General features: G+C 36.7%; 2 protein-coding genes across 5 annotated transcripts; one reads left to right on the plus strand and one right to left on the minus strand.

Moving 5' to 3' along the window:
- Window positions 1-82,535: 82,535 nt before the first annotated feature.
- Window positions 82,536-97,646, minus strand: GABRA6 (gamma-aminobutyric acid type A receptor subunit alpha6). The gene is made up of 9 exons (XM_004428560.3): window positions 97,304-97,646; window positions 96,986-97,104; window positions 96,342-96,409; window positions 94,203-94,423; window positions 94,037-94,119; window positions 93,594-93,737; window positions 93,041-93,193; window positions 91,274-91,533; window positions 82,536-83,057 (listed from the first exon to the last, which is right to left on the minus strand). The coding sequence occupies exons 1-9, from the start codon at window positions 97,339-97,341 to the stop codon at window positions 82,782-82,784; spliced, it is 1,362 nt and encodes a 453-aa protein (XP_004428617.2). The 5' UTR covers window positions 97,342-97,646; the 3' UTR covers window positions 82,536-82,781.
- Window positions 97,647-202,709: 105,063 nt separating this feature from the next.
- On the plus strand, window positions 202,710-445,045 carry GABRB2 (gamma-aminobutyric acid type A receptor subunit beta2). 4 transcript variants are annotated; one of them, XM_004428561.3, is made up of 11 exons: window positions 203,173-203,309; window positions 203,971-204,199; window positions 204,358-204,449; window positions 205,454-205,521; window positions 290,199-290,419; window positions 325,930-326,012; window positions 397,796-397,933; window positions 399,682-399,834; window positions 403,430-403,674; window positions 408,433-408,546; window positions 439,017-445,045. In XM_004428561.3, the coding sequence occupies exons 2-11, from the start codon at window positions 204,123-204,125 to the stop codon at window positions 439,362-439,364; spliced, it is 1,539 nt and encodes a 512-aa protein (XP_004428618.1). In that variant the 5' UTR covers window positions 203,173-203,309; window positions 203,971-204,122; the 3' UTR covers window positions 439,365-445,045. The 4 variants fall into 4 exon arrangements, with proteins under 4 accessions (XP_087285579.1, XP_004428618.1, XP_004428620.1 ...); XM_087429453.1 differs by lacking the exons at window positions 203,173-203,309; window positions 408,433-408,546 and adding an exon at window positions 202,710-202,896; XM_004428563.3 differs by lacking the exon at window positions 408,433-408,546 and having other exon boundaries at window positions 203,176-203,309.
- Window positions 445,046-576,716: the final 131,671 nt, after the last annotated feature.

Genomic DNA, 576,716 nt, shown 5'->3' on the forward strand with positions numbered 1-576,716 from the left:
ATAAAAATTGCACTTTCCTAACTTTCTTACCGCAATGTTGACCATCAGACCTACATGTGTAGGAGATTGAGAAAGAATTGGATTTTCTTCTCTGTGCTATGATCCCAGATTATATTCTACAGATGCGGAAAAATATTACACAAGAAAAAAAGCCCCATTTATTAACAACTATATGATGTTTGTTACAAATAACACAGCCATGAATGTGTAGAACTAGGAAAACAGCTATGGTCTGTGTAGCCCGAGTCAGCTAGTTGTAAGAGGGAAAGTGGGTTAGGAAGAGCATTTCAGGCGCTGCTGATACAAAGACTCTAGTTGGGAAGAGGTGTAGCAACAATAGAACCACATGGTGAGGGAGAGGGAAAGAGACATGAGATAATAACGGGGAGTTAGGTAATGCCAGATTAAACATGGATTTAAAAACTGTAAAGCATTTTGGACTTGCTCCTGAGAGCAGTGTGGAGCCATTAAAATTTTGGAGCAGGACATCAGTTACCATTTGGAAAGATGACACTGGTTGTTCTCTGTGTAATACAATAGAAGGATACCAGCTGGGAAGCTATTACTTTTCTTCAGGTAAAAGTAGCCAAAAATAAATGCTAAAAGTAGCCAAAAATAAATGCTAAAAGATGGAGAGGAAACAAGGAGGTAATAGAGTTAGGATTATAGAAAATGTAGGAAGCACATACAGAAAAGCAGGTGAACGATTACAAATATAGGAAACAGGCGAACGATTACAAATATAAAAGGATTGTTGTCTTTTCGCCGGTATCAATTTGCTTTTAGAATCCAACCATGTGGTCATAACCTTTAAACCTCTTTTCCTCTTCTCTGCTAAATTACACAAATGGAGGACAAAATAAATCAGTTTTCCATGACTCTAAGAATCTCCTCAGCCTCAGTGCTCACAAAATTCACTTAGTCAAAGCACTTTATTATGTCTAGCTTGTACCAGAAACTGTGCTAGGTACTGGAGTTAAAAATAATGAAGAAGATAGAGTTTTCCACTCATGGAGTTTATAGTTTAGTGGATCTCCAGGCTACTCAGACAATTTTATCCAACTGAATATTACGCCTTTCTATATTAGCTTGTTTGATTGTTTTTTATTTTTTATTGAAATGCATTTCTACATTTTATTCTAGGCCACAGCCATGGCATTTGAAATTGACAAAGTACACATGGATGGGATCCATCAAATGCTTGTACATATTGACTACCATGCCAGATTGAAATCTAAGGGTTTGTATGCTTGAATTGGGAATACTCATTTTATAAACCAAATATAGTATATGAGTACTTAATTTCAATTATATGGCATTTTAAAAACATAGACCTGCCATATGGAATCAAAATGTACTCTTACTTTTGTCATTTTAGGTTAAAGCATTGGGTCTCCAGACTCACTCTAGTCTATTTCTCATCACTAATTATCAGCTTTCTTCCTTTTTCTTCAAACGCTCCATCCTCAGAGACTTTGCTAATCTATAACCCCATTCCACTGTGAATTTGCGTGTGACTATGTATTATAGTTTTCATCTCACCATCAAATTCTTGAAAGAGTAGTTTATCTTTGCACTGTCTAATTATCACCTACCATTCTCTAGTTTGTCTACCACAATCTGATTTATACCACCACAAAAGCCACTATAAATGGCTCAGGTCAACAGTAACTCCCAATTACAAAGTGTACAGGGCAATTTTAGCCCAATTTTAGCCCTGATCACTCTGCTGTGCTTGATAAAGTTGTCCATCCCCTCTTTTTTGAGCTTTGGAAACACTTATTCTCTTCTTTGGTAGCACTGAGTCTTTAGAAACACTGATTCTCGGTCTCTTTTAGTAGCTCCTTTCTCCTGTAAAATTCTTAAAACAGTCATTGTTCTTATGGGTCCATTTTATACCCTGTGTTCTTCTTACCCTTTATACTCTTCCCAGCTGCTATTTTCAAATATGATTTATGATCTATCTACGTGCTTTTGACTCTCAAATTTTTATCATTGGTTTTCGCTTCTCTGCAAAGTTCCAAACTTATACACATGAATTCATATCCTTTGATCACTTCAAACTTAATAAAGCCCAAACTGACTGATAGGCTCTGCATTGTGTCCACAGATCCACCATCTACTAATAAACCCACTAAAAACACTCAGCTCCCATTTCTCCAAAATCCACATCTAATTGGTTGATAAACATCATTGATTTTATCTCCTAAATGTCACCAAGTCTCTTCACTGCTCTCCAGGGCCTTGGCATTATCAGCATCTCTCCATCTTTCCCTGGATCATTCCAACAACCTCTAATTTGCTCTAGCCTTCAGAGGCTTGTTCTTGCTTTCAAGATAGATTCCAAACTATTTGAAATAGCAGAGACACTTCACTATCTGACCAAATCTATCTCTTTTTTCTCTTATCCAGCTACAAGGGTAACCAGTTTGTATCTGCTTTGTGATAAGAATTTTAGTATTATCACAGTAGTGTCATTTTCCCTGTGAAGCCTCCCTTGCTTGTCTCTTGTGGCAGAGTTAGCCATCTCTTCCTCTTGGAAGAGTGTGTTCATCTTTTATATCACTTAGAACATTGCATTGTAATAGGTTGTTTCCATGTCTGTCAACCACTTGGGGTTTGGGGGTGTGGGAAACATTTTATCCATATTTGTGTCCCTACTACCTAGCACTGCCTAGGCTTACAGTAGATGTCTAATATTTATTGAGACTGAAAATATAGATAAAAAAATAAATGAATTAATTTAAAAACATAGGGAGTCGTAATAATGGTCTGTGGTCTAGCATTCTATGCTATTAAAATTTTAAAAGGATTTTGATTATGTAGTTTGCCTAGGCTATTACAAATCTGAAAGAAACTCCAAAATAAGGAATATATTCTCAATTGATTCTAGATTTTAGTACTTCAAGCATTAACAACCCACTCCTCCATTATTTAGAAATCCTATCTTTGAACTTTATAGAAATAGTCTACTAAATAAGGTCATTGCCTCATGCTAGGGATAATTGATGAGAATTAAATGATAGCTTCTTACACAATTACTGAGAGGAAAAAGTAAACACAAACTTTTGTAAAAGTAATTTGGCAATATATTTCAATAGCTTTTAAAAAGTTCATGCCAATTTATCCAGTAATTTTATTTCGGGGACTCTATCTTAAGGACTTAATCAGAGTGCAAAGATATATTTAGGTAAAAGGATATTTGCCACAATGTTATTGTGTCTACAATTCTGAAGGCAGGGAATTGGGGGAGGGTAAGTAAATAAAGATGATAAATTTCTAAGGCAGAATATTACATAATCATTTAAATTAATGTTTTTAAGGAGAGTAAGTAATATAAATAAGCAACCAGAAATGTGGGGTCTATAAAAATACACAGAGTGAGATCCCACAACTTTTTAAAAAAAGTATATATGACATAGTATTGGAATTATATGCATGAAAATAGACTAGAGGAAAACATACCAGAACACATGTAATGATTCAGTGTTATAAAGGTAATCGTGCGTTATCTTTAATCATGTATTGATTTTATAATCTGAAAGAATAGCCTATAAATAAACATTTGCAATAGATCTATTTTGTGCCTGCCCACTTTCTCCTGATTTCTTCTCAGAAATCAGTAACTGTTTATACCCCTGCTGAAAGGTCAGCATGCTACACGACCTTGAGCCACAAATTGCCCTAGATTTGAGTCTGCATATTGGGTGGCTAATTCCTTATTGTCTGAACATAAAACAGAAGCTTGGCAAATGAGATACTTCATTTGGCATTTTGAAAATAGGAGATCGAAGAGGTTAATCAGTCAGTGTTTGGAACCAAAGCACAAGTGTTATAATAAAGAAAGAGGCAACGGAACCCAAGGAAGTAGAAGGAAACTACAGCTGTGATATATTAACAGCACAAAGAAGCAGCGGCAATGATTTGGCAATGAGAGAGAACAAGACTGGGCAACACTAGTAAAACTGGCCCGCCCACCATTCAACTCCTGAGAGGGACAGAGAGAGAGCTGGGTCTGTTTCTGATAGTTTTCCTGTTTCTATGATTCCCAGCTGTATAGTAATCTCTGCACTTCAATCCCCATGAAATATATGTCTCATTATAATAAATTTCCTCTCCATCCTTCCTTGAGATTATTTGTGTCACTGTTCTTTATAACCAAAATAATCTTAAATAAAATGAGGCTTTGCCAGTTCATATAGGCAGGATATAGGACTACCTGCTTGTTAAAAGATTTCATGATTCCTCATTTCTAATGACTTCCTCCATTGCTATTAATTTCGCTTGTCACATAGAACTTGAGCTCTTCCTTTTAGCACTTAGGATATCTGGACCTGCTTTCCATCATCTGTAGAGTGAGAAGAATGAACCCAGACATCTATTCTAAAGATTTTCTACCCTTTCTGATTTCTTTTTTTTAACTTATATCCACAAATGAAATAGTTTAGATTAGATACTAGCTAAAGGGAAGGAAAGGGACCAGGTGAATTGGCAATGTTTATTTCCAGTGATTCCAGAATTGTTATGGCAGCTGAGGGATGATCAGGAAAAGCACATAGAAACACCATTTATTTCATTAATTCATTTATTCTCAGGTTAATGTTTTGTAGTGGTCGTTAAAATAAAGACTGCAAAATGAACTGGAATGTCTTATCTATTATTTCATTTTTCTATTGTCTTGTAGTTTTGTAATTTCATCTCTATAATGATGTTTTCTTTCATCAGGTCAAAAATGAATTCACTTTATTCTTAAACATTAACCCATTTTTCTTTTTTACTTTTTATATGTCTTTTTTTCCTCTTTTATTCCAGTTTCTTGAATAAAAGAGAGAGTAGGTCTTGGGAGTGACAAAATTAACTCTTTGGCAATCAACCAAGTTCTTCAGTTACTTTCTTATCATGCTCTTGCTCAGGACAAGATTAATATAAAAGAAAAAATTATGTTAAAAATATTAACATATTCCAGCTGTATTTTCTCCTTCTCTGTCATTTTTTCTCATACAAATAAATGCATTTATATTTGATTAGTTACCCAAATAATTTCTGACTGTACTGTAATTAACTTCTTTGTTGGCTATTTAGTCTTGCTTTTTAAACAAATAATTAGTGCTAACGATTTCTTACAAGATGATATTTTATGATCCTCAAATGTAGTTTAATATACTTTTTCTTAGGAATCAAAAATTCTTGAGAAATAGTTCTAGGGAAATACAGTCTCCAATGTACAGCTGATGAAGTGAAAGTTTTAAGATGCTAATTATTTTTCCTAATTAGTTAGCTAATTACTCGGCCAGTCAGCCCAGATTTTTTTAACAAAATAAGACTCGCTCCATACTGTGGTTCTTTTTTCTCACCTTTTTGGTCTTATGTTTTCTAAAACATCATTCAATTTATTTTCTGGCAGAAAAATTATAAAGTTAAAATATGTCCACATAGTTGCAAGTATTATTAAAATGTGCTTCAGGTGAGAAAATATAAGTATTTCAGTTTACAGTATTCCTGTATTCACAATTAACACTTGTCTCTCATAGTAGTGGTGCTTCCAGAGCAATGAGATGATAGGAGTACAATATAATATCTGGACTCCAACAGAGGCCCCAGATAATGCAGAGTTGTCTCATGCACTGGTGAGAGTGACTGATGGAAAGATGGCATAAGGACATAGACATAAGGAAAAGATCTCATGTCCTTTCATGTCAGTGACACTACAACCTGGCTCATACAGAGCACTCACGGGTCAGGGGAGGGCTGCACCCTTGTGTGAAGGGCAAATTGCCCATGTCCTCGAGTATCAAGTCTGGTGCCCAGTTGCCAATGATACCACAAGATTAGTGTAAAGATCCTGTCAAGAAGCTTGGTCTTGTCATTATCAAGTTGACTGCCATGGGGTGAAGGATATTCCCAATCGATTTTGAGATAATTACGTGAATGCTCATTCAGTCCAATAACAGAGAACCACCAGTATCACTGTGAATCCTGAATTTCTAAAGCATTTCACCCTCAGCAAGATGAGACTTAGTCTACTTGAAGTCTTTCCAATGCAAATTAACCAGATTGATATCTTTTGGCTATCACTGCTGCTAGAAGAAAATGAGGAACACAGTCAAGACTCATAAAGTAGTTATGAAATTTAAGGACCATTCTGTGTGCTACTCTATTTTCTAAGCCAGTAAAAATAGCCATCTGACTTTTGTGAAAGATAATTAAGGTTTGTGCTAGACTCTCTGTTAAACAGAAATTTCATTTAACCAGATGCCCATTCTCAGTGTTCAAGGCATTTGTGTCTATGCCTACACCAATCTACGTTCATCCATCAAGACTCCTCAAAAATATAGATTCTCAATCTTTGTTTGCTTTCTTGGTTTTGATGTGTGTCAGTGGGAGTAGACTTTAAACATCATGTTCTGTGTGGAGGAAATTCTTAAATAGTAATGCTATGTGTAATGCTAATTCTTTTGAAAGGTTAAAAAAAAACCTCAATATGCTTTATATAACATAATCTATTTATACTCTGTCACTAAGGAGAGTCAGCTGCATTTATATTCGGGATGAACAGAACAATTTATTTGTACCTTCTATCCAATTGATCACTACCAGTTTGCCCAACTTACTAAAAGCACTGAGTTGGGTCGTGAGAATTTTTCAGTTGCATTAAAATGTTTGGAGCTGAAATATTTAACATAAAAATATTTAACATAAGAATTACATGAACAGAGAAACTTAAGCACCAGAGTTTCTATGTCTTCCTCTAGTATCAATTAAAATATTAAGTTCCATTGGAACATATGATGCCTGACAACAGTTACTAAGAGACTCTGGCAGTCTCAGTCCCAAATTGGATGCTGTCAAGCCTCCCTTGGTATTTTCAGCACCTGGTAGTGACTAGTGATACCCATGTGAGTTTTTTAACCAATAAGAAGCTCTTTGACTACAAAGCAAATTCTTGAATTGTGACCATAATATAAAATTCAGGGAGGTGGGGGAGGAAGATTCTGGATTACACAGCTTCTGAAACCAAAATCTGACTATGATTTCATAAAACTCTTAATTATGTCGCCTTCATTTACATGTGGAAACTACCAGGATACATCAAATGTTACTATGTTTACATCCCTCTCTTCTCTAGACTTGTCTTAATTCTTGTATCTGCTTCTAGTACTTATTCGATGTTTAGCATATGCTTTCTTCTGTTTTAGTTTTCCTCATAATAGAGAGCTTATTGTATGAAGCACTGTAGGGAGCATGTTACATGCTATATTTCAATAAATCTTCACAACAACATATGCAGTAGGGACTATTTTTATACCCAATCACAGATGTGAAAACTGAGGTTTGGAAAGTTAAGTAACTTGCCTAAAGTGATGCAGCACGTAAATGATGGAGACATTTGAGTCCTGACTACCTGACTCCAGCTTCCACGTTCTTACTATCCTTCTTCCTTCCCTCATTTTTCTGCCTTCCCCCTCTCTGATATGACAGCTGAACCCAGGTGTTGAGAGTTGGAGACAAGAACAAAGAGAAACCAGTGTCTACGTAATGGAAGTCCCTCACAGGATTAAAAACAAATTATTTTAGAATTAGACTTTACTTCAATGCTTCCCAATTTTTTGCTCTTTTCTAAATTCATATAGATACAAGAGAGCCACTATTATATATACGGAAAACATGATTCTCTTCATCTCAGCTGCAAAGACAATGGAAAATCTGGCATTTTAAAGGGACAATTAGGAGACTTCCCACCTTAGTCAAACATTTATTACACAAAGGAACACTCTTTGAAGATTTGCTATTAATTCCTTTGAGTCCCTTTTTGGGTTGTTTCATATCTCGCTAATGGGCTTCAGTTTAATTCAGTTTTATTTATTCTTTGCTTATTTTATTACAGTAAAAAGATGCCATTTATAACCTCACAAATTACATTCCTCCTTATATTTGTGTTGTGTGGGAGTTTTTCTGTAAACCTTACAAAGCAAGGTGTAATGAAAAGTGCCTGCAATTCAAGAAACTAATACAAAGAAAAAAGTGCTTTGAAGGAATGAAAACATAAATAAATGCAGAATAAATCAGCAAATGTACTGTCATAACCACACATTTTTTTTTGAGGAAGATTGGCACTGAGCTAACATCTGTTGCCAATTTTCCTCTTTTTCTTTTTTCTCCCCAAAGCCCCAGCACATAGTTGTATATCCTAGTCGTAGGTCCTTCTAGTTCGTCTATGTGGGACCCCGCCTCAGCATGGCTTGATGAGCGGTGAGTAGGTCTGTGCCCAGGATCCGAACCAGCAAACCCTGGGCCGCCCAAGCAGAATGCTAGAACTTAACTGCTAACGCCACCAGGCCGGTCCCTATAACCACACATTTTTAAGATATTAAATTATACATAATTTTAAATATTCGGATTAGCAACTTGGAGGGGCAGATGATTTTAAATTTACTATGTTTTTCCAAGGTAGAATGACGCTCTGGTATATGTTTTTCTTATTGTTTCCCTTTGTATTTTTTTCTTCAGACGATAATATTTCTGTGTCTTTTGTAATACACGCTTCCATCTCCACCAGTCGAACTAAGAAATGAAATAAATTTGGCACGAACTAAATACTGAGAAATTATTTAAATCAGACAACTTAAATATAACCCAGAGATTTTATCAGACTAAAATAATAGATTTGCTTAAATAAATATATCCACCTTTTTTAAACAATCTGAAAAATGACGGGTTTATAATGTTGTAAAGACACAAAACTGGCTCTAAACTTTCTCATCATTTCAAAGTTCATGCAGTCTTAAGACTTTCCCTACATTATAAACATTATTTTAACTGCAATGAACCCAATAAGGAAGTTGTATGAAAAGGGGTGTGAAGAGTCAGGATATAAAGTATTTGCATAAATTTGCATCACTTAGACATCCAGAAAATTTTCACTCACCAGCCAAATTTAGTTTAACAGACGAGAGCATTTTGATTCAGCCTCCAATTTCCGACTGCAACATTTGCTTAGAGAGCCCTGTATCAACTACTCTTAGGAATGTTTTTACTTCTTCTTCTGCACACATATTGCAATCTATTGCACAAATTTTGGGGGAAATATTTGCTTAATGCCTATTTTCTTCTTCTACTCTAGTAAATTCCACAAGGGGAAAACCATTGTTAAGTCTTCCCCTGTATCTCCTAGTGCTCTGTTCAGTGTTGAGCTTAGAGTAGGTGTTCAACAAATATTTTTTCAAATGAACAAACGAATACATTCGATATCTCACTAAACTTCTCAGGGGAAACAAAAAGCAGATCATCTAGTGGCCTAATTTAAATTCTTTTATTCCAGTGCTGTACTGGTCCCATGATGAGTCTGGCTTATTCTGATAATTGGGAATAACAGTTCGGAGTAATCTGAACTGAGCAAGAGAATTAGCGCTACTGACTCGAGGTGGATAGTTTTGGCTCACAATAGATTTTGAAACCTGTTTAGACAATGTTTAGGTTTGCCAAATTAATACTGGATTAGCATTTTAAATGGTCCTATAAACATGTTTTGAACTGCGATGTAGTTTGGGATTCAGTTTTGAGGATGGTTTAGTTCAGCTTTTAGTTAATTTGGATTAAGTTCCCCAGTAATAATCTACATTTCAGCATGCTTCTTAGAGGAAACTTATATGTATCTATCTATAAGGATACATATATAGCTCTCCTGTGTCTTATATAAGGATATGGATTCAAATACACCATTCTAGGGCTTCATGTCTATCTCTTTTGGAGTGTGATATTGTGAAAATAATGTAGGAGGCAGAACTGGGAGACCTCTTTGTACATATGGAGTTATGGCTGCCTAATTCCTTCATATGTTACATGAAGACAAAGACGTTTAACTCAGTGAGATGTAGGCTTCCTTTAAGCTTTAAAACTCTGAAAAAAATCTGTGCAGCCTATACTCATATTTGTGAAAATTACACATCTACATTAAAGTATGCCAAACAATATCTACATATTCAAGATTATAGATTTATATAAATTTCCAGATATAAACAGTATAGCAAATCCTGCACTGTTTATTACACTCATAGATCTTAGAAGTTAGATTTATTCTATCTAGCTATACAGTTTACTTCTCTCCAAGCTGTTTTGTTAAATAAATTAATTTCTGATTTATAGAATCAGAGAAATATCTCTGTAGTAAATTCATGTCTAATTTCACTTGCAATCCCTGAGCCAAAATTTAGAACTTCCCCATTGGGCAATTTCTACTCCTTATCCCAACCTTCAGCCCCATTTACAAGGAAACCTGTTTGTATGTCTCTTCCTTGAGAAGTGAGCAAAGATAATGAACAATGATTGAGTGATGTGTTCAATTAATTAACATATATGTTTTAGTACTCATTTAATTTGTTTTACCGTTTTCCTCCAATTTCTTCTTCTTGAAGCTCTGCAGAGTGGCCAACTTCCTAACTTCCTTTTCTTTCCTTCTTGTCAGCTAGTGTCTTTTCTAATTGAAAAATGCAAGTGCATTATTGTGCTTTCTTGCTTTTAAGCATTCTGCCATTTTTTAAACTGTGCCTGGACTAAGCCATAAATATATGCTTCAGCTCAGGAACCACTCCACCACCTTAAGCCACCATTCCCCACCGTGACCTCACTCCTTCTGAACTCACAGCTTGTGAACTACCCGTGACATTCACTCAGTAATTAATCATGCCTGCCTTGTGACATTTCTGATGATGTATATTTAACATAACAGTTATATAATTTATCAGTGTATCCATGCCCAGGCACCTCAATTAAATTGCAAGCTCCTTGAGGCAGATTCCATGTCTGTCCTACAGAATGCGTTGTAAACAAGGAAAATGTGTGCTGATTGATTATTTAATTGATTGACTATATCCATTTAGTTATGAAGGAAGTCAAGCGGCATGAATAATGAAAAGTTAAAAATGTCTTCTCCTAATCAGCTTTTCTTGAATATATTAGTGTCTGGGAAGCAATTGTGAGAATTCTCAGCAAAGTGTCCACGGATTTCTTTGCCTTTGTCTGAAAAGTCAAGAACAAGAATAAGGTACGTAATGACATAGGATGAAAGGTGTGCTTTATTTCTTTAACTGACATGCTACAATTCCAATCCAAGCTTTTCTGCATATAAGTAGATGCCATTTCCTAAAATGGTGCCCAGTGAAGCTAATAGTCTGACTTTGATAATAGGACCGAGGGTCAAATAAATTTGAGAAAAACTAGCATAAAAAACATTAAACAGGTTTCTTTCTTGTAGGAATTCACAGACCCTTTAATATTCTTGTATCCATTGTGAACTTCCAAAGGGATGGGACAGAGATTTAGTACACCACTTTACCGAAATTTGTGTAAGCACAGATTTTTTTTTTAGAGCATCTTACAAGATTTGTGTGCCATAGAGGCACTTTTGCAAACCCTGAGCTAGAAATTTCAGGCACATCTTACATAATTCATGTAAGATGTTTGGAAGTGGATTATCAATTGCAGAGGACTGTTTCTTATTTTTTGGACAAAAGTCCAATATTAACTAGATTTTGGTTGTTTATTTGTTTAGTACTTAGTTTAACTGTATACGGCAGATCCTTCAACCTTTCTCTTTTCTATATGCCTGTTTCTTCCCATTGTGTTAATGAGGTTTATGTATTATAATACTATGTTATTGCTTTTCTAAAATTCATCTCATTTAACCACTGGCTTTTAGGAATCTATATCATTTTTGTCTTCTTCTTCCACTGCATTGTGATGTCCTCTGCAGATTGTGTAACCCTGTCTGTGTTGGATAGTAGTCTTAACAGAAGATCTATATTAAAGCACTGCCCCATAGTCATTAGCTATGTGACCCAATTTGTCACTTTCCTTTCTAAACCTCAGTTTCATCTTCTGTACAAGGTTGCATAAAGATCCAAAATTATATGAGAGTTATTAGTAAATTCTTAAAATACTTTGCACATGCAAGGTATTATTTTTATGTCATCTTATAATTAATTTCTTGTATTTCTTCATATTTTGGTTAATGAGAAACTATTAATAGTTAAGTCTGGGGAGTGAAACAGGAGGTGGTAAAAAGCACAAGGGAAAATTCTACGTTATACCTCTGTCTGCTTTTAGAAATTTTATTATTTTAATCTAAAAATATTTTTCCAAAAATATATAAGGAAGTAATATAATCTCAAACCAAGCACCATGATAATATCTGTTTATTTCAAGTGACACGAGCCTAAAAACATAACTGAAACAAATGTGGAATTTGCAAGGGCAGGACTAAATATTGATCAGATGTTAATAGCCTATTCAGTTGTTTACAACTCAAGACTAAAAAAAGCGAGCTAGTGCCATACCTGAAGGGAATGCACAAACGATCTGCCAAGGCTTAGTTCTCATCCTTGTACATCTTTGATGGGGGAAGGCAGTGTCCTCTCCATTTTCTTTTGTGGATTTGACAAAAACATTAATCATGGCTTTTGTTTGTACTGTGAGAGCATCATTTTTTAAAGGAACCTCTCTAGTGTTTCTCACACTCAGATGCTAATCAATTATGTCCTTCTTTGCCTTTGGATAAAAATCAAACAAAATATCCATTAGTAAATTATCTTCATTAGACTCTGAGGGAAACTTTGAATAACACTTTCAGAGTCTCATGGAGCCCCCAGGGGAGATAGTTGCTAAAGGAGCACTGATCATGGAATTAATATTAATAAAAATTTACTCTTACTACTCAAGGTTTTTCTGACAAGTGGTGTTTTCATTTACAAAGAAACATAGCTTTCTCTGCTCAGATTAGAAATAGACTTTTTCTTCATGGTTTTAAAAAATCTTTTTTAGAGAACTGTAGAAATAAGTCTGCCTTATTGCTTATGTCAAAATTGGGTTACATTTTGTCAATGTTAATAAGATGAAAATTGCCAAATAGATTTTTTTCCAAAAGTATGCTCAGTTGTATGTATAATAAGTGTAGTAAATGATAGAAATATCTGTAGCTCTGGATGAACTTGTGTGCATGTTCTTTTGTGGCACTAAAATCAGGTCTACTAAGAGGTCTAGAACCTTATACTTCCTGTGTTTGAATAACAGTTTGCTTCTTCAACTGCCTTTGATCTTTAATTACCTTCATCTTTTTAATTTCTATGAGTTTCAGAAGACGTTTGGTATTAAAATGATGCAAGCTTTATTAGAAATTGAGAAGGTGTTTTTTCAATATAAATGGATACTCGTACAAGAGTTTTTCAAGTTGGGACCTTTGGAGAACTTCACCTTTCAAAGAAGAGCTATAGATTTCTTACCTTTTAAAGAAAGTCATTCCAAAGTTCTCTTCATCTTAGTTCAGGGTCATTACTAGACAATTGCAGTATTATTTTAACAAATATCTTTAATTCTTGACTTTTGTCTTTCATATCTTACCTTATTCCCCATTTTCTCCATCCCAAATCCATTCTGTATGTAATACATAAGATTCTTCGATTATGTCACCAGTATTCCTCCTAAATTTTCCATGCTCTCCCTCCCCGCATCCTACTGCAGGATGAAGCTGAGATTTAAAATATTTAAGGCTCCTCCAGAGTTGACCTTGATCTCCTGAGCATTTCCTCCTACTCCCGGTCTAGTCAAGGACTGCCAAACACTCCGCGAACTTTTCTGATTTCACCCCTTTGCTCCCTGTATCCTGACTCTTTAATCTCTACCTCTCCACAGACGCCCATATTCCTGGGCCCGCTTGATCTTTCCTCCTCTATGAAGGCATATCCTGACAGACCCTTTACCTTCTTTACTTCCTTAACCAGGTCAGACCTCTTTATTGCCTGTTTTCATAAAACCCTGCACTTCCTTCATAACATTTATTCATATTAAAATTATTTATTGATAAAATAATTAATATTTATTTTCACAAAGGCAGAAACCATATTTATCTTATTCACTTCTGTATAATGGTGCCCAGTTCAATGCCTGACACATAGTGGCAATAAGTAAATGCTTATTGAATAAAGAAATGCTTCTAATTGGAAATGGTTTATTCCTTCTCTCATCACATAGCACCACTCATATGTGTTCATTATACACTACCTGGTAGAGTGGTTATATCATTCATCATTTCAATTAATATTTTGAGCTCCTTCCATTTGTTAAGAACTCTGAAAAAATCAAGAGTGAATGAAACATGGACCATACCTCAACTTATTTACAACCTAGTAGGAAAATAAGTCTTGTGAATAGTTCTAATGCAGAATCAAAAATGACAAGCACTACAAAAAAGGTACAGATAAAGCATTTTCTCAGAATTAAAGAGATTTGACAAAATAATTCTAAATTAAAATATGTATACATAGTTAAATGATAAATGAAAGAATGCATTAGGAGATATGGACTCTTATATATGACATTTTGCATGCTTGCCATCAATCTAATTAAATTGGAAAGTAGTGAATTTGTTTAATCTAGCCTTAAACCTTTGTATCTGTCCCAATCTCTAGGATAGAACATTTCATGTACTAGATACTCACAAGTATCAAATAAGCATAAAATACAGATGAACTTGCTCTTATTTATTAATTCAACAAGCGTTTATTAGCACTTCATATATACCAGGCCTTAAAAATATAATGGCAGATAAGAACTCTAGCCTCAAAAGGTTTATGTCTAAGCATTTTCTTGTATGTTTATGTAGGAAGACCAAAAGTAAGTGAAAATTATAATGAAACTTTTCTTTCAATATTTTGTATAGAATGAACTAATTTTGAAAGTGAAGGGAGACACTAAACCTAATTAAGTTATATAGTATTTTGAAAGATTTATTTATTGACCTTCAAAATTGTTTTATTATATTAATGGATACAAAAAATATTAAATTTTTTCAAAAATTATTTTACAAATATAAAATAGTGTCAATGAACATTAAAACAAAATTAAAACCTTTATAATAAAAACTAACATAAGCAGAATAATTATTATTACAGATATTTTTGTACAGTAATCAGTACTTTAGCTGTACCTATCTCTGATATTGTGATTCACAATCACTCTATGATCTGATATTGGAAGAAAAGATTTGAACTTATGACTGAATTCTCTTCACACAAACAAAAAAATCAATTCCTTCTGAAATGCATAGCAGTAATTATACTTTTTTTTTTTAAGGGGAAAAAAAATCCCATTTTAAGCTCAAGGCATTTCCTTAAACAAGAAGACTTCTCTAAAACTTCAATTCAAAAGATACATACGAGTATCCCAAACTTGAAAACACAACAGATTACAGTTTCACTAGCTACCACAGAAATTTTTCAGGGTTCCTCTTTACAACTGTAACCAGAATAAATAAAAGACCTATATTGTAAAATGCAGCAAAATACATCAAGTAAAGATATAAGAAAAGACCTAATAATTCTACGAGACAACATGCATTTTATTGTTGTTTTACTATAGAAATAACGTGAAAAAATCCCCATGTCATATATGATATTTTAAAATTTTAAGTTCTTTGTCTGACTGTATAAACGGTTACTTTTACAAACTGAAGGCAGAGAGTCTAATCTCAAAATTTGATTGACTCTGTCCTAAAGTGTTATCACAATAAACTCTTTGCTAAAGACTCACTTCCAGTGTAGCCTTGTCTTTTTCTTTTCAAGTGAAAGGAGAAAATATGCAAGAGATAATGCTGGAGAGATAATTAGGAGTCAGAGCACACAGGACATTACAAACCATGGCAAAAACTACACCTCATATTTGCATCAAACTTGTGTTTTGCAAAGATTAGTCTAGCCGCAGGGTGGGGAATGGATTATAGATGAGCAAGACTGAGTCAAGTAGACCAACTTGGACCTATTTGGAACAATTCTAGACAGTATAGTTTAAGAGGGGGAATGGAGATATTTTAAGGAGGATAGTTAGTGTGTCTTACATGGTGCAGGAAACGAAAGCAGTAAGTCAAGAATGACTCCTCTGCTTGGGCAACTGACTAGGTAGATACAGATAGAGGTGGCATTCAGTGTTAGGTAATTAGAAGAAGAGAAAAATTGGTAATGCCTCCTCTATCATCTTGAACAATTTATGAATTGTGAATATGGCCTATTGCATGACACCTCCTTATATTATCACCCTTTATATTATAACATAAATATCACTTATGTCATATAAATTATACGCAAAAGGATATTTAAAATACTTTAAAAATATATTGCAATGCCATCCGTAGGTTTTACATAATGGAATAAAATCACATTTTATCTTGTCATGAAATTCATATATTTTTGCACATAAGAATTTATCAAGTTCACAGTCGTCTTGATGCTAACAAAATGCATCATAATTCTCCATTTTCTTTTTGAGCCTCAGTTTGTATAGATTCAATATAGACTCTTCAAGTTCTCTGTTCTTTTTTCTGAAATGTCCAAACTGCTTTTAATCTCACCCAGTGAATTTTACACTTCCAATATTGGATGTTTCAGTTTCAGAAGTACCATTAAGTTCTGCTTTATGACTTGCACTCATCTTACCGTTCTGTTAATCTTTTCTTTTATATCTTCGGGTATTATAAATTCCTTGTTAACTAATTCCACCATTTCAGTCACTTCTGGGTCTTTTCTATTCACTGATTTTTGTCCTGTCTATAGAACATATTTTCCCCACTTCTTCACATAATCATTTTATAGTAGATGCTGGAAATTTTGAATATTACATTGTTGAGAGCTGTATTCTGTTATTTTCTTTATAGATTAATGCACTTTTTTTCTGGCTGGCAGTAAGTTACTTGCAGAACACCTGAATCCTTTTAAAACTTGTTTTTATGCTTTGTTAGAGGAGATCTATTGTAGCCTTTACTCTATGGCTAGGTTGGCTCTAGTACAAAGTCATGATCTCCTGTGCTGTTTGCTTAATGGCCTGAGTGTTCAACAAAGTCTTCCTCATCTGGCTCCTTGGAACTTAAATTCTCCTGGCCCTGAGTGAACTATGAGAATGTTTTAGTTTACAGCTCTTGGGTTATTTTCTGCCCAACCTTGCAGAGTTTCATTCAAAGTATGTAAGGTTTAGTATTCAACGACAGGCACATGGGGACCTCTTTGTAGATTTATGATGGTTTTTCTTTGCATAGCTCTCTCTTCTCTGGTGCTCTGATCACAAATATCAGCTGCCTCAGGCTCCTCAAAGTCTAATCTCTGTCTACTCAATTGAGTAATTTTCTGTGTTCTGCTTGGTTTCCTTTTCCTATACTGTGGTCCAGAAAGTGTCCCTAGAAAGCCGACATAATTGTAGGGCTCACCTCACTGTTTTTCTCTCTTCTAAGGGCTCATAGTCCTACCCGGCATATTGACCAGTGTCTGTAAGCAGTTGGTTCATACATTTACCCTCTTTTTCATTTCCCAGTATGGGACATCAAGTTTGGCTCCAGTTACTTCATCATGGCTGGTAATGCCACACTTAACTTTAATAATGTCTAGAGTTTCAATTACTTGCTTGATTTGGGAAGATGATATAATTCTCTAAATCTTATTTTATTCACTGATAAATGGGAATCTGGTAGATACTATTATGTGTTCACAAGAAAACATTTCACTTTCCTCCTGCTCTACTTACAGTCAGAAGTGGCCATGTGACTATCTTCTGTTCAATAGACTATGAATAGAAGTGATGATAACCACTTTTGGGCTCATTCCATAAATTACTGCCCCATGGTCCTCTACCCGTGGCCTGTCCCTGTTTGCTGGATGAGTGCAGAGTGTTCTAAGGACTTGCAAGATGGGTTCACGAAATGGAAGGCTGACTATGAAGAACATCCACATTGGATGAGTGCATGTAAACATTTACTATGTAAGTCTCTGGACTCTTAAGGTTGTGTGTTTCAGCAGTAGCCTACCTTGACAGAATGAGTGAATAATAATAACACCTATACGGTACATTATTATTTCATGCCAATGTAATTAAATAAAATTAGAAGACGTTTAAATAGATACGCTAGGTAAGTACCTGTTAATGATAAATTTTCTTGTTGTTACTAGTATTCTTACTAATCCTACTATATATCTTACCATTTTTAGTAAAATAATAATAGGTGTTTTAAAGAAACTTTAACATGCTACATAATATTTTATGGAGTAAATGCACAAAAATTCACTAAGTTATATATCCATATATGTGCAACAAATATATGTGTTTTAAGATCTTTTGTTATCTTGTAACATTTTAAATTGCTTTTGAATATAAAGTTTATTAAATAAATGGAAATTTATTTGAAATAGGAGCTTTTAGGGTTGGCACTGATAGGTTCATCAAAACCATCCTATCTTTTGCTGTGCTTATCAAAGATATACTCTGCCATTAAACACTGCAGTCTGAATGACCTCTTAGACTTAATATTGTGTACTCAACATGGCCAGAACAGTCATCCAGAAAGCAAAGTTGAGAATTCTGTGCTGATGAAGAAACTATTGAAAGTAGCTATGAATCAACTCTGATGGTCTGTGAACAGAGAGGAATAATTATTTCTTCTTATAACTCCGGAGTTTCTCCTTGAAGTGTATTTTCTATTATTAGCAATTAAGTAGACTTTAGAATATCACTTGAATTCTCCATCTCAGCACTGCACTTTGATGATTAAGCAGCCACAAGAGTTAGTAATGATCTGAGGTTGCTTTTAATAACAGCTGTGTTTAAGTCAAATCAGATTGTGATGGGTGTTTAAGAAGGTGACAATTCCCCTAACCTGTAGATCAAACAGATTGCAAAACGTGGTCTCTTATGCAAGTTGAAGGGTGTCATTGCACATCATGGTATGTTTCCAAGTCCTATCTGATTCACTGCAGTTCCCCCAACAAGTGAACATCTTGAACACACTGTAAAAAAACCCTGCTGACAAAATTACCTACTGTTTGTAATACGGTGAAAATTATGCATTTACCAGCCAAATTATCAAAGTAATTAGTTGTTAGTGATGTTTCCAATTTTGCTACTTCATTTATTACTGGTTTCATGTATTTAGTTGAAAGAAAAATAAAAGTTGTATATGTCTTAGGAATATCTGTTCATGTTAACCCGTTTGGCTAACAAGTTTTTATTCTTTATATTTTAGGGAAAAAATTTTTTCTATTGACTAAAAGTATAGTTTTCCATTTTTGGTGCCTCCTGGTAAATAGTTGGAAAATGCTCATGTCTCCTAGGAGTCATTGAAATGGAAACATGAGACGAGCAGGTCACAAGTATGATCAGTTCGGGATAATTGTATAACACTTTATTTCATAGGGTGCTTAGAATGTACATGTAAAAATAATGATGCACTGAAGCTAAGGTGTCTTTACATTTACATGGAACAGTGAAATATGTATATATATATTTATGTAATAAACGTATATTTTGTATATATGTATGTAATATAAGTATATGTGTATTTGTGTGTATACATAGTAGTAAAATATATATATAGACTATTACAATGGATCTCATTTTAAGGGCTCAACAAAATTATCTATTCTAAAATGTTCTACAATTGTCTTGAATCTGTCTGTCTGTCTGTCTGTGTCTCTCTCTGTCTCTCTCTCAAAATCTCTAGAACCTGAGTGAAATAACGGCCTAGCAGCTTGAAGGTCAAAGTTTTTGCCTCCCGGGGTGTTAAGTGTTAGCCTTCTCCACCACAGAACCATAGTTTTTTTTACTTGGATTCAAGAAGCTTTCAATTTGGTAAGGTTTCATTATTCTTTAGCAAAGACTTAGCAACTTCCTACCATGTACAGTCATTTTTCTAGGTGTGGGAAAACAATGGCAAAGAAAAACAGGCAGAGTCCCTGCTCGCATGGAAGAGGCAGGCTGGTGGAATAGCATATTTGTTTAAAAAATTCACACAAATACATAAAATTGCATCTATGATAAGTGCTATGAAGGGCTGGTATTTGGTCATGTGAGAATATAGAACAGGCAAATTTGTCTGAATAAGAGAAGTCAGGAAACACTTTTCCCAGAAATCTACATAAAATAATGAATTACGCAAAGAGTAGACGAAAAGCTTTCCAAGTGCAGGGAACATACATGTGCAGTTTATTTTATTGAGTTGGAAATTGACATCTTTCACATGGATTGAAAGCTATCTTTACATTTTTATAGAGCTTAAACAAATCTAAATAGGGAAAGAAAAATGAAAACTAAATCTCAATTTAGCTCAAAAGTACATTTTTTTTTTTGGAAAAGTCAATGTTGTTTGCTTTAAAGATGCAGTTAAATTTTTTGGGTGCTGTTTCTTCTGGCAATATGCATTTCATGTTTTACATCCATTGGATTTCGATTGATCTTTTTGATGACAACAGTGATAAAAATGCTAGTTCACAAAGGTAGCAAATAAAAACTGGAAAAACTTTCATTGCTGGACATTGATACTCATGCATTAGTGATCAACAGGATCAACAGGATCCTACAGGACTCATTGACAGAATTGGACCTGAAGCATTTCCTTTGCTCACGAGACTGTTTTTGGCAAGTTTCAGGTCATCCATAATTGGAGATGTAGTAAAGGAAGAGAAATCCACAAATTAACTTTAAAGTCATTTAAGAATAATTAACCTTCAGAAAAGTTTGGCACTGCTCTTGTGTGCCAGTATTTACCCACAGAGAACTCAACAGAGTTTGCCACTAAGAAACACTTCCTCCAGCACAGGAAAGTCCATTTATTTGTTGCCATCAATACTTCATTGTACAATGGCAGATTGGTTTATTAGCCACCTTAGGTAGCACTTTGAGGTGGCTGAATGGATGACATTGAATAATAAAATTTATTTTATTCATATGGCTCAAGTAATTTACTAATTAATCCAAGCAATTAATAAACAAATTTACTAATTAATCTAAGCAATTAATAAACTCTTTATTGTCAAACTATTCTTCAAGTTGAACATTTTTCTTCCTTCTCAAAAAAGTGAAACTTATGCCTAAATTTCATTCAAGTATCTCTAAGATTCTTTGCTATTAAGTCGTAGATTGTCCATAGAGCAGAAAATTCTCTTGACAAAACTTTACTTGGTGACTTTCAAGCTAGTGGATAAGAATTATTTGAGGATTGCTGGCAGCATCTTTTATATCAGTAGATGCCCATGGGTTACAATGACAGAAGAATTTCGTGTTCCAAGAGTAGCAAACCAGATTTGCTGCCAAGAACCCAGATGGCCCATACTTTTCTTACAGTCAAAACTTTGCTTGGCACAGAAACTTTATCATTTCAGAGCTCTCAATTGCCTTTGCACTTTCTAAAACGAGTTTACAAAAATAGAGAAATTTTGATATTGTTAGCATGCACACAATAAAGGAAAATCAGAAGTTGGTGGCACTGAGAGAAATCAATAGTTTCTTTGGTGAATGATGAAGGAAAATGGTGTCATTACAATTGCACTACGTCCTGTGTCAAAGTCTTAGAAAGACTATCTAAGCAGACGCATAATGGATGTCATCATTTATTAGAAGTTTGCTTCAATTTTTTTCCTCTGCTCTAAGCCACAAACTAGATTAATTCATACACTTTAGTCTACTAAGGTTCCACCTGTCACAGGTCCTACGTCGACAAAGTAATAAGCAGTTCAGTATAATTCAAGTTAAAGCTTTTCTGTTGGGCCAAACCCAGATTTTAGCAAATTTCCAGCAATTCCAGAATGAGACTTTATTTCTTCAAAAGTGATCCACATTATCTAAAGTATTTCTCAGCATGGAAAAAGGTAAAGTGCTCCTTCAGCTTTTGTACTTCAGGCTCCTTTTGTCAGGAGACTTGTTATAGCTCCACATCTTCCATATCTTATATGTTTGTACTAGTAAGGGTTCTCTAGAGAAACACACCCCAGTATGAGATATATATGCATAAAATATATATATATTTCCATATATATATAAAATGGGATTTAGTATAAGGAACCAGCTCATGTGACTCTGGAGGCTAAGTCCCATGATTTGATGTCTCAAAGCTGGATATACAGGAAAGATGGTGGTGCAGTTTGAAGGTCTGAGAACCGGAGAGCCAATAGTGTAGAGTCCGGTCCATGTCTGAAGCCCTCAGAACCAGGAGTGCCGAGGGAAAGAGAAGATCCATGTCTGAGCTCAAGCACTCAGGCAGAAAGCGAATTCAACCTTCCTTCACTATTTTGTTGTGTTCAGGCCCTCAACAGATTGGATGATGCCCCCCCAAAATTGGGGAGGACAATCTACTTTACTCAGTCTACCAATTCAAATGCTAATCAATTTTGGAAATACCTTCACAGACAAACCCCAAAATAATATTTAACTCAATGTCCTGGCATCCTATGATCCAGTCAAGTTGATACATAAAATTAACTATCACAGGGCTCCTTTACATCCAGGGAGCAAAATAAAAACAAAGCACATGCAATTTATGATACTTTGTTTTTTGTCAGTTTCTACCTTAAGCAAGAACCAAAGCAACAATAATGTTATCATAATCATAATGGCAAAATATTTTTCTTTAATTCACATCAAAGTATAATGGCGTGGACACTCACATCATGTAAATAATGACAATAGTGCATTATGTAAGTATGCCTCTATACTTCCCTGTACCTGTTTGGAAAGAAAAGAAGTCATAATGATGTAAGTTTACATAATTATTAGTTTCACATGAAGAAGATTCTCAGACAAACAGAACAGGAAAGAAAGCAGGAGAAAATCAATCCTGCATCAGCACTCCACAAAATCCATTTATGTTGACACAGTTGAGGAAATGTTAAGATCTAACTCCCATTCTTGCAGAGAAACAGATATCCTCAGCTTGAAATTAAAATAAGTCCCTGAAGATAAATTAATATAATCAATGATATTTTCTGAATGTAGCAGTTGTTTCCCTGTGGTATTTATAATGCTCTCATCTGGACATTCTGCTGACTTTTTTAGCCTTAATTGGCTAAACATGTTTGTAAAGTGCCTTATTAGCAAACTCATTACTATTGTTGTCGATGATATGCCAAGCGTTGTACTAATTGCTGTGTCAATTTCTATTTATATATATTTTTATGTCTATATATATATTCAACTGAGAAAAACAGAGAGAAAAGGCAGATATTGTCATCTTCATTTAGAAGCATAAAAACTAAGTGTCTACTACCTAAAAACCTGAGGGCCTTTTACCCTAAAATATTCACTTTCGGAAAAATGTGTATATTATGATTTATAAATGAATTTCTATTTCCTCATTGACATCATGATTTCAGAGATTATAAATTTTTGTTTCTAAATAATCTTCCATTTCTTATAGTGTCTAGTGTTTCAAACCTAGTTTCCTGTCTATACTTGTCCCTTTACATAAATTAATTAATGCTTTGTGACTGAATTAGGAAAATCTTTATTGAAGGAACCCAGATAATTCACCAGAAAATTCACCGATTCTTTTAATTAACTGAGGATTTTAAAACCCTGTTTACCAGAACACAAAAACAACTTTACTTTTTAAATTTTCAATAAAATTCCCAATAAACCTATTAATAAATTGAAATTTCTTATCACATTAATCATAGCTACTGTCTATTGTTTACCTTGTGCTAATTACTGCACTTATATATATATTATATATGGATATAATTTTATTTCATCTTCTCAACCATGCTATGAGGTATATACTCTTATTTCCATTTTAAAGATGAGAGACCAAGAGAATTGAGGCTTAGTGAGGGTATATAATTTGCCCAAGGTTATAGAGATAGTGACCAAATGGATATTTGAAGGCAGATAAGACTGATACAAAATTAAGGATCTAATGCATAATGCTACACTTTACCTTTGGCCCATGGAAACATCTCTATTAATTTAAGTTCATGTTCCTGCCATAAACAGTTATAGCATAATGACCCTGTATGATACTTTCTTGAAAATTTAAGGATTTGCTGGTGTCTCATTCTCAACAAACTTAAATTTAAAGATTAGTGCCTAGCTTCCAGAAGATAGCTAGGTATCTCTGACATAGAAGTTGTTTGTTTTGGGTTGCTGTTATTTGCCTTTGAGTTAAATCCGATCAAGGGTTTTCATCCATTCATTCAACATGCAATTATTTAGGATCTATTATGTTCTTTCCTAGACCCAAAAGATTCAGTGATGAACATTATATACGGATTCCCACCTGCATGGAGTTTATCATCTGGATATGAAGATAAACAAACTACAAATATATTACAATAGTATTTCCTTGTGTTGTGTCTTAGTTTCCTAAAATATGAATGTTGAGAAAAAATGAAGTAGTTTAAGGTTCCTATAAATTTGGCTGTGATTAATCAGAAATTTAATGACTCAGTGTCTTAGAGTTCACCTATTCACCAAAAATGGCTTTAAGAAGTATGTACTGGTATTCTCTTAGTAGTACTTAGTATTACTAAGTACTACAGCCCAAAATTACACATATTTCCCCTGCCCAGAAGAGTTAACATGCAAATGAGCCTCTCTCAAAATTAACCTAAATCACAGGTATCTGATTTAAAAGTCCATTAATAATGATCTTTACTTGTATTATTATTCTTAAAAAGAAAATAAAAATTATTTACTAGTTTAGGTATCATATGCTTAATATTCTATCATTTCTAAATAAAAAAAAATCACGTTTCCTTTCTACTAGTTAATTACAATTGATATCCAGGCAGAGGGCAGGTTTCTGTCTGCAAAGCTATCCCCAAAATTCTCCACTACGTTCACTAGAATACTCAACAAAATTTATGTTTTGTGTTTTTCAGATCTTAGCATGAACTATTTGGCAAACAAATGGATTACATACAGGCTGCTATTTAAAATACTAAGTTACTCTGTCAAATTATGGCTAAATTTATAATCTGGAAGAGTTCATGTGGTTTTCAGAGGAACCCAACTTATCACAGTGCTGTATTTTAGGCATCAAGAGGAAGACGCTCTGGCTTATATAACCATAGGAAGTAAATCCAAAAACACTTCTTGAAGGTTTATTTCCCCTTTCTTTTATTTTTAGTTACTAAAAAACATAATTTTATCTGATCAATAACATAAACATATGATTAACTTTATAGTGATTATATTAAACCAGGGTGTTAAACAATGAACCCAGCATCAGTTGACTGGTTTGTAGTCATCTAAGACTCAGGTCTCCTGACTTAATGCTGTACTCTTTTTGAACTATGGCACATGAGTTCAAATTTAGATTCTCAAAATTGTTGACATACTTTATTTGAATAGCCATGACGTATTATAAAATAATCTCAAGTAATTCTAAAAATGTATTTTATTTCTGTGTCATTTTTGTTCTAGAAGATAAAATGTATTGCTTTTATTTTTTTTATTTTTTATTTTTTATTTATTTATTTATTTATTTTTTTAAGATTTTATTTATTCATTTTTTCCCCCCAAAGCCCCAGCAGATAGCTGTATGTCGTAGGTTCACATCCTTCTAGTCGCTGTACGCGGGACTCGGCCTCGGGTTGGACGGAGATGTGGTGCCTCGGGGCGCGCCCGGGATCCGAACCCGGGCCGCCAGCATCAGAGCGCGCGCACTTAACCGCCAAGCCACGGAGCCGGCCCATGTATTGCTTTTAATGTCTCAAAATTGGGTGCTAGATAAAGGACAAGCAAAATCAATCTTAAAGAACTATTCTCTGTTTTGCTGTGCTCGTGACAGACATGCCAACTCTTTTCCTGCTCATTCCAAGCATGGTTTTAGAATCCATGTCATTGGATTCTAGTATATTACAGGAGGCCAGTACCAGTCCATCTTGGTTGGCACGAAAGCTGAAACTTCTTTGACAAACTTTGCTGAGAAGAATGCTAGTTTTGAAACATCCTACATGTTTTTGTCTCCTTTAACAACGCCAACCTTTAGGAGGCAACTTTATGGGAAAGCTAAAATTTATATTGGTCTTACATCTCCCAAGTTTTGTCCATCAAAACCTAGAATCACAGAGTCCTAGAGTTGGAGATGGTATTAGAAATCTTCAATCCTCCTCTCCATGAAGGATCACATCCTTCTTTGATTCATGTATGACTCACTCAAACCACAAAAATGTATTATTCTTTTCTACACAAAGGACATCATATTTGTAGATACAGATTTTGTCTCACTTTAGCATTTGTTTCTCTAAGATGAATACGTCCAGGTCCTTTGGGGTTCTTAACAGAACATTCAATCCGGAGTTTTCACCATTTTGGATATTCTAATCTGGACACATTTGAATTTGTTACTATCCTTTTAATTATGAACCCCAAATATCCTGTATATCACTTTCTCAGGAACTATATGGTAGTCTGTCAATTGGAAAAAAGGGAAACCATTTTTTAAAAAATAATTTCACTCAGGAAATTTGTCTTAAGCTAGTCAAAATACATTTCCAATCACTTCTCACTTCACTAAGAGTAAAATCCCTCCCCTTTTTTTAAACTATTCTCTGCAAAGCCTCATCTAAAAATGCATCCTGTCCACTCCTCTGAACTCTTCCTCGATTATAACATTTATTATTCATTTCATTCACATCTCTTCTCCAACAAACCCCCCTGGAAGAGGCTCTTTTCTCCCCTTTCTCTCTCATTTTCTTTCTCTTACCCTTGAAGCTGGCAGCCTGGTTCAATAGCTTTTTATGACACATATCTTTCTCCTAAATATCTAGGATTCCCTGATCCTCTTGAGCCTGGCGAGTGTCTGCAAGGTAACTTTCCTCCCTCCATTTCCTGAGGGAACTCTTCATTATTTCCACAGGGCCAGGTATTTTTAATATCTTTTCCAATCACTCTTCAATCAGTCTTTCTGAAAAGTAAGCTCTTCTCCTTGGCATTTCTTTGTGACCAAACCCATGCCTTGCTATCAGGGAAAACTAGGCGAAGTATCCTGTATTATTCTCAGGTACCTACCAAAGCTTAATATTAAAGCAGTTTACATTGTGCAAGCAAGTCAGAAAACTTTTGAATGTGTTCCCTTTCTACATGCCCCTTTCATATTTCATAGATATCCAGATAGAGTATGTCTAAAATAATCTATTTTTTTTTTGTATGTGTGGTGGATATTTTTTTCATTAGTAAAACTCAGTGTTTTCCAAACAGTAGATGGAGACACACAAGTGGTCATTTTAGCAACTTAATGGATCAAAAGCAATTTTTAAATGAAATAAAATAAATATGAAAGGAAATACGTGAGTGCAGCAAACACAGTTAAGGTAAATATATATGTATATGTAAGTGTGTACTGGGTTGTGATATAAAGTGCATCACAACGAAAAATGTTTGAAAGCCACTGATTAGCCAATTTCTTTGGGATACCCTACTAATTTTGTTTGCCTCTCTTGCTTCTAAGTTTTTTTATAGTTCTGATAGGGACCTAGACTATCCTCTGTAGTTTCAAAGTTAGACAACTTTGGAAATAGAAGAGCAAGATGCTGAGATGATCAGCAAACATCTGGGGATGTTCTCTGTCTTGGATATTCTAACATATAGTGATTCAGGAAAATATAGACTCCACAATCCTCCCTCCCTGCTATTTCCTGAGGCGAAGCAGTTTCTGGAGATTCTTATAAACCTGGTTCAAATGTATTCCTATGAGACAAGTATAAGACACTATGTCGTTCACTTCTGTACAGAACTGACTTCATGAGAATAAGACATTTGTCCAAAACCCAACAAACTGCCTTTGTCTCTTCAAGCTCACGCTGGGATCTGCCAGAGACCACTACTTTAAAAAGGAGGGGCTTATGAACATAAAAATTTCACTTAAGAATGGGAATATTGAGCTCATATGGAAACAAAAATTCCTAATAACGGTCATAGATTACTCTTCTGCACTTTGAATTTCCCCTTTTCTTGCATTGACTTTTATGTGGAATCTGTGTGTAAATTTATTGCAAAATGCTTTGTCATGTAATGATTTGATGAGGAAATGTCATCCCCCCACATCAAATGACATGCTCTGTTCCTACTCTACAGGCCAATATAACTCATGTCTCATAACATTTCAGCATGTAACAGTTTAACATAACACCCAACACTAAAGGAGAGTTTCTTCAGAAAGTGGCAAGTGAGGAACAAAAGGCAAAAACCATGACCTTTTCCTCCTAAAAGCCTAAGGACTGGATTTCCAAAAGAAATTAGATAACAGTGCTTGTCTATTCATATTAGAACAGATGATTAATTTCCCTTTGTAGTGTGTATTTAACATAAAATGGACCCATGTACTCTGGGGTCCTTGGTTTTTGTTAGTCATTTCTCTTGCAAAATCTGATGTCCTGGAGAGACATGCTCCATTTAGAAATTTAGATTCAGCAGTTAAAATCTCTGCTTTTCAGAGTATCACACATCTTATTTTTAGTAAGAGAGGCTAATCTGTGTGATTATCTCCTCTCTCCCTCCCACCCTCATGCCCAACCTTGGAATTTCTTTCTTTCTATCACTTACCAGTGTGTTAAGATGCCTCTCACACTTGGAGAGCTGTTATGAGCTGCAGAAAGGAAAGAAATAGCAAGTGTAGACTGGGAGAGTGCAGTGTGAAGATTCTGTAGAGAAGGTGGTGTTTACAGGAAACTCAGAAATAATGAAGCTGATAAACTCTAGCCCAGACCTGGCTCCCTTTAGACAAAAATACGTCAATATTGGGAAAAGTCCAGTGCAGAAAAATCTCATGAAACACACATTTTCATATCATGAGCTCCCAGTGATTTGTAGGCTAAAACTAGTCCCCCTCTAAGTGTCTTTTAACTATTTCAGACAGGTTATGCTCACTTGTCTTCAGGAAGAGGTCATTCTCTATTGACCTGGTTCTATCCCCACGCTGCTGCTGTGGCTGTGATGACCCTCAAAAATGCATGGATCTGCAGCATTTGGTGACCACCCTACTATTCCCCTACATGAGCTCAGTGGAAGACCTTTCTTTCCACTTTTCTACTCCCTCCCAACCATGGAGAAAGATCTTCCCCTCTTTCCACTTTTCTACTCCATCTCAAGCATGGAGAAAGATCGTCCTCTCTGTTCACCATATTGCTGAAAAGGCCAGACTCTCCTTTCTTATGAGAATTCACTGAGGGCTTGAGACAATGGGAAGAAGTACAACACACAGACTAAGTTACAGCTTCTCCTGAGGAGCTCTGCCTGAGCCACTTCTTTGTGCTGCTCTGGGCTGTCTCCACCTACCCAGAAGAAGCTCAACCCTCACTCCCTCCTTCGGCAAGACTCTAAGATTCTCCATGCTCTGTATTATAGCTTACATCTCACCCAGAGACAGGAGAAAATTTTCTCTCACTCTTATCTGAGGCTCACATCCTGGATTTTCATTTTTCTGCCACAAGACTAACTTCTTCTCAAGATATTTGACAATGAAAAATTTCATTCCTTTTAAGAAAAGCTCATTCAGTCATTCACGTAATTTTCTGACATTAGTACTTCTAATGGTACTTCTAATTAGTACTTCTTATTTAATCAAGCTTAATAAAATTACCTATGGGATGTCAAGAGTACAATTTAGGTAGACTAGAACCAGCTAATGCCAATTCCTTTTCAATGTCACTTTATGAAGCTTGCAAGCATTTGGGGGATCTTGACTCACTGCAGTTCACCCGACAGGAGTCCACTAATATGGAATTTATGGGCTTTCTAGAGTAGTTAGCCTGATGTTTTTCTTTTATCAAACCATGAAGAAAGGATTTTTGAATCCAAATATTAGAAATGTGTTGCAAGAGCAATGTAGTCTGATAAACAAGAACATTTTCTCAGCCCTTTTTAAACAAACAACTCATATTCTCATTACATAAAATTTTTATCTAGCTGTTCAAGCAGATTTTTAAGGACTGGTCACTTGACAACATTTTTAAGTGAGGCTGAGTTTTACTTACTGGAAAATATCAAACTTTTTTTAATATTAAATATTTTTAACTTGAAATAATGGCCAAGCACTATTTCTAAAATGAATTACCCAGAATTCTGGCTTGATTCATCTCAACCCAGTAAATCAATGAAATAACGCTTAGGATTTACAAAGAAATTGTGGATTCTAATCAGCTCCTAATTACCTGTGCTCTGAAAAATCAAAGAAATAGCATGGATTAATGGAATCCCCAGGAAAACCAAGATTTTAGCCAATAAATTCATAAGAACTGCTAAGAAGTAGCCAGAAGGATTTATTTAGTATTGATTTTCTTTTCCTGACTCTGCAAAAAGTATAGAAAATGAATGAGAATATCTAAAAAGAAAAAAAAAAATAAAAGAAACTTTCACTGACTACATGCATGTATATGCTTGTTTGCTCGCACGCACACACACACACGATACACATATTTTTGTGGGAGAGGATTCCTGTCCTTTAAATTGCCTGTTGTATATAAATTAGTACAAACCCTCAGCATGAAAATTTGTCAATGGTATTAACATGTCAGCATGTTTCATACTTTTTTCAACCAGGAAATCTATGTCTAGAATGTAACTTAAGGAAATTATCATGAGTGTGAGCAAAGATCTAGCAACAAGAACTACAGCATCTGCAATTTCCATGAAAGCAGAACATTTATGTTTTATTTACCATTTTATCTCCAATGCCTTACATGGTACCTAATAAACACTCAGTTGACAGTCAACATATATATAATATATGTATAAATGGATAAATAAATGAATGCCCTCAATGAAATAAGATTTATCCAGAATCAATGATATTAAATGTTGAGGATATTAGTGAATAAAAGAGCCAAAGTAAAGAAAGTCGTGGGCAAAAATATAACAAACACTTTTTCAAACACAAATGAGACATCACAACATATGTCTAATAAAATTTCCAAAAAGAGAGAACAAAGATAATAAGCTAACGTCAATATTCAAGGAGTGATAGCTATAATTATCTAAAAATGATGAAAAACAAGAAAGGAGAATACTAATTCTACTAAAATTTTACTAAATAATAGATCCACACAAAGACACAATGTAATGAAACTTTAGAACAATAAAAACAAGTACCAAAATCGTAAAAGCATCAGAAAGAGGAAAAATGCATAATTTCTTTAGAGTGGTAAAAAAATGGTAAGAAAAAATATATATACAAAATGATATATAATTTTACAAGTAAATCAATTGAAAATTTAAATTACATAGACAACAAATATCAAAACTGACTAAAGAAGGAAAAAAAAAATCTGAATAAACTTCTAATCATTAAACAGTGTGAATCCATAGCTGAAAATCAAGCCATGATATAAACAATAACAGACCTAGATAGATTTACAGAAAATTCTTCCAAACTTCAAAGGAAAGGACAATTTGTATCTCAAACAAAATACTAGGGAGAATAGAAAAATGGGAACTATTCCCAAATCACCCTTTTTTGGTACCTATTATTAGCTTTACTTGTTTTTATTTATTTATTTGTTTATTTATTTATTTATTTTTCCCCTTTTTTCCTTTCGCTCCCCCCATCCCCTTCCCCTCTGGTAACCACCAATCTGTTCTCTGTATCTATGTGTTTGTTTGTTGTTGTCTTATCTTATCTTATGAGGCAAATCGTCTTATGAGGCAAGTATAAAATTGATGCCAAAGCAAGATGAGAATGGTATGAAGAACAAAATTATAGTCCAATCTTACTTGTAAATATAGACACAAAATTCCTAAAATAAAAAAAAAATTAGAGAGCCATATGATTAAATAGATGCAGAAAAAATCCTTTAATAAAATTCAAACCAGTCATCAAGAGAATTCTTGTAAAACTAGGCATTGAGGACATTTTGAATGTGATAAAGTGTGTACCAGATACTTCTTGTTCCACAATCTTTCAGCCTACTTTAATTTTGTCAGTTGCTGTGATGCTTAAGATTTCTGAAGATGTAAGTTGACAACAACTCTTCTCATCTTCAGTGAATATTTCTCATTTTCTGCCCTGAAGTTTCTCTACGTCACGGGTTAAACATCTGCAGGAACCTACCTGGCACTGACATATGTGCATCCTAGGATTGCTGGATCATATGGTAGTTCAATTTTCAATATTTTGAGGAACCACTATACTGTTTTCCATAACAGCTATACCAGTTTACAGTCTCACCAACAGTGTATAAGAGTGCTCTTTTCTCCACATCCTCATCAGCATTTGTTATCTCTTGTCATTTTGTTCATAGCCATTTTAACAAGTATAAGGTATAAAGTGATATTTCATTGTGGTTTTGATTTGCATTTCCCTGATGATTAGTGATGTTGAGGCTTTTTATACACCTATTCGTCATTTGTACCAATTGGAATAATGTCTACTCAGTTCCTCTGCACAGTAACTGGACTATTTGCTTTTCTTCTATGGAAATGCATGAGTTCTTTATATATCTTAGATATTAATACCTTATCAGAAATATGGCCTGTGAATATTTTCTCCCATTGTGTACTTTGCCTTTTCAATTTATTGTTTCCTTTGCTCTTTGCTCTGCAGAAGCTCTTTAGTTTTATGTAGTCCCACTTTATTTTAGCTTTGGTTATCTGTGTTTTGGGTGGCTTACCCAAGCAATCATTGCCAAGACCAATGTCAAGGATTTTTACCTGTTTTCTTCTAGGAGTTTTATGGTTTCAGGTCTTACATTTAAGTCGTTGATCCATTTCAATTTAATTTTTGTGAGTGGTATAAGATAAGGGTCCAGTTTCATTTTTTTGCCTGTGGATATTCAATTTTCCCAACACCATTTATTGAAGAGACTATCTTTTCCCCATTGTGTGTTCTTCACATCACTGTCAAAAATTAGTTGACCATATATGCTTGTGTTTATGTCTGAGCTCTTTATTCTGTTCCACCGGTCTATATGTCTGTTTTTATGCCAGTACCATATGGTTTTGATTACTATAGTTTTGTAATATAGCTTGAAATTAGGAAGTATGATGCTTTCAGTTTTGTTCTTCTTTCTTAGAATTGCTTTAACTATTCAGGGTCTTTTGTGGTTCCAGACAAATTTTAGGATAGTTTTTCAATTCTATGAAAAATGACATTGGAATTTTCATAGGGATTGCATTGAATCTATAGATCACTTTGAGTAGTATGGACATTTTCACAATAGTAATTCTTCCATCTAGGAGTATGGGATATCTTTCCATTTATTTGTGTCTCCTTTAATCTCTCATCAATGTCTTATAGTTTTCAGTGTACAGGTCTTTCCCTTCTTTGGTTAAACCTATTCCTACGTATTTTTTTGTTTTTGATGCTATTGTAAGTGAGATTGCTCTCTTAATATCTCTTTCAGGTAGTATTTTTGTTAAGGTATAGAAATGCAACTGAATTCTGTATGTTGGTTTTGTATTCTGCAACTTTACTGAATTCATTTATTAGTTATTAGTTTATTCACTTATTAATTATTCACTAATTAATATATCTAGTGGTATTTTAAGGGAGTCTTTAGGATTTTCTTTATATATCAGATCAAGAACAATTTTGCTAAGTAAAGTATTCTTGGTTGAAAGTTTTTTTTCTTTGAGCACGTTGAATGAATCATCACACTCTCTCCTGGCATGCAAGGCTTCTGCTGAGAAATCAGTTTAGCCTTACTGGAATTCCCTTGAATGTGATAAGACTTTTTTTCTCTTGCTGCTCTCAAAATTGTCTCTATGTCCTTGATTTTTTTTTTTTTGTGAGGAAGATTAGCCCTGAGCTAACATCTGATGCCAATCCTCTTCTTTTTTTTTTTAAATTTTTTGTTTATTGCAGTAACATTGGTTTAGAACATTGTATAAATTTCAGGTGTACATCACTATACCTCTATTTCTGCATAGATTACATCACATTCACCACCCAAATACTAATTACAACCCATCACCACACACATGTGCCGAATTATCCTTTTCGCCCTCCTCCCTCCGACCTTCCCCTCTGGTAACCACCAATCCAATCTCTGTCTCTATGTGTTTGTTTATTGTTGTTGTTATCTACTACTTAATGAAGGCAATCACACGGTATTTGACCTTCTCCCTCTGACTTATTTCACTTTGCATAATACCCTCAATGTCCATCCATGTTGTCACAAATGGCTGGATTTCATCATTTCTTATGGCTGAGTAGTATTCCATTGTGTATATATACCACATCTTCTTTATCCATTCATCCCTTGATGGGCACTTAGGTTGCTTCCAAGTCTTGGCTATTGTGAATAACGCTGCAATGAACAAAGGGGTGCATGTATATTTACCCATTGGTGTTTTCAAGTTCTTTGGATAAATACCCAGCAGTGGAATAGCTGGATCATATGGTAGTTCTATCCTTAATTTTTTGAGGAATCTCCATACTGTTTTCCATAGTGGCTGCACCAGTTTGCACTCCCACCAGCAGTATGAGAGTTCCCTTCTCTCCACATCCTCTCCAACACTTGTTGTTTCCTGTCTTGTTACTTATAGCCATTCTGACAGGCGTGAGGTGATATCTCATTGTAGTTTTGATTTGCATTTCCCTGATAGTTAATGATTTTGAACATCTTTTCATGTGTCTGTTGGCCATCTGTATATCTTCTTTGGAGAAATGTCTGTTCAGGTCTTTTGTCCATTTTTTAATTGGGTTGTTAGTTTTTTTGTTGTTGAGATGCATGTGTTCTTTATATATTTTGGAGATTAAGCCCTTATCAGATGTATGGTTTGCAAATATCTTCTCCCAATTGTTAGGTTGTCTTTTTGTTTTGTTAATGATTTCCTTTGATGTGCAGAAGATTTTTAGTTTGATGTAGTCCCATTTGTTTATTTTTTCTATTGTTTCTCTTGCCCGGTCAGACACGGTGCTTGAAAATATGTTGCTAAGACCGATGTCAAAGAGCATACTGCGTATGTTTTCTTCTAGAAGTTTCATAGTTTCAGGTCTTACATTCAAGTCTTTAATCCATTTGGAGTCAATTTTTGTGTATGGTGTAAGGTAAGGGTCTACTTTCATTTTTTTGCATATGGCTATCCAGTTTTCCCAACACCATTTGTTGAAGAGACTTTCTTTTCTCCATTGTATGTTCTTGGCTCCTTTGTCAAAGATTAGCTGTCCATAGATGTGTGGGTTTATTTCTGGGCCTTCAATTCTATTCCATTGATCTGTGTGTCTGTTTTTGTGCCGGTACCATGCTGTTTTGGTTACTATAGCTTTGTAGTGTATTTTGAAATCAGGGAGTGTGATACCTCCAGCTTTGTTCTTTTTTCTCAGGATTCCTTTAGCTATTCGTGGTCTTTTGTTGCTCCATATAAATTTTAGGATTCTTTGTTCTATTTCTGTGAAAAGTGTTGTTGGAACTTTGATAGGGATTGCATTGAATCTATAGATTGCTTTAGGAAGTATGGACATCTTAACTATGTTAATTCTTCCAATCCAAGAGCACAGAATATCTTTCCATTTCTTTGTGTCTTCTTCAATTTCTTTCAGCAATGTTTTATAGTTTTCTGTGTACAGCTCTTTCACCTCTTTGGTTAAGTTTATTCCTAGGTATTTTATTCTTTTTGTTGCAATGGTAAATGGGATTGTATTCTTAATTTCTCTTTCTGCTACTTCGTTGTTAGTGTATAGAAATGCAACTGATTTTTGTATGTTGATTTTGTATCCTGCAACTTTACCTTATTCGTTTATTACTTCTAAAAGTTTTCTGGTGGATTCTTTAGGGTTTTCTATATATAAAATCATGTCATCTGCAAATAGTGACAGTTTCACTTCTTCCTTTCCAATTTGGATCCCTTTTATTTCTTTTTCTTGCCGAAAGCTCTGGCTAGGACTTCCAGTACTATGTTAAATAGGAGTGGTGACAGTGGGCATCCTTGTCTGGTTCCTGTTCTTAGAGGGATAGGTTTCAGTTTTTCACCATTGAGGATGATATTAGCTGTGGGTTTGTCATATATGGCCTTTATTATGTTGAAGTATTTTCCTTCTATACTCATTTGATTCAGAGTTTTTATCATAAATGGATGCTATATCTTGTCAAATGCTTTCTCTGCGTCTATTGAGATGATCATGTGATTTTTAGTCTTCATTTTATTAATGTGGTGTATTATGTTGATTGATTTGCGAATGTTGAACCATCCCTGCATACCTGTAATAAATCCCACTTGATCATGGTATATAATCTTTTTAACGTATTGTTGTATGTGATTTGCTAGTATTTTGTTGAGGATTTTTGCATGGATGTTCATCAGTTATATTGGCCTGTAATTTTCTTTTTTTGTGTTGTCCTTGTCTGGTTTTGGTATCAGGGTAATGTCAGCTTCGTAGAATGAGTTAGGGAGCTTCCCCTCCTCCTCAATTTCTTGGAAGAATTTGAGAAGGATAGGTATTAAGTTTTCTTTGAATGTTTGGTAGAATTCACCAGGGAAGCCGTCTGGTCCTGGGCTTTTATTTTTGGGGAGGTTTGTGATTACTGTTTCGATCTCCTTACTGTTGGTTGGTCTGTTCAAATTCTCTACTTCTTCTTGATCCAGTTTTGGAAGGTTGTATGATTCTAAGAATTTATCCATTTCTTCCAGATTGTCGAATTGGTTGGCATATAGCTTTTCATAGTATTCTCTTATAATCTTTTGTATTTCTGAGGTGTCTGTTGTAATTTCTCCTCTTTCATTTCTGATTTTACTTATTTGTGCCTTCTCTCTTTTTTTCTTGGTGAGTCTAGCTAAAGGTTTGTCAATTTTCTTGATCTTTTCAAAGAACCAGCTCTTGGTTTTATGAATTTTTTCTATTGTTTTTTTGACCTCTGTTTCATTTATTTCTGCTCTGATTTTTATTATTTCCCTTCTTCTACTGATTTTGGGCTTTGTTTGTTCTTCTTTTTCCAGTTCCTTTAGGCACATTGTTAGATTGTTTATTTGAGACTTTTCTTGTTTGTTCAGATAGGCCTGTATTGCTATAAACTTCCCTCTTAGAACCGCTTTTGCTGTATCCCATAAATTCTGGCATGCCATATTTTCATTTTCATTTGTCTCCAGGTATTTTTTGATTTCTGCTTTGATTTCTTCATGGACCCAGTTGTTGTTCAGTAGCGTTTTGTTTAATCTCCACGTATTTGTGGCTTTTCTGATTTTCTTCCTATAGTTGATTTCTAGTTTCATACTGTTGTGGTCAGAAAAGATGCTTGGTATTATTTCAATCTTCTTAAATTTATGGAGACTTTTTTTGTGGCCTAATATGTGATCAATCCTGGAGAATGTTCCATGTGCATTTGAAAAGAACGTGTATTCTTCGGTTTTTGGATGGAATGTTCTGTATATATCTACTAGGTCCATCTGTTCTAGTGTGTCATTTAAGGCCAATGTTTCTTTATTGATCTTCTGTTTGGATGATCTATCCGTTGGTGTAATTGGAGTGTTAAACTCCCCTACTATTATTGTGTTACTGTCTATTTCTCTTTTTATGTCTGTCAATAATTGCTTTAGAATTTTAGGTGCACCTACATTGGGTGCGTAGATATTTACAAGTGTTATATCCTCTTGTTGGATTGTTCCCTTGATTATTATGTAATGCCCTTCTTTGTCTCTTTTTACAGTTTTTGTTTTAAAGTCTATTTTGTCTGATATGAGTACTGCTACCCAGCTTTCTTTTCATTGCCATTTGCGTGGAGTATCTTTTTCCATCCCTTCACTTTCAGTTTCTGAGTGTTTTTAGGTCTGAAGTGTGTCTCTTGTATTCAGCATATATATGGGTCTTGTTGTTTTATCCAATCAGCCACCCTATGCCTTTTAATTGGAGCATTTAGTCCATTGACGTTTAAAGTAGCTATTGATAAGTATGTACTTACTGCCATTTTTTAACTTTTTTTTTTCTCAGTGTTTTAGTAGTTCTTCTCTGTTCCTTTTTCCTATACAGAATTGATGGTCTCTTTAGTTTGACATCTGTCTGAAAGCTGTACTCTTTAAATCCCCTCCTCCCTCATTTTATGTTTTTGATATCATATCTAACCTCTTTTTTTGTGCTTTTCTATCCATTACCCACTTATCATGGAAATAGATCATTTTTCCTATTTGTGGTCTTCTCTTTTCCCCTTAAATCAGTCCCTTTAACATTTCTTGTAGCATTGGTTTCTTGGTGACAAACTCCTTTAATTTTTGCTTGTCTGGGAAATTTTTGATCTCTCCTTTCATTTTGAATGATAACCTTGCTAGGTAGAATATTCTTGGCTGTAAGTTTTTTCCTTTTAGCACTTTAAATATATCGTGCCACTCTCTTCTAGCCTATAGGTTTCTGCTGAGAAGTCAGCTGATAGCCTTATGGGGTTTCCTTTGTATGTAACTTGTCTTTCTCTTGTGGCTTTTAGGATTCTCTTTTTATCTTTAATTCTGGACATTTTGATTATGATGTGTCTTGGTGTGGGCCTCTTTGGGTTTATCTTGTTTGGGGCTCTCTGTGCTTCCTGTACCTGGATGTCTGTTTCCTTCCTTAGGTTAGGGAAGTTTTCATCTATTATTTCTTGAAATAGATTCTCTGCCCCTTTGTCTCGCTCTTCTCCTTCTGGGACACCTATAACACGGATGTCAGTGCACTTGATGTTGTCCCAGAGTTCCCTTAGACTGTCCTCACTCTTTTTAATTCTTTTCTCTTTTACCTGTTCAGCTTGGGTAATTTCTTCTAGTCTTTTGTCCAGCTCACAGATACATTCTTCTGTATCCTCTACTCTGCCTTTGAGTCCCTCTAGTGAATTTTTCATTTCCAGTATTGTATTCTTCATTCATGATTGGTTCTTTTTTATACCTTCCATTTCTTTATTGACATTCTCACTGAGTTCATCTATTCTTCTCCCCAGATCAGTGAGCATCCTTAACATTCTTAGTTTGAACTCTCTGTCGGGTAGGTTGCTCATTTCTGTTTCACTTAGTTCCTTTTCTTGGATTTTGTCCTGTTCCCTTACTTGGAATGTATTCCTTTGCCTCCTCATTTTCCCTCTTTCCCTGTGCTTGTGTCTACGTATTTGGTAGGTCAGCTACGTCTCCTGCTCTTGGATAGGTGACCTTATGTAAGTGATTCCTTAGGAGGCCTTCAGTGTGCTTCCCTCAGTTCTCAATGTTCCAGGGGTGCCCCCTATGTGGGCTATGTGTGCCCTTCTGTTGTGACCACAAGGCTGGCCCCCCCTTTGTCTTTGATTTTTGAGAGCTTGATTATAATATGTCTTGTTGAAGATCTCTTTGATTCACATCTGTTTGGGGATCTTTGAGCTTCATGCAGCTGGATGGCCATATCTCTCCCCAGATTTGTGTTAATGTTTGTTCATTTGAGGACACAGTCATCTCCTCCAACCTTTTTGGCCTGGCTTCAGTGGGGAAAGACATTCACCTGAAGGTGGCTGTGAGGATGCCAGCTGGATGGGATGCAGTGTCTTTGGTTCCTGGAAAGGCACAGTGGCATAATCTTCATGCAGCTCCATCAGCTGAGATCAACATGGGCACAAGCTGTGGGGGGTCTTCTGTGCCCAATACTGTGGAGGACTTGTGAGTGGCAGTGGTGGCAAGGGCTATTAGGATCCTCAGAGGCTAAGACTACTGGGCTCTTCCTGTTCTCCTTTTTTTTTTTTTGTTTTTACCTGTGGAAGCAACTTCTAACTGAGGGGGTCACTCTTGGCACCTGGTCTAGCCTACTGGCACTAAGAGAAGCAGCAGAGCTGGGGTCCTGGGATCAGATGCATGCAAAACTACCACAGCACCTGGGTCCGGGGCACAGATGTCCTTGCTACGGCAGTGGCATTGGCGTCTCAGGTGTGGGTGTGTGCAGATCTCCCATGGAACTGGGGTCTGGGTCTCTGGAACTTGTCACAGTGACTCCAGCCAGGGGGGTGGGAAGCAGCAGCAGTATGGGCCCTAGGATGATGAGGTGCAGCGGTGGCTTAGGCCCAGGGGGCCGCAGGCAGTAACAGCACAGCCTGGGGGTGTTGGGTCAAAGTCTCAATGCTAGCCCCTGGGAGCAGTCACTGGACAACTGCAGTTAGTCTTCAGTTGTGGTCCATTTAAGCCACATGTCAGGACCCAGGGAGCAGTGTTCAGAGCAATGTGTGTGTCTGGGCAATGACCGTCAGAGGTCACACCATGACCCAGGCCCTGGGGAGTGGGGCTCAGGACAGCAGCAGCTCCAGTCCTGTCTATGGTGAAGTGCTGTGGTGTCCTAATCTTGGAGAGTGGTGCAAAGCTATGATGGGACTGTAGAGGCATGTCTTACCTCAGCGACAGCTCTAGTACTGGGGAATAGATGCAGTGGGGATTCCGGGCAGCTCCGTCACCTGGCATCAGCATTGGTGTAGACCGTGAAAGACCGCGGCAATAAAGGCTGCAAACGTCCTCAGAGGTGAGCTTGCTGGGGTTCTCCTGCTCTCCTTTTCCCCCCGGGGTGACATTCCCCTCAGGGGATGCCTCCTATGCTGAGCTGCTCTAGACTGGGTAGTGGAGTGACACCGGTAAAATGTCTCCTGTACTTTTCTATGCAGCCATTCTTGGTTTGTGTGCTCTGCAGGACTTTTATTGCTTTTTCCTTGTAGTCCAGCACTTTCCATGAGCTATTTTTGTCAGTTTGTAGTTGTTTATTGATTGTTTTTGTGGGGAGATGAGTGTTGGGAACTCTAGCCCTCCACGTTGTTGACATTATCTCTTTCTTTGAGAAATTCTTGAAAATTAGAAAAGATATAAGATTATGTGTACATAGAAACAGAAAGTGGAGAAATCACTGCTCAAAATATGCGGGAGAAGAGATTCAAACCTCAAACCAAACGCTATGACAAGAGGAGACCCTAGTGCATCCATCTCAGTGAGCATTTGAGTAATTGCCTTCAGAACAGTCAGGTTTATCAAGAAATTTCCCTACCAGGATCAACATAAAGAAGCATTTGTATTTCCCTGCAGGCTGAAGTAGTGGGCTGAATGCTGTGTCTGCAAAGGTGTGACAGTGCTCCTTGGCTTTTGACCCCCAGGAGGAATGCTGAACCCCAACACCTAAGATGAAAACCATCAGAGCACACCTCCCAATAATACACCCTCTTCTTCCTAGTCACCAGAGGTGGGCTTTGGAAACAGACACTGAAACCAGACACAGGAAAAATAGCATCTCAGCTACAAAGGTGATCACACCTGCAGAAATAAAAATAAATTTTCAGGGAGAAAAATAAAAATAAAAACAAGAGGCACTTGATTAACAAAAGAAGAACCAAGATTTGAGGGAAGTGTTACTAGAACAAAACAACCACAGGAAATTTGAAAAGACATGCAGCCTCAGAGAAATAGAGGATAATGCAGCAGTAAAATGAAAATGGAATGTCATTTTATCACTTCTTTTATGTGTTGCTTGTTTGTTCATAATTTGTTTTTTAAAATGCAGTTAGATATACTAATATGAAAATATGTTAATAGAAATAAAAACTCAATAGATGGACTAGAACCCATTGGTTATAGAGGGAATTAATTAGTGACATCAAAGACTGAGTCTGGGAATCTGTCAGGAAAAAAATAAAATCACCATATAAAAAAGAAACTGAAAACTAAGAGAAAATTAATAGTGATGAAGTCCAAAAGTTTCAACACCTATCCAGTGTTCCAGAAGATGAGGCCTGGAATAAAGAGGAGGATAAGTGTTATTGACCGCTTTCCCTAGTACAACTCAAGAGAGACTACAGCAGTTAAAAATCAATGCACACAAAACCCAAAAAACATTGAACAATGGATCTAAAGAGCTTAAGAAAAGACTCTGAAAACTCTTGAGAGAGAGGGGAGGAGGTTGCACTCTGCTATGGTAAAAGAAGTTCAGGTGGGACATAGGGGGATTAAAAGATCCACTGAGAGTGAGAATTTTCTTTTAATTTTTTAATTATGGAAATTTGAAAGATACATAAAACTAGAGAATATAGTTTATGCACCACTTTGTTTCTCAAATATTATCGATCTTCTTTCATAAAACCACCACGCACACTTTTATAATTTTTGCTAGAGTATTTCAAAGAAAATCACCTTTCTTGTGACCTAGTACTGCAGCATGAATCTCAAATAGATAAACACTTTCTTTTATTATGTAATCACAGGACCATTATCACACCTAACAAAATAATAATAGTTCTTTAGGTATCTTCAAATAACCAGTCCATATTCAAGCTACTTGATTGTGAAAACATTTTGAGAGTCATTTTTTGTATCAGGATTCAAACAGTTCTTATATTGCATCTCTTAAAGTGTTTTCTTAATTAAATTTTTCATTTTGAAATAGTTGTAGATTCTCATTCAGTTATAAGAAATAATGCAGAGAGATCCAGAGTGCTCTTTACCAATTTTCCTCCAGTGGGAACATTTTGCAACTCTATGGTACAATATGACAACCAGAATACTGACATTGATACAATCAAGATCAGAACATTTCCATCAGCACAGGGATCACTAATGTTGCCCTTTTGTGGCCACACCCACTTCCCTTATACTTCCCTCTTTAACACCTAGCAACTAATATTCTGTTCTCCCTTTCTATAATTTTGTCATTTATTGCATGTCACATAAATTGATCCACAGAGTATGTAACCTTTTGGGATTGGCCTTTTTTCACTCAGCTTAATTCTCTGGAGATTATCCAGGTCGTTAAGTTTAGCAGTAGTTCTTTCCTTTTTATTGTCAAGTAGTAATCCACAGGATATGCATGTATCACAGGTTGTATAACAATTTACTAGTTGAAGGACATCTGGGTTTCTTCAAGCTTGTGGCTTTTACAAATAAATCCACTACAAACATTTGTGTGTGGGTTTTTGTGTGAAAAAAAGTTTTCATTTCTCTGGGATCAATGCCCCACAAATACAATTACTGGTTTGTGTGTTAGTTACTTCTATTTTCAATGGAGCCATCCAACTGTTTTCCAGAGTGTCTGTACCATTTTATATTCCTACCAATAATGTATGACCATTCAGATGCTCTGCATCATCGCCAGTATTTGTTTTTGTCACTATTTTTTAAACCACTCTGATAGGTGTGTATTAATATCTAACTGTGGTTTTAATTTGTATTTCCTTAATGGCTAAAGATGTTGAACATCTTTTCATGTGTTTCCCATCTATGTATCCTCTTTGTTCCATCTGTTCACATCTTTTGCCCATTTTCTAATTGGTTTGCTTGAATTTTTTTCTTGTTGATTTTTGAGAGTTCTTGATATAGTTTAGATATTATTCCTTTCTCAGGTATGTAGTTTGAAATGTTTCATGACAGGTTGTAGCTTTTCTCTCCATTCTCTTGACAGGGTCTTTTGCATCGCAAAAGTTTTTAATTTGACACCTTCTAATTTATAAATTTTTCATTTTAATTGTTTTTGCTTTTGCTGTCATGTTTAAGAACTCTTTGCCTAGCCTTAGGTTCTAAAGATTTTCCCCTATGTTTTTTTCTCAAAGTTTTATATTTTACATTTCAGTCTTTGATCTACTTTTAATTAATTTTTGTATAAGATGTGATTTAGGTTAAGGTTAAAGATGTGTATAAGATGTGACTTAGATTAAGGTCTTGCCTATGGATGTCTAACTGCTGCAGCATCATTTATTGAACAGGCTATCTTTTCTCCATTGAATTGCTTTGGCGCCTTTGTCAAAAATCAGTTGGGCATGTTTGTGTGGGTCTACTTCTGGGTTTTCTGTTTTGTTCCATTGACCTATGTGTCTATATCTCCACCATCCAGACAGTCTTGAGCACTGCAGCTATATATTTAGTCTTGAAATCAGGTAGACTGCTTCTCCTACTTTACCTTTTCTTTTTCAAGTTTGCTTTACTTATTTTACTTTCCATATAAATTTTAGAATAAAGTCATCTATGTCTATAAAAATATTACTAAAATTTTGGTATGATTTGTTTTAAATCTGTGTATCAACTTGGAGAAAACAGATTTCTTTACTATGTTGAGTCTTCCAGTTCATGAACACCATATGTTTCTATATTTATTTAGATCTTTGATTTCTTTCATCAGAGTTGTATACTTTTCAGCATGGAAGTCCTGTACATATTTTGCTAGATTTAACACTAAGCACCAGATTTTGAGTAATTAAAAAGGATACTGTATTTTTTTTTAAATTTTATTTATTTATTTATTTCTCCCAAAGCCCCAGTAGATAGTTGTGTGTCATAGCTGTACATCCTTCTAGTTGCTGTATGTGGGACGCAGCCTCAGCATGGCCGGAGAAGCAGTGCTTCGGTGCATGCCCGGGATCCGAACCCGGGCCGCCAGCAGCGGAGCGCATGCACTTAACCGCTAAGCCACGGGGCCGGCCCCAAGGATACTGTATTTTTAATATCAGTGTTCATATGTTCATTGCCATTATATTAAAAAATGTTATTTATGTATCAGTCTTGTATCCTGCAACCCTGCTGAACTCACTTTTTCTCAGGTTTTTTTTTTTTTTGGTAGATTCCTTGGGATTTTCTACGTAAACAAAAGAAATAGAAATGACTTTACAGGGCCGGCCCCGTGGCTTGGTGGTTGAGTGAGCGCGCTCCACTGCTGGCGACCCGGGTTCGGATCCCGGGCTCGCACCGACGCGCTGCTTCTCCGGCCATGCTGAGGCCGCGTCCCACATACAGCAACTAGAAGGATGTGCAGCTATGACACACAACTATCTACTGGGGCTTTGGGGGGAAAAAATAAATAAATAAATAAATAAATCTTTAAAAAAAAAAAAAAAGAAATGACTTTACATCTTTCTTTCTCATCTGTTTGTCTTTTATTTTCTTTACTTGCCTTGTTGCACTGGCTAGAACCTCGAGTACTATGTTAAATAAGAGTGGTGAGAGTGAGTATTCTTTCTTTGTCTCCAATCTTAGGCAGAAACATTCAGTCTTAATCCATTAAGTATAATTTTAGATGAAGGTATTTTGTAGATTCTCTCTATCAGGTTGAGAAATTTCCCACCTATTCCTACATTCAAAGAGTTTTTATCATAAATAGCAGTTGAATTTTGTCAAATGATTTTTCTGCATCAGTTGATATGATCATTTTTTTTGTCTTTAGTCAGTTAGTATGGTAGATTACATTGATTTTTGAATATCGAACCAACCTTGTATTCATGGAATGAGCCACAAGTGGTCATGGTGTTAATTGTTATTATATATAGTAAAATTTTATTTGAGTCAATGATGGCCATAATAAATGTTGACAATTGACTTAGAAGTTATAAAAAATGCATAAGAAGAAAATAAAATTATTAATACAAAGAAAAAAATAATATAATTATTACAAACACAGGAGAAAAAGAGAAAACATCTATCTTATATTTGCTGAGGATATTATTTCACATCTTGGAAATCCAGAGAATGAAATTTAAATGTTATTAGAACTAATGAAAGAATTGGTTATTTTAGCTGGATAAAACATAAATATACATATACAATCACATGCACAAAATATAACCATACAAATGGAAAAATAGTAAAAAATAATTAGGAGTATATTTAATGAGAAATCTAGAACTCATATAAAATTATAAAGTTGTATAAAAAGATGTAAAAATTACTAAACAGGGTAATTTTTACCACATTTTTGAGAGGGGAAAGATAATTTCTTAAAAATCAAATATTAATCTGTAATTTAAAATAGAATTTCAACAGTGATTTTCAATGTGTCTATCTGTGAGGGTTGTATTATACAATATCAACATATGGTTCATACGGAAGATTAAGTAACTAGTATAGTCAAGATAATCAGCAAAAAGAAGAGCACTGAGGAAAGGAGTAAACATCTTTATCAGAATATAACATAACACAGTACAGTATTGGCATAGAAACAGGAAAATACATTCATGGAACTAAAGAGAAAATCTAAAATTAGACCCCTATATATGAGATATTAATATATGACAGAAATTGTTCAATTCAGTGGGAATACAATAGGTTATATAATGGGAAGATTCAACTATTTATCTAACAGAAATAAAATTAAAATGGATTCCATACTACTCCATTTGAAAAGTTAGTTCTGGGTCCATTAAAAACTTAAATGAAATGATAAAAACTGTAAGTAGCTACTTCACAATGTATGAGTCAGGAAAATAATCTTACAAGATTGGAAACTCATAATGTATATTTTTAAAAGTCAAATATGTATTTAGCTATACCAAAATTTAAAAAGTTGTATGCTAGAGGATATAAATAAACAACCACAGAATAGATTTTGGGAAAAAATGTAACACAAATGAGAGATAAAGTGTAATATCTCTCATATACAAAGAACACTTAAAATAGATAAGAAAAAGACATCACAGATGGAAAATAATCCAATTATATAAGTGACAATTTCTGAAAGTGAAATTCCAATGACCAAAAAAATACAGGAACTGATGCTCCAAATCACTAATAGTGAGAAAACATGCAAATTAAACTGAAAAAATATTTTATCACTGAAAAACTGGTAAAAAATAAAAAATATCCATAATATCTGCTGTTGTCATGAATACAGAGAAGAAAACTCCCATGCAGTGAAGGTTTAAAGCAATATTTTTAAAGCAATCTGGTAACATATTTCATATAAAACCTCTGATCTAGCAATTCTAATTCCATTTCTGGAATCTTTCAGAAATTCACTCAAGGAAACTCTTTGTCCTTTATCTTTCTTGTACCCAAAGTGTTGGCAAGAGCTGGAGATTGAACAGCCATCTTGATCCCAAGAGGGAACGTTCCCCCCAAAGCACAGGGAACTTGACCCTTAACATTCTTGAACCACTAAACCAATGCCAGAGTCTGACTTTTTCCAGACCTCCTATTACCTAGGAAAAATAATCCACTTAATGTAAATTTCTGTTATTTACAATAAGTGCAAAGTCTAAGTGGACATGAATATTAGCCTACCATATATTGAGATATAACCTCAGAACCATTGTCATACATAACTATGGTCCTAGAATAGAAACAGTTTAAGTACACCAGAAGACAAAATAGAGGGCAGACAAATAGACCTACAAATACATGAGAACTTGATATACAGTAAAAATAACATCAAAAAACAAGTTCTGAAACAAGATGGCACAGATTCACTTTTCCCTGATCCTCCCTTCTAAATACAACTCAATGCTCTGGAAAGAATTCAGAACACAATCATAGAAGAACTCTCGAAAGTGGAATGAAGAAGATGGACTGGCCACGGACTACAGGGCTTGAAGAATGACACCACAGGGAGTTCCCTGTGTCTTCTTTATGTTTTCCATATATCCTAGAGTAGGCACCAGAGAGTTCTGCAACCCAGAACTGCCAGAAGGCATATAAAACAAACAAACAAACAAGTCCTACTCTCTCTGTCCAAAGGATCAGTAAAGGAGAAGGTCAGATAGGGTTTAACGAGGAGATCTATACCCAGTGGCAGTGGTGGGCCTGATCTGCCTGCAGCAATATCACTAGTAGAACCCAGATGAGCTGTTCCACCCCATGACCAACATCTGCCAGCAGCAGGCGTCCTGATCTTTCTGTAGTAGTGTTATCAGCAGAGCTCAGAGACCATCACACATCCTGCCCCACATCTGCTGACAACAGTTCACCTGATCTGCCCACAGGAATGGTGACAGTAGAGCCAAGACTAGCTAACTCATGTTCTCCCACACAGAACGAAGCAGACCAGAATAGCATTGCAAGGGCTTAGAAAACAACCACCATTGGGACTACAGCCCACAAAAGTTAACTAGAACTCACACATTAAATCTAAAGAGGGTGGATTCTTGTTAGAAGACTTAAATAGAATAAAGTCTCTTAAAATAATATCCAAAATGTCCAGGATTCAAGTGAAAACCACTTATCATGTCAACAACCAGAAAAGCAACAACTTGAATAATAAATGACAATTGGTGCCAATAAAGGGATGAATCAGATATTGAAACTACCTAGAAATGATTTTTTAAAATCCATCACAAAATTTCTTCAACAGTAATTTCGAATTTCCTTGAAACAAATGAAAATAAACAAAAAAGCCCCCAAAAAACTAGCAAAGAAATAAATGTTATTTTAAAAACTCAAATGGAAATAGTAGAAATAAAAAAATAAAACACTAAAATAAAAATAAAAACTTGCTAAATATAAACTTAACTGAAATACAATAACCAAAATGGAAAACTGGATGGGCTCAATAGTAAAGTAGAAATGAAAGATGATAGAATCGGTGAACTTGGGGATAGATCAATAGAATTTATTTCATCTAAACAACAGAGAGAAATTAGACTGGATAAAAAATGAATAGACTCAGGGACTCTAACAACAGCAAAAGAGCTAACATATGTATCATTGGAGTACCAGAAGAAGAGGAGAAAGGATATGGGGTTAAAACATTATTCCGGGAAACAATGGCTGAATCTTGGCAGATTTAGGGAAAGCCATAAGTCTACAATGCAAGAAGCTTAGGGAACCCTAAATAAGATAACCTCAAAGAAATCCATGCCAAGACACACCATAATTAAACTTTTGGAATCTAAAAACAAAGAAAAAACCTTAAAAGCAACCAGATAGAAATGACACATTACCTATAGGGGAAAATCTGTTTGAATATGAGTCAATTTCTCATTTGAAACCATGGAGGACAGAAGGAAGAGACATGCATTTTTCATGTGCTGAAAACAAACAACTGTCCGTAACAACTTTTATATTCATGACACTATCCTTCATGAATGAAGAATAAATCAAGACATTCTTAGATGAAAAAAAAAACCCTAAGAGAATAGTTTGAACTATCCTTAAAGAATGACAAAAAGAAGCTTTCTAAAGAGAAAGGACATGATAATAGAAGACTCGGAACTGCAGAAAGTAAACAAACAATGGAATGAATAAAAAATAGGGATAAACCAAATCGACTATCCTTCCCTTCAGCATTTGCTGAAATCATGTTTGAAGCTTGAGGCAAAAATTATAACACAATCCGTTATTAGTTCAGTACCTGTAGAAGAAATACTTGAAACAATGGTACTTAAAAAGTGTGAGAGTATAGGAACCTAAATGAAAGTAAGGTCAATACCAGTAGTCTGTGATAAATTACTCAGGGATATTATGTTGCCTAGGGCAACCATTAAAAACCAATATAGTTTACTCAAAAGTAGTATAAATAAAATAAGATGGAATCCTAAAAATATTCAAATTGTTCAAAGTAAGGCAAGAAAAGAAAAACATACAAATGAAAAATAGAAGATATGGACAGAAAATACATAATAAAATGGCAGACTGAAACCCTAACATATCAATAATTATATTAGATGCAAATGCTCTAAGTACACCAATTAAAAGACAGGGATTGGTAGAGGAGATTAAAACAAACAAACAGACAAACAAAAACAGGGCCAGCCCACTGGCTTAGTGGTTAAGTGCGCCCACTCCACTTCCACTGCCTGGGGTTTGCAGGTTCGGAACCCGTGGTGCGAACCAACGCACTGCTTGTCAAGCCATGCTGTGGCGGCGTCCCATATAAAGTAGAGGAAGATGGGCATGGATGTCAGCCCAGGGCCGATCTTCCTCAGCAAAAAGAGGAGGATTGGCATTGGATGTAAGCTCAGGGCTGATCTTCCTCACAAAAAAAAAAAAAAAGTCACGACCCAGCTATATGCTATCTACAAGAAAATCACTTCAATAACCCAATAACCATGACATAGATTGAAAGCAAAACTATGGAAAAAGACATATCATGATAATGTTAATTAAAAATAAAAAACTATGAGTGGCTATGTTATTAGCGGCTAAAGTAGACTTCAGAGAAAAGAAAATCACCAGGGGCAAAAAGGGACATGACATAAATGACATGGAACAATCTATCGAGAAGACTAAATATGCATGCTACAAACAGCAGAGTTTTAAAGTGCATTAAGAAAAACAGAGTTGAATGAAAAAAATTATACAAATCTACAATTATAATTAGAGAGGTCAACACCCCTCTCTCAACAATTGGTAAAAGTCCTAGAGAGAAAATTTGCAAAGTTAAAAAGTGATGAATAACACCATCAACCAACAGGATGTAATTGGCCATTATAGAGCATTCCACACAACAATATCAGAATACATATTATTTTCCATTGCCCAAGGAACACTCACTGTTAGATCGAATCCTGTGTCTTAAAACAGACATCAAAAAACTATGGATAATTGAAATCATACAGTGTTTTCCAATCACAATGTAATCAAACTAGAAATGAATAAGAGAAAGATAAGAGGATATCTCCAAACACTTGGTAACAAAACAACACATTTCTAAATAATCCATGGGTCAAGAAGGAAGGAGGAAGTCTCAAAAGAAATAAAAATATGTGTGGAACTTATTTAAAAAATGAAAATATATCAAAATTTGTGGGATACTGTTACCGCAGGGCTGAGAGGGAGATTTACAGCACAAGAATGCTTACATTAAAAAACAGGAAAAATTTCAAGTCAGTAATTTAAATTCTCACCTCAAAAAACCAGAGGAGAACAACAAAATACACACAAAGTGAGTAAAATGGAGGAAATAATAAAAATAAGAGCAGAAACCAATGAAATTGGAAACAGGAAAGCAATAGAGAAATTCAATGAGACCAAAAGCTAGTTCTTTGAAAATATCAATAGGGTTGATAAGCCCCTGGCAACACTTACAATAATCAAAAGAGAGAAGACACAAATTATTAACATCAAGAATGAAGTGGGGCTATCACTACAGTTTGTGCATGGAATACTACGAGCAAGTTTAAGCTCAAAATTTCAACAACTTAAAAAGAAATGAGCCAATTCCTTGAAAACTACAAGCTATTAAAAGTCAACCAAGATGAAGTAGAAAAGTGAATTTGTACTTTAAAAACTCCTGAAAAAGAAATTTCTGTGACCAGACGGCTTCCCTGGAGAATTTTACCTAACATTAAAAGAAAAATTAACCATTTTCACACAATTTCTTCCAGAAAATAGAACAGGAGGAAAGACTCTCTAGCTTGTTGTACAAGGCCAGCATTACATAGATACAGAAATCAGATAAACAGTAAAAAAGGAGAGAGAGAGAGAGAAAACTTCTACAGGACAATATCTGTCATGAATTTAGGAGCAATATTCTCAATAAAATAATACATAAGAATTACATCCAACAAAGCATAAAATAAATTATATACCATGTCAAAGTGGGATTTATTTTAGATATGCAAGCCTGGTGCAATATTCAAAAATCAATCATTTTAATCCACGACATCAGCAGACTAAAGAAGAAAAGTCATATCATCACATCAATTGTCAAAGGAAAAATCATTTCACAAAATTCAATACCCATTCATGATTGAAAAATTCCTTAGTACACTAGGCAAGAAAGTAATTTCCTCAATGTGACAAAGAGCATCTACAAAAAACCCCATCGTTAACATCATACTTCATGATGAATGACTAAACGTTTTCCACTTAGGATTAAAAAAAAGGCAAAGATTTTCATTTTTACTTGACACTCTTTACTTAATCACTCGCTTAACATAATGCTGAAAGTTCTATCCAGTGCAATAAAGCAACCTGGAATTCTATACCCAGTGAAATTACTCTTTAAAATTGGATGAGATATGAACACTTTCTCATGCAAACAAAAACAGAGGGAATTCATAGCTACCAGACCTGCCCTGAAAGAAACAATCAAAGGAGTAATTTAGTGAAAAGGAAATTGATATAGGTCAGAAACTAGGATCTACATAAAGAAAAAAAGTATCTGAGAAGGAATAAATGAAGGTAAAATCTTTTATTTTTATTATTTTAATTCATCTTAAAGACAACTGGTCATTTAAAGTATTTACAGTAAAAATTGATTGGGTCATTACAGCATATTGATAAGTGAAATAAGCGACAGCATTGCCACAGGAAATGGGAGGGAGGAATTGGGAATTCTCTTTTATATGGTACCTGCACTGGATATGAAGCAGTATAGTATCATTTGAAGATCAACTTAGATAAGGTGAAAATGTATATTGTAAACTGAAAGGTAGCCACTTTATGAGGGGCTTCAACTAGAAAAAAATAGGATTTCTCTCACCAATCCTATTCTATATTGTACTAGAGATGCTAGACAGTACAATAAAACAAGAAAAAGAAATGTAAGGTACACAAGTTGAAAAGAAATAATGTTTTTATTTGCAGAGGACAGTATCGTCCATGTAGAAAACCCCAAACCACCACCTGCAACTCCAAAAAAACTTATAGAACTAACACACAAGTATGGCAAGGTCTTAAGATAAAAGGTCAATATACAAATCAATTGCTTTACTATATACCAGTGGTACATTATTGGAATGAATGTTTAAAAAAAATTATATTTGCAATATCACCAAAAAAGCAATACTTAGACATAAATCTAACAGAATATGCCTTTATCCTCCTCATTCATTTATCCATCTCTCTATCCATTTATCCCTTGATTAAAAAATATGTATGAGTGTTTCCAGAACGTCATACGCACTATGTATATGGAAATGAACCAAAAATATACTATCCATAAATTTACTTGAAGACAAACATTAAACTATCATACATGTTGATAAATTTAACAGAGGGAACGAACTTAGATGGCGGCTGTCACAAGAGGCTTATCTAAGAAAGTGACACTTCAGCTTTGAAGTGAGATAGACAGGGATAGAGGGAGATGAAGTACAATCCAAGGAAAAGCAACAGTTATCTAGAAGGACTCTTAAAAGAGAACAGGCTTGTTGTGCCCAGTGAACTGAAAAAAGGCCATGTAGCAATAGGGAAGTTGGCACAAAAATGCCAGAAATGTGAGTGGAGACCCAATCATGAAATCTATGTTAAGAATTTTAAATTTTTGTCCTCAGTAAAGTAGATTACCTGTGTGACTTTTTTAAAATTATAATAAAACCAAATTCAAGTTACTCATTTAGAAAAAGAGAATTAATTATGATATTAAAAGGGTGTATCAGAGAAGCCAAAGGCAAGATTATAATAGCCCCAGAAAGAACCTAGAATATGATACTGAGGAGCTGACAGGACTCTCTTACCATTAATCATCTCCACATTTCTCTGTTATTCTTTTCCAACTAACTCTTTTGGCTTCTCAGGCCCAATGGCTGAACTTTCCTTATAAATGCAGGTAAGTGGAGAGAGGGGCAGAACTGCTAATCTCCCAAACACACTTTGACATCCATTATACCATATTGCCGCCTCCCACCCCACCATCTCATACTCCTAGAACTCATTGTCCTTGTTGGATCTTTATTTCTGTTGTATAATCCAGAGTAGGTTAGCCTCTAAGTCTTTTTCTATCCATTTCTTTAAAGCTCAATTTGTGTACCATCTATACAAGAAAATCTTCCTATGCTATCCTAGTCTAGATAAATTACTCTGGTTTCCTTACTCTCAAAAACATATATTCTCTTAAATATCTTGGTATTTTATTAAATTTTGCCTACAACTATTTATTTATTTATTTGCTGAGGAAGATTCACCTGAGCTAACATCTGTTGCCAATCTTCCTCTTTTTTGTGTACGTAGGCCGCCGCCACAGCATGACCACTAACAGATGAATGGTGCAGGTCCACGCCCAGGAACTGAAGGAGGCCACTGAAGTGGAGTGCGCCAAACTTAACCACTAGGCCACCATGGGTGACCTTTCAATTATTTTTAAATAAATATCTGTTTGTAATTTGTATCTTGTTAACAAGAATTCTAGATATTTCAGGATTGGGTTTATGCCTGTATAATTCCCTCTATGCCTCCCACTGTGCCACACACATAATGAATGCTCAACAAAAATGTTTACATAGCTACATAAATGATAAAGTTAGATGGGATGAATAAAACTGTAATTTATGAAATGTGTTTAAAAATGTTTGTGATGCATCTTTGTTTATGTGGTTTATGAAATACTTATATTGGGCCAGTTTAAATTTAGTGATAGGATAGATTTACATTGCTGCACCCAGCCCACAAGATAAGGCTTTAGAGAGGAGTATTCCCAGTGAGGAATGACCTCCTTCCCATATTCCTAAAGATCTTTATTCGAGTGCTTTTATTTCACACCCGAGTTATTGCATTAGCTTCTATTCTGGAATCTGCCTGGTCTTCCTTCTCTTTAATTAGTCCTTCACACTTCGACCAGAGGGGTTCTTCTAACGTATAAATCTGAAGGGTCACTACCCTGGTTAAAATCTCTCAATGGATTCTCTTTACTATTAGGATAAAATCCACACTCAAGCATGACACTCAAGGTCCACTATGATCAGGCATCTCTCTGCCTATTTCTCTTGCATTGTCTATCGTCAGTCATCCAGAGATTCACTAGCCATTCTGTGTTTTCTCTCGTCCACTCCATCCTGACTGAACCCTATGCACTCTTCAAGCCACAGCTAAAGAAGCTTCTCCTGCAGTCATTGAGATAAAAGACATGTTATCACCCTTTAGTTACTGATAGTCATCTTGTGTTAAACTGTGAATCTTGCGGAGTAAAGATAGCGTCTTTGAACTCTTTTTAAATCAGTCCCTAGCACAGGGGCTGGCATTTAAAGGATTTTCAATTAGAATATATTAACCAAATAAAAAAAAAATACCAGATGCAAAGGAGAGACGTTAAAGAGCTCAAATTGCTTGATGGCCAGGGGAGAGACTTCTGCATCTTGTGCAGAAAAAATGGAATTTTTGGACTGGATTGATTTAATATTCCCAGAACAGAGAAGGCTTAGACTATTTAAAAGAATCTTAATTAGAAATCCCTGAAAATATCTAAAATCAGTTTTTTTTTTTAATAAACAGGCCTTGTGTAACCTCAGTGACCATACCATCTGTTAAGCGTTTCAGTCACATCACTTAGAATGAATTGCATTTTCTAAGTTTGGCCCATCACTCATCTGTTCTGTGTGGTAAATGGCATGGCATTTTTAGCATGTTCAAATTGCAAGTAATTTAGCATTTCTGAAAGTTCCTTGGTGATTTGAGTCATATTCAGACAGTAATTATGATTTGTTTGAAAATGGACCATAATGCGTGATTATTGTATCATATACATTGAAATGCATTTATTAACTTTCTAAGTTTTGAGTACAGTAATTACTCCTAAATGAAGCAAAACCAATTTTACTTGTTTTTATCAACTTCAAAATGTGCAAGTTAATGAGATTTATACTCTGACAACTTTTATTATTTTACTTGCTTTGACTGTTGTGAATGCTAGCATCCCAAATCAGTACGTTATCACTTTGATCTGATGACCACCAGAGGAATAGGTTAGATTTTATTGTCTCATTTTTTTCACATAGGTGGTAGTTTGGATCTTGAAGACAAGTCAGATGGAAGCAGTTTACCCCTCTCAGAACATCTTTAGTGGTTTCTCAGGAGTAATGCCCTCTGCATGCCCATTTCCCCATCAGCCCCATATGAATTGAATGGCAGACTTAGAACCAATGGTGAGATGAAGACATTTACATTCCTAATATCTCACTGAAAATATAATGGATAAGTCTTTAATTCACTTACTTGTTCTTTCATTCATATGTATTTACTAATCTTATTATAAGTAAGTCTTACTATACAGTAGACACCGCTGTAGGCACAGAAGAATTCTTAATAGAAAGGGAGATGAAAGGCTCCCTCACAGAGCTTATAGTGTAGAATGGGAGAAATGCGAGCAAATAGACAAGGTGATACACCAATATGTGCTGTGACCCATGAAATAAACACCAAGTGAATGTATAGGAAACACACGAGACCCAGTTTACAGAATAGGAAATACTTCCTGCGTGGAGTGACAACTGAGTTGAGAGCTAACGGACAAATAAGAGGCCCCTCCACACTTAATGATGCAGGCAGAGATTGGTACTTAGAGACGTATGTATAAGATCAGCTCTGAATCCTGAGAGGAAAAGCAATCTCAACCATGTGGTCTGCAAAGTACCAAAAGGTGGTCCACAAAGTACCAAAACAGTCAAATTGTTCCTAAACATCACTACTTTCTACCTTCACTGGCATTTGCCATACTCATTGTTAAATGAGTTGGTAGCAGATATCCTCCTAAAAGGGATAACCTTGTACTTTTGCTCTCCTTTGAGAAAAATGCAGAGTTCCGCCAGCTCTTCCCTGTTTAATCAGATGTTGAATTTCAAGTGCTCCTTTTAGGACACTTTTTCTTTAAATGAGTCCTTTAGCAAGTCTGGATGTTAAAATCACACATCTTCACCTGAGTATACTTCAGGAGGCTCGGTGCTATGCACGAGTCTTCATTAGGAAAGTGACAGAGTCTTGATTGTTATTCAATTTAGAGAAAATGATACCTCGTGTCTGGGCATGCTAGTTTGTGGATTTAAAAATAACTGTGCGATCTCAGAGTCAGGTGGACTTCGTTAGCTCAGGCTTTGGAATTCTGAATAGGGAAAATGATTCAGTGATTAGGACAGCTTAGGAGGACTATTTTTGTTCATTCTTTAATTTTGCATTTTAAAGGATCCTCATATTATTTGCAAATTCATCACAAGGAGTGTTTGTATATGAGTGAGACTTTTCAAGACATATATCTTTTTCTACACTGAATTAGAAGTGCATATAATTGACCTGAAATTAGAACTCTATATGATCTTGGGCAATAAATCCCTTCCTTTCAAAAGGCATCTGCATTGCAATTTTTAAAATGAGGGAGTTGATTTAGATCACAAATGGTAAACACCAGAAAGCTACCATAATTTCCGAATTCTGCACCCATAGCAGCCATCACTAATCAATCCCAGCACTCTTCCCTACTGAAGTCAAGTGTGGCTTCAGAATCATTCCTCAGCGCTCTAGACAACTGTGAATCAATTAGGGCTAGAACAGAAGAAAAAATATATCTACGATCCTTCAGCCAGATCTCTTAGGCCTCTTATGCCACTAACAATCCTCAAATTGGATAATTCTATAGAGTGCTGTATTGGTTTTAGTTATTAATGTTACTTTTACATGAAGTATAGATGTACATTAAAAAAAATCAGGCAAGTAAAAGAATAAAAGAATAACAATCATTCCAATCCCATATCTAGAGATAGCCACTATTAATATTTTGAGAATTTTTATTTTTTATTACTATGTCCAGTGCTAAATGTTTCTTAAGAGTTCTAAATATTTTTTATTTTCAAATTTTTACCACCTAGAGGAACAAGATTTATTTATTTTGAACAACTGTGGATTAATATGATTCATTCTCAAGGTATTTTGATGATTTTTTTTTTCAATATGAGATCTCATTTTTACTATCCAATTCTTGTTTTCTCTAGGAAAGCAAATACTCATCTGACCATTTGGGTCTTCATAAGTAGATATCAAAATGGCTCCGCATGGGAAGGACGCTTATTCCCTGGCCTTAGAAGCCCTCTCATCCCAGTAGGCTGGGTCAGCCTGCTGGATCCTATGCCTAGAAGCACCTGTGGTACATTTTTATCTTGATGGTCAAAAGTGTTGATAATTTCTTTGGAATTTAGGCTAAACTTTTCTACCCATTCTTGGTTAGGTATCTTCTTTTTTATTCCCCGTATAGCAGCAAAAGTAATCTGTCTAAAACTCAAATTGAGTCATGTGACTTTCTGGCTTAAAATACTTCCATGGGCCACAAGAGTCCTCAGAATAAGATCCAAATAGTATAACATTGCATGTGACATTATTTGTGATCTGGCCGTTGCTGACCTCTCTGTCCCCTGGAGGGCCTATCCCTAACTTGAACTGTAGGCAGATTAAGCTATTTTCAGTTATCAGAGGGACCACCCTCTCCAGAGCCTTTAGACCTTTCAATGTGATGTTCTCACTTTATCTGGCAAACTCCTCTCTTCCAGAGGTTCATCTTCCAAATAATATACATTGATTACTCTTTTTTGGAAAGCCTTTACTCTCATAGACTAAATTGGTTGACTCTTGTTTTTTCTCCTCAATGATTTCAGTAATAACAATTACCATCGTAGAGTGGAGCAGACACTGTGGGTTCTTGGCATTTGCCTCAACCACAAAAGGCTTCTTACTGTGACTATGAGTAATTCTCCACCTGAAGAATTTTTAGGGGAGGACACAGGTGCAATGAACACATGCTTAGTACAAGCCAGAAGTGTAAGAAAATTAATGCTCTGGGAATCTGTCTTCTACCAATGGCAGCCTGTGAGTTGGATAAATACCCTTAGTTTCCTCATCCCATGTTGTGGAGTTCGGGGATAACTCTGAGGTACACTCTTGTAATGTGTACCATCTCCCTGAGCTCCCTGGCAGGACTAAGCTTACAGCAATAACCAGCTCCATAATGTAAGTGCTCTGGGATCACCTACTGAATAAACTATTTACACTCAGATCCTTTTCTTAGTATCTGCTTCTGGAGAACCCAAACCAAAGACCCAAGGAAACAATAATTCCTAGCACTATCACTTAATGAACACTGACCTTGCAACAGGTACTATATTAAGCAATTTTCATGTATCATCTCATGTGATCCTAAGAACAGCACTAAGTGAGAGACTGTTCTCTCACAACAGATAGAAATTGTTATTATCCCTTTATAGTTTGGATCTCACCTCTTCTTATATTTTAAGATATTTATTACCTCATTAAGACATTTTTCTATTGGCTTTCTACAAGACCAAGCAACTTAAAAGCAGGAGTCATGTCAGTAGATGTTCACGAAATGGGTATTTTGAAAGAGTTCTCTGAGTTCTTCAGAAATTACTTGAAAGCCAAGGATCTTTTGCTTCTTATTTCTGTATCAGAATAGAAATGTCAGAATAATTACTCTCATATAAGAAAATGCATTATTTAAATTACAAATTTGGCAAGGAGAAGATGTTTTTCATGATTAAACAATTTTACAGGAAATTTTAATACATTTTTCAAAGGCGGTAGTGACTTTGGATGATTTCACTAAGCCAAAATATCTAGGAATGCTCAACTCTATTCTTTTATAACTAAAGCCTAGTGTCGTAAAAGACATGAAAAACCATCTAAAAGACATGAAAAAAGAAGAATGTGAAAAAGTAGGAAAATTAAGAGGACAGAATGAGAAGACAAGGATGAAAGAAACCTATATCCAAATAAGATCATTTAGTCCATTTACAACAATAGTGGACTAAATTACAAATAATTTAATTCAATAATTTAGTCCAATATATAAATAATTACAAATGATAAATAATAAACTAAATTCTCTTTCACTATCTTCCCTCTGACCTAACATATAAGAAATACAAGCCTATGTGTTAGGTCAGAAAGAAAGTAATGAAAGGGAATATAGAGGGAAGATAATCTTTTACTAACATTATATTTAAAAAATGAAAACACTATTTGTGATTGTAGTTTTTAAAACATGATACTACTTTAAAATATGCAAATTTCAAGGAAATAAAGTATTCTAGTACAATGTTTCTCTAATAAACTTGTGATTTACCTCACGATTAAGTTTCATATACTGAAATTTCATACTGAAAGTATGTGTATATACTGAAATACAAATATGAGAAATCTGAAGACTTAATTTCTAATACTGATATATATACCTAAACATATATATAGGTATATATATTTAAAAAACACCATTTAGTTTTCATATAATGAAAATTCAGTGATTTGAGACTTGAGCACTAGCAATTCTTTAGTAATTCTCTCTCTCCTACATACCTTTCACACTGTAGTGGATCTTCTCCATCAGTATATAAAAAGCTGTTATTATTCTCATCTTTGAAAAAAAATAATTAAACTCAACAATAAGAAAACACACAATCCAATAAAAAAATTGGCCGAAAGACCTGAACAGACACCTCACCAAAGAAGATATACAGATGCTCAATTAATTTAAACATATGAAAATATACTTCACATCATATGTCATTAGGGAAATGCAAATTAAAACAAAAATGAGATATCACTAACACACCAATTAGAATGGCCAAAATCCAGAACATGTACGACATCCCCAAATGCTGCTGAGAATGTGGAGCAACGGGAACTTGCATTCCTTGGCAGTTTCTTACAAAAATGAATATACCTTTACCATAAAATGCAGCGATCACACTCGCTGGTATTTACTCAGCTGAGTTTGTGATGGACTGCATGTTTGTGTCCCCATAAATTCATATGTTGAAACCCTAATCCCAGTGTGATGGTATTTGGAAGAGTGGCCTTTGGGAAGTAATTAGATTTTGAGGGTGGAGCCCTCATGAATGGGATTAGTGCCCTTATAAGAAGAGGTCAGAGAGCTAGCTAGCTTTCTTTCCACCATTTGAGGATTCAAAGAGAAGTCAGCAGTCTGTCCTAAAAATCCTCTGTATTTTACCTATTCATCCCTCCCTCCACTCTAACCCCTAGCAACCACTAACCTTTCTACTGTTTCCACAGCTTTGCCTTTTACAGAATGTCAAGTAGTTGGAATCATACAGTATGTTGCCTTTTCAGGTTGGCTTCTTTCATTTAGTAATGTGCATTTAAGTTTCCTCTATGCCTTTTTGTGGCTTTATAGCTCATTTCCTGTAAGCATTGAATAATATTCCAATGTCTGGATGTACCATAGTTTATTTATCTATTCACTGCTGAAGGACATCTTGGTTGCTTCCATGTTTTGGCAATTATGAATAAAGCTACTACAAACATCTGAGTGAAGATTTTTGTGTGGACATAAGTTTTCAACTACTTTGGGTAAATACCAAGGAGTGCTATTGCTGGATCATGTAGTAAGAATATGTTTAGGGGCCGGCCCAGTGGCGCAAGCTGTTAAGTGTGTGCATTCCGTTGCGGTGGCCTGTGGTTCGCCGGTTCGGATCCTGGGTGCACATCAACACCGCTTGGCAAACCATGCTGTGGTGGCATCCCATTTAAGTGGAGGAAGATGCGCACAGATGTTAGCCCAGGACCAGTCTTCCTCGGCAAAACAAGAGGAGGATTGGCAGATGTTAGCACATGGCTGAACATCCTCACAAAAAAAAAAAAAGGATATGTTTAGTTTTGTAAAAAACTGCCAAACTGTCTTCCACAGTGTTTGTACCATTTTGCATTCCCGTCAGCAATGAATGAGAGTTCCTGTTGCTCCACATCCTTGCCAGCATTTGGTGTTGTCAGTGTTCTGGATTTTGGTCATTCTAATAGGTGTGTAGTGGTATCTCATTTTTGTTTTAATTTGCATTTTCCTGAGCATCTTTTCATATGCTTATTTGCCACCTCTATATCTTCTTTGATGAGGTGTCTGTCCAAGTCTTTGGCTCATCTTTTAATCAGATTGTTTTCTTATTTTTGAGTTTAAGAGGTCTTTGTATATTTTGGATAACAGTCTTTTATCAGATATGTTTTTTGTAAATATTTTCTCCAGTCTATGGTTTGTCTCTTTATTCCCTTGACAATGTCTTTACAGAGCAGAAATTTTTAATTTTAATGAACTCCAGCCTATCGATTCTGCTTTCATGATAGTGTCTTTGGTGCTACGTCTAATGAACCATCACCAAACCCTAGATCATCTATGATTTTCTTCTGTGTTAGCTTCTAGTAGTTGTATAGTCTAATAGCTTCTAAGATAGTTCTTTTGAGTTTTATGTTCATACGATCACATTATCTATTTTTGTGCTCTCTTGTTTATACTTAATATCTTCCTTTTACCTGCTTGTATTGGCTGTTGATTCCAAGGCAATACTGTGCAATAATGTTGACAGCGGGTCCTTTATTTTCTTTCTGTCTTTGATAAGAATGCCTCTGGTGTTTTGACAGTGGTATACTGATTTAGATAGTGTTTTTACTATATATATTTTATAGATAATCTAAAGTTATGTTTTAAATTTGCTTTTTGGACTAAGAGTAATTAAGTAGGGAGGAATTTTCTTTCTCTACTCAGATATACTTTTTTTGTTTTTTAATTAATTACTGACTAGATTGCACTTTGAATATTGAATGATTTCTATGAAATGTCTACTTTCTAGTATCTACGGAAGTTTGAGGCCTAATATGTGGTCAACTTTCGTAAATGGTCCATATTCCTTTGAAAATAAAGCATATTCTCTATTTTTACACCTATCTATTATGTTCACTTGAATTGGCTTATTATTCTTTTCTCATTTTTTTTTTTTGTCAATTTAAAATAACATGGGCTGAAAATAATGTTAATCGTACCATTGTTTTATTTCTATAAATGTTTCCTTGCTTTTCCCATTGATTTTATACTCTGAATTTTGTTCCTATAGCTTTTTGTTCCATAAAGATTCATGACATAGAGATCTTAAATCCTTACAATGGAATTCTTGAAAATCATTAGTTATCCTTATTCCTTGAATTGAGTCTAAGAAAATCTTTACTTTATACCAAATTTCAGTCTTGAGATATACATAGTCCTCTATAATATTTTCAGAATAAAGATCATACTTTCTCTTACTTCATGTATGTTAGTGCATTTTTAAGTGATTGGGAAGGAACTATCCTTGTTTGTAGGTAAAAAATTGATTTTTTTCCTACAAAGATGTTATTTGTACAAGAATTACTCATAATAGTATTGAACTCAGAACATGAATTGTCATTGATTTCTTTGTAGTACTAGGAATAATTTTCCCACATTCTTCCAACCAAGTTCTTCTTTATGAAGATGAATAAAAAAATCATAAGACAGTCATCACAGGTTAGAAGTTTAATCTGAAGTTCATGGAACAGAATGGATTAACCCATAAAGGACTGATCTTTACACTCTCCTTACAGAAATCTCTGTGGAAATTTACAATAATTCGTGTATTGTTCCATGACTATTTGAATGTTTTATTGATAGTCGGTGTTAAATATTTTAAAGAAAAGGAAATCAAATTGTGGTAAACACTTGATAACCCTTGCCCCTTTATTCTTAATTCTTTAAGATACTTATGATACACTGTGAAGTTTTCTTTTCTAATCTATATATAAAACAACCTAGTGGGAGTCAAAACATGGTCCTATTTATCTCACTGAGATGAGCAAATAAGATCCTTTATAGCATTGAAGCTTTGTTGGCATTGAGGTTTTGTTACCAGTGCAGTAGTTTATAACTATACTTCTGATAAAGTTTGACCTCCTGACAAACTAAGTAGATTTGTTAAATTTATGCGTTTTATCCTGTCTGCACAGAATTTCCTATGTTAAAGATTTCACAGATAAATCCAGAATACATAATGCAGCATAACAAGTGATATTATATAACTTAAATTCAGGAATAGAACCATCATTTGTCTTTTATAACAGTAAAACATAGCTGTACGGCTGGACTCTGTTTTAACTCCAGCATTTGCTGTAAGTATCATTCACAGACAATCACACTTACACATACTCATTAGACAGGTGAATATAATGAAGAAAATAACATTTTAGTGATTATGGATACTGGTGACCATAGCAGTGACACGGATTCTGCTGAGTTCATAATTCAAATTACAAAAGAAACGCTGCTAATAATAAAAACAGAAAACACCTTTAAATAATAGAGCCCTGCTCTATGTTTAAGAGCAAAGCAACAAATATCGATCATTGTACCTTGTGTAGTACTTTGTATATAGTGGATGCTTGATTGGTGCTTGTTGATTGATGGATGCATCAGGTTGTTATATAGACAAGCTATTAAAAAGGCATCTCTTTATTGTGGATTATCCACTGGCTACTACTTAATGTGCTATTATTGGGGAACTATACATATAAAATTCAATAAAACCCTTTCCCTTGGATGGGAATTTTGTATGTAAAGGGATAATACTTTTTCCTTCTCATCACACTTGCCCACTGCAGCCAAGTACTTCATCGAGTTGGAGGAAATGGATAATGTGACAACAAAAGTATATACACAGTTTGTAAAAATGTTTGAGGGGTTGGCTGACAATAAGAAAAATATAAGTCAACCGTGTTCTATGGCCATAGGCTTAATTAATAGAATAAGAGATGAGCTAGTGCACCTTTATATTGGATTAAAATTGTTTGACTAATTATTTTCAGTTCTGAGTCCACAATTCAAAAAAAATGTTGGTGCTTGCCAACTGGAGCAAGAGAGAGGAGAGTGCAAAGATGCCAGTCCCCAGAGAGCACTGCAGCAGGCTCCCCAACCTATGTCAATAAGATGCCTGCCCCTCAGGCCCATGCTCTAAGACAATCAAATGAGTCTCTCCTACACAAAGCCTGGGCACCTCTCCATCAGCTGCTTCAGCACTGGGCCCTGAGGCAGGTGACTTGAGCACCCAAGCTCTTTTCTCAGATCCCTATAGCCTTGTGGGTCTTGTGGACACGAGCCCTATTGATTTTCAAATCTAGATGTTGGTCTTTCACTTGCAGGTTTTAAAACTTGAGCCCAATACGGTGTTCAAACCCTTCCCTCCTCAGGAAGAAGCTCTGGATTTTGAGTTCCCTCTGACTGTGAGGCACTGCCAGGGGTGGGGTTTATAGCGAGATTGTGTCCCAGCCTCTCTTACCTGCTTCCGTGTGGGCTTTCTCTTGTTTGCCTGATGCTTATGAGTGGTTCAGCCAGTTTTAGTTTTTTTTTCAGAGGAAGTTGTTCCATATGTAATTGTAGATTCGATGTGTTCATGGGGGGAGGTGAGTTCAACATCCTTTTATGTTGCCATCTTGAACCAGAATCTGAGCCCACACTTTTAGATGAAGAGTGCAAAACAGAGGAGATGGTGACATAGTGAGAGAGATCCAAGGCACTTTACTCAAGGGCAAGGAAAGGAAGTGGGTGTTTAGCTTAAGAAAAGAAAGCTTAAAAAAAGAGTAGAGCTTTTAAAATGTAAGGTCATTTTATTTTTCTGCTTAAAATCATCCAATGGCTTTCATCTTATTCAGAGAAAGTCGAAGCCTCTAAAACAGTGGTTGTCATTGATGGGCGAGGAGTACTTTTACCTCTCTACGGATATTTAACAATGTAAGGAGACATTTTTGGTTGCTATAATGAGGGGATGAGTGTGCTGCTGGAGTCTGGTGGGTAGAAGTCAGGGATGGTGCTAAACATCCTACAGAGTACAGGATAGCCCCCAACAAGAAAGAGTCATCCAGCCCAAAATTTAGGTGCTGAGGTTGAGAAACTCTGCTCTAAAAAGACCTCAAGGCCCTTCATTACCAGGCTCCAGTTACTTCTTTCCCATCTCCTCCAATTGTCCATGTATTTGCTGAGCCCCAACCATATTGGCGCCTTTGCTCTTCCTTGTATGTTTCCTCCTCAAAAGGATTGTACTATTCCCCCTCCTTAGAAACCACTTCCTTCAGACAGCAGCAGGGGCCATATCCTCCTCTCCTCAGGGCTTTGCTCTCAGTGAGCACTTCCTGAACTCTCTGCTTAAAATTCCCATCACCACCCCTGTCTCCGTTACCTATACTCCTTCTCTGCTAGGAATTGCATTCATGTATTCTATTGTCTACCTCTCTCCACTATCTCATTAACCTAAAAGGGCAGGAATTTTTTTTCTATTTTGTTCACTGCTATTTTCCTCATTCTGGCAATCACATTTTTGAATGAATGAATAGAAAGAAGAGATGTACGAAATCTCTCATGTAAAAATCTTCTGTATATATGAACAAAGCAAAATCTGGGATCAATGCCTAGAGCCAATAGGGAGACAAATTTCAATTCAATAAATACCACCTATTAGACAAGGTATCAAAAAAAGAATTGATAGAGAGTTCTACATTGCAGAGCTGTCCATCTTCACAAAATGACAAAAGAATCACTGAACAAGGATAAATAGATGAGATTCAGGCATCAGCTCTTCAAGTTTCTTACAAGCTACAAGGTGGTGATATGCACAGGCTTTAGACTTAGGCCCTTTCAGGCTTGACTTCAGTTCTGCCACCCTGCATACTAGCTGTGAACCTTTGGACAGATTACTGAATCTCTCTGAACATTACATTTTTTTTCTGTAAAGTAAGGATAGTGATAATATATTCTGCAAAAAAATTGGTTGGAAGAGTAAATGAGATATTCTGTGTGAAGTGCCTCACACATACTCAAATGAATATATTTGTTAATAATAATTATTGCTAGTGTTAATATAATAAATCTTTCAGAATATACAACTTTGTCTCCTTTATTTTAAGTATTCAGATTTCTTATCTCCACCTTACTACCGCATTTGTGTGTGTGTGTGTGTGTGAGGAAGACTGGCTCTGAGCTAATATCCATTGCCAATCCTCCTTTTTTTGCTGGGGAAGATTAGCCCTAGCTAACATCTGTGCCCATCTTCCTGCATTTTGTAGATGGGATGCCGCCACAACATGGCCGAGCAGTGAGTAGGTCCATGCCCGGGATTCGAACCTGCAAACCTCAAGCCGCCGAAGCGGAGCACGCGAACTTAACCACTACGCCACTAGGCTGGCCCTCACCACATTTTTCTTGGCATCTTTCTAAGGGCAGGAGCCAAAGCAATCCTCAGTACTAGTACAGAATTATTACATTTTTCTCCTATCAACCCAGTCCCTCTGTCAAAATCCTCGGGATAAGTTCTCAGTCTCAATGGTGACCATGCTTATTACATTTTAAATGTCTAGAAATTAGAATAAATAAGAATTTTATTTGCAGAAATTGTCCTTCAGCTCTTCTCAACCTAAGTCTGAATCTATCATAGGTTACCACTATATTTCGATCAATGCGTAAAACAAATTTTTGGTTCAAGTGGTAAACTTGAGTATAGATCAGGATAAAAAGGGTCTAAATCTTGGTACAAGTCAAAAGTTGGAGTTGTTATCTGAAGTTGTTGCTCAAGATAAGATTGTATATGAAATGGGATGTTCAAGAATTTGCCTCCTGAGTGTATAAGAAAATGGCCTCATGGAAGAAAACAATTCTGTCCATTGATAAAGACCTGAGAAATGACCAATACTAGTGGATAATTTATTTATCCTGTCTATGACATGTTGTACAACAATGATGGCTGTGTAATGAATCTTGATGACATGTTAATGTTGTTTTGATTCTATTAATTGATGCTGTCATAGTTAATGTCATACGTCAACATGACTAGGCTAAGCAATGCCCAGATAGCTGGTTAAACATTATTTCTGGGTGTGTTTGTGAGGGTGTTTCCAGAAGAGATTAGCATTTGAGTTGGTAGACTGAGTAAAAAAGATCACCCTCACCAATGCAGATGGGCATCATCCAATCCAGTGGGTGCTTGAATAGAACAAAAAGGTGGAGGAAGGGTGAATTTGCTCTCTTTGTTTGAACTGGGACATCTATATCCTCCTGCCCTTGGACATCACTTGGGCCTTCTGGCTGAGACCAGGACATATACTATCCCCCCGAATTCTCAGTCTGGGACTTATCCCATTAGCTCCCCTGGTTCTCAGGCCTTTGGACTCGGACTGATTATACCACCAGCTTTGCATATGGCAGATTGTGGGACTTCTTGGTCTCTATAATCATGTGAACCAATTCCTATAATAAATTTCCTTTTATGTATATACCTCTATATATCCTATTGATTCTGCTTTTCAGGAGAACCCTGACTAATATCCCCATAATAGTCAGATAGCTTGGACTGCCATAACAAAATACCACAGTCTGGGTGGCCTAAACAACAGAAATTTATTTTCTTACGGTTCCAGAGGCTAGAAGTTCCAGATCAATGTTGAGCAGGGTTGCTTTCTAATGAGAGCTCTCTTTCTGGCTTATAGATGGCTGCCTTCTGGCTGTGTCCTCACAGGGCCTTTCCTAGGTGTGTGCAAGTGCACAGAGTGAGAGATCTCTTCCTCTTCTTATAAAACCACTAATGCTAATGGATCAGGGCCCCACCCTTATGACCTTATTTAACGTTAATTACCTCCTAAAGGCCCTATCTCCAAATACAGTCACATTGGGTTTCAACGTATGAATTTGGGGAGACACAATTCAGTCCATAGCAATTCCTTCAAGTGTGTGCCTCTAAAATCTGCCATTTAAAAGTATGCTATCCTCAAGCACAAAATGTTTGAGAATTAGGTACGAAGGATCTCAGGATCCTCAACACAATAATTACAATGTGTTCCACCACCCATCCGATAATTCCATTAGATTTGCTGCCTCAATTATGTGTTTCAACAAATTCTGTGATTTCTTCATTTCATCTAGTAATTGACCAAAGCTAAGGAATTAACCTAAATAATACACTCCTGAGTTTTATTCCTCTTCTAGTGTCCAGTTTCCAGAATGTTGTTATGTATGTGGTAGAAACTTAATAAATACTTAGCAACTCGTAGCTCAAAGCATTCCTATTGATGATCATAAGCTAGAGATTTAATGCAGATGGCTGTACTGAAAATGTTTTACTGTCTTAATTCCTTATCACTCTACCTTTAGGATTTTCCAAAGATCATGCTTTAGCCATGTGACTCCAACTCTGTTTTTCTCAGCTGAACTAGGAAAAGAGAAGGAGGGAAGGAGAGAGGGAGAGAAGAGAGAAAAGAGGGGGAGAGAGAGGGAAGAGAAGGTGGGAAAGAGTGAGAGAGAGACAGAGAGAGGGGGAGGGAGAGAGAGAGAGAAATAGAGAACAATTTAAAAAGAGTAGATGATTCCGTTGGCCATATAGGCTGGAGTGATCTTGAAATAACTGAAGTGAATTTCCAATTTTCTCATTCATTCCTAAATACTTAGAGTATGTATATCTTGTGACACGGGATTCTAGTATTTACAAATACAGTCTCTGACTTATGATGGTTTGAGTTATGATTTTTCGACTTGACAGTGGTGTGAAAGCAATACTCATTCAGTAGTAGTTCAAACGTAGTTCAAATTTTGAATTTTGATCTTTTTCTGGGCTAGTGATGTGCAGTACCCAGGCAATAGCAGTGAGCCACAGCTCCTGGTCAGCCATGTGATTAAAAGGGTGAATGACCAATATACTTACACCCATTCTGTACCCATACAATCATTCTGGTTTTCACTTTCAGTACAGTATTCAATAAATTACATGAGCTATTCAACACTTTATTATAAAACAGACTTTGTGATAGATGATTTTGCCCAACTGTGGGCTAATGTAATTTTTCTAAGCACATTTAAGGTAGGCCAAGCTAACATTTGGTGTTCAATGGATTAGATGTATTAAATGCATTTTCGATTTATATTTTCAACTTATGATGCGTTTATCAGGATGTAACTCCATCATAAGTTGAGGAAGATCTGTACATAATTTTCACCATATAACCCTTTTAGTATGTACTGAAAATAACTGGATATACTGTATATTTTATTTTCCATGGGCATTTTAAAGAATTAAAGCCTATTTTTGATTACACATGATTCTTACATATGAAAGCGAATCCCATATACTATGTTTCTCTACTGCATATATCCTAATTTCAGAAAAGTTAAATGTATAGCATTTTGTATCATAGGAAAATTAAAAAAAAATTGAAGTAGCTCTACAGTGACACAGGTATTGTCTTTAAGAATTGCTACTCCTCAAAAGAATATTAGCTAAGATATCTATAGTCTCTTTTAGGGCAAAATAATTGTCGATCATTAAAAGTAATAGCTCTCTATAATTGACTTCTGCCTATATAATGATGCCTCCTAAGAAGTCTTTTCAAAGACATTTGTCCCTCCTTTGGTTGAAAAGAGTCTTTGGAGAGGTACGGTGTCTTACTAGAATTATAGCAAAATGACAAGCAATGGTTGCTGGGGTTGCAATAGTGAGATATATACACAAGTGAAAATGGAAAGCCCAATCTTTCTATATTTAATTACATTATTAAGATAGAGGGCATTAACTGAGTTTCAGATCTTTTTAAGTTCAGTCGTTATATATGGGGGGGTGCATAGAGCAGACATCTGCAAGTATTGCCAAATAGTATTTTTGAACATGCCTGAAGTATTGAGACTGATCACTCTAATCCCACATTTTTTTTCCTTTTACATACAAATTAATCTCTGGTTGAGAAAGGTGGTTTTTGATACTTATGGATATAGTCATATTTATTCAAATTATGAAAAATAAGGTTATCAGCAAGAAAAAAACAACTTGTGCCCTGAATTGCAATTTTATTATACCTCTAAAGAGGGAAATTAAATATTTACATTGTCTCCGTGTGGAGATATTTTGTGGTAGGAAGAGATACTGTAATTTGTCTGGAGGACAAATGTTCCTGTATTGATCACATTCACTCAGGAAATGCCCAGAATCCAAGTTACAATAAAATTATTTCAGTCAAGATGGATTCAAAACCAAAATTATTTGAACCATCAGAGTGCTTAATATATCTAACATATATATAAATATATATATATTTATTCTAAGAATATGTATATATATACCTTATATATTTATATATAAATATATATTATATACAGCATGTTTTGGTAATAATAATAAAAAGAAGAAAAAGGAGACTGCTAGAAATGTGATGAAGGTAAAATCACCATTTCAGATATAAATGAAATCCAGCTATCTCCTAACATCTTGGTGATTATAAAGCTTTCATTTTGATTTGTTTTCCAAGCTTTCAAGAAAAGCATGCTCATATATTATACTTATCAAATGCCATCACCTGAATATTCACGATTAAGCTGCCTTTAAGAGACATGAAATGATAGAAATTCTGAGTGTTCTTTTTTTACTACTCTTTTGCATTCATTTGTAGATGTTGGTCAATAAAATCTTCACTCAATTATTAAGGTCAATTCAAATATGAAATGATGAAAAAGTTTATTTTCCTGCAGCTTTTAGAAAAAATGCTAGACCACTTTGAAAAAATTCACCCCAGAAATTGCATTGTCTATAAGACAAAGACTGGGTTAATTTAAGTCATTATTTTGAAATAGTAGGTAACAACTGAATAAGCAGTATTAGCAATGCTATATGGTGAGAAGAGTTCTATCAAGCCTTTGTACATACAAGGCATATACACATAATGCCTCCCAGGGAAAGAAAATAAGAATTTGCAAATATGTCTGCAAGACAAGTAGGAGTGGAAGACTGAAACATCATATCTGTAAACAACCTAACAGTTTTCTTTTCCTCAAATTCCCTTGTTTTCAACTATCCTTTAAAGTGCTTCAGCGTTTCTTTCAGTATTTTCTGCAATTTTAAGATTTTCTCCAACCTCACAGCATATAATCTCAAAAATAAATAATTAAATCAAAAACAGTATAAACTATTTTAGAGTTTTTTTCCTGCCCCAATTTTCTACTGTAGCTCAAGAAATACATTAAGAAAAGCTTTGAACAAGAGCTTTAAATCTGCATCATAGTGCCGTAAATGGAGTTCGATATAAAATTATTGCCTCTCTTAAGGTTTACAAAAAACATAGAGAAACTATCTAGATTATAAATTTAGCTTTGAAGAAACACTCTAAAAGAGTTTTAAAAAGTCAAAGAAATGGGGAAAGAATATGGGTTCCCTTTTCTTTCTTCAAAGAGACTTTGAACAATTTTGGAAGCTAAGAAAAATACTTGCATAAAGGGAAATTTCTGAAGACTTTGCCTTTCCAGTATGCTTCATGTTGTTGTCAGTAAAACAGAGATATAAGAGTAAAGAATTTCTTTCTCTACAGACAAAATGAACTTCCAGACTAGATCTTCAATTTGACCTTAACAAACAATACCCCTTCACCATGTGTGTCAAAGAAAGAGCTGTGAAATACTGCTTTAAGCTGTTATAGTTTGTCTGAACCATATTATCCTATCTTATGTATTTGCTTTTTATGTGAGTTTTGTCCAGGTTTGGTATCAATTATAATGTAATAAGGTAGAATGCTATAAAATTAACTAAACTCTGAGACCCACAGAGTTCAGTTCCACACAAGCACAGCAAGTGACTCACTATGGAAATTTCAGAAAATAACTTGACCGCCTGCGTTCTCTATTTTCTTATCCACAAAATGAGAATAATGGTACCTGCTCACGTGGATTTCACCGAGATTCCAAGAGGATCAACTCAGAAAACAGATTTCTTTGAAATGCGTAAAATATGAGAACCGCAATAAAATATATCAAAAAAATGATGAAGATAAGTGAATTTTATAGAATGAAGAAACCCACAAACAGAGATCTGTGTTATTTTGCTTTTATGATTAAACTTAGGAAAATTTATCATTGTCTCTTACAATTTAGTTAACAAATAGTGCGTGCACATAAAGATTTATTTCAAAAGAAGACCTTTAAATTTGTTTCAAATATGGACATTTTAACAATATTAAGTCTTTCAATCCGTGAACATGGACGTCTTTCCATTTATTTGTGTCTTTTCAAATTTCTTTCATCAGTGTATTGTAGTTTTCAGTGTATAAGTCTTTCATCTCCTTGGTTAAGTTTATTCCTAAGCATTTTATTCTTTTTGATGCTATTGTACATGAGATTATTTTCTCAATTTCCTTTTCAGGTGTTTCATTCAGTGTATAGAAATGCAACTGATGTATGTTGATTTTGTATCCTGCAACTTTGCAGCCTAAATGTCCATTGACAGACAAATGGATAAAGAAAATGTGGTATATACATACAATGTAATATTACTCAGCCTTAAAAAAAAAGAAGGAAATCCTACCATTTGCAACAACTTGGATGGACTTGGAAGACATGGTGCTAAGTGAGATAAGTCAGTCACAGAAGGACAAATAATTGCCCGATTCCACTTATGAGATATTCGAAATAGTCAGACTTATAGAAGCAGAAAATTAAATAGTGGTTGCCAGGGGCTGAGAGGAGGGGGAAATAGGGAGTTGTTCAATAGGTATAAAGTTAGAGTTATGAAAGGTGAATAAATTCTAGAGATCTGCTGTACAACATAACGCTGATAATTAACAGTACAGTACTATTGTGCACATAAAAATTGTTAAAAGAGTAGGTCTCATGTTAAGTGTTCTTACCACAATGAAAAAAAGAAAGAAAGAAGGAAAAGAAAAGGGACTGGAGGTGATGGATGTGTTTGTTACTTTGATTGTGATGATGGTACCATGGATGTATGCGTATGTTAAAACTCATCAAGTTGTATATATTAAATACGTGCAGTTTTTTGTGTATAATTATACCTCAATAAAGCTGGAAAATTTTTAAAAATAAAATCAGAGTATGCACACAGACACACAGACATAGACACACACACACACAAATAAATAGAATATACTACGGATCTATTTTAATAAACAAATAAATAAATAATCCACTGTTAAAAATTATTGATGTGACACTCTAAAACTCCTTCCAAATAATCTGAGAGTTGCAATGATTTAAAAAAGTAAGAAGAGTAAAGTAAATTAAAAAGAACGTTTTAAAAAAATTTGTAGGAAAAATTGTTTTGTAATTTATTCCTTTTCCTATGGAAGCAAATAAGTTGAAATAGGTAAATATGAGTGTATAGACATGATTACTTGAAAGAAGTGTTCTGTACAGCATTATTTAGGTATATTTGCTCTATTCATTTGTTAAAAATGTTAGTCTTTAAAACTAATTCCTTTTAAATTATTTTAACTTTCTAGGCTTATCTTCTGAGTAATTGACCTCATAGATAAGTACTTGATTGATTTAAAAAGGCAGGCACAATTACAGTGTTTCACAGGAGTCTAGAATTTATGCTAAAAAAAGGAAATAATTTTTCCACTTAAATAGAGAAACATTTTCATCCATTGGTTGATACTCCCAAAAGCAGTTTAAACATTTATATTGTAGAGATGGCATCATGGTAAATATGAAATGTGGGCTTTGGTTTTTTACATCATTTAATGGAGACATAACTGACATCACTGTTTTGTTGAGCTCAAAGCAGCTAGTTAACTACATTAGTAACAACATGATGACTTTTACTAAGTAAACATATCTCTGCTTTCCTACCAGAGCCCAGAGTGGTTTTTACATTACTGTGGGTACATTCATGATCGGCAACCTCTTGTAAGTCTAATTATGGAATTCTGGTCAGGAGGTATCAGTTAAGCAACCTTCATGCTGCAGATAAGCACTCAACTCGCTGAGCTGCTGCACATATCTCACTATTAATCCAAATGGTCCTTGTTTTCGATGTCAGAAACGTTGTCTGTTCCAGGAGGCGTTCCTCTTATATATTGAAAGGAAGGTATGTCCTGATGCTTCTATGAGTGCCCAGACTCAAAACGCCCATGGACTGAAGAGAAAAACATTGAACAATAAACTAGGAAGTAAAAGAACTCAAGTCTAGTTTGTACGAACCAATAGTGTCACATGGGGCAAGTCACTTCGCTATTCTGGCTTTCATTTTTTTCATATAAAAAAGAGATGTTGGGCTAATTGTTCTCTGATTTCTTCCTGCTCTATCATTCCATAACATGCATCTAAAATTAACAGAGAATTCTTTGAGGCGCAGCTGCCAAACAGTGGAAATTAGATTCCTCGCAGTCTTGTTCTGTGGAGTAAAATTGCACGATGTATTCACTCGAGTTTGCCTCTTTTTATTCTTTCTATGACCTCTTAAAAGAGAGTGTGCCTCTAGCATTGAGTGATTTTTCTGTTTTCCTCAAAGAACCAATAAACTTGAAATTGAAGTCAAGAAAAGGTAAAAATTGGAAATAATTGTGGTGAAATCATGCTAATAATTTTGAGTACTTAGGTATTTTTTCTTTTTTCACAAACTACTCTCTATTCATGATCCAATTAATCATCATAATATCCCCTTGAGAGAGTTAAGTAGCTAGTATTACTAGATGAATAAAGATGCCCATTTTTACTTTAAGAAGTACCTTCCCTAGCTTTATTTTTAACACTAATTATCTCTACATAGAGTATGATGAAGTATTCCAATAATACCACATACGTTCTTTTCATGTGCTCAAATATAGATTAATCTATCTTACAGGTTCATTTCATGAATTTGATGACATCTTATGGGTTCATTTCATGAATTTGATGACATTTCAAGAAAAGTAATTATGTACCTCAGGTTAGTAAATTCCAAGTTCTTCCTTATTATTCCAAGGAAGAATTTAATAACTAAGTTGAATTCACCAGCCTTCATGAACTTATCAGCTCTTCCATTAACTTACTGTCTTCTTGCTTAAGTTCTTTAACTTTTTTGTTCCTCCCTATAAAAGGCAGATAATTTAATTGCTCTGTCAATATTTAAATTTCTTAGATGCATTGTACAAATCAAAGTAATATTATTGTTATTACATCTCCTATCAATCTTTATCCTTTGAAGTGCACAATGCCATTGGAAACAATGAGCTAGCTGTTTCAAACCCCAATGTTCTAAAACTTTCTCAAGTTTGTACAAATGTATGTACAAAGTTAGGTTTGTACGTATGCACAATGTATGTACAAAGCATACATCTGACTAGGTCTCACTTTCTTATCTTATTTTTCGTTGAACAAGTGAATTATAGATAATGTAGAAATAAAACTAGGACCTTTCTTTAGAAGTATTTGGTATTTATAGAATTATAGAATTGGACATGATCCTAGTGATAGTGCACTCCTGTTCTCTCATTTTTCAATGTACTGAAGCTATATAGGTGAGTGATTTAAGAGAACTGTTTGGAGAGTCAGCCCTGATGGTCTAGTGGTTAAAGTTCCATGTGCTCTGCTTCGGCGGCGTGGGCCTGGTTCCTGGGCACAGAACCATGCCACTCATTTGTCAGTAGCCATGCTGTGCAGCAGCTCACATAGAAGAACTAGAAGGACTTACAACTGGAATATACAATTCTGTACTGGGGCTTTGGGGAGGAAAAAAAGGAGGGGAAGATTGGTAACAGATGTTAGCTCGGGGTGAATCTTTCCCAGAAAAAAAAAAAAACAGAGAGAGAAAGTGTTTGACAGCAAACACCTGAATTTGACTACTGACTACCACTAAACAGCTGTGTAGACTTGGCCAAAACCTAGACCTTATTTTTTTGCAGTTTTATACCTGGAGTATTAATTTCTAATTCATTGAACTGTTCACGGTAAGTAAGTCAATGTATCCAAAGCACTTGATATGCTGAGAATGAAAGAAGAAGGAACAGATGGTGAAAAAGAGATGAAATGACATGCTTCTTTGTCCAAAGAGTTACTGGGTGACTTCTTCCTTTTGGTCTATTAGAAAGAATTCTCTTTGATTCAGTTTTCTAATGCTCTCCTCTTCCTCCTCGCCTAGACTAGCCCGTGGATAAAGAATGCATAGGCATCGACCTATGGACATTTCTATTTTGCCTCCATATCTCTTAGCTTCTGTTGCAGCAGTTGCCACTGAGAAACAAAATGAACAAGTTTGGGGAGTGAGCCAATTTGGCAAAGATCACTCTTCTCTTCCTGTGTTACTTAATGCCCCTAGCAGAGTACGGCACTCACTTACCCATGTCTTCTTCATTACCGCCATATTGTGTTATAAATATCTCTATTAGCACTTGTCTCCCTAGATTCTAATTATCTATTGATGTGTCTCTCTCTTCACTAAACTGAGTTCCTTGAGGGCATAAGATATATTGTACTTTTTAAAAAATTTTCACCACAGCTCTGGCACGTGAAAGGTACTCAGTATGAATGAATGAGGTTATATTTCAGATTAATAATGGAAAATAAATTCAGAAAAAGAGCAAACGCAGAAAATCATATATATGATATGTATTGAATTAAAAATCAATCTATGTAGAATAGAGACTTTGACATATAAAATTTATGGTCACCATACTTGCTAAATTTGTGTGTGCTCTGTGTGCTTCTGCCTACGTGGGCCTTCCTTTAAAACTGATGGCCATACTTGATAAGAATTATATATTTGCATAATATATGAAGAATGAGCCACACTTTCTTTGAAATTGATTATTCTATGGACATTTTGGCTTAAAAAACTGCAACCTTCATCCAAATTACTATTCACAATATGCTATGTTTTATTGATCTCTAAATATGTACCAGGCACTGTAGAGGGATCTCTATATTTAAGCTTGAGTCCTCACAATTATAGTGAAGTAATTCTGGTATCCTTATTTTACGAATGAGTACGGTGGATCATGGAAGTGAAAATGATGATACTAAATTCGTAGATAATTGTACATATGTATTGGTGTTTCTCTCTTTCTGTAAGTGACTTTCAGATGACCTGCTAATGAATTTCATAATGGCCTGATTTTGATATGTTTTTGCTAATAACAGTGAGAAAAGAGCCAGCAATTGGACAATTACTAGAAAGATGAAAGGTTGTAAATAATGCACATACTGGAGAATTGACTCACTTGTATTATCTGTATGGCAATGGCAAAAGCACTCCAGACTCATCTATTCTATCCTAAATATCACTTTTCAATATCTAGGATAGACTCACACAGGGAAAGAGAGTGCGCGATTCACTGGGGAGAACTAGTTGTTAAGAGGCCACCGCTAGAAACTTACTGATGTATACAAATGCCTTATATCGGCATAATGCTTCTCGGTATTCTAAGCCCTTTCTCATAAATTAAAGAAATGAAAAGTGGCTCATAATATGTAGGCTAGCAGAGACAAGCAACAAAGCATCCAGATTCAGACACAAGACAGACCTGGATTCAAATTCTGGCTCTGCTTTTCTTTGCTGACTGTGAGCAAGTTACATCAGCTCTTTCCATGTCTGTAAAATGTGAAGAAAAGATCTTAACAATACCTTCCTTAAGAGATTTTATAAAAATAAACTACGTAATATATTATATGACCTGTAATAACCTTTTCAGGTAGGCAAAGCTGGTGTTTTAGGTCCACTAGAGATGAAAAAGAAATACGACCTTGAAGAAGTAAATGACATTCATTCAAAAATTTCTGGAGTATCTATATCAGGTAGTGCACTAGGCACTAGGGAAATAAGGAGAAAGAGATTCCAAACACAGCCTTCAGGTGTCTCCAATTATCAGTGGGCTCGTAAGTGGTACTTCCGAGACAGCTAATAGCAACACATCTTTTTCAACACTTACCATATGTCAGATGCTGTGTTACATACTTATGTGGATTTACTCATTTAATCTTCACAACAACCTTAAAAGCTAAGAATTGTTATTATCACCAGTTTTTAGATGAGAAAACCAAGGTTGTGAGAGTTTAAGTAACTTGCCTAAGATGGCATATTTAAAAAGTGGTTAGCTGTCCCAGACAGCCTTGTTCTGTCCCACCTCATTCTGTACCTGTACCACCCAGTCCACCTGCTCTGCTGTGAGATTTTCCGTTCTTACATAACTGCTTAGAGAAGGGGGATAATAACTTCTAATCAAGATGTCATAGGGAGATATCTGTGCATATTTCTTTGCTTCAAATACACAGAAATGACAGATTTTTAAAAATAAATAGATAATTAACCATATTCAAAAAGAAGAGAAAATCTCCATGTATCAGCAATCCCTTAGTGATAAGTTGGTATTCAAGTCATATGGTGGCACAGCAGTGGGAATCATATTTAATCACTTGAATATTCTTGCAGAAACTTGGGCCCCCTGGTACGACAGCAGAATCTGTGGCTGCATATAGCCAGGGGCAAGGGCCGTGCTCCTAATCAATGAGCTGTAGTTGAAATAGCACCAGTTACATGTCCAACCTTGCAAACCAGAAAGTTGCTGGCTGCCTGTGACCCAGCAATAAAGCAGAAGCACCTATGAAAGCAGATGGAGCTTCTCTGTGGGAGGTAGTATAAAGTTTTGCAGAAGACAAAAACGGATTCTGGATCTTGTCTCACCATGAGATATTATTGTGCAATTAACATCACCTATGTGAGCCTCAGTTTCCTCATTCGTACAATGTGCATAGACTCTACTTCACTTAATTTTTGTAAAGATTAAATCAAATAATATATGTAAATACTTATAAAATTGCCTGACTCATGCTAAATAACAAGTATTTACTAATACTAAGGCCAAATAATTTTTACTTTCTTTAACTGCTTTTGGTAGAAATATTTTAAAAGGTGTCACACACTCTTCAGACATTTTAAATGGAGGTCATTGAAAGTTCACTATAAAATTATTATAAATTAACACAAGTTTGGGTTGTTAAAGGATTTTGAAATCATCTAATCAAACTCCCAATTTGTAAAGATGTTAGAAGTGGAGATCCAGAGAGGTAAGTGACTTGCCAATGGTTCCCCTAACCTAGTGCGGGAATCTATTCCAATGCACTGATGGCATCAGGGCGTTAAGGCTGCCCTGCTTTACTTTTACAGTGGAGGGCTGTGTGCCCCCAAAGTACAATGAGCCCACAATTTTGAAGTTGATTTTTATATTCCTCTGTCTCACTGCTTTCTATCTGCTGTCATTTCTACCTCAGTCTATCTGATTCTGAAGCCCCCCATTTCTCCACATTTTACTCCTCTCATCCAGTTTGGGCTAAGAAACAAATTAACTACCAGTGTGAACTAGGTTTAAAATATAAGTGAGTAGCTTTGAGTGAGTGTGGAATGACTCTACCCTGAGTAAAATACTTGCCTTTTAATATGTGTATTTCAGCTACTCCACAGTTCTGAATGGGTGAGAGTTGAGGGGAATTCTGGGCTAAGCATCAGGTCAACAGTTTTCCAAATAATTAAAATCCCTAGAAAAGTGAACTACAGATAAAAGTGAGGCATTGGTACATTAACATTTGGATAGATATAAAAATTAGACATTGGGGGCCGGCCCCATGGCCTAATGGTTAAGTTCAGTGCGCTCCGCTTGGGCAGTTTGGTTCCCGGGCGTGGACGTATACCACTCATTGGTGGCCATGCTGTGGTGACCCACATATAAAATAGAGGAAGATTGGCACAGATGTTAGCTCAGGGCTAATCTTCCTCAAGCAAAAAGAGGAAGATTGGCAACAGATCTTAGCTCAGGGAGAATGTTCCTCAGCAAAAAAAGGAAAAAAAAATTAGACAATGAAAATGAATTAATAAACTCCTACCACCACCAACAAAAAATAATCCAAGAATAGTAACAAAATTATGAGATTTTAATGTGTTCAGTTATAAATAAGATGGAGAAGTTAAATAAAGGAGGTAGTCTGTCAATTCATTTAGTAGTCCTTGAGAAACAAACAAACTAGTTTTAGAACTGTAGGAAAGGTCTATTTGCATATTATCTTTCTGACTCTGTACATACGGCATCTAGTCTGGAAGAATTCCCATTCAAATAGACATTATATTATCATAGTGCGAATCTCCAGGTTTCCCCCTAATATTCACCCACATGCTCACTAGCACATGCAGTCAGAAAGATGAGTGTAACTCAGGTTCTGGGGAATTTAAGACAATAATCGCCATTGATTTTTCTGGGACAGACAGCATTAGACTGCCAAAATCGGGGGTTAAGGATATTATTAAACGATCACACATAATCAAATAGCCAAACTTTTTGGGAAGCTCTTTGAAAATGTACTCTTTTGGTTATTAGCACTGCACATCACTCAAACTTTTCAACAGTGATTTGTGGTTTTCTTTTGATTTTGGTCTGATAGCACACATTTTATTTTTTATTTGTTTATTTTTTTGTGAGGAAGACTGGCTCTGCCATTGCCAATCCTCCTCTTTTTTGGTAAGGAAGATTAGCCCTGAGCTAACATCTGTGCCCATCTTCCTCTATTTTGTATATGGGCCATCACCACAGCATGGCTTGATGAGCAGTGCATCAGTCTGGACACGGAATCCGAAATTGCAAAGCCTGGGCCACCAAAGCGGAGCCACTACGCCACCAGGCTGGCCTCCACTTTTTATTTTTATACCAGCTAATATTAATTAGAAACAAGTTTACGGTTGTACATTTCATAGACCTGGCATGGAATGTTGTTAACCTTAATTTTATCAATTGTTATGTCAATGCTTAGTACTAGCATATAGTAAGATGATATGATGATGATACCACCACTATTACTATAAACAATCACTTATTGTGATGCCTTATACATATGCCTGACACTGTTCTAAGCAATTTACTTATATAAACTCATTTGACGGTCACATATGGAAATGGGTTTTTACCAGCAAGTGCTTTCTGACAAATCTCCCTGCTCCCATATGTCTCCCCCACCAGATCTTTATGGCTCCAGAAATTCAACCATTAAGGAAGCATTTTAAAAAGCTTAAATTACACCAGAGTTGTTTAGTTCCTGCTCTGTGTTCATATTTAAGCTACTGTCTCTTAGTTGCAAATCCACCCTTCTATACTTCATACTACTGGTGTTAAACTGCACAGTTTTCATTTCTCTTTTAAAATGCTTCCTACTCAGTTCTGAGGCTAGGAAGCACTACAGGGAGATGGGAAGGCAGAAGGGGAAGGGGAGAAGGGACTTCCTCCTTCCATCCTAAGGCTATTCTTGTATAAGGACTGTCCTGATAATGACCCTTGACGCTGGCAGCAGCACTTGGTTCTGCCTCTAGCTTCTTACTGCATTTCCAGGACTAGCCTCATCAGACCCCAGGCGCTGGCCGCTTCTTAAAAGTCTGGGCCCCAGCTCCTTGGAAATCTTCCCCAGCCCCTTCTCCTACTCCTAGTTCCTGTTTCCCTAAGACAATTCCCTGTGGGAGAAACACGGTTAGAGTTAGCATCTGGAAGAGCTGGAATAGCAGAAAGAGAGAAGAACAGTTTCATTCACCTTTTTTTCAGCTTTGTTGAGGTAAAATTGACAAATAAAATTGTAAGATATTTAAAGTGTACAACTTAATGATTTGATAAACATACACATTGTGAGACAAAACTAACTCTATTGAGTTAGTTAACACATCCATCACCTCACATATTTACCTTTTCCTGCATGTGTGAAAACATTCAAGTTCTACACCCTTATCCAATTTCAATCGTACAATACAGTGTTGTTTTTTTTTTTTTTTGTGAGGAAGATCAGCCCTGAGCTAACATCCATGCTAATCCTCCTCTTTATGCTGAGGAAGACTGGCTCTGAGCTAACATCTATTGCCAATCCTCCTCCTTTTTTTTCCCCCAAAGCCCCAGTAGATAGTTGTATGTCATAGCTGCACATCCTTCTAGTTGCTGTATGTGGGACGTGGCCTCAGCATGGCCGGAGAAGCGGTGCATAGGTGCGCACCCGGGATCTGAACCCGGGCAGCCAGTACCGGAGCATGCGCACTTAACCGCTAAGCCATGGGGCCGGCCCCAGTGTTATTAACTATAGTCACCCATGTTAAGCATTAGATCCTCAGAACTTATTCATCTCATAACTGAAAGTGTTTTGAGTGAGCAGGAAGGAGATAAAGAATTGACTACTTGAATATGAACTCAAGTATTTTTTTAGAGCAAGGTGACTGAGCCTGGCTGTCCTATATTTCCTACCTCTCAGAATCACCAGGGACACTAACATTGGGGTAGAAGTAACCACTTCATTCCTGCCTATGAGGAAATTCTTCTCTTTAGCTTTATTAAACTGATCCAGAGAACCAGGTTTCTTGTTGTTTTATTTAGTAGTATACTTAGCAAGGTGGAAAATACAAGATATAATCACAGTCATAATAGACAAGAACTCCTCATAATCATTATTTTTATCTACAACTTCACAGAATTATGATGAGTGTATTATTTTAAAAGGAGAACTTAACAAGATAAAACAACACTGTATTACAGTCCAACTAAAGCTATGTACATATGCATACATAATTTATGATCTATGTATAATTCATATGTATATAAACACCATACTTTATTGAGGTAAAATGGCACAGCAAGGTTAAAAACAAATTGCTACGCTCAATGCAGGCTTTACAATGCTGCTGAAAGCCATTTTACTAGCATAAAGGCCTCCAACATGCTGGTATTAACCTACTGATAAATATTTAGACTATTTACATTTTGCTCTCTTGAAAACTAAGCCAAAATAAACATGTTTTAAGGCAACCTTTGGAAGTGTCAGCATTTCTTATTTTATCTGCTTTATGGTAAATGCTATTCACAGTGACAATTAAAATACAGAACAATAAAGGAAAAAGATTGGCTAATTCATCTTGAATCCATCTTATTCTCTTATAACATTTTTCTCTAATGTACAGAAAAGTCATATTTTTCAGCAACCTTCAACTTTCAATTTAGAGGAGTATCATTATTGCTTTTTGGCCCATACATGCTTACTTAAAGCTACATGTTACAGATTTTCAATTTTGATTTCATGTTCAGAAAAGCATCTACACAAGTTTCAATGCTATTTTTTTAAAAAATTCAGAAAATGAGAACTTATAGAATACAGATTGTCTTCTGGATGCAATCTATTCCACACTGTTGCTCACTTCCATTGTGTCTTTGGAAAGGTATACCACCCAGTATACAAGGTTGAATCCTGCAAATGCAACTGGGAAGAGAATCCGAGAATACTGGTCTATTTTACTGGTGCCTCCAAAGGCTGGAGAGAGCGGTGGGGGGGTGTCAGGTGTTGACTGTAAGATGGGAGCTCTAGTGAGGACTTTGCTGGCCTCAGGGGGTGGAACTATTGGCAAAGTCAGAGAGGTGATTCTTTTCTTCAGATGATACCTGGAATCTGGATGCTGTGGGGGAAAAGACATAAATATTTAGCTAGGTAAAAGAATAGAGATCACTTACTTAGTCATTCATTTTTTCATCATTGACAAATGTTTATTGACTACTTACTATGTAAGATAAAATATTGTCAAATTCTTAATAGTATTTAAGGTGCTACTTTTCCAAGAAAATGGTAAAACAAATTTTAAAAAATTGATTTGCTTCTATCCAGCATAATTTAATACATCAGCAATTGATGTCAACTATGTTCCATGTCCCGGAAACTGTGTTGAACATTGTACCATTAGAAGACATGAGCGAGGTCGCAAAGGCTTATCTGCCGGCTGGTTATGCATAAGCCTATGGGTGTGGGCAATGAGGGGGGATTTCAATTTGGACTATGTGAACAATTAGTTATTACAAGAAAATAACAACTTGGTTAATTGATATCATTCTTTTAGACACAGTGTCAGCCTGCATCCCCATCTTCACACATTCATAAATTTGAACCAGCTGAGATAACAAAAAAAAATACGAAGGTGCTCATGTGTGTCAAAAGCCAGTGACAAAGGATAAATACCCTTAAATCGAGTGGGAGGACTGTTCCTCTCTTGAAGTACAACTGCCTCTTAGCCCAGAAGTTCTATATTGAGAGCTTTCTGCTTCCCATTCAGAACTTCTCCATTGGTCTCCCTCCATCTTAAGTCACCCAAAAATGATTCATTTACTAACCTCAGAATTGTTGTATGTTCTTTTCTTTCATTAGATTTTCTATTCCAGTGAAATCATGAAACAACCAATTTTAGTCTTGAAAGGGGTATTTAGCATGCTAATTGTTAGGTGAGAAGGCTAAGGTCCAGAGAGGGGAAGTGCTTTGCCCATAGTGGCACAGCTGTGTAATAAGCACACTGGTCAATTTCCGTGCCTGTTTCATCCCAAAGTTTTCCCATCTCTACTCTAAAGTATTGGGCCTAGTTCAGAGACTCTAATTCTGTTTGCTTTCGACCCCTTTCATACTGTAGGAGACGAGGGAGCCATCCTCTGATTCTTATCTTTTCTTTTCTACATCCTACGATAGTCACTGCCCTCGTGGCCAGGTTGTCTTTGCTGGGACTCTGCCTTCAAACACTTGCTGTACATTATCCCTGCTCTTGTAAAACCACCTCGTTTCCTCCCTGGCAGCAAAATCACCACTTTGCTGCCTGGCAGGGTGTGCTACTCACGCGGACAGATTCCCATGGCTTTAACCAGCAACCCCACGGCAACAGGATGAGGCAGCCGCCTCCCCTGTGCTGGTTGAGCCACAGGACTAGAGTGACCCGCCGATGTGGTGACATTTGGACTGCGGGAAACAACAACCCAAGAACAACTTCTTTCTACATTCCCTTCCTGAATTTTGGTATTTGATTTGTCATGGAAGTTACTGAGTATCTAAATAATAATAGTCATCACTCAGAGTTCAAGCCCAGGCTGCTTTTAGGGGCCATAGGAAAATCTGTTTCTTCAGCAAAAGCAAAAATGCATCTGTGTAGCTAAGTCTGATTTGACATCACACATGGCAAATTTCAAGCAAAAAATATCTTTATTTGTTACCTATTGGCCCAGTAGTGTGCTAAGCACTCTGGACAGAATTAAATAAATCATAGGTCTTAGAGGTAGAAGAGGACTGAAAATAGTAGAGGGCCCAGTCTGCTAATCTTGGACAGGAAATAAGTAACACTGTCTTCTAAGAGCTTTCTATCATGTTTCTCAGCCTCTAATTTGAATTTTCCTCCATTAGATATGTTACTAAAATATTCTCTACCTGGAAGAGCAAAGTATGTCACTGTTTCATTCTCCAAAAATAGTCATCCTCCTCCCAGATACATGAAACGTTAAAATATTTTACTCTAGTAAAATGTCTAAAGATCATGATGGCGTAGAAAGAGGGCAAGCCGTTAGAGCAGATTTACATTCTAAACTCATCTTAACTTTTAACAGCATGCATTGCCTGTCTGAAACCTGTGTTTCTTTTGTTTAGAGAGAAAGAGGGCAAAAATGAGAAAGTTCATTGAGACGAAAAAGTGATTGTAAGACATAATCTACCATAAAAATGTAAGGCATTGTTTTATATCCCCTTCTTTTTTTAGAGATGTGGGGAAAAAAAGTTATTTGTCAATCTCTTGGCATTGTCACAGTGTCACAAATGACTTAATGAGGAGCGTCAAATAACCCTTGTCCGGAGTTAAGCAACATCGTTCAAGACCAAACATCATGAACAATCTAAGCACAATGGCATTGGCCTGGAGTTAAAGGTCCCCTACAGTAGGATTCCCCTTTTCCTCATCTACTTCCCAAACAATCTCAATGGAAGGTCGCTTGACAGTTAAGAGGACAGGAGCGTCAGAAAGCCCTAGATTGCAATTCCATATAAACTGCTTACCTGCTATATGACTTAGATATGCCATAGATGTCATAGACTCTCCCTAAGCTTCAAGTTCCCATCTTTAAAGTTAGGGACAATTATTACTTCCTCTATAAGTTTTTTTTCTTTAAGAATTTGAGAAAGAAAATGTAAGATTGTGTACACTTTCGTACACTTTTCTGCCTACTTAGCTGTTAGAACTGTTTTAACTGTTATCACATTCTTCCTTGTAAATATTATTTCTGTTGTGTCTTATCTTCTTTCCTGATATGAAATCTCCTTATAGGTAGAGGGCATATTATTCTCACATAGAAGAGCTCCACAGTGCCTAGCCAGTGCATAGAAGATAGTATACACTTAATCAATGTATGCTTAATCAACAAATGAATGAAAATCTAAACATTTTCCAAGATTTCTTAGAGTAGTCAGGCAAAGAGAAGAGAAAAAATGTTTTAGGATTACATTATATTATATTTTAGTATATTGTTTTATATTACATTATATTATAGGTACCATTTCTAAATGCTTTCTATTGATGAGCACTACAAGGCACTTTGCATGCATTATTTTGCTTATTCCTAGAAAGAATCCAGAATGTAATAATACTATTTTCATGTTAGAGATGAGCAAATGAAGGCTTAAGCAGGACATTCACACAACTAATAAGTGGCAGCATTTGCATTCAATTCCTCGCGGATGCGAAAAATCACACTCTTAACAATTATTCTGTTTTCTTCCCAGCTTTAGCCTTTAGGTTGCAGTTTCTCAATCACATAACTATTGACATTTTGGGTAGGATAATTCTTTGTCGTGGGGGACTGTCCTGTACATCATGGGATGTTGAGCAGCATCCCTGGCCTCTACCCACAAGATGCCTGTAGCACCGCCCTCCCTGGAGTTGTGACAACCCAAAATATCTCCAGACCTTGCCAAATGTCCTCTGGGGGGGGAAATTCAGCCACCATTGAGAATCACTGATTTAGAGTTACAACTGTCCCACTGCCCAGCAGTGACCGAGGCGATTTCTAGCAGGAAATCTATGCTCAAGGAAATGAAGGAGTCCGGGCTAACCCACACACTGGGTAATCAGCCGCTGGACAGTTGGGAATTGGCAGTACAGGAGACTGGACACCAGTTTAGAAGAATCACATTGAATTTCTGAAAAGCAAAGAAAACCAATTTTGCAAGCCATTCAAGCTACAGGTTTGCATCAGACCCCGCCTGCTCTATTGTAAGCCCAGCAGCTTCAGCTGATGGTAAAATAGGCTTTTGTCAGAGTCCAGATGAGGGCTCAGCTTGGGGCTGTCACTGTTTTGAGTGGAACACCTGTGGTTTTGAATTTTTCCAGGGCTCCCCTGCTGCTGAGTGCCATCCTGCTTTGGGTATTTTTAGAGCATTGCCTTGTTTTAAGTAATGCCATATTGCAAAGGTAATTTGAGTCAAACTGGACTTGATGACAATCAATAGTTTGATGTAGGAATAAGGCAGTTGGGAAGTACTTAGAGTAATTTTGATACAACATTCAGTGAATCTAATATATTAAAGAGGAGGGGGCAATGGGTTACCTCTCAAGAGAGATATTCTAACCAGGGCTGCATTACTCAAGGGACAAACAAAGCCTCTGCTTTTAGAACCAGCAAACAGGGGCATCAAAAATAAGACAAAATAGTTTTGCAAATATTTAGTGTTTGACATTTTTTTAAACTATCATATTAATCATTATGGAGAAAATAAGAACTCCATCAAATTTTCCTGTATTTACATTACAGCTGGTAGAATTGGGAGCAGAGATGATTCTAGAATTGCTGCAGAGAAGCAGCTTATTGGCAGCAATCTGGTGGGTCAGTGGTGCTTGCTAGGAACATGTCTGGAAACCATACTGGAATGTTTGGGGGGGGATAAATATTGGATGGGGATTTGATAGAAGGTAAGGGGGAAGAGCTAAACACCTACTCCTCTCATCTGATCCACCCCAACCTCTCTATAAGTCATCCTATGGCACAACCTTGCGGAAAGAGCACCATGATGTTTCTGGTGCTCAGGGTCTCTGATGGTCTTAATCCAACCCTTAATTCTATGGAGTAATGATAGTACTCAAAGAAATCTTGGCGATATGTGGAACAGAGGAGGTAAATCTTTCAGTATTCTGTGCTTCGTATCTTGCTACATAGGCGAAGGGCAACATGGTAATGGCCCAGCAGACATCCTGACCTTGAAAAGGAATATGGAAAGGACATATGTCTTATTTCCTTCTCTATGCCCAAGTTTCTAGCAACTGATTTAGCGCTTCTAGAGCAAGGACAGGCTCACCTTTCTGTTCTCAGCGTAGGCATTACTGCCTCCAGACTGAGTTAGGCATTCTGGCATGGCTCCTCTTCAGCCTACTATACATCTCTAACCACAGCCTTTATCACAATGTGTCGTCATGGCACATTGATTTGTCTCTCTTCCTGCTCGACAAGAAGCTCCATGAGGGAAGAGGCCCTATTGATGTCACTCACTAATGTATCCTCGGCATTCTACAAAGGGTCTGGAAAAGCACTTAACAAATACTTACGAATCATTCAGTGAATGCATAGGTACTCAATAAATGGGTGCCAGGTGAAAAGAATATAAAATAAATGAATAAACAGTATAATCAGTATAAATATAGTTATTGTCCAGACTAATGAAATTTTGGTCAATTACGTTTGTAGAAAATTTACCAAGAACATCACACCTCCTGTGAAAAAGAGAAGCCATGTTGGACGTGTTGCTGGGTGGAGGGGATTCATTCTTAAGAACCTAGTGATGAGAGCTTAGACCTTTAAAATAGCAAGGAAACTAGAAAAACATCCAAAGAGATCAAGGTTCAAACTTGGTCTCACATGCGGAATAAGCATATCCCAGACACATAATAAATTCTGAAGCATGAAGACAGAAATAACTCTCTAATGCCAAGATAGCATACTAGACAAAAACAATAAGGAAAGATGCCATATAAGCAGGAAAGAAGCTGTGGACAAATTCTCCTCAAAACCTAAAAAAAATAGTCTCCAGTTCCAAATGCCTTAAAAACAGAAAGATAATTAGTCTACAGAGCATGTCTAAGGATTTAATTTTAGGTGTCTCTTTGGGTTTGAGTACTAGATTTAAAATGTCTGAATTTCTTTATCATTATTATATTAAATTTCAAGGTCAAATCAAAGTGATAAACTTCTCCCCATATTCATTCTAAGTAGTTTCCTGTGAAAAGCAATGAGCACGTTAAAATATACAACTTAGAATCTCATGAAATATCCAACCACTTAATTTCACTTCATCTTCACCACATTGGTTTGCTATTTCAATGTCCAACTTGCCGAAATAATGTTATTTTGATTACAACTGAATAGGCATTTTTAAATGTCATCGTATTTGGAAGAAAAAATGACCTTGCAATCATAATATACTGTTGTGTTGTATAAATTGCAAATATGTAATTTATGTTTGTTCCTCTACATTATATAAGGCAAATTGCCAAGTTTTGACATGAATAAATAAAATGTAAATGTTCTGTGTAACCATCTATATTTATTTTTGATACCTACAAGGTAGGTATCGTTAGGTTTGGTTATTTTTGTTTTTATTTTTACACTTTTGACCTAGCCTTTCAGAAACAAAATTCTCCTTTTCATTGCCTTAAAATATTTAAGTAGAGCCAGGTTTAGAAATACAATTTTTCATAAGAAAAAAGTCAACTTGCAAGAAAAAATGTACTTTGAGATGATTTAAATGCAATTTTTTATCCAGCTTCCCAAAGGATCTGCTCATTATATGTTACTATTTTAGAATTGTAGAAGGTAGTTTATGTGAAGATCTGAGATCTTAAATTCCATTTTATTAATAAATTATACCTTTAAAATAACAGACTAAGGGAATGATAACTCTATGCTTTCTCCAAGGACTTCAAATCATATTCTTGTCAGCAATACATATTTCAAAAGAGTTGAAGTAAGGAAGTTGGTCTTTCTTTTTATCTCAATATCAGATCAACGAGCACATTCAAAATCATTGGAGTTATTTTTTTACCCTGTTTCTCACGAATTTCTCTTTTCATTTTTACTGTATTTCTCAAATAAGAAACTGTTAAACTGAATTCTGATAAATACTAATTTTTCTTCTAGATATATGTTAAGATAATATATGATCTTTGGACAATATGTCGATTATATGCCTATATGAATACAGGTAGCTTATAACATAATCACTTACCTTTACAAACAAAATGATTCACAAAAATATTTGGAATTTATCTTTTCTGAAAAAAATGATTTTAAGTGTTTTGGACTGAGTCTTCAGACTGGCAAATTTTTGTTCTAAAATTTATATTTTTGTGACCTTTCAAAACACATATGTATAAAGAAAACATCACTAAGTCCTGGGAAGAATTTTGAGAATGACCTCACGTACATTCTGAAATGTTTATCCAGTGGTATGTACTCTTTTATATTTCAGTCTTTGAGGATTGTTGGGAAGGGGAAGGCCTCATCCTCTGTAAAGTTGTGAATATTAGGAGTTCTAGAATCAATTCCTAGTTTTTCCACCAACTAGTAACCAATATTTTCCCTCTCTGAGATTCTGTTTTCCCTTTTGTAAAAGGAGGTAATTAGGATCATTGGGTGGCAAACTTTGTTTTTTAATGAGGGCTAATTCAAGAAAAAAATCTTTAGATTATATATTTCCACTTATCATGGTAATGGCCTTATCTTAGTGCTTGGAGAAAATGAAAATTCTCAAACAAGTTTCTTAGTTTATCAAAGAGAAAAATTTCAATAAAAAATTATCATAATTTTAGCCAATAAATGCCTGAGGTTTTGAGAAGTAAAATACATATAGCTTTATAATTTTTATCATAAAATTTAACCATGGATTACTTGGGCTGTATGTGGTTCTGCGATTTGGAAATGTTTACAAGAATTGATCAATTATAAAGAAATTTTCAATTCAAAATGTATTACTTGATTCTTCAGAGCAAAATTTTCCTCTTTTCTAAGAGCTACTGTTTGGGCTTATATTGCAATAAACATTTCTACTTGTCAATTAGTTCTCTAATCCATTTTTTAAAAAAGTGTGTGCAGCCTAATTGTTACAAGATTTTTCTCATATGTGAAATTGAAATTTTGGAGGCACATTTATGACCTGTGAATTTTTAATGCTACTATTTGTTTTTTATTCAAAAAACCTTTGGGGACCAAAGCTTAGCCACAGCAAATCTAAAATTAATTTTATAGGTATTTTTCACTGATTATAAGTCTATGAATAAAAACACATGAATATGCGTGTATTTAATATATAAATGTGAATATGAGAATGTTTTCACATGCATCAAAAACTTAGGTTATGACTCAACATTCGTAGAACATAATATTCACATCTTGCCCTCATGAAATAAAGTAGCAAGCAGATTTCTAACAAAAATTGCCCATTCTATAGGAGTCCTGTTTCTTTCCTTCAGACTCTGAAGCCTAATTACAAACTTTTCTTTTTTTACTTTATTCTCCCTATCTGGTATAAGTGAACCTGTTCAAAGGAAACATCTGAAGGCTATGAAGAATTTTCTCATCTCCGCTGAGAGGCTGGAATCTGCCAGTACTAGTGAGAATGATGAAAGGAGAATGTCAAAAGTTTAGAGCAAAGATAAATGAAGGATCGTTGCTTAACTTTTTTCTGTGAAGTTGGAAAAGAAGTTGGCCTTGGAAGCAGAGTTATGTAACTCGTGCTCAACTAATATTACTTTTGGACTATTTACTTGTTTGTGATCATGGTTTGGGCTGTCTTTTCCTATATGGTGGGTAACATTAGAAAAGTAAACAATACCAAAACAATCTCAGCTTCCAAGGGTTCAGTCGCTTTCGATATTGTCACTGGGGGTGAGGCTGCAATCTGTGCCTTCCTTTTGGCCTTCTGTGTCTGAAGATTGGTAAAGTAGTTGACAGCTGCGAACTCAATAAGAGCAGAGAAGACGAAAGCAAAGCAAACAGCTATGAACCAATCCATGGCGGTCGCGTACGACACTTTTGGCAAGGAGTGGCGGGCACTGATGCTTAAAGTGGTCATGGTTAAAACAGTGGTGATCCCTAAAAAGAAAAAGAATGAGAAATGCAGTGTTAGGATTTGGAATCCAATAACAAGATCAGATGAGAACGTGTTGGTGGAGAGGATTAAGCACTCTACTAATGTAATTTTTATTATTTTATTGTTTCATAATTGTTCACAATTATTATCACAGGTGTTTTGATATTTGTATCCTTCAATACCGAATGCGGTGATATGTACCTTGTAGTTGCTCAAAAACAATTTTTTTGTGTTGATTTAGTTTAACTATTGTAAAATTTGTCATGAATAATTCTAGTTGTTGACTTCTTGAGAAAACTTATAGCAAATTATTATAACTTAAGTAATAAAACCTTGAATTCCCGATCAATTTTAATAGCTGATAATATCTTTCATCATATTTAAGAAGTCTATATTATATGAATAATAATCATAAAATAAGGCTCCTCAATTTTTTTTTTTATTTCTACCTTGGTTTTAAGGTAAAATATTTACTCATGAGAAAATAATTTCATCACTTATCTGCCAGCAGTTTTCTGTCTTGAATTATGACTTGGGGAATTTATATAATTTGAAGATGGTTAACATTATTATATATATATTCTTTTACAATTTGCAGAAAGATCTATTTTAATATAGTAAATTAAAACGTCAAAATTTATGTGAGATTTCAATTCAACTCAGGTCTTTCCTATGAACTATTAAATTCACAATCATGAAAACTCAGAAAAAATTGGATCTTGTTACTGATGATATTTTCTGTTACAGCTCTTTTTCTTGTTTCATTTTGTTCCATCAAAGCTAGTAGTGATTCTATACATTATAAATGGAACTAAATATTTAGGTTCAACTGTGGGAAACTGGTGATATTTAACTATATTTAGACCTAGAAAAATGGTAATTTTTCTATGGTTCAACCTAATAAAAGTGAGATATAATTTATATATTAGGTGTTCAATATCTTAGCCTTTAGGGCTGGCCCCGTGGCTTAGTGGTTAAGTGCTCGGGCTCCGCTGCTGGCAGCCCGGGGTTCGGATCCCGGGTGCGCACCGATGCACCGCTTCTCCGGCCATGCTGAGGCCGAGTCCCACATACAGCAACTAGAAGAATGTGCAGCTATGACATACAACTATCTACTGGGGCTTTGGGAGAAATAAATAAAATTATTTAAAAAAAAAAATATCTTAGCCTTTGTTTTCCTGGATTTACATGTCAGTTTTCACTTTTCTGCTTTTCCTTAGTTATGAAAAAGCAAACTGAGATTAAAAAAAAAACAAACTCTCCTAAATAGGGCACGTGAAAGTCACAGGAAACCAGCCAGAATTCTTGCTGAGACCAATTTTTTGTTGATTCACCACACAACTTGCAATAAGATGAGGGTCATTTTTCGTGATCCATGTGTCTGAATGAGATAGGAGACTATTTCTCTTGTGGATTGGAAAAGTGCAGCAGTGTGAATATTCCCCTACAATACACAAGCAATGAGAGCTGGAGGATGAATGGAAGTAGAGTTCAAAGAATGAAGCATACCAAAGACAGTTCTGGCTGGGACAGACTCCTTATTAATCCAGAAAGACACCTGGGAAAGAATGACCGTCATAATGCAAGGAGTATATATTTGTATCATGAAGTAGCCCATCTTCCTTTGCAAGTGGAAATAAACTGTCATTATTACGTATTCACCTGTTGGAAGACGCATATATCACATTATTGCTGTTGACAGTGTGCAAAAAGAATGTAGCTGGAAGTAAATCTTGCAGATCTTTAAGTTAACATGGGCCAGAAGAAAACAAGCCAAGGCATATTTCAAGGTATGACAAAACTACTTGATCAGCAGATGACAGCTCACTGTTTTCAGTGGGGTTCTTTGCGTCATACACATACAAAACTACCCATTCCAAGGTTACACAAATCCTTATACGCACTCGGTTGCAAAATCAATTTTAAAGAAAGCTACTCATCACTTGAAAACAGCAAGCTTAGCTGAGGATGGCTACTGCAGAGAAAAAAGAAATAGATATTTGGAAATTGTGCACTGGAGTCATCCTGCTGGATTACAGCCAAGCATTGGTCAAATTCTTACCTGTGTTAGATTTAATTGTCTCACTAGATACTGTTTGTCCAATCAGATCATACTGGAGGAGGCTTGAAGATTCTTCTGGGACTTCAACTGAGTAAAGTGGTCCTTTTTTCCATGTATATATGATTTCACTTTTAGGGTAAGCATCTGAATTATTTAAACAAATTAAACAGGGCAGTGAATCTGATTAGTTGTGTTTCTTTTCTTTCAAAACAAATCTTGTCCATATAAAAAGGAAATACAAACATAAACTTTCTTTAATGTTTTTCTTTAATCTGGTGACTAAAACTTCTATTTGTCAGATTGACAGACATAACGAAGTAAGTTTATTCCTGGAATCACACTGAGAAGTAATATTTCTCTTTTGCTTTCCTGTCTCTAACTAAACTAAATAATTGCATATTTTGAACTCATTACTTGACTTGCAGAAGTTTTTTGTAACTTACAACTCCCAAACTTGAGTGGACAAGCGTGCCCATCCATAGGAAAGTTCACCAGTCTCATAGGACAGTCAGCATTAATGGTAAGCCTAGGGACATTGACACAACGGTTCTGAGTCAGTATGATGGACAAGTCAGTTGGGCAGAGGAAGTAGAATTGGAGCAACCTCACCTCATGGTGTATAGAATGGTTCCATTCTGCATTATTCTGAAGAGTTTATTAGGAGTTGTCATATTGTGAGCAATTGATTTTTTGCCATTCCTGAAAAAAGTGTCAGGTGTCCAGATTTTACTGACCATCAAGTTATTCAAACTCAAAATTTCAGTTGGCCCCCCAAACTTCAACCTCTCATCAGTCCAGGTCTGGCGAAAGAAAACATCCATTGTATACTCCTAAGAGAAAATAAGATATTCACGCAGGATGGAGAGATGATTTGTTAAGAATGGTTTATTCATTAGATTATATACCCAATTCTAAAACTTAAGAAATAAAGCAACTTTTTATGACAATAGCTTATCAGGAAAGCTATGATTTCAGTGAATCATTTTTTTTCACACACAAAGTTTACAATATTATTATAAAAGATAGTGCTGTGTTGCATAAACTTCCCTCCTCCATCCTGACCCTCCTCAACCTTCTTCCTCTTTTTCTATCAGTCATCCATCTCTCCATCTATCGACCTATTGATTTCCCCCTCCTTAATTTAGAAGAAAAATATGAAAAGATTTACGGTCTAGGTTTTGTGCCAGCCTTCCTACCATAAGTTAGTCTAACCATTCCCCTTAGCATCTCGTTCACCTTCAAAGGTGTCTCCAAGCATCATGCTACCATTTAGTAAAGTTCCAAGGATGGAAAAACTTTATTTGATAAGCACACTCTGGCTGCACATCATAATTATTTCATATTGCTCTCAGATAACAAAAAAGCAATTGTTACCATCATTACTCAAACAGAGCATCATTTAGGTATGCACAATCAAAATTATGTTTTAATTTGTGACTTTTATGAAATAACATTAAAAATGTTAAGAATTATGACAAGGGCCATTTGAAAAGTCAATGATAAATAACTACTTGTAATTATATCAAAATCTTGCCAATAATTGCTTTGCCTACTTTATGTTCCTTTATGAGACCTATTACTGGAAGTGGTGATTACACTTTAAAAATATAATTTGACACACAATATATCCATATAATAATGATCCAGATTATAACAAGGCTCTATTGTATAAATATACTTTAAAAGGAGACACATGCATAAAATAAAGTTTCATGTATCCCGGACTTCAATAATACAATAGAATATGGTTGTGGTTGTTTATACTTCGGGTGAGTCAGTTCTCAAATGAAAAATATGATAGTAAAATAATTGAGGATTCTGGATAATGCTGATTCTCCTTTCTTTCAAGTTTTAAGACATTAATCTCTTTAATCAAGTCCTCCTCCCTCTCTCCTTCTTCCTTCTCCTCCCTCCTTCTTTCACTCCTTTTTTCCTTTCTTTCCTTCTTCCTTCTTTCTTTTCTTGTCAACTCAAAAAGCAGAAGACAAAAAAGTTTCCAATGACTGTCTATCCAGAATTACATTTTCCTAATAAAATTTAATGATGCACCTCTTTAAAGAGTTATGTTTATTTCCGTTTTAGTATTTTCCTTTCAGGGGGAAATGCTACCTGAGAGCTATGAGAGAATATCACGATACACTTTGTTCTAGAAGACTAGTTCAGGTTTGCATTGCCACTTACTATAAATACTCTTACAAATCCTACAGCCATCTGTACCTGGAACAGAGTCCCCAGAACACCCACTGGTCCATTTGCAACATAAAAGGTGGAATGCGTTAGTCTTTCCAAGTGATTCCCTTTACTGTTTCAATAAAATATCCTGAGAATGATGTATTACAAAAACCAACTATGTTTTAAGTTTCATACATATTCTCAATATACTCATACATGGCATAGCATCTTTGTTGGTTTTGCTTTTTTCTACTTCAAAAATTTACTAGGGCTTCATAAAGATGAAGAACAACTTCTCTTTGTATGGAAGAATCAGTGCATGATATGTGGACAGAAGAGAGGATATAATCTTAGACAGTCCCTGAGATTAAAGTGCTCAAGCAGAGCCTTTAGTGACATGTGCGGGAGACGAAGCCAGTAATCTGCTCTAATGGCCATGCCCTCCCAGCATGAGCATACATATTGCATTAAGGAACTGGAGCCAAGCTAAGTAACAATGCCCATTATCGCTAGTTCTGGGACTGGGCCCTCTCTCCTCGTAAGTAAAATTACCCTCCTCCGTCAGACCTCACTCACCATCTCCACATCCGACACAGGCCCAAAACTGGTCACATAAATGTCTGTTTTGACTTCAGTGACAGCACCTGAAATTAGCCCAGAGGGATGGGGGCAATTATCACCAAAGATGTTAAGGGGACTGAATTTAATGACTCTACCACAAAGCCCCTTCTCATGACCAGAATCTGCACCCCATCCTAAAGTAGTGGGTGTCCTTGGGTCTTTCAACTCTGAAAACTCATACTAGTTGCCTTATTTTGAATTTACTCTGATTGATTTAGGGAATTTAAGGAATGGAAGAGAAGCAGGCTTATTCTAATAAAAATTATTATAATAACTAACATATATGAATAACTTTAATGGGACAAATGCTAAGGAAAGTCTTTTACATAGAGAATCTCTCATTCTAGACCCACACACTCTATGAGGCATACACCCATACTATAGTTGAGGAAACTGAGGCTTAGAGAGTTCAAATAACTTGCATAGAAGGTCACTAATTGAGGAAGGGGCAGAGACTGTTTGGGAACATACACACGGCTTCTCTCCGAGACCCCTGCACCTTACCACTCTGCTATCCTTCTGAGGCCTCTGGGCCTTGGAAGGGCAGTAAGGGGGAAGGAGAGAACAGATGTTTGGTCTAGTAAAGATGCTGCTCTCACCTCCAAATCCTGGCCGTAGTCGATTGTCATAGCCTTCAAGCAAGTTGTCTAGGATCCGACTGATGTTTTCTGAGTAGAAGTTCCCTTCATCTTCAAGTTTCCCTAGGGCATTTTCTACCCTGCGAGGAGACAGTCAATGATCCTCACCCCCGGCCTTGGAGAAAATACACCATTCAATTCACCCTCAACCACCCCACCACAAATACATGCCACACCACCCAGCCTTCTTCCTCGATTTGGTATAGAAGTCACTCAGTGGGTGTGCACTTTCTCTTTCCTCTGAGCTAAAAGGAAAAATCAGAAAAAAATCTTACTCACCATAGAATAATGTACAGCCAGGGCAGAGGCGACGCCATCCTGCAGTGCACTGAAATGCCCAGTTCAACCTCCTCTTGGTTTCTCCTCCTCCCTCACCAGCTCCCCTTTGCCAATCAACTAGAGCAACCTTCCAGACCCCTCATATTCCTTTTCCTTGTCGCGTCCAGCCAGTAATCCAGCAAACGAGGAGGCTGCCAGCAAAACTTTGAGGGTTCCCCTTGCTCTCTTTGTTTTCTTTTCTGTCTCTTCTTGTGGACCAAGGTGGTTTGTGGTCTTAGACGATGTCCTGATGGACACTCAGCTTCCTCTGACTGACTCAGTTGGAAAATGAGAGTCTGAAGGGACAGCGCATGGTCGGAGAGCAGTGACAATAATCAAATAAGGCACTAGGGGAGATTAGAAGGAAGAAATCCACCGCTAGTTTTGGCATGGAATTAGCAGGGCCCTGTGAGGAAATCTGGAAAGCAGTGGCTTCTTGCTGGTTGAGATTATGTTCCAATGGGCTCAGCATTTATTATTTATTTCTATGGTTCACAGAAGGATTCCTACACAGCTCTCACCGCCTAAAAAGCCTAACGATACTGGGATCCTCTTGGATTCTCTTTCTGATTTCATCAGCTTTATTGCATCAGACACACCCTTCCTTTGTATTTAAAAATTGTCCCTCATTATTATTGAAAAACACTTAGAGCACACCAGAACAACTCCTGGACATCTTTCTATTGCGCTAGTGTTTTTACAAAGTACTTTGCTGATTCTTCCTGTCAAAGATGTGTCATCTCAAGCTAACACATAAATGGGTCCTACAACTACCTTTAGAAACCTGGCCAATTTCATGAATACTGCCTGTAAGAGACAATGTCTGGAAACAGCTAATTAAGGTTCCCCATGTAGAAATGCTGTAAGAATAAAGCATTCACGGACATGGTTAATGATGATGTTGCTGGCACTATTTACTAGGCTTGCCACAGGTCAAAAGCAAAATGTTTGAATCCAAGAAATAACATTCTCTACCCAATCTGGTAGGAGGAAGTTAGAGTAAAAGAAGCCTCTTTAAGCCTTAAAATTTTCATCTTCAAATAAAAAATTAAAAATAATAAAGAAATACATTGTGAATATGTATATATATTTTTTAATTCAAGAACACAAGAGCAAGAAGCAAACATCTTGCTTCACCATCCTCCTACGAAATCCACTCACTATCCACCCAGTTCACAGTCTGTATCTTCAGAACCTAAATTCTACAAAGGTGGTGGTAATTATTGCAAACATACAGGAGTCTCAAGAGACATTTCTGAAGACATGATGTAAATCATTTGAGAAGCATTTCAAGAAATTAGCTATAACCAAGAAGAAACAATGGAAACAGGAAAAGTGCAAGATTTCCTAGGAAATAGTTTTTTTGAGATTACTGACTCTCATGGTAACATGGAATTTTCTCGTTACTTATCAAAAGCCTGAATTCCCTCCAGCATTCCTGGCAAGTGGTATTTAGCATCTGTTTTCTCACATTATTTTACTTATGCTGAGATGAGACCTGCACCCTGGTCCTAGCTCTCATCTTTGAAGCCATAAACAATAATTTCTCAGGGAAAGACCACATGGCAGCCATTTAAACAAAGATATCTATCACGTTTTCTCTAATTTAAGCTAAACACTCCTAAAAGCTTTTCTGGTTTGTTACAGGACCTGGTTTCCATATCTCTTCTTATTCTTTTCACTCTCCTTTAAACCTACTCCAACTGATAACAACAACATATTTTCAACTCCGCTTGATTGCACTGTTACTTAAAAACTCTAAGTATCTGGTATATATGATTCCATTAAATAATTCTCTATTCATTTTTACCACGACTTATTTTTTTATTCAAGCACAGGAATCTATACTTATCCTTGTAACCTTGTATCATTCTTTTTTACCAATATATTTACCATCCATCCCTGATTTGTATCATCAGAGAGAAAGCTTAGTGATTTAGTGAGGTTTTTAAGACTGGGTTTTTTTCATATGGTAAAAAAAAAAAAGATCATGGGTGAGATTGTACATTTATATGCATAGTCATATAGAATAGGCATGTTTTTCTCATTAAAATTCTTTTTTCAAAAAGAAACAAATAATAGTTAAGTTATATTTGTCTCTAAAGAGAAGCTTAACATACTTGACTCTATTTTCTGATGGGTTTTAATTAGTAATCAATTAATGTAGGAGAAGGAAGATCTTTTCTACTCTCAATAGGAAAAAAAAGTCCTAGATCTGGAAGGGTAACAAGGTGTGTAATCTTAGTCATTTCACCTCTGTGGACCTCACCCTTAAATGAATGTGCTGGACCTAAGGTACCCAAGCTCTGTCATTCTGTGGATTTGAATTATATGTTAGTGTCTATACGTGATGAAGTTCCTTGTTCACACATCCCTGTCAGAATTGGAGCAGAGAAGCTCTATTAGCAGCACTGTTAATTTGATTACAATTATTTTCCTATGGAACTGGCCAGAAAAGAGCAAGTTGAAAAACATGACAATGGCTGTGACTTTGAGAAACGTGTGGTCATTTGTGTAGCATTCTGCCTATGCAATCTGAGCATCAGGAGCTCTCCCTATTTAGAGAATTACTTTCTTCCAGTAAATTTGAGAACATTTATCTCACACCTGTCTGCTTCACAGTTGTCTTCACAAAATACTTTTTTGGAATCACGTTGGACAACCGCTTGCTTGCTTTACTGTTTATCTCCACTGGAAAGCCTAGAACTACCATCCTCCCCAACAATACTGCTGTTAATATGCTGGACTTAGCAGAAGGACAGTGTGAAAAAAATCTATCTCCCTTCTTTTTCCTAAACTTTAACTACTTGTACCACCACCACCAACACAAGTTTGTGTGTATGAAATGACTTATCAATAACTCAGGGATGACTAGAGGAAATTATTGCACAGAAAAAGCAAACTTGGCACCAGACACTAAAAAATACTTTCCATGATACAAAAGAACCAATACATACATATAGGCATACATGCATATTGTGAAAATTAAACAAAACCTTATTAAATTGGAGTTGGGAGGCCAAAAGGGGGAGTTCTCATGCCCTATGTTGATAGCAGAGCCCATCAGGGGTCTGGAAGGGGGGAGGAAGACTTCTTCTTGACTAGCAAGAAGTTCATCCAATGAGAGATGGTCACAACTCAGCCAATGAAAAGCCACTACATCCAGAACTCTTTATTTACAATAGCCCTCCCAACTTCCTCTTCCCCTCTATAAAACAGTCTGTCCTCCCTTTCTGCTGGGAACTTGCATGTGGCTCGCCATGGTTGCAGACTTCGAATTGTAATTCTTTGCTGATCCCAAATAAACCCATTTTTGTTGGAGAAATAACTGGCCATCTATTTTTTTAAGGTCAACATTATGTACTTAACAAACAACAAATTCTTCAAGGTAGGTATGAATTTGCCTCTTGGACAACACTTAGTTGCATCTTCTCACTGCAAATCTCCATTGGACTTTTCAAAAAACAACGTTGGAACTAAGCCTCAAAAAACCAGAAGCTCTTGCTTTGTCACGTAATAACTTCAGCCAAGTAACTTTACCCTTTGAGCATTAGTTTTCTCATGTGCATGAGATGTTTGAACGAAAGGATTCTGGTATTCATGTAAGTACTTCCCACCTAGTACCAGAGGACTTGAAACTTTTTTCCCTGTCTGCATTAGAAGCTGTTACAGAGTGCGTCAGTCTAAAAATAATAAATGCAATTTAAGACTGTGTCAGTGAAATTACCATAAAATTAATAATAGCTACCGTAATTCTTTAACATTTACCATGTGCCAAGAATTATGTTAAGAACTTCACATACTCCAACTCATTCACTGCTCTAACACAAAATCTATGAGTTGTCTATAATTGAACCCAATTTGTAGATCCACAAGTATGTAACTGGCCTAATCTCACACAACTAATAAGTGGCAGAATCAAAATTCAAAACCAGGTTGTTCTAACTCAAAAGCTACTAGGTACAAGCTAAGACCAAGGGGTAGAATCCAGTGAAAAATAAGTTTCAGTTCTATTAAAGAAATAATTTCCGTCATATTTATCCAAAGATAGAATGCGCTACCATAGAAGAAAATGAGTTTCCTGTTAAAAGTATTCAAGTATAGCATGGAACACCATGGATGGTTTTCATAGATATATGTTTCAGGAGGAAATTATATGATCTATAAAAACATTCGGCAGGAGATTGAGGCTATTTGGGGACATCTTAAGTAAGAGCTGCTTGATAGAGACCTCAAGTGAGTATTTGGATTCAAAGACTCTGCTGTGGAGTTTCTCTGGAGTGAGGTGAGAAGGAGGATTTAAAGAGATTCCTGGGGGCTGACCCCATGGCTTAGTGGTTAAGTGCATGTGCTCCGCTATTGGCAGCCTGGGTTTGGATCAGGGCGTGCACCAACGCACCGCTTCTCCCGCCATGCTGAGGCAGCGTCCCACATGCAGCAACTAGCAGGATGTGCAACTATGACATACAACTATCTACTGGGGCTTTGGGGAGAAAAAGGGAAAAAAAGGAGGAGGACTGGCAATAGATGTTAGCTCAGGGCTGATCTTCCTCACAAAAAAATAAATAAATAAATAAATAAAATAAAGAGGTTCCTGGTGGTAACATGTTACCTTGGACGTACATTGGAGGAGAAAAATGGAGAGGTCCTACTATGTTATACTAAAGGAGGAAGCAGAAGTGGTTGATTATATATTAATAGTTAATATTTGTTGAACATTTACTGTATGTCAATCATACACATTGATATTTTTCTCTAATCTGTGCAACTGCCTTACAAGGTAGCCATTTTAATCTTCATTTTACAAAACACTAAACTGAGGCTTACACAGGTATGTAACTACCCTAATGTCCCAGAGCTAGCTAGTATCTCTGATTCTAAAGTATACACTTTTATACACTTTGCTTTACATATAACAGATCAGACTCCGTTTTCTAAAGTTAGAGTTGTTAAACTCTCTGGACCAACAATATTTTTTTTATATTGTTGTCAAGGGACACACGACTTCTGAGTGGACACTGTAGGGAATACCCATGTGATTCTTTTTGGGAACCCAGTGCAACAAGGATAAAATTGCTCTGGAAGGGGCTGGCCCCGTGGCATAGGGATTAAGTGTGTGTGCTCCACTGCTAGCGGCCCGGTTCGGATCCCCGGCCTGTATCGACGCACCGCTTGTCAGGCCATGCTGTGGCGGCGTCCCATATAAAGTGGAGGAAGATGGGCACAGATGTTAGCCCAGGGCCAGTCTTCCTCAGCAAAAAGAGGAGGATTGGCAGATGTTAGCTCAGGGCTGATCTTCCTCACAAAAAAACAAAAAACAAAAAATTGCTCTGGAAAACCAAGGACTATAAAGGGACAGTCCTCTGGACAATGGCTTTAAATTGTTCTGGCTTGGTTAAGAATAGAATGTTGAACATATTATAGGGCACTTTGGTGCCCCCAAAAAGTACAGGCAGGCAATATCAATTTCAAACCTCAAAACGAATACAGAGGGACCAAAAAGTCATGTCTAAAAGAACACAGATATGTGAATTCATGATTTATACCTGTTCAGATTTATATCAGTTCACTTTAACCTTTATTTATTAAGTGTTTGTCATGTGCTGAGAATATAGGAATTTTTAAAAAATAATGCTCACTCTCAGGAAGCTCACATTCTAGATATTCATAGTCAACGTAATAGAACTGATAAGACGCTGAGTGCTAAAAAATATAGTTTATTAACCATGTGCTATGGAAGCATAGAATGAGGAGGCATCTGTGTAGGAAGGGAGGGATCAGTGATTATTTCATGAAAGAGATGGGATTTGGACTGAGCTTTAGAAGTTGGATAAACTTTTAGGGCCGGCCCTGTGGCTTAGCGGTTAAGTGTGTGCGATCCGCTGCTGGCGGCCCGAGTTCCGATCCCGGGTGTGCACCGACGCACCGCTTCTCCGGCCATGCTGAGGCCTTGTCCCACATACAGCAGCTAGAAGGATGGGCAACCATGATATACAACTATCTACTGGGGCTTTGGGGGAAAAAAATAAATAAATAAAATTATAAAAAAAAAAAAAAAAAAGAAGTTGGATAAACTTTTAGCAGATTTGAGAAGGCCATTCCAGGCTGCATGACAAGCTCAAGGTGTTGGCAATTCATGTTGTGTTTATGAACAACAAACACCTGAGAAACTGGAATATAGGAAACAAAGAGGAATGAAATGGATAAAAAGACTGGAAGAGAAAACTGAGTCTAATATAGGGAGATTTGCATGCTCCTCATGGAGGATTTGAGAAAAGGCATGGGCATCTATAGCAGACCACAATGGGGTTGTCTAAACAATTCATAAGCACTTCTCTGAGAATTGCCCTGCTATTTCATGGAGTAGGCCCTTATTTGTCTTACTTATACCACTTGATCCTGTATCAACCCTCTGTTGATTAGAACGCTTTGGAATTGGGTAACTTGGGTTCATTAGCAGGCAAGTTACTTAGACAAATTACTTATCATCTCTAGGCATCACCTTCATCACCTATAACATGGGATTATAGGGTCTTGGTGAAGATTAAATGAAAAATACATGAAGGTGTTTATCACAGAGAATTGCCCGTAGTAAACAAGAAATAAAAGCATCCATCAACACCACTAACACCATCATGACCATCATCATCCTTGTTGTCATCATTTTTGGCCAAATCAAATCTTTTCTCTCTGGCATTTAGAAATGGGTTCAAAAAATTAGAGTTTGGTCTGTGTCACTTACTAAGGCTGCCAGTGCTGGGAGATGGCATGTTTGGCAAAGTTCATGCAATTTCAGAGAAATATCTGTGGACAGAGATTAAAAAAACTCAGAAATGTAACAGTCCTACAGAAAGAAGCAGAGACAAGTCACTGTACCCCAAAAATCTGAGAGTGGCTGCCTAGATTTCTGATGTCCTCCCTGATTTCATTCCTTCATAATCTAGGTGTCATTTCTGCCCTTGAGTTCCTCCTGAAAGCACTGTATCCTTATTATAAATGTTTCTTTTTTGGTCCAGGTAAGTGGGTTACTGTCACTAGCTCCTAAAAGGAGCCTTTTAACTCAGAAGACTGTATCCTCAAATTGAAAGCAAAATTTCAGATTGTGATGATACAGTACAACACTTGGATGGACAGCACGACCCACTGGAGAGCAAACCTAGACAAAGTGGAATCCTGAGTGTACTTCCTGGGCCTTCTGGAGAGTAACATGCTAATTGGCAACTACTTAATGATCTTGCTGCTTAATGCATCTCTCACACCTCCATGGAGTAGAATAAGCATTTTGTAAACTGCATGAACTCCTTCAGGCCACTAGGGGACTACTGAGCATCGTCTTCTGGCAGTGCTACCCACACCCCGGGATCTGTTTGCCTATTTATCAGGTGCTTGAAGAATAGGAAAGAGAGGACAGAATTCTGAGTTCAAGCCCAGTGATGAGCTCTGGGGAAATGTTATTGAAAAGCGAGCAGAACCGAAGTCTATTAACGTGGATTCTGCTGGACTCGGATAAGACGTAAATTCCAAACCTACTGCCACGTAAAGGGATATTCTCAAAGCAAGTGGTAAAAATAAACAATAATTTGAAAACGCCATGGAAAGGTCAGAGGCCTTTATGGGAATAATTATGTCCTTCATGTTGTTAGATTAAATGACAATGTTTCCTCTTGGGATAAAATATAAAGGATTGCCATTTATATATGAGTGATTTAATCTGACAGGAAAAAATTAATGGTGAGGTCAGGGGGCTCCTCAGAAAAGAGGCTAAGAGGTATTTAAAGCACATTTTGGAGCTAATGACTCATCAGTGACTGATGATGTTGCTCTCACACACAACTGCGCGCACGTGCGCACGCACACACACGCAAACCTGGTAAAAGCTCTCTAACAAATCCTGACCATCAAAGAAACAAATGAATTATTTTTAAATAGATTTTTAACAGGCTTTGGAGAGAGTGTGCTAGGAGTAGAGTATCTGATATGTCAGAACTAAAAGAGCTATATAACTCTGTGGACTTACTATGTGCTTCTTGTTGCTGTCTGCTTTGTTATTATGGCACTACATCAGTGAGGAATGGGTTAGATGTAAAAACAGATAACCCAACTTGCAGTGGCGTAAACCAAATGGCTTATTTTTCTCACAGTAGAAAAAAGGATGGAGGTAACCAGCTCCTAGCTTTGGCAACTGAGTAATGCCAGAGCTGACATGGCCACATTTCATGTTGCCTTCCCTCATGGTTGCAATATGGCTGCCTCAGTTTCATTCATCACGCCTGTATTCAACAGAAGAAGTAAAGAACTGTGTCACATGACCATCTCTAGCTACAGAGGAAGCTGAGTTTGTAAGGTTGTAAGATATCCCTTGCTTTCTGAGTTAGGAAATGAATATATCTATACAGATAAATGTTCAGATGAATCCCACAAAAATCTTTTGATATTTACTATAGAAATCTTGGAAATTGAACTGATTTCACTAGCAAGGGATATTCTTTTTTAGTTTTGTCATTCTTTACAATGTACGTGGCCAAGGAAGATGAGGGTTAGGAATGAATGCTAAGATGGCCATCTAAGAGGTCTATCAAAGGCAGAGAACTCTCTCCAGGTAGATTAATTACAACAAGATACTCTTTACTCTGGGCTGAAGGCTTACTGAGTAGCGTGCAGGCTACATTTCTGTTGCCATTGGCACAGTCAGCTCTTGGGCCAGGCACAATCTGCACATATAAATGCAGAGGCCTGGTGACAGACTTATGAGAATTTTGAGAAATCCTTTCTCAATATTTTTAAGATATTCTTCTTAATTCCATTGTCATCTAATATGGGTAATCAACCGCTATCAAAGGGTTGATAGAGAGACCTAACATTCAATAAAGCACTCAGGCCACCAAAATCCTAAATCCTTGAACCACGTTAGTTTAGCTCCTTCCAGAATTACCCTTCCTGGGTTGCATTTCTAAGTTAAAAACTGAGATTTTTTTTTAAGTTTCCTATAGGAGAGAATCAAAATAAATTATATCGATTACATCAATTAGTATCCATTATATTAAGTCACATCTGGGAAATTTCTTGTAAAATTAAGTGATAGAAAAATCTTTGTCTTGATGGGAAATTGACATATTCTTCTTTCCACAAACTATATAACTGAACATGTTTCTCTTTTTGACCTTGCTGCCTGGAAGCTCAAAGTCAAAACTGAATTACAGCTGATTTTTGTTTGTGTTAGTCTTCTCTTATTCCTATATCTGTTTTTCTATTTCTAATCTACACTTTGCATTTGTCTTTTTCTGGGAGGCTCAAAACTTTTGAAGAGAAAGATAGAATGTAAGTAAATATCAGTAAATGAAATAGTTATTGGTGATTTTCTAGGACAACTCAGTCATTTGGATCAATTATATTTATATTATCTATTGATTATTTTACCTGGAGTAGTGTTTGAACTAAAACCCAGAATAAAATGGAAAAATACAAATGGAGAAGACATTAATCACGAGAGGAGAATTGGAACCAGAAGATTCTAGCAAAATCAGACACTGAACTGGAGATAATAAGTTTTACAGTAAAGAGGCAGTTACTGTGAAGCTCCAGCCAATTTATACTTTGAAACTACATTAGCAAAATGTCATGTATCTCCTCATTTTTTTTTTTTTTTTTTTTTTTAAAGATTTTATTTTTTCCCCCCAAAGCCCCAGTGGATAGTTGTATGTCGTAGCTGCACATCCTTCTAGTTGCTGTATGCGGGACTCGGCCTCAGGATGAACGGAGAAGTGGTGCCTCGATGCGCACCCGGGATCCGAACCCGGGCCACCAGCATCGCAGCGCGTGCACTTAACCACCAAGCCACAGGGCCGGCCCTATCTCCTCATTTTTAAGGTAAGAAGGAAATATCTTTTTTGTGTGGTAAAAAATTACCCATTTTTTTCTTTACTTTTTTTAAGAGAAGTTTTAGATTCACAGCAAAATTAAGAGGAAAGTATACAGCTTTCTCACATATCCCCTACTGCCACACATGCATAGTCTCCCCCATTATCAACATCCCCCACCAGAGTGGTATATTGGTTACAATGAATGAACCTACACTGACACATCATTATCACCCAAAGTCCATAGTGTACGTTAGAGTTCACTCTCGGTGTTGTACATTCTATGGGTTTGGACAAATGTAGAATGACACGTATCCAGCATTATAGTATCATACGGAAAATTTTTACTGCCCTAAAAATCCTCTGTGCTCCACCTGTTCAACCCTCCCCTGGCTCAACCCCTAAAAACCACTGATCTTTTTACTGTCTACATAGTTTTGCATTATCCAGAATGTCCTATAGTTGGAATTATGTAGTATATAGCTTTCAGATTGGCTTCCTTCACTTAGCAATATGCATGTTAAGTTTCCTCCACGTGTTTTCATGGCTTGATAGATCGTTTCTTTTTAACATTAAATAATACTCCATTGTTTGGATGTACAACAGTGTATTTATGTGTCCACTACTGAAGGACATCTTGGTTGCTTTCACGTTTTGGCAATTATGAATACAGCTGCTATAAACACCCACGTGCAGGTTTTTGTGTCAACGTAAGTTTTCAACTCCTTTGGGTAAATATCAAGGAGCACAATTGCTGGATAATATGGTAAGAGTAGGTATTGTTTTGTAAGAAACCACCAAACTGTTTTCCAAAGTGGCTGTACCATTTTGAATTCCCATCGGCAATGAATGTGGGTTTCTGTTGCTCCACATCCCCATCAGCATTTGGTGTAGACAGTGTTCTGGATTTTGGTCATTCTAACAGCTGTGTAGTGGTATCACATTGTTGTTTTAATTTGATTTCCCTGACGACATATGATATGGAGCACCTTTTCTTATGCTTATTTTCCATCGTTATGTCTTCTTTGGTGAGGTGTCTGTTAAGGTTTTTGGCCCACTTTTTAATTGGGTTGTTTGCTTTCTTATTTTTGAGTTTTAAAAGGTCTTTGTATATTTTGGATACAAAGGTCTTTCTATATTTAAACAGTCTTTTATCAGATGTGTCTTTTGCAAGTATTTTCTTCCAGTCTGTGGCTTGTCTTCTCATTCTCTTGACATGGTCTTTTACAGAGCAGTTTTTAACTTTAATGAAGTCTAGTTTAGGGCCGGCTCTGTGGCTTGGCGGTTAAGTGCGCGCGCTCTGATGCTGGCGGCCCGGGTTCGGATCCCGGGCACGCCCCAAGGCACCACTTCTCCGACCAACCCGAGGCCGAGTCCCACGTACAGCAACTAGAAGGATGTGAACCTATGACATACAACTATCTACTGGGGCTTTGGGGGGAAAAAAAATGAATAAATAAAATCTTTAAAAAAAAAAAAAAAAAAATGAAGTCTAGTTTATCAATTATGTTTTTCTTTCATGGATTATGTCTATATTGCTGTGTCTAAAAAGGTATCACCATACCCAAGGTCCGGGTTTTCTCTTGTTATCTTCTAGGAGTTTTATAGTTTTGTGTTTTACATTTAGGTCTACAATCCATTTTGAGTTAATTTTTGTGAATGGTGTAAGTTCTGTGTCTAGATTAATTTTTTTTCACGTGGATGTATAATTGTTCCAGTACCACTTGTTGAAAAGGCTATCTTTGCTCCATTGTATTGCCTTTGCTCCTTGTCAAATATCAGTTGATTATATTTATGAGGGTCTATTCTGGGCCTTCTATTCTGTTCCATTGCTCTATTTGTCTATTTATTCACAAATACCACACACTGTCTTGATTACTGTAGCTTTATAGTAAGTCTTGAAGTTGGGTAACATCAGTTCTCCAACTTTGTTCTTCTCCTTCAATATTTTATTCGCTATTCTGGATCTTTTGCCTCTCCATATAAATTTTAGAATCAGTTTGTCAATATCCATAAAATAACTTGGTGGGATTTTTATTGGCATTACGCTGAATCTATAGGTCAAGTTAAAAATAACTGACATCTCGACAATAGTTATTTTATTTTGAAGAACTTTTTCAAACACAGAAATATATAGAGAACAGTTCTGGTAACATGCGTTCTGTTACCTACCATGAGAACTACAAACATGAACTTTTCAATATTATATATATAATAATTTGCTCTTACATGTTCAACCAGTGCCTTCTCCCATTCTGTTACTTTACAGTATATTTCGTCATACACATTTTTTTATTTCAATGTTGTCAACTTTATTTTTTTTCCTTAATAACATATGATCTAGGGTTTTATCGAAGAAATCATTTCCTCCTAATTTATGTGAATGAAGTCTGAATAAAAATATCTAATATATTTTCTTCTGGTAGTTTTGAAGTATTTTTTCCATTGAAATCCTTAATTATCTGGAATATATTTTTGTGAATGAGGAGTATTAAGGATCTATTTTCTTGACCTGATTATAATGTAATTATTCTAATACCAAGTATGGAATAGTCTATATTTTCCTCATTGATTTGTAATACCTCTTCTATAATATAACAATTTTCCGTTTTTGCTGGGAGATATGTTTGGGCTCTCAATTCTGTTGCATTGACTTATTTGCTTATAATATGCACAGCATTGTTTTTCATTTTTTTCCTTAAATACTATGTGTAATGGACGTTTTGGTGTTTCTCTTGCCACAAATCTCCTTTTAAGGATGAAGGACTTATTTCCCTATCTGCTGGGAGTGCTGTGGGCGCTTTTCCAAATTCCCTCTGCTGAAGAGTCTTGTTACTAAGCATGACTCTTTACTGGGGCAGGCGACATTCAATAACACGCATATAATTACCTAGCCCCCTCCCTAGAACTTGAGACAAATGTATAGGCCCATATCAGCTTCAGAGCTCCCATAGGGCTGCCTGGGGACGCTGTGGAGATTGAAAATTCTCTATTCCAACCCATCCTTTTCCACAGGTGGTAATCCCGAGAGCACTCTCTAATAAACTGCCTACATGCTAACCTCCTTCAGAATCTGCGGTCCACAGAGTGCAGTCTATGACTCAATGCAGATTTCATTGGCAACCTGCTAGTCTGTGGACTCTTGCATAAACTTTTAATACATATGGATTTTTATATCCTATATTTCTAAGTGGTAACCTACCTGTTCTTGTCAAGATTTGTAGGTATGGCACAATAGGAAATTAGGATACATATAATTTCAAATACATCACTAAAGAGTGTTTAAAAAGACTCTATTATGAAAACATATATACTATGCATTTTTTCAAAATTTCAACAAGCATTTAGATCTAGTATGTACTAGACCTTACATGTGATTCCAGAGATTCAAAGAAAACGGCTTGGTACTGTCATCATGAAGCTCATTACCTGCCTTTTAGTTTTTCTTTTAACCACTATGCCAATATTTCTTTGATCTTCATGCATTTAAAATGTTGTGGTTAAAATATTCCTTTTTCATATTCAGTAAGTTGTTTAGCAAATAATCCGTGGGGAGTTATATGCCAAACACTGAAGTGATTTTTAAGAGGGAAACAACAGGAAAAGCCGGACACTGCATCTGTCCCAAGGGAGAACATGATAAGTATGCAGCGACCATCTTGCAAACAGGCTATTAACAGGGAGATGCAGAAGTGCAGAAGACAGTGGGAACTTAGAGTATGGAGACTCAATTTTAAGGCTCAATTTTATTCCAGTTATCAATGGATTATCTGTTTTTGTTTCATTTTTAATCATCTATTCTAGACCACTCTTATTCCATATTTGCTTGGAAAATATTTTGACATCTTAATTTATGTTTTATTTCTTTCCCTTTTATTTCACTCAGACTACAAGTAGATCCCCCAGGCTAGGGGAGTAGAGAAACATGGAAATACACGTATGTCTAGAAAGAACAAGGGACCTGTGCCCTGCTTCCCAGCTACACCACCTGGGAGGCAAGGCACCAGGATGGAAATGATGGAAGATCAGGCAAAGGGAACTACAAGCAGATGTCTGTCCCCCCAGGAATAGCTCAGAAGCCATGGAGAACCACTAGATCTCACAGGGCCATGCAGGCAGTTTCACTGTCAACTCTGTGAACTGATGCTTGAGAACAGATGCCCTGTTCTCAATCCATGTCTCGGCGCTAAATAAGACCCTATTTCTATAGCATCAGGAAGGAAGGAGTTTTGGGTTTTTTTTGCATGCCAGAATTTGTCAACAGAGATTTATGTCTGCAACAAATGTATAATATTCCGGTCTCCTGTTTATATTTGCCTTTTGTTTGAATATTGCTCCTTTCACTATTTCATAATCGTTTTTCAGGACTCTGTTGGGGGTCAAAATGAGAAAAGGATTTGTGGAGAAAATAGTAGCTGGAACAGAGAAATAGAAGCAATAAACTAGTTTTCTTCTCAAAAATATTTTTTGGCCTCAGTCTGTAGCTGCAAAATGATATTTCATTTTTAATGGTGGAAGGAGGTATTGCTAATTCATCATCCAGTCTTTTTCACCAAGGCATATCCTTCAGAGATTTTTGAATTTATAATCCAAGGAATGGATGTATTGCATGGATATCACTTGTTAATCCTCTTTACCTTGCAACTCATACTCCAAATGGCAACTTAAACGTCAATTTCACAGCTTAATCTACCTATTCCCAATTTTGTCCCCCAAATAGCTAGTCTTGATTCTTTAATTATATATTCTCTATATTCTCACAGCACATAGTACTTCTATTATGCACTTATTATAATAGTAGTTCAGTGTTTTTTATATAATTCTTTGTTTAAGACTCTCCCTTCTCGCACTTAGAATGTAAGCTGATGTTTAAAGAATTACCTCCATAGCACCTAGTACATATACGACACATGATAAGCATTTAATAAATAGTGCTTGAGTGAGCATGTGAATAAACTTCAGTTTATTGTTTCCATTTTTCCCACATATATATATACATATATACACACGTTTGTGTGCATCTGTATATACACATATACATTGCATGAAAAGATGACATTTTAATAGCTGTCATTTTACAATTGATAGAAAAAAAACTCAGGTAGTAACATTTCATATGAGAGTAAAGTAGAATGAAAAACTGCAAGTCGAATGAAGGATTTTTTGCATTTCTTTCCTCGGCCTCTGCTGTTGGATCAAGCTTGCATAATATTCCAACAATGCATATTCAGGGAGATCTATGTGACCAGATAAGAAGCATGGTGTGATGAGCAATTCAAGGTTGTTATTCAGTTGTACTTCTCTCCTGGAGTGCTCTTCATGTATTTGCACATCTGAGGGAGATTTATGGGGCTCCATATTAGCTTTTTATGCAAAATAAAATCGTTGAGAAAAATTTAATTATGTGCCTCCAACACCCATAGTGTGCTGGGTAGCAGAAACTGAATGTCAGAAAGCATTGTCAAGAAGGAAAATGAATATGGCAAAAGAAAAATGCAATTCCCAAAGTGTCCAAACCAACTCATTAAAAACTACTTGTAATTTGTCACATCACATCAATCAGTTACATATGAAGGTCTTGGAAACACAAATCCCTTAAGATTTGTGAAAGATGAAAGATGATCTCACTTTAGCCCATGGTAACCTATTACTCAAGAGCAGTGCCTTCATTTTAGCTGTAAATATATACTATATATTATAAAATTATACATATATATATGTATATATATATGTATAATTAAACCCAGTAATAGGCAGCTCATTTCCATATAATGTGACCTGGATCAGAAATTTCATAAACGCATACCAAGTATGTTATCCTAGTAAATGTAAAATGAACATTCAGCCAACTTTTGTCATTTCTGTTTTATTTCTATTTCTAATGCACAAGACTAGGAAACAACTTTTAAAAGGCACTCATCTTGTCTTTACGCTTTATTTTTTGCTTAAATTTTACTTTTATTTATTGCTTACATCAGTGAAATAGAATAACAATAGTGCTTAATTTGAGTATTTAGTTAAAAATATATTTAATAGGGTAGTGGTTGGTGGCGTAGTGGTTAGGTTCCTGCACTCTGCTTCGGCAGTCCAGGTTTGCGGGCCTGGATCCCAGGCGCGGACCAACACACCGCTCATCAAGCCACGCTGTGGCTGCGTCCCACATACAAAATAGAGGAAGACTGGCACAGATGTTAGCTCAGGGCCAATCTTCCTCACCAAAATATATATATATATATATATATATATATATTTAATAGGATATAAAAATGTTTACTTGGTTGCAAATAATGTTAGTGCCAATGTTCAAGTGTTAGAAGATAAGTATTTATGGATATTATTAAGGAAACTAGATATTTTATCAGTATTTCATTTTTTTTTTTTTTATAATAGAAAGGTGGCTGTAAATGCATACCTATTTCTAGTGTTCTTCACTTGGGGTTATTTATAAGGACATTTCAATGGGTGTTACAATATTGCATTGCCAGAAGTGTGCTTATTTTATTTAGTGTGGATTCTTGGTTTTAGGTAAGTATGTAGATGAATCAGTCATATGAGCCCCCTGTGTACTCTGAGAAACTTCCCAGAAGCCTCCAGGCAAAGTTACATTAAATCTGGAAAAGAATCAAATCTCAAGCATTCCTATTAAATTACAGTCTTACTTGGTTAGGGTCCACTGAGTATCCACTGATAGATATATCAGAAACTCAGCAGAAGAAATGATGATGTTTTTAGAATTTGCATGAAGGTAGAAAAGAAAGGGGTAGGAGAATAGGAAATGATAGAGATATATATTGGGGAAAGAGTTCTACCCAAATTTTGTTACCCCCTTGTGTTAGTCAGAGTTCTCTATAGAAATAGAACCAATAGGATATAAAGAGATTTATTATAAGGAGTTGGCTAACATGACTATGGAGGCTGAGAAGTCCCACAATCTGCAGCCTGCAAGATGGAGACCCAGGGGAACTGAAAACCAAGAGAGCCAATGGAGTAAGTTTCAGTTCAAGTGCAAGAGAAAAATAATGTCCCAGCTCAAAGACAGTCGGGCAGAGAGAGTGAATTCTGCCTTACTCCGCCTTTTTGTTCTATTCGGGCTCTTAATGGATCAAATGATGCCCACTCACATTGGAGAGGGCAATCTGTTTTGCCCAGTCTACTGAGACAAACGCTAATCTCATACAGAAACACCTTCATAGACACACACAGAAATAATGTTGAACCAAGTAACTGAGCACCCCGTGGCCCAGTCAAGTTGACACATAAAATAAACTGTCACACTCCTTTTTATTCCTAATATCCTTTGTCGTCAGAATGCCCGGGTTCAAAAATTGCTCCACTACTTTCAAGTTATAAACAATCTGTGCTTGCACTTTCTCCTCTGTGTCAGAGATAATAACAGCTAGCGTTGTTGTAAGGGTTAAACAAAATAATACATTTAAATTGCTTGGCAAAATGCAGGTCTTACGAACAAGCACGCAACGAATAGTATGTTCTATTACTATTATTAAAATTAATAGAAATAATAAAAGTTTGGGTGCATCTAAAATCTGTTATCTTGGTTTTCAAGAGGGCCAGGATATACAATCCTATTTTCTGCCTGCAGGGCAGAGAGTCAGAAATATTAGACAAATAGCATGAATGACTGCCACAGAGAGGGGATTGTGTGGAGAAGGTCAACTATCAGCTGCGTGGAGAAATGACAGGAAATCTACAGTCAGCTTGAGTCAATTGGCCTTATTCACTTAGAAACGTGATGTATAGCTTTCACCTCCATCAAAACTTCATAATTATGAGATATGAATTTTACTGTTCATGTAACTGGCTTATGCTGGATCTATTTTCCCTCAACAATGTTCTCATTGAGTCTACTTCAACCATTTATTTCCAGGGACACATCCTGGAACTTTCAGGACCTAGAAAAGCCCTACGTCAGAAATATATAACAATATTTGCTCTCTGAGCACCAGCCCTATCAGTCCAAGGTTCTCATCATCTCATTCTCATTGCTACTTAACTTTGATCTCATAGAGATTTCCAATCTTTTGATCTGTCTGATTCTCTCCGTCTATATGCCTCTTCTTGGTATCTCTTCCCTACCCTCATGGAACCACGAGCCTGATTGTGGCAACTATTTTCTCACTAGTAGCCCCCATTTGCTAGCACATTTATCTTACTAACGTATTTGCCAGGAAAACAACTCTGCTCTGAACAACAAACATCTTCTCAAATTGCTGCTTACTGTTGGAGAAAAATTTTAAACCTTCATGATTATAAACACTCTAAATCCAGTGTCCAAAATTACCATGATTCTTTGTGCATTCATCACTCATTTGAGTTATTCTTGGTCAGCTTGAGCCCCCATGTTCTCTAATGCCTATTCTAAACCTTTATCTTTGAGCCAGCTAAGAAGGACCATATTCTTTCTGTATTCGTATGATTCTACAGGAAGTATTTGGTCAGTAAAGATTCAGGAGATTTTATTGAACACATGATAGCCTCCAGGACTGAAAAAACAGATGTTCAAGGAGATTGTAGAAATTTCAATATCAAAGTCATTTGCCAATTCTTGTACTTCCCTTCTAATAAAACATTCTCAGGGACATCCTTAAAGTGTTATTGAACTAAGATCACGTTTCTGCATATGTATTTCAAATTTCATAACCCCTAAATAAACTAAGAGTAAAGAAGTCCAGTAAACATCTTATTATTTTTTTATTCATGACAGCTCTTATGATTTTTTAAAAATGTCATATATGAAATTATTTCAGTTATTTTTACTACTTTGGTGCTCCTGTTTTGCTGGAATCTAACAGATGTTTAGTTTACCTGTTGGGCAATACAGAACTTAACACCAGAAACACCCACATGCAAAAGGGAAGGAGAGTGTAAAGAAAAATATTGAGAAATGTTGCATCTTTAATTCTTTGCACTGAGAAATCTTTTCCCATTCCTTAGTGTTTTAAATAACTCATGAATAGATTCCTTAGCACCTCATGCTACACCTCAAAAATCCAAATTTTTATGGTTATTATATCAGATGGAGAAATTTGGCAATATAGACTTTCTAGATCTTTCCCACCTTAACCCATGTTCACAGAAGACTGTAAAAGTATCCAAGAAATGAAATTTGTTTGTTTAATAGAGATTCTAACCCAATTGGCTGCAAAGGAATAAAAGAAAGTGATTGTTTAGATGTTCGTCCATTGAAAGCCATCCATATCAAAGAGATTCATTAAAGATTGGGTCAATGGTAATAGATTTAAATTTTTCTGATCAGTTCATTTTCAATTTTATTTCAATGTTATATCTCTGTATGTTTTTTTTCCAATAACAGGCTTATTGATATATAATTCAATTCACAAGCCATAAAATTCATCCTTAAAGTTATGCAATTCAATAGTTTTTAGAATATTCACAAGGTTGGGTAACCATCACTACTATCTAATTCCAGAAGACTTTTTTTACACTAAGAAGAAATTCTGTACTCATTGTCATTCAATCCTCATGTTCCCCTCTCCCCAGCCCTTGGTAAATACTAATCTATGCTCTATTTCTATGAATTTGTCTCTTCTGAACATTTAATAGAAATGGAACCATACAATATGTGGCCTATTGAGATTGGCATCTTTCACTTAACATACCGTTTTCAAGGTTTACCCATGTTGTAGCATGTATAAGTATTTCATTCTTTCTCCCTTATATTTAGAATAGTTTTAGATTTACAGAAAAATTGTGAAGAAAAATAGTAGAGAGTGTTCCCATATACTCTATACCCAGTTTCCCCTATTATTAGCAACTTACATTAATATCGTACTTTTGTTACAATTAATGAACCAATATTGATATACTATTATGAACTAATGTCTATACTTTATTTATTTTTTCCTAGTTTTTACCAATAAAATTTTTCTGCTTCAGAGTCCCAACCAGGACATCACATTACATTTAGTCACCATGACTTTTTAGGCTCCTCTTGGCTCTGACTTTTTCTCAGAATTGCCTTGTTTTCAATTTTGGCCATTTTGAGGAGTACTTTTCAAATATTTTACAGAATGTCCCTCCACTGAGATATTTCTGATGTTTTCCTCTTGATTAGATTAGGGTTATGGGTTTGGGGGAGGAAAAGATAAAGTGCCATTTTCGTCTCACATCAAAGGTACTCACTATCAACAGGATTCACTATTCTTGATGTTGACTTTCAAAATCTGGCTGAAATAGTACTTGTCAGATTCCTTCCCTGTGAATTACTGTTTTTCCTGCCTTTCCACGCTGTACTCTTTGGAAGATGGTCACTATGTGTGGGCCTTACTTAAGGTATGAGGAGTTACGATCCATGTGCTTGAAGGCAGAGTATCTATATAAATTATATGTAATTCTTCTGCATGGGAGAATTGCGTTTTTTCCTCCATTTATTTATTTATTCAAACATTTGTTTATACCAGAACTTCATTCATTTTATTTGTGAATAATATCCCATTGTATGGATATACCACATTTTGTTTATCCTTTCATCAGTAAATGTACATTTGGATTATTTCTGGGGTTTTGGCTATTTTGAGTAATATGCTATGAATATTTGTATAGAGGCGTTCGTGTGGATGCAAGTTTTCAATTCCCTTGGGTACATGCTAGGAGTGGAATTGCTGGGTCATATGGCAAATCAATGTTTAACATATTCATGAAGTGCCAAACTCTTTTCCTAAGTGGCTGTACCACTTTACAACCCCTGCCCCCAGGAATATGTGGATTCCAGTTTCTCCACATCCTTGTCAACACTTGTTATTTGCCATCTTTTTTATTTTAGACATCCTAGTGGGTATGGAGTCTCAATTCACGTTGGTTTTGATCCTCATTTCTGTAATGATTAATGATTTTGAGCATCTTGTCATATGCTTATTGGCCATTTATATATCTTCTTTGGAAAATGTTTATTCAAATATTCTCACGAATTTTTGCTTGGGTTGTTTGTCTTTTTATTATTGAGGGTAAGAGTTCCTTATGTCTTCTGGATAAGAGTCCACTATCAGAACATGATTTTGAAACAGTTCTCCCATTCTGTGGATTGCTGTTTCAACTTTCTTGATGGTGTCTTTTGAAGCAGAAAAATTTTTAATTTTGATGAAATCCAATTTAACTATTTTTTTATGTCACTTATGCTTTTGGTATCATATTTTTAAAAAATTTCCTAATCAAAGGACATGAACATTTATTCTGATAGTTTCTCCTAAGACTTTCATAGATTTCATTCTCATAATCAGTGTATGATCCATTCTGAGTCAATTTTTGTAAATTGTATGAACTTTATCCCTTTGCAAATGGTCCCAGGACCATTTGTTGAGAAGACAATTCTTTCCCCATTAAATGTAAATGGTCTTGGAACCCTTTTCAAAATCAATTGACCTTAAATGTAAGGTCTTATTTCTGGATTTTGAATTCTATTCCATCAATCTAGATGCCTAGCCTTATACTAGTACCACACTGTCTTGATTACCATACCTTTGTAGTAAGACATGAAATTGGGAAGGGTGAGCCTTACAACTTTCTTCTTGAACGTTGTTTTAGGTATTCTATTCCCCTTACATTTCCACATAAATTTTATGATTACCTTGTCAATTTATGCAAAATAGCGAGCAGGAATTTTGACAGAGATTTCATAGGATCTGAAGGTAAATTTAGAGACTATTAACATCTTTACAACACTAAGTCTTCCTATCCATGAACATGAAATGTCTTTCTATTTATTTAAGTTTTCTTTTGTTCCTTAAAATAATATTTTGTAGTTTTCAGTATACAAGTTTTTCAATCTTTTGTTAAATTTATTTCAAAGTATTTTATTCTTTTGGTGCTAATGTACATGAAATTATTTTCTCAACTACAATTATATATATTCATTTTATTGCTAGTGTATAGAAATACAATAGATTTTTGTGTATTTATTTTGTATCTTAATACCTTACTGAACTTGTTTATTAGTTTCAAAAGCCTTTTCATGGCACGGGATTCTCTATATACAAATTCATGGCATCTTTGAATAGACATAGTATTACTTCTTGCCTTCCAATTAATATCTAACTTTGTGCCTTCATGGGTGGAACTAGTAGTTGGAGGAAGAAAGCCATTTTCTGTGATTAGCAGTGGATGTCTTACTAGACATGGTCTCTGAGTCCTACTTAATGTAGAAGAAATTAGTTGAATAAAAAAGTGCCAACTGGAGGAAAAAATGAAGGCCATGAAGAGAATGATTAGAAGGTTGGGAAGAAAACCACTGATCAAGGAAGTGGGTTATAGATGAGATTTTCTTAGCCAGGCTGATGGATCTCGTTCCAGGAGAGAGTATGACGCTAAGTGAAACTGGTAATCTTGAATTGGCAATAAAAAGATAACACAGAGCAAAGGCAGACACAAATTTTGCAGGTGAGAAGAACAACCATGAACAAATCCCTTATATAGATACCAGGCATACACAAATATAGAACCTGTGTGAAAGGTTCCCAGGAATGTTTGTGGGTGATGTAAATTTGTGGATCCTTTTCACAAACATACACAAATGTCTCAAATTCATCTACCCTGGGACAGGTGCAGCTGGGAGAAGGTAGCTGGAATTCATTACAAAGGAAACACTGATCTGTTAAATTGACAGTTTTCGTGAGGAATTCATTCATTGCTTGGTCTCAGCAAGAATTTCAGATACTGCGCTGTTAGTTTTCACATCTCAGTCCACGTCCTCCCTACCTTTGAAGAAAACTCACCCCTTAGATCCTCAGTCTTCTCGAGTGGCTTTTGCTTCAGAGGAGCAAGATCTAGCTCCTTATAACTGTTTTGCACTTTTTAATTCCTTACCAAATTATATTAATTAAGTTAAAAAGACTCAACATAAGTACCATCTCTTTCAGGATGCCTGGATCAGATCACCCTTACCTATAATCTAAGTAAAGTAAGATAGAAATCTAAACGTTGAATAAAGATATATTCAGTCGCACTGCTGGGGAGACTGAAGTTGGAATTCAGGTTGTGCAAAGGTAGAGAAGATCTGGCAAAATCCTTAGGCTTTCAGTTGAGGTCTAATTTGCAACATTATAGATGCATGGGATATCCCCTATGAGTAAGAGCAAATCAGAGAAACAACATTCCTAACAAAACCTTAAAACTCAATCATGGCTGAACACTAGCTGCTTGCCAGAAAAATATTAAATTAACTTTGAAAGAAGATAACATCAGCCAGAGCCAGTTCACTTTTTTCATATTTAATAAATAGCATTCATTCATAAATTACCAGATATGCCAAAAAAAGGAGCAAATGAAATCCAAGAAAAAAATAAATAATAGAAATAGACCCATAGTTGTTCAGATATTGTAGTTATCAGAAAGAAAAATAACTGTGATTAATATTTTCGATAAAATATAGACAATGTTGGAAATTTTCAGCACAGAGCTTTTTAAAAGAGGAGTCATTGCCAAGAACTGAAAATCGCAACAAGTGAAATTCAGAATTGAACATACAGATTTAATAGAGGATTTGACACGGCAGAAGAAAGGATAAGTGAATTGGAAAAGATATTAGTAGAAAAATACCCATATATAAAAATAAAGAATTTTTAAAATGCAGAAAAGAACATAAAATACGTAGGGCTGTGTGTGTGTATATATAATGTATATGTGTGTATGTATATGCGTGTGTATACAGTGAAAAATTCTAACATATGTATATTCGGAGGCCTAGAAAGAGGAGGAGAATAGAACAGAAGCAATATTGGAAGAAATAACAGCTATGATTCTTCCAAAATAGAAGGAACACATCAGTCTACAGATTCATGAAAACTTATGAACCTCAAACAGATTAAATACAGAAATAAAATAAAACAAAACAAAATATATCCTGGCACATAATGGTAAAATTGCTAAAAGCCAAAGATAAGAGAAAAATCATCAAAACTTCCCTGAGTTCTCTCATCACATTCCTGAGTTTTTCTAATTGTGATTTGTATTATTCCTTCACATCTTTCATTTCCAAGTATCCGTTAGCTCAGTTAAAAATAGTGGGCTACAGCTTTGATCTGGTTTCATGCACATAGCCCCTGCGAGGAGGTTATTCTGTTCCTTATGATTTTTGTCCTTATAATAGCTTTGTACTAGATCTTATTGATACCTTTCTATCACTCTTCTTTATTTGAAATTAGCATTACAAAACTTTTAGAATGAAGTGGGGTTTAGGAAAGTGTTTTTAACTTCACAGAGCTTTCTGTTATTTTTGTATCAAGTTCACAAACAAGGAAGCTTGCTTTCTGGGATTTTCTGGCTACTCTCTTACAAACTTTGGTCTGTACATTCTTTTTCTTTTCTCTTTCTTGTGCCTATCCTGCTCAATTTTGATTCCACCCTTAAGTTTCTCGTCCTGGGCCCTATTCTGGAAGGGAAAATTGGTGGTCAGTTTAAGAAATCATGAAAGCAAAACTCCTCCAAGAGCAGCTCTTTTAGTCCTTACTGAAGCCCCTCGTACTCACTCAGTAGTAAGGAGAACAAACCCCACCCATTTCAGCTGCTGTCTTCAAACCAATCCCCTTACTTTACAGTGAATATCAATTGGCTATTAGAGGATTGCCCTTTTCTTAGGTCCTCAGATGACGCCTCTATGCCTTTCTTCTTATTTCTCCAGCACTGATGCCAATACCATTCAGGTCTTTGGACTTTTGATGGTTTGTCTGTACCCACTTATATTTTAGGGTACACAGAAAGAGTTTGACACCTAGTTTTGTTGTAAATATTAACTACGAGTTTTTGATTTTGCTATCTAGTTGTTATATCTGTTTTTATTTGTGGATTTGGAAAGCCACCATCACCATTTTTCTGAAATTCTCAACTTGACTTATGAGACAAGCTTTGATATCATAATCTGACAAAGATATTATAAGTTAGTAAGATCATAAGACAAAATTCTCATGAATCTAAGTGCAAAAATCCTAAACAAAATATTAGCAAATAAATTACAGCAATTGGTAAAAAGGGTAATACATCATAACAAGTTGGAATTTATTCTAGTAATGCAAGGTGGTCCAAACATAAAAAAATAAATTGATGTCAATTACCACATTAACAAAATAAAGTAGGAAAATCACAATTATCATTTGTTATATATAGAAAAGCATCTGATAATGATCATTACCCATTTATAATTTAAAAAGAAAACTCTCAGGTAACTAGGAATGAAAGGAAACTTTCTTAATCTATAAAATTTTTGCAAATATGATATTTTATTTAGTTGTAAATATTGAAAATTTTCTCCTGAGATCAAAAATAAGACAATGGTGTTCACTAGCACCAACTCTATTCAATGGTGTATTGAAAAATCAAAGCTAGTAGATTTGCTAGCTCCACCTCCAAAAAGTAAAGATGTAAGGACTGGAAAGTAAGAAATAAAATTTCATTATTCACATACAACATGAATGTGTATATTGAAAAATTTAAAAGGATCTGCCAATAAAGTATAATAATTAATTATTTAAAGGATGTTGCTGAATACAAGTTAAATATACAAAATGAACTATGTCTATATCTTAACACTTCAGTGAACCTAAAATAGTGAAATTTTTCAAAGCAATGTATTTATGAAAGGATCAAAATCAAATACCCAGGAATAAACCCGACAATTGTTGCTAAATAAATTGAAAATTCATTTTTTAAAAGAGAACCTTGGTATGCACCTCAATCAATTCCAGATGGATTACATATCTAAATGAAAAGGTAAATCAATAAAGTTTCTTAAAGATAACATAAGCTAACTGAGCCTATTTCCTGATGAAGGCAAGTTAGATTGCAGGAGCAGCAAGCAAATGAGATCAGACACTGATCATCATTCCAACCATCCATGACCTGTAAATAAATTACTACCCTGTAAATTATTCCTGGAGAGTTCTTGTACTTCCTCAGTCCAGCCAAATTATAGACTGGAATGTAATGAGTAAATATTTTAAGTAGAGTGGAAGTATATTTTTCTCACAATATTGAATTAATAGTTCTTGGTGTTTTGGCTTGTAAGCTTCTAAGAGTCAGAGACAATGCCTACTAGCTCAAAAATATACTGACAGAACTCATTTCACCTCAAGTTACCGCATGTTAATTATTAGGTTCATCCTATGAGTGAATGCTAGGTTAAGGTTATGAGAAAGTAGAAGTAAAAAATATGGGTTTTTGTCTTTAATTGGCTTACAGTTTAATTGGGAAAAATATATAATTTTAAACTAAGTGCTTTTTTTGCTGCTTCATATCTTAATACTATAGTTAAAAAATATAAACTCACTTCCAGACAATTAATATTTATTGAGTATCTACATTGTGCTTAGCACTCTGCAATGTTGTATATGAAACAGAGAGATATAAAGAAATATGATCATGGTTCCTGCTCACAAGGATTTTATAAAATTATTGAAGGAAGGTCATAAAGATATTCTACTCTGTAATTTCAATAAATTTTATTGTAATCACTACTCTACCTCCTTGAAATAAAACATGGATCACGAATAAAGTGGTACTGCCTCCTATATATCTCTATATATTTCATGGTAGAAAATGGATAAATAAAATAGTTATTAAAATGAATTTGAACTGCAGCAAATGTACCACTCTGATGCAGGATGTTGATAGTTGGGGAGGCTGTGTATGTGTGGGGGCAAGGGGCATATGGGAACTCTCTGTACTTTCTGCTGAATTTTGCTGTCAAACTGCTCTAAAAAATAAAGTTTCTATGTAAATGAAAAAAGTGAATTTGTCATCATGTCATACCACTACATGTTCTTTTGAAAGCAATGCCTAATACTTTCTCATTCTGTGAGTCCAGCATTACCCTACTACCAAAACCAAACACATTATAAGAAAAGTAAATTGCAGACCAATATCTCTCATCAACATAGATGTAAAAATTCTCAACCAAATATTAAAAACTTAAATCCAAAAATGTATAAGAAGAATTATATGCCACCATGAAGTGTCAGTTATCCAAGTGTGCAAGACTGTTTAAAAATTTGCAAATCGATTGGTGTAATCTACCACATGGACAAGATAAAGAAGCAAAATCATATGATCATATTAATTAACACTGAAAAAGCATTTGACAAAAACCAATAGTAATTCATGATAACAACTCTTAGCAAACTAGGAACAGAGGGGAATTTCTTCAACTTGATAGGGAATAGCTACCAAAAAAAGTTCAAGTAACATCAAATTTAGTGATGAGAGACTAAAGACTTCCCTATAAGATCAGATAAAAGACATGGATTTCCCCTTTCACCACTCCTGTTCAACATAGCGATAGAAGCTCTACCTTGTGCAATAAGATAAGAAAAAGAAATATCAGATATACAGATTGGAAAAGAATAAGTGTCTTTATTCATAGATAACATGATTGTCTATGTAGAAAGCCCAAAATAATCAAAAACTATCTCCTGGAACTAATAGTAAGTACAGGGAGGTGCCACATAACAACATTTTGGTCTATGACAGTGGTCCCATAAGATTAGTACCATATAGCCTAGGTGTGTAGTAGACTCTACCATCTAGCTTTGTGTAAGTATACTCTATGATGTTCACACAACAACAAAATCACCTAACAATGCATTTCTCAGAAGGCATCCCCTTCCTTATGCGACACACGACTGTATTGCAAGGTCACAGGATACAAGGTCAATAAACAAAAGTTAATTGCTTTCCTATATATCAGTGATAAATATTAGACATTGAAATTTAAAAGACAATAAATTTACAATAACACCAAAATAAATGAAATATTTGGGTATAAATCCAAGAAAATATGTACAGGATCTGTAGGTAGAAAACTACACAATGCTGATGAAGGAAATCAAAGCGGATCTAAATAAATGGAGAGATAGTTTGTGTACATGGATTTGAAGACTCAATATTATTAACGTGTCAATTCTTCCAAACTTGATCTACAAATACAATGAACTCCAATAATATCCCAGCAAACAATTTTGTAGATATCAACAAACTGTTTCTAAAGTTTATATGAAAACGCCAAGCCTATAATAAGCAGCACAATACTAAAAAACAAGAAAAAGTGGAAGGACCCATGCCAATCAATTTCAATACTGGCCATAAACCTACAATAATCAAGATAGCATGGTATTGGTGAATTGGTGAAGGACAGATCAGTGGAACAGAATAGAGAGCTATGATATTGTGATTTATAAAAAATGTATATTTGGTCATTCAGATGGCCAAAATATATTTCTCACATATATTTGATCTTTGACCACAGTTTCTGGCTCACAGCTCCCAAAACCTTTGAAATTTCTTACTGTTGAGGGTAATAAAGCTGTCTGATGTCATGTTAATGAAGTGATTTGGAAAGCACTAAGAATGGGGGCTGGTTGCCAATGGAGCCAATCCTGTGATTATAAACTTTCAGTCTCTGATCTCCAGGGAGGGGAGAGGGGCTGGAGATGAAATCAATTGCCAATGGCCAATGATTTAATCAATCATGCCTATGTAATGGAGCCCCCATAAAAACCCAAAAGGACAGGGTTCAGAGAGTTTCTGGGTTATGTGGAGATATAGGGAGAATGGTCCACCTGGAGAGGGCATGGAAGCTCCATGTCCCTTCCTACACACTTTGCCCTATGCATCTCCTTCATCTGGCTGCTCCTTTTTATAATAAATTGGTAGTCTAGTGACTAAATGGATTTCCTGAGTTCTGTGAGCCACTCTAGCCAATTAATGGAACCTAGGGAGGGGGTCAGGGGGTTGTGGGAACATCTGATTTATAGCCAGTTGGTCAGAAGCACAGGTACAACCTGGGCTGCAACTGGCATCTCAAGTGTTGGGGTAGGGGGCAGCCCTCTTGTAGACCGAACCCTTAACCTGTGGGATCTGATACCATCCCCAGGCAGATAGTGTCAGAATTGAGTTGAATTATAGGACACCCAGCTGGTGTCCTGAGAATTGCTTGTTAGTGTGGGGAACCACCCACACATACACATTGGAATTGGATCCAGGAACCCACAATTTAAGAGCTCAGAAATAGATCTACACAAATATATAGTCAACTAATCTTCGACAAAGTTGCAAAGACAATTGAATAGAGAAACGATAATCTTCTCAACAAATGGAACTTGTGCAATTGGACATCCAAATATTTTTTCAAAAAATGAACCTAGTAAAGGATCTTTCACCTTTCTCAAACAATAACACACAAAGAATCCTATAGCTAGTGGTAAAATTTAAAAACTATAAAATTTTTAGAAGAAAACATAGGAACAAACCTACATGACTTTGGTTTTGGTGGTGAATTTTCAGATACAACACCAAAATCATGATCCATGAAAGAAAAGATTGATGTTTGTCTTTATTAAAATTGAAAATCTCTGCTCTGAGAAAGACACCATTAAAAGAATGAAAAAACAATATACAGACTGGAAAAAATATTTGCAAAACATATTTGATAAAGGACGTATATCCAAAATATACAAAGATATCTTAAAACCAAACTATAAGAAAACAACCTAATTTAAAAATCAACAAAAGATCTGAACACCAAAGAATATATATGAATGACAAATAATCATATGAAGAAAATGTTTAGCATAATTTGTCATTTAGGAAAGTGAAAATTAAAATAACAATGAGACACTACTACACACATATTAGAATGTCCAAAGTCCAAAACGCTGACAATATCAATTTCTGGTGAGGATGTGGAGCAATAGGAATTCTCATTCATTGCTAGTAAAAATGCAAGACAGTTGATAGTTTCTTATAAACCAAAACATACAATCCAACTGATCTGAAAGTTATATTCACACAAAAGCCTGCATGTAAGTGTCTAAAGCAGCCAAATAATGTTTCACAATTGCCCCAAAATGGAAACAACCAAGATGTGCTCGAATAAGTGAAAATATAAACAAGCTGTGGTAGAATACTAGTTAGCAATTAATACTGTTTAGCATACAATAGAATTGGCATATAATATGTACAGTATTAGCATATAGCATGGGAATTAGCATATAAGAGAATACTATTTAGTGATTAAAAGGAATAAACTATTAAACCACTCAAAGATGTTGATGAATGAATCTTAAATGCATAATGTCAAGTGAAAGAAGGAAGTCATAAAAGGCTACAGACTATATGATCTCATTCTTTTAATATTCTGAAAAAGGCAAAACTATGGAAATGGTAAACAAATCAGTGGTTGTCAGGGTTTCTTGGAAACCTTAATACAATGAGACAAAAATGACACTTTAACTCTGCGATTTTCCTCCCCAAAACACACAATCACAGTCTAATCATGAGAAAAACAGCAGATAAATTCTAATTGACAGGTATTCTACAGAATACCTGATCACTACTCCTCAAAACTATCAAGGTCATAAAAAAACAGAATTTCCACAAAGGAGAAACTTGGTTTGGGGTATATGAGAACTCTCTTTACCACTTGCACAAGTTTTCTGTAAATCTAAATCTATTCTAAATTTAAAAGTTTATTTTTTTAAGAAAAAGCAATCCTTGCATGAAAACAGGCTATGGATTGATAGGTGAAGCACAAGAGATTTTTTTTATGATGGTGAAACTATGCTGTATGATACTGTAGTGATGGATACATGACATTACACATTTGTCAAACCCATAGAAATTTAGCTCAAAAAAGAATGAACCTTGATATATATATATATATATATATAAATTAAATTAAATTATTTAAGAATTTAGTGGCTCTCAGAATGGAATCAAGACTATAAAAAATAATTGGACTCTATTATAAGTATATGAAACAACCCCACTGAAGGGGCTGGCAAAAATGTTGCTGACCTGAAAAGCTTGGAAATGAGTGGAGTCTGTAAGACTAAAGGAAAAGGAAGTAAACCTAAGCACTGTACTCTAGTTTGTAAATGCTTTTCCCCCCACAAGGGTGTGATTAACAATTTGGAAACCACTATACATGTATACTGGAATTGAACAATTAAGTCAATAGAGGGTGAATTGTGGAAGTCAGGTTTCCCACTGCTGGAATGGGAGGTTTCAGACCAGCCCGGAAAGAAGACTAAGATGATCCATGTGATAATGGTTTAGAGTCGGAGACATCAATATTATCTCATGTTTAGCTTAATATAGATACAGATAGATAAATATAAAGTATTTATAGATATATGTGTATACACAGTGTAGTATAAACATGTTTTTCTGCTCTGTCAGCTGCGAGGTCCTAGAAGCAATGACACTCTAGTGCCAATGAGCACACTTAGTGCCCACATCTTGTTTGCTACTATCATTCTCCACTAAAAGGACCAGGACTCCTTGGAGAATGGCTGATTCTAGGACAGGCAGGAAATACACAGGATGAGCCTGGAGCATCTTGCAATTTCAGAAAGTAAGGAAGTACTCAAAGCAACAAACAAACACAACAATGGGAGTATCTCAAAGGGACACCGAAACCAACTGAAAGAGTGTCCAATGGCCAAAGCTGGAACAATTTGAGCAACAAAATAAATAATCTAATATTGGAATATAACCCTAAGAATAAAATAAATATCGATGAATCCATGCTAGTATAAACACACACATGATTAAATAAATAAATGTGGAAGAAGGGACAAATTTCCCATGCAGAATTCCAAATAAAATTTATGTGGATACTCCACCTTCAAGGAAATGGAGCATAACCCCTACTCCTTACACACACACACACATACACACACACACACAGATGTTCCTTATTTTACACCATGAAAGAATAGCCACTGTCTAAATGTGGGTATTTTTCTGTAAACTGGGCCCTAGGGTTAAAAGAATAGAAGTTGTAATATTAATCTAAATATGCCATAAGAGAATCAAGTGGAGATGATGAAATCATGGAATCCCATAAGTGTCCGTATATTTGGAAAATGGCTTCCAAATTATTAAAATATCTCCTCATTTATTCATTGTTGTAATATTCCGGATTCTTTTTCCTGTAATTGACAGAACCCAACTCAAACTGAAACAGCAAAGGAGAATTTATTTGCTCAGGGAACTAAAAAGCTCAGAGATATCTGCTAACTTCAGAAATAGATAGAACTAGGAGTTCAAAAATGTCGTTGAATATCTGTATCTCTCCAGTCAGTCAGTGATTTACTCTGGGTGGCTATATCCTCAGACAGACTTCCACCTCATGATGGAAGGTGGCTAACGGCAGCTTCAGGTTACATTCTTCCAGCTCAGCAGCATCTCTAAAAAATATGGCTACCCCTTTCTAATGACACACACACACACAAATTCCAAGATTGAGTCTTATTAGACCAGCTGGGGTCATCATTTACCACTTCTATAAAGTACAGTGGGAGGCCCCAGAACTGAATGATACAGTCCTCTCCACCTGATCCTCATGGACTGACAGTGAAGTGGTAACTCAAGGGAAATGGACCTCGGTGATTGACTGAATAAGGCCCACATTTTTTAAAAAATCAAGTGTGATTTCAAGTTCCTTAGCTTGGATAATGAGTATAAGTAAAAACAGTGAAAAGAGATAAACGTAAAAACAGAAACAAGAGTAAGTTTATGGCAAGAATAGGATAACATATCCAGTTCTGAACAATTTGACTTTCACGTGGCATTGGGATAATAAATTAGGGTTGCCTAAAAAGAAATACATGTTGAGAGACTATTGGACAAAGGTTAAGAAATGAAGAACTTTGTGTTTATATGATATATTTTGATTTCATATACTATTTTAAGTTTTACATAAGTATAATGTTTTTTAAAAATCTGCTACCAGAATCCTTGTGTAGAGTAGACCAGATGTCTCAGTGTATAAGTGACTGCTTCAAAGGGCAAGTGTGCTATGGTATTTTGTTATTCTTTGAGCTTAAATAAATAAATAAATAATTAGGCCTTAATAAGGATTGAAATAATGACTAAAATCGCTCTTCATTTCATTAGGAAACTAAGATTTTCAGTAACAAAATGAGGTCTGATATGTAAAACATGTACAAACTTAAGAATCTGATTTTAGGTTGGTATAAGCTTAATAAAAGGTGGCTGCTATTTCTCCTCTCTTCCTCAAATGACTTTCTCTTTCCCTTGAACAAGCAAAAATCTCCCTCAGTTGCCAGAAAAAAAAAAAGCTATGGATACAAAAGTTCAAAGAAATTGTTTGGCCCTAAATAAAGGTAGCAAAAGTGTCCATACTCAGTCATGCCTTATAAATTTCCTTTCACACAACTGAATGGCTGTGTATTTTTATAGTCTGTGTAAACAGGACATAAAATGGCATAATGGTTCAATGAATCCCATGCCTGAAATATATATATACTGAAAGAAACTGTGGTCCATTATAGTCATTTGAGTTCTTTGACTGAAAGCAACGGAGACTGGTTCAGACTCAGGAAAACAAAATATGTATGTGTATTGGAAGATTACAGGTAAGTCTCAAAATTAAAAAGATTATTTGTTCTGAAGTGAACTGTGTCCCTCCAAAATACATATATTAAAGTTCCAACCCCCCCAGAAGCTCAGAATTTGAACTGTATTTGGAGATACGTTTAAAGAGGTAATTAAAGTAAAGTGAGGTCTTATGGGTGGGCCCTAATCCAATATGATCGATGTCTTTAAAAGAAGAGGAGAGGGCCGGCCCCGTGGCTTAGCGGTTAAAGTGCGCACACTCCGCTGCTGGCGGCCTGGGTTCGGTTCCCGGGCACGCACCGATGCACCGCTTCTCCGGCCATGCTGAGGCCACGTCCCACATACGGCAACTAGAAGGATGTGAAACTATGATGTACAACTACCTACTGGGGCTTTGGGGAAAAATAAATAAAAAAAAAATTATAAAAAAACGAAGAGGAGATTAGGACACAGATTGCACAAAGGAAAGATCATGTGAAGACAGAGGGAAAAGAGGGCCATCTACAAGGCAATGAGAGAAGCCTCTGAAGAAACCAACTCTGCTGACACCTTGATCTTGGACTTCTAGCCTCCAGAACTATGGGAAAACAAATTTCTATTGTTTAAGCCTCCCAATCTATGGTACTTTGTTATGGCAGCCCTAACAAATATGTTAACTGAACAAGTCTCAGAAAGAATGCAAATAAAGTTATCTCCAGGAATTGTAAAAGCTAATGAATAGTAATTTGGCCAGAATAAAAAACATTATCTTGATTTACAGCTATACCAAAACTGCATAAAATAAGAAAGGGATGGAGCCTGAATAATATAATAAATAATTTCTACTATAGCTATTAACATCTTCCAGACTGTCATACTCTCAACAGAGGAAGATCGGATGTAGAGTCCCAAAGTCTACAGAACAGGGAAAAGACCAGAATATTCTATGACCAGACAGAAACTCTGCATGTCTGGAGAGTGATGGGAGAGGGAAGTAGTAGGCTATAAGATCAGAGAGGAAGGAAGGGAGAGGTCATACATTTTAGACATGGTTTCGTAGGTCACAGAAAGAAGTTTAGATTTGATTCTCAGTGCAATGTGAAGCCATTGCAGTTTTATTCAGGTAAGTCACATGATTTTATTTTTACAGCTTTAAATAATAAATCTATTATGTTAGGAATATACCAGGGAAGGTGTGCAGCAAGAAACAAAGCAAGATGCCTGCTTAGAGGATTATTGAGTTATACATGAGGGAGATGCTAACTTAGACCAAAGCAGAAGTAGAAGAGTTGGTGAGATGTGGTTAGATTCAGGATATATTTTGAAGGAAAAGTTAAGGGAACTTGCTGATTAATTGAGTATCAAGGAGGAGAAAAAAGAGGGACCATAACTCTTAGGTCTTTGACCTGGATAATTGAGGGAATTATACATAATTAACTGAGAGAGGGAATCTGAGGAGGCACAGCTGGGGGGAAGGGTGCTTGGTAAGAAATTAAGAGGTCAGTGTTGACTACATTCATTTGAGATCCCTATTATCCAGGAAAGAATAATTCGACTGGGTTAAATACTGAGGAAATAAGACAGGTTCAGAAATTAAATTTAGTAAGATTGAGAGCCACTGTTGATCCTGACAAAAGTAGTTTCTTGTGGTAGTAGAAACAAAAATCTGATTGGGTAGAAAAATAAAATGTGTAGAAGTAGAAAAAGCAACTGTAAAGAGTTTTCCCAAAAAAGGTGCAGTGATACGGAAAGAGAGCGGAATACAGATTTGGGGAAAGGGTTATATATTCAAATTGTGGGATATTATGGCAAGTTTTATGTTGATAAAGTGATTCAGTAGACAGAGTAGAATTGATAATGCAGCGGGAGATGAGGAGATGACTGCAGAAGCAAAATCCTTGAGCAGGTGAAATGGTGTTGGATTTTGTGTCCATATGTTGAGCTGGGCCGTAGAAGAAGCAGGAGTAGTTTGATCACAATTACAAGAATGGAAGCAGCATATTTTGTTACTGCTCCAGTGGGCTCATAAATTAGGTGGTGGGAAGACGAAGCAGTACTTGTCTGATTGTTTCTTCTTTCTCAGTGAAGAAAGTACAAAATGAGCCAAGCAGCTGGGAGTGAGACAGAGGAAGGGGAAATTGAATGACTGGGTAGGAATGTGAAATAGTCATTGCATTAAGGGGACAAGTTGACTAGGAATTTCAATGGAATTGTCAGGCAATGCTGAGTGCCCACTTGTGATTTGTGGTCATAAATTTAAAGTGAGACATCAGCACAATTGGTAGTTTTCTCCTGCCATGTTCACCTCTTCAGAAGCAGGAGTTCAATATATAGAGAGATCAGTTTAACCAGGGTTGGGATTTTGCATGGAGAATTTGATGGAGAGAGAGAGCCCAAAGAGTAAAGAGTCAATGTAAAACAGATTAAAATGTTGGCAGGAAGAGGCAGATGGGGTAAACAAAAAAGCAAGCTGCCGAAATTGCTAGTAACCAAAGCCCATTTAAAGAACTACTACTAGGAAGCATACATCTACAAAAGCCAAATGCTACAGGTTTCTTTCATCAGAAATGGCCACCTTGTTGATCAGATAAGCCAACAGAAGCAGGAACACATGTTCCTACATACTGACTAAAATCAGGTCATTGAGAATGCAGGCAACAGACCTGCAGAAGTTCTCAACTCACCTGCTCCCTCCCAAGACCACAAATGGCATCCCCGTGAAACTTACTCTTTGTCCAAAGAACAATCAATGATGTCTGCAAGAATGTAGAATGTTTGCAATCTGATGTCTGCAAGAATGTAAACATTATGCAGCCTCCTTTTCCTTATCTTTACATTTCTTCCCAAAGTCTCCCCTGACATTATCTTTTCTTATGTTGAATTCATGAACTCAACACGTTCTTTCTACTAAATAAATACATTTTCATCTCTAAATATAATAGATTCATGTTTTGATTAATAATTCTTAATGTTCTTAATAATTCTTAATGTTGTCACAGATATATTACATCTACTGATGTATTTTGTATTGTTATTTCCTTATTCATATATTTCCTCACTCACATGAAAGGCTCATAGTAAAGGGAATTTTAGAATTAGAGAACCAGGAGGCATCTTAGAAGATTATTTTAATAGTAATTACTTTGTACACATAGTAGGTACTAGATGTTATATGATATTGCATTAGCTCTTTACCGTGTATGGCAAGTACAATTATCTCCATTTTACAAATATAGCTACAGTTTATAGGGGTGAAGTAATTTTCCCAAAAAGTTAGGCTTCACTCTCAGATTTGCCTGCCTGAAAGTTTGAGCTCTTACTCTTACAACTGTGCAATATTGTTTGTCCTTCCCTAAATGATATGGACTCCATTCCTTTCTTTGCAGATGAGTCAACTGAGACTCAAAATTAAAAAATAGACTTGCCTAAGTTCCTATAGTTAATTGGCAACAGTGCTCAGGTTATCATCTGACACCTTAAAATATAGGAAAGTTTTATTGAGTATAGGGCTATATTTTTAACATTGCATAGCTTATTCCTATTGTTTATTTTACACATACTGTTCAGGGTTAGGAACCAGGCAAGCAAAACCATAGGGTGAGGAGACCAAGAAACTCAGAACTGTGTGGCTTGAAGTGCAAATAATGAAACTTTTCCTTTTAGTCAGTTCCAATCAACCAATTGGTTATTTTTTCTTACCATAACAATACACACTAGGGTAAAAGTAGCTTTATTATTGAAAGCACTGAAAAAATAAATTTGTTTTTGTGAGTTTAATACTTTATAGTCCATAAATGCTTTCTTCCATTGAAATAATTTAACACCAGTTGCAATGCAACGTAATTATTGCAATGCACTGTAATACAACAGATAGGAGTGTCATGGTTTAAGTGAATAAAAATTACCTGGGCAAATAACCAAACTCTTTCTTTCTTGTATTATATGCAATCATTCTTGAGAGAAATTTTTATCATTTGGCTTTTTATTATGTCTTCAAAATGAGAGCTTTTAGTGGGTAACATTCTAATTTTGCAAGATTGCAACTTTATGAAAATAGAAAATAATGTTAACAAAATACGAATTAATCTTAGCTCTATTTGTAAAATTAAGGATTCATTTTAGCAAGGGAGAATACACTCATAGTTAAATTTTTTCTATAGCAACAAAAAGATATGTTCATTTATAGTAACAGTTTTAAGAGAGTGAAACATTAAATAAGTAAACTTATCTGACCTATTAAAATAAGCTTTTAAGAGAACCTCAACAAAGGAAAATGTTAAACAATGGTTACATTTTTAATCAAGCTTCTAAACCAAGATTGTTCTTTTGCATTGATGGAAAATAAAGATAAGTAAATATTAATTATGTTTATATAAGTTAATGAAAAGTAATTAAAATATTCTTGGCATAAAAATTGATGAAAGAAAAACAAATGAAAAAATAATTATAAAGTTTTGCTACATGATATACATACATTTGAATATAATAAAAACTACTTACAAAATTGTTTAAAACAACAAAACTGTTCACTGATGATTAAGTGATTGGATTTTAGCTATTAATTTCATCTTTTTCTATAAGTTTATTTTGCTCTCTATTCAAGAAAGTAGAGAAAGGATGACAAAGGGGAAATTGTGATAAAAATGCTTTTGAAAAATTTATTGTCAGAATCTCTTTTAATTAGAAAAATTAAATGTGAATTCTTCCAGCTTATCATCAGATAATCATTTTGCAGATATGACATGTAGATGTGAAAAAAACATTCAGCAACTTCCTCAAACCATTTAGCTGTCCTATATTCCTTGGAAAGTGCTCAGGCTGCTAGAAGTAAGATTCACTTCTTTAATGTAAATATTTTGCACAACGAAAGTTTAAACTTTATTGTTTCTAACATCTATAGTTCAGCAGTAAAATAGGACAGAGATACATTTCTGTTTTGGGTGTGAATTTGTGTTCCACGTGGTGTTGGAAAGATAATTTAATCTAGGCCAGATGAAAATTACTGTTGCATATTTAGAAAGGGAGCAGTTTACCTGATCTCTGAATTATAGATCTGGTTCCATACCCAACTGTAGTTGAGTCTTTATCTATTCAGATGGTTATTTTTTTAAATTAACATATCTTCTTTCACTATACTAGAAATCTTTTTGCTCTCTTTTTTTACTAGAGGAGTCTCCTACACCTCCTTGGATCACCTTCCCCCCAACCTCCTTTTCTCCCAATTATGTTTCCAGTGCCCTGACGTGTTGGTGTTGACAGTAGTGTTCCAAGAGATTATCTAGCACAACAGATTGTCAGTTGCAGAGTGATCATTTTTTTTCTTTTTCTTCATTTTTTGCTACTACATTTTTACAACCTATGGCTCTTTAGTCTTTGAAAGCCTGATAAAAACTACTGGTGATTCCTAAATTCATTATTTTGTACTCTATACTGCTTGTTTAATTATCATAGGATTTTGCTCGATTAAATTATACTCCATAAGGTAAACAAGCATTAGCTCTCTGTGTGATAAAATAATGATTAATGAATTCCCAGGCCAAAGCTAACAAGAAAAATAAATTAAATCTGAGTGTTTTAAGTTGATGATTTCAAATTCTGAAAGCAGAGATTCAAACTTTCTAGAACTTAATTCCAGCCGCATCACTGATATTTGGATGGGGGAGAAGAGGTAGAAAAGGCAGCCTGTGAATAGTTCTTCCACTTACCTGTAGGCTACACGTTATATGTTCTAGAAAACAGAGGAAAAAAGAAGATTATCTCCTATTTCTGTACCTACTAGAGGTATGTACTCCCTTACAAATTCAGTGCTTCAGTTGTGAGAACTCAATGCCGAGTCATTTCCTTCCTGCCAGTGGAATAAATTTTTTTCTCTGTTTTATTGGCAAAATGTATTATAACATGGTGTTCTGTCAAAGTTTTGTGATAAACATTGCTAGCACCCATGTACTGTAAATTGCATTCAAACACATCTATTTCTCAAACTCCCGTAACATTTTTTCAGGATTATTCAGTACTCTTATTGATCATAACACCAAGTACAGCATCCTTTCTTGGTAGCAATTAAACAGTTTGTACCTGTAACATTGGAAAGGCTTTTAGGGATTGGTTACAATGCAGTAACTCAGGTATATCAGCCTGAAGTATTCTGGTATATTGTTTTTCATTCTATTTGGATGAAAATCAAATTGGAAGAAAAGAGACACTTTTGGTCTGGCAGAGAGGTGAGTGCTGCTTTTGAAATATCTACAAATTCTTTTTTCCTTTCAAGTTCACAGTACTTTTGGGGAAGATCCTTGCCAATATCTCAAGGCTGCTTGCCTCAGAAGAGAGCTTTTGGAAAGGAAAGTTGTGTGAAAGGGAGAGAGTGTAAAAGGATGGAAAGCAGGCATCTCTGCAATCTTTTACTTGATTTATCTTCAATCCACTTTTGAATGTGTTTTGGCTAGAAAAGCTCCTTCTTTTGCACTTCAGAAGAGACACGGATTTTAAAAAGACAAATAAGATTTTTCACATGAGAAAAACTAGATCTTTGGTTAATTTCACCAATATAATTCCATCAGGAGAAGTGTCTTAGTAGTGTCTCTAAAGTCGCTCAAATACTTGCCAGACTCACCAAGAAGTGATGACACTTGATATTTCAGCACCTTCTGTGTCCTTTCAGTATCGAGAACATGAGAACAGAGATTCACATCTCAGATCCTCAAATCTCAGTGCTCTCCCTGTTCCTGAAAATGTCATCTTAACAGATGTGTTCAGCTTGAAACGTGTCAGCCAACTTCACTTTGATCCAAGGATGTTTCAGGTAATAATCTTTGATGCTGGACGTATGTTCTAAGGATGCATCACCAAAGTGTAAAGGGAGGCTAGTAACACTAGTGAGTTAACACCTACAAAAAGTTTTAGGAGTATTTTCTTCACAGCTACCATTCCATCTTCACACCTCAGATCCCAACTCTAGCTTGTCAATGACTATTGTTTGACAGCAAAATGGCAAATTGAGATTCCAAAAAAGAATATTTCTTTTATATAAGTCCTTTGGAAGGCAAGACAAAGGAGGAATTTATGGCTAACCAATTTCTTAAGATGTAGCATTCACAGCCCAATTCTACACCTATAGTGCTCATATTATTAATTTCTACATAATCTCTTGTAAACATCACACTGAATTAATTGCTTTATACTGACTTCCATTGCGCTTTTTGTGCCTTTGAAGATAGGAGCTGAAATGTTCAGGAGTCAATGACTTTATTTTTCCTTTGTGTCTTTGACCATAATGGCCTTTAGTCTCAGTTGATTATCACTGAAATAAAGAGAAAAGTAAACTTCACAAGTGTGGGATTTCTCAGGTAAAATTGTTGCTGAAGATAAGCTGGAAAAACAAAATGAACTGTTGGTGTGTTGAAATATTGATTCTACATGGGAATCATGACAATAGTGCTCAGCCAAGATACTGTTTATGATACATTGATGACGTAATTGAGCCAATATAAAAACCTATATGAAACTGATAAATTTAGTTAAAATGCATGTTACTTTTTCTTTATATTGGAAATATTTTGAATAATGGCTTGAAAATTACAGCATCCAAATATGTGTTGGTGTATTTATCAAAAAAGATAAGAGAAAGTTTAATCAATTTTTTCAATAATATGTACACAAACTTTACTTCAAAGCTTGGATTGTAAGTCTGCATTGTTCAGTTTATCTAGATAACTGATCAAAAACTTTATGAACAACAATGAAAGTGAAACATTATAAATCCTACTCTTTACCACCATGGTAATGAAAATGTTTAGGTGTCAAAGCAAAAATGCAGAGAGAAGTCAACAGACCGGCATAAGGCTAGCACAAAATTATTGTTCTGTACTTGATCTCAGACCTCAACTTATTATAGTTACAGTTTCCACACAGGTGAACTATGAAATAAAGTAAATTCAACAATCCTTTTATTAGTCTGCTCCACCCAAAGAGTGCTATAGTCATTTTTAACATATCTATATAATCAAAAAATTAAAACATAGCAGAAAATGATGAATGTGGAACTTAATACACATTAACAAAAAATCCAATTTACTTATAGAGACTAGTTAGAAATTGAACATTTTTTCAACTGAAACCACTGAGACAAGCAAACGGATGTAGTGGAATAACTTGAGAAACCAAATATACAGATCTGCTTTTACATATTTTCTGAGTTTTATGTGCTTTAACACTGTCTGTCATCATATCATGCCTTGGGAACAGGGGAAACAAATGTTATTGCAAATAGGAATAGATGTATGTCAAATACAACAAAGAGCTGGAAGCATTATTTTATTTCAGCTGTCGTTAGAAAATACGTCCTACATAAAAAATGGAACTTTGATTTAATTTTTATACAAAGGTCACTCAACAAGTAAACAAAGATCAGTTTTTGGAAAGTATTATGCTATGGCTTTTCTAAAAAAGTAAAATTGAAAGAGTACAGAACAAATATTTCAGTGGGTTTCAATCATATATTTATTTTTCTACCACCTGCCAAAACATTGCCAGTCTTTCTATCCTTAAGTATTGAACTCGCCCTTAGGGATGTTAGGGATGTTGACAGGGAAAGGAATCCTAGAAAATGAATTTGCTAAAAATTCCTAATGTAGAAAAAACACAACATTTCTGTCCATTGATTTTACTTTACTCTCTGATAAGACGTTATAACACACATAAGAAATGGAAATGAATCACTGGTAATTTTGTCTGCACCTGAATCAGATCAGTTTTATCTATATGGCAAACAAATCCAACAGTCAAGAACGATAATGCACATGTATAGTCTTTAACAGCTTCTTTCTGTCTGTGAAGCCCCTAATAACAGGATTTTGAGTATGATCTTAATATATCCTACTGAATATGTAAATGTACATGGCATAAAAATTCTTCCCTTACCTTCCAATTCTTGATTGCTTTCTTCATTAAAAAATTGTCTTTATTTTTATTTTACACTTACTGTTTGCCAAACATTAGCTCATTAAATTCACAAAAATTCTATGATGATTTTTTTTTTGCAGATAAGGAAACGGAGGCTTAGACATGTTAGTTAGCTAGCCTGAGATCACTCTGCTTGAATGCATGAAGCCTGGATTCAGACCTCAGTCTTGCTAATTCCTGAGCCCAATCCCAGAAAGTCAGACTGCAGGACAGGAGGAGTGAAACAAGAAAGGAGAGGATGTCAATGTAAACATGTGTTATGCAGTTTGGGCTACTGATTCTCCATCCTGAGGGATAGTCTAAGAAGCCTTATAAAATATGTCCTTAAAACTGCCCAAATGGAGATGAATGTGGGAATTATTTATCCACAGTCTCCTTTCCCCCACTGACCAGGAGTGACCCCAAGGCCATTAATGTAAGCATGTTTCTAGGTTTCATATTTTGGAGTACCTATTAAAAAGTCCTGGAGTTAGAAGCAAGCACTAGGAGGTTCTGTTTGGTGAAACGGGTCAATCAAAACCTGTTCTGAATTAGTCACAGCAGCAGTACTGGAATGACAGGTGAGTCCAAAAGACTTTGAAGTGGTGTGCAGAACGTGTTCATTACACTCTACTTTCACATTCTCTAGGGAAACTAGTTTGAGAACAAATTATTTCCAAGTAACTCCAGGATATTCAGAAATACCAAAAAGCATATAACTTTTATATTAACTATAAAGCCTAGCACAATATCCTGTACACAGTACGTACTCAATAAAAACTATTGGTTCATTTAATTATGATTGTCCTATTAAGTTGCATTTTTTTCATGTTTTATTTATTACATCTAACTTGTTATTTCATTTGAAGTCTATTTAGGTGCATAATTTTAGTTTTTCCTAAATTGGTTTTCTTATTACCAAAATAATATAGTGAATAATCCATCTTTTCCCCTGTTGACTTGTAAGTCTTCTTTTATTTTCTATTAAGAACTTAATCTACTTAATTGTGATAAGGTCATGAGTACCACATGCAGTATAGCATGAAAAGTGCTCAGCCAAGTCTCTGTAACAAAGTAGGCACTAAATGAATAGTGGCTCTTTTCCCTTTGACATATCTGTCTTATTCCGACTAGGAGGTGCTGAGAATGACTTCCGTAGGAAAGAAGGACTATCTTAAGACTTTCTGATTAAACTGGTATCACAACTGTTCTGGATAATCTGCTCCAAGCTTATGTTTTAGTCGTCTCTCTATCACCCTATATTTCTGCATTCCTTGAATATAACCACCAGAGACTAATCTAAAGCCTTTCGATTTAGAATATTTTGTCTTCACATTTCTCTTATATGATAGGAGGATTTGGGGAATTTCAGTATTTGACAAATATTGCAAAGAGTTTTTCAATTATTTATTATTTTTCTGCTGTCTCTATCAGAAACTTTCTATATCCCGTAATTTTCTTAGCATACAACTCAAACACAAATCAAATTAGAGAAGGCATTATGCTCTAATGATTGTCATACTTGCATAGTCAACATAAGGGAATGAAGAAAAAAGGACACATCTTCTGGAAAGAGGATCATAGTACCAGTGATAGGAAGGATGACACATGCAGAGAGATTAATTCCACTGACGTCTATTCCCAAAGTAACAGGCCAAACAGAAAGAAGTCTTCCCTGTTGCATGTCCAGAGCATTGCCCACATGTGCATAAAAGAACATCGTGTCTATGATATGCAGACTCTATTTCCAGTTATATTTGAACATGTTTATAAGATAAAACAAAATCTAACATTCAGAACAATTCTGGATACAGTGATTTGAGTCATAGAAACAACCAAGCCAGATTAATCACAGAATCAATTCAGTCAGCTATGTATAAAAAGAACTGTTACCCAAACAATTAGCTCAGTCACCACATGCACAACCTAGCTAAGTTCATCAGGGAGCCATATTTCATATGGTCAATCTGTCCAAAGTTTTCAACTTCTTATATTCCATACGGTCAAAGTACCCTATGTTTTCAATTTCTGCTGTGCATTAGCAATAGCTGTGATGACAACATTTCTTAGATGTAAGGGAGACCACGCAAGCTATACTATAAAAGCAATTTTATTTTACATGACAATATGGATATGCCAATTATTGCAAAGAATTTTTGACTTATTCATTATTTTTCTGCTTTTTCAGAAATTTCTGATATTCAGTAATTTTCTTAGGAAACAACTCAAACACCCATCAAACTAAAGAAGGCATTATGCTGTAATGATTGTCGTATTTGCATATTCAATGGATGCATTGTTTCATTTCATTTTTTTTCCAGTTTTATTGAGAAATAATTGACACAGAATTTCATGTTTTTTAAAATTGTCTCATGTTCAGTCACCTTTTCTATTTAGGAGTTGACAAAAGATCATTTTGAAACAAACTTGGGAACATTTAAATTTTGGGTAATTAAGTCATGATGTTTTAGTTATATCCTATCATTGATATTTATTAAATTAGAAACAGCCCTCTTGAATATGTTATCCCATATAACAGATGCTGATTTTGTCTAAAAAAATTCAAACTTCCAGAGTGAATATTTGGATTTTCAGTTAGTTTTGAGTTTTTGGTTATATACCAACTATGAAGAGACATTATCATTTTGGAGGCAGATTATGTACTATGGTGAAATCTTTTGTTTTGAGGTAAAATACAAAAGCATCTTTCCAAAAGAAATTGGAAAATTCTCTCCCTCTTGTTACTGTTTCCAAAGGAAATAAAATTAATGCTTAAATCTATGAGTTAAGAATGAAAAAATGTGGAAAAGATTAACAAAGAAATGGAGAAAAAGTGACAAAATCATAAGAATTTTATAAATGCTGAAAGCAAAGAAGTGGGTTTAGAGAGTAAATAGAAAGGAAGTGGTAAAATGATTTTAAAGTGGTAAGATCCACCATTTTAGCAGTTAGCTAAAGAAGGAAGAAAGAAAAGGATCTATAGGGTTGCATTTTCTCCCCAAAAAAGCACTATGATACACTATAAACTAGATTTTGCACAAAATATTTTTTTTTTTTTTTTTTTTTTGTGAGGGAGATCAGCCCTGAGTCAACATCCATGCCAATCCTCCTCTTTTTGCTGAGGAAGACGGGCTCCGAGCCAACACCCACCGCCAACCCTCCTCCCATTTTTTTTCTCCCCAAAGCCCCAGCAGACAGTTGCACGTCACAGTTGCACATCCTTCCAGTCGCTGTATGTGGGACGCGGCCTCAGCATGGCCGGAGAAGCGGTGCGTCGGTGCGCGCCCGGATCCGAACCCGGGCCGCCAGCAGCGGAGTGTGTGCACTCAACCGCTAAGCCACGGGGCCGACCCCTGCACAAAACATTTTTATGTGCCAAGTATTTTTCTTACGGATTCTGCATTTTCAATGAGATAAAAAAGTCATGAAATAAGTATTGATTTTTTTCCTTTATAGAAACTTTTATAATGTTTCACCCATTTTACATTGGGAGTATTTATGATGGCATGACAGAAAACTCACTTCTAGTTGGCTTCAGTTGTAAAAGGGAATTTTGGGCTTATGTAATCAGGAAGTCTAAATATAGGGCTGGCCCTACTTGATGCTTTATGCATGGGCTCAAAAGAAACCACTTGTGATGGTTAATTTTATGTGTTAACTTGGCTGAGCAAAGAGATGCCCAGGGAGCTGGTAAAACATTATATCTGGGTGTGACTATGAGAGTGTTTCTGGAAGAAATTAGCATTGAATCAGCTAACTGAGCAAAGAAGATGGTCCTCACCAATGTGGATGGACATCATGCAATCCATTGAGGGCCCGAACAGAACAAAAAAGGTGAAGGAAGGGCAATTTGCTGTCTGCTTAAGCTGAGACATCCAACTTCTCCTGCCCTAGGTCAGGACATCTGTGCTCCTGGTTCTCAGGCCTTTGAGCTCAGACTGGGACTTACACCATTGGCTCCCCTGGTTCCTATTAGGCCTTCGCAGTTGGACTGCAACTACACCACCCACGTTCCTCTGTTTCCTGCCTGCAGGTGGCAGATTCTGAGACTTCTCAGACTCCATAATCTTGCGAACCGCTCCTTAATAATAAATCTCTTTCTATATATCTATATGTATATCCCATTGGTTCTGTTTCTCTGGAGAATCCTGACTAATACACCACTAGAACTCAGTTTTACCTATTTCTAGTTTGGCTTCTTCTGGGTTGATTCCATTATTAAGCAACCTCTTCCCTCATGGTTGCAGGATATCTGCCAGGTAATCCTGGAACTGCAGGCTCTGTTTTCCCCAATCCAGCAGGAAAGATAAAGTATTTCCATTAGCTATGAACTTCATATGCTCGCTTTAATTAGATATCTAGGTTATGTATCCATTTCTGAGCCAATCATGAGGGCCAGAGGAATGTAATGTGCTTGACTTAGGACTGGTCCAATGCACCACTCTTAGAGACAAGGGTGTAATCATTTTCAGTCAGAAACATATGAGTAAAGAATATGGAAGGGGTAGTGATCCAGAGGAAAATCAGGGTATGGCTACCGTCTTATTTTCCTGAGACTGTTGTAACTAATTGCCATAAACTTGGTGACTTAAAACAAAAACAAAAAAATTATCCTTTCACTGTCTAAAGTCAAGAAGCCCAAAATCAGGTAGGGCCTCTCTCCCTGCTGGGCATCTAGGGAAGACTCTGTTCCAGTCTTCACCCAGCTCCTGGTAGCTCCAAGCTTTCCTTGGCTTGTGGCTACATCACTCCAATGTCTGCCTCTGTGGTCACTTTTCTTCCTCTTCTCTGTTTCTTTCTAAACTCTCCTTGCCCTTTTCTTATAAGGATACTAGCAAGTTTATTTAGGTCCCATCTAGATAATCTAGGGTAATCTCCTTATCTCAAAATCTTGAACTACATCTGCAAAGATCCTTCTTCCAAATATAATAGAACTCACAAGTTCTAGGGATTAGGACTTGATATATTTGGGTAGCTATTATTATATTACAGTTACCAAACAATATGAAATTGGAGCTGGATGACCCTAAACAATAAATGTCCACCACACTTCACCATATTTATAAATGGAGACAATATGGTGTGATGGATAAGTAGAAGTACCAGCTTTGGTAACTGGGTTGGAATCTTAGCTGCACCAATTACAGTCTTTGTGTCCTGGGCAATGTACCTAATTGCTCTGAGCCTCAGTTTCTTATATGTAAATGAGAGATAACAAAAGTACCTACCTCAGAGGGGTGGGTGAGGATTAAATAAAATGTATGTAAAAACTTTGTATCATGTAATACATACTCCTGAATAAATAAATATTAGCTAGTAGTATTTGTTTACTATTTTCATGTTTACATATCAGAAATAAAACACCATGGGTCATTTTTGTGCCATTTGTTTCCCTATTTTTTTGCCACAAATAGAAGTAATGTAACAGCGTGCAAAGAGTGAACAATTGGGAAGTAGGAGACCTGAATTCTCACCATTGATCTGAAACCAGAGACAAGTGATACCCTGTCTGGATAGCACTCTCTCATCTACCAATGGAGATAAATTTAGATCAGAGGGCAGCAAACTATAGCCCCTGGGCCAAATCTGGCCACATCCATTCATTTAGATTTTGTCTACAGCTGCATTTGCTGCCCTACAGCAGCAGAGTTGAGCGGTCCTTTTGGTGACTTCTCCAGCCCACAAAGCCAAAAATATTTACTATCTCATACTTTACAGAAAAAGTTGCCAATCTTTAGTTTAGATGCTCACTTAGGACTTTCTGCCTTAAGTTTCTGTAATTCCAAAACTTCACTTTTCACATTCTTCTGGACCAAGTTATACAATAGACGACAATGCTAATACATTTCCAGCCAAATCAATTGGTACTTGATAATCTAATTGGAGGAGGAGGATGGAATCAAAACAAAAGCAAACAGTTCCTTCTGAGTAAATGAAACAGTTCCCTCTGAGTAAATGACAAAAGGCTTCTCAAATGAACAAATAACCAGAACATAGCCCTGTTTTCTGTTATGATTTTAACCTAATTAGGACTCAGAGGAACTGATGTTTTAAAATATGTGCTATTTATTGGAAGTAGAAAAATAATTGCAACATTCTACCCTCTCAAGTTGCCTAGTAGAAGTCTGTCTTAAGGAATAGATAAGAATAGCTTTCATTGGCATACCAAAATACCTATTAAGTAAGACTGGCCTCTACTGGTATTACTGTTACAATCGGCTGGATTCTAAATCCCCATGACTGTCTTTGGGGTTCATGCAATGGGAATACATTTCCCTTAAGAGTCCCGCTCTTTAGCAGCTGTGTTAAAGAAATAAAGAAGAGAAGAAAAAAAAAAGCCACTTTGCATCATGTTTAATAAGGACTCCATAAGAGATTGTCTTTGCACCCGAGAGGGAGTCATCTGAGTCTAGGGCAGCCTGATCCCTCTTCTGGCTATTAGCCTCCTCTGTTTAGCCTAGTGTGCCAAAGAATACAACTGTATATATGTGCCATGATGTGATGAAGACTGGGAAGCACTCTAGAATCTGAATTTGGGTGGGGGCAATAAATTTGTAGGTGAAATGGTTCCAACTTTTAAAGATGTGGTTCCACTTGATCATCCACTCCTCCTCTCCTAAGATTTCTAACAAATTGATAAATAGACTTAATTAGCCAAATGAAGCAGAGTTCTCAACAAAACTGTAAAGCAGAATTGGGGAATGTGGCAGAGAGAAACATAGGGAATTCTATGACGTATTTGAGAAACCTATTGCTAAAGTTACCTCCTCAGATTGACTGATTTCTGCATGGAAAGGAGGAAATGAGGACCTGAAGGGAGGAAACGTCCACTCAAATATTCTTCCCTAGGAATTGGAGGTCTCCACCTCCCTCTAGAAACACAAATGGAAGGGAATGAGCATATCTCATAACAAATTTATGTAGAACAATAAGAAAACATTGACCAGCAACTTGGAATACCATTTCTTTACTATGTGTTGCTAATTCTAGCATGTACCTTAATTCCTCTAGGCCTCAAATGCATCTTCTATTATATATGAATCATAATATCTTACCTTTTAGAAGTCTCTGTTACATATTATCATGTGCAGTTCTTTCCCTTCTAAGATCGGTGATAATGTAAAAAGTGACTCATACTCAGTTCTTGGGAGGACCATAAACTCTGATTAATTAGAAGAAATTAACTTATCTTAAACATCTTTATTCTAAGAAACTATAGTGGGAAGTGGGATGGTATTGTACCACCATATACTCTATTATTTAATTACTCCCTCTTTATAAATGGCACAATAATTACTGCTTATGGGATCAAAATTGCTTAAAATCTTGTTGGAGGTGATGTGCAGGAAATCGACTTTTTCTATTGAAGAGGAAGTTTATTAGAGGAAAGAACAATAACTTCTATAGAAAAGACAATCTAGGAGCCAATTAAAAATAAACAAATAAACAAGAATCTTGGTTCATGAATTAAAAGATATGTTCTTACTCTAGATCTGCTAGTAATCTTGAAAGAATTTGATAATTGCACTATTAATAAAGAATTCCATCTATCTCGGGAAAATTACCTCAATAAAAAATAATTTTGATGTTACATAAGCTTATTTTATTATGGAATAATATATGCAGCACACAGCAACTTCAAAAATATATTTATGAACTATTAAAATGAAAAAATCAATTTTCTCTAATTATTTCCCATGTATTTTACAGTCACTTAGGTGAGTAAAGATAATTAAATTACGAAAAGAGGTGAAAAATGATTTGTATAATGAATATTGAAAGCATTGTACTTTTGACACAGACTTGTGGATGAAATTATTTGTCCTTGGAATAAATTGTAATATAAATCAGCATTAATAATTTATTTTAGCTCTATTCTCCCTAAATAATTACATTTGTATTATAATGGAAACTATATTGAATTTAATGGTGCTAAAAAATCACAACTGGCAGTAGAATAAAATCAATTTGTAATTTTTCAGAAATGTTACCAGAAACATAGATATTATCTGCATTAATATAGCATTTTCTATTTGTGAAGTTCTTTTGTTTAATTGGCTGAGAAAAATTGTCATTTATAAGCAACACAGCATCTATCTTATGATCCACACATTTCAAGATGTTTTAAAAAGATTATTTTCGAATGTCTACATTTTTGGAAGGAGTAGAGGATAGAGAGTCATGCATATAATGAAAGAAATTTTGACCCTATAAGGTTGAGATGATGAATAATAATATATGTAAATTGTCTAGTAGAATTCTTGGAACAAAGAAACTGTTCAAAACCTACAAATTTTCCATTGGTGATTAGAACAAGAAGTGACCAGTGTTGAACTAGTAGCAAAGACTTCAAGGTAGAGGCGGGTGTTTGAGTTCATTCTATCATCCATTTAATCAGTAAAGTTTAATCTATCACCTAGCATGTGCCAGATACTGTATGATATATAGTAGAGAGGTAATGGTGAAAGAGACACTGTCCCTGCCCATAATTTAGAAATGGGGAAACTAATGATTAGAAAGGGAAAAAAGTTTATTCATGCTTATATAGCATGTTAATGGAAAGATACAAGGCAAGAAAAATAACTGATGGGCAATAGCCAAAACTATAATATTCTATAAATTCCTTCTTAAACTAAATGAGATCAAAGATGTGAAATTACCTAACTGGGTGCTTAGCATAGTGTAGACAAAGGGAAAATAAAATAATGGTTGCAACTGTGCTATGACACAAACATCTACTTTTGTAACTCAAACTCACAGACATTCGATGTCAGGACCATACACAGCAAGTATGCACTGCTTTGATTTCATTTTGGACGTAGCTAAATATTTTTTTCTGACATCTAAAATATTATTTTGAAAATTTTGTAAATTCATTACTAGGTATATACCAGATATTTCTACAGCGTGGAGAGAGTATTTAAAAAGAAATCAAGAATCTCTGGCAACAAAATTTAAGTACACAATTGCACAAAGTAAGGTGTCTCATTCATTCAACAAGTTTTCATTACTATATCTAGCATATTTTAGGTGCTGGAGATACAAAGATAAATGGGATATTGTTCTGACCCTCTAGCAGTAAGGGGCCCCTTGGCATTTTTAAACAGGACCAGCAACTGGGATTATAAGGAACAACTGAATGAAACAGATATTTGACTTAAGAAAATAATAAGAATATGATAGATTTTCCCAAATATCTGAAATGATAACATGTTGAAGAAAGATTCACTCTTTATATAACTCAACAGACAGCAGAACCAAAGAGAAGGCAATTTGGCTCACAATGGAGGTGTCCAATATTGGCACTAGCTGCCTTGAGACTATAGCTATTCAGTGGTATGCTTCTTGATCCTTTGTCAAGACTACTGGAGAACACTCCTGGAAAATGTGCCCTCTATTCCTCATGCTATGACCAGAGCACACAGCACTAATCAGTTACGGTGCTCTGAGCCCAGACAGACCTCAGAATATGTCTCCACATAGGATTTCAGGGTGCCACAGCTAATAGATTAGCCTTTTAGCTGAAATATTGTTGCCACTCCTGAGATATAACCAACTTCTCAATAAATTAGTGATTAGAAGAGTTTACCAAAGATTTTTTCTAAGTGAATTGTTATATCTCCCATTCATTAAAGCTTTTTAGTCACACCCTTGTTAACTATTGTCTTGATAGAACAAAAGACAGCAATCTTTTAGTCTCTCCTCTTATAGAAGAATTTCTATATCATGGATTGTTTTTTAGTAGAAATTCTTTGAAACTTTTATCTCCTCAGTCTTGCTTGACCTATAAAACTTGATAACTTCACCCTCTCCTGATTGTATTTTTCTTAGCTTCCTCGATAGGTAAAATAACACATCTTAAGTCCTTCCCAATGATAATCAGTTCCATTATTCTTTTAACAATGTGCTGTAAATTTCACAACATCAAAAAGACTCTCCTGGGATAGATGAGAATATATTAAGCCAAGTTCAGTGTCTCACACCAGTCAAAAATGATTGATATCATTATTATTAGGAATTTTTTAGCTTATATTAAAATTCTTGAAATCCTAAATGTTCTGGCAAAGAAATGAGGAGATGTACATCCTAATTCATGTGTTGGCATTAATTAACTCATTGAGGTGCAACAAACTATCATCTTTCTCTTTTTATTTTTAATTGAGATACATTTTATATACAGTAAAAAGAATGAATCTTAAGTGTACAGTTCTACAAGTTTTGACAAATGTGTACACCAATGTAACCATCACACAAATATAAATATAGAATATTCCCACCATCCCTAAATGATCCCTGGTGAACTTTTCCAGTCAATAAATTTCAGAGACAATGGCTGATGTGCTTTCCAGCACTATTGATCACCTTTGCCTCTTTTGAACTTCATATAAATGGAATCATGTAGTATAATATTTTTGAGAATGATCCGTGTTGTGTGCATCAATAGTCTGTTCTTTTTTCTTGTGGTACATTTCAATTGATTATTTTGTATTGACTTTGTATCCTGTTACCTTGCAAAATCCAATTATTAATTCCATTTGTCTATTTGTAGATTATTTTTCATTTTATGCTTATATAATTATGGAATTTGCAAAAAAAAATGACCATTTTACTTTCTGTTCTCTCATTTTTATGTTTTTTTTCTTGCCTTATTGCCATCACTACAACCCAAAACAATGATGAAGAGAAGTGATGAAGGTGACATCCTTACCTTGTTCCTGATCGTAGAAGAAAAGCGTTAAATATTTTGCCATAAGTACGATGTTAACTGTAGGTATGTTATGTAGATGTAAGTATAGATGACTAATTTTAGATGGAATAATATCTCTTTAATTTCTAATTTGGGGCAAGTTTTCATTATAAATGGTTATTGAATTTTATCAAAGGTGTTTTTTTTTTTGCGTTTACTAAGATAATCATATGATTTTTCTTTATTTTTCTTATGAATTACATTGATTGATTTTAAAAGATATCAAATTTGTGCTTCTTGGATAAACTCAAAAATTTAGTCCTAGTGTATTATCACTTTTTATGGATTGTCGGATTTTGTTAATATTTCATTGAAGCATTTGCATCTATGTTAATAAGGGACACTGTCGAAAATTTTATTCTCTTGTACTGTTTATTATCAGTTTTAGTATCAGAGTTATTATGATGGCTTCATAGAACAAGTTTGTACATATTCCCTCCTCTCCTATTTTTGAAAGAATTATTATAAATTGATATTATTTGATCCTTAAATGTTTGGTAGGATTCACCAGTGAAACCATCTGGCCCTGGAGTTTTCTTTGTGGGAAGCTTTTTAGGAATTAGTTCACTGCTTTAATAGTTATAGGTATTAAATTTTTTATTTATTTTGTGTTTGTTAGTTTTAGGGAATTGTGGTTTTCAAGGAGACTATCCACTTCATCTAAGTTGTTGAATTTATTAAGCTAAAGTTTTTCATAATATCCCCTTATTATACTTTTAATGCCTGTAAGCTATGGAGTGATGCTCCCTATTTGCTTTCTGATACTATTAATTTGTGGTTCTTCTTTTTTCTTCATAAGTTTTGCTGTTGATTGTATCAATATTATTAATTTTATTTTTTTTCCAAAGAAACCAACTTTGGGCTTTGTTAATTTTCTCTATTGTTTGTTCTCTATTTAAATCACTTCTGTTCTTATTTTTATTTGCTTTACTTTCTTCTGTTTGAGTTTAATTGCTCAGCCTTTTTAAAAAATATCCTTGAGTTATTAGCTTATTTCAAACCTTTAATCTTTTCTAATATATGAATTTAAAGCTATAAATTTCCCTTTCAACATATTTTTAAATTTTTTTATTTATTGCCATTGAGTCAAAATGTTTTCTAATTTCCCTTATGATTTCTTCTCTGGTACATGGACTATTTAGAAATGTGTCACTTACTTTCAAACATTTGGACATTTTCTAGTTTTCTTGTTATTTATTTCCAGTTTCATTCCATCATGATATGAGACTATACGCTGCTTATTTTCAATCTTGAATCAATAGATGCTTGATTTATAGTCCAGCATATGGTCTATTTTGGTAAATGTTTTCTATGCATCTGAAAAGAGTATGTATTCTGGAGTTGTTTCAGGTCGTATTCAGCAATGACAATTTGGTAGCACTGGTTACTAGTGTCGCCCATTTTTTCTATAACCTTACATGATTTTGTCTCTATGCTCTATTAATTTTTGAGGAAAATAATCTGTCATTATAAAATGTTACCCTTTTGTATCTCTGGTAATACTCATTTTCTTGAAGCTTGCTTTGTCTGCTATTAATATGGCTTTCTTGTGATTAGTGTTTGCTTTGTCTATTTTTTCCCATCCTCTCATTTTGAACCTGCCTATGAGTTTATATATAATTTTAGTTTGACTCATCACTAAAACCAGTCTGACAATCTCTTTTAATTAGAATGTTTAGTCCATATACAAAGAATGTCATTGTTCATATATTGGATTTAAGTCTATCTTCTGGCTCTTTGGTTTCATGGTCCTGTCTGGTATTTTGTTCCTTTATTGCTCCTTTTGCAGACTGAGAACTTTATATTATTTCATTTTATCTCCCCTTTTAAGCTACTAGCTTCATTTCTCTGTTTAATTTCTCAGCACTTGCTTTGAATCACTAACTTTTCATTGTCCAATTTAAATTAATATTATACTTTAACATGTATAATTTAATTTACTGACTCTGCTACCATTATCATATATTTTAATTCTATGAATATCATTTATTGCTTTAAACAGTCAATAGACGTTTAAAGAAATTAAGAAAATTACAATCCTTCTTATATACCCTTATGTTTACCATTTGCAGATGTCTTCATCTTTTCTTGCATCTGGGTTTCCCCGGTGGATTATTTTTCTTCAGCCTGAAAAAATTTCATTAGCCTTTTTTTTGTGTGTGAGGAAGATCAGCCCTGAGCTAACACCTGATGCCAATTCTCCTCTTTTTGCCGAGAAAGATTGGCCTTGGGCTAACATCCGCGCTCATCTTCCTCCACTTTATATGGGATGCCGCCACAGCATGGCTTCACAAGCGGTGCGTCGGGACGTGCGTGGGATCCGAATCTGTGAACCCTCGGCCGCCCAAGCGAGTGCGCGCACTTAACCACTGCGCCACTGGGCCAGCCCCTCATTAGCTTTCTAAGGACAAATTATTTCAGTTTTTATCTCCCCCCTCTGCAAAATAAAAGTCAATTTCTCCTCCACTTATGAAAGATATTTGAGGATGGGATATAGAATTCTAGATTCACATTTTTCTTACCACCCTCACCCCCACCAGCACTGAGGAGATATCTTTCTATTATCTTCTGGTTTTGATTTTTTGTGTGTGTGTGTCTTCATTTGTATTGTTGTTCAACACAATACAATGTATCTTTTTCTTTTAGCTGCTTTTGTCTTGTTTTTCTTTATCTTTGGTTTTCAACAACAGTTTGACTATAGTGACAATAGATGTGTTTTTCTTTGTATTTTTCTTTCTTGGGGTTTCCTGAGATTGTTGATTCTGTGTTGTGATGTCTTCCATCAATTTTAGAAATATTTTGACTATTATCTCTTTAACAATTTGTTTTCTTCCCTATTCTCTCTCTCCTCTGCTTAGGGGACCACAATTACATATTACCATTTGGTGTTATGTAATAGGTCTCAAATGCTCTGTTCTGGTTTATATTTTTATTCTTGGTTTCAGTTTGAATAATTTCTATTGATCTGGCTTTGTATTTATTAATTATTTTTTCTCCTGTGTCTAGCTCATCCAAAGATTTTTTATATTTTAGATGTATTTTTCTCTTATAATTCCATTTGGTTCATTTTATGGTTTTTCCATTTCTCTGCTGTGATTCTCCATCTGTTCACCCATTTTCACCATATTTTCCTGAGTCCTCCAATATATCTATAATACATGTTTTAATATGCTTATTAAACCTGGTTTAAAGAATTTTATTGCTAATTCCAATATCTGAGTCATCTGTGGGTCTATAGCTGTTGATTTTACTTTTATTTTTGGATCCAATTTTTCTCTTTCTTCTCATATCTTGTAAATTTGAACAGCATATTGGACATTATGTTGTAGAATATCTGGATTATGCTATCTTCTTTGAAAGAGTGTTGTATTTTGTTTCAGTAGGGAATCAGAAAACTGGCAGACTGACTGGATCAGATTTAAGCTTTGTTTTAACTGGGCCCCTTAAGAACCTTGGTTTCCTCTTGGAACTGGGATGTCACCTTGGATCTTTCCTCTTCAGGCATGGTACTTCTGGGATTTCAACGGAAATCCCAAGATGTTTACAGAGCCCTTCTAACTTGTTGGGACTTGAACTCCAAATGTCTTTCTAACACTAGGTAGCTGAAATTTCTTGGTCCAGTTTTATTCTCCCAGCTGCAGCTATTTTTCTGGGTTCCTTTTGTATCACCCTGCATATGCACAGTTTAGGCATCAGCCAGTATTTGAAAAGAATTTGTACGCAATTTTGGTGATTCCCCTCTGTGGCATCCTCCTTGAGGAATGTTTCCTCTCAATTTCCAGCCATTCTTGCAGCTCCAAACTCCAACCTCTGTCTCTTCACCCAAGTAGAACTGATCATTTCTGCTTCAAATTCTTTTCCTTCTTTGCTACTGAACACTAGGGAGTCCCCTTGGGGAAAAGCTATTTAATTGCAAAACTCACAGAGTTTGCTTCCCTTCTTTTAATGATTATTTCTCTTTTAGTTTCTACCTGCTTTTGGTTCCTTTCCAGAATTTTAAAACAATTGTTTTATAACATTTGTTTTTATGTTTGTCCAAAGTTTATAATCGTCACTAGCAGGATGATTAGCATGAATCAAGCTACTCTAACTTTATTGAAACCAGAACTTTTGAGTATTAATTTTAAAAATTGCTAACATTAGTTGAGCACTTTTTATAAAAGCCAGGTACTATATTTTTCATGCATTTTTAAATTTAATTATCAGAAAGACCTCGTAAGGTAATTACCATTATCATTCCAATTTTTCAGATGAGAAAACCATAACATAGAGAATGAGGGTAACTTCCACAAAGCACACAATTAGTATGAGGCAGCACTGGATTTTAAAGCTAGGCAATCTGGCTTTGATTTTAATGACTATTATATATTACATCTTTAAACTAGTCCCTTCAACTGAATACTAGAAAGTGATTAAAGATTTATCCAGATTATTATTTCCACAGCTCAAACATACACTTTTTCTATAAGATTTTCCATGAGATATTTCCTCTGGCTCTGATAAAGTGCCATGCAACTCAATTTTGTACCACTTAAACCATGATGCCTCTTTTGTGACTTGCTTATATCCAATGACTTATCAGACAGTTAAAATCTCTCAAATATACATTTAAAGTCATTTGAATTGTGCATTTCCCCAAAGCATATTGACCCAAAATGGCTATTAACTGAGTTTGCCCATGAATTGGTATTCTCAAATAACTTCATACTAAAGGCACATTCTCAACTGCTGCCAAGTAGAAAATATGCTGTTTTGGATTGACTTACCTGCATGTGGATCATAGTTCTGACAACTCTACATTGTTTCATAGAAGAAGAGACTTTTAGACCCAAAATATGTATGGTTTAAGGCTTTTATTGCATATGTAAAAAAACATGAGGGCCACAGAAGTAAAGTAGCTTCATCTAATGTTACACAGCTCTTTAGTTGCAGACATAGGACCCAAGTAACAAATATACCTCTCTTTCTAATAATAAAAAAAATCATTCTTACATTGAAAAGAGAGAGAGTAAGTATAACAAAGGGTACTTCTTCTTAAAGTGGTAGAAATCCCTTGCTCTTGTGTCCATTTAACCTCTGAAATAGTGTTGATTAATTCATTGGGATTCCACAAAATAGCTTTCTTGGATCGAATCTATATTAAATATCATCATAACATTCAATTTTCCCTTGGTACACTGGATCCTTAAAAATCTATAATTGCTTTTCTTTATTATGAAATTTCATATTATTTCAATTGCCCATGTCAATTATATATATATTTTTGCCAGTTATTTCAGAAACATGCATAACCAAATCCAATAACGTATGACTGAACAGTAATAAACTATTAGCGCTATATTGAAGAAAATTGGGGAATAATCACTAAAATTCTCCACGTGTCTCTTTGGAAGGGCCATAGCTCCTTCAACTCATTGCACCAACTGGATGTTAACCATACCCAACATGCTCTTTCCTTGTCCTATGTTCATAACTTCCTAGGTGCACTATGGTTTATATTTCATCCTAATAGTATCAAAAGCATACATCTTCATTCTCAAAGTAAACAATGATAATACCAAGAAATCATAAAGTCTACTCCTCACCATTAGAATACAAATCCACTATTATTTCACTTTTGTGCAATGAAAATAATTTGATCCAGAGAGGTGAAGTGACTTTCTCAAAGTGAAACAAATTGTGAGTAAGGATGAAAATTGAAATCTTCATTGTCCCCCAAACAGGGCACTATTCGCCTCTAAGACATAGTATCTCTTTCTATGTGTGTATGTCAGTATGTGACAAGATTTTGTAAGCTATACTGAGACAAGGATAAGTCTGACAGGTCTATTTTCCAGAGGGTTATCTATTGGTAACTGGTACAACTGGATAAGAGAGGACATAAAGTTTTTCCCAATCAAGAAAATGTGGGAGAAGCTGGATTAAACAAAGTCAAGCATGTTTCTTTAGTGTTTGACTTATTTAAAGCTTTAATATGCTAATATGCATGTATATTTCTAAAAAGGGGATAGAGACATTTCTCAACATTATTTGACCAAAGGATCTTATTTTTTTTAATTTTTCCAAAGGCCATCTATTACAATGAATATCTGATAGAATAAATTTAGAAAAATTCTTCTCTAGAATTTTAGCTCACACAATCCTCAGAATGCTGTGACCACTTACAAAATTTTATTGAAAGAAAGAATGGACATTAAAATTGTATGTACATTCATAATAATTTATATCTAAAGGTCTATCCATTATCAAATCCTGGTTTAGATAATGTCACCAAGGGCCATCTTGTGGGAAGAGAAGGTAGTTTATCTTCACGATGGTGACCTCAGTGGATAAGAGATATATTCCAAAGACTTCTAACTTCACTCTATATCCTGATGGGGTACCATCACTCTTAATCTCATTTAACTGCCATGTTGTTTAAAGTAATTGTTTTTTAAAAAGATTAATAGACTCCATTATTGTATGTGAAATTTTAACGGAGTTTAAACAGCTATAGAAACACCATCACCTGAGAAAACTGCCATGTTATTTTCAGAAAGAGAAGTTTGTGAACTGACAGCCCTTTTAATCTCTTCCAGCTAGAGAGTGAACCAAAAAACAAAATAGGTTAGCCAATTTTAATTTACCTGGAAGCACTGATTTTATTTTCCAATGGAATAAAGTATTATATTCAAATATGTTAGACAAGAAAGCACAATTAGTAGCAATTGTTTCTTCTAAATTTATTTATGAGGAAAAATTTATTTACATCACTGAATTGATGGTGTTTAGAATATATTTATAATATATATCATTTTATACATATATAATATTTTATTTCAGTTATAGCCTTGGAAATGAGAATCAAAACAAGCATTAGTTTACCTGTTGGAATTTTCCAATTCAATGAATATTGAACAAATATATTGCAGAGAATCAAAAATAAAATCCCTACTCTCAAGGATCCTGAAATCTAAAAAGGGAGAATGACAAGTACAAAAAAATAACTATAACGACAGGCAGAAAGTGGTAAGCCAATTTTAAACAAGACAAAGCGCTATGACGTTTCCATATAGGGAGAAATCACATTCCACTGTGTGAAAATCAGGGAAGGTATCACAGAGGTGAGTGGACTTGGGCTCTTAATCTAGGGTTAAAATCTGTATTATGAGGGATCAATGCAGGGTTTTGCATAAGGATATTGCAGGGAAACTGACTCTTAACAAATACTACTCCTTCATAATGTCTCTTCTGATTCTCCATAACTGAATATAACCCCTGTGCATTTGAGCAGAGCATAGAGTGCGTGGATGGAAATATGGAAGAGAAGGAATACTCACCCCAGAACATGAAGCCCTTTGATTGGTGACCTTATTAAATAGTTAAATAGTATTGAATGTTTTTTTTTAATCAAAAATGACATAATCAAGGTTGATCTGGCAACACTGTGAAGGGGAAATGGAGGGAAGATGAACCGGAAGCAGAGAAATAAGTGCAATGATTCAGGCAAATAGCCCTCAACTTAGGTACTGGAAGAAAGAGCTGAACAAAAGACTTGTACAAGAGGTATTACAAAGTGGAAATGACAAGATGGAGTAGTGGAGGAAGAGAGAAACTAAGAAGGTGAACTCTAGTTTTCAAGCCTGAGTGAAAAGAAAATCATCATGCCATATACCAAAATAAGCACTAGAGGGAAGAAAGCCAATTTTGCTGAGCAGAAAATGAGTTCAGGTTTAGTGATGATGTTTGACAGGTTTGGTGAGACTCCCGGGTGCAATTTTTGAAAAGCTGGAAATGTGGGACCAGAGTTTTATCCAAGGCAAAGGTAACAGTTAATAACTAGTATGGCATAGACCACAAGGAATGAGGCATTAGTATTGGGCAATCAGGACAGCTGTTGGCTGTAAGTAGCCAGTATCAGTTAAGACCACTGGAAGATCCACCCTGCGTGGATGGAGAATAATTGAATCCATCCAGTGAGAGAAGATACAACAAAGAGGGTTGGGAGACAGCTTTGGAGAACATTTATATAAGAAGCTGTTGGAAGCAGAGCCAAACAAAAGTCCAGGGAGGAAATGGTTGGAAGAGGAGGAAGTAAAATTCAACAGACATACTCAATGTCTTTAGCTTCTGTGTCTATACAGTTTAAAAGACACCATTATTCATTGTCTCTCATTCTCTGCTTGAGGCATGTATGTGACTTGTCTCCAAACTACACTGGAAGAATTTGAAGAAAGATATCTGTCTTCTATCTAGGTATTCCTTGTAGCGTTTTAGGTACTCATGGCTGTGCAAGATTTAAATTTTGAATTAACCCATAAATTACAGAGCACTTTAACATATTATATCCTTTGAGTGTAACAATAATGTGGGTAAGCTAGGCAATGCAGCAGATTCCATTTTACAGATAAAGCTGAGAGAGGTTAAGTAATTTGGCCAATGTCTTTGACTTAATTAGTAGAGGATTCAGGGCTTCAGCCTGGGTCTACTGGTTCATTATTAAGCACTCTTTTCTAAATGCCCCACTGGCTTACATTCTACTCCTATTCCTCTGGGTACCTTGAGTAATAAGAATTTTCGTTGTACACACCCATGGCTATCTTAACAGTCCTTTACCAAATAAGGCAGACACAGCTCCACCCACCATGCTGTACAGTAGATAGTTCTTCCAGGGAATTAAGCTTCTGCATTCTCCCCTCTAAAATATACTATGTTCAGATAACCTTCTAGGAAAATAGGTTTTTCTTTTGTTTCTTATTTTTGTTTTATTGTATTTATTTTTTGATCATAGCATACATTAGAGATGTCCAATCCTTTTGCCCACTGGTGCATAACAGATGATACATGTCAGCATCAAAACCAAATAAACACATCTGGATAGTAGAGTACTTGCTTCAGTTGGAGCATCCAAAAGACCACTGAGGATTAAAATTGCCCTCAAATAATCTTTTAATGAATTTAAGCTAGAAGACCTTTCTGAATCCTCAGCTCTTCACTCTGTTTGCTGAGCTTGGCTCTTCTTTTCTGAAGATTATCAAAAGCATTTGGATTGATCTTGTATTACAGGAAGTGTATCCCTTTTCAGCTTAGGTAATGCCATCAGAATCACCTGGAAATGGACCTCACTTTGAGTTCAAGAAGTCTGAAAGGACAACTACACTGACATTGACCCACTGACATTGATTCCTCCTAAAGAGGAGTCTACTGTCTCCTAAGACACCTTTCCAAGTTTTTTGTTTAGGCCACCATTTTTCTGGTAGGCTCACAGAGCTTACAAGTGAAATCTTTTATAGCTGGTCTTAGAAAATAAATATTTAAACATATATTGTTTTCTTTGTACACCCACAGGCTTATTTATAGGATTATAAATGTCACATATACATATATTTACACCTAAATGGGCATGTTCATGCGGTACTTGATGTTTAATGCACATATCTCCATAAAATGCACCACCATAAAATGAAACTATAACACATCTGCTGAATCACCATTTTCATATTCTGATTTAATTCCTGAATATACTGTTTATAACAAAACACTTTTTGATGTAACCTTAGACTGGTGAGCAAGAAGGGTTATTGTAGAGGGCTCCATATGTTATCCAAATTATAGAATTTTTTAGTTGGAAGGCAATAGAGGTCATTAATGTCATTTTATGGATAAGGAAACTGAAGTCTTGAGAGTAAGCTTGAGATACCTGCCCAACCTCAAGCTAACTGTGGCAGAACTAAGATTAGAATCCCATTTCAACCAATCCTGAGACCAATGCTCCATCAATAAAAATTGGTTTTAAAAGATGGGGTTATATGATTTAACCATCTTTAAATTAAATATTGGAGATCAATTTTCTGGACAAAATGGGTGTATCCTAATCTTTCTCAATGGGAATTTGGCTATTATAAAACATCAAATCACTTTTACTGTCATTCTAACAGTCACAGTTATTAAACATTTATTTTGTGCCAAAGATTCTACTAAACACTTTGCATAGATTGTCTCCTTTAATCATCATAAAAATCCTAAGGGGTTATACTATTATGATAGAACTGAGGCCCAGAGAATTCAGTTTCCCAGGATCACACAGCTGGTGTCAGGGATCCAGAATTCAAACACAAGCTCATCTGTTTTAAAGGCATTCCTCTTAACTACCCCATTACAAAAACACTATTAGGCATGTGCATTTAAAATTTCAAGGTTTCAGTGAATGTGAGTATTTACAAAGAGATGTTCCCACAGAAAAGATGCAGAAATAATATGGAACTACAAAACAGCACTGGGGTAACATTAATTATTGTTTACACGTTCATGAGACAGCTTTGTTGTAAAGATTAAATGAGATAATTCCCTATCACTTAAACACATTAGGTCTGTCAGACTCCACTGTTGACTACTTATCTACAATTAAAAAAAGAGAGAAAACAGAACCATAAACCTAAGGATTGGACAGGCACATAAATAGCCAGAGAATAAAGTTTAAAGTCTGATCGTTTTTGTAGTTTAGTGGTTGGCATGCTTGCCTCACAAAACCTATATCTCTTGTCTATAACTGGTAGAAATATTTTGTTCCTCTGCCTGAATGCCTCTCCCTTTGTCTTTCTCTTTCACCTTTATTTATCTTTCAAGACATGTTCAAACAACTTCTTTTTTGGAGCCTTCCCAAATATCTCTACCTATCCCTAGACCTGCCATGTCCCAGACAGAAAAAATAATAATAATTTTTACCTCCTCTCTTTTCATATAGCACTTCACTCGTGCTTCTCTTATACAACACATAACCCTTTAGAATATTTATTGGCTTATACACTAGTCTCTCCAGTAGACTATAAACCTCTCAGAAGTAGGAACAGGTCTTATTTAACTCTGAATACTTAGTAGTCCCTAGCATAGTACTTCCCACAGAAGTACTTTTTTGGACGAAGTACTTTTTTGGATTAAACTTTTTTGAATGAGTTATTAAGTAGAATGACTTTGTATTAAATAGAACAGGATCATTTCCCCATTATTCTAGTTACAACCCCTGAATTTCTTTGGTACAACATCAGTCCCTGACTTTAACCCCTGCTGCACCAAAACTTGAGACATGTGTATGTAACCCAGGTCCAAGCCAATCTGAAGAATTTGCACAGTGATTGACTCATAGATGGGCACATGACCCAATTCATTCCAATCAGAGCAAATGCCAGGACTTTCTAAGGAGCTACCAGGAGGAGGAGGGGTTTTCCAATATGGCTGTCAATAGCTTTATGTCTCCTAATCAAGGAAGAAGAAAGCAGAATTGAGAAATAGAAGAAACAGTTCTCTTAATGTCACTTAAGTTCTTGAATTCAGTTATTTCTGAATCCATCACAATAATCCTGGACTTTCTTAATTTTCAAATAAAGGTTCATTTAATTTATTTTTTCCAGTTTTACTGAGATATAATTAACATGCAACATTCTACTAGTGCAAGGTGTACAACACAATGATTTGGTATATGTATGTATTACAAAATGATTACCACAATAAGTTTAGTTAACATTGATCATCTCTCAGAGTTACAATTTTTTTCCTGTGATGAGAACTTTTAAGATCTACTCTCTTAGCAACTTTCAAATATACAATATAGTATTGTTAACTATAGTCACCAAGCTGTACATTACTTCCCAGAACTTATTTATCTTATAACTGGAAGTTTTTACCATTTGATCACCTTCAACCATAAAATTCATTTTACTTTAAGTTCAAGTTGGATTTTCTACCACTTTTAAAAGCAAAAAAAGAAAAAACACCCAAATTCCAAATAACACAATTAATTTACTCAGAATGTCTCAGTGTCATGCAGGTCAAGAAAAAAGACAAGAGAAACAGAAGTCATAAATCTTAATTAATTCTTATATTAAGAGCTAATTTTTTTCCAAGCAAAAAAAAAAAAAATCAAAGTTCAACACTAAGAAAGGAGTAAGGGAGAGAGAGGAATAAAATAGAATAGCTTTCATCAGGTGAAAAGAGCCCTAAATTCCTTTCTTCAGGGTCTTAAGTCACTAACAACCGTAATCTAACATTACGCAGGGTTTCATTGCTCTCCAATCCCTTCATAGCCTTGGGGCCCTTTATAGCCACCATTTTTTATGTTTAACAATCAAGATTGGTGGTGACATATAGAGTCCCAGCTGACAGAGAGACCTAGGAGTCTCAAAAGTAGAGACCACACACACAGAAACATCCATGTGGCATTTCTCATTGGTGAAGTGACTTGTTAGCAAGATTCAGGACAGATTCAGCAAAAATAACTCACTCCTCTTATTAGGTATAATTTCTTCTCTTCTCCCACTTCCTGGTCACTTTGTAAGTGAGCCCATTATTGCTCTGCGTATCAGTTTCCTAGAGTTGCCATCACAAAGTACCACAAATTGGGTGGCTTAAAACAGTAGAAATGTATTGTCTCACACTTAAGGAGGCTAGAAGTCCAAAATCAAGGGTTGGCAGGGTTGATTCCATGTGAGGACTATGAGGGAAAATCTGTTCCATGCCTCCCTCCTAGCTTCTGGTGGTTTTCTGGCAATACATGACCTTCCCTGGCTGATATCTGCCTTCACATTCACATGGTTTTGTCCCTGTGTATATGTGTCTGCATCCAAACTGCCCCTTTTATAAATACATCATTCATAGTGGATTAGGGGCCCACCCTACTCCAGGATGACTTCTTAACTATTTATATCTGCAACAACCCTATTTCCAAATATGGTCACATTCTGAGGTACTGGAAGTTAGGACTTAAACATATCAATTTGTGGGGGTGGAAAGAATTCAACCTATAAGACCCTGGCATCAACAATGCCCTCATCTTCAAGACATAAATTTAAGGACCATTATATTTAATGGAATAATGCTAAAGAATAAGAGTTTTATTAAAACTAGTTTAGGAATCTAGGTCTGTTAACATAGTTTTGACAAAATTTTAAAAAAGAAAAAAGTTAAATGGATTCAATGACAAGTGAATTATTATGAAGGTTACAGCTGAGTCATCCTGATTACAACAAAACACACACACACACACACACACAGTTTTAGAAACCTTAAAATTAGAACTTACTGGCTCAGCTAACACTGTCTGAATTGGTTTCACCTGTGGAAATATTCTAGCCCAGATTTGATTTTAATTTGCAATTTGAAAGTGCTAAGTCTGAGGTACGAAGAATGCCTTATTTCCCTGTTTCTAAGTAAAATTGAAACTCGAATGAGTCAGAAATGATTTCCGAGAACAATGGAAACAAAGCTAAATGTGTAAAATGTAGGTGGTCCCAGCCAGAAAGGTCAGACACACACACAAAAAAGGTTTTACACAAAATAGATGAAGAACATGGGAAGAAGATATATGAGTTATAGTATGGCAACAAATTAGATTCTAGAGCTGAAGTTATTGTCATTTTGAATGTAAGAACAAGTTACTATTTGGAGTGAAGGTCTGTGGCTTCTTGTTTTTTATACATTTAGCTTTATTTTTTAAAAGGGAGTTTGATTAATGCAAGGAAAATTGTTATGCAACCCAAAGAGACCTTTCTTGACGAGGACCTGGAATGACTTATCATCTTTCTTGGACAACTTCCCAAGGAAGAAAACATCAGTCGCAGGAACTAAAAGCAAAGAGCTAGGTCAGCTGAATTTTCCTTCTTCTGTAAGCTTCTGTTAAAAAGATTAGGATTTCTAATAGATATTTCTACCTCCAATTCACGGACTAAGAAAATTGCTTCAAGAAATAAACAGGTTCAAATTTCTTCACAAAACTACTTGGGCTTTTATAGCTACCAAAAGTGGTGATTTGCAGAAGACCACACTGGAATGGTTTTCATTAACAGGTAGAACTCAAATCAACGAAGCTCTCAGACACTTATTCAGACCACGTGATTCAGCATCACAATTCTTAACTTGAACAGGTCGAGAGTGTCAGAAATTGGCCTTACCTTCTTTAAGCTATGTATCTGTGGCTCTGTGCCACATGAACCACATAAATATCCTGAGAATTAAAACTAACACGTGCCTATTAAAATTCTTGACAATGGTGTCAATAAATTCATTGTTAACTATAGTTCATAAAAATGTTTAACAAAGAATAAAGCAGGAAGAAAGGATCACAGAAACATATTACTTTAACTAACATTTACTAAACAGAAAATATCTGAGATCACTCCACCGGCAATGATGAAGAATCAAAGGTGAATGAAACCCAACCCCAGAACATTATAGCATGAAAGGGAAACAGCCTGCTTCTCCCCTTCAATTCTGTTAACAATGGAGGAGGCACCCTCCTGAAACATACTATCTTAAGTGGACCATTCAACAAGTTTCAGCAAATGAATAAACACATGGAGTCTAAATCCTAACAAAATATACAGCAGTTCCATCACTTCAGAAAAGTTCCTCATGCTCCTTACTAGTCAATCCCATCCCTGCTGCTCTCAGAGGCAACCCTTGTTCTGATCAGTTTTCACCATGATTAATTTTTCCTGCTTTAGAATTTCAGATAAATGTTATCACGCAGTATGTACTCTTGAGCAAGGCTTCTTTTACTCAGCATTTTGTTTTTGAGATTCATCCATATTTTTGCATGTATCAGTTTCTTTCTCTTTAAGGCTGAAGAGTATACTATTATATACATGTGCCAATTTTATACAGGTGTGTGTGTGTTTAACTCATTCTCCTGTTAATGGCTACCTAGATTGTTTTTAGTTTTTGGCTGTTGTGAATAAAGATGCCATGACTATTCCTGTACAAGTCTTTTTGTGAAATACATTAGCATTTATCTTGGGTAAATATCTAAAAGCAGAATTAATGAATGTAGTACGTGTTTGTTTAGTTTTATACGAAACTACATACATTTTTCCAAAGTGGTGGTAACATTTCACTCTCACACTAATAATGTATGCGAGTTCTAGTTGCTCCAAATTCTCACCAACATTTGGAGTTGTCCATCATTTTTATCTTTACCCACTTTGGTGGGTGTGCAGTAGTAGCTCAGCGGCTAATTTTCCCTGATAACTAATAATGTTGAGCATGTCTTTTGCGCTTATTGGTAAATCCTATGTTCATACCCGTTGCCTACTTTTAATTCAGTTATTTTTTTACTGCTGAGTTTTAGGGATTCTTTCTATATTCCAAATATAATTGTTTTGTTATCTACATGTTTTGCCATTATTTTCTTCCAGTCAGTGGCTTGCTTTTGTATCTTCTTAACAACATGTGGTGTTGCTGAATTTTCAAATATTTGGGGATTTCCTAGATATCTTATTGTTACTGATTTCTAATTTAATTCCATGGTTGTTTGATAATACGGTCATTAGGATTTCAGTGAATGTGCCATGTGCACTTGAAAAGAATGTGTACTCTGAATTTCTTGGGTGTAGTGTTCTATACATGTTAAGTCTAGGTGTTCCACAGTGTTGTTCTAATCTTCTTGCCTTTACTGATTTTTTTTTTTTTTAATAATTTTATTTATTTATTTTTTCCCCCAAAGCCCCAGTAGATAGTTGTATGTCATAGCTGCACATCCTTCTAGTTGCTGTATGTGGGACGCGGCCTCTGGACAAGCTTAGCTGGACAAGCAGTGCGCCAGTGCACGCCCGGGATCCGAACCCAGGCCGCCAGCAGTGGAGCGTGCGCACTTAACCGCCAAGCCACGGGGCCGGCCCTGATTTTTTTGACTCATTTTATTTTTCAGTTACTGAGAGGGAGTGTTAAATCTCCGAATGTATTTGTCTATTTCTCTCTTTAATTCTGTCAAATTTTGCTTCACATATTTTGATGCTCTGTTATTATGTGCATACATATTAGGATTGTTATGTCTTGCCAATGAGTTGATCCTTTTATCATTTAAAAATGTCTTGCTTCATCAATGATAATACACTATAATGAAGTCTACTTTATTTGATATTAATACAGCTAGTCTACCCTTCTTATGATTAGTGTTGCAGGATATATCTTTTTTCATTCTTTTACTTTCAGCTGACCTGTGTCTTCACATTTAATACGTGATTCCTGTAGAAAGCATAAAGTACTGTCTTGCTTTGTTATTCAGCCTGATGATCTATGTCATTAATGGGCACGTTTAGCTACATTTAATGTAATTATTGATATGGTTGGATTTAGGGCAAGTATTTTGCTATTTGTTTTCTGCTTGTCCCATCCTTAATTTTTCCTTTCCATCCCTCCTTTCTTTCCTTCTTGTGGTTTGAATACTTTCTAAAATTCTATCTCAACTTCTATATTGGCTTTTTTTTTTTTTTTTTTTTTTTGCTGAACAAGATTCACCCTGAGTTAATGTCTGTTGCCAGTCTTCCTCTTTTAGTATGTGAGCCACCACCACAGTATGGCCACTGACAGATAAGTGGTGTAGGTCTGTGCCCAGGAACCAAACCCGGGCCGCCAAAGCTGAGCGCATTGAACTTAACCGCTAGGCCACCAGGCCTGGCCCTCTATTGGCTTTTTAGCCATTCTTTTTTTCATTATTATATTTTAGTGTTTCCTCTAGAGATTACAATATACATCTTTAACATTTCACAATCTAGTTAGAGTTAATATTGTACTAACTTATGTAAAATGAAAGATCCATGCATATAACTAATTTTTCTCCATTTTTATGATATTGTTCTTCTACAGATTATGTCTACATATGCTATACACCACATGATACAATATTATACTTTCAATTTAAACAAAATTTATCTGAATTTTGAGCTATTAGAAATATAAAATATAGTATTTTATACTTAACATATTTACCATTTAGAAGGTTCATTCTTTTCTTAACATTCAAGTTTCATCTAAAATTATTTTTCTTCAGCCACAATTTCCTTTAGCATTTCTCCTCATGCAGGTCTGCAGCTAACAAATATATTTTTTATTTCTCAAATGCTGTTATTTCATCTTCATTCTGGAGTGATATTTTTCTTGGTTGTCTATTTCTGGGTGACAAGTTTTCCCTTCTCTCAGCACTTTAAATACACTGTTCTTCTGTCTTTTTAACACCATTGTTTCTGATGAGACTTCAGCAATAATTTTTATCATTGTTCTCTTGTATATAATGTGTTATTTTTCTTTGTATTTTAAAGATTTTCTCTTCATTTTTGTTTTTCAGTAATTTGACAATGATGTATCAAATATAGTTTTCTTTGTATTTATCCTTCTTGGAGTTTGCTGAGTTTTTTGAAGCACTTAATTTGTGCCATTCTTCAAATTTGGGAAATATTTTTTCTGCTCCATTCTCTCTTTCCTTCTCTCTCTCTGTCTCTCTCAGGCTCCAATTACACATATGTTGACCTTTTGCTATTGCTCCACAAATCTCTGAATCCCTGGCCATCAGTTTTTAATATTTTTTCCCCTTCTGTTTTTCAACTTGAATGATGTCTATTGATCTATCTTCACTGGTTCTTTCTTCTGTCACCCTAAATCTGCTATTAAACGTATCCAGTGAATTTTTTACATCAGACGTTGTATTTTCCAGTTCTCAAATTTCCATTAGATTCTTTTTATAGTTTCTATCTTTCTGCTGAGATTTTTCTATCTTTTTATTCTTTATGATCTTATTTTCCTTTACATTTATAGTTATAATAGCTACTTTAAAACGTTTGCTAATTCCAAATTCGTATTGGGTTGGTCTGCATTGATTGTCTTTTCTCTTGAGCGTGGGACGTGTTATTCAGTTTCTTTATATATTGCATGTTGGATTATGTCCCAAATATTGTCAATGATTTATTGTAGAGACTCCGAATTCTACTTTGCTCTTCTCAAGAGTTTTTAATTTGTTTTGTTTTAGCAGGTGGTTAATTTGCTGAACTCAAACTCCACACACTGTCCTCTGTCTAGGAAATCTCTATTCAGTTATTTTAGCCTAGATAGTAAGCTTGGAGTCTGTCCTGCACATGCATACTTCATGGTTAGCCAGACGGTTGGAGTTTACATGCAGATTTGAGGACACACCCTCTGTAACTCTTCCTTCTGAGGTTTTTCATTTCACTTTTTGACAGCTAAAGTCACCCCAAATCAGATTTAATAATTCTTTAATCAACAACTGTGTGAGTTTTTGTCCAAGTTTTAGCTCGTGCTACAGACGAGATCGGATGGCCCTGCTGTTGGCTTCCAGTTAGAATGCCTGCCGTAAGGCTATCTCATACATCCCCAAAGCATCAGCCTTCCATAATGCCTGGAAGACAGTACAGCACATAGTAAAGCTCAATAAATATTCTGAAATTAATAAATAAATGACATAAACCACACATGACGCATTGGAGTCAGGCAGACCCTAGTCCAAATTCCTCCTCTGCACTTTTTTTTTTTATTATTTGATCTTGGAAAAGTCACTTAATGTCTCTGTCCTAGGTTTTCTCCTCCTTAAAATGAAGAGAATAATAGCTACTTCTCAAGCTTCAGTTAATTAGGTAGTGTTTGGCACATCAACCTGCAAGGGCTCTCCTTATTATTATTCCAAGGTTGATTGAGAAAAGTTTCATGGGAAGAGTGTACTGTTGAGGAATTCAAAGGAGGCAGCAAAAGTTTTCATTTGGAGGAGAGACGTTTTGGAGGGATTTAGTATTTGAGGTAGGCCTTGAGGGATAGAAGTTATTTAATTCAAAATATTTGCTTCCAGTATTTCACATTTACATATTATGTCCTTATTTATCTCTATAAGTATATATGTATATATGTGTATATATTTATATCTATATTATTTTTAGTTATATCTATAGGTGTCTATATCTATATATAGATATCTATATATCTATAAATATACATATATGTATGTACAAGTATGTATTCATATAGATCTATAGATATAGATAGTATACATATGGATGTATATATATACATATATGATGTATATACAGATCTATAGATATAGATGCAGATTTGGATATAGATTAGGTATATCTATACATATATGGATATGGATACACATGCATATACATTTAAGAAAAAACAAAGAATCAAAATGTCATTTAAAAATAGGTCAAGAACAAGGTCAAAAGCCCTGAATACTAAGACTTTTGCAAAGCTAAAGATGATTAGGAAAATCATGAAACATATGAGTTCAAAGCACTTACCAGAATAATTATACTCCCTCCGTCAGAGATGTGCTAAAATCAGAATTAGCATCATGTCTGACACTTGAAATTTGGATACAAACTTCCTTATTCAAGAGAATTACAAAATGTGTGCCTCAGAGCTGAGTTTTTGCTATCTCTTGAGCTAATCCGATTGTGACTTCAGATGATGTTCGAAATTCCACTGGTGTTGCAAAAGGAATGGGTTATTCAAGCCTTCTTCCTCTGATATGTCAGACCTTGATAATGGTCTTGATGGTCTGGTAAGGCATGGTATACTAATATAAGAGATTGTTGACCATTTTAACACAGTGAGACCCAATGAGAGGGAAAGTGATATTTTGGAGTTCTGAGTTCTAGCCCTGGCTCAGCTACCTGCTGTGCAAATGTACCGAAGTGAAGCAATATCTCTTGCTCATTCCCTCCTGGTTAAAATTGGGGGTGGGAGGAATCTCTCATTTCTTTTCTAGATAACATTTATAAAATGAATTTGTGAACAGTCTACAAAAAGAATAGGCACTATCATGATGAAATATACTTATAACGATGTGGCAGTTTGGGAATTTGTTTTTATTGTACCACATTTAATAACTGAAGGCTAAAAAAATACTTTTAATCACATAAATTCTTTTAAATAATGTGTAATAATAAAAAGAAATATTAAATCAAGCATATTCTCAATTAGTGATCAATAACTCTTCCTTAAAATAGAACTTTAAAATTATGATCAACAATGAGGAGCAAATTGCTGTTTTGAAGTTGAAAGAAATCTAAACTTGCTCACAAGGTAGCAACTGTATACTGTCAAAAATATAATTTCTCAAATATACAATGTGCTTGCTTTTATAGATAGGTCCAACAATTTTTCTTGACAATTTTTATTTGTTTCTTTTTGATAATCTCTCTCTTTCGGAAATTTCAAAGTGATACGTAAGGATCAAAAAGAAATTCTACTTATATTTTCTTTTGGGTCGAGGACTTGGTTTGAGTAACTTTCTTCATTGTGATCATCTTTCAGTCTAAGCCAGAACTGTTCTACTATATTTATGGCAACATTAATCAGTTCTATTTTTGGAACTGATTGTAATAAAGAGCAATTTGAAAATGTTATCAATGATCTTGATTGCAAAATAAAATTGCAAATTGTTTGGAGAGCTGAGTTTAATAACAGGCTCTCTCTCCTGTGCTAGGAATGATCACTACCTCTACAGACCTCCCTCCTGCTGCTGTCATTGGAGAATAATTCTTGACTCTGGGATTCTTGTCCCAGAATTTGTCATTGCCTATTTGACCTTGAGCACGTCAACTAACTATTAATTTTTCCGTACCTTGATTTTCTTCACCTGAAATAACGGGATAATACTTATCTTGCCTAAGTCACAGGTTTATTGTGAAAATATAAGGAGTTACTATTTGTGAAAATGCTTTGTAAATTATAAAGTGCTATAGAATGTATTTTTATTTTCTTGATTTAGCTTTAAGAAGATATTCCAAAGAAACAGTATCACAAACATGTCTTTTCTAGGACCACTAAGTCTAAGGAAGTTCACATAAAAGTAATGTACTGCAAGCACTAATTCAAGTCTATGAAATAAGTGTAGTGGTAAAGATTGGGGCTCTACAGTCAGAAAGAATTGTTCAAGTCACAGTTCTGTCTATTATTGACTCTTTGACTTGGAACAAATTAGAGAATTTACTTGAGCCTTCAACTTATTGATAAAACATAGATAATATCTACTTGATAACCTATTAATTAGGACAGGCTAGGACAGGTTATGCTGTGATAACAAACAATTCCAAAATTTTAGCTGCATATACAACAAAGGTTTTTTTGTTTTCCCTTTCACTCATGCTATATGTCCTTTATGGGTCAGTTGAGGGCTCTACTCCTTTTCCTCTCACTCTGGAAACTTTCCTGATAGAGTAGCTACCACATAAAATTTTGTTGATCACTAGGGCAGAGGAAAAGTGAGAGCAGGTAATTGTGTACTGACATGGCTTTAACTGATTATATGTCACCAGCCAAAGAAAGTCATAGGGCCTCACAAAACTTCAAGGGGCCAGAAAAGTATAATCCTATTATAGGCTTTGGAGGAAAATTGGAAATATTTGAGCGATAGCCCTAATCATTGTCACAAACAAATTGTTGTGAAATTACATAAACATGAAATGCTTATCACAGTGCCTGGCACATATATGAAGGTTTCAATAATGTTTTATTAAGGTGTACTTATTACCTCAGTTAACTTGTGTTTACACACAGAAATAATTTTGAAATTTCCATAACCTTGACTTACAATGCCTTGACTGATGAAGCAGAAACCTGGAGAATCTAACAGAAACTTGAGTGTTTAGTTTATTCTGTAATAAGGGATAATAATTTCTCTCCCTTAAAATACTTTTTTTCTCCCTTAAAATACTTTCTACTTTTTTAAAAATACTTTTTTCTCCCTTAAAAAATAATGGTGAAGAGAAATATTATGACTATATGAAAATATTATGTGACATTGCAAAGCAGTTCGAGCTTCTAAGAAGTACCTGTGTGACACACATTGAATCTATTTTTTTATTGAGAGATACCCCAGAGCTATCATTCCTGATGCTTCAAAGAAGAGATAAAACTTGCAAATGATATTGCTTTTTAAATGAGCGCGCTTCTTTCCCTGGAAGCCCTCTGACTGTTCTTCCATTCTTCATGGAGACTGTGATTTAGGTTGACTCTCTGTGATCCCAAAAATATCCTAGCCTCTACTCCAGATGACAATTACAAATAAGCAAGTGAGAGGGAGAAAAAATGGAAAAACAAAGGCGCTCACAGAGTCACTAGCATGGTTCCTCGGTACACGGTACACTCACTGACAATTTCTTCTTAGTTAGATGGCTTGCATATCCTCTCATTTAGTCGTACAGTTGGCCATATTTCTAAAACATGATGCCAATTATTCAGGCTTTTTTCAACTATGTAAGAATAAATATCTAAGCTCTGTATTTTTATGTCCAATGTAAAGGTATCCTGTACAAAATCAGGAATATATAAATTAGTAATATTATGTAAAAATAATGAATTTATGGAACCATAAGGTCCATAACAGAAGAAATGGGTCATACTTATCTGGTAGTGGTGGCTCCCACCCTTCATCCCCACAGCTCCAGCACAGGCTCAAAAATGTTCATTAAAAAATGGATGATGTTTAATGCCAACTCAGATATCTGGGTTGTTATGTATGACATTCTAGACAAGCTTCTTGAATGTGGTGCTCCAGGTTGGGGTGGCAGGAAGTGAGTAGTATTCTTAACCAGCTCAGAATTTGGAGTTATAAAAGAACGGTTGTTATATTCAGTTCAGCAAGCGTCTTCATATTTCCTAGCCTACCAGCCTCACGATCAGATGTGCTTAACTATGGGCCCTTTTAGACACGTGCACTGGTTTTGAGAAAGCAACTCTCAGTTGCTTTGGAAAGTACTATTTTGGGGGCGTGGGCACAATTAGATATTCAATTTTATGCATGTGTTATATCTCTGATAGACTTTTCTTTTCTCTTTTCTCCCCCTTTCTTTCTTTTCCTTTCTTTTTATTTTTGTAAATCTATTTGCTGGAGTAGAATTCTGGCCCGGAGAGATGCAGCATTTGTCAGTGGGAGAAGGTGTGGGTGGGAACAAATGTATTTTTCGAGTCACTGCCTCACTCTGCACTCAGAGCACGACTCCTACTGCCGGGATGGATACCTGCGAGTATTCTTCCCTCAGGGACAAGCTTCAATGCTTAATTTATGGACGTGCTCAGCCTGCTTTTAGAAAATACCTGGTGATGAAGGACTAAGAATCAAGGAAAAAGATCAAGTTCTCACAGTAGCTGCTTGCTAATTAATCCCGGTGATTAACCACCTGAGAGAATCATCTAAGAATAGCTGTATTGGGCAGTATTTCTTTCTTTTTTCCTCTATCTTTGGCTATCACAAACAGGAGAAAATAGAAGGTATTTGGAAAGGAATCTTTTGATAGTTTTAAAACAATAATCAAGGCTGTACTAATGACTTCAGTGATTTTTGCTTCGGTGAGCCATATCTCTTGAAGACAAAGCAGGCCTGTCTTTCTCTGCAGCCTTGTTTTCTTTTTCGAATAATCCAGCTTGGGATATCTTCAGATGTATGCATAAAGCCATATAAAAGATTTGAGATTTTCATAAAACCCAAACTCTGGAGGCAGCACGGTGAATTCTAGATAGCATGATCCATTTCATTATAAAATATGTAGCTCAATCAGGAAGGAAAATTTTATGATTAATGTTTCATCATATAGACAAAATCCAAACTTAGTCATTTTAAATCATCTAAGGTCTGCAATAATTTATTAAATAGTCTAAAGGGTTCTATTGTAGGTATGTTTGTATATATGCATAAGTTATACATAAAGCATTAAAAAATGTATTGAACACCTACCATATGCCAAGCACTATATTATAATTATACACAAACTCAGATGTCTTTATGTATGATGTTGTACATTCATATATTTATCTTAAAACTAATGATGAATGTGTTGGCTAAAATGGTTATAGCATCAATTTTGTTCAACAACTTTGAGATGACATAAAATTCTACCACCCAGAGATTTCTGATAGCATTTCATTGCAGATTAATCTAGATATTTACCTCTACATATACATATATAGAAAAATTTCAAAAATGGGATCTACAGATCATTTAGAAATATAATATGATTTAAAAATCATGAGAATGAATGTGTTCTTTTAATAGTATTATCTTTTTAAATTATCATTACTATGCAAATGTTTACTCTTAGTTGTCCAGATTCTGCCCTCTAACGAATCAAGTATATTCCCTTTGAAAGGGACTGCACTGAGTTTCATTATCCAACAGTCAGTCCATTAATTCCTTCTAATCACACTGTGGTGCAGTAGGAACATGGAGCAAGCTCAGAAATTCTCCCACTAACTAGACATATGACCTTCGGCAAACATTACCCTTCCCTAGAGTTCATTATTTGTATCATTCAATGAGGAAACTAGAATAAATGACTTCTGAGTCTTAGCGACTTCATCTAATCTCTCCAGGGAGGTCAAGGCTTCCTTTTAGATACCTATCCCCCTGGTCTACTAAGATGAGTCCCAGGGCAAAGAGGCACAGATGAGCCCACCTTCATTCTTTCACCCAACAGAACTATACTAAGCTCAGCTTCTGCGCCAGGCACTCAGGATTTAGGGGTAAACAAGCAGATATGACTCCCCATCCAACAAATTTTATTTTCTGGATACTTAAATCTTCCTCTAGTCTGAATTTGAATGTAACTGAGCCAAATTTTAGAATTCTGGAGGCTTATATGTGAAATACCAGGGCAAGAGAATAAAAAGGTACGATTTAGAGTTGAAGCCTAGCTAGTGATAAAAAAAAATGCATTTGTTTGTCTTGTTTTCTGTGTATCACCGAGTTTCTAATCTATCGTGGTGGTTGCTGATGAGACAGCATTCAAGGATTGAGAGATCTTGAATCTCTACCACATACCACACATACTCACATATGAACACAGTTCTTTGCAGCTCTAAAAGTCTGCCATTTTTGGGTAGGTCTAGTATATAATGAATTTTTGGATGTTAAGTATTTGTTCAAAATCAGTTAGGATATCGGTCAGCATTGCCAGCACCCGGAACATTGTAGAGACTGGATATATGTTTGTTAAGTGAATTAATTATTCAGGTTCATCTTTTCTCCAAGTGCTAAACCCACACACTGGAATATAGAGATGAGAGGCAGGGGTTCATTGCATCTACCTAAACTTTAGCCAGAACATGCTGATTGCATCCTAGATATGCAGAGATTGGAGGCAAACTAGAAAAGGGAAAATGGCCAAAGACTTCTGTTCCTTTGCCTTCTAAATCTCCTGCTTGGTTATCATCCACTGAACTAGTCATGAGTATGCCTTGAGTTGAGGATAGAACAGGGACATTACAGAATCAGAAAGTTCAATGCTATTTCTTTATTGATGCAATCATTTTTATTGAGAGCTTACTATGTCTTGAGTATGTTCTACATTCTGCAAATTAAGAAGCAAATATATGTTTTTTCAAGACTCACTCAATCAGATCTTTATACAAAAATAATCCAAAAAACAAATCTCAGCTTAGAATGAGGTTAGAACAAGAATGCTATCCCAAAGATCTTTTCTAGGAAGCTAAACACATTTTTCAAATCACATCACTGTTTTCATTATTATCACCTGCAAATACATTTCAGAAGACAATAGTATTCACAGATTTGAACAACAAGGGTGTTCTGGTCCTCTCATTACTATGCTGGTTCTTTCCTTCCTAAGAAGGAATATGTATATTTTAATTATGTATATTTCTTCTTAGGAAGGAAAAATGTCAGTCGGGTGAAATTGCTGTGGTATTTTTCTTCTCAACTGTGTGCAATTCATTTCTTTAGCTGTGTGTCAGTTGCCTAGGAAACCTTAGTAGAGTAACATTTGATTGGCTATCATCTTGGACCTATCCATGAGAGTTCTGAGCATAGAGTTAGAGTGGCATAGCCCCAGATAAGTTGTTCCGAAGATATAACAATGCCTCTCTGTGCTTATTTGCAAGCAGATGCAAACTATACTGAGTTTGAGGTGTCATCATGTCATCATGTTTCAGGATGATCTGTGCATGGAATTTTGAAGACCCTTGTGGCAGACACTATATAGCACTATTTTCTCAGTACTGCAACCCTTATCTCTTAACAGGTATTCAAAATTTGTTTTCTAACCTGTAGTCTAGAATTCTTAATTTAAGGTCCAAATTTGAGATTCTTAATTATAATATCCCTCCAGAGAAGTAGAGCTGTTTATTAAGCTAGGATGTTTTACCTGCTTATGGTTGATGACTAAAAGTATCTACAATATATTTTCCAGCACTGTCATACTCCTTACATCATGTATTTAACAATAATTTTAATATCTGTTATACACTACAACTTATAAACTGTTTCTACATACATTACCTCATTCAATTCTTTCCGGAACCTGTGAGCTAGGTAAGACAAGCCTAATTAGTACACTTAAAAGATGAGATATTAAAGACCCAAAATGATGAAGCTATTTGTGTGTATTCACACAATTGAAAAGTAGCAGATTTCTGGGTCTGCTGACTAAGTTCTCTGGGTCTGCTGATTAAGTTGTCTCCATAAGAATTTCTAATTGTCCACATCTAACAAAAAAGCATGTCCTGGTTGCCTTCAGATTCAAAATAGATCCCAAATCCATTTCTCTCATTCTCTGTTATATCACTTATTTTTCCTCCAGTCTTCCACAGTAGCCTTCTAAATAGTTTCCATGAAACTACTCTTACTTCCTAAAATTCATTCTCCCCACAGTAGCCAACTATTTTTAAAATTTTAATGTAGGTGTTTTTGAAGTAAAATTTACATGCCACAAAAGGCACGAGTTTGTAAAAATGCAATTTAATGAGTTCTGATAAATATATACTTTTACCAAAATTGGGATATAGAACATTTTCAGAACTCCAGAAATTTCTTTCATGCCCTCTTCCAATCTCCATACCTCAGAGGCAACCACTATTTTGATTTATTTCACATGGATACTTATGTAAATGAAATCATACAGTATGTACTCTTTTGACTCTGGCTTCTTTCCTCAACAAAATATTTTTGAAATGCATCCATGTTGTTGCATGTGTAAGAAGTTTCTTATTTTTAGTGCAGTGTCGTATTCCATCATAAGCATAGACCTAAATTTTTTAATCTATTTTACTGTTGATGGACTTGGGTTATTTCCTATTTTTGATTATTATGCCATAGTAATTTTTTTAGTAAAAGTCTTATTTTAGAATAATTTCAGATTTACAGAAAAGTTGTGAAGACAGTATAAAGAGTTCCCATATACCCCACATCCAGTTTACCTTATTACTAATATCTGATATTAGTGTTGTATATTTGTCACAACTAATAAACCAATGTTGACACATTATTATGACCTAAGGTTCATACTTTATTCAGATTTCCTTAGATTTTACCTAATGTTGTTTCTCAGGATTCCACCCAGGATATCATATTACATTCAGTTCACATGTTTCCTTGGGCTTCTCGAGACTGACAGTTTCTCAGACTTTCCCTGTTTTTGAGGACTTCGAGAGTTTCGAGGAGCAGTGGAGAAGCATTTTGTAAAATATCTTTGAATTGGAGTTTCTTTTTTCTTACTATTAAACTCGAATCACGGGTTTTTGGGAAAAAGGCCACATAGATAAGGTGGCCTTTCATTCTCAACACGTCATAGCAAGAGTTCATGATACCAACACGACGTCACTGTGGATGTAAACCGTGATCACCTGTCTGAGACAGGTGTCTATTTGTCACCTGTCTGTTTGTCAGGTTTCTCCACTGTAAGCTTTCTCTTTTTCCTCCTTTCCATAACGTACTCTTTGGAAGGAAGTCACTGTGTACCGCTCACACTTAAGGGATAGCAAGTTATGCACACTCCTCCCACCTTGAGGGGGGAGTATCTACATAAATTTAGAATTCTCCTGCAGAGGAAACTTGACTATTCTCTATTTATTTATTTATTAAATGACTTATTTATATAACTATGGGCTCATGGATATTTATTTTATGCTTTATATTATAGTACAACACTATGTTATTTATTTTGCCCCTCAAATTGTTTCAGCTTTGGCCTTTGGAGCTCTTTCAGTTGGCTTCTGTGCCCTTTGGCATAATCCCATAGTTGTGTTAGGCATTTTGTTTTGTTCTGTTCTGTTTTGTTGTGTTTTCAGTTCTTCCTTCCTTTCTGGCACTATAATGTGCTCCAAGCTCATCTAATATATACCTGCCCCAACCCTAGAATCAGGCTTTTCTTCAAAAGCCTTGGCTCCTTTTATTTGGAGAATAGTATTAGAAACCAAGAGCTTCTATAAGCTCATCAGTGTCTTCACAGAATGAAAGATTTTAATGTTAATAAAGTCCAATTTACCATCTTTTTTTTCTTTCATTGATTGTGTTTCTCATGTTGTTTCTAAAGGGTCATCACCAAACCCAAGGTCATATAGATTTTTCTCCTATGTTTTCTTCTAGAATTTTTATAGTTTTTCATTTTACTTTTGGGTATATAATCCATTTTAAATTAATTTTTGTGTAAGATACAATATCTGTGATTAGGTTCACTTTTTTTTTTTTTTTTTTTATGAGGAAGATCAGCCCTGTGCTAACATCTGCCAATCCTCCTCTTTTTTTTTGCTGGGGAAGACTGGGCACGGGCTAACATCCGTGCCCATCTTCCTCCACTTTATATGGGACGCCACCACAGCATGGCTTTCCAAGCAGTGAGTCAGTGCGTGCTGGGGATCTGAACCGGCAAACCCCAGGCCGCCGCATCAGAGCACGCACTTAACCATTTGCGCCACTGGGCCGGCCCCTAGGTTCATATTTTTATATGGACTTCCAATTGTTTTTTTCCAGCACCATTGGTTGAAAAGACTATCCCTCCCAGCACAGCTGGTTGAAAAGCTATCCCTTCTCCATTGAATTGCCTGTGCCTTTGTTAAAAATAAGTTGACTAAATTCGTGTCTGTTTCTGGGCTCTTTATATTGTCACATTGATCTGTGTGTCTAGTCTTTCACCAAAAACAAGGTGTTGTAATTACTATAGCTTTATAGTAAGTCTTGAAGTAGAGTAGTTTAGTCACCCAATTATATTTCATTTCTTCAGGATTATGTTGGCTATTCTATGTCCTTTGCATCTGCATATAAATTTTAGAATTGGTTTGTTGATATCTATAAAAAAGCTTGGTAAAATTTTGATTGGGATAAGGTTGAATCTATAGATCAAGTTGGAAAGAACTGACATCTTAATGACATTGAATCTTCAAATCTATGATCACACAATATATTTCCACTTATTTAGATCTTCTTTTATCAGTGTTATTTTAGTTTTTCTCCTACAGATCTTCTGCATATTTTCTTAGATTTATACCTAACTACTTACTTTTAGGGGACTAATGTAAATAGTATTATTTTTTTAAATTTCAAATTCTAATTTTTTATAGCTGGTACACATAGTAAATTTTGAAATAACCGATATCATGTTTAACCATAGCACTTAAAATGCAAATTCCTTACCCTGGCCTACAAGACCCTGTCAATCTCTCTATGCTAATCTCAAAGCAGGTTACCCTTTGATTCCTAAAAATCAAACTCACTGTCTTTTTTATTTCTTGACTTATTCCAAGCTTTTTCATGCCTCAGGGCTTTTGCACTTGCCCTTCTTTTTGTCTGGATTTCTCTTCTCCTAAGTGTTTCCCTCTTTGGTTCTGGTGCCTTTCATCCTTCAGGTCTCGATTCAAATTTCCAATGTCAGAGTGGCCTTCCCTAATCACTACATCTAAAATAGCCTCAATTTTCCTTTCTTCACTTCTCTTCATTTATCCTTCATAGCCTTCATAGTACTTGTCACTATTTGACATGATCTTGTTTATTTGTTATTTTTCCTAGTTATTATTGGTCTTCTCCCAAATAGAATGTAAATTAGATGAGAGTAGGGACTTTGCCTTTTTCATTCACTATCTTATTCTCAGTGCTTACCATGTCTAAAATATAGTAGATGCTCATTTAAATATCTCTGAATGAATGAATATCTTTTCTTTTAACAAGAAAGATATACCAAGGTGAAATGCCTCAACTTCAACAAAATCTTCCTTGAGTCCCTAAACTGGAAGGTGATTACTCTTTGCTCTAAGTCTCCCTATAAATATATTCCTTCTTATGCAATTATTTATAATCCTCCTTGTTTACACGAATCTTTTGTCTCCTACTGTGCTACAAAATCACTGAGAACAGGGGCCGTAATTTATTCATCTTTTGTATTCTCCGTATCTTCTAAGAAAGTATCTTATATTTGAATTTTTAAAAAATGAGTAGATAGATAGTGGATGGGATAGTAATTGGAAAACATTGGATCTGATCCAAACAAATTTCACCCATTAATCTTGTAACTATTTGAAAACTACCTCACCTCAGTAGGCCTTATTTTAAAATGAAGGAATTAGATTACATTGGTAATTCTTAAAATTCTTACACTTTTTTTTTTCTTTTGAAGGAGGTGTAGCAGACACTGTCAGTGCTACACCCATATCCCCTGGGATCTCTTTACCACTTCATGAACATCAGATCCCAGTGTGCTTTTATTTCCAACAGCTAGAACCTGTCTCCCTTCATTGGAAGATTGTCCTCAGGCTTCCTGAGAAAGCTTTATCTGCAGAGAGTCAGAATTACAACCCCTCATCCCCACCCCCACCCCTGGGAAGCCATGAGCCAGTGACTAAGGATATAGCCTATAAATGTCCCAGCTTCTTAGGCTGATACCCACAAATTTGCGTGAGGCTTACTCAGTCTCCAGAGCTCCCCTGCAAAACAGACTCAAGGGTCCCCTCAGCAGGACTTGGTTTGATATCTCACCCTTGCTTGGCTTCCTGCCATTCCCTGTCTCCCTTTCTCATTTGACAACATGTTGCTCTTAGAAATATTTCCTAATAGATCACTTTCACATGAATCCTCATCTCAGAGCCACTTCTGGGGAATGCAACTTGAGTTTTGAGACAGTGTGTCAGAGACCCCCTTGAGAGTTTGCTAAAAACTATGGCTTCTCCTCAGAAAAAAGAAAAAAAAGCATTATTCATGCAAAAATATTTATATAATCTATGGATTTCAATTTAACAATCCCTTGACTAAAAATCTCAAAGGTAACTTTTTGTTCTTAAATTCATTCACTCCTTCACAAATATTTATTGAGTGTCTACAGTATACCTGTCATCATTGTAATTCCTGAGAATATTGGAGTGAATAAAACCAACCAGAACCTTGCTTCTGTGGAGTTTATCTTCAAGTGGAGGAAGATGATAATAAAATGCATAAGAAAAAGAGGAGGAAATGTTAAGCATCACACAGATAATTAAAATAGATAGAAAGCTACTGAGTGACTATCTTATGTATGATGATCAAAGGATTCCTCTGGGAGGATGAGGCATTTAAGCTGAAATTGTAATGACAAGCAGGAGTCAGCAATGCAAAGATCACGGTGTAGCAACACAGGCAGAGGGAACAGCCAGTGCAAAATCTCTAAGTTAAGAACAAGCTTGGCAAGTCTGAGAATCAAAAAGGTCTAAGTGTCTAATGCATGATTTGCAAAGTAGAGAGTGGTATGAGATGAGGTTGAAAAAGTATTCAGGCACCTGATGATGGAGGGTAAGTCAGGGTAAAGAAGTTGGATTTTATTCTAGGTAAAATGGGGATAATGACAATCAGTGCTAGTCTTGTCCTGGAACGTTCCACTGCTAAATGCTATAATACAGGGATTGGACTCCAATCAGTTCCATTGACATCAGCCCTTCCCTCATCTTTCCTCACATATGCCTTCCTTGTCACCTGACTATAAGTTAATTGGTCCCTTGTTCCTACTGGCTAAATCTTCCCCCACAGGAGAAAAGGGGAAATGACGTGATAAGTAATTATATCAGTTAAAAGTAATCTCTAAATGACCCTAACTCCATGAATGATGAGAATTTCCCTGAATACTTACACTGATAAAATGAACCATTCTTGACCTCTGACTAGGTCTAGGGCTAGGCTTCTATTCAGAGGATCCTTACACTGAGGTTATAAACTCTTAGAGCATACAGCATACATGTTACTGCTATCTTCACTTTTGTTTATGTTGAGTGGGTGGAGATTTGCATTGATGGCCATTGTTACTATTGATTTCATATGGACTTAATTTCAAAAAAACCCTACAGATTCTCACTTTTTGCAGTCCCTAAAATTCAGGGGAAGCTTGTCTAAAAACACAGACACTACCAGAATCTCACACGCAAGCAAAAAAAAACAAAAGAAAAAGCCACAATATGGCTTCTGAAATATGTTTTTTCCAACTCTTTCACTGGCACCATCGTGGTTATTCTACAACTCATGCCCCCTAACAGGAAAGCAGTCTTCTGACAAAACAAGCTTGATAAGACAGCTGGAGTTTCTTGGAGAATGTTGACCAAAGTAATTACTGTATTTCTGACAGCAGCTGTAAAGTTTCTGTTGCTAGGGTAGAACTTAACCCCTAACTAACTGAATTCTCAGGATTTCACTGTATATTTTGCTGACACACACAGTACTTTTAAGAATATGAGCTATTTAATTGGATTAATAGCATAATTATTTCTTGATACCCTAGACTCAAATGTTTCACAAAAATATTTACATAACAGATGAAGAAAAGGTGATTCTCTTGACTGGTCTGCTTGTCCCTGCTTTGGTTTCCAAGTTGTGTGTACCCTAACATTTAGCCTACTTGGTAAGCAACAAAACATAAGCTGTTTCGGATACAATAAAGCTTGAAGCAATATGGAGGTAATATAGAGTAAAATGCAGTACTTTCTCTAAGCCCAGATTGCCAAAATTATATATAAAATTTCTGTCTCCTACTCTCCCCCAAATTGTCAAAAGTCATTGTTTTGCAAGAACTAGTTGCCAAATATTTGCCAAGAATCTACTATTTACAAGACCCTAATCACTAATGGATTACAAAGAAGTACAAAGCATACTTTCTGTCTTCAGAGTTTATGCTACAGGTATGACAGGTATGGCACTGAGATATACGAAAAAATAACTATCGAGAGCAGGTAATAAATTCACAGGCATGGTCATGATCAAAAGTTTATTACCTAGTGCCTGGTTGCTGTGCAGGAGGATTCTGAATAATACTCAAACAGATGATGTGCACAACATTGGTTTAGGAATTTTGAGGATGTCAAACTGTGAGAATAAAATGCTACCTCGATTATAGTAAAAGTGTTTATGGTAGTCATAATAGTAGTAGTAGAGTTAGTAGGTATAAAAATAGCAAACACTTACTAATCAGACACTACATGCCACACGCTTTACGTTTATTATTTCTAGCCCTCTTAACAATCCTATGAAGTAAGCACTATGAGTAACACTTTTACAAATGAGAACTGTGAGGCTCACAAACATCCCAAATTAGGAATTCAATCAGAATTCCAAAGTCAGGACTTCTTGTCTCAGCCATGATACCCTTAAGCCAAACAAATCAGGCTTCTGGGAGGGGACAAGATTGGAAATAAGTTTAGCATGTATGAAACTTGATTCAAATATTCAGCCCTAAAGGAAGTATCCATTTATTTTCTGTAAATCAACCTAAAACCTTTTTCAGGTCCCCAGCATGTGGAACATCACATCAGTTATTTTTATTCTACCTCCGACCATTTGTACAGAGGTTCTGAGTTTGTCTGAAAATGAGAAAGAAGCAGCTTCCCTCCTTCAGTGCCCAAGATTCTCTAGTTTGTGTGCCACACTTGGGGTTCTTGCATCGCTGGCAAATTTGGGAGCTCTGTTGCTAGGGTTCCAGTGCCCTAGATACAGCACGCAACAATCCCCTCAGGCACGTGGCCTTCTCAGACCTCTATCTCCTTCCCAGACAGAAGATTCTCCTCACTGCTGCTGCTTCTCAAAGAGCCAGACTATCTCCTCCTCCCCAAGAAACCCAGCACAAGTCGTCTCAATGGCTTAGGATTCAGGAAAACAAAAACCAGACTAGGATGTGTCTTGCAAGCCACCTTTCGTATGGCCCAGAAACAGAAATCTCTCCTGAGACAAGAGGCACATGAGGTCATGCTATCTTTGTGAACTGGACGGAGAATGGCGAAGGACCATGAGGGAAAGAAAGCAAATTAATATCTCAGTGAATCACTCTGTCACATGAACACTGAAGACAAGTAGGAATGAGACAAAAAGGACCAGATTCTAGTCCACCTGAGATTTTATGAGCCTATAAGTAGAGCCCTGCTACTCAAGCATGGTGCTAGCACCAGCAACAACTATTACATGGGAGTTTGTCAGAAATGTAGAAATTTACTGTGCTCCCACCCGTGGCTAATGAACACTAACAAATGTATTCACCAATAAATACTAATAAATATGTACTGTGATAAGATTTCCAGGTGACTTGCATGCATATTAAAGTTTGAGAACCACTGGTATAGAGGGCAAAAAGCACAAAGTATGTTCAGCCTATGGTAAACAGATCATTTGGCTAAAACACAGGGCTTGTGCAAGAGAAGAATTTTGACATGTCTAGAAATGATGGCTGGTCCAGACAGTTAAGAGACTTGAAAGTCATTCAAGGAATTAGAAGTTTTCCTGTAGTCATGGGGAGCCATTGGAAGTTTTTTCACTGGATAATCAAAGGGATGGCTTCGGAAGATTTTTCTAGCAACACTGGAAGAAAGGGGACCATTTGTGAAAGAACGTGGTGATCTGTAGTCTCAAATCTTCTCTGTAAGATACTCCTTCAAGTCCATCAGACACTTTCAGAAACACATAGGCTTTTTCAAGCTGCTGGGAGGCTATTAAATGTACTAACATTTTATGATGCAAAGATGTTCCTATTAATGACTTGAAAGAGTAATTTTAGCTCTTGGTGTCGCTGGGTTCTATAGAGAGGCAGTGGGAGCCAGGATCCCAGGGAGGAGAGACTGAATGTTCACAGCCAGTTAGAAACTAACACCAAACAGACAGAAAATGTAGGGCAAACAGGGCCCTGGGAACACAGTATGTGAATCTTTCAGGTTCCTCAACGCTGCACTGTGTACCTTCTTTCACCTGCCCTTTGGCAATTTGACCACTTATTTGAATTCTTACCTGAGGTAGGTCAGCATGCAGGGTGGAGCTAGATGTTGTCGTTCTCCTGAAACAGCCTCTAGGTCAGTGGTTTGCAACCATCACTGCACATTAGAATCACTTGGGGAGCTTTAAACACCACCGCTGCCCAGCCATATCCCCGGACCAATCTAATGATTATTTCTGGCAGTTCTAACAATCAGCCAGGTATGGCTAGAGTCAAGCAAATGCCCTCAAACTGAAAATTACAATGGGAGAGAAAATATTCTGGTTCAGTATCTGGAGTAAAACATAAGGGTTACCATTTACTAAGTCCATAATATGTGACATACACTGAGATCTGTGTTTCACATGTATTATCTGTTTAGGCTCCCCCTAGATAACTTGTGTGTCAAGTAAGATTTTTACCACAATCCCAGGTTTACAAAACAGTAAACTGAGGCTCAAAGAAAAGAATGTACTTCCTACACTCAGGAAGCAGTCAAGCCAGGATTCAACCTAAGGGAGTAAGACTTAGAGCCTGATCCTTGGTCCAAATCACAAATTCTAAGAAATATTTGTAAATTCATTCATCATTCGTACCCTAACCCAAGGCTATTGAATACAAAGTATTTTTTTAGTATTATGAAAATAATGTATTCTGTGATTCAGTTTGTAAAAGCTCAAATTTGTTTCAGCATGGTGGATCATTTCTAAATGCCATCAGTGCACAATGTGGTGCCTTGCATATTGCAGGCATTCAATAACGGCTTTTCAAGTGATGAAATAAGTGAATTCATGGGGACCTTGTAAAAGAATACAGAGGCATATGATTAAATCAATCCTATCACCGAAAACTACACTACAATGTGTTTTTAACAGCCATCATCAGTAGCTCCCCCTTATTTGGTTTACCTACCAAATATGGACTATTCTCTGTATTTGGGGTCTCACAGGCTCACTTTACTGCAGCCACAGGGGAGTCCCTCAATCTAGTCAGTCTTCTTCCTATCTCAGAATGGAAGAGACTTCACCCTTGTTCTTTTCTCCGCTAGACTCATCTCCTCCTATCTCCCTCCCCTCTTTCCATCCCAACACCATCACTACCACTATGTGCCTGGGTAATTACTTCTGATTCCAATTTAATTGTAATTTCTTCATATAGCACATACTGACTTCTCAACACTCCCTCCTCCCATAATTTCCCCTCACTATTCCCCCTTCTTTACTTAAAACACTTTATCACAATTTGTTGTTATGCATCTACTTGTAGTTTTATTTATTCAATAACTAATTCTCCACTGAAATGTGCCTTCCTTAAGTAAAGGAGTAATGTCTTGTTTACCACTGTATTTCTAGCACCTAGAAAGTACCTGGCATACAGTAGGTGCTCAGTAAAAGCATTGAATGTTAAGTGTTTTTAAGCATAAACTGGTTTAATTCCTAAAAATAGAATTTTTTTTTTAAATTTCCAGTCTTACTAAGTGATCTAAACTATATGTTGGTTTTTTTCACTTTAGTGTTCTCAACAGATACTTAAAAATAAATAACCAACTCTACACGTAATGTTTCCATTCAGTAGCTACCAGTTTTTTTGGAAAGCCGTTTACTGAAGGGAAGTCACTGAGAATCAATGTAAATTCAAGAAAAATCTCCAGAGGCAGAAAGTAACCAGAGGATGAGCCTATTTTGAGACAGGAGTTTTGTAATATGACCTGTTAATCTAGGGGGAAAATATTTTACCTCAAGTCAAGTTTCTGGAATTTCTCAATAAATGTTGAAAAGAATCGTTAATTTTCACATATAAGTATACTACTCTCTTCCAGTATTTCACCTTAAGGGATAAACAGTGATGACTCAAACTCCATGTTTGTTTGGACAGTAGATCCCATTCAGTGCAGAACCAGTGTGTATTCCCAAGAACTTTCCAGATTTTCCTTATTTTTATCATCTGTCTATCCATTTAGTCAATTCACTTCATCAAGCATTGGTAACATGTCTACAACGTGCTCCTTGCTGTTGGAATGCAAAAGAGACCTATAACAAGGTATTCAAAGAACTCCTAACCCTATCAAGGTTATAAGATAAAACCCATGATTTGGGGTAGGGGGTAGGTTGGAGTGGGAAAGCACAAAAGACAACATGTAATAAAGTGAGATACTGAGCACAACCAAGGACCTCACTTTAAAATTGCCATATATGATAAGCCCACAGCTAATACCATATTCAACAGTTAAAGGCTGAAAGCTTTTCCTCTAAGATCAGGAACAAAACAAGAATGCCCACTGTCACCACTGCTATGCAGCATAGTACTGGAAGTCCTAGCCAGAACAATCAGGCAAGAAAAAGAAATAAAAGGCATCCACATCAGGTAGCAAATAGTTACATAGCTTAATGACAAGATTATCAGCTTTGAAATCATCTGACCTTTGTGTGAATTCTGGTTCTGATATTTACTAGCTTTGTCAGTTTCCCTGGGCATATTAGTAGTTACCTTGCTGAGCTGTTATAAAGATTAAAATATATAATATATGCAAAGTGTCTCACATAATAATTTTCAAAAATGCGCAACTCTTATAGTTGTTTAGTGGAAGAAAACAGCAATATTAAGTCAAGGAAGAAAGATTCATGGAGAAGGAGAGATTTGAAATTTGCTCATTCACTCAAAATAAATTTTACTTTTGACCTATGATGTATCAGATCTTTTGGATACTGTGTTGAAGATGACAGACACGATTTCTTAAAGTCTACATTTTAATGGAAGAAGACAGATAATAAGCAAGTTAAATAATACACTTCAGAAGAAAATACTGTGAAAGCCTGTAATAAGACAGAGACTTGACTGGAGTTGGAAAAGCACAGGGACTCCCGCTTGGAGCAGGTCATATGCGAGATGAGACCTGGACATGCAGGTAGCCATGGGAAGATCGAGGGGAATAGTATTCCAGGCAGAGCTCAGAGGCAGGAGCCTGCTGGCTGTGGATGGCCAATGTGATTGGAGTGTAGTGAAGGAGGGGGGAGTGATTGTGGTGAGGTTCCAGAAGTAATTTGGGGCTCTAACACAGAGTGCTTGGAAGGCCATGGGGCAAAAGGCTTTGATTAGATGGACTTGCTATAGTTCTTGAAGTTGTGCAGAAAAACAGTGCAAGTAAGCTACCACAGAAGAAACAAACTGGGGCCTAAGCAATAAGGCAAGGGAAAATGAGCCTGGCTGAAATACAAAGTCATCATTTGTGTAAGTTCTTTAAAATAGCAGTTTAGATTTAAGCAAGGGAAATTTAATGCCATAGTTACTAGTTTTTCTTAAGAGGTACCTGTGCACTGTCAACAGAAGTTCATCACCAATTCTACTGTGTTCCAGGGCTTGTCACTTCACTTTGAATTCAGCTTCCTTATTGGTCAAATCTTAGTGAGAATCTTTTGACAAATCAAGTTCTTAAATTGTAAATGCATTATATTCTTCATGGAGAACCCTACTAAAAATAAAGTACTAATTAGGGAGGCAGAATTTATATTTTTAAACAGCCTGTTTGCTTTGAACTTTTTATATTACTCCTCAAGAGACCTTATAGTTTTTTCTCTTACTTATTTTCCCTATACTTTTCCAGTCTCAGAGGCAGACTCAGTGGTTTTTGTATCTGGATCCCACACGCATAGCATTAAAACGTGGGTGAAGAATGATATATACTTCTTTCAAAGCAAGTAAATATTATTTAAATAATAAATGGATGTTTTCAAAATCATGATACTCTATACCCTTGCTTTCTTTAAATCAATTTGCAAGAAGAAACAAAACTTTGGAATTTCCCTAAATTATCACACCTTTTTCTTTTATAAGCTTATAGTAGCACCACCCTTTAATGCACATTTTTTTTTAGTTCATAGTGAAGTGCCAACATACTTCCCAATGCTACTGACATCCATATTCTGCCTTGCTACCCGTGTAGTTGTAGACAAGATAATTGACTTCTGTGGTCTGTTTCCTGTGTGTTTGTGAAGATAACATATACTAGTCTGTGCACAATGCACAATGCTCAACACAGAATAGGTGCTCAATATATGCTGATTCTCCTTCCTTAGTTCAGAAAATTTCTGCTTCAGAGTCAGGTTCCCTTATATCTTATATGCTAATGAAAGATGCTGGAATTAATGGGTCCTTCTACCCTGTTTCTTAGCCCATGTGCTGTTTTGGACATTGGCCACCTGTCCCCCAAATTCCTGATCTCTATCAAGTTTCTGACCAGGATAAATGTTTATTTCTTTAATTACTTTGCTGACTGATATTCCAATCTGTTCTTGACCTTGGTAATAAAATTTCTTTACCTTCACCCTGCCAATCTAGATTCATCACTACTGTCCGGTCCCCGCTTGGTAATCTATATCTTTCTTGACTCACATTAATAGTTGAGAATTTCCATACCTCAACTGTTTGGGTTCTGGTACAGTCTTTAAGATTACCACCTAGAGCCAGACGGACCTGAGTTGGAATCTTGAGTATGTTATTAACTGGTTGTGTCACTTTGAGCAAGTACCTTAGCTTTTTACAATCTTAGTTTCCTCATTTGAAAATTGTAGATGGCAAACCCAACCTCGGAGATTAACGTGAAGATTAGAGGACGTAAAGCATATTAAGCATTTAGCACAGTGGCTAGCATAATTACATACTCAGGCAATCAGTTAATAATGGCAATGTAAAACACACACACAGAAAGAGACAGAGAGACAGACAGAGAGAGAAACTGATTTAATCTTATTGCAGATCCAAACACTGCTAGAAATGTTAGGAAATTCTGACCTGGGCAGAGCAAGGAATGTATCACTCACTATATCTACATGAGGAAAGGAACTAAATTGCAGTTACAATGGGCAAAGCCAGGTTATTTGAGCTGAGTTCACATGATGTGATTGTCAAAACATTGTGAGTGACAAAATATTCACCAAAAAAGAAAAAAAATAGAAAAAACCCCTCCAAACCCGGGAATTTATATTAGCTACCCCTGCTCCTCCATGATCTAAATCCTACCTATCATTTAAGGAAGATAAATTGAAAAATGCCTCTCCATCCTCTCCTCTTCAGGATGTTTCCTTCTTCCTTAACTTACACATCAGCATATAAACTTGTTCCTTTCAAATCAGTCTTCACCTCAGTGGAAAAGGATACACAAATCTATTTTGAGGGAATTTATGTCAATGGGCTCTAAAACCAAAGAAAAACACCAGAAAAAACAAAACAGCCTGTGCTGATGCACTATAACACTGTGGATTGTCAAAAGTAAAATTGTCTACATTGGCATTGTCATTCATCACGTTGCCTAAGCAGAACTGCAATCTCAGAGGAAGTGGGAAGGGGATGAGAAGTGAGGAGTAACATAAAATGATTAGTTCTGTTCCACCGACGCAGGATGCTGGTGTGCTGAGGACCAAGTCAAGCATCGTAGTTGTGAATTTGTTCGTGAATGTGTCTGTGATTTGCACCATGAGGAAAAATGAAGCGAATATGAAACTACATTTTAGGACTCATGTGATGGTGAAAAAATAAGCAGGCTATATTTTATTCTTGGTGTTATTTCCTAAAAACTTTGTTGAACCTTCAGACGTCCTGCCTCCATCTCCTCCATTCATACTTCCACATGTGTTCCTGTTAATGCTAACTGTGCTACTAAACACAAAAGAGACACAATGTAGTTACTATGACTCAGAAGGATTTAACGTTCATTTTCATTACGGCCTTGCCAAATTAGGGCAGTTCAACACTGGTTAAAAGTGCCAACTCTGAAGGCTGATTGGCTGCATGGGAATCTCAGCTCTGCCATTACTCGCCCTGTAAACTTGGGCAAGTTACTTAACCTTACTTTGTCTCAATTTCCTCATCTGACTTAAAAAATATTGAGGATGATAATAGACCTACTTCATAGGCTACTCAGTTCTGCAGTTGTTGCATGAAAGGGAGCATAGACAGCATCTAAACTAATCAGTATGGCTGTGTTCCAATAAAAATTTATTTATAAAAAAGGGGGTGAGGCTATATTTGGCCAGTGATCCATAGTTTTCCAACCCCCAATTTAGGTCATAGAATTTTAGATCCAGAAGGCACTTTAGAGACCACCTAGTTTGACACCCTCATTTTAATACGTGACAACTAAGAGACAGGAAGAAGGTATAACTTGTCCACTGCCCCTACCAAGAAATCACACAGGTAGTGTTAAAAAAAAAAAACCCAAAACTAGTTATTGCTCTTACATAACTCATGATATCATTCTCATCTTCAGAATTCCAATAATGATGTCTTATTTTCCAGAAGTAAAAGTTTCCCCTATTATGCGTCTCAAACTTTCCGCTGGTCTTGAGTTTATTTCCCAGAAGCAGACCAACAGAGAAGGATTCATGGGAAAATGATAAGCAAGTAGGGGAAATAAGACAGGGGAGGGGGGATAAACCTAACGAGGGTGAGATTTCAAGCAAAACCCTTTCAGAGGATAAGTTTGAGCCTGATTCCACAAGGGAACCCTGGAGTGTAAGTTGCTTAAGAACTATTCTATTCTCTACAAGATAATCATTGGTTAATGGGTACCTGGGGAGGCTGCAAACTCTTCACATATTTCCCAGTGGCCTAAAGCTGCCCCACTCTCCCACTTTCCTTTCTTTCCTGGTAGAATGTCAGTTTTTAGTCGAAATAACATCTTAATGGTTTTCATTTCTCACCTCCCATTTACATTTCCCTCTCCATATAGAAGGATGAAAGGGGGCAGCTAGCTCCCTGTATATCACATACCCCCAGCTCCCAAGAGAAAAAGCAAAACAATGAGATAAGCACCCATTTTATTATTCAAGTTTCTTACAGTAAATTCTTAAGTGCTTTTCCAGTCTAATTTTAAAAGAATATGAGATATAAGGTGTCTTCCCCAAGTCAGTTTAACCTTATACTCAGATTAAAATGATCTATGAGGCTATGCCATTCTTTCCAAACCCTTTGAATATCGAGATGACATAAAAGACACTCTCAAATCACTAGTGCCATTTACATGATGTAAGAAGTGTGTTTGTTTGCTTGTTTGTTTTCTTTCGTGGTAAAGATCTTATTATATTTTCCCAGTAATGTTTTTTTCCATCCCTTCTCTACTGCTCCTTAATCCATGGCTCACTTTTCTCACGTAGGTTTGTCTACGGCTGCTTTCATGCCACTACAGAGTTGAGCAGTCTGCAAAACCTAAAATAATTGCTGTCAAAAAAAGTTTGCTGATCTTTGATCAAAATGCTGTGGCATCTATAACATGGACGATAAATGAGGAAAGGGTGACTGGATTCCAGGCTACCTTACGTCTATCTACATAATTTGAAATCCTCATCCTGATATCAAGTTTTTCCACATTTTGGCTGACTTCGCCAGCGATTTATCTCTCCACTTTAGCCAGACGCTGATTTGCATGTGAAGAAACTTACCTCAAACTTTCCCAACACCTACTAATAACTGCAATAATATTTTACCCATCCTTCAAGGTCCATTTCAAATAGCATCTTTCAGTAAAGGCTTTCCCATTTAATTCCAACCAGTTGTGATCTCTTTTCCCTGCAATCTCCTTGGATTATGCTCTTCTTAATTGATGCCTTTCTCATCACATTAATATTCTGCTGCTTAAAGTAATCATTTACACTCTCTTCCTCACCCTGCTACAATTTAGCTTCTTGAAGGGAGGAACATTGTCTAGTTCATCTTTTTGTTCCCCAAAGAACCAAGCACATTTCCACATACATAGATGCTCAGTATAGTCATTGAATTGCTGAATTAGATTTTGACACTCTGTCATAAAGATGACACTGTTGTCTCATGATGTTCAGGCTCACCTCACATCTACTGGCTGCTGATCACTCACAGCAGCGACTTCTGATAATTATACTTAAGAGTTAGAAGGCCCTCACTTCAGTCTAAACTACAAGAAGTTCTCTTGTAGAACTTTGGCAGATTGTTCCCGTCCAAATTGTTTAATTAAAGATTCCCAAATGTTTGCATACTGCCTACATTGTTTTTGTCAAATCCACATATCACCTGCTGTGCTATTTTATCAATATTTCCTTAAATTTACACACTTTTAACTTAAATATATTTAAAAGAAAAGTGATATCACTACCTTTTGTGGAATTCTACTATTATTGACCATAAATGGAATATATCCATCATAATAAAGACCAATGATTTGCATCTGAAGACTTATACCTCTCAGTTAAAATGGTCAAGGAACATGTAAAGGAATGCTGATGGCATCTTGGAATCAAACTGAGACTTTCTTGGTGACTTAATCAGGATGGAATAAAAGTTGAGACAAGTTGTGATACTACCCAATTAAACCTCTGTCCGTGTAATATCCAAAATCATCTCTTGAACCATCAAGGGTCTACATGCCAACTTCTGGATAAAGTGCGTGTTTGGAGCATACTAAATTCCCAAAGTACTTGTTGCTTCTTGTTGATACACCATTGGCTCCACCAGCTAAATCACTTAATTCTAAACTCCCATTAAAATAAATTATATTTAGCAAAAAAACAAATAATCCAATTAAAAATTGGCAAAGGTCCTGGACAGACATTTTTCCAAAGAAGATATATGAATGGCTAACAGGTATATGAAAAGGTGCTCAACATGAATAATTACCAGGGAAATACATATCAAAACCACAATGAGATATCACCTCACACCTGTTAGAATGGCTATCAACAAAAAGACAAGAGGTAACAAATGCTGTTGAGGACATAGAGAAAAAGGAACACTTGTGAACTGTTTGTAGGGTTTTAAACTGGTATAGACACTATGGAAAACAGTATGGAGTTTCCTCAAAAAATTAAAAATAGAACTACCTAGATATGATCCAGCAATTCCACATCTGGGAATATATCCAAAGAAAATGAAAACAATATGTGAAAGAGATATCTGCATCCTCATGTTCATAGCAGCATTATGTACAATAGCCAAGATATGGAAACAACCTAAGTGTCCATTGACAATGAATGGATAAAGTTGTGGTATATATATGTATACTATATAGATACATACATACATATAATTGTATATACAATATATATGTATACATATACACAGTATATATGTATACATATATATAATTCAGCCATAAAAATGAAGGAAATCCTGCCGTTTGTGACAACATGGATGGACTTTGAGGGCATTATTCTAAGTAAAATAAGTCAGATAGAGAAAGACAAATACTGTATTATCTCACTTATACGTGGAATCTAAACAACAACAAACTCGTAGATAAAGAGATCAGATTTGTGGTTGCCAGAGGTGGTGGGAGGTGAGGGAGGGGGAATTGGAGGAAGGTGGTCAAAAGGTACAAACTTCCAGTTATAAGATAAATAAATACTAGGGATGTAACATACAACAGGAAGACTATAGTTAACAATGTCGTATGGTATATTTGTTAAGAGAGCAAATCCTAGGAGTTCTCAGCACAAGGAAAATAACATTTTTTTCTTTTTCTTTTTGTATCTATATGAGATGATGGATGTTAACTAAACTTATTGTGGTAATCATTTCACAAGTTATGTAAGTAAAATCATTACGCTGTACACCTCAAACTTATACGGTGCTATATGTCAATTATATCTCAATAAAACTGGAAAAAAATTTTAAAAAGATAAATTACATTTAAAACAATAAACATTGGTAGGTATTGGTTTTGGAGCTTTCTGGACTGAAAAGGACTGTCTTCATCTTATAGAGCAATGTCTGTGCTCCACGCCACCATATCCCCCACTAGGAACACTTCTACTCACAGCTCTAAAACCAAATTCATTTTCTCAGGAACGAGGAACAAAACACGTCTTCATGTAGTTTCTATTATGGGAGAATTACGTTAAAAGAAATGGAAGGAAATGGTGTTCATTAATATATGCTCTTTATGTTTCCAATTAAAGAAAATCTTTGACAGAATTTGACTAATTCTCCATTCCTCCTTTTTTGAAGAGAAGCTTTTCTTAATCACAAAACCTTTAACATTTTCAGAATATTGTGAAATGGGGTTAATATTAGAACTCACCTCGTAGCATTTTGTGAAAATTAATAAAGTGCGGAGAGATTAGAATATAAGTATCAGGAAAGGTCATTTAGTGTCAACAATGACTTATGCATCATAGCTAAATACCAAACAAATGTATAGTTTTATTATTAAGGAAAATCATATGTTAACACTAATTAAGAAAGTATCCTATGATTATTAATGTAGGAAGTATTTTATTTAAATGCTTAGCAAAAAAGGTTGTTGTGGAATTCATTCATTCAACAAATATTGATAAGGTCTTACTATATATAAGTGGAGCTAATGCAAGTATTTGACATTAACATTGCAATATTTTTACTGTAGGTCTCAGCTACCCAAATATTTAATCATTAAGGATCATCTATTCCTAGTCATTCTTGTTTATAATTTTATTAAATTTTTCTATCGATTCTTGCATGTAGTTACTTATGTTTATTCAGTTATACCATGACTATTTTTAAACAGTTTTTACAGTGATTGTTTCACACACGACTATGTGTGTTGTTAAAATGTTAGTAGCAATCATCCACACTTGACATGAATCTGACTGGATGTCCTAGACTGTTGTATTCCTTCGTCCATCCTTATTGGTCAGTTCCAAGGACACTCATGTAAGACAGATATGGTGACTTTGGGGCCCTCTTCTAGTCATATTCAAGTCTCTATGTCACAAATTCTTTATCAAAAAGATACAGTTAGTAACAATACCCATTCTACCTATAGGAGACATCTGAGGCTGTTATCTGTTCAGCATCCATTCCTCCCTTCTGGTAACAGCACGTTAATAATCTTTTTTTGCGTAATCATTCTTCAACCATTCACATGGTTTGGATATGGTTTACCCTAGCTTCAGGACCAGGGGTGAGCATAAGCCCACCAATCAGAGCAAGTGATAGGTTGAAGATAAAACTATGATTGAAGCCCCCACAGAGTGTCCTATCATGTAGCTTTGGTGGGGTTGCTGAAGTGCTAATCCTCCCAGGGTTACTAAACTGAAGCAGCTGATGGTCATCTTTGGAAGAGAGCTTGAGAATGAAGCCAACTTTCATAAAACAGAATTGGGAGATGACACAGTTTAAGCCTCTGAATCCACCTGTACTCAAAGCTGGACACTCTTGACTTTGTCAGTTACATGACCTAATATTCACTTACTTTAGCTAGTTTGAGTTTGGTTTCTGTCACTTTCAACCCCAAGAGCACTGAATAATACACTCCAAAGAATTAAATGAGCAATTGTTGGTGTTCATCACAGAGGGAGCAAGCTAATAAGCAAGCACTCAATAAAGATTAGCTATGAATAATAATTGCAATTATAATTTATCAATTACTGAGTGCCTCATACAAGTTAGGCAAAGGCACTGAGCTTGGGGAATAATAAATACGAGAGTAAAAGTCCCTTGTAGAATTAGCAAATGAAGACGCTTCCAAAAGGGATTTGAAGAAAACAAAAATAAAAAACCAAGACACTACAATTGGCTTTAGATACATAGAAGTAGGGAGAGACTAATTCTGCCTGAGGCTGGAGACAGCTGGAATTTTTTAAGACCTTCATATGCCAAGTCCTCTAACTTTTGGAGGCCCCTTGACACATAATATAAAGCATATTAAAATGTAACTTTCCCATATTAAATTTAAATTTGTATAATTAAAGACATAGTATATTTTATAGACATTTAAACGTTGATTAATTTCAACATTGCAATTTGCTTTTTAAATTTGGAGCCAATATGTACATTTTTCAGAATTCTAACACTTTTTATAGGTCCTCAAAAGGCTTGGAACCCCTAGGTTTTCTAACTCAGGCATCTAGCGGATAAATAGTCTTGGTAGAGGAGCATCGGGAAAGGCCTCAGAGTACTGTGACCCACATTCTGGAAAACTGCATTTTTTACACATTGGATTACCTATCTTTGGCCATCTCTCAACGGCCATCCCTCAGAAATCAACCTGAGAGAGATTTTGAGAAATTATTCCTTAGGGCCTTCAATGTCACTGCTTATATATCAGTTTTGCTCATTTACTTATATTGATAAGGCACACCTCTCTTGCCCTTCAGTTCTCAAGTAGTTGGTAAAAAGGACTTCTCTCCCATTCTATACTTTTCTGGCATAAGGGATGTGGTGTCTCATTACTGCTGAGACTGTGCATGAATATAATTAGTATCCCCATGGTGTCAGAGCTTAGGTAATTTCCTCATGTAACAATTTTACCTCCATTTGGAGCACCGGTAATTTCATTTTGTACTTTGAGGCACACTTTTCTGTACTCTTGAAGATCGATTAATTTGAGGTGATGCTAAAAGGCATACTCCTTCAAAAGGTGTCCGGTAACTACCGCTCCTAAAATTTCCTATTGGTCATTTGATTGTTAAAATCAAATCTCTGTTAGGTGCAGAGATCCTTTGTCTGGGCTAAGATTTTATTTGTGTTATATTAACTCAGTGGGTGAGACAAGCTGAGAACTGTAGAGTAGACAAATCTATAGGAGTTTTATTTATAAATTCACATAGTTATCAGAAAGGGCCTGAGTTCTTCAATATTTTCTTATAAAATGTGTAACCTTATAGCTACTTAATTTCTGCTTCTGTTATCTCATATATAAAATGGGGATAATAATAATTAACATTTCATAGACATATTGTGAGGATTAAATACATCACTATATATAAAGCATTTGGAAAAGCATCTGACACACTGACATTATTATTGTATTATTATTACTACATGTTATATTTTTAGTTAAATAATTTAAATTTATTGATGTCATCAGGCTTACTGTGGTCAAGAGTTTTATGGAAACTCAATTTAATATTCTACCTGCTGAAGGAGAAACAGCCAGGACTCAGCGGGTAGAGAATTCACGTTTCTAATTCTGCAGAGTAAAATCTCATTAAGCCGTAAGCCCATGATTTAGAATTTATGATAATTTAGGAGAAATTTCACTTTCCAGTATCTGTGAAAGCAAGTTTGCCAGACAAATAAATAAAGTGTATTTTTGACTAGTAAAAGGGAAAAAATATTTGATAAGATTAAACTGCTCTAGGAATATCCTTTCACATATAAAAATAAATAAAGCTGCATCCCTATATAAGATATATGGAGAAGTTATTTAAAAATGGTTCTTATTTGTATATTGCAGTAGGTCCAGGAAGCCATAGAGCTGACAACACTTTATTAGTAATTGGTAAGTTTGTGCTATTGTATGTACTGAGAGTAATAAACATATTTTCTTTCTACATATTATTTCTGACTTCCTCCCTACTCTTCAATATTACTGAAATTTCTGCACACTATTTAAAAAGACCCCAATCAATATTCAAAGCTAAGGGAGCCATTATTCATTTAAAAAAATAATAAATACAAAATGTTTGAATGATTCAGCAAAACAGGTAACCCACGTTCCAAGGGAACCTCCTCCAAAATCATCCCTGATGCTTCCTCAGTAGCAGGAGGACAGGGAAGATGACCTGGCACCTGTGGGTTTATGCCATACTTGGTCTTCAACAGGCGAAAGGCTATGATATAGAACACCACGTGAATGACCCCCCCCCCAACTGAATTGTGTTAGTTTCTAGGAGGGAATGAGGGTGGCAGTGGAACAAAGTGACTTACCCTTTGAGTTTTATACCATGAGCATGTAATATCTATTCAAAAATATAAAAACTTTTTAAGGATTTCATACAGTTGACTAGTCTTTCCTTATCAGAATATTCTCTTTCCTTAGCTTTGGTCACATCATAGTTGTTTTCCTCCCATCTTTTGGGCCAGTCTTAATTTGACTCTTCTGATGGCTGTAATTGTCCTTTACCAGAAGATTCTCTTCTAGATCATCTAGTCTTCTTATTCTGTTCATCCTCCCTGGATATGTCTCATATACTCTCATGATTGAAGTTATTTACATCCTCAGGATCATCAAATATACATTCGTTCATGCAAACATACGCATTAGGTTTCTACTATGGACAATAGCTACTGCAATACAGCAGTTAGCAAAGCAGACAAAAATCTATGTGTTTTTGAACTTTCATTTCATGGAGGAAGATGGAATTACAATGGTTAAGATAAAATGTTAGATATTAATATGTTCTAAAGAGAAAAAATAAAGCAGAAAAGGGACATAAAGTGTCAAGATGAAACGTGGAAATTGTGTATTGGCCCCTGCTCACCCTCAGTTCTGAGCTTCAGGTGCATATATCAACATGTCCAGTGTACCTTCAATGGATAGCAGGTTCCTTAAACTTATTATGACCCAAACCGAATGAATCATCCCCATCAAATTTCTTCCATTCTACCACTAAAACCAGAAATGTGTGAGTCATCCTTGAATCCTTCTTCTCCTCCATTCCCCATATCCTATCTGTTGCAAAGTTTAGCCAGTTCTCCCATATAACTCTAGCCACTTCTTTCCATCTTCACTGTCACTATCCTAATGCAGACCAACACCACATCTCACCTGGATTCCTGCAGTAACAGATCCCCTACAGCCATTACTGCTTTCTTCCAGTGTGATTAAAACTCATCTTGTCATTCCTCAACCAATCAATGGTCCCAAATTGCTCCTGCCCAGCAATCCAACCACGTAACTCTGGAGCCTCTCTTATCCCCATTGTCTAGTCTTACTGTTCTTCCTTTATGCCATCCTCACTTGGCCCAGGATATTTGCACATACTATTTCTTCTTCCTTGGAATATTCTTCCCCCAACTCTTCATTAGGCTAACCTATCTTTCAAATCTCAATTGAAACATCACTTTATCAGGCAAGTTTTACCTAAAGCCTCAAATTGAGTTATTTGCACCCATTATGGATTCCACAATAATCAATCTTTCCCACTTCACAATAACTGCTACGACTGTTATTACTGGCTCTTCCCCACACTGGAGTGTAAGCTCTAGGAGGATAAGTACCGTGTCGGCCTTTGCAACACATCATCCTCATTGCTCGTAAAATAATGTTTGACATAGAGTAGGTGCCCAATACTTATTTACTGAATAAATGAATGAATATTATGGTAAAGACTAATAGCAGATGATTAGTGAATGTTTTTACTTGCCATTTATATGCTTCACACTGAGAGATGTGTTTGAACCATGATTCTTAAGAGTACTTACATTTTGTTTTCTCACTGTACATCTGGGATCATGGAGGATGCTCTCCAGTAACTGACACATCTCCAGATTCCAACAGTGCTCTCCCTTGCACTGTTATTGCACATTATTCTTCCAATTTTCACATTCCTAGGCAGCAAAGTCTTCCAGAGAGATGTCTTAGTGTTGATTCTGCTGTACAATACAGACTCACTTTAGGCGTAAGTTGATCTCAGATTTTGTAACTAGTAGGAATATCTCTTTAATTATATTAGTTACAAGCTATTAGTAAAATATATCCCTGAAATGTTACCACTTAAGGAGAAGAAATACTCTTTTGTCTTTTCTCCTTTTGATTGCTACTTGGGTCTTTAATACATTTCCTTCTTAACCTTATCTTAATTCCCTTGAAATGTCTGCTCCTCTTTTCTCAGGCCAATCTATGATAATTGCACCAAATTTGTGTCCACTCAGTCTTTATAGATTAATGCTATTAAACCTTGATTTCTTTCCTGTTCATTCATTGTGCCTTATTCATTAAAAAGCGCTAATAATTATTAATTACATGGCAAATGCTACACATATATTTACATCAGCCTACAACAATCAAAGGAGAAAGTATTATTATTATTATTCTCATTTTTACAGAAAAGGAAACTGAGGCTTAGAGAGGTTAAGTGACTTGCTCAAGTCACAAAAATACTAAGTGTTTGAATTGGGATTTGAACCCAAAGCTCTCCCTCCAGTTCCTTTGAAACTCGCAGTTTGTGCTGTGCTATTGTTTTACTTGCTGAGATGCAAGGTACTTTTATTTTAGCTCTTTGCCCTCCTCTCCTGTAATTTTCTCTATATAGTAGGACTTCAATAAATACTTGTTTAATCATTCACTGGACCATTACTATTATTATTGGTGGATGACAGTATTTGTGCTTTTGTTCTGCTTATTCAATTTTGTTCTTTCAACCCAAATTGAAGTGAGCCTAACCAGGAGGGGCTGGCAGCCCAGAAAGTGAATAGCTAATGGTCAGAAGAAAAGCCCTGTTTTGAGGTGTTTTCAAGAGGAAGAAGGGAAGCTTTCTAGGGCTTCACCAAATTGGTTAGCTGAAGTTCAAACTTCTTTGGGAATCCTCTGGTATAATGTCAATGATCTAAAATTATTTCCCCTTCAATATAGTTAGCTTGTGTAAAAGATTCCCATTGTGCGTGACAGTAAAGAGAACGAGAGGAAAATCAGCAATTTTCCTAGGCCATAGGTCTATATTTAGATTCCTGTAACTCTCAACCCAAGTAATTATGGATGGGAGAGTTAGAGATTTCCATTCTGTCTCTCTCTCTTCGTGTGTGTGTGTGTGTGTGTGTGTGCCATTCTGTCTCTCTCTCTTCGTGTGTGTGTGTGTGTGTGTGTGTGTTTATCTTTGGACAGACTCCTATGAGCCTGGGAGCCTGTAGACGCCCCGCCGTAGACGAGCACTGTTGACGGGGCTGTTTCCCCTGTCTAATCCAGAAACCTACTCGGTGAAGGCACGCAGCTCTCCCTTCCTGCTCGCTTCCCTCCCAGGGGAGCTGTTGGATTCCTGCTTCGCGGCCCTCCCACCTCCTCACTTCCCTTGGAGTCATTTCCCCAAACTGCCCCAGACAGACGCTCGGACCTAGTCGGGGGACGAGGGAAGTTGTCAGAAGCAAACGGCTCAAGAGTGCAGCTCGGACCGCGACCCCACTGCCGCCTGCCGTGGCGGCGCGCGCCCCTCCTCTCCTCAGACCCGCGCCCGGGCGAGCCCGACACTGTGCGCGCGCCCGCTCCTTCCGCAGCAGCCTGGGCCCGCGGGCGCAGGGAGCTCCGCCGCCGCCAGGAGCCTGCAGCCGGCAAGGTCGGGGATGTGGGAGTCCAGGCTGTCTAGTCTAGTGGTTAGAGATGCTGGCTTTGGAGTCCAATCCTGCTTCCACCTCTAGCCACCTGGGTGACCTTGAGCAAGCTCCTCAGCTTCAGTGCGCCAGTTTCTAAATCCATCATACGGGAAAACTGAGGTCATAGCTAAACCTAGGATTGCTGTGAGAATTAATTAGTGCAGGACTCCTGGCACGTAGTAGGCGCTCAGTTAATGCTAACAATGATTAGGAGGAGGAGGAATTAGAAGTTAAGCTCTCGGGTCCAGAATGTCGGTTTGAGCTCTGACTTCTCCAGTTATTCACAGAGGAATGGGGGAAGGGGAGCGGGGCACCCACCCTACCTCCCTCCTCCGGGTTTCAAGATAAGCTGGGGAGTACCCCGAGTCATCCGCCCCGGTCTCGGGCTGCTTCAGACGGCCGCGAGCCCCCAGCCCCTCAGCACCTCCCTGCGCCCGCGGCACGTCTCTTCCCCTCGAGCTGAGGGAAGATTTCTTCCGTGAATTGAGTATCTCCCTCCCTCTCCAACCCCCCAAAGAGCTCGCTACCTCCTCCTGTCCCCGCGGCCGTGGCAAGCCCGGCCGAGCCTCGGGCGGGAGGGAAGGAGGCAGCCTCGGGGTGTGCGAGTCCTTCCCGGCCGCGGGAAACATAGAGGGGACGAGGTGGCGCGAAGAGAGAGGGGACGAGGTGGCGCGAAGAGAGAGAGAACGCGGTGTCCCCGGGCGGCCGCTGGCTCCCTTCCTCATTTTGTCTGCCTTTTCGGGACCGCTTTGGCTTTTCGCATCCCGAATCACAGCCCCTGAATAGCCAGGTGTCCCTACCCACCACCCGCCCTCCCCGGCTAGGGCAGAGGGCCCGGGGGTGCCCGCTCCGCGCGGCCCGAGTGGCAGGAGAGCGCAGGCCGGCGAGGTAAGGCGGGCCGGGGGGGGGGCGGGGGGAGTGAGCCTGCACGTGTGCGCTCGTGTGCGCGTGCTCTGAGGGGGCGTGGGGGGCCCGCCAGGCGCGTCCCACCGGCCACCTGCCCTTCCTGTACCTTGTCGCCGCCCAAGCTTTCTCGCCCCCGCATTCCCTACGCCCCCATGTCCCATCACTCCCTCGTCCAAACCCCACCCTCCCTACTAATAATTTCCCAATGCAGAATCAGACCGAAACCCGGAGACAGCATTGCCTTTCTGCTCCCTCGCCCGCCCCCCGCCCCCCGCCCCTGCTATAAATAATCCGGACTAGCGGGTCGGGCACGTCACACCGCGAGAAACCGGGACCCCGAGGTTTTCTTCTCTGGGAGTAGGGGGCAAATGGTGAGGAGAAGAAAGAAATCGCTCGTGAGTAGTGAAGAAAAGCTTGCTCCTCGACTCCTAGAAAAGACCAGGCATTATTTTATTCTTTTCTTTTTCTTTCTTCCTTTTTTATTTTTGGGTGTCTTTCTTATTCTCCACCCCCCCCACCCCGCCCCAAATCCAACGGATTGCTCAGCACTCCTCCCATTGGTTTCTTCCCTCCCTCCCCCTTGGACTCCTACTCCCACCATCCGCTCCCCTCCTCCACCGCTCAACCCCCACCTCCAGCACCTATCTCGCCCCAGACAGGGGATGCTATTTGCCAAGGAAATAAAGTTCAAACTACTCTCCCCCGTCTGCTTGCTGAGACCAGAAGTGGGCTCCCAGACACCCATCTTCCACTCGCACTCCACACTTGCTGTCCCCTAAATTCCTAATCTGGTTTTGCATATTTAAGAGCACACACACACACACACACACACACACACACAACCTACAACCTGCGAGGTGCAAAACTGCCTCCTGCAACTGCCAAAACTTACCAGACGCTCTAGTTGTTTTTGTCTTAACGAAAGGACAACAAAAATTTTACCCTGGGTGCTCCTGTAGGGTGACTTTTCTATATTATTCAGATATGTATATGTTATACATATATATGTCCTTCCTTTTTCCCCTTTAATTTTTTTTTTTTTTTTCCCTGAACAAGAAAATCTGCTCGGTCCCAAGCAGCCGCCGCTGCCCCTTTGATGTTTTGGTACGCCGTGCGCATGCGCCTCACATTAGAATTACTGCACTGGGCAGACTAAGTTGGATCTCCTCTCTTCAGTGAAACCCTCAATCCCATCAAAAACTAAAGGGATGTGGAGAGTTCGGAAAAAGGGCTACTTTGGGATTTGGTCGTTCCCCTTAATAATCGCCGCTGTCTGTGCGCAGAGGTAAGTGTGCCCAGCGTTTCTCTTTTCCGTTTCTCACTTTGACGGGCTCTGTCTGCATACCTCTGTGAGCAGGGATCTGTAGTGAGGATCAGATAGAGCCTGAAGACGCTGTGCCTGCTGCCTTACTGATGCCTGTTTATTGTCTTTTTTTTCTTTAGTGTCAATGACCCTAGTAATATGTCGCTGGTTAAAGAGACGGTGGATAGACTCCTGAAAGGCTATGACATTCGTTTGAGACCAGATTTTGGAGGTAATGGAGTTGCCTTGGAAATAAGAAACAGTCCAGCTATAGCCCAAGCTGTCTTTTGAGCCTTGTGCGCGCTGTCTTCCCTCTTCCTCATTGTGGGTGCATGTGGTGTACTGAGTGTGTCTCTGTGTTACCCGACTGAGAAACTGATCCAAACTTAAGCTGCTTTGTTACTATCCAGCACTTGATCATTTTTCAGTGAGACCCTCTTAGCGTGTATTGGTGACCGCTGTCCTTCAGCTTCGCTGTTTAAATCCTTTGCTTCACTATCTTTGATTCCTTGAGATACAAACCTCTTAAGTTTAGTTAATGGTGTGTCCAGAGAACCTGGCTTACTGAAGGCCATCATGAACATTTTTGAGGACAAGCTGTGTAGGCAATTGTTTGAGAAGTGGCATTAACCCTTTGTGCCCACCTACTTTGGAAGAGTTCTGGCCATGGTTTAAAGTGGGTGATATCAGAATATTATCCAGTAGTGGAAGCCTCCCTGCACGGGCAAGTGAAGGGAGGGAGCCTGGGGGGCTTGCAGGATAGGGAGGTTAGGGGGGGAGAAGAGCCAGGGACTTCTCTCGATGCAGCCTTAGATATGCTGATACACCCATTTAATTTTGCCTCAGACTCTAAGAAAGCTCAAAGAGTTAAAATCTGCACACAGAAGGGGGTGGTGGGAAAGAATGAGGAGGAGGGGGTTTCAGTGCAGTATACAAAATTCCCTTGGGGTAGAAGGATTCCTGTGCTTTTGTGAGTTGTATGTATTCTCCTGCTGAGACATCTACATATGTAGACAGAGCTGGAATCCCTCACTCATCCGGACACGTGTGTGCATATTCAATAGAGCATTTCCCAGAGGAGGGCCTGCCACCTTTATAAAAAGGAGCAGGGAATTGGAGAATTTGAGGATGAGCAGTGGGGAGGGATTTGGGGCAGTGTCCCATTACCAGGGACAACTCTTGCTAAGAATGAATGAAGTTCTGAGAAATCACGTGGCTGACCATCTTGGTTTGCAGGTCCCCCAGTGGCCGTGGGAATGAACATTGACATCGCCAGCATTGATATGGTTTCTGAAGTCAATATGGTGAGTATTGAGGTTTGTGGTTGTGTCTCCACAGACCTTCACTGGGGCACAGGGAGGAGGAAGGAGCCAGGCGGTGGAGGTGGAGTGTGTGTGAGTAGTGTATGAAGTGGAGATGAGGGCAGGGGATTTTGCTTTGGAACCCACTGTGTTTTGAGGTTTCAGAGCTGGCTCTTATCTGGTCTGCAAAGATTTTTCCAACCTGGTTCTGATACTTGGGACTTGGCATAGATCTAGTAAAACGCGTCACATATTCACATGCAAAACGCAGCCACAAGCATGAGACCCCTTGCAGAAGCCACATTTCCTAAGGTTCAATGGGAAACTGGGTTCATGAAGTGATTTTCTGGGTTTGGGGTGGGGTCAGAGGAAAAGGGGTGGTTTTGATTTGACGTTTCACAGAGAATATAACCTGCAAACTAAACTGTAGCCAAGAGACTGAATAAATGTCCCTGGGATACTGACGTCCACTTGTTGCTTTCCGAGATGGCCTCTTTACAGCTGATGGCAAGAACCCCCATCCCCCATCCCCCATCCCGCCAATTGTTCGCAGCCTCTTTTAACCCCTCCTGCCCACTAAAATAAATAAAATAAAAATTAGCCACCCTGTTTTCAAAAGGCAGACTCAGACCCGTGTGTCTCCAGTCACTTCTGCAACGTTATTCGCCATGTGTCCCAAGCGTGTACAGCTTATGGGCAGCAGCACTCCTTAGTGGCTACCTCTTTGGACTGGGGGCAAGTGCTAAGAGAAAAAGCCTCTGTTTTCCGACTGGGGAAACACTTGTGGGGGGTTTGCTTCATGCAGGAGCGCCCCCTGCTGCCCATGCTGGGGCACTACAGACACAAGACAACGACAAGTGTCTCAGATACCCCCACTTACTTGGGCCATTTCTCCAGTGACTTTTCTAACCCTGTGTTTTTGAAGTTTTTCCCTTTGGAAAAGGCCCTCTAGAAAGGCACATCTGAATGTAAGATGCCAGTGTTACTTTCAATCCAGATAGCACACAGCACATTTCAAGATTGTGTTATGGCATGGTTCTGCCTAGAAATGTAACCCCCTATTAAAGAAGAGGGTGTAGTGTATAAGGTTTTATGCAAAACTCTTCTAAGCCAGCCATCAGGACACAAATTTAGGTAAAAAGGAAGCTCAAATAAGCAGCCTAGTCCCTATACACTGTCCAAAGGTAGGTGATAATCCTGAGATATAGCAAGATTATGAAACATCTTATGACTACTCCAGGGAATATTGAACTCTTTCAGTATCTTTTAATGACATGTATTTTCTTATATTCTAATTATTGGGAAATTTTTTATCATATAGGATATAAACAGACAAAAGACAATACTGAATGATTTAGAACCACAGATTTCCCATACATTATGAAAGTTCCATGTGTGGGTAGAGAATATTTATTTTTTGGGAAAATATTGAATTTCTCAGATATGCAAATATTCACTTTTATGGGATTTTAGAGGTCTTTCATCAGTTTATATTTTGAGTTTTACCATAAAAATAAAAAATGTCCTAATGTGGGTACCTCCTATGTCCCAAGTACTTGAATCTAAATTGCGTTGCTAAAAACAAAGGAATAGAGAAGTCAAGTGTGGTTCTGTGTGTCCTACATGGGGTTGAATTAAACTCCCCTCTTTTGCATTTTGATTTATTTATGCTCTTTTTTCCTTCCAAGTTTTATTTTACCATTTCCCTCTGTAGAGGATGACAAACTTTTTTCTTTGAGGAAAAATTAAGAAATATTTAGAATCCAAAGAGATGATGCGATGATAAGTTGCTGCAATAGGTTAGTTAAGAACTTGGATGTACTATATCCTAAAATTGTTTCGAGTAGTAGAGTTTTTTTTTTTTTTTCGCCTCCTTAAGTTTTGTTCATTTTTTACCTGCATGCAGCATTTTGGAGAGGTGGCTGAGCTGGACACAGTGCCAAGACCGGCTAGTCAAAATACAGACCCAGCTAAGGCGAGGTGTCATCTCTTAAGGCTATTTACCGTTGCTGAAAAGTCATGGGATGTTGAAAGTGCAAAAACAAATGTCAGGTTGTAAATAGGACAGTATTGCAGCATTAATGATTAGAACCTAAAAATTCCATGCGAGTTTCCTTTCTTAGCCTACTGCTAACACATGTGGACTTGTCCAGACACATTTTTACTTGTTGAAAAATTAACACTTATTTCAGCTAGCAATCACAGTGACTTTAATCTTTCAAAAAAATTTTGTGATGTATATTGTTATTTTGTTTTAAATATGGTTATTTGATTTGAAGCAACAGATGAGAAATTCCATCATTGGTGTCTAAATAAAATAAGAAAATGTTTGTGGCATACTGCTCCTTATACAGGTCTAAAAGAGTTAGAATTTTTTGATCAGATTCAGTTCTGAAAGAATGGTTGATTATTTAAGTGAAATCTCAAAATTGATTAATACATGTGTTTCTGTTTCATTATCCTTTGTGACGTGCAACTTCTGGTAGTTGTAACTTTCTTTTTATTGTAGCAAATCTTTTGAAGAATGATAGGCATCAGACCATTTAAACTGTCACTGACTCCTTAGTACTGAAAGGAAGAAGGCCTATGTCAATGTGGTGTTCCTGGTAAATGACAATGAGAGAAAGACTCTGAACTGAGTCAGGAGTCTTGAATGCTACTTCTGCTTCTGCTGCTTGGTCATCCTGAGGGAATTCACAGCCAAACTGGGCTCAATTTCCTCACTGGTTAAAGGAGGAGAATAGTCCCATTTTACTGATGTTAGGTGACTACCAGAATTAATAAAATGATATATGTGAAAGTATTGATGTTTTATGAATATATCTTAGTGTAGAAGACTGAGTATCAGGCTAGCACTCAAGAGACCCACTGTCCACTCCAGCTGCTGCCCTATGTGTACTTGGATCAGTAATTTACATCACTAGGTCTCAGTTTCCTTATGTTTGAAATGCAAGAGGACATGTTAAGTTGATTTCCAACTCAAAGTTACATGTGTGTCTTGTTTGGTTTGTTGTAATAGCTCCATTGGGTACAAAGAAATTCCAGGAAAACTTGGAAATCCAGTATACTCGTAAGGAAAATGCAGAACTCCTAAATAGCGTGCTGTTGTGAGTTCTTAGGAAGGTGATGATGGTATCTGGGCTATGTGGTTCAGGTGACTGTTGACCCAATGGAAGATCTTTGGAAGAACGTGATCTCAATTAGAATGCTCCTGAGCAGAAAGCTTGGCTTTAGAATGACATATTTTTAGATGTCTTGGTTAAATTGGCAAGAATCTTTTTGTTAAGATTCTTTGATGAAAAGTACATTTTAAGATCCAAAATTGGCTGTGAGGATTATGAACCGAAATAGCTTTCTCTTCATTTAAAGCAGATTCTCCTCCCTCTTAAAACAACACATTTGCCAACCAAAGAGTGAAGCAATATTTCACTTTTGAGGAAAGAGTTCTAGTAAACACATAACACAAATTACCTTTTTATGGAATGGCGAATGGAGAAAAGTGCTGCCTTTTTTTTTTTAACAGATGTTTTCTTGCATCACCAGCTGCACACTTGAAAATTCAATTCAACACAAATGTGTATTTAGCGGCTACTATGATTTGGCCATGTGTTAGGCCTTGGGGACAGAGCACTGAACAAGACCGACTTGTCCCCTGACCTCATGTAATTTAGTATCTAGGTACTCACTGTTCTTCATTATACTGCAGACTCCTGCTGTACTTATGCTTAGCATAAGTCTTATCTTTTCCCTAAAACTTTTTCTGAGCAGCCAGTTGAGTACCCAGTGGTCTGTATCTCCCATGGCTTCCTTTGTCACTTGTTGATTTCACCACTTGTTTGTTATTTGGTATTTCAAATTGCCTTATGTGTTACATATTTATTCTGTCTTCCTAATTCATGTTTATAAAATCATATAGACAAGGTTATGATATCTTTCCCCATGTGGTTTTTGTCTATATATATGATGGTAGTTAGGTGTTTGACTCCTGGCGAATGCCACAAATTTTGAGTGAACTGTTTGTTTTCATAGCAGTAATCTGTTATTACTCGCTAGATACTGTACCATATATGTGGAGAAGTAGAGCATAGAATCATAGGCCTCAAATTCTAGGCATTCACTGTTTAAATCAGCCAGTGCAGAAAGAATCACAATGTAGGATCCTAAGTGCTTTGGAAGAGGAAATACACAGGGCGCATTGGGAGTATGGAATACTGAGGTATTACATGGAAATTAATAGGTGAAGATAGTAGTCAGAGGTATGTGGATAGGTGTTCCAAGCAGAAAGAATGGCATATAGGAGAATAAGGCACAGGAAAAATAAGTGGGGTTAGAGATTTGCAAATAGCTTAAAATAGCTGGGAGTGGGAATAGGATTGGGAGCGAGGTGGTGATAAGAGTTGGTATTGAGGTCGTAGGTGGTGGTCAGTTAGGAAGAGCATTTTTGTGGCTTGCTGAAGAGTTTAAATTTTGTTCTGAAGGCTGCAGGGACCCATGAAGGGATGTCAATAGGAGAATCACATGAATAGATTCACACTTCAGGAAGATGCTTCTGAAATGTGGAGGGTGGAGTGAGACCTAAGGTTGGGAGATGAGATGAAAACCCACTGCAAAAATCCAGGGAGGACTGATGAATTAAGACGGGAATGTAAAGGAGAAGATATAAAATCAGGACATTTACAAGGTAGAAGTGACAGTACTTGGAGAATCCTAAGTTTCTGATGGTGTCATTTATTGTCCTTTGTTGCTGTTAAGGTCAGGGGGTGGGATGAGGCATGTGGGCAGACAATGAGTTCCATTTGGGACATGTTGACTTTTCTATACACATGGAATCTCCAAATGGAGATAAGCAGTAGGCGAGTAGAAAATATAGGTCTAGAGCTGAGTAAGAAGTCATGACTGGAGAGATGAACTTAGACATCGTCAGCATATCAGTGGTACTTATAACTGTATGAATGGATAAGATTAAAAAGGGAAAGTGAGAAGACAGCTAAAAATGGCAATCTGGTGAGCACATAATTTAAGTGGTGGAACACTGGAAAGGAGTCCACAAAGATGAATAAGTAGCTAAGCAGCAGAGAGATAGTAGGAGAACCTGCAGATAATAACGTTCTCAAAGCTGAGGCACAAGAGAGTTTAAAAAAGAAGGAAAGGGTCAGCTGCCACCATGGTCAATTGCAATAAGTCTGAGACTTGTCTCCCAGTAGAGTAACAGTAGCTCATTGGTAAAATGTAGCAAGAGGAGTTTTAATGGTTGAAGACTATACTTTTGAAAAATTTGGATCTGAAGTGAAGTGGGGAGAGGGCAATTGCTAAAAGGAGCCATATATAATTTGGAGAAGTATCCTTTAGAAGGGAGTTAGGTTGCAGATACGTAGTGGGAGGTAGGGTGGCAGAACAGGAAACTACAGACCTGCTTGATTAAAGGCCTTTACATTCTCTGTGATGTGGGAGACACTTTCTGTTGAGATTAGAGGAGGTTAAATTGGCTGCTGTGGAGAATGGGTAAGTGAGGTTACTCAGGACACATAAAAGGATATCCAGGAAGCATGAAGCATGGTGAAGGGGGTGTGACCACAGGCAGGCTTAATTCTAAACAAATTATCCTTAGAAGCTCTCCTTCTCGATTTTAGCAAGCTGTTATGTTCTTTCCTTCTTTTCCTTCTGTTTTCTCTGTCCTCCTCCTCTTGTATAGTGCTCAACATTTTCCACCTTCATCATAACACTAATATTATGAAATAATTATAGCTACTGCTTATTGAGTCCTTAACTTGTGTGGGTGTTGTGTTGATGTGCATCTCATCCAATCCTCCTATAAAAACAGTGAGATGACCACTATCAACCTATTTAGAAAAGTGGAACCTGAGGCCAGGGAGGTTAAGTGACTTGATCAAGGTCACATAGCTAGCAATGACTAAGTTCACATCCTTCAATCTTAGCTATCAGTTATACTGCATTTTAAATGTAGAAGGGCTCATTTAAAAAATTCATTTCCATTCCTTGAGGACCCTGTTTTGGTGTAGTTGTTGTTTGTTTTTATTCTTGTTTTTTTGGAAACAGTGGGTGGATCAGATAAACTAATCCTTCATAAGATGTTACTGTTACTCCTCACCCTCTCCACAGTGAAAAAAAATCTTAATTTCATTAAAATGATTTTTTCAAGTAGATACTTTATTCAGTGCATATTAAATATAAGATGTGGTCCCTATCCTTGAGAAATTTATATTACATTTATTGTACATATATTACATTTATTTATATTACATTTATTGAGCACAATTTAAACCAAGCAATGAAGGAAGATTTAGATAAGATCTTGAAGAGTCGAGGTTATTGCTTGTGTCATAATTTATTTCATTGTGAATGGGTGCTGTTTAGCTTGTCTAATAATTTTCCTATTGCTCCAGCAGAATCTGTCAGAGAACCATTAAGGCCAATCATTGTCAGGAAATCTTGTCTGGTATATGTTCAAGAACTGCAGACTGTCTCAGTGGTTTTAGGCTGTGCGCAGGCACTGTGCGAAAAGACCACCCCCTTTCGCTTTTTTTCTTTTATTACCAAGACCTCAGTTTCCACTGAACTTCTTTCCATCAAGAACACATTTTTGTGATTTCTGATAAATTGCTCCTGCAAATAATTCTCTTAAAGGTGGTTGAGTTTATTTCTTCCCTTTCCCTATCTTTCCTTCCTCCATCCTACATAATATAAATGAGACTTATTATAAAGATTATGTCTCTAGAAGACTTATTCATCTATTTTAAAACACCTATGCCACTTGATATTGACAGTTTATAGATGTATTTCTCTTGATTGACTCTTAGGGCAAATCCTTTGCTATTGCTTTGTGGGTACCCTGAACAGTGCACTTGCTTGACTGTGGTATGAAACAAAGATCTGACTATGGGCTTACTCTGCAAGAGAAGGCGGCCGAGGGAAGTATCTCAAGTTTCGTATTTTAGAAGTGCGTCACGTGTGCTTCAGTGCCCTCCACCACCCCCGAAAAAATGGTCATGGAATTCCTATAAGAATGTAAATCAGAGTAACTGCTTTTCTTTACTTTAGGGGTAGGGGTTTAATCTTAGGAGAGGGCACTGACAATGTTTTGTAAGCACTCTGTAGCAAGGTTTCCTAACCTCAGCACTATTGGCATCTTGGGACAGATAGTTCTGTGTTGTGAGGAGGCTGTCATGTGTATTTTAAGATGTTTAAGAGCATCCCTGGCCTCTACCTACTGGCTGCCAGAGGTACCCATGCAGTTCTGAAAACCAAAAATGTCTCTGGAAATTGCCAAATGTGTCCTCGAGGGTGAAATTGTCCCCAGGTGAGAACCACTGGTGTAACGAATGGTGTTGTGCTTTTGTCTCCAAGCAACTAGAGAAAAGGAGATTTTCTGATTGAGTAATGGATTTCGTGCTTAATTGCCATTTTCGTTTATGTTTGTGGTACATTGTGACAAAACCAATTTTAAAATACCAACAAACATCAAAGGCAAAAATTATCCACATCCCCATCACTTCATTAAGACTGTGTTTTAATTTGCCTATATTACCTTCTAGTTCTTGTCTATTTGATTATTCATATTTTACACATTGCACTTGGTTATTTTGCAGAGAGAATTTTATAGTCTACATTTTTACTTGAGAGACCATGAATATTTTTATGGTTTTATGCTTTCATTAAAAAAATACACACTTCTAAACTGGTGTGTATTTTTCCATCCCTTTCCTGTGATCTTACAAACGTATGGGTATATTGACGTTTTCTTTTTTATTCATTCTGTGTTTTTTTGAAAAAAGGATTTTAAAATACATTTTATAGATTATTAGTCACAATGCTAGCTGTAGATTATTTGAAAATAAACATATTATTTACTTTTACTTATGCACTATTAACAATAATATAAAAATCATATACAAAACAGAGAACTGGATTTAAGTAGCATATAAGTGGAAAAATTTTTTAAAGTTTTATATATCAACTTGCCTCATGTTTACACAGTTACTCTTCACTCTGTTTCTATCCTGATATTACTCAGTTTTTCCAAAATCAGTTTACATTTTGGGTGACATAAAAATACTTGAAAACAGATGGTTAAAAGAGGAATAAGAAGATGATTATGAGTTTTTAAAAGATACAAGCACAAGATTTGTAAGTTGCTTCTAGTTGTGGATTTTATTTGCAAAATATGTATTTTATTAAACAAGGAGAGAAGTAGGTTTGTATTATTCTGTCCCTGTTTAGATGGAAAAACATGGGGATGTCTTAGGTCACTGGCTCTTCCTGGTGCTCATTTTGTTAACATTCTATTGGCATTTTATTGCCAAGTCTTATTTTCCTTGTTCTATAATTTGGCACCTACTGCCCTCTTACCTGCCAAGAGGTCTTAACTTAGAAGTAATTGTCTGGGCAATTGAGGATAAAATAACTTCAGTCCTAACACAATAGCAACAATTACATTAATGAAGCTTTTAAGGTGAATCTACACGCATCTTAGAAAAGTGATAGATAAGTAAGCTATAAAGGAAGATCAGAGATTTCGTGGTGTGCAAATGCACGGACAGTGTCTGTGTCTATCCTCGGTGCCTAGCACAATGGCTGACGGTTAGTAGATGCTCAACAAATATGGATTGAACGGACTTGCTGAAGAGGTGGTTGAAGGACTGCAGTATATCGGGTGACCAGGAAGTATTTATTTATCAAGTGCTAACTTAACCAGCACTACGCCAGTTAGGCTGGATTGTGGAAGGATGTGAAATGGTTCTTACACAGGGGTGCCAAGGCTCTCTCTAGAGTTGAGAAGGCTCATTCTTATTACCTGAAGACCGAGGTGAGGGTTGGTGGAGAAAAGAGTGTTTCAGATGGTGGGAGAGGAGAGTGGTGTATCCCCCAGGTCGAGGAACCAAAATAAAAGGTTGAGAACCAAGTTTTGACAGTGATTCTCAGACTTTGCTGTGCAATAGAATCATCTGAGTCTAGTGTTAATATTAGTATTCTTAGAGCTCGTATCCAGAGTCTGATTCAGTAGGTCTGGGATGGGATTCAGGAATCTCCATGTTTGAAAACTCTACATGATTGATGCAGGTACTCTCTGAGGGGCACTGTTTGAGGAACACCAATTTTATAGTGAAGTTGTAAGCTAATGCAATCACTAATAAAGGAATTTGACAACTCACTGGTCTCTAGTTATAATATGGGTTTTTGTGATGATAAAGATCTAAGTGTTCAGAGTGGGTGGGATTTGTAGAATAAGACTTCATGGGGCCAGCCCCGTGGCTTGGTGGTTAAGTGAGCGTGCTCCACTGCTGGTGACCCGGGTTCGGATCCCGGGCTCGCACCGACGCGCTGCTTCTCCGGCCATGCTGAGGCCGCGTCCCACATACAGCAACTAGAAGGATGTGCAGCTATGACATACAACTATCTACTGGGGCTTTGGGGGGAAAAAATAAATAAATAAAATCTTTAAAAAAAAAAAAAAAAAAAAAAACTTCATGGAAGAGGGAGAGTTGAACTGAGCAAAAAGGATCACTGCAATGTGAATACACTGAAAATAAGAACAGTCTTGTGAGAGAGTGTGATGGGGTAGACAGCATGAAAAAAGCCATTGCATGTTAGCAATAATAATATTGCAAAAATAAAAATTTAGAGTGCATATGACGATCTCACTTAATGCTCACAAAAATCCTATGAGCTAGGTAATAAAGTGTTATCATCCTCTTTTACAAAGGTAGAAACTAAGGACTCAAGGGATTATGTAATTTCTAAGGTTGCACAGCCAATATAAATGGATAGGAATGGTAGGGTGCATATGTAGGGTATGAATATGTATGGTGAAGCTTAATTGTATAGGACCTTGGCAGCTGTGCAGAGGAGACATTGAAATTTCTTGGGTAGATGCTATGACATAAGAGAGTCTTAAGCATCTTCACAAAGAATAAAGTGGAAAGCTGGGGACCCTTACTAAGGGTAAGTATGAGCAAGTTGAAAACCATTTTCCAGCTCTGATTTTTATTTTTATAAAATACCCTTTGGAAACTCCACACTAATTTGATTGACACAAATGATGAAAATAATCATAATTCTATATTTAGAAATGTTGGACAAAGTTTGTGAACTTGGGAGATGGATGAGCACTTAACACAGTGTTTGATATTATGAATAAATAAATAATAGCTGCATCAGTTATGTAGTTTTAAGATATCTGAAAATACTCTTTTTTTTGGTGAGGAAAATGAGCCCTGAGCTAACATCTGTTGCCAGTCCTCCTCTTTTTGCTGAAGAAGATTGGCCCTGGGCTAACATCCATGCCCATCTTCCTCTACTTTATATGTGGGACACCTGCCACAGCATGGCTTGATAAGCGGTGCGTAGGTCTGCGCTCAGGATCCTAACCCGTGAACCCTGGGCTGCTCATGTGGAGCCCGTGAACTTAACCACTATGCCACCGGGCTGGCCTCATACTTTAATATATATTTTAGGATAGTATGATTAGGATGTTCCTTCCTTGTTTAGAAAGATAACTATTTGGTTGGTGGTTAGTGGTAGTGTTACACATTTACATGGAAGGAAAACGCCACTGAAATACCTTCTTACAAATTATTTATGGCTGCCTAATTATAATTCTTGAAGTATGTGCTTAAACTTAAGGTCTCAGTGATTAAGGATCTTGAGATTGCTCCACTAAAGATCAGTAATTTAGTGCCTAATTAGTGCAAGATGATTGAATCAAAATTTTAAAAAATGTTTACTTACTGACTTTTACATGACTCTTTTAATTAAATAGGTGGTCTCTAAAAGTCACTTTTTACTCTGCTATTTTATTTTAGATGGAAATGACAGTTGCATCATGAAAATTGAGTTTCAGTCTACTTGACTTGCTCAATAATGCATATTTATCTATGTACTAACCTGTAATGTACATTATCAAACATATCCAAAATAGAAATTAAATGAGGATTTGATAAAAATGTACATAAACAAGTTATAATATTTTTATCTCATACTCACCTTGACACTAGTTTAGAGTTTTGCATTTCCTGTGAAAATAAGAATACAGAAATAATAATGGAAAATTAGTCTGTTTTATTCTGCGTGTTATTCTGCTAATAGGAAATATTGGATGGTAGGGCTTATAATATAGATAATTCAAGGTGACTGCTGTTTTCTCTGGAAACAGTCCCGTTTACTCCTACCTTGCAACTTCTAAAGCATCAACATAGAAAAAGTAATGTTTTAGAGAGTGTGCTGTTCCTCCCTTCCAGGAGGGAGCGTTTGTTTTGAAATAGTTATTGAATCTTCCTACTTCTTAGGACTACAAGTTAACTGGATTGACACAGGACTTTCTAATCAGACAGCTGGCTTTTAAACAAATATACAAAGATCATCTTTAAAAATTGTCAGTTTTTGTGAGAGTGTTGATGTTTCATCGACTGTAGATTTTTCAAGAAACAGTTTTTAACATTAACCTTAAATGAAATGATTTATAAGCCATTCTAAAGAATATCCTAGGGCCGGCTCCGTGGCTTAGCGGTTAAGTGCGCGCGCTCTGATGCTGGCGGCCTGGGTTCGGATCCCGGGAGCGCCCCGAGGCACCACTTCTCCGTCCAACGTGAGGCCGAGTCCCACGTACAGCAACTAGAAGGATGTGAACCTATGACATACAACTATCTACTGGGGCTTTGGGGGGAAAAAACTGAATAAATAAAATCTTTAAAAAAAAAAAAAGAAAAAAGAATATCCTAAAATAAGAAGCAGAGATGTGAAAGAGTTTTAAATATAAGGGAGTATATGCCAATTATTAGGTTGTAAAATATAAGCAACATTGTATGTACTCAAGCCACAATGCTCCAAAAAATGAAATTTAAGTCTTTCTCTTTATTTTTCTTGACCTACAAAGAAACTTCCAGACTTGTTTTGTAAATACATATTTCTGTTTCTTTTGCCAAATGAGCATTTGAGTTAGTAGACAAGACCTCTTAAAGTGGTCTCTGATCGATCAGTTCTGTAAATCACTCCTCTTTCAAGCACTGTTAAGCCAGCACTCTCTTTCAACACTGGTGGGGCTGATCTGCTAGGCTGTGTAAATTTGCCTCTGGCTTATGTGTTGGAAGAATGTTCATAAGAGTTCACTTCAATAACATTAATATGCCTGTGTGGCTAACCATTTTTTAAACAGAATTCGTTAGAGAATGATACCCTTGTTATTTTAAAAATCATAATATTTTAAGTACTTGCCAACTTTACGGATGAAACATCTGTAGAAAATTATAGACCACGTGAAAAGCAAAGAGTTTCCTTATTTCCTTCAGATTTTTTGGATGCTTTACTTTAGACTTTGGGTTTTGGAGGCCAAGTTCTGTTCTATAAGAAATCTGAATAAAATCATTTGCCAGTTGCTTTTTTAACATCACAAAGTAATATTTTCTGGTGAATATATTATTCTCTGGTTATTCGGGAAGATTAACTATCATTTTAATATCTTAATTGCACATTTTCTAAGAGACCATAGAACTTTTCCTATCTATTTAATGAGCCAGCTTTGAGAACCACATTATAAAATGGCTTTATCTTGTTATTTTACCAAACTGACTGTGATCATCATCACCAGGTAGACCACTTAAGTGGAAATTTGTTGTAATGGAACTTTCTTTACTTGGAATGCTTTAGTCAACGTGGCAAATGTTGTAAATGTGCCTGGTTATAAAATTTCCCAGATTTGGACAAAATACCTCTTAATTGTTTACACTCTTATTTAAAAAGATAGCCACAATCCTGGAACTCTGTATTTCTCATTTTGTTGTTGTTGTTTTAATGCATAGTGCAATCATGGCCAGAACGAAACCTGATTAAATCAAATGCTACTTATGCTGTTGGGCTTTAAAGAGAGAGAGAGAGAGACAAAGATAGAGCCAGAGAGGGAGATGAGAGGGATAGACATATGTCATCCTGTCCTCGAGGAGTTTGTAATGTGTCTTCAACAGTTGAGAAATAGCAGAAGGCCTTTTTTACATAGTAGCTGGGTTTTGTTTAGTATAAATGAATATTATATAAAATATGCAACAAGGATTTGCTACGTAAGAATGTGTATATAATCGGGGACTGTCCTTTTGAATTTACATGGTATGGAATCAAAAATATCAAAGTACATGTGGATTCTCTTTGTTCTTTTCGGCATTTGATAGTTTATAAACAAATATTTTAATTAAAAAGGGTCATTGAAAAACAGGATTTGAAAAATTGCGTTATGCCTTTGACATATAACGGGGGTATATTTTATTATGACTAATAACACTACTAAAATTACTACCATTTATTGAGAAACTTCTATGAAATGAATTGTAATTTTTTGATGATTTCACATTAAATTCTCAAAAACTCTATGAAATAAGTATTATCACATTTTACAGACGGATTAACTGAGAGAAGATTTCTATGAGTTAGAACCTATTAGGACCAAGACAATACAGCCCTCCTTTATTTCACAGCTAGAAAGTGCTGCAACTGGAATTTGAGCCTGTATTGTCCTCTATTCAATTTATTTTGTGTTTTTCTCAAAGGAAGGGGGAGTTGAAAAAATTGAATGGCCCCACCTCCCTCATTATCTCCCAGAATGATTGTTAATAGTCCACATTCCAGCCTCCCAATGACTTTTGGGAAATTTACAAAAAGCAAACAAATAGAACATAAAGAATAAAATCTGTAATATACAAAAATAGTCTAAGCCGTTTAGAGATTAATTAAAATAGTAATTATCACTGTTTTGGCACGATTAGAGTTTGTGGATAAATTGAAGATTATGATTTACTTTTTTCTTGGTTGTTATAAATCATCTTTCATCACTGGGGAATGAGTTCAATTCTTATTTTTTTTTTTGAAAGCATATATAATGCACTTTACTTTTATTTCTTTTTTTAATTTCAGGTGTACATCATTATACTTCTATTTCTGCATCAATTACATTATGTTCACCACCCAAATACTAATTACAATCCATCACCACACACATGTGCCTAATCATCCCTTTCGCCCTCCTCCCTCCCCCCCTTATCCTCTGGTAACCACCAATCCAATCTTTGTCTCTGTGCATTTATTTGTTGTTGTTTTTATCTTCTACTTATGAGTGAGATCATACCGTATTTGACCTTCTCCCTCTGACTTATTTTGCTTAGCATAATACCCTCAAGGTCCATCCATGGTGTCACAAATGGCTGGATTTCATCGTTTCTTATGGCTGAGTAGTATTCCATTGTTATATATACCACATCTTCTTTATCCATTCGTCCCTTGGTGGGCACTTAGGTTGCTTCCAATTCTTCACTATTGTGAATAACGCTGCAGTGAACACAGGGGTGCATGCATCTTTATACGTTGGTGTTTTCATGTTCTTTGGATAAATACCCAGCAGTGGAATAGCTGGATCTCAAAACAAAAGTCTGCCCTGTAAAAAAGTGTATAGTAATCCTGAGAATTAAGAACAAAATTAGATTTTGATTCAATTTGATGAGAGACTTTTAGAACCAGGAACATATCAGCCCTTCATATCTTACTTGTTATTTTAATGAGGTGCTACACATCTCAGAATACTCAGTAAAATGATGATTAACATTTGTGTGAAATAATAACTGTGATGTATTTCAAGGTCAATCCAAAAGACTTCAGTGAATAAATTTGCTTTCCTCAATGTTGGGAAAAATATGTGGCTTAAACCAAATGTTTCTAATCTCTTTTCTTTTTTTTCTACTTTATCAAATATACCACTGAGTTGATAAAAATTAAGAATAAAATTAGGTCAAGTATGTCATATGTATCTAAAAACAATGTATATGAATATGAATATATGATTATATATAATTTTAAAATGATTACTAAGTTCTGTATGTCATTGAAAGCAAGCAATCCTTGGACTAAAATATGCTATTGCATTTTTTTAGAGATTATTTCTATAGTTATTGTGAAAATGTCAGTATTTATATCAAAAGCAGGGGCTGGGAAGTTCTGGATTTGTCCTGAATTTGTCAGTGATGATAAAACCTTGTACAGGGGCCAGCCCTGTGGTGTAGTGGTCAAGTGCACCCACTCCGCTGCTGGCGGCCCGGGTTCGGATCCCCGGGCGCACACTGATGCATGGCTTGTCAGGCCATGCTGTGGCGGTGTCCCATATAAAGTGGAGGAAGATGGGCACAGATGTTAGCCCAGTGCCGGTCTTCCTCAGTAAAAAGAGGAAGATTGGCATGGGTGTTAGCTCAGGGCTGATCTTCCTCACACACAAACACAAAAAAAAACCTTGTACAAATTTCTGAAATTCTGGTCCAGAGCTTCTATATTTGAAAATGAAGGAAAATAAATGAAAGATTTAAGGTAACTTGCAGCTGTTTGTTATGTTTGCTTTGTAAAGCAGGTAAATTTATCTGTCTTATAATTTTCTTATGAGTTTGCAATTTTTTAATCTGAATTGTTTTTATTACTTATTTCTGTCCATTGTAGAAAAATCAGTAATATAGTAAACTGTAATGAAAAGTGAAGATCTCTATTAATGCCATCACCCAGAAGTAAATATTGTTAGTTAACGATTGTTAAACCTCAAGACTTTTTGGGAATTCACATGCAGGCACATGAAATAGAATCAGATAATATTATAAATTATATTTTATAATATGATTTCTGCACTTAAAATTTTGTGCACACCTTTTGATGCCATGTAAAATTCTTCTACAACATAATATCCAGTGGTTGCATAGAATTTCATTGTATGGCTGCACTATATTTATGAAATCAATCCTCTGTTGATGGACATTATGATAATTTTGGAGATTTTTACTATTATGAATTAAACTATGTTAAACAGTTCGGTGTATTCATATTTGATGCAATTGTAAAATTATTTCCTCTGGTAAATTCTTAGAAGTGAGATTATTGGAACCCAGAGCATGTATATTTTAGATATTGATACATATTACAAAGCTATGCTTCTTTTTAAGGAAGTGCTAATTTATATTCACACCACCAGTGTGTGAGAGTTCCATTTGCACACACAGATCAGTCCTGGATATCTCCTGTAGTATGTTCATTCCACTTTTGCTAATCTATTAGGTGAAACTGGTAATTTCCTTGATTAATCAAAATTTTTATTTCCAGGTAACTATCTCAAATACCTTTTTGTGTTTATAGGCCATTTGTATTTTTTCTTTCTGAATTGCCTTTTCATGACATTTATTGATTTTTTTTTTTTCTATTGGAGGATTCATTTTTTTCTTACTGATTTCTTGGAGCTTCTTGTATATTAAGTCTATTAACCCTTTGTCATATATTGCAAACATAGTTCCTTGTGTAATAACCTTGTGAATAATATCTTTTGGTCTCCATAATATTTATATTTGTATGTACTAAAATATGTTATGGTTTTTGATCTTCGTTCTCAGACTTTGAAAAGTCTTGTCCACCTGAGATTAAAAACAAAATGTTCAAGTGATCTTTCAGTATTTTAGGTAATTTTTCACATAAATATTGAATCCATTTGAAATGTGTTTTAGAGTAAGTTCTGAAGCACAAATATAAATAGATAGGATAGACAGATATATAGATCGATAGATAGATGCCACAATAATATTAAATGAAATAATCTGTCCTTTCCTAATGATTTGAAATGTTATCTTTATCATACAGGAAATCTCATATGTACTTAGATCTTTGCTTTTACTCTGTAATTTGCATCATTAATAATTTTCTATATTTTTATGCCAGCAACATGTGGTTTTAATTATTCTAGCTTTAAATATCAAGACAAATCATTCCTACTGAGATATCGCCTCTTATCTGTTAGAATGACTATTATCAAAAAGACAAGTGATAACAAGTGGCAACGATGTGGAAAAAAGGAAACCCTGTACACTGTTGGTAGGAATTTAAATTGGTGCCGCCACAATGGAAAACAGTATGAGGGTTCCTCAAAAAATTAAAAATAGAGCTACCATATGATCCAGCAATTCCACTTTCAGGTATTTACACAAAGAAAGTGAAAACATTAACTCAAAAAAAAACGCACTCACATGTTCATTTCAGCATATTTACAATAGCCAAGATATGGAAACAACCTCAGTGTCCATCAGTGGATGAAAGGATACAGAAAATGTGCATATATATATAAAGTACATCTATATATGTAAAGTACAGCATGGTGACTATAGTTAATAATACTGTATTGCATATTTGCAAGTTGCTAAGAGAGTAAATCTTAGAAGTTCTCACTACAAGAAAAACAAATTTTCTATGTGTTGTTATGGGTGTTAACTAGACTTATTGTGGTGATCATTTCACAATATATACAGATATCAAATCATCATGTTGTACACCTGATACTAATATAACGTTATATGTCAATTGTAACTCAAAAAAAGAGACGAATCTCCCCTCATTATGTATATACTTAATTATACTCAACAATTATAAAATAGTTATGCTTTAACACAATCTTAAAATTTTGGTAAGTTAAAAAAATGCTACTAGTATTTTGATTGTAATTGCGCTGCAATTTATTGAGGAATTTGGAAGGAAATTTACTTCTTAACAGTATTTGTTCTTCCTATTGAAGAACATACTGTGTCTTGCCATTTTTACATATTCTTTTATGTCCTTCTGTAAAGTTTTACTGCTTTCTCCATGTAAGTCTTGCAGATTTCTTGTTAAATTTATTACCATAGGCCTTACATAATTCTTGTGAAATTTATTCTTCAGTACTTTACAGTTTTTATGGTTATTGTGAAAGGGATTTTTATATCCAATGATTATTTTGATTCTTGTCCAAAAGAACAAATACCATATAACCATCTGAGAAGGGATATCTTTTAACTTTACAACTCATTCCATTTCAGTTCATGCATGAGGTGTCTTGGGTGTCAGTAACATATTTGAAATGTATATGTAGAAACATTGTGCGCTTTTTTCAGTTTGTTATATTCCTAATCAATGCAAACATTTAAAAAATGATTGATTTCTTGCAATTTCAGTCTTCTCCTGCATAAGATTCATTTACTTGGCCTCATAGAACCAACATGAATTACCACTGAGGGCACAGTTTTAAAGATTCCTTCTATTCCTTTAACCTGATTGATTAAAGTTTAGATTTAAAGCAATAGTCTCTGCTTAACATATCCCATTTTTATCTTGCACATTATAAACCTTATGAAAATAAGAAAACATTTTGGATATAGTAAGCCAAATCATCATCATGTGCAACGTCTAAACTCTGGTGTCCATTACTTGAAGTAGGGATAATTTAATTACAAATAATTGAAGAGCAGCTATTTCACATTGAGAACAATTACAACCAGAGAAATAAAACAGTGTAACTGACACAGTGTGTGTGAATATTGCCACAAATACCTGTTTCAGAGTGAAGATTTGGCTGAATTTATTACTAAATCTGGTCATGACTTTTATCTCCAGACTTAATCACCAAAGACTCAGAACCATAAAAGCTGTCCCGTTATGGTAGTCTAAATTCATAATTGGTTTGACCATTTTAAATACATTGACTTGTCAGTCTGCTTTACTGAACAGTTTTAAGTATCGTGTAGAACACTTCAGCTAAGAATGGTTTAGTTGTGCATGAAGTCTGAGATTTCTAGAAAATTTCTCAATAAATGTCACAAAAGTTCAGAGAAAATATACCATATACATTGTAGAGGATTTAGTGGCTCCGTAGTGGAATAGTAACTTTTGTGTTGGTTGAGTCAGATGTGACATTGAGAAGAAGCAAAAGCTCGGAAGTTATAGGAAAAAAGGATTTCTATAAACCAGCCCAACATTGTCAACAGCAGACAATATTTGGCTGTCACACACACACGGACACACATGCACATGTACACACGTACGTACGTAATATAAAACTGAGTATGAAATGGTTATTTTTTTCCTGTTTAAGTAAGAACTTATCACCCTCAGGTTGAATTATTTAATACTGGTAAACTTAAGTTAGATGCATTAATAGACTGGGATATGATGTGAAATAACAAGGCCACATACATCAGTTTAAAAAGACTGTACATTCTTGGACAGGAAAATGTGCTCCCTGGAACTCAATATAAGCAAACTAAAACAAAGTGGAATTCTATGCTATTTTGTATGAGTTTACTGAATATACATTTTACATGTAAAATGAAATGTCTATACTAGATGAATGTTTTTGTATTTAAGTATTGATATGCTACAATTCAATGAATTCAGACTTCTGATTGATGTATCAAGAGAGGCTTGGTCTTTTGACAACTGTGTCTTGGTTCTGTATATTTTTATAAAAAATAGATATAATACTATCATAGATAGAATACTTACTATAGCACAATTGAAAGGGAATTTGATTCTTAATGGACTATAGATTTACTTCCCCTTTTAAAAGATAATTATGAAATTTTATCTTCAAAGATATATTTTAGAATATTTTATTTATTTATTTATTTATTTATTTATTTATTTATTTATTTATTTATTTATTTTGTGAGGAAGATCGGCCCTGAGCTAACATCTGCCAATCCTCCTCTTTTTTTTTTTGCTGAGGAAGACTGGCCCTGGGCTAACATCCATGCCCATCTTCCTCTAGTTTATATGGGACGCCGCCACAGCATGGCTTGACAAGCGGTGTGTTGGTGCGTGCCCAGGATCCATCCAAACTGGCGAACCCCGGGCAGCCGCAGCGGAGCGCGCACACTTAACCGCTTGTGCCACCAGGCCGGCCCCTATTTTATTTTTTAAAGTAGATTTTAATGAGACATGCTTTTGATGATTGTGCTCATCTCTTTTCAACTAGTGTTGGCCAAAAGATTATTGATATTCTAGGGGCCCGGCCCGGTGGTGCAAGCGGTTAAGTGTGCGCGCTCCACTGTGGTGGCCCGGGGTTCGCCAGTTTGGATCCCGGGCGCGCACCTACGCACAGCTTGTCAAGCCATGCTGTGGCGGCATCCCAGATAAAGTGGAGGAAGATGGGCATGGATGTTAGCCCAGTGCCAGTCTTCCTCAGCAAAAAGAGGAGGATTGGCAGATGTCAGCTCAGGGCTGATCTTCCTCACCAAAAAAAGAAAAAAAAAGATTATTGATATTCTAGAGCAGGAGTAAACCAAATATGGCTGGGTGCTTGTTTAAATAGATAAACATTTATTGGAACATACCCATGCCCATTTGGTTACATATTATCCATATCTGCTTTTTCACTATAAAGGCAGAGTTGAATGGTAACAGAGACCATATGACCTTCAAAGTCCAAAATATTTACTGTGGGATCATTACGGAAAAAAAGTTTTCTAACTTTTGTTTTAGAACAATAAATATATCATGAAATATAAAGTACTCTGGATATAAACTGATGGAAGATGTAGCATATGAAATTGCATATCATTACTTGGTTTTCTTGCTTATCTATCTGTTAGGACTTTACTTGAATGAGAGATGGTTCAAATTAAATAAGAATTTGTTGAAGGAGTGATTTCATGGAGAAATACATTTTTATCAGTTAATTAAGCTTATGAAAAGCATAAAAAGGAAAACATCTTTAGTATTAAAATTGGAATAATTATAGAAAATAATGTAAGACTCTTTGTCTCATATTAATTATTCTTAGATTTGCTGTTCATCTATCATAGATAGTTTTAAAAAAGAGAGTGACAGGGACTGGCCTGGTGGCATAGTGGTCAAGTTTGCGTGTTCCGCTTCAGCGGCTGGGGGTTCACAGGTTCAGATTCCAGGTGTGAACCTACGCACCGCTCATCAAGCCATGCTGTGGCAGGCGTCCCACATATAAAGTAGAGGAAGATGGGCATGGATGTTAGCCCAGGGCCAATCTTCCTTAGCAAAAAGAGGAGGATTGGCAACAGATGTTAACTCAGGGCTGATCTTCCTCACCAAAAAAAAAGAGAGTGACAGTAACTTCTGTTCGGATTTGTAGTAAATTATGAAGTTGTATAACCTAATAATGTATGGATGCTTTTGAGAAGATTAACATATTGTTAATATATGAGTTAGAATCAAGAAAAGCTTTTCTTCTCTTGGTCCTTGAAAGTTTTACTCTCCTGAGAAATAATCCCGTAGCCCAACAGACTGCTTTCATGAGGTCAGGAAAGTGTCTGTTTTCTTGACTCCTCCACCGCAGCCAGGTCCAGCTCAGACAGGGTCTGACTCTTGGAAGTTACATTAAGAAATGAATTAAACTAAAGCTAAAATAACCTATAATCCTTTTTATTAATGCTTTTGGCTCTTACGAAGTGTGGCACAACGAAATTACAGTTTTGTTCAGAAGTTTTTATCCTTTGCTTACGTTCAGCCTGCAGTTTTTATTCAAGAGTGTTTTGGTTAGTTTTCAGAATTTGCTCTGGAAGTCGTGGTACAACATTATCACAGTAGTCGTACAGTTATGTAAGGTTCTGCCTATCAATAGAGATGACAGTAGGATATGCAGAACTCTTCAAAGAATGCTTCCCAACTTGACATCTTCAGACAGATAGCATTCACTTCTGAAGTCTGTACTCTGGAATTATGGCTAGGATTAAAAACTAAACCAGAGAACAGAGCTAAGCAGGACTACCAGACTGTACATAAAGTCACAACAATTATTTGTTGTGACTTAATAAATATGCCATAATGTTTCAGAAGTAAGAAGAGCAGGGAAATTGGCAATGAATTAATTTAGCCTATCAGATAAAGAAAGCCAAGTTTTAACTTAAATCCTTGAACGTCTTTATTAATATCGAATGTCTTTGAAATTGGTTGAAATGTATTTAAAGAACAGAATGAAACACAATCTGTTTCTTATTGCTTGATTACAGCTAAATGCATTTGGTTGTTACTTCTCCAACTGGTGGAGTTGTAGTTTTCTTTCTTAAACCTAAGGCAGATTTACTTGTGGAAATGTGTAGGGTGTATTTTTTTTTTTATGTTTTCATAAACACAGGTAGCATTTTATGGTAGTTGAAGATCTAGGCCACGGAATCTTGACTCTTCCACTTACTAGCTGTGTAACATGGTCCAAATTATTTAATTCTTTAAATTATCACTTTTCTCATCTATAGAATGAAAATAATAATAGTATCAGCCTCAAAAGATTATTCTAAAAATTAAATGATTTAATATACATAGAAGATTTGGTAAAGTTCTTTGCACATAATAAACCTCAATAAATAATATCTATGAATAATATTAGTACACACACAACATACCCATAAATTTAATTTGATATGATGCCACAAGACCCCTGACACATTCATGACTTTAGTTTATACACAGTAGACACTAAAGCCAGGGTAATGGTATCCTGAAGAGCACATGATTGCTTAGGGCTGTATGGTAGAAAGGAATCCTAGGGCACTAGGATAGGATTCAGGAGACCTATATTCTAAATCTGATTCACCTCCCCACTAGTGTGTGATCTCAATTAAGTCATTTTTTTCCTCTCTGAGCCATAGTTACATTTCTGTTGGGAGGGGGGGATGGATTGGGTTAATATACTCTTCTAGTCTGAAATTCTGAAAATCTTTGAGTCTAAAAAAATTTTTTAAGTAGATATTTTTATTTCTAAATTGTTAAATTTGCAATCAAAGTTGGAAAGAACTAAGAAAAAAAAGACAGCATTGCTTATTAAGCCAGAAAAAGAGGTGAAAAATAGTAGTTGTGTTGTTTATCAGAAAATGTGCTTCTTTCCAACTGAATATTTTGCAATTGTTTTGCAGAATAAGCGCTTTCCTAATTCTGTAGAGCTTTAGGGGTATAATCCTCCCAAGGTGTTCTGTCTGCAGGAGAAGGCTATGAAATTGTTAGATGCTAATATTTCTGCATGCTAATATCTGTTCATATTTCTGAGAAGAATTTTATTGAAAAGCTAAAATGCAGGACAAGGCACCAACTCTACTCTCAGCTCTTTCCAGAGGTAGTTTTCTTTCTGCATAAAATGTGTCTGATCTTAAACATGTGGTAACACCTAGGGAGCTATTAAATGTATGTGAGTCTGACAAGACTTTTTTTTTTTTAACTTTTATTTTTTTTTTTTTTTTTTTATTTTTTTTTGGACTCTTTTTTTTTTTTTTTATTGCAGTAACATTGGTTTATAACATTGCAAAAATTTCAGGTGTACATCATTGTACTTCTATTTCTGCATGGACTGCATCATGTTCACCACCAAAATACTAATTACAACCCATCACCACACACATGTACCGAATTATCCCTTTCACCCTCCACCCTCCCCCCTTCCCCTCTGGTAACCACCAACCCAATCTCTGTCCCTATGTGTTTGTTTATTGTTGTTATTATCTACTACTTAATGAAGGAAATCATACGGTATTTGGCCTTCTCCCTCTGACTTATTTCACTTTGCATTATACCCTCAATGTCCATCCATGTTGTCACAAATGGCTGGATTTCGTTTCTTATGGCTGAGTAGTATTCCATTGTGTATATATACCACAGCTTCTTTATCCATTCGTCCCTTGATGGGCACTTAGGTTGCTTCCAAGTCTTGGCTATTGTGAATAAGGCTGCAATGAACACAGGGGTGCATGTACCTTTGCAAATTGGTGTTTTCAAGTTCTTTGGATAAATACCCAACAGTGGAATAGCTGGATCATATGGTAGTTCTATCCTTGATTTTTTGAGGAATCTCCATACTGTTTTCCATAGTGGCTGCACCAGTTTGCACTCCCACCAGCAGTGTATGAGAGTTCCCTTCTCTCCACATCCTCTCCAACACATGTTGTTTCCTGTCTTGTTAATTATAGCCATTCTGACAGGCGTGAGGTGATATCTCATTGTAGTTTTGATTTGCATTTCCCTGATAGTTAGTGATTTTGAACATCTTTTCATGTGTCTGTTGGCCATCTGTATATCTTCTTTGGAGAAATGTCTGTTCAGGTCTTTTGCCCATTTTTTTAATTGGGTTGGTAGTTTTTTTGTTGTTGAGATGCATGAGTTCTTTATATATTTTGGAGATTAAGCCCTTATCAGATGTATGGTTTGCAAATATCTTCTCCCAATTGTTAGGTTGTCTTTTCGTTTTGTTGATGGTTTCCTTTGCTGTGCAGAAGCTTTTTAGTTTGATGTAGTCCCATTTGTTTATTTTTTTCTATTGTTTCTCTTGCCCGGTCAGATGTGGTGTTAGAAAAGATGTTGCTAAGACCGATGTCGAAGAGCGTACTGCCTATGTTTTCTTCTAGAACTTTCACAGTTTCAGGTCTTACATTCAAGTCTTTAATCCATTTGGAGTTAATTTTTGTGTATGGTGTAAGGTAAGGATCTACTTTCATTTTTTTTCATATGGCTATCCAGTTTTCCCAACACCATTTGTTGAAGAGACTTTCTTTTCCCCATTGTATGTTCTTGGCTCCTTTGTCAAAGATTAGCTGTCCATAGATGTGTGGGTTTATTTCTGGGCTTTCGATTCTATTCCATTGATCTGTGTGTCTGTTTTTGTGCCAGTACCATGCTGTTTTGGTTACTATAGCTTTGTAGTATATTTTGATATCAGGGAGTGTGATACCTCCAGCTTTGTTCTTTTTTCTCAGGATTCCTTTAGCTATTCGGGGTCCTTTGTCAAGACTTTATGTTCAAAAGACAAAGATCCAATGTTCATATACAGAAAATGACACCCTTGTTATTGGAAATAGCATGAGATTTCACCTCAAGAAATGCATATACCCTACACCGTGGCTTTATAACTTTTATAAAAATATAATCTACTTCATTTGATCTCCCATCATTTCTGGGAAGTGAATGTAACTAGTGTTTGTGTTTCTTCCCTTCTTCCCTCCCTTCCTCCCTCTCTTTCTTTCTATGCCTTTTTCAAAAATAAAATCCAGAGACATTAAGTGACTTAGTCATGTGGTTAAATAGTAGAATTTGAACTAGAGTCCTCATTTTACAGACTCAAATCCAGTGCTTTACTTGCTACTTCAAGAAGCACTTTAGTGGAAGTATAATGAAGGAAAAGATTTTTTAAGACATTAAGAAAGAGTGATGGAGGTTTTGGTGATCATAGATAAGGTACTTGGAACAAGCACAAAATACATTCCTTTAAAGAGCTGATAATTCTAATAGTTAATCCAAAGGAGAAACTTGGATTCGCTAAGCATCATTTCATTTTAATACCTTGGGTAATCTCAGGAAACTCCTAAAACCAATGGTCCTCCAGCTTTTCTGTCCCCACGAGATTCGTCTGGGTTTGAAGGATTGGTACACTTAAGCATCGTAAATCATGGCTGTTCTTAGTCACAGCCAAAAAGTAGACCTCCTGCAGACAACCCCCCAAAATCAGTAAATCTGATTTGTTATAGCTGTTTTCTGAGGCAGAGTATTGCAGCAGACATTGATTGTTCAGCAAGCTTTATTGATCATTGAGGTCTAAGGTGACAAGATGCGATGAGGAGTTTAGCCATGTTCCTTTTTTGTTTATTTCACAAAGGCAAATATGCTTTATCCATGGTTCTAGAGCCCAGACCAAAACAACAGAGCTGCTCCCCTGGGATTAGCCAGGGTACCAACTGTCATAGGATGTACGCATTCTTGCAAACCAGTTTCATGGTACACGGTCTGGACGTGGACAGACTGCATTAACATCTCAAGCACCTGTGAACTTAGGCAGCTTACTGATACCTGAGCCTCAATTTCCTCATCTGTACAATGAAGTAAATCTCTTCCTGGAGTTATTGAAGATTAAAAATGATAATTTCTTCAATTTTTTAGGATACTTCCTGTGCAAAGAAAGCATTCATTAAAAATCAGCTTTAATACATATAAATGTTGGCTATCACATTGTCAGAGATACTATTCCCAAAGAAGCTACGGAAAAAAGGGATGAAATAGTGAGCAGCTGGTAACTGAATATTAAGAATTTGAACAGACTGAAATAAGTAAAAGAATCCTTTCATTGTGTAACCACATAGTTTCATGAAGATTTAATTTATCTTTGATAAATTAAAGCATACAAATAAAAATTAGTAAAGCAAAGGGCATCTTATAGTTCACCAAGTCCGAATCTCTATATTTTATGTTGAAAGAGCTGAGTATCAGTTAGGTAAGTGTTCAAGGTTATAGATGACATAAGACAAGCACTCTGACATCCAACTTTTACAAGCCACCCCTCCTTACATACTATTAGAGGCAGCTGCAAAATACTTCCTAATTATACAACTCACATAGTCTCCTGGCCAGGTGGGAGGCTTGGCTATTTTTTTTTTAAGTTGCTAGGAACTCTTCCTCTTACCTTTAATGTCCTTATATTTCACGTGGTGGTAAATTATCCTAAGAGCAAGTCACTAAGGCCCATTTTATGCTTCATTTTGGTGAAAAATCTAATATCAACTCTGGCTAAAGAGGGAAAACCAACATTGGAAAAGAGAACTATAAAAAGAAAATATGATCATGGTGTTAGATGCCATTTGAAAAAATCAAACATATTTTCTATTCCACTTTGACCTTGCTTTGCTTGTTGGAAAGATTTCTTAGACTTAACTCTATATCACAAGATTTGTAGATTTAAAAAACAAACAAAATGTGGAATGACTTGCAGAATTTCATCTTTCCTCACCTTTGTTCACTTTAAATCATTTTTTTGTTATCTTAAATTGAGATATTATTTTTTATTTTAGTTTCCCATACAGATCACTGGGATTTTTCTGAATTTAGTCCAAGCCTTTAAACTGCATTTCCTTCAGTAATTATGAACCATTTACTGATAGTCTTTATGCTTTACTTAATTAACACCTCAATCTTCGATAAGACATGTAACAAGATTCTTTAAAAATAGTGAACTTCTCTAATATGAAAACATTTTTATTATAACTACCTTTGTTGAATCATAAAGGTTTCAATGTGAGGCTTTATTGATTTTCCCTTGATCAGTAGATATTGGTGGCCCCCTTCAGTGGTAGAATGATTCTCAGAAGGGTAGATGCGTAGAAGAGAGATTGAAAAGCTTCCTGCATAAATTCATAGCTGTGTTTCTGGAAGATATGTTCCTGGGTGATGAGTTAGTGTTGGCCAAATATAATCACTGTACTTCCGAACAAAACTGCTTTGAATTGCAAGATAATTGACATGAACGTATGGTAAGTGTACTCTGTGAGTCTATATGTGTGCATGGATCAATTTCTAGTCTCTTTTTAAAGTGTTGTCAGTTCATCTGTGGCTCATGGTCTCCAGAAGGAAACCTCTGACCTGCCTATTCATCTCTTTTCTAGTATGTGCTAAAGGGCATAGCCATTTTCAAAATAGTGACATCCCAACCTAACCTTTCTTTATACACTCTGACATGGCCCTCCGAACATGTTCATTACCACTTCATAAATTCTGCCCTGAAGCTACGTACTGTTCTTTGTTAACCTTATAAAGCTCAAAGGTAGTTGTTGTTAGGTTGGTGCCTAAGAAATTGCCACTACCGCTTTCCACAGCAATTTGTTTCAAGAGTTAATAAATTCCACTTTGAAGTAAATTTGATATTGGAGTTTAGGTCAATAGCTTTTGTTATAGGTATAACACAAAGAATTCTGGTTTAGTTTATAAATTGTAGTTTGTAATATGTCTTTTTTACATTTGAAAATAGTGTGCATGCTTGCATGTGTCTTCTCAAAATACCCAGTGACTTTATCAGTGTCTCTTTTTTATTACCCTCCATGAATCAGAACATCTCTCTGTTATGTGGGTATATTTAGAGCAAGTTTTAGAAATCTTTAGCTTCTGCAGGATGCAATGTTTATGAATGTTGTGCTCTCAATAATCAAGAATAATTTTACAGTCAAGTAGCATTACCTATAACAGACAGCTTTATGTTGGGGTCGTAGATAGTAGTAGATATGTTTCCAGTTTTCACAACCAAATGTACTTTTTACCAAAAAGTACTATAAAAGTGAGGAAAACCCAGAGGACTTTGATCATTAAAAACATTCAAACTCAATCCTGACTATCTCTTTTTCAGTTAAGTTATGGCAACAGGGTACGGTAATGTCCATGACTACAGATGTCTGAATGAGGCCCCCTTTTTAGACATGGATTAAAATTTGGTCTTTGTTTTCCTTATAATTCATTGTTTATATCATTGGAATTTTTCTAGATCAGGAACTCCTATTTTCAAAGGGATTCTTTTTGTTCATATTTTTATTTTATATATATTTAGAAAAGAATAAGCTTTTCCCATGTGGTGCAGGAAGATTGGCTAAAGTTCTTTTCTTCAAATATACCTCAATGTTGTCTCACAAACAAATCAGAAATTTTCATTTTTATTTTGTCATCTATGAGTTATTTCAGTCACACTTCCTTCCTGCTCACCAAAATTTAGATAGGATGTGTTCGTTTGACTCGGCCCTTCAAACAGACCTTGTGGTGTTAAGGCCCAATTTTGTGACTTACTATGATCTATTTTGTGCAGCTTGAGTATGGAGAGTGATGCAGTCAGCGGGTCACTACAATTGCTACAAGGCCCAACCAAATTGCACTGAGTATCTGGAGAGGGAGTTTACATCAATTCCCCCTCCGCATTTTCTTTCAGGCCACAATGAAGATAAATAGCACAGACATAAAAATGTGTATGTGCAACCATATATTACCCCGACTGACTTCAACCAAAGTCACTGAGAAAGACGGTAGTTATCCACCATACTTATAAGTCAAGATGGAAGTTAGTCCTTTTAAATCTAACTCACATTTTTTTTTTTTTTTTTTGTCATGACCTCACCCTTTGTCTGCTGCACAAATTCATTGTCAGAGAGAAACTCAACTCTGAGTTAACCCCAGCCCTAAGGATCCGGTGTTATATATCCTATCAGATCTAGAGTCTTTCATGTTGCCTTTAGCAGATAGGACCATATTACTTCTACCAGTATGATGTGAGATCTTTTATCAGGGTCACTAATCTAACCCCCGGAGAGATGTAAGAGGGAAGTTTTTGTTCCTCTCAAGGACCATATATATCTGGTAATATTCATGATAATAACCACATATTCTGATATTATGCATCTTGTCCCAATTCTGTCTCCATCACAGCTGTCTTTGTGAAAAGTTTGGGCACGAACATCTAATTAATGTTTCATATAATATCCCTGATCATGCCAATTTCTGTCCTGTTAATTCGTGTATTCAAACCATAGGAACTGCCTGACCCATCAAAATTCAGTCACAGAGCAGAATAGGGCCTACCAAAGTACCTTAAAAAGTGATTCTGCTTTACAGACATGAAAAAGGTGAGATGTTTACTATGTGAGATGAGGTGAGATGTTCTCTGAAGTATAAATTGTTGCTAGAAACAAAAGTAGAGACATCTCAAGGACTGGGAACTAGTAGATGTGAGTGACAGTGTTTTTTGTTCCTTGTGTCAGAGTTTCATTTCTGTCTTTGTCTTTGTCACCTGGGCTATTGATAGCAGTCCATTGTGCCTTTTTTTTTTTTTTTTTTTTTTGAACACACGGATCAAGCAAAACAATTTTTGGACAAAGTAAATTTGCAATTTCTCAATAAGAATATTTAGTGAAATGTGCTGGACAATGGCACTTACGAGCATAAAATCCGTTGTGTTGAAATCTTCCTCAAAGACAAGAATCAGCTCTTCTGCTTCTTTGAAAACCCTGAAGCACATATATCAGAAGAGTGTGGTGTACAAGAAACAGCATTGCTCTTGAAGTCATAAAATAGCTGAGTTCAAGTTTGGTCCCTTATTAATCACATATATTTGGAGAGGTTTCATTGCCTTTCTTATCTTCACTTTCCTCTTCCATAATTTGGACACAGAAGTGATTACCCCTGGCTGCTGTGATGAAATCATATGTGTCTTTTGCAGAAACCATGGTATCCATAGTGGTTAAGAAGAGGCGTTTGGAAGTGAGACAGTCACCGACCAACTGTGAAACCAAGGCTGATTCACATGGTTTCCTCATCTGCAAAGCAGGGATAATAATAATGTCTACCTCATGCGGTTGTTGTCAAGATTAAATGAAAGAATCTATATAAAGCCCTTAGTACTTTATGCTCAATAAATATTAGCTTAAGTGTTGAGCAATATATATTGCAAAGCAGTTAAGATTCGTCAACAACAATAAAAAATCTTTAACTTATTTAAGTCCTATTATATGTATGCAGGTTATGCTAGTAAGTTCTATTTTGCATTAGAGGAAAGTGAGAGAGAGAATGTACAATAAGCATGACCACTCCACTGGTAACTGCTAGGTTGAAGACTCAAAGTCTTGCAAGTGATACTCCCAAGTCCATGCTCGTTTTCTAAAGCAGCTACTCTTGACAAACTTCCATGAAGTAGCAGGAACAGAAGCCCCCAAGGAATCCAGCCAACCTTTGTATGCCAAGCTAGTCATGCCACTGACTTTCTCACACAGCTTTCTAGTGTGGTGCACTACTTGTTCTTTTGTTCTACCTAAATTACAGTGCCTTGTTTTTATACCTGTTGGTTATTTCATAAACTGAAACTGAACATATTTTCTTACCTATAAAACAAATATGTTAATGGGCTTCTTGTGAAGCTATTTGAGAATTGCATTTTTAGTATGTTGGAAATAATCTTAAAGAGTTCCAGACACAGAGTAGGAATTCATAAATTATTTTTGTTGTTAATAGGAAAAAGGCAAATTCCTTTATCAGCTCTTCTGCATGTGCTTCTAACCTTTAGCTCTAAGAAGCTTAGTTAATACATTTGCATGGTAATTAAAAATCAGTGACGTTTAAAAGAATTTAAATCCAGTATGGAATTAGTGGGATATGTGAAGCATACCAGAACTTAAATATTTTGTTTAGCTAATTAAATTGCTTAGGAAAAATAAAAACAGGAAAATCTCTAGTAAAATTGAGTTCCTCACAGCTACACTTGTGTGCAATAATATACTCATTCATTTTCCAAATTAAAAAGATCTGTTTTGTAAATTGTCTCCTGGGTAGAAAGGAACATATTTTCAAATAATAGACTCATATTGCTGAAAATAAAAGTTTCTCTCACTTTTGATTTTTCTTTTGCATTTTAATTTCCTTTCCAATCACGTTTAGTCAAAATGTTAAATACTGTTTCAGAGAAATCTTGAAGATTTTAATGTGGAAATGATTAGAAGGATAATTTTAATTAAAAAAATGATGTCACTCGAGGTTGACTTTAGAGACTGAGTTTATTTTGCCTAACTTGGTCCTTTTTCTTATCTATCTAAGCCATATTTCAAGTGAACTCAGTGGCAGTTGAAATTAACTGATCTAAATGAGTAGAGTATTATTGCATATGACAGCATCAACAAATATGGATCAATGATATTGTGATGGTTAATTTTATGTGTCAACTTGACCCTAATTAATACAAGTATTAAAGCTACTCCTTAAGTAGCATTTGCTCTGATAGGGCCTTGGGTTAACATACATTTTCTTATTTAAAAGTCATTAACAATTCTGAGAGTAAGGTATATTTAATGTGAAGAGGCTAGAGATTAGAAAGAACAAGCAATCTCCTAAACTCACACATCTCATAAATGAAAGAGACCAATTTGACTCAAAATTCAAGCTAAGGTTTGAGATGACTGAAGTGCAGAGTGCTGTATGGATGTTTGTCCTGGCTGAGGAATCTGGGAGACCTCAGAGCACTATAGAGTTGTCTAATAAGCCATAATTCTACTGTGACTGTGGATCCATTGTACGTAAGGTTCATAATTAGTGCACATCATTTTGTATGCACACTGGGGACCATTTTCGGGCAGTCCACCTTGTAAGAATGACTCCAGTAAAAATACATAGACTTTGGGGCTGGTCCGGTGGCGTAGTGGTTAAGTTCACATGCTCCGCTTCGGCGGCCCAGTGTTCACAAGTTTGGATCCCAGGCGCGGACTTAGGCACTGCTTATCAAGCTGTGCTGTGGCAGACGTCCCACATATAAAGTGGAGGAAGATGGGCACAGATGCTAGCCCACGGCCAATCTTCCTCAGCAAAAAGAGGATGATTGGCAACAGATGTTAGCTCAAGGCTAATCTTCCTCACCACAAAAAACAAACAAACAAAAAACCATAGACTTTAATGAGAGCGAGAAGGCAAGAGAATTTACTTTCTCATTCTTGTTTTTATTTGTTTATTCAACAAATACTCATTAAGCATTTGCTCTAGGGCAGATACTCTTCTATGTATTTTATATTTGGGAGATAAAAAGATGAACAAAAAAGATGAACAAGACCATATCTTTTATTTTACGATGCTTCTTCTCGTACAGGAGACAATAATCAAGTCAACATGCAAATAAGAATGTTATACATTATTTTGTGCAGGGAATAAACAAGTGGATGATGAAAGAATAACTTGAGGGTGGCAGGACTGTTTTAGAACAAGGAGTCGGCCTTTCAAAGAGATTGCATTTAAGCTCGTGATGAAGGATGAGAGGAGGCCACCGTTGGGAAGAGTTGAGGGAAGAGTATCCAAAACTCTAGTCAGATAATCAGCAAACACATTTCGCAACTGTTTAAGCAAAAGTGTCAGGTGATGAGCACATCACTGTGCTCTCTTGAGCTGCGCTCATGAAGTTCTGGAATGAAATCACGTTTGGCTGATATTTTTGGCATTGAAAGAGTATAACTATTTGAAAAACATTTGCTTTCTTGCTTCAAATGAAATGTAGCCCAAAATGCCTGACTTTGAAATGAATCTGTCTTTGAAAAAGCAATCAAATGATGAGGAAACCAAATTTTAGTAATGTGATGGGTCATCTTCAGCTTCCTTGTAGTTAGCATTTCCAGTGTGTGTGATTTTTTTGTTGCGATTTTTTTCTATTGTCAGTTTTAGTCGAGATCTATGGGTATGTGTTACAGATGAGAGTAGTAGAGATTCACCTAAACCCTAGCAAGTTGCTGTAAAATCCTGTTTGAAATTTAATTTGTTTGGTGATATTAATCATCAGTTTTTCAAAATAAGAAATATGTAATAAACTTATGCTAAAAATAGTGTTTGGGTATATTTCTCATTCTAGAGTTTTATTATTTTGCATTTGTTGCCTCTCTTTGAATCTACTTATTGCTTTTCTTTTCAATTTAAGTAATGAGCAAGTTTTGTTTTGTTTTGTTTTAATGAGTAGCTTAGTAAGAATAGCTTATGTAACATATAACTGGATGGTGGGAATTATGAATGTTTAAAATTTGTATACTTCTCCATATTTTTAAAGTTTTTTCCAAAGACTGTGTATTCTACAGTCTGAAAAGGATGTGCTTTTGAATATAAAATAAGCTATTCTCATACAACTTATATAAGAAAAGAGCATGATTTTCTAGGTGTGTTGATTGGTCTTTTAAACCTCCCTATCGCTTCAGTTTTGATGTAGAATAGTACAATGACCTCTGTAATAAGACTAAATCTATGCATGAGGAATACCCCTTTAAAGGTGTATTTAGTACATATGTGAAGTTGCTACTTTCTCAATCATTGTAGATAAGCCCTTTTGTTTTACTATGAAACTAACTATAGTGTGGGGAAATATCTGTGTGAGTACACACAGTCAAAATGCTGATCCATCATTATTGTTACCATAACCTGACTGTCATTTTCTTGACCATTGTGGTGTAGAAAGGTTGTGGTTCTGAGCCTCTAACAATTATGGACATACTCTTAAAAGACCAAAGTACATTGGAAGATGCAAAAACTTGGGGATATTCAAATCATCATAAAAAATGCATTTTTCTTCCTCCTTGCCTTCTTTCCATAATGATTTTTTTGTTGTTGTTGTTTTAATGAAGTCTAAGTGCCAGACATAATGTTAGGTTATTTGGATACGCTGATAGATATGCAAATAAAAAAACTCAACAAATTGTCCCAGAGGCTGTAGTGGAAAGCCAAGCTTAAATAATTAAAATTCATGAACACTATGTAATAAAATAAAAGTTTTTAAAGAGTTTAGTGGAAGAACTTTATTCATTTGATTTATGTTTAAAAAAAAATATTTTCTGAGAGAGTGAAAGTCAAGCCGAATCTTAGACAAGAATTCACTAATTACTTTTATGGAAAAATCATGCTGGTCACAATAGGAAGACGGGATTAAAGGGGTGAAACTAGAGGCAGGGAGGCCTTTAGGAAGTGATGCAAGAGGCTAAGCAGAGATGATGGTGGCTTCGTTAGGACAGTGGCAGTAGGGTATGGAGGAAGGGTTCATATTCATCCAGGAGAGCTGTATTGGTTGTGTAAGGCCAGTGTTGGTTCTGATTGGTCAGTTTGCTTACTGTGCTGGGTATAATATCTTGAGTATGACTCATGGAAGGAGGTGATGTGAAGAAAACATTGAGAAATATTTAGGAGGCAAAGTCAAAGGACAGATGTGTAAACAAATGATGCAATACAGTGCTCTGAGTGCAGTAATCGACATAGGTATGTGTAAGATAGAGCTGATTCTAAGGAAAGAGTGATTAACTCTCTGAGGATGTCAGAGGAGACTTTTCAGAGAATGCGATGTCTGAGCTGGTTTTTCTCATGCAAAAAATGATAAAGGCTTTTCAGGCAAAAGAAACAGCATATGCCCAACTTGCAAAGTAATAAAACTGAGTTTGATATTAAGGGATGTACACATCAATTGATATTGCTAGACTGTAATGTACAAAATGAGAAGGCTTGGTAGAGATATTACTGGAAAGCTATTTTATCTTGTAAGACTGGAGTAGATGAAAATCATTGAAGTTCACTCAGCTAATCATATTTAATATATGCTTTGTATCTGATATTATATTGGTTGTTGAGGTACTTGAATCAAAGAGTGAATTGTCCATACCATGTTTTATGTCTATTATTTTGAGACTAATGCAGAGGGAATGCAATAAGAGAGATCTACTACTCCATTTATGTAGTGTTGCCTCATTTCTTTATATAGCTATCTGTAATGGAGTGAAGTATTGCCGGTTTAAAAAGGCCGGCCCAGTGGTGTAGCAGTTAAGTGCTCGTGGCCTGCTGCAGCGGCCTGGGGTTCGATCCCACGCGTGCACCGACACACGGTTTGTCAAGCCATGCTGTGGCGGCGTCCCACATAAAGTGGAAGAAGATGGGCACGGATATGAGCCCAGGGCCAGTCTTCCTCAGCAAAAAGAGGAGGATTGGTGACAGATATTAGCTCAGGGCTAATCTTCCTCACACACAAAAAAATAAATAAAATAAAATAAAAATAAATAAAATGAAAAGGAGCCACAAAGCCTCTCCAAAGAGAGAATAGCTTGGAGGAAATTAGGTTGTTCTGGCAAATTAATTCTACCTTACTTACACAATGGTGGTTTACAGATTTGCATGCTTCATTTTTACAATAGTAGCAGAAAACTTGATGATTCTGGGGTCATGTACAAAGATGACTATCGATATGATGTGTGAAACCAATTAAGAATAGAGAGGGAGAATAATTTGGCCTAGACTCTTCCGAATTGGTGTCAGGGCTAGGTACTTATCCTTTTATCTACTAACTGCCTCCTTCAAGTCTCTGCCTAATTGCTGCTTCCCCATGGAAACCACGGACCCAGTCTTATTTTGTCCTTAGAAACCTGGACAGTTTATTTTCCTTATTCTAAATGTAATTAAAATTACTTGTTTAACTTTGTTTTAATGTCTGTCTACTTGCTAAAGTGACAACCACTTGAAAGGAGGGATGTCGTCTTGAGAGACAAGGAGTATGGTATTCTTTTCGGCACAATAGTTCAGTGGTCGTGGGTTCAGCATTTTGAGTCAGAGAAATTGGATTCAAATCTCAGCCTGCATCTCTCAAGCCTCATCTATAAAATGGAGATGACATTGTTACCCATGTTGATGTTGTCTTTATTTATTTATCACCTGTCTCCCCATCTAGAGTGGAAGCTTTATAAGAACATGGAATGGAACTTGTCATGTAGTTTGTTATGTCTCCGGTGCCTAGAGCATTGCCTGACATGCTATAGGTTCTTAAATATTTGTGGAATAAATGAGTTAATAGGCAACATAGTAGCTACATAGGGTTTTTGTGAGGGTAAATAAGTTTTTATCTATAAAGCTCTTAGCATAGTGCCTGTAACAGGGTAGGCATTTTGTAATAGAAAAAAAATTTGTTTTTATTTAATTTTTGTTGTTAGTGCTATCTGGTCCATTCTGACTCCTAGTGACCCTGTGTGCAGAGCAGAACCCTGCCTGGTCTTTTTGCACCATCCTCTCACCTTCAGGTGCTGTATCAGAAAATGCTCTGCTGTTCTTCGTAGGGTTTTCATGGCTAATTTTTTCAGAAGTGGGTGGCCAGCTCCTTCTTCTTAGTCTGTCTAGTCTGGAAGCTCCACTGAAACCTGTCCTCCATGGGTGATCTGCTGGTATTTAAAATACCTGTGGCATAGCTTATAGCATCACAGCAACACACGGCCTCCACAGTAGGACAATCGATAGACAGGTGGTTTGGTTCCCTGACCGGGAAATGAACTTAGGCCATAGCAGTGAGAGCACTGAATCTTAACCAGTAGACCACCAGGAATGGCTTTTGATTTAATAGCTAGTATTAAAACAGTTTTTATCTTAAAACAGTATTTGAATATTGTTTAAGCCTATTTGTGTACTTGTTTTTCCATTTCTCTTGAATAAATACCCAGTACTAAGTGGGATTAGTGGGTCTTGTTATAGATATGTGTTTAACTTTATAAGAAACTGCCAAACTATTCTCCAAAGTGGTCATTCCATTTTACACTCCCACCAGCAGTGTATGAAAACTTGGTTTGCTCTACATTCTTGCCAACCGTTGGTGGTGTTCTTTATAAATTTAGCCATTCTAGTGGGGGTGTAATGGGATCTCATTGTGGTTTTAATTTGCATTTTCTCTGATGACTAATGCTGTTGAGCAATTTTCATATGCTTATGGACCAGTTTGCATGTCTTCTTTTGTAAAGTGTCTGTTTTAGTCTTTTATTCATTTTTAACTGGGTTGTTTGCCATTTATTATTGAGTTGTAGCAGTTACGTGCACATTCTGGGTACAGTCCCTTATAAGATATATATACATATATATGTATATGTAATTATCTATATTGTTTTTCTCCTGGTCTGTGGCTTGCTATTCATTTTCATAACAACCTTTTTTTTCCCTCAGTAGTTTTATTTCAAAATAATTTTAGATTTACAGAGGAGTTACAAAGATAGTTCAGAGAGTTCCCAAATACCCTTCACCTAGCTTTCTCTAATGTTATCATCTTATGTAACATTTTTCAAAACAGAAATTGACATTGGTACAAGACTATTGAATAAGCTACAGACTTTATTCAGATCTCCCCAGTTTTTCCACTAATGTCCTTTTTCTGGTCCGGAATCCAATCCAAGAAACCACATGATGTGTTCTTTTCATGTCTTCTCAGACTCCTACAATCAGTTTCCTGGGCTTTCCTTGTCTTTTATGACCTCGAAAATTTTAAAGAGTCGGATCATTTATTTTTTAGAATATGTCTCAGTTTGGGCTTAACAACTTTTTGATGAGAAGAAGTTTTAAATTTTTGATGGAGTTCAATTTATCAATATTTTCTCCCTCAATTCATGCTTTTTGTGTCCAGTTCAAAAAAATCTTCTATCTATCCAAAGGTTACAGAGATATCCTCCTGTGTTTTTTTCAAGGAGCTTCGTAGTTGTTGCTTTTATGTTTAGGTCTATAACCCAACTTGAGTTAATTTTTCTCTATGGATTGAGGTAGGAAATCAATTTTTTTTCTTTGGATAACTGGTTTCCCAATATTATTTGTTTAAAAAATTGACTCTTTACCATTGTATTGCTTTGTTACCTTTGTCAAAAATTAAAATATGTGAGTGTGGGTCTGTTGCTGGATTCTAGTCTCTTCCATTGCTCTATTTGTCTCTTATGCCGATATCACTATCTTGATTACCGTAGCTTTAGATGGGGGATTGATACGTTTTCTTAAAGGAGCAAATGCTAAGTATTTTAGGCTTACAGGCCATAAGGTCTCTCTTAAAATTACTCAGCTCCGTTGTAGAATGACAGCAGCCTTAGACAATATGTAAGTGAATGGCTGTGGCTATGTTCCACTAAAACTTTATTTACTAAAACAAGCAGCCAATCTGTAGGCAATAGTTTGCTGATCCCTACTATGGAGTAAGACTTGAAATCAGGTAATGTAAGTCCTCCAACTTGGTTCTTCTTTTTCTTAATTGTTTTGGTTATTCTAGGTCCTTTGCAGGTTCACATAAATTGTAGGATAAGCTTATCAATTCCTGAAAAAGAATGCCTACTGAAAGATTTATTTTGACTGCATTGAATTTATCAGTCAATTTGGGGAAAATCGACACCTTAACAATATTTTGTCTTCCAATCCGTGAACATGATATACTTCTTCGTTTATTTAGGTCTTCTCTAATTTATCTTATGAATGTTTGTATAGAGGTATTGCATATGATTTATTAAAATGTTCTCTAAGTATTTTTTGTTTTTATAAATGGTGTGACAATTTATTTTCCAGTTGTACCATTGTTAACTTGGCATTCTGTGAGCTTCCTAAATTCCTTTATTAATCCTGGTATTTTGTTTGTAGGCTCTTTAGGAATTTCTAGGTACATAATCATGTTATCTGTGAGTAAAGACAATTTTACTTCTTCCTTTATCTTTATGGTTTTTTTTACTTATTTATTACAGTGGCTTCTATTTCTAATACAATATTGAATAGAAGTACTAGTGATGATAGCAGGAACTCTAGTTTTATTTCTGATCTTAGGAGGAAATAAGTTAAGTTTCTGAATGTTGTGTATGATATTATCTGCAAGCTTTTCGGAGATGTCTTTTATTGGGATAATAAAGTTCTCCTTTATTTCTTCTTCTTCTTCTTCTTTTTTATTTTTTGGTGAGGAAGATTGGGCCTGAGCTAGTATCTGTTGCCAATGTTCCTCTTTTTGCTTGAGGAAGATTGTCGCTGAGCTGACATCCATATAATAAACATAAAATCTTCCTCTATTTTATATATGGGACACCGCCACAGCATGGCTTGATGAGTGGTGTGTGGGTCTGTGCCCGGGATCTGAACCTGCGAACCCCAGGCTGCTGAAGCAGAGCGTGAGAATTTAACCACTATGCCACCGGGCTGGCCCTGTTTTCTCTTCTACTTCTAATTGCTGTGGGTTTGATAAAAATCTTGAATGGGTATTAAATTTTGCCACATGCTTTTTCTGAACCTATTGATATGATATTATTTTCCTTTTCTATTCTGTTAATGAGTGGGAGAAATACATGAATTGATTTTAAAATATTAAAGCATGGTGACATGCCTAGGATAAACTCCATTTGAGCATGCTGTATTACCTTTTTAACGTATTACTAGATTTTATTTGCTAATATTTTGTTAAGGATTTTTTTGTCTTTGTTCATGTGGAAAATAGGTGTATAATTTTCTCTTCTTGTAAGATCCTTTTCTGGTTTTGGTGTCGGAGTTATGTTGGCTTCAAGACAAGGCTTGGGAGTGTTGACTCTTTATCCATTCTTTGAAGTTGTTTATAGAAAACTAATAACATTTCTTCTTTAAATTTTATAGAACTCATTAGTGAAGCCATTCGAGTTAAAGGGCTTCTTTATGTGCAAACGTTTTCATTATGAATTGTTTTTATTTTATAGTTATTGGACAATTTATATTTACTCTTTCTTCCTGTGTCATTTTTGTGAGTTGTCTCTGTAAATGAATTTGTCCCCCTTCATCTAATTTGGAAAATGTATGCACATAAAGTTGTTCATAATATTTCCATATTTTCCTTTTAATGCCTTGAGGCTTTGCAATGATATTTCCTTTTGCAATCCAAATATTGGTCGATTGTATTCTCTCTGTCTCTCTCTTTATCTCTCTCCCTCTCCTCATCATTGTGGCTAAGAGTTTATCAATTTCATTGATATTTTCAAAGAATCTGCTTTTGGTCTAATTAATTTTTTAATTGTTTTCCATTTTTTGTTTTTTTTCTCTTATATTTTTATTCCTTCTTTCCACTTTGTGTTTGTTTTGCATTTGTTTTTTATAATTCCATAAGGTAAACTTCAGATTATTAAATTTAAATCATTTTTCTTTCATATATAGGCATATAAAAAGCTATAAATTTCTCTATAAACACTGTTTTGGCTACATACCACAAATTTTAAAATGTTCTGTTTTTGTTATTTAATTCAAAGTATTTTAATACCCCTTGTGATTGCTTATGTAATCCATGATTTATTTAAAAATATTTCATTTAATTTCTAAATATTATGGTTTTCCAAAATTTTCTTTGTTGTTGAAATCTAAACTGATTCTGCTGTTGTCAGAGAACATACATATAACATCAGTCTTTATAAATTTTTGAGACTCATTGAATGTCTTGGCATATGGTTTATCTTAGTGAATACTCCATGTGCACTAGAAAATTATGTGCGTTCTTCTGTCTGAGTGTAGTGTTCTATAAATATTAATTAGGTTATTTGGCTTACAGGGTCATTCACATCTTCAGTGTCCTTGATTTTTTGGTCTAAGTTATCCATCAACTACAGTTGTGGATTAAGTCTGTTTTTCCCTTTAGATCTGTCAGTTTTTGCTTCATATTTCTCAAAGCTCTGGAATTAGATGCATACACATTTCATGTTCTGAATTTTTGATGAATTGATGCTTTTATCATGGTGACATTCCCTCTTTACGTTTAGTCAAGTTCCTTGACTAGAAGTCTAATTTGTCAGTTTTTAATGTTTCCACTCTAGTTTTCCTATGATTAGTTTTAGTATTTTATACACACACACACATTTATCATTCTTTTACACTTCTCTGTATCATTATATTCAAACTTTGTCTCTTGTGGACAGCATATAGTTGAGTCTTCCTTTCTTATCCAGTTTGACAATCTCTGTCTTATAAATGGGGTGTCTAGACCATTTACATCTATATTTTGTATTTTACATCTACATTTAATATAATTATTGAAATATTTGGGAGCTTAAATCAACCATATTGCTATTTTTGTTCCATTTGTCCCATTTCCTTTTTTGTTCCTTTTTTCATTATTTCCTGCCACATATTAAATTTATTGAAGATTTTTTTTAGGTACATTTTTTTCTTCTCTTTTTCAATTCTAAGATTTCCATTTGATTTTTTTTTTCAAGTTTCTATCTCTGCTGAGATTTCCCATCTATTTTCTTATTATACACATCTTTTCCATGAAAATATTTATAAAAGCTATTTTAAAGTCATTATCTAAGAATACCAAAATACTGACCACCACCCCCGTCCCCCCCCAAAAAAGGAACTCTCAGTCTTCTTACATCGATTATTTTCTCTCTTGTTTATCAGTCACATTTTTCTGTTTCTTCTAATCTGGTAATTTTTTAATGTTTGCTGAACTGTTTTTTTATGCTACATTGTCAGTCATTTGGATCTTGTTTTCTTCGTTTAGAATTTATTGAGTGTTCTGATAGGTAGTTACTTTACTAGTGGATTAGTTTGATCTTCTTGGGGCTTATTTTTAGTCTTTTTTTTTTTTTTTTTGAGGCTAGAGTAGCCTGACTCCTAAGGAATGGCCTCTTTGAGTCTCAACTGGATGACCAGAGTGTTCCTCTGAAGTCTTCGTTCTCCGGCTTGTTGGAAGTCCAATGTCTGCAATCATTGTATCACCTGTGGAATGCCCATTCAGCTCACAGATCCCCAGAAATTGTTTTCTTCAAGGCCTTACAGAGTTTTGCCCTATTCTGGCACTGCTTAGCATTTGGCCAAGTTTCAATGGAAAACTCCTATGGAGATTGCAGGAGTTTGTTTTCTGAGCAATTCTCTCCTCTCCAGTACTCTACCCAGTACCTCGCCCCACGAATTCTAGCTGCCTCACCTGCCCCAAATCTTGCTCTCCATTTTTCCTACTTACCAGACTATTGCCCACTATTTAAGATATGCTTCCCTTTGCTGTGCTGTGGACAGTGCTTCCCAGCAGGAGGTTGTGGTGCTTGTGAACCTCACTTCCTGTGTTTCCTTGATTCCAAGGATCAGAGCCCTGGGCTGTCTGGTGTCCAGAAGTTGAACAGAGTTGCTTCATATGTTTCATCCAGGTTTATAGTTGTTTATAACAGGCAGTAAAGAGAGGAGGGACTTGAGGTATAGCAATGTAAGTCTATACCCATTATAGCCAGAACTGGAAGTTAGAAATGTTTTAATCTCATGTTGCTTATCCAAGATAACTTTTGATTTGTAGATCATTCAGTTCATTCATTTGCACACACGTGTATGTGTTTCATATCTGTTCTAATAGAAAACCTGCCTCTATTATGGTGACTATGTTACTGATGAAAGTACTGATATTTTAAACAATCTATATGCTATATGTTTATCATTATTTGCACTGAAATATACGTAAGTCAATAGTGTAGTGAAGTTCATTGTACCAAAAAGACAACTTTATTTTTTTATCTCATTTTATCTTCTGATTTAGAAAATGTTTTCTTCAACAATATAATGAAGTTACACTTAAGTTTCTGTAACATAATGGAAACATAAATAATTTTTATAGATTATATAAACTATTTTTAATTAATATATAAGGAATAAAATAATATAAAATATAAATATAAAATAAATTTATAAAATAATTATAATTATTTAAATATATAAAATAATTTGTTGTATAGTATATATGTACTTTATATGTGTATATAAAGTAATTTAACAATGAAATGATATTTTATTAAGATAATTTATATTTTTTAATTATTTAACATATCACTACAGCTTTCTTTCAGTTGTGGAAAAGACAAAATAGACAAATGTCTAGATTTAAATAAAAATACATGCACAAGACACCTAAAAGAAAATCAGGTTCAAGGTCAAATAAGTTTTACTAGATTATTCTTGGAAAATACAGTAGATATCTGTATAATATTGAATAAGTGTAGCAGTAACTTAAGACTAAACACTTAAGCTGGTAGGTCTCTAAAATTGTTCCACTAACATTGAAAAATAAAAGCAAAATTAGGTCTATCTTTTAAATTGTCAACAGGGAAAGTAGCATATAACATTTTCGAAAATAAAGCACTCAAAAGGCTGTTGCAATTTAAAATGGATCATGGAAAAGCGCAACTGTCTGTTTAAAGATCTGTGGTTGAAAGGTAATTAATTCCACTTTGCTAAAGGCAAATTATTTGCTCATCCTTTGAATAACACCCACAGCACTTCTTTTTTTTTTGCCACAAAGATTTGGCACAAAGAGGATTTTTAAAAAGAAGTCTGAACTTGTTTTGGAAGATAAATCTCATACATGTACATACGTTTTTGTGTTTTGGTCTTGACTAAGATACTTTGATGATTTAGCCCATGAGTTTTTAGTGTATATTTTCTTTATAGGACCACTTATTCAAGAACTTTTAAGGGGTTTCACTAAGCACTGAAAATTTATTTGTTATTTGAAACATTCCATGTATTAGATGATACATGCCCACTTTAAAATAAATATATCAGGAGAAACTCAAGTAAAAACAATAATTTAAGATTAAAAGACTTGAGGAAATTATATAACTTTGCTTGATATGTTTGCAAATATCTTCTAATGACGTAAAACTGAAGTAGAAATCAGTGATGAATAATCTCCCTTGAATTAAGTGGATTTTTACTTTCACAATAAAAAGAATATTGTACATATGGGTCTATAATTATTGAAGGTTTAAGGGAGACCCATGCTAGTAGTTTGATATCTTTTGGAAAGGAGTTATAAAAAGAAGGGAAATGAAAACAAATCAACAAGAACAGCAACAGCAACAAAAACCAAGCAAACCAAGAAGTCCATTCACCAACTCCCATTAAGGATTACCTCAAATAATAGTCACTTTATGTACATTCACCAATTAATTCCACAACAATTCTATGAGATCCATTTTACAAATGGAGCCCCATTTACCAGATCCCTAAGCCCATGTTCTTTCCATTATTCCACATTGACAAGGTCATTCATTCCAGCTCCTTTGTTTTATATATGAGGAAAAAAACAAGGACAACCCACCAAACACACAAAACAAACAGAAACTGAGTCCCAGAAAGATAGAGGTACTTAGTTTACTTAATTAAGGACACACGGCAAGTAAGTAGTAGGCTGGATATTCAGTCCCAAACATCCCCAGTGCTTTCCTCTGTAGCAGAATCAGCACTGTTACCTCAGAGTGATAAAGCTTATCTTAGAAAATGAACTCCGAGAGAATCTACATATTTAAATTCTAAAAATCTGCAATGTTACACCCACAAGATCCACAAGCCTTCCACCCTGAAGACTGCACCACTTGCCTTGTTTTATTGTTTTTGAATGACTTTTTTCACCTGTAGGTTTAGGATTTGAATCATGAAATCTGTTTTCCTCATCATAGAGTGTAAAGAGCTATAGGATGTAGTACTTTCTTAAAAAAAAATATTAATAGAGATAAGCAAAGCAATTAGTGAGCTTTCATGTTCACTATGGTTTGTCTTCCCTTTCCCCTACCCCAGAATGAAGACAAAATACTTGGCCTTTTCATGGTATCTTTTATCCAATCTATCCAGTGGTCATTGTGATAAATGGCTTCAAAATATTCCCCAGATGGTTCTCATATTAGTAGAAAAATTATTTTTGTTATATATTAATATTTGTTTAGTTAATTGTTTTCAAAATACTACACAGTCATTAAAAGGTATGGTATTGGGAATATCTGGAGAGGGACTGATAATTCCATTATTTAGAGATAGTTACATTCCATATATTTGACAAATTTCAACTACCCATTAAAATCTTGAACTCTTGAATATTAAGGAGGAAGGCCATGAACTTTCAAGGGTTCTCAATTTACAAGGGCCCATAGAAGATTAAGTTGTCTAGTTTATTCCTCTTATTTTACAAATGAAGAAATGAGCCCCAATGAGAATGATTTGCTATTTTGAATTAATTTTTTAAATATAGTGATTGATAAGCTAGTATTGGAGAAAGGGATTAATGCATAGGCTTTGAAAAGGGGTGCCTGCAAGAATAATCTAATGGGCTGTCCTTGATTTGGTGAGAAAAATTTAATAATTTTTCAATCAAAATTTAAGGTTATTGAAGCTCCAGAAAATCAGAGCCAAAAGAGAAACAGAAATATGTTTTTGGTTTTTAATTTATTTTAAAAAGATGCAATGACATTGGTGCTATTTTAAGTATGGCTAGAAGAAATGAAATAAAACTAAATAATTTTAATCTGTCTTAACTATTTGGTTAAGTTTATTCCCAGGTATTTTATTCTTTTTGTTGCAGTTGGAAATGGGATGGTATTCTTAATTTCTCTTTCAGCTACTTCATTGTTAGTATATAGAAATGCAACTGATTTTTGTATGTTGATTTTGTATCCTGCAACTTTACCATATTCGTGTATTACTTCTAAAAGTTTTCTGGTGGATTCTTTAGGGTTTTCTATATATAAAATCATGTCATCTGCAAATAGTGACAGTTTCACTTCTTCCTTTCCAATTTGGATCCCTTTTATTTCCTTTTCTTGCCTGATTGCTCTTGCTAGAACTTCCAGTACTATGTTAAATAGGAGTGGTGAGAGTGGGCATCGTTGTCTGGTTCCTGTTCTTAGAGGGATAGCTTTCAGTTTTTCACCATTGAGGATGATATTAGCTGTGGGTTTCTCATATATGGCCTTGATTATGTTGAGGTACTTTACTTCTGTACTCATTTTATTCAGAGTTTTTATCATAAATGGATGCTGTACCTTGTCAAATGCTTTCTCTGCATCTATTGAGATGATAATGTGATTTTTATTCTTCATTTTATTAATGTGGTGTATTACGTTGATTGATTTGCGAATGTTGAACCATCCCTGCATACCTGGAATAAATCCCACTTGATCATGGGGTATAATCTTTTTAATGTATTGTTGTATGCGATTTGCTAGTATTTTGTTGAGGATTTTTGCATTGATGTTCATCAGTGATATTGGCCTGTAATTTTCTTTTTTTGTGTTGTCCTTGTCTGGTTTTGGCATCAGGGTAATGTCGGCTTCGTAGAATGAGTTAGGGAGCTTCTCCTCCTCCTCAATTTTTTGGAAGAGTTTGAGAAGGATAGGTATTAAGTCTTCTTTGAATGTTTGGTAGAATTCACCAGGGAAGCCGTCTGGTCCTGGACTTTTATTTTTGGGGAGGTTTTTGATTATTGTTTCAATCTCCTTACTGGTGATTGGGCTATTCACATGTTCTATTTCTTCTTGATCCAGTTTTGGAAGGTTGTATGATTCTAAGAATTTATCCATTTCTTCCAGATTGTCGAATTGGTTGGCATATAGCTTTTCATAGTATTCTCTTATAATCTTTTGTATTTCTGAGGTGTCTGTTGTAATTTCTCCTCTTTCATTTCTGATTTTACTTATTTGTGCCTTCTCTCTTTTTTTCTTGGTGAGTCTAGCTAAAGGTTTGCCAATTTTGTTGATCTTTTCAAAGAACCAGCTCTTGGTTTTATTAATTTTTTCTTTTTTTTTTAGTCTCTATTTCATTTATTTCTGCTCTGAGTTTTATTATTTCCCTTCTTCTCCTGATTTTGGGCTTTGTTTCTTCTTCTTTTTCCAGTTCCTTTAGGTGCATTGTTAGATTGTTTATTTGAGATTTTTCTTGTTTGTTGAGATAGGCCTGTTTTGCTATAAACTTCCCTCTTAGAACCGCTTTTGCTGTATCCCATAAATTCTGGCATGTCGTATTTTCATTTTCATTTGTCTCTAGGTATTTTTTGATTTCTCCTTTGATTTCTTCATTGACCCAATCATTGTTCCGTAGCATTTTGTTTAATCTCCATGTATTTGTGGCTTTTCTGATTTTCTTCCCATACTTGATTTCTAGTTTCATACCATTGTGGTCAGAAAAGATGCTTGGTATTATTTCAGTCTTTTAAATTTATGGAGACTCGTTTTGTGGCCTAATATGTGATCAATCCTGGAGAATGTTCCATGTGCATTTGGAAAGAATGTGTATTCCTCGGTTTTTGGATGGAATGCTCTGCATATATCTACTAGGTCCATCTGTTCTAGTGTATCATTTAAGGCCAATGTTTCCTTATTGATCTTCTGTTTGGATGATCTATCCATTGGTGTAAGTGGAGTGTTAAAGTCCTCTGCTATTATTGTGTTACTGTCTATTTCTCTTTTTATGTCTGTTAATAATTGCTTTATATATTTAGGTGTACCTACATTGGCTGCTTAGATATTTACAAGTGTTATATCCTCTTGTTGGATTGTGTCCTTGATCATTATGTAATGCTCTTCTTTGTCTCTTTTTACCGTCTTTGTTTTAAAGTCTATTTTGTCTGATATGAGTCTTGCTACCCCAGCTTTCTTTTCCTTGCCATTTGCGTGGAGTATCTTTTTCTATCCCTTCACTTTCAGTTTGTGAGTGTCTTTAGGTCTGAAGTGTGTCTCTTGTATGCAGCATATATATGGATCTTGTTTTTTTATCCAATCAGCCACCCTCTGCCTTTTAATTGCAGCATTTAGTCCATTGACGTTTAAAGTAGCTATTGATAAGTATGTACTTACTTTCATTTTTTAACTTTTTTTTCCTCAGTGTTTTAGTAGTCCTTCTCTGTTCCTTTCTCCTTCTATACAGGATTGATGGTCTCTTTAGTTTGACGTCTATCTGAAAGCTCTACTCTTTATCTCCCCTTCTCCCTCATTTTATGTTTTTGATATCATATCTAACCTCTTTTTTGTGCATTTGTATCCATTACCCTCTTATCATGGAAATAGATAATTTTTTCCTACTTTTGTTCTTCTTTTTTCCCCTTAAATCAGTCTCTTTAACATTTCTTGTAGCACTGGTTTCTTGGTGACAAACTCCTTTAATTTTTGCTTGTCTAGGAAATTTTTGATCTCTCCTTCCATTTTGAATGATAACCTTGCTGGGTAGAGTATTCTTGGCTGTAATTTTTTGCCTTTTAACACTTTAAATATATCATGCCACTCTCTTCTAGCCTGTAAGGTTTCTGCTGAGAAGTCAGCTGATAGCCTTATGGGGTTTCCTTTGCATGTAACTTGTCTTTCTCTTGTGGCTTTTAGGATTCTCTCTTTATCTTTAATTCTGGACATTTTGATTATGATGTGTCTTGGTGTGGGCCTCTTTGAGTTTATCTTGTTTGGGGCTCTCTGTGTTTCCTGTACCTGGATGTCTGTCTTCTTCCTTAGGTGAGGGAAATTTTCATCTATTATTTCTTGATATAGATTCTCTGCCCCTTTGTCTTGCTCTTCTCCTTCCGGGACACCTATAACACAGATATTAGTGCACTTGATGTTGTCTCAGAGGTCCCTTAGACTGTCCTGACTCTTTTTAATTCTTTTCTCTTTTACCTGTTCAGCTTGGGTAATTTCTTCTAGTCTTTCGTCCGGCTCGCAGATCCGTTCTTCTGTATCCTCTACTCTGCTTTTGAGTCCCTCTAGTGAATTTTTCATTTCCAATATTGTATTCTTCATTTCTGATTGATTTTTTTTTATATCTTCCATTTCTTTGTTGACATTCTCACTGAGTTCATCTATTCTTCTCCCCAGATCAGTGAGCATCTTTAACACTCTTTGTTTGAACTCTCTTTCAGGTAGGTTGCTCATTTCTGTTTCACTTAGTTCCTTTTCTGGGGTTTTGTCCTGTTCCCTTACTTGGAATGTATTCCTTTGCCTCCTCATTTTGCCTCTTTCCCTGTACTTGTGTCTACGTATTATGTAGGTCAGCTATGTCTCCTGCTCTTGGATAGGTGACCTTATGTAAGTGATGGCTTAGGAGACCTGTAGTATGCTTCCCTCAGTTCTCAATGTTCCAAGGGTGACCCCTATGTGGGCTACGTATGTCCTTCTGTTGTGGCCTGTTTGCTCTCCCTGTAGGCGCCCAGGGAGGCCGAGTTATGCTCCTGGCCAGCTGTTGTAATGCTCAGCTGCTTGTAGTTGTTGTGGGCCCTTCAGTCTCTTTATCAGGTGTGGGGAGCCCCAGCACAGTTGGCTGCAAGTTCTAATACCACATTTGTGTTGCAGTATTTCTTTTAAGTGAGTAGGCCCCCAGCGTGGCAGGTTGTTAGGCTCAGGGCCTTACAATTGCTATAAGCCTCAAGCCTTCAGGTCCCTTGTCAGCTCTCTGAGGATTGCAGCTGGGTGGGGCTGGCCTCAGGCACAGGAGTACCCAATTGTTTAGGCTTTGGAAGGTGGGGCAAACCCCCTATGTGGGTCTTTGAGAAGCACAAGTCTTCTGCAGCTGACAAGCCCTGCTGCCCACAGGTCCACACACACAGTCAACACAGTCCTGCCCCGTGTGAGAAGCACAAGTCTTCTGCAGCTGACAAGCCCTGCTGCCCACAGGTCCACACACACAGTCAACACAGTCCTGCCCCATGTGTGCGCCCCGACCTCCTGACGTGGACCCAATCTCTCCACAGCGGGAGACCCATACAGTCCACCACTTCCCCACACACTTCACTCGCTCCTTGTGCACGCCCTGCCCCACTGAAGTGGGCTCAGTTGCCAGGCTGAAGAGTATCCAGTCACCAATCTACGCAGGCCCTCAAGTTGCCTGAGGGCTTGTTGTTGGCTGGGGCCAGTCCCTACAGTGGGCTGCCTGCCCTGGCTGAGCGGGATTAAATCGGTGCTCTAGCAGGTAGGACAGACCTGGGTTAGCAGGCCAGGGAGGACTCCAGTGGCATCTGTGTCAGTCTCCCACACCAGGCCACAACAATGGCCGCCACCAATGTCCCAGTCCCTGGAGAAGTCTCACCCCTCACCAAGATGCACACAGGGCCTATTAGGTGAGTCTCTTTTCACCAAAGCACTGTGCACCTTTCTTTCTGGTGATTTTAAGATGCTTTGTGAAACGGGTGAGTTTGCGCGTGGGCCCTTTAAGAGCCGGTTTTAATTTCTTTGTGAACCAGCTTTTCTGGGGGTACTCCCCAATGTTTTAGTAGCAGGCAAAGTCAGATATTATGCCACTCGTCTCGATTGTGCTGGGTCCACAAAATACCCACAGTGAGGGCGCTCCCGGCTCAGGGCCCCGCTCCTCCAGGGAGGCTACGGACCTGTGGGCTGCTCCCGGGCGGCCATGAGGCGCTGCGGCTTGTGAAGGCGGCATTTTTCCTTTCCAGAAGGGAGTTTCTGCCTTTTCCACCTCAATTAGGATTGTCCTTTGTTGCAGGAGTTCCTCTTATCCAGTTTTCAGTTCTGTCTCAGGGGTAATTTTTCCACGAGTAGTTGTAAATTAGCTGTGTCCGCGGGAGGAGGTGAGTTCAGAATCTGCCTACGCCGCCATCTTGACTTCGTCCTATTCTTTTTATTCTCAATCAAACTTGTAGGATTCAAACAACTATGAATTCCATAAATAACAGATAATTCTCATGAGCATATAAGGTAGAACTTATTCAGGAAAAGTTTCCCTGTAATAACAATGTTCAATTCATCTAACATTTAATCACACAAAAACAGAGTAATACTTGTGAATTAAATTTTAAAATATTCAAAAAATGAAGATTATAACTTTAGGTGAGGCTGGATATTAATATGTGACTTAACATCATATGATTTTTGGCTTAACTAAAAAACAACAGCAATAACAACAACAGCAACCACTTTAAACATGGAATATTTTGCAAGTCAATTAAAATTTAAAAAGTCAAACTACTGAGAAAGATAGAATTAGGAAGCTAGAACCAAAGAAAAAAACTTTGTGTAGAATAGTTTTCTAAGTTTTTACTACTCGTATCCATATACAGTTGCTTAGTAATGGAATATACTCTGTCTCTTTGAGGAGGCCTTATGACAAATGGTTATGGGATGTTTGTTTACTGATTTGAATGTTTCTTTAAATAGTATTTTAGAAGAAATGAAGATACCAAGTGGCATTTCAGGTTTGAAAATGTACAGTATTTCAGTAACTCTAAACATTATATACTGCCTGGAGAAATATCAAGTAGATTATATGGTGCAAAATTTGGCTTCACATTTAAGGCTTCTCCACATAGAAAAATAAATTTGCTCTTTACGCTTCAGGAGATACTGGAAAATGAGTCAATCCTTAATCATCCTGTAAACGCATATACAACACACACACAAACATACATAGCGGTAAATATATTCCCACTGCTTTTGAATTGTTGAGATGAATTTGTATATCTAACCATGGGTCAACTCATTTAGGTAATATATGGCACAACATCCATGATTTAACTTCCATATTAGAACTAGGGCAATAGAGGAGAAATTAAGTCAACTCTGACAATCTCTCCTCATCTATTACATAATCCAGTATGCAATTCACTAATTCTTTTTTTTTTTTCTGTCATCAACTGTAGACAGTCTTAGAATAGCATGTAACAATCTGGTAATTGATATAATTTTTTGTTATGTATTTTTGATTAGATTACAAGTTCCTTGACAAAAGAAATAGTGTTTTATTCAATTCTGTCACCACCACAGTACCTAAAATGATGTTTTATAGACCTGAAAAACCAGTGCTCAGTATGTGATCACTGGATGAATGAAAAACAGAGAACAGACGTCTTTTGCACAAAAGAACACATACCAAGAGATATTGCTATCACTTATTTATTCATTTATTCTTGGTTTCTTTTATTTGAAAGACATATAATGAACATGTGTTTTTAAGCACCAAACATCTATTTTTTAGTTCATAACGGCCTTTACTACTCCCCAAGTCTAACTCTTTATTAGTTTACATCACCTGCTTGGCTCCTATAGGCATTTGAGTTTAAAATCTTATTAGAGATCACTGCTTGTTGTGACTATAGATATCTATTTAGCAAGGTGTTTAGAGAAGTATGTATCATATCAAGTAAGGTTTTATAAGCCAAGAATCCTTCAACATTAGCAAATACATTAGTGCAATTCACTGTACTAATAGATTAAATGCAAAAAAATATGTTATCATCTCCATAGATGCTGAAATGATAGTCCATTAAGATGGTCAGATACCACATAAATATACAAAAGTTGGTAGTTTTCCTCTGTGTCAGCAATCATCCATTAAAATGTGATGGAAATATACCTTGAAATATGCATAGTTATTTATGAAAAGAAGAACAAAATCGAATCTGAGTAAATTTATAAACACACATTTTCTTGCACTGTTGGAACTAATGTTATAAAGACCTCAGTTCTCCCAAGTCAATCTGTAAATACAATAGAATTTTCATCAAAATTTAAATGGGATTTTTTTTTTTAAAGAGAGAATGAGTCTTTCATCTCAAAGAGTAAATTTTTGCATTACGTAGATTAATGAAACTTAGTATATGAAAAGGTGACATTTCAAATCAATGGGTAAACGATGAAATACCTAAAATTATTAATAGCTATATGATAAAATATGAAATTAATAAAATAGAAGATTTTTTCTTCTACTGCTTTTCTAGAATTAAGAGAGGGAAAACCACTTAGAACAAAGTGTTATTATTTATAATATATAAGCATCTCATTTGTATCAATAAGTAAAAAATAGAAAAATGAGAAGAAGAGACATTAATTGCAAATTAATATGTGAAATGTTCCTCAGGCTTGATAGTAATTAAAGGAATAATAAAGTAATAAAGAGATACCACCTTATTTTTGGAAGACATTAAAATATTATTAGTATTCTAAATAATTCAAAACACTGTTGTGGCTGTTTGACAGTAACTATCAAAATTAAAAATGCATCTTGATGCAGCTATCTTTTACTGGATACATATATACTACTTGATGTAGCTATCTTCCATTTAGGAGTTTATAATTCAGAAATACTAGCATTAGTGCAAAAATAGATGTTTGCAATAATATTTGTTTCAGCATTATTTGGAATAGAAAAAACATTGAAAGCAATATAAAAGTACCTCAATGAGAGAATGAATGTATAAATTTTTGTGAACCAATACAATAAAAAATAGGTAGAAATAAAAAGAATAAAGTAAATTTACATGGACTCATTTGAAAGATATCTCTAATCATGAAGTGAAAATGCCTGTTGAAGATCAATGTGTCTAGGATGAGCCCATTAGACCCACATCAAGCTGTTTACAGTGGCTACCTTTGGGATTTGTGTGTAAAATTGATGAAGAAAGAATATTTTCTTTTTCCATTATGCACTTTATTTGAATTTATGACAAGTATTGGCTACTTTTTAAAACAAAACACATGAACAAACTCCAAAAAAGAAAAAAAAAAAAAAAGGAAAAGAAAGAAATGCAAAGTTGTAGACCCTGGTAGGCATGTGGAACATGCGTGGATTGCAGGGAAGTGGGATGAGTATCAGGAAGACCTTTTAGGAGCTCTCTGCATTAACCATAAGGGGTGGATGATCATTTGACTACGGACTAGAATGAGAAGGGACTAGGTTCTGCAGATATTTAGAAGGTAGGATCAACATGATTGGATATAGAGAGAAAGAGACAGAGAAGTGCTAACAATAACATCTAATGGTAACACCTTGGGGCTAATGTTTTTATTAATAAATTAAGACCTTCTGCCTAGATTATAGGTATCATGAAAGGTATTTGATGAGTCTAGGTACCTGGTGTTAAAATTAAGAGTAAATAAGTTTATTTTTTTTGAAGTTCTAAAATACTGGTGACTCATCTTCTGAGATCTTGTAGTGAATGCATAGATTGTTACTTAATACACAAGATTGAAATATGGGCATGTAATCAAATAGAATTCATAAACATACTATACTTTTTCCCTATTGAGATCATTAACTTAGTTATTAATCTATTTTTGCATCTGAGTTATAGGGAGACCCTTCCTAGCACACCACTTTCTTTATTGACCGCTCACACGATACTATTACCTGATCAAGACTTTGATATGTCACTGCCTCTTGATACTCATTCTGATTCTGTTAATGATGCTGATTGCATACTACAAGGTAAAACAGATGCTGTTTTATAGACAGAATTCAGTGTGTATGCAATCAGAATGTCATCTTACTTAATTTTCTCTAAGACACAATCTCCAGTAATATATGGAATAGATTTCTCAAGTTGAGAATTTTCTAGGCAAACCTCTCTTACCTTTACAATGAAGAACTCTTGGAAGACTAATCACCTTTCTTGGTTTTGAAGGTTCTGAAAAGGATGCTGCCCACTACATCCTCAGGCAAGTATCTTCCCCGAATAGGATCACTGCAGTATTGTGGGCCCCTTAGAAAAATTCCCAATGACAACTTCAGAAGCCTTTCTTCTGGTCTGGAACCAGCACTGTTCTTATTAGAAGATGATGGGAATATGTAATTGCTTTTATTTAATTACGTTAATAGTTTCATTCACATAGTTCCTGTGAATTGCATTTGCACCTAAGAAGTTTTGCATTGAGAACATGAATTGTAAAGTAAAGTGTTTCTTTCTTAAGGAAGACTAACTAATGACAAGTCATGAGTCATTGACTTAAATCTCATAAGAAAGAACTTTAGTCTTCCAACTGTTCATTCAGTTTTCATTTTTATTTTCATTTTTATTATGCATATAGTAACCATTTTCTACTTATAAATAATTTGCTGGAACACTCATATCATACTTAGGAAACTTTTTTTCTCCTCTTTCTCCTCCTCCCCCCCTTCCCCTCCCTCTTCCTCTCTTCCTCCCCTTCCTCCTCCCCCTCCTCTTCCTTCTCCCTCTTCTCTTTATTATTATCATTGTTATTTTCCTGTGAATTACAAGGCCAACATATCTTTTTTAAAATTGGTTTAGTTGTCATGGATAAATTTGGTAAGGATTATTTTCATTTTGCAATGCTGGCTTTATCTACCCCAAAAAAGCATTTTCCTTTTATGAAGAAAGATTTACAAATGGGGGAGGGACTGACGTCTTGTGAAACCATTAAGAGCTCTCTCAGAACTGCAATGAAATTCTAGCTTGAGGAAAGAAAGTTCTAAATAGGTGTTATTCTGACTGCTATTTGGAGATAGACCCAGAAGAAATAATTTAGGAAAAATAAGCATGTGAGAAAGGATGATATTTCTTGCCTCTAGAGGTATGGTCTTAGAATTTTAAAAGAAAAAGTAATTCACCATGAGGCAGATAGGTGTTTTAGGTTCTATTAGCTCTTCATCAAAATTTATTGTGAACTTACTATGTGACAAACTCAGTATAAGGTCATGGGATCTCCATCAGGCTACTCATTAATTTTAGATTCATGTTGACTCTTCTGTAAAATTGAGGTAATTTTTAACAGCCTAAAGTTTAGGGGTTGAACAGACAGTAATAGTTCTGGATGCTTATTGAGCACTCAGACTGCACTAGGTAATATCTTGAAAGCTTAGTGAATAGTATGTCAATTAAGCCTCACAATGGTTCTGCCAGGTAGAATTGATCATCCCCATTTTATAATCCATCGAAGGAGTGTAGGAGGTACCTATGTAACTTACCCAAGTTCACATTGTTGATAAACTGTAAAACTTTGTGAACCATGTTTGTCTGGCTCTAAACCTGAACTCTCAATCAATAACCAATAATAAACTCTGTAATGTTTCCATAGATGATTTCATCAGACTTTTTGTTTTGAAGATCTGTGTTTATTATATCTCCCAAAGTGCTTAGCCTGGTGCTGGAAATACATACAGTTTATATGTTTAAAAATTGCGTTTAGACATGGCATGTAGAATCTAAGACAATCTCAGATAATTTATTTGTGAAATTGATAAAGACTCTTAGCCAGAGAGAGTAGGTATAACTAAGTGACTGAAATGGTTATGCAACTGAAGACATTTGCAGCTAAGATAATCCTATTTTCCCCCCAAACCACTGAAAGCATTCATTTGTGGGGCAAATTTCTTTTTTTCTGAAGTCTAGCAATCACCTTCCATGCTTAAAGCACAAACATTGGATTTTCTGATTTACTACAAAAAGTATTTTCCTATCCGCTGCCCATAAAATCCATAATTTGAGACCCATGGTATGCTTTAGGGAAACTTTTGATTGAACTTAGAACTTAAGTCTATAAAACAGTTCAATCTCACAAAGAGGAAAGAAGTTGTATTCTTATAGTTATCACATGGAGAGCTTATGATATGCCTAAGGTTAAACATTTTGGGGTAGCATTTTTTTTTTTGCTTCTCAAAAGACAGCTCCTTGACTACATAAATCCTTCAATGTAGTTTGTTTAACTTGGTATGGAGAAAAAAAACTTGTATGGTAACTTCAATATGGCCCAAGCATATAGCCTGCTACATTTTTCTCAGTGTAGCCTGTGTCAGTAATTTCACTTAGATGCTGTCCCAGTGAAAACTTCAGCTCTTAATCAGGCTGCCTGGATTTGAGTGCAAGTTCCCTCATTTCCTACCAGTGTGACCTTGAGACATTTATTTGCCCTGTCTGTCCTTTGGTTTCCTCATAGGTAAGAAAGAAATATAGTGATAATATCTACCTTATAGGGTTGTTATGAAGATTTAATTAACTGAGATAACTATGGAAATTGCCTGGCCTGGAATATGTGCTCCATAAACGTTACCTATTATTATCTGCCTCATTTATGTTATCTTTTTCATGAGTCTCTAAAAAAATCTTTATGCATAATTTTGAGGATCATTCTATCTTCTATTGTATTAATATTATTACTAGATATATACTTTACTACAAAACTAGCCTGATCATCTCTGCAGGGAAGAAACTGATTAGAAAGCCTATTACTTATAGCTTAGTTACTCAGCAGCCGTCCATGTTCAACACTAATCATCTGTTCATTTGAAGAATGGTAGCTGTTTCATTAGTCCCAAGTTCCAACCATCAAATGATGATCAGCTTGAATTTCCATATGGCTTTCATTTCTTTAGAAGGCATTTCTGGTCTCTAGTAATGTGTTAACCTCTTGACACGTAATCAAAGCGTAGGCACTTAAAATAATGTAAAAAATAGTTATCCTTTGTAACACAACCATGAACAAATTTCTGATTCGTGAATTTGCTAATTGCTTTTTCCTAGCTGGGAATAGTATCTATTACTTACTGTACAGCATCACATCCATCTATACTTTTTGTAAATATTTTGTTCTAAAAGATACCACACAAAATTAGTAACAAAGCAACAGATAAACATGTTTTGCTTTAGGCTGGAAAAGAGCTTTTTTGGTACTATGCATAGTGAATGGATTAGACAAGAATTTAGAAGAGAAATTAATTTCGTCACTTGGGGATAATAAAAAGATAACTGTAATGTGAAAAAAATAAGCCATTTTAACAACTGAGAGATTTCCTTAAAACATTCTGTAATCAAAAGCCAATAATCATAAAATAGTAAGAGGCAATAACTTTTTTCCCACCCTAAGGGTTTCATAAGTATCTCTCCAGCCATAAAACCATATTTTATACAGTCATTTCTCACCAAAACTGCATAGTTAAAGTGAGATAATGAGCCATAGATGAAGAAGAATAAAGACCACAATGAGAGAAATAGTACATCCTCCTCAAGAGAGGCTCAAGAACAGGGTTCCTTTGGGCCTGGAATCTTGTCCTAGGACTGAACCTCAATGTCCACATCAGCATGTGACTGGAAGGGTTTCTTGAATCTATTGGAGTCTTAAGGTCTTAAGTTTCTTAGAAGAAAGTGAGAAACCAAAACTGAGAGAAAAATCCAAACTACTTGTGCCAAGCCAGGTTCTTCTGTACCACTCTCTCTAGGGCTCTCCACTTTTCATCCAAACTATTTTGACCTTGAAATATTATTTATATTAATAGAAAAAGCCATGGAGGGGGAATAAAGATTAATTTGTTTATGTTACTCATCTGGTCAGTTATTCTTGTGCATGAAGGTATATGGAAAATGTTCATATGCATTTTAATGGGGTGAGTATACTCTGTCGTCTTCTAAACCTTAAGGATTTTTAATCCTATGCTACTGGATCATCTGGTTTCAGCCAATAGTTTTACTGTCTTAGGCCTGATAAAACTCTCCTTTCAAATCTTGGGTAGTAAAAATATCAGATCATAGGAATTCAGGAGTATAGCAGTGGGGAAATTCTCTTGTACCCATTTGTAATCACTATCACTCTAGCTGCCATTTATCCAGTGCTCACTAGATGTCAGGCACTAGGATAAATGTTTTTTACATGTTATTTTGTTTAATTTTCATGGCTGCTCTGTAAATTGGACGTTAATGTTACTGATTTACAGATACGGAAACTGACAGGAAGGATAAATGACCAGCCAAAGTCACATAACTGAAAAGGAGCAGAGCCAGGCCTGAGTTCCGAACTCATGAATGTGCTGTACCTCTTGCCATGGAGCTTAGAACAGTGGTCTATAGTCAATGGATAGCAAGCATTTTCCTTACACTTAAGATCTTTTTTAAAACCTTTCTCTTTGACTCCATAAGCCAAAAATTTGTTTGAATTTTCCCTTTCAATAATTCAAGTTCAACAGTTTTCAACCCAAATAGTAAGGTATTTACGATTTAACATGCATCATATTTTTTTACTGTGATTCTCCTCCCACATCTCCCTTATTACCTGCCTAAGTCTAATTTTTATCATATTCTACCACTTTGAGGAAAAAAATGTTGGAGATCTCTGTGATAATTTATCTAGGAAAGCAACATTTTTTTTTCTAGTGAGTTAAGAACACCAAACCTTAAATTAATTTTTCAGATTAGCTTGTTACTCAGAAGAAGAGCATGGGGTAAAGGATGAATAGTTTTCACCAGGAAAATTGGGGGAGGAATATTTTCAGAATCTGTGGTGCTACTGAGGAAGGCTGACCTAGAAAAAAATATCAATTCTCTGGCTTTTAGACAGCAGGAGGACAAGCTATAGAATGAGGTACTTGTAATCTTCTTGAATTTTGCTTAGGGACTATCCAAACTTATTGTTGAATTGAAGACCTAATTTCTTCTTTCTTCTTGGTAAATTTGGTAAGGATTCCTTCTCCACTGGAATCCAAAGCATATAGAAAACCTAGTGACACATACGCTGTGTTCAATGATGTCCAGAATTATTGGTATGAGGTAGTTCGTCACAGTGACCTCTCTAGCATTTGGAAGACGGTAGATTACCAGTGTTGATGCCTGTAGACAGTAGATTGAGTGGATGCCTCTCTGAAATGAATATTTATTGTCTCTAGCTGCAGAGGAGGAGACTTAGAAAGATAGGACCGCATGGGAGGAAAAAGCATATCAGCTTTTTTCAGGGTGCCATAAAGAAAGCCACTGAGTTAATACATAAATTTATGCATTACACAGCTGACTTAACATGTCACAAACGAATGCACTTAAAACCGTCCTTCCAGCCTAACCTGTTGTGTGCTCAGGCTGAGATATTGTGGTGTGCCTGCATGAGCCAGGCTGGAGCATATCATAGATGGATCAAAATCTCTTTCAGTGATATGTGTAGGAGATTAAAATGTAATGCATCATTGTTCCTTCAATGACAAAGTGCCTTCATGTGTACATTTTCCAGGAATTTAGATTCAATGGGCAATAAATTTAGTTCTGGAGAGTATCAGTTGTGGTGGATGAAATGTATAGACCAAACTCTGAGAACCCTGAGGGTGAGGATGGTGGCTTATTAATTTTATGATGCCTATTTCCAAGTAAGTGATCTGGTACAGGGTGGGCATTTAATAAATATTTGTGTAGCCAAAGAGGAAGACCTTTCACCTTCTCTTTTCTTTACAAATCCTACCTATTTTTCAAAGTTCAGTGTGGACCCATTTGTTTGTGATTACCCTAACCATCAGTAGGTGTCCCGTATATTAAGCATGGTTCACTTAAATGGCCAATGACAGAGACAAAACACAAACCTTCAACAGACCCTCTCTTAAGCAAAGAGAGAGGGTGTTATCTCAGTAATTACAATGGCCAGGGCTTGGTCTGGTTTTAGGCATGGCTGGATCTAGGTGCTCAAACAATATCATCAGGAATTGGCCTTTCTCCATCTCTCGGCTGTGCTTTCCTTTTTATTGCCTTTATTCCCAGGCAAGTGCTTTCCAAATGGTGACCTCCAAAGTCCCAGGGCACAAAGGAAAATAGCTTCTTTTTCCAGCTCCTCTGGACCTTAGCATGTAGTTATGGTGGCCTTGGAAACAATCCTGAGTTTGAATCCTGCTCTATCATTTAACTGTGTTCCTTGAATAAGTAACTAAATTATCAATTTCCTAATATTGAACAAGTGAGGATAGCATTACACTTTGAAGTTATTGTGACGATTATAAGTAATTTATATAAAACTGTGTGTTTTGCACATATTTAGGCCCTTAATACCAGGTGGTGGTGGTGGTGGTGGTGGTAGTTGTAGTAGTTATTCCTCACTCCAACTATGATTACAGGGTAGGCTAGCAGATCAAGGAGATTAAATAAGTTCAATGTTCTGAAGGATAACCTCTGAGCTTGAGTGTTTCTGGAGATGAGTCTGGAAAAATATGCAGGTCCTTCTGTGCCACACTAAGAAGTTTGAATTCTCTATTGAGGACTGTAGATCATTATTGAAAGGATTATAAACAGGGTAATGGCATGATCAGAATTGCATTTTGAGAAGCTGTCTCTGGCAAAATGTGGAGCATAACTCAGAGGGAACAAGATTGGATGCCGAAAGGGGCTGGCCCAGTGGTGCAAGCTGTTAAGTGCGTGTGCTCCACTGCAGCGGCCCGGGGTTCGCCGGTTCAGATCCCAGGTGTGCACCAATGCACTGCTTGTCAAGCCGTGCCATGGCAGCGTCCCATGTAAAGTAGAGGAAGATGGGCACGGATGTTAGCCCAGGGCCAGTCTTCCTCAGCAAAAAAGAAGAGGATTGGCATCGGATGTTAGCTCAGGGCTGGTCTTCCTCACAAAATAAAAACAAAAACAAAAACAAAAGATTGGATGCGGAAAGACTAGTTTTAATAATCCTGCTGAGACACAATGCTGGCCTAAAGACAGTTGGGAGTTGTGGGATGGAGATAAGTGAATATGTTGTGTACGCTGCGTTTCCATAAAGTAAACTCCTTGCTATGCAATTTGGATGTGCTTTTAGATATTTAGTTTTATACATAGCTTAGTATTTCTATAAAATAAACAATGAAAACAATGAACATCATTTTTGGTTTCCTTGGGTAGAAATGGGGTGGGAGAAGGAATTTATGGCCTAGGAGCTGATTCCTTTTGAGGCCCTTCTCTCCAGACAGACTCTTTTCTCCTCTGTGACTGACTCATCTCTGCTTCTGTGTTGGACTTTGAAAGGTGGGCCATTTCTCAGTGGAGAAGTGTCCAGTTACAGTTAGCCATGTGGTGGGAGATCTAGGGCATGCCAGAAAAAAGAGATTTCGTAAGAGAGTTCCTGAAAGAGAGGAAATGAACACAAGTTGATGACTTCTTTTTAACTTGAGAATAAATACACATGGATGTCTTCAGGAAATAAATACATCTCTCTAGACATATTTTGGACTGATGTTTTAAATCCAGGAATAGTTGTAAAGAAACCAGCCACGCAAAAACTTGAGGGTTGAGTCAAATAAGATGAGCATACTGATAACCAAGTGGGTATGGAGCATGCTTAAATGAAATAAAGCTATGCTTTTTTTTTTAAATCATTCCCTTTGTCTTTGAGCTGTAGTTTATGAAAAATTTCTCAAGCCGTATATCAATTGCATTTTTAAGATAGAATCGGTTTTAGTATACCTATGGGTGAAAGTCAGAGGGAAGCATATTTCTTATAATTGTCATCATCCAACAGTGCAATACTAGCCTTGCCAGGTAGAGATTTTTGTTACTGGATGTATCCAAGCAGAATTTGGGTTACCATCTGTCAGGGATTTGGGAGAAAGAATTCTTTCATTAAAGAGGAAGGTTGGAATAAGAAAATAAAATCATAATAATTCCACCACTTTTAACACCTTACTGTATTTTCATCCAGATTTTTTTTACTCTAAATTATAAATATATGTATTTGATGCTGTTTTATGCTACATTTTAAACTAGCAACAATTTCTACTTTTCTATTTCAATATGTTTGCTCCTATAACATACTATATTAAAATTTTTCCCAAGTTTTCCTTAACAGTAGGCTTTTCTGAAGCAGAATTCTGAATCCAGGATTACAATATGCTTCTGAGAGTTTTTCATCTTAAATCTATTTTAATCCACTTCAATCCATTTTTAAAATAATACTGACTCAATAAAGAGATGAGGACAATAGTGTTATAGAATATTTAACCTACTATTTTGTTTTCTTGCTGGAATCTTAATTTTTTAATAATGCAATCCCTCCATCCATTCAGTTAGAATTATTTTTGAGACATAATCATGTGTCAGGTCCTCCATTCAGCTTTGGGAATACGGCAGTAGGCATGACATAGAGGAGCCTTCTCTTGGTATAGCTTGCAGGCAAGAAAGAAATAAAAATCAAGAGGTCCTTCCTGAATAACACAAAATCATCACATGTAAATGGGGGGAAGATTTGGAATGATGTTTGCTATAATGTGTGATCATTTCTCAATGAGTGTGCAGAACTCTAATTCTACTAGTTCCTATTTATTACATGGTCAGTCAGTTTGAGAAATTCTGGATTAAACAAGGTTAGTAAGTTTCCTTACTTTAGAACTTCTCAGAGCTATTAATAAACTAAGGTGCATTAGTAAATCTCTAAGAAAAAACATAGAATGTAGTTAGTGTTTTTCTAACACATTTGACCACGGCACACTTTGCTTGAGAAACATCTTAGCGGAATTATTGTTGCGTGGAACACATTTTGGCTAGGGTGATGATATATGTGGAAATTTTTGGCCCAGTCAAGTAGGAAGTATTCTGTGAAAGCCTAGAGACTGAAGTCAAACAGAACAGTTTATGTCTACTTTTCAAAAGCCTTCATAAGTGGCAATTAAACATGGAACAAAATATCCAACTCAAAATAATTTTTTCGAACTTCTATGTTAAGTAGGACAGATTTCCTCAATGGACTTGTGTGTCAGAGGTGGTATCTTTGAATATTTATCAGATGCAGATCTATATGTATGTGTTTTAAAAGAAGTGATATGATCGTGCCCATACCTCTGGGGCACCACCTTTTTAAGACCAGGATTGTGGGTTTAACGCTACATAGGAGAAATTACTGTGCTCTAGATAGATTTGAGAGTAATTCAAAGATGAAATTAACTTGAATAGAGAAGCCAGCTTCAGTATTAACATATATTAAAGATTCTCCTTTCTGCCATGAGACAGCCTGTGAGACACTCTTGAGTAAGAAGAAATAAAGTGAGAAGTAATGATGTTGGACTTTGAAATCTATCACAGTAACTATCTTACTACAAAGTCATCTAAATTCTGTCTTTCAGCCGGGAACCAACCCTACTACATGGAAACACAAGAAGATGGGAACACTAGCTGGACAGACTTAGCAGAATAGTTTTCACAGGTCTGCTTTTGTAGAAAGTGTATAGTTTCATTTTCTAAATCTCTGAAACCAAGGCACAAATGCATACATTGTGAAGTACATGTTTCCCTTGCCACCTTCACACCCACATTCCCGGAAGGTATTTTAATGTTGAATGAGAAAGCTTGAAAGTGGCAAAGCTTACTATTCATGATGAAGCTGAAAATGGAGAGAGAGTAGAAGGTAGCATGGTCCAAGACCCTGGGATCTGTCTCCACCCAGCTCGTAAGTGGCTCTAAGAATTGGACTCTCTGTGATGATTCAGGGATTCAGGACCATTGGTTGCCTTCTGGACCTTTTGCCCTGGAGCCTCAGAAAGATGAATGGCTGAGTCATTCTAGTTTCAGATTATGAATTTTCAGTTCAGTATTGAGTATTGAAAGTACATTGACAACTCTGCCCTCAAAACACATGGAGTCAGAATATACATGAACTTTTTATAAGATTCTTATTATATTTTTATTATTGTATTAGAAGCATGGATTAAAGCTAACCATGGTTAATATGAGGTTTTGGGATGGAATGAATTGTACATTATTAGCATGCTTCTGTTTTTGATGGAGTAAGGAATAGTAATTCCTCTTTGCAGAAAAAAGAATCAGAAAACAGGCCTATTCTAAGTGATATTTGTGCCATGTATAGAAGTGCATAACATATTTTTAAATTGCCATTTGTATTTTTACTTTGGGAAAGTCAGAAATTTGTTTTGATGTAGAAAAATTCAGTTTACCATAGGGCCCTGGTCCATCTATGGGAATTTCTTTTCTCTTCAAAAATAAATGTGTAGTTATTAGAAGGGGACCTATTGAAGAGAAGGTGCTAAAAATGACAGTAAGGATCAAACATTGAGTTCCTATTCTGTGCCAAAGCCTTTCTATATATTAACTCTAATCCTCACATGACTCTGCCAGTAGGCTTCTTCACTTGTTTGGCCGTATTTAATATGTGATTCCATTCACCTAGTTGCCCTTAATCTCTGTTTTCAGGGAAAACTAGATTTAGTACATAAAACACTGTACTTGAAAACTGGGCCTGTATATGACACTTGGCATATCACTTAATACATGATAGGTAACAAAGTATTTTGTTAAACACATTTGTTGTTTAAATAGATGTGTATTTATGTTATTAAATATGTATATACTGTTTCATATTTGTTTTTCCTCTGTCATATATCTCCTGTTAGGCAAGAATGGAAGTATAAATTTACTATTGATTTAAAAACCCAAATTGATAGCTTTTTAGCTTAGTTGACAGTGAGAATGTTTTCTCATCATTTTAAGTATGCTAAAATGAGAGGCATTATTACATTTGCCATCAAACTGTCAACTTTTATGCATTTCTTAATAGAGAAAAGTAGCACTTTTTAAATTTTATGAAGTGTACTAATGGCCCTAAGTTGACTAAGTTTACACTTCTTGTGTATCTAATTTTCTTCAACACTGGTTCCTAGTAAACAGGTTTTTTTAAATCAGTCAACTCAAATCCTCTTGAGAAGCAGGTGCCATACAATATACAAAGTAATAAAGATATGAAAATGTATTTTTTCCTTTAGTACAAGAAAAACAATAGCTTTCTTATTAATAATAGTTATTACTTGTTTTATTTGCTTGCTTAAATAATAACCACCAATACTGAACACTTACTTGGTACCAGACACAAAAACACTTATATATGCTCTTTAATTCTTACAAGAATCTTGCAAGATGGGCATCATTCTCTCCAATTTGCAAAGGAGACTGCAGGACTCCTCTAGTTGGACGCTGCACAGGAAGTTAGTAACCTAGTCATTGAAACTCCAGTTCTATCATGATCCATGAATTTAATAGATGAACATCTGGTGAATTTATTACTCTTTGCGCATTAGGCTAACACGAGCTTCCATAATCAGCCCCAAAATTTCAGTGACTTAACGTAATAGAAGTATGTTCCTCACTCATTGAACAGATGAAGTTGTTCCTTTTTTAGCAGGCAGCTTTCCTTTATGCTATGACTCAGGGACTCGGATTCTTTCCATTTTGGGGCTCTGTCATTCCCCAGGGTCATGGAAGGGAAGAGAGAGGGCCACTGTGGTCTGAAAGAGACACATGGTACTAGCTTGCATTTGATGACTTCAAAAAGATAACGAGGAGAAACGGTGTGGGGAGAATTGGGAAAAGCAGTCCCAGCCTTGGCTTTATAAAATGCAAGGATTATGAAGTTGTGTGTGTGTGTACACGTGTGCGTGTGTGTATGCATGTGTGTGCTCACATAGGATAAGGTTCTAAATTTGTAATATTGAGAACACTCCATTAACAAAATTACCTGAAGGAAAGAAAGGTCCAGTGTGTTCACTGGATAGTGGTATTTTGAGCTATTTAAATTTTCTTTATCATATATTTACATAGTGTTCACATTTTCTATAACCAGTTTTATGATAATAAAAACCAATAACCACAATTTTTAAAGGCTACTGAGAGGCACGCCTATACATCATGCAGGGCTAGGATTAAAGTAGGGTGTTAGGGCTCACGGTTTAAGGAGTGTCAAGTGCTGACTCTCGACTTGCAGAAGGCAGCTATGTGGTGGCTGGTCATACTCACAAAGGAAGAGGATGCCACTTCAATTCCAGAAATCCTGGCCTATTGGTGCATTCAATGGTTATTAAGAATATCTGCTAGAGGCAGTGGTAAAGCTCTGTGCCCAATGCCACTTTCCTCTCAAATTTTTTTTTAAAATTGGCGTTGCCTCCAAAAGTGATCATATGCATTCTATTTCATCTTAGCACATCAGGTATTCTCTTGGAAGCATTGACTAAGCATATTCTCTTTGCTCCTGCCTGGGTTGCTCTCAGCTTCTACAAGCTTGTCAAAAGTATGAAAGCAGTGATATGTACTTATTTTAAAATGTCCTTTCTTTTAATACTGTCAGATCTCTTCAGAGCTGCTGCTTCAGAGAGAATGAGCCTATCTCATGCTGAGCAGAACAAAAATAAGCATCTAAAGTATTGAAAAGGGTCTACATAGCACTTCGTGTCTTTCTCTGTCAGTTTCCTCCTTCTTTTCACTTTTCCTATAAAATCACTGCCTAGAATTGAAGGAAAAAATAAAATAGATAGGATGGGATAGGATCTACCTATTGCAAGTATGTATAAATAAGGTAAGACAAATTTATTTGAAAGAAGGCCACATGATATGACGTAGTGTGCATTGTAGTCAACCATGACAAATGCTCATGGAAATCTACATGGGGTATTTGTTTGTCTATTCCTTTCTCCCCAATATCCCTTGCAAAGTTATTCTTTTGTAGGCAGCAGATTAACGAACCATTGTAGGAAACTCCACGGGGGATCAAAACACACAAGAAGCATCTTATAAATAATTTCATTTTGATGTACTTAATAATGTGCACTGCTGGCCAGTGCGCTGGGAGAAAATGAATTCTTAAAGCTTAATGGCACAAGTTTCAAGGATCACTTTCGAGACCACCATCAGATGTACCACATCTGGTGAAAGTAGCAATTTACATCAATGATCACTCAATCAATTGTTTGGTTTGAAAAGAGAATGGTGATGTGCATGTAACTTCTGTTATTCAAGGTGACTTTTTAAAAATAATGGTGTCATGAGAGTGAGCCATAAATGCAATTTTCCTTGGCTATTGTATATATATATACATGTATCCCAAGTTAATTTTTTCCTGATCAACTTGATCAAACCAATCTCTCTGTACCCTCTAGCAACAGAGACTTCGTGATATTAAGGTTTTTACTCAGTACATTTGTGCAAAAGGAGAGAGAAAGAATAGTTCCAGCTTTTCTTTTATTTTTACATCTCATGTGAAAAAATGGGAAGGTTTACTAAATAACTATGTAGAAATCCAAAATTATAAAGCAAGTGAAAGTTGCTTTGCAAAATGATTCATCATTTTTCACACACGGTACCTTAGCTAATAAGTGTGCCTAATATACTTTTTTTAAGTGTACAATTCAGTAGTATTAAGTATATTCATATTATTGTGCTACCAATCTCTAGAACCGTTTTCATCTTCCAAAACTGAAACTCTATACCTATTAAACAACTTCCCCTTCCTTCTCCTCCTAGTCCCTAGAAAATGTCATTGTACTTTCTGTCTCTATGAATTTGACTACTTTAGATATCTCACATGAGAAGAATCATACAGTACAGGTCTCTTTATGACTGGCTTATTTCATTTAGCATAATGTCCTCAAGGATCATCCATGTTGTACCATGTGCCAGAATTTCCTTCCTCTTTAAGCCTGAAATATAATCCATTATATAGACCGCTCATCTGATGTTTAACCAATTGTTTAAAAATTCATCTGTTAATGGACATTTGGGTCTCTTTCACCTCTTGGCTATTGTGAATAGTGCTGCTATGAACATGGGTGTGCAATTGTCTCTTCCAGATCCTGCTTTCAATTCTTTTGGACATACACCCAGAAGTGGGATTGCTGGATCACATAGTAATTCTATTTTTAATGTTTTGAAGAACTACCATACTGTTTTCCATAGGAGCTGCATCATTTTACATTCCCACCAACAGTGCACAAGAGTTTTGAGTCTAACAGTGCACAGGAGTCTAATTTCTCTACATCCTCAACACTTGTTCTTTTCTTTTTTTTTTATAGTAGCCATCCTAATGGATGTGAGGTGATATCTCGTTGTGGTTTTGATCATTTTCTAATGATTAGTGATGTTTAGCATCTTTTTATATGCTTATTGGCCATTCATATGTCATCTTTGGAGAAATGTCTATTCAAGTCCTTTGCCCATTTTTTAGTCAGGATTTTTTTTTTTTTATTGTTGAGTTGTATGAGTTCTTTATATATTCTGGATATTAACCCCTTGTCAGATATGATTTGCAAATATTTTCTCCCATTCCTTAGGTTGCCTTTTCACTCTATTGATTGTGTGCTTTGATGCATAGAAAATTTTAAATTTGTTGTAGTCCCATTTGTATATCTTTTCTTTTGTTGCCAGTACTTTTGGTATCATATCTAAGAAATCATTTGCAAATCCATGTTGTGAAGCTTTTCCACAATATTTTTTTCTAGTGGTTTTACAGTTTTAGATCCTACCATTAGATCTTTAATCCATTTTGAGTTAATTTTTATACATGATGTAAGGTAAGGGTCCAATTTCATTCTTTTGCATGTGGGTATCCACTTTTTCCAGCATCATCTGTTGAAGAGACTGCTATCTCTTTTCCATTGAGACATCTTGGCACTCGTGTTGAAGAAAATTTTCCATATACATAAGGGTTTATTTCTGGACTTTCCATTCTATTCCATTGGTCAGTATGTCTGTCTATATGACAATACCACACTGTTTGGATTATTGTAGCTATGTAATAAATTTTGAAATTAGATGAGAAACCATCTACTTTGTACAACTTTTTCAAGATTGTTTTGGCTATTCAGTATCTGTTAAGATTCCTTATAAATTTTAGGATGGCCTTTTCTATTTCTGCAAAAAGCACTGTTGGGATTTTGATAGGGATTGCATTAACACTCTACGTCACTTAATAATATTAAGCCTTCCAAACCATGAACATAAGATGTCTTCCCAATTATTTGTGGCTTCTTTAATTTCTTTCACCAGCAATTTTCAGAATACAGGTCTCTCGTCTCCTTGGTTGTGTTTACTCCTAAGTATTTTATTCTTTTTGATGCTATTATAAATGGAGTTGTTTTCTTAATTTCATTTTTGGGTTGTCCATTGTTAGTGTATAGAAATGCAAATAATTTTTGAATGTTGATTTTGTGTCCATCGATTTTCCTGAATTCATTTATTCTAAGTTTTCTTGTGTGTGGAATCTTTAGGATTGTCTACATATAACATTATGTTGTCTGTGAACAGAGATAATTTTACTTGTTCCTTTCTAATTTGAATGCCTTTTATTTCTTTTCCTTGCCTAAATGTTCTGGCTAGGACTTCTAGGACTATGTTAAATAAGAATGATGAGAGTGGACATTCTTGTCTTGTCTCTGATCTTACAGGAAAAGCTTTCAGTCTTTCACCATTGAATATAATGTTAGCTGTGGGCTTTTCATATACGGCTTTTATTATGTTGAGGTAGTTTCCTTCTTTTCCCAGTTTGTTGAGTGTGTTTATCATGAAAGAGTGCCGAATTTTATAGAATGTTTTTTCTGCATCAATTGAAATAATCATATGGGTTTTTTTTCCCCCTTATTTTGTTGATGTGTTGTATTACATTGATTTTTATATGTTGAATCATTCTTGCACTTCAAGAATAAAGCTTACTTGGTCATGGTGTATAATTCTTTTAATATGTTGTTGAATTCTGTCTGCTAGTATTTTGTTGAAGATTTTGCATCAGTGTTCATCAGGGATATCGGTCTATAGATTTCTTTTCAAGTAATGTCTTTGTGTGACTTTGATATTAGGGTAATGCTAGCCTCATGGAATGAGTTCCTTCCTCTCTAATTTTTTGGAAGAGTTTGAGGAGGACTGGTGTTAATTCTTCTTTAAGTGTTTGGTAGAATTCACCAGTGAAGCCACTGGGTCCTGGGATTTTGCTTGCTGGGAGATCTCCAATATAATTGTGTATCATTCTGTTTATGTATGACAGTTTTCATTCAGTTGTGAACTGGGGAATAACATTAAATTTTTATCTTTGTAAGTAAAATTAGCAAAGGTGATCATTTTTACTCTTGGATTTTTCTTTAACGTTTTCTTGGACAATTAACAAAAATCAACACTGTTAAATTAATGCTTTAATGGTATACACAGCTTACTTATTGAATGCTATGATTACCAGAGTTTGAATTTATATAATTCCATTTATTCGTGCCAGCAGCCAGTGATGTAGTTATTATTATTCTACAACTGAGGAAACCCAAGCTTTCGGATATTAAATAATGTGCCCAGATTACACAAGTAGTAAGTGGTGGAGCTGGAATTTCAAGCCAGCTCTTGGAATCCGGAGAGCACGTGCATAAACACTAGGCTACACTGCTTTCTCATGTATAGTCATTAAAGAGGGCTTTCACATGTCATGTTTGATGTGTATCTTGGGGCAGAGTTACAAGGTGCACACTTCTCACGTATTGGTAATCCCATTTCACAGAAGCAAAAACTGAAACTTAGAGAGGTTAAGCTACTTCTCTGAGACTATGAGGTAGCAAGCAATGGAGGCAGCCCTTAGTCACGTCTCCTGCTTTCCAGTTCAGTGTTCTTTACATTGCACCCTCTGACCCTCTGCAGCTGGCACTGTGACACTTTGCCTTCTCTGAATGCGTAACAGAAATCAACAAGAGTTTCACTACCCAACTTTTAGTCAGCAGCCCCCAGATCTCAGAGATATTAAAATTAGAAGCATCCCAAGGAGATTGCTTTTATAATAGTGGGCCTAGGGATATAAAATTAACTCCTATAACAAAAGATTTTTGGATGTATAATTGATGATATGATGTAGTTATTAACAGATTTGAAAACAGTTAATTTGGAGTGTAGGTAGGGAAATAGACAAAAATGTATTAAGGACTCTAGTGTAGTGTCTGCTGTACAGTAACATAATTTTCTTTTGGTAATAAGTTTTCCTGAAAATGAAGCTTGTCCTGGAATCACTAAATGCTTCTAAGATAGGGCAAAAAAGCCAAAGAGGAATAGCAGAACATGCAGACACCTATTCTTCTGAGAATATGTTTCTTTCAGACTGATAAAAAAAAATGAATAAGTTTCAGTGCCGCCTCTTGCATGCAGACAGTTGTGTTTTTCTAAAAATAACGATTCTGAAGCATTTAAAAAGCTAAAATATGATATTTTCTTATATTACAAAGTAGCAAAATAAGATTCTCTCGTTCATAATAATAGTCCTGCACTGTAAAACCAGGAACACAGAAAGAATGGGAAATGTGGGCAAGCAAGAAAACTCATTTAGGGTTTCTTTTTTTGTGTGTGAGGAAGATCGGCTCTGAGCTAACATCTGCCAATCCTCCTCCTTTTTGCTGAGGAAGACTGGCCCTGGGCTAACATCCATGCCCATCTTCCTCTACTTTATATGGGACGCCACCACAGCATGGCTTGACAAGTGGTGTGTTGGTGCGCACCTGGGATCTGAACCAGCGAACCTGGGGCCGCACAGCGGAGCGCGCACACTTAACCGCTTGCACCACCAGGCCGGCCCCTAGGGTTTCTTTTTTTGTGTGTGTGAGGTGATCACCCCTGTGCTAACATCTGCCAATCCTCCTCTTTTTCTGCTGAGGAAGACTGGCCCTGGGCTAACATCGGTGCCCAGCTTCCTCCACTTTATATGGGACGCTGCCACAGCATGGCTTGCCAAGCAGTGCGTGGGTGCGCACCCGGGATCCGAACCCGGGAACCCCAGGCCGCCGCAGCGGAGCGCGGGCACTTAACCACTTGCGCCACTGGGCCGGCTCCTAGGGTTTCTTAATTAGTAAAATCCTGAAGGAAGCTGAGGAAAGTGTCCTCACCAAATGAGAGTCCTGGCTAAATTGGCTTTATCTCCAAATAAGAGGGGAGATTGAAAAAACTACTAATGACCCTTGGAAGGACTGCCTCACAAAAGCTATATGCAAGTCTTTAGATCTTCTCCAAGCTCTGAGAAGGTGGAACAGGTGCTCCACAAATGCATTAACCTGCTTGAAACTGATCTCTTCTCCAAGCCATTCCTGCCCAGGGCCATGGCACTGGCTGTTTCCTGGGGTTGGGACTCTCTTTCTTCATACCTTTGCATGGCTGGGTTTTTTTCTACTTATTCAGCTCTCTGCTCAAATATCACCTCCTCAGAGATGCCTTCCTTCTCTACCCTTCCTAACACAGTGACTGCCTTTCCCCATTCCTTGGTCTTTTTCACAACATTCTTCGATTTTTTCGTGTATTTGCACACCTCAGAAAGTGACATTTGTTTACTTGTTTATAGTCTTTCTTTCCTACCAGACTGATGTTGGTGAAAGCAGGGACTCAATCCTGGACCATGATCTACCCAGCCTTAGCACATAGCCCAGCCGGTAATTGACACACAGTAAATTTCACTTGGCTCTATGTCGCATGAAGTCAACAAATATAGGTGTCACTTGGCAATTCCAACATGGCTGGAGTACCTATAGGGTCTAACAGTGACTGATGATATTCAAATATTATTTTTCTATGAATGAAAAAAATGTATTAATACTCTATGGGTAAGGACAGCAGGAGAGAGGCAGATGATGCTATTTTTGCTAAGAATTGAACAAATTAAGCAGCTAAATTAAGTTTGATTTTAAGTGAGATCAAGCTCCTATTCAAATGTGCCTGTTCCCTTCAATCAGAATTATTCACAACTTGATGTTTTACACATGAAACAAATGAAATCTTTAACTTTTGTTCCTGGGGTCTTGGGAGGACAGAAGTTTGTTCTGTTTTATTATTTTTAATATTTTTTATATTCATGAAACTTGTCTCCCTTTATCTATACTTTTCCTCAGCTTGAATTATGGCATAGTGTCTAACTTCTGATATGTTGTAATAAATTGGTTATATAAATGGCCATCATAATACTATTTAGAAAAATCTGCTGAGTTTCTCTTTAGGATGGTTGCATTGAAAGGGAACACGATCTACATAGCTTTGATGTTGTGGCTTTGTCAAGGCAAAAAGTTTAACAGAGAATTTCGCAAATCCCTAAATATTAGAACGTAACCTGATTTTCCCTCTTACTCGGAACACAAATTTTAGAGCCATTTAAAAAATGCAATTATAAAAAATAATAAGCTTTTTATTTTTCAAAATTACTGTTTGTGGGTGTATGTTACTAATTATTTGAACCTAAGATTATTAATTACAGTCAAATAAGCTTAATAACCTTACTATTATATTAGCTACCATATATCTAGGTTGAACCATATAAAACTGCCAAAATTTGAACATTTTTTAACTCACAAAAAAATGTCAATTTTTTGTGGTTAGATCTAAGAGTTAGGTAATTATTGCCACCATTCTACTGAAAAAACTTCCTGAAATGGTATGAATCTAAGCTGAGCATGTTTTAGCTTGCTGGAAATATTTTTCCAATTGAATTACTTCTGAATAAGTGCATTACACAGATAGTACTCTACAGTCCCCCTGGTTACTTTGGGCTTCTCAGTGGTAAAGTCTACACTCTGCCAAAACCAGAGATATTTTAATCATTCTGCAGGATCAAAGTGAGTTGATGCAATCACCTTTTGTGTAAAATTGGATCTCTGTGTGTGTGTGTATTCAGGAATATGTGCGTGTATGCACAACTTCAGTATTCAAATCCCAGAGAATTCTCAGGGATCAACATTTACTTTTTCCCCCCAAGAAATAATTTATTTTATGTATGCCCAAAATTCTTTTAGTTTTTTGTTGCTGTATATTGCTGTGTAGATAGATAGATAGATAGATAGATAGATAGATAGATAGATATTATAGATATATTTTCCCCCTCACTTTTTGGAGGAGGGTGGAGGAGAATAGAAGCAATATTGGGAAATGATAAGTCAAAATCAGAACTGACAGTGATGTGAGTATTCCAGAGGCAGCTCAATATAATGCTAAGAACATGGGCTCCATGGTCAGAGAGCCCCCTGGCCAAATCAGGACTTAGAAAATTATTGACTGAGTGACATCAGAAAAGTCACTCACCTCTCTGTGTTTCAGGTATGTTACCTGGAAAATGGAAATAATGAGAATAATGATAATAGTAACAGCAAACGTTTGTAGAACACTTAATCTGAGTGAGCCAGGCATTCTACTAATCACTTTCCTTGAGTGAACTTATTTACCAAATAACTGTTATTTCCTCTGTTTTACAGAGCATGACATCTCAGGGAAGTTAGGTAGCAGGCCCAAGATCTCACAGCAGATAGAAAATGGCAAATCCAGTACATAACTTCTAGGGCTGTTGTGAGGATTAATGAGGTAATGCATGTAAAAAGTGTTAGCCTAGGGCCAATGTTAGGCATTAAAATAAGGGACAGACTAATTAGATGAAAAAGTACTCTAAAGCAATTTGAGGTAAACTTACAGAGTAATAAAAAAGCACAGAATGGTAGGGAACAAATCATACGTACAAAGTGTATTTTTAATGTTGATTATCTCAGGGTGAACTGAGTCCCCTGCTGAGGATATTATGTGTTAAGAGACAGAGATAACCAGTTATACTGGCTTGATTTTTTTAACTATCCTTAGAATTAGTCTTATTATCACTGAGAAGGTAAGTGTGTAATAAAATGCAAAATAAACTAAGCAAAACAGTGGAAAAGTTCATTGCCTGGACCATGTGCATTTTAGTTTCATATACAAGAAAATCATCAGTCACTTCTGAATTTGGATTTCCCTTATGGATGACCTTAGGTGCAGCTCTCATGTCCAGAATGTGTCTCTAGCAATTAGTCAGGGCTGCTACCATGTGCTTCTTCCCAGATACTGCAATTTAACATCTGTTGTGATGGCTTCTGTAAGGGGGAGCTGGGTTTTACTCCGTTACATTCCAGTTTAGGAGGGTGAGAATGTGGAAATATTACCATGACCTATAATTGGATTAGCAGTTTGTGGGCTCAGATGTGGAAGACAGAGAGCATTTTAAAGAGCTAGGAATGTGGAAAGAGCTTTGTGGGAATATTTGCTCTTCTCTCTCAGTTCTTTTTGCTTTGAATAGACAAATTGTGTCCTTCAGAAATCCTCATTCCAGCCCTGGAGACTTTGCTAGTAGAATTAGAGAAGCTATGAATAACTGAAAGAATACCAGTAGCTCTGAGGGTGTTTGAAACATGTGGGAAAGGGATATAATGAAAATTCACTCTCAAATGCCAGTGGGTGAGAGAACAAATTCCACACGGGTACTCAGGAATAATGATTAGTAAAGGGGTTTAAATAATCAAAATTTGAAACCCGTGCAAGAAAAGTGAAGTGAGAACAAGCTTTAGTGTGTCCATGAATAAATATTCAAAAAGGATGTTAAAGACAAGATGTGTGGATCACTTTGTAAAGAAATGATGGCATGGTTTCCGACTTCAGAGAGCACAGTATAGTTTAGTTGTGGAGATTACCCACTTCCTCTAAATAACATTACAAGTGGAAACAGTTCAATTCAGCCATGCTCAGGATGCTACAGACCACTGCATCAAAGGACTCAGAGGATGAACATGGACTGTGGCAGAGGGAGAAGTGGGAGAGGTCTTTATGAATGCTTGGAGGATGGGCAGAATTTGGATAGGCAGAGAAGGAGGGGCATGGAAAAAAGAATAAGTAAAATGGAAAGTAAAAATGTGTTGGAGAGGTGGAAAAGTTTAGTTCAAACAAAAAGTTCAGGAAGGTGATTAGTTGAAGATAAATGGAGTCACATAGAATCCTAGAACATCTAAGACTCTTACATAGAGATCATCCACTTTATCTCAGTTCATTCACTTTGGATGAGGAAACAGATGCAGGGACGTGAAGTGAGTAGAACAGATTGAAGATCCTTGTAAGGAGTTTGGACTTCACAAACAATGGAGTCTCTTTGAAAGCTTTTGTAGAAGAATCCCTTGACTTGAACTTCCATTGCAATATAGAGGGTGCTGTTAGAGCTAAAACTAGAGTGAACAGGTGTGTGTGTGTGTGTTCATCTCCTCTGAGTATTAAACAAGAAAAAGACATTAAGGCTTTATGTTGGAAATAAAATGAAATTTCCTACCAGTGAAGGTGAAGAAGACTGAAGTTAGTGCCAGAGGAAGATTCTGGGATCTCCTTTTTTGGTGTTTAGGAAGAAAAATAGGGATGATTTTCACTTCTCAGTGACGGCTTAAATGTGAACTTCCCTGGAAAAGGAAAAATGGTTGACCACTTAAAGCTGTTACTTCTTGTGTGATTCTAGATAAAACCCCTTGATCAATAAAAGAGAGAAATAAAAAAAAAATAAGGCAAGAGAGATATGTGCTTTGTTAATAACAAGCTGAAAAGCTGAGGATTTTTCCTTTTTTTGTGACTCTGAGTATATTTCCTTTTCCTTCATGCTGAGCTCTAAAATATGCAGAGTAAAGTCATATTTGTAATGTTAGATTCTATTTTTATAATTTAATTCAGCAAGGAATTATTTATTTATATAGTTTTTGTTGCAGAAATAATTCATAAAACAGAAAATATATAAATTAACAAAGATTTGAAAATCACTTGTCGTCTTGCCACATGACATCACTGTTAATATTTATATTTTCTTTTAGACACATTTTCCAGATATATATCTATATATGTCCAAAATGAGATCCTGTTGTACATATTATTTTTTGGCATACTTTAAAAAAAGATAATATATAATAATACAATATATTAATAGCATATTGAGAATATCTATTCATGTCAATAAATATTTTTTACAATATTATATTAATTCTTGCATATATTCCATTAAATATTTGTACTGTGCTTTATTTACTCAAATTCACGCTGTTGGTCTTTACTAACTTTTTATTTTATTGCTAATACGGCAATAATATTTTAGAGAGATAAATGTCTGTGCATTGTCTTTCATTCATTCTTTCACATCTTTCGCTAGTTTTTCTTGCTACTATGTGCTAAACTTTCTTTTAGGATTGAGGATACAGTGATGAACAAGTTCGAGAAAGCTTTATATTTTCATGGAACCCACCTTATAGTTGGGAGAGATGAAAAATAAAAAAGTAAACTAGTAAATAAATATGATTAGTCTAAGAAAAAAGATCAGGGCTATAAACATAATAGAATGGGAGATGTGATAGGGCCCACTGGGGTTGGGAGTAAGATGGTCAGAGAAGGGTTTGCCCTTTGAGTTGAGCTCTGAGCCTCAAGGAAGAGCCAACCACACTTGGAGACATAGCTTTTCCAGTTAGTTAATCGTTAAGACAAAGTTTATAAGGCTGAAGGAACTAGGAGTATTTGTCAAACAGAATAAAGGCTAGTGTGGATGGGCTTAGTGAGTTGAGGTGAGGGAAGACAAGAGGTAATAGGTGCTGAGATCAAAGAGTGTGCAGAGTCCAGATTACGTAGGATCTTAAAGGTCCAAGTAATGTTTGTGTTTTATTCTAAGTGTAATGAAAAGCCTTTGGATGATATTAACCAAGGGAGACGTGATCTGCTTTACATTTCTACTGCCATGTGAGGACAAGGGTTAGAAGCAAAGAGACACTAACAGTGGCATTACAATCACTCACAGATATTGATGTCTTAAACTAGATTGTCAGTATTGGAGACAGAGAAGTAAGAGACTTGTGGTGATATCTGGAGATAAAGCTTTCAAAACATACTGCTTAATTATTTTCTACAAATATCCCTAGGATTGTAAATATCAGAGCGAAGGGTATGCACAGTTTAGAGACCTCTGTGCATATTCCCAAATGTTCACCAGGAAATTTGTACCATTCAACAGGCAATAGTAGTTTCCACCATTTACCAGAAAGTATGTACAATATCGGCTACACATACAGGAATAAGGAAAAATCTTTGCTCTAAAGGAGGTGACAGCTTGTGATGTTGAGAATGTACCTAGTATGTACTTACTATGTGTTACTATGGTATTTATTTAGGTGGTAATTTATACATCAGATGTTATGTCTTTTCTCCCCTGAGGAGGTAAAAATAGAAATTTTTAATGAGAAATAACTTGGCATCCTAATCTTTGGAATTCATGTCTCCTGTGTCACATTTTTTTTAAAGTGGAAATGGTAAACAGAAACAATGCAAGGCTTTTCTAAACATGCCCCACATTGAAAGACTATGCCCAGAATGATAGTAAAAGCTATAAATATGCTATATTGAACAAACTATCATGGAATTTTATTCACATGAAACTTGTGTTATATTTAAATTAAGTTGAACTTACACTCACAGTTCCTAAATCACAGATTTTACTGCCTTAAAAACGTTAGCCCTGTTTTACAAAAGCCAGAAGCTCAGATTCTCAGCTCAGAACCTCAATTTGGATCTAGCATAACTTAAAAGAAAATAATAAATGATAGTATATTAGACACAGTTGTTATTTCAACAAGGGGTAATTAAGGTGAAGCTAAAAATTTTATTTTTTTTCCAAATTATAAAAGCCTGAACAGAGAGAGATAGTTCTCTGAAAATATCTAATTTTGGAGACAAAACTGTTATCTAGAATACCTCAAGAAACAAGATTAATCACCAAAGCTCAAGACTCCAGCACCGTAGCAGTAATTTTCAAAGCTTAGAGAACATAGTTCCAATAGGTAAAGCAAGTTAAACAAATCACACACTCTCACTAATGAAAATAAACCTTAAACCCTGATCATTAAAAAAGAAACTGTTAGGTGTCTTTATGTCCTCGATGACAGACCAAACACATGTGAAACCAACCCCCTACCCCGTCGTCCTCTCCCCAAACAGAGAAATAGGGAAAAAGACATAAAGATAGGGAAAATGACATAATTACTTTTGTAATTTTTTCCACATACATAGCCATACTTTAAAAGATGAAAGGGAAAGCTCTATAGATTAGAAATAGTGAGATCTCCAGAGAAGAAAAAAGCATATGGAAAACCATAGAGATAAATGAAGGTAGGGAGAGTGCTGAAGCTTTGTAGCTGAGTAGTGATTCAAGTCTGGGTACGAATATAGGCCACTCCAGCTCAACCTGCAGGCTCGAGACCAGAGTAAGATGTTGCATCGTACATCCAGAGTGAAAGTCTATAGCTGGAAACAGGAACCACCTGTGGCCAGAACAATGCCACTAGTCTGTGAAAGGAGTAGGTAGACAGCATCATCCTCAAGAAGATATTTCTCATTATTTAATGACAGAACACCTTAAATGGCATATATTGGTATTTACTTCTTTTGGTTTGTCTTATTCATTGTTAAGCATTGTCAACTGACTAAATACATTGATTCAGATTGAGGTGAATGGAGAGAACTAGAAACTTTGAAAGTATGCAAAAAACAAAAGCATAGTAATTATAGAAATCAGCCTAATAACGTTATTGCTTTCCATTGTCCTAAAGTATCTACCCCAAGTTATTTATTGATTACAAAGGAAAATAATAATTTCACAGTGGAGAAGCCAGGCAGATATAACGTTCGCCAACTGTTCAAAATTAATATCACCAGTAATAAAACATATTGACATCATGTACCCCTTATACAATGTTTCTTTGGTGATATTCTGGCCAAAACTGTATAAGCTCTATCTAATCGTGAGCTCACATTAGACCAACTCAAACTGAGAGACAGTCAACAAAATAACCAACCAGTACTCTTTGAAAGCATTAACACCATCAAAAACAAGTAAAAATTGAGGAACTATCACAGATTGAAGGAGGCTAAGGACTATGAGATGGGGATCTTGGATTGAATTCTGGAACAGTAAAAGGGCTTTAGTGAATAAATGGGTGATATTCTAATAAAGTCTGTAGTTTAGTTAACAGTATTATATTAATGTTGATATCCTGGTTTGATACTGTTCTATGGTTATGCAAAATGTTAATCTTAGAGGAAGCTGTGTGAAAAGTATATGAAAACTCCCTGTACTATTTTTTGTTTCAAACTATAGAGTTAAAATAAATATAAAAGGAAATTTAAAAGAAAATGGCCAAAAAATAAAATGTTTTATGTATATAGATAGATATACGTCTCTCTATGCGGATAGAAAGAGAGGTGTATCTATCTCTCTCTATGTATATATCCAAATTTCCAATAGCAGGAGGTACACACCTAAGTAGAAAAATGTTCAAAGAGCATGAATAGGCAATTCCTAAAATAATAAAGATAAAAAAGGTCAGAAACATACATATAAATTATTTCATACTATATTCTAGAACACTAAGCCAAAGAAACAGGAAAAGTTTGAATCTTGGTATAAAAACAAATTACAAACACAGGAAAACACAAATATAAAAAAGTATTTTAGACATTTAGATGATTTTAAAATGACAAGATGCATTTGAACATAAAGTCAGCAAAGCATTTCTTAGAATAGAATTATTTTATTCCTAGAAGTGGCCTTGGAAACTATCTAGTCCAATTGCCTCATTGTACAAATAGGGAATTGCGAGCCTGTAACCATTTAGTGATAGTCTTGTCAGCCCATCCTGATGGGGCCATATCTCCCCCTGTATGCATAGAAGAGATCTACTTTTTTTCCCCAGATGTCAAAGCAGTTCTTGTTTACCACAATTCCTAAGTTAATTAGCTTTAGTTGTTCTTTGAATTGGAAACAGAAGCAGAGATTTGAGAGAATTCACCCAAGATCACAACAGAGGGACAAGGAAGTACTAGGATATGAACCTGGGTGTATCTGACCCTAGATACCATGTTTTTTTTAAAAAGGAGTTTTAAATTTTATTTTTTTAATTTACATAAAGGTGCACTTATTTTGGTATAGAGTTCTATGAGTTTCACAGATGCCTTAAGTCGTGTAACCCCACTGCAATTAAGATGCAGGGTAATTCTGTTACCCAAAATCATTCCCTCATGCTGATTGTTTGTAGTCAACCTCTCCCCTCTCTCAGATCCCAGGGAAACATTAATCTATTCTTTGTCCCTGTAGTTTTACCTTTTACAGAATGTCATTTAAATGGAATCATGTGAAATATGTCCTTTTGAATCTGGCTTCTTTTACTTAACTTTCTGTATTTGAAAACCATTGATGATGTTTCGTGTACCAATACTCTGAGCAGCATTCTGTTTCATGGATGTACCACAGTTTGTTTATCTCTTCATCTGCTGAAGAGCATTCATCCAGAGGGCTTCTAGTTTTGGCAATTAGTGTACAGCTGCTGTAAACATTTGCACACAGGAATAGGATTCCTAGGTCATGTGTCAAATGTATGTTAACTTCATAAGAAACAGTCAAACTGTTTTCCAGGTGGCTGATAATTTGTATTCCCGCCTGCAATGTATAAGAGTTTCAGTTGTTCTGTATCCTCATCAGCACTTGGAATTGTCAATTGTTTTTTTAACATTTTTATTTTAGCTTTTCTAATGAGTGTATAGTAGGGTGTCATTTTAGTTTTTAATTTGATTTTCCATAATGACTAATGATGTTGTGCATCATTTTATGTGCTTATTTGCCATTTGCATATCGTCATGTGTTAAGTGTCTGTTCACATCTTTTGCCTATTTTTTATGGGGTTGTTTGTTGACTTTGGAGAATTCTTTATTCATTTATATATTCTCTATACCTGTCCTTTGTCAGATAGATGATTTACAAGTATTTTCTCCCAGTCTATGATTTGTCTTTTTGCTATGCTAATAGTGTCTTTCATGGAGCAAAAGTTTTAAATTTTGTTGAGGTCCAATTTATCAATATTGTGTTTTATTGCTTGTGCTTTCGTGTTTGTATCTAAGAAGTCTTTGCCTAACCCAAGGTCACAGAGAATTTCTCCTAAGTTTTCTTCTCAAAGTTTTATAGTTTTACATTTAAGTCTAGATGAGGTATTTGTTTTATTTATTTATTTACATATAGATGTTCCAGGTGATCCAGATGATTTGTTAAAAAGATTATGCTTTCTCCAATCTATTGCCTTTGTACTGTTGTCAGAACTCTTTGTGCATATTTGTGTGGATTTCTTTTTAGATTCTTCTATTCTATTGATCTATGTTTCCATCAATATCATACTACCACACTTAGTTTAGCTTAATAGTAAGTCTTGAAATCAGGTAGTGTGAATCCTCCAAGTTTGCTCTTCTCTTTCAAGATTATGTTGTCTATTCTCGTTTCTTTGCTTTTCATATAAATTTTAGAATCAGCTTGTTCACATCTATAAAAATTCCTGCGTGGATATTGATTGGGATTGAATTTTATCTGTAGATCAATTTGGGGAGGATTGACATCTTAATAATCCTCACTTTTCAAAGCCAGGAACATGGTCTAGCTCTCTATTTATTTATGCTCTTGGTTGTGTGTATGCGTGTGTGTGTGTGTGTGCACGTGTGTGTGTTAAGGAGATAAAATAAGGAGAAAAAAGGTACAACAAACTTACCAATGGAATAGTCTTTCTTCACATTTTGATTCTCTTCCCAATCTGCCTATTTTTCACTTTGCACAATCTTTAGGTAGTTGTGTTTTTTTAATTCTTTCCAAGATGTTTAGTTGTAATCAGTGGGACAGAGAGCCCATAGTGGGCTTACTACGTTTTATGCAGCACTGAAAGCCAATTGGTTTTAGCTGTGATTATCTAAGTCCTTCTGGCGTGGTGATGCCATGGATTGTGGAGCACCCAGAAGTGTGTTTTTTTTTTTTTTTTTCCAGTTTGAATAAACCAGCTGCGAGACAGCTTCTTGAAGGAGGGATTGTTTAATGTGAAGGATGTGCTTTCTGTATGAAAGTTCAAAGAATTTATCTTGGGTGCATGGAGGCCTCGGAGAGAGAGTGGAACACAGAACCACTCTTTCTTTTAAGTCCAATAACATTTACTTAGATTCAAGAGTTTCTTCCATTCTTGACAGTGTCATGATGTGTCATTTAAAAAGAAATGAAATGAAAATTGATGTGACATTTAGCAGAATCACCAGGGTCTATTTAGGAGCATTTCTTAGCAGGCATTGCCTTGCTGACAAATAAAAGGAGTCAGCATATGACACAGGATCTCATAATATTACCATTTATTTAACCCAAAAGAGAATACAGATTCCTATGTCCAAACACTTCTCAGGTGACTGATAAACTCCAGCACCTTCCAAACAGTATTATATCCCCTAAATCTTAAGAGGGCTTCTTATCCAAGAGGATTAAGGAGCTTTATCTTCTGATAGAGATAATAATCGAATTTTCCATTTCATCTCCAAGAACTGGAAATCACAAAATGGGTTCTCTCAAGCACAATATAAATTGCCTATTTTATGTACGTCCTACTTTTCAGGCTATTTGTAACATAGACACATTCAAAAAATGTATCTGGTCCTTTTTCTGTTTTCTAGTTACATAATTCAGAAGTCTTCAAGGTTGCTTTTATTATAAATCAAGATGCTGTTCTAGAGATCCTCAGACTAATTCTTTACTAAAACAGTGTTGCAGAACAGTCCAGAGCATTGACTAAAGTGATCCACTAAAGTAAATTTCACCTACAATTATTTGATATACCTGGAGGATGTTAATACATTTTTTGTTAAAAGTTTGATTCTATACTTCAGTGTAGGCTGACTTCTGAATGAGATCAAAATTTGTATGTTTGTGAAACCAGGGAAAATATTTAAATTTTTTGCAGAGGGACTATACTTTTCCTTTGAGAATGGTTCAATGTTTTTAGCAGATAATATCTTACAAGTTGTATTTTTAAATTACATAACAAAATTATGATGTATAAATCTCAACAAGGGTCAGAAAAACTCAAGGACTTCGCAAAGGTTGAAGTGTGTATCTTAACCACAAAAGTATGCAGATACGTGCAGAAATCCAATAGGAATACCTTATTGGAAATTTATTTATTCATTCATTCGCTATTTGTGCCCTAGGACTGTGCTAGCTCTCAGGTTGCACAGATGATTAATACATGATTCCAGTTTTTTAAAAAACCCTCAAGTAGGGCATTGTGAACTGATTTTAAAACAGAATGGTACTTATACTTTTCAAATGAATATTTGGTCCTTCATTTAGTCATGCAAATGAGGGTGTGAGAGCAATTACATTGTACCCGTAGGCCTCCAACGGATAAAACATGTCACAATATATATGTAAATGCTTTATTTATAATATATAGCTTTTTGTAGTTTATAAATTGCATTTGAGTTATACATTTAATTGTCATAATAATCTTCTGGTTAGGTCAGGCATGTATTAAAAGCCCCATTTACAGTTAATGGAACTGAAGCAAAAGGAAGTTGTATAAATTTAATCCTAGAGACAGTTGAAAATGCTGGGGCTGGGGCTCCAAGGCCGGTGCTCACTTTATAACAACCCAGTGTTTCTCAAAAGCTAAGAGCCTAGCCTGCCGATTTGTAATCCTGGGATTAAAATTGTTTTGAAGTACTGATTGAGCTAATACTGTTTAGATAGCTGGGAAGCTACATAAATCTCAGTGTAAGTGTCACCTCTCCTGGGAAACTCACCTTGATTAGACCAGTTAGGATTCTCATTGACAAATTCTTACAATTACTACCCCAATAATTTAACCACTTTTTACAATTGATTTATGTCCTACCTAAAAACAATCCTGTGTGCCCCACTTTGGGAAAGACGAATTAATTATTAAGTAATTATTCCTTACCATCTTTCTTCCTGGGTAATATATATTAAATTTCACGAGGATTTGCTCTCTTCACTTCTGTATTAACAGTGCCTACCATTGTGCCTGACGCATAGTAGGTACTCGGTAAGAACGGGTTTAGTGAATTAATATTTGCCTATGTGTGAATAGTGTATGTTTACAGTGTGTGACTGTATATATTTTTTTCTTTTTATGAATACTTAAGTGTTTGCCTATCTCCCAAGTCTGTTTGGGTACAAAATAACCATTTTCTTCTACATTCACAGGATTATACCTTGACAATGTACTTTCAGCAAGCCTGGAGAGATAAGAGGCTGTCCTATAACGTAATACCTTTAAACTTGACTCTGGACAATAGAGTGGCAGACCAGCTCTGGGTGCCCGATACCTACTTCCTGAACGATAAGAAGTCATTTGTGCACGGAGTGACCGTGAAGAACCGCATGATCCGCCTGCATCCAGATGGGACGGTCCTTTATGGCCTCAGGTCTGTAGCGCCCTTTTCAAAATCGAACTTTTCCTGAACAAAACAGTTATTGCTTTTTATTGGAGGGGAACATTGTGCTGTTTTCCTTACTCCTCCTCCAATTCTGTGATAAGCAGTTAAACCTCCTATCCATAGACATCTGAGAGCTGAGGGGAGTGTGTTTACAAAGAGACTTACCCCAGCTGAGACTAAGTTTTTCTGAATTATCTTCTAATATCAGCTGCTGAACCTAAAGCTGCTTTCTTTAAGGAGTAGGGATAAACAATATCAAAAGAGCTAATATATAAGATTTCCTTAAAATGGAAAAAAAAATTACGAATGCCGAATACTTGTTTGAATGTGGCAGATGCTCTGTTTCATAAATTGCTCCTAAGGTGCGTAAACTAGGTCTGGTCCTCTGATGACAGGAAGGCTTTTGGTGCCCTCTCACCCTCCAAGGAGCAATCAGATTTACAAATAAATAAAGTCATTATCTCATGTTTATTGATAATGAATTTACACTATTAAATGTACTTTTATGTAAGAAAAGAATTGTGAGGCTCTGCTCTTTGGGTGAGGATGAATTGTAAAGTAAGACAATTTCTTCTTTTAAAGTTTATTTTGTATTAAAAGCAATAGATGCTTTCCTGGAAAAAAATGAATAAAAAAAGTTATCTATCTTACTGTGAAAACATTACAATATAACATTACAGTATACAATAAATGCAGACTCCTCTGCATTTACTGGGGAGAAACTCTAAATTCTGAAATGTTCAATTGTGTCGGATCTATTCTGTTTTATATAAATATGTCGTTACCTTATCATAGTAATCATAATGATAACAATAGTATTATTTATTTATTAAACACTTGTTAGGGGTCAGACACTGAGCTAAGTGCTTGCCATGCATTATTATAGTTGTAATCCTTACAAAACTTCGTAAGTTAAAAACTGTTATGATCGTTAGTTTCAAATGAAGAAACTGAGACTGATGCAACCTGGCTAAGATCACAAAGAATGTAAGCTGTGAAGATGGGATCTGAACTCAGATCCAAGTTCAGAGCCACAGCTCTTAACCGCTACACTGGGATGCTTCTCACTCCCACATTTTTCTTATCTGTTATATCTCCTTTTCATGATATTCAGTGTGTCTGACTGGTACATTGTCTTAGACAGCTTCTTTGTTTGTTAATCATATTTATAGAGAAAATGGCATTTGTTTATCAAGGGAGAGAGGTGCAGGGGGAGGCAGAGAGAGAGCGTGTTTGTATTATTTGTCAGCCACTGGAAATAAAGAGATGAATTGGATACAGGCACTGCTCACATACATGCCTTAGGAAGTAGAGAAACAGCAGATAGATAAAATAAGTTGACTGGCAATGTCTGCAAAGATTCCACCAAAGTGGTGAACTTTGAAAGCACTAATGGAAAGAATTGTGTTAGCAGATATGTTGTGCTAAACTTATTATTTGGAATCAACTACAAAGCATATGGTATCACAAAGACCTTGATGAGAGGGTGACACGTGGGCAGTGGGGGAGATGAGGGATGAAAAGAGGCTGTAGTTCACTTTAAGAGTTAAGCACAGGGTGAGATCAGAATCCTGAATAAGGCAGAAAGAGGCATAGAAATAATGTCACCCACTCAGCAGCGAATGATGGGGGAGAGGACTCGCAGGTGGCAAGTTCTGGCTAAGCACCAGACCCCGTGCTGGATGCATTTTGCCCAGCAAATCATTTAATCTTCACAGCAATTGTGCAGCGATTACCCTGAGCTCTTCCTCTTTCCTTGGGACATCCACCTTTAGAGCAGAGATCAAATTGTATTCTCTTTTGTATACCCAGCACTGACAAAACACCTACGCTGTAAATAAACTCAGTAAAGATTGTCAGTGAATTCTGAATGCACATATACAAAATTGAATGGATGGAAAAATAAACAATCAGAATGTCTTTGGAATTGAGAGGGAAAAGAGAAGACCAATATAGATGATAAATATGCCTTCTTTATATCATAAAGCCAATAATCAGACACAAAAGCTGGTAACTATTCATTCTTATCATTAAGGCCAACTGGACACCATTGCTCTAACTCAAACTCATGGCAGTAGGAAATCATCACTCTCCCATCTCTGCTTCCAACAAGGGCAGTTGACAAAATATGCAGGTTCCTGAACACATCTGACATGCATAAAGTTAACACTTCTGGACAGAAAAGGTTCATGAATTGTGATTGTTCTATCATTTGTCTTGTTAATTCTGCGTTTGAAATTGATAATGAGGTTTTTCAGGAAATTTATAGATGTCCCATTCCAGCTTTTACTGATAAATAGTAAAACATTATTTTCATGGCTGGAAATTTAATGCAGATCACATATTCCGTTCTCAACTCCAGGAGGTTCATTTGCAATAAATAAGTAAAAGGAATTCAATTAAAATTACTGTTGCTAGGGTTGATTCAGCTCTACTTAGCCCCTCCTCCTCCTTACCCATCCGCCACCCCATCTTTCTCTATTGCTGACAGTCTAGTAAGAAATCTACCTGTGTCTGTTCAATAGTGGCTGCAGTGAGACAGCACTCAATATAGTGATTGTATTAATGTCAGTAGCTAGAACTCATTAAAGGACTTAGCATTTACTTGTCACTGTGCCAGAATTTTGCTTGTATTATCTCATTTAATAAAGACTGTAGCCCTACAAAGTAGGCACTATTGTTGTTTCCAGCTTACATGAAGAAACTAAGGAACTTGTGTACAAATTTACACAGCTACTGCTCAGGAAAGCTTGGTAGTTTGAAAGCAAAGATGTTGCTCTTCATTTCCATTCTGTCCTGCTCCTGAGGCACTGAGAAGATGGGAATAAAGAATAGTAGGAATCACTTGAGAGCATAGGTGGAAACGGCTTTCGTTAGATACAGACTTTGTTCTTGATTGATAAGATAAGGCCCTAAAGAGCAATAGGCCTGGGTCTTCTATGCATGGTGCATCTTTAGGTCTGAGGTTCACACCAGTTCCATCTTACTAAGGGGTGATTTTTGCTGTGTCGAATCCTGGGGCACAAGCAAGATCATTGCGAAGAACTTGATAATGGCAAAGCTCATCCGTCTGAATAAGGCAAATTGAAAAGCAACTGTGAAGACTAGACATAGAAGGCTGGGACAGGGAAAGCTTTAAATATCAAGGCAGTGACCAAGAAATAGGAAAGAACAAGGTCCCTGAGCTCAAGGTCATGCTAGTTCAAGGCAAAAGCAAAGGGCTTAAACTGCCCTCTAGAGATCCACAAACATTGGCAGGGATGAGGGGGTGGGATGGGCGGTCCTTCAGAGGATATAAGTAAGCTTCTTTTGTAGGATTTTATTCAGTGAAATTTTCAGGTATTAAAATATCATAAAGATAGAGAAAGCAGTAAGCTTGTTGAATTTCATGGGTACATAAGTGTTCATTGTGTTATTCTTTCAATTTGTCTGTATGTTTGAAAATTTTCATGACAAAATTTGGAAAAGGAAAAAATGTTATGTTTCAGAGGCCTAGGAATCTCTCATTCTATTATCTAGGTAATATCACTCAAGATTTAAAAGTCTGCAGCCAAGGAATGATATTTCTGATCTCTTGGAGGTAGAGAATCACCTATACGTGACATCTGCTTTCAATAGCCATGTCTGAAAACGAGGTCATCTGTCTCAGAGGATGTGTGGCTCAGCGGGTGGGGTCCATGACCACAGACAGCCAGGCTAAGCCATAACCCAGGGAGGGGTGGTCACAGCTCTTCAGTTACAACCTTCATAATCCCTCTGTGAAATCATCCTCCTGCAACGGTGTGCCCATTGCCTCTGACTGTATGCAGCAGGAGCTCTGAGTCTACTCATGCTGATATATTGTTTGGATAGCAACAGTTTTAAGGATAGCACCTTGGGAGTACAGAAAATGGAGACTGAGATTTAGAAATATGGAAAATATTTTAGCTTATGACATTATTGTTATAAGCTAGGTTTTAAAAGTTTTCATTCTGATTGGATTTTTATTTCTCCATCACCAAAAAAAACACAGGTTAGCAGCTTCCTCTCAGTTATTCCACTGCTCTTCAGGTTGATAATCATTTTAGAGGCACAAGGAACAGAGTTCTAATGCCATGCTGAGAGAGAAATGGACACAACCGGGCAATGCGACCAACTTCCTTAACAAAGTATGATAATGAAACTTGCGTCTTAGTTTGGACTTTGTCACTGACTTCTTGTTGAACATTGAAAATCTTCTCCACGTTTTATTTTCCTCATATAGAAAAAAAGAGGGGATGAATTATGTAATATCAATTTTTTTTTACAACCCAGTTACCCCGTGAATCAATGATCAATGAACGTAAAAGAATTTATAATCTAACATCAGACTAGAAAATGAAATTACATATTTGGAGTAATATAGTAATTGGTGGTTAGTAAGTATTCCATGTTACTTACTATTTAATAATAAATGGTTGCTGGGGATATTTGATAAATAAATAGAAGGCTAGGACAGAGAAGCTTTAAATATCAAAGCAGTAGTTTTATATTATAGAGTTTTATCGCAGTTATCTTTTCATGATTCTGAACTAAGACCCTAGATTTGTTGTCTAGAATGAGAAGAGTAGGAGTAATCAAGTGGATTGAAGAGAATGGGAAAGATCTAGACCAGGCATGTCTAGAGTGAAAAAGGGGACTACTAAAGAAAACTTAAAAGGATTGTCAGAGTTAAGGACACAAACTTATAGTGGAGCCAATGATCTCCAGCCATTGCATTTGGCAGCATGAGGTCAGGAGTAAGGAAATCAGATGCCTGGCTTGAGACCCCAGTGGCCATGGCAGCTTAGAAAAGCTGCCCTGTAGCCCCAAGCCCAGTACCTCACCTGTAGCATACACGCAGTAATTTTCATTTAATCTCTTAAACCAAATCTTTCCTTTTATTCTCGTCATGTCTTCTCACTAGCCTATTTTCTCAACTTATTTAAAGATCTACAGGATACAGAAACAATTAAGGAAAATTATTAATAATGCTTTTTTTCAAGCTTAAATTTATAGTTTGTGTCTAAAAAAGAATGAAATCCTTAATATAGATTCTCACCTCCACTCTTGGCTGGTTGATAGCTCAATTATACCAATATGATCATAAAATCAAATACTTCCTGTCTTTTACAATGCTATTTAGAGAGTTCTGTCAGGAAATATAGCTGGAGGTGGGGAAGAATATTTTCTTGGGAGTAACTCAGCTGCAGAATTGGTGACAAAGGACTTTTCAGTTGACAAGGCAGAAGAATTCCTAGCAAATTATAAAGCAAGTATTTCAAACATTAACTGTATTTTATTCCAAAATAAAATTGGCCCAATCGAATCATTTTCAGAACACTTCAAGGAAAAATGTTATAGATAATGTAGGATATTTTTCAATGAACCCAGCTAAAGTACTAGTATATAAAAATCAGATTTAATCTGGTATTGACATAACATCCTAAAGAATATTACGTAGATGTCATTCAGACCATTATTGACTTAAAGAAGGAGATATTTATTAGATTTCAAAATGCTAATGAATACACTGGACAGAGAATCAGAAGACTTACATTCTAGTTACAATGAGTGGTTCTTATAGTTACTCATTTAAATGAGTTCTAAATTTTATTCAAGCTCCCCAAATCCCATATTCCTGTGATTTTGCTAATGTATGGCATACAGTATATATTTTTATGACTTCCATCTCATTATGCATACAGCAATACTTAACATAATATTTTGGTGCTTTAGCAATTACGTTTATCTCCTTGAAGAAAATCTGGTTAATTAAGAATGCAAAACCAAAATCATTACATTCAGGTATACAAGAAAGCCTGAATTATCAACTGACAGCATCTTTTGTGAACATAACAGTGTATATTTTTATTAAAACTTTGAATCCAAATTGGACTGCATATCATTTATGCTGTCATTAACATTATATCATAAACATTTTATCACATTATTAAAAACTCTTCAACAAACGTAATTAAAACACAACACTTTTTCTATTAGGAGGTGATACGTATTTAATATTAAAAATTTAGAAAATACAGTTAAATTATGAAAATAAAATCACCCTTAATCCTGCCACCCAGAATTAACCACTACCTGTGCCTTGCTTTATCCTCTTCCAGATATTTTTCTAGTAAAAAGGCATTTAGGTAGTTTTTTGTAAAAACAGATTCACGTTATACATGATATCTTCTGATCTTACTTTTTTCTTTAACAATAAATGTATTATAAACATGTTTGCAATGTCAATAAAACCCTTCTCACCATCATTCTTTAACCATTATAGGACCTATTTGAGATATGTTTCTTTGTCTGGTATAGCATGTGGTTTACGATTTTGATATAAAGTGAAATATGTGGTTGTTGCTATAAAATGCAGGACTACTATTTAAAATTTACTTAATGTTTTAGTGACAAACAGGCAAAGCTATTTGTGGCACAGTTTATAATGTTATAGTTGTGCTTTTGTAATTTGTAGTCTTGTGGAGTAAATGATGGTTCAGGAGATGTACTGATGCTGATTTATTAGGACAGTTCTTATGGAAGGAATGTCTTTTCACTCTTTCAGTAGTAGCTGACCCATCTAAAAATAGCTGTTTGTCTTTGGTGTGAGGGGGAAGGCCTTGACTTCACATGTCTATACACCTCCCATATGTAACATTAGATCAGAAACACGTCACTTCTATTAAAGGTTCACATTCTTAAAGAAAGCTTCAGCAGGAAGCAGAAGGCAATTCAACCACCTCCTGCTGTGTATGTTCTGTCTTTGGGAAAATGGCAAATGATAATGTTAGCCTATAAGGAATTTAGACAGGCAGGGTTTTATTAATTTTATCTTCTTCCTCTACTCTTAAAGTTTTACCACAGGATATTAGGCAAGCGAATAACTGATTAGCCATCCCACACTGAAATGTAATCTATCAAACATTAATATATCAATTTTTAATTTGGATTTTCTAATTAGTTAAATTCATTTTCATGGAGATAGTAAATGAATATATTTTGTCAAGCAGAACAATAGAGATTTTATTAAGACTATCAGTCCTCCTGGCCAGAGTGTTAGACCCTATTCTCTAGATTTTCCCAATCTTCAAAGCAGGAAAAATCACCTTCATCTACCTCCACCTCTGTGGTAAAAGATGCATACAATATAGTTTTGTAGACTACATCCCCTCTAAAGAGCTGTAAGTAATTTTTAAAAGAAACTTTTTGTCCATCATTTTTCCCCATAAGATAAAATTATTTGGATTAAAAATAAATGTATTTAAAAGTAATTTCTGACATCTTCAAATTCACCTCCTTCTTTTTATGAAAGAGAAGAGGGAGGCTCAGAGAGGGACGTGATTGTGCCTCACATCACACAGAAAATTAATGAGAAAGCGCAGAGTAGAATCCCAAACTCCCAACTCCTAATCCAGGGTTTGTTGTGGTTGCTACTGATGCTGCTGCTGGAATCATTTGGTTACTTAGAGTCATCATTGACTGACATCGGCAAATAAATTCAATCCAAATTGAAAACAGAAGAATCAGAGTTACACCATCCTTTAGACCTTAGAAATGGAGGCTGTATGTATATAGTGGCCCTAGGAAATAATCCAGGGCTTTTTTTGTTGCAACATTTTGCTGGATTATTAGATAAAAACATTTAAAGAGGAAAATACAGTCTGCCTAATTTTTTTCTTAAATATTGCTGACTCATGATGTTCCAATAATCAGTGGGTCTCCTTTACTGCCAGCTAGATAGGTTTCTAGTTGCTGTCATGTCCATTGATTTCGATCAAATGATAGCTGGATATGGCAGCACTGAAACCCAAGATGTGAAAGGACTGCTGTGGAAAGGATGAATGATCAGAGACTGCAGGAGTTTAAAAGCAAGGAAGAAGCCAACTGTACTCCCAACAAAGATATGGATCTTGTATTGCACGCCCAAAGAATGAGTACAGCATTGCCATTGAAGTGGGCCTTGTCCTCAAAGGGGAGAAGCATTGAAAACCATTGAGGTCACATTATTCGTAGGCTCGTGAATGTATCTATATACAGCATTGCTGCACATAGCACCTTCAGAGGTGTGGTACATGCCTATTCTCAGTTTCATTAGGAGTGAACCCTCTGGGTCACAAGAATACTGTCAGCATGGAAAGAAGCCAGATCTTCATTTTATTTTGTTTTGTCTTATTTTATTTTAAGCAAAGTATTTCCTAGTGGATGATTAAAATTGTTGCTGTTGTAGTTATGCTTATGTGTGTGTTTGTATATATCTCCATTTATAGGTATAAATACACATACATATCCATTATAGGTATGTATTTGCATGTGTATATGAATGATGTATGTATGTATAATATACATATATTTATATATAGAGAGAGATCTCATATATATATGTGTATATATATATAATCAGCAATATTTTTTCCTTCTGTTTGTCTTATGTTAAAACTGAAGAAAACAGAAGGAACTTTTGAAAATCAACCTTGAAACAATGCCAGTTGTCCTCAGCGTTAGTTTACAGTTTTCTGTAATCACATTTGGTATAACTTTTGCACCAACCTGATTTCATGAAATCAGTGAATTTTGTTAACAGCTTTTGTTGGCACTTGCTTGGCAAATAGGCAAAATACAGAGTTAGACTAGGTAGTCTTTGTAATGAGTTCACTCATGGTAGAGTTTTAATTACACAAAGACCTGTTCAAAGCAAATACAAATGGACACTTGTATAATTGAGATAGGTGTAGCAGTAACATTTATTGAGTACTTTCTATTTGTCAAGCCCTGAATTATTTATAGTAAATAATCCTGTGAAGCAGGCTACTATTATTCCCATTTTATACTTGAGGAAACTGAGGCTTTGGGAAAGTAAGTAACTTGTTAGTGATTTTCTGCTCTTGGAACTGACCTCAAAGCCCAAGACCTCAGTCTCCTGCACGGAGTCTGAGAGAATGCAGTCTCTGTCCAGAGAGATGGATGCAAAAGACTCTTTGAGAAAGCAGGTACTGAAAATGTTGATGGAAGGATAAGAATGGAGAGCCTAAATTTCCAAGGCTCCTGAAAGGAACTTCTAATAGTCATTCATCTCCCCTCTAGAGAGATTATCATTGGCATCATTCATAAGTAGATGAATATGACTCTCTCAGTCTTAAACAGGACTCTACAATAGGGACCTATACACTGTTTTTGGCCAGCCCATAGCTATTCCCATACCTATAACACATGTAGAATATTCCTCAGGTGTAACTTTATATTATCACTACTCCTTTCACCTTTTATTCTTGAAGGATTTTCTCCTATGCAACTGTTTAGACTCAGAAAGTCATTTTTGTTTCACTTTTCTCAACACCCAAGTTCAAGGAAAAGCAATATGCTATAGTTTGTATTTTGGGGGATAGGGATTTTGAAATTCTCTTCTGTTTAAGAATTATTCAGCCATATTCTGGAGTTTCAAGAGGGTTGCAGACTAGGGAAGAGCCACCACTGTAAGAATAGATTGTCTAAATTGAACTAGACAAAGATACAAAACGTTGGTGAAAGTGAAGAGGCCACATGGCTTCTGTGGCTCCCAGAGACTCTGAAGGGCCCCTGAGAGTTACTCTGTCCACAGGCTTTGCTGCTGGATTGGAGAAGTTCAATTCTTGCTTCATAATCCAGGAAGTAATTACCCAAGTAACCTGCATACTTTCATGTCAAGGATTTACAGACATCATTCTGTCATTGAGATTCTGGACCATAACTCTAGCATCAGTGCTCTCATCCTGGAAAGGAAAGTAGAGAGAGTCCTGAGCCATTAGCCATACCTCTAACTTTCAGACAACTGGAAAAGTACCTTTGCCTACCAGATTATTGGGGAAGATCCCAGAGGACACTGAAGAAAATCTATATTCGTTTTCTGGAAGTAGTAAGAAAGATTTATTTCCCTGCGATTTATTTCAGTCTTATTCTCCATGGGGAGAAAAAAAAAAAAGGAGATAAAAAATTACCCAACCTCTGGAAATCACTCCCCAAATTTTTTGTTGAAAGACTTTTGGTAAAAGTTTTAATTACTTTATTTGCTAAATGAGTGGTAAAGGAGGATTTCTAGCCTATCCCTACCTCTTTTTTCTGGAGATCACAAATAAAGAAAGCCTTCCCTTTGAAAACCAAACCAGTATAATAGGTTAACGACTCAAATCACAGTCACCATATTATGAAATGCTCAAGCTATTTTACTTCTCAGAAGTAGCTCATTATCTGTACTCTTCTGAACAGAATAAAAGGCAACAAAATGCTAAATGGCCATAAATCTTTGGAGTAAGATACTAATTCCGTGTTGGATTGTTCCCACTAGCCATAATAGAGAAAATAATTAGGACTTTGTATTTTAGCAGCTGTAACAGGCTGACAACTAAGGGAAATTACTGAAAAGAGCAGGATAAAACCAAAGCTGCTTCTGGCATCAAAATACCAGGAGGCTTCCGTGTGTTTTCCATCATCGCATAGTGAGGCCACAGAATACAACACCATCAGAGTAACAGTAGTGCAGAGTGTTGGGAGCGTGGATTTGGGATCTGGCTGTCTTGTTTCAAGGTCTTCCTCTGTCACTAACTAGCTCTTCATCCTTCTGAGCTTCAGCTCCCTCATCAGTAATATAAGGCTTTACAGTACCTACCTTGTAGAATTACGGGGGAAATTAAGTGAATGAATACTTGTAAACTGTTTAGTAAAGTGCTGGGCACATATTGTTTGTAAAGATTAATTACTGTTATTAAGATTGCTACCTGTGTCTAAATTTGACCTGTTTTGCTGTTTCCCACCTTAATTAGCATGGGATGATGTTTGGCAAGAGGAAATGGTGGTGGTAAATCCTTATTATGGACCAACACTGTGCCAGGTGCTGGGGATACACAAAGACAAATGAGACATCCAAAAATGGAGACTCAAAACTGGAAGGTTAGGTGGGGAAGAATATATGTAATAGTGAGATGAGAGAGGTAGAATAGGATAGTGGGAAAGAGCTAAGTTCTGCAGTTTATTTTTTATAGATTTTTTTGGCTTTTGAAAAAGTGACCTAACAACTCTAAATTGAAAATAATAATATCATTTAACTTATAGGAATGTGGTCAAAATTAAATAATATAACCTATGTAGAGTAGCTGGCACACAGTAGGTACATAATAAATATTGTTGTGGTTATAGTTATTAGTGTAGTTACGAAGATGATCATAATAGCCAAATCCATTGGGTACTGCTGTGTATCATCTACTGTGCAAACATTGTATCTTCTAATCCCCAAGTAATGCCATCTGGAAGATGCTAATATCATTTCGTTTTAAAGAAAAGGAAACTGAGGCTTAGACAAAATCAGTACCTTTTTCAAAGCACCACAACTATAAATGTCAAAGCTGGGAATAGAACCCAAGTCAGTTTGATTCCAAAGTCCATGTGCTTCATGTTTTAACAGGTTTAATGCAGAGAAATGACCCAGTGTATGGACTGGGAGATGGCAGGGCAGATGCAGACATTCTTAGAATTTTCATAAGACTAACAGCTGAATGCAGTTATTCATTTTGACTACCTAATATTAGGAATATCTTTGTAGTGTTCCAAAATGAAGCTTGAAAAAATACTAGTAGCTCTAATTTATGTTTAATGAAACAGGCACATTGTAGTCAAGTGAACTGCTGAACCTTTAATTCATTTATGCATCAGTCCCTCCAATCAACTACTGAGTAAGCACCTCTTCTTGCTCTAGGGGGGAGATGGGGGTACAGAAGAGAATAAGCCAGACATAGTCTCTCCCTCCAGAAGCTTGTAATTAGTGAAGGAAACATATAAACCACTAGCAAAAAGGATATTTAGTGATAAGTATGAGGCCTGCAAATTTTGATGAATTCTATGAAGAAAATTAAGCAGAATGATTTGATAAAGAGTGACTAGAAGAGAGAGGTGGAGTCCTACTTTAGGAGGTGACATCTAAACCGAGATGTTATTTATGAAGACCGAGAGCAGAGATCTGAGGAATGAGTGTTCCAGTTAGAAAGAATAGAAGCGCAGTGATCTTAAGGGCAGAACAAACTCATGTGCTCACAGGAAGAAAGTTAAGTAACACTTCTTTACCGAGAACTTTCTATTTCCTCTCTTTCACATTGCTGCATTTTATGTTCTTTATAACTAAATGCATTGTCCATTTGTTTACTATTCTTATTGGCCTCTCGCCACTAGAATATAAGCTCCATGAGAGCAGGAACCTCTGTTTTATTCCCCGCCATATCCCAGCATCTTGACCAGAAGAGTCAATGAAAAAATATTTGTTGAATGAATGTACGTATGAATGAATGAGTAATTGCAATTTCTCCACAGCACTTCCTATTTTGTCAATCCAATTACCTGACTCTGTGTATCAGTTGAATGGGATCTGTGACCTCTGCAGGGTTTATCTCAAATTGATTTATCATTCTGTCTCAATGCAGGAAACTCATGCAAAATCACATCTCATGCTTTAAACAGTGGATTTGCATACTGAAGTAAATTAAGAGGAGTAGAAAGAGAAGCATAAAATCAAATAGATATCATTTAGAACCAATTATCAAAGATTATTATATTTTAATGAAGTGAAAAAATCTGATTATCCTACCTAGTAGATACCGTGTGCATTTTTCTTTATTAGTGGGGAGAACTATATTAGCAATGAGACCATGCTTGAGGTGACATCAATTTCAAGACACGATAATAAGACATTTTTTAAAATAAAGAAAGGATCAGCAATTGTCGTGAATTCAGCTTCCCAAATTGTGACTTAAACGCAAATATGAGTTGACTGGGTAGAAATTTCCATCAGCATGGTATTTTCTAATGTTACCTTACCATTTGCAATCAGTGCAGTATTTTAAAAGGTAACAGAGATGTGCAGGTGGAGAGAATTGTATCAAGGTGGAATTTAGGTGACCCATATTAGCCTTCTATCACAGAATGAGTCGACGAGAAAACACTTTCTAATGACAGCCAGCGCTTTTCAGACACAGGCCTCAGCAAATTCATTACAGTTGAGTTCAAGGGGAATATTCTCTTTTATTCATGATAATCAAATATTTTATGACTGAAAATTTGTATAGCTTCTCAATGATTTCAGAGCAGAGATATCATATTCTTTGCTTAGCTTAGAGAAAGTCTCTATGTTATTTGGACTATCTCGTCTGTACTTCAGAATGAGTGTGTGTGTGTGTGTGTGTGTGTGCGCGCGTGCACGCACAAGCACATGTACGTGGGTACCCACATGTGTTTTCTGTGCGATAGCAGGCAAGACAGGCAGTGGAAGAAGTGAAGGGAGACTACATTGTGTGAGGAAAAGAAGCACTTACATTTGCTAAAAACAGTATTTTTCCCAAATCATAAGTATTTTAGCCCATTTGGCTGGAATCTTGGGTTGATTTTTCTTTGGGGAAGTTAGATATAACGAACACAATGGTCAGTCTTATGCCTATGTAGAAGAGGCTCATAGTGTGATAATGAGAAGGACTACCCCCACCCCAACTGGCTCTCTCTTAGCTAATTTAGTATGTGAACAAATTGCATGTTTCACTGCTACCCTAATATTATTCACTCAGGGTTAATTTGCGGAGCCTGGTTAAGTTACTCAGTCTCTTCGTGTCACTCATCATCCCCTGATAAGGAGCTGAGGCAAACCACAAGTCTGGTCCTTATTTGATGGTAGGTGGAGTTACTCTCCATGAGGAAAAATCTGTGTCCACTGTGTGGGTGACCAGGGGCTGGGCGGGGATATACATTGAAAGAACGGGGTTGAAAATCTGCACAGAAGTGAAAAAGCACTTTTCCTAAATTCTAGGCATAAGAAAAACAGTGTTTTTCTCTGAAGGGCTAAGCTCCAAATAATATGGATTATCAGACATTCCAATTTGGGGAAAATTAAGATTCTGAAATCACCTAAGAGGCTGAATGTAGTCTGGTTACTGGGTAGGTTTTAGTTTTAGTGTTTATTTTATTTTATTATGAAGATCTCAAACATCTTATACAAGGCCCAGGCCTTTTTTGTGTGTGTGAGGAAGATCAGCCCTGAGCTAACATCCATGCCAATCCTCCTCTTTTTGCTGAGGAAGACCGACCCTGAGCTAACATCTATTGCCAATCCTCCTCCCTTTTTTCCCCTTTTTCTCCCCAAAGCCCCAGTAGATAGTTGTATGTCATAGTTGCACATCCTGCTAGTTGCTGTATGTGGCATGCCGCCTCAGCATGGCCGGACAAGTGGTGTGTCTGTGCGCGCCTGGGATCCGAACCCGGGTCACCAGCAGTGGAGCGTGCACACTTAACCGCTAAGCCACGGGGCCGGCCCCCATCTTATACAAGGAAGAGGCTATATTCCTGGGTTACTTTTCCTTTCTTTGTGTTTTTGCTTCTTTTGATTGATGCTCAGGCTTCTGTTTTTTCCATCCTAAGTAGGATTCTTGACTCAATCTCATCTTTTGTAGTATTTTAAAATTGTGTAAAATCAAATTACTGTCATTCAGTGACAACTTTCTATCATTTCAAAAAGGTATTTTGACCTTACAAGTTTTCAGTTTCCTTCGGCACAGATAGAAAATAGTATCAAATATACATGGAGCCAATTTACAATAGATCGTTACTGACTGCTAAGATCTGGTGGGGCTGGGAGAGAGGGCAGGGCAGGGTTTAATTCTATATTCCAGGTACTATCAACTACTGGAGACAAAGTTTTGTTCAGAAGACACAGTTTTGTCAGGGTAAGGGCTTACCTGTGTATACGGCATTCACTTCTAACCAGCCACTGAACATGAATGTATTCCTTATAGGCCCTATGACCTTTCTGTGCTTTAAACTGTGGCTTCCAATTCCTCATTTATTTTCCCCACTGCGCAGTGGTAAAGAGAACTGACTTGATCAAGAGGGATTTGGGGACACCAGACTTTTTGACTTCTCTGGATAGCACCATCTGCATGAACAGATGGGGAAACATGTCACAGGGCTGAGGGGGACTGCGAGATCAAAAAGAGAAGACAGAATGAAAAGGGGATGCGATGGCAGGGTAGAGCAGATGAGTGTCAGTGCTGGAAATTCTTTGTGATCTGACCCAGGTAGTGGTCACTGAGTGGCTACCACCTGTGGAATCCAAAGGTCCCCAGAACAGTGACGTCCTGCATGTGCCACAGGCAGATTGCTCAGCCCTGGGCATGGGCATACCCCTCCATTTCTCTGTCTGTGCTGACAGGAGGAGATCTCTGGTACTGTTAGTTAAAATTCCCCGTGGCAAAAGCAACGTTTAGTTTCCTTTAAACTTTCCACGTAGCTGCTGGCCAGCAAAATGGCTGCCTCAGTGTTCTGGTGGTAGAAGATTCTACGTAAGACTGGATGTATCATTGTAAATACATCCCCCAGGTTGACACCAAGCGTATGCTTTTGCTCATGATATTTTATTTATTTACATAATTCTTTATTTTTTCCATTCATGCATCTGCCACTCAGTCATTCATTTTAATTCACATTTATTGAGTAGTTATTTTGTGCCAGGCATACTATACTAAATGCTTTACATGCTTTAACTCCAAGAAGTAAGTATTTTTACACAAGAGGAAAGTGAACCTCAGAAAGTTTAAATAATGTTTCTAAAGTCACACAGCTGGTAATGGCAGAGCTGAATGTTGGATCCACGTCTACTTGATTCCTGAAATTATAACAGTTACTCTTACTCTGTATTGCCCCATTTACGTTTCTATGAATACATGACTTATTATAATTGACAAAAAAATTAGTCTTCATATTTGAAGATATATAGCATGTGACTCATTTGCTTTCTAGCTATAGCTCCTATGTTATAGAAAAATAATCCCATAAATTTAAATTCCAGCCATATATTTTGTAGATAAGGGGTTTTGCTCATAGACTATTCAGTTAGAACATCTCTGTTTCATATCTGCCATGTCTATAGGCTCTATAGGCTGATAGAGTTTGAGCATAATTGTTGGCCTTGTAAAGTCATGTGTCTGTAAAATGATAAAGCACTGAAGGTTTGAAAAATTGTTGGATCCTCTGCCCAACATCTTATACGGGTTTATTCAAGAGATGTCACTTCTCTTTCTCTCTTCCCTCGTCTTCTTCCTTTCTTTTAATAGGAATAAGAGTTTGTTTTCTGGGTACCTAAATAATACATGTTAGTCATAGAAAATTTGGAAAGTAAAGTATTTAAAAAGTATCAAGTATTAGAAGAAAAAATACTTTCAGAGATACCCATCATTAGCAGGTTAGGTAGAGTTTCCTTCTGTATTCTTTGATTTCTTTTTCATGTAAAATTTATTGTTGTATGTCCATTTTATAATTTCCTTTATTCACATAGTATTATGTGATGAATATTCCTTCATTTTTCTGCAGGACGATTTTTAAGGCTACATAATCTATCATATTTGTGGGTAATGATGTATTTTGCCAATCCTCTACTTTGGAATATTTAGGTGGGTTTCAACTTTTTACTATTTTAATGCTTTGTTAACATCTTTTGTGATGATTTTCCATTTTTTAACCATCGTTTTCTGTATTTCCTAGATTTTTCAAAATAATTTTGTGTAATTTTCATAAGCAACTACTGTACCATTTTTAAGATGACAGAAATACTCTATAATAATAACTAGATTTTGTATTACTGGGTTAAAGTGTATGAACATTTTAAGGCTCTCGGATGCACAGCATCTCTATAACTGTGCACTGTGGTAGTAATAGTAAACTGACCTCTAATCCACTTAGGGAATGGGAGATGCTTGTTGATCAAACCAGAGAGGCAATATGGAGAGAACTCTGCACTGCTCCGAATTTAGTGACTGATAACTTGACTTCTAGTTCCCTTCTGCAAAGTCATATGATTTTAGTGGACCACTGTTGCCTCCTTTGTAAAGTGGTTGTAATATTTTATCTGCCTGCAGGATGCATAGCTACCTAGGACACTTGGTTCCCATCAGATGAAGAAGTGTAAAAAAAAGTTTTCCAAGTAATCAGCTTAGTGAGTGTGAGTGTTGGTGGGGGGGACAGTAACATGTAAACTAAGATCTGAGGGAAGATTTAAAGATGAAACAGAGTGAGGGGAAGAACAGAGGGAAGGGGATTCCAGGTAGAGGGAACAGCATGTGTGAGGAATTAAGTAAAGGAAGAAAGGTAAGTAAAAGAATTTCAGAATGGCTGGAGCAGGGACTGTGAGGTAGGGAGCTATGAGATGTGAGATAAGTTGGAGAGGGAAGAAGGGTCTTTTGTTAGTAATATTTGAGAATTTGGACTTGATCTTTAGGGTAAGGGAAGCCATTGAGAATTATAAACGGGAGTGCATGATCGAATTTGCATTTACTCATCCTTTTTATGACTCAGAAAACAATTTAAAATCTTTGAGTTCTTAGGACTTGACTACAAATAGCGTTTATTATTGCACTGAAATCTTCTGAAATGTTGGCTACAAAGTATCAGTTGATAAAATATTTAAGCACTATACAGTATAATATTAAATTTTTCCCAGTTCAAAGGAAAATCTGGGTGCATTTCCTGCCTAACTCCACAATACATTTCCCTAATATTTAGTAAATTCTTACACTGGGGGTCTTTATTGTAAAATATTATATCATAATTTAAATATACAGAAAAAGATGGTTGAAACAGTTCAGTAATATTTTCCTCATAATAAATTAATATCAAGCATTTGAACAGAGACCTGCATATGTTTTAAGGAAATCTGTAACCTTTCTAGGAAATGTATTCCTTTTTTCATGAAGGACTGACAAATAGATGAATGATACTTTTATTTAAGCATATAAGAAGATAGATAAATTATTGCTTATAAATACTTTTTTCAGTATTTGAATATTGGCAGAGAAACATCCTGCAAGGTTCCTATGATAGGAAATAATCTATAAATATACCAATAAAGTATTTTTAGGAACAATTGAATAAAGTCAAGAAATGTTTAATTGATAAATACAGCCATGCATCAATTAACGACAGAGATACATTCTTAGAAATGTGTCGTTAAGTGATTTTGTTGTTGTGCAAATATCATAGAGTATACTTAACACAAATCCAGATGGTATAGCCTACTACATACCTGGGCTATATGGTAATAATCTTATGGGACCACTGTTGTATATGCGGTCACCCATCCTCGACTGAAACATTGTTAGGCAGCGCATGACTCTAATCAGGAATTGAAGGGAAGAGGGCAATTAGGAAAAAATAATAATGAGCATAATTCTGACTGTTTCTTTGTGGGCAAAGGTGACATCTGTCAAAGAATTACTGGAAACTCCATAGACATTAGTAAAAGTGATTTTTACTTTAACACCTTGGGTGTTATAACTCTCTTTTCTTAATATATATATATCCACGGATGGAGAAACATTTGATATTTTTTTCCCTGAAGAATTTCTTCATACATAATCTGTCATAGCTTATATGTACGTATTTTCTTATTTTCCAGCTTCCACTGTGCGTCTTCCCTCCAAATTGCCCCCCGTATATAGAAGAGCATAGAGTGAGTCCCTGTGAGCACATCTTTTTAGAGCCCTTGGCACATAATGTCAGCTGATTGTCTTCCCTATCCCCATAAAATATAAGCATAAGTCTCAAAAGTAGTGTTAGACAAAAACAGCCAGACACAAAATGCAACACACCATAATATTCCTTTTATATGAAGTTCAGAAACAGGCAAAACAAATCTAAGTTGAGATAAGTAGGGAGAGTGGTTACCTTGAGGAGGGGTAGTAAAGGGCCGTCAGGAGGGCTTCTGAGGTGCTGGAAATAGTCTATGTCTTCATCTGAGTGCTGTTACTCAGATGTGGTCCCCTCAAAATTCATCAAGCTTTACACTTATAAATTGAGCACTTTTCTGGACATATGTTTCAATAAAATATTCTTGAAAGGTTATATTTCAATAAAGAATTAAAAAGGTTGCACTCTTTTATAGATTTGCTGACATATGGCCAAAACGGCCTTTAGAGAGCATGTGTCTGACTCCGAATGGTAGAGTGCCTGTACACTATCTCTGTGAGATCTCTTGAAAGCACTGCTTTTTACCTTATTTGATTGTTCATTGTACCGCTAACTCATAAATCTATCCATTTGACCTGCAAAAGAGTTACTTCACTTAAAGATCGAATAAGCTCTTCAGTATAAATTGTGTTCATCTAATTCCAGCATACTCTTATGTTTAGCAATGATCAGACCAATATATTTGAAAGCTTATTAGGATTCTGCTCTTGGACTACTGCTGTCTGCTATGGGGCAGATCAAGTATCTGTGAGCCAGAGTCACAAACTCTGACATCCACTGGCGCTGGGTGGATTACTGAGTGAGAGAATCCGGAAAGGTGTCATAGGGACGGATGGGCACTTAGAGAAACTGGAGAACACATGTCCTCTTTAAAGGCATTCAAACTCACATTGTTAAAGCCATGTGCTGACCAATTGAAATAAGTTGGTCAAATGCAGCCTGTGGTCCAATAGTTTGGCCCCCACAGAGTATTATTCTATGTATAACTTGTTCCTTTATCAGAGCACATGGCCCAGTTCTTCAGACAGATAAAGCACTCTCAAAATTTTTATTGAACATTTCATAATTAATGAACACCAGTCTTATAAATGGTACCAGTCTTATAAATGGTACCAGTTCAATACCCACTTCAATCAAATGTTACACTAATTATGCTTTAAATATAAAATAGTGTTTTCCAGAATTGAGAAGATTGATTGCACATTCACCTTAGGAAATTATTAATCTTAGATATTTATTTTCAAATGAATCTGAGGATGAAAGTGGTATATTTTTCATTGCTTTGCGTCTCTTCCTTTAAAAACCCCTGGGCCGGCCCCGTGGCTTGGTGGTTAAGTGAGCGCGCTCCACTGCTGGTGACCCGGGTTCGGATCCCGGGCTCGCACCGACGCGCTGCTTCTCTGGCCATGCTGAGGCCGCGTCCCACATACAGCAACTAGGAGGATGTGCAGCTATGACACACAACTATCTACTGGGGCTTTGGGGGGAAAAAATAAATAAATAAAATCTTTAAAAACCCCATTATTAGAGAAAGAAGTATAAAGATTGTGCAGAGGAAATCTAGAAACTACTTTTTAGTGTTAAGTGGTTTGCCTTCACAATTTTGTAGGATGCTTTACTAATTGTTATGACAAACACAAAAGGTATACTTAATGTGTTCCCTGTTGTCATGGAGGCTACTGTTTGATGGAGCATTCCTGCCAATTATGTAAAAGGAAAGTATAAATATGAATTTGCTGTTCTAGACCTGAAATAAATCATATTATTTTTAATATAAAAAGTCATCATATTATCCATGTGTCCAAAGCATTAATTGCAGTATTTTTTGCAATAGTAATTTTAATTGATCCCTTCTTTCTTTTCTCTTTAAAAAATATTCTACCATTTTCCTCTTGACCTCTTTCAGAGTCTAAAATAGATTATTATAGTGATGATAAGAGCAGTTCACTCAGGATTTGCAAGTGATTGCTCTAGGTGCCTCATAGACATTGTTTTGTTTTATTTCTTACCAGCACTGTTATAAAATAGACATTTCCAGAAAAGGAAACTGAGAGTTAGAGGAATTAGTAATAAGCCCAGTGTCACAGGGCTGGAAATGCCAGGTCCAGATTTAAATCCAAGATTGGTTCCAAATATTATCCCACCTCTTTTCAAAAAGTGCTAATTTTTTGTCTTTTGGAGTCACAATTGTAAATCCAGGAGAATTCTCATGTTCTACTATAAATCTTGCTTATTTCTCCAACTCAACAGTTTTCTTGAAACTCAGCTCATTTCCTCTAACTGTAAAAATTGACTTTAACTCACAATTCTATCCTGTAATGCATTATAAAAGCAATTAATCTTAATAACAATACTATCCTTATTTATTTCTCCTTTAACATGGTCTTTTTCACCAACCTGTATTATGTGAATGGTAGAGTAGTTTATTAGTAATTTAATTGGCTGTTATTGTTGCTGCATTTTAAGTTACACTTCCCAGGGAAGTTGACCATGAATGCTCATATCAGAACATCCATTTCTAATCATTAAATCATTCTTTCCTTTCCTGTCTTTCTTAAATCAATGCTTTAAAACCAAGTTTCCTGCCATTATCACTCAAGTGGTTGTGATAGCATGTCATTAAGTTATCCAGTTCCATGTTCTCCTCCAGCAACTCTGTGTGTTAGGCATCATTATTTCCATTTTAAAGACAAGCAAACTGACCTACTCAAGTGACATGACTAGGGAATGGTGAACACTGTTGTTTGTACCCAAGTCTGAATGACTCCCCAGGACGTGTTCTTTCCTCTCTACTGCACGTAAAACCATGAAAAGAAAACTAACACTCACGCTTGCTTTTTTAAATTTTATTTTGACCTGTGTTCATCTGCTACATTTTTTACTTTGAGGCTGTAATGAAAAATAATCTAAAATTTGAGGACGTGTATTAGCAAAATGAAGGTTGCACTGAAACCTCCCAGATGTCCTGGCTCTGGGCATGTGCTCACACTGTTCTATACTGACTGGAATAGAGCCGTAATGTCTAGTGAGTTTTAATTTAACTTTGGATAAAGTTACTATTGGTTCAGATCCCAGCGCTGCCTCTAACTGACTCCCTGTGTCAGTTAGGGTGAATCACTTAATGTCTCTGAGACTTGCTTTCCTCATTTATAAAATTACAGATTATATCTAGGGCTGCCTAGCAGCAGCCCTCAGGACAGATGCAATTCATAGAAGTATTTTATTTGACCAACATAGACCACCATTCTCTGTTGTCATATGTTGAGCCTACTCTTCATACTATAGAGGCCATAAGCTTGACACTCTAGGCATCTGAGTTTGTGACTCGTCAATCAGGTTTAAGTATCTTCTAGTATTAGCACTTTGTTTCATATTATGTCATACCATGCTCTGCAATTTTCTATAGATAAGATATAAACTAGTTTGCCTGGAACTTAAGGTTAACTGCTGTTTGCCTTCATGCAGCCAGCCTTTCACCAGGTATAAATCTCAACAAATTTGCTTTCCACTCAAGGTGCTCTATCATTCTACCCGTATGTGCTGGCTCTGGGCATGTGCTCATACCGCTCCATGCTGACTGGAAAACCCTCCCAGCTAGACTCTATCTAGCAAAATCTTGTCCGTCCTTCATCGCCTAGCTGATAGCTCATTTTCTCTGCAGTGACTACTTCAGCTTCCAATCATCTTCCTTATCGGAGATCTTATAACACAATTTATTCATACTTAACACATATGCCTAATAATAATAAATATAAATAATAAATATAATTATTTTTATATTTACAGCTAAAGTTTGTAGGAATTCTTATTCCATGCTAAACAATTTCTATGCATTGTTTAAGTCCTTACATCCATACTAAGGGGTGTTGCTCTTGTTGTTGTCATGCCATTATTATTATTGAGGCTCAAAGAGATTAAATAACGTATCCAAGGTTAGAAAAATAATAACTTCCTAGATCAGTGTATCTTGTATCCGGGCTTTGATTTTCAGGTTTTTAGGCCAAAGACTACATCTTAATATTTTTATTAAATGTCTTCTACAGGGCTTACTAAGTACCTTGCGGAATGTAGTCTCTCTATGGATAGATTAATATTAGTCAACTCCTTCATTGTCATTTAGGTATATTACAATTCAAGGGCTTAATACCTTTCTCAAACTCATTGACCAAGTGATGATAAACTAGCAAATTTTAGATGTTTTTTTAATTTATGCATTATCCAACTCAAAATCCTTATAATCTCTTTAACTCCCTAATGGTAGCTTAAGAATTAGCAGACATTAGCTTGTTGCATTGTATTTCTCTCAGGGATGGCATGCATTTGGTAATTATTAGTCTATTCTTTTCCCGTTAGGAAAAGATGCTCTTAATATGCTTTTTTTTGTGGGGGGGAGACAAGGAAGCTATTGAGAAAGCGAATATGTAGTCAGTTGTGTCACAGTGATGCAATGCATCTTAATCACTTAAAAAATAATTGCTCTAGAAATAACTACTTGTTAGCAACATTATAGTATTACACCACCACAAATGCCTTAACTAATGTGAACACTGAGCATGAAAACGATAACCAACGTTTAATGTTGCATCCAAGTGCTCTGAGAATAGTCCTAAACTATTTTGTTAGTAATTACCTGACAGAAATATATCTTTACCTAACCCTGTTGTCATTAAGCATGCGCTGAAATACTTTAATGTTTGTAGGCTGTATTATAACTCTTTAGTTATTTAATTGCATTTAGCAGCTCCTCAAGTTATTGTCTGTTTTATTAAGCTAAAATTCATTACAAGCCAAATTAGCAAAGGCGTGCTGAGGCTGCAAAGGATTTAGGCATTTGCTTCAGTTGCTGGGAATTAAAGGTAGAGGCTGCTTTAATGAACCAGAAAGTACAGACCAGCCATCACTGAGACCATCCATGTGCCATGATTAGGCCCTCCCGACATCACTCTGACAGGTGAGCCTATTATTTACACATCATCTCCAGAAAGGGAAGTCTACCATGTACCCTGGGGAACCATTTCATTATTTTATAGCCTTCACTATCAGTCAATTCATCTTTCTATTTAACCTAAATCCTCCATGTCCTTCATGTTAGAATTTATGACCATAGCTTCCTGTTTGGTCCATAGCAGGAAATGTGAGCAGCAGATCATCACTCCCCTGAGCTCTCTATATAAATAGAGGCTGTTATTATGTCTATCAGGTACTCTCTTCTGCAGCTAGAACAGCAGAGCTCATCCAGCCATTTGTTAAACAATTAATTTTCAGGCTTTAATACTCAGTAACATTTTACTGAATTATGAAGCCATTTTGCCATATATATATATTTTTTTTTCGAGAGAGAAACCAGGATGGTGAGCTGGGGAAGATATTCACAATGCAAACCGTTCTTGAACTTGGTTGTCCATGCTCTCATTCTTCCAACCCTGTTCCCATCTCCCAGCTTGGATGAAATCAAATTGTCCGTATAAAACAGCGTTACCTTTTCCCTTCTGACATCTTCTCTTATCAATTTTCATTTTTCATCCAGGAATTGGGCTTGCTTGTTTTCATGCTTACTCTTTTGCAATGTGCTATAATAATATGTTAGTGACCTTTATTGTAAATTATCTGTCATTTTTGGTGTGTTTATGCTTTTTTTTTTTGAGCCTTTTCTGTTTCTTTGAAACCTTTCTTTAAAATGAACCCTAGTTTTTTATTGTTGTTGTGTTATTTTTGTGATTCACTTTATTCTGCCTTAATTCTTTATTTAGTCAACTAAGCTGTCATCATTTGGGTATAAGGCAATATTTTTTTTCTTTTCCTCCTGTGTTTTCAAACAACCCTACATTACAGATGTGTTTTGGGGGAAACTTTTCCAACACATTTTTTTTCAACTTAGCTTCATTTTTTTTTTTTTTTGTGAGGAAGATCAGGCCTGAGCTAACATCCATGCCAATCCTCCTCTTTTTTTTTGCTGAGGAAGACTGGCCCTGGGCTAACATCTGTGCCCCTTTTCCTCCACTTTATGTGGGATGCTGCCACAGCACGGCCTGACAAGCAGTGCATCAGTGCACGCCTGGGATCTGAACCCGGGCCGCCAGCAGCGGAGCACGTGCACTTAACTGCTATACCACGGGGCTGGCCCTCAATTTGTTTTGTTTTAACCAGCCTTCAGTTGTAAGAGGCTCTCTGAATTTCAGTTTTTAGTTTCTCTGACCTGCATGAGTGCCTCCCCCACCAACTTCAAAACTCCATCCTGAGTAGCTAAAAGCTTCTGAAGAAATGAAATGATTTCCACAAGTCAAAATAAAGGTAGTCTATTGCTTTTTGATGAGATTCTTGGGGTCATGCTTCCATAGAATTCTGAATAAATAATTGTCCAGAATTCAAAAAATCCTTTTGTGTTATAGCAGCTCTTCTTTATATATAGGCTCAAGGTCACACAGCAAAAGGCAAAATCAAGATCTCAGCCCGGGACCACTGGTCTCCAAGGCTTCTGTTCCTCATCTCTGTGCCCGTGTATACGAGAGTCTTGAATTAGTTGACCAAACACCATGCTTGCCACTCGTCACTATTCCCTGTCATCCAGGGATGAACATCCTCGTACAGGCTTCTTTGTCTTTTCTCTGATTGTTTCCCCAGATAAACCCCTAAAAGTAAAACTACTGGCCAATATGTGAAAGGTTCTGATATCCAAATTACCTTTTGTAAGGGTTGAACCAATTTATATTCTTACCAGCAATGAGAATCCCAGTTTATCTTTATTCTCACCACTGATTACATTTGGAAAAAATTGACAATTTGCTAGGCAAAAATTGGTAGCCCATTGTTTCCATGAGAAATGCTGGGTATGTCCTCATCATACACAGTATGTCAATATCAATTGCAGATGGATTTAAGAATTACTATAAAATTTGAAACCAAGAAACAGAATATAGTGAAATCTTTATCTCATCTTGGGATGGAGAAGGATTGTCTAGACATAAAGCAGTTTAAGAAACAAAAATGTAAATGATTGATGGCTTTGATGACAACCAAATGACATCACAAAGTCTAGTGAATCACTAAGTCAACGAGAAACACTCCCTAGACAAGAAGCTGCAAAGTACTTGGATAAACAATTTACAATTCACGTTAGAAGGATAATTGTAGAGATCTTATGGAAGGAATTCCGTCTTCAGAAAGATATCTGTATGTGTGTATATATACATATTTTTTATATTTATAAATAATATGTATATATAATTTAATCACCTTTTCTACCTTGAGAATCTGTAATCAGATGATGATATTTCCACCAACATTTCAATGGCACAGGAAACTTATTGAAGTGCCTACACTTGACACAGTTAGCATGCTGACCAACATTTCCAGCCCATGGAAAGTAAGTGTCCTGTGCGTTATCATGTGTTCTCAGATACAGAACAAATGCTTCTGCAAATAGAATAAGCAAGTAGCAATGAACAGTCTTGGTGGAGACTAAAGCAGGCAGGAAAATTATCTTAACATTTTTCAGAGAGACAGGCAATACACATTCATCATAGAAACGGTGAAACTGCAGAAAATATAAGAAAAAAAACTATATTTCCACTGCTTTTTTTTAGTATACTTTTTGTCATTTAACTGTGTACTCAATATGCCTTTTTAAATAAATGTGAAATTCTACTGCACTGCTTTCTAATATGCTTTTTTTCAGAAAAAAACAATCAAGATCACTTTCCTATGTCCACACTCTTCTCAAAGTGTTTTTTTTGTTGTTGTTGTATCATATAACTAAATCCAAATACGTTTAAATATCTTTATATGTTAGGTATATAGAATGTTTCCAGTTTTGCCCTTTTTAAAGTTGTACTTAGCATCCTTTTGTATAGTTTTGTATTATTTTGTTTTCACATTCATTTGTTAAAGTGGAATTTCAGGAACAAAGATTTGCACATTTGGTGGGTTTTGATTAATGTTGTCAAATTACCACCCAGAAAGTTTGTGCCAATTTGAGATTCTACCAGCAGCGTGTGTGAGAGGGTCTGTTTCCCTGCAGAAGCTGTAGTACTGAATATTATAATTTCTTTAAATTTTTGCTGATTAGATAAGCAATAATCATCATGGCTTAATTTGTATGTCTTATACAAATTTGTGGTTTCTAATGGTGTTAAGCATTTTCCCACATATCTGGTGCCTATTTTATGTAAAAGACTTAACTCTTAAATCATAAAAATGTCATTTAGATGGAAATCTTTTGCCATTAGAGATCCAAGTGGCAGAAAGGCCTGAGATTGCAGCGTCTGTGGATTTTGCTGGAGTCAGAAGTACAAGCTGAGTTGCCAGTATGTGACAAGAGGCAGCTTTGAGTAATTTATCTTTCATGTTTAAAAAATAACAGCAGCAGTGACAACAACAGTAAAACCTATTTGACTTTACTGGTTAAGGTTATCATAGTTGAACCACGTACTGCCGGGAAAATTTGTGTGAGGTCATGTTAGAGGTTGGATCAACCAAAGAAAATGTTTCTCGCTGAACTTGTTATAGGGTGTGTCTTTTCCTCGTATATCAGATGTGGCTGCTCAAGGAAGGTGTGTGTGTGTGTGTGTGTGTGTGTGTGTGTGTGTAGTGACGGTGGAGGAGGCAGGTGGTTTAAAAACCATTTCAGTCCCACATAGGTTACTGTGATGGCAGTACTCCCATCACAACTTCCATGTCATTGGACCTGCATTGACATCTTCCTTTGTCCATCCTGCTGCTTCTCCCTTTATGATCCCTAATGAGCATCCTTCAGGGTCTGCTTCTGGAAAACTCAACTTAAGATAGACTTGAGTCTACTAGGGAGACAGAAAATAATGAATAAGCAAATGCAAACACAGGATAATTTCAGAGAGTGACAAGTATGAAGGAAATGAAATAAATGAGATGAGACAGTGACCAGTGGTGGGGGAGGTAGGGCTACTTTAGCTAAGGTGGAGGGAGAATGCTTCTTTGGTGGGCTCTGATGAATAGAGACTGGAATCAAAGGAAGGAGGCAGTTCATTTAAGGTAGACAGAACCTTCATCCTGTCATTCCTAAAATCCCAATCAAAGGACTCAGAAATGGATTGATTCTAATTTTCTGACAGCCTAACTAGAAAAACCTCAGATTTTAAGTACATTTTTATAATATATTCTATCAGTCAGGGGCCCAACTTATAATATATTCTATCAGTCAGGGGCCCAACAGGAAACAGATGGCATACTGAAAATGGGATCATGTGAGGAGAATGTAAGAAAAGGGCAATTTACAAAGGGACAAACAGCAGCCCCTCCCTCCCAGAGATAGGATCAGTAGGTTACCATCAGCTCCCTAGTATCCTGGACTTGAAGGGGGAGAGGAGGAATGGTCAGGGGAACCTGGACTCAGTTCCGCAGGAATGGAGCCTGGACAGTTCCCCTGGTCTCACTCCCCGCCCTCCCCCCGTCTCCTGGTCTACTCCCCATTGGTCAAATGCAACCTGAAGCCAGAGAACCAGAGAGGCTGTTTTTGAAGTCCAAACTGTCTAGTTACTGGGCCGCAGAGTGTGGTGGTTAGGGGTGGAGAGTGGAGCTGGAGAGGCAAAGGAAGACATCGAGCATGTGTAGTTTATATTTTAAAATAATACTGGATGGGATTTTGAAGAAGTGACAACAGACCCAGCTGAGGTTGTAACCTCAGTCTGTCACTGGCTAGCTATAAATAAGTGTCTGTGAGCCACTTTATTTTGTTTAACAAAAAATGAAAAGGCTGGAATAAAACTGATGAACTTATTCTGAAATAGTATGACTATGATGTGTCACAAATCAAAATAAAATATTTTAAATATATTTTAATGAATGCCACAAAGAGTATTTGGCATATCTAAACATTGTTTTAAATTGTGAAAACAAAAGAAACTGTTGAAATAATCGGAGGGTCCCAGCTCTGTCTTTCTAGTTGGTAAATGGCTCCAGCTCATTTGAATCTCTTATAGTGATCTAAGTTGAAATCTAATAGATTTCGGTTGTTAGGTTATGAGTCAAAAAATGGAATGGTTACTTTTTCTCAAGAACTCAGACTTTCCTTTAAGACCTTACAGAGAAGAGAGGACATTCTCATTTCTGAGGTAAGCCCAGGGTTTGTAGATGAGACCATCAGGAATGTAATATGGGAAATCTTGGCAAACAGGGGGCTGACTACAGAAGAAGAATAAAGGCTTAGATTGGTATGTCTGTATGGATTCATATTTTTGACTGAGCAGGACTCATATGTTCACAATATGAGATTTTGTTAGATACTGCTGTTTGGACTCCACAGGCATGTTATTTAAGGAAATGTCTTTCGTAGTCGTACCTGAATTTGTAGCAGAAACCTGTGTAGCCCTTTAATGATCACAGTATCTTTCCTGAGGATAAGATTCCAGAAAAAGCAAAGAGTCACAGAAGGCCAAACAGCTGCAGAAGAGCACAAATAGCTCTAATCTGAAACGCATGATTTATCAAATGGGAACATGATTGCTAGCAATCTTACTTTTTTTGGTGATTACAAAGTTGAGCATAGTAAAGCATGTGACTCCGTATGAAGACTTGTAAAGAGCTTTTAAAAACAATTACGCATGAGTGTTGGAGATTTTAATTTCAGCAGAAGGGCTCTGTGGAGGTAAATCAAGAGCATAGGCTGCAAGAAAAATGTTGAGGGAGACCTTCAATCAGGGGAGAATATTAAGTGGGACTCCTTGGGGAGAGGCCTGTATTTGCTTGTCTGGGATGCGCTAATCTACATAATTGACTAAAACAGAATGAACAGCTGTGAAATACAGCATTTGAATGTGTGGGTAAAACAAAATTACAAAGTATACAGGGTCACAGAACATGTAATGTATTTCCATAAGATTAGAGAATTTCCAAGCTCATTTGGGTTATAAGAAATCAGCCGGTCCTCTAGAGAAGCTAAATGACTTTATCAAGGTCAACTAGCTAGTTAGTTATAGCATACTAGTTAAGTATGTGGACTCTGGAGTCAAGCATTCTAGGTTTTAATCCCAACTCCACCATTCACTCTGTGACTCTTAGAGAAAATCACTCTACCTTTCTGTGCCTTAATTTTCTCATCTATAAAATGGAAATAATAATGGGACTTAAAATGGGAATAGTAATAAGATATTCCTCGTATTAAATGAGATGATACATTTCAGTGACACTAGATAGTGTTTGGAACTTAGTAAGTGATCAATTAATATGCAGTATGTTTATTACTGGTGAGAATGCCAGAGCTGAAGTCACCTAGCTCCTACAGCAATGTTTTCCCTACTCTACAAAAAGCAAGATCATATCACAGGAGGAGTATACGTGACAAATTACTTTCCCAGTTAAAATGGGTGTGAGACACACAATAACATCAAGTCTTCTTGGAGATATAAAAGCAAAATTTTTTTAAGTACCTTTGGGGGAAGTGACTCAGATGTGCTCTTTAGAACTTTCAAAATTTTAGCTCATATTTGAATGCTTAAATTCAGTATTTGGACCTTTTTTCCCCCTAGCTGAAGTTTTTAATTACTTTGTTTTACAGCTAGCAAAAGTATATATCAATATTTTTTTGATAATTGACCTTTTTTAACCTCTTAATTGTTCTCTAATAATGATGCCTACTAATGCTATAGGATTCCTTTATCCTTCACAATTAGAATAAGTTGTGCTTTTAAGTAAATATACATTTTGAACAAAGTAAAAGCATGCTGTGAATTAGAAGAATATATTTTGAATATAGTTGGGGGTAAGGCATCTGATTTTCTTAAAAAACATACAAATATGTTGAAAAAACAATTTTTTTGTGGAATACGGATGGTTGTCTAGATAAAGAAATCAAACAAAGTAGAAGTCCAAAGTTGCTTTCTTATAATCTTAGGTTGAAATCCTAACAGGTTTCTCACATGTTAAGCACACAATCATCCACGTATTCTAGCTCCTGAAGCCCTTCTTGAAGAATCTGCTGAAAGGCCTGAAACGTGTCACATTGATTATGATTCTGAGTTATTCCTTATTGGCTGAGGGGCAAAGGCATCTACTATTACTTAATAACTGTCTTTCATCATATTCAAATTTGAGATGCTATGGTAGCATCATTAAACCTCAGGTAATGACACTATAAAATATCTGTTATGGCTTTGGTACAAAATGCTGGCATACCTGTAGTACTTTTTGATTTTATAGATGCTTTTAGTGATTGTTTTAGGCTATGTTACATATTTAGTTTTTTTTTTTCTGTGTCAGTATTTTATGACACAAGTCATTTTTTGAATGACAGTACCCAATGGCTAATGAATAAAAAGTTTGTGCAAAGATCCCTTAGCTCAGTCAGAATATGGGCATTCTCCAAATGTGCCTTTCATCATGCAATAGTATTCAGCCCCAAAGACAACACGTTTCCACTTTTAACTATAGAGGATTTGCCACAGGTAAATGAGGTACATTCTGGAGGCATCATTGATGCTTCCTTTGATTGAAGGCAGAGCTGTCTTCAATTTCACAATGATCTTAAAACTTAATCAGGATACATGCATAATGAGTTACTAGAGTCACTTAAAGACTCCTAGTAGCGGTATTGAATAATTTAAGGCCCATTAGGGATATTTATCAGGATTCAGAAAGGCATGTTCATGAAAAGCCCATTAAGTATATTTGTTGTATTGACTTATTCCTAGAGAAACTTAGCCCTGTTATAAATCAGAAAGTCCCAAAGAATAGATTTTGATGCTTATCACTGAGCTTTTCTGATTAAGATTCGTTCCTGGGTAGCTTCTTCTGTAAGCATGATTTTAACTTTCAAATTTGTTTGAGAATTTTTTACATGAATTAAATCAGGCACTTAATACAGAAAATTGCTTTAGAATTCTCGATTGAGAGTGCTTATGACCATGAGTTTCTTTTCTTTGTTTTATCATCATTATTATTATTGTTATTATTTTTATTGTTATTTTAATCTTGGGTTTGTGACATGTGCCAGGCACCTGGCAAAGTACTTGAGATACAAATAAGACAAAAACAGATGTGCTTCCTGATCTCACAAAGCACCTGGAAAAGATGCAGATTTGTTACATGTCTGTACTTTGTCTTAAAATCTATTAAATAGAGTTCCATATACACATATGGCATAATTATTTTTTTGCATATTTATATGTTGGGAAGCTATTTACATGTTTTATAGCTCTGCTTTGCTTATGATATGTGTGTGTGAGTATTCTACATTTCTTCATGTATACAAACATATACATATGCTTACTACCAAAACCCACCGGTCAAATGAGGTATCACTTATCTACTCATTAACAAGTAGTAATAACAAAAGTTGCAGAACATTTTATGAGTTACAGATCTCTGCCTACTTTTATCGTCTCACATTAAATTAGGATGGCAAGTTTTTAATTCAAGTTTTCAGGGGCAACCAAGTGTTGGAGAATATAAGTGACTTGTCCCAGGTCACTCTTCCTGGTTTGTATGGATCAAGATTCCAAATGAATTCTTTTGGCTACAGAGTTTCTGCTTTAATCCAATAGGAGACACAAATGCCTTGTAAACATCGACTTGAAAACACATAATTTTTTTAGTTGTGATATATATTATAGCATTTAAAAAAGTAATACACTGGTATAAATATGAATATTATTGACGTGAGAAAAACACATTCTTCTACTTTATTTTTAAAACATGAGTAAAACTCATTGTGTCTGCAGTAGCACTAGTCGATTTATTTTTCTTGTTCACAGCACTAGTGTTCATAGCACTTGTTCACAGATGTTAGTGAATGGCTAGTTGCCATGAATATGTGTCAGCAGAAAGTGTGACCACAACCTATAGTAGTGATTGCAGACTTCACCTCGCTTACACAGTCAGGCATCTGTTCATGACTCTCTCTCTTTTTATCATATGCGTGCCCTTGTATCTTTCATGACCTTTGTGTTCATTCTATCAGATGAAGTTGATTTTCTCTAGTTTCTCAAGATGAGGATTATTTCTGCTATTTTACATAAATAGCATGGGTGTTCGGTATGCCCACAATGTATCTAATTTCATTTCCTTTGAAATTTTCTATTCTGCATTTACAGGTTCCTGTGTGTTAGTGGCAATTCAGGTTGTATCTACATGCCAAAAAAAATAAAAAACAAAAACAGTTGGTGGACCAGTGAGAAAATCAGCAAGTATCACATAGCCAAAATAAATTGTCATTGTTTTAAACCTGAGTAAAGAATAAAATGTGAATGTTAATTTTTGTAGAATTTAAAAATTTGATAAATTTCATTGAAAATAGAATCAGTTTGATAATAAAATAAACTTTGGTACTATTTATGTAATGTTAATTAAATGGATTAAAATTTACTTACTTTTAAAAATATAAAGAGAAGAGAATAGATCTTAAAAGTTCTCATCACAAGAAAAAAACATTTTGTAGCTATGTATGGTGACAGATGTTAACTAGACTTATTGTGGTAATCATTTTGCAATATATACAAATATTGAATCACTATATGATACATCTGAAACTAAAATAATGTTATATATCAATTATACCTCAATAAAAAAATATATATCAAAATAAAATATTATAATTTTAAGCTAAAAACAGAAGAAAAATAATGCAATAAAATAATCCTCCAAATAAAAATATTTATAATGAGAAAACCAACTGCTTGCCTCTTTATAATTCATGTATTTATTCATTCAACAGATATTTATTGATTTCTTACAGTAAATAGAACAAAGTCTGAGCTCTTAAACAGCTTTAATTTTATTACGAAAATAGTTCTTAAAAAAATAAATAAGCAAGATAATTTTAGATTGTGATAATTACTTGAAGGAAATACATAAGATGGAGCGTTAATTAAGCAGCCACATTGGGTGGGCTGCTTGGGAAGGCCTCTCAGAGGAGGTGATTTTTGAGCTGAAGGATCAGAAGAGAGGGATCTGTGAAGATCAGGAGACACACAGACTAGGCAGAGAGAACAAATGTGAAGGCTGGAAGATGGTGAGTGGGGACATAACATGAGATAATATTGAGAAGGAAGAATCAGATTATTCAGGGCAAAGTAGGCCAAAGCCAAGACTTTGGATTTTACTGGGAGAGTCACTAAAATTTCTAAGCAGAGGTGTGATAAAATCTGACCTATGTTTTTAAAAGATCTCTGACTGTTGTTTGGATAATGGATAGTAGGGAGGCAAATGCAGAGGCTGGGAGACAAAGCTACTGTGGTAACATGGCAGAGAGGCAATGGGGCCATAGACTCTGAGGGAAACAGTGGAGATGGAAAGGAGTTGAAGCAGAGTAGCCAACACGTCTTGGTGAAGGAAAGGAAGGAATCAAGGATGAACATTGCCCCTAGGATCCTCACTTAAAACTAAAAAGGAAAGCAAAAATTAACAGAGCACAAACCTTAATGAAGGGCCGGCCCTGTGGCTTGGTGGTTAAGTGCGCGCGCTGCGATGCTGGCGGCCCGGGTTCGGATCCCGGGTGCGCATCGAGGCACCACTTCTCTGTCCATCCTGAGGCCGAGTCCCACATACAGCAACTAGAAGGGTGTGCAGCTGTGACATACAACTATCTACTGGGGCTTTGGGGGCAAAAAATAAAATAAATAAAATCTTTAAAAAAAAAAAACAAAAAAAAAAAACCTTAATGAAGGAATAATCAAACTGAAGAGGCATGAACTACTTACATTAATTGAATCACTTATTTCCATCCTCCTACTAAGGAATGGGACTCTCACACCTAACTGAGGAATTCCATAGACTCAGTCCACCTAGATTACTTGTCTAAGCTCTGCCCAAGACCTTTTTGATGGAAAAGCTCTAGCTGTAGACTGTTTCTCCCAGCTAGGGCTGCTTCTTATTTCTCTGTTCCCAACACATAGTGTAGTGCCCCTTAGAGTAGAGTAAGCGACAGTTGGTCAAATTTAACATCAATTCTACTCTTACTTTTCTTCAGCAGATGTAAAGGGCCTCTATGTGTCAGGTACTCTTTTATATTCCTTACATAAATTATTATATTAATTCTTACAGAAACGCTGTTAGGAAATTATCATTATTGTTGTTAATATCCCCTTTTTATAGACAAAGAAACTAAGGTTGGTTAGGAGATATTAACCATCTTGAAGTGAATCAGTTAGTGAGGCAGAGTTAGAATTCATACCTATGTCTGTTGTATTCTAAAACTTGTGTTTTTTTCATGACATTATGCTGCCTTGTTGGTCAGAAAACACATATTGATAAATCATTTAGGGTTGTATGTTTTTTGTTTCCTTCTAGTAGGTCTTCAATAGAGAGATTAGTGAAAAATGATGACAGAGAAATGTAAAGACATTAAAGGGGCATTTTCATTTCTCTCTGATAAAATAATAAAGGTACCAAGTATTCTAAGTAAATAACTGCCAGCTCGTAGAGGGAAGCTCTCTAATGGGTCATGAGAATATCAGATACTCAGGTCAGAGCAAATCAGGTGATAGACGAAAGGCCTATCGTGTGTTGTGTTAAAACACTTACAAAGTACTATACTATGCATAGAAAGGACATAAATGATGGATCAAAGCCAAGATTGACTGAAGATTAGATTTTAGGGTCTTGAGAAAGGGAGGAGAAAACAAATGTCAGTGGAAGAGGAATATCTATGTCACTATTCTCAATCAATTGTGAAATACAGTCCTGGGACTGCCCCACTCCACCCCCAAATATTCTTGAACATGGGAACTGCCTATTTAACAAACACTCCTGGATGGTTTTGGTATCAGGAGGTAATGGACCACACTTTGGGACAATACTGATTCAGTCCAATCTCTTTATCTTACAAATCATCCTGAGGCTTATAAAGGAAAATGGTTATCCAAAGTTGCAGCACACTTTTTTTTACTATAGCTTTAACTAAATCAGTCTCCTAAAAGCCCAGTTCTGTCCTCTTTGATACTTGGATTTAATTTTTCCAACTCCAACCGTGGACCAGCTAACAGCATATATCATTGCTATTTCTCTTCTAGAATCACCACCACAGCTGCCTGCATGATGGACCTAAGGCGGTACCCACTGGATGAACAGAACTGCACCTTGGAAATTGAAAGCTGTAAGTTTTTCTGAGAATCCAGCTAGACTGAACTCTGCTTTAAGGTTCTCCTTAGGCGGAGGCCTCCTACCCTGGTTCATGTCCAGACCACAGGTCCTGCAAAGGTTCTGCTAGCCCACTAAATTTGATGGAGTGAGGCACTCAACAGTATCTTCCCTCAATGATACTGTCACCCTCTTAGTCTCATCCCTAAATTCCTGTGAGAGAGGTTTGGGGAAGAAGTAATCTAATGATAAAAGGAAGATGCTAAGAGCCTGGAAGGAGACCAAGGGCTGGTCCAGGCATTTAAAGTGTGGAATTGGTGCAAACAGCTACAACAGGTTTGGGAAAATTGGTGGAGATAGCAGGGTGACACAAGATGTCCTAATTGTCTTTGCCTCTCAAATATTATCTCTTTGCAATTGCAAAATAAATGTGGCCTTCTGGATTAAATAAAACATTCATAGAGTGTGGATTGGGGAGATGTTTTTAGTTTTGTGGGACTATTTTCAGTGTCTCAAATTTATTCTCTGTTCTTGCTGGAGGCCGTATGATGAGCAGGATTGGTGTATACGTGTGTGTTTATTCTCTTTCCTATGCTGACCTGTTTGCAATGTTGTTGCTCTTCTAGGCCATAGTTTTCTTTATTTCTTTATCAGAGAGTTTGTTGTTAGTGTATAGAAATGCGAATGATTTTTGTATGTTGATTTTATATCCTATAACTTTAAATTTAGTTATTAGTTCTAATAGTTTTTTTGGCAGAATCTCTAGGGTTTTCTATATATAAGATTATGTCATCTGCAAACAGAGACAATTTTACTTTTCCCTGTGCAATTTGCATGTCTTTTATTTCTTTCTCTTGCCCGATTGCTCTGGCTAGGACTTCCAGTACTATATTGAATAGGAGTGTTGAGAGTGAGCTCCCCTTGTCTTGTTTTTGATCTTATAGGAAAAGCTTTAAACCTTTTACCATTGAGTATGATGTTAGCTGTGGGCTTGTCATAAATGGCCTTTATTTTGTTGAGGTACATTCCTTCTATACTCAATTTATTGAGAATTTTTATCATGAAAGGATATAGAATTTTGTCAGTTTTTTTCTGCATATATTGAGATAATAGTATGATTTTTATCTTTTGTTCTATTAATGTTCTATTAATTTTATTGTTCTGTTAATTATTATTCTATTAATTAATTTATTGTTCTATTAGTTTTATTGATTTGAGTATGTTGAACCATCCTTGTATCCAAGGGATGAATCCCACTTGATCATGGTGTATAATCCTTTTAATGTGCTGCTGAACTCAGTTTGCTAGTATTTTTTTGAGATTTTTTTGCATCTAAATGTATCAGAGATATTAGTCTGTAGTTCTTATCTGGCTTTGTTGTCAGGGTAATGCTGACCTTGTAAAATGAGTTTGAGAAAGTTCCTTTTTCATAAACTTTTTGGGAAAGTTTGAGAGGATTGGCATTAATTCTTCTTTAAATGTTTGATAAAATTCACCAGTGAAACTATTTGCCCTGGGCTTTTCTTTGTTGGGAAGTTTTTGAGTACCAGTTCAATCTCCTTACTCATTATTGGTCTGTTCAGATTTTCTATTTCTTTATAATTCATTCTTAGTAGATTTTGTGTTTCTAGGAATTTATCCATTTCTTCTAGGTTGTCCAATTATTGGCAAATAATTGTTCATAGTAGTCTTTTATGATCCTTTGTGTTTCTGTGGTGTTAGTTGTAATGTCTTCTCTTTCATTTATGATTTTATTTATTTGAGTCCTCTCTCTTTTTTTGTTGGTTAGTGTAGCTAAAGTTTTGTCAATTTTGTTTATCTTTTCAAAGAACCAGCTCTTAATTTTGTTAATCTTTTCTTTTATAATCTTTTTCTTTTCGTTATTTTCCTGTTCCCTATTTCATTCCTTTCTGCTCTAATATTTATAATTTCCTTCCTTCTGCTAACTGTGAGCTTAGTTTGTTCCTCTTTTCCTAGTTCTTTGAGGTATAATATTAGATTGTTTATTTGAGATCTTTCTTTTTTCTTGATACGTGTGTTTATAGCTATAAACCTTCCTCTTAGAACTGCTTTTACTGCATCTCATAAGTTTTGATGCGTTGTGTTTCTATTTGTCTCAAGATATTTTTTTATTTCTATTTTGGTTTCTTTGATCCACTGGCTGTTCAGGATTCTGTTGTTTTATTCCATGTATTCATGAATTTTCCAGCTTTCCTCCTGTTACTGGTTTCTAGTTTCATACCATGGTAGTCAGAAAAGATACTTGATAAAAGTTCTATCTTCTTAAATTTTTTGAGACTTGTTTTGTGGCCTAACACATGATCTACCCTAGAAAAAGTTCTGTGTGCCCTTGAGAAGAAGGTGTATTCTTTTGCTATTGGATGGAGTGTTCCATATGTGTCTGTTAGGTCCATTTGGTCTATAGTGTTGTTCAGATCTGCTATTTCTTTGTTGATTCTCTGTCTGGATGATCTATCCATTGTTGAGAGTGGAGTATTAAAGACCCCAACTATTATTGTATTCCTGTTTATTTCTCCTTTTAGTTCTGTTAGTATTTGCTTTATATACTTAGGTGCTCCAATGTTGGGTATATAAATATTTACTTTGTTGTATCTTCTTGATGATTTGACCCCTTTATCATTATATAATGATCTTATTTGTCTCCTATGAGCAATTTTAGCTTAAAGTCTACAGGGTAGATATTAATTTACCTGTCTTTACAACTAGGGAAGCAGACTCAAAGAGGTAAAGTGATTTGCCCACAATCATGCAGCCACTGAGTGGCACAATGGTTCTTGCTGATGTGATAACTGATAGCTGATTTATCTTAGTAAAGCTACTGATTTTGGAAAGACTAGATTAACAGGAAGATGTCTATTCTAAAAATCAGGAAAAAAGCCTATCCTTACAAAAAATTGGGGCTTATTCATATTTAGCCAGACAACAAATCATTGTTCAAGAGAATGAAATATGGTGTTATATTAATAATATATATTGTATCCAGGCTCTGTTATTATAACTAGGTAGTTAACTAACTAAGCTTGTTAAAATGCGTTTAAAATCCTGTCCCTTAAACAACTAGCTCTGAAGTTGATGCCTGACATTCCACCTTACTCATTAATTCCTTTCTGTTAAACAAACTCTAGGCATTCATTGTTCTCCCTCTTTCTCTCCATCTCCCCTACTCTCTCCCCTTCCCCTTCCCCTCCTCCTCTTTTCTCCTTAGTTTGCTTCCCCCCTCTCTCTCAAATGCAAAAGACATAATAGTGTCTAATAGTGACATTGCTAAATCATTATCACCTTGTCTCCATATCAATGATTAGTATTTTGGTTCTATTTCAGAGAGGAAAATATAGCTTTATTCTGGGCAGCTTGGAGAGAGGAATGTTAGGATTGAGCTTATTTTCATTCATTCATGCATTCATTCAAGAATTTACTCATTCATTAAATATTTATTGAGCACTAATTATTTATAAGGCATTGTAATAAGCTCTAGAGGTATAATGGTGAACAAAAGTAGATAATCTTTCTGCCTTCCTTTATTATGATGAGGGAGATAGGTATTATTTAAATAAATACGTATAGGAAGGTAAAATTCTATTAGTGAAAAGTGCTACTAAGATAAAGTATTTAGTTCTGTAAGGTCTTAAAGAAAGACTGGAACAAAGCTTGAAATAATGTGCTGAATATTCTTGAATGTCAGTATGGACTATGCTTACTTCATAACTTTTCCTAAATTTAGAGGGATGGAGAAGTTCTGTGGAATTAATGGGATTTGCTGAACTAAATGGGCCCTGATAATATTTATCACTATGCAGGCAATGAAAATTCCTTGCCAAAATAAAAAGGAGAAATCCATCCCCAGAGGTTTCCAATCCTTTCACTTAAAGCCAGTTCTCATCATTTTTTACCTATGTGCTCTTGTTATCTGTGTGGTCAGAGGCAACCCATCATACTTTGTCTACATAGCATGTATGTATACACATCCATGTGTATATCCTGCCTATATCTTTCTCTGAATCTTTCAGTCAGACTGGAAAAGGGATACTGGAACATGCACCTATATTTCTAGGGGAATGTCACCCTAAAAGCACCAAATGACAACAAAGTCATGTGCTAGCCTATATAAACAAAGTTCTTTTGAATGTTCTTGCTATTTAGGAATAAGATAAATTCTAATAAAGAAATAATGAGAGCTGGCCCCGTGGCTTAGCAGTTAAGTGCGCGCACTCCGCTACTGGCAGCCCGGGTTCGGATCCCGGGCACGCACCAACGCACCGCTTCTCCGGCCTTGCTGAGGCCGCGTCCCACATACAGCAACTAGAAGGATGTGCAACTATGACGTACAACTATCTCCTGGGGCTTTGGGGAAAAAAAAGGAGGAGGATTGGCAATAGACGTTAGCTCAGAGCCAGGCTTCCTCAGCAAAAAGAGGAGGATTAGCATGGATGTTAGCTCAGGGCTGATCTTCCTCGGAAAAAAAAAGGAAAGAAATAATGAATTGTCCTGGGTATGCCAATGCTTTGAAAAATCTGATGCTACCAAATATAATTTGAGAATATTAGGACAAGTCAAAGATTTATCTCTTTTTAAAAATATATGAAGTTCAAATCATGTCATGAGGACAGAACGTTCTACTATACTGCAAGGCCACTTAGTATGTTCCATTCATAAATGAAAAATAGTGAAAGAGGGTGGGGGAGTATTAAATATCTTTGAAATGGGAATAGTTAGGGGCTACTCTATTATATTCTGATCCAGATCAGCTACCCAATACCAATATCAGCTGCTAATTATGAGGGGTAAGAAGGGTGCCCCTCCTCACAAGGGTTAAGGCTGTCTTATACAGCCCTCAACCCGAGTTCCAGGTTCTCCTCTTGGGATATGTGAACTGCTTGTGTGAAAGGGAGTATGGAATTCTCTCAGCTAGATCCATTGGCAGCCTGCTCACATTACTAAAAACCCAAAGGTTCCTTTTTTTCTCATTTGTGTGCTTTTTATCTCAGTCTGTCTCTGAGCGAGTTGGACTGGATAGACTCAGTGTCTCAGAGAATAAGATTAGTGCTCTCATTCTCAACATTGTTGGTTTTTCAGTGAATCTCAGCCTCAGTAGGATCTACAATGAATTAGAGGGTATAGAACTTTCTCAGCAGCTCTTTCATAGGCAACTTCACAGGGCTGTGCCAAGTATATACTGAGGCAGCTGGTCAGGCACCTCCTTTTAGGATCGAAAAAAAAATCCTTTTAGGATCTAAAAGAAAAAAAATCCTACCACTGTCTTTGTGGCAGCATCAGAAACCAGTTCTTAGTGGCCTGTCACAGTCACTGTTGGGAAAGTCACCCTACTAAGCTAAACCTCAGTTTCCTCAAATGGGGATAATAATATCTATCACGTGAAGTTATTATGAGGTTTAAATGAACTAATATAGACTAATATGAACTAATATAGATAGAGAATCTAGTACTTTGCTTGGAACATGGTAAACATCTGATAAACAGTAACTTAAGTAATTAATAATAATAATTACTATAATAACAATAATTTTGATTATTATATTTAAAAAGTCCCATTCTGCCACAGATTTGCCCTAATTATGAGATCTAGTAAATCCAGCCAAGGAGAGACCCAAAGCATAGTACTGCCCCTCTCAACCTTTGTAGATCTTATTCCGGCCCTTGCTTTTACATCCCAAGTAAGTCTCATTATCTGTAGGGCTATCTACTTCCTCATAGAATGTCTCAGCCAGCTGTGCCTACAGTATAAAATGCAAATTAATTTATTTTACTTCAGCCAAAGAGAAAAGAATTAATAGCTAGCTTCAAAATCCAAAGAGGGATATTTAAAAGCTCTTTGACATCTGTACTTGGATGAAGTGCAAGGACAATCCATTTTTAATATAATCTATTCACGGTTTTGTTAACATTTAAACTGGCCGAAGAAGACAGTCATCCCCTGCTGACCATCTAAAGCCTCTATGGTCAGTGTAGCAAAAGGTCTCTATGCGCGTGTGAGAGTGTCAGACAAGGCATCTCTTCTCCCTAGAGATATTCACCATGCTTTAGGAAAGCAGAAATTATACATATGCTTGTTGTCGTCTTAATGAATTCCAATTTGATTATCATATGAAAACATCTTGCTGTTAAGATATTGTTGGAATAAAGGCTCTATTTTTTTTTAACAATTTCATTCTAAATAATCCTTATTAAAGAAGTCAATATACGTTGATACATTTAAGCAGCTTGAGGTATTGAATCCAAATTTACCATGGCACAGGGCTAATATATTTTGGGTCCAGGTTATGCTATGTATTGGTCAATATTTCAGTAGATATACATAAGGTATTTTTAAGAACTTAGAGAAAAAAGTGCATTGTGGGGCGGCCCGGTGGCTTAGTGGTTAAGTGCGCGCGCTCCGCTACTGGCAGCCCGGGTTTGGATCCCGGGCGTGCACCGAGGCACCGCTTCTCCCGCCATGCTGAGGCGGCATCCCACATACAGCAACCAGAAGGATGTGCAACTATAACGTACAACTATCTACTGGGGGGCTTTGGCGAAAAAAAGGAGGAGGATTGGCAATAGATGTTAGCTCAGAGCCGGTCTTCCTCAGCAAAAAAAGAGGAGGATTAGCACGGATGGATGATGTTCAGGGCTGATCTCCCTCACACACACACACAAAAAAGTGCATTGTGTTCCTCCACTCCTAAAGTGAAAATTGATGGCACCTGAGAATATGTCAGTAGAGTCAAAATACCTATCACAGAGAAAGTAGTGACCAATAGGGTTCTGAGCTAGTATGGTATAGTGGATGAGAGGACATTCATTGAAACCAGATGCTGTCTGGTATGGGTTCCTCTGACTAACTAAACAGGTCACTTAGCTTCTTCAAGCTATGGTTTCTCATCTCTACAATGTTGTGATACCTTATAGGTAATGAGAGAATCAAGACAGAGATCTTTGTGCAATGCTTGATACTGATATTTCCACAAGGAACAACTGTTAGCATTATAGCATCATTATTGTCTTTACCAAATTACACCTGGAATATTGTACTCAATTAGAGTCACAACATTTTAAGAAGGATATTTAGCAATCAGAATAATCAAAATGTGAATGCTACATAAACCATGGAGTATGAGGAACCAGTAGAACAAACGAGTGGGAGGAGGGGTGCAATGACCTTGAGGAAGAGAAACTTAAGGAGGGAGAGTAGCAGTGTTGGAATGGGATAGCTATTTTTGAATAACTACAGAATTTCCTCTCAAGAGAGCAGACTATGTCTCCCTTAAGAGCAAAACTAGACTAATGGTAAAAGATGCCAAAAAGCAGTTTTGGACAGAAGTATTAAAAAAGAAAAATTCATAACAATTACAGCTGGTGAAAATCCAGTAGGTTGCCGTATGCTGTAAAACCATTTTCTGGGAAAGAAGGAATTCTTGCATTGGGCAAGTGATGGGATTATATGATTTCTAAAGAGCTCTGGGTTGATGATTACTTGGCAGCAGCAAGAATATGTAGGACTTTAGCTAAAGGACAGCTAGGCAAGCACTGGTTTATGGGAGGGTGCAGATCCCATATGCATATACCTCTGGGAGCAGTGCTATTTAGGAAAAGACAAAAATCACATCCCTGCTGGAATTTTAAGTAGATTGGCTTATGTGTTTTGCTAATGGTCTGTTGTTATTTAGCTAACAATCTTTCTTTTCTCAGATTTTCCTCACAGGAATACATCTTACAGTTGTGCGTGTGAGGAATGAGGCTAAGACTCCCGCATCTTCTTGCCTTTCTAAATAATCTAGAACCCCCCACGAGGCTTTTGATCTCCTTAAGGCTTTAAAGAATCATTACAACAGAAGAGAATGTATGTGTGCATGTGTCTCTGTGTGGGGGTTGTTAGTGAAGCTACTAAGTATTTTCAGTGATCCTGGAATTATTTCAAATTAGAAAAATATTCCTGTGACAGTCCAGTGGGGCTTAGTCATAATTATTTATCTAGGGAAAAGCAAAGAGCATTGCAAATGCTCCATGGTGTCACTGCATACCAATTTAATTTGCATCACTGTCCTATTTGAAAATTCTTCAATTGTATCTAGTGTGGTGGAAATGGGGGATTTGTCTTCCGTCCTTGCTGTGTGGAGATACTTTGTTGGAATGTGATCTTGGTTTAACAATTATTAGTCCCTTGTGACCCTGGACAAGTGCTAGGATGTGTATTTAGAACCTCTGGCACCTCATGCGGATATTATCTGTGACCTTCATGTATATCTGGACTTTACGACTTCTATCCTTTCAATTCTTCCATCATGGAAAAGTGAAGTAGTGACTTGGATATAAACAGTGCACCTTGATATTGAGTATGAAAAATGAAAATAGTGAACTCTTTCCATCTAAAGTTTTTTATCCCCCAAATAAAGAGAAATTTTATTTTTTTATTCATATTTTTCATTTTCTCTTTCTGTAGTCTCTATTTTCTCTTTCTGGGATCCCCACTAGATAGATCTTGGGTCTCCCACAACCACCTGTCATGGCTCTGAAATAAAATTTGTGGATTTTTATCTTCCAGATTACTAATATTTATTTTATTCTAAAGAAATTATCATTAGTAAGAATTCTATTTTGGCAATCCTGTTTTCAGTTTCTAAGAACTCTTCCTTATTCTTTGATTACTCATTTGCCATAGTCACTTGTTCTCTTATGGGGTGTCCTTTTGATTTAAAGGATATCAATTTAAGGTATTTTACAGATTTTTTTGTCCTCCCTTCATCTCTCTATTTCCTTTTGTGACGATGCACATTTGTTGTTGGGTTGTTTTTTTTTTTCTTTTTTTTTTTGGTGAGGAAGATCAGCCCTGAGCTAACATCTGCCAATCCTCCTCTTTTTGCTGAGGAAGACTGGCCCTGGGCTAACATCCGTGCCCATCTTCCTCCACTTTATATGTGACCCACCACAGCATGGCTTGCCAAGTGGTGCGTTGGTGCGTGCCCGGGATCCGAACCGGCCGACCCTGGGCCGTGACAGTGGAGTGTGCACACTTAACCGCTTGTGTAACCAGGCCGGCACAAAACTGTTTTTTTTTGTGTGTGTGAGGAAGATCAGCCCTGAGCTAACATCCATGCCAATCCTCCTCTTTTTGCTGAGGAAGACTGGCCCTGAGCTAACATCCATGCCGATCTTCTTCCACTTTATGTGGGACGCCGCTACAGCATGGCCTGACAAGTGGTGGTCTGTGTGCGCCCGGGATCCGAACCCGGGCTGCCAGCAGCGGAGCGCGCATGCTTAACCGCTACACCACAGGGCTGGCCCCTGTGATGACGTACGTTTGTTTATTGTGGTCTTTCTTTTTTATGCTGATGGTTTTCCTTATGTCTGCTGATCTTAGTAGTCAATTCATATTTGTAAATAAAAGCCTACTTTGACCAGAACAAGTTACTGAGTTAGGTTTTCTGAACTGATGCAGGTTTCCTCAGCACTTTTCTATGATTGTTTCCATAGTCAGCCTCTTCCCTGAATAGGGCGGGGGCAGGAGGAGAACTGGGCATGCAGACCAGACAGCCTCCCTCTTCAGGAGAGTAGGCCAGGACCTTTCATAGGTAGCAAGACTCATCTGAGGCTTAAGCACCTTAAATTATTTCACTCCTTCATTCCCAGAGAGAACTGAGGGAACTACAACTTATCTTTTATTTTCTCCATTTGTAGAGGTGCCCAAGGCTATCTGGGGCTCTGTTCTGATACTCTCTTCAGCCCAATATCTATACTAGGAACCCAGGCAGCCCCACTTCGTTTAAGGAGCTTTCTTCCAGCGTTATCTTGGGTGCAGTTACCACAGCTAGATGTAGGAAAAGCAAGAGGACGGGTGTGGTGGTTCCATGGTGGCTCCTACTCTGTGAACTTCCTCACTCAGTGTGCAAATTCTCTAGTGCATAGGTTCTCAAACTTGCTGCACATTAGAGCACCTGGGCAGTTTTTAAAAATCCACATGAATGGGCCACACCACAGACCTATTGAATCTGTAATTTTGAAAGCTCTGCAGGCGATGAAAATGAACAGCCAAAGCTGGAAAAGAGTACTCCAGGGCATGGTTCTCGTGCTTGAGTGGGCACAAGAATCTCCTGGAGACCCGGCTAAAACACAGATTGCTAGGTCCCGTCCCTGGGGTTTCTAACTTACTGGGTCTGGAGTGAGGCCTGAGAATTTACATTTCTCACAAGTTCCCTGGTCCTGTTAATGCTGTAGGTGCAAGGACAACACTACTCTAGGACTTCAGTGGGAAGATGGGCCCTCTACCTTGCACTTCCCCATGCAAAACTTGTTTCTTCATTTGGTTTTCTTTATCTGCATTATCTTATCTACATTCTAACTTCTGTACATTTTTCAAAATTAACTGGCCCATTGATGGCATACTTTCCTATTTTATAGTGCTATTATGGATTTTTACTGTTTCTTCTTTTTACAGTTATTTCTATGAGATTCAAGTAAGGAAGGAAAGGTAAATATGCCATCTTAAACTGGAACTCTCCTTTTTCATACACATATGTAATTTTTAACTGCATATGCAATGTGCAATCTCATTTTTAAAATTTAAGAGCGTATCACAAATATCTTACTTTTTGAAATACTCTCATAATATAATTTGTAGTGTCTGTCTAGTATTCCACATGCGGCTGAATCATAATTTACTTAACCAGTCCCTGTTGTAGAACATAAATTAATTCTACTGTGTTGCTATTTTTAATAATGGTACAATTTGTGTGTGATTAAAGCTATATCATTAAATGCAATCATGATTTTATATATGTGTGTGTATATATGTATATATGGCTCTTCTGTCCAATGTAATATATACGGTTAAATTTAAATTAATTAAAATTAAATCAAACTAAAAATTCAGTTCCTCAGTCACACTAGGAGTATTTCATGTGCTCAGTAGCCACATGTGACTAGTCTCTGCCATGTTGGAGAATGCAAATATACAGAACATTTCTATCGTCTCAGAAAAGCCTGAATAACACTAATATATAAGATAAATTCATAGAAGTTGAATAGCTACAATATAGAAAATATAAAATTTAAAGTCTTTTGATATGGTTTTATAGGAAATGTGCCCATCTAAACTTCCAGGATGAGAATTTTCTTCACACTTGGTTTTCATTCATGGTGACATCCTGTGCAACTTATAGGTTACATGGAGAACATTTTTCAAATGTAAAATGAATGGATTAAAATAAAAAAAGAATACTTAAGGAGCATGAGAATTATTATATACACTGTAGGTCAGCGTTTGAGCCAATATGATAGCAACGCAGGATATCTGTTTTATAAGATGTCAATATCTGGCAAATAACTATTTTTCTTCTCTTAGGTACCATCGATTGTAAGATTCACCATTACATTAATAAGAATAATAAAATCCTACATTGAATGTACTCATCTCTTGGCAAATATAACGTGATTTCAAAAATACCAAAGTGTAAAAGGAACCTAAAGTACATTAGAATTGAAGAAATATAGTTATTTTCTTAATTGCAAAATAATAAATGTATTATTCTTAAGTGGGCAAACCAAAAACAAGCAAAATTCATAGTGTTATCAAATTTGTATCTCCTAACCTCTCAGGTGAAAATCTGCCTGCTTGGTTTGTTCTCCTGAATGCACCATTAGGCTGTTTCTGCCAAGGTATGCAAAGTAAAGCAGTTTATGAAGTGTATACGTGGCCCATAGTAACTGCTGGCCCAAAGGATAGAGTGTGGGTAGACTATATTATCCTGGCAGTGGCAGACTTCCACATGAATCAACAGGTACCTTTGGAATTTAGAGTCTTAGATACAGAAAACCTGGGGAGAAGTCTTGTAGCAGTACACACAATCCCTTATTAGAGTTTTGCTCTGTAACATTGAAAGGACATCGGTATGAATGCTATGCAAAACCTGGCTACATTGAACACACTGGCTTCCATCCCTCACCTGTATTAAGCTGACTTGCTAATTCAATGAGCCCAGAGCCCAAGAGCTGCTCACCCCTCTGACCATGTGGTAAGCACAGCTGTGAAGCTTAGGACTGTTGGCACAGGCTTAGCATGCAACTCAAAGAGCAGCAAGGAGCACTTACAAGGAAACCGATTCCCATTATGGGTTCTTAAAGGCTAAGCATTTTCTTAAAGACTGAATGAGTTCCCAAGTCCCTCAGGACACTGAGCGTTGGATGAGGCTCTGCTCAAAAACCCACATTGTGTATATTACCTTTCTGAGGGCGATGGCCACCTTCTTTTATGTTTCTAATGCTCATTCTTTTCCTGCCATTAGAGCTAAAAATGCAGTTTAGGTGCTCACTGTATATTATAAATTTTTCTATGGCAAATCTCATGGCGGGAGAGTTGTGGGGGGTACAAACTTGTTTACTTGGTTTTCCTTTAGGCTCGGGAAAGGTGCCAACAATGCCGTCCTCCTGCAAAAACTGTCTTTCCTTGGCTGGACTTTATTTTATACTTGATCCTAATTAAGTGCAAATGCCACATTTGTGGCTTTGTTAGCATTTTTAGTGATGGCTCAAGAGCACTTTGTGAAACCTGATGTGAACATCATAAGCCAGAGGCATAAATACATCCACCAACCTTCCCTGAAGCATTTCCAGAAGACTCCTGTTGTTTTTGTTTGATAGTTGCAGCCCAATGAATTGCAACTCAGACTGACTTTTCTCAGATCCTGAACCTGGCTCCCTATGTTACCACTTGAAGATATGTTCCTTTCAGTAGACTTTCAATGCTGCTGATTTGTTTTTGCAAATTAAATATCTCGTTCTTCATGATATCATCCAAAGTCAACCATCTATCCCTGCCCCCACCTCCACTGCAGCCAGTGCCATGATTATTATATTTATTGTCATCATGATCATCACTATCATCAGTAGTAATTACCATTTATTAAATGCTTACTTTGTGCCAGACATTGTGCTGTGTATACATAGACATGATCTCACCTCAATCTCCCATATGGCAGCTACTAATATTATTTCCTCTTTACAAATGAGGACATGGTGCCTTAGAGCAGTTCTGTAACTCACAAAAGGCCACACAGATTAGCAAGTGAATGTCTAGTTGAAGAAAAGAGAATCCAGGGTAGCTAGTTTAAGCAGGAGACTTATTTGGCTTACAGAAATCTTGGGAGGACTGAAGAAACAGACTCTAGTCTGAGCTTTTAGATATGATTCCCCAAATCACAGCCTAGCTCTGTATTGGCAAAGCGGTCGCTGCTCCTGCTGGGATATTGTGATCACCTGCTGAATAAAGGGGCCACTGCTCTAGCTGCTAGACCCCAACCACACTGCTTCTCAGGTAGTCTGTACTAATAAAATAGATGTTTTGTACTGTACGTCTCTCGCCACTCAGTTCAGGTCTGAATTCAAGTCTCCAACAAGTGCATCTGATTGGCAGAGCCTGGATCACATTTAGAACCATAGACAAAAGTGAGCCTGGGGAATGGAGTAAGTCAATGTGACTCATTGTTTCTCTAAACATTTTTTCTGATAAATAGGAAATTTAAAAAAAATTATCTTTCACCAAAAGAAAGCCACTCTTATTGTTAGATTAATTGATTTCAAATGCCCTTTTTTACCACCTTTAGAAATAAATATTTATTATGGATATATATTCTGAAGCATTTTTCTTGTACTTAAACCTCTGACATAAAAGTGTTACTTGAGTCTAAACTTGATCAAATTTACTGCCCAGTGTAACGGTTGGCAGACAGAAATGGAAAAAATACGTTAAGGATGAGGTGGCCTTGAGTTGAATAATTTTGGCTGTTCTGAATTATAATGGTATCAGAATCACTTTATATATAAGCAGAAGACAGAGAGTACAAATTACTTGTATGTGCAAAAATGTTACTTGAATATATCTTTCCAATTTCACCTTCTCCTCATAGTGCTTTAAGTCAGTAAAGGTCATGCTAACTGGCTGCAGTTTTCTGGTTGTGAAGATACATTAGCAGAATGTTCTTTAAAGTATAACAAAAAGATCCTTTTAAGATTTGAAGGCGTATATTCAATGTAATACTAACAGTAGCTACCACCTGGAATGCCGGTTTTGTGCTGAGCATTTTAGCGAAGCCCTTTACATTGATAATCTTATTTAATCTTCACAACAGCCCCTTGGGTAGGTACAACGTCATTCCTATTTTACACATGGGGTAACTGAAGGTTAAATAGTTTGAAACACACATTTGGAAGTGGTGAGATTGGCGTTTATTTAATCCCAAAAGTCTAATTACAGAGTCTGGTAATTTAACCACGCCTGTGGTGCTCATTCGTTTAGTAAGTAAAAACAATACAGATTTAAGAACAAAACTTCAAACTATAACTCGTATTCAATTAAACACATACCTACTGACACCTTACTGGGCTTGGGAAACCATGTGGAGTCTTGTCTATCTTGGGTAAATAAGCCGTGTGCACTTAAAAAGAATGAGTGTTCTGTATCTGAAGGCTATACTGTTCTGCACATGACAATTAGATCAAGACGGTTAATAGTATTGTTTGTATGTTCTATGTCTTTACTAATTTATTTTCTAGCTCTATCAAATCCTGGGAGACGGGTGTAAAAAATTCCTACTATATTTGTGTAATTTTTGTTTGTTTCTTTAATTCTGTAAATGTTTACTTCATGCATCTTTTTCTTTTCATTTTTTGGCTGAGGAAGATTGGCCCTGAGCTAACATCTGTCCCCATCTTCCTCTATTTTGTATGTGGGATGCCACCACAGCTTGGCTTGATGAGCAGTGCTTAGGTCCAGGTCCGTGTCCAGGATTGGAACCTGTGAACCCTGGACCCCCAAAGTGGAGCACACGAGCTTAACCACTACGCCACTAGGCCAGCCCCTGCTTCATGCAACTTAAGACTATTATTTGTGGCATAAACATTGATCACTGTTATGTCTTCCTGATAAATATTCCCTTTTATTATTATGAATTGTCACTTTTTCTCTCTGGTAATATTCTTTGTCTCAAAGTGTGTTTTATTTGATATTAAAAGAGCCGTGTGGCATTATCATGCTTGCTTTTTGCATGATTAATATTTTTCTATCCATTCATTTTCAGTGTATCTATACCTTTATATTTAAAGTAGGTCTCTTGTATGTCTCACATTGTAGGGTCTTACTTTTTCTATGCTCTGACAATCTCTGCTTTTTTATTGGATGAAAATGTTTAGACCAGAGATTGGCAAACTATGACCCACAGGCCCAATCCAGCCCGTGGCCTTTTGTGAATGGCATACTGCTAAAAATGGTATTTACATTTTTAAAGAGTTTTGAAAAGGAGTATATTGAGAAACCTTAGACCTGGGCTGTTACTTTCGGCCCCACTTTTAATTGACACTAAAATTTGACTTCTTTTCACCCTGTCCTTCACTACCCTGTTAATACAGCCTAAAATTGTTTTTACTTTCTGGGAAATCACAATATCTTGTGATGTCACATAGATCTTTCAGTCAACTTTACAGTCATATATCTTTCACATCTTTTTCATAAAAAAACTCAAGTTTCCCGTGAAATTTTGTCTTGTTTACTTTAGTCCTTCCTTTTGTCAGTCATGTCTGCATCTTGATTCTCAAAAAAAAAAAAAATTCCCTGCCAGAATTGTTCCATTAACAAATTTTATAATCATATCACATACATTTTTATCTAAACTGTTAGTAAAAAGTATGAATAATATGCAAGAGTAGCCCTGCCACATACACATCAACTCATTAATACAAATTTGTTTTATAAAGTTATTCAACTGTAGCTATAGATCCACTTAACTCTCTAATTTAGCTTTCAATCAATGTGATTATCAATAGAGTTTCCAAAAAAGGTGTTTTTAGAGATGAAGCATGAAATATTAGTGCCTAACATTTATTAAACAGTTTCTGACAATCAACGTTTTGAATTATTTAAATGAAATATTTGATTTAATCCTTTGAAGTACTATTAGTATGCCCATTTTCAGATAAGTAAACTGAGGCACAAAGAAGTTAAGCAACTTGCCCAAGGTTTCACGGAGTAGCGGAGTCAGAATTTGGGACCAGGCTGTTTGGTTCCAAAGCCATCAGGATCATCATTAACAACCACTCTTGCACCATGATGTTACTGAAAAGCATTGTATTTGGGGTCAGGAGACCCAAGTTAGAGCCATTGAGTAGTGCCAGACATCAATTAAGTTGTTCAGAGAGTGGAGGACTTAGACCAGACAGTCACTAGGTGTCCTTTTAGTTCAAAATATTCTGATTGTTCTTATTTACATAGATGCCGATCATTTCTACATGAAGAGGAGGCCAGAAGAATCATAAATACTACCACATGGACTTTTGTCAAGGTCCTAGATGAGTATTTTTGTGTCTGAGTACGTGACAGAACTTGAGTTTGAACAGAGCTCTGTCTGCACCCAGAGTTTAACTCTCGGTCAGAGTCGGCTTCGTGGGCATGAGACCGGGACAGGCAAACAGGGCCCCATGATTAGAGGGGCTCGGGTTTGGCATAATACTCTGCTCTTACTGTCCTGAAATTCTTAATAATTTGTGAACAAGGGACCCCTCATTTTAACTTTGCACCCCACAAATTATATCACCAGTCCTGCTCTCAATCCCTCTGCAGTAGTGTTGAGCTGCTGCACTGATAGCAGAAGGCTTGGCCTGGGAATTAGGGCGAAGAGATGCTTCCTAATACAGGACATGATCTGTGATTCAGTCCCTTCTTAAAGACAACTAATGAACCATGAGTGTACGCTGAGTCTCTTGGTTTGATGGTCTGTTGTGTATTATTTCTTGCCTTCTAGACTCTGGAAGAGCAGAATTTTCCATTACATCTTGTTGATGTCACAGCCAAGTTCTGTGGGTCAGTACCTGTTGTCTTTCTTCTTGGAGAAGTAATGGAATATATTTACTTAGATCTTGCGTACACAAAGAATGCGTCATTTCTTAATATGTTGTCCAGGTTTTCTCTCTGGGCATGATTCCCAACACTAATACTATATATTCTTTGTTGACTATGATGTGAAGTTTTCCAGGCCATATGAGAATTCAGAATTTATATTTTAAAAGAACAAGGCTTTATTCTACCCTGTGAAACTATTTCACATTTGACTTACTCTTACTCCCACCACTCCACCTCAGGAGACTATCTCAGTGAATAAAGAAAGTAAATGAAAGTTGTTTTGCAAAGAGTATAGCCTACTAATGCTTCTTTGATATCACAGATTTTTAAAAATCTAACTTGTTAAATTGACCCACCGTTCTCACAAAAAAAAAAAGAGGGCATGGTGTGCCATTTTATAACATATGGTCCTGCTTGACAAAGTTAGTTGAATCAAACCTGTCAAATGCCAAAGTGTAAATATTAAAATTTCAACAGAATGTCAGGAGAAGTGGGAAAACTGGCGAATTTAAGAAAATCTGTCATAAAGATTGCATTGCTTGTTTCTTTCTGACTAACTTTGGGTGACATATGGAAGTTTAAAAATATAACCTAATGATGTGTCTTTATGGTGAGAAGTTTATATAACCTAATTGCCACAAAACTGTCATTGCTGGTTAATTTATTAGAGTAATAAAAAGATGTTGTGCTCTTAGAACTGAGCTGGAATGAATTCTGTGCAACAACACTGATGGCCCCTGAACTATAAATTTTGTATTTTTGACACTTATTTAAAACCTGAGAAGATGCACATGGTTAGTTGTGGGTATACTATTCTTAACCATTTTCCTTGGAGTGCTGGTGTGGATGCAAGAACATAGGTGACTTCAGGACAGCGCTGAGAGCCTTCTGTGATGGGAGAAGGGAAATAGAGACTAATAGAAAGGCCTGATCATCAATGAAAGGTATTAACCCTCAGATTCCACCCCAAAAGTTTTTAGCTTTTTTTATTTTTAAATAACTTTAGGTGTACAGAAAAGTTGCAAAGATAGGACAGCGAGTTCCCTCGGGTTTTCACCCAGCTTCCCCTAATGTTAACGTTTTACATAACTATGATGCATTTATCAAACTTAAGAAATTAACATTGGTAAAATCCTGTTGACTAAACTAGTCTTTATTAAGGTTTCACCAGTTTTTCCACTAATGACCTTTTACTATTTGAGAATCCAATCCAGGACATTGTATTTAGTCATCATGCCTTGTTAGTCTCCTTTAACGTGACAGTTTCTCAATCTTCCTTTTTGTTTGCTAACCTTGGCACTTTGGAAGAGTACTGGTCAAGTATTTTTAGAGTGTCCCTCAACTTGGGTTAGTCTGATATTGCTCATGATTAGACTGGTCCACCCAAATATTTACTTTACTTCCTTAAAAAAGTACACAAAATCCAGCAGAGCTGACCTGAAGGTGGGGGAGAGCAGGGCTCCACTGAGATATTTGCATTTGACCCTGTAAAGGCCAATATGATTAAACTAGACTAATTGTCTATTAGTTTGAACATTGGTTGTAAATTTATCATATGGAAATTTATTTAGCAAAGGAAAATAATACCAAGTAATATGTGCCAAGCACTGTGCTTTGTGTACATTGCCTAATTTTGTTGTCAAAACAACCCTATGATTTAGGTGTTACTAGTATTATTACTATTATTCTTATCATCATCATCATCATCATCATCGTCATTATCCTTATCTTGCAATTGAGGAAATTTAAGTTCAGGAAAAATTTTAGTGAAGTTCAAGGTAGCACAACTCGTAATGTCTATGGAAGGCATCCTTAAACTTATGTCTGACTCCAAAATCCATACTATTTATTCATTAAGCAATAAAAATTTAGGTCTTCTGTAATTTGTTCCTCCTTCCCTGAGAGAAGCTTATGTAAAATATTATCATAAGGATGTATTCCAGAAGTTTAATTGAGTTATCCCAGAGACTAATATTAAATTGATGAAAATTTCTATGAAAAGATTCCTTTCATTGATATTGGTAAAAACATACTCTAAAACAATTCCTTAATCTCTCCTGTCTTCTCTATCTCTCTCTCCCGTCTCCCTTTCTTTCTCTACACACAACACACACACACACACACACATTACAGATATATGTGTGTGCATATATCCATCTACCTATATTATCTATCAGTCTATCTATCTATCTATCTATCTGCAAATGTAATACTGAATATGAAATCGGTAAAGAATTATGCCTTCAAAACAAATCTCATTAATTGGTGAAATTTCGTATGCTTCAGTATCAAAATGATATTAAAATTCAGGGTTTTTTCACACTTTTAACATTGAGTCAGTGGAAAGAAAGAATTTTAGGAATATATTTTAGAAGTTTAATTATCTACAGTTTTGACATGGTGCGTCCTACTAAATTGGATGATCTGGATGATTACAGACTATTCAAACTACAACTTATAATGGTTTAAGCATTAATTTGGATGCGTCAAATTCCGGTATTGTTCCCATTGTCTGTTTTTATAACAAAGTGCACTGAATTGAGAGTTACATACTGTCTAGTTCAACAATTCAATTTTACAGATAAGTAATCAATATTTTGAAGGTCATTAATCTGGTTAATGACAGAATCAGGGCTAGAACATCTGGGTTATAAGTCCCTTTCTCCTTGACATTCTGTGATTCTGAAAAAAAAATAAGTTAGAGATTGATGAAAATAGAGCTAATTATATTTATTTGGAACATGTGATTATAAGGGAGGAATTATCCAGGGCCTGTGGTCTACCATGTGGGTATTATATGTGATGTTATTTTCATTTTTACCAAAATTAAAGCAAAATTATATATTTTTGATTAGAGTAATTAATCAAAGTGTTGCCATTGAAGACAAATTGGAATTTAAGGATGGCTAAAGATATGGTGATACATTAACTTTATTCTGTTTAATCAGCAGTAAAAATATTTTTAAAAATCTAAAGCATTGTCTGATTTTATAAAGGATGTTGCATGGCATAAGAATGATTAAATGCATAATGGCCAATATATTTCATGTTATTTATCTTCTGGAGTTAAAATTAATCACACATATTACTTATTTCTGTAAGACAACATTTGTGCCAACAAAAACATGGTTTGTATAATAAAAATCCAGCATCACAAGCACATTATACTTCTCAGTTTGAAAAATGTGGATAGGCTATAAATAATAAATTTGTGGATTAATGCATCCTTAAATGGTAATTTTTAATATATTAAAAGATTTATTTTTAAAGTCTTCTTCTATTTACACCTTTGATTAATGATGCTTTGAAATCTTTTCTACTAAATATTTTTGAAATATTTTTCACAATTTGGAATCAAAGGGAAGGCAGCTTATCTATGACATCTATAGACACTTTGAGCCGCTAATAAAATCACTTTAGAGGAATATGTATTGAAACAGAATTCCCAGTATTTCAAATCCTCTCATGAATTCTTAGATTTATGGCCAGCAAGTTTGCCCTTAGTGTACTAACAGTAACTTTAAATTGTAAGATGTATGTACTTAGTTCGTGATCCCAAATCATGGTTCTATTGTCTGTGTTCTGACCAACCTACATTTTGGCCTTTGTCTTTCAAAACCTGCCGTTGACTTTCTGTGCCAGTTTTATAAGCTTTCATTGAAATTAAATCCTTAAAGCTAGTAGGATTTGTATATTAATATAGCTCCACATTTAATTATGTCTGGTTCACTTTTAAAAAGCGTAGCATTTAGAAATCTCTAGATGTGTTAGTCTTTAGTAGTTTAACTGTTTAAACTAACGCTTTCTTATACAGTTTTACATTTGACTTCCTAGGTCTAAGTATTACGTTTTAGCTATATAGTTCTTTCCTAAAGAAAAATGGTTGACGTGAAAGATGGGGTTCCTCACATCTATTGCATGGGGTTTATTGCCTATTTCAGCATGAAAACAGAAAAATATGAGCAGTTCTTGACATTCGGTAGTAGATGGATTCTGTGTAGTATAAATATTCTACACTTTCCATACAGCCACTTGGTACCAATGATTTTAATACACATGCTCTTTGATTCTATGATATATTTCAGAGGACTGGGTTTCACAGAAAATTAATATTTCAACACATAAATCTTAGAAAAGTTTCAGATTACTCTGATAAGCTCAGAGGACACATTCTCAACAGGATGAACTAGGCTGGGGAATGCTTGAATGAATACAGCCTCTCAGTGGTTCCCCAAGGGAGATTTGGTGGTATTAGCACTTCACCGGTCTTGGTGAGAGACTGTCAGGACACACGAAGCCCCAAGTGGGGATGAACAAACCTGTCATACCAACAACTCCACCGTGATTAACGTACATTCCTAGGAGGACTAGTCTGCAAACGTGCAGTCCGTAATTCACGAGGCTAAGGACAGAGGGAGCTTGGCAGGCCCAGTTAGTGCCTGCCACAGGATTAGAAAATGGACATTTCATTTATTTAATCGCAAAATATCACGTTTGTATTTGATCATGCTATATAAATATAAATATACAAAGTATAAAATTTCTTTATCGTCCCTCCCTTCTACTCTTCAGGGATAACCAATGTTAATAGGTTATGTACCCTTTAGAACTTTTTTCTATGCATACTATTTTGTAAATACCCCCTCAGTACTTTATATATCCTGGGCATCATCCATTGTCAATACAAATAGATATCACTCACTTTTTTCAGCACTTACATAGTATTGCATTATATGGATGTGCAATGAATTGTTTAATCATTATCCCGTTGATGAACCTGTAGGTCTTCTCCAAGATTTTTGTGGAATAATGCATCTTTAAATGGTAATTTTTAATATATTAACAGATTTATTTTTAAAGTATTTTTCTTTTTACATCTTTGATTAATGATGCTTTGAAATCTTTTCTACTAAATCTTTTTGAAATATTTTTCACAATTTGGGATCAAAAGGAAGGCATATACAGTGGAGGCAATGAAAAACACTGTCCACTTGTCTTTGCACTCTTGTATTCTGTAGGATATTAGATTAATAGAACTGGAATTATTGGTTGAAATATATATCTCCATTTAAAATATTTATAGATACACCACATTGCTCTCTAGAGAACTATGTAAATTGCAAACTCTCGAACAGAGTATTTCACCAATATTTAAATTTTTTTTGCTAATCTGATTAGTAGAGACTATTTTCTCTAATTAGCCTGCAGTTTTCTCTGACCACTAGTGAATTTGAGCATCTCTTCAAATATTTTATAAAGACATTGATATTTTTCTTCTATCAATTTTTGGCCAACATTATACTAATTTTTCTTCTTTTTAAAATGTTTCATACTTTGTATTTGGGGAAGGGTAATCCATTGTCCCGTATTTACAAAGACTTTCTCTCAGTTCATCATTTGTCTTTTCATTTGGTTTATGGTGAATTCTTTATCAGAGAGAAGTTGCATTTTTATATGGTCTAATCAGCTGGTCTTTTGCTTTTACCTTTAGGTGTTGTGTTTTCTCATGATATTTTGCTATCTCAAGATAATGAAAATATTTTCTTATATAATTTATATATTCTTCCAATATATTAGTATAACCCAATATTTCCATAGCAAGTTGAGCTCCTTAAATTCTTTGGCAGAATTCTAAATGCCAATCAGCCTCCCAGGATGGATGAGGAATAGGTCTGTATACTCTCAATCAAAGGAATGGAAGGAGCTGGCAGTCCAAATTTAGCAAAAGTGTAGTGTTTTGGGGTGCCAAACTAATTTCATATTTCAGTTTCTGAACCGTCTTTACTGTAGAGAGAGTTGAATAATATTAAAAATTATTTAAGCTGTTCCTGTGGCATTAAATCACAATAAGGTCCTTTATTCTGGGAAGTTTTACAGGGGAGATCATGTTTCTATTTAAAATGTTGGCAGAGATCTCAAGCTTAAATAAATCTATGAGAGCCAGTTAGGTTAAGTGCAAACCTCGGATGGCTGAAAATGATAATTGGGTATATCCATTGCATCAAACCACAGACTTGTGGAAGTTGCCTATTGGTCATTTTAGCAGAATAATTTGGACATGAAGAGGGAACAGAAGAAAAAAAACTAGTTTGAGTTGGAAGTGCTCAAGAAATATCCAGTGGAATCCAGAGATCCACTCAGCTTCAGAATAGATATTTCCACATATCACATCCCACCACACAAACACACACAATAGGTAACAGTTATTATAAGCTAATTATGTGACAAGCACTGTTCTATATGCTTTACTTGACTTATCTCACTTGATCCTCATAATAAGTGTGTGAACTAGAGATTGTTATTTTTCCTTTTTTCTAGATAAGGAAACGGAAGTGTACACAAGGTAAATTGCTCACCTAAACTGGCACAGGTAGTAGTAAGAGAGGCCATTTGGACACTGGCATTTTGATTCCAGAGCCCAAGTGCATAGCCACTGCACATGCTGCCATGCACCTCTAACAACTCTGCTCTGAAAAAATGACATAGGGAGCATTTGTGTAGTGCTTCATATTTTTCAAGATAATTTCACAATCTTAACACATTTAATTACCCCAGCCACCTGCTAAATTCCCCAAGGCTAACTTTTTCATCCTGGTGTTATAGATAGGGGAACTGAGGCACAGAATTTTTAAATAAGTTACCAAAGGCCTCACAAAAAGTTAGTGCCTGACCCCAGAACAGAACACAGATATATGGATCTTTCTAGAGTGAAAATTCCACTCTCCCTCCCAGTAACAACAGCAAAGACCACAGTGGAATAGCAGGTTTAAAATGTATCAACACTTTAAAAACGTACCTACAGAAGTATCAGTGCAGCAGTGGACTTATAATTTAAAATAAGTTTTCCACACAGTGTCTTTAGACTCATCTGCTATCTTAGTAATACCCCTGTTTTATTGGAAGATAATATTGAAGGACTAAGTAACACAAGAGACAAAATTCATTTTCTTTGGGAAAAATTGTACGTAAAATGGCAGTGTGCTCCAGGCTTATCCCATATTTGGTAGAAAGGACATTTCAAATTGAAAAATAGGAGTCCTTCTAATTGCCACATAGTCTCCCATTCTGTCTATGCTGCTCTCCACGCTGGCCAACTCCTTTCCTCCTTATTGTTTTCACAAATGTTTTTTCCTCTTCCTGGGGTGTATACTTCCATAGCTGACTCTCTAGCTTCACCTGGCGAATTCCTACCCACGCAGCCTAAATGTCACCTTTTTTTGGAAGAAGCTTTCCCTCACCAATCGAATTAGCTAAGCCCCCTTATTATTAGGGCTTTTAGTACCAGATATTTTTTCCTACTCCCTAGCTCTTCTTTCAATGTGTAATTACATATTTACTCTAGCATTCATTTGTTAGTGTCTGTTTCCCCATTAAAGTATATTCTCCACTAGAGCAGGGACCATGTTTATGTCACCAAGTATTCAGTATCTAGTGGTTAGCACAGAGCGTGGCACAGAGTAAACAGTTAAGATTTGTTGACTTAATAAAAGGATTTTGCCTTCAGAGTTTGTGAGTATAGGGAATTCTTAAACTACTGAATGCTAACAAGCTAAGATCAATTTCCCTGTCTCCCATTTTGTCAGCCATAACATTTTCTCTCCATCTAAAAAGAAAAATAGCCTTAAAATACTAAGGAAATGTAAAGTGACTACTTCAAGTATCAATAACTAAGACTGTTTTTGTTTGTTTCATAAAGAACTTTCCAAATGAGTGAGCCTCTGCATGTCACCACTACCGTGAAAGAAATAGAGAGAGAAAAGTTAGCCAGAAAAGTGCTTTCAGAAAGATTTTGCAGGAAAGACTTCAAAAATGATTGATGTGTTAGAATTCAGTTGGGAGTATGTGCAGAGTATGTAGAGATATAGATATACTTGGCAGATATTTGCTGCTGGAGTGGAAGAGAATACTCATCCCAGCTTTTGTGATGGGTGCTCTTAGCCTAAGAAAGACCAGAGGAAATCAGAGACCTAGAACTTTCTGGAAAAGGTCAGGGATGCTCAACAAGGAGACTCCAGCTGCAGGTGGGGATTGCTCATACTATAACTGACTTCATGGGTGCCTAGCCTGTGGTCCTGGGGAAGAGTATGTAAAGGGGCAACAGGTTCATTACCATCTTGAGAGTAAAAAATCAGGAGCACAACTCAGAGGATGAAAGAAGAGGAGTCACAGCAAATGCAAAACTATATAATCCCACCTTCTCTTTCTTACCACCCCAAACACTATACATCAAGAGACAATCCTCCTCACAACTCTCAGAATGGGAATGGTGGGTGGGGTGCAAATGGAGAATACAATCTCTGTGAAGAAAAGACTGCATCTGTCTGGCTCACCTAGTACAGGGCCTGCCTTATAGTAATTATTGGATAAATTTTTGTTGTTGAATTAAGACTCTCTTCTCTCACCTTGTCCCTGGGCTTTGGCACAGTTATCCTCAGTAATGCTAACTGTCCCAAGAGCCGTAGTTGTATTCCAGGTAAGGGTTCATTAAGAGCTGAGACCGTCTCTTATCCATATCGAGGGAACTTATAGTCCTGGCACATGGCGCGTGCTATTAGTAAACAGTGTTGGATGAATGAATGGATGAATGGCTGGATAAATGAATGAAGGTGAACACGTGTGGTTACCATAAGAGAAGCCTAGGGCAAATTCTCCACTTTTCTAAGAAATCTTAACGTAATTATACCAAAGACAAACTGAGAAGCATGTTCCACTCCACTCCATACCCTCCACGAGTTATACACCACCATATAACAGTTGAAAACTCCAGACACCCATCTGTATTTTAAAAAGTTAAAGATGATAAGATGTGTAGAAAAAAGATACCTCTAAGAATAAATTCTTTATTCTACATTTATAAGGTTAGTTTTACAGTTGTGTTTGTAATTAAACTGCTTTTATCTCTTTGGTTATACAGTTCACCACACACTTTTCTAAGGGAGTGATTCTTGAATTTGGAGAAACTGACCTTTATCAGAATTTTAGAAATACCATAAATTATCTCCCCTGAAAAATGTATGTATATCCTTTAACAAATTTTTGCATACAACCTAAGAGCTTTGGTGAGCCCTTGAAGGCTCCCCATGTGCTCTAGGTTAAGAAACTTTATTAAAATGGAGAAATTTTAACACTGACTGCATATTTGATGTCATCATATATTATTATTATTGTTATATATTATTACTATATATTATATATTATAATATTATAACATATTGCTAATTTATTAATGTTAAGTTTAGAAAACATGATATTCGCTTCAAAATATTCTGTGGTGGGGGAAGAGGGTCGGATATGGGTTAGCACTGTCCAATAAAAAGTTCTGTGATAAGGGAACTGTTCAACTCTTTTGTAGAGCTGCACTGTCCAATACAGTAGTCACCTGCCACATATGGCTGTTATGCCCTTGAAATGTGGCTGGTGCACCTGAGGGTTTGAACTTTTTTATGTTATTTAACCTTAATTAATTGACAAGTGGCAAGTCTTATTGTACTGGACAGGACAGGAACATATAAACAGTTGGCCATGAAATGATGATACTTAAAGCTGGGCGATGAAAACATGACTGTTATTTAAATTGTTTTGTTTTTAGTATATGTTTGGAATAGTCCATAAAAAGCCAGTCACAGCAGGACAAATACTGTATGATTCCACTTATTTGAGGACTCTGAAATAGTCAAACTCATAGAAGGAGAAAGTAGAATGGTGGTTGCCAGGGGTTGGAGGTTGGAGAAAATGGGGAGTTGCTATTCAATAGGTGAAAAGTTTCAGTTATACAAGATGAATAAGTTCTAGAGATCTGCTGTACGACATTGTGCTTATAGTTAACAATACTATATGGTACACGTAAAACTTTGTTAAAACAGTAGACCTCATGTGAAATGGTTTTACTACAATAAAAAATTTAAAAATAATAAAATTCTCTAAAATCTAAGAAAAAATGGGGAAAAAAACCCACTTGAATAGACAAAGGGAGAAGAAAAAATTAAGTCTTTAAAACCTCATCATTTTGATGTCCATCCAGAGCTAATTTTGAAAAATGAGCAGAGGTTTGTTGAATTCTTGGCAGCCTTTCCTCAGAAGAGGTTGCCAAGAGACTGGTGCAAGGGGGTGGATGGCAGGACTGGAAGGCTCTGGGTATCCACAGAGTTGCTTGAGAGGAGAATGGAAGCTTAGTTTGTCAAAGTGAAGAATAGACCTATATGACCAGATTGCAGGGTGAGTATGGAACTGTGATTTAGAACTGAGCCATGGGGCTACCAATCCTATTATATATAAGAGACAAAAACATAACTTGTCATATAAGCCAGAAGATTCTAAACCAATGAGTAGAATTTACATCTTTGGGAGACAAGTCAAATGACAATGAGCATGGCTGGGAAGGAGCAAGACCTGAGGTAAAAGGTGAAGGAGGACACACAGTGATATTAAATAGAGTGATAGTAAATGTTCATTTACCCAGTGAGAAAAGAGAATGGCTTAGAATAAGCAGAAGCATTATTGATATAGAATCATTCACTTACGAGATTGAAGACTAAGACCCAAATAGAGGGTTGTGAAAGTTCAAACTATGATCAGTGGAAGCAATGGAGGATAAATGGATTTGTGCTGCTCTAGGAGATAGGGAACTTCAGTGTTGTATCCCCTCAACCTGATGAATATCTAAATAACTTTAGAAAAGTCTGTGATGTTAGAAAAGTCTGTGATGAAATACTTCCTTATGCCATAACAACACACTGCCCAGGTTTTTCAGGTTGGCTCTAGAGGGCAGAACCCTTCCTGGAAGGAAGGGGAGCTGAGCCACGTAGCCCTGACATTAGTCTTCATCTGCCACTTGCAGGTTCTTTTCCATCTTCCTCTTCCTTCTCCCTTCTCTGTCCCTTTTTTTCTCTTCAATGTCTTGGATCAAGTATAGACAAAGGAAATTTTTTTAATCTGCACAGCAAGACTGAGATTAGATTGACTATTTGAATAGCACTTCCCTAAAGGTGTGACAGTACCAAAAGGGAAATGAACAGGAAGCCTAAGATGCAGCCAAATAATATATCTTATAATGATAGTGATGGATTAATACGTATTGAAAATACAGTGTATATCTAATACTGTACTGTGTGTTTATAAATATGATCTTAGTTGATGCACACACCAGATTTATGAAATAGATATAACGGTCATTTAATAGAAGAAAAAACTGAGCTGAGAGAGGTTAATCTTTTGGTCTAAATTGCCAAGCTAAAAAACAGCAGAGACTGGGCTTGAATCTGAGTTTGACTACTCCAAAGCTCACGCTGTCAACCACTTCAGTATGCTTTCTTATTTCATCTTCAGCTTGGAGACTTCTAGGGAGTATCACCCTACCTGGCTCCTGACCTGCCTCCAAGTGGCAGAGGACATTTTTCCTTCTGTAAAGAACACACTGAATATCCACTCACCCCATTCAGAATAAAGCCCATCCCCTCCCATAAGGACGTGGCCACATCCTAAGACCTCAACCAGTCAACCATGTCAGAATACATCTCTGCACATAATAAATGGATTATTCATCCAAGTCACCTGTAGACTCTCCCTTTCACCCCTAGTCCTCTACCCTGGGTACCTCTCTTGCCTATCTGTGGAGGAGGGGACAAGTTCACTTCATATCCTTTTCTTCATCCTAAATCTTCATGCCCATAATGCTATTCTGGTGGTACTTCTGGTGGTAATGGCTTCCATTTATTGAACACTTCGTACGTCAAAGGAGCTATACTCAATGCTTGACGCATTGACAGTGGTGCCAATAGTAGATATTGTGATGTTCATTTTAGACTTGTAGAAACTGAGGCTCTGAAAGTTTAAGTGATTTGCCCAAGGCCACTCAACTTGATAAATGCAAATACTGAGATTTGAACCCAAGATTGCCTGGTTCCAAAGCTCATGTTTCTTCTACTGAAAAAGATTAAAAGAGAAATAAGCATATGTACAGAGAGGGTTGAGGGTCCCCCTAAATCTTCCATCTGGGTACAAACATGATATTCAGTATCTTCTCTTGTTTTGAAGCTTTGTGGTAGAGGCTGTGAAGTCAGGTAAAGATCTATTTTAGAGCCCTTGACATTTGTGTATATTTCTTTTGACCCTTTCTCTTCACCCTCATATATGGTAAAGCCCATTTCTTTTTCCCCTTGTAAAATCTTGGGAACAATTGATCTCTTGTCACAATGTGTTGTACCAATACACAACCATTTTATTTCCACCTCATTATACAGTCTCTCATTCTGATCCCATGTGACAAGTGTATGTTCACCCTCACATTTGCAGCATTGTGTTGTCAAAAGTTTCTGCATTACTTAAAGCTTGATTGAACTCAGCTCCAGAAACTCTGTTTTCTAATTTTCAAAAGTCAGATTCGTTTTTCACAAGGGCATTGCAAGTTGTGAACAGAAAGGTTAATGACTCAGCGTTGCTCCTGAAACTGCACAGAAAGCTAATTCCCCCCAACAGTCACAATGCAGCTTAATTCTTAACTCTCCAAGTCAGAAGTTGTTACTTGTAGATGCAGTTGCATACAAAACTGGTACAATTGGGTTGTAAATAGAGGTATATAGAACACGTGAGCACGTCAGTAAGAAAAAGAAAGAGAAAGGAATGTGTAAAGTCCAGAATTTTAATAAGCTACAGTGAAGATGATCTGGTTTTTTGTAAAATAATATAATTGCTTTCCATTGCCCAAGTTCATACTCTCAGAGGTAATTAAGTTCCCAAAGAGGTAAAATTTTGTGGAAGGAAATTTTTTCATTATACAATTATAGAATAAGGCAGACCTGATTCCAATAATAACAGACTCTGTTTCTGAGGGATGTTTGATAATATGTGGTTCTCGAACCATTTGCATCAAACTGACCTAGGATATTTGCTTAAAATGTGGACTTCTGGACTCAAGCCTAATGAATCAGATTCTATAGAGGCAGGGCCCCAAACAAAAAAATTTAAGGACCAATAGAGAAGTCATTTAAAAAGTAATTAAATAAGATAAACTCTATAAAGTTGGCAAGTATTTCTTATCTTATTATTTCTCATCTATTACTATAGTTGTTACTTTTGCCTCTGTTTTTGCCCCTTGCCCTTTCCTCCTCAGGCTTTTTCCCGTATTTTATCACATTTGCTCTCTAGAAAGAATGCATTCAGCACGTTCACACTGTGGCACAAACAACGGACAATGGTTTCAAGTGTTACCCCTTCCAGGAGCAGCATTTCAGTTTAACATGTGTTAAACCTTAAGCTTCATTTCAACCAAAGGAAGTGCTAATGGTGCAATTTAAGTTGAGTCAGGGAGAGGAGATAATTGGAAGTGGTGGGCAGTGAAGTCTTATTTTAACGGATACTAGAAATAATGTATGAAAATCTGCTCCATGGCCAGAGACTCATCATCCAGAATACTTTAGCACCTGGAAGAGGAGAACCAATGTAATAGGAATGGAATGAAATTTGAGAATGTATTATTTGAAATACCTTAATAAAGATCATCTTGTAGGCCTATTGCTCTGTAATTGCTGTGAGGTTTTTTTTGCTCAAATATTTGAAATGTTTACAAATACAAGCACACATCTCAGAAAAAAAGGCAAAATCCTTAAAACTCAGGAAATTATAAAACACAAACTCCGCAGTAGTGATTATTCTCGGAATTTTGAGGAGGTGTGTTTGAAGCTCATTATAAGTTTCACAGCATGGAAATGAGTATCAAGGCCTGCATTGTCAGCCATTTTCTTTTTGCTTTTGTTTTTGTTGGTGTTTAGTTTCAACACGTGCCTTATATTGTTTAGACAACTATAATGGGTTTATATATAGATAACTCCCTATTTCACTTAGCACCAGACTGTGGAGACCTCACCTTTCTGTTTTAGTCATTCTTTGTATGCCCAGAACCTAATTTAGGGTAGGTGAACAGAGAAGGTCAGGTACATGTTTTGTGAAAGACCCAAAGTGTGTTTTATATGTTTCATTTAAAGTGATAACTAATATCATTTCTAAGGTACTTTGAGCTAGAAAAAAGAGAGGGTGGTTTAGTGAAGAGTTATGAGAATGAGGAGATCAAATTTCTAGCCTAGTTGAGTGACTTTAGAAAGCCACTTTTCTAGATTGCCTTATCTTTAAAATGCATGACTAGCGCTCATCCATTTTGACTAACTCTACTGTGATCTGTGTGAGTGGACCCCTCTGCACCTTATATTCAAAATTCCATCAGGCACTCCGGCTTGAATTAAACTGTAACTGATTCCATTTTATATCTCCCAATTTTGCTTCAAAATTTAAATATGTGCTTTTCAAACATACTACGTATTGTGTTATTAAGACTTACGGGTTTGCAGGATTTTACTTCTAATGGCAGTACCTTTCAAACCAGAGTAATGGTAATCTACTTATATCAAGTTTTATTTTTAGTAAAATAGGACTAATTAGGGAAATGCCTTTTATTCAATCTCAGAAATTGTCATAACAGCTTTTTCACTTGTGCGTCCAAGTAATCACATCACCCTGATTGCTATTAGCTCAAAGCCAGAAATGGTACCAGTTGTTTAACATAGGTGTTTGCCCCCAGAACCGCAAAAAAAATCACGTGACCTTAATCCAAATATGTCTTGTCATTAGCTGGTTTTAAAGACTTAGAGTGAGTTCATTGGGAATACATTTAGTTACAGGCATTGTAGGAAATTAAGATTGAAGTGGAAACAATGGCTTCTTCCCTCAGGAAGTTCATATTTCAGGATAGTACTTAAGACTGAATATTTTTACTTTCATTATTAGTACTAACAACTTTTATTAAATATTTACTATGTGCTACCCAGTTGCATAATTTAGCTTATTTAAGCCACACAACAACCTCTTATTAGTTTTGATTATTCTTCCAATTTACAGATGATGAAACACAGCTTCCAAAAGGTTAAATAAATTTTTCAAAGGTAGAAAGCTAACAGACCCATTCTCTTAAATATTTACCATCACAGTTCCCAAAGTTCTCAATCTCAAGGAAAGAGAGAATAGTAAAGTTGAAACTGGAATCCTCAGAGGGAAGTTCTAACTGGATTCCCAATCTAAATACCCTTATTCATGGTGGTTAAATATTTAGCAGTAAGTTTAATATTATTTTTAGACAGTTTATGAGTTAAAAAAGATTTTGTGAGCTGGTCTGCAAACGTAGCCACCTTTTATATTTTATGTAGGAAAGTAAGTTTCACATACTAAATAACTGGTTTATGCATTTAATAAGGGCTTTCTGAAATGATAAAAATAAGGGTTGAACTCTCTGGGCTCCTAGACCATGCATAACTTAGCCAAAACCGGTTATTTAATAACACATTGAGCATTTATCTTGGAACATTGTGTAAATTTCTTTCCAGCTTAAAGTGGCCCCTGCCATCAAAGAACAGTCTAGAACAATTCTTATTCGTTTCTCTTTAGGAGGCATTGGCAACTTTGTTTTTTAATTGTTTTATGTATTTATTTTTTTAATAAAGACTTCAAATAGCTAAATAGCGTTAAAAATCTTGTCAGGTAGAATGATTTCAACTGCATTTATTGCTGAGAATATGCTTTCCTCAGTGATGTGCGTTTAATCTCTCAGTAATGGTATCATATGTTATATTTCTCCCTCAGTAAACATTCTCTATAAAAATGAAAAACTTAGTTTGGAGATTTATGACTAATTCTTGAAAATAAGCCATGATTATTACCCGTAGAGAAGCAAATTCAAGGTATAGATTCCCTGTTCCTCTGTTGGGATTTTAGGTAATGCTAGTGGGCTACCAAGGCTTATTCCACATTGGTGTCAACCCACATACACACTGACCCTTTGGACACAAAACTCACTAAGTGATGTTTATACCCGTATACATTTTTTAAAGGTTATTTACCAAAACTTCAAAGCTTGACAATTATGACTTACATTGAAAAAAAGCTTTATTTCAGATATGGAGCAGAAATAGTTTAAATAAAATTTCCCTTAATTTAGATAAAGCTTTAAATATTGTTACTGGGACAAGTATCTTTAAATAACTTCCTTAGCTGCCCTAGGTTTTGCCCCGAATTTATTCTTCTTTCTCTGTTTTTTTCTTCTTTACCTCCTTCCTCATTTGCTCTCCTTACTGTATATACCAAGGCTACTTTTTCAAACATTTTGAAATATGCAGTAAATATTTATTTCCCAAAATGTTTCCTCCCACCCCACTTCTATTGCATGACTTGTTTGCCTTGTACCTGCAATGGAATAGACCATGATTACAGTGGTAGTTAAATGCACTTCCTGCATTGCAGGAAGTGGAGTGTATAATAGGTTATATTGTTTTCTATCAACATTCAAGATAGTAATATTATCTTTGATATTGGTTAATGTTAGGGCGGGAAGTATTATGTTTTACCACAGATAAGTTACATTTAGTTACAAAATTATATTCAGTTAACCCATTGGTTAATTCCCTGTAAAATCTGACAGTATTATAAATATCTTTACATAAACAGCAAATGAGACCAAAAGTTTAAGGATTTCTGCAGCCTCTTCCCCCAAATAACTCTTGAATTTCTTCTTTTATTCTGGTTCTAAACTACTTTCAACTTAGGAAAGAGGCATTCTTTCTCATCTTTTCACATGTGAAAATTCCCTCATTTACCTCGGTTGGGCCTTATTAGCCAGGTACTTATGAAGTTTAAGTTCATCTATATCCTAGAATTCTCTTGACACCATGTCTGATTCGAGTTCAATCATTTGTATATGTGGGAAGTTGGCTCCATTACCATCATCTCTGCTATTAGCATAAACTAAGGTTAATTAATGCTCCGTCCATCAATTCATCACTTGTATCCCAAAGAGGCTTCTCCCTCGCTTTTGTTTTCTATTTCTGCTATAAAGATGTTTGAGGCTATGTCTATGTAATACCCAATAAATGATTTCAGGTTTTTAAAATGTACTGAATTTTTAATGATGAATGCAGGCCTGTCTAACTGGCTTAATCCTGTGGATTTGATGGAGAAATTTTAAAAAAAAATCAAGACGCACACTTTTATTCAAGGAGATATTTCATCTTGACTATATATTAAGTAGCAGCAGCAACAGAAGATTAAGGTACCCAGTGATATGGTCAATGATAGAACCTAAAACGATGATTGTATTTTCTAATGATAAGCCAAAAATAGTAGGATTTTTTTTTTTCCTGGTTTCTGGTAAGAGTTATCAGCCTAATCATTATTATTGATATATAACTAACACTCATTGAGTATTTTAAAATGCAAGGATATTTAAAGACATTATCTTACTAAACCTTACAATGTGCTTGTGTTACCCCTCTTTTACATGTGAGAAAACTGAGATTTAGAGAATTTAAGTAAAAGTTTCCTAGCCCACAGCTAGAAGCGATGGGGCTAATACTGGAAACCAAGTCTATTTTGCCTCAAAAACCCTCATTTTTATCCTTGCTATAATATTCTTTTCCCAGAAGCCATTTTTAGTTACAGAATGAGGGGGGTTGTTGTTTGCACAAAGGCAGATTGCTATGGTGGTCATCCACGAGTGAAGCAGGGAGTGTATGACATAACCTTTCTAAAGCAAGGAGTCACTCTTCAACTCCAGCTGACGGCTTCCAGGAGGGGACACCAAGCCACTGTTGCTAGATCTTCTGATTTTTCAAGGGAAACTAGATACCTTAATTTTTATATGAAATTATTTTTAAGCAACACTTGTCTTTATATTATATTTATATTATTTATTAATTTTTATATTGATGCATTTATATTTATATATTATATATGTATATACCCATATATATATATATACATGTTATATTGTCGACGCAAGATAACCAATAACCATTCCATAGATAAGAGAAATAAGGTGAGTGTGCTTGAGCCAGAGTGGGGATTATAATCTGGGAAGACGTTAGAAAGTGTTCTGGAGAAGCATGGTTTTCCGTACAGTCTTTTATCTTTTTAGAACAAAGAACATACATTAAAAACACCTAGGATCATTTTTATCAAAATTTCAAAGAAGTATTCAATTACATATTAGCAGGTCAACATGACCATGATGTCAGGAAAGGGACTAATCCGGGCCTTACCAATAGGGCGTTACCAATAGGGTGTAGGAGGGGAAATATGCATTCTTATCTTAAGAGAGTGCATTCTTTACTTTACTGATTAAGCGGATGCACAATGTATGTTTGATAGCCATAAGTCAGGCTTTTTAGTTCAAGCCGAATCAGTTTTGAACCCGGATAGTTACCCCATATACCTCAATATGTGAAAATCTCTTGCCAATATGTACATATCCATAATGTATACATATTATACATGCATATATATTTATATTTATATGTTTATGTATTCATATTATAATATTTAGACCCCTGGCTAACAATTTGTAACCTCTCTCCTAAAGATTTAAACTTTATCTCTTCCTGGTTGGTGTTTTGAAGTCATTTGTTTGATAAATAGTTATTGAATGCTTACTGTGGGCTATGATTTATGCTGGTGTCTGAGAACTAGTTCAGCTCCTGCACTCAAGTAGCTTCCTGAATAATGAAGGATGTGGAGAAGCAAATAATCAGTTTCTAAATCTTCTCTTTGTGTTTCAGACTGAGCTAGATACCATAATGAGTAGTAAAACATAAAATATGGCTTTTTGTCTACTAGGAGTATTCATTCATTTATCTATTCAAGAAATCTTTAAGTGTTCATTATGTGCCAAGCACTATTGCAGCACTGGAGATAAATTCTACTGTAGGAAATGTACAATAAACCAATAAATATATAATGGGAGGTAGTAATATGTGCCACGAAGATCATGACACAAGGTAGGGAAATAGTAATGAGGAAAAGGTTGCTAGTTTATATATGGTTATCATGGAAAGCCATTCCAATAAGGTGAGATTTGAATAGAGAGCTGAAAGAAGTTACAGATTGAGCCATGTGTATACTGAACAAAGATCATCCCCAGGAAGAAAGTAAAGTAAGTGCAAAGGCCCTGGGGAAGCCAGTTAGAAGGCTCTTGCTGATAGCCCAGAACAAAGATTTGATAGCTTGAACAGGGTGGAGTTTGTGAGAAATGATTGGACCTTAGGTATATTTAGAAGGAAGATGGGTTCAATGAGTAGCTTCAGAGAGATGAGTCAAGGATGACTTAGCAATTGGAAGAACGGAGGTTTCATTTACTGAAATGAGAAGCTCTATGTAAGGAACAGGTTTGTTGTAGAAATCAAGGTTTCCATTTTGAAGGTGTTAGGGTTGAGGTGCCTCTAGACATTCAAGTCTAGATGAAATGTCAAGGAGGCACCGGTATTTAAGAGATTAGAACTCAGAAGAGAAGACTGAGCTAGAGATTGCAGCATGAAAAGGGGGATAAAAGAAGGAACTCAAGTGAGTGGCACAGACCTAAAGTACTGCAAGTGTTCAGAGTGAAGGCATTGTTGTGGTCTGGAAACCATTTGGTGAAGAGATGGACCATAGAGGAGGAGAAGCTGTAGAATAAACACAGTTTGAGGCAGCAAAGCTCTGACTAAAGGTGAGAATAAATTACTGAGAAAGAATCATAAGATTTGAGTCTCACATCTTCTTTGCATAGGGCAGCCCTGAATATTTCTGATGCATAGGAATGGATTCCGAAGATGGTCTATTATCGAGAGAGAGAGACAGAGAAATGCCACAGCGTGAAAGTAGAAAGGGTTAGTACATGATAGTTGATAAAATGTGTTCTATCAATGGAACAATGGTTGAGGGGTGAGTTTTTCAAATGAGATTCTCTTTGGGGGCGAGCCCCAAAAGAGCACAGTTCCAGAATTAATAGAGGTACCAGTGCTGGCAGGTGTATTATTTGTTCTTCTATTTTTTTCTTAATTTCATGAGTGTGCTGAGGTTGATTACCTTGAAATGCATTGTCTATTTGAAATGCTTCTGTAAGTCACAAAATCAGTGGGAATCTGTGGGGACGTTTAGCCCAGATAGGCAGAACTTGTGTGTCTGTGACTGATATCTCTCTTGTATATGAGATGAGAAGGGATCATTACTTGGGTCTTTTTTTAATGACAATTAACCCTTAGTTATTGCACTTGGATGCCCAAGGGATGCCTTTATGTAACACATATTTGCATATGGAATTCTAGTTTGCATTGGTATTTCCAAGAAGGAAAAAGAGTATAGGCATCCACGTAAAGAACAGTTAAGTGTGTTAGTTTGGCATATTGAAGCCCCCGGCACTTCATGGTTTTAACTTTCCCCATAAATAAGTGTTCTGTGTTAGTGCTTTCTTCCTAAACATGCCAGGAGCTGCTCATTCCCTGAGTGGAGAAAGCCCGTTCCGATGGTTTTAATGTGGTAGGGCTTAGTGCCTGCAGCACAGCAGAGTGGAGCTCAGGCTCTGAAGCTTCACTGCCCAGGAACAGATCTCAACTCCACCACTGCTTTCATAACTGGTCCTTTAATGGTCTCATCTGTAACAAGGAGATTACAATACCCAACAAGAATTGATGTGTATTTTAAATGAATGAACGAATCATACAAAAAGCTTAGGACAGTATCTGGAAGACAGTAAGCATTCAATAAATATTGAGTGCTTTTATTATTATGAATATTATCTAAATGATGCTAATGGAGGGAAGGCAGGTGCACAAATGCCTTCCTTACAATTAAGATAAGTACATGAAAAGAGACAGCTATGAAGATGATTATACCTTAGTGGATGTTAAGTTATTCTGACTCTTAGGGCACAGGTAAATGAGTATGTTTCCCAGACTTAAGGACGTATTTTAGAAATGATCCAAAATATGGGGCACGATCTCTCAAATACCTCTGGAGTTTAGGGAGGTAAACAAAAATAAGTAAAACTGACCAGGCATACAGCAAAAGAGGGTGATGGAGACTAGGGAGAATTAGAAGAGTACACTCCCTCCTCCCAAAAGAGGGCAGGCAGTATCCGCTGCAGGTGGTTGTGGCCATGCAGGACCATCCTATGCAGGAATGCAGTCTCAGTGGGGCCACATTCTCTACTTTTTCTTTTTTTTTTTTTTTTAAAGATTTTATTTATTTATTTTTCCCCCAAAGCCCCAGCAGATAGCTGTCTGTCATAGCTGCACATCCTTCCAGCCGCTGTATGTGGGACGCGGCCCCAGCATGGCCGGAGGAGCAGTGCGTCGGTGCGTACCCGGGGTCCGAACCCAGGCCGCCGGCAGCGGAGCGCACACACTTAACCACTAAGCCACGGGGCCGGCCCCATTCTCTACTTTTTCAAAGAGAACTTGCAAATTCAGTTATGTGAAATTAAGACATGACATATTTGGCAAGTAATTAAAAAAAATTTTTTTTTAAACACTGAAGGTGGTCCAAACCAATACATCTGCAGGTCTGATTTAATCTGTTTGTCACCTCTGGGTAAAATGACAATAACAAAAATTCAACAGACAAGAAAGAATTTAATCAATTAGCTAATCACTAAATTCATCTCATTATAAAACATTTTTTTGAACCATGTATTTGGCTCTCCTTTGGGTCAAACACAGGACTTTTGGGACCCTTTCCCATCCTTAGACTCTTAGCATTGATACATAAAGTTCCTATCCTTCAGCATTGCATTAAAAAACTGTTACCTGATTTTAGCCTTGTCACTGACAACCAGCTCTGGAATAAGGCTCTGCTGCGTAGGCTGATTGTGTTCTATTTCACATCATTCCATCAATGCTCTCTTTTCATAGAAATTCAAACCAATGGGCGTTTTAAATTTCTAGTCCACTGGATGCATTAAAGGCTATTAAAAGAGATTAGATTGTGCCTTGTGTTCTCTTTAGATACGTATTTTAGAAATTTAGAAATGGCCTGAAATAGATAGACAGATAGATAGATATAGAGAGATAGATGTTGTTATTACAAGACAATTCATATATTTAAATGAACAGTCATTATTTTTACCTTGTCCTTTAATTTTGAGGTCATTCTAAAAGGCTGCTGCCAAGGAAATTTTTGACCAGTTCATGGATAGGAAACAAAGAATTGTTTAATCATATCGCTATCCACCCTTCATTTTCTGGAAATTGATTCTTGTTAGAGGGAGAAGTGAAGACAAGAATATGGCTTAACACACCGTTGGTGCCCAGTCTGACCCGCTGTCAGAGGTAAAAGGAGGAAGAGGTGAGGAAAAGTGTAGGAATGCTGACCTCAGAACTCTTAAATAATAACAGCATACTGCAACATGATTTTCCTGAAAACAGGCTAGGAACATGATTTCCTGCACTCTAGGAAATCCATAGCAAAGTAGATGCTGACTTTCCCGAAAGCTGAGGTATGGTGTTTCTTGCTCACATCAATGGCTCTTCCACCAAGCTGGTCATCAAGGGGACATCTTTCATGACCTCCAGGCTCCTCTTCCAAGTTAGATTTTCTAGTGAGTAGTAAAGATGGCTGCTGCCTAGTGACAAGTTTCATTGCCACCTCCCTGGCAGGAGGATTCTTCAAGTGTGTGGACTACTAAATTGTTAACTTTATTTACAAGTAGAAGATTTAATTCCCTGGCTGGAAGACGCTGAGTACCTGGTCTTGCCAAAACGCCAAATTGAATGCTAAAGGAGAAGAAAGGAAAGCAGATTTTTTTGGATGATCCACAGCCGATGGGAAGTTATAGAACACAGTTTCCTCTAGGCAAAATGACAGATTTATAGAGTTTGCCTGCAAAGTTCCTGGCACATTTTGACAAATGGAGATGGTAGATCTGTTCACATTCTTCTTTCTAGATAGGCCATCCCAAGTCACATATTCTCCTAAAATTATTTTCAACTCTGCTTCCACACAAGCCAGGTCTCTCAAAACTGGAGCTAAGTTCAGATTTATCAGCACTGTGACTGATAGATTGAGCTAAGCCTACCTACTGCTTAACAAAAGGACAAGAGACCAAATGACACTTGCCCATACTCACTATATTTCTCCTTTATAGTAAATCACTCATATATATAGCCATAAAATTGCATACAATCCTGTATGCAGTCTGGTATTTTTTTCCTCTTCATTTTTGAAAAGGAAATATTTTCATGGAAAAAATATATTCCAATGCCATGCACTACTGAACTAAGTCTCACCTTTGTTTTTTCTCCTTAATAATTAAACTTGAGATTTTTATGTCTGCTTAGGCCTTCATGATACTGAGCTTTAGCTAACACTGAGATGACAGATAAAAACTTACTAGAAGATTCTAGATATAAATTGGCTGTAAGATTCTAGATATAAATTGTATATAAATTGACAGGTTGGAAGGAGGAGACTGACAAGCAGAAACAGCTCAATTTATTATAAAAGAAAAGATCTGAAGGACTCAGTCAGAGAAACTTCTTTGACATCACTAATTACCTTCTCGGGTGAGGTGCACTACAAGAATGTCACCAACTAATATTAAACTCTGAAGAAAGACAAATAAGAAAACAAGCAAACATACTGAAGAATGTTGTTTCAAATGTTTCAGATCAATATTAACATGGTTGAATTCTAGGTATTGGAGAACAGAGCAAACTTGTAATGAAAATTCTATGTAGCTTGGAAAATTCATTCCCAAGGGCAAAAAGAAACGTTTTTCCCCCAAGTATATCAACTCTCTAATTTCTTTTCTTTTTCCAGTTTTATTGAGATATAATTGACATATAACATTGTATTAGCTTAAGTTGTACAACAGAATGATTTGATATATGTATGTATTGCAAAATGATTCCCATAATAAGTTTAGTTAATATATATCACTTCACATAGTTACAATTTTTCTTCTTGTGATGAGAACTTTTCAGATCTACTCTCTTAGCAACTTTCAAATACACAATACAGTATTGCTACCTGTAGTCACTATACTGTGTGTTATGTCTCCAGAACTTATTCATCTTATAACTGAAAGTTTGTACCTTTTGGCCCCCTTCACCCATTTTCCCCACACCCCACCACTCAACTGTGGTAACCACCAGTCTGTTCTCATTTCTATGAGTTCAGATTTTTTAGATCCCGCATATAGGTGAGATCATACAGTATCTGTCCTCCTTTATCTGACTTATTTCACTTAGCAGAATGTTCTTAAGGTCCATCCATGTTGCTGCAAATGACAGGATCCCTTATTTTTTATGGCTGAATAATTTTCCATTTTATATATATGCCACAACTTTTTTATCCATTCATCCATTGAGGGACACTTAGTTGTTTCCATGTCTTGGCTGTTATAAATAATGCTGCAGTGAACATGGGGGTGCAGATACCTGTTCAAGACAGTGATTTCATTTCCTTTGGATATACCTCCAGAAGTGGAATTGCTGGATCATATGGTAGTTCTGTTTTTAATTTTTTTAAGAACTTCCATATTGTTTTCCATAGTGGCTGCACCAATTTACGTTCCCATTAACATTACCCAAGAGTTTCCTTTTCTCTGCATCCCCACCAAGCTTGTTATCTCTTGTCTTTTTGATGACAGACATTCTAACAGGTGTGAGGTGATATCTCATTGTGGTTTTGATTTGCATTTCCCTGATGATTAGTGATGCTGAGCACCTTCTCGTGTATCTGTTGGCTATTTGTATGTCTTCTTTGGAAAAATGTCTGTTCAGTTCCTCTGCCCATTTTTAATCGAATTGTCTGATTTTTTGCTATTGAGTTGTATGAGTTCTGTAATATATTTTGGATATTATGATATGATGTGCAAATATTTTCTCCCACTCTGTACATTGCCTTTTCATTGTATTGATGGCTTCCTTTTTCAGTTTGATGTAGTTCCACTTGTTTGTTTTTTTAGCTGTATAATTTCTAATGGCATCTTGATGAATTTAATTGCCCCATGTCAAGGACTGCAATTTCCATTTTCTCCTCCTCCCTTCTTCACTCTGTCTCTCTCTCAGAGAGAGAAAGAGGCAGAAAGAAGTCTCATTTTCCCCCATCATAAATTAGGTTTTTATTACATGTCATTTAAATGATCAGACTAAATCATTTCTTCTTTCCAGTTTAAAGGAAAAGTTCAATTCTGTCTCATATAAATTTTATCTTTATAAAGGAAGAGGAGGTATTCACTAGTGTGTGAGAAATCTGTACTATATGCACATATTTAATGCATATTCTTGTCTACCTGGTCTAAAAATAGAACTGCTATGTAAGATATTATTTTTAGAAAAAAAATATTGCTTTTAAAACTCCTTGATGGAGAACAATTCAGTGGTCTCTCAGCAGGAGCTGCCAGTTTCCCTGCAGGAAATCTATTTCGCAGCATAGATTTGAGCATGCTAATCTGTTCACAGCCACACAAGAGAAATTGGGAACTTCGTCGGAATTTCTAAGGCAAGTTGTTCTCACAATAAAACCTAAAGAAATCTGAATGTAGGCATCCCCAGGGTTAGAAGTTGCCAAATGTAAACCTCCAGGTCCAGTGGGACCCATAGGCATTACTTAGTTGTCAACATTTTAATTGGGTCCATTTCTAACTTCTCTTTTAAAAAATAAGATCTGAAGGCAGTGATTTGTCATAAAAATAAAAGTTGCTATATGGGACCCTCCATTATACTTTCAAACACATTTCTAAATGTGAAAACTTTACCTCAAGCAGAGATGGGGTAAATGGCAGTCTATCAATTTGGAAACTTGGAAGATAACATTAACTAAACTTATACCTCACTCTTTCTACCTAATTTCAAACAGGTTCTACAAGTCCTCCATGAAAACATCTCTTAGCTTTTGCCCTTGTCCAACCCTACAAATACTTCTCTAGTCTAAGCCTTTACCATGTCTTATTTGGATCACTATAGCCTCTTAGACAGTCACTGAAAAATGAAAGGCCCCCAAACCAGGTGGGTTGTATAAATAAACCAAGCAGACCAGGTGGGAAGAATATGCAACATCTACAGCAGGCAGCCTGTACTCAATTCCAGGAGATTATTGCCATCAAATCTAGATTTTTTTTTTCCCAATAGAAATGATAAATATCCCAATTTTTAACTGTTAGCAATAAGTAACGTTTGTAGGCCAAGGTGGACCTATAGGTCCATGATTGGCAGCTTCTGACCCTACAGCTCCCTGCTTTTAGGTTTTTCTATCTTCCATTATAATCTCTACAACATTACTACATGAATCTTTCTAAAAGCGTAACTTTTATCCTATCTTGCTGCTCAAGAACTTAAGATAATTTCCATGACCTACAATATCAAACCAGGATTGCTGTTCCAGTACTCAAAACCTGTGTCCAATTTTGATTTAAAAGATTATTTGGCATTTGTCCAATAAGTGATCAAGAACTCATTGAAGGCTTTCAAGTAGAAGGGTGTCTTGGTTATTTTTGCATTTAGGTAGTTTACTTACCTGTGTGGGATGGCTTTCAAACACTGGTTATGATATAGGATTGAGGATTAACTTTATAGGTACAGTCAATGCATCTCCTAGTTTAGGCAAGAAAAAATTGAACTAATAGATTGGAAAGTTCAGGATGAGTAGAAAATCAGTATAGTTAGAAGAGTGTCAGTGAACTTTGAGAAATAAAAACAGTTCAGTTAGCAGAAGTCTCCATAGTGGAAAAGAGTGTGAGAGATTATGGGGCTGACTGCTTTCTCTGCAGTCTGGCAATTTGTTCATTTAAAAGACAACTCATTTCACTTACTGTGTGCAAGGCATTGTGGTATTAATGCTTTTCTGTTTCAAAGACATTTCACATGCATCTTCTCATCTCATGTCTGTGAGTTAGGACAAGTATTATGATCCTCATTTTATTTATGAGGATGGGATATCTAAGAGAGATTGTGGCTTGTCTAAAGCCACAGGTTTGATTAGTAGCTGAAACTGAACTGATATACTTGTTTCCCAAATCCTAGTCTCATAAAAATTTTACTTCACCAGTTCTGTGAGGGCAGATACTATGAGCTCCATAGACATTATCTGCATTTGTCATCCCATCTCCTGACCTCTAGTACCTAACACAGTGACATAGAGGTCTCTTATCAAATTACTGGCCTATAATTGGCTATTCACTGTCATTTGAATTGACTTTTCAGCAGTTAATTCCAGAAAAGTATCAGTACTTTGTGGAAATGTTGGTCTTTAGTTGAGAGAACTCTAATTTTTCTCCCTTTCCAAATATTTTTTTCCTCTGTATTTTGTCTTTTAAATATTTTAAGAGATGGAAATGTGTGTGTGTGGGGGGGTGTGCATTTAAGAATGGGATTATAAATTAAACAGGATATTTGTGAAATGAGGTCACAAAGTTAAAGCACAATTTTGGGGGGAGCTTAAACTTTCTCATGCATAATGGACAATTGATTTGGGATTTCTGCATTGGGTATGCTGTGTGCAAGTGAAGTGAATCTCTGCTGAGTTGCCTGACTACAGATAGACTATGAAGTTTCAGTCCAGATGAATGTTGAAAATTTTTCATTAAAATGCCTCTTTATCTTTGGAGGAGACATTTAATGCTGTGAAATTCTGTTGACTATTTCCTGGTGTAAATGTTTTGAAGCTAAACTTGGTCTTTGGATGTATATGTTATTCCCACTGAACTTTGAAACACGTTGTAACATTTTCTGACACTCAAAGTGACATTTCTTGGGGTGTTTTGAAGATTAGAAAAAATTAGTCTTTAAATAATGCAACTGAGGAAGACACAACCTATAATAAATGCATATGTGCATATGAATTGTGCTGTTAGTAGGAAATGTCGGGGGGGAAATTGAATTAAATACAACAAACAAACCAGAAATTCCAACATACAAATTAGAGATGACTGAAAGAAGCTGATAATTCCCAGTCGCTGCCTTTGGAGAGAAAAAAAATTGCCAACTCATAATAGTTTAGCAAACTCAAAATATGTGACTGGTTATTTGTAACATTTTATTTGAATTGTCAACAACAACAAAAATAATATCTAACATTGATTGAGCTCTTAATATGTGCCAGGCCTCATGCTGAGCATTTTCATATAGATTATCTCATTATATCTTCACAACAACCCATGTGTTTGAATTTAGTTATAGCATTTTAATGTGTTTTTAAAATCATATACAGAAAATTTCTCTCATGTTTGCAATTTGAAATAGTTTATAAAAATGCTAAATTGTGAAGTAAAGAAATTCAAAGAATGGAGAACTTAAGATGTTAACTATTGATATCAAGAGACTCCTAATAAGGAACTTGAAAGATTAATAAATTAGAAAATGTGTTTATTGTCACTCACAGATTCCTTTTCCTTATCAGTGGAATATATCTTAGAGCCATATCTGAATTTCTAAAAGGGTACATTTCTCTTTAAACAGTATTTTGGTGATCTTTATCAACAACAGAGTGGATAATGACCAATTTGTCCTAGTAACCATGCCCTGATATTTCTATTAAAATTGGAGTACCATTCATTCATTCGTGTATGCATGGAAAGAATGCATACATTCTTTCATTTAAGAATAATTGGGGATCGCAAAGTGAAATAAGTCAGAGGGAGAAGGTCAAATACCGTATGATTTCCTTCATTAAGTAGTAGATAATAACAACAATAAACAAACACATAGGGACAGAGATTGGATTGGTGGTTACCAGAGGGGAAGGGGGGAGGGAGGAGGGTGAAAGGGATAATTCGGTACATGTGTGTGGTGATGGGTTGTAATTAGTATTTTGGTGGTGAACATGATACATGATGTAATCTATGCAGAAATAGAAGTACAATGATGTACGCCTGAAATTTTTACAATGTTATAAACCAATGTTACTGCAATAAACAAAAAATTAAAAAAAAAAAAAAAGAATAATTGAGCACTTCCCATGTGCCCTTAAGTAGGACAATAGCGAATGTTATTCTTGGTCTCAAGGTACCCAGAAGACTGGCATTTGGATACAAATTTCCCCTTGGTTATATTAGATCTCTGCTGATTTTGTTCAGATAATGTCAAATGATTGGTTCTAAATTTATAGTCCTTTGTGCACATTTACTTGAATGAGATTCAAGTATCCAAATGTAGAGAACAATCACTTGCCCATTTCATAGCTAAGAGCAATGAAAACATAGAAACCCTTAGATGATGGAGAGATAATAGATATTCTTTGGTCGTTGCTTCATCAGCAGCATTCTGCCTTGGAGCTAGCTGTGCCAGCCATATTTTCATTTTAGATGCAGTTTTGAAAAAGAGATTCCCTTTCTATGACTGTCATTTCCTTTCAAAATGGTTTATTGTATTCTTTAGAATCTAGGTTATTTTTATAACATTGAGTCTCTGGGGAATTGGGCAGAACAAAATGCTCCCTGACATAAAAGTGCCAACTTAGCTGGCTTTACAGAACTCATTCTAGATGAATTGAAAATTTTTAATGCTAGCTCATTGGACACTTGAAGTACCTAATATGTGCCAGACGCAGGCAAAAGGCCCACCTAAGCATAACCCCACGCCTAAGGATTGTCCCAAGTTGTGTAAGGTGGTCAGATTCCAGAGACAGAAACAGGGTCATTCACAAATCCCACTTTGCAACAAGAATAAAAATAAAAATAAAATAACATTCTGAATTCTCAACATCTTCATTACACTGCTATCTAAGAGGTTTATGTGCATCTTACTTGAACAAGGAAGTTGATAAGAGAAGCTCTGAAGCATAGTAAATAAGAATACACTTTGGAGATAGACAGGCAAAGGAGAGAATCCTGGCTCTGCTATTTACTAGTTGATTGAAGCACACATGTTAACCTCTCTATATAACTAATTCTTCATAGATAAAACTGTGATAATAATAATATATTTCCAATAGGGTTATTTAATGTGCATAAAAAGTGCCTGGCACACTCTTGGTTATTAAAACATGATGATGGTGGTAGCAGCACTAGTGAAGTATATCTATTAGATGAAGTCATATTATGTGTCTTATGAGTGATTCAGACATAACACTACTGTATTAAAAAGCATTACAGAAAATAAGGCAAATAGGCATGAAGTACTTATCAAACAAGTTCAACTACTTTATAAAAATGACAAGTTTTTTTTTTAATTTTGTTGTAAAGTTATTCAGGAAAGGGGGAATTTAGTATGAGCTACAGATATCAAATCTTCCCTAAGAAGTCATTTAATCTGGGCCTCAAAAATTTAATACATATATGAGAAAAGACACTTGACTCTGACACTTTTTTTTTTCCATACAAGTGGGATACATTTTAGAAGCAGGTGAAACTAGGATGTGAACCTAGGCCATCTAATCCTAAATCTATGGTTGAGATGATTGGTTTGCACTTCCTGCTAACTCGCCTTAACAGTTTCCCTTCATCTATTGCTCTGAGCCTCTCTTGCTGTCAGTAATTTGTTGTAACATGTCTAAATCCTTCTTCATCTGAGAAAGCATACATTTGTGATGGTGACCAAAGACCTGAGGAGATCCACGGGAGTAACATTAGGTTGTGAAAGCATCTTCTAATAAAACCCAGAAGGGCTTTCTTGATCAAAGCATTTTTAAAAAATACTTATTGAATGGTTCTTCTGGACAAGTCACTTTATCCTGTAAGTAGAGATTCTTTTGAATAATGTAAATACTTAATAATTTTAAATGAATTTTTGAGAAATCTGGCTTATTGTGTGTTATAGTTATAGTGACTATAATGGTACTTCTTGTAGATTTACTACACATTTAGTATCAAACTTGAGAATTGTATTAAAGGAAGAAATTCTTAAAAAATAAGTTGTTAGAGTTTTTTTCCTTTAGGATAAGAAGATAAATGCCTTATTATTAGGCAGCCTGCAGGATCTAATTTAAATATTTGAGGCAGAGCTCTGTCATAAAGTATTTTTCCTATTTCTCACCTTAAGGTATTCTGTGAAAGTATCTATATGTACATAGAGAGGTATAACCAAATATGAAATGAGTAGATGGAGTAGGTAAATTTTAAGATCCATTTATATCCAAAATTTTATATTTAATATTTAATATATTTTATATTTATATATAATCACTTATATTTAAGTGATTATTCTATATGTGAGTATTTTGGAATGTCACCATTTTGAAATTCAGCATAAAGAATTCAGTACCATTCGTTCTCTGCCACCCATTGTTCCAGGAGATTGGGATTATACAGTGAACAAAACAGAGGGAAATAAACCAAAAACTATGTCATATAGTCTCCCTATTTAGTTATTATAATGTCCAGATTATTTTACTTAACACATAAGCCTTGAGGAAAACTTTACAGAGAATTAAGAATAAAATAATTACCAAATAATACAATACTATATACACATATATTTTCCTATGTAGATTTATATATTGCACATAATCATAAAAGAATCATATTTTTGTGTATTTCCCACTCAGTATACATACATGAAAACTGAAGTAGTGTGGACTATAGAATAAATAGTATAACTGGATAAATATTATGCCAGGATTACACATTTGCAGAATGAATGTTTAATGCATTATATATATATTTTTAAACGTGATTTTTATCACGAGCAACCTGAGTAAAATGTGAAGCAGAGAAAAATGAGTTTTATTGAAACAGTATAACTTTTTTCACCTTCAGCTTGTTAAAATTAGAAACAAAACACTAATATTTAAATTCCATCTGTTTTAGAGTCTTATTTGATTAAAATTACATTATGACTATAGCAATACTAGTCTCCCTGGTTATTCAGAAAACACAGCAGCTGTCCACATTTCTAAGGACTTAACCTTTCCTAATATTCCATCCTGTCTTATTTGTAAATGTAGTTTGTGGCTTTCCCTATAAAGAAAGAAGAATTACTTTGTAACTCAAATGCTTCATATGATGCAGAAACAGCAAGATGTAGCTAAAAAAATTATATATATACAGAGAGATAAAGTATATATATTTACAAATTGTGTATATATACAAAAATGAACAAGTAACAAACAAGTCATAGACCTGGGCTTAAAATCCCAACACTGTTCCCTCCTAGTGCTATGCCCATGGATAAGAAGGTCAAATTCTGTTTGTCTTTTTTTCCTCTGATTTTTAAATGGAAAGTTTCAATCATCCACAAAAATGGAGAATGTAGTATAATGAATTCCCATGTATTCACTACCCATCTTCAACAGCTTAATTTATATATTTATTGTACACCCACCCTGGATCAAATCACACACATGGTACAATTGTATCCATAAATGTTTCAGTTGTAACACCAAAGAATAAGGACTGTTTTTAAAACATAAATAAAAACCATTATTATACCCAACAATTTATGATAATTTCTTACTATCATCAGTAATCCAGTGTTCAAATATATTTGATTATCTCTTTTTTTAACAGTTTGTTCAAATCTAGATCCAAATGAGATCCATACAGTTGTAGCTGTTTCAGTCTCTTAACTAATTTTTAATCTATAATTTCTTGCTGCTTTCTCTATTTTTTTTTAATAATTTTTATGGTGAAAAAACTGAGTCATATTTTCCTTTAGAGTTTTCCACAGTCTGAAAGATTGCTGATTGCATTACTCTGGTGTCTTTTAACATGTTCTTTTCTCTTATCTTTTTTTTTTATTTCTCATAGTTTTCTTTTTTTTTTATTAGACCTAAAGGCTCAATAAGATTCAGTTTATTGAGTTTTCTGGCAAAAATACTTTATCGTGAGAATTGTCTTTGCACCAGGAAATACATAACATTTGGTTGACTCTCATTTTTTGATGTTAGCAGCTTAGATTCAATATGTCATTAAAACTTGCAGAATGGTCATATTATTAGTCCATTGTTCTATCTTAATTTATTAGCTGGAATATTTCTATAGAAAAATAATTCCCTTACGTCAACTATTTGATTACCTTGAGAATAGAAAAGGCAGAATAAATTCCTGATTATTCCTCTTTCTTTACCAGCTTTCACAATAATCATTTTGGTCTCTGATCTCGTCCAGTGTTGACCATTGAAGGGCCTGTGTGTGTGTGTATGTGTGTGTGTGTAAAAAACTCATAAATTTAAAACAAATTACAAATATTTCAGTCCATTGTAGATACTATCTTTGTTGATATTCAAATTATCCACTATTTTTGCCAGTGGGAACCTCTTTAAGTCAACACCTGAACCTTTTGGTTCCTTCTTTGCTTGCTAGTATGACAAGATATTCTAGGCTCATCTTGTACATTTCCTGCCCCAATCTGGGAGTCAGCCATTTTTCTAAATAGCTGTGGTTCTTTTTAGTGGGAAATGATAGTTAGAGACACTAATCTAAGCAACAGGAATGCTCATTGCTACAGGGTTGGTCATTTCTAAGGCCTTTTCAGTGAACAAATCTAGGCAATACATATTCTTTTTTCTTTTTTTTTAAAGATAAAATATAGCATGAATTTTTTTGGCATTTTTTAATTAGATTCCACATATAAATGAGATAATACAGTAATTGTCTTTCTCTATCTGACTTATTTCACTTACCATAATACCTTCAGGGTCCATCCATGTTGTCACAAATGGTGGGATTTCCTCGTTTTCTTATGGCTAATATTTCATTATATATATATATATATATATATATATATATATATATATATATATATGAAATGAAATATATATATATATATATCAACCAAAACTTCCTTATCCATTTATCCGTTGATGGACATTTACGTTGTGTCCGTGTCTTGGCTGTCGTAAATAATGCTGCTATGAACATGGGTGCAGATATCTTTTGGAGTTAGTGTTTTCATTTCCTTTGGATATATTCCCAGAAGTAAAATTGCTGGATCATATGATAGTTCTACTTTTATTTTTTTGAGGAACCTCCATACTGTTTTCCATAGTGGCTGTACCAATTTATAATCCCACCAACAGTGTACAGGGGTCTCCTTTTCTCCACATCCATGCCAGTATTTATCTCTCATCTTTTTGAAGATGGCCATTCTAACAGATGTGAGGTGATATCTCATGGTTTTAATATGCATTTCCCTAATGACTAGTGATGTTGAGTACCTTTTCATGTACCTGTTGGCTTTTCGTATTTCTTCTTTGGAAAAATGTCTGTTCAGGTCCTTTGCCCGTTTTTAATTGGATTATTTGGGTTTTGCTATTGAGTTGCATGAATTCTTTTTTTTTTTTTTTTTTTTAAATTTTATTTATTTTATTTTTTGCCCCCAAAGCCCCAGTAGATAGTTGTATGTCATAGCTGCACACCCTTCTAGTTGCTGTATGTGGGACTCGGCCCCAGGATGGACAGAGAAGTGGTGCCTCAATGCGCACCCGGGATCCGAACCCGGGCTGCCAGCATTGCAGCGCACGCACTTAACCACCAAGCCACAGGGCCGGCCCAGCATGAATTCTTTATATATTTTGGATATTAACCCCTTATCAGATATATGGTTTGCAAATATTTTTTCCCATTCTGTAAATTGTCTTTTCACTTTGTTGATGGTTTCTTTTGCTGTGCAGAGGCTTTTCAGTTTGATGTAGTCCCATTTTTTATTTTTTATTTTGTTTCTTGTGCTTTAAGTGTGATTTCCAAAAAATCATTACCAAGACCCATGTCAATGAGCTTCTTTCCTATGTTTTCTTCTAGGAGTTTCATGGTTTCAGGTCTTACATTTAAGTCTTTAATCCATTTTGAGTTAATTTTTGTGAGTGGTGTAAGATAGGGATCAAGTTTAATTCTTTAACATCTGAATATCCAATTATCCCAACATCATTTATTGAAGAGACTGTCTTTTCTCCACTGAGTAGTTTTTGCTCCCTTGTCAAATACTAGTTGACTGTATATACTGGGGTTTATTTCTGGGCTCTCGATTCTGTTCTATTGGTCTATGTTTTTATGCCAGTATCATACTGTTTTAATTACTATAGCTTTAAAGTACAACTTGAAATCAGGAAGTGTGATGCTTCCTGCTTTGTTCTTCTTTCTTGGGATTTCTTTGCTATTCAGGATCCTTTGTGATTCCATATAAATTTTAGGGGTGTTTTTTCTATTTTTGTAAAAAATGTCATTGGAATCTTGGGGATTGCACTCAATCTATAGATGGATTGTAGTAATATTGACATTTTAACAATAATAATTCTTTTAATTAATGAACATGGGATACATTTCCATTTATTTGTGTCTTTGATTTCTTTTATCAATGTCTTATAGTTTTCAGAGTACAGATCTTTTACCTCCTTGATTAAATTTATTCCTAAGTATTTTATTGTTTTTGATGCTATTGTGAATGGGATCAATTTCTTTTTTTTTCATAAAATGTATTGTAGTATATAGAAACATTACTAATTTTTGTATGTTAACTTTGTATCCTGCAGCTTTCCTAATTCATTAATTAGTTCTAACAGTTTTTTGGTTAAGCCTTTAGGATTTTCTATATATAAAATCATGTCATCGGCAAATAGAGACTATTTTACTTCTTCTTTTCTAATTCCGATGTTTTTTATTTCTTTTTCTTGCCTGATTGCTCTGGCTAGGACTTCCAGTACTATGTTGAATAGGGGTGGTAAGAGTGAGCACACTTGTCTTGTTCCTGATTTTAGAGAAAAAGCTTTCAATCCTTCACCATTGACTATGATGTTAGCTGTGGGCTGGTCATATATGGCCTTTATTATGTTGAGATATGTCCCTTCTATGCCTAATTTGTGAAGTGTTTTTATCATGAATGGATGTTGAATTTTGTCAAATGCTTTTTCTGCATCTATTGAGGTGATCATATGATTCTTTTCTTTCATTCTATTAATGTGATTTATCACATTGATTGATTTGCATGTGTTGAACCAGGCTTGCATCCTAGGAATGAATCCCACTTGATCACGGTGAATGATTCTTTTAATGTGCTGCTGAATTTGGTTTGCTAGTATTTTGTTGAGAATTTTTGCATCTACATTCATCAGGGATATTGGCCTATAGTTTTCTTTTCTAGTAGTGTCTTTATCTGGCTTTGGTATCAGGATAACGGCGACCTTGTAAAATAAGTTTGGGAGTGTTCCCTCCTCTTCAATTTTTTGGAAGAGTTTGAGTAAATTTGGTGTTAATTCTTCTTTAAATGTTTGGTAAAATTCACCAGGGAGCCGTCTGGTCCTGGGCTTTTCTTCATCGGGAGGATTTGGTTACTGATTCAATCTCCTTACTAGTATTTATTCTATTCAGATTTTCTATTTCTTCCTGATTCAATGTTGGTAGGACGTATGTTTCTAAGAATTTTTTCATTTCTTTTAGGTTGTCCAGTTTGTTGTTGTATAGTTGCTCAGCATGAATTCTGACAGACTTACTTAACCCCATTATTCTTTCTTCTATAGCTCTCTTCTACCATAATGAAAATCTCAATTCTCTACATTTCTCACAGTTTATAAATCAAAATGGGGATAAAAATAACCCATTTATAGGATTATTGTGAGTATCAAGAGGTAATTTAAAGTATTTCATAGTGTTTGCATTTGACAAAGTTTCAATAAATAGACTGTTGTAATCATTTGTCATCATCATCATCAATACTCTAGTAGAAATATCTATCCCCATGCCACCCTTATACCCTGAGAGAAATCATGTGTCCTTAGAAACTGTGTGTGTGTGTGTGTGTGTGTGTGTGTGTGTGTGTGTGTAGGATGTGTCTTAGTCCCTTCAGGCTGCTATAACAGAATACCAGAATACCATAAACTGGATGGCTTATAAACAACAGAATTTATTTCTCAAGCTTCCGGAGGCTGGAAATCCAAGATCAACACACTGGCAGATTCAGTGTCTGATGAGGGCCACTTCCTGGTATATAGATGGCCATCCTCTTGCTGTGTCCTCACATGGTGGAAGGAGCGAGGGAGCTCTTTGAGGTCTCTTATAAGGGCACGAATTCCATTCACGAGGGCTCCACCTTCATGACCTAACCACCTTCCAAAGGCCCTACCTTCAGACACCATCACACTGGGGATTAAGTTTCAACATATGAATTTGGGGGGGGGAGCACAAACATTCAGCCTATAGCAGGATGCAACCTTGTACTCTTGAAGCATATTTCATTTCAAACTTATCTACAATGCTATTTAAAACAATAAAACAAATTTGAGATTTATGGAAGTTTATCAATGTTGTTATGCAGATTTCCTAAGACTATGCATTATATTATATATATATATATATATATTGTCAGCTCTGCATAATAGTGAGTGACTAGAAAATGACATAGGCCAGACAAAATAGCAAATATTTCAAAAGTTATCTTTTATGATTTTGAATACATATATTTTTTTTCTAGTACAGCTAACCCATGAATCTTTAACAGTTTAGACTAAGCATGCCTACGTGTGCTAAAATGAGTTAAGAGCTTTTTCCCTATCCAATGCAAAAAAGGACAGTAACACATAATGGTGCCCTAGATTTTCATTACCAAAACATCAAAATAAAAACTTGCCACCCACAGATTTCCCAGGAGGCAACACCATTTCCATGTAATTCTATATTCTGGTCAAGGCTTTTTAGATACAAAGAAAAACCCACTTAAACTAGCTCAAATAAAGGACATTGGCTGGTCTACCTTTAAATTCATGACCATAACTTCAAGTAAGCTTTTAATGTTGCTGGAAAATAATACTATACCTACCTGGTCCATTCATTCTCCCTCTCTCCTAATCAATTGTTTCATATCATCTCTCCTCTCTCCTTACTTTCTCAACACCTCGTCCCCCGTTCTCACTCTCAGCTTCTCACTTGGCTAAAAAAGCTGAATCATCATAGAGAACTTGGAATACTCCCACCACTACACCTACCCACCTACCGGCATCCACACCCACACACTGCCTTCCTCCTGCTGTTATCATGCTTCCGTCTAAATATAACCCTTCATCTTGCCCACTCAAGGGAATGACTCCAGCAATTCACCCTCTCTTTCTATGTCATCAATTTTTAGTTTTGTGCTGATCACTCCTGTCAATATTATAAGCATGCTGTGGTTATTCCTTCCAACTTAAAACAAACAAACAAAAAGAAAAACCTTTCTTCTACCCAATGAACCATACTATCTACCATGCCACTTCTTTCTTCCCTTTTATAGCAAAATTTCTTTAGTCACCTATTCTCTCCCTTCTTCATAAAACCAATTCCAGTATGCCTTTCTCTTCTACCATGGCACCAAAACTGTGTTTGTCGTTGTTGCCAACGACTTCTTATTGCTGACTCGAATGAGTACTCTTCAGTTCTCATCTGTGTGACCTGTTACAGAAGGATCATATAACACTATTGATTACTTCTTTCTCTTTAATACATTTTTCTGCTTTGTTGTCACTGCCTGTACTCTCTCTGTAGGTTTCTTCTTCTCTTACTTCTAATTTTTTTTCAGTCTCCTTTGCAGTTTCTTTCTCTTCAACCTGAATTCTTAATACAAGAGCACACCAGGCCTCAGTTCTTGAATTTCTTCCTAATCTGCATTCATTTCTTTAGGGTATCTCATAAAGTTTCATGGCTTTAAATATCATCAATGTGCTGACTGTCCCCAAATATTTACCTCCAATCCAGTCTTCTCTCCCAAACACCAGACATTATATATCCAACTGTATGTCCAAAACTGAACTCATTATCTTCTCTCCATATCTCTCTGTAATGCTTGCAGCCTTTCCCATTTCATTTAATGCCAACTACATTTTTCCATTTGCTCAGGACAGAAACCTTGGTGTATAATTGTCCACTCTCTTTCTTTCATGTCCTACATCAAATCCGATTAACTGGGACTTCAGAATATTTCTAAAATTCCACCACTGCTCACCACCTCTTTTGCTTCCACCATGCTCTAAGGGAATATTATCTCTTACTTGGATTACTGCAAGAGTCTTCTTATTGGTTTCCCTTCTTCAAACTTCACCAGCCCCCATATAGAACATTCTCAATGTAGATGCTAGAATAATCCTCTTAATACACATGCCAGATCTTGTCATTTCTTTGCTTAAAGCAGTCACTCGGAATAGAAACCAAATTCCAAATAATAGCCTACATATTATATACCACCTCCCCCAGTGCCTCTCAGACCTCATCTCCCACTCATTCTCCTTGTTCATTCTGTTCCAGCCACACTGGGTTTCTCATTGTCCTTCCAATACAACAGACATCATCCCAGCTTTGGGCCTTTGCACCATGTGTTCTCTCTACTTGAAATGCTCTCCCACAGATAGGCTCATGGTTAAGTCCTTCATTCGTTTTAAGTCTTTGCTCATATGTCAGCTTTCCAATGAGGTCTGCATTGACCATCTTATTTTAAATTGCAACCTACGTTCCCTCCCAAGACTCCAGATACTTCTCATCTTGCTCCAGTTTTTTATTTGTCCATAGCACATATCAATCATATCACTTTATAACATATAATTCCTCTGTTTGTTATGCCTATTATCTATTGTTTGTCTCTCCCTGCTAGACTGTATTCTCAGTGAGGGCAGGTGTGTTTCACTGGTTTTTTTAACCAATGTGCCATAAGTGCTGAGAACTGTTCCTGCACATAGTAGACGTTCAATAAATATGCATTGAATGAGAACACAACAAGCAATCTCAGAGACATCTAGAAAGGGATGTTCAAGATTATTTGGGAATATCCAGGATTCCAAAGATATCCAGGAATCTTTGAGAAGTGAGACCTAAACTAGGCTTTAGAAACCAGAGTACCTCTCTGTCCATTTCTCTCTCTGCCTGTCTCATTTTCTCAGGTATGCCATGTCTCTTTTCCCAGAGTATCTGTGCTTCATTGTTCTATCTCTGCATATTGACTTCATTCACTTTCTTATAGCCAGTTATGGTCTTTTTGTTTCTATTCTCCCCTCCCTTTCCAAATCGTGAACTTTTCATATTCCACTGGTAAATCCACTGACTCAGTCTCTCAATATTTTAATTCCATATTCTTAGAAAGGAGTATGATTAATCCAGCCTAGAGCAGATATCCACCCAAGTATAATCAGCTGTGGCTAGGATGAGAGTACAGTCCAGGTTCAGCAAGGGTTGTAGAGAGGACCATTTCCCACTGAGGCTGGCTTTTGGTGGGCAGAGAACCCTAAATTTGTCCACTCTAGTCATCCTCTTTAATATTCCGTACCTCTAGTATAAATTGTGAAGATAGAAAGGGGCCAGATTCAGATCATATAGGGTCTTATAGATCATGTTACTATTTTAAAAAGACACTGAATTATTCTGGTGGTTCTTTATTACAACTTATCTTAAGATATGGTGTCCAGTTAGCCTATTCAGGCATCTATGTGCTTAAATTTAGATAGGTCTGCAAATCTGAAAAGGTGTAGCAAACCATCAGTCTTCCTTTGCCTTCACCTGATCCTGTTTGTGTGTACGTGGCTGGCTCTAAACCCTGGTTTTAAATTTCATTTACTCATCCCTACTCCTTTTTTTTTTGTCGAAACTGTCTATCCACCACTGTGCCTTGTATGTTGGAGAAACTTGAGGTTGACAACAGAATAAGGAATGAGCACTAAAGTACCATGTCAACAAATTAGTAACAGAAGTCTATTTTCGAGTAAGACATTTTTGTGATATAAATAAGACACTTTATGAAAATATCATCATTGCATAAATCATGAACTGAGAGGACCTATTCCTTTGTAGTATGAATGCTAAATAAGCCTCCAATCACTCTCATACATATTACAAAATGGCAGCACTCCCATCTAAATAAAGAACCATCAAGATGTCTTCCTATCTGTGTGTTGATATATGTTTGATGTGGTTTGAGTCCAATACTTTTTCTTTTAAGGTTAATTATTAATCTGATAGATTTTAAATTACATACCTACTGAAGATGTTTTTGCTTTTTTGGAACACATGCAGATGATGAGATCTATTTCACAGATATTAATCAACAAAGTTTACTTATTCATTCAAAAACATTTATTTAATACCTACTATGTACCAAGCAATATCCTAGATGTTTTATATACCACAGTGAACAAAATAGCCACATTCCTGCCCTATAGGAATGTACATTATAGTGCAGGGACACAGACAATGGTATAAACAAATAGAGAAGATCATTCCTGTATGATCAACTATAAAGAAAACTAAACAAGGTAAAATTGTAGAGAGCAACTATTATGGGGGATCAGGGTGACAGCTAAGCATAAGATAGGGCGGCCAGGCTTCATGAGGAGGTCGTTGAAGCTGAAACCTGAATGAGGGATAAGAGACATCTGTGTGAAGATCTGCACAAAGGGAGTGTGGGGTTAGTGCTAAGACCTGGAGACAGGAATGAGCTTCCTGTGTTTAAAGAGCAAAGAGAAGGCCAGTATAGTTTGTCTAAAAGAGCAAGGGGAAAGTAGTAGAAGACGACTTCAAAGAGGTAGGCAAGACCACAGTCAGACCATGTAAGGAGGTTTGTTTCATTTATAAAGTAAAATGAGAAGCCACTAGAAGATTTTGAGCAGAGTGGCATGGTCAGAATTATTCTTTTAAACCTCTCTGCCTACTGTAGATATTAGGGGAACGAAAGGGGAAGTTGGGAAACCAATTAGGCAGCTTTAGCAGTTTTTTAGGCATGAGATGATGTAGTCGTCGTCTATGATATTAGTAGTGGGAGATGGAGAGAATTAAATGAAGGTAGAGCCCACAGAACATGCTCGAGTTTTATTTTGGACATACAGAAGTGACAAATTTGCAGATATGTTTGCCTTAAGCTAGAGGAGAGGTCTATTATCTCAGATATAGACCCTGAGATTATAGACTTCCATAGTTCCCAGGATATCCCATATCTGAGAAAATATAAATATATGTATGTCCTAGGACACTCTTGAATTTTTAAAGGAACTTTTCAAATTCTAGAGCAGAGTTTCTCTCAATGCATGGAAGTGTGGTCCATGCATCAGAATCAGCTGGTACATTTATGAATCTACCTACACAGTTAGACTTACTGTAGGTAGGGCCCAGGAGTAGGCATATTTAACACGTCCTGAAGGTGATTTATTGGCTCACTAAAATTTGAGGACACTGCTGAGGTGAATTACTCTTTAAGTCTTAGAGCTATTATTTTAAATACCAATTTGCTATGTTGGTAATATTAGTCCTTTATTTTTCCCCCTCATTGTAAAAACCATTTGTACTCTAAAACCATGGTTCTATAAAGATAATATGGTTTGGAGAAAACTGCCCCTTGAATTTGAAAATCAATTACGTTTTAGCTCCAGTGAGAAAATTGCACTATTACCTGCAATCGCATAATCCTTAGGGACTAAGGAAATAAGTTTGGATTTTTTTGTTTTGCTTTATTAAATCTTTGTGGATAGTTTACTTTAACGTTGGATACTGAGGAATATCCAAGTTCTGTAGAGAAATACCATTAAGAGTTGATTTGGAATGGTAGGGTCAGCACAAGACACCACGTACTCATCTGCTGCCAAATCAAAGGTATTGCCTTAGTTATTTTTAGCCTTTCAGGCAATTTGTCTTAGACAAGCTGACTTGCAAATATTCAAAGTGCAAATGCTAGAGGTGCCATTCAGGAGGCCAGCAACAGCTTGCACAAATCACCTGGTCACCTCACTATCTTGAAAATTATGAGTTTGCTTTTGGTATTTATTCATTTCTGACCTAATCACTGACTAATTACTTTTAGGTCAGGATAAGAGCAGAGCTCCTGTGTTAATAACCAATAGTGGAAGGAAGGGGCTTCCACATTTCTGCCCAGATTGGTTTTACCCAATTTGGAAAGCCAGGTAGTGACTGAGGTGACCATCAGCTCACTCTACAAGTGTGGAAATGTGCTTCTGTCATTTTTAGGATGGAAACTCATGGATTCAAGGGACAGATTTCCCCATAATATACAAGTTTGGGGGGCCAGCACAATATCATTGTTTCTGGTGTTAGTACTTGAATTTGAATTATTTCAGATGGTGGCATGCTCTCCAATTCACCACTGTCCTAAGGATTTATACATTACACAATTTAGTTCCTGAAGCCTGAGAATCTTAGCCCTTTTTGACTACCAAGTGCTTTAACCCAGGTGCTGGTAGTATGAGACAAATAACCATTAAATTAATTTTCTTTCCTTTGCTACTCTGTTCAGACCCTTCAAGAGAAGGAATATTACTCTGTCGTGTACTAAAAATGTGCTTATTATTTACTGAAAATAGGTATTAAATGACTTACCCAAATCTGCATTCCTCAAAGTGAGTACTTAGTAGCTTTTGCATAGTAAATGAACAACTGTTTTCTAACTTGCACTGATCCTAACACATGGGTTTGGAAGCTTGATTTTTAAACTATGTAAAATTAAAAAATAAAAATAGGGGCTGGCCCGGTGGCGCAAGCGGTTAAGTGTGCACGCTCCACTGCAGTGGCCCGGGGTTCGCCGGTTTGGATCCCGGGCGCGCACCCACACACTGCTTGGCAAGCCATGCTGTGGTGGTGTCCCATGTAAAGTGGAGGAAGATGCACACGGATGTTAGCCCAGGGCCAGTCTTCCTCAGCAGAAAAAGAGGAGGACTGGCAGATGTTAAACAGCACAGGGCTGATCTTCCTCACACAAAAAAATAAATAAATAAAAATAAAAACTTTGTTTTAACTATAGATATCGGTAATTAGAATAATGATGGCCAGTAATCATTAAGCCAGTGTGCTAATTTCTTTGCAAGCAGTTTTTCTAGTTCTTAAAACAACATGGAAAATATCGGTGACACTTTTCGCTTTTTTAGAGCAGTTGGGCTTTGGATACATAATAGGAAGTAGGCAGTATTTAAATGAAAACTCATCTGTGTTTGGTCTACTAGACCATGTGCAATTCCAAGATGTGGGTTTATTAGTTATTTATTGCTGGGTAACAAATTACACTAAAGCTTAGCAGCTTAAAACAGCAGACATTTATTATTTCATATTTTCTGAGGGTCAGAAATCAGGAGTGGTGTAGCTAGGTGATTCTGGCTCAGGGTTCCTCATGAGGTTGTGGCCAAGCTACTGATCAGGGCTATGGTCTCATCCGAAGGCTCACCTGGGCAAGGATGCACCTTCAAGCTCACTCACAGACTTGTGGCAGGTCTCAGTTCCTCATGGAGTTCCTGTTGGACTGAGAACCTCAGTCCCTCTGACTGCTGGCTGGAGGCCTCCCTCAGTTCCTCATCATTTGGGTCTCTCCCTAGGGCAGCTCACAAACTGGCAGGGCAAGGAATCTGAAGGAAAGAGAGAGCTAGAGAGAGAGAGTACATCCAAGACAGAAGCCTCAGTCTTTTTATAACCTAATCTTTGAAGTGACATCCCAACACTTCTCCTGTATTCTCTTTGCTAAAAGTACATCACTAAATCCAGCCCACACTCCAGGAGAGGGGAATTAAGCTCCACCATTTGTGGGTAGGAATATCAGATAATTTGTGGACCTATCTTTAAAATCACCACCATATGCTAATACTCTATTCAACTTGAAATAAAGAACTATACAGACCTAGGATGCTGCACTTAGCCTGGCTGAATTTGGATCTCATCTTGATAAGTATTTAGTTTTCAGTATCTTCCACATGTCCTGTATTTCATATTTGTTGTCACTATTAAAAAAAATCTATTTAAGGAGTGATTTTTTCTCAAGCCAGGAATATAACCAATAGTTTAGAGAAAAGCAGATTTGCATAAACATTGGTCAAGACTTTAGGCATTGCTTGAGCTGTTTTCAACATACTTTTTTTTTTAAGATGGAAATGTTTTATTCCATGTTAGAAGCCCCAAATGTTAAGTCCTTGACTTGCACTAATGAAGTCACTTTCAGGGTCTTGTTTATATGGATTTATTTGCATAGGTATTTGGGGGCCATACCAAGAGAGCTGGCAGTTCACTTTATTCACATATGTACGCCTTCCATCAGGTTGATAGTCTGATATGGATGGACAATAGCTTCAGTGTATACAATGCGTTAGTTTCCTTTAATTTTTTTCCTTTAATTTTCCTTTGCTTTAGTTTTAAATACACAAGTTCCACTTCGCAAAAGAACCAAATGATTTACATTCAATATTAAGAATTTCAACTATATGTATATATTTTGACTTAGTCAAGGGAATAAAAATGACCTTTAAAGATCCCTAGCTATTCAAAAGTGAATTATTTTTATTTCTACCATAGAGGAAACAAGATTGGTATTTTTTGATAATTCTTAATAGTTTAAATTAAAATGAATTGTTTAGAGTTTTCTTTAAATAGCAGAATTTCACATTAGAGATCCTCTAGAACAGTGATTCTCAAAGTGTGGTCTACAGACCTCTGGGGGTTTCCTGATACCCTTTCAGGGTGTCCTGGAGGTCAAACTCCTTTCGTAAAAATACTAAGACTTTGTGTGCCTTTTTCGCTTTCATTCTTTCACAATATACAGTCCTGTTTTCCAGAGGCTACATGAAACGAGTTATCACAACCGTTGAATGCAGAAGCAATTGTGAGAATCCAGCCATCTTCTGTTAAGCCAGACGTTAAAGAGATTTACAAAAATATAAAACAAAGCCAATTCTTCTCAATAATTTTTTTCAGAAAATATAGTTTTTATTCATAAAAATGTTTATATTAACATGTCATAAGATCATTATTATTATTTTAAATGAATATTTTTAAATGTCTGTTTTAATTTTCAACATGGTAAATATCATTAAGTATAATCCATATAAACAAAAGCTTTAGGGAGTCCTCAATAATTTTTTAGAGTATAAATGGATTCTGAGACCAAAAACTTGAAGCTTGCTGTTTTAAGACAACAACTTTATTTTTCAGATGTAGGAACTAAGCTCTAAATAGAGTATATGATTTGCTCCAAATTCTACAGCTCATATGTAGCAGGCTTGGGACAGCAACCCAGGTAGGTCTCCTGCCTATGGCTCAGCCTATAATATTCATAAAACCAAATGGAAATTCTTTATAGCAATGCCCAGCTGTAAGTATGAATGTTGTCCTGGAAATAAAGGTGCATATATCATTCTAGGAACAAAAATGTTTGTTTTTCTGTTTTCTACAGAACTTAGTGTTCTCCATTAGCTTTTGCTACTTGACAATCTACCCCAAAACTTAGTGGATTAAAACAAAAACCATTTACTATTGCTTTGGGGCTCCAGGTCAGCTGGGAGGTTCTCTCCTCTGAGCCAGGCTCATGCATGCATGTGTGGTCCTCACGTGTGTAGGCTGACAGCTGGCCAACTGCTGTGATGGAAGTGACTGGGTCACATGTCCCTCATCCTCCACAGGCTATCCAAGGCCTGTTCACATGGTGGCAGCAGGATTCCAAAAGAGTCAGAGGAAGCTGCCAAGCCTCCAGGAGCCCAAGCTCAGAACTGGCTCAGTGTTACTTCTTTGATTAAAACAAGTGGCAAGGGGAGCTCAGATTTGAGGTGTGGGGAAATACTCTGCCTCTTCTTGGGTGGAGCTGCAAAGTCACAGGGCAGAGGGGCATGGATGCAGTGAGGGGGATCATTAAAGACATATTCTGTAACATTACAGAATAATTAAAAATATGGCTTTGGATAATAGTGTGAGGTGGTAAATATAGTGACTGAGGAATTGCACTTTAATGTTAAAGAGGATTTAGGTTAATTCCCATTTCTGACAGTTGGGCAAGTCACTAAACCTTTCTAAATTGTAGTTCCTTCATCTGTAAAATGGCTTTCCCTCAAAAGGATTAAATGAGATAATGCTTGTGAAGCACTTGGCTTCACACAGGAAATGCTTTAAAAACGTTAACTAGTGGCGATTTAAAAAATCCTTTGCATTAGATCAGCTTAGTAGATTCTTTCTGACTCCCCCAAACAAAATAGCAATGCCATGTTTAACTATGTGTATGTCTACATGAGCAGCTGTGCCATCAGCCTCTCTTTTGCTGTCCACATAAGCCCTCTCACCAAACACAACTCTAGTCCATCTCAGCAAATCTATTAAATATCTATTTGCCACCTTTCCACTCCAAGCCATGGTTACAAATTTGAAGGATGTATGCTCTCCATTTAAATAAGAACTCACAATTGGGTATAGTAGATAGATTCCTTACCAGATAATTTAAGTTTATTGAGTGCTAATTGAGGATATTATGCAAGTGCAGAGGAGGGGGGCTTATTTCTGGAGTTTATGGGGAGTATAAAAATTTTTCTTACTAGTCAAGACACATGCCAACAGTTCATATCACAGGCCAACCACTCTTTTTGACCACAAAGTTTCTCTGTAAGATCATCCTGCCTAACGTTCTTAAATATGCGAGTCCTCAGCTGACCCCCATCACAGTGAAGATGCATGAAAGAATGGGTTAAGATGGAGAGACCCAGACCACTTCCAACATCAGTAAGCCTGGCCTTTGCTTCCTCTGCCACCCCTTATTAGAAAGCAGATGGGTTGGTGTAACAGTTGATGGCATTTTATTACACAGCTGTGCATATCTTCTAGGCCATTCAATTGGCCTTGTTAAGTTAACCATCTTCCATTATCACTCTTGAGTTAGCAAACTCTTCCATGTGACCACATCCCCTTGTCACCAGGGAGCATTATTCCAGTTGAGCTGTAGGTATCAGCTGCCTCTGGAGGCTATTGTGGCAGATTGGTTTCCAAAATCTATCAGCCCAGAGAAAGTCATTGCCAGAGGGCCATGGCCACTCCAAGAATACTTTTGCTTCATGTAAGAATGACAGTATATATTAAAAGTCAGCAACATCAGGAAGTTTCTTTTGATGCAGGGACTTTTGCTTCAACTTGGTAGCTCCCTTTTATGGGCTGGTACCACAGTCACTGTCTTTCCTTTAATGACTCTGAGACTGGTATATGGGGATTCCACATCCCAAGACACAGATGATGCTCAGGTTTGCAATCCTACCACCTGGCAATTCAGCAAATAGCATCTGTTTATCATTACACTCTCAAGAGGGGGATCTGGTGAGCCACAAGTAAAGGGTTAGCATGTTGACAGTTCAATTCAGCAGACGTGTGCAACTGTCACCCTTAGTTAAGACCTGTATTAAGGAGGAGGAGGGCTACAGAGAAGTATCACACATGGTTCTTCATCCTTCAGGATAGTCTAGTAGCTGAGACCAACACATCCACAAATCCTCTAATGTAAAACTGGCTGTGAGAACTCTATAGGAGTAGAGATTCAAACAGAGTGCTATGGAAACATCAGAGAAAGACAGAGAGAAGGATCTCAATTGAGGGAAAATGAGACAGTGTCTTGGGAAAGGTGGAAATTGAGATGGGCCCTTAAAGTGTGCAGAAATTTGATTGGAGAGGGAGAAATATTTCAAGTAACTGAAATAACTTGAACCAAGTCCTGGAGGTCAAAGGACTACTGAAGAGCGTGGGCAGAAGATGGGAGCTTTGGAAGCAGAAGAAGGGTAACAGGAGATGAAGCTGCAAGGTAGATAGAAGCCCCTGATGGAGTTTTGAGTGCCTGACTGAAGAATTTGCATTTAATTGTGGACGTACTGAGAAGGACACCAAGAAATTTTCCATATTTTTGTTTTTTATTTTTTAAGGCATAGAAATGGTATCATCAACCTGTTTTTAAACAAAGTAATAGCAGCATGTGTAGCATAGATTAGAAGAGGAGGGAAAACCTAAAAGGTTGTTGACTAGTCTATTGAGGAATAAAAATAAAAGATGCAGAGATCTAATGCTAGAGTGGACTATTCTTAGTCCTGACGAGACTAAATATTTGCATAAAATTGGCATGAATACAAATTTGCAGAAAACCTTTAGACCTAGCCCCATCTCTCTATTCTTTGCTATTATTGCCTACTTGTATTATTAAAGGAAACCAGATCCCTGGATATAGACAGCATCAGAAACATGTCCTTTTGTCCCTTAAAAGAAAGGCAGAACTGGGAGAAGATATTTTAATTTTAGAGCTTATATAACCTTTGTTCAGAAGAAACATTGATCTTCTCTGGATCAGGCTAGATACCAGACATTCCTTGCCTGACTCCCATGGCAAGGTAAATGACTTTCAGTCTGTAAAAATCTCCTGCTCCCTTGCTGTCGGAAGAACACTCCATGGCAAATAGCATTCACGCCCCCTGGAAGTTTATCAGAACTGCAGAATCGCAGGCTCCACCTACTTAATCAGAGTTTGCATTTTAACAAGATGTCCAGGTGATTTCTATGCACGTTAAATTTGGGAAGCACTGGCCTATCCTTTTAGCCAAAAGTTCTCTGCCTCTTCGATATTACTTCAGGACTTAGGGCTCACGCATATGGAAAAAGCAGGTTTGGGTAGAGGGGAGGGTTGTGGTAAGCATAGCCCAGTATAGTTCTCTTGTCAAGACAGAACCATATAAAGAGTTGAAGGCAGTGTCTGACATGTAAGGGCTCTGTAATGGTAGCCACTATTATTATTGTTGTTGTGCCTATTTTTGTTTATTATTATTTTTAATTAGTTTCTCTGACCTGGACCATTAGCTTAATTGCTTCAGCTCTCCAAACATAAGAAAGCTTAAGAAACACATCATGGAGCTAAACTTGCAGAAAGAGCCACCAGATCACCCTGCTCCCTTACAGAGACAACAAATACTGAGTTTTGCATTGCAATTCGAATAGAGAAATGATCTCTAAAGCACAAAATCTGACATTTTACTTGATTATGATCAATTTCCTATTCTCTTACATCATAGGATTTGAATTTGAAAATGGTAATAATACAAAAAATAGGTTATCTTTGATGTGGGAAGAATGTTGGGTCTTGACTTGAGGGTGTCCTTATGAAGCTGCCTCTAGATAATCAAGTCTGACCTACCCTAGGCTGATTATTTTGAGCTGCTCAAAGTCCAGAAATGATTTGATGACAGAACATTTGTGTCTAGCAGTCCGTCTAAAGAGCAGAGTGAAGAATAAGATGCAATTAAGGAGTCAGAGCAATCACTCAGAGTGTCTTTGGAACACTTGTGTTGCTGAATTTAAAGAGAGACAAGTGTCTCTCTCTCCCTCTGGAAAAATCTCTGTGACTTTAATTGGCATTGACTCTACTCAGTCTTACACCTTTGCACAGCATACTGGCCACTGCATGCGGTGGAGTCCATCCTGATTGTGGACAGATAGACTTCTAATTGTGCTCACTGACTTAGTCATGAGAAGAAGGCTTGCTCGCTTGCTGCACATTCAGTTGTGTTGCTTCCCTGAAATGTTTGTCTGCCTTGCTCCATTAAAAGGCAGTTTGATCCCTGTTGTTATTGCAAATGTTTTTCTTCTCTCCTGGAAAATTTTTTGGAGGAAAAAATTGTTTAATCCACTAAAGAAGCAAGCATAGTTCTGAGGGACTACGAGCCTTCTCAAGTGCTTACCTGGCTTTTCAGGGAACATAACTAAAGCACCCTAAAACGTGTGGATAACTCCAGAATTTTATGGAATCACTATACCTGGGTGGGTATTTTTTATATCCTAAAAAAAAAATGTATCTGGTCAAATAGGTTTGGAAAATTCCAGGAGTAAGTAAAATTAAACAGATTTTTTGTTACTGGACTTGTTAAACTTTACAGTGTTAAATGTGACTAAAAGAGGGGACCAAAATGTGCAGTGACCCCCAAATATATTGACTTCCAACACCTTTCCATGAAGCACATCACAGGATTAATGTTCCTCAGAACACAAATTTCTACTAATAGTTACTTACAAACTGATAATAGTAACCACATAAAATTTTATATACTAATAGGATGGTAATATGCTAAATTTTTTTACAATGAGGTGTTCAGTTCAAAAAAAGTTCTTAAAGTGCTGTGACAGACATATAAAGGGCAGAAAATTTTAGGTAATTTTAGATAGTTCTTAAAAATTGAAATCATCCATGACTAGTGTGAATTGTTCAGTAACACTAGCCCATAATTCTCAGTCATCACCAATTGCTTGTGATGCCTGCGAGTTAAAGTCACTATGATGTTTCTGTTGCTATGTTGGTACAATGGGAGACAGAAAATAAATAACTACTCTAGAACAATTAACAGTCCAATTGAGGAACAAAGTTTAAACAAGTAACGAGAGAGCAATAAGTCACTTTAATTTCCCACTAAAAAAAAAGGGGTGGCTTTGCTTATTCCTTTCTTCTAAATGTTCTCACTGGCCTTCATTGTTTAATGTCTTGGTACAAGTTCATATTTTTTGCACAATAAAATCCTTCTGAAATGAAATGTTTACTTAGTAGGTAACAAAATAGCCATGTGGACTGACAGTACAGAGAGAAAGAAAACTTTTTAAAACGCTGTCATGTAATATGATAGTCACAGTTGTAAGAACGTGTTCAGTTATTATGTAAATGTTTTTAAAATGAGATTTTTACTCCTTAGATCTCATATGGTACCAATATGTTTTTTGCCAATATTTGAAGGAGAGCATATCTATCATTTATGTCTTGTATAGATTTGTAAATTTATGTGGTTAGCCTTCCTGATCAGAGGCTTATAAGATTTCATCCAGTTTTAATTCCTCCAGGTAAATTCCAATAAATTTGTATTTTGGTTTATTCATAGGCCATTTGAATTTATGTAGGTTATGTTTTTAATAATAATAATACAATATAATTTAATGACAGTTTCTGGAATCCCTTGAATAACATAGAAAAGATGAATTTAATTTGCAAGACATTAATGAGGAGCTTCAGTGCGTCTCCTCCTTCTGATGTCTTTTAAAAGATATCTAATTATTTTTCACACATTATTATTATGAAAGCTGTAAAAGTCAGGTCATATATATTTGCATATGTTTTCTTTTATTTTTTAATCACTTTGAGAGACTGCTAAATATTCCTTCAGAGAAGATTCAAAGAAAGGAAGAAAACTAGGTCTGCTCTTAGCTAATCCTGCACAGTTTATTGAGCTGGCTTTTGAACTTGGCCACCCTGGCACTGTCATGGATTGTTGGTCTTTCATCTTCAGAAGTCAGTGATGCAAGAGCATACATTTGCATTCCATTTGCAACGTTCTAAACTTGGTTAACCCAAAATGAAGTCAAGAAGATTGGGTTTTTAAGACCCGTAGTAGCCAAGAAGTATATGCAATACACTGCTCCGTTGTGTCAGATTTCAAAATATTAGACATCAAAATAACTCTCAAATGTTTTATCATCAATTTCTAAACACCTTGGAGAGTTCCAAAGTGTCATTAACAGCTAAGTTTCTCATTGTGCAAATGCTTATATGTGTTCATGAAATATCAGCAAAGTAATATGTAACTAAATATGTTTTTCATTTATTTAAATATTCTTATTTAAAGAGAAACCATTAGCTAACCTTTTTGAGCATTATCTGCCAGGTGCTGTTCTAAGCATTTTACAAGTAATAACTCATTTTTCCTGTATAACAACTCTGTGAAGTGGCTGTTTTTATTATGGTGATTTACAGAAGGGAAAATAGAGGGCAAAGAGAGATTAGTGACTTCCCAATTATTACATAAGGAGAAATATATAATGAAGAATCTTTGGATTATTCTTAAGGGCTATGTTATCATTGGGTGACTTTTTTTTATTCACTCCGAAGATACTTATTTAATGCCAACTATGTGCCGGGTACTGTGCTAGGAGCAAGAGACAGAGGTATGATCATGACAAATACCTTTGCAATGGCAAGCATCCAGATAAACAATCATCACCCAAATCCATGTGTGAATTAAATAATTATTTTATCATTTCAACAATATATCTCAAGTGCCTATTCTCTACCAGGTGTTGCCTAGCAAGTACTGTGTCAAATAGCTGGCATTTTGACAAACGTCTGTATTTGGTAATAATGTTTCTACCTATTAACTATTTGGCATCTTCTATACAACTGTATTCGATTGCCATAGAACTCCCCATGCCTCTGCCTACTGAGAGCTTTTGTTGTACGATTTGTAGTGATGGACAGAAGAAGGTAAATACTGCGTGCGGAAAGAAGCTGTAGGACTAGAAACATACTCTTCACTAGTTTAGGCTTAGTTCTCTATTGGAAATAGTGAGAGTGGACTTTTTCTCATTCTCTTCTTTCGAAGATTGCTGCATTTGATAAATGCTTTCCTAGAAAACTGTTGCCTTCTTGTTTCGTAAATACCTTTTTTTCATGTTTTATACTACAAATTCAATTTCATAATGCATTTCTAACTATCCAGCTTGATTCTAGGAACAAATTGCCCTTCTTTTGTTATTTTAAACTGTTTTATCAAAGGTGGAATTGTCATTGACTCTAAACAATTTCATAACTGAGACATCTGTGCAAATAACCAGAGAGAAACGGGATTATATTTGAGATTAAGTCCTAGACTGTGAGGGTTCCCATGGCCATATGAGAAAGTTGAAGTCATAGAAAAAGCAATTATCCTTTGAGACAGACACCTCAGTTCTTAGGATTAGATAGAGAATATTAATGGTAAGTAAGAAGCTCTTTTCTGAAAATTTGCTTACTGTGCTGTTTACTTAATACCTGGACTTTCCTTTAAAATCATAAGCCTGGAATTACTTTTAAATCAAAGTTTTATATGAAAAAAGACATTCTCTAACAAAACAAAGGGCTCTAAATTAGATCATGCTAATAAAAATGTTGGTGGTGTTTAATTTATTAAAATTCCACAATTTTGATTACAATTTAATTTATGATGTTTACAAGAAAAGAAGCCTTTTAAAAATCATTAGCTATTACCCAATATTCTATAGTTGTGGAACCAGAAGTTCAAGTTCTCAATAACTCCTCCAAAGAACTGTATTTCTGCATCAGACAAAGATGGCTGCTCTTATGAATAAAGACTGCAGATTTCTAGAAAAGTCAAGATATTGCCTGAACTGTGCTATGGTTGATGTGCATTCTCAAATCAAGGGCATCATAGCTCTTTGAAAAATAATTTGTTGCTGCTTTTTGGGAGATTTGACTCTCTCCCTTTGAGGGAAATGTGGTTTATTGAAAATCGTAAGAGCTAAGAGTCAAAGGATTGGCATTCTTGTCCTCAGTGTTACATTAATTAGTCACGTGTCAAAAGGCAAAGAACTTAAGCAGTCTTTAATTTGTTTTGTTGCTTTTGAAATTGGGGGAGGAATATATGTCCTGCCTACCTCCTAGACTTGTAAAACTTCAATTATCTATATGCAAAAGTTCTTTGAAGAGGTAAATGTAATATACAAATATAATGTATACTTTTGAGGGGTATTTCTTAGAGGTGGGGGAGTTTGTAAAATATTAATATTTACTGGATTTCATTGCCTGCTTCCCTGTACAGCGCTGTTTACAATCTACTATGTGCTTATTCATTGCAGTACTTACTAATTAGGACATATGTGCTTATTCTTCTCTGCCCCTGGATTGAAAGTATCATTATAATAGAGGACGTGTTTTTCTTATACAGAGTCCTATCCCCAGCACCTGTGCACTGATGAGCACGGTAGGTGCTTAATGAATAATTGTTGAATGAATGGAAGCGGGCCTCCTAAATGCACAGTGTTTATAGTGTACACTGTACATTTGTACTTACTCCTTAAAACTATTGGAATTAATGTTGTTTAGAGTTTTGCTTTGGGAGGAGTTTTTTGGAATTTAGATATGCTACAAAATCAAAGCTGGAGATCGTGTCTATGAATATTAAAAAATTGATGACTCACTTCTTCATAATCACTTCTCTTTTGATTTGAAACCCAAATAAATTGTAATGCAAAGATTTTATATTGGGTTGAGAGTTTGATAGCATTCACTGCTGCACTGATAACTTAAGTGATTTTTCTCTTCTTTTGTCTTCTTCTAGAGTACCAGCCAGGGTTATGTGACAATGTGATAATGTTTGAGAGAATGTGATTTATAATCAGGTAACCCTAGGTTCAAGTCCCAACTATACCATTTCCTAGTTGGAAGACTTAATGCAGGCTGTTAATTTCTGTAAGCCTTTATTGCCTCAAATGGGCCTGATTATACATCCCTCGTGGGCTTATTGTGAGGATTAAATGTGGTAATATACTTCAGGTGCTCAGCATGGTACCTAACACATATACCCTTTAGCTGTAGCTGTTATTATTTACATAGTTCATCTTCTAAACAGGTATTCTTTCTTTTTGTTTTGTTTGTGTGTTTTGTTTGTTTTGTGTATGTATCTGTATATGTGTGTGTGTATGTTTCCTTTTACAGATGGATATACAACTGACGACATTGAGTTTTACTGGCGTGGGGATGACAACGCAGTAACAGGAGTAACAAAGATTGAACTTCCACAGTTCTCTATTGTAGATTACAAACTTATCACCAAGAAGGTTGTTTTTTCCACAGGTTTGTATCAGGGAAGAGGGTTAAGGGAAAAGGGACTTTGTTATATTTTGTCAAAAGGGTTCTCTTAGATCAGGATTGGGTCCCAGGGAAGGATGATGACATTAGAAGACTTAGATCTGCTGAAAACCCTGTTCCCCATCAAGCCCATTGCCCATTTGGAACCCAACCAGTTATTTTCCAGAAGGTACCCCCAGCAAAACTGAGAGGGTTAGCTCTATGCCTCTCATTTGCCAGAGAAGGGACTAATTGTTAGAGATGCAATACAGAAAGAGAAATGAAGACCTAACTCGGAGTTGTTCCCCCAACTTTGTGCATCTCACAGAATTGATCATAACCTTTTGAAACATATTGAGGCTAGTCAAGTAACAGTTCACTCAAGTCTGACCACCATGAAATTCTCTAAAGACAGTAGAGCGGGAGAATTTCAGATTTCCCTCAAAGGGTAGGAATGTCTTTACATAGCCTTACCTCCTGTTTTGGAGCTAAAATCCCTTCAAGATGTTGATATTATCCTGATGACTTCTCCATCCTTACTCTTCCAGCACTGAGGTTTTAGGTTATCAAACATGGTTTAATCAGCATAAATTTTTAACAAAAAAACCCAGGAAAGTAATAATTTGCTACATACTCAGTAAGTGAAAAAATAATAAGCCGACAGGAGTATGTCTTTATGTTTTTGTTATTGAAATGAATTCCCAGGCACAGAAATAGCTAGTACTGTAACTGTAGATTTTGAATTGGCCTCCTGCTAAAATTTAGGCACTTCCTGTCCTTGCAAACTACTTCAAGCAAGAATTGTATCACTTAGTAAGAATACAAAGTCGCCTCTAGCTTTAAAAAAAGAACAGAAACTTCCTAAGTTTGAGGTCCTCTGAATCCCTGAGACTATAGAAATGTGTTCCTACTTAAAGTATTCTTACTTTAATATTAAGACATTTGGTCTAGCCCAAGAAGGCTAAACAAGGCTTTCTTTCCATTAGAAAGAATATCTCCCCCCACACACTATTTATTACTGTGTCTCATTTATGTTCTAAGACTGTGCTCAGTTACATACCTTGTTTAAAGAGTAATTCCCCAGGTCATCACAATGAAAGGATCCAGCATCAGGAATCTGATCCTTTAGTCATATTTCCCACAAATATTGCTCAGGAACAGTGATTCTCTACCTTTTGGTGGGTCGGGGATCCCTTTAGAACTTTGAGGAAATTTAGAAGCCGTGAAATTAGAAGAAAAAAATGATGCATACACTTGAAAACCTTCACAAAATTTCAGGGAGCTGCTGCACTACCCAACGCCTCGCCATTGATTCCAGACTTAAAATGCATCCTGGGGCTTGTGAAGAGATGTCTAAAATATGATCAGGATGTGCAGCCTTATTTTTATATCCAAAAAAGTCTTATAGGATGGACTTGCTGAGAAACAGTTGAGGGGGGAGAAAGAGACTGTCCCAAATTGTCTTGTCGTCACAATTATAGAGAATGAGTATGTCTGATCCATTGTAGGAGGCTGAGCAGGGAGGAGCTGGAATTCTTAGAATTACTAATGAGTAAGGGATGCATTCAACACTGAGTAACTCTTGCTAATTAAAAACCCAGTATTCTCAGACTTCTTTTGCAGAAGACAGTGCCCTCCACCGGGAGCTAAAATTGAATTTAGGAAAGATATACAAACTGTTCAATGAGTATTTAAAGGAAAGTATCTTATAGATATTGACTGATAATGCTGATGTTCTAAAATTGCCTTTCTAGGTTCCTATCCCAGGTTGTCCCTCAGCTTTAAGCTTAAGAGAAACATTGGGTACTTTATCCTGCAAACATACATGCCTTCCATCCTGATCACTATCCTCTCCTGGGTCTCCTTCTGGATTAACTATGACGCTTCAGCTGCAAGAGTGGCATTAGGTAGGCCATTTTCTAACTACTTGTGGATTTTGATTCTGTGTGTGTGTGTGTGTGTGTGTGTCTGCACGTGCATGCATTTTCCTTACCCTGGAGTTTGTGATGCGTGATGAGACTGGACTGCGCACGTTACGAGAATTTGGCTGTAAGACTTGGGTGATCTGATTCAGCATTAAATCCGTTAAACACAAATTAAAGCTCTTTCATGTCAAAATTAGTTAACTGTATAGCTGTTGGTAATGAAATTAGTCCCACCAGTTTGGTATTTTTATTGAAGTATAGTTCATGTGATATTGCTTGATAATTGTTCAGTTTGTATGTGGGCTTCCTTACCTGGGAAGAGCTCCCTTCCATCTCTTTTTCTTTTTTTTTTTCCTGAGCAAGAAACAAGGAAATGTAGTGTGTAACTAATAGCTAAGCAGGAAGAATTCTATAGCCGTATTACTATTTTGGAGTGGCATGGTAGAAGGCAGGAGACAACAGAGTAAGTATGGCATCACTTATCTTATGCTTGATTTTTTTCTGTTATAAAAGCAGAGGAAGAAAATAAATTATATTTCATGAACATTTTTATGTTACTAACTCCAGATTGAGTAAATTATGACCTTTTACACAATTTTAATGTTTTGAGTTCTGACTAATCCCTTGGAAATGTTGAATTGTTAACTCCTCCACCATGAGATCTCAATGCAGCCATTACTTCCTTAGAGAAGTCATTCATTTAACAAATATTTGTTGAACACCTACTATGTGCTAAATATACAAAGCACTGGAGATAAAGCAGTGCTTTATCTTTAAGTTATGGTCTAGCAGTAAAAGATAGACAATAAATTTCTTTTGCACATAACATGCAAATTATATAATGTGGTAAGTCTATAGAGGGAAATAAATTAAGGGGGGTTGGGTATGTCAGGGGGTACAGTTTAGAATAATCAGGGTAGACTTCATTCAGAAATTGTCAATGGAACAAAGACTTGAAAAGATGAAGAGCCACGTAGATATCTAGATGAGAATATTCCAGCTTGCTGCAAAGGCCTGGAGGTAGGAACATGCCAAGCGTGTCAGCGAGATGGCCAGTGAGGCAAATGCAGAGTCCAGGGGTAAAAATAATGTCGGAGAGAGGAAACTAAAAGCTTATGAAGCAGTTCGGGGGCCATACTAAAGGCTTTGCTTTTATTCTGAGTGAAATTAGAGAGTCATTGAGCAAAGAAGTGACATGATTTGATTTCAGATTTAAAGGGATCACTTTGGCTGCTGTATTGAGCTTAGATCCGGCTGGTTCAAGGATGCAAGGCAGAAGTAATGACCTCATGGACTGAGTCAAGTCTCCTGTGATATATTCTCTTAAAATACTGTAGAACTCTCCACTGTAAACCAACCACAGTTATAATTTATATTTATTTGGTTTGTAATGTCCTTTTGCCTCATGGTATTAAAAGATATATTGGAAAAAGGTCCACATCTAATTTTGCTTTCATTATATCTGTAGTGATATGGTGTTCAGTAAATATTTGCTGAATAAAGTAATAAATGGAATTTGTAATTATTATTCCAAAGTGAAAATCTGTTACCAATTTTACACTATTACAGGAATAATGAATAGCTTTTTTACTTTTTAAAAGAAATTTTTAAAATATCTTTTTATGTGAGCAATTTATTACTCTATCAGAAATACTTTAAAATGAGATTTAGATAAATAGTAAAATCAGCATTGTCAGTTTTATAATATACATGTTGTACAGGGTAATCTGCCATTGAAATAATGAAAAGAAAAATGAAATTGGAAAATGTTTCAAAATGACTAATATTATAGAAAAGATATGAAAATGGTAAGACACCTAGATCTAAAGCAAGAACAGGGATTTGCTAGCCGTGCTCAGAATCAGATGCTCAAATTTATTTTTTCTGTAGTTGTTTTATGAGCATGTAGAAAAACAAGACAAAAATTATGATCTTAGAGAGAGAAAATTCAATCAGAAAACTGATGTTTCCCAAAACTCATAGAAATGAAACTTAACTTTTGGGATGTGTTATTAGGTAGAGTTTAAGAATGCAGGTTTCCATGTTGAGATCCCTGTTTAGATGTTGACTCTCCAACTTCCCATCTGTGTGATCTTGACTCTGAGCTCTATTTTCACATCACTTTTTTGCCACAAAGCTGGACCGGATCATACTCAGGACTCTGGACTCCCAGTGCTTTTACCAGCATATCTCTGTCTATTCCTCCAGCTATAGCCTTGAGGGAAACCACTTCCCCTGTTGGAGATGCCCACTCAGCTAGGCAAGCAATTATAACCTGACCCAGTGTGGCATTTCCCATAAAGAATCTCGTAATACTTCTGTATTATTTATCTGTGTATTGCATGTCTAGTTGCCCAATCCAGAAACCTGACTGCTAGACACCTGCTTCTCTGATACCCTCCCCCGCAGTTTTCAAATCTGTATAATCATTTGTCCATATCATCTGTATAATGCGTTCATTGATTTCAGTACTTTTGTGATTATTTTATTTCCTCTTCACCACTTACTTGGATTATTCTGGAAAACTCTTAACTGGTATTCTCTACTCCTGTCTTGTATACCCCCCACCCCCATCCTTCACACTGCTACCAGAGTGATTATCCTAAACACAATTTGTCCCTATGCTTCTCTGCTCAAAGCTGATCAGTGGCCCCACGTCACCTTCAATTTTAAGTTCAAACTCCCCATTAGGCTCTACATATATGGCTCTCCATTAGGCTGCCCTTACTTAATCTTCCCTTTCCTCACCATTCTTCCCATCATATCGTATAATGTATCCACATTGACTTTCTTATTTTTTTTCATTTTTTGGTGAGGAAGATTAGCCCTGAGCTAACATCTGTTGTCAATCTTCCTCTTTTTGCTGAGGAAGATTGGCCCTGCTAACATCTGTGCCCTTTTTTATATGTGGGACGCCTGCACAGCATGGCTTGATGAGCAGTGCATAGGTCTGCACCCAGGAACTGAACCTGCAAACCCTGGGCCACTGAAGCAGAGCACGTGAACTTAACGACTACATCACCGGGCCAGCCCCCACATTGACTTTCTTGAAATTCTTTTGATGGGCTGTGTATTTTCACCCCCTCAAATCACTCCCTTATAAACGCTCTCTCCACCACCAACGCCCTCAGGTCTACCATCACTTTTGACCTCCAGTCCTTGGTTGCCTGGGTAACTCCTACTCGTTCTTCAGGACTCAACTCTGAAGTCACCAATTCCTGATCTCGTCCCTGCCACATCACAAGGCTGAACTAGGGTCTTCTCCATATTCTCAATTCTTACCCTACACACATGTCTACCATAGCATTTAATTCACCCTCTGACCCCCAGCTAGATATGTAACTATAAATATAAAAATATAATTAAAGGAAATGTTCCAAAATGATTAACGTTTACTGTAAATTAATGATTTATACATATCTCCAGGGCCTATCACAGGGCTAGTATATAGTGAGTGCTCAGTAAATATTTTGTGGCATATATGAATGAGTAAAAGAGTACAATTAACCTTTCTAGCTATGGTGAAAGCAGCAAGGACATAGGAACATTATTACTCTAACTCTCTCATTTTTTTCAGGAATTACAACTGTTCTTACAATGACCACGATCAATACCCACCTCCGGGAGACTCTCCCTAAAATCCCCTATGTGAAGGCCATTGACATGTACCTGATGGGGTGCTTTGTCTTTGTTTTCATGGCCCTTCTGGAATATGCTTTGGTCAACTACATCTTCTTTGGGAGGGGACCCCAACGCCAAAAGAAAGCAGCCGAGAGGGCTGCTAGTGCCAACAATGAGAAGATGCGCCTGGATGTCAACAAGGTAAATTCAGAGGGCAAGCCCTCCTTGCTTCCTAAACTCATAGAAGAATGCCAGCAGTATAGGTTAATGGCCTTGTTTAACAAATGAGGAAACCAAGGCCCAGGGAAGAGAATGGGTAATTTCCCCCAAATCACAAAGATAATTAGTGATGGAGGCATATTTAGAGCCAAAACTCATGACATGACGTTTGGATGCCCTTTACCTAAATGCTAGGCTTGCCCAAACCATAGACATCTGAGAACCACCTTTGTGACTTTATCCATATATGAGTATAATGTATACTATTATTTATGTTATATTAATTTAAATTTACTCACTTTATTTAAATTTATTTTAAAAGAAAATTTCATATTTAAATAAATATTACTTGCCGAAAGGTAATCTTAATAAATAAATAAAAACAAATAAATAAATAAAAATGAAACTGTCATTAAATTCTAGGTTATACTATACTAGATGAAGGTTCTGGGCCTGAGTGCTGCATTCTCTTTGATTTGAAAGAGAGATAAGTAAGGACAGAGATGTATTAAAGATCCACCTGCAACAAACTGAGACTTTCTCCTTGAAATCATCAAATAATAGAAAGAGAAGTGGAGGGGAAAAAAAGAATAATTTTCTCCTTAAGTGACAGAGAATTACTTAATGCCTTGCACATGTACCACTTAAAATCACTGAAGCATTTGACTGCTGGAGGCTAAATCTTGCTTAAGTCAGACATAGTCAAAGAACAATTCCCACCCAGTTGTAAACCCGGTTTATTCTTCAAGGCAATAGTTCTCAACCTTGGGTACCCAATTGAATGACTAGGAGAGCATTAAAAAATACAGAAGCCTAGGTTCTTTCCCCAGAAATTCTGATTTGATGGTCCTAGGGTATGCCTGCACATCATAATTTTTAAAAATTCTCCAAATGTTATTCTATTTTGCAGCCAAGATTTAGAATCTCCATTTTGAGGCTTTTGACAGCAGTTCCAATGGATCTACCCCTCTTTACTCCCAAAAGTGACCTCACTTGGCTTCCTGTTATAGAACTTTCTGCACTAAACAGAATTTTTATGTATGTATTTTCCCATAGTCCAATTTGGACCCTTGAGAATAGACAAAGAACACAAGGTCTTACTTTAGTATCTCCCATAAGTAGTGTTTATGAAGTAGTACATAATGTTGTATTTGATAAATAGTTCATAGTGATGGAAATAGGAAAACAGTAATACTTTTAAACCATCTGAAATTATTAACCATACCAATAATTATTTAATTGACATTTTAATATTTCTAACTTTAATTCCAAGGATAGCACACCATAAATAATCTCTACCATTGGGTTTATTTGAAGCAAACTCAATGAAAGCTTCTGACTCACTAATGTTTTCCACATATCCATAGGTCTGATATTTGATTTTGGACTATTCTCTAATCGAAGGCACTCTTCCCAGGAGATGATATTTGTAATGATGCAAATTTTAAGTATAGCCCTTGAAAGCCAATGAACCACGGGTCTAGGAAATTGTCAATTTCTTTCCAATGCTTGAGGTTTCACTTATTAGAATCTATCAATAGATTCCAAATTAGCATTATGGTTCTCTTGGGCTGTGAAGTGAGAGAATGCTTTTCAAACCCATTTTATGATTTTCCTGATATAGTAGCCTTAATAAAGAAAAGAAAATGAATAAATAAATAAAACTATCTCACAGGACTGCAGTTTGAAATGAGTCTAAATCAATTGCCTAATGCAAAGCTGTCTTAATAAGATAACATCCGATCTCTTTTTGCTTTCATCTACCCTGTTTTTTCATACCAATTTGCATTTAAATGATAAATTTGAGACCCAGAGAATGGCAGTTTTATAGCAAACTGAACCTGGAGTGCTTCAGATAGTTTTAAATTCAATGTACTGAGATGGAGGTAGAGAATGGTTCACTGGGCAGGTAGCACATAGTGGTGAGAAGCCCATCCTCTTGGCTGAAGTTGGACCCACAATTCAGAGCATAGAATATAAGAGAACAAAAAAGATACCAGAGTTCTTCTAGAACAGTGGCTCTCAAAACACAGGTGATTTTGCCCCCAGTAGGATCTTTGGCAATGTCTGTAGATATTTTGGGTTGTCAAAACTGGGAAGAGAGGATTACTACTGGGATCTAGTGGGTAGAGGCCAGGGATGCTGCTAAACACCCTACAGTGCATCAGACAGCCTCCCCATAACAAAGAATTATCTAGCTCAAAATGTTGATAGTGCTGAGGCTAAAAATCGTACTCTGGTCCAATCCTCTGGCTTCAAACATGAGAAACTAAGGCCCAGAAAAATATAAAATGCTTGTCCTATTGGGGCTGGCCAGGTGGCGCAAGCTGTTAAGTGGGCGCGCTCCGCTGCGGCGGCCTGGGGTTCGCTGGTTCAGATCCTGCGTGCGCACCGATGCACCGCTTGTCGGGCCATGCTGTGGCAGGCGTCCCATATAAAGTGGAGGAAGATGGGCATGGATGTTAGCCCAGGGCCAGTCTTCCTCAGCAAAAAAAAAAAAAAAAAAGAGGATTGGCAGATGTTAGCTCAGGGCTGATCTTCACAAAAAAAAAATGCTTGTCCTATTCTTAAAACTCTTTGACACAAGTGGTTTCTCCACTTACTTTGATCAGTGTGCATAACATCAAGACATCAGGAGTGATGATTTAGCACAATGGTTCTGAACAAATATTTTGGAGTCAGTCAGGTTCAGTTTTCACCCTCCATTTAATAGTTGTGTGACAATAGCAAAAAAAAAAAAAAAATCAGCTTCTCTGACCCTTCAGTTTCCTCATCTGTAAAATGGGGTTAATTCCTCCCTCAGAGGTTATTGTGAAGATTTTTTGTGATAATGTGTAGAGAGGCTAACATAGTCCCCCGTACATGTTAAGCACTCAGTAAGTGGTGAATATTAATAAAATATTAATGGGCATTATTACTTTTTAAAATAAAATTTACAGTCTCCAGACCTATTGGCTATGCATGCTTGTGTGTTTTACACGCTCTAGCATGCAAGATGCAATCCCATCCCTAAAAGAGAGTGTTATCTACAGTGGAATGTTTCATGTCAGAAGTTTTAAAGTCAAAGCAAGGAAATAATTTTTCAACAGGTATTAGCTATAAAATCTATAGCAAACCAATTACGAACTTTATCAATTATTTCTTAGGCCAGAACACTTTGAGTCATCTTGATTAGATTAAAACGAAAAGGTAATCATCTCACAGTCCCAACGCCCACGGTTTCTTTTTAACGTAGAGTGAAAGGTTAGAGGAGAACCACACTGGGCTCTGATTGCACAGTGCTTTCTTTTGTGTCAGCATCATGAATAATGCCACTCTATTTCTTATCAAGAATGTCCTTTCTTTTCAGCTGTAATTCTAAAAATTTTTTTTTTTCAAAGATGGGGCACATATAATCAACTAAGTATTGTTGGCTGCTCTGGAAAAATCAGTCACTAGGAGAGGGATTGACTTTTTCAGCTTCTGTTGATGATTTCTTAGAGACGGAACCAGCATGTCAGATCATCTAAAGCACTTTTTCCACTTTATTTTTTGTGCTCTGTCCTGAGGTCAGGGAGGGAGGAAAATGGGAAGCCTAGCCAGGTGGGAGCCCACTGTTAACACTTCAATGGCATACTTCCACAACTTTCCAATCTCTTCTCTGTGTTAGTTTCCTGTAAGTTTTTATTTTAACAAGAGTATCTGCAGCTTTTAAATCAGTTCTTATCCTGTCATTTTAACTGATGTAAAAACTAAGGCTCTTAGTAAAGTGAAATATCCAAGGTTGCAGAGCAAAGTTAACAAAATTTCTGAGATGATCTAGGTTTTCTAGTCCTTATCCAGTGTACATTCTGCTGTGCTGGAAAGTGAAAAAATAATATAAAATTAAAAAGCTGATTCCACATTAGTCATATATTCACTTCAGTTGACTGTACTTGAAAAAAACCCACCTGTCTACACATGAGAGTCCATGGCTGACAAGCAGTATCATTTTCACGTTGTCTTCATGCGACAAATTAACTTGTAAAATACTAACATTTTTAAAATAAACCTCAAGCCGACAAGAGGTGTACTGAATATTTTTTTTTCCCAAGTGTCTTTTGGAGTAGTTCCAAACAATATAATCTCTATCTTAGTGTTAGGAGAGCCCTTCCTGTTATCCCTTGCATTCTTCTATTTGTGTGTGGTGTTTCCTTATAGAATTTGCTTTTGATTAATTTCCCCCACTTTTCTTGCTCGTGCCTTTAGTTTTTCAGCTCTTCTTTTTTTCTTTTAAGCTTTATGTTGCTTCCTTGTTTATTTTTCTGCCAATAACTAAGTGATAACGTTTGTGAATTTAGTTACTCCTACATTTTCACCACCTTGCTTCTTGCATATCTGAAACTCTTCCAGTATCCTTCTTGTATTGAGAGACCCACAACCACCAGTTTTCCAAATAAAGCTGCACCAAAAAGATCTCCATTTGGGGACATTCTTTATTCTGCTTTCAAAAGGGTGTTGTGAGTCTCTGTGTTGTCTTGATCCATTGTGCCTACGTTTTTGTTACGCAAAACCACTAAGATCTTTTAAATCTATTTATTTCTAGTGCTTGGAATTAGATTTTTTCAAAAGATACAACTAATTAGAAGTCCTATTCTCTGTTAACATCAGCCTTTTTTAAAGACCAGTAGCGTTTATCTATATCCAATTTACTTTAACCACCAATCCTCCTCTAGTGGCATCAGTTGACTTAATTAGCACATTCTCTACTTTGTCTTCCAGATTTTTTATAAAGATATTAAACAAAATGGGACCCAATATCGATCCTTGTGGGACCCAACTGGAAACCTCTCCCCAACTAGACGGACTACCAATTACGATTTCTCTCTGTATACGGTTAGATAGCCAGTTTTTAATCCATTTATTTGTATTTCTGTTGGAACCAATTTGTTTAGCTGTTCCCTTTAAAATAATGTATGGGGTCTTTGCAGATAACCTATGGACTTGTATCCTCAGAGACGTGGGGATAAGTTGCATGTTTTTGTGAGACTCTAATGAGGTTCTCCCGGGTGTGTTTTTTTAATATAGCTGTGATGAAACTAAGCTTCAGTGTTCCATTCACTCATTATTTTTGTGCTAGGTAAAAGAAACCGAGTGGACCATATTTTGAGATTCCTTTTCATTTGTATTGAGAATATAGAGTGTCATTATATAGTACGACATTTCTTAGTTTTGTTGTTGTGTTTCTTTTGGTTAGTGAAATAGGTGGAGAATTATACATTTCTTCTACTGGTTGGCTCAGAATTCAGGAACCTATATTTTCTGTTCTAGATTATTAATTTTGTGTCTAAGAATGTCATGTTTGCATCAAGTCCTTGTTGCTTTATTGTTGTTTATTTTACAAATAAGTATTACCTCGGTAGGCCCAGCACTATTATAATGATAGTTAAGAGGCAATAATTGAGATTGTTCCTTATCAAAACTCTTGATTTAAATGAACTCCAAAGAAAGCCTATTTTTGGCTGATACTTAAGGTTTAGTTTCTGAATCCTCATGTGTTTTCAATTCTTAATTGGCAAATTGTCATTCACATTCCCCTCCAAATTGGAAGACAAGGAGGAGGAGATGAGAATTGTCGTCATTCCACCTTATCATCATTACTTGTCCAGCTCAAGTTGTTTTTTGTTTCTTTGTTTGTTTGTTTTCTATTTCTTGGTGATATTGAGTGCTTGTGAATCTTTCCTGTGAGGACTTGATGCCAGATGAGCTGTCATTATTATATCTTCTAAGTATTATGCTCTTCCTTAATTTTATTGCTCTGACCCCAAATTCCTTGGTACCTCATTTTTATTGCCTTTGGGGTAAGGGAGAAGTATGGTTAACATATTAAATTGCTACTTTGTTTTGGTATTTTAAGTTACTTTTTAACTTCATTACTTGTCCTGTCATATATTGTAAGAGTCTGTTAAATGGTATTAGGTAGATTTCAGGAGAAGAGATGTTTGAAACTTTATTAATCACTATTTTAGTCCTTATCCCCTAAACATCCAGCCTCTACTATGTCTGTTCTCTCAGACTATCTCGTTGGTGGTGTTGCTGTTGTTCGAGTTTTCAACTCTAGCTGCTCTTGTTCAAATTGAATAGAATGATTTGATTGGGCAGTATTCTGGGTAGAATGCTAATCATTTAGAAGCAAACACGTTTGACAATTGGAGTCTGGGTTTATGATGAAAGCAGTTGAAGAATGTTGTATTTTTCAAAACTAAAATCAAAATATACTGATTGGTCTAATGAATGGGTAAAGTTACATGAAAATTCAGGAGAATCCTCAGATTATGAGGATATTTTAAAGAAATTTGCTTCTTTGGTGCATTAAATTTTTTAGTTGATGGCTTGATAGAGATAATGATATTCTTTGATGCCATAATTTAGACCCTTATTTGTCAAAACTCTCTATTTCATAACACTTTATGTTAAAGAGAATGTTCAATGATTTACATTGAAATATGAGTCTTAATGTCTTCTGCTTTTATACTTTTCTTTGTTGAGTATGTCTTTATTCTGTCCTTTGACTTCTCTCTTAAGTTCATATGTAGAGTATGAAATAAGGACTGGTATTCAAAAGTTCGAAAAATGAGCTGTTAAACCTGTAACCTGTAAAAGTACCAAGATGGATGTGACAATTCTCAGGGGCAGTGGGGTGCTCTGGGAAGATGGTGGCTTTTAGAATGAGACTGAACTGGGTTCACATTCAGGCATGGTCTTTTATGAGCTGTGTGACGCTGGATATGTTTAACCTTTTCATCCTTCAAGTTCCTCAGCTGAAAGCTGAAACACTAATTTCTGCCTCCTATTACTGCTGAGAGGATTAAATGAGACAATTATTAAGGGCCTTATACAGTACCAGACAAAGAGCACTCAATAAATAGTTGCTATTATTCTGGAGATGGTAGCAGGGAGTGTGTATCTTTCTCAGTTTTTCTTTCTTTAGCTCTGTTACTATTTTTCTGATTATAAAACTGATACATGATCATTCTTTTAAAAAAAAAGGCGAATGAAAACCACCTGCACCCCCACACCCAGATATAGTCACTGTTGACATTGCCTTTTGTTCACACTTAGTGATATACTTTTATATAAATAATTATACTCTACTCTTGTTGATACTACTATTCTCCACTTAGGTTTTTGTATCTTTAAGTATGTATCATTTCTAATAGCTACAAGATATTTTATTGAATGTAGGTACCATAATTTATGTAACGAGCACTTATTATTAGATATTTGCATTGTTTCTAAGTGGTTTTCCATTATAAACAATTCTAAAATAAGCACTGCATTGCTGACATGTTTGCACACCATTGATTCTTGATATATATATTAAAACGGTATTTCTGGGTCAGAAAGTATGTGCCTTTAAAATGATGATAGATATTGCCAAGTTGTTCCCTGCAAAAGTTCTGCTATGGTTTACATACCTACTACACTGTATGAAGGCATGGCAGTACACACATACACACACAAACACACACACACACACACACACACACACACAAATATCACCCAGTCCTTGAAATGACAAAGAAATAGAAAACTGATGTCTAACTGTGTCCAACTGTGAAAAGTGTTAGAGAAGTAGAGATAGAAGAATCCCAAAAACCCATGGGCAATTTTCCTCCCCTCCATCCAAAGCCATAGAGAGTAAAACAGCAATAGAAAAATAAAACAAAAGCAATCAACACCCAACTCAAACTGAAGCTCTGCAGAGAGGCAGAGATGCATAAGCAGGGCCAATATTAGTGTAAGCGGGGTCCAGAGAAATCTACCCAAGCTGCGTATGAGCAAATGGGAAAACCCTGTAGAAACGTTTACATCAAGATGAAGCATCTTAACAAAGAAACAGCACAGCAACTGTGCAGGAAAACTACCATATGGCTCTGTCTCTTTCTCTCTCATTTGGTGGAGAGAGGAACTCGGGATGCAGAAGACAGATAATGACTCTTTTATTGGGGGGAAAAAAATGAATACGTTAGGATAAATTAAAATTTTTCATAACAAAAGTCTTTTTCTCACCGAAATTTAAAGAGGATATGAAACAAAAGATCAAAGAAGAGATGATAAACAAGAGGCCAAGAGATGATTAAAAAGGCAAAAATGAAGGTGAAGCAATCTTTATAGAAACTGATAACTGAACCTAAAACAGTAAGAAGGAGAATAAGTGTGGCAATAATCAAGGCAGTAACACATAGTTCAGGCTGTAGAAAGTCATGCCAAATGCAGAGGAAAGGAGATGTCGAGATAAAAACCACTTAGAGAAAACATAATAAGTACACAGGACAGATACAGTAGAGTAAACATGCAGAACCATGATATTAGTGAGGTACAGAATGAAAAAAATGAAAAAGAAAAAAATACTTGACTGATGTCAATAACTAATTATAATAATGATAATAAATACTCTTGAATGCCTTCTATGTGCGTACACTTTACATATATTATGGCATCATGTAAATCCTTATTATTACCCTATGTTGTAGTAATTACAATTTTACAGATGATGAACTGAGACACAGAGAGCATAATTAACTTGCTTAAAGTTGGACAACTAAGAAATGGTTGAACAGAATATAGGACTAGAGGTCACACCCTTAACTACTATGCTGTATATGTTTATACATACCTGTGATGAAATGAATCAGTAGGCCAAGAGATATACTAGGTTCCAAGCTAAAAATTATACAATCTCATTACCATCTTATTGTATCCTTAATATATCCTTATTATTAAACTTCCAGTCAGAAAAAGTGAAGGATTTTCAAGGAAGAAAAAAAGAAAAGAAAAAGATAGGTCTCAAACTACTCCATAGTAATATAAAACTTTATAAGACAATGGAAAAATGGTACAGGGTTCTGAGCGGAAGAACATATAACCCAAGAATATTATTATTGATATATAAAAACAGAAGAAAGACAATCTATTCTCAATATGCAAGGTCTTAGGGAACACAGCATGCATGAGTCCTTATTTTTTTTTTTTAAATAATAGCTTTATAAAAAAATTTAGCCCCCAACAAAAGGTCATCAAAGTGAGGAACTTTTGAATAGGAAAAGCCAGTATGCTAGCATTTAGAACTTAAGACAGCATGTGGAACTAAAACTATATGACTTCAGAAATTAAAGTTACAGAATAAAAGATAATTGAAATATTTTTGGGGGCTGGCCCGGTGGTGTAGCGGTTAAATGCACGTGCTCCACTGCTGGCGGCACAGGTTCAGATCCCTGGCGCATACTGATGCACCGCTTGTCAGGCCATGCTGTGGTGGCATCGCATATAAAATAGAGGAAAATGGGCACAGATGTTAGCCCATGGCCAGTCTTCCTCAGCAAAAAGAGGAGGATTGGCATGGATGTTAGCTCAGGGCTGATCTTCTTCACACACACACACAAAAAAAGATAATTGAAATATTTTTAAAAGCTGGATACTAAAGGTATATAAAAAGAATAAATCAGGATGCATATTGTTGTGGAGGGACAGTGTTTGTTTTCTAATTCATAGCAAGGACTCAATATTTACTCTAATTTTTAGAGTTTATGAATCAAGAAGTTGAAGATTAAGGATATGTTTAAAATTAGCATAGATAACTACTATGACAGTGTTTCTCAAAGGGTCTACCATAGACTGCCTGCATTAGGGTCATCTGGGATGCTTGCTTAAAAAGTAAATTCTACCTGAGACGTTATAAGTCAAAATCTTTAGTGGGAACACTGAGGAGCCTACATTTTTCTCTCTCAGATCTTTGAGGTGTACATAAACCATGAAAATCTAGGATCGTTATGGTAGAAGAATCAAAAACTGACAATTAATCTTATAAAAACTTTTGATAAGAAGAAGGAAACAAAGTAAAGAAAGATGTAAATAATGTAGCTAAAGCTAGAATCAGAAATCAGGATAAGGACAACTTAAAAGCACATTCAGAGCAGAAATTAAGATGATAAAATTAAGATGAAGCTTATCTTAACTGTTATAACTAGAGCATATATTAATTAACCTATCAAAAGGATAAGACTCGCAGATTAAATCAAGCAACTAAACCCAAGAAAGTGCTATTTGTTAAGGATACTTCTAAAGTAAAGATATTGGAAAATATTCTAAGTAAAGTCACAGGCAAAAGCAAATGAGGCAAATATAAATCTGAAGAAAATTGAGGATTGAATATTATTACTGTATAAGGATGAATTGAAGGTAAAATATATTGACTGAGAGATATTTTTAATAATTGCATCTAAAATAAAGATATAGTCATTGATTAAAAATTCATATATAATTCATAACATTCATAACATTCAAATTGAAATAGCATCCAAGTAAATTAAAGTGATAGGAAATAAAAAGAGAAAATGACAGAAATATTACCTAAGAAATATATTTAATAAAGTTTATTAGTTGTGTAAATGAATTTTTATACAACTCATGTCAAAGATACAATAGAAATTAATTTAAAGAACATTTAGAAAATAATAGCAATTTAAAATACTGCATAATTAATCCTAAATGATGTGGTTAAAATGGTTAATAGTGGGAAAGTTATAGCTTCAAACACGTTTCCAGCAAGTCATTTAAAAAGTAAATTAAATGTACAATTCAAGTTAAAAAAAGAGCAACAGGGCCCGCCCGGTGGCATAGTGGTTAAGTTCTCATGCTCGGCTTCGGCGGCCCGGGTTCGCAGGTTCAGGTCCTGGGCGCAGACCTATGCACCGCTCATCAAACCATGCTGTGGCGGTGTCCCATATACACAATAGAGGAAGATGGGCACAGATGTTAGCTCAGGGCCAATCTTCTGCAGTGAAAAGAGGAAGATTGGCAATGGATGTTAGCTCAGGGTTGATCTTCCTCACCAAAAAAAAAAAGAAAAAAAGAGAAAGCAACAAAATACCTCAAAGAAGCAGAAGAAATTAATTAATCAAGATCAATTATAAGTTAACAAATTAGAAAATCAAAACAAGATAATGTACAAATAAGTCAGTCCTTTAACAAAAAAGTTAAGTAAAACAGGGAAATAATTGATCAAGGAAAAGCTTAGTAAAGAAGCAAAGAGGGAGCCAATATGGATACAGCAAAGGAGAAATTTTTTTAAAGTGTAATAATTATATAGAAAGGTGAAATTAAAAGAAAATTATGCAAAGATCTTAGAAAATGTGGATCAAATACATGACATCCTTAGAAAACATAAATTAGCAAAACTGACCTTAGTAGAAAGAGAAAACAAAAACAGACCAATTACCAGAGATAAAACTAAGAAAATTGACAGAAAAATGTAATTTCCACTCCGAAAGGGCATCTGGCCTAGAAGGTTTCAACAATAAATCCTGTCAAACGTTAAAAAGCAGCTACTTCCAGTGGTATTTAAACTCTTGCAGATCATAACAGAAAGAAGAAAAAGCTTCCAAATGATTTAGGAAGTAGCATAATATAAATAAGGTGCCACAACCATGTCTAAAAAACAACAAAAGTACATGAAGGAAACATGGATCCACTTCACTAATGAATACCAATGGGCGGAAAAACTCCTTAAATAAGTTTGTCAAGTTGAATCCAGAGAACACTAACAGCAAACTACAACATAACCACATGGTGTCATTTCAAAATAAACATATAATATTATTTACCATCTTAATAAGTGGAAAAAGTGAAAAGTTTTTCATCCTTCCAATAGATGCCAAAAGGTATTCAAAGATATCTACTGAATTCAGTATTCATTCTTGGTTACAAATTTAACATCCTTTAGGAGATTGGGAAGTGATGATGGGTATTTCCTTGCTATGGGTGTCTCTATTTCTTTTTCTCTCTAACCAAAAGTTCTCTCTCTTACCTCTTGTCTTAGGATGGAACAATAAAGGCAGGAACAAGAAATAGATGCTCATCATCACCACTATTATTTAACTTTTTCAAAATAATCAGCCAGTGAAATTACATCAGATAAAATAAGGAATGTTAGAAAAGAAGAAAAATAATTTTACTCTTAGCAAAAAAAATAATACTTTATTCAAGCAAAATCCGAGAGAATTAACTGAGAGAAACTTTTAGAAACCGTATGACAAGTTAGGAAAGTTTCCACAGCTTTTCTATGCAAAGAGTATATAAACAATAATAAAAAATACACTGTAAAGAAAGGGAAGGAAGGAGCCCTTTTATCAATAATAAGTTTTTAATGAAAGAAAACTGCTTTTTTAAAAAAACCCTTATTTTTCTTTAAAGACAACATTTTAAAGGAATCAGTTCTTTCTAAATTATTCTATGAATTTAGTGTAATCACGTAGGACGACTAATGGGCTTCATTTTGGGTTTGTTTCCTTAGTGGTTTTTTTAAGAAATTTGACACAGTAATTCTAAAGTTTATTTGAAAGAAAAAATATATATGTAGAATCAGGAAAATGAAAAATAATAAGAAAAGAATAGCTCTACCAGAAGTTTAAATGAATTATAAAACCAGAGTGGTTAATGCAGTATGACACTGAATTACTGCTCTCTAAATAAAGATAATAGAAATTGACTTAGAAACATAATAAAATTAAGTTCTTAATGAAAGTATTATTTCATATCATTGGGAACATGTGAATTATTTAATAAACAGCAGTGAGCAACTGGATGACCATTAGGAATATATAAATGTAGTACCATGTATCTAACCTACCTCTTCCTCCGGATTAAATTCTAGATAAATCAAAGATTTAAATTTTTTTTAAAAAAAGAGGAAAAAATACATAAAAGGCGGAAAATCTTTATAAATATTTTAATAAACATGGATTAGGTAAAACAAGTCAGAAAATACAGAATCGAGAAGAGAATAATGTTTGACCTTGTAAAAAATGTTTAATTTCTGTATTTTTTTCTCTCTTGCCATTCTTATCAGGTAAACCTTTTCTTTCCACAGTGAACATAATTTTTTTTGTCTTCTTTCTAATTACATTTTTTAAAGCACAGAGTTACTTTCATTTATGTAATAGTTAAAAGTAGAAGAAAGTAAAAACTATCTGAATCCCGCTTTTTTTCCTGAGAAAAAAATATAAAGAATATTTTGTAATCATTTTTTTCATACATCTATTACATCTCTTTATGCTTGTATATGCATAGATCCTCTTTCTCACTTTCCCTTCATAAATGTTGATTATTGATTGCTCTTTGCAATTGATAATGGATGTAATCTTACTTTAACTTGTACTTTTCACATTTCTTAAATGATTGAGTAACTTTTCATATATTTATGTGCTGTTTTAATTGGCTTCCCTTTGAATTGCCTATGGTTATTCTTTTCCGTTTTTCTTTGTTTTCAGTTTTAAGAGTTCTAAGTATCATAAATATATTAACCACTTATTAGTTACGTGCATTGCAGATATTTTTCCCAAGCTCTCATTCATGCCATAACAAGTTTTTAATTTTTATATTGTCTAATCATTTCTACTTTTGTAGTTTCTGGGTTTTCAGGAATAGATTAAAATTTCTCTTGAAACTTTGTTAGGCATATACTCTTCTAAATTTTTCTGAAAGTTCTTTTTATACTTAATTTATTTTTTCCTGTTTTACATTTAATCCATCTTGGATAATGTATTATTGTTAGTGCAAGAAAATAGTCAACTGTGTATTTTTCCAGGGCTAAACCAATAGCACAGGCATTACTGCATTATTATGTTTTTAAATCTGTTTTCCCAGTGGTTACATTTGGAGAGTGGGATAGGATGGTAGGAACACTTCTGTTTTTCACTTTATATCTGTCTGTAGTGTTTGAACTCTTACAATGAGTGTGTATTACTTTCAAAATCTAAGAAAATATGTGTGTGTATGTATACATATTCCCACCTGCTTTTCCAGTAGGATCCTAGGATCCTTTTATTACATTCTCTTTCTTGCACATACACACTCTCACCATACCTACCACACCCATGCACATACAAACCACACACAAAGACAACTCCTACTTTTTCCTATGCTTCATATATCACTTAACCAGAATAACCCAAGATAATGTACGTGTATTTGTACATATACAAATAGTACATGCTCATTTCTAATAATTATTACTTATATTATATTCCAATAATTACTGCTGTCAGAAAGAAAAAAGGAAGGAAGGGAGGATAGGAAGAAAGGAGGGAAGAAGAGAAAGAGAAAAAGAGAGATTGGTGTGGACTGAACAGTGCCTGCTCCACCCTGGGAGCAGTCAAGCCCATGCTCATGCCATCCAGTTTCTTGTTGATGTTGTCACCAGAGATTCAAGATTCCAATGACACAGTTAGACCAAGAGATCTCTAGTATTTTTTCCAAGCTTGGACATACCTATGGCAACACTGTTCATGGCTCCCTGCAGATACAGTTCTCTACAAAAATAAAATTAATTTTGTAACTCAGTGCAGTAGAGTGAAACTCGGGAAACTCAGGATTTAAGTTTCAACTCGGACACTTAAGCCGTAGTTGTAACATCAGAGAAATCAACCTGTCTTGTAAAATAAGGATGTGATCTCCAAGATCGCATCCACCTTAAAAATCTTGTAGTTCTAGAATCTATAGTTCTAGTTCTAGAATCATACAGTTCTGAGCCTTTCTGCCTGAGATTCATTAGTCCCATAGCCTCCTTTCAATTCAACCTACTATCATTTATTTCTGCTACAAGCAATTGCTCATTAATTTAAAATTTACAAACACTGACACAGAATATATACCATACTCTGTGGTTAAAAACCATTTTCTTTAACAAATTTCCTTTTGGAAAAATGTGAAAAGAGTCTGTAGAGAGAAATATTATAAAATAATTTTCTGGGTGAAGAATGACTAAAAGTACTTTGGACTCAACTCCTGTTCTAAAAATGATTCATCTGAAAAGATATACTTCTTATATTGGATAAATCAGAAGAGAAATTAAATGGTTAGTAAGCTGTAAAGTAAGTAGTGAATAACTAAGCATGCAGGTCCTTTAGATTATAATAATTTGTGCCCTGGTGTAGTATTTATACTTTTTCAATGTGTTTCCTGTGATATGTCATTTATTATCTCAAAAATCACCAGATATATGACGGGTAGATATAATCCCCATTTTACAGATGAGAAAATGGAACAGACACCTAGGAAGTCATCAGTGAAACACATTCCTGGGACCAGAGCCCCTTGATCTTCCTGCCATGTGCTTTTCCACTGCATGGCCAGTTTTCTGAGTCCCTTCTCATTCACTGAATCTGGTCATCTCCTGTCCTGCAAAGAGGCAAAAACTTTCTAGGACTCATTTCTTTCCAATTAGGTTTTTTTCCTAGAAAGAAAATCACAACCAAGGAGTTAAATCTTAAAAACATATTTATTCTGTCAGAATATCCAGGTCACCACTAAATAAAACTTAAAACAGCAGAAAAAGTATATATGTAACACTTGGTGGTTTTTCAAAGCACATAGTAATACTTTGTCTCTTTGGGTGCTCAATTCCATTCCAGAATTTGGAATACAGCACCACTAACATAGGCTACCATGTTGTTAAATCAGTGCTGGAAGTCAAACCCACTTTGTAGTGGATTATCAACATAGTCTTTCAGGAAAAACATGTACTAGTTTTCAATTTTAAGACAAAGATTCCCCGTTTAAAGCTCCTGAAGTTTAGTATGATACTTACCTATGCTATAAACGTTTAATTTCTTTCATTTTCACCCTCATAAATACCTGTCAGTAAATTGATGGTGTATTTTGCAGTTGATAGAATCTCAGATTTTAGGAAATGTAGTAACAGTCCTAGTATCATAAATACAATTATTACTGAGAAAACTCTGGAAGGATTATGAACTGTTGAAAAACATAAAGAAAGAAAGAAAACTGTGTGTTCCATGGGCAGCTTTGGGAATTAAGGACTGACATTAAATTTGTATTAACCATCTTTCTGTTAATACTGAATTATTTTGTAAAAAAAACAAGCACAGTACCTCCAGCAAGCCTTGTGTTCCTAAAGAAATTAGGAATTTTTTATGGCCTCTACTGAGAAGAGGTTTGCAGGGTTGCTTGATGCTTGTTTAATTTTGGCAAAGGGCACCTAGGGAAACATAACAAAAATGGACCCTGACATAATTTTGAAATCTCCCTCAGCAATAAACAAGCTGTCTCTTTGCCTTTCAACTCTACTGCTAGCGTCTGCTGCAGAAAATTTCTGGAAGCTGGACCAGCTTCAAGGACACCAGAGCCGGCTTCTTCCACTGAGTCACAGGACACCTGCCCTGCCTCCCTCAGGGGGGGTGAGCATCTCTGAGTTGCAGAGGGCAAGCTGCTAACCCCAGGTGCCACCTGAGTGTGCACTACCATGACGAGGCCTCGCCCCTGAATACTGCTTTGTGGAGCATCTCACATTTCCTCCCCCAGGATCAGGAGTTGTTTAGTTCAGCAGTTGAGAATGTTGGTCCCCTGCAGCCAAAGACATGGGCTGCATTCCTATGAGAGTCTTACAGCCACACTTTGCCCTCCTCATCGCAGCCAGCTGCAGGATAATATTAAACTTTTCTCACAAGAGACACAGATTTGGAAGGAATATCACAAATATGTTGATCATTCAGCAAGTGTATCAAATTCTTTCTCCTGGAGAATAGCACAATGGTTCAGAGCATAGGCAGACCTAGCTTAATCATTCCTACTCGACTTTGGATTTGAGACAGCCCTGAGTGCAAGCCCCATGACTGTCACTTTTTAGCTATGTGAGCATGGAAAAGCTCTCTGAGTCTCAGTTTCCTCATTGTGAAATGGGGCTTACAGTTCCACCCTGAAACGGTGCTTTTAAGGATTGCAGGACAAACTACATGGAAAGTACTTGGCAGGTAGTAAGCAATGGATAAGTGGTAATCACGAGGTTGATGTCTATCATGCGAGGGATCACAAGGGCAGAACTCTGACTATTCTTCTCCTATTTCTTAAAATTTGTTTATAAATTCAGAAGCACTGTCTCTCTCAGCCTGTTGGAATAGTCCACTGCCCCTGTCATATTCTTTTAAGTAGTACGAGATAATCAGAATGAATAGTACATGGTACAGCTGATGCATGCTATGAATTTCAGAGGAGGGAGATGTTACCTTCAGACACATGTTCAAGAACAGCTTCACAGAGTAAAAGGTACATTCCATCTCAAAAAAGGGAGCGAAGAGCTGTTTCACTCAGATAGGATGTATATGGTTATGATAGAACAACAGTATTTTAATCCGTGAAAGAACATTCAAGGATCCTCACTGATACCCAGAGAGGGGAAATGACTAGGTCAAGGACACACAGCAATTAAATAGCAAAGACGCCAGTTATCAGGCATAACCTGCCAGTTGTGCAGCACTGCCTTTCATTCTTTGACTTGGCAATACATGATAATTTGACCTAGATCCTTCCTCAGTTCCTTGCATTGTTCCAACAAAGCACTCTGAGAAATGGCAATAAACAAGAAACCATTCTGGTGCGGTGGAAAAGATTTCATTCCAGCTCCTACCCACTGTGCAACATTGAGCAAGTCACTCCCTCTATCTGAACTACCACTAATATCTTTTAAAAGCTAACATTTACCAAGAGTTTACAAATGCTCTACTTGGATTGTCTCTTACCATCCACTGCCCCATAGCAGCATTTATAGGGGGTCATCCTGAGACCACAACGTCAGAATCACCAATACTTTAAGAAATGCAGATCCCCAGCCCATCCCTCGATTTACTGAAGCAGAATTTCTGATGGCCTAAGAATTTAAATTTTAGCAAATTCCCCAAAGATTCAGATGCTCATCAAAGTTTGAAGCTTGCTGATTTACTAGGTACTCTTATAACCATCTGAAATTTTACTGATGACAAAAGCTGAGGCCCAGGGAGAAGTAATATATTCGGTCACACAGCTAGTAAGTGGCAAAGCTGGGATTTGAACCCAGGTCTTTTTTTATTTGAGAGTTTTCAATATTTGACACAGAGTCTAGCAGATATTTTATTCTTTAGCAAAGCATCGTTTTTGCAGCTGGGTTTGATTTCTTTCTTGTCTCCTAAATTCATAATTTTCTTCATTTCCTAACTCAGCCTGCAGCCTATGTTTTGTAAAGTTGAGTCACTTTCACTGTCCGCCATCGTCTGCAAATCTCAGAGTCAAGGGTCATTTGGTATCAAAACAGAGCGGAGAGATGTTTGATGAGGCTGTGTCAAATTAACAGCAGTTCTCCTAACGAGAGTTAGGTTGTGAGAGTGGATGGTGCATTTGGCAGATTCTCACTGGAGTAGTTCACCGTGTAATTGGCTAACTACACAGAAGCCATCAGACTGCAGCTGTGCAAGGGATCCCGGGCCGAGGTGGATTTCATCGTTCCCTCTCCGGCTCAGCCTCCCCTGAGGGTTTAGCAGGTACCTTGGTTGCGGTTAATTCATCATTCTGAAAGGAGAGCACAAAAAACTTTACCAATGAACTCCTCCACCTCTTCACTGTATAGAGGGTGAAGACCTTGTTTAGCACACTTGGAGAGCTACCCCATGTTCTTGGAAAATTCTAATTTGGAGGGAGCAGAAATCCCACGGTCGTTGACTTTTAGAACTTTAAAGGATCTAAGGGATCATCTAATCCAGTGCCTCTCAATCTTGAATGTGCATAAAAGCTACCTAGGTATCTTGTTAAAGTGCAGATTCTTATTCTGTAGGTCTGGGGTGACGCTTGAGATTCTGCATTTCTAACAAACCTCCCAGTGATGCCAAAGCTGCTGATCTATGGACCACACTTAATAGCAAGGTCCTCACCCAGGGAATGCAAATGAGTTACACCTTGAGTACCAACCCTGAAAGACTAGTCGTTGCTGCCTTGACAGCTATACTGAGGGTTCTGTAGTTGACTCTGGGACCAGCTGGTCAATTAGCAGTGCCTATCAGAGGCTTAAGAATAGGAAACGTCACCTCAAAAAATTCTTTTTTTTGTTTTGTTTTTAATTAACAGTTCCTTTTACTTATAGTTGCATTTTTACAAGACTTTTTAGTTCCTTAGTGTTTCTTTTGGGGTTTTTTTTTTTGAAGTATAATTGATACACAACATTACATTAGTTTCAGGTGTACAACATAATGATTTGATGCTTGTATATATTGCAAAATGATCACCACAATAAGTCCAGTTACCATCTGTCACCATACATAGTTATAAATTTTTTTTTCTTGTGATGTCTCCTTTTTATATGCAGAAACTAAAACCCAGAAACATCAGTGATTTGCTCAGGGTCATATAAGCTAGTTAGTGATAGAGCTGGGACTATCTAGAGCTGGAAGATAAAACTAGAATTCTCTCTCTGAGTTGCACATTTTAATCACAGATTGCATGTGAAGCTGTTTTTAAAATATCTTTCCTCAGTTCTATAACTGGCAGACCCAGCCACAGAGTCCAATTTGGATTCAAGAAGCCAGACACTCAGGCCAAGTCAGCCTCTGAAAAGTTCTGCAACTTTGGGAAAAGAATGTGTCTGGACCTTAGTTTTGTTATTCCTGAGATGAGGAAATCCATGCCTAGCCTTTCAAATTCATTCTGATGTTGTAGAAAGCAATGGGATAAAAGATATGAAAGCCATTTGACAAACCTCAGTGACAAATAAATGGAGGACTTTTTTTTTTTAATTGCTGCAGGATAACATTAAACTTTTCTAATAAGATTTTTGATTTTGGAAAAGAAAAATATTTTTTATAATAATAATTATAAATTATACATGACCTTACCATTGCCCTTTGTTGAATTTTATCTGAAATGATTGAAAATTCCTATTTTTAATTTTGTTAATGTGGTCCTTCTAATTTTCTACCCACCTATAATATATCTGGCCTGTGCAAATCATGCATAGAGGCATGTGAGGAGAGAGGGAGAGAGAGAGAGAGAGATCTCCAGCAAGCCAGCCAAAGTCTTGTCAATGAAATCTTGTTCTGAGAAGAGATGGCTGCCAGTAGAAACAAGGCTCCATGCTTCCTCATTCATATCCCGGAGGAGAGATGGGGATTTTTTTTAATCCAAAAGCCTCCAACAAACCTTTCTTTTCTTTTCATTGGCTCAGTTGACTTTGGCTTTCCCATTCCTGAACCAATCCCTGGCAAGTGGAGGGGAAATACCAAGACTAGCATAAAGCGATCCGGTCCACACCTGGAATAGGGGGTCAGTCTCTACTCTTGTTACAATGGATGGGATAGATTCAATTACAACATCTACTGCAAGGGGCTAACTGGAAAATATCAAGAATTAGCCTTACCTGCTTATATAAATCAGTGAATATCATAGCAATGATTGCCTTTTATTACATACCTAATTATATGCCAAACATGACGGTAGGCTCCTTAAATAACTTACCTCAATCTTAAAACAAACCTTCATATAATGTAGCTTCATTTTAAAGATGAGGTGATACAACTTCATTTTAAAGATGAGGAAACTGAGGCTTAGCCAAGCTAAGGAACTTGCTCAAGGTCACAGAGCTAATCAGTAGAGAAGCTAGAATTCAAGGCTGATTCCAAAATTCATGTCTTCAAGACTTAATTGACTATGTAGATGTTCTTATCTAACTGGAATTTAAAATGCTGATATACAAAGATGGTCTACAAAGTGTAATTTCATATAATCATTATCATCATAATGAAACTGACTTTATAGATGCATTTAATCTGGAGAAAGACAGACATATTTCTCATAAATAAGTGAGGCTCGAAATAAATCTGAAAACCTAGTTTTGCTGATGGGTGCAGACTCTCCCTTCTCAAACATTTACTGATCCTGTTGACAAATAACAAAATGGAACACTTTGAGTTACCTCTTGCCTCTGCCTACTATAAAGATAAAGAACCAAATGAGGTCCCTAAATTAAGCATCAGGAAGAAACATTATTCACAGTCTCTTTTCTTAGGCCTGTGAATAATAAGGTCTCAACTTGAGATATTTTCCTGGGAGACTGAAACTAGAAGATTCACACAGCCCAAAACCTATAGGAAGCTCCCTGCGAAATGGCCGTAGCAAAGAGAAGCACATCTGGGGGCCAGCCCTGGTGGCATAGTGGTTAAGTTCATCACACTCTGTTTCAGCAGCTCAGGTTCTGATCCCAGGCACTGACCTACACCACTCGCCAGTGGCCATGCTGTGGTGGCAACCTACATACAAAATAGAGGAAGACTGGGAACAGATGTTGGCTCAGAGCGAATCTTCCTCAAGCAAAAAGAGGAAGATTAGCAACAAATGTTAGTTCAGGGTGAATCTTCCTCAGCAAAAAAAAAAAAAAAAAAAAGAAGCATGGCTATATTGATGCATTTGTTTCCCAAAGAGTGTTTGAGCAACTGCTGTGTCACCCTCTGTCACTACTTCCACAGCTGTTTAAGTTGGGGACTGGTTTATTATCCCAAACCTCTCCTGATCATGATATAGCACAAGTTCAGTTCCTTCACCTGCTTACTTCTATAATAATAAAAGTTACTGTTCCTTGAGTTTATCATGTAGGGTACTATTTTAGGTGCTTTATATGGATTATCTCATTTAATCCTCACAACAACCCAATAAGGCAGATACTGTTATACCTATTTTACAGTTGAGAAACTGGGGCTCAGAAAGGTTATATATCTTGCCCAAGATCACAAAGCTTTTTCACCTTGCCTTTAACCCAGTCTACTTTTAACCTGAGCAGCCTGACTTCAGAGCCGACTATTGCCTCAGCCCAAAAGAAGGTGAATGCTTACAGGTTTACCCTGAGAGTTCCTACAGTCTAGAGGTAGATTTTAGATATTTGTGGTAGCCTATTTTAAAATCTAACCTCTCATTTCACAAAGTGGCTTTCTAAAATGCAGTCAAACCAAAGTTAGCAGGAAAGGTCCGGAGAGAAAAGATGAGATCTCTCAAGTTGTCTACCTTGGCACTTACCGAGCAGAATGCTGTGTAGACATAGGGGGTTCCCGTATACTTTCCCTCTTCCTTTCCCCAGGCCTGATAGGTGTGCATTCCCTCTGACTCTACCCTCATGAAGGCCCAGGGCTACCTTTATCCTCCCCCACTCTGTGCTCAGGCCATGATCTTGACCTGCCCACTGCTCCTGCCCTCTGTCCTTATCACTGTTTCTTTAGTTGCATGGTATGTAATCATATTTCCTAAATGTCTTCCCCTCAAAACAATAGGGAATTTCACTCTTACAAGGGGATATATAATAGGTCCTAGTGTAGTCAATCTTCAGTGTGATGATTCTGAAATAACACTGTCTGGGTTCAAATCTCAGGTCCCTTATTTACTCATTGTGTTACTTTCAGCATGTGACTTAATTTTTCAGAGCCTCTGCTTCCTCATCTATGAAGTGCGAGTTACTCAGAGCACTTACTGCCCAGGATTGTGATGAGGAATAGATGCAATAATCCATGCAGAGTGCTTATAACTGTGCCTGGAATATAGTATGCATGCCCACTAAATATTGACTGATATTGACTAAATATTGACTCATGGTATTATCTGCTAATTCAACAGATACTTTTTGAGTCCCTACTAAACATGCTCCTTGCCCTCACAGAGACCGCATCCCGAAGGGAAGATACGCCTTAAACAAATACCTATAGAAATAGTCTATAATTATAAGTGAAAATAAGGGCAGTGAGGGAAGTGTCTACATTGCTATGAGATCGTGTATCAGGGAACCTGATATAGTGAGGTAGGATCATGAACACTCCCTGATAGAAGGAATATTTGAACGGACATCTGAAAGATGCAAGATGGATAAGAGTAAGGAAGGATGACTAGAGATCCTCCTACTTCCAATTAGTTGATGAAGCAAATGTTAGAAATTCCTTGGTCCTATTCAAACAGGGGCATATTATTCAGTATCAGTAATGTTCTATTAAGAAGTTGTCTGGAGCTTATACATCCTTTTATTGTTGTAATTAGTTATTTGCCATTTATATTTGTTATAATCACATTGCCCTTAGCATCAGTTATTTTGCCTTTGTTGTATACAGTGGGTACATGCTTACAAGTATACACTTTGTTATTTTGACTATATCATATTTTTAAATTACTGCTGTTCCATTTTTATTCTGTTTTTTTAAGCACAACTACTAGACGCAGTGCTAGTTAGCACTAAACATGTGCCTAAACTTCCACTCACAGGACTCAGTAATTAATGTGAATCCATGTACCCTCCCCATCCAGCTCACTTCTCTTCAAGAGATCCATTTCAGCACCACTCTCATGCCCACTGCTATTCAAGAACCAAACTAAACTCTGAATCCATAGAAGCAAAGGTCATTGGCTATGTTCCCTGCATCTCTATGGAGTTGAATGTGCTGCTTCTTTCTGTTACCCTTTTGTTACATGTTCACAGGAGTCCTGCCCATATGGTCTGCATTAGGTCAGCTTGCTGGCTTCTTAGCCAAATTAAATGAAAAACAATAGGAGGCAGTGGGTAAGGAAGGTTCTGTGGAAGGAGTAAGTATCTCTGATACACGTGAGTGGATCTGATTATGGTCTAGATGGGGAAGTCTGTGGACTGAGAAATTCTCTTTTTGAGTCAATATCTTCCAGAGGGAAGGAATTGTCATATTTTTAGATAAATTAAAACTTTAGCACCTTACTTAAGGAGGACAGAGACGAAACCTTGGCTTCTTGGCTTCTAGCTTTCAGCTAGAAGCAAATTGTAATTTCTCTCTGACCAGAACTGAGGCAATGGGTGGTTCTATATGTCCAAACCCATCTTCATTAGCTTATGGAACAAAGTCGGAGTCAGTTTCAAAACCCAGGACCAAGAGGAAACTGTGAGTCTCCCAATGACCTGGGATGATTTGGATCACAACTTTTAAGTCAATCGTGACCTGCCAGTAATTCTTGAAATTTGACCTGATCAGCTGCCACACTTATTATTCACTGTTCCGGGCTTTGGAAGTTTGTGAAGAGGAGGGGTGTGTGGCTGGAAAAGCCCCCCATTTCCCTCAGCAATGTGTACTGTCATCACCCTTGACAATCTGTGTAAGCCCCAGCGGGAAAACGGAGCTTCTCTTCTGCTAAAGGTTATTCTTTCTTCCCCTCCCTCTACCCCTGCGCCTTGGAAACATTTGACTGGAATGTTTCCAGCCTTATGAAAGAAACCAAAACAAATGTCCTCTGTGGGAGTATTTAAAAATGGATTGGGAAATTGTGAATTACAAGTTACATGGTGTATAAAATTCTTTAGCAAGTCATCACCTATAATGCTTTAAGTTGTATGAACCAGCTAATGAAAAGATTAGATCAAACATCTCTCTCCAACTTGGGACTTGAGTCAATAATTCAGATGAAAATTGAACTAGAACAAACCTTCACCCCTCAGGATGTAAGCTCCCGGGTGTTAAAACTTCTTTGAGTTATCAGGATTGGGTAGGCAGATTCTCACATCTACCTCTCTGAAATTTGTCAAAATAGAACTTCAGGCTTAGGTAAGCTCATTGTAAAATCTGGCTCCATTCCACGCATCCTGATGATCTGTAGTAATTTAAGGAGAGTGTCTCCTTTGAATGAAAGAAATGTCCATAAAATTAATAGATTGTAAATATAGTTTCCTTCACTTTTTCCTCCGTCAGGAGATTTCATTGTGATCCTAATCTCATATTTTTTTCCATATATTTAAAATGACTCCTGATCCTCAACTTTAATTGAAACTAGTAGCTTGTACTTTATTAAAATAAGAGGAAGCCAGAAAGAATTCTACCAACCTTCTAAAAGAAATTACTCAATTCATTATATATTTTATTGTACTTTATTATTACTAAATGTATCAATTTGAATGTACTCTCCTGTCCCCCAAATTTAGCATTTATCCTTCAACATCCATCCAAATATTATTTTAAAATATCCGTGATCTGTAGTTTATGTATTATTCTTAATGAATTCCACATAAGTTAACATATATATAGAAAGGGATCATTTTCCAAAAGAAATGAATTTGATTCTGTGAGAGGAAAAGGAATGGAAGAGATGGAGCCGCAAAAATTTAGGAAGGCTACTTATGAAGTTCAAGCACAAAGAGATACTGCAGAATTTTCACAGCAAGGTTCCACATCGTTGGGAAAACACATGCTACTACTGGATCAGGATCAGTTTGCAAGAGAGATCCAAGACTACAGGATTTTGGCTAGGTGAATTTTCCTTATCCATCCTTCCTTTGTTATGCCATACAGTAAAAAAAAAAAAAAGCGATTGGTAATTGTAGATAAAATGGAACTGAAAAGCAAGCTTTTTATAAATTAAATCTAAAGGAAATTTGATGCAGCAGCTTGTAGGCTGAATACTTAGATGTGATTTAGACCACCATAGTGATATTTAAAAATTTGAATTTGAATATCCTCAGGCAGGCCTGTGTTTTTTAGTCGAGGTCACTACAGAGCCAAGTTCTTCCTATTCTCCATTACACCTGCTTCACACTCCCATACGATTTCCCTAGCCAGATGTGAATGTGGGATCCTGGACCTAGTTTAACTCTCTAGTAATTCAATTTAGCAAATTTTATTTTGAAAGCTTGCTTCATACCGACTGCAGTGGTCAGCATTAGGGATACATAAGGAGCCGGATGCAGTCCCCGTCCATGTGTTAGCCATCGTGAGGGAAATGAGAGTTCAGTGACATCATAGCAAGAAGATTGAGCCTGGTGGAGGGAGTCAGCAAAAGCTTCCCCAAGTCCACCCAGATTTTCTAGATGAAGAACACTGAGGCCCAGAGTAAGCCGGAATTAGAACCAGCTGTCATCTCTGAAGTCAGTGTTCTTTCCACTCTGCTTGTGGGTGTTGAAAAGGGCAGGGGCCCAGATGAGAAGGACCAAAAAGAGCAGGAGCCTCAGCTCACCGGCCAGCTCATGCTTGTTGAATGTCTTCTCACTACTGCTCCTGTATTAATCATAACTTCTATAAAAGCTTATCTTCTGGGATTCTTTGGAGAGAAAAATATTACTCTTCTCTTTCAGCTCCTGAGTCCTACCTCTTACTTCCTCTAAAAACTTCACTATCACTTGAAACAATAACTTAAAACCTCACCAAGCTCACTTGATTCACCCACCTGGCCAAATGGATTATTTTGTGTGTGTGAAGCAGGATCTTTTCACCTCTGATGACTATAGAGCAGGGTCACACAGGTCACGGATCCATAAAGAACAAATTCATTAATGTAGTTCCTTAACAAGGAATCCGTCTACTAAGGAAATCTTGAGATATGCACTCATGTGATCTACCAAGGAGAATTTAAAAATCAAAAATCAAAACAACCGGGTAGCCGATATCTTAGAGCCACCTGTGTCCACTTCATTAGTATTTTACCCCATAGGGAAAATATTTAGTAGATAGAGTTGAAGGGTTGAACCTGCAAACAAATTTAAATGATTGTTTTACCACTTAACTAGCTTCCAGCTCCCAATGGACTTCTGGATTTTGATGGGAAGGGTTGTTTACAAAATGCTGGTAGTACTGACTCCATCATCATAATGTGGTTGTGAGATTGCAAGCACTTTACAATAGCATAATAGAAGCAAAAAAGACAGAGTAGAAATAACGTCAGTCCTTTTTTTCCTACTAGCTTTAATTAAAAATGACCACCCTCCTGCAGCTACCTGGGTATTTCAGCATCATTCTCCTATATTCATGTTCCAGTTCTAAACTTCGATATTTGGTTACTATTTCTCCATTTACTTTGGTGGAGGGATTCAAAAAGTCAAAGAGCCTTTTCTTGCTCTCCTAGTATTTCCATTTCATATTCTAGTTGAGTGAACTTTCTTTCACCTCTTAGAATACTGAGTGCATGCTAGGTAGTTTCGGAGTGTTTTTCCCTTGAAAAGAGCACTTTGGATATTCCTAAGTGGTTAACAGTTCATTGCCATAGCATTTCAAGTTACTCAGGTCACAATGGCATTTCATGAAAGATAAAACAAGATCTCCTACTCCACACACTAGTCACAGTAATTGGAAATTGCAGAGTTAGGATTTCTTGGATTTTTGCAATTTTTCACTCTTGATGATATGAGTGATGAACTGGGATTTAAGATAGCCCTCTTCTCCCTTACCAAGGTAAGCATGTGATGCTGCTGGGTCACTGAGGGATGTGATTTGTTTTTCTATACACGTATATGACTATAGGACAAGGACATCCCTCCAGAGCATACACCTATCACTGAGAAAGGTGCAGGAAAAGAGGCAGCAAACATGAAACCAGACATGGAATTAACGAATTATTATATAAAAATAAGATCCACTCTTCTTTTAATGAACTAGCTTTTAGGCAAAATGGAATTCTGTTAACCGAGCATGTTTCTTTTCTCGTTGGGAAAAATGTTGGGATGGGGAATGGGAAGAAGGAAAAGAAAACCTCTTGATCTAAATGTTTAACGTGAATTTGCCAGATTAGAAATATCAGTGCATGGATCAGTCTGGAAAATAACTCAAGTCAGTGGAGAAGTCCATCCCTCTACCTAATAAAGTGGCTGATTCGATTGGTGTGCAAATTGCCCTCATTCGTAAAGGATCAGTCTGTCTGTTTGATAAACAGATTTATCAAATAAATAAAAAAATTTATCCTTGGTAAAGGATAAATCTGTCTGTTTTCCAAAATTTCAGCGTTTCATTCTTGATTGATGAGCACAATAAGTCCAAGTAAAGCATAATTTCAAGAGTGAATTGTTGAATGGGAAGCAGGCAACTTTCTTTATTGGTATTGGCCTGCTTCATAGGGCCTCTCCAAAAACCATTGCTGTTAGGAATGGACACTTGTGAATTAAAGTTTGAGACTAGAAAGCCGGTAGTGTAGACCCTTGGACTAAAGCAAGCCCAGCTGCGTAGCTCCTTGTAAAGGCAGTTTATCTACAGAGAATGACAGTTTACTCCCTAGTCTATCGTTTCCCTCTATTCCTCTTCATTTACTTTTGCTTCCTTCTCTCTCTTGTTTTAACTACTATCAACAAAATTCTCATGGCTGTTTGAATAGGTGAAAACATCAAGACGGAAAAATTCGAAAAGTATTTTGATATGTTTTCTAGGGCAATAGAGATTGCTACATGGTCTCTCTGATTAGTTAAAGGGAAATTCTCTTGTTAATTTCCTAATCAAAAAGGACAACATGGATGGACGTTGAGGGTATTATGCAAAGTGAAATAAGTCAGAGGGAGAAGGTCAAATACTGTATGATCTCACTCATCATGTAGTAGATAATAACAACAACAAACAAACACCTAGAGACAGAGATTGGATTGGTGGTTACCAGAGGGGAAGGGGGGAGGGAGGAGGGTGAAAGGGATAATTAGGCACATGTGTGTGGTGATGGATTGTAGTTAGCATTTGGGTGGTGAACATGAGAACATGATGTAATCCATGCAGTAATAGAAGTACAATGACATACACCTGAAATTTATACAATGTTATAAACCAATGTTACCGCAATAAACAAAATAAATAAATAAATATAATAAAATAGGAAAAAAAATAAAAGGACAGTTAGTGGTTTCTCCTGTGTCTCCACTGCTCAAGTGAAGAGAAAGACGATTAGGAAATCCACTTGGCAAGTCGGGAAAGGTTGGTGTGAAGACCCAGTTTCAAAGATCAGCTAAATTCATGTGACAATTGCCATTCCTTCCATTTTATGAAATTTCATCACTTAAGCACAGCCTGATACAGAGAGGGCATTCCACGACAGAACTCAAGGTTGAAGAAAGTCTTGAGATGTGCAATTGTATAGTTTGGTGATTAGAAGTAGGAACCTTGGAACAGACCAAGTGCCAGCTGCAGTACTTACCACTGTGCAACTCTGGTCATTCACTAACTATCCCCAACTCTCAATCTCCTGATTTAAAAAGTGAGACTCTTGATAATAACTCCCTCATTAAATCATTGTCAAGATTAAATATTACAGTTGTGTGAAGCCCTTAGTACAATGCCTGTCTCTAGTAAATAAAAAATGGAAGTTGCATATCTTTTCTCTCTCTGAAAGCTGCTTTTCAGCTTGGTGGTGTGGATTGCGGTCAGAACCTTCAGCTTTTTTGTTGTTTTTCGAGGCCTCTGCTGCTGCTTTATTTAAAGTCATGCTCTTCTGCTACTGCCCAATAGACCCATAGTTCTCCAGGTGTGAACCCCAGACTAGCATCACCTGGGAACTGGTAGAAATGCAGATTATTGAGCCTCATTCCAGACTCACTGATTCAGGAACTCTGGGAGTGGGGCCCAGAGATCTGTGTGTTAACAAGGCCTCCAGGGGATTCTGATGCACACTCAAGGCTGGGAACCACTGAAATAGACTATACCACCCACCAGACCACTAGCTGAGTCAGACTTCCTTGGTTGATTTTAAGACATGCTAGAGGCAACAAGGAAGATTATTGCATTGAGATCATCATTAACAGCCCAGAATTTTTATCCTGTTCTATTACTTAGTAGTAGTAGGATTTTAATTAACTAACTTCATTTTTCTAAGCTTCAGTTTCCAGCCCGTTCTGTTGTGGTGCAATAGTTACATCCCCTCAAAAACGTGATATGAAAAATCACCTTATAAAAACAAATATTTCAAAGGGAAAAAAAGGAAGGATAATTGCTATTCAATTTCATGTTTATAATAAAAAGTCATTTTCCTTTTATTTAAACAATAAAAGGTATTAAAAATAAATAAACTCTAAGGGAAGTTTACTATTACAAGCTAAACATAACAAATTAAAAATGCTTTCCCCTTTTACCATTTGAAACACATGTAAAAGAACCTATTAGTCTCCTCTGTTGCTCCCAACACGGTTCACCTCCTTTGAAGGGAAAAGAATAATAATAAACAAGACAAGGGGAAAAAAAGGAAAGTGCAGCCAGTTGAACAGTCAGCCACTCAAACCTAGCAGCTGCAGGATGCTTTAGGTCCCAGTCAAGAGGGCTGAAACCCAACACTGGTCTGCATAGTGAAGATTGTGTTACTCTAGCGGATTTCCTTAGTTCTAATTTAAGTTATGAAAAATTTTTGTTACAGGTGAAATGCCTCTAATTCCTTTCCTGCCCTACCTATGTTACAAGATTATTGAGGCCCTTAAATGAGATAGGTTATATCTCATAATTTTTTGGGTCTCAAGTAACAGAAAACCCAACTCACGCTGGCTTAAGCAAAAGAAAGAAAGAGAGAGAAAAAGAGAGGAGACAGGCGAAGGAAAGGGATGTATTCTCTCGCTTAGCATCAGCAGGTCAGGCATGTCCAGACACAGACACAGTGTCACCAGGTCACCCATTCTCTTTCTCCCTAACTTGGCGCCAAGTTAAGCTCTCCTCTTGAAGTTGAAGCACCTCAGTGGATTCGGGGCCACATACTTCTAGGGACAGATGCAGTGGAAAAGTTTTAGCCTTCACTCTGCTATGCCCACCTGAAGGCTCGTGACATGCTGTCGGCTCTGAAAAGCTCTCATGCCCATCGCTGCACCAATCACTGTGTCAGGATTACTCTGACTGGCTTACAGCCACACTGGAAGCACAGAAACTGAGAGTGGGAAAGTGACGGTTCCCTAGACAGAAATTGTCCATAGTGTGGCTGATGAACAGTTAAACCACACATGTCTACTCTACTTACTTAAAAGTGTTGCAGTTGACAGAACTTTACGTTAGCTCTCATCTTTAGTGACATATTTAAATCCAGACGCTTTTATCCACCCCTCATTAAGGGAAATTTTGCAAGCCTCCAGATGACTCCCTCTACCATACACTGAAAAGGTCTTCTTTTCTGAGCTGCCAGGGTTTGGGGCTGCTGCTATTTCTCAGCATCGCACAGTGAAAGACACCTGATTCTAATTCCTCCTCTGCCACCTATTCACTGGGTAAACTTGTATTAAGTTTCTTAACCTCCCTGCGCCTTATTTTCTGAGCATGAGATCAGTACCTGCCCCAAAGGGCTCCTGGGATAACTGGAAGAGGTCAGTAAGTAAAATGCTTAGTCCTGGCTTCTAGTTGCTACTCACTGAAATGCCTCTAACCCTTCTCTGGGGTAAGAATGGGGCATCTGTCATGTAAGTGGTCCAGGGCACCATGGGAAATGCTGTTTCCAGATCTCAGGCACTTGAGCATACTGCTCTAGCAAGAACCCTGTATAAGTACAGGCAGAAGCCTTAGAGCAGAAAAGGAACTCAAGAGGTAGTCCGATGCAGTTCCAGTCTTTAGACTGCCATTGCAAATTAAATCCAAGAGGTTGAGTTACTAAAAGTCAGAAAATTAATTCCATCCCATCAGCAGTTATTTATTGAGCACCTACTATGTGCCAGGCATCACACAAAGTGCTTGGGGATACAGCAGTGAATGAGACAGACCTTGTTTCTACCCTTACCAAGAAGTATAGTCTGCTAGGGCAGACAAATATTAAACAAAGATCACAATGATGGGCATGATAGTGGAATGTCAAAGTGTCATGAGGAAAGACCAGTCAGGCCCTTCCCCCTCTGCCACACCGGCACTGAGATGTCTCCCTCTTTGACCTTGGCCTTGGGGCTGTTGTCCGTGGTGATCAGGAGGATGCTGATGGGTTCTGTGAACCCACGACCCTGGTGTTCCCTCTCCAGGCGTGAGATGAAAAGCAGCTTCTATTCGTCTCACCTCAGCATTCAAAAGTAACTCAATCTAGACTTATTTATTATACTTAATAAATTTATTTATGTATTATAACAAATAGAGTGTTTACTATGTACTAAGCATTTTTCTCAGTACTTTAAAGAAGCCACTAATCAAAGCAAAATTAAATGATACGTTGAATTCAAAATTCTGGTTTGCTTATGCAGTCCATGTCATTTAAAAAATGGCAGTAGAAGATCAAATGTATTCATTTAATGAATATTTATTGCTTTTTATAGCAGGATCCATCATGATTTTTTGAGTGCTTACTGTGTGCAAAGCTGGGCTAAGTGCTTTGCCTGTGCTGTCTTATTTAATCCTCTCAACCAGCCCTAAGAGACTGGTATGAGTATTTTCTCCCGCTTTACATATAAGAAGACTCAGCGAAGTTGGATGATTTGCCCAAGGTCTCAAACCTAGGGAATGGCTCAACCTAGCATCAAAGCCTGGATTGTCTGAGCCCAGAATCACGACTTGGAAACACTGCACTCTATCCATCCCCGCTTCTAAAAGTAAACAGATACAGTTCCAGGTGTTGATGAAGCTACTCTTGCAGACTTCAAAAAAACCCTCAAAACTGGTGATGCCAAGAGAGTGGAGTCAACGGGTGCTGTGGTGTGGTGTCAGTGGAGGGATTCAGCTAATCTCTGAGGAGGCGAGGAAGAAATTTGGCATATGTGGAAGGCTTTATTGAGGATATGAGAAAATGGTGGAGAAAACTAGTTCTTGAAAGGACGAGATGGGGTTATTGGAGCAGGATCTCAGAACTTAACTCTGATGTGCAGCCTAATAAACTACAGCCTGCTTGAGCCTTCTCTATGTTTCTGTTAATTGGGAGATAAATTAGAAATGAAGAAGGTTATACTTTAGCCCTCTCCACCTCACAGCTCCATAATTATGGGTAAGAATTTTTTTTATTTATTCAAGTTAATTTATTTATTGACTATACAAGCAGTCCTATTTTGAGGTCAACGTATTCTAATGTAATATGACGGACACCAAGGAGTAGCACTTCATAAGTTGATACAGGTGTTCAGTACACCTCACCCACCACCGCCGCTCTCCCACGTCAGCCCGTGAGGATCTCCAGCACTGTTCATCCACAGAAAGCTCATGACCCATGTGTATTCACATACACTGCAAGGGCAACATACTTACTTTTCTTTTAGGCGTAGCTATTTATTGTGTTTCCCCACCTTAGTGTAGCCTGCATTTGTCCTATTGCACTCATAGCAGGTCATAACAATCAACTTTGCATTGTACTATAGTTTCCCAAGTTCTTCCCACATATTCTATTTCAGCTCATCTTCCAAAACCCCATTCTTAGGCCCCAGTACGGTTGAAGAAACCTAGAATCAGAGGGATTAAATAATTTTCCCAAAGTTAAAAATAATAAATGGAAGAGCCAGAACTCCAATCTTTTGACTCTGAATCCAATATTCTTTCTAGAGACTGTTACTGCTGTGGGGACAAGTACCAATACTATCTTCCTCACCACTGTAGCTATGATACTTGGCACAGTGCCAGACACACAATGGTGTTCAAGAAATATATTTTTTTAATTTGTGAATGAAAAAATAAATAATAGGACTTGAGGAATTTTCTAATCTAACACATCTTGAATTTTCTGGATAACGAAACAGAAACCCACTAACATTAAATGAATTATCTAAGGAGCATTTGTTCTAAACTTAAAACAAGTTTCCCTTAATAATAGTCCACTGCTTTCATTATTTTTATTATGGTTCTTCTTATTGGTTTATATTTTTAACTCGGTCAAGTCTGGTGTATATTCATAACTGTTCTTACTACAGTTGTTCAATAGAAAAGCAAATATCCTGGTGCTTAGAGAGGGGAGACTCCTGAACATCATCATGCATAAAAATTTTGCTAAAAAGCTATTTCCTAGGTAGTTAAAATAAGAGTTAATAGCCCAGAAAAGAACAGAATATAAGCATCCTATCTGAAATAACAACAAAGGGTGCTAGGTTTCCCATTTCCATGAGCTTTGCTTTCCTTGAGTGTTGGAAAACCACACCCCTGTTCCCCCAAGCTTGGGGCTCTAACGATCAAGAATTGAACTCCAGCTCCACCGTTTGCTAACTATGTGACTTTGGGAAATTTGGTGAATGCCCTCACCTGTAACCTAGGAAAAGAATTCCTTTTCAAAAGAAGATTGTGAGCATTCAATGAGACACTTTCTGTACTGGCACATTGCATTCACATTTAAGTATTTGTTTCCCCATCTAGGGCCGGTGAACTCATCATTAAAGCCATTACCTGTCTTTTCCTTGACAGAAGTGTTTCAACATTAATTGGATTTAGTTTCCAAATACTATAAATTTTTAAAATTAATCTAAAGAATATGTTTGTTTAATATTTCCACTAAGCAAAATACTACCATAAACCAAACATACAGAATGTCTGACCAGTGGACAGAGATTAATTGGTCAATTATTATGCCCTAGCATATTTTATAGCTTTTCTTTTTCAAAATATTTTAGATTTGAATTTATAATACAGGGTCATTAAACCACATTTGAAAGCTAATTGTTAGGATATAATCTTAGCAAAATTCTCTTTGCCTTCTGCATAATTGATGAAGCTTAGAGCATTGTATCTTCCAATTAAATATTTGGTTATATCTCTTGCTTCCATATATCATCAGCACCTATAGTTGGCCATTTTTCCCTTATTTTATAATTTCAAAAATTTTATTGGCAATTGGTATATCTGGAGTTTTTACCAAAATAAATATACTGGTGTTAATAATAATGTATTGCGGCTAGGTTTCATTATCAGTAGCAATTGAGGCCTCTTAAAAATAAGACACAAATCTTCCCTTCTTAACAAAAGAAAAACCATTACATAATCATTTAATATTTGGGAATCATGATGTGAGTATTCATGGTGTACTTTTGGCTTTGCCTAGAAGAAATCAACCAAGAGAAAAAGGGTCACCCTATCTGCACAGCCACCTTAATTCCACTCCCTGGGCCCAGAATTCAACTCAGAACAGACAACTCTGGGCTGACTCTCTTCTTAAACCCTGCCTCCTTCCCTTCCCTCTGAAGCCAGTCCCCCACCCCACTCACCCCTCCACCACCCACAGTCTGTCCAGCTGTTATTTTTGAGTTCCTTGTCATTCCTTGCATTTTGGCTAGCCACATGTTGCCTCCGTTTCTACTGTTCAAAACTCTTCCTTTACCCTATTTATACTGATGTTGCATATTTAAGGTGACATCCTGTAACTGTGGGTGTTAAGAAGCATCAAATAAACGAAGTTATACAAAAATACTTCTGGCATATACAGCAAGTGGTTAATAAATGTTACCTACTGTTTTTAGTTGTAGTTTTATCACGAATTCATCTGTAATTAGGCTACTATTGTGAGCACAATTCAGTAAGTAATCCCCTAATACTATTTCATACCTAATACAGTTTCATTTTCTATGTTTTTGTATCAAGACTGCAGATTCCTTAAAGGGTGTCATGCCTTCTATTTCTCGGCATGCCCTAAGTAGAAATAATGAAAATGGTACCGGCAACAGTCTATTATATCATTCCATCATTACAGCAATCATTATAGCAATAGCATTTAATAGATGGTGACACTGAAACTCATATAGCTTGTAGTGGCAGAGCTACAATTCCAACTTACATAGTGTCACCACAAAGCCTGTTCTCTTAACCACTGTGATAAATGCTACCTAAACTCCATATCCTAGAGCCTTGCAAAATAAGCACAAATAAAGGCTTATTGTTTTGATTGTCTCATTCGATTCTTCTCCCTTGCAGATGGACCCCCATGAGAACATCTTACTGAGCACTCTTGAAATAAAAAACGAAATGGCCACATCTGAGGCTGTGATGGGACTTGGAGACCCCAGGAGCACAATGCTGGCATATGATGCCTCCAGCATCCAGTATCGGAAAGCTGGGTTGCCCAGGCATAGTTTCGGCCGAAATGCCCTGGAACGACACGTGGCACAAAAGAAGAGCCGCCTGCGGAGACGCGCCTCCCAGCTGAAAATCACCATCCCCGACTTGACTGATGTGAATGCCATAGATCGGTGGTCCCGCATTTTCTTCCCAGTGGTTTTTTCCTTCTTCAACATCGTCTATTGGCTTTATTACGTGAACTAAAACATGGCCTTCCATGGGAAGCAAGGACTAGATTCCTCCTCAAACCAGTTGTACAACCTGACGTAGGACTTGGAAAACACATCAATCCAGGACAAAAGTGATGCTAAAATACCTTAGTTGCTGGCCTATCCTGTGGTCCATTTCATACCATTTGGGTTGCTTCTGCTAAGTAATGAATACACTAAGGTCCTTGTGGTTTTCCAGTTAAAATGAAAGTGATTTGTACACATGCTGGCAAGATTAAATCTGAATGTTCCACTTTATCTGCTTAGTACGCAGCCTCTACAAAGGGGAATTATTTAGAAGACATTCTTAGAAGGCTCAATAACATTGTCAGTCATTTCGTTGAGAAGTGATCATATCCAGATACTTCCCCCTCTTTACTCCTAGGGTTGGCGTGCCGTTGAGATGGCACCGTGCTTATGAAACATTATCTGCAATGCCATGCAAACATGCTTACTGAAGATGGTCTATGCCTGGCTTAATAAGGTGATACTGGTGCCATGGGAAGATAATTCCCACTGGATTCTAGAAGGTTCTCATGTAGTTCAAATGGGCTAGGGGGAGTCAAAACAGAGACTCAGGAGACCAATTTGGCCAGTCTCTGCATGAGCACAGGGAATCAACTATGACGTCTTCTGTTTTGAAATTTAGAGACCGGGAGACTTCTGAATATTATCGTGCATGGTGGCTAAAGAAATTTTTCTGAAATGCTATTTCTTAGGTGATTAAAATAAGAGTTAACAACCCAGAGCAGAGTGGAAAATTCTGAAACAACTGTTGTAGCAAAATTAAAGCAAGCGAGCGGCATGACACTTATCAGCCCCACACAGCATCTGGTCTATACATACTGTGTTCAGTGGCAAAAGGTAGAGCAAGAGAGATTTTTTTTCCAACCTCACAAGCTTTTGACAGCATACCTACAGAGGTTTTTATAGTTTATCTAATCAAAAGCTAACCACAAAATAGAAAAGTTAGCAGAATTAGAAGTATCTTAGATGTGGATTCGATTGGGAGTCATTCAAATATACTAACAGAGAGCACAGACAAAGCTAGCAAACAGGTTGCTTTTCTCAGGCAATGTCAGCTGTCCCTGCAACATTTCCCTATAAGTTTATTTTTGAATTTAATAGCATATTTCAAAAGAAGGATTTGTTCATTTCTTTAAGGGATTAATGGTTCTTTACAGGTTTTCCTGCTTCTGAAATTCTGATTATATTCTAAGGAGATAGACAAAGTAAGACTTTGGAGAGATTGTGTGAACTGTATTTCCTTCTGTGCAATGAAGTTCACCTTTGTATTTTCATAGCAAACAATACTTCAAAGATTATGTGCACAGGTAGAGTTAGTTTGTGGGTTTGTTGGGTTTGATTTTTTTAAGGATGCTTTCATTTCGTATGTTGCAATCTGCCTATCAAAGAAAATATGAAAACTAGTGGAAAATAGGACAAGAACAAAGCCACATTAACATGATGAATGTTATGAGCCTCAGTTGATATTGCGGAAAAACATATAACTGTAATCAGGCAGGCACGATGTATTGTTTTTATTCTATTTTTAAATTATGTTATTGTGCTTCTTTCTATACTAATTGGACATATGCATTCATATGTTGGACAGGAAAGAGAATAAGATAATATATTTTTTATTTCTATCAATGTGAGGTTCATATTTTGCTTTTCTTGGAGAAAATAGTGAATTGCTACATTTTCCTTAAGGTTCGATTTGATTGAACTTTTTCTTGGAGGATGACTTTGCTATTTCTGTTTAAAAAACAAAAAAAACCACTTCTTTTTGGAGTAACATTCCTAATTGTGCATAGTAGCCAAGGCCAGTATCTGCCTGTGAATAAATGTATGTTTTCTTCCCTTGATGATTCAGCAGCTTGGAATATGTTGGGGTCCTGCTGCCCTTCTCTTCCAACCATCCAAGAATAACAACACAAAAGATTTAGCATTCAGCTTTCTGACTTTGCCCCAAGATGGGATGGTATTTTTTTTCACCAGCATAGGGAACTCTGGCCCTTATTTTTTGATTGTACACTTGAATACCTCTGAGTATGATCTTTGGGCAGAATCCAACCAAGTTCCTGCCCATGGGCTCAGAGTAGCAATTCCTCAAGTTTCTCCAGGGACATACTTTCTCCCAGGCAACCATATGGGGGCATCACACTAATAAAAGTGCCTGCCCCTTATGGCCAGGGGTTAAAGTTTGAGTAGCATATATTAAGAAGGAGCATATCGATAACTCAGGTGCACAACTCCAAAATGCCATTCTGGAAAGGTTTTTCTAGAGACAACTCAGAGCCCAACTCTAGAAGTGGGCTCTTATTTGCAATTATTGTAAAAGCCATAAAAATCCTGGATATTGTCATTTATGGTTACAACAAAATTTTGATGTCCAGGGAAGTCAACAGAGTAATCTAGATCAAAGTGGAAAGAAGCAACTTTACATCAAGATCCTCAAAAGCACATGACCAGGGATTCATTTCTGCTCTTGGTGATAAGAAGAAGCTAGAAAAGGAGAAAGATGGGACCTTGGAACAGATGCCCTAGGGCAAAATCCATATATTGGCATTCAGTAACCACGTAGGTAGAAACAACTGACTCATCCTGCCCAGAGATAACAGTAGACATAGAATTTATTCTTAAACTATATTTTTACTGTAGTTGAATTGGATTGTAGTCACCAAATTGGGGAGGGTCGGGGAGGGGTGCTAGATCTCACAAGGCTACGAAGATCAGTCAGCTTGATAGCCAGTGGTTAAATTTAAGGACCACAAAAGTGTGTTTTGGCAATTCTGATATGGTATTATTATCAGTTTATACATATGTATAGTTTTTCTTTTGATTATAAAACAGCCAGATAGCCAGCAATTAAGGTGTTTTTTCATCTTTGTGAAATTCATAGGCAAATTCTGACTCTAAAATGCACAGTCTAAATGAAATCTTTGATCTCAATCTGTATATATGTATTGTACATGACTCTAGTAGGTATGAAATGCATTTTCAGAATCGAAAACTCATGCAACATAATCGTGTTTGCATAAGGAATGTTACAATTCTTTCTACTGCAATTTAACAACAGGAGAAAAGACTCAAGCAGTGCCATCTAGATGTTTTCTCTTCTCATTTCTTCAAAAGCAGTGCTAAGTAAAAAAATAATAACAAAAATGGTTTATGAACCAAAAGACTTTACATTCTAGCATTAGAAACACAAAAAAATTTGTCAGCTTACAAAAGCACAAAACATAGAGAAAGTTCAGTGGAATGCGTAATGGGGAAATGAATAGTTTATTTTAAGCAAGACCTGCGTTAAATTGGCAACTAAGACAACTTCCATTTTCTATAGGTAACTGTGTTGCAGTCTTATGACTAACTTCATACTCAACAACAAAAACAGCAAAACAATCAACAAACAACAGGTCTTACAACATATCTACATGTATATATGTGTATATATAGATCCATATAAACATACATACATAGATATGCATTCATATGTTGGAAAACAAAAGGAATAAGCTAATATGTTTTATTTCCTTCATTAAACCAGAGTATGAGTATTTTTAATTTTACAACCAACAAATCAACATATTGAAACAAGTAATACAGGGTACTGAGCATTTCTCTATTGGCAAATCAATGCCTACAGTTCTTAGGAACCATTGCACAGTTTGACACTACAATAGTACTGTACCTCAGAATATCAGAAATTAACTAGTTCTCACATTGCTTGTCTACTTGCTTTCTTTTTCAAGAAAACAAATAACATTTTCCATTGGTGAGTTACAAACAAAAATGTCTTAAGAAAACAGAAAATGATAAAAAAAAAAAAAAATATTCCTCCTAGGAGGAGGAAGAAAAAAAAAACTAAACCCCACCATGTTGGTTAGGGCAAATATTCTCAACTGTAGCAATCATGCCATTTTGCTAAGTGTACAGAATACATGTAATGTGAGCAACCATAACTTTCACTGACCATGTGTAAATATTAAAACAGATTTCTTAAATATTTTTAACTTCTAATTTGTATTTTATGGTAAGGCAACGTGCTAATTCTGTTAATGGCTTAAGTTAATGTGTTATAATATTATGTAAATAATTAAACATGCTGTAAATGAATAGTCAATAGATACAAATAATTGTTTAGTTTCTTTTTCTTAATTTTTATTGATTTTTTACTACGTACAGTTACTGCAGTGCCCCAGCAGAGTAATTTAAACACCCTTTTGCATAAATGGTTTGGGATCCCAGACAGAATGGTTTCAATTTCAATTTGCTATCACACACACACTCACACACATATATACACACACACGCACACACATACACACATACTCTTTCACTTGCCCACTCACTCACTCTCTCGCCCTCTCCGCGGGGATTGCTGTAGTGTTAGCGCAGTCAATGTAACAACCAAGAGATAGCCTTAGAAATGGCAACTGGGAAAAGCAGAAACAATCATTGATAACTTGATAGCGTTTTTTATATGTCAGAGTTCAAGAAACCAAAGGTTGTAACTTACATCTCAATTTTCAAAGAGTAAAAGTTTATATTGATGACACTACAGAAAATAGAAGTGCTTATTATTCATACTTGCTCCAGAAATTTGTTACACACAATACATGCTAGAAGACTTTTTTTTAATAATAGCATTTTGTCCTTAGATAGTATTGTTCCTTTCAACCAAAGACTCCAGAATTATTAAAAAACAAAAAAAAGAAAAAAGGAAAAATAGGGGAAAATGGAAAAAAAAAAAAAAGACACTGCTTCACACCAAAGGTTTAAAAAATATTTTCCAAATACACTAGGAACATTGTAAAAAATAGTAAGGAGCCAACAGAATGCTAATTAAGATACTACTCTAAAGAAAGCATTTAATAAAAAAAAGCAGCACTCTTAAATATCTATTAGTTATTTGGAAATTAAAGGAAGACATTTCTGTAGATATATGCAAAATTCTGACATCAGATTTTAATTTGCTTTGAGAAGTTCTTTTGTGATAAAGATAAATATGCTCCAAAATGATGAAAAACAAAACTTTGTGTTTTTAACTTTCAAAAGCAAATGTCTCTCTCCTGTCCCGTGTCCACTAATCTGATGTCCACATGTGTGTCCTTGTGCCATAGGAAGCAAGTTGACAGTTCCATCAGCTTGTATCTTTCCCTTTACAGTTCAATAATTTGAGCTCAACAATGGTCATTTTAAACATAATTAATTCACATAAAGTTGCAAATAATTTAAATTCCATAACATTTTGTATTTTTATTTGCATGGGTGTTTAAATAGTTCTGTTATGAATATTGTCCCTGCACAGTTCTGAATTGTCCTTTTATAAAAAGTGATATTCTAGTTTCTTCACAATGTAGTGATAATCAGCCTTACTAATGACCTTGTAGCCTTTCTTAATATGCACATAATGCACATTTTCCAATGGCTAGAAAATACAAAACACAAGTGGATATCATTGCATCTATTTTCATGTCTTTCTAAAAACAGGACTGCTAAAATCTCTGGGATACATGAGATAGTAACAAATGAGGAATATAAATGAGTAGCACATAAGAATTATTTTCTTGAATTTAAACTTATTACAGTCAGTTTCAGCATGTAAATATATAATAATGTTGGCTAGTGTGTAATTCTTGAACTAAGAAATATAAATAAAACTTAAAAGGATGTGTGTGTATATGTGGATTCCTTGGGTGCAGAATTATTTTTTTATCTATTAGTGTGAGTTAGGTTGTAGAATTATGGCTTTTGTGAAAAGCAATGAAAAGCTTGGAAACATGAGACCTGCTGTTGGGCAGACTTGAGTTTGAGCTCTAACTTGTCACATGTTAGGTGTATGATTGTGCAACTGCTTAATCCATCGAACTCTCAGTTTTCTTATCTGTAAAGCAAAGATATAATTGCACCTCCCTCATAGGGCTGTTATAAAGATGAAATGAAATAACCTATGAGAAGTCCTTAGCACAGTACAAGATACTTGGTAAGTGGTGTGTAAAAAATAGATACTGTTGCATTGTTGCTGTTTTAATTATCATCATTACTAGAATATTCAGCATATATATCACAAATTCTATTACTGTATCTAAAACTTTAATTATTAAATGTTCTCTTAGGTTAGATATTTTATATTAAGGATAATTAATTGAGAACTTGACTTCAATCATGAAAACATATGATAAACATAATGTGCTCATTCATTTAACATTCAACATGTATCTGCTGAAGACGTTATGCTAAGCACTTTACAAATTTAATACTCATTTAATCCTTGCCATAGTCTTAAAAGTAGAAGAAACTCAAGATCAGAAAGAATCTGTACCTTGCCCGTGAGAGTAGAACTTGGATTCCTACCTAGGCTGGACTCCCCCTAAATCCTTGCAAGTTCTTTCCACCTCATCATTAAAAATGGATGACCAAGCTGGTTCAGTTCTCATTCATTTTGGTCATTTCTCAAGAAGCATTTGCTGAGAGCCTGCCATCTGCCAGACCTTTTGCTAGTACTGGAAAAATACAGGCTGAGCGTACAAGGCCCCTGCCCTCTTGGATTATATGGCAGCTCTCAAACTCATGGGAACTCTCCTGAGGCCAGTGAATCATTTGGTGACAAGCCTAGTGTCTTTCACCCTTAGTGACTTTAGACAGTCCCAACAGCACCTCATAGACGCTGACTGTGAGGGAGGCAGCCTGTCAGGACACAACTCCAATAAAGTCACGATGAAAAGCAGCTATACTACCAAGGAGTAAACAGTACTGAAAAGACCCAACTATGGGATGAATGAAGACCCAGTTTTTCTCAGTTAACATTGTAAATTGCAAGTTATGTAATCCAGAATGCAGAATACTTACATTTGCATTTGACAGCCCTCATGCTAAGTTTCAGCATTTCTCTCCAGCAGAGAGAACACATTTGCTTAGCACCTGAACATGTTCAAATAATCAGCGGTCCGTGTGTGCTTGTGCACGCACCTGTGAATCCATGTAGGTGGGGGGCATGGTGAGAGGGCCAACAGGAAATGCTAGCATAGGTGGGGTTCGTGGTCTATAACTTACCCTGGGAAGGGAAAATCCCCAAATATTTCCCCTGAAAAGTACTGATCAATTCATAACAGGAAAATTCCCTCACTCATATTCCAACTACCATAATTTCTTCTGAGGACCTTTTAGATATCCTTGCTTTCTTCTGAAACATGTTCTAATTCTGAAATATCATATGACGTTTTTTATGCAGGGTATTTCTCTAAGCCATGAAATCCACCTCCCAGAATAATAAAACATCTCAGAGATGACAATAGGCACAATCAGTCCCTAATCCTTGATTTGCTAAAGCAGACTGCAGCAAAATAATGTAAGCATATTCTTGTCCCCTAAAATCTCTGTAACAGAGCATTAGAGAAATGTGCCGCCCTCTCCCAACCTACCCACCAAGGAATAATCATGGGATGACAAGTTCCAGGTAAGCCCCAGAATGATTAGGCTTCTTTGGTGGGTCTTCTAATCTATGTATTGATTTGTGCATGTTCTGGTCTTTTGTTTCACCTGGGTAGCTAGGTCATTAGTATTTATTTATATATTTGTTTTTCACTTCAGAGATTTTTATGGAAAAGAAAGAAGAAGCCTCTGGGACATACTCAGAGACGATGCTTAGGGTCCCACAAGCACTGAGGAAAATGAGTGTCTTTAAGGGCAAGGAGAGAGAGAGGGAATGATTTTTCTGAGACTAGGAAGGAGAAGAAGGGTGGCAGGTTCTACGGGAAGAGAAACTTGCACATTATTTAGTGGTAGTGACTGGGGGAAATCGCAGACCTCAGAGCAGGTGGCACAATGAAGCTTTGGAGGCCAGTCCCTGGCACTGCCTCGGGCATGCCTCCAAAGTGGCAGTCTTGTGACCACAGCGAAAGAATCAAACAGGCTGTAACTTCTCAGTAGTAAAGAAATGTGGTTTTCCCTATATAGCTTCATTTAAGAAATTCACTACTATGCTCCCATCTGAGACCTGCTGGGTCCTTGGTCCCTCTACCCCAGGAAGTGCTATGAGAAATGACAGGATGAATTTGACACTGGGTCAGTAATATGCTATTTCTAGGAATAGACGTCTAAAGGGGGTGGGGGTAATTGGATCCAGTTCTGAAAGTTAGAAGGCTAACAAGAGATACAAAATTTGGTTAGAGAATTAATATATCTCATTATCCTATGTCTTGGAAACTCAAATGCATACACAGTGCTAATAGCAATTGTAAAAAAGTAATATAGGCCTGGTGTAATATAATAGGGAGTGGTGGAGACTGTGGGTAACTGGGGAGGACAAGTTCTATCTAAAGAGGCAGCCACTATTAGCCCCAACCAATTGTTGTCTTGAGGAATTGCAAGCCCAGTGTTGCCAGCCTAATCTGAGAATGCAAGAAACTCCCCAAATCACTGAATCTTTTTCTTTCCAGACAAGCACAGTATGATCAGAGAGACACTGAAACCTTCATCTTTCCTGTGCAAAAAACCCACGGTGATGCTCTCCAGCTGTAATCCTCAAGCTGGGGCTGAGGAAGGAGCGTACTACATGCTCCACGACAGTGTGTGTAGACTGAACAAGCTTCTATGACATTATAACTGTGGCAAGACCAGTTTCTTCCCTTTCCCGAGGCTGACATCTTATCAATGTAAGAAAGTAAAATGAGACTTTTTGCAATCTTTTAAGAAAGATATAGAAACTTTATTTTAGTATAAACAGGTACCGAAAACTGCAAGCAGACGCTTTCACAATGTGAACAGTCTGATTGACTTTCAGATTGCTCCCTTTGAAGGTCTTTGTCTCTCTCCCCTACCGTCTGAATCAGAAGCCCCTTACCCTCCCCAACACGTCGGGGACCCATCCAGCAAAGTGGACTTGAGGGAGAATAATAGGCAAAGCCACTCGAGGAGAGATTTTGGTGAGGAGCGTAAGAGTTATGAAGAGGTAAGGAGCTGTTGGGAGAGCGAGGACAGAGAAAAGGGGAGGGCGAAGAGGGAGGCTCCAGAGGACTCCCCCACTTAACGGTGTCAGGGACTCTAAGGATCTTGCCTACATCAACAACTCTGGAGATGAAGCAGTGGGGCACAAATTAAATGAGCAATAGAAGCCACTCACAAATTTCCACCTCGCCAAAGACCCTCTGGAGGCTGGAGTGTAATGAATGAACCTGAAGTGAAGAACTAAGAAAATATCATACAGAAATTTCTGAGGTGAAGCAGCAGTGGTAGGAGAGGGGAACTGTAAATGAAAAGGAGATATTTGTTCTAATTACACTAATAAATGTATACAGCAGATAAACAAAACAGTTTGAAAATCTCTAGTCCATAGTAGTGAGCTGAGGAACCTGGTCCCACCCTTGGTGTCCCTGGGGAAGGAGGGAAGGAGGAAGACAGGGAAGAGGACAGGAAAAAATAAAGGGAGGAAGGAAAGAAGAAATTTAGAAACACTTTCAGCACCTGACCCTGCCCCCGTCCCCAGTATTCGACGTGAATTTAATTCTTGAAACAACAGTGTGCGGTGTGAACTATTGTCTTGTCTATGCTGCAGAGAATATACAATGGCAGCAATGGATATTACATCCCAGAGCTGGCTAACTTCAAATCCTATGCACTTATCCCCTTCGCTTTAGTGCTTCCCAAAATGTTACATAGTTTCAGTGTAGCTTTTAGAGATACAGCATCTTTGAGAGTGAAGTCTGAAACAAGGTCAAAATCTTTAGGGGATAAAAAAGGGAGAAATGTTTACTCCTAAACTTCCATTTCATGTTTTTAGTTTTAGATTTTTTTATGTTGTTCTTAAAAGCTGAGAATTGCCAAATTCCAGACATTTTGATGTTTTCCTTAATTTATTTGAGCAAGAGCAGAGAGTTGTTTAAATAAATCAAATGAGTAACTCAAACACATCTTCCAAAGGCTTTTGAAATCTACTTTTTGTTTTCCCTTTCTCTTTAAATATGGTTCTTTTCTCCGTCTTCATTGAAAACAATTTTGAATTATGAAAGCATTACTGTTCAGTGTGGAAGATTATGTTGTTGTTGTTGTTGTTATTTTTTTAAGTCCCCAAAATGAAGATTAAACCTTTCCCTGGAGCTAAGACAATACAGAGAGAGAGAGAGCATGCCTCTCTTGTCTTCTGGTCCTCTAGACACGAGGAAACCTGATGAGTAGCCTGAAGTTTCCCAAGAGATCAAGAGAGTTTCTTGAACGTACAGGCTAATAAATGCTCCTGAAGTTGTATAAGATGCATAGTAGGGAAATCGGGGTTCTTGGAGCAGCAATATAGGAGCGGCACAGGGTAGAGTTCACATTTCTCCTTCTCTGAATGGAGCAAGCCTGACTGAAAAAACGGAAGGATTCTTTCTTTACCTAATTTTCTTTACATGCTTAAAAACACCCTTGGAGGGATCAAAGATCCATTTGAGGTTGGCAGTCTTTCAGAAGTGGTTTGCCAAATCTTTATTTATTCATTTCTATTTCTCATTCTACTTGCCAGGAATTCATTTGAACATTTAAAGAATCTCTCTGTATAAGACAAAACTATTGATGCATACAAAGTACAAGATGATTAATAAATAAAACCTTTAAATGTTTAAGAAAATTCATCTAAAATTCAATTACAAGGGGGATCTTGCCAGTTTGAAGGGAGCTTTTCTTGTTCCAGCTCTAGCAGATAATAAGGGCGCTGGCTCCTGGCTCTGGTTCTTATTCCAGGGAGCAGCCTTGGAGCACTCAGGACTTTGGGGTCCCTGGTTTGGAGTGAGCAGAGAAAACCAAATGCTCAGGGAGCTTCCCAAACCCACACAGCATGTGCAGAGCCTGGTGGGCCCTCCTGCTTTCAGTCTCCCCTTCCCAGCTATAATAATCAGGGTTTTCCAGAGAAACAGAGCCAATAGGATGTGTGGACGTATAGAGAGAAATTTATTTTAAGGTATTTGCTCATGCAATTATGGAGGCTGGCACTTCCAAAATTTGCAAAGTGGGTCAGCAGGCTGGAGACCAGGAAAGATCTGATGTGGCTCAAGTCCAAAGGCCTTCTGCTGGCAAAATTTCTTCTTGCTCAAGGGAAGTCAATCTTTTTTTCTATGCAGGCCTTCAACTGATTAGATAAGGCCCATCCACAATTTGGAGAGCAATCTGCTTTACTCAAAATCTACCAATTGAAATGTTAATCTCATCCAAAAACACTCTCACAGAAACACCTAGAATGATGTTTGACTACGTATCTGGGCATTGTCACCCAGCCAAGTTGACACATAAAATTAACCACCACACCAACCCATGCCCTCTAATGCATCAAGGTAATGTTTTCAAAATGAAAATCTAATCATGTCACTTCCCTTCTTAAAAACTTCCAAAGGTTCTACTCTATCCTTAGGAAAAGCCTAAATTTATCATGGTACTCAAGGTCCTTTGTGATCTGTTTGTTGCTCATTTCTAGACCTTGCTTCTCCCTTCTTGATCCTTGAATCACAAGCTTCCACTAAGCTGAATTACTTTCGCTTCCACAGAGACACTGTTTGCTCCCTTGCCTCTAGGCCTTTGAAGTTACTGTTTCTTCTTCCTGAAACATTTTCCCTTGTCCCCAAAACTCTCTCTCATTAATTTCTATTCATTTTTTCCAGATGAAAACTTAGACATCACTTCATCTGGGGGACTTTCCTGACTCCTAACATTGATGATTAACTCCTAGCATCCAGCATGCTGCCTAGCACACAGCATATGCTTAGGAACTATTTGTTAAATAACTGAATAAAATCCGCATGTTCTGTAGAACCAAGAGGAACCTTGAGTATGAGTAAGTAGAGCATTAGGTGACAGCATAAACTGTTTGATAATGGACACTTCTCAAGGAACCAACCTTCTTAGCATTCCCTGGGTTTTGTTCTTACTTCACTGATTGCCCCTTCTCAGAGTCCTTTGCTGGTTTCTCATCTTCTCCCCAGTCTCTTCATGTTGGAGTGCTTCAAATTTATATCTTCATTCCACATTTCTCTCTTAAACTCCAGGCAATTTCTTGACATCATATTTTGGATGTCTAATGAACATCTCAAACTCAAAATGTTCAAAACTGACCTTTCTCCCAAAGTTGACGGCAACTTCAGTTACTCCGGCCAAAACACCTGTAGTTATCTTTTCCTCTCACCTTACATCTAATTCATCAGAAAATCGTGGTGGCTATAACTTCAAAATATATCCAGAGTGTGACCACTTCTCTGCCTCTTCTTTGTTACTGCCCTTGTCTGAGCCACCACAGTCTTTTATCTGGATTATTTCCAGACCTAGCTGGTCTTCCTGCTGCTACGCTTGCCACCCTACAGTCTCTTCTCAACACAACAGCCAGAGTGAGCCCTTTAAAAAGCAGTCAGATCATGGAATTGCTCTGTTCAAAACACTGTGATGGCTCCTCGTTTCAATCAGAGTAAAAGCCAACTTTCTTAAAATGGTCTGAAAGTCCACACACAGCCTGGCTCCCTGCACTTGCCAAGCTGATGCTGAATCTTATTACTCTCCCCCTGGCTCTCTGAGCTCCAGCCACGCTGACATCCTTGCCCTACCTCAAATAAGCCAGACGTGCTCCTGCCCAGGGCTTTCACTCTGCTCCCTCTGCCTCCATCCTCCCCAGAATATACTTGATTAATTCCCTCACACCCTTCAAGTCTTTCAACGAGTCCTAGCCTTACCACCTTAGTATTGTTACCTGCCCTCTACTCCCTAGCCACACCCACTCAGGTACCCCTGACCCCATCCCCTGCTCTGCTTGTTTTCTCCACCTATGATATTATATGGTTGACTTATTTATTATGCTCTTTGTTTGTCACCTGTCTCTCCTGCTGGAATGTATATCCTTAAGGGTACGGGTCCTGTCTCTTTTTCTCATTGATATATCTCAACGTAGAAAAGTATACATTGTAGGCATTTTTTAAATATTTATTAACTGAATGAATGAACAACATTCACTTCCAAATACCTTTCGAAGGCATGAAGCCTAGTATCGGAGAGCTTATTAAAAGAATATTGCCTTGACCACAGCCAAAGATTCCAATTTAGTAAGTCTGGGGGTGGAACCCAATGACCTGTATTTATCATAAGTGACCTAGGTGTTGTCAAGACTGTCAAAGTTTTTGAACACTGCTGAAAAACTCTCCAGGTCATGATTTGGCCTGACAGTAAAGTCATTGCCCCTAAAACTTTCTAAGTTGACACATTAGGGCTGTGGCTAAAAATTTTATTTTATCTATGTATCATCAGCTGATTCAAAGAGTGTCCTGTGTGGAGGAAAAAAAAGTTCTTGACCCGTTCTCCTCTTAAACAATAAGAATAAAAGTTATACTTGAGAATGTGGAGAGTTCAACGGGAAAAATATGTGTGCACTTACTAGAATAGAGATCCTCCTAATTTCTCTCTGAAAATGGAAATTCTCCCATTATGGGGACTTTCATCCTGATATTTATTGACCCCATGCCTCATCTTTCCATGTATCATATTTACCCATGATTTTCTCTTCTCCTGACCCTGACATCTATTAGAAGAAAGGAGCTGACAATGAAATGAGATGGTGATGTTTGATCTAGGGTATAAATAGAAAAGCCCAAAACTTAGAAAAACTGGATAGAGCCCTTAACTTGCTATGTAACCTCAGAAACCCCTTTTCAACTCTCTGAAGCTCATCTACAAAACAGAAGGAATAATCTTTTGGTATGTACATGAAAGCATTCTGTAAATTGTCAAGTACTATAGGTACTAAGATACTGTTAATATTATTAGTAGTCATCTTCATTTTCTGGATCTACATTTATAATGGACATTTATTATATTTTCCTGTCTATATTTTCTTAGAGTTGGTAGCTTAACAAAAATGGAGAGGATTAGACATGAGAGCAGTTCTCCCTGGGTGTAGGCAATAATGGGATGCATTGTCTGAAAAGAATTTAAAAACCATAATAAAATTGACTGATAGGTGGTCTATTTTTATTATCTCCATAAGCCTACAATGCTAAAAATGTCAGAGATAAAATAATAACCCCCACTAGGTCAGACTCCTTCCATTGCCCTGTCTCCACCTTGAGAGCCACACTCTTCCACTCATAATCCCTGTGGTTTACTAGGGGTCTCTGCCCTGCAGGTCCCAGAGTGGACATATGACTCTGGCCTGACCAATTATTCTATTCTATCCCACCTGGCCGCAGTGATTTGTTGGAAGATTAATACATGACCAAGTCATTCCAATCATTGGTATACAAGCCTGGGACTCTTGTGCATGGTGGATGGGATAGCTCTTTATTTCAGCTGGGGTTGAGGATAGGGCAGGACATAAGTGTGGCACTTCTGGCAGCCACCTCGCCAGCACAAGGAGAGAGTCTGCCTAGATATTAGGCCAACATAGGTGAAAGAACAGACAAGAAATGGAAAGACTGAGACCATGTCCAGATGGTGTCATTGGATCAGGCAAAAACACTTGTGCCTGCACTTTCTAGAATCGGAAAGTCCCATGCTAGCTTGATTTGGGTTTTTGCTACTTACGTCCTGAAGATCACTAAGACAACAGTGTTTGGTAAAAGGGGTTTTATTTATGCTGGGAGGCACACGAGTGAAGGGTTAGTTCATGTCAGAAGTAGTGTGTAGTGTGGCCCCATTAGTGAAAGAACCCTGGGTTCTAGTGTCAACTCACTTCTGAGGCTCAGTTTACCACCTACAAAGTGAGAGAGGGAAAGTTAGAAGAGACGATTGCTGGATAATTCAAACTCTCCTAATTCCAAAAGTTTATAAGCATAGCTCAGACATACCTTGGTATATGATGGAAATTTTGGAAACTCGTCCAGATTTGAAAGTAGAAGGACTTTGAATCACCTGCCAAAACATAAATTAACCATATAAAACACTATTTGTATAACACAATATGACAGTGGATTGATGATATGGAAACCCTAAGGTAATTAACATGACTTTGACTGCCAGAGCATCTCAGTCATTTTTATTGCTTTTACAACTACATTTTGATGTCAAAAGCACATAAGGCTTCTGTATTTACAGTTGTTCTGTTAACGCATTATAATTACAGATGTAATTGAAGAGAGAACTTTAATTTTTTGCCTAAATGACACCTTTAATCACTTCTGAATAAGGCATGACTCCAATTAGGGATATCTTCAGAAAATCACACCTAGTAGAATCATTTATTAGAATTCTAAATAGGAGCTCTTTATTTCAATGCTGTTTTCCTCAGGAAAGGCATGGTTTCCCACACATTATGGCAAAGGGTGAAAATCTTATGACTGGAATTCGGTATGGCTGATCCTACACTGGAGAAATCACTGAACAATTTTTTTTTCTCAATTAGAATAAATTCAACAAACTACCCCCAAATGCCAAGTAGTGTAGAAAAATATAGAAGTGAGCAAGTCTTCAAACCTGTCCACAATAGATTTAGAATGTAATGGAGGAGGCAAATGTATGAGTTAGGCCTTGAAGAAGCAGATGACTAGCAGAGAAAAGGAAGTATATTTCAAGCAAGAGGAATATCCTGAGTGACTATGAAGTCTGAGAAATGGAAGAAGACCGATTATGTTTGGAAATGTAATCAAGTTAAGATGAGGTCACACTGGGTTAGGATGGGCCCTAATCCAATGACTGGTGTCCTTACAAGAAGAAGAAATTGGTCATATTAAGATGGAGGCAGAGATTGGAGTTATAAAGCTACAAGCTTCAGAATGCCAAGGATTGCTGGCAACCACTAGAAGACAGGAAGAAAGGAAGGACCTTCTCCTTAAAGCTTCAGAGAGAGCGTGGCCCTGCCGTCCATCATGAGAAGGAGATGCCCTTGGAAGTCACTGATCTCCAAAAAAGGACAAAAGGGGTGGGTCTAAAATCAACACACTGCCTGCGGTAGTTACCTCAGCATATGAGCAAAGACCCGTGAGCCACGAACAAAGGGTTGCCACTGAGATTTGGGAGTTGTGTGCTGTATTGTCTTATTGTATTAAAAAAAAAAAAAGAAAAAAACCCCAAACTATTACATTGGCCTAGTATTTTCCCTTAATTTTTAGCTTCTTTTCCCACCCCAGTCACCTACTTTCAGTTTTCTCTGACCTTTCCAGAAGAAGCAGCTTTATCTAACAGACGACTTTTTCTCCTTACCTGGTGATTCAACATCCTATTGTAGATACTTAAATAGTTCATTATCTCTCACTTCTAGACACTAGGATGGGAAGAATTTTTCCTTAAGCTGTACGCCAAGATGAGCTTCATGAGATACTTTCCCATAAACTTCATTATTTTTTGTTTTTCATGGAAATGCGTTTCTCCCAAAATGTAAGAACTTTGGCAAAAGTAACCATGGCAACAATGAAAAAGGTCTTGGTTCTCTGTGCCCTGGGTGCCTAGCACTGCGCCTTGTACAAGGCAGGAACTCAGTCAGTATTCAACAGAGGAAGATGTGAATGAAAAAATGAGAATGCTTTTGCTTTTAAGGCAGAGAATACACGAAAATATCCAAGATGTCCATTTTAGAAGATAAATGGAAAAAAATTTGAAAAGGTTTAAAAAGTTTGGCTATTCAAATGGAATGGGGTAAGCCTATGGAATTGCCACAGCTTCAATGGCAAAGGCAAGCAAGGGATATAAAATATTTTCAACAGAAATAAAGTGTCATGGTTAAAAGCAAGTCACAGTCCCTAGAATTGAAGCCTAGCTCTAGTGCCTGTTATGCGGCTCTCTGGGCAAATTTCCTAATCACTCCTTGCTGTCTTTTCCACATCTGTAAACAAGGAAGGATAAATAACATTACCCACCTCATGACTTTCCTTGTGAGGATTACATGATTTAAGCACACAAAGTCGGCACTAAATAAATGCTAGCTATTGTTATTAGTGTTGTTGTTATTTACTTTCACATCACAGTTCAGATCACAATCCTTTTCTCTTTTATTCTCTTCATTAGCACAACCTTTATGACAAGTTAATGTGTTCTTCTAACAGCATGGTTTCTTAATCATTCTTTCTTTTCTTCTCCTTCTAATGAACGACCAAGAATACAACAGGCCTATCTTTGTCAGTGAACATCCGTTACTGTTCTTTTCCCAATCATTATTATGTACATATTATAGGTATATATTTGAAGACACTGAAATCCTCACATTGGGTTTCTGAATAATGGAAGAAGCTGGGGAAATAGACTTAGGTTACTGTCAAAATTCTTTCAGAAGAAATTCATGTAAGGCTAGCCACATTATCAATCCTTGAGGAATATAAATTGCAAGGTTCACAAATGTTGTCTCAATGCAGAATAAAAGTTATGTTCAGAGCCCCTTTGTAAGTTATACAGTTCTAGAAGCCACCGTCTCAGATCCCTCAAGAAAATCTCTGAATTTGTATAGTGTTTTAAATTTTCAAAATGTTCTCACAGAATTTTCACAGTTGAAGAAAACTAAGACCAAGAGAGGATTAGAACCCAGGTCTCCCGGCACTTAATCCAGTCTGCTATCATTACATTGTGTTGTTTCTAATATAATCTAGCAATTATAGATTATAATTATCAAACTTCAGTCTAGCAATGAGGAATGGGGGTAGGACCACATCTAGCAAGAGTTGAGTTAATTCTTGAATTGCTAGACCAAGGTTTTCCAAAATGTTGCCTGCTGGCGAATCACTTGTATTTAAATCACCTGGTCTGGTCCCACTGCAAATCTACCAAACTATGGTCTCTGGAATTGGAAACTAAAGAAGATCTACTTTTTAACAAGAACCCAGAGGTTATTCTGTTGCATACTGTTTTCTAATATAATTAATTATTGCCTCTCTTTCTTTTGGGGATTGTCATTAGGGTGGACTCAAATTTGATTTCAGCTTCTCTTAGATTTTGTTATGGTATTTATGCAGTGCTCACTTTAATTCACTCATTAATCTGAAGAGAGTAAAAGAAAAGAAAAAATGATGTGAGAGACTCAAGTTACAGAAACAAATTAAGTATTTATGATCCAGAAGGTTTGGATGAACAGTATTCCCCACTCTCACCAAAAAAAACAGAGCATTCCTTATTTAAGAGGGCCTCCACTTAGCTGTTTCAATAAGCGCTAGTCAACTGAAAGACATCTTTGAACAAATGATAAAGAACATGGTGTCTCATGCATAAACAACATGGTGTCCTCAGAGATGCGTGGATGGACTTGGAGCCAGACAGGTCTGGGTATGAATCCCAGCTCCTCTCCTTATTAACTCTGTGGCCTTGCTTGAACAATTTAAGTGTTCTAATCCTCAGTTTCATTATCTGTAAAATGAGGCTAATACTTCTTCTTCTTTATAAATTTGTAAATATCTTTAAAGTTCCTAGCATTCAGCAGACACTCAATAAGGCCCAAAGGAAATGATTAATCAAAAATGTTAACTATGACCAGTGCCAAAAAATGTGGCATAACATGGAGTTGTGGGATCTTGGAACTGGTAGCTTTTACTTACGTAATATAGGATAAGTTTAACAGTCTGCTTATGCTTTTAATGACCTGAGAGGTGAAAAAACAAGAATAGATCTCAATTCTTTTTCCTCATCTCAGATAACATGATAAGAAACAGAAGAAGCAAGCTCTTAGCCGCAAATTGTTTTGATTTTTTGTGTTACTAAAACTTCCTTTCACTGGGAAAGATAAAGCCACTATTCCTAATGAGTGGGCCCTAGGAGTAGATAAACCAATAAGAAGTAAGCTTGTACCTCTGATGTAAAAAGCACAAGGGAGAAGGACAGAGAAATACCTTGCTTTGCATAACAGAAGTAGAAGAAAATACTCTAAGATTGAGCCCTGGTTCTGGATGGAAGCCCTGCAGTGCACATCCTGGTCACACGAAGCTGTGAAACCAACTCAACTCCTTGGCTTTCTGCCTTTGAATAAGCAACTTACGGGGCCCATCAGAAACCCTATTCCATGGGTCCAGGTGGGACTACCAATCAGGGTACCCCACATGCCCCACTTCCAGAGTGGGCGTGGGGAAGAAATCGGCCAATCCTCCTAAACTCAGTGATTTGTCATGGGGTTGGCGTGTCACCCATAGGCCATGTGGAGTCCTTTTGGGGAGATTAATGTGCAATTTGAAGAGAGACCTTTTCTTTCTCAAGCAGAGAAAAGAGAGAAAGATTCCTAATAAGATTTTTTAGTGTCTATATATAACTATTACAAAAGCCCAGGACTTCTCAGTTATACAAGTCAACAAATCCCTTTCTTGTGATTGAGTTGATTTGACTTGATCCATTAAGAGTCTAACTTTATTGGTCTGAGAGTTTGGGCTAAAAAAAAAACTGGAACCAACTGTGTCCTCCCACGCTCCTTAATTCTGCCAGCTAACTCAGTGGTCTTTGGCAATCGTTTGCTGTTTTTAAGCATTTTAAATAAATGTTTTAAAATGTTGTTATTGCTGCTGCTATTATTGTCGTTCTTGTGTTAATATGAAACTATGAATGTCGTAACTCTGCTTTTTATCCCACTAATTTTGACCTGACCCTGGAAGATGCATACCTGCAGGCATATGTATTCTGCTGATTCTGAAGCCTGAGTGAACTTTAGGGCATGCAGTCAGCTGGAAAGGCCATAAACAAGACTGGCTTTCTGAGAAAGAGCCTGCCAGGAACGCTGCTACAAGCATATTGTGTGAGCAGCTGGCCTCAGCAGCAGTGAAAATCTACCAGAAAAGAATATGGAGAAATAGGTTTACAAGCAACAGTTTGGGATCAAGGGGGTCCAGAAGACATAGCCTTTACACGTATCCCCATTGCCTTTAGGATGAGATCCTCAAGAGAGAAGCTTCAACCCATCCATCCAATGGAATGGAGTCGGGGATTTGCTATAAAGCTCATATACAGTTTGAATGGAATTTATCTTATTCCAAAGTCAAATGATGATTCCCTCTGTAGTTGGTCCTCCTCCATCGAACAGGCTGTGCAACCTCCTTGGCTGCCAGGCCAAGTGTATGGCTTCCAGTTTGTTTCTTTCCTACTGCCTTCACCCCCTCCGCTCTTGAACATCTTCCAATCAGAAGTGACCTCCTAGGTCACTGGGATTTAGCCAGTAGTCTTCAGGGAGATTTGGATTGCAAAACAGAATAACAATAGAGAGAGTAACTTTGAAATCAGAGACAAACCTGGGTTTCAATCTCGATTTTCTTTCTTCCCTCTCTTTTTTCCTTCCTTCATTATTTATGGAGTATCTATTATATATCAGGCACTGTATTAGATATTAGAGATACACAGATGAACCAAAAAGAAGTCTCCACTTTCTTGAAATAACACTCAATGAGTAAACACCTTAAATAGCTTCTTGTTTGGGCCAAGTCATTTCCTCTATGTTGGCCTCAGTTTCCTCGTCGATTATATGGATAGTAAAATGCCGTCCTTGCAAGACTGAAGAAGATTTAAGGTACGTGAGATCTTAGAACATAGTAGCTGGAAGATCCTCGAGTGAAAAAAGACATATCTTAAAATATTATTAAAGCTAATTAATATTATTCGAAAACTTTGTGGAAGTAGGAGCTAAAGAACAACTATGAACCTATGAGGCAACTGACCTCATCTGCTCATCTCTGAGAGCATCTTCAATAAAATGGTGACAGACTCACCCTACCTCCTCGCAGCCATATAAGAATTGAGGGAGTTATTAAAAAAGAGAAAGACAGAGAGATCAAACATTATAAGCACCCTTTACAAACTGAAAGTTGTGGTTCTCGATTGGGGATAATTCCAACCCCATCCACCCCCCTCCTCTAGGAGACATTTGGCAATACCATTTTTTTCCAAAAAGTATCTTTTAATGCATTTTTAACCTTTTTTGAGAGAACATTTAAGTTCTTCTCTTTCAGCAAATTTCAATTACATAATACAGTGTTATCAATAATAGTCACCATGTTATACGTTAGATCTTCAGAACTTATTCAGTTTATAAATGAAAGTTTGTATGCTTTTACCAACATCTCCCTCTTCCCCCAAATCCCTTGCAACCACTTTTCTACTACTCTCTATTTCTGTGAGTTCAACTTTTCTTTTTAGATTCTATATATAAGTAATACCATGCGATATTTATCTTTCTCTATCTGGCATTATTTCACCTAGCATAATATCCTCCAGCTTCATCCATGTTGTCACAAATGACAGGATTCTCTCTTTTTTTTAAGGCTGAATTTTATATATATACATATATATTACATTTTCTTTATCCATTCATCTGTTGATGGACATTTACGTTGTTTCCATACCTTGGCTATTGTGAATAATGCTGCTATGAACATGGGAGTACGGATACGTCTTTGAGACAATGATTTTGTTTCCTCTGGATATACACTCAGAAGTGAAATTATTGGATCGTATGGTACTTCTATTTTTAATTTCTTGAAGAAATTTCATACTGTTTTCTACAGTGGCTGTACTAGTTTACATTCCCACCAACAGTGCACAAGGTTCCCTTTTCTCCACATCCTCACCAGCATTTGTTATCTCCTGTCTTTTTATGATAGCCGTTGTAGCAGGTGTGAGGTGATGTCTCGTGGTTTTGATTTGCATTTCCCTGATGATTAGTGATGTTGAGCACCTTTTCATGTACCTATTGGCCATTTGTATGTCTTCTTTTGAAAAATATCTATTCAGGTCCTTTGCCCATTTTTTAATTGAGTTATTTGGTTTTTTGCAAATGCGTTGTATGAGTTCTTTATATATTTTGGATATTAACCCATTATCAAATATGTGCTTGGCAAATATTTCTCCCATTTCATAGATTGCCTTTTCATTTTGTGGATGGTTTCCTTTGCTGTGCAGAAGCTCTTTAGTTTGATGTAGTCCCTGTTGTTAACTTTTGCTTTTGTTGCCTTTGCTTTTGGTGTCATATCCAAAAATTCATTGCTGAGACCAATGTCAAGGAGCTTACTCCCTATGTTTTCTTTTAGGAGTTTTATGGTTTCAGGTCTTACATTCAAGTCTTTAATCCATTTTCAGTTAATTTTTGTATATTGTGTAAGATGGGGATCCAGTTTCATTCTTTGCATGTAGTTAACCAGTTTCCCAACACTATTTATTGAAGAGACTATCCTTACCCTATTGAACATTCTTGTCTCCTTTGTCGAAAGTTAATTGACCGTAAATGAGAGGCTTTAATTCTGGGCTTTCTATTCTGTTCCACTGATCTATATGTCTGTTTTTTTGCCAGTACCATACTATTTTGATTACTATATCTTTGTAATATAGTTTGAAGTCAGGAAGTGTGATGCCTCCAGCTTTGCTCTTCTTTCTAAAGATTGCTTTGGCGAATTTGGGGTCTTGCATGGTTCAATACAAATTTTATGATTTTTTTTCTACTTTTGTGAAAAATGACATTGGGATTTTGTAGGGATTGCGTTGAGTCTGTAGATCACTTTGGGTAGTATGGACATTTTACAATATTAATTCTTCCAATCCAGGAACGTGCAATATCTTTCCATTTGTTTGTGTCTTCTTCAATCTCTTTTTTCAACGTCTTATAGTTTTTAGTGTACAGATCCTTAGCCTGCTTGGTTAAATTTATTTCTATTTGTTTTAATTTTTTTGATGTTATTGTATATGGTAACGTTTTCTTAATTTCTCTTTCTGATATTTCATTGTAGGTGTGTAGAGATGTAACTGTTTTTGTATACTGATTTTGTGTTGAAACTTTACTGAAATCATTTATTGGTTCTAACAGTTTTTTGATGAAGTCTTTAGTTTTCTACATATAATATCTTCTGCAACTAGAGATAATTTTGCTTTTTCCTTTTCAATTTGGATGGCTTTTATTCTTTTTCTTGCCGATTTGCTCTTGCTATGACTTTTTGTTCTATGCTTAATAAAGGTGGTGAGAGTGGGCATCTTTGTCTTGTTCCTGATCTTAGAGGAAAAGCTTTCAGCTGTTTCACTATTGAGTATGATGTTAACTATGGACTTGTCATATATGGTTTTTATTATATTGAGGTATGTTCTCTCTATCCCCAATTTGCTGAGAGTTTTTATCATGAAAGTATGTTGAATTTTGTCAAATGCTTTTTTTGCATCTATTGAGATGATCATATGATTTTTATCCTACATTTTGTTGATGTAGTGTATCACGTTAATTGATTTGCAAATGTTGAACTATCCTTGCATCCCTGGGGTATATCCCATTTGATCATGCTGTATGATTCTTTTAATGTATTGTTGAATTCCATTTGCTAATATTTTGTTGAAGATTTTTGCACGTATCTTTATCAGGGATATTGGCCTGCAATTTTCTTTTCTTGTTGTGTCCTTGTCTGTCTTTGGTATCAGAGTAATACTGACCTCATAAAATAAGTTTGGAAGTGTTCCCTCCTCTTCTAATTTTGGAAGAGTTTGAGAAGTGTTGGTATTAGTTCTTCTTTAAATGTTTGGTAGAATTCATTAGTGAAGGCTTCTGGTCCTGGACTTTCGTTTGTTGGGAGGATTTGATTACTGATTCAATCTCCTTACTGGTAATTAGTCTGCTCAGATTTTTTGTTTCTTCATGATTCAGTCTTGTTAGGTTATATATTTCTAGGAATTTATCCATTACTTCTAGGTTATTCAATTTGTTGGCATATCATTGTTCATAGTTGTCTCTATGAGCCTTTGTATTTGTGTGGTATCAGTTGTAATGTCTCCTCTTTCATTTATAATTTTATTTGAGTCCTCTCTCTTTTTTTCTGGTAAGTCTAGCAAATAGTTGGTCTATTTTATTTATCTTTTCAAACAACCAACTCTTAGTTTCATTGATCTTTTCTATTATCTTTTTTGTCTCTATTTCATTTATTTCAGCTCTAATCTTTGTTATTTTCTTCCTTCTGCTAACTTTGGGTTTAGTTTGTTTTTTCTTTTTCTAGTTTTTTGAGGTCAAAGTCAAGCTGTTTACATTTGACAATTTCTGAAGATGTTTTTGGGTTTCACAACTTGTAGGGGAAAGGAGGAAGGTGTTACTGGTATCTAGTGGGTAGAGGCCAGGGATGCTGCCAAACCTCCTACGATGCACAGGATGGTGTCTGCTTTCCCCCAAACTTACACAAAATAAAGAATGGTTGGGACCAAAATGTCATGTCAAGGTTGAGAACCCCTGCTGTAAGGGACTATGGAAATGCAAATTAATATTATTTCAATTAGGCCTGGATGTTTGTAGGTAAATGTGGTGGGGGTGAGGTGGACAGAAAGGGGAGAACTGGCAGTCGAAGAAGTAATACTGCCCTCAAAGATCTTGAAATCTCATTAAGAAAAGAAGACATACACATGAAAATAATTTATAGAACAAAATAAAGACATCTTATACCCCAGTGTAAAATACTTGAAAGGAAATCAGATGATAATTCTTCCAGATCTGCTACTGACTTGTCATATGACCATTGACAAGACATTTACCATCTCTGGACTGCTCAACTTACCATTGAAAATGTACTAGATAGTTCTGACAGCTAATCCAAACTAGCATTTTCTTTTCTTTTATTATATTTTTAATAATTCTTTGTTGGTTTTTTTTGCTGGGAAAGATTTGCCCTGAGCTAACATCAGTTCCAATCTTCCTCTCTTTTTTTTTTCCTCCCCAAAGCCCTAGTACATAGTTGTATATTCTAGTTGTAAGTCCTTCTAATTCTTCTATGTGAGCCACTGCCACAGAGTGGCTACTGACAGACGAGTCGTGTGGTTCCAACCCAGGAACGGAACCTGGGCCGCCGAAGTGGAGCATGCCAAACTTTAACCACTAGTCCATCAGGGCTGGCTCACTAGAATTTTATTTTTAATTATAATTACCAGTTTGTGAGAGACAGTAAAATAAACACAGGCTTTTGAATCCAGTATCACAGATTCAAGTTCTTCCATTTATTAGGTGGGAGGATTTGGATAAGTTATTGAAGAGCTTTGAGCTTTTTTATTACTAGTAACTAGAGGAAATAATAAATACCTTGCAGTAGAAGGACTGGCATATACTAGTTATCATTTTCAGTTATTATATTATTATGATCTGTGGAGAATATTTCAATCTTTTTCATAAGCCTGTATTTGGGTGAAAGCATGCTTCCATAGTACTAATCAGGAACAAGAGAAAGGGGCCTTCTCTTTCTGGAGTAGGTATGTGCAGTCTCCCAACAAGCCTCCTGGTGTGCCCCAAAGACTATTCTGACCATGCATCACGGGTGAGTCACTGCCCTTCTGAAAACATGGTCACTCCATCTGAGAGGTGAAATAACTATTGCCCTAGAAAAACAAAAGGAAATTGTATGTGTATTTTTAATATTTCTATTTAAATCTATGTCCTCTATTTCCTAGTGACCCTGCTCATCCTGCAGGATACTCTCAACTTCTTCATTTGTAGGTTCAAAGAGTAACAACAAATCATGCCTTCAAAAGTCAGCCACAGGAGCCTCCTTATTTGTACCAATTCCGGGAAATAAAAACAAAATTAAACAAAGAAATCTAGTATTAAACAGAGCTGATTCAGGAATTAAAAATAGAGTTGGAGAAAACAGAGTCTGCCTTGATCGAGATGAGGAGAGCAGTTTGGGGAAGACTTCTGTGGAAGGAAAAGAGAGTTCTGGGGGCAGCTGCAGTCTATGTGACATAGTGAACACAAAAATGGGATGGAAAACAAGGAGCTCTGAGAGTATTACTCTGGACTTTGTATGGAAAGTTTCCTCAAAAACTTTCACAGTTTTTAGGAAAATGTAATAAAGGCTTAATTTCTATACTTACAAGATCTCGGTGTGAAGGAATTTAGGAGAAATCAAAGAAGAGACTTGGGTTTCTCGTCCAAATGGATGCAGGACAAAGTGGACAGAACATATCCAAGATGGAGGAGCCCCAGGCAGTCAGGACTATGAAGTAGGTCTTTGAGGAATTGTTAAAGTTATAGGAGGGGCTCCACATCCTTACAGGCCATAAATTGGGGTTTGAATCAAGTTTACTTTAGATTTCTCAGGGAGGAGACCCAACTGCCTAAGAGCCCTACATAAATCATTGCCATTTAACAAATCACTGAACAACTCTGGGTCTCGTTTTGTCACCTCTTAAATGGTGAGATTGCAACCTGAAATACCTAAACACCTATTTCATAGAGACCATGTGGGAATCAAAAAAGTTGTTATGGGTGAATTTCGGAAAGCTAAAAGTATTCAATAGATGAGAAGAAAGTTGGAAATGGAGGAGAAGGTTGAAACAATGACTTTGTTCAGAAGATAAAGGCAATGGGAACATCAGGAGGGAACTAGTAATTTCGGACTTCAACATAGTGTTCGGATGTAATACATTGCTATTGAAAAGATTGGTAGTACAGAAGATAAACTAGTTATTGGAGAGAGATTTTGTGTAAGTAAAGAAGACTTTTACGACTTGCAGTTTTCTTTGTTCCCAAGTGAAGCTTAACATGTAATAATGGTACTAAATAGTCATGCTGTAAAAAGCCTACATTTTACTAACATAAATGTAGGAGAAAAAAAATCATGCCAGTTCCATCATTTTTCTAACTCATTAAGTCAAATTTGTTTTTAAACTTCCCAAGATTCATAGGGGCATGCTAGTAATATGTTTATACCCTAAATCCATTTCTTCTTGAATTATTCCCTGAATAACCAAGCTATAACACTAATCCTTCAGCAATAGAATTTACTTTATGTTTATATGGCTGAAAAAGTTTTAATGATTTCAGATACAGTTCCAGAATCTCTGAATGTTAACACTTCTGAAGAAAGTAAAGAGCCAAAATACTATTTTTTAGGAAAAAAAAATTCACACAAAAAATTCATAATTTTTAACATTATCTACTAGATCTCCAAAGTTTATTAGCATACAAAATCTCTCTTGAGATTTATTTTCTGGGTTTTTTTTGTTACACGTACATGCTGCTCAGCAATCAATAATACTGTGTGTTGGGTGTGTTGGGTGACTCATTAATCTCATATCCCCTCTTTGAGATTTTAAGGACCCAAATAAGACAGTCACATGTGTAGGTTTCCTAGGAGAGCCTCTGAGATTTTACTACAGGTCTCACCTGAGATAAAGTCTTGATTTGCACAGAATGTAGCTCAACTAACACAGAAAAAGTTCTGCCTCCACCCAAGGGTTCTCAGGGGAAAGAGGGTATAGATCAAGTCGGGTGTGAGTTCACTAACAAACTAAGAAATCAATCCTTTTTTGAGACAAAACATATTCTTCTATAGTTTTTGATGGAAATAATTACTGGGGAAACTAAACCAATGTACTAATGTTTTCTCCCAGTCTCCCAAAAATATTTTTACAGGAAGACAGACAGGAATCAAGTTTCTCTCTCCCTGTGCTACTTAATCTGTGGGGCATTCCTCCTGTGTCATAAATAATGCCCAACTGACCTCATATCATATTGGATATTGACTTTAGGGAGATTGTAAATGTCATGAAGTTATTTCATGAAAGAATCGCTGATCTGTTCCCTCCCTTGGGCCTCAAAAAATTGTCTCGAAAGCCTAGAGAAGTCTGGGACAAATTCCAGGTGAAATTAAATATAAGAGTTGTTATCAAAAATTCTTGTCAATAGCCTGAAGAAGTTGATCTCATTTTAACATCCTAATAAGTTTTAATTGTGTCATTATCAGTGACATTTTCAACTATTTATGCTATTTTGTGAAACTGTTGCATATATTGTTTTGAAAAACAGCTTTATTGAGATACAATTCAATTGCCATAAAATTCACCCTTTTGAAGTACAGAATTTAGCAGAGTTGTACAACCATTACCACTATCTAATTTTAAAACATTTTGATCAACTTCCCCCTAAAAAAATAAAAACTAGAAACAATAGCCTTCCTCAATCACACCACTCCTCCATTTTGATGCTGAGAAGCTTTTGGCTCTTTATCACCCCACCTGAGAATTGTCTTATTTTGCATGAGAAACCACATCAGCCATGAATATTCCTTCTATTTGTGTCTTAGGAACAATGGCTCCATTTTTAATGTGTCTGCTCTTCTGATTCTGTGTCTCCTCTTAGTAAGTAGCAGATTTGCCAGTTGATCTCTTCACATTTATTAAAGAAAATGACCAACAGAGTCGTAATCCAGCAAAAGTGGCCACACTGTGAATTGAATACCATTCTGGGTTCATGGTTGCTGTGGTTAAAAGCTTAGGCTCTGTTTTGAGATAGTTTCTCACGTTCTGACTTGCAGTGGTTGCCAAGGCCAAGAAAGAGGTCTGCACTACTCAAGCATTAATTTTGAAAGAAATTTTTAATTCAGTTTCAGAAAGTTATCCCTCAAACTAATATCTTGACTAGGATCACGTTAGTAAAGGGAAACTCAAATAATTACCTCTTTCAACTTTCTGTTTTCTAAAAGAGGAATTTTTAAGCCTTGTTCTTTAAAAATGAACAAAATAAATGTTCGTACTAAAATCTTGAAACCTTGTAAGAGGTCTCTTCAACCAATTCTTTATTCTTTCATTCTTTCTCCATTCTCATTGGCTTATAAACTTCCTCTCAGCTGTCTCATCCAAAGTTACTTTGGTTGCAAGTAATAGAAACCCACTCAAACTAATTCACATATAAATAGTTTAGGGTTTGTTCTTGTTGAGATTTCAGGGCTATCTCTCAGAAGCCGAAAGCAAGAGAGGCTTTAGAAAGAATTAGAACAGGGAAAGCCATCAGGAAGCAGTGTGGCCCCTCTCATGCTCTCTTTTCCTGGACACGTATAAACTCATTTCTCTGCTTCTCGTTCTACGCTTTTGCTTCATTTTCCTCTCTTTCCCTCACATTTTCTGCTGCTCTGTGAACGTGATTTAAAAGGACCACATTTAAATGCCCTCTGAGTTCAAATACTAAAAGAATCTAACTAATATCTTTGAATACAAATTCCAAATTCTCTCAAGAGAGAATGTGAAGGGCCCAGTTTGGTCAAGTTTTCTCTCCCGGCCCAGACAGATTTGGTCAGGGGACAACTTCTGGCAGTTGTCATAGAGAATGGGGCTGAGTTGTTGACTCAAAAGGTGTTATTATCATACCCCATGATGGCTTCTCATTTTTACCCTTTTTTTTCAGAATAGTAGCCCAAACTTTTTTCTTTAGGCATTTCAGAGAATCAATCCCATCAGTCTCAACCCTTTCAAGTACAAGAAGAGTCAGGGCTTCTACCAAGGAAAGCAGTGGGATGGGAAAGAGTCAGTAGCAGTTTTTGGGGGCAATCCAAGAGCCTGCAGATTGTGATGAGGCTCATACACAGGGCAACTGAATGATGTCTGCTATCCCGTGGAGTTACTGATGGACAGAAACCCAGTTTCGTTCACTTCTGTAGCCTGGCGGTTCACACATTAAAGTCACTGCTATTAGTCTCTCTCAGAGCAGTGTCCAAATAATGTAATAACATTTCACAGTTATTAGCCTTTTCTAAGTTATTGCACTTGGGTCAGGCCTGGCAAAAAGCCCATGTTCTGGAGCAGAACTCAACTTTTAAACACTGTAGTCATTGTCCTATTTTAAATAATGGATTTGCCAATGGAGACAAAGGAATTTTATGATCCTTAAAGAATCATTCACTTATCTATTTTAAATGTTAGAGGTTTAATGCTCTTGGTTGATTAAATCAAAGCTGGGGCAGTGATTTCTCTATAGGTGTCAGAAGAAATAGGGAAACCACATTTCTGCCTTTTGAGCTCATTGGTCTATGAGGTTCCAGTAACCCAAAAGGAAAATTTTCAGCATAATAGAAGATTATAGCTATGAAAGTTACCTGGGGGAATATGTTTGTGGGGCATGGAGAGAGTACATACTGTACAGTAAAAGGATAATATCTGTTATCCTAAATATATTATTATGGCCCATAATGACATTAGGTCTCTTCTCAATGGCCTACTTATATCTGAGCAATATTGGGAGAAGTCACTTACCTTTCTTTACTCTATATTCTTGAATCTCAAAGGAGCATTTGACTGGAGAGAGGTATTACATGTAAAATATTTTGAATTTCTCTCAAGACATGTACTGTGCCTACCTAGGGTAGTGGTGACTACCTTCTCTTTCTCACCCATACTTCCTTCTTGTGAAAAATGTCCCAGCATAGGCTAGAAAAGCCAGCCCTACACACCTGACCTGGAACCTGTATCTACAGCTGACTGAACACTGAAGTCAACATGTGAACTAACCCAAGTTCATTACACGCTTTCTCTTAGGAACTGGGAATTGAGACACAGACTGATGCAGTTAATCTAGAACAGCCACAATGGAGAGTCACATAGACTTCAGGGACTTCAGGCATCTCAAGGGACAGCTATATGCATGTGGATAAGTGGACAGAAAATCTGGACTTTAAGAGAAAAGAATTAAGCAGACGTCTATAAGATACAAGTATTGAGGGGAAAGGAAAAAAGGGAGAGAAAATTCCTGGATTCTTGGCAGCCGTCCTCATGAGGTATGGCTATATTTATTAAGTTTTACGAGATAGCCAGGATTCTTACAATTATACCTCACTGTTGCAAGTTATCTTGAGTCAGTTTCTATTTCTTGCTATTGTTAGCTTGAGAATTTCCTACTTATACCATCTTGATTGAAACACATTATATTACCTGGAGATTCGTTAGAATAAAAGAACAGAGATGTACTCTTGGCCAAATCAGGCCTGTCATCAAAATAACTACACATAGAACCGGTAATCAGAGCCAATGGGTTTTCACTGACACTGCAAAATTTAACCTCCATACCATTCTATATAAGCAAAACTCATTTTACAGGTAAGGAAAAGGGAGGCTGGGAGAGGTTAAAGAACATCTCCAAAACTGCATAAATCGTAGGTGACAGAAACAGAAGCAGACCAAAGTCTTCTGACTTCTACGCTCTTTCCAGGGCATGTTATCTCCAGGTGAAGATAAGTTCTACAACCAAACTCCAGTTGTGTAAAAGGAATTCCTGGTATCTTATTAGTTATAATTGTTAACCAAGTCCTCCCACAATGTCCTAATTGTTCCCAGCTAAGCCAATCACGAGCGTATGTGGATTCAGGTGGTTACTTGTTCTCTCTCCGTCTCAGTCCTCATTTGTAGAGTGCATGCAAGGTGGTGGTGGAGATTAGAGATAAATGAAAAGGACCCAGCACAGCAGCTGGCATCCTAAAGTTTTACCCAATACACTCCCACTACAATATAGAACGACTCTTTCCAGGTAAATGAAGCAAGGCAGAGGTGGATCCAGCAGCGTCCGCCTCCTTCTCTGCATCCCTCACGTGCCTTGCAGCGGCAGATTGACCGGCAGAGCAGGTGAGTGCTTAAGGCCTTCAGAAAGAGCTGTGTCTCGACCTAGTGAGTGGGTTTTATGCCTCCCTAAGCTCTGGAATTGATTGTCTGACTTTTGAGGCCTTATTTTAGCTATGTTTCTTTTCATAGATCCTCCTTTTTTGAATCCTGGCTGGGTAACTGACAGAAATTCCTAATTTCTGCTTCTGCTTGTTGTGCATGGCCTGACTTTTGGTCTAATGCCCCCTGTCCCGGATGAATTTCTGGCCAGAAGGACCAAGCAGGACTCTACTCCTAGCCTGCCCAAATTCTTCACGGGGTAATTTCATTGACTGTGCTCTTTAAGGGAGTCAATTTCATGAGCATATTTCTATTCCCACTCAACTATTACCTTTCTCATAGCACATTCTACTCTTTATTTTATTTTGTGAATATATTGATCACTTTAAATCCCACCCAAACCATGTAGGTATTACAGGTATTTTCGCTAACATTTTTAGGCATTTTCTCTTTTCTCTCCCCTAAAAATTGTATGAGCAAACTCAAACCAGGAAAGCATTCCAAACCTGCCCATTATTTACAGTCTTCGTTTCTCTCCCTCTCTAGAAATTGCTTGGCCACTTTTGTTCTGTTTCCCCAGCAATAACTACTTCCAATTTGTCGACCACCTTCATTTTATTTATTATCTCTTTTACCGTAAGTTACTCGAAACACTTTGTGTAAGAGACACTAGATAAAAATAAGTCGAACATCATCTACATGAAGGACACAGCGACATCTGGCTCAGGGGAGTTTATGTGGGACTGTTGAAGTGCTCAGTCTCTTCAGATCTCTTGTTTATTTCCTCAAACTCTTATGAAGGAAGTAATGAACATCAGTACAGGATAATTAAGGTGCTCTACTTACCGTGTTCTTGTAATTTCTTATTAAGGCTTTATCCCCTCCCAAGAAGAAAAGGGCAGAGTTGTGTTATAATATTATTTTTTGGAAAAATAAATCTGAGATGCCCAGGGTTTGTTCTGAAAGGGATAGAAAGATCTACTCTGTTCTGGTATCAGTACTGCCTATCACCATCACCACAAACTTGAAAAAAGCTTCCCTGAGTTTGCACTGGAAAAGAATACCAGTTACAATGACTTTGAGCCCAACCTGAGAAATAGATCTCAGATTGAAGCCTTAAAAAAGAAATTAAATGTCAAACTTTATTAAGTTTTTGTGTGACTCCTTAAAGTCTTAAACTTGATGTTAAAGGTCATATTTCTCTTGTTTGGTGGGAAAAATATGTTGTTGAAAACATCTTGGCTTTGAAAAGCCAAGCTGAGGCCTATACTGGAATGAAGAGGTGGGGATATGAGGAGCTGAAAGTCTATCTTCACCAGTGGCAGAGTGTAACTCCACATGAATTATTTTGATTTTTAGTTTTGTTTCCTCTGTCTACAGGGCATCATGGGCAGGGTCAAAGATAAGAAGGGGGCAGTGCATATGTATCTGCAAAAGTGTGGTAGGCCAAGGTAGAGGAGACGAGGTCCAGCTGGACACCACCTGAGACTAGCTGAAATCAATGAACACCAGATACTGATAGTTGATACTCATTAGGGAAGCTGAAGTTTCCCATTTCTGCATTTAAATTCCTATATGTTATACTTAAATCTTTAGTAAGTTTTGGTTAAACACCATAACCTGATGTCAGCCATGCTTATGGGGGAAATGACGTGCGTTTTGTTCACAGGTAGAGTGAAGCAGGCTGGAAGGAGATCCACAATGCAGAGAGGCAATCATCAGAGAAATAGTGTCCAGAGTGATAGGAAATGAGACAATCAGAATGGATTTTAACAATATGTTGTGATTCCCAGAGGATTTGCAGAACTACTTACAAGAAATGGAGGAGAGAAACAGATTTTCTGCGGCTGTGTAGGATGAGGGCTCAGACTGTGATGGTCAACTGTTGAAAAATGAACTTGATGCTGGAGAAACGAGGACTTTTAGATTGTACACACATAGTTCTTTATTTGTAAGGCAGTAGGCGTCTCAAGCTGATCTTTGCTCTTAGAGATCTGATATTTAGAGATAAATTACTCTTCCTTCTTTACTTTTCTAATAATCCTGCATATCTGCTTTACTCTCTTACAGTGTCACCTCCATGCAGAGTTTTGATCTATTTCTGTGTTTATAGAATACATGTTTGGATTCAAGATCCAGTCAGATGAATCTGTCAGGGAGAAATTCAAAGGAGAAAAGGAAAAGGAGGAGGGGTGGAAGGAAGTAAGAAAAATTAAAGGAGGAGGGAGAGGGAGGATGGGGACGTGGAGGAAAGTAGTAGGTTGAACTGTCACTTAGGCTAAACTATGCAGCTCTGATTTTCTTAGAATCTTCTGGAGCTAAGACAAGACAGCACCATCATCTAGTTTAATTCATTGTCACCAACTGTCATATGACAGTGATATGATCCTGAGAAATAACCTTTATATTAGACTGCATCATTATCCAGAAACCAGTGGGGACCGACTCGAAATATCACTCCAAAGAGTCATGTCACTGTCAGATAAAGGACACACACAAATAGGCCTAGGGAAATGGGCCTTCACTTGACACATCTAAGCATAGTCACTAGTTCATGCACAGCAACATGGTCTTAACTCCATCATCTGATAATTTGCTCATATGTACTGGGTACTTACTAAGTACTGGCCTTGGGCTAAGTGCTTTACCCGCGTCATCTCCTCCCACCTACAACCACTGAGGGAGGTCAGTGCTATAAATATCCATATTTTAAATGAGAACATTAACGTTTAGAGAGGTTCCGAAACTTGTTCAAGGCCCAAGATAATATGGTAAAGGATGGAGATTTACACACAGCCTCTACTGCTAAACACCATCACTCCACGCTGTCTCCTGCCGTGCTTTCTTTTTCCTCATCTACAATTATCACTTTTCTTTCTCTCTTAATTCCCTTGTTACTCATGTCAGGTGATGCTACTTTTTTAATATCTCTGCCTACCTTGAGTGGCTAAAGCAGAGGACATTATTCATAGTTATCCACATCTAGACTTACTCTGTCCTGCTGATATTTTCCCTCTGGAGGGTTCCTGGGTGACACTCAGCAGACTTCTGATCATCCTCCATCTCTCATCAGCAGTGACGTGCTCAGAGAATGAAAAGTGTCGTTAGTAGACCTGAAATCTGAAAATCTAAGGACATTGGCAGAACTCCTTCTCAATACAATGGTTCTTCAGATGGGGCAGTTTATATCTTTTAGGTCTCCATTTCCTCATCTGTAGAACGAAGCAGATATAATGCCTACTGCATAGAACCACTGTACAGAACAAATGAGGTGAAGCAAGGAAAGTTCATAGACCTATATGCCTGACGTAAAGTCTGTGATCTAGAAATTCTAGCTGCTATTATTATTAATTAGAGAAGGTTTTTAATCCCCATTTTGCAGAGGAAGAAATGAAGATCCAGAAGTGAGGTTTCTTGCTTCAAATGGTACAACTAGTCAATAGAAAAGGCAGAAGCCTCTTTTATTCAATAAGCATTCACTGAATATCTACTATATGCCGGGCTTTGTGGTGTACGCCAGGGATACTCAGATTAAAATGTACAATGTGATCTTATGTTAAATTTCCTCTTTCCAGTGTGGCACATTTCTCTAAATATTCACGAATACTCTCAAAGGGAAGAATGCTAAGAATCCTGGAGAAATGAATTGTCATCTCCAGGTCAAATTGTAGATGCTGTAGTGGGGTATACAAAATAACAACTCAACATCCTGACACCTAAGCTGCTGCCCGTTCCATGGCACCCTGCTGCCTTCAGCTGAATATAATTAGGAAAGTATATCTTTAGAAAACTAACACCCATTATACAATGTATTCCAACATTAACTATAAATTATTCTCTCCATCAGTGCAGAAAATTGGGTGTTGACTGTGTTTAAGTTAGAAAAAAAAAAGTTGATTCAAATTCTACTTGAGAATATCATTTAAGGAAGAAGGACTCAGTAAAAAGAGCCATAGGCTAAGAGTTTAGAAAACTTGGTTCTAGTTCAGCTTGCTCCTAGCTGTGTCGCTTAACCCTATGTTGAATGGCGAGGGTTTCATTTCTGGTGCAAATGAAATGTATGTGTATGTGGGGAGCGGCTAGCGCGGAGAGATGGGGAGTGGGAAGTAGGTCAGAATGTTTATGAGCTGCCTTTCCTGCAGGCACTGTTTTTATATTATTTTATTTTACTTTATTTTATTCTTAATTCTTGGAGGAATAATCACTACTTAATAGAGAGTCTTTATACCCGAAGAATGGAAGAGGACTCATCCATATCCCCTGGAAGATATTGGTTTTCAGGCTTCCCAGGTGAAAATGCAGGGACCCAGATTCTGGGGCAAGGAACAGAGTGAGTGGGAAGTGGCCAGTGCCTTCCTAGCTTCAGAAGTAAATCAGCAGAAAGCAGACTCTCTCGTCACTGTTCCAATTCTGGTGCTGCAGGTCTTGTCCTGGCCAGATTTGGAACGAGATGACAAGCAGAGACAAAGTTGAAAAGGATGACCCTAAGCAACATGAGGCTGAGAGAGAAGGGGAGGAGAAGAAATGGAAATGTGACAGAGATTACTATCTGGGAGGTAGGAGATTGATAATAATAATAATAGTGGCTCCCATTTTGAGTGCCTACTATATGCCAAGCATTGGTCATAAGTTGTCTCTCATACTTATAACAAATTAAGTATATCTATATTTTAGCTATGAGGAAGTAGAGACTCAGAGAAGTTGAATAACTTACCCAAGGCTAAACAGTAAATGTCAGAGCTTAGATTTAAATTCATATCTGTCTATCTCTAAAATCTATTCACTTTCTACGTGCTATGCTGGGGTATGGCTATGGAAGGATAGAGACAGCTGAGAACATTCATATCTGTTACTGTCTGTATTTGAAACTCAAAAATTTCAGTTTCCTTCTCTGTAAAACAGAGACTGAGGTCCCATCTGGAAGCATGATTTTGGACAAACAGAAGCTTAACACCCCCTGAGCTTGTCAAAGAACATATTATAATAACTCAAAAGGAACTTCATCTAATTCTAAGTAAATAAAATTCATTTTCGATAAACAGAATAAACAAGATAAGCACAATAGCTGTGTAAGATTCTGCAAGTGGAGATAAATAACTATAAGTAGAAAAGTAAATTTCAGTTTCTTGTGATTTATGAAGCCTAGGAACTAAAATAGAGATAGATCTTTGAGTGTAGTGGCCTGACAATAAATCATGGAGAGGAATAGTTGGGAAGGATTTTTTAAGGTCATTTATTTTAGTGCATCTACTTCACCTTCATGCCCCCAAGTAATCTTCTGGGCTCTGCTTAAACATGTTCAGAAATGCGGAACTCACCATTTTCGGAAAATTCTTTCATCGAGCTCAACTCTCTGCCATGGTAAATCACAGAGAATATAATGGCTAAATAATTCATTTTAGTTGAGAAGAGGTATTCATTTGGCACTGTCTCTGGACTCCTGACAAACAAGCTAAAATAAAGCGGAGAAAAGACTCAAACATTTTGGTGGAATGTTTTCAAGATAACGTGTAATCAGAGTAATTAATGCAAGTGCAAATGTGATAGTTTCTGGAAACGTTTATCTTATGAAATGAATCATAATTATAATGGCAAAGCTTGGCATTAAAAGAAAGGGATGAAAAGCCTCTTTACAAATTCTTCTTTTTTTTTCAATAGGATCTAGGCAAATCACTTGGGGTTAGCTCTTTCATAAGATTTTTAATCAAAGTTATTCTTTTTAGACTCTAACTTTTTTATAAGGCCACCTTTTCTTGGATGAATTAGTTTGGTGGAAAGGGGGCATTATATGTAGTCAATGGCTGGTCTCATAAACAAAAAGTACTTGGGAAATGTAGAAGAAATGAATTTCCTGGCTGCTATGGACTGAACTGTGCCCCCTCTTCCTCCAATTCATATGTTGAAGTCTTATCCCCAGTGTGACTGTATTTGGAGATAGGACCTTTAGGAGATAACTAAAGCTAAATGAAGTCATAAGGGGGGAGCCCTGATCTGATGAGATTGGTGTGTTTATAAGAAGAGACATCAGAGTGCTTGCTCTCTCTCCCATCCCCACCCCCACTCCACTCCACACCCATCAAGGAAAGAACACGTGAGCACATAGCAAGAAGAGAGCCATCTGCAAGCCAGAAAGAGATCCTTCACAAGAAATTGAACCCTGCTGATCTTGATGTTGGACTTTCCAGTCTGTAGAACTATGAGGAAATTAATTTCTGTTGTTTAAACCATGCAGTCTGTGGTATTTTGTTATGGCAGCCCAAGCAGGGTATCATTGTTCATCATAGATTACATATCTTCCCACATGATTACAATATACTCCATGATCTCCTCCTGTTTACCTCTCTAGCCTCACCTGTTACCATTCTCCATCCACACCATTCTTGACTTCCAATCAAACTGAGTTATTTTTTAGTTCCCTAAATCCATACTCTTGTCTTCCTCTCTCCCGACCACTGATATGCTCTCCACAGTAGCCACTGTGATCTTTTTAAAAATCAAATGCAATCATATCACTACTCTGCCTAACCCTCAGGGGAACTTTATTACACTTATGTTCAGCCAGCGTCTTTAATCTGACCCACAGGGCCAGCACGGTCAGGATGCTGCCCACGTTCCCACCTCAACTTGTACCATGACTCCTGGAGCTGCCTCTTCCACTCACACTGATCTCTAGTGTCTCTCCTTACTCCCCCTCGTCTCCTAGGTCTAGTCCTCCTTTAGCTCAATAAGCAGAAATAAGACAAGCCATTCCCATCTTCTGATAAGGTGATTTTTCCTTACACTTTTCCTTCCTGGAACTCATCACTATTTATATCTGATATTTTGATTACTTTTGGGCTTCCCCATTCGATTGAAAATTCAGAGACTGTGTGAATTGTGAATTGGTCACCACTGTATCCTAAGTGTGTATCACAAAGCCTGGCACATAACCATTTGTTTAATAAATATATACTCTCAATTAACTGCTTTTACCTCCTTTACTCTTTCTATTCTACCTCAACCTCCCAAACATCCTTCAGGTCTTATCAGAGAAAACATTCTTCCAAAGAAATCTGCCCTTCTCCCATTCTAAAACTCATTTCCTACATCTTAACATGGTCTTGTTTACTTAACCTTCCCTCCCACTAAACTGTGATCTCTCTAAGGGTACAGGCGATATTTTGTGTCCTCTTGTATCATCAGGGCTGAGCAGAGTGTCTGGCACTGGCAGAGCCTCAAAAATTATTTATTTACAAATGATTGAACTATAGAGTACAGTGCTGCCCAGTGGCTATTAGCTAGCATGCCAGTTGTTTTAAAAAATAATCTAAGTTCCACTTCTTAAAAAATGCATCTGTAATTGAGTGTGGAGTGTGTTTGTGTTTGCATCAGAGGAAAGCTGACGTTGACTGGAATGTGTCTTTGACATTTTCCCTGGCATCAGCACAACTGTCTAAAACAGCAAAGGCAGAAGAGAGGCTGCTCAGCTTGTCTATACGATGCTAGCCTGGATGGTTTTATTTTAACTGATTGATTTATTTGTTGAGCATCACCTAGTTGTGCAGGATGCCTCCTGGAGATTAGCTATGGTATCTTCATTTGTTTTTGAAAATGTGAATAGCTTTTGGCATGGCTTGGTAGGAGTTATCCTCTTCACATTCTCCCTGAGGTAATAAAAATGGGAAAATCTTTTTAGGGAAGAATGTGGATGGGAAATGACCTTTTCAAAATGGAAAACAGAATGGAAGACATCATACAGGACGTCTTCTCAAGACCACAGGGCAGCCATTTTGCATCATGAGCAGGGGAGGAAGAGGAAGCAGGTCTGCCAATAAGAAAGGTGAAAGAGACAAAGGAGAGCAGGGATGAAAGGTGATGTGGCTCCAGAGAGACAGACGGCTACACAGATGAGGATGGGTGTAAGTTGCCTCAAAGCCTGACATGTTTTCTTGTTTCCATCCTTTCTAAGAGTGGACTGCCTACACTTCTGTGATATATTCCTGCTTCTTTCTAAGTTGTTCTCTTGACTTTATATAGTTTGAGTGGATTTCTCTTACTTGAAACCGAAAGTACTTGACCAATGCAAGAATTTTATACTAATACTGAGTCTCGGCTTTATAAAATAGCACCCAGAAAGAGAAGTCAAGATGGCGGCATAAGCAGACTCTGAACTCACCTCATCCTGCAGACACAGCCAATTTACAACTACTCATGGAAAAATTACCCCTGAAGGAGAACTGAAAACTGGATAAGAGGAACTCCTGCAACAAATGACAATCCTAATTGAGGTGGAAGAGGTAGAAACTCCCTCTGGAGAGAAAAAACGCCACCTTCACAAGCCGCCAGCTTCACAGCTGCCCAGGAGCAGCCCAAAGGTTCACAGCCTCCCTGGAGGGGTGAGGCCCTGAGCCGGGGAGGGCCCCCGCTGTGGGCGTTTTGTGAACCCAGCACAATTGAGACGAGTGGCATAATATCTGACTTTGCCTGCTACTAAAACATTGGAGAGTACCCCCAGAAAAGCTGGTTCACAAAGAAATTAAAACCGGCTCTTAAAGGGCCCACGCACAAATTCACCTGTTTCAGAAAGCAATCTAAAATCACCAGAAAGAAAGCTGCACAGTGCCTTGGTGAAAAGAGACTCACCTGATAGGCTCTGAGTGCATCTCGGTGAGAGGTGAGACCTCTCCAGGGACTAGGACATTGACAGTGGCCATTGTTGTGGCCTGGTGTGGGCGTGCTGACATAGACACTGGCAGATGCCATTGGAGTTCTCCCTGGGGCCTGCTAGCCTAGGGTCTGCCCCACCCACTAGAGCACTGATTTAATCCTGCTCAGCCAGGGCAGGCAGCCCACCCTAGGGACTGGCACCACCCAACAACAAGCCCTCAGGCAACTTGTGGGCCTGCACAGATTGGTGACTGGATTCTCTGTGACCTGGTGACTGGGCCCACTTCAGTGGGGCAGGGCGTGCACAAGGAGCAGGTGGAGAGTGTGGAGTGGTGGTGGAGTGTGTGGGGCTCCCGCCTTGGAGAGACGGTGTCCATTTCAGGAGGTTGGGGCACGCACATGGGGCAGGACTGTCTTGACTGTGTGTGTGGACCAGTGGGCAGTGGGGCTTGTCAGCTGCAGAAGACTTGTGCTTCTCAAAGACCCACATAGGGGGTTTGCCCCACTTTCCAAAGCCTGAAACAATTGGGTGCTCCCATGCCTGAGGCCAGCCCCACCCAGCTGCAATCCTCAGAGAGCTGACAACAGACCTAAAGGCTAGAGGCTTATAGCAATTGTAAGCCCCTGAGCCTAACAACCTGCCATGAAGGGGGCCTACTCACTTAAAAGAAATACTGCAACACAAATGTGCTATTAGAACATGCAGCCAACTGTGCTGGGGCTCCCCACACCAGATAAAGAGACTGAAGGGCCGACAACAACTACAAGCAGCTGAGCATTACAACAGCTGGCCAGGGGCATGGCTTAGGCTCCCTTGGCACTACAAGGAGAGCAACCCTGCCACAAGAGAAGGACACACATAATCCACATAGGGGTCACTCCTGGAACATTCAGAACTGAGGGAAGCACACTGCCGGACCTCATAAGGCATCGCTTATATAAGGTCACCTGTCCAATAGCAGGAGATGTAGCTGACCTACCTAATACATAGACACAAGCACAGGGAAAGAGGCAAAATGAGGAGGCAAAGGCATATGTTCCAAGTAAGGGAATAGGACAAAACCCCAGAAAAGGAACTAAGTGAAACAGAAATGAGCCACCTACCTGACAGAGAGTTCAAACAAAGAGTGTTAAAGATGCTCACTGATCTTGGGAGAAGAATGGATGAACTCAGTAAGAACGTCAACAAAGACGTGGAAGATATAAAAAAGAACCAATCAGAAATGAAGAATACAATACTGGAAATGAAAAATTCACTAGAGGGACTCAAAAGCAGAGGAGATGACATAGAAGAATGGATCTGTGAGCCTGACGAAAGACTAGAAGAAATCACCCAAGCTGAACAGGTAAAATAAAAAAGAATTTAAAAGAGTGAGGACAGTCTAAGGGACCTCTGGGACAACATCAAGCACACTAACATCTGTGTTATAGGTGTTTCAGAAGGAGAAGAGTGAGACAAAGGGGCAGAGAATCTATTTGAATAAATAATAAATGAAAACTTCCCCAACCTAAGGAAAGAAACAGACATCCAGGTACAGGAAGCACAGAGAGCCCCTAACAAGATAAACCCAAAGAGGCCCACACCAAGACACATCATAATTAAAATGTCCAGAATTAAAGATAAAGAGAATCCTAAAAGCCACAAGAGAAAGACAAGTTACATGCAAAGGAAACCCTATAAGGCTGTCAGCTGACTTCTTAGCAGAAACCTTACAGGCTAGAAGAGAGTGGCACTATATATTTAAAGAGCTAAAAGGAAAAAACATACAGCCAAGAATGCTCTACCCAGCAAGTTTATCATTCAAAAGGGAAGGAGAAACAAAAAGTTTCCCAGACAAGCAAAAATTAAAGGATTTTGTCACCAAGAAACCAGGTCTACAAGAAATGCTAAAGGGACTTATTTAAGGGGAAAAGAGAAGACCACAAATAGGAAAAATTATCTATTTCCATGATAAGAGGGTAACGGATACAAATGCACAAAAAAGAGGTTAGATATGATATCAAAAGCATAAAACGTGGGAGGAAGGGAGTTAAAGAGTAGAGCTTTCAGACAGAGGTCAAACTAAAGAGACCATCAACTTAATATAGATTCCTATATACGTAGGTTACTGTATATGGACCAAATGGTAATCCCAAACCAGAAACCTATAATAAATACAGAAAATCTAAGAGAAAGGAACCCAAACATAATACTAAGGAAAGCCATCAAACCACAAGGGAAGAGAGCAAGAGAAGAAAGGAACAGAGAAGGACTACTAAAACACTAAGAAAAAACAGTTAAAAAATGGCAGTAAGTACATACTTATCAATAGCTACTTTAAATGTCAATGGACTAAATGCTCGAATTAAAAGGCATACGGTGGCTCATTGGATAAAAAAACAAGACCCATATATATGCTGCATACAAAAGACACACTTCAGACCTAAAGACACTCACTAACTGAAAGTGAAGGGATGGAAAAAGATACTCCATGGAAATGGCAATGAAAGGAAAGCTGGGGTAGCAATACTCATATCAGACAAAATAGACTTTAAAACAAAAACTGTAAAAAGAGACAAAGAAGGGCATTACATAATGATCAAGGACACAATCCAACAAGAGGATATAACACTTGTAAATATCTATGTACCCAACATAGGAGCACCTAAATATATAAAGCAATTACTAACAGACATAAAAAGAGAGAAAGACAGTAACACAATAATAGTAGGGGACTTTAACACTCCACTTACACTCACAGATAGATCATCTAAACAGAAGATCAATAAGGAAACATTGGCCTTAAATGACACACTAGAACAGATGGACCTAGTAGATATATACAGAACATTCCATCCAAAAACCGAAGAATACATGTTCTTTTCAAATGCACATGGAACATTCTCCAGGACTGATCACATATTAGGCCACAAAACAAGTTGCCATAAATTTAAGAAGATTGAGATAATACAAGCATCTTTTCTGATCACAATGGTATGAAACTAGAAATCAACTATAGGAAGAAAATCAGAAAAGCCAGAAATATGTGGAGATTAAACAAAATGCTACTGAACAACAATTGGGTAAACGAAGAAATCAAAGGAGAAATCAAAAAATACCTGGAGACAAATGAAAATGAAATACAACATGCCACAATTTATGGGATACAGTAAAAACGGTTCTAACAGGGAAGTTTATAGCAATATAGGCCTATCTCAACAAACAAGAAAAATCTCAGATAAAAAAATCTAACAATGCACCTAAAGGAACTGGAAAAAGAAGAAACACAGCCCAAAATCAGTAGGAGAATGGAAATAATAAAACTCAGAGCAGAAATAAATGAAATAGAGACTAAAAAAACAATAGAAATAATTGATAAAACCAAAAGCTGGTTCTTTGAAAAGATAAACAAAATTGACAAACCTTCAGCTAGACTCACCAAGAAAAAAAGAGAGAAGGCTCAAATAGGTAAAATCAGACATGAAAGAGGAGAAATTACAACAGACACTTCAGAAATACAAAAGATTGTAAGAGAATACTATGAAAAGCTATATGCCAACAAATTCTACAATCTGAAAGAAATGGATAAATTCTTAGAATCATACAACCTTCCAAAACTGGATCAAGAAGAAATAGAGCATTTGAATAGCCCAATCACCAGTAAGGAGATTGAAACAGTAATCAAAAACCTCCCCAAAAATAGAAGTCCAGGACGAGACGGATTCCCTGGTGAATTCTACCAAACATTCAAAGAAGACTTCATACCTATCCTTCTCAAACTCTTCCAAAAAATTGAGGAGGGGGGGAAGCTCCCTAATTCATTCTACGAAGCCGACATTACCCTGAAACCAAAACCAGACAAGGACAACACAAAAAAAGAAAATTATAGGCCAATATCACTGATGAACATCGATGCAAAAATCCTCAACAAAATACTAGCAAATCGCATACAACAATACATTAAAAAAATTATACACCATGATCAAGTGGGATTTACTCCAGGTATGCAGGGATGGTTCAACATTTGCAAATCAATCAATGTAATACACCACATTAATAAAATGAAGAATAAAAATCACATGATCATCTCAATAGATGCAGAGAAAGCATTTGACAAGATACAGCATGCATTTATGATAAAAACTCTGAATAAAATGGGGATAGAAGGAAAGTACCTCAACATAATAAAGGCCATATATGAGAAACCGACAGCTAATATCATCCTCAATGGTGAAAAACTGAAAGCTATCTGTCTAAGAACAGGAACCAGACAAGGATGCCCACTCTCACCACTCCTATTTAACATATTATTGGAAGTCCTAGCCAGAGCAATCAGGCAAGAAAAAGAAATAAAAGGGATCCAAACTAGAAAGGAAGAAGTGAATCTGTCACTATTTGCAGATGACATGATTTTATATATAGAAAACCCTAAAGAATCCACCAAAAAACTTTTAGAAGTAATAAACGAATATGGTTAAGTTGCAGGATGCAATATCAACGTACAAAAATCAGTTGCATTTCTATACACTAACAACAAAGTAGCAGAAAGAGAAATTAAGAATATGATCCCATTTACAACTGCAACAAAAAGAATAAAATACCTAGGAATAAACTTAACCAAAGAGGCATAAGATCTGTACACTGAAAACTATAAAACATTGCTGAAAGAAACTGAAGAAGACACAAAGAAATGGAAAGATATTCTGTGCTCTTGGATTGGAAGAATTAACATAGTTAAGATGTCCATAGTTCCTAAAGCAATCTGTAGGTTCAGTGCAATCCCTATCAAAGTTCCAACAACAATTTTTCATAGAAATAGAGGAAAGAATCCTAAAATTTATATGGAACAACAAAAGCCCCCAAATAACTAAAGGAATCCTGAGAAAAAAGAACAAAGCTGGAGGTACCACACTCCCTGATTTCAAAATATACTACAAAGCTATAGTAACCAAAACAGCATGGTACTGGCACAAAAACAGACACACAGATCAATGGAATAGAATGGAAAGCCCAGAAATAAACCCACACATCTTTCGACAGCTAATCTTCAACAAGGAGCCAAGAACATACACCGGAGAAAGGAAAGTCTCTTAAACAAATTGTGTTGGGAAAACTGGACGGCCACATGCAAAAAAATGAAAGTAGACCATTACCTTACACCATACACAAAAATTAACTCCAAATGGATTAAAGACTTGAATGTAAGACCTGAAACTATGAAACATCTAGAAGTAAACATAGGTAGTACGCTCTTGGACATCGGTCTTAGCAACATATTTTCAAGCACCATGTCTGACCGGGCAAGAGAAACAATAGAAAAAATGAACAAATGGGACTACATCAAACTAAAAAGCTTCTGCACAGCAGAGGAAACCATCAACAAAACGAAAAGACAACCTAACAATTGGGAGAAGATATTTGCAAACCGTACATCTGATAAGGGGTTAATCTCAAAAATATATAAAGAACTCATGCATCTCAACAACAAAAAAACTAGCAACTCAATTAAAAAATGGGCAAAAGACCTGAACAGACATTTCTCCAAAGAAGATATACAGATGGCCAACAGGCACATGAAAAGATGTTCAACATCATTAACTATCGGGGAAATGCAAATCAAAACTACCATGAGATATCAACTCACGCCCATCAGAACGGCTACAAGTAACAAGACAGGAAAAAACAAGTGTTGGAGAGGATGTGGAGAGAAGGGAACTCTCATACACTGCTGGTGGGAGTGCAAACTGGTGCAGCCACTATGGAAAACAGTATGGAGTTCCTCAAAAAATCAAGGATAGAACTACCGTATGATCCAGCTATTCCCTTGCTGGGTATTTATCCAAAGAACTTGATGGGTATTTATCCAAAGAACTTGAAAACACCAATGCGTAAAGATACATGCACCCCTGTGTTCATTGCAGCGTTATTCACAATAGCCAAGACTTGGAAGCAACCTAAGTGCCCATCAAGGGATGAATGGATAAAGAAGATGTGGTATATATATACAATGGAATACTACTCAGCCATAAGAAATGATGAAATCCAGCCATTTGTGACAACATGGATGGACATTGAGGGTATTATGCAAAGTGAAATAAGTCAGAGGGAGAAGATCAAATACCGTATGATCTAACTCATTAAGTACTAGATAATAACAACAACAAACAAACACATAGAGACAGAGATTGGATTGGTGGTTAGCAGAGGGGAAGGAGGGAGGGAGGAGGGCGAAAGGGATAATTAGGCACATGTGTGTGATGATGGATTGTAATTATTATTTGGGTGGTGAACATGAGAACATGATGTAATCCATGCAGAAATAGAAGTATAATGATGTACACCTGAAATTTATACAACGTTATAAACCAATGTTACTGCAATAAACAAAAAATTTTTTTAAAAAAAGCTAATACTGAGTCTAAAGCATTGAAAAGTGACTTTTAAAAAAATGTAAAAAAAAAAAAAGAAAGTAGAACTGAGACCTATAGAGAAGTGAAGGGAAGGGGAAATTGGACTAAAAGGCGGTGATGTTGGGTTCAGCTGCACTGATATGGAAATGTTCTATCCTTCTCTAGGCAAGCAAGAGAATCCAAGTGCACAGACTGCCTGATTTGATATTTGTTTCTCTACATCGTTATAGAGAAATCAGCAGCTGACTAGAAAGCAATGCTCCAAATTGTGTGTAAAATCAAATTGTTTACTAATTATTTATTGGTTAAATTATTGAAAGAAGTGCTTGTCTCATAGGCCGACTCTTTTTCCTGGCTAATCCTCACTATTTTTGAGTCACAAACGATTTTTGTTTTAGGATCCAAAGTCAGTTGAGGGCACAATGGTTTGCAGTAAATGAGGTTGGAAGACACTTGTACCCTCAGAAATAAACCCTGAAATCATGTGGATGTGAAAAACATAATTGTAAAGTGGGAAGGCTGGTTCTTTCAACTAGTTTATAGCTGGTTCTATAGCTTGGTCTCAATGCTGTGTTGTAACATTTTGAGCATCATTGGAATAAGTCTAGAACGAAGGCAACTATTTTAAAATGAGTTGTCCTTGAAATCTATCCATGCTGTGAGGTTAAAAAAGATATAAAGTAAATTGCAACACTTTATAGTTAATCTTGTAATGCAGACATTTCCCTGTGAGTTTCTGTTAGCTCTACCTGTTAATAAATCCTGGTAACGGCATCTGTAGCAATGACCATTTGTGGAGAGTTTACTGTATGCTAGGCACTGTGCCAAGGGCTACATGGATAGTTGATTCGAGCCATTCAACAACCTTAGGAGGAACATAATTAAAGAAAAAAAAGACAGCAAATAGATCAGAGAAGAGAGCATATATTTAAACAATCTACATGTTGATATAGATTTGAACCAGCCTTCATCATTAACAAAACATTATAATATATAAAACACATGTGAGACTAAGAGGTAAGATGGTACCTGGTACATTTAAATGGGTTTTGGTTAGACATGCTGATGGCAAATCTTAGAGGAACTGTCAGAAAAAAGAGATTTCAAAGCCTAAAATCCCACATGGTGGTATTAAAAACGAGTAAATTTTCAGGGTCTCCTAGAGCTTCAGTCTTTTTTTCTCTTGAAAACATCTACTATTGAGTATTTCATGGAGTCTTTCAAAGCTTATTTTATCTTCCAATCAAAAAATAAAAGGAATGGGGATTTTGCTCATGAAGCAGTTCCCCAAAATTATTCCCATAAATTTATCTACTTTGGTAATAAGCAAAAAATACCATTTATTGTAAAGTATTTACAATATTTGTCTCTCTCAATGCCTACAAGGGTTACCTCATGTGTGTGTGTGTGTGCGCGCGTGTAGGCACTGGGAAGATAGACACAAGAAAGACTTAAGAGACCTCAATTATAGTCCTGCCTTTAATTTTAATTCTCTACTTATAACAGGATGATCACTTAACTTCCATTTCCCCAATTTTCTCTGTTGTAAAGTCGAAATTTAAATGTACGTTGTCTTGTTTTGAGAATGAAAATGCAAAGTAATGGTATTATGTGCTTAATCTTGTTGATATTTTCTCCTCATATGGAGCGATGATCTTTCATAAACCATGGGAAACTTTCTATTGAGAGGGTTTTCCAAAGTGTTTTTGCTTTTTTTTTTTTTTCCTGCCTTTGCCTTAGACCTTTAGAAAACATTATTTGATAGGGGAACTGTATTTTCTTTACAGGGTTAATGAGAATTTTTGTAGCATAAAATCATACAAATGTGACTGAAACAAATGGAGCATTGAAATCAATAACAACAAATCATTAGAACAGCTGGTAATTAACCTTTCATCTCTGTAAAGGATTATTTAGACAGCAACGTAGGATAGCATCTTGTATACAAGTGTGGTGTTAGTGGAAAACCTGCTGGTCCAAACACTGTTTTAATCATGAGTTAGAAATCTGAAATGGAGCATAATTTGATTTTAAAACTGATGCTTTCCAGATGCAAAATTTCCAAAGGTGACTGAAGATAATAGTGTGGGGTTTTCCATTTACATAACAGTTTTCATCTCTAGATTACAGCGTATTTTATAAACATAATTTATTTATGGTCTGCATGACTAGGATAAGAAGGAATAGCTTTTGAGAAATGAGAAATATATAAAGAGACAAAAGTACTCTTCCAAGCAAGGGACAGGGGAGAAAATGGCTCTTTTCCTCAAATCAAATAACCACCAAACCATTAGATAGATCTTGGTGTTTCAAATTAACTTATCTGTCACCTTTTGGGAGATCTCAAAAGAGCTCAAGTTTTGTTTGAAACAAGCTAGCCTTCAGCAAAGGCAATGAGTCTGATGCATAGCACAGCCTCAGCAAAGCATAGCACCTGAGATCCTCTTCTAAGGCAAATGGTAGAGCAGATCTCGTTCTTTTGTCATTTATCCACTCAACAAAATTATTAAGACCTACTGTGTACATAGCACTTTGCAAGATACTGGGAGCACACAGTGACAAGTTAACCTATTCTCTAAACCCCAGGAATACAAAGGCTAATAAAAGTATATAGCAGTTCATAACTGCTATAATAATCACTGGAAAAAGTGGGAACATATGAAAAGAACATGTAATTCACTCTTAGAGGATCAGGGAAGGCCACCTGTGCAAAACACCAGCTCAGCCAGGATCTGAGGGATGAGTAGGAGTTAGCGAGGGGAAGAAGGAAGGAATGAGTTTGTGCTAGAGAACTATCAATACAATAGTATAGAAATAAGAGAGAATTGTGGAGCTGCAAATACTTCAGTCTGGCAGGAGTTTAGAGTTCAATGACAGGAAAGGAGAAAGATAAGGCTGAAGATATAAGTAGTAACCATATCATAAAGTGCCTGTTCCCTCTACTAAAGTTTTTAAGGGTGGGCTCACTGACATGATTCTGCACATTCAAGTCTTTGCATCCTAGCCCCCCTGTAGATTATTTGAGCTGAGTATTTAGGCTTCAGATATATTTTTACAAAGCCATTCTCACATCTTGCCCAGAGCTACACTATCAAACTTCCTTAGCAATACCAGTATGTCTTACTGGTATTAGAGTATGATACTCCAATCAACAACTTTTTCTCTCAAGTGTGCCAACATGATCTTACTTTCAGGGTTTTTCATTCTTGATGTATTGTGGTAACCAAATCTTCCTTGGATGTGTCATACTTATGTTAGGTTGGTAAAGTATTGCTAGCTCATAAATATGTCAATCTCACCAAATATTCTGTCCCAAGAGCCAGTGCAGATCATCATCCATAAAAACAAGCCAAGAATTGACAGTCTTTTGATGTAGGCCAAAAGAGCAGCTCCTAAAGAAAATATACTTGGTTCCATGGCCGTCAGGGCGCAGAGTTCTTTCCTAGTAGAGAAGAACCTACAGTTATATCCCTTCATGATGTTAAACCAGTTTCACTGGTAGCCATTAAAAATTTTAGTTTAAATTAAAAACATGATATTGGGGTTGTTTTTAACCAATCAGAACTATGCCAAAGTTTCGTGTACGTAAATATATGAGGGGCTTGATTAACTAGCCTTGACCTGATTGTAGTTTTGAAAAAATATCTAGCATTTTAGTTTCTCTGAGATTAGTAACTAGGAACATCAAATTATTATATCTTATCCAAAGGACACAGAGCAAGTTAGAAGTGGAGAAAGAAATTCTGACAAAAGCGTTATGATTTCCTCTAGACAGCATCTTCACAATGCCTAGTGTAAGTAGGTGATGGAAATTTCCAACAAAATTGTTTGAGCCTTGTCCATTCTTAGGATCGTAGAAAGGGTATACTACTTTAGTCAGTCTTAAAACTTTTTTTCCTTCTGCTGCATTTGATTTGAACATGCATAAATTCTATGTCCTTTGCCATTCTATCATTTTCATATTTCTTGCTTTTCTTGAATCCAGCTAGAGCAGGGGTGGAGGAGTCATTCATTCTCATAATACATTTTGAATTGTGAATAAGTGTTTGATGTTGAATAGCCAAAAAAATGAGAGTTAATAAAACCTTTCTCAACATAGAGGAAATGCTCAGTGAAATGTTATTATTAGTCACAATAGCCACTACTGCTATTTGCAGAACACTGTAATAAACTCCTTACAACAATCCAGAGATCAGAATTTTTAATACCGTTTTTAGATGAGGAAAATCATACATAGAGAGATTAAGTATTACATAGGTCACTCAGAGTGGCAGAGCCTGGCTACCTCATAGCCCAATCTATTTTGTCTTCTTTCTGGAAACATACTCAGAGTAGATTTCCCAGCTTTCCTTTTCAGTTGATCATGGCCATGTTACTGAGTTCTAGCCAATGCACTCTGAGAGAAATGAGGAGCGCCACCTTCAGGCCTGACTCATAATAATGTCCCATACTCAGTCCTCCATACTTCTTCCCCCTTCTACCATAAATTTTGGAAGCCATCTTTGAGAATGGCAAAATCACAAGATGCATGAGCCTGGAACCTTGAATCGCTATTTGGAGGACGGCCACTAACCAATCAGGAGTACTAGTTTTGGTCTTTTTATAAGAGAACAATAGACTTCTGTTGTATTAAACCACTGAGATCTGGGGGTTTGTTTGTTATAGCAGCTAGCCTTACCCTAACCAATGCGTGCAGCTAGTAACTGGAGGAAACAAGATTTGAATCAAGGCTTGCCTTGCCCCAAAGCAGGTGCTCTTAAACACTTTTCGGCTGTCAGACAATGTAATGCCTTCAATAAGTTGCCTCTGGGATTGTCATAAAGGGGATACTATGTGGAAGCTAATTACCTGAAGCATTTGCAAAATATTTTCCCAGCCTCAAGTTCGGTGCTGGTTCTACCCAGAGGTGCATTTTTTCACTCTCTAGGAATTCAGAATCACAGAAAATATGATATGCCTAATGGATTATAAAATGGGGCAATGACAATGGCTGCTTGCTTATTTATGGCAACTTGTTTACTGATTTAATGGTTTCATTGATTAAGATCATTTTTAACAACTGCACCCAAGAAACATAAATTATTTGGGCTTCACTGACTAAACATAGCAATTATTTGTCATCTGGCACTATGGAACCTAAGAACTTAAATGTGCATTGGAATTTGGCAAAATAAAGAAGAAATAAATTCCTGTTTCTGGGTGCATTCATGATAATTGAGGATGATAAAAATCATTGTCAAGATGAGATGCCCATTTATTCTAGAACTTAGGTCTAACAGACTTTTTGTGGAAATCCATTTCACAGGATCAAGAAAATGGGCTGTGGTTGGGCCCATTGATGCATCCTAACATCACAGTTAGTCCCCTTCTGCCGCTCAATCCCCCTGAATTCTGAATAAAATAATTTGCCAGAAGATTTCAGGAGTAAATGCTGTTTTGACAAGGCCATTGAAAAATCTGTTCTGTTAGGGTTTGATCTACTTCCTATTTCTCAAATAAAGATATAAAATGGGAACATAATATCTTGTCACTCTGAAGAAATGTATTGTTTTGAGCTGCAGTGTGAAAACTCTTTGATTATACCAACAGGACTAAAACTAGGTGAAGTAAAGAGCCCCTAATTTTATTTAAATAACTTGAGTGGTAAGAAGATCCTTCTATCTAAGAAAATCTCCTCCATCTGTTTTTGGTGCTTGAAGTTGTTTAATCAACTACAAAGCCAAAATTTCAAAAGACATAAAAATCCCCCTTGGGCAGGAAATATAGGGACCGAAATTTAAACTACCTGAAAATGACTTATTTCCGAGATTTCCCAAGAACAAGAAAAAAAGGCAATATTTCAATGGCACAAAGAGGGCAAAAAGTTCAGAAAGAGGAGGCTGAGAGCTCCCCAAATTTAATTTCTTCCACTTTTCTGCTTTTCCCTGGGTCAGTTTGATAGTCAAATTTTATCTGCATAAATTAGTGCATAAAGTAGAAATAAAATTCAACAGCATCTTTTGGTCAAAAGATGACATGACAGTGTTGCATGAATATATTTTTATATCCCTAATATACCTTTTAAAGCCAAGGAACCTAACAATAAGAGCTTTTAAAATGCTTCAAATTGGTGGTAATAATTCACTTAACAGTCTTAGTTGGTGGTACTGTCTCATTTAAAGCTCATTTCCCTGGTATATGTGTAGGCCTCATTTTTAATATGCAAAGCACTTTGTTTGAATTGAATTTCTCTGTGCTTCTTAATCACATACAATGTTGGGAATGGAGCCTCAAAATAACATTGCCTCCCAGAGAGTGGCATCTACACAGCTTCCCAGAGCACATTAAGTATTAAAATATAGCATGAGAAATTATTCCTCTATGCTTACCTGTTATGTAAGATACTTTAAAATTTGTATGTTACTGGCTGAGGTATTTTATAATAGCTGTGTTCTTATCAATCTCATTCCTTTTTCACAAGTAGGAGAAATGACTGAAAAACAAGATGATGGGAATAAATTAAGATGTGTGTATTGTAGGTCACACATGTTTTTCATATTCCTTATTCGTGAAGGATTGTAGTGGGGACAACAGCAGAGGCGAGGAGAGGGGCTGGGAAGAAACATTTTCTTCTCCTTCCTACCTCAGGGGAATCCTTTCTCACACACTTCCTTTATTGACCAAGAAGAGAAGCTAATTTGGTCAGATTCTGGGACATTTTGTTGGGTATCATTCACCAGGAAGGAGTGGAGTCACCTTGTGCCATAAGGCTTACACCTTGTGCGTTAGGTGTAAGCCAGGTGCTATAGTTAAGCTTACCAGAAAGCTCCACTTCTAGAATTTCAGCACAATCTCAATGGGATTCTTGGATTTCATTTTTGCCATTTGTAGTTCTATTGAGAACCTCAGAGAGAAGAAGGCAGCCTATAATTTGGGGCAGAATTATGGTATTTCAGGATCCCTTGACCAAAATACCGTCTAATACACTCCCCTTCTACCCCAAAACTCATACAATACCACATTTATCTCTTACCATTTATGTATATAAATGAAAGTAGTATTTATGCACTGATGAGACCTAGATTTGACAAAGCAACAGTTAAAGGGGATATCATATTTTTAGCAGGTTAGGAAGTTGAAGAAATAAATAATAAATTCTACATATAGGTTGTCACCTTGGATTTCAACCAGCTGAATTTCTAGAAAGCATTCTTACTTGCAAATTCAATGTTGCCCCAGAGAAAATCAGTAACTTTTGTGTAGTTTGTTCAGCTCCATTTCCATGTCCAGATATTAACATCAAAACTCTTAGTCAGAAGATTGAAGAGAGTAGACATGGCTGAAGTAATTAGAAGAAGTTTTTCCCTTTCCATTGACAGGTGTGGATTTATCTAGCTTTGTCATTTTTGTGTTGTTTTGGCGTTTTAGCACAGCAGAGGTAAAGAACAAAGTATCAATGTGTCAGGTTATCAATTCCAATCTCACAGGATGGAAATTACTTTGAAAACTATACCATCTCCTGCCAAATCACCACCACTTAAAACTAAAGGGACCAAAAACTTAATAAGATGCTACAAATTCCCCTACCTTTATCCTGAATCTTAAAAAATAAAGTCTATTATATAAAGTATGTAGGTGACATATGATGAAATTAAGGAAAATGGCTCTGTTCCACATTTGTTTAATGCAGATTACAGAACAGGAAACAGCCACAAACAGAGACCCATGAAAGATAAAGGTCAATGGAAGCAGAGATTCTGAATGAGAGATAACCAGGAGAAATATGAGCCTCACAAGAAGCCAGAGATAATGAGGAAGATTCAGAGGTACCCACCACACCTGGGATTCAAGTGATAGTTTAAAAGCCAGTGATCAAGATAACCTCAGCGAGTGAAAAGCTTTGGTCCTCCAGGTGCTTAACTTAAGGTTACACCTCACAGAAAGCATTCCTTTGGAGGCTTTAGTTCAAGATGCTGCCTAAAGATGGACAGATTTTCATGTCAAACCTTAAAGGCAGTTGTCAGAAAATGTGGCTGCAGAGGAAAATAGGATCTAGCTTCACGCAGGTGTTATTGCCAAGAGAGTAAGAAAGCGGTCTGAGGCTGGCTTGAAGCTTGGCTCCCTATCACATCATTATGCAGCTGCAATCAAGCCATACACCATCTCTGTGCCTCAGTCTCTTCTAACATGGGGATAATAGTATTAGCTACCACATTGGGTCAAATGAAAGGATGCGTAGGGAGTACTTATCAAGTTGCTGGCACCGAGTTAGAACTCCATGGCTGTGTTGCCACTCCGCCCTGGGCACTGTGGTATTGAAGACGTGTGGAGGTTATCTAATCCAACCAGCTCCCATTGTAGAGACAGGAAACTGAGCCTCAGAAGTAACATAGGATATTACAGGTGAACTAGCAATTAAAAATGTGTTCTAACCTTACATCACAAAGAGGTCACATAAACCATGTAACGGAAATATGTGCAGTGGCAATAAGGAATTCAGAAGCCTAGCACTAAGGCGGGGTATGCCACCTGTGCTTGAAACTACCCACAATTGTTTTCACAAAGACCAAAGGGCAGGAGTGTCTGCTGGACCCAGCAGGCCACGAGGATAAGGACATGTTTCAAAAGTGAAGCAGAAGGTTACTTCAGCTGTTTGGTAAATCCCCAGGCTCTTCCCAAAGTGGGAAGCAGAGGAGGCCTCCTATTTGATGCTCCAATTCTTCGGTGAAGAAAAAAAATCTCTAGGCTTCGTCATTGCTCAAGGTGAGCTGAAATAGGGCACGCCACGTGCTGCTCCCAGGCAGCTGTATTTACTGGCCTGTGCTTTTCCCAACTGCGCGGGGTCATGCAGTGTGCTCTCTGCCAGCAGTCCAAAGAAGCCTCAGTGAGGCTCCCTCTGACTGTTAAAGCTTTTTCAGTGTGGCAGGGAATAATTACCATTGCCAGCCATAAGAGTGTCTCTCTCGTTTTAATACGACGGAAACAAATGATCCCTCTTTTTCATCCTAATCATCTTCCGGCTTTGACACTGACTCTGGAGACTGCTAAAGATATCTTTGTATTCTTGTTCTGTATCTTTAAGAAATACTAGAGACATAATTAAATTTGTCTGAATCTATTAGGCCATGTGCTGACATCAGAACCTGTTTTAGAACATAAAACTCTCTAACTCACACTTGAGATTTAGAATCTTTAGGACTTTGGGGAACTGTCCCCTGAAATTAGGTACAAAATTGTGTTTTTATCTGCATGTTTGAGGAGGAAGTCTCCAAAACTTGTCTCAACTTTTAATAAGGATCTATATCACAAAAATGTTAAGAACCTCTCCTGTCAGCCTGCCTCACAGCGTACTGAATGAATCTGAGTTCCTGCTCCAGCCCTGTGGTTACAATACAGCTAGCCTCTAGTTTACAAGTGCTTCAAACCCAGGTCAAACTGACTTAGGACGCGAGGAGAGTGCATTGTTTCTTTTTATTAAAAACTTCCAGGAATATCTTGCTTTAGAAACGGCTGGATACAGGCTTTTAAACATGATCACCAAGACTAATTTATTTTCTCTCTTTCCATCTCTTAAACTCTTTTTCAGTTTTAAGAAAGGCCTTGCCACATAATGGCAAGAAATCCATTGTAGTTCCAATCTTACAACCCCCTAGCTGAGCAAACTCAGTGGAAAGAGTACATCTCCTACCTGGTAATTCCAATAATTAACTCTGATTGGACCAACTTGAGTTATATGCCCTATCCCTGAGCCAATCACTATTGTCCAATGATTTCAATTTTGCACATATGGTAATGCCTGAAACACTTTGGTTGTCACAACTTGGGCACACTACTGGCATCTAGTGGGTGGAGGCCGGCAATGCTGCTAAACATACGACAAGGCACAAGTCAATCCCCCACAATAAAGAATTATCAAGCTCCAAATTCAATAATGCTGAACTTGGGAGACCCTGTGATAGCCAGTGCAATAGAAAACTGATTGATCAAGCCTGGAACTCATGCCTGTCCCTGGAATGGACAAGAGGACCCAACAACAGCAGAAGGAGAGGTTTCCAAAGGAACATCAGGATGCTCCTGCCAGAGAAAGAAGCAATGCGTTCCATGCAGGCAAGATCTAAAGAAATAGCTGCTAAAGGAGTATTTTTAAGAACTCTCTGTCATTGAAGGCTTATGATGTGTCAGGTATTACACTAAATGTATTCTGAGCTTATTATTTAATCTTCACAAAACAATGAAGTAGTTATTATTATACCCATTTTATAGATTAAGCATTTAAGGCTCACCCAGCTAATAAGAGGCAGAGAAGCACATAAAACTCATGATTTCTGACTCCGTAGTCTGAGCTCTCTCACATTATTCTGTGTCAAAAGATTCTGTTTGGTGGAGAGAAAAAAAATTTCTCCTACTTTAAAAAATAAAAAGAAATAAAAGGATCTTGTCAACTGATTACTCTGATCTGTCTCAACTTGACTCCAGTGGAAAAGAATACTTGCGTTACAAAGACAAAGATGGGTTGCACCTATTCTGTATATGCAAGCATGCCCTGGTTTTCCCATGTGTTTTTTAGGTCATTGACTAATTTCCTTTTGCTTGCACAAATCGGATTTATTTAGAAAAAAACAGAAGTCTTTTAGGGCATATATGTCCTGACTTCTTGCCTATTCTTTATCACAAATGTCAAATTTCAAACTACTTGCCACAGGGCAGTTGTGATGTACTCTCCTCCTCAACTTGGGTGAACTGGTAAAATTGGAAGTGATAAATACCTCTAAAAAACAACACACAGCCCTGGATTTGTCTGTGTGTATGTGTGTGTATGTTTTAGGGGTTGGGTGTAAGGATTAATGGCTTTATTAGCAAAGTGTTGTAGACTGATTTTAGATGTGTCTCAGCTATTGTGATTTGTTTGTAAATCATATCAGATAGATTTGATATTTCAGTCATTTTTTAAACTGTTTATTATGGAAATTTGTAAACATACCCCAATATAGAACATACAAACCACCCGCAAATACAATTACCCAACTCCAGTAACCATCCATATTTTTGCATTCTTATTTCATCTAATTCTCTGAGTATTTTTCTGGAATATTTTATAGCAAATGTCAGATATACTATCGTTTAACTCCAAGATATTTTAATGTGCATCTCAAAAATGACATTTTCTTATATACTACAATGCCCTTATCTACACAAAACAAAATCAACTCCTCTTCCTTTGGTCTAATACCAAATCTACATTCAAATTTCTCTAATAAAATTTGTTTACGCTTGGTTCGTCCAAATTAGTATTTAAGCAGGGTCCACTAATAATATTAAGTTGTTCATAGTTAAGTATTAAGTGTTAATACTTATGTTGTTAATAATGTTGTCATTGAAGTCTCTTTTAAGGTAGAACAATGCTGCCTCTCCACTCGCATTGTTTATGCCCTGATTTGTTAAGGGATCCAGGTAAAGTATGCTGCTCTACAGTCTGGATTTAGCAGATTGTTTCCTCATAGTGTAGTTGAACTTATTTATCATGACTGTTTTTTCTGTAGACTAGAATGTGGAGCTAAAACTCTGATTAAACTTAGGAAGAACTTAAATTTTCAAGAATTCATTGTGGTGTTGTATTAGTGATACTAAGATTGATCAGTGATGATAGTGATGGTGGTCTGGTTCTTTCATTATAAAGTCCCTCATTAAATTTCACTTAATGATTTACCATTATGTGATGACCATTTACTTGAATCAGCTATTTTATTATGGATTACAAAATGGTGGTTTTTCTAATTCTGTCATCTCTTTTGCATTTATTATCTGGAGTTATTTGTAAAAGAAATTTCTCTCATGTACCAGGGCTATTTAATTCTTCTGAGGTAGGATTTGTAAGGCAAAAGCAAGATAAATACTTATTTTTCTTTTAGTTATCAATGTTCAGAGTAATGGTTAGTATCCTAAAAATCTTTAGTCATGCCTAATGACTTGTATTTTGTTTCTATATATGCTTATTTTTGTGGAGGGGAGGGAATATGTTTTCTTATGAACTCATGGTGTTTTAAAATATATTTAAAGTCTCCTAATGAATTACATCCCTTATTCTTTTTTGTAACTGTTTCATATTGAAAACTTCAAATGTATATAATTATTGAGAGGATAGTAAATAAAAAATGTATGTATTCATCACCCAGCTTCAACTATTAGCAATTAATAGCAAGTCATTTTTTTTATCTGTAGGTATACACTCTAAGTCCCCATCAATATTTTTTTTTTGGCCGAGGAAGATTTACCCTGAGCTAACATTTGTTGCCAATCTTCCTCTTTTTGCTTGAGGAAGATTCACCCTGAGCTAATATCTGTGCCAATCTTCCTCTATTTTGTATGTAGGTCACTGCCACAGCATGGCCACTGACGAGTGGTGTGGGTCTGTGCCCAGGAACCAAATCCAGGCCGCCGAAGCTGGGCATGCGGGACTTAACCACCAGGCCATAGGGCCAGCCCCCCAGTCCATATTATTTAGAGGTAAAATCTAGATATATATTTTTTCTATAAATATTTACTATGTATCTCTGATAAAGAGACTCATTCAAAAATCAAATCACATCCACACTAACATTATCCCAACCATCATTACAATTTCTGAAAATCATCAGATAACCAGTCAGCCTTCACATTTCCCCAATTCTCTTACAAAGGTATGTGACATGTGTTTACATTTTGTTTGTTTGAGTCAGGATCCAAATAAGGCCAATGCATTGAACTGTTCAATATGTCTCCTAATTCTCTTTTAATTTTGAGGTTGTCCCTTCATCATTCCTTTCTTTTGCTATTTTCTTATTGCAGAAAATAGTTTTTAGCTCCTATAGATTTTACCACAGCTTAGAGTTTGCTGATTTGATAACTACTAAACAGTTACAATACAGAATTTCAGCCATCACTCATCTTAATGGTCAAGTTATCTCATCTTTGGCCAGTGGAAGAAAGAAGTGGTTATTACTTAATTTCATTATTCCTTATAGTAGAAAAGTATAGAAAATATTAAAATTAAGGAGAAACTAAGAGAATGAAGGGAATAAAAATGCAAACTTTCCTATTAAAATAAATTAAAAAAAAATAGACCACAGTGAAAGACTATAAATACTCTAAATTATAAAATATTTCAGAACCAAGAACAAATATTATGTCATATGAGTATAGTTAATAGGCTCACTTTTCCATTAAAATAAAAACATTTTCAAATTGGCTAACAAAGAAAAATACAATTCGATATTGGATATAGTATGCATAACTTAAAGGGAATCCCAAAAGAAAAAATAAAAGGACAACAAAGATATACTAGACAAATTCATATAAAAAGAAAACAGGGGTCATTATCTTCCTATCAAACAAGAGATAAATCAGGCCAAAAATAAAATCAGGCAAGAAAGAATATTTTATAATACCAAAACCACAATGTAAAAGAAGATACAACAATTATTAATATCTATGCACCTAATAATACAGCCACAAATTTCATGAAGAAGACTACAGGCAATGCAAAGAGAAGGAGACAAAAGAGACTAATAATAGTTTACTTTAACATACCCATCAGTCTGACAGTTCAAGTAAAGAAACTATTACTAATAATATAGAAGACCTAAAAAACATCATCAAAAAGTATATATAATAGATGTAAATAAAAATATGAACTTTGTTAATAGAAACTATAACTTTCCAACTACATGTAGAATATTTGTGAAAATTGATTGCATATTATGCCACAAATTAACCTCATTACATTCCTCCCAAAAATGTAATGCAAACAACATTTCTATGAACACAATGCAATAAAGTTAGAAATTAAGAACAGGATAAAAATCAAAACAAATCACAAAAGACCCTCTCATCTAGAATCAAAACAAACAACCAAAAAAAAACCAAGAATAAAACAAAAATAAAATGTCTCTATTAAAACAACTCTGGGTTAAAGTGAAAATCCAAACTAAAATGACAAGACCGCTCTTTTTTCCTCTCATTTACTCTCATCTGGAATTTACCAATGTTGGTTTTAAACAACCAAGTTTTAAGTACATTAATCCACTCTATTTTATGTTTGTTTTCTATTTTAGGTTTAATTTGCTGTTTTGTTTTGTTTTGTATTTTACTTCCTGGGATGGATCCTTGGCTTATTGATTTCATCCCATATTCATCTACTAACACATTTATTAAAAGTCACAATTTTCCTTGTAAGCATGGATTTAGCTGTACCTCACAAGTTTTGATTTGTTAGATTCCTTTTCATTTATTCCAAAATATATTTTAATTTCCATTATCATTTCTGCTTTGACTCTTAGGGTTATTAAGAAGGATATTTCTTAATTTCTAATATGAGGTATTTCTACTTATAATTTTACAGTGCAGTATGGCCAGAAAACAGTAATATGAATTTCAATCGCTTGAAATTTTTTGAAACTTGCTTTTTAGCTGAGCATTTGGTCAGTTTTGAAATTATATTTTTGTTTTTGAAATGAATGTGCATACATTGGTGTGTTCTGTATATTTCCATTGAGTTTGCTGATTGTGCTGTTCAAATATTCTGTTTTCATTGATTTTTTGCCTACTTTTTCTATATAGTATTGATACAAGTGATTAAAAATTTCCCACAATGATTGTAGATTTGGCTATTTCTTGTTTTATTTATGTCAAATTTTGAATATAATTTTCAATTGTTATATTTTCTTGGTGAATTGAAAATTTTATCATTAGAAAATATCTCTGACAATGCTTTTTGCTTTAAAATTTACTTTCTGACGTAATACACCTATATCAACTCTTTTAGTTAGTTCTGATATATATACAGAGAGAGAACTTTATTGAAGCATAATTAACATATCAAAAATGCACATAAAATGTACATCACCATAATCAAGATAATGAATGCTTCCACTACCTACTTCTCATGCACCTTTATAATCCGTCCTTCCCTCTACCCTGTCTACAAGCAGCTACTGATCTGCTTTCTGTCACTACAAATGTTTCAATTTTCTACAATTTTATATAAATGATTCATATTCTTTTTTTTTCTGCCCACCTTTCTTTAGCTCAGAATGTAATTTTGGGATTAATTCATGTTATTATGTGTATCTATAGTTCATTCCTTTTTACTGCTCAGTAGTATTCCATTGTAAGAATAGATCACAATTTATTTATCCATTTACCTATTTATAGACTTTTACATGTTTTTCTTTTCAGTTTGGAGCTATTACAAAAAAAGCCCCAGGAACATTAGGGTACAAGTCTTTGTATAGACGTATCCTTCATTTTTCTTGGGTTAATACCTTAGGTAAAAACCTTTTAAGACTCTTTATCCTGTTCTGTGGCTTAATATCCATCAGTCTTCAGCCATTATATTTGCAAATATTGTTTTTTTTCTATTCTCTTCTCCTCCTCTGGGACATTCATAGCACAGGTAATTGACCTTCTCTTACTTTTTTCAATTTCAGTAATCTTTTTGTTTCTGTTTCATTCTGGTTATTTTTTTAAATTTATTTTTATAGATCTTCTGGTATACTGATCTTTTTTGGTTGTCTCAATTCTGATTTTAACCTATCCTTTGAATCTTTCATTGCAAAGAAATGAATTAAATTCTTTTTTAATTCTTTCGAGAATTAAAATTTATTTTTTAATTCTTGAATTTTTATGTTTTATAGCTTCTAGTTCTCTGTAAAAACTATGAAGTTTTGATCTCTTTTTATATAGATAGAATATTTACTTCAATGTCTGTATTTCAAGACTCCCATAACTGGAGACTCTGTGTGTCTGCTTATATTGTGTGTTTTCCTGTAGTGTCATTAATGTTGTATAGTCTATTGGTATGCCTTGTTGTTATATAATATGTGCTAGGCATTGTATTTGAGAAAAATGATTTGATCTCTAGAAATATATTATCTTCCTCTAAGAAGAACATACATTTGACCTATGAAAATTAATACTCCAGCATGCCTGGGGGCATTGGCACCCTGGGCTCACCTCAGTCTAATTTCAGGAATTGAGATTACTCTATTCTGAGTTTCAATATCTATGAAGCCTTTGTAATTCTGCAATCTTCTGGGGACACTACCCAAAGTGAGGGGTTTCACCAGAGTTATCTACACTTGGGAGGCCTTGGACTCCAAATCCTGTCCTCCTAGCCCGTTAGGCTGTCAAAAAGCACTTTCCAACCTCTCAGTGGCACCTCTGGAATCAGAAAAATAAAAATCCAAAGCAAATTAAAAAAAAAAAGAGAGAGAAAGAATGGCCCAAACACCAGACTGATTAATAGAGAAAGCATATTGGTAGCAAAAAGTATAACGTGGTTAAAATAGCACTTCGAATTCTTTTGATCACTTAAACCTTATGTATTTGGGGTGTGCAAAGTTTGTTTGTTTCTAGGTTATATTTTTGGTAAGTGTGGCTTGGGTTTGCCTTCCTCTTTCCAGACAAGTAAGATATTTGTAGAAATGCAGGAATTTTTTTCCTGAGTGACATACTTTGGTTGCTGCTCACACTTAGAAACTAAGAGGTCTCCATGGCCATTTCTGAGTGGTAGTGATGAGTTACCCACTGTGCATTGCTCCTCCGGGAGCTGGAGATTGAAGCCTAGGGAATACCGTAGGCAGCCACAAGAGGAGTGTATATGTGTTAGGATCCAGAGGAGAATTTTGGGAGAAATGTAATAACTTACCAAAAATTTCAAAAATTATTACTACAGATTATGCTAAAGCAGTATCAGTTTAATTATGCTCTTTTAACTTTTTAAATAATTGATTTAAAGTTATTTCCCACCAATAGTAGCTATGAAACAGAGATGTGCTATTTGATCTACTGTTCCTGAATTCAGTCAAATGATAATACTCCTCATAAACTATGATTTGTATTGAGGAGCCCCTTCTATGCCGTCTGCTGCCACAAGAAAATAGCTCAGGATTCACAGATTATCCAAAAGGCTCTCTGCTGAATGTTTATAACATGGTCCTGAGGGAAGCAGAGAGCGAGAAGCATCAACCAGGCAGTGGCAAAAACAATAGCAAACAAGGTTCAAATAAGTGGTTCATTTCTGCTGCCACTCAGGGCCATCTCTAAATGTCATAGGTATATGTCATCTCCACTATTTCTAATCCTCAGCATTTTAGTGAACATTTTCCTTTTTTTTTTTTTTTGGCTTTCCATAATTGGAAACTTTTTCCCATGTTGCAGGGAATTGTCCATCTTATTAGCCTTTGTGGGAGAAACAAGGTCTAGGTGAGGGCTTTCTCAGACTCCTTGCAGCTTAGGCACAAACACGTGACCTAGGCTTTGCTTGTTGAAAGCAATAACCTGAAACAGAAACTAGTGACTCAAAGAAAGAGAGACAAGGGAGCAGTAGCAGTAACAAGTCTCCGGTGGCACCCGTGGCAAAATTACCATGGTCTCAGCTTTGTGGCTGCAGTGCAAGGCACGACACTGTGAGTTCAGTGCTGCCCCCACCACCTGGTTCCCTAGCAGGATTTTGTCGATGATATTGGCTGCCTGGATTCCGGTTGTGCTTGCCTGCTTTCAGAACCTGATTTTCCAGTCCTTCGCCCTGCGCCTTTGTGAGCTATCAATGCTGTTTTCATAAATTTCTTTTCAGTTTAAATCAGCCAGAAGTGGTTTCTGTTGTTTACAATGATGCTTAGGAGCAGTGCAATCATCATCATCATCCTTAATAACTAAAGGTTACTGTTCATTTAAGATGTGCCAGGCACTCTACTAAACACTTCGTGGGCGTTATCTCAAATAAGTCTTTCAGCAAAAATGGTCTTTCAGGGACTGGCCCATGGCCGAGTGGTTCAAGTTCTGTCAGCTCCGCTTTGGCGGCTCGGGTTCACAGGTTCAGATCCCAGGCACAGACCTACTCCACTCATCAGTCATGCTGTGGAGGCATCCCATATACAAAATAGAGGAAGATTGGCACAGATATTAGCTCAGGGCTAATCTTCCTCACCAAAATAAATAAATAAAAAGGAAAAAAAATGATCTTTCAGCAATTCTGAGAGGTAGGTACCTTAATTAGGCTTATTTTACTTTTGACAAAACGGAAGCTTGAAGAAGTTAAGGAACTTGGCCAGAGTTAATAAGCACAAGAGCTAGGATCTCAAGTCAAGCAATTTTCATCCCCATATTGTACTATTTCCATGTGATATCATTGACAATGTTACTCTAATGCCTTACTCCTTAGCAAACTTGACTGTTTCCAATCATTTTACCTTGTGCTAACCTACTGCCATAACAATCCCTTCCAGTCCTCAGAAGATAATCATGGAAAGTTTCATTAGCCTTGTTTTACAGATAAGAAAACTTAGAAGATACCTGAGTTGCTCAAGGTCACAAGCAATTAGTAGGTGATGGAGACTGGGGTGGAACTCAGGTCTTTTGACACTAATAGGATTCAAATTTTATTACACTAGTAAAATCCTAAAATCATTTTTTTCCCATTTCTAGTCAGGGACCACTTTAATAATGGTAACTATACTATAAAACACTGAGAAACCAGGGGACATCTATTTTTTGATCAGGTTTGTATTTCCAAAGTATCTGTAATCCTGAGAGGCTTTCATTAAATACTTGTTGGAGTAATAAATTAAGTGATATATCCTTCAACCTTAAAGATGGCATACTGTTGATATTTGTAGATTTTTTTTCTTTTCAATATACAGAAGCCTGACTTCTCTGAAAAATACCTCCTTTATTTTATCCCCATTAGAAAGTAATGCTTAAGACTAAAATGCAAACTCCCATAATAGAAAAAATGGAATACTAAGTTGTTAAGAGCAAAAAAAAAGTATTCACAGGGCTAAGTTCATGGAAACATTCATTTATAACACAGAAAAATTTCAAACAACTTAAAATTTCTACATGAACCAGAACAGCCTTACTTTAATTCATTTCTTAATATTCTGCATTTGCTATTGTTTATTAAAAGTATTATGTTGTTTAAATAGCATTTGGAAGTCTCCTACCCAAATCTGTGTAATGACAGGCTCAGACCCTTAAAGTCAGATTAAATCCCCTCCCCGCTGCCTCCTCTACCTTATTTCCTATAACTCTCCACCTAGTTCACCCCATTCCAGCCACACTGGCTTTCTTGATGTTACTTGAATATGTCATCTGGGCTTCTACCTCAGGGTATTTGCACATTCCTTTTCCTCTGCCTTGAACAATATTCCACCTGCTATCCATATGGCTAATTCCCTCACTTCACTGATGCTTCCATTCAAATGCCAGAGCTGTATCTGTGTGTATCAGAGAAGCATTCACTGAGACTATATAAATTGGCATCATTCTACCTTCACTTCCTACCCTTCACTCTGTTTTCTTCTTCTTCATAGCACTTGTATTTGATGTAGTGTGTATATATATATACACACATACATGTATATATAGACAATTGTATATATACAATTAAACACTCATATATATATATGCAGATTATATATATATATATACAAAGATTATATATGAGTGTTTAATTGTTTATTTTTTCACTTTCTCCCTAAAATATAAGCTTCAAAAACAAACCCTGTTCTGTTTTGTTCACTGCCAAATTCCCAGTGACTAAATTTATGCTGGATGGATAATTACTGGTCAACAAATATTTGTTGAGTGAAGGAAGTTTGCTCGGTCTCATGTAAGCTCACTACTGAATTCCTGGTAAAGTGTTTACTCTTGTCTTTTGAAAAATGACCCTTTTTTCTCTGAATAGAAGAGTTGAGCCCTGTTGGTCAGTTTTGTCTTTTATCCTTCCAAGTTGGGCACTGGTTCTATTCCTTATCGTATTATGTTTCAATTCAGTGCTTCTTTTATTCCTTGAAATTAGGCTGCGATTTTTGGTCTTCCTCATAAATCACTTCGAATGCTGGCAAGTAGAATGCCATGTATTTTAAAAGAGGATTTTATGAACCACAGATGAAAATAAGTAGAAAATCATTCAAAAAAACAAAAAGGAAAGAAAAGAATCTGTGATACTATTCAGTCATTGGAAGTCAGAGAAACACAGTTAAAGCTGTTTACTTGTTGTCCTCCTTCCTATACCAGCTAAAAGGAACAAGAATAAGATTATCACCCCTCCCAATTGTCTTCCCTAGAGATGACTCTCCTTGTTGCCTTATGCAAGAACTGAAAGAAATCCAAAAGCTGAACCGGAACTGATGCAAAATTAATCTTGAATAGGACTCGTATATAAGACTACATATTGTTTGAAAATGTGAAACTCAAAGCAAGATTACAAAACACAAATTAATTTCACAAACTCATATTAATTTCATTCACTACCCTAATCTAAAACCATCATAAGGCCCATAATTGCATATTAATAAGATGAATGGATTTAAGCAACAGCAACAACAAAAGAGAAGAGCATTGGATTTATAAGCAGACAAACCTGTTTGAGATGCAGCCCCCACCATAAACTAGTTGTGTGAACTTGGGCAAGATTCTTGGCCTCTCTGAGCCTCAGTTGTCATAAACATTGGATGGTAAAAGAAAACATGAAATAGCTATAGAAGAATCAGGTTATGGTATTTTGATATAGTGATTTTAATAAATATATATTTGGTCTTTGTCCACTGTTCCTGGCACAGAGCTCCTAAAACCCTTGGAATTTCCTAAGTGATGAGAGCTATCAAGATGCCTCTTGCTACATTAGTGAGGTGACTTTTGGATCTCACCTAAGGATGGGGGTTGGTTGCCAGGAGAACCAAGCATATGACTAGAGGGTTGGAACTTTTAGTCCCACCGCCTGATCTCCAGGGAGGGCAGAGGGGCTGGAGATTGAATCAATTGCCAATCGTCAATGATTGAATCAATCATGCCTATGTAATGAAGCCCCCATAAAAACCCAAAAGGATGAGGTTCAGAGAGCTTCTGGGTTGGTGAACACGTGGAGATTTGGGGAGAGTGATGCACCTGGAGAGGGCATGTAAAAAAAATTTCCTGCCCTTTCCCACAGACTTGTCCCTATCATCTCTTCCATCTGGCTGTTCTGTGTTGTATCTTTTTATAATAAATTATAATCTAGTGAGTAAATGAGTTTCCTGAGTTCTGTGAGCTGCTCTGCCAAATTAATGGAGCCCAAGGCAGGGGTCGCGGAAACCTCTGATCTGTAGCCAGTTGGTCAGAAGGACAGGTAACAACTTGGGCTTGCGACTGGTGGCTGAAGTGGGTGGGGGGCAGTCCTGTGGGACTGATCCCTTAATATGTGGAAACTGATGCTATCTCCAGGTAGTTAATGTCAGAATTGAGTTAAATTGTAGGAGACCCAGCTGGTGTCTGGAGAATTGCTTGTTGGTGGTGTCGGGAGAAACCCACACGCTCAAACAGTGGAATTGTGTCCCAGAACTCCTATTGGTTATTTATTGCCAAAGTGGTGCATCTTATATGATCCAAAGCGTCTTCTCATTCAGTCATTTTCCCTTCGTGCATATAAATCTGCTACCTCAGATACAGAAGACTTATATAGTACTGTGTGTCTGCCTCATAAATAGGATCATTATAAATTCCTTTTAATGTATATATGTCAATGATCTCTAGTCTTTTAAAATCACTCTCCCTTTGAATAAAAAAAAAAAAGAAAGAAATCTCATGCCCTCCACCATTGTTTGCAATTTCAAAATACATCAAATATCATGATCACTTCAATAATGAGGGCAAAATTTATTGAATAGGTTATCTGCCTGTCTTCCTTCCTTGTATTCATGTCATTTTTTTTCTTGTATCAGTTTTGGTAAATTATGGTGTTTTAAGAATTTTTCCCTTTCATCTAAATTTTCAAGTTCCTTATAATATCTCCTTTGGTTTTTTTAAAATTTCCATAGAATCTGTAGTGCGGCCCCCTTTTTCATTCTTGATGGTTATTGCATGGTATGTGTGTGTGTGTAAATGGGTCTCACCTAAAGGCTTATTAATTTTATAATCTTTTTAAAGAACCAACTTTTGGCTTTGTTGACCCTTATGTTGTATGGTTTGTTTTCTGTTGAATTTCTGCTCATATCTTTACAGTCCTTCTTACTGTGTCATTTAGGTTTAATTTACTGTTATTTTTCTAAATTCCTAAGATGGATGCTTGGCTCATTAATTTTCAGCCTTTCTTCTTTTGTCCTGTATGAATTTAAACCTCAAATTTCCCTTTAAGTACTACATTAGATGCATCCCACACATTTTGATATACATTTTCATTATCATTCAGTTGAAAGCACTTCTAATTTCTATTAAAGTTTAATATTTAAGCCATAGGTTATTTAGAAGTATATTTTTTGAATTATAAATATACGTATATTTTCAACTCGTATTTTCCAGTCCTCCAGCATAATTGCATTGTATCCATCGCAATTGTTTCAATCCTTTAAAATGTTTTGTGACATTTTATTGCTCACTACAGGATTAATTTTCCTGAATGCCCCATGTGTGCTTGAAAAGAATGTATATTTTGCATATTGGCTGCAGTGTTTATATATAGACATATATATTTACATAGATAGATCTTGTATCTCATATCTGTCTATTTATCTATATATATGTGTACATAGAGTGAAAATCAAATGTATTGGTGTTCAGATCTTCTATATTCATTACTCATTTTTATATGATTGTTCTAACAAATATTGACCATTCATTCGGTAAGTATTGAGCCTTACTAAGTATTAGGTACAGTGTTAAGCACTTTGCATGGATCATTTGATTGAACACTCACAACAATTCTATGAACAGAAATCAAGACTCCAAGAGGATAGGAAATCGCCCATAGCCCCACAGCTGGTGGGGTGGTGTGGGATGGGTGGGTAATCCAAAACTAGTACTAGAATCCAATTCTATATTACTCCAAGTTCATGCATTCATGACATTGCTTAAAATCTCTTTTGGTAACAGTCTTTATCATGTATATGGGAAATATTTTTGTTTGTTTGTTTTTCCCTATCTATCTCTTCTGCAAAACCCTCAGTTAATTTCTTCTTACCCAGGAATGACTCCTTAGTGATGTTGCAACTTTGTCCTGCAAATCTAAAGAACTAGTGACTGTGCAGTGATTCTCACAGAAAAGATTGATTTCCACTATTTATTGGCAAAAAAAAATCCAATTAGCAATGTGAATTGAAAAGAGATTCCTATTTGTCTGGAAGAGATGGATGGATGGATGATAAATAGATAGATGAGAGAGATTGAAAATCATACTACTCTATAACACTCTTAATTGCTCTTCAAGACAGATATACCTGAGTGGCCTTACTCTCCAGTATACTGGTAACTTCTTGACAGGGACTTTGTATAATTTGTTCTTTGCTATATCTTGAGCGCTTAGTGCAACATAGGTTCTTTGTAACTATTTGATCGATGAATTGCTAAATATATACTATGAAAGTTACACCAGCAAAGAAATTACTAACTTGTTTTTATTTAAATCATATAAAGGTACAAAGAGTCGATAAAACCTTGATCTGTAAGACTGGCACAACTACAAAATGAACTTCTCTTGCTCTGCTTCAAATTTATTTTCAATCCTTGTTTCAAAGTCTCGGTAAATTAGCTGATGTTATGGTGTGATAACAAGTAGCCTCACCCACATCTGAAATTTCTAATTGAGAACTTACCTTCAGGGTTTCCTCCATAACTTGCAATCCACAAATCACTTAAGTTATCCAGGTATTATGTACTTTAAATAGTCTCCAGAGAAAACTATCCTAACAGCCTTCTTTTATCGTTAGTAACACTGTTATGAATTACGGTCAGTCCCTTATTGAAAAATGTATGAGACAAGATAATAAAAAGTGGGGATTGTTCAATAGATCATTTAGACCAGGCATGGAAGTAATAAACATAGATCACCTGAAAGGCTAGCACATTGACTAACGGCACCATCACGATTATTTCTATGGGGAACAACCAGTTCATCTTTTTGCTACACATGTGCCATTGCAGAAAATAGAATCATTCTAACTTACTTTGTTGTTGTTTTATCATTTTTTTAAAAAATCACAGAAGTTTGAGACTGGCTTGGTAATATGAAAAGCCCAAGTTTGAAATATATACTAATACAAATCTTGTGCAGTGATGCTGGAATAACTTTTTCCATTATTTTAATGATAATTGTAATGCTCCAATCATTCAAATAATAGCATATGAGAAATTAATAGATACTGTGCAAAATTTCTTATTGAAATCTTTGGATTTAAATTTAAATTGGGAAAGAACTTCATATAGGCATGAAGACTGAAAATGGAGTTGCACAAATATGCTTAACAACTTTTCAAATCCTTGCCGGTTTTCACCCCTCATTTCACTGAGAAACGGGAAAGTTATTTAACTGAATAAAAAACTTCTAAGAGGAGCTAACTGTACTTGTGAGGAGCTGCCTCATTGGCTTCTGAGAGCAGCAGATAATGAGACGTCATGAACGTTTTGACCTCTTCTGTTCCCTTTATTGTCAGTCAGTCCTAATGCTGATTTAGAAGTTTTATGATTGAATCAAACGGCAAAATTAGAGTCATTCAAAATTTGTGGTACCTGAAAGGATGATCCTTGGAAAAAAAAAAAAAAGGCTTTATTGAGGTATAATTGTTATACAATACACTATACATTTTTAAAGTGTGTGATTTCCTAAGGTTTGACGTATCTATATACCTAGGAAACCATCACCACAATCAGATAATGTTTGTTGCCTCATGCTCCCTAGCAATCCTTTATCCCACTCCTCCCTGTACTCCTCCCCCAGGCAATAACTAATCTATTTTCTGTCACTCTACATTGATTTACATTTCCAAATGCAATCACAGAATCATACAGTATATATTATTTTTTGCCTATCTTCTTTCATTCAGCATAATTGAGATTCATTCATGTTGCTAATAAACTAATAGTTTCTTCCCTTTTATTGCTGAGTAGAACTCATTGTATGGATATTCTACAATTTGTCACCTATTAATGGACGTTTAAATGTTTTCAATTTTTTTTCAGTTTTTGGCTATTACAAATAAAGCTGCTATGAACATCATTGTGCAAGTCTTTATAGGCACGTATGCTTTCATTTCTGTTGGGTAAATACCTAGCAGTGGAATGGCTAGGTCATATGTTAGTAGTATGCTTAACTTTTTAAGAAACTATAAACTGTTTTCCAAAGTGATTGAACCATTTTACAATCCTAGCAGCAGGTATGAGTTCCAGAGTCTCCATATCCTTGTCAACACTTGGTATGATTAGTCTCCTTAGTTTTAGCCGTTCTGAAAAGTATAAAGTGGTTTTCCATTGTGTTTTAAGTTGCATTTCCATAATGACTACTGATATTGAACATCTTTTCATGTATTTGTCGATTCAAATTTTCTGCCCAGTTTTAAAAATTGTGTTGTTTCTTTTCTTATTGAGTTTTTAGAGTTCTGTGTATATTCTGGATATCTGTCCTTTATCAGATTGATACTTTACAAATATTTTCTCCCAGTGGCTTTTCTTATCTTTCTCTTAACAGATTCTTTTGAAGAGGAAAGCTTTTTTTAATTTTGATGAAGTTCAATGTAAAAATTTAGTTTTTTGTGGATTGTGGTTTTTTTAATTTTGTATCTAAGAATTCTTTGCCTAACTCAAGGTCACAAAAACTTTCTCCCATGTTTTCTTTTAAAGTTTTGTAATTTTAGGTTTTATATTTAGTTCTATAGTCTATTTTGAGAGAAATTTCTGTATATGGTGTGGGGTATGGATCAAAGTTGATTTTTTTTCATGTGAATTTCTAATTGTTCAAGCACAATTTGTTGAAAAAACTATCCTTTCTCCACTGAGCTGCTTTGCATCGTTGTCACAAATCAGATATGTATTTATGTGTCTTTTTTTTTTTTTTTCATGAGGAAGATCAGCCCTGAGCTAACATCCATGCTAATCCTCGTCTTTTGCTGAGGAAGACTGGCCTGGGCTAACATCTGTGCCTATCTTCCTCCACTTTATATGGGATGCCGCCACAGGATGGCCTGACAAGCAGTGCATTGGTGCGTGCCTGGGATCTGGGCCCAGTCCGCCAGCAGCGGAGTACGCACACTTAACCGCTATGCCATGGGGCCGGACCCTATGTGTGTCTTTATTTTGTTCCATTGATTTATCTTTGTGCCAAAACCACACTGTCTTGATTACTGTAGCTTTATAATAAGCCTTGAAATCAGATCATGTTAATTCTTCAACATTGTTCTTTTTTTCTCAAATTCGTTTTGTCTATTCTAGGTTGCTTTTATTTCAATAGTTATATTAGAATCTGTTTGCCAATTTCTAGAAAAAAGTATGCTGCTATTTTTATTGGAATTGAATCTATAGATCAATATGGGGAGAATTGATATCTGAACAAAATTGAGTCTTCTGAGCTGTGAATGAGTTATATCTCTTCATTTTTCCAAGTCTTTTAAAATTTCTCAGAAATGTTTTATAGTTTTCAGTATAATAAGGCTTTGACGTAATTAGTCAAATTTATCTCTATTTCATATTTTTATGTTATTATAAATAGTAGTATTTTCTGAATTTCAATTTCTGATTGTTCATTGATTGTATATAGAAATACAGTTGATCTTTGAGTGTTGATCTTTATCCTGCATACTTGCTAAACTCAATTATTTATTCTAGCAGCTTTTTTGAAACTTTCATCAGATTTTCCGCATAGACTCTCATGTCAGTTGCAAATAAACACAGTTTTACTTTTTCCTTTCCAATCTGGATGCCTTTTATTTCTTTTCTTTTTTTTTTAACCTAACGGCACTGGAGAGAACCTGCAGTACAGCCTCTCACAGAAGTGGTGAGAGCAGGCATCCTTGCCTTGCCACTGATCTTAGTGGGGAGCACTAAGTCTCTCAGCATCGCATAAAACATCAGCTGGAAGTTTCCGTACACACCTTTCTTCAGGTTGAGGAAGTTCTCTTCCACGTCTAGTCTGCTGAGAGTTTCCATCGGGAATGGGTCTTAGATTCAGTTAAATCCTCTTTCTCCGTCTATTGAGGTGATTGCACTTTTTTCTTTTATAGTTAATATGGTAAATTAGAATGATTGATTTTTATATGTTAAACCCCCCTTGCATTCCTGGAATAAATCCCAATTGGTCACAATGTATTAATCTTTACTAATATTGGATTCAATTTGCTTAAATTTTGTTTAGAATGTTTGCATTTATGCTTATGAGGGCTATTGGTCTATAGTTTTCTTTATTTGTAAGGTCTTGGTCTGGTTTTGGTAACGGGTCTCATAGAATAAGTTGGGAAATATTCCCTCCTCTTCAATTTTCTAGAAGAGTTTGTGTAAAATCTCAGTAAAAAAAAAAAAAGTGAGTAAATGGCATGAATACAGTTCACAGAAAAAAACATTTCTTTAAATATTTCAAAAAATTTTCCCCCTTATTCATCATATAAAAAATGAAATTAAAACATTAAGCTACCATCTTCACCTGTCACATTAACAAAGATCAGAGTTTAATAAATTACTGTGTTAGTAAAGTTGTAAGTCAACAGTGACATTCTTCTTTGATTGGTGAGGTGGTAAATTGGTTCAACCTACCTGCAGAACATTTTCACAACATTTTCTAGATTAAATATGTATACGCCTTCACCAGAAATTCCACTCCTAGGAATTTATCCAAAAGATTTACTCACAGACATATTATATTTAATAATTTCATCAAAGCATCTTAATGATAACAAAATATTGGAAACAACAGAAATATCCATTAATAAGCATCTGGAGAAATAAATAATCTACATTAATTCAATGTTAAACAAAGCAATAGCTTAAAAGGACTGGGCAATCTTCACGTATTGAAAAATGACTTCCATGATATATGAGAAAAGCAAAGTGTAGAGCAATTTTTGTAGTATGTTAATATTCATGTTAAATATTAAACGATGTACATTTGTAGTTTTTCACGTATGTATAGACAACCTCACCAATAACACTGATAGTCATTAGCTGGAGGTACTGGGTGCCAGGGGCCAGGACTGGGAAGGAGACTTAATTTTTATTGGATGCCTTTTTGTAACTTTTGATTTATATACTATGTTAATCGAGAACTTATCCAAGTAAATGAATAATCAAAAAGAGATAAGTAATACATGTATATAGTGGTCATCCACAATCACTCAGAACTTAGAGCAAAAAGTCAAGGAATTTATTCATGTTTTTTTCCTCTTATTTACAAAAATATTGATCCCCAAATTCACTACTCAGTGTATGTGTATGCACATGTGTGAATTTATTTCTCTGCTTCAATAAAGCAGAGCATGTTGAATTTATTCAGGTTTATTCAAAGATTTCTTAATCATTGATTTATCTCAATAAGTAGTTCAGACATTTCAAATCAATTAACAACATCAAATCAGTCAAAATATTACTTTTGAAAAAAACACCAAATTATGTTGAATTTATTTATTGGTCATTTTATACTGATGTTTAATTTAGATTTATTTTTCATTAAAATAAGAAAATTATTTATTCAATTTGTTATAATCACTAAATAATTGACAATATTTCCCTCCTCTTAAATTTTTTTGGAAGAGTTTGTAAAGGACTATGTTAATTTATCTTTCAATATTTGACAGAATTCACCACTGAAGCCATCTGGTGGTGGGCTTCTCTTTGTGGAAAATTTTTTGTTTACGAATTCAATGTCTTTTCTTATTACAGACCTATTCAGATTTTCTATTTTTTTTAATATATTTCAGTGGTTTGTGTCTTTCTAAAAGTTTGTCCATTTTTTCTAAGTTATCTAATTTGTTTACATACAATCATTCTTAGTATTCCCTTATAATCTTTTTTATTTCACTTCATTTTTGAAGATATTTTCATTGGGTACAGATTTCTCAGCTGACACTTTTTATTTCCAGTACTTTAAAGATGTCTTTTCACTTGTATGATTGCACTATTTCTGGTGAAAAGTCTGCTATTATCTTTCACTTTGCTCTCTTGTATATAGATTTTCTCTATTACTGGTTTTGAGCAACTTGATTATGATGTGTGTCAGCGTAGTTTTTTTCATGTTTCCTGTGATTGAGATTTTTTTTTAGTTTCTTGGATCTATGGGTTTATAGTTTTCATCAAATCTGGAAATTTTCAGTCATTGTTTCTTGATATTATTTTTCTGTGCCTGACCCTTCCTCTACTTTGGATGCTCTAACTGCATGTACATTAGGCCGCTGGGAGTGATCCCGCTGCTCACTGATACACTTTCTGTTTCTTTACTATTCTTTCTTCTGACTGTGTTTCATTATGGCTAGGTTCTAGTGATACATCTTCAAGTACCCTAACATGTACTGAAATATTTAATCTGCCATTAAATCAGTTCAATGTATTTTTCATCTTAGTCGTCGTTGTTTTCACTTCTAGAAGTTCAGTTTGACTGGTTTTTATGTCTTCTATGTCTCTACTTAACTTTTTGAAAGTAAACACTATAATTACTGTTGTAATGTCTTTGTCTGCTCATTCTAAAATCTGTGTCAGTTCTGTGTCACTACTTTCAGCCCTGCGTGAGTGCCAGGCACGTTAACCTGTAATCCTTTTGGATGGTTCTTTTCTCTCATCTCAAGTAATTTTCTTATGCTCTGATCCATACTCTGCTGTATATTCTATGAAGACCCTCTGCTATCTCTGTGGTTATCTCTCTGTACAGTTTTCCCCTCCCCTGTACTCTGCCATATGAACTCTAATTGTCTGTGTTTCCTTGTACTCTAAAGTTCTGTCCCTTCAACTCGAAATCTGTTAGGTTCTGCCTGTGTTTCCTCCCACTGCACCATGGCCCGGAAATTCTCTCAAGGCAATAGGCTGAGGCAATCACAGGGTTCACCTCATCTGTTTCTTATTTCTCAAGGATGACTTTTCCTCATTGCCTGATGTTCAGTGTCTTGAAAACTGTTGTTTCATATATTTCTGTGGTTATTTTTAAATGTTTCAGGAGGGAGGATAAATATGATCCCTGCTATACCATATTGGCTAGAATCAGTGGATATCTGAAAAGGGCTCTTTTTGAATATTATTTCAAACATCCCATGGGCCCAAGGCCTCCATATTTGAGAAACCTGACATAAACCAAATATATTTTTATTCCTACAATTTTGTTGGATTTCATTCATCCATGCATTCATCCATTCATTTTTCAGTAAATATACGAGTGTGTATTAGTGAGGCCTTCTGTTGGTCACTGTGAATATAGTGGGGGGCAAAACCAAGTACATCTTCCGCCTTAATGAGGCTTGTTGCCTAGTGAAGGAGAAATACACTTCCAAATTCTAAGATAAATACTCTGAAAAAAGGAATATGGTCCTATGAGCCTATTTAAAAAAATGAACCCTCTCTGATGACGTTGTAGTGTGTCAGCTTGACTAGACTGAACTACATGTTCCAGTATTCACTTTCTCATATGTCTCCAGTTAGGTCGTGCTACAGGGAAGATTCTTGGGAGATTTGGAGGCTGAAAGGGAAGCAGCATCCATTATTTAGCTCATGCACATATTTGTTATCTGCTGACTCACTTTGTTTTCATGAAACAGGAGCTAGACCTGAAACTGCGCTACCTTCCCCTGGATCCTTTTTAGCTTCTCCAACTTCTGGGCAAGGTATGTATGTTTAGTTTTGTGATGAAGGACCCTAGCTTCTACAGGGCACTGTTGTAACCAGTGTCAGAGACAAGAGCTGATAGGGTTTCAGTTTGTCTTGTGGGGTCCCAGCTTGCTCTTGATTCCCCCACTTTACATTCATCTTCCCTTTCCACCAAACAGAGACGACAGCCTTACAGAGACTGCTTAACCAGCTTCCGCAATTGCTTAAGGCCAATTCCCTGTTAAAAATCCTTTTATCTGTCTATCTATATCTATATCTTCTTAAGCTCTCTTAGCAGCTATTTGAATTTAGGATGTCAGAAACTCAGTGCCTTTTATCTTTGACTTTGGACCTTACTGTACTTTCAGAATAACAAGAAAAATTCCTCTCAGGATTCTGTTAAATTTTATCCTGAAGGCAATATGGAGCTGTTGAAGGATTTTAGGATGGGTCATGACATGGGATTTGCATTTTAGAAAAATAGCTCTGCCTCCTATATGAAAAGCCATAATGGAGACAAGAGGCAAGATGTCTAGTTAAGATGCACTTGGAGCAATGCAGGGGAAAAAATGATAAGGACGTGAAAAAAAGAGCATAGAAAATTAAGAGGCTGTGATAGAGACACTAGGAAGTAGACTCAACAGAATTTGGTGAACTTTGATGTACTTCAGCTCATAAAGTATTTGCATTTTGAAAGAGAAAATAAGAGGTGAAAATACACAAGAGGAAACGGCTCATTAGAGGCATTCAGCGTTCCAAGACTCCAAGGTAGGAAAATATATTTAGGACAAAGTTGTCTTAATAAACATCTCTCAACAGCTCTGCATCACCCTAATTCTAAAATAGGTTATATAGCTCTGTACAAATTTTGGCTCATAGATCAGCACCTCCTGTATCCCCAGGAACTTGTTAGAAATGCAGAATGTCAGGCACCACCTGTAACTTCCAGAAGCAAAATCTGCATCTTAACGAGATCTCTACATGCACAATAAAGTTGGAAAAGCTCTGCAAGGATTCTAGCAGGATGCCATTTGCGACAACATGGATGGACCTTGAGGGCATTGTGCTAAGTGAAATAAGTCAGAAAAAAACAAATACTGTATGATCTCACTTATGTATGGAATCTAAACAAAACAAAACAAAACAAAACAAAACACCGAGCTCATAGATAGAGAACAGATTGGTGGTGTAAAATGGGTGAAGGGCATCAAAAGGTACAAATTTCCAGTTATAAAACAAATAAGTCATGGGGATGTAATGTACAACATGGTGGCCATAATTAATAATACTGTATTGCATATTTGAAAGTTGCTGAGAGTAAATCTTAAAAGTTCTCATCACAAGAACAAAAATTTTGTAACTATGTATGATGACGGATGTTAACTAGACTTATTGTGGTGATCATTTTGCAATACATACAAATATTAAATCACTATGTTGTACACCTGGAACTAAAATAATGTTAAATGTCAGTTATACCTCAGTTAAGTAAATAAATAAGTAAAATGAGTGACATTAAAAAAAAAAGGTTAAAGATTCAAGCAGGCTGGAGAAATCTAAACCATGTTTTGCTCTCCCAACCCTTTAAAATACAGCATCTCAGACAGAAAAGGAAATGTCTGGCTGTAGAAATGTTTGGAATTTTCCCTCCCTACTCTCAAGGCATCAAGGAAAAGCTGCACGTTCTTCTTCACACTTATTATCCTCAAAGTGCTATTTCAGCCTCTCCTGACTTGTTGGAGCAGGTGGGACTCCTGACATCTTATCACTGCTTGTAATTTCCAAATATCACAACAGCCATGGCTGTCAGTGGGATTTTCCAAAACATTTGGTAGACTTAGCACAACTCTGGCAATGCTAATAATAAAAGGTTCCCTTTGGGATGCCTCAGAAACAGATGTAAAATGTTATCTAGTTATAACTAGATTAAAGAAATTTCTTCTGATGAGGGCATTTTTTCCCCTTTTATAATTTCCTCTCACTAATAATGAGCAGAGAATAGACGAGGCTGTTCATATCTCCGAATGCTTTTAATGAGACCAAGGGTGAGGACTAGGCTCATGAGTGAAGGCATCGTATTCTTGGCCAAGCCCTGTGTCTCCCCTATCAATAGGTAGCAATTGTCCATTTCAGCAGCACTCATCGGGGTGCTGGTCATTTCAACTTTCCATGAAGCAATGCCTAGCACTGCATTTAGTCAGTAATTATTAATTAAGCTCTAAATAAAGGAGAAGCTGTGATAGACCTCGTTACTTTTCAATCTTACCCAACTAAACAATCGCTCTGTAATATCGCGCAAAGCTTTGCCTGATCAGCCTACATTTCCAAACTCATCTCAGCTATTCTGCTCTCTTAATTCCTACCATGTGACTTTCTTTCATTTCCTCTAACACACCAAGGTGATTACTTATCCCCGGGGAGTTCACACATGTGTTTCCTCTGCCTGCATTCTCCCACCACTCTTTGACTATGTCATTCCCTTGCTTTAGGTCTAACTTAAGTGTTTTCTCCTCAGACAAGCTTTTCAAGATCCCTTTGCCCCTGCCTCCCAGTTAAAGTAGGTCCCCTAAGATATTTTTCTCATATGACCCCATTCTTTTCCATCATAGCATATATGTAATTATTTATCTCTTTACTTCTCAGTCCCCTCTACTATGAGAACAATTCTGTTTTATCCCCCCAGGACCTAGTACATAATCCTTGCTCAAAGGCAAATATGAGTTGCACAAATACATGCATGCTTTCCTAACACCAAAAGTGTGCTCTTGAACCTACGAATGTCCATAGCTCCCTTTTATATTCTATATATTTGTTATGTACTTAATCCTGTGTTCTTTTCTAACAGTTCTGTGCTCATTCAGAATGCATGTTTAGATTATCAGCTCCTGGAGGAAAACATGTCTTTGTTCTGTTTTGTATATTCTTTTTGGAATAGTTCCCTGCACATGGTAGGTCTCAAAAAAGTTTAGCTTAAATGATGAGTGAACTAGTCCACTACACTGTAGCTAGTTTGTATCCACAGGAGAGAGTTCAGCTATTTTAAAGCTCAAAGTTACTTGGTAAAGGAGGCCAACTGTTTGCAAAACTTAAAGTGAGATGAACGATTTCCTTTTCTTCTTTAGACTCTTTTCCTTGTCCAGAATTGGAGAATTAAATCATGTTTCCTTTTGATGATGAGATTTGGGAAGGAAAAGTCATTAAAAACTTGAGTTAGATTATTCTGGAAGGTGATTTTTATACTGAATGCTTTCACTGAGAGAGTGAATTAAAGAAGGGGAGCTCGATTTGGGGGAGGGGAAGGCTTTTGGAAGATTTAACATTTTGACATTTTTAATTGAATTATCCCTACGTCAGGTAAAGTTATCCCAAATGGACAAAGAGACAATGATCTGCAGCTTCTGACAGTGAAAAAAAAATCATATGTCTGTTGTCCTTTTCATGAACTGATTCAACATTCGAGTGTCTGTGTGTGCCAGGCACTATTCTAGGCTCCAAAGGCATAGGGACCAAGGAAATCAAGGTTCCTGCCTGCACAGTTATCATTAGAGGGGACACATAGGTAATAAAACACATACACCAAAACAAGACCATTCCACATATTAATAAGTGACACAGAGGCGGTAAAACAGGGGGATGCTATATTGAGAGTGACTGAGGGGTACCCCTTTAGCTTGGGTGGTCAGGAAAGGCTTTTACAAGGGAAGGACATATGAGCAGACACATGAATGACAAGCAGCCACCACGCTCTCCTTAGCTCTTCCTTTCCCCACCTTTCCTTCTCTCCTCTTTAATTTACCTCATCCTGAATTCCTATAAAAGAGACCATGGTCCCACTTGAGTGAGGTGTCCACTTCTGACTGAGGAATGATGGGCTCACATCACAGAACCTGGCCATCAGGGGAACCTGCTTAGATGAAGGGGCAGTTAAGGGGACCATTGTGGCTGGGCAGACAACCTAATTGTTGTTTGAAAGACTGCTAACTGTCTTCCTACCCACAACCAGTATCTGATAATTTGGAAGGAAGGAAAGAGAAAAAGATGAGAAGGGAAGAAGGCAGATGTGTGAGGGAGATGTGTTTATGCTTAAAAAAGAGGGAGTGGAATTCAGGTCACCACAAGACTCGTACCTCAAGCTCCTGATTTAAAACTCATCATGATGAATGTAGTCTCCAAATGCACACTATGTAATTTAGAGTTAAACAGTGCAATTTCAAGGAAACATTTTCCCCACTGATTTTAACTGTATCTTCCTAATGATGCACCACTGCACAGAATGACATAATTCAATTGTTGTTCTTTTGTTGATGTATTGGTTTAATATACTTTCTTTTGTTATTTAGATGTTGCAATGTAGGCCTTTCTATGTATGTGTCCAGGCAGTGAGGGTAGTTAAATACTGTTAAACAACTTAACCATCATGTCCCTCACCAGTGTATTTCATTTCATACCAAGCCCTGCAGAGTAATAATGGTGTTTTATGATCCGTAATTTTATAATGGCCCTGTGCTGTCCTTCCTTATATCATCTCTCCTAAGTGGGAAATACTTCCTATGTCCTCACTTTTTTTACTTCAGTGGAATCCTTGACATCACCAAAGAGGAATCGAGAATTTTTCAATGCTGACAGGAAGAGAAATAATGTTTCTAAAATTTCTAGTACTTTTCTCATAAGAACCTTAAAAATTGGTGAACCAGTCAGGATCACAATCAATTAACAAATTAGGAAGGTTTATGAATATGGTTTTTTTCTTAATAGTAACTCATTTACTAAATTTAATAAATATTTGAGTGTACAATAATAGTTTATATGCAAGAATAGGGAACACCAAACACTGGTGGGTGCTGAGAATGGGCTAGAGGAATTCTCAGTGTGTAGAAAGGGTATTTTCAGACCTCTTGGATTCTAAATTATTGGTAAAACATGAGAATCAACACAATTTTATGAATGATAATGACCTATAACATTTAGTGAACATATGTTACTTGCCAAGCATTGCGCTTAAACACTTTATATACATTTTCACATCTGAACCTCACAACAACCCCACAAGGGACTACTTTTGTCCCCACTGTAGAGATGGACAGTGCTAGAAGGAAAATGCCGTATTCTTTATCACCCTACTTGGTCTAGCAGACACCCTGTGATACAGCCTCACTGAGGATTGCAGCCCCCAGGCTGAAAACAGCCAGATATTACTGGTTGGTAATGGAATTAGATAACATTTCCCATGAATCTGAAATTGGCACCAGATACTCCAGCCTGTGCAATATGCCAATTCTCCATTACCAAACATGAGAAAACTTAACGTTGCCTTCAAAGAAAGAAGTTAAACAGTTATCTCCAATTATGCAACAAATTGGTGAGCTTAGCAGCTACTTCCTTTTTTCAGAAATCAATCCTCAGTTATAGAGCCCTTCCACTGTCAAAAGAATTACCACTTTCCTAATTTCTAAAAAATTTTCTTGAAAAAAGGCCTTTAAGCCAGTCAAAATACTATTTTGTAGTTTTATTGTCATTTTTCACATTGTCTCTGAAACCACAGTCACTAATGAGATGAGGGGTCAGAGATGGTCTGTTTATTATTATAACCAATCTTAACAAGCGTTAGTTATTTTTAATCATATTCTCATGACTGGGTCCCACTTCCAAAGATTCTGATTTCATTCGTCTGGGATGTAGCCTGAGCATTGGAATATTTTTAAAGCTCCCCAGCAGGCTCAGATTTTAGATTTAGCCTTTCAGATTGAAAACCACTGCCTTATAAGGTCTTTTTGAGAAGAAATAAAGACAGCCCGTCACAGAGGATCACTTGCCTCAGTTCTCTTATTTGTAAAATGAGGCCCTTTTAAATAATATTTTTTTCAAATATCATTTAAGGAACAGATTCCTTTCCATGAAAAAAAAATCTAGGGAGTAAAACTTAACCAGAAGTTTCACTTTGTAAAGCTGATAAGATCATGGCTGCTCTAATCCTCAGGTTGAAGGTGGGGACGGGTGGCAGTTAGAAGGGGAAGGAAGACTACCTCAGCCCCAAACCATTCTACTCACCTACTTTCCCACCTTCACCCTAAGCCAACTTTAAGGCAACCTTTTCACTTTCTGGCACACATAAGAATTGGTAATATTTGTATAGCTCGCCGAGGCAAATGGACAATTTGCTGGCAGGACAGGTTGAAAGCTAATGGCTTGGGGCTTTCAGCTGCCATTCCAGGGCTTGGGGGTGTGTGTGTGTGTGTGTGTAATGATTTGAGCACATCTGAGGCCAATTTATGGCACCCTAGTTGGAAATCAACTCTGCCTTAAGACACAGACAAGGAGTCTTAAGAGCACAGTTTGAAAACCACTAGGTGGTCCCTCTGCCCTCTTGGGGGCCTGAGAATCTGTGACCCAGCAAACAAAAAATGCATGTCAATTGATTTATTCATGCAATAAGTATGTTTTGATGATCTACAGTACTGTTGTACGTACTGGAGATACATTGATGAACAAAACGAACCAGGACCTTGCTCTTAAGGAACTTTCAGTCTAAGGAGGAGGCATGGCAACAAATAAGGAACACAGATAAAATGCTACAAATTATGATAAATGTTAAGGAAGCAGTGTGAGAGAAAAGCCATTCAAAACCTACTTCAGTCAGAGGCACTCACTCTGGGAAGGGGACCTTGATGCCAAGGTTGAAAGATTGGGAAGAACCATCCGTGTCAATGTGGATATGCAGTTGGTGCGGGGAGAATATAAATTTTAGGACAGGGAACAGCATTTGCAAAGACCCTGAGATGAAAAAGATCTTGCTGAGTTCAAGAAAGCTAAAGTCAGCCAATGTGGCTAGGGCTTGATGAGCAAGTGGGAGAGAAGTCTGAGACAAGGTGAAAAGTACCCCAGGGGCCAGATCATTCTGGGCCTTCAGGGTCACCATGAGAATCTGTAACTCTGTCCTAAGAGCATGGGAGGTCATTGGAGGATAGAGACATGATGTGATGTAAATTTAAAGGTGGTTACTTTGCAGCATGATGTGATATAGGGAGTCCATTTAGGTGGCTATTGTAGGAGCCCAGAGGGAGAATTGTGGCTTGGTCCAGGATTCTGAACCAGGGTTGGATGGAGAGAGGGCAGTAGATTTCAAATTCCATTAAAAGTAGAATCCAAAATTCTTGCCAGCAGGTAAGTATCATCCAGCCCCATCCCTGAGCCACTGAGTGCCATAGAGAACCTGATGAGACTGGATTTTAATTTCCTGATCTGTCTGGAACATTAGTATGTAATCTATTCTGGTTACACAGGATTCTTGTGAAGAAAAAATAGAATCATCCCTGGGAAGCCTTAGTGAAAATATCAAATGCGATGGAAATGCCAAGATGCCAGCTATAGCATTGTCCTAGGAGTGGGAGTCACTGACATCAATTCCAAAAAGTTGTCGAGGGTAAATGGACAGATAATATTATACTGAGTTTCAATATCTAGACTATTTACTTCTTAATAAGGATTGATGTCTCGGGTCTGGCTCTGTGATTTATTAGCTTAGTAACCTCGAAAATGCCAATAATATCAGGTCATGTGCTATGTGCCAAACATTATGCTTAGTCAGCACTTTGTGCACTTTACCTCATTTACTCCTCACAACAATCGGGTGTGTAGGACCTATTGTCCTCATTTAATGGATAAGGAAGCATAGCTCAATGCGATTAGGTTACTTGACCTCGCTTAATAACTAGAAGGGGTCTCTGGCAGAGCCAGGACTCAAACCAGGTTCTCAGTAGCAAAAAGCTCAGCTCTCCATGTTTCCATTTCCACTTCTTGACGCAGACACAATCCTGCCAACTTGACACGTCAGTTGGGAAAGTCAAATAAAATAGCACATGTAAAACATATCTGTAAACTGTAGCACGTTTTAGCACATACATGAGGTTTAGGACAGGTGTACGCTCTGTGTGTTTTATTCTATAAGATGGCCGCGGGTTGGAAGCTTAGAGATCTGAGTGTCCAGTGTCCTGCTGAGGCCTGAAGATGTGCTTTTTCTTTAGCATCTTTGTGTACTTTTGTGCTTGTCATTTTTTCATCCGTGTTTCCTCTCCCGGGTCCTGTCCGAGATGATCTACTTGGGGTAACGTGTTTTTGTCTGCCTTCAAGTCTATTATTTCAGAGCTGTCATTGATGAGCTGGCAACTTTTTAGATGTCTTGAAATGATGCAATTTGAGATTAAGGTCTGTGCCAGCAGCCAAGAACTGTAACCGCAAAATGTCTTCATAGCTACAAAGTCCCAGTTAAGGTCACCTCCTATAGGAGTATGGGGGAGATACCTTTTTCTCATTTTTGACTGTGTTCAAAACAGAAAACAGTTAGGAAAGTAGGGAATTGCCCGGATAACCCAGGACTAAAGAACTCCATACTCTTATCGAAAATATGCAAGGGAAAATGGATTGATTTAAATGAAGCAGGTAATGGATGCAAAGAGTTAACAGATAATACTTTCCTTTTCAGGTTTAGACAAACATGTGACTTCCCTGAGCATTTCAGGTATGTTGTTGATTGATTGGAAAAGTCTATAGAAATGCACAAATACTCTAAATTATGTTTAGTCCCATCAAGGATTGAAAACTCAGCAGCACACGTGGATGTGGCATATTTCATCCTCACTTTCACCGGGCCTGTGGATTCCTAGTGGAAGGCTTAGACGTTGATAGCACTTCTTGTAGGGTAAGATCATGTTGGACTTGAGAAAAATCTGATTTGTGGTGAGTTATATCACCATTAAGGAATAACTTAAATTAGCTGTGTGCTACTTTAATTTAAGGGGATATTGACACATTCTAGACTCTTCTGGTTCTTCAGTTGTGATCAGCTAAGCAAGGCCAAATCCTCATCCAGGGAAAAAAACAGCCGATGTCCGGATTTGCCTGGACAAAAATCTCTGCCTACTTATTTTCTCTACTCCGAGAAGCCTAACCATGGTCACTTGCGAACTGCTCAAGTACTTTGGAAAGTCTAACAACAACTGAGCAGCTGAGGTTTTCATTAGAAATCAAAATCTCAAATGAATAAAACTATTTACACACAGAACTCTCTCATTGGGAATCTTATACTCTGGCTCGGAGTTATATAGACCTTGAGGATCAACACAGTGGAGCTTAAGCCAAGCTCAATGATGCCAAAGACGTCAGTGCCCTCTGGCAACACCCCGCCCAGTTGTAATCACCAGATCTGCCAATGTAGCCACCAGCAAAAAGTTAGTGTCTAACAGTAGTCTCTGCACTGTGTGCCACGTGAAGCAAAAAAGGACACAGACCCTGTCCTCGAGGTTCTTGAGATCCAGTTGAAGAGAGAAGATATGTGCACAAATGAAATTTAAGGTAGTCTGCAATTAACAAAAAAGTGATGCAATAAATTTCAGTCAATTTGAGCTACTCAATTTACTCTATCCAGTTAATATAAGTAGCTACCATTTATTCAGCAGCTTCACAATAACCTTGGACAAATAAGAACTAAACTCAATTAGAAGAGAGAGCTAACTTCTCACCATGGCAGTCAAGATTGGACTGGCATGGTTCTGTTTGAGTTGATCATCGAGGATGGGAAGGATTTGGGTAGAGGAGGAGCAGAAGTGCTTTCCAGGTGAGGGATTAGTGAAAGCAATGACAGTTCTTGAGCCCAGGCCAATGGTAAAGGAACTTAGAATAGAAGGAGGGAGAATGTGATGAGGAATTGTTAAACTTGTTTTCTCTTATTAAATTTTAATATTTTATTTTTCAAATACATTCAACTCCATATCAACTTCTCAACGTTCCTCACTGAAGGAGTGTGGTACTGTCCTTGCTGGAGCCTGGTCCACACTCCATGCTGAGATTTAGACATGGGTATGTCTGGTGAGGTGGGTCTGACAGAAGTCTCTGCCTGAGACCAAGGAACCTTCAAGAGGTTCTGGGTGAGGATTTGGGTGTCAGGCCTAAACTTAAATCCTAGTACTGCCAAATCCTTGAGCAAGTTACTTTACCTTGCTAAACCTCAGTTGTCTCACGAATGAAATGGAGATTTATTCATCTAACAAATATTTATTGAACACTTACTTTATTCCAGACTTGGTTCTAGGTGTTGGGGATATAGCAGGGAAGAAAACAGACAAAACTCGCTGCCCTGGAAATAAGGACAATATCTGCCTTATAGGATTTAGCCGAGATTAAAAGATACAAGGCTCTTAGCACAGTGCCAAACACGTGGTTAGTGCTCTATGAATGTTAGTAACTGTTATTGAGTCAGGCAGAAATGTATGGTTCAGTAAGGAGGACTTAGTCATCAGAAGAAGAAGGCAATTATTACATAATTGTTACTTGTATATAGACCGCACTATGGGTTTATGTGAAAATCTGAATAGAGGTGAGGATCAGGAACCTTGAGTGAAGTCAGAAGCAACTAACTCACCAGGAAACTTTGGAAAACACCGGCTTCTTTGTTGGAGGTGATGTGGCAAAGTGGGCTACGAAAAAAGGGAGAGTCGATCCTTCTGCCTCTGCCTGAAACAGTATGGCTTTGTCACCTTGAGGGCTGTGGTGGGTGGTGGCGCTGTTAGGCAGCAAGAATGACAATGAAGGTAGCAGCAGCATGTGGTAGTGCTCTAGGGAAGCTAGCAGTGGGACATGTAGAAACAGCTGTGGTGCCCAGAAGATATAAAGGTGCAGAGATGCACATTCCCTAGAAGGGAGCCAGAGGAAGTGGAGAAAACATAGTGCTCTCATTGCGAAAACTGACCAAGCTCCTTCACAAGTCACCTCCACAGCCTGTGGGAATCCACAAGAAGAAGAATATCTCTCCAGAAGTAGAAGGCCTGCAAAGGAGGTAGAGGAAAGAGTCAATGAACTACGCTTGTCTTGGTTCCTGTAAAACACTCCTACAGCCTTGGTGGTGTATGCGACAAGTAGCGTAAATGGTCAAACAGTGCTATACTGGCTATCCTGTTTATAAATAAATGTGCTGAGAAGAGATCTGCGTCAGAAGAAATGGCAAGATCTACAGTAAGAATTACCAAATGCATTCATGTGGGTGTGTTCGGAGCAACAGTATAAAACAATGAACAATAAAAATGATCACAATGAATATAGAGGTCGATGTCTGCCTCTAAATGAATATCTAGTAAATAGTAAGTGCACAAAATGAACGAGATCAATTGTGGAGAAAAATCAATATGGCCAGGCTGTGTGTGAGAGCATTAACTTTAATGGTTCTCATTTTTATGAATAAATTCTACTTCAAAAAGAGCAATAAAACAACTTAGGCTGGCTGGCCCTCTGCTATTTTTCTTACATGGCAGCTGTATTTCTGTGGCTTAACCTAATTCCTAGACAGGCAAAACCAGAAGAACAACAGTTTCACCTCATGGTTCCAAATAACTGGTTTGACTTCTTTTTATGGTGAATTGACCATTTTTAAATCAGATTATTTATGATTACCCTTGGTTTGATGGTTACGATTAAATTCATTCATTCATCAAATATTTATCAAATTCTTTCTGTGCACCCAGCAAGCACTGTTATAGGCACTGAAGATATAGGAGTAAATAGGCAGATAAGCTTCCTGCTGCCAGGGAAATTATATTTTATTATGCGAGACAGACCATAAAGAAGAAAACAAATAAATAATCAAGGTGACTTCATAAAGTAGTAACGCTATAAATAATACAAATAAAGTAATGCACTAAACAGAGTTTATGTGTGCTAGAAGGATGCTCATACATAGATACTGTATGTAATAGAGAGGCCTGGGAAAATTTCTCTAAAAAGCTGAGCTTTTGAGATCTGATTGATGAGGAACCAGCTATGTGAAACATTAAGGGAAGAACATTCTAGGCAGACTGAATGGCAAGTGAAAAAGTTCTATATCACAAATAAGCTTGGAGAGAATAAATTCTTGAAACAGAAAGCCAGTAAGCTGGAGCATAAGGAAAAAGTGGGAGAGTAGTAAGAAATGAGATTAGAGAGAGAGGAAAGGGCCAGAGCAAGACACACCTTCTAGACTTTGGAAATGAGATTACATTTTATCTTGAATGCATTGGAAAACCATTAGATGCTATTAAAGAGTCTGTGAAATGACTTACTTTAATTCTTTAACAGATTATTTCGGTTTCAGTGTAGAGAATGGGTTGATCAATAAATCTCTGACTTAACCGCTTGTTTAGATGGTAACTTGCAATTCAATTGCCAAATTCAAGTGTCAAAATTCATTCATTCAACAAATATTTGTTGAGCACACCATGCTATGAGCTGGGAATACAGAGGCAAATAAGATGTTACCTTTGCCATCAAGAATCTCACAGTCTAGCAAAAAATACTGAAATTTTATTGTATGTGGTGCAAGTTAACTCTAAGAACACTGTAATAAGTTAAAGAGAAATATTGTCAGTCTAGAGCAGGCACTAAAAAACTGTTTTACATAGTGGCTGCACCAGTTTGCATTCCCACCAATATCTGGTATAAATCTCACGTGATCGTGGAATATGTTGTACATCTTAAATTTACACAATGTTATATGTTAAATATATTTCAAGAAAAGAAAACAACATAAAAAATCAACAGAGAACAAGTGTACGAGGATTCCCTTTCTCCTCTTCCTCTCCAACATTTGTTATATTTTATCTTGGTAATTATAACCATTCTGACAGGTGTAATGTGATACCTCAGTGTAGTTTTGATTTGCATTTCCCTAATAATTAGTGATGTTGAACATCTTTTCGTGTGCCTGTTGGTCATCTGTATATCTTCTTTGGAAAAATGTCTGTTCATATCCTCTGCCCATTTTTTGATTGGGTTTTTGTTTTGTTGTTGTTGAGTAGCATGAATTCTTTATGTATTTTGGAAATTAACCCCTTGTTGGATATATGATTTGCAAATATTTTCTCCCAGTTGGTGGGCTGTCTTTTCAGCTTGTTCATGGTTTCCTTTGCCTTGCAGAAACTTTTTAGACTGATGTAGTGCCATTTGTTAATTTTTTCTTCTTTTCCCTTGCCTCAGTAGACACGGTATTTGAAAAGATGCTGCTAAGAGGGATGTCAAAGAGTGTACTACCTACATTTTCTTCTAGGATTTTTATGGTTTCAGGTCTTACATTCAAGTCTTTAATTCATTTTTAGTTAATTTTGGGGTATAGTGTAAGATAACGGTCTACTTTCATTCCTTTGCATGTGGCTGTCCAGTTTTCCCAGCACTATTTATTGAAGAGACTTTCCTTTCTTCATTGTATGTTCTTGGCTCCTTTGTCAAAGATGAGCTGTCCATAGATGTGTGGTTTTATTTCTGGGCTCTCAATTTTGTTCCATTGATCTGTGTGTCTGTTTTTGCGCCAGTACCATGCTGTTTCAAGTACTACAGCTCTGTTGTGTATTTTGAAATCAGGGATTGTGCTGCCTCCAGCTTTGTTCTTTTTTCTCAGGATTGCTTTGGCTATTCGGGGTCTTTTGTTGTTCCATATAAATTTTAGGATTCTTTGTTCTATTTCTGTGAAGAATGTCATTAGGATTCTGATTGGGATTGCACTGAATCTGTAGATTGCTTTAGGTAATATGGACATTTTAACTGTGTTTATTCTTCCAATCCATGAGCATGCAGTATCTTTCCGTTTTTTTATGTCTTCTTCAATTTCTTTCAATAATGTCTTATAGTGTTCAGCGTATAGGTCTTTCACCTCCTTGGTTAAGTTTATTCCAAGATATTTTATCCTTTTTGTTGCAATTATAAATGGGATTGTATTTTTGACTCCTCTTTCTGCTGGCTTGTTATTAGTGTATAGAAATGCAACTAATTTTTTTTTATTGATGTTTTAATGGTTTTTAACATTGTGAAATTTTGAGTTGTACATTTTTGTTTGTCCATCACCATATATATGACTCCCTTCACCCCTTGTGCCCACCCCCGACCCCCACTGCCCCTGGTAACCACAGTACAGTTTTCTCTGTCCATGTGTTGGTTTATATTCCACATATGAGTGAGATCATACAGTGTTTGTCTTTCTCTTTCTGGCTTATTTCACTTAACATAATATGCTCCAGGCCCATCCATGTTGTTGCAAATGGGACGATTTTGTCTTTTTTTATGGCTGAGTAGTATTCCATTGTATATATATATACCACATTTTCTTAATCCAGTCGTCAGTCGAGGGACACTTAGCTTGCTTCCACATCTTGGCTATGGTGAATAATGCTGCAATGAACATAGGGGTGCATAAGCCTCTTTAGATTGTTGATTTCAGGTTTGTTGGATAGATTCCCAGTAGTGGGATGGCTGGGTCATAGGGCATCTCTATTTTTAATTCTTGGAGGAATCTCCATACCGTTTTCCATAGAGGCTGCACCAGTTTGCATTCCCACCAGCTGTGTATGAGGGTTCCTGTTTCTCCACATCCTCTCCAACACTTGTTGTTTTTTGTCTTGGTGATTATAGCCATTCTAACGGGCGTGAGGTGATATCTTAGTGTTGTTTTGATTTGCATTTCCCTGATGATTAGTGATGTTGAACATCTTTTCATGTGCCTATTGGCCATCTGTATATCTTCTTTGGAGAAGTGTCTGTTCATTTCCTCTGCCCATTTTTTGATCAGGTTGTTTGTTTTTTTGTTGTTCAGTTGTGTGAGTTCTTTATATATTATGGAGATCAACCCCTTGTCAGATGTATGTTTTGCAAATATTCTCTCCCAGCTGGTGGGTTGTCTGTTCATCTTGATTCTGGTTTCGTTTGTCTTATAGAAGCTCTTTAATCTGATAAAGTCCCACTTGTTTATTTTTTCTTTAGTTTCCCTAGTCTAGGTAGGCATGTCATCTGAAAAGATTCCTTTAAAACCAATGTCAAATAGTGTGTTGCCTATATTTTATTCTATGAGTTTTATAGTTTCAGGTCTCACCTTCAGGTCTTTGATCCATTTTGAGTTAATTTTTGTGAATGGCGATAGCAGATGGTCCATTTTCATTCTTTTGCATGTGGCTGTCCAGTTTTCCCAACACTGTTTATTGAAGAGATTTTCCTTTCTCCATTGTATGTTCTTAGCACCCTTGTCGAAAATTAGCTGTCCGTATATGTGTGGTTTTATTTTTGGGCTTTCAATTCTGTTTCATTGTTCTGTGTGTCTGTTTTTGTACCAGTACCATGCTGTTTTGATTACTATTGCTTTGTAGCATGTTTTGAAGTCAGGGATTGTGATGCCTCCTGCTTTGTTCTTTTTTCTTAGGATTGCTTTAGCTATTCAGGGTCTTTTGTTGCCCCATATAAATTTTAGTATTCTTTTTTCTATTTCTGTGAAGAATGTCATTGGGATTCTGATTGGGATTGCACTGAATCTGTAGATTGCTTTAGGTAATATGGACATTTTAACTACGTTTATTCTTCCTATCCATGAGCATGGAGTATCTTTCCATTTTTTTATGTTGTCTTCAATTTCTTTCAATAATGCCTTATAGTGTTCAGTGTATAGGTCTTTCACCTCCTTGGTTAAGTTTATTCCCAGATATTTTATCCTTTTTGTTGCAATTGTAAATGGGATTGTATTCTTGACTTCTCTTTCTGCTGGCTTGTTATTAGTGTATAGAAATGCAACTAATTTTTGTAAGTTGATTTTGTGCCCTGCAACTTTGCTGTAGTTGTTGATTATTTGTAATATTTTTCTGGTGGATTCTTTAAGGTGTTCTATGTATAGAACCATGTCATCTACAAACAGTGAGAGTTTTACTTCTTCCTTTCCAATTTGGATCCCTTTTATTTCTTTTTCTTGCCTAATTGCTCTGGCCAAAACCTCCAGTGCTATGTTGAATAGGAGGGGTGAGAGTGGGCACGCTTGTCTTGTTCTTGTTCTCAGTGGGATGGCTTTCAGTTTTTCACCATTAAGCATGATGTTCACTGTGGGTTTGTCATATATGGCCTTTATTATGTTGAGGTACTTTCCTTCTGTACACATTTTAGAGAGTTTTTATCATAAGTGGATGTTGGATCTTGTCAAATGCTTTCTTTCTATCTATTGAGATGATCATGTGATTTTTATTCCTCATTTTGTTAATGTGGTGTTCACACTGATTGATTTGTAGATGTGCAACCACCCCTGCATCTCTGGTATAAATCCCACGTGATCATGGAATATGTTGTACATCTTAAAATTACACAGTGTTATATGTCTAATCTGTTTCAAGAAAAAAGAAAATAGTATAGAAAATTAACAGAGAACAAGGCAGCTTTCTAAATTCTACTTTTTATCTACTCATTAAAATAAGAGAAAATAAGTGAAGTATGAGATAATAATAAAAGTACACATATTAACTTGCTTTTGCCAGGCATCTAGAAGTGTTCAGGGGCAAATTTGAAATAAATTCTCAACTTGAGGCTTTTGAACTCCCCAAATAATTTGTGCTTCAAAGCCCTTCAAGGAAAGCTTATTGTCAAACAGTTCAGGGATTCCTGTACTCTGCTTAGCACCAAGGCAACATTCATTATGGTCCCTAGGGGTTGGAGGAGCCATTTATTTCTGATTCATAATTTACATTAAAGTTATTGCCCTGTGGTACGCCAGATTTATACAGTGAGAATCTATTATAAGAAGCTCCTTTTTCAGTTTGCCAGCAAGACTCTGGAAAACTGAAGCTCAAATTCACCAGTTTCAAAATATCCTTAGGTCAAAATCAGTCTCATTGTTCTGCCTACCACTTTGGGATCTAGCCTTCACTTAAAGCAGGGATCAGCAAACAATTTTTGTGAAGTGTCAGATAGTAAATATTTAAGGCATTGATTGCAAGTCATAGCATCTTTGTCACAACTACTCAACCCTGACATTTTAGCTCAAAAGCAGCCATAAACAATAGGTAAATGAATGAGCAGGCTGTATTTCAATAAAACTTCATTTATGGAGATTGAAATTTGAGTTTCACATAATTTTCATGTGACAGTTTTTCACTGAACCATTTGAAAGTATAAAAACCATTCTTTGCTTAGAAACCACACAAAAACAGACAGCAACCCAGATTTGTTTCACAGGCTGTAGTTTGCCAATCTCTGGCTTAGAGATTTGCCTGATAAATGTTTCCTTCTTTGTTAGTCTTTCCTAGTGTATGTTTATACACATATGTGTATGTATATATGTGGATGTGTATATATATATATGTGTATATGTGTTCACACACACATATACTCACAGCAGAAGACTATGATCAGCTATCTAGACAACTGTATTAACAAAAACTGAAGCAAATGCAGAAAAACCTGCATTTAGAAATACTTACAGATTCCATTAATCTCACTACATTTTTTTTCCATAATACTTTTAGATTGTAAATCCTCATATATTTAGAACCATTCCTTCACTAGAGTTAGAATTAAGAAGAGAGTCTGTAGACTTCATTTCATAAAATGTAAATTAAACAGGCATGTACTTGGCCTTAGTATGAGACTTTAAGATGAAAATTATCCATTTTATCTTAATATAATAGAATTGAGTAGAAACAATGTAGTATACAAAGTGTAATCAAAAGACATCAATTTCAGCATAAGGTTTAAAACCTGATAATAAAGAAAATACTAGATATTCAATATGTTCAAAGTGTTCAGTATGGATGATATTTCCTCGAGCCATTTTAATAACTGTTTTATTCCAGGATAACATTCACAATAGATGTTTTAAATACTGCTTTTGACCTTTAATAAAATTTAAGAACGAACATAGCAAGTGTGGACCTAAATCCATCAATAACTGGTTTCTATGGGAAAAGCCACAATTTTATAATGAAAGTAATGAATAGCGGAACAAGAGAACAGTGTAGTATATTATAGTACAGAATGTCAATATTTATTCTAACAAGTAAAGTCCAGAGATTGGATTGATTTCCAAAAACAAAGCATGAAAATTAAAAGAAATATATCTTGTTTCCATTATCCAAGATCAAAGTAATATTTATGAGCATAAAAACATCAGTGAACAAGAATGTATTAGACCTATACATTTATGGTCAATTGATTTTTGAAAAGTATTCCAAGGCCTTTCAATAGGGAAAGAATAGTCTCTTTAACAAATGGTGCTTCGACAACTGAATATCTACATGCAAAATGATGACGTTAGGCCCATACCTCACTCCATACATGAATATCAACTCAAAATGGATCACAAACCAAAATGTATGAGCTAAAACTAAAACTCTTAGATCTTCATGAACTTGGTTTTGTCAATGGATACTTAGACATGACATAAGCAACAAAATAAAAATAGATAAGTTGGAATTCATCAAAATTAAAACTACTGTGCATCATAGGACACTATCAAGAAAGTGAAAAGACAACATACAGAAAAGGGAAAAATTTTTGCAAGTCATATGTACTAAATAGGTCTAATACCCAGAATATATAATTCAAAAACAAAAAGATAAACCAATTTTTTAAAAATTAGATAAAGTGATTGAATAAGTATTTCTCCAAAGAAGAAATACAAATAGCCAACAAGCACATGAAATTTGGCTCAATATCATTAGTCATTAAGGAAATGCAAACAAAACCACAATGAAAGACCACTTCACACCCACTAGGCTTGAATATAAAAGATAATAAAATAAAAAACAACAGGTTTTGGTGAAGATGTGGAGATAATGGAGCCTTCATACACTGCTTGTGGGAATGTAAAATGGTACAGTCACTGTGAAAAACAGTTTGGTGGACCATCAAAACGTTAAAAATAGAATTACCGTATGATCGTCAATTCCACACCTAGGTATATACCCAAAATAATTGAAAATAGGTATTCACGAAAAACTTGTACACAAATATTCATAATAGTACTAGCAAAAAAGCCAAAAGTGGAAACAGATGAATGGATAAACGAATTGTGATATATACACACGGCAGAATATTATTCAGCCATAAAAGGGAATGAAGTACTGACACAGGCCAAGATGTGAAAGAAACCAGACACAAAGGTCACATATTGTATAATTGATTCCATTTATATGAAATACCCAAATAGGTAAATCCATAGAGACAGAAAGCCAATTGGGGGTTGGGGGGAGGTGAGGAAATGAATGGAAATGACAGCTTAATAAGTATGAATTTTCCTTTTGTGGTGATGAAAAGTTTTCGGAACTAGATAGAGGTGATAGTTGTATAACATTGTGAATGTACTAAATTTCACTGAATTATACGCCTTAAAATGGTTAATTTTATGTTATGTGAATTTTACCTCAATAAAAACAGGTCATGCACTGGATAGAGTTTTAAATCTCTACGCTAATATGTTTACATCACCTTTTTTTTCCTTTAGTTCCTATAAAACAAGTGCAAACAAGAAAAAAGAGTAAGAATGTATTAGGCCTAATTTTACTATATTGCCCATTTCCATTTATAAGTAAATCCACAAAAAATAAATAATAAATAAATGTATCCAAAAAGTCAGATTTTTTCAGTTCTCCCAACAAAAATGAAAGCTGGAATCAATGACATTTTTATAGTGACTGATTTTTCTGACTCTGTCTTCATGAGATGTAAAAACTGTGAAGAGGAGGGATATAAAGTTTTTCAACAAATCCAATTCTCCCATCTCACCTCCATCTTCTAGAGGGCTTTATTCCACAAGTTTATGCATCCACAGCTCCAATTTTGAAACCCTGAGGTCTTTTCAAACTAAAGTTTGCTGCATCTCAAGATGTTTTAACTTCTTTTCAAAAATAAATATACAAAATAAAGATAATTTGGCCTGGGCCTGAATCAGAGAAAACATTCAGAATCATCAAAACTCAAATAATGATCATGTTTGAAAGCTACCAAGAAGGAATACGCAAGAATAGGGTCTAAATTTCCAAGAGTAGAGCATTGATAAGAATACACTTATAATGCCCTGAGTGCCAAAAAATGTTCAATTCTCTAATTCCTGTAATGTGTGATTCCCTCAATGCTTCAGTAGGACTGTAGCCCGTGAAAGATAGCTTCAACCTACAAAAACCATAAATGACTCAGATTCTATTCAGAAGTAACTTTGGCTCAAAATCCTAAACATAAAATCAAATTGTTTACTACTGGAAGATGATGTTTCAAATGGAAAAAGCTGAAGATAATACACTGGTGATGATCAAAGAATCACATGCAATGAGAGTCTATCACAAGGGGCCTTATCCTGATCTGAAGGGCAAAGGGTGTCTTCCCTAGAGAAGCTGATATTTGAGCTGAGATCTCAAGGAGGAGTTAAAATTACTCAGCAAAGAACAATAGAAGAATAGTCCTGTCAAAAAATACTCCCTGTGCATAGGCAATGAGCATGAAAACTCATGTCACTGAAAGGGAAGAAACAAGTCCATGTGGCTCGAGCTCACAAAGAAAGAGAGATCTACTCAAGATAAATAGTCAAGAGCCATGCTGTGCAGTGTCTTGTTTATCTAAGGATTTTCAATTTTATTGTAAATGTATTAGGGATTCATTTAAAGGTTTTAAATAGAAGAGTGACCTAGTTAGATTTGTACTGTAATGGGATCTCTCTGGCAATTGTGTGGAGAATTTGTCATTGATGGTATGCACACAGGAGTAGATTCAAGTAGATTCATTTCAGAAGTAATGATACCAGTGAAGTGGCTGTCAACCTGGAGAGTTGTGACCAGATTCAAGAGGTGCTCAAGGAGCAAAGGTAACAAAGTCATATGTCGTTGAATTATAGCTGAAATGTTTTTTAAAAACTATTAGTTATCAGCATCTGGTAATGGCAAAGTAAGACTCTACTTAATGACTGCCCTGTAGAAAACAGCTACCAAACCTGGACATCATAAAAAGAGCAAATTCAAATCTCGGGTAACACTGCAGAACATTGCAAATGGTAAATATATGGATAAATTAAAAAAACTATTTTACTCTTTTTAATTTTTTCTCATAGTTTCTCTGTAAATTATACAACTGTTTAAAGCAAAATTAAACATTGTCTTATGAGATTTATAACACATATAGATAAAATATATATAACAACTATAACATAAAGGATTGGGTGTATAGAGACATATACTATTGCAAAGTTTCTATATTTTGTGTGGAGAGGTACTACCTTATTTTTAAGTGACCATAAAAAAATAAGGATGTATATTGTTTTCCCTCAGACAACAACTTAAAAAAAATGTAATGCAGTATAAAAAGTATTTGAAGAGGCTGCAGGATGCTGAAGAATTCTTCAGGAGATTTTAGGGCTAACGAGTAACATGTGAGAACAGGATTAGACGACCTCTAATGGGCTATTGGGGCAGCCACAGAAGTATACTCCTTGAATCTCCTTCAGGAAAGAACTTGCCATTCAGTTGCAAGGAGTGCAATAAGCTGACAGCTTCCAGCTGTTGACACCTTCAGAACCCGCTTCAGCTTTCAAGCTGAAGTCATGCTCTTCCTCAGCAGCTCCAGCCCAAGACTAAGTATGGTGGAATACCAGGGCCTGGACATTTCCGTCCAACACAGGACTCCTCTAACGGGAAATATTTGCTACAGAGATCCATGGGGTTGACCAAGACTTTTGTCATATCTACACTGTGGTTGGAAGCTTTGTTTGCTCAATGCTCCTGCTTTTCCTTATATCCTTCTCACACAATAAACTTCTTGAACTCCTAATTCCATCTCAGCACCTGCCCCCAGAGGACCCAATTAACAAAGCTCCCATTCCAAAGCTGGAACCATGCCTGCCTTCTTCAACAGTTTCCCAGAAACTTTTGATTTATCTGAAGGAGGGGGAGGACAGAGAATGAAGCATTGCTTTTGCCTGAAGATTATGAGAAGAGATTGCCACATTCTCACGCACATGCTCCTCCCCCAAGAAGTTCAACAGTGATGTAGGAACATGTAGTGTCTATATGCTACAATAATTGCCAAAGTATGTGTCAAATCTTTTATCCTGGCTTTCCCGGCCCAGTAGAGAATTGACATCAGTATTCAAACATTTATAATATGGGGGATCAGAATTGGCCACCTCAAAATGTCTCTTTAGCTTATTTTCTCTGATAGAAACTTTGACCTCCCCCCTCACCCCCACTAACTGCTTAAAAGAATCACCATAGATAACTCTGGGTGTGGATAGACTGGGATGGTCCTCGCTAAGCCCATTCTTATCAAAGTTCTGAAAACCAAGTAAAAGTAGAAGTTATCCTTTGTAAGAGACATTTACATTTATAAGGGAAATCTCCATTTGTAATGGTATCTCCCTCTCTGTACCAGGAAGAAGTGAGGATGACCTTATCTCTAGAAACTCTTATCAGTGTGGAAGGCAAGGACTTAAATCTGCATATCAACCTTACTCTTGTTTACTGTGCTTTTCTGGTAATCTCCCATAGCTGACTCCCCCCACCCGCCACATCCTCCTTTGTCTTTAGCTGGAGATAGTATTTAAGATGAGAACCTCCACCATTTTCTCAAGTTACTCAGTTTCCCTGGGTCTCTCCCATGTATACATATTATTAAACTTTGTTTTATTTTCTCCTGCTAACCTGCCTTTTTAATTATTTGGCCAGCCATAAGAACCTTAAGGGAAAGGGCAGGGGGTGGTGGTGGTGGTGGGGATTCTCCCTCTTCCCCAACAACAAGAAACATTCACAATGGATATTCACTCAAATAGACACATGACACATGGAATAAATTCAAGCTATTTATACTTATTTTCCCAACACATCATTCATGGTAAAGAAGAGAATTTTATCCTATTTTTTTCATTTCTACACTAAAAGAAGTACGTAACCGTTATAAACAGTAAGGTGATATTAATAAAAACGTAAAGAATGAGGCAAAGCTCTCAGATGTCACTGGTCCAGAGAGAATACTGGAATCAAGAGGTAGCACTTTTCCTATTTTAATAATAAAAAAAAGATAATTTTGAGGATAGAAGCAGATAAGAAGCAATTTTGCATTCTTTCAAAAGGATAATATTGGCCTCAAAAAGGAGTTAGTGATCCATTTAACATTTCACTGATCAGAAAGTTGAAACCTCGAGGAGAGTGGGAAGTTGCTTGGTATAAAAGTCGCTAGAGCACAAGCTTGGACTGTAACCTGATTGCACTACGTATTTACTGTGGTCATGGGTTGTGAACTTGATATTCTCATCTGTAAAATGAACAGAATAACATCTAAGCAGGAAAATTATGCACATAAAATAAGGGAAAAAAGTGAAACAATCTATCACAATTCCTGGCTTCCACAGGACTCTCAGATAGTTATGTTATCAATTATAGTAGTAACAAATTGAATTATCTACAGCCCGTCTGCTATTCCCAATTGGGACATTAGAAATGAACACGAAAGCAATAGTGATTTGTAGTACTTGAATCAAACTGATGTGTATCAAAGGAACTGAATAAACTACCCGAGAGTAACAGCCTAAGCTGCCATGGCAGCAGCTAGTGACTTTCCTAAAAGGAGAAGGGACATTGAAGGTGGTAGTTCATCTTTGAAACAAAAAGAGAGAAAGAATGAAGAAACGAAAAAGAGCAGGACAGAAGAAATGCTGGAACATGACAGTTTGTACTTAGAAAGTTGAAAATCACTTAGAGTCTAGAAGGATATTCTTTCAAGTTCTTAGGGACTGTCCATCCATCCATCCTTTCATCTATCCTTTCATTCAATATTTATTTTTAACTCTTAACAAACACCTTAGTTGCATAACTTGGATGAGAAAGCCAGAAACAGTGTCAATTTTCCTTGACTAGCTCGGGCATTATAAAATGTGGTGACCAGGACCCCAGAACACCAGGTGGTTAAAAACATCAATGCTGGTATCAGACCACCTGCGCTCAAGTTCTGGCTCCAACAGCACAACCTTGGTCAAGTTATTTAAGCTCTCTGTGCTTCATTTTCCTCATAATAACAGTATCTCAGAGAGTGGAAGATTACATGAGATATTCTTATCAAGTGCTTAGCTCATAAGTCCATAGGTAGCCCTAATTGTTATCTACTATTGTTATTATCTCATTGATTGTTACCCCCATTAGAGTGACTACTGCTTTGCCAGAAAGTCAATACAATTCTAAGTAATTAAGAATTGTATTGACATGGAAAACTAACTCTCATCTAATTTTCCTTCCACCCATGATAACCTTGATCTTGCTTCCTTAGTGGTCTTTAGAAGTAAAGTGAAAGAGTGGAGAAAGTGGGCAGAACAAGAAGAAGGAAAAGAAACAATGAACTTACCTTTATCAAGGGCACACTTTTTTCCTAGCAGAGTAGGACTTCACATTGATGTATTTTTTAAATCCTTGCAATGGAATCATATATGTTAAATGCTATAATATCCACTTTATAGATTAGGAAACAGAGCCTCTGAAAGTCTCAAAAAAACACCCAAGGCCACACAACTGGATGTGGCAGAGTGGGGATTTGACCACCCTATGGCTTGACACTGAAGCCTAAGGGAAGAGGGGCAGAAGAGAACACCTCGTGTGTAGTAGTAGTACTAAAGCACTTTACAGTCTACAAAGTGCTTCCCATGTTGGATTTTATTTCAATTTCACAGAAGTTTTGTGAGATAAGTAAATCTTGCAGGTTGGATTTTATAGATTGAGGAAATGGAATCTCAGTAGGGTTACATGATACGCCCAAGGTCACACAATAAAGTAGAGGAGAGGGAAGTATAGGCAGTGTTGGGGTTCCCATCTCACCTTCTTTCCCTTGCTCCATTCTCAAGTGACTAGGGGACAGGTAATGGCTGCAACTATCCCAAAAAGGAAGAGTCTATTTATATCTTCTGAAAAGGTACTAGACAATTTCCGTCCCCTATGCAACCGCAATTATCACAAGAAATTGTAAGCTCCATGAGGGCAAGAAAAAAGTCTGTCTTTTACATGACTACAGCCCCAACACTTACCATAACGCTGGCATTGGGTAAGAAGTTGATACGTATTTTTTGAATAGATAAATGAATTAAGTAGATGCAAAAAGAGTGCCAACCCCTCAAGTCTTTAATAAGAATGATTTTGCTGCTTTGGCAGAGGAAGGCTCACCTATGAGAGTTTTAACGATCCTCAAGTAAGCCCTGGTTATGTACATGGATGCTTCTTGAATAAATTTCAGTTGTATTTTCACTCTCCTTGTGGTTCCTATGTATAGCATTTTTCACCTCTGGAAATGTAAATCTCTAGATTTGCAGTGGCCACCTAACTTCTCCCATTTCCTTCCAGGAAAAAACAGAGCATCTCATCAAGCATGTGACCCTGTGGCCTTCTGAGTAACCCTAGCCCTGCAGCACCTGGCTTGCTTCCAAGGAACCACGATTTGGAAGTCAAGTGGATGTCTTTGACTACCTTCCAGGTAGGATGACGGAGAATGAGGATTTGCTTTTCAGAGTTTAATTATACAAAGAGTTAAGTTATTAGCCTTCTTCAGCAATAGACTTAAAATCAAGTTAGTGTGACCCCTAAGGCTAGAATAATATAGCATGAAACAGCCAATAAAAGCTAATAAGTTGTGGAAAAGGTACATTTTACTTATCAGAAAAAGAGTAGGTGAGAGAAGCCAAACCCTATAGCAGAGCAAACACACTTGTTCCTTCAGCTTGCCAGATGGGAATCTGAGGTCCCGGGGGTAGGGACTGAGCCATGGGTGCCTCCTCACACTGATGAGGTTTGCCCTAGAATCCGAGGAGACAGATGGATCTGCAGGTTGGAACCTCTCAGCAATTTCCCAGGAGCTGGCACGATTTCATTGGGCCAATTCCCACCTCTGGTCGCTCCCCTTTCTCTGCCCTCTCTCTCCCTCTCCCACCTCCTCCTCTACCTGTTTTTGTAGCTTTTGTAATGCTTTATGCCCCAGTAAATATTCTCCTCTGCATACTTCCTTCTGCATCTCATTGACTGACTACGTTTTTGGCCTCACACAATTTTTTCTCTCCTTCTTTCCTTTTTGTCCCCTTCCCTGCCCCACCTCCCCAGTATTTTGGTCTGTAACAGCTCCATCTTGATCCTTTCTGACCCCATTAAATTCTTGTTTATTCCCAAGTGTTCCAGAAAGAGGTCATGTATGAATTAATGAGAAGGAAAGGAAGACCTTATTAGAAATTCTCATTTCTGTACTCAATTTAAGGATTTTTCTGCTGGAAAAAAAAAAATGGGAGAAAATGCTCTGGTCATTTGAGGAAGTGTAGGGGTCTTCCTGTCCGCTGCTAGCCTTTAGAACTCTGCAGATCTCAGCTAAGGTAGAAGATCTAATCTCACACAGTGAGAAATGAGTAGATTTCCACGAGTCATGGCAGATTCACCAAAGAGAGGATAATTCCCAGGCACCAAGCATCACTCCAAAAGCATGTGGTACACTTGGGGAACTCTGGTTAACTGGCTTTATCTATGCCAATGCCTAGAATACGAGAACAGATCCCACCAGTGCAATTAGGATATCACAGCCCTCCTGTGGATTATTTCATCTCCCTCCAGACTCCATCAATAGCAGCCCAAGTGCTCCTGCCAAAATAAAAGTATGCATTTTAAGAGTACTTGAAGTGAGGTGGTATATATATTTAATAGAATATTATTCAGCCCTAAAAAAGAAGGAAATTCTATCACATGCTATAACATGGATGAACCTTGAGGATGTTATGCTAAGTGGAGTGAGTCACTCACAAAAAGGCAAATACTGTATGATTCCACTTGTATGAGGTACCTAAAGTAGTCAAAATCATAGAAACAGACAGTAGAATGGTGGTGGACAGGGGGAGGGGGAAGGGGAAAATGGAGGGTTGTAAAATGGATATAATTTCAGTTTCACAAGGTAAAATAATCCTAGAGATTTGTTTTGCAACAATGTGAATATACTTAACACTACTGAACTGTACACTTAATAGTGGTTAAGATGGTAAATTTTGTGTTATGTGTTTTTCACCACAATTAAAAATTTTAAGAAAGAATATGTACAGTTGTAAAACTTTAAACAAAAAGGGAAAAGAAAAGACACAAGAGGATAAACTCAGAATGTAGGGTAATAGTTACCTTGGGTACAGGGTGGTTTGAGGAAGCCATATAAACAGATGAAGGCTATTGCCAAAGGCTCATAGCTTTCATAATGGATGGTGAGTCCAAAGGCGTTATAATATTATTGAAAATAACTAAGTAATCAATAAAAGAGGGCCATTCGTGGATCAATGGTGAGAATACAGTAATGAGCCAAAGATTATTGGCTGTACTGAAGAGACCAATTTTGTGGGGGAAAAAAAAAAAGAAAATAGATAATGTTTGGTTACTTCAATTCCCACCTTAAAACAATTTGTAATTTCCTATTTTTCCAAAATTAAAAAGAATTCTTTAAAATAGCTTTCAAGTCTCCCATTATATCTCCATATGTCTTTCTCCCTCTTGATGCTCCTTAGGCACCCTTTTCCCATACGCTCTATTTATGCTAAACTAGTTTCCGTTCTTCGTATGCCCTGTGTCATATTGCCTCCAGGCCTTTCAACATGCTACCCCACCAGCCAGAGCACTGTTCCCCTTGCTCATTTTCTGGCTAACTTCCACTCCTTGACATCTTGGCTAGAACATCTGTTCCATCCTCAGGGAGGCCTTCTCTGACCTCCCGGCTGGGGTTAGTCCTCCTACATCCCTGTGAAACACTGACCACAGTACTGCTACTGCCTGTGGAATCTCTCCTCTCTCCTATCGGCAGCAAGGATGTGCCTGTCTTGCTTATCACTTTCTCTTTAGCCCCTAGCACAATATTGGAAACTTTATGAATATTAAAACATGCAAAAAAAATGGTGGGTCTTAGAGTAAAACTGTAATCACTTTCCCCACAAAAACACAGACCTCTACTTTGTTGATGGCCCGCAGGCATTATGAGTACCTCAAAAGGGCAAATACACTGGCTTTCTTGCTGTTCCTCTAACACAACAGACTTGTTTCCACCAGCAGGTCTACTCTACTATTCTCTTTGCCTGAAATGTTTGCCTTCCCCTCAGGTATCTCTTTAGCTAATGTACTCACTTGCTTCAAGATTTTGCTCAAATATCACCTTTGATTGTGGTTGTATATGCTATTTATTTAATACTGAACTTCCTTCTGCAACAGGCCCTTCCAATCCTCCCCTTCCTATTTAATCTTTTACTTTTTTCATAGCACTTACCATCTTGCAACATACTATATAATTTACTTATTATGTTTATTATATGTTGTCACTTAGCCCCACCACACCCCTACTCTCACTAGAATATAAGCTCCGTGAGGCAGGGATTATTTTTTTTTTTTTTTGGTGAGGAAGATCAGCCCTGAGCTAACGTCCATGCCAATCCTCCTCTTTCTGCTGAGGAGAACCAGCCCTGAGCTAACACCTATTGCCAATCCTCCTCCTTTTTTTCCCTTTATCTCCCCAAAGCCTCAGTAGATAGTTGTATGTCATAGTTACACATCCTTCTAGTTGCTGTATGTGGGACGCTGCCTCAGCATGGCTGGACAAGTGGTGCATTGTTGCGCGCCTGGGATCTGAACCGGGGGCTGCCAGTAGCGGAGCGCACACACTTAACTGCTAAGCCACGGGGCTGGCCCCCAGGGATTTTTTTTTATTGTGGTAAAAACACATATCATAATATTTACCATTTTAAGCATTTTTAAGTATACAGTTCAGTAGTGTTAAGAATATTTACACTGGTTGTGAAACAGCTCTCCAGAACTTTTTCATCTTGTAGAACTGAAACTCTATGCCCATGAAACAACTCCCCATTTCTCCCTCCACCCAGGCCCTGATGACCACCATTCTACTTTCTATTTCCATGAATTGGACTATTTTAGATACTTTATACAAGCAGAATCATACAGTATTTGTCCTTTTGTGACTAGTTTATTTCATTTAGCATAATGTCTTCAAGTTCCATCCATGCTGGACCTTCCGTTTTAAGGCTGTATAGTATTCCACTGAATGTCTATACCACATTTTGTTTATCCATTCATCCATGATGAACATTTGGGTTGCTTTCACCTCTTGGCTATTGTGAATAGGAGGCAGAGATTTTTGTCTGTTTAGTTCATTGACTTGTCCCAAGCACCTTGAATAGTGCCTATTGCATTGGAGATGCTCAACAAAAATTTGCTAGATAAATGAAATATCGGGGGCAAAGTGGAGGCTATTTGCTAATACTAGTACTTTCTAGATAACTTTTCCATCCTAGACACTATAGTCTACCATTACCTTGTGTTTGAAGCGTCCCTAAATATGGTGTGGTCCTTAATAAACAACTGGAGTCCTTGAGTAAATAGGGTAGTTAGGGAACTATGAGGCCTGGCTATGTAGACATTTCTTACCCACAGAGCTGCCCTAGCATCTGGGTCTTTGGGATGGGTCTGGTCCCCAAAAAATTACTGGGACAATGTTATTGCCTTAACTGAGGTGACTATATATACTCTAAGATGCATAAGCATGTAATTATATGAGTCTTTGGCCTCCAAAGAAGAAAAGACCTAATGCAGGTGGGCTCTCAGGGGAGAAGAGACTTGGACAGGAACAAAGGGTACATAGTGGGGTGGCACTCCCCGCAATTTAGGGAGAACTTAACTGTTGGTGCTGGAGACTGTATGAATTCTGTTGATTCCCACAACCAGCTCCAACTCCAGTGAGTGGCTAGAGACTGGTATTCTGCTATTTCCCCTGGAAATCCAGGAAAAGAATTCCTTTCCACCCAATGACCTGTAAGTTGGGCCTCACCCCATCTTGCCATTTTTCCCTTTGAAAAGAAAATCTCCCAAATACTTTGATGCCTCCAAGATCTTGGTACCAGATTTGAAAGTAATTACAAAAGTTTGCATGGCTTAATTTATTTAATTTCATCATGGAGTTCATGGCTACTGAATTCTGTAATCAAATTGAGGTTTCCATGTGTAAATTACGGAGAAGCAAGATTGACAGAACAAAGTCTGGCAGCCTCACTGAGGGGGCCTGGTGATGGGTATTCTCAAACCTTCATTTATAGATACACTATAGACCCTTGAATTCTGAGGAGTACATCTGCAGATATTCAGAAACCTCCAATTTGCAAATACTTCTATAGCATATAAATTCCCTAAAAAAGCAGTAGTATTTGAAAAATGTAAGTGTTCTCTTCTCATTCTTAATTCTATATGCATCAGAAAAAATTGTTCTTGCATCACAGTTCCCTGGAGAATCATGTGTTCTTTATGCTTGGCCTCCAGAGAGACATTCCACAAGTTACTGTGTATTCTTGGCTGAAGAACCACTCACCCATTAAGTGCCTCCTTGCTGTACACCACCCTTATAGTGCACACAAGTGGGTGCTTCCACAAAATTAAAATTAATATATCGTGGGATATTGGGATTTCCTAAAATTAATCAAAACCCTGATGGTTAAATCTACGAAGATCAAGGGTCTATGGCACAGCATAATGCAATAAATAAAGCATTTAAGCACAATGGCTTTGGAGTTACTTGGATGTAGGTTTAAATCCCAGCTCAGCCATTTAATATTTATGATTTGGGATAAATCCCCAACTGGTTCTTCATTTACAAAAGACAAAAACAATCCATGCCTCTTCAGGCTCTAAAGGGATCTAGGAGGAATATAAAGCACTTTGCACAGTATCAGGCACATGCTAAGCACTGGAATGATAGTGAAGCTCCTTTGCTGCTGTGACACTTGTCTTCTGTCCCTGCAGCCAGAGTGATTTTTGAAAGCCTAAATCGGTCCCTGTTACATGATGATGTAAAAGCCTTCCAATAACCTTCCACTGTAGTTGGAAGAAAACTCAAAGAAGGAGTGAATCTTTGACCTCTTTACAAGCCACCCTTTCCCACTCTCATTATATGCCAGCCACACCGACCTGCTTTCTGTTTCTCAAATTGACATGCTTCATTTCCACACCAAGGCTTTTGTGCTGACTGCTTCTTCCTGGAAGATGCTCTTCCCTGCATCTTTGCTTGGCTGACTCTTTCTTATCTGAGCTTGCATGTCATCTCCTCAGAGAGGCCTTCTCTACCCACTCAATCCTCCCTTCACTCTCCATACCATTATTTGATTTTATTAACTCAATCGTTCTCATTATGATATGTAATTATCTTTCTTTCCCAACTAGAATATAACTAAGCTCTTTTTCTGCATAGTTCTATGAATTCCCACTTGTGCTTGACATATACTACACGCTCAAGAAATGCTGGTTGAATGGCTGGATGGATGGAAGGATGGATGGGTGGATGGATGGATGGATGAATAAGGATTATGCCACCAGTTGTTGCACTGTATATGGTAATGGTATGGTAGGAAAATTATATACTAACATACATGACAAAGAAAACATCTCCAAAATGTTGATGTAGTCTCCTAAGTCTGCTCAGATAAGATGGGACATGAGCTGACCATTAAAGGATAAGTAAAATTGTGATAGAGGGAGGAACTTTTAGGAAGTTGTTTAACCTCCAAATAGAGATTTTCTTCTTGTCCCTTAGGGGTAAAGTCAGGCCTGCCCCTCATTTATGGGGATGTTCTGGAGCCAGAGATAATACATAAAAGCTGCTGAGGGCTAGTTAGCTCTATCTGTCAGGGCACAGGAAGCCAGCAGGTCTGGGTGGCTGATTGCAAGGTCTGTAGCTGAAAATACTTCTTGCCAACTGCCTGGAGGGGCTGATAAGGGAAATGACTACATTCTGTAAATTAACATATTCTAAGCAGGTCAGAAGGCCCAGTTGTAGAAAATAGTGGTAAAGATGGAAAGAAAGGTGAAACTGCCCCCATTTGAGTTAGCATGCGTAAGTAATGAAGCTGTGAATTCCTTGACGAGGGTCATGGCCTTGGAATCAGCAGTGGTGGCAACTGAGGTTTAGTTTTTAGGGGTAGCCACTGGTAAAATTAGGAAAGAATTATACTTGTATACATTGTGCTTATTTCTTAGTTGTCTTCATTTTGCCCTTTCTATTTGAGTGATCAGTTCCACACTTATTCTTCCTCTTCCCTTTAAAAGCAGAGTATTTATAACTCTGCTTTGCCATCTCAAGCACCAGATTTCTCTGGACATTATAGTTTAGGAGAAAGGGCACTAGATTAGACATCAGAAAAGACCAGGATTCTGGTTCTGGTCCCTATTCTGTAGGTGTACTAGTCTAGTCATGACTTCTTTGGTTGGAAGTTACAGAAACCAGGGTTAAACTAGCTTAAGAAAAAAAGTCATTGGCTTACGTAATTGAAGTTCAAAGGAGGTGAAGACTTCAGGCATTGCTGGATCCAGGGGCTTACCAATAACAGCAAGTGTCAGTCTCCTCTCCCTCTCTCAACCCGCCTTCTTTTGACCTAATCCAACTGTAACTTTTTTAAATTAGACATTCTTCTCATATTGTCTCTCTCCATGTGGTAACAAATATGGCCACCGGTAGCTCCAAGCTTTTTGCCTTAACTCACTATCCAAAAGGAAGAAGGATCTCTCCATGTCTCCCTGGTCCATATATGAAGACTCAAGGAGCCAGAGGGGTGTGATCATCTGAGAAGTCAGGCTGGTAACATGCTCAACCCTGTGTGTTGGCAGGGTGGCAGCGCACAGCAGCTGCTCATGAGCACCATGATTGACATTCCCAAGACCACATGAAAGGAGGAAGGAAATATTCACCAAAGAAAAGGATACTTGTCAGAAAGACAACCACTGTTCCTACTACTTACTCATCTGTAAAATACTTGCTTTCATTAAGATTATGGATGTGGATATACTTTGAAAACCATAAATCCTAGCACAAATGAAAGCTAGTATTATCATATAAACCTATTCTCTGTTTCATTATTCCAGAACCTTTGCTATGCAGGGTATCAGGTGGCTTGTAAGGCTGTTGGAAAGATTAAATGGGACAAAGTGTATGAGAGTTTTTCATAGAATACCTGGCATGAAGTCAGTGTCCTATGTTAGTATCTCTCCCTCGTGCCAGGTAACGTACAGTTTGCCAAAGTTTTATCTGAAGAGAAGAATCTAATAGTTAGAATTACTCACTATTTCTGCCAAATGGCAAAAACACTTGGGGATTAGGGGATAAAATTGCCAGAATTATTTAACATATTTTTTGTTGTTCTCTCTCTGTTTCTTCCCCTTCTGTCTCTCTCTCTCCCTCTACACAACTTTTCTTTTTTTTTTTTTGGAGTGGGGAGAATTATGCAGAGTTGAATTCATGCATACTAAGTAAGAATAGATGTATATGCTATTATACTATTTGAATTCTTTACCATGTAAAGTGTCTGGCACACATTCGTGCTAGTTGTGTGGGCAATGCTGATGACTTGAACATGAACAACGAGGAGAAAAATAGGTATCAGTTTCATGGCACAAAGCCTTTCTTGATGTGAGCTGCAGCCCCAGATTCAGTCTTGCTCTGTGCAGCGCCTCCTCACCACAGGAGGGGAACATTGACTGATATGCTGGTTACTGAGGTGTTGGGGCATCCGGTATGTGTCTCTCACTTGCATATTACATGTTCAGTGAATTTGACTTCTTGTCAGCAGCTTCCAGAGAGAGCTGAGTGGGCTCTCAGACAGCAGTGTAAAGCTTCAGTCCATGGATGCACTGAGATGTGGTCAAAAGAACACTAGACTAAAAATGGAGAGACCTGCGCTCTCACCTTGGCTCTCTTGCCAACTTGCTTCATGACCTTGGATAAGGTACTTCCCTCTTTCGGACATGACAACTTCCTGGTCTTGGAGGTGACATCTGTCAGTTTTGTATACCCCAGTGCTTCTAGGAACCAGCCCTTATAGAGAACTAGGGCAGGTTTATGGGTATTGTTTCCTCTCATCCAGTTCCCCTAACATTTATACTGGGTTAATTGCCACTTTAGCTTCAGAACGGTAAGTTCAACCCTAGTTTATGGACCACTTCATTCCAATACATACATTCACACCTAATGCTTCTACCTCTGAGGGGTCACTCACCACTTTAATTGATGTATCAAACCTACCTGAGTGGGAAGAGTTTTGGACATGACCACGGACAGTGCTGTGCTCACTCCACAAAAGACAATCATTATAGATCCAGAGAATGGAGACAAAAAGTCCTAAAAATGATCACTTTTACTTTCATGAAAATATAAACCACTCTTTCCAATTCTTTTTTTCCCTGCCCAATTCTTTTTCCATCCCCCAAGGTCTACATAGTGACTCAAGTTTAATTTTCCACCTATAAAGAAAACTGACTTGCTGGAATATCACTAACCTTCATTCTCAAGAGTTTGTTCTGTCTTTCTGTCTACATGCGTAAAATAACATGGTTGTACTCCCCCACCAGACTATAAGCTCGATGAGAGCAGGTGTCCTAAACTAACTCTTTTTTTCAGGGCTGAAACCTCATAGAAATTTAATAAATGATTAAATAAATGACTGGACAAGTGAATGAATAAATGATTGAGTGACTCTGAATGATGTTCTGATAATGAAATTTGTATAGGAAGCCTTTCTGGAATTTATCACTCCTATTTGGTATGGGTTCCCACTGATCTTTTTAGAATGCCATCTACTGTGAAATTCTACATTGGTTGCTACCTCATTGTCTTGTACATATATATGACAGAAAATCTTGTTCTGAACCATACAAAATTTAACTTCTTGGGCACAACTGGATTGTTAGCTCTTAGCATGCAGGTATAAGAATAGACAGTTCTCCATATTCAATACAAACTTAAACGTAAAGGAGAGGTTTGGGCTATTTGGAGTAGATGGTTAGAGGGAGGAGTTCAGTGGAAGGAAGGAATAAGTAGTAAACAGGTCTAGTGTGGTTAGGGAGCTGGAGGTAGCTGAGAACTATCCCCAGCATAATTCAGTGGTGAGCAAGGCTACAGAACCAAAAGGAGTGTAATGTCAACATTCGTTTCAAAATAGCCTGTGAGTTACAAGGTGTAATCCTTCCCATTTTGCAGTTAAGGAATCTGAAGATCAGAGAAGTTAGGTGACTTGTCTGTGATCATACAAGTAATCTGGGATTCTGATTCCAAATTCAAAGATAGTCAGGTATGTAGGCTTCTGAAGTGAAACATAAGTGGTCAGAGGCCAGAAAGAAGGTCATCAGATATGAATGAAAGGACAGCCATGATTGTCTAAGAATTCCCAACCATCTTTGATTTTACTCTTTCTCAGTCTAGGCTCTCAATTCTGGAGTCCAGCCTAAGGAAGATCAGCTCCTGCAAATGTCCCTTCATGGTCTTCAGTGTCCTCTTCATACTTTCTTATCTTTAGATCATCAGCTCTTTGCACTAGAGACTGAAAAATACCTTTGAATGAAAGGCTGTAGTTGTTTCTGTTCTCTGAACTCCCTTTAGAAGAATTCCTATGAAGCAGAGTTGGTCTAGGTTAGTGTTTCTTAAACTATAATGGATTAAGTCTATCTTTAGGATTATAAAAAGTATAGATTCCTGCCAGTAATTCTGATAAAGTGGATGGGTACCTGGAGTATGTGTTTTTAATACGACCCCTAGGAGATTCTGAGGAAGGTGGTCCATAGACTACACTTAGAAAAAAAATAATGGACTAGGAGCAAAAGAAGAGATAGTGCCCAAACAAGAGTCACAGCAGCAAATGTGCAGTTCCTGACCGAGCTGCACTCAGTGCAGATACTCAACAAATATCCATTAGATGGGTAAGTGTCTGGGAAGATGGATGGATGGATGGATGGATGAATAAATGAGTGGATGGATGGATGGGTGGATGGATGGATGGATGGATGCATGAATAGATGAGTGGATGGATGGATGGGTGGATGGATGGATGGATGAATAGATGAGTGAATGGATGGGTGGGTGGATGGGTAGATAGAATGGAATTACGGATAGATGTTTGGATATATAGATGAAGGAACTTGCTTTCTTTTTCTTTATAGACAAACTAAATAGTGATCTTGCCCACATCGCCAAAACAGCTCTTCTCAGATAAGGCAAAATTCATTATCCTGTGTGAATCCATTAGAATATGCAATAGGTGGGTAGTTGCTCTTCCAGACTGATTTGTATTATTGTTGTTACACATTGAGTCGAGTTAATATTACTTATGTGGTTATTTTTGAGGTGGTAATGGGGTGACATAAAATATCAGGGAGTTATTTTGCTTGATCTGAGTATTTAGCGTCCTAGCTTCTAGACAACACATTTTGTTTCTATTATTTACAAACTACTTTAATACATTAGCATAAGTTAACTTTACAGAAAGGACTGCCACAGAGCAAAGCTCTTTCTGCCACCTCTTCCGAAGCAGGGCTGATTTATCCTCAGGTATCCAGGGTCTTTGTCCAGCTCCTTGCTGTCGTGTCCCACCTCCTTCCCTCTCTCCCCTATCTTAGACCTCCAAACTCTAATGCTCTGGCCCTCTCTCTCTTTCACTAGATTCAACCATTCAAAAGGCAGCTTAGCAGAGGAGTTCAGTGCATGGTCTCTGGAGAAAGAATGCCTAGTTTTAAATCCTGGCTCTGCCACTTACTAGTATTAAACTTCTCAGGACCTTAGTTTCCTCATCTGTAAAATGAAAGTAATGATAACAATTAACTCACAATACTGTTATAAGGATAAAATGAGCTGACTGTTCATTGAGTATTTAGACCTATAATAAGTTTTCGGTAAACATTATTGTCAATTTTTTTCAATCATAAAGGAAATTAATAACATTACAGAAGTTATGAAAAAGAAAGACACACTCATAATCCTAACACCCTAACACACACCTGGTATGTTTCATTTTAATGCACTAGATTTTGAAAGTGGAATTTCGCCTTCTGAATCCTTTCCGTGGTTTGGAGAAACCACAAATGTGACCATTAGCTTTTTTCTCACAGAAAAGTTTTTGTACACATCTAACTCTAAAGGCCAAAAACTCATGTCCCCATTAGAGAAAATCTCTATAGCTAAACGGTGTTTGTTAAGATTCAAGTATATTGCCAGAGAGGAGTGCTTTATTAAGACTAATAAATCTAATCTTTGAGTCTGGATTTGTTTATCAGGTTAGCTCCATATTCTGTAAGGTTTCACCCACTCTCTAGGACACTTTGGGTGAATTTATTGCATTGAAATCATGGGCTTGAGCTTTCAGGTCACCCAAACCTGGGCTCAGATCCTGAATCTGGACCAGTCATCTTGGGCAAATGACTGAGCTTCTCAGAGGCCTCATCTGGAAGGATGAGGTGAACAACACTATTCAGTGTTATGAGAATTACAATAAGGATAAGAAATGACTCCTGTTTTAGCTATCACTATAGAAAGTGATAAACTTTCCTTGAGGGAATGGTAGTACAAGAAAATGGGTTTTCCTGGAGGTGAAAAAGCTGGAGGCAGAGATATTCTTTAGGGACTACGGACAAGGACTATGCTTTTCTCTCCTCATACCTTCCAGGCCCACCACAATCAAGCATATGATTGATGATAGAGAACAAGGAATGCTATGTATTTGTAAATTTTCCTTCAATCAGAAGTGCTGAATGCTGGAACCCTAAGTAGAAAAAGGCAGTGATGTGGCAAGACTGGAGCTTTCGGGTTCTGCAGGATGCCTTATGCATGGACAGTGTCATTGTCAGCTGTGGCTCCATCAGAGACCTTTGGAGTTGTATCAGTCTACTCAGGCTGCTATAACAAAATGCCACAGACTGGGTGACTTCAACAACACAAATATATTTTTCTCAATCCTGGGAGCTGGGAAGCCCAAGATCAAGGTGTCAGCTCATTCAGTTTCAGCTGAAAGCTCTCCTCCTGGACTGTAGATGGCCACTTGTGTGCTGATGTGATCTTTCCTAGGTGTGTGTGCAGGGAGTGGCAGAGGAGACAGTGAGCTCTTTGGTGTCTCCTCTTATGAGGATGGTAATCCCATTGGATCAGAGACCTACCCTTATGACCTCATTTAACCTTCATTACCTCATTATTACCCTATCTCCACATATAGTCACACTGGGGGTTAGGGCTTCAACATATGAATTTGGGGGAGACAGAACTCAATGCACAGCAGGGGCCAAGGGAAGTAATACTGAGTTACGTTGTATCTGCTCTTCCCCATGAGAGTTGTGTCAAGGTCAGCTTAATAGGTGTGTGTGTGTGTGTGTGTCCTCTCCCCATCAAACTATAAGGCACCAGAGTTGCTACAGGTGCCCATTACTTCCCCTCCTCACAGATGTTTAAGTCTAGAAAGCCCAAATGAGCAGTCTTATCTCATTGGAGGCAAGCGCTGAGACTGGGAAACCTGGAGTTAAAATGATGGAAAGAGAGATGGTGGCCCTAGTTTCTTGCTTTAACTACCAGGATAGTTCTCAGTTGTCACACTCAGGAGGTGGAAGCCACACCTCCTGCTTGTTTTCTGTTAAATATACCTCTGGAAAACTGTAATAAGCCAGGATGTCAGAGTCTATCGAGAGGCATGTTATACATTGCGATTTCCAATCATGACTCCTTTTAAGAGTCGACAAAGTAGCTCTCCTGCCTCTGTCTTGATGACTTGTGCTCTTCAAACTCACTCCTTCCTAATGTATGACACCATCTTGGCTTCCTGGAGAGAAGTGATCAAGGAGCACAGGCCTCTTGCTGAGAAACACATTAGCACAATTTCTAAAATATGCTCTTTAGATTTGATCTATGATATGTGTTATCATTTAATAAATACTAGGCTAGCTTAGGTTATATCTACATGTACTAGAAACATCTGTTGCCATGCTCCTCTAAGCAAGACAAAATAGATACACTGGTAATTTCTTCAAAGTTTTTTTTTTTTCAAAATAAAGTTGTGATTCAAGAAACTCAAATGACATAATTATAAAGTGTGCATTGAAAAAGAGTTCATTCCTCCTTAAAAATATTTGAGGCCCTCCTTAATCTCTACTGCAGATCTTATTATGAACTTGTTTTTCTTCCAACTGCCTCTTTTGATTATGCATAAATAGGATGTAATTTCATATGGGTGGAAGGTTATTATATACAAATATGTTCAGAAATTAAATGAATAAAATGCACAACGGGCTTTAGTATTCTTCTCATAAAATGATACAGATTAGAACCAAAATAAGCAATTTGCTCTCTTTGAGTATCTACCTTGTCTATTCCTTTCTCATGTTAGCACTATGGAGCATGTTAGGGAATAGAAAGAAAATAATTTGTCATTTTGGCCTCTAGATGAAAGAAATTTTGGTTTCTTTGCATATTTCCTTAACAGGTTGAGTTCACTGTTGATGTTGCTATTATTATCTTCATCCCATTGCTTTGCAATCTCTTCTGTCAGTTTCCCAGCTCAAACTTTAAGATGGATCTCTAAATCCAAATTCTATTTTTAAGGGAGAAGTGAAAGGGAAAATGTTTAGGGGACAGTTGAAAACACGATCATTTTTAGTATTGCTTGTCCATACCATAAATATTTTGTTTCCTCAGAAAGTTCACAGTGGGAAGGCTATCCAAAAATGTAATTTTAAGAACAGTTTGCAAATTGATTTCCTTTCCTTATGCTTACTGACTATTGCAGCTTGAGGACTCCAGCTTGAAACTGTGTGGGTATGCATGTGTGTACGTGTGATAAACAGCTAATTACCTGTCAGTTACCATAGCAATGTTTATAGGAAGACTAAGAAGCTCACATAGCTCTGTTACCCAGCTTGAGAGAGGAAAACTTGCATAATTTCTTCTTTTCAATCCCTACTGGAGTTTCTGGCAGCGATTTTAGGATGCTCATCATTTGGCAAGTTCTCATGTGACCAATTTAGCTTCTTTCCTTTGAGCAGAGACCATGTTGATTTAAGTGAGAGGTGGAGAGAATCAACTTGGAGGAAGCTTTAGGCTGCTAACACAATAGAATCATGACTTAGCTCTGCAGAGTTCTGTTAGAAACAATTGATATAGCAAAGGCCCAGCATGGAGCCTTCTTCAAAGAATTCTTCCTAGCCCCATGAATTCTCAAAAATCCTCTACAGATCACTGAGGAAACACAGTACTTTATTCTTCCAGCAAATATTTCTGAGCACATACTATGGGTCAGCACTGTACTAGTCTCAGGGGATACCATGGTGAGCTGGATATTAATGTCTCTAATTTAGGAGAGACAGCCATTCATTCAACAAATATTTCTTGATCATTTACCATACTCCAAGCACTATGTTGAGTGATCTGGAAAGGATAGAAAAAGAGGCACAACCCAGATTTGAAGGAGAGGTCGGCAGTAAGAAAAAACATCTAGAAGGAAGTTAGCCAGGAAAGGTGGGTAGAAGGAGGCACTGGAAAGTATTTCAGAGAGAGGAGTAGTCTTGTGAACAAGATCAGAGGCAAGTAAATATGGTAGATTTAGGGGAAAGAGGTTAGTGTGTCTGGAGAGCAGAGTTCAAGACAATACCATAGAGATGTAAGCAGGGATCCAATCATGAAAGGCATTGGTTAAGTGAGGCAGATTATATTTTCTGAAGATGACTATACCAGTATTTCCCAACCCACGTGCTCTTGTACAGTGTGACCTTTCAAATTTCTTCCACCAAATGATGAAGTCTGTGCTTTCTCCCCTTGAACCCATGTGGACATTTTGATTTCTGAGACTAGATTGTATAATACCATGTACTTCTGTCTTATTCTCTGAGGACATTTGCTTTTGGAATTCAGTCACCATTCAGTGAGAAAGCCCCACTAGTCCATGCAAAAAGACCACCGAGAGAGGCCATATGTAAGTATTTTGGGCAATTGCTGGCTGATATCCAACCAACAGCCAACATTAGCCACCAGATATGCAAGTGAATTCTCCAGATGTTACCAGCCCTTAGCTTTCGGGTTACTCCCAGTCTTCAAGTATTCCCAGATGAGATTCCATACCTTGTGGAACAGATACAAGCTGTCTCCACTGTGCTGTATCTGAAATCTTAACCTTGGGTAGTTATGCAGCAGTAGCAACTAGAACACTTCTTAAGGAGTTTGTCCCTTTTTTCTGAGGCAGTGGGGAGAGACTGAAGAGTTTTAAGCAGATAAGTAACAGGATTGGTAGTAGGAGAGAGGAAGAGAAAAATTCAAGAGTTACATAGATGCTAGAATCTATAGAGCTTGGTGCTAGATTGGATGTGGTGGGAAGAGGGGAGGAATATACGAAATAAAAATTGTGTTAGGGTTACTGTCTTGATAACAGGGTGACCAGTGATGCCTTTTATTTTGATAGGAAACATTGGAGGAGGAGTTGCACATTTAGGTAGAGGGACAACTGGGGAGTCAGGAAGTGGGAGATTAGTTCTTTGAATGCCCTATGGATGCCTCACACACCACCACAACAATTGAAGATGTCCAGGAAGGACTAAGTTATACATGACATTTTCAGATGTATTCTTCTGTTCTCCTAAGTCAAATAGCAAAAAGTGCAGCATCCTCTCCCCAAATTTCTGCAAATTAGATTGATTGGCAAGCTTATGTATAAAGCCTGTCTAGCTTCAAGGCCCTGCACTGAGAACTGTGGGAACCACAATGATAAGTTAGATAGAATTCCAAATCCAGTCCTAGACCTAGAAGTCTAGCAGGAAGGTAAAATTTGCAATGATAATAAATAGGAGAAATTATATATCATTTAAAAAAAAGCAGGAATATAGTCTTAAAAAGACATCAGTTCCAGTGGATTATCGAAGGCCATAAGGAAGAGAAGGCATTTGAGCAGGAGGACACTGTTAGATACAAAAAAAAAGAAAGAAGAGGGAAGATATAATAGCATGGGTTAATTTGGAAGGTGGAATCTGGTATCAGGCTTTCTTTATTTTAAATACCAGGTCTTCTACTCAGCAGCTAGGGAAAATTTTAAACATTTTTTCCCATATATAGACTAGAGATCATAATAATAGTATCTGCTCCCTAGGTTTTATGAAAGGATTAAAAAATAAACCATATATAAAGTATATTATACACTTTACATATATGAAGTATATAAAGTACTTACCTCACTGCCTGGAACATAGTAAGCATTTAGTGAAAGGCAGCTGCCATAATCAATGGCACTAACAACAACAACAAAGCTACCATTTCATCAATAGCATCCTCATCACCATTGTTATTATCACTTTTATTATTATTTAGAAGGAATGTTAATAGAAAAGAATGAGATTATATAGTTCACCAAAATATTTTTCCTTTTTATAAAAGAACAACATCAATATTATCGTGAACAAATAATTTTCTAGATAGTTCTGCTTCTACACTGAATGTAGAAATCTGGAAAGAATGTCACTCCCACCGAAACAATTAAAAAAAAGCTGGATAAACTAGAAAATCACAACTTTTCTTATTGTTACATCTCAGAGAGGTGAGGTGGCAGAGAAACCAAGTAGCCCAAAATCCAAGAAAGAACATTCCAGCTCACCCTCTAGGAGAAATGGGATTCATGGAGTAACTCATCTGTGACAGAGTACAAGAAAAACGTGGGGCCACCATAAAAATAGGTAGAAAGATATCAGTTAAATGTTTAACAAATTGCCAAAGCTTGAATATGGACTAATGTGACAATATAAAACTCCTAGGAGCCATAAACAAAAAGGGATTTTGGACACACTTTCATGCTCTTTTCGATGGACCTCTACCACGTGCTCATGAGAAAGATTAGGGGAAAGTCAGGTGACCATAGAGAGCCACCTGTAGCAGTGCAACTGTGGGTATAAAGATCAGCCCTGACCCCCTAGCTGGCTCTTAACTCAAGTCTTAAGCACATAGGAGAGAGACAGCAAATTCTGTAACTCCCAAAGTGCAGAGTAAAGAGCCAGTATTACTGGGGCCCAAATGGAAAACAACATTATACCCAAGAGGAAGGGGCAAAAATAGTCCCAAGTGCATGATCCCATAGTTATAATACTATTAGAGGTCTCATACCACTTGGAGGTGGAAGATAACTCTCCCACACTACAGGTACAAGGGAGAGCTACTGGCTGCTGACAATGGGGAAGAAGGACAGGACTGCTGAGAAAACCTCACTCTAAGGCCTAGGAACACCGGGATTATCTAGGACTGAGCAAGAATAGAACCACAGGAGACACCCTGACCCTAAAAATCGGCCTGGCAAGAACCAAGTAAAGTAACAGAATCTACCACTAGAGTTGGGTCAAGAGCATGCAGAGGTCCCTTCTGGGGCACTAGTATATAAGGAAGGCTGAAAGCTGAGGTTAGAGAAAAAAATTTGGGAAAAAACCTCTGGTAATACCAGCCTCACCCTAAGCCCACGGCTTCATTAAGGAATTAAAAACCTATAGAATTCTGAAGGAAACTGTAGCAACAACAAACTCCAAATGAACTCAACTCCTGACTAGATTGGTTCAACCCTCCACACTTACTGCCTGACAAGAGACATGTTTGTTTTCAAGTGTAAATGTTGTTTGACTCAGTTTCTGGTGTTCCACAAAGATGCCTGGTATTCAATAAAAAATCATGAGATACCCAAAAAAGCAAGACAAAAACAATCCGCTGCCAAAAGGTAAAGCAAACAAAAGAACAAGACTCAGACATGACCCAGCTGTTGGACTATCATACAGACTTTAAAATAAATATGATTTAATGTGCTAAAAGATATAATGGAAAAGGTAGAAATTTACATGACAGATGGTAATTTCAGTAGAGGAATAGAAATTATAAGAAAGAATTAAATGAAAATGCTAGAAATCAAAAATAAGGTGTGGTAGACAAAATAATAATCCCTCAAAGATGTCCTTATTTTAGCCCCCTAAAACATGTGACTAAGTGAAGGATCTTGATATGTGGAGGTTATCTTGGATTTTCCAAGTGGGTCCAATGTAATCACAAAAGTCCTTATAAAAGGGAGGCAGGTGGGTCAGTGTCAGAGAATCAGATGTGATGACAAAAACAGAAGTCAGAGAGAAAGAGGGATTTGAAGATGCTTTTCTGCTGGCTTTGAAGGTAGAAGGAAGGGTCGGGAGGTAAGGAATATAGGCAGCCTCTAGAAGCTGGAAAAAGCAAGGAAACTGATTCTCCCCTGGAGCCTCCAGAAGGAACACAGCTCTGCTAACCCATTTTAGACTTGTGACCTCCAGAACTATAACATAATAAATTTGTATTGTGTTAAGGCACTAAGTTTGTAGTAATTTGTTATAGGAGCAGTTGGAAATTACTGTAGGAAACAGGGTATTAGATATGAATAATTTATTCAACAGGCTTTGCCATAGATTCAACATAGTCAAAGAAATAATTGGTGAACTTGAAGATAGGTCAATAGAGGTCACCTGAGCTGAAACACGAAGAGAAAAAATGTGGAAAAAAATAAAATAAAGCTTGTACGGATTGTGTGACAATATCAAATGATCTAACATACATGTAATTAGAATTCCAGAAGGAAAAGAAAGAGAGAGAAAGTGGAGCAGAATAAATATTTGAAGAGAGAATGGCCAGGAATAGTCCAAAAATATTGAAAGACATCAAACCACAGATCCAAGAAGTGCAGTAACTCCAAGGGGGCAAAAAAAAAAGACAAAACTAAAACTATTGAAACTGCTGAAAAACAAATATAAAGAGAAAATATTGAAGGCAGGTAGAGGAAAAAGGTACACACTACAGAGAAATAAAGATAGAAATCATTGCAGGCTCCAAGCCAAACGATAATGGAATGACATCTTTAAAGTACTAAAAGGAAAAAATAAAGGCATCCCAGAATTCTATACCCAGTGAGAATATCTTTTAAAAATTAAGATGAAATAAAGAGCTTTTCAGACAAATGAAAGCTGAGAAAATTCATTGTCAGTAGATATGTGCTCCAAGAAATCTTAAAGAAAGTTCTTCAAGCAAAAGGACAGGATACCATACAGAAACTTGGATCTACAGACACAAAAATAAGGAGATCTAGAAATAGTTATAATGAAGGTAAATATAAAAGACATTTTTTTCTTATTTTTAAACACTCTAAAAAATAATTGACTGAAGAAAAAATATTGAAAATGTATTTTGTTTTATAACATATGTAAAAGTAAAATATATGAAATCAAAAACATAAAGGACAGAATACTGAAATAGGAAGTCATCTCTTGTAAGGTTCTTACACCTTGCATGAAATTATATAATGTTATTTGAAGGTATATCATGATAAATTAAAGATACATATTGTAAACTGTAAGACAACCACTAAAAAAAAATTAGACATAGTGGTATAACTAATAAACCAATAGTGGAAATAAAAAAGAATAATGCAAATACTTAATTCAAAAGCAGGCAGAAAGAGACAAAAAGGAACAAAGGACAGATGGAACAAATAGAAAGCTACTAGCAAGATAGTAGATTTAAATCCAACAATATTAATAATTACAGTTATTCTAACACAACAGTTAAAAGATAGAGATTGTCAATTGGATAAAAAAGCAAGACACAACAATATGCTGTTTACAAGAAACACAATTTAAATGTAAATACATCTTATTAAAAGTAAAAGGATAGAAAAATATATACAAGCAAATGCTAATCAAAACAAATCTGGAATGACTATCTTAACAACAGAAAAGTAGACTTCAGAACAAGGGATATTACCAGAAAGAAAAGGAGCATTGCCTAAAGATATAATTACTTAAAGGGGTTAATTCGCAACTATACTAAATGTTATACACCTAACGACAAATCTTCGAAACAAATGAGGCAAAAACTGACAAAACTGAAAGAAGAAATGGATAAACCACAATTATAATTGGAGGCTTCAATGCTCCTTTCTCAGTAATTGATAGAATAAGTAGACAGAAAAATCAATAAAGGTACAGAAGACCTGAGCAACACTATCAACCAATTTGACTGAATTGACATTTATAGAACAATCTACCTAACACTCATACATGTTCTTTTCAAGTGCACATAGACCATACTCTGGACCACAAAACAAATCTCAAAAAATTTTTAAAAAATGAAATCAGGGCCAGCCCTGTGGTTAAAGTTCTGCATGCTCCGCTTCAGCAGCCCAGGTTCAGAGGTTTGGATCCCAGGCGTGGACCTACACCATATGTCAGCCATGCTGTGGTGGTGACCCACATACAAAATAGAGGAAGATTGCCACAGATATTAGCTCAGAGCTAATCTTCCTCAAACAAAAAAAAAAGAAAAGAGGAATATTGGCAGTGGATATTAGCTCAGGCAAATCTTCCTCAGGAAAAAAAGAAAATTGGAATTGTGCAAAGCATGTTCTCTGACAGTAATGAAATTAAATAGAAATCTACAATTTTCTAATAACCAAGTACTGCTTCTTTATTTAGAATTTATCATCTAGGAATAGCAGGGAAACTGGTCTAGATATAAGCTGAATGTAAATCCCTTAAGTAATATTATGCTTAACCTAGGTCTTCAAAAGTTCACTGCTAGATATTATTTCAGAATTTGGTTTCAACCCTCATGATACAGAAGGGGAAAATGAGACCATGAAAGGCTGGATGACTTACTTGAGGTGTGCAGGGGCTGGATTCATTGCAGGCTTAGGACAGTCTGCCAAATTGTGGTAGACTTTGGAGGAGAAGACGAATGTTTCCCCCTTGGAATGGATGTCAATTTGTTTGAAAAAGAAAAGACATCTTCAAATAGTGTTGATTCACTAGGCTAGGAATCGGTGTTTTTCTCTGCTCATACATTAGAGAATAACATAGAAAATCTGCATCAACTACCATTGTTGTTGGAAAATGAACAGAAGAGATACATCCCAGAGTCATGGGAGAGGGAAGGAATAGGATAGGCAGCTTATTGTTGGACCTATAAATTTGGTCATTTGATTTTAAAAATATGACAATACTTATATCTATGTATCTATGTATAAACAAACATATTTTAGGGCCGGCCCCGTGGCTTAGTGGTTAAGTGCGCGCGCTCCGCTGCTGGCGGCCCGGGTTTGGATCCCGGGCGTGCACCGACACACAGCTTGTCTGGCCATGCTGAGGCCACGTCCCACATACAGCAACTGGAAGGATATGCATCTATGACATATAACTATCTACTGGGGCTTTGGGGGAAAAATAAATAAATAAATAAAATTATTAAAAATAAATAAATAAATAAACGTATTTTAAAGTATTTTTATTTAGATATTTCCTGAGGTAGATAGGGATAACCTCAATTTTTTTGAAAGGTCTTAGAGTAAAGTTGTTAAGAACTTGAGTTCTGGATTTAAATGGTCTTATGTTCAAATTCTCAGCTCTGCTACTCTGAGGCCCTATAACCTCACTAGTGTGTGCAATGGAGATAATAAGAGCACTTTCTTGTAGCTTTGTTTTGTGAATTCCTGAATAGATACATGAAAAACACTTATCCTGGCACCTGGCACAGAGTAGAACTGTGTCCGTTCTGTTACAATGTCCTGCTGTGGTTGGCTTCTCTTTGCCTTCCCTCTGAACATCATCCTGTTACTGCCATACTTCCTGCCCTCCTATCAACCAGTAGGTATTGTTTGATTACCTAACATATGCACCGATTTTTGCTAGATATTGGAGAAAATGGCAAAGATAGATTATTCCTTTGGTAAACAAAAAAAGGTTTTGTATTAAATAATCCAGGGAAGATTTTGGATAGTTTCTCCTTTTTTACCAGATAAGGAAACTTTTCAGTAAACAGTTTATCCTCCTCTTTGTGCTATGTCATATTTTCTTAGCAAGTGCCCTCCCTGAAAAAGAAGACAAACATTCTTTCTATAGGAAATATGAGGTTTAAGTATTTAATTAAAATAATTCAAAGAAGAAGACAGAGTCTATGAGTACAGAGCCAAGTAGTCAGAATTCTGAAGCTATAAGGGTAACTCTGGAAACAAAAGATGAACAGATGCAAAATCAAGTCACATGTCTTGTTAAAAGCCTTTTTATCGCCCTCTCCCCCCAATTTATTGCGTCAAATTTTACAGCTCCCTAGGGGATTACTCAAGCCAAATGGGTCAACCCATTCCCAGACAGAAAGAATTAGAAAATGTTATTTTTCTACTAAAAGATTCCAGATTTAGACTCACAGGTGCTCCTATTTCTGCCACACAGTGTAGCTGCTGAAAATTAGCCCCACACAGTATAATATGCCTGGATTCTGCGTGCAGCTGACATGCCTAGTTTCCTCCCCTTTCTGAGTCCTTTAGATTATAATCACCAGGTTAGCCATTGTCCCTAAGCTTGCTCTAAACTCTAGAACATCTCAACGGCCACCTATTCTCTGCCCAAACTAGCTTTCCCACCATGACTGCCTTGTTCCTCACCACATTAGATTTCCCTTTCCTCATCATGAATTCCCTTTTGAGGCTCTTTGTTTGATAGAAAACCTCTTTTATAACCATTTTAATTTATCAGAGAATTTCCAATAACTTCTCCGAAAGGAAAGTGGTCAGTTTCCATCCCTTTCCTCCCAAAAGGCTCATCTGAAGCCATAGAAATCAACCAGTTTCCTCTCCAGTTCAGCTCAGGTGCTGTCAATATCGTGCTATAAGGTTCCCACAAGCACTGTGGACCTCTCCATCTAGCCTTCACCTCTCAGGAGCCAGTCAGATTCTTCTCAGGACAAAGAAAACCACTCCAAGAAGATTTGCTATCTTCAAAAACAGCTGCTGGAAACTTTAAAATGGCAGCTCCTCCTTTAAACCAAATAAACACTTCATAACAATTAAGACCAGAGAGAATTCCACAAAGCTGAAAAACAGTAGGTTTTGAACAAGTAAAAGGTAATTCTGGGTTTCAAACTGCAAATTAAATAGATGGAATTTTCTTGAAGCTGAGCCTCTAAATAAGTTCAAAGCATGTTTTGAAGACAGACTCCAAATGGGGATCAACTAGGCTTTTGGGAAATGGCTTCGCACTTTGAATGAAACTGAGATAGACAATCCACATCACCAACAGGCAGAATATTAGACTGAATGTAACTCAAATTGAGTTAATATTTTCGAGGCTGACTTGGCACAAGTTCTGTACCAGGCACTGTGCCCAGATAAAGATGGCATAAAAGCCATGCTATTGAGCCTTGTGGAGCCTGAGTTGGGTAATTCTAGTAATTAAGTAAATGAAACTGTAGAGACTCTATGAAAAAAGAGCAGCTCTACCTTTCTCAAAGTGTATTGTAGATTGTTGAAATATTAGCAAAGTAGCTTGAGAAACTTTAGATTCAACAAAAGTAAACAGATTTCTTTACTGTGAGGCTTTGTAATATGTTTTGTGAATTTCCAAGACAAGTGTAGAGTGTGTAAAGTTTTCTACACGTACTAACTGAGAAACTGTTTTATCTTTGGAGCATCTTTCTTTTTTTTTTTTATGTTTTTTTTTGTGTGTGTGTGTGAGGAAGATCAGCCCTGAGCTAACATCCATACCAATTCTCCTCTTTTCGCTGAGGAAGACTGGCCCTGAGCTAACATCTATTGCCAATCCTCCTCCTTTTTTCCCCCTTTTTTCTCCCCAAAGCCCCAGTAGATAGTTGTATGTCATAGTTGCACATCTTTCTAGTTGCTGTATGTGGGACGCCACCTCAGCATGGCTGGAGAAGTGGTGCGTCTGTGTGCGCCCAGGATCCGAACCTGGCCACCAGTAGCGGAGCATGCACAATTAACCACTAAGCCACGGGGCCGGCCCCTGGAGTATCTTTCAATAATGTGGAGTGGTCTGCAGAACTCTCTTTGGGAATTTCTGTTGTCATTGTTTCTTTCTCCCCAGCTATCATATTTTGGGACAGATAAACGGCAGTGGTACAGACCTCGCGTTTGCCACTCGTACCAGCAAAGGAGAAAGGACAGCAAAATGCTAATATCCATTAATTTCTTTGCCTCATTATGCAGTTACTTCGAGGCTTTGATTAATGGAAGCATTATTGGAGACAACAGTACTCGGGTCTTTTTCAGGCAGGCAGCACATTATTCCTAAAGGCGGGCACCTTAATCTTTCTTACTTTGTTTACTTTTACTCTCCCTCTTCTTTATAAGTGGCTCCCTATACCATTTCTGGATGTCTTTCGTTTGGATGAATTTGACCACAAGAAAAACTTTTCAATAGAGAGGGATCTATGATAAGAAGCACATATGATGTCCTCCTACATACACCTACTCCTAACATACTTCTCCATTTGTAAGACCCAACTTGAATAAAGCAAGCTATTTCAAGTCTGTGTTTTAAAGACATGAACTTATCAGCTTGAAAAGCTATGAAATTAATGCACATGAACTGCTATTTGCTCTATCGCCTTGCAAAGGCAGGATAATGCAAAATAATTAAGTTAAAGTGAGCAGACAAGGAATGCAACACCCAGCTCTGACTTTGGGAACAAGGACTTCTCTTCTTGTGGGAAAACAGGAGCCTGTGAGCGCTGGGCTGTGAAGAAGCAGTTGTTGCTGTAAATCAGAGAAGGGAAGAGCAGGGAAGAAACTTAGAACAATCTAGACTAAACCACTCACATAAAAAATGAAAAATCTAAGACTTTTTAGGCGTGTTTAGGGATAACGCCTGGGATTGCTCATATAATCAAGAGACCGAGGGGTAGAAACCTGTTCTCCTAATGCCCAGTGAATTGTTCTTTTGCTTCTATTGTGACTATCTTAAAGGATCTGCTATCCCATTTCTCTGACACGAGAGACCCAGGTCCTTCTCCAATCAGTTCCACCCCATGCCTTGTCATCTTGGGAAATGTCATCACCAACTATCTAGTTGCATAAATCCTCAACCAAAGACTCATTCTTGATTTCTCTCTTTTCCTCAATACTTGCACTCAATCCATCCTCATGCTACTGGCTCAGCCTTCAAAATATACCCTTCAAAATATAGCCCTCTCTACTGATGACACTATGCCACATTTCTTTCTTGGACTATTTCCAATTGGTCTCCCTGATTCTATGCTTGATCCCGACGTTCTATACTCCACGTAGTAATGAGTGATATTTTAAAAATATAAGTCATATCATGTTACTCTCCTGCTTAAACCTATCCAATGGCTTCCCATAGCCCTTAGAATAGAATAAGACTTTCTTATTGTTCATAAGATCCATGATCTAGCCTCTGACTTCCTCTCCGACATCATTTTGTACATTAGAGCCACATTAACCTTTTTCCTTTCATGCAGAAAAGCCAAGCCCATTCCTGCCTTAGGGCTTTCACCATCACTGCTTCCTCTGCTTGGAATGCTCTTTCCCTCCAGGACTTTGCATGGCTGTCTCCTTATCATCACTGAAGCCTCAGTTCAAAAGTCTCCTCTATAGAGAAGTCTTCCCTGACCAACCAGCCGCCTCCCCACCACCCCACAGTGTCATCCCTACCATATAAACCTGTTTTCTTTTTTATCAACAGCTTACTACTATCCACAATTCAGTTTGTTTTTCTTCTTCATTGTCTGCTCCTCCCCACTCTTCATTAAAATATGAGCTCCATGAGATCAGAGACTTGTTCATCCTGTCCATCCCTGTACCATTGGATCCCAGAAGATTATCTGTCTAATAAAATATCCTCAATTAATATTTGCGGATTGAATAAGCACCCAGAAAATTACAAAATAAAAATCAATGATATTTTTTGTTAAATGTCATAAATCTTAATAAGAAAATGAGAAAAAGTTCATAAAAGATTATTAGTCTTCGGGCTGTTAAGTAATACCAGCTAGATTTGGCAATGAGGCAAATAAGGCCCAGAGTAGTTAAAGACCCTAACTAAAGTTAGTTATCTAGTGCCTGAGTGAGACCTAACAGAAGGTAAATCATGATTAAGTAACATAAAAAAATAGCCATTTCCATGGTAGAAAAAAATGGTATTTCTTAAAAGAGATGAGTCTAGGGGTTAATGGAAAAAAAGGCTGGGATTTGAGTTGGAAGATCTTATTTTGCTAATACTGGTGGCCAAGTCTTCCAACAACTCTGAATCTCTGTTTCCTTATGTGTTACAAAAATATTTGACATAGAAATGACATGAGAAGGAATATCATCAGAGATGTGTACCTGAACCTTTTCGAAATGAAATAAGAAATTTATGTTGACTTGTGAATATGTGTTTATTTACAGAAGTTCTAAACGTACATCAATATTAAAATTACTAAAAATTTTATAATCAAGAGAATTTGTCTTCTAGAATTGTTTATAAATTTGCATCAAACATCAATTGAGTACCTACCATGTGTAAAATGTTTCAGTATATATAACAATAGCAGCGTTTTTTTTTAAACATGGGGTTGGCCAATTAGAAGGAAAAAAAGGAGAAAATTTTGGATATTTAAACTGGAAATACATGAGGGTGAAGAATAAGAGAAAAGATAATATACAAAGAGTTTTATTCAAATACTGGAGGGTTAATCCCATAGAAGAGTGATTAGACTAGCTCTGTGTTGCTGCAGAGAGCAGAATGAGAACTGAAAAATGAAATGCCGGGGGCCGGCCCCGTGGCTTGGTCGTTAAGTGCACGCGCTCGCTCCACTACTGGCAGCCCAGGTTCGGATCCCGGGCGCGCACCAGTGCACTGCTAGTCCGGCCATGCTGAGGCGGCATCCCACATGCAGCAACTAGAAGGATGTGCAGCTGTGACATGTGACTATCTACTGGGGCTTTGGGGAAAAAAAGGAGGAGGATTGACAATAGATGTTAGCTCAGGGCTGGTCTTCCTCAGCAAAACGAGGAGAATTGGTATGGATGTTAGCTCAGGGCTGATCTTCCTCACAAAAAAATTAATTAAAAAAAAAAAAAAGTGAAATGCCTCAGGAGGCAGATTTCCAAAGCTACACTATAACTAAGAACTTGTAATGGTGACAGCAGTCCTATGTTGGATTAGGTTGTTTTAGAAATCAGGGAGAGCCCGTTACTGGAACTATACAAAGAATAGCTGTAGACAGGCAGTGGTGTGCTGGCAAATGTTTAAATCTAGCTCTCCAAGGAGGGTAAAAAAAAGCCTTGATTTGTTGAGTTTGCTGATTTCCATGGTGTAAATTTTCCCATCGTGCCTAACTGACATCATTAAAAGCAGAGTTGGGAAGAAATAAGCACATTCCATTCTCATAGGCTGGTATAAGACAGTTTTAGCACCACACGGGCCATAGTCAAAACTCTTTCAACAGCAAGTTACAGGAACTTGAACTCAAATATAAGTGAAAAAAGAGAGAGAGAATTTTTTGGTTCATGTAACTGAGAAGTTGGGGGAAAGGGCTACATCCTGGCATTGCTGGATTCGGGTGCTCAAAAGCCGTGTCAGGAATTTTGCTGCTTTCATTCATTCATGTATTCATTGATTTGTTCCAATATATTTAATGAAAATCCACTGTGTCAGGCACTATTCTGGGTGCTGAGAATACAGGGGTAAAATAGACATAGTTCTGCCTTCATGAAGTTCTAGTGGTAGAGACAATCAATTAGTAAATACATAGTGTCATAGGCAGCGATAAGAGCATGAAGACAAACAAGCCTAAAGAATAAAGAGTGATGGTGGGGTTTGAGGAGGGATTATAACAAATTGGGTGGTCAGGAAGGTGACGATGATCAGGAGGTGAGCTATGTGAGAACTGGGAGAGAATATTTCAGGTAAAGCAAACAGCAAGTTCACAGGTGCTGAGACTGGAGCATGCTTTCATATTTGAGTTGAGGAGTCAGGAAGTTCTGTGGTTGGAGCCAAGCGAGTGTGAGAGAGAGCAGTAGGAAAGGAGTGTGGGAGGGAAAAAGACCAAGACACATATGACCTTGAAGCCAGAGTAAGTAGTCCGATCAGATGTATGGTTTGCAAACCATACAGGGTTAATATCCAAAATATATGAACAACGACAACGAAACAAACAATCCAATTAAAAAATGGGCAAAATATCTGAACAGACATTTTTCCAAAGAATGCATACAGATGGCCAAAAGGCACATGAAAAGATGTTCAACATCACTAATTATTAGGGAAATGCAAGTCAAAACTACAATGAGATATCACCTCACACCTGTCAGAATGGCTATAATTTACAAGACAAGAAATAACAAGTGTTGGAGAGGACGTGGAGAAAAGGGAACTCTCATACACTGCTGATGGGAATGTAAACTGGTGCAGCCACTATGGAAAACAATATGGAGTTTCCTCAAAAAATTAAGAATAGAACTATCATATGATCCAGCTCTTTCACTGCTGATTATTTACCCAAAGAACACGAAAACACGCATGCGTAAAGATATATGCACCCCTATGTTCATTGCAGCATTATTCACAATAGCCAAGACTTGGAAACAACCTAAATGCCCATCAATGGATGAATGGATGAAGAAGAATTGGTGTATATACACAATGGAATAATACTCAGCTATAAAGAAAAGAGGAAATCCTGCTATTTGCAACAACATGGATGGTCCTGGACTGTATTATGCTAAGTGAAATAAGTCAGACGGAGAAAGTCAAATGTTGTAAGATCTCACTCATACATAGAAGACAAAAACAACAACGTAGATACAGAGGTTAGATTGGTGAATACCAGAAGGGAAGAGGGGAGGGAGGAGGGCAAAAGCAGTGATGGATGTAATTAGTAAGGGGATGGATGGTTATTAGTCTTTGGATGGTGAACATGATGTAGTCTACACAGAAATAGAAATATAATGACGTACACCTCAAATTTATATAACATTATGAATCAATGTTACCTCAATAAAAAAAAAAGTGGGGAAAAAAAAAAAGAATTGCCAAGCATTGCCAAGGGCTCGTGTGAGGTATGCAATCATATTTCTGGATGCTGCTTTCATTTTCTGGCAGGCCTAATCCTGTTTGTGTCAAGATGGATACCTGCTTCTCTTGGCTTACATCCTACCACCTTAGCAAATACTGTGGAAAGAAAGAGCCTCTTTCCCAAGAGTTCCAGTAAAAATCTGAGTGAGCCCTCGTCTGTTGGACTTCAGTTTCTGCTCAGCTTGATCTCATTGCTGTGCTTGGGGGATGCTGTGCTCTGATTAGCTGGCTCATGCATCTTCCCAGAAGCCTGGGGTTGGGGTAGATTCAGCCCCATTCAAACACAAGGATGTGATGGGAGACGGTGGCTTCCCAAAGAAAATCAAAGTGCATGTTACCATATGATAGAGGAATAGAAACTGTGCAGGAAAAACAGCCAGTCTCCACCACTGTACGTTATCGGTATATCATTTATTGGAAAATTTGCAGGGAGAGTCAAGCATCATAAATGACCTCTAAGAACTGTTTCCATTCTAACAGTCTTTAATTTCCTAGCTTTGAAACTTCCAAACTGGGCACATTTGGCTGGGGAGAGGAATGATCCAAATCATTGTATTGATGATTTTCATTAATCTATTCACCAGCTACTTCTTCTATTCAGTACATTTTCAACCGGTTTCTGAAATGCAGACTCTTCTGCAGCCCTCTGTCTTACATTGCTATACAGCACTATTTTCTTCAGGATTTTTTTTACACCTGTTATATTACATTGACTTTTTCTTACAGAGTTTCTCATATTTAAAATAATAAAATAAGATTCATTTTTAACACCTTCTGCACCATCACCCCACAAAAACAAAATTCTGTTTTTATTTAATTCTAACTGTATATGTGTTTAAAAAAATTTCCTTCCTAACACTTTTGTCATGGATTTATATTCTCGGTATCTGTGTAATCACATAAGTTGCTATGGTAATATTATAAAATTATTCCAAATCACGAGGTTCCCCTGAAACCATGCATGCTGGATTTGGAAATAACATTGCTGAAAACCCTGCATTTCAGATAAGAAAGACCCAGATAAGCAGAGACTCTTAACTAGGTTTACTGCCTCCATTTTTTTCCTTAACTTACCATTAAGTTCTTGGTTTTGAATGATAACAAGCACTGTAAAGAAAAATGATCCCCTGCTCACCAAAAAATAAATTAGTCTCGAAAGAGAGCTATGTCAATATTTAGAAAGAATCCTGTTAACTAAACATAAGATAGATTTTGTTTCCTCTTGCGCCACATCGAAACTTATATAACTCTGGGCAAACAACTTGCCCTGCTTTAGTTTGCTCATCTATAAAATAAGGATGAAAATATTAAACCACCTTTTAGGCTTATTAGAATGTATTTATTTTTTTTATGGTAAGAACATTTAATATGAGATCTACCCTCTTAGCAAAATTTTAAGTGTACAATGCAGTATTGTTAACCACAGGCACTATGTTGTACAGCAGATCTCTAGAACTTATTCATCCTGCATAAATGAAACTTTACACACATTGAACAACAAATCCCCATTCCCCACCCCTGCTGCCCCTGGCAACCACCATTCTACTTTCTGTTCTATAAATTTGACTATTTTAGATACCTTGTATAAGTGGAATCATGCAAAACTTTTTCTTCTATGACTGGCTTATTTCACCTAGCATAATGTCCTCCAGGTTCATCCAGCATTATTCACAATATCCAAGAAAGGGAGACAACCTAAATGTCCATCAATAGATGAATGGATAAAGAAAATGTGGTGTGTACATACAATGAAATATTATGCAGCCTTTAAAAAGAAGGAAATCCTGTCATAGGCGATGACATGGATGAACCTGGAGGACATTATGCTAGGTTTATTAGAATATAAATAGGGTAAAGTATACACAAGGTTTGAACCCAGTGTCTGAGACTGAATAATGATTTGTTCCCTCCCTTACTATCTCCCCAACCCTCACAGCATTGAGACCTCACAGTTCTGCTACACCAAGCTCAATTCTGCATCCTTGGCAATTCGTTCTCCTATCTGCCAGCTGAAACCAAAACAAATGGTTGATTCTGGACTACCCCTGTAAGCTAAGAGACAGCACACAAGGAGGATATTTCTCCACGGAATTTGTCATGAATGGTTGTTATCTCAGGTCAGATTCCCTGGAAGCAAAGCCTGAGATGAGGATTCTTATACAAGTGAGTCATTGTGACAGGGCTCTCAGGTGAAATCAATGTGGGAGTGAGGAAGCAGGATCAGGCAGGGGAAGACACTAGGCAAAGACTCAGCCTGATCCCCTGGGAGTTCTACAGCAGCAATGGCCCCACCAAATTGTCCCACCTTGGGGCAAGGGAGCCAGGCTGTTATTGCTCTACATCAATCAGTCATTAGCCAAGAGCTGCACCTGTGGTTGGGGTGGGGCGTGCTGGCATATCCTCGCAGGCTTCCCTGAGCAAGGTGGCTTCCACTGGCTTAGGGCAAATTTCCGGAGAAGAGTATCTGGCTGTGAGCCATTAGCAGCCAACACACGTAGCAGCTGGGCCCCGTAAAGCTGGGCTCTAGGCTTAACTTCTAACTTTTTTCTCTTTCACATTCTCACTAAATGATTTGCTGCCTCCCTAAGAACCAGTCCCCACTTTCCCTACTACACACATGTACGCAATTTTCTGTCTCCACTGTGGCAAGGGGAACGTCCTTTGGTAGAAATTACTATTAAGCTCTGGGTAATTGAGGGATAAAGTATGGTGAGATTATTATGCCCAAAGACCACTGTAATGAGATGTTTTTTTCTAGAAAGAATGCAGTCTAAAACTTTGTTTGATGTAAATCACCACCAGGACCACCATTTACTTGTGAGCAACTATTATGTGTCAGAAACTGCTTACTTTAAATACAATATTGTATATAAAACATTATGTCATTTGATCTTCACAGTAACACCATGGGGTGGGTATTCTTGAGTAAATTGTCCAAGCCCACATGTTATTGAGAACCAGAGTCCAAACCCTAATCTAGATCATGACTCTGGAGTTGAGACTCCTAATGGCTATACTATACTTCCTTGCTTCTTGAGTGTAGTCCTTTGCATTTGCCCCTTCTGACACTTACATAGCAAGCACTCGTATGTTTGTGCATTGGAGAGGACAGAAAGAGAGCAAGCATAATATGGTTAAAAAAACAAAAGAACAACCACCACCAAAAAAAAAAACCGCACTGCCTTACTGAGCCTAGAGATACCACGTAGCGGTTAAGAGAATTGGTTTACAAGTTCATAACTAAATGATTATCATCTGGGACTGAAATGTCTATATTTGATGACCTTCTCACACTCCTTGGGTTTGGAAAGTGGCATTGTCCTTGCCTCTTATCTCTGATCCCTAGCTCAGTGCAGAGAATATATTTGTTCAATGAAACAAGGCAGCTCCAGGCCGTCCAGCTTTGCAGCAGGACACGGGGGAAGGAGCCTCCTTTACTCCAGCTTCTCTGTCGGGAAGCACAGTTTTGAAGTTGACCTCAAGAGCCAGAGTAGATGGATAGAAGCATTTTTGATCCCAGAGAGACTCTGCATCAAACACCTCTTCCCTCTCTTTTTTCTTCTTAGACAATGCAAGAGACCTAATCAGTGTCCTTGGAGAGGCTTGTTGGAGGAGACTGTCTCCCCCTCACAGTCCCCTCACTTCAATTTTATCTCTAGTCCTGTCACAGAATGTGGAAATTACTTTCAACTTGAGGATTTAAAAGGAAAAATTTGACCTAAAGTTTTCCCCAGCAAGGCAGCCAAGGCGATGAGCCCCCTCTCCCCCGTGCTTAACTAAAGCCATTCACCTGATCACCTGCGGAAATGATAAGAAGAAAGACTTCATGGGTGGGTTGGGAGCCTCTGGTTGGATTTTCAGTTTGACAATATTTGAGAAATGAATTTTAAATATGCAGCATTAGGATGAAGGGATGAGGAAATATTTTTCTGACAAAGAAAAATCAAGGATATTTACAAAACGTTACCAGAGACTCCTATAAATTACGCTATACATTATAAGTAGTTTTCAGTCAACTAACCCTGCTTGGTTTTCAGAGTCTGTAGATAGGAAAGCTTTCTCTGCTTTATTTATTTATTTATTTTAAATTTTATTTATTTTTTTCCCCCAAAGCCCCAGTAGATAGTTGTATGTCACAGCTGCACATCCTTCTAGTTGCTGTATGTGGGACACGGCCTCAGCATGGCCGGAGAAGCGGTGCGTCGGTGCACGCCCGGGATCCGAGCCCGGCCGCCAGCAGCGGAGCGCGCGCACTTAACTGCTAAGCCACAGGGCCGGCCCTCTCTGCTTTATTGTTCCTCTGCTTATTGGTGATGAATTACTAACGTGACTCTGATATACCAGGGAGGCTTCCTGATGTTGTTCTTCCTGCTCCCTCTCCAGGGGCATCACTGCTGAGGTGAGCTTGCCTAATGAAACCTCATTTGATCATTTATGCATTTATTGAGCACCTATTGTCTGTCAGGCTGTAAAAGAATACAGCCATAGAAAACAGTCTTTGCCTTCAAGGAGTGGGAGACAAAGAATCGATTACAATGCTGCATGTTAAGTGACAAAGGAAGAAGATGTTCTGTGAGCATGGAGGACGAGGTCCTGAGCATCTCACCTAGCCTGGCTAGAGACAGATGACCAGGGATCTGGGCAAAGGCTTTGGAGAAGAGAAGGATTTTGAAGTGGGCTGTAAAGTGTAGGTAATATTTCAATAGGTCAAGAGGGCTTTAAGAACCTGAGAAAGCCTTGGAGGTGGAGTAGGGGGGTGGCGGGGAGTTGGGAATAAAGGCAGAAAATGCCAAAAACTGTAGAGAGAAACTCCTGGTTGGATGATGTTGGATACAAGTTATTGAATGGTTGGTAAGTACCAGGTATTAGGCACAGCTCCAGGTACACATTGACTCATTTAATTGACATACAAACTATATCAGTTAGGAAAAGTTAGATGGCAAGTAACAGAAAATCCAGTTCCAACAGATTTACTTACCATGGAATATTTATGGACTCATGTAACTCAATAGTCCAAAGGCATATCTTGGGTATGAGAAGGCTGACTCACTTTTGCAAGCAATTGGGAAAGGGAGCCAGATAAACCCTTCATCTAGAATGATAATACCTTGTTGTCTCCATCATCTTTAAACACCTTGCTGGTTTCATATCCTGACTCTTCCACTAACTAGATGTGTGACCTTGGAGAAGTTACTTTTGGGGAACTTCTCTGTGTCTCAGTTTCTTCACCTGTAAAATAAAAATGATAATAATAGAACCTACCTTATAAGATGGCCATGAGAATTCTGTGAGTTAATTGTCATAAAACACATTGAGGGGCCGGCCCGGTGGCGCAAGCGGTTAAGCGCTCGCCTCTGCTGCAGCGGCCCGGGTTCGCTGGTTCGGATCGCGGGAGCGCACCAATGCACTGCTTGGCGAGTCATGCTGTGGCAGTGTCCCAAATAAAGTGGAGGAAGATGGGCACGGATGTTAGCCCAGGGCCAGTCTTCCTCAGCAAAAAAAGAGGAGGATTGGCAGATGTTAGCACAGGGCTGATCTCCTCACAAACGAAAAATAAAAATATAAAGCACATTGAAAAGTGTCTGGCACAAGGGAAGTCCAAAATAAATATTAGCAGCTACTAAATCTATTCACTCAGAGGCTCTGGCTATATCTTAAGCCAGAGTCATTTTTTGCTGACCCAGAGAAACAAATCAAGCTCCCTATCATCTGACATTCTAAAAAAATAGAGACCTCTATTAACTGGCACATCTCTCCATGAGAATGATCATGCCTAACAGGGACCCAGAAAAACTGCAAGAACTTGCTGGGCTGGAGAATTACTGAGAAAAGATCCTATTGTATTCACCGTGATTGTATTGTTAAATAGATTCTCTTAACTTTTGGGTGTTTACGAACAGAAAAGCAGCACTGTAGGCCAAATTACTCACTTCCTGGATATGTGAGACAATTGTTCAAGATGCTTAGTTAGCTGTACCTCAATCTCTTCATGTATGTAGTTAAGGAGTTCAACTAGAAAACCTTAAGAAATCCTTTCC

Source organism: Ceratotherium simum, chromosome 4, assembly GCF_057802395.1.
Source record: "Ceratotherium simum simum isolate JZ-2026a chromosome 4, ASM5780239v1, whole genome shotgun sequence".
Taxonomy (NCBI): Eukaryota; Metazoa; Chordata; class Mammalia; order Perissodactyla; family Rhinocerotidae; genus Ceratotherium; species Ceratotherium simum.

Excerpts from the sequence above, each read along its gene's own strand:
- GABRA6 (XM_004428560.3), bottom strand. The coding sequence starts at position 97,341 with ATGGCGTCGCCTCTGCCCTGGCTGTACATTATTCTATG. Across the intron at positions 96,410-96,985 it reads ACTACGGCCAGGATTTGGAG|GTGCTGTCACTGAAGTCAAA; the intron begins GTGAGAGCAGCA and ends GGCTAATTTCAG. Across the intron at positions 93,738-94,036 it reads TCCACTCAAGTTTGGGAGTT|ATGCTTACCCTAAAAGTGAA; the intron begins GTAAGTTACAAA and ends TAAATAATTCAG.
- GABRB2 (XM_004428561.3), top strand. The coding sequence starts at position 204,123 with ATGTGGAGAGTTCGGAAAAAGGGCTACTTTGGGATTTGGTCGTTCCCC. Across the intron at positions 399,835-403,429 it reads AGCTGCAAGAGTGGCATTAG|GAATTACAACTGTTCTTACA; the intron begins GTAGGCCATTTT and ends CATTTTTTTCAG. Across the intron at positions 408,547-439,016 it reads ACGATTTCTCTCTGTATACG|ATGGACCCCCATGAGAACAT; the intron begins GTTAGATAGCCA and ends TCTCCCTTGCAG.